Source organism: Dreissena polymorpha, chromosome 7 (genome assembly GCF_020536995.1).
Source record: "Dreissena polymorpha isolate Duluth1 chromosome 7, UMN_Dpol_1.0, whole genome shotgun sequence".
Classification (NCBI taxonomy): domain Eukaryota; kingdom Metazoa; phylum Mollusca; class Bivalvia; order Myida; family Dreissenidae; genus Dreissena; species Dreissena polymorpha.
The window spans coordinates 53,373,684-53,838,683 of record NC_068361.1 but is presented as its reverse complement, the minus strand read 5'-3'; the positions used below and the strand labels follow the sequence as shown (position 1 = coordinate 53,838,683).

General features: G+C 35.8%; 18 protein-coding genes and 5 long non-coding RNA genes across 68 annotated transcripts; 12 read left to right on the top strand and 11 right to left on the bottom strand.

The window, feature by feature from the left end:
* The first annotated feature begins 23,777 nt into the window (after window positions 1-23,777).
* Window positions 23,778-36,140, top strand: LOC127839029 (uncharacterized). Its single transcript, XM_052367165.1, has 6 exons — window positions 23,778-23,899; window positions 30,937-30,982; window positions 32,466-32,604; window positions 33,296-33,409; window positions 33,700-33,761; window positions 35,897-36,140. The coding sequence occupies exons 1-6, from the start codon at window positions 23,885-23,887 to the stop codon at window positions 36,028-36,030; spliced, it is 510 nt and encodes a 169-aa protein (XP_052223125.1). The 5' UTR covers window positions 23,778-23,884; the 3' UTR covers window positions 36,031-36,140.
* Window positions 36,141-57,528: 21,388 nt separating this feature from the next.
* Window positions 57,529-63,649, bottom strand: LOC127839190 (uncharacterized). 2 transcript variants are annotated; one of them, XM_052367458.1, is made up of 4 exons: window positions 63,370-63,649; window positions 59,911-60,083; window positions 59,078-59,261; window positions 57,529-58,097 (listed from the first exon to the last, which is right to left on the bottom strand). In XM_052367458.1, the coding sequence occupies exons 1-4, from the start codon at window positions 63,374-63,376 to the stop codon at window positions 57,988-57,990; spliced, it is 474 nt and encodes a 157-aa protein (XP_052223418.1). In that variant the 5' UTR covers window positions 63,377-63,649; the 3' UTR covers window positions 57,529-57,987. The 2 variants fall into 2 exon arrangements, with proteins under 2 accessions (XP_052223418.1, XP_052223417.1); XM_052367457.1 differs by lacking the exon at window positions 63,370-63,649 and adding an exon at window positions 63,104-63,252.
* Window positions 63,650-66,709: 3,060 nt separating this feature from the next.
* Window positions 66,710-85,494, top strand: LOC127839189 (uncharacterized). 7 transcript variants are annotated; one of them, XM_052367452.1, is made up of 9 exons: window positions 66,711-67,189; window positions 70,484-70,781; window positions 71,668-71,772; window positions 72,291-72,359; window positions 76,969-77,028; window positions 81,100-81,159; window positions 82,570-82,644; window positions 83,229-83,344; window positions 83,977-85,494. In XM_052367452.1, exons 2-9 carry the CDS (start codon window positions 70,490-70,492, stop codon window positions 83,995-83,997), a joined length of 798 nt encoding a protein of 265 aa, XP_052223412.1. In that variant the 5' UTR covers window positions 66,711-67,189; window positions 70,484-70,489; the 3' UTR covers window positions 83,998-85,494. The 7 variants fall into 7 exon arrangements, with proteins under 7 accessions (XP_052223413.1, XP_052223416.1, XP_052223412.1 ...); XM_052367450.1 differs by having other exon boundaries at window positions 66,712-67,189; window positions 76,969-77,034; XM_052367451.1 differs by lacking the exon at window positions 66,711-67,189 and adding an exon at window positions 68,391-68,694 and having other exon boundaries at window positions 76,969-77,034.
* A 3,733-nt stretch (window positions 85,495-89,227) lies between these two features.
* LOC127839181 (helicase SKI2W-like) lies at window positions 89,228-227,340 on the bottom strand. Of its 15 annotated transcripts, none has more exons than XM_052367421.1 (26): window positions 227,059-227,139; window positions 225,972-226,046; window positions 224,755-224,861; window positions 223,998-224,115; window positions 223,408-223,522; window positions 221,926-221,997; window positions 220,448-220,674; window positions 219,915-220,097; window positions 127,418-127,710; window positions 121,727-121,811; window positions 121,094-121,200; window positions 116,792-116,938; window positions 115,946-116,039; window positions 114,856-115,068; window positions 113,091-113,190; window positions 112,211-112,221; window positions 106,571-106,668; window positions 105,862-105,994; window positions 104,241-104,402; window positions 103,378-103,491; window positions 102,505-102,935; window positions 100,963-101,173; window positions 99,769-99,879; window positions 98,788-99,006; window positions 94,534-94,671; window positions 89,228-91,774 (listed from the first exon to the last, which is right to left on the bottom strand). In XM_052367421.1, the coding sequence occupies exons 2-26, from the start codon at window positions 226,026-226,028 to the stop codon at window positions 91,574-91,576; spliced, it is 3,747 nt and encodes a 1,248-aa protein (XP_052223381.1). In that variant the 5' UTR covers window positions 226,029-226,046; window positions 227,059-227,139; the 3' UTR covers window positions 89,228-91,573. The 15 variants fall into 15 exon arrangements, with proteins under 15 accessions (XP_052223381.1, XP_052223378.1, XP_052223382.1 ...); XM_052367418.1 differs by lacking the exon at window positions 112,211-112,221 and adding an exon at window positions 112,053-112,063; XM_052367422.1 differs by lacking the exon at window positions 112,211-112,221 and adding an exon at window positions 110,863-110,873.
* On the top strand, window positions 148,709-260,254 carry LOC127839182 (uncharacterized). Of its 12 annotated transcripts, none has more exons than XM_052367431.1 (15): window positions 148,709-148,805; window positions 149,765-149,870; window positions 150,271-150,462; window positions 151,368-151,499; window positions 154,217-155,192; window positions 156,423-156,477; window positions 158,379-158,790; window positions 161,964-162,071; window positions 163,288-163,443; window positions 164,413-164,821; window positions 166,318-166,415; window positions 169,340-169,489; window positions 171,348-171,483; window positions 172,444-172,577; window positions 173,262-174,165. In XM_052367431.1, the coding sequence occupies exons 2-15, from the start codon at window positions 149,811-149,813 to the stop codon at window positions 173,625-173,627; spliced, it is 3,384 nt and encodes a 1,127-aa protein (XP_052223391.1). In that variant the 5' UTR covers window positions 148,709-148,805; window positions 149,765-149,810; the 3' UTR covers window positions 173,628-174,165. The 12 variants fall into 12 exon arrangements, with proteins under 12 accessions (XP_052223391.1, XP_052223399.1, XP_052223390.1 ...); XM_052367430.1 differs by lacking the exon at window positions 148,709-148,805 and adding an exon at window positions 148,936-149,056; XM_052367437.1 differs by lacking the exons at window positions 148,709-148,805; window positions 149,765-149,870; window positions 150,271-150,462; ... (10 more) ...; window positions 172,444-172,577; window positions 173,262-174,165 and adding exons at window positions 148,945-149,056; window positions 227,950-228,055; window positions 229,326-229,517; ... (10 more) ...; window positions 258,682-258,815; window positions 259,765-260,254.
* LOC127839186 (WSC domain-containing protein 1-like) lies at window positions 174,116-177,931 on the bottom strand. Its single transcript, XM_052367448.1, has 5 exons — window positions 177,552-177,931; window positions 176,908-176,974; window positions 176,476-176,529; window positions 175,569-175,754; window positions 174,116-174,524 (listed from the first exon to the last, which is right to left on the bottom strand). Exons 1-5 carry the CDS (start codon window positions 177,915-177,917, stop codon window positions 174,373-174,375), a joined length of 825 nt encoding a protein of 274 aa, XP_052223408.1. The 5' UTR covers window positions 177,918-177,931; the 3' UTR covers window positions 174,116-174,372.
* On the top strand, window positions 183,097-205,161 carry LOC127839180 (uncharacterized). Of its 2 annotated transcripts, none has more exons than XM_052367412.1 (10): window positions 183,097-183,219; window positions 193,186-193,748; window positions 194,026-194,181; window positions 194,277-194,736; window positions 194,987-195,058; window positions 196,254-196,418; window positions 196,535-196,759; window positions 196,980-197,072; window positions 197,370-197,546; window positions 201,608-205,161. In XM_052367412.1, the coding sequence occupies exons 2-10, from the start codon at window positions 193,335-193,337 to the stop codon at window positions 204,235-204,237; spliced, it is 4,392 nt and encodes a 1,463-aa protein (XP_052223372.1). In that variant the 5' UTR covers window positions 183,097-183,219; window positions 193,186-193,334; the 3' UTR covers window positions 204,238-205,161. The 2 variants fall into 2 exon arrangements, with proteins under 2 accessions (XP_052223372.1, XP_052223373.1); XM_052367413.1 differs by lacking the exon at window positions 201,608-205,161 and adding an exon at window positions 197,925-201,403.
* Window positions 240,501-249,716, top strand: LOC127839188 (uncharacterized). Its single transcript, XM_052367449.1, has 2 exons — window positions 240,501-240,608; window positions 248,851-249,716. Exons 1-2 carry the CDS (start codon window positions 240,521-240,523, stop codon window positions 249,135-249,137), a joined length of 375 nt encoding a protein of 124 aa, XP_052223409.1. The 5' UTR covers window positions 240,501-240,520; the 3' UTR covers window positions 249,138-249,716.
* Window positions 260,255-260,678: 424 nt separating the features above from the next.
* LOC127839185 (WSCD family member CG9164-like) lies at window positions 260,679-266,388 on the bottom strand. Its single transcript, XM_052367447.1, has 6 exons — window positions 265,853-266,388; window positions 264,901-265,247; window positions 264,258-264,324; window positions 263,826-263,879; window positions 262,919-263,104; window positions 260,679-261,028 (listed from the first exon to the last, which is right to left on the bottom strand). The coding sequence occupies exons 1-6, from the start codon at window positions 265,977-265,979 to the stop codon at window positions 260,679-260,681; spliced, it is 1,131 nt and encodes a 376-aa protein (XP_052223407.1). The 5' UTR covers window positions 265,980-266,388.
* A 313-nt stretch (window positions 266,389-266,701) lies between these two features.
* On the top strand, window positions 266,702-299,429 carry LOC127839183 (cell division cycle 7-related protein kinase-like). 4 transcript variants are annotated; one of them, XM_052367441.1, is made up of 11 exons: window positions 266,702-266,779; window positions 279,156-279,233; window positions 286,204-286,290; window positions 286,715-286,850; window positions 288,235-288,328; window positions 293,774-293,916; window positions 294,913-295,024; window positions 295,589-295,875; window positions 297,323-297,405; window positions 298,098-298,247; window positions 298,722-299,429. In XM_052367441.1, the coding sequence occupies exons 2-11, from the start codon at window positions 279,176-279,178 to the stop codon at window positions 298,997-298,999; spliced, it is 1,428 nt and encodes a 475-aa protein (XP_052223401.1). In that variant the 5' UTR covers window positions 266,702-266,779; window positions 279,156-279,175; the 3' UTR covers window positions 299,000-299,429. The 4 variants fall into 4 exon arrangements, with proteins under 4 accessions (XP_052223401.1, XP_052223402.1, XP_052223405.1 ...); XM_052367442.1 differs by lacking the exon at window positions 266,702-266,779 and adding an exon at window positions 272,336-272,456; XM_052367445.1 differs by lacking the exon at window positions 266,702-266,779 and adding an exon at window positions 272,416-272,439.
* On the bottom strand, window positions 276,808-278,685 carry LOC127839184 (E3 ubiquitin-protein ligase TRIM33-like). The gene is made up of 2 exons (XM_052367446.1): window positions 278,075-278,685; window positions 276,808-277,683 (listed from the first exon to the last, which is right to left on the bottom strand). The coding sequence occupies exons 1-2, from the start codon at window positions 278,404-278,406 to the stop codon at window positions 276,876-276,878; spliced, it is 1,140 nt and encodes a 379-aa protein (XP_052223406.1). The 5' UTR covers window positions 278,407-278,685; the 3' UTR covers window positions 276,808-276,875.
* Window positions 299,430-305,856: 6,427 nt separating the features above from the next.
* Window positions 305,857-307,617, bottom strand: LOC127838055 (uncharacterized). The gene is made up of 2 exons (XR_008029624.1): window positions 307,354-307,617; window positions 305,857-306,632 (listed from the first exon to the last, which is right to left on the bottom strand). It is a non-coding gene; the product is annotated as an uncharacterized LOC127838055 (long non-coding RNA).
* A 42-nt stretch (window positions 307,618-307,659) lies between these two features.
* Window positions 307,660-326,959, top strand: LOC127838054 (uncharacterized). The gene is made up of 3 exons (XR_008029623.1): window positions 307,660-308,031; window positions 308,841-309,016; window positions 324,876-326,959. It is a non-coding gene; the product is annotated as an uncharacterized LOC127838054 (long non-coding RNA).
* A 5,624-nt stretch (window positions 326,960-332,583) lies between these two features.
* On the top strand, window positions 332,584-335,900 carry LOC127839231 (uncharacterized). 2 transcript variants are annotated; one of them, XM_052367514.1, is made up of 3 exons: window positions 332,584-332,606; window positions 333,685-333,768; window positions 334,434-335,900. In XM_052367514.1, the coding sequence occupies exons 2-3, from the start codon at window positions 333,685-333,687 to the stop codon at window positions 335,733-335,735; spliced, it is 1,386 nt and encodes a 461-aa protein (XP_052223474.1). In that variant the 5' UTR covers window positions 332,584-332,606; the 3' UTR covers window positions 335,736-335,900. The 2 variants fall into 2 exon arrangements, with proteins under 2 accessions (XP_052223474.1, XP_052223475.1); XM_052367515.1 differs by lacking the exon at window positions 332,584-332,606 and adding an exon at window positions 332,854-332,921.
* A 9,429-nt stretch (window positions 335,901-345,329) lies between these two features.
* On the bottom strand, window positions 345,330-353,447 carry LOC127838976 (uncharacterized). 5 transcript variants are annotated; one of them, XR_008030091.1, is made up of 3 exons: window positions 353,307-353,447; window positions 345,793-346,374; window positions 345,330-345,469 (listed from the first exon to the last, which is right to left on the bottom strand). XR_008030091.1 is itself a non-coding variant. In XM_052367114.1 (3 exons), the coding sequence occupies exons 1-3, from the start codon at window positions 353,412-353,414 to the stop codon at window positions 345,347-345,349; spliced, it is 813 nt and encodes a 270-aa protein (XP_052223074.1). In that variant the 5' UTR covers window positions 353,415-353,441; the 3' UTR covers window positions 345,330-345,346. The 5 variants fall into 5 exon arrangements, 3 of the variants coding, with proteins under 3 accessions (XP_052223074.1, XP_052223073.1, XP_052223076.1); XR_008030090.1 differs by lacking the exon at window positions 353,307-353,447 and adding an exon at window positions 347,143-347,283; XM_052367114.1 differs by lacking the exon at window positions 345,793-346,374 and adding an exon at window positions 351,959-352,540 and having other exon boundaries at window positions 353,307-353,441.
* Window positions 353,448-357,660: 4,213 nt separating this feature from the next.
* On the bottom strand, window positions 357,661-359,609 carry LOC127838977 (uncharacterized). Of its 3 annotated transcripts, none has more exons than XM_052367118.1 (3): window positions 359,467-359,609; window positions 358,124-358,693; window positions 357,661-357,800 (listed from the first exon to the last, which is right to left on the bottom strand). In XM_052367118.1, exons 1-3 carry the CDS (start codon window positions 359,578-359,580, stop codon window positions 357,678-357,680), a joined length of 807 nt encoding a protein of 268 aa, XP_052223078.1. In that variant the 5' UTR covers window positions 359,581-359,609; the 3' UTR covers window positions 357,661-357,677. The 3 variants fall into 3 exon arrangements, with proteins under 3 accessions (XP_052223078.1, XP_052223077.1, XP_052223079.1); XM_052367117.1 differs by having other exon boundaries at window positions 358,124-358,705; window positions 359,473-359,609; XM_052367119.1 differs by having other exon boundaries at window positions 359,473-359,609.
* A 4,216-nt stretch (window positions 359,610-363,825) lies between these two features.
* LOC127838975 (uncharacterized) lies at window positions 363,826-365,796 on the bottom strand. 2 transcript variants are annotated; one of them, XM_052367111.1, is made up of 3 exons: window positions 365,640-365,796; window positions 364,289-364,870; window positions 363,826-363,965 (listed from the first exon to the last, which is right to left on the bottom strand). In XM_052367111.1, the coding sequence occupies exons 1-3, from the start codon at window positions 365,745-365,747 to the stop codon at window positions 363,843-363,845; spliced, it is 813 nt and encodes a 270-aa protein (XP_052223071.1). In that variant the 5' UTR covers window positions 365,748-365,796; the 3' UTR covers window positions 363,826-363,842. The 2 variants fall into 2 exon arrangements, with proteins under 2 accessions (XP_052223071.1, XP_052223072.1); XM_052367112.1 differs by having other exon boundaries at window positions 364,289-364,858; window positions 365,640-365,782.
* Window positions 365,797-374,170: 8,374 nt separating this feature from the next.
* Window positions 374,171-421,038, top strand: LOC127838457 (ammonium transporter Rh type A-like). Of its 2 annotated transcripts, none has more exons than XM_052366246.1 (9): window positions 374,171-374,807; window positions 391,768-391,960; window positions 392,645-392,795; window positions 411,307-411,451; window positions 417,107-417,270; window positions 417,755-417,892; window positions 418,890-419,023; window positions 419,238-419,419; window positions 420,594-421,038. In XM_052366246.1, exons 1-9 carry the CDS (start codon window positions 374,660-374,662, stop codon window positions 420,773-420,775), a joined length of 1,437 nt encoding a protein of 478 aa, XP_052222206.1. In that variant the 5' UTR covers window positions 374,171-374,659; the 3' UTR covers window positions 420,776-421,038. The 2 variants fall into 2 exon arrangements, with proteins under 2 accessions (XP_052222206.1, XP_052222205.1); XM_052366245.1 differs by lacking the exon at window positions 374,171-374,807 and adding an exon at window positions 383,652-384,222.
* LOC127838459 (uncharacterized) lies at window positions 394,530-397,722 on the top strand. The gene is made up of 2 exons (XR_008029820.1): window positions 394,530-394,971; window positions 396,688-397,722. It is a non-coding gene; the product is annotated as an uncharacterized LOC127838459 (long non-coding RNA).
* On the bottom strand, window positions 398,909-404,934 carry LOC127838458 (uncharacterized). Its single transcript, XR_008029819.1, has 4 exons — window positions 404,547-404,934; window positions 403,858-403,969; window positions 401,121-401,201; window positions 398,909-399,559 (listed from the first exon to the last, which is right to left on the bottom strand). It is a non-coding gene; the product is annotated as an uncharacterized LOC127838458 (long non-coding RNA).
* A 1,323-nt stretch (window positions 421,039-422,361) lies between the features above and the next one.
* On the bottom strand, window positions 422,362-436,844 carry LOC127836942 (glutamine synthetase-like). The gene is made up of 7 exons (XM_052363596.1): window positions 436,661-436,844; window positions 436,115-436,276; window positions 435,426-435,572; window positions 435,178-435,305; window positions 433,503-433,702; window positions 424,799-424,993; window positions 422,362-424,405 (listed from the first exon to the last, which is right to left on the bottom strand). Exons 1-7 carry the CDS (start codon window positions 436,842-436,844, stop codon window positions 424,312-424,314), a joined length of 1,110 nt encoding a protein of 369 aa, XP_052219556.1. The 3' UTR covers window positions 422,362-424,311.
* Window positions 431,545-437,093, top strand: LOC127836945 (uncharacterized). Its single transcript, XR_008029011.1, has 3 exons — window positions 431,545-431,638; window positions 435,168-435,329; window positions 436,655-437,093. It is a non-coding gene; the product is annotated as an uncharacterized LOC127836945 (long non-coding RNA).
* Window positions 437,094-443,628: 6,535 nt separating this feature from the next.
* LOC127836940 (uncharacterized) lies at window positions 443,629-452,136 on the top strand. The gene is made up of 10 exons (XM_052363593.1): window positions 443,629-443,760; window positions 446,416-446,490; window positions 446,979-447,199; window positions 447,712-448,706; window positions 448,869-449,036; window positions 449,427-449,627; window positions 450,107-450,190; window positions 450,525-450,593; window positions 450,779-450,844; window positions 451,265-452,136. The coding sequence occupies exons 2-10, from the start codon at window positions 446,422-446,424 to the stop codon at window positions 451,465-451,467; spliced, it is 2,076 nt and encodes a 691-aa protein (XP_052219553.1). The 5' UTR covers window positions 443,629-443,760; window positions 446,416-446,421; the 3' UTR covers window positions 451,468-452,136.
* Window positions 452,137-465,000: the final 12,864 nt, after the last annotated feature.

Genomic DNA, 465,000 nt, shown 5'->3' with positions numbered 1-465,000 from the left:
ACCTAAATTCTCAAAGTTATGTTTGTTTGTCTGTACTATTTTTCACGAACGATTGAACGTGTAAAATGTGTGTTGACTCAATCATAAGAAAAAGCAATAGAAAATGCAAAGCACATGATACATGTTTTGTCATTTTTCGTTTTACTTTTATGTGCGTGCGTGCGTGCGTGTGTGTGTGTGTCTTGATTTTTCGGAAACATTCTTTAAACCCGTTGTGGATAATGAAAATTGTTGTTTTAATTGTGTTCTTCCATACACTAATGAACACTCTTTATAAGACTATGTAAAGAGTTTTATTTTAGCGGTACCCGCTAAATAGGTTTCGTGTTTAGCATAAAAGCTAATAAATATTTCAAATGTATATATAAGTATTAAGCACTTAATTATGTTTCCGAATATTTTTTCACACGGAAATTTGTTCCTACGCTAATTTTGACAAGGCGGACATTAGTTCATACGTTGTTTTAACTACCCGGACATTCATTCCCACGCTATTTAGACATCCCGGACAATCGTTCCAACATTATTTTGACAGACCGGATATATATACTCCTACAGAGTTTTAACGCCCAGAATTCTGCATTTTGGCAAATTACAGATCTCAGTGTAAGTCGATATATTCGATTATTTTTAACGTTATCATTCTCATGATCACGATAAAATCTTACAACAATATAAAATAAACACAATATAAAATATACACAAAATATAGGAACACTATTTTTAACTATTTCGATAACGACATATTAAAGTACCGGATTAAATGCCCAGTGCCTATTATTTTGTTAAAATATGATAATAATGACCGGGATAACGAAGTAACGAATGTCCAGGCTTTCGAAATTATGTAGGAACCAGTATGCGCATTGTCAAAATAACGAAGGCACGAATGTTCAGGTTGTCAAAAACATAGGGACGAATGTCCGCCTGTGTGAAAAATAGGCTAGGACGAATGTCCAGCATTCACTGTAGTATTATGATTAAAACTGGCTAATATCTATACAGTATTTAGTTTGAGTATTTGGCGTTACATTAGTCTTAGAAATGACTACGTAATACTTCTACCACGATAAGATATTGGGGTACCATAACATGGTTTTCAATGACCAGGCATCTACCACGGGTGGTTTATGACACCATGCTGTTATTTAGTATTTGTCGGCACAGTATCTGATCATAACGAGATAATTTGTTTATCCGGAACACAGGGGCTACTTAACCACAGATGTATCAATAAACAAGATAAATATTTTTTTTCAAAAAGCTCTAACAAAGCGTGTAAAATGTGTGAAAAAAAATGGAGAAAAACAAGTACTTTATTAAATTATTCAAGACAATTTGTTTAATGTATTGACACTTATAATGTGAATTACATATTTATAACTTATTCTGACAATGTCATATTGTGTAAGTCGTTAAATAGCCGAATGTTAAAAAAGTGAAAGGCTAAATCAGATGCGGCGTTGCGTGTATTTCAGAGTTTATTTACAGGTCCTACTGGCCTCTTCACGAGGTTATAGTAGCCCGACCTGCCCCTGTGACCTTTCAGGGGATGCGGCGTTGCATGGGAGTATTGGAAATTTATACACGTTCAGCCTCGTTCTGGAGTTATGCGAGTCACGTGACTTTGTGCTCTTATCAATTTTGGCCTATTGTGAAAAGGGTCTATTTATCGATTATCGGATTGTCGAACGTTTAGGTGTGAGGTGTTACCGGTTACCCCGGCCCACAGTCCACAATTACCGGTCCCCGGCCCACAGCCATTACGGGTTAAGTCAAAGTGGGTTGGGAACGCGATTGCTGCAAGATTTCGGGTTACTGAAACTTCATGAGGAAGCTGCGTCTGTGCGGTATTCAGAGACGCTGCTGCCGTGTGTGAGACGCTGCCGCCGTGTGTAAGACGCTGCCGCCGCGTGTGAGACGCTTCCGCCGTGTGTGCGACGCTTCCACCATGTGTGAGACGCTTCTGCCGTGTGTGAGACGCTTCCGCTGTGTGTGACACGCTGCCGCTGTGTGTGAGACGCTGCCGCCGTGTGTGAGACGCTTCCGCTGTGTGTGAGACGCTGCCGCCGTGTATGAAACGCTGCCGCCGTGCGTGAGACGCTGCCGCCGTGTGTGAGACGCTTCCACCGTGTGTGAGACGCTTCCGCCGTGTGTGAGACGCTGCCGCTGCGTGTGAGACGCTGCCACTGTGTGTGAGACGTTGCCGCCGTTTGTGAGACGCTGCCGCCGTGTGTTAGACGCTTCTGCCGTGTGTGCGACGCTGCTGCCGTGTGTGAGACGCTGCCACCGTGTGTGAGACGCTGGATTGATTGCTGTTTGAAATTCGAATGCCGGATTAAATATTTGAATATTTTTTCTGTCTTTGGAGAGATTTGTTGCTGTAGTAAATGATGCTCAGTACGCTTTACTGACCAGGGATCTGCATTATATCAGGAGAGGATCCTGAATTTCGAAGCTTCCGCACCTAGTGTTTCCTGGCTGAGTGGTTGGTAAGTTTCCTAGTTATACTTGCATAAATGCACATATGCTTCATTATATGGTTATTTATTTAACCTCCATCTTCATGTTGATGAACCAACGAGCAGTGTCAGTGGTCTTACTGTCATTTACCTGCCTGCTTGTTGACCAGTAGAATGGGGTCACCCGATACGACTCGTGTTAAACTGTTCAAGACGCCTTAGGTAAACGGAGTTACGCTGTATGGACAGGCAATGGTATTACCATCATACCATTTGGTATAGGGTTAGCCTCTAGATAACCTGGCTCAAAGATCTATAAATAAACCGGTTATTTAAAAACTACGGATTAGGCTACGGTATCCCGATCTTCTCAATTAATTGCTAAAATAATGAAAGAAAACGCCTTTTTAGGTCTTGAATTCAATTAAAAATTGAACTATTGATTATAAATATTTATTTTATTCAATGAATTTGGAACATTTCAATATTGTAATACATACTAAAGTGAATCGCGTGGTTAATTTGTCATACCTGTGAAATGTACAATAGATTCATAATTTTGAAAACACGAGAATTTTTTTATATTTAAATCATATACATGTACATGTAATACCAAAAATAATAACAAACAAGAAATCTGAATGGAACATGGTTTCATTCATTCATTAATTCATTCATTCATGCATTCGTTCGTTCGTTCGTTCGTTCGTTCGTTCGTTCGTTCATTCATCCATTTATTTATTTATTTATTTATTTATTTATTTATTTATTTATTTATTTATTTATTTATTTATTTATTTATTTATTCATTCATTTATTCATTTATTCATTTATTCATTCATTCATTCATCCTTCTATCCGTCCGTCCGTCCGTTCGTGTGTTTGCTCGTTTGTTAGTTCGTTTGTTTCTTGGTTCGTTTTTTGTTTGGTTCTTTGGTTGGTTCTTTTGTTCGTTCGATGTTTTTTTCTATCCATCCATCAAGCCATCCATCAAGCCATCCATCAATTTATTCATTTATTCATACATTCATAATCCATCTGTCCGCTTGTTCGTTCATTTGTGCGTGCTTGCGTTTGTTTACTGGTTCGTTCGTTTGTTCATTGGTTTGTTCGTTTGTTCATGGGTTTGTTAGTTAATTCGTTCGTTCGTCCAACCATCCATTCATCCATCCAAAACCATCCATCCATCAATCCACCAATCCATCCACCCATCCACCCACCCACCCACCCATCCATCCATCCATCCATCCATCCATCCATCCATCCATCCATCCATCCATCCATCCACCCACCCATCCATTCATCCATCCATCCATCCATCTATCCATCCATTCATCTATTCATCCATTCATTCATTCCTTATTTTATTCATTCATTCATTCATTTATTTATTTATTTTGTGTTGAAATTTAAACTTTTTTAAATTAATTAAATGTATTTATTAACATTTTTAATATATAACTGGAAAAAACAACTGCAACATAAACTATAATTATATAAAACGTTATAAATTAAAATACTAAAAATACCTAAAAATACATTCAAAACTTGTTATTATGTAAAAGTCTTCAGGGATATATCATCGGTGAAGTAATTGTGTGCGTTTCGTAGTAGCTATTATACACGTTTAAACTCTCAAAAACAAGAAAATATTTCAAGGCAAGTTATGAAATAACTTGATAATTTATGCACAAATTTGGTTTCTATGACAGCACATACTACATGTACATGTGAAATAAAAATTCGCAAGCGTACAATCTAATGGGGCAGAGACGCAATTATATTATATTCCTTTATAAAATACGATTTTAAGTCTGAAATTATCTGTTGACTTTTATGTTACATATTAACTGCCTCCATGTGATGCGAATTACTTGTTTGATTATTTACTTAATTGTATTTGTCGTCCTCAGTTTACTCGAGGTGTGTTTTCTCTTCCAGAAAATCACTTCTTCGGCTTTGGATTACCGGAATAAACCCCCTTCGGAAGAAACCCCCTTCCCTAAAAACGGCATAGCGGAAGAAACCCCCTTTCACATTTTGCATACGCGGAAGAAACCCCCTCGCTAGTTTTGCATAGGCGGAACAAACCCCCTTCGAGTTTTCAGACAGGCGGAATAAACCCCCTTCGTGTTTTCAGAGAGGCGCAATAAACCCCTTTATTAAGTGTTAAGTCTTTCCCGCAGAGGTAGTAAAATCCCGACTCGAACGATTCCCCAATACATCCGTTTCAACCCGACTCTATTACTGCATGCTTGCTTCTTTTCAAGTTTATATTCATTTCCCGATAATCCCGTTTATAACATTTTTAAAGCACCTTCTGGTAAATATTAACGATAAAAGCTCTCAATAATTTCTTTAACATAAACCTTGCCATGTTTTCTCTTGTATCAAATAAATTTCGGCATAAGTGACTATTTATAGACTATTTATAGACTTGATGAAATATTCTCGGTCAGCAGCTGGAGCGTGCTCGTCGCGACCGAGGCCAGAAGCCGCCTGCAGAAGATTGATTCTCGCGGTTTGATCTTTTGCGGATGGCTCAGCAAATCCAGCTGAGTCCGTCACCCTCGAGCCGGATGTCTTCTTCACTGCTGAGACTGCTGTCTTCTCCAGGATGCAGCGGATCTGACCAATCCGCTGTTTATCGTCGAGAGCTCGCCTGCCCGTACCGGTCCAGAGGTCCCGTCTGTAGAGGGACGGGTACGGCGGTACAGCAGGAAGGGGGTTTCTTCCGCCTATGCAAAACTAGCGAGGGGGTTTCTTCCGCCTTTGCAAAACTAGCGAGGGGGTTTCTTCCGCCTATGCAAACTATGAAAGGGGGTTTCTTCCGCCCTGCCGTTTTTAGCGAAGGGGGTTTCTTCCGGAGGGGGTTTCTTCCGTACACCTCGGCTTTGATGTCCTCTATACTCTTCAATTTAAAAGTCAACGGCGCTATTTTCAGACTCTTAATACGATTTTGATGCCCCCGGTAGGGTGGCATATAGCAGTTGAACTGACCGTCAGTATGTCAGTCCGTCCGTCCGTCCGGAAAAAACTTTAACATTTGCCATAACTTTTTAAATATTGAAGTTAGCAACTTGATATTTGGCATGCATGTGTATCTCATGCAACCGGAACATTTTGAGTTGTACAATTTCAAGGTGAACATCATCATTCAAGGTCTAGGATCGAAAAACAAATCCAAGGGAAGTAATAAGCTTTAAATGGACAAAATTATCTGACCTGCCAACGTATAAATTTTTGTTAAATAAATCAAAGCGGCGCAGTGGGCGGCATTGTGTTTCTGACAAACGGATCGTGGTAAAAGGTCAAGGTCAATGTCATCCTTCAAGGTCTAAGGTCAAAAATAGAAAAAAATTCACATTTTGAGTGGTGAATCTACAGTCACGGTAGTGGCTTTTAATTATCTGCTTCTAAAAATAGAGGGTTTTTTAGAGACAACTATGCTCAAGGGAAGTATTTTATATAATTCTAAATATCATATTATATATTTCCTTACCAAGAATTTAAGTTCTTTTCACAGTTACTGTGCGAATTTTCAATTTGATTATTTATAACTCAAATGATTGATTTGTCAAAGGTTTTTGTTAAATGATATAATTATCATTTCTTTCCTTTACTAATTTGTGAATAGTAGTGTTCATTACATACCTGTGGACTTATGTCCATAGATACACGATGAACTCTCGCTATGATCTCTTTGATAAACCACAGGCCTTGGTTGCCAGTGTTGTCTGACTTGGTCATTTTTTACTGTCTACAGACCCCCCCCCCCCCCCCCCCCCCCCCCGGTTGGATTGGACAAAATCTAAGGGAAGTAATAAGCTTTAAAGGGAGATGATTTCTATACCTGCCAAATGACAAATATAAATTTTATTTCAAAGCGGCGCAGTAGGGGGCATTGTGTTTCTGACGAACACATTTCTTGTTATTTCAAAATTAGATTCCATAGTATTTTGCCTAATCAATGATGTTACCACAATAAAACAGCGGAAGTCTACACTGTGTACTAGCAACCTGCTGTGGTGATCCCTATCTAATCCCTTTGAGCGTCAAGTTATCACATATCGATCAGACATCGGCCGGCTCCCTAATAACTTTGTGTGACTTAAATTGCAAATACCATAATAAGTGTATAAAAGTGCATGGGATATGTGATATGTACTTGTTATTAATTTATACATTGTATCACCATAACCTCAAAATGTCATACGTAAATATACAACACGCTGCATAAAATATTTGATGTGGTTGATAAGCGACTTTGACCTGAAAACAATCAGTAAATTGTATAGAAACGTTTCATTTCAACCTTTTTTCACATCGGGATATAGGCCGAGCATCTTTTAAACAAAATCTTGCTCCCATTATCGTAGTTTCATAAATATTAAATAAACACATGTTATAGAGTCTATTGCTTGGGTAAATTAACAACTATTAAAAAAAAACGTAATTTCATATGAAACCTTTATATATTTATTTTATTCAATGAAGTTGGAACATTTTAATAAAATAACATTGAATAAACACATGTCATACAGTCTATTGCTTGGGTAAATCTATAACTATTTTTAAAAATGTAATTACATATGAAATCTTTAAAACAAAGGCAGTCACACTTGAGTTAATTAATACACTTTTAATATACACGTACATTGAAACAGAGAAAGAGTCAAATAAATAACCTGTGGCATATGTTTTTGCAGGCTCGTATTATTTAGCAATATAAGTTAGAGTTAGTGCCATTATTAAAAGCGGCTTTATCACATTTAGGGTCCAATGAACATTAACTTGTAGCATGACACACCGACATCAATCACCCTGTTGGCATGAGATGTCATAAAGAAGCAAAAGCACCCTTCCCGCTGCTATGTGACGTTTATTTTGTTTTAACTTAGCATTAACATAATGACGTAACGTCAAAAAGTCCGACTACACTTTGTAACATCAAAACGACGTCAAAACGACGTAAAAAATTAACAACTCGTCGTCAATTCAAAACATGACGTTTGACAACGTCTCGATATATTATGTTATATTATCAAACTGCATTTACAACGAAAATGACAGTAACACAGTTAGTTTTTAACGAGCATCCTTTGACGGTTGCGCTTGAACAACCGGTTGGTCGGGAATTTGGACAGTCTCTGGAATCATGGTGACTCTGCGGCTTTCTCCTGTGAAATCTTCATTTTTACAGTAAGGGAAATTTGCTGTAATTGAGTGCATACTTACTATTTTTAATCAGCCGATATTAACAGTTATAATGCATAATAAATGTGTATATATACAATTTATATACGAGCCGCGTTCTGAGAAAACTGGACATAATTCATGCGCGTTAAGTGTCGTCCCAGATTAGCCTGTGCAGTCCGCACAGGCTAATCAGGGACGACATTCTCCGCCTTAATTGAATATTTGCTAAGAAGAGACTTCATTTAAACAAAAAATTTCATAAAAGCGGAAAGTGTCGTACCGGATAACCTGTGCGGACTGCACAGGCTAATCTGGGACGACACTTTACGCACATACGTTATGCCCAGTTTTCTCAGAACGCGACTCATATATAATGTAACTCAGTTGTATAACGGTTAGCTCAGTTGATTAGAGTACCTGACTTTCAAGCAGCAGTTCGCGGGTAGGCAACAAGTTTTTTCTCGGTTCCGTAAGAGTGATTAGCCATTGGTTAGTCAAAACGTCGAAGGTTGTTGTAATTATTTGATTATAATTATTATTATATGTTTAATAAGAAAGGTGAGAGGAATGTAATAGAGAGTGTAAAACTACTGTATAATTACGCTCTGTAAGCAGTTGGGGCATAGTGTGTATATTATATAAATGTAAATATAAGTCGTATATTATAGCTTCCCGGTTAGCTCAGTTGGTTCGAGTGTCAAACTTGCATGGAGGAGGTCGCGGGTTTAAGTCCCGTACTGGGTAACGCGTTTTCTCTTCTGTTACATACCTATACTACATTCATCACAGGAGAAGCATGTTATTGCTTTCACGTGAACGACACCGGGCTCGTCTCCGTGTACGCGTACGTGGTGGACGCTTCTGATTTCATCAACGGGATTGAATCTTATTCCGTGTCTCTGTTAATCGTTTCCAAATACTTGAAAACTCAGAGATTTTGCGTTAGCGAGCCGTGTTGCTATTTCGAGCTTATCTGTAAAATAAATTGAACGTAAAAGCTACGGGATAAAAACATTAAATGCGTTAATTTTGCTATGTTCTTAAAACATGAAATCATCCGAAAATGCGTCCACGCTCAATATTCTGTTTTATATCCCTTTAAACTAAACAATTTTATTGTATCATCAAGATTGTAACTTAATTATTTTATGTTACTGTACTGTACATTTGAGAAGTATTGTTCAATCAAATTGCGACAAAGCTGTACCGCCATCTGTTAAGACTTGATCTTCAACTCTGCGCTGAACAACGCATCTCACTTTCTCAGAATTTTATTATTTTATGTTACTGTACTGTACTGTACCTTTGAGAAGTATTGCTCAATTAAATTGCGACAAAGCTGTACCGCCTTCTGTTAAGACTTGATCTTCAACTCTGTACTGAACAACGATTCTCACTTTCTCATAACTTTATTATTTTATGTTACTGTACTGTTCTGTACGTTTGAGAAGTATTGTTCAATTAAATTGCGACAAAGCTGGACCGCCATCTGTTATGATTTGATCTTCAACTCTGCGCTGAACAACACATTTTATTTTATCAGAACTTAATTATTTTATTTTACTGCAAGGTACTCTATACACTGTACAATCGTGAAGTACTGTTCAATTAATTAATTTATATGCTATAAATTGTGATCGCTCATCATGACCCGTATCACGGTATCAGGGGGGCCTGCGTATACGGGAGCTTACCGCGTTTAAGTGAGAAAGTTGTTGCAAAACTTCAAAGATGGCGTCGTTTTAGTGTTTTTCGTGAAGAAGTAGCGGACATGGTTCATGGGCGAACCCACCTCTTCAATTGCTCTTACGACTATGTGCTCATACCTACTTTCGGGAATCATCATGGAATTTTTGCCGTTTTTAACATACAACATGCCTAAGCTTATTGGATTAGAGAAAAAACAATAATCAAAAAAGAAAAATTATATGTTCATGCAAATTGGCATGTGAAATCACGTCCGTACACATAGCATCATTAACTTAGGAAAGGAAACTACAATATATAAAGTTTGGTATGATATACATGTGAAATTAAAGAGCATGGTGTAATTAAAAAGCATGTCAAGTTTTGAATTTATATGCTGAAACGTAATGTTATAACCCACAAACGTTTTACTGTAACAAAACGTTTTTTGAGATTAGTGGTTCAGAAAATACACGTCGAATATCTTTTTTTAAAGATATTTCTTGTTATATTTGATCGAGAATGTAACCCGCCTCCCAGTTTCGCTGAATGGATCAAGTTCCCCAAGGGTAATACTTCCCCGTACCCCCAATTTTTTTTCGCACCCTACATTTTTCGTACGCAATTTTGTTCGTACCCATTTTTTTTCGTACCCTAATTTTTGCTCGTACCCACATTTTATTTCGTACCCATTTTTTTATCCTACCCAATTTTTTTTCTTAACCAAATCTTTTGTCGTACCCATTTTTTTGGGCATAATTTTTGTACCCACAATTTTCGTATCCATTTTTTTCCTACCCAAAATTTTCGCACCCACATACACAATTGTGGTGATGTAGAAAAACTTAAATAGATGCTTTTATATCAATCCTCTTCAAAAGCATCGTCACACCAGTATTGTCAGTACTTTGATTATTAAATATCTACCATATCCCCGAAACAGTAAATATGGCAAGTTATTTTTATTTAACTGAATTTAAGTGGCATCTCATGACAAAACACGAAATTGTATTATCAATCAGGTTATAATACAAATAATAATTTTAGGTTCCCAAAAACCTAGAGTTATTACGGTAAAAAGATAAAAATTGACACTTTCCCAGCAAACAATGATATCCTTAAATAAAGAGTTAAAGAGAGAAACGGAAAGGTAAAGGAGATACATAGAAAAGGAGAGGATGGAAGTTCTTGAGTGGATGGAGCAATCGGCAAAAGAGTTTGAAGGTCATGCACACCGGGTATCAGATAAGTACGTGTATCAACCCTGATAAAAATAGACTTTAGTGAAAACTATACCCGCACAAATCTAGAAACAACAGCTTGTTAATTGGAATATAAACGAAGAAGACCGGCTTGATAACTGTAGTTAAGTGTATGTTTTAGAGAAATTGAGCAAGATCTCAACTATGGTCATTAACAAAATAACAGAATCAACAATGGGCATTGAAATAATATAACAAAAATAGTAAAGCGCATTGTGCAAAATGTAAGTCATTCACACCTTTTGACGGATTCACCTTCATCTTATTATATTAACATAACGATATTACGTTAAGTTAGCAGATTTAACAGCGTTAGATTTGACCACATCATGGTACTACTTTGAATGTGGTCATGACAAAGGTGCTTTTAATCGCTAAAACCGAATATAAAAACCAACTAAATATAACAAGAAATATATTTTATAAAAGGGTGGTCGGCGTAAAAGCTGACTTTAAAATTTAGTTTGAAATGTACGTTTCTAAATTATTTAACAGAAAACAAAAGTTTACCTTTTGTGTTTTTTTCTCACTTGTTATTCGCATATTCACCGCATGGAATGTATGTTATCATTTTCAAACAGCAGATAAGTGTGAGTCGATACAAATTATCCCGTGATGTGCACGGGAGTGCCATCATATGTTCCTTCACATGTCTTATTATGAGTGTATTTCTTCACCATCGAAATATATCGTATGTTTATATTTGATTTACACGCAGTTTTCTTTCGACACATTTAGAGCACAGTTTCATAGCCGCGTCATGCGAAAATGGGTTTTATGCGTTTCGTATCTTAAGCCCAACCTGTGCATGTGCGCAGTCTGGTCAGAGGTGATGCTATCCGCTATAAAATCACTCAATGTGTTATGGTCTCATTATGTATCTCCTGACCAGACTGAGTAATGCTCCGGCTTAGTGGGCTATACATATGATGGGCGCATATGGAATAAGACCCATTTTCGCATGACGAGGGTCATTAAAAATCTCATTGCAAATTGTAAATGACATATTTTAGCACAATTCTTTAAGATACAAAATTGAATGCAAAGTACGAAACTTGTAAATAAGGGCAGCCTATCCAGGCGTTCAGGAACGATTTCCAGACGTGCTGACCGAGTACGGCAAACATTTGTGGTTGGATAATTAAACGATTTTGCTCTTATCGTGACACTATACTATTTCTGAAATGTTTGTTTTCTCATCTTGAAAGCAAAACTGTGTCTATCCGTTTTGGCCGTCTGTCCTGGCCACTATCTCATCCTACACTATTAGCACTAGAACATTGAAACTTACACACATGGTAGCTACGAGCATATGTGCGACACTGCACTATTTGGAATGTTGATCTGACCCCTAGCTAAACCCAACCCTAACCCTAACCCGACCCCTAACCCTAACCCTTACCCTAACCCTTTTTTTGGGGTTATCACCCCTGACCATGCCTCGCCCGTTGTAGTTTTCCGCCTCCCTTTCCGTTTTAGCGTAAAATCTGCAAGACCCGTAAAATATTTAAGTGCGCATGTGCAAAGCGATCACAACATCATGTATCTGAACATAGGAAATTTCAAAATTACATCAACAGCTTGGGCAACATTTGTACGTAATGCGTGGCGTCAGCATGACAATAAAATAGATACTAATTGCATTCATTTATTTCGAAGATAATTTTATGAGATAACGTCACATCTGCTAAACAGTTAATTACAAATTTAATTGACAATTAATTGCATTTACGCCATATGTGCTCAACAGTTAACTACATTAAAATTGACAATTAATTGCATTCATTATGTTCACAGATTTGTTACTGAGCAACTTCCACATCTGCTTAACAGATACACTTATTAATATCACAAAATCTACACAAATAGCATCGCTGATACTTAAAGTACGTTAACGTTATTATGAATGGTCGGATATATACAAATATGCGTGCTATCAAAGTTAAAAAAATATTAAGTACTTATGTATACATATAGGATCTTATACTATGGTCTCGTTGATAACACTGGTGGATAGTATGTATTGGATAGCACATGGCTATGGCAAAAGGCCATATGAAACTATTTAAGAAGCATTATAATGCATTGCGAACATATGAATGACAACTTGTATCATTATTTTAAAGTCGGTCATTTGATACATATACATTTTTGACGATGCTGCGAAGCAGCTCGTCAAAGTAATCATACCATGAAACAATTCTTCACAATGGCGACCTATGTAAAAGACCGAGCCAGTCCGATTGAGATAACTCGATTTTTCTAATCGGCATACCTCGCTGATTATCACTGATAAAGGTATAGGACGCTCAGCTATAAATAGGACAGCATATTCTGGGAAAAAAAGATTTAATAATAGTTTGAAAACGTTAATTTTAAATCAGTTATATTTAATCCATTATATGTTAATAGATCAATGAAATAACTATGCATTTTCTGTATTGTATTTTACATTTGTCGTGATTCAGTAAATAAATTGCGAATTAAAATGTGTATAATTAACTTTCAACGCGATCATGAGTTCAAAGAAAACGAATTATTTCAAACCTGCCACTTGTAAACGTTGTAGCGACTATGGTATATAAGAGCATAATAGCCGATAATTGCTATAAGCGCTACTTACTTACACGTTTTATTCCGTATATGTCATGCTAGTTTCTCACTTTTTTATGAAAATAAACCATTATCTGTGTTATGTTATTTCTTCCAACGATGTCTCTGCATACATTTTCAATTGTATTCAGCACTTACATACATGATGAAAAAAGATTTGGGTCGGAATGAATTCGTTATGCATTTGACATATTAACTTACGATTAGAAGGCAATGTTAGGAACAAACGAAATCATCTTTCTATGTGAACCAATACTTTATTCCCTCAATACAACAGTCTTAAATAATATGTATTCACATATGTATAAAAGAGAAAAAAATACATGTATATTTTGATCACTTCTACTGAAATCATATCGTGTATTGCATTCGCACAAATCTTTCTATTCACTGCAAATTCACTTTTTGCGATTATAATATAGTGACCAACTCAGAACTGGTTTAAAAGAAGGTCGTCCAATATTTGTCACATCAAAGTCACATACATGTATCAGTATCGTTATGGTAAAACGTGTCAAATGTCATTGTATTAAATAAACAATTAACATTTAAGTTTTTATTAAAAATAAACATCCACCGATATGCATCTATAAGCAGGTGTCAGGTCTTCCAAATTGCTTCATGTATTCCGAATCGCAACAATGGCAGTATTTGGTTACAGCAACTATACCAGTATCGAAACGGCTTTACTCTTTTCTGTTTTTCATTACACTGATATTGCAAGTACATGTGATTGTTTGGCGTGGTACTTCGACGTAATCTTTTTTGTTTGATAGGTGGGTTTTCATGTACCTTTTGCTTTCTAGAGCGGTACACACTTCGTTACGCCGTCTTTTTTAATCTTGGCATCCTCGACATATATAACTGGCGTGATGATATCTGTAAATAGTAAGCATTGTATTCCGTTTTGTAGGCATAGTATTCCGTTTGATGCATATTCAAACATAAGTATGTCCATTTGTGTTAAAATAAACAGGTAAGGATTACACTGTGTTAATAATACCGTCGAATGTCTTATATTTTACACACACTAAATGTTAGCGTTAAGTATGCGATAAAACATACAATAATAAAAATTAATAATATAACAATTAATAAAATAAGATAACTTGATTTCCTCAAGTGAAAATGATTTCCAAAACACTCGCACCAATGCGGAATTCATTCACGAAAGTTATTTCGCATAAAACCTTCTAACATAGGAAAGAGCTGTTAATCATTTGGAAGTCAGGTCCCAAAATGTGCTTTAAAGGAGGTTTAGTTCCAAAAAGGGGGGGTTAAACCGTTATAACTCGGCATTAAATGAATTAATAGACATAAAAACGCGTCGAGATAATAAAATAATCGTGATTTATGTTATATTTTACTGTAAACATGTACAAATACTGTTTATTGTGAGAGAAAATGATATTCGAACATCCAACTTCTCGAAGGTCAAGAAATTAAACAACAAATTTGTCGACGGTTTTGCTTCAATAACTTTTTTATTCCGACGTCTACGGTATTGAAACAAAAAAACCGAGGGGAGCACAAACACCGTAGAGCCGAAAGGGCTTATTCATTCAAAAGAAATATAAATATAAACTGGCTTACCGGGTGAAAATATCCGCTACTCCTTCACGAAAAACACTAAAACGACGCCATCTTTGAAGTTTTGCAACAACGTTCTCACTTAAACGCGGTCCACCCTGGGTATATGCGTAAAAAGACTACAACTGCAACGTCGAACGTCGGGATTTTGTACACAAACGTGACATTGTTGGTACAAAGTAAAACTTGAATAAACTCAGTCATTGATGACTCTATCTAGACGAAATTTCGCAGGAAGCTTTCATACAAAAAACGCATGTCTCAAGCTTTTTATTTTGCCAAAATTTTCAATATTGAGCGAACAATATTGTTTCAAAATTTTTGAACACTTAAATTTGATTTTTTTGTCATTTTTGTGACATTTTTGGTACAATTGTAAATGGCGATGAGATGGCCAGTTTTCACGCTATGAACATATATCCAATATGACTCAAATTTTAGAAAAAAACGCATTTCTAAAATGTTATTATTTTTTTCATTTATTATTCAATGATAACGCAATGGAAGTGTGAAAGTCGAATTAGTAAGAAAAAGTCGCAAACAAAGCGATCTCTACAAAACTTACCTCTCTCTTTTTTCGTCACGATTGTTGGTCTGTTTGACGGATTGGCGTGAAAATGACGTCATGAAATCATTGACGTCTGTCGCATCAGACAATATATTTTTCCGCCGAATCGAAAGTTTGCTTCGGCGGAAAAATAATAATTTCCGTATTACATCAACGTTTTATGTTACATCTCTACATCGTATTTTTTACCAATATTGTAATTAAAAACATAGGTTTTCCTTAAATGTCGGTATGTCTGTTTTTTGTATAATATATTGTGAAATGCGCATTTTTAAGCTGATTCGTTTGATATAATTATCACGAAGCTATGTTAAAAAAATGAAAATGTTATTAATAAAACATGTACATCACATGCGCAACTTTCTAGGGGGACGGACTTTTTGACGTTAAGTCAATATGCATCTAGTATAATATAAAGTTCAAATAATGAAACACAATTCAAAAAATAAATAAAAATAAAAATGATGATGAGGAAGATGAAGAAGATGATGAAGAAGAAGTTGTTTTTGATATTGATGATGATGATGATGATGATGATGATGATGATGATGATGATGATGATGATGATGATGATGATGATGATGATGATGATGATGACGAACGGACACACGCTCGAACGCACAAACAAACGAACGAAGGAACGAACGAACGAACGGACGGACGCAATAACGAACGAACAAACGAGCAAGCGAGTGAAAAAACGCAACACTAAGTGACTGACTGAAAGAGTGAACTAATGGAAGAAAGAAAGAAAGAAAGAAAGAAAGAAAGAAAGAAAGAAAGAAAGAAAGAAAGAAAGAAAGAAAGAAAGAAAGAAAGAAAAAAAGAAAGAAAAAAAGAAAGAAAGAAAGAACGAACGAACGAACGAACCAATTTACCAATGAACAAACGCACAGACGCACAAACTGACGAACGAACGAACAAACGGATGGATGGACGGACGGACGGAGGGACGGATGGAAGAATGGAGGAACAAATGAATAGATAGATAACAAATAAATAATTAAATAATAAATGATTGCATTAATGATTGAATAAACAAATGATTGAATTAATGAATGAATTAAACCCTTTTCTGTTTACAATTCTTGTTTATTATTTTTGGTATCGCATACTTAAATATAATTAAACTGCAAACAAATCCCCAGTGTTTTCGAAATTATAAATCTATTTTACCTTAAATTTATAGGTATGACACATAAACCACGCGGTAACCGGATTCACTTCAGTATGTATCACATTTAATCTTAAAATGTTCAGAATTTCTTGAATAAAATATATATTTATAACCAATACTTCAATTCTTTATTTGGTTCAATACCTATAAAGGTGTTTTTCTTTCATTATTTTTTAATAAATAATCGAGAAGATCGATTTCTATCTATAAATAAACTATTTATTTTTAGATCTTTGAATCAGTATCTAGAGGATAACCCCATACCAAATGGTATTATGGTGATAGGCCACAATTTTCTAAAAGATTTCCTACACAAATTCAATGTAAAAGCAATAACTTTAACAAAAAATAAAGTCAAACTTTTGCGCATAGAGACCCCCATAACCATATCTTTTCTCAAAGAGCATTCCAAGCCGCAATGTTTTAATCAATAAAAAAGATAGGTCACGCGACATGTAAGAAAGAACTCGACACGAATCAAAAGTCACTGTTTAACGGCCATCTATTTACCGGCTTCTCTCCAGTTCATGAGGGTTTTCCGCCATCCTGTACGAAATGTTCCGCCCGGAATTTAGACGAAAATTTATTGACCGTTCCGCCTGGAAAATTGTTGATTCCGTCCGGAATATAGTGGTTACAAGAAAGAATGTTTTCCAGGCGGAAACGAGGCGGAAACGGGGCGGAAATGGGGCGGAATTTGTTGTTAGGTAAAATTATCATAACAAAGTGATTTAATTATAAGGTCTTATAAAAATAAGCCTGAGCCAAAATATATATAAATTTCATCCAGAACAGTATATCTAAGTTAATTATTTTCCTCCAAATTTTGAGGAGTGAAAACTTGCAGCTGAATTTGTGGATTAGTCCTATTTTTTCAGTCATTCCAGCCTTAAATTTGTGTGATTTGAAGCTCATTTAGCCTTTTTTGACTGGGTTAACTATTGTATGAATTGAATATAAATGTTGTGTTCCTTGTGTATAGTAAATGTTTCCTACAATACCCATTTAGAAACTGAAATCAGAACTCTGTTTATTAATTATCTTAAAGTCCCATTTTGAAATTCTTTATCTAAGTCCAACATTGTGCCCAAGAGAAATGTATAAATATGAAATTCCATCCCAATTAATTTTCTTAGTCAGAAAATCCACCCGGAATTGCTAATGAGTTCCGCCTGGGAAAAAATCAAGAGACATGGTCTTTTGGGGCGGAAATCAATTTCCGCCTCTAGTCCGCCCGGAAACAATAGTTTCCGTCCCAATTGCGCCTCATTTCCGTCCCATTTCCACCCCAAAATTTCGTACGGGATCTGTCAAAGTCTTATGTAGTCTCCGACCTTCAGATAAAAGAGGGAATTTCTAGTAAACAACAATGTTTTCCCTGCCTCATGCACACAGAAATATTCTAAAATAAAGTCATGGCAAGTTCCCCATACAGAGAACCGTGTCTTCAAATAAATGATGTTCATGTTTTTAGAGGGCATAGCATTGCACTCCAAAATTATTTAGTATATTGTGACCTAATATCATTGCCTGTTCATACAGCGTAACTCCGTTAACATAAGGCCTCTTGAACAGTTTAACCCGAGTCGTATCGGGTGATGGGGTCGTTAAGCTCGGAAAAGCCATGTGGCCTTTTTGACGAATAGATTCTATAATACACATGTTCAAGTTTGAACTTAAGAAATTCTTTATTATTGGTGTATGTATTTATTGCCGGTTTATATATTATCAGTTTTAAATAATATAATCCTTTCGGCATCACATAAGATGTAATTGTTTCTAGTTTTGCTTTAAAAATGCTGTAGATGCAAACTTTTTGCGGATTTTATCTCATGTTCTTTTTGTTATATTTGATTATAATATATATTTTATTTTCACTGTACACAGTAACATCTCACCTGTAATCTTTTGATATGACATAAACAATATTTGACAGAAACGATTGCAATAGCTTAAATGTCTTTTCCGACACGATCATCATGATAGGCCTGCCCGAATTTGTACGTATTTTTACAAGATAACACTTTATCCTACGTCTAACAACAGGCATTCATGGGGTACTTTATCACATGCGGAAACTTTAATATAATTGTATTTTGTTTCCTAAAACCAATTCGTTCGAATGTTGATTTGATTTGAAACAAAATGCCCATTTGAAACGATTTCTACAATATTTCATTTAATATACATACTATCTAAGGACTTCTAATATAAGTCCATTTACAAGTCATTTAATTTTAGTCATGCAAGTAGGAAAAACTTTAACCCATTTATGCCTGGCCTCTAGAAAAAAAGGCCACGGCGAAGAGCTCTGACCCAGATGAGACGCTGCATGATGCGGCGTCTCATCAGGGTCTGTGCTGTTTACTTAAAGGAATTTCTATAAGAAACATTATAAATATAGAAATAAATATACTAGACATCCCTAATTTTGGAAATAAATAAATCCAATTTAGAAGGATGGGAGAGTCCACTAGGCATAAATTGGTTAATGTGATTTCACATAACAGGCAATGCGTATGTGATTTAGACCAAAACTGGTCGAGATAGTAATAAAGGAAATATTAACAAAACAAGTGCTCACTATGAATCATAATTTAAAACAGTCACAGTTCAATACAGAATCTTCAATGCATTCATCATAAAATAAATGGGAAAATGCTTCTATAAACGAACTGTAACACGTGTTACTTAGTCACCAAGTACGCACAACGATGTGTCGTATAAAACATTTCAACCATATCAATCGATTTAAAATGAATCCAACAGCTTGTCCAATCAACAACATCAAATTTCAATACTTAACTGAAACTCATTTTATAGCCAACGAATAACGGGACAATTAAAATGAGCCTCGGTCTGGGAAAACAGGGTTAAATGCAATTGTCCGCACAGGCTTATAAGGGACGACACTTTCCGCCTAAAGTGGATTTTTGCTAAGAAGATACTTTCTTTTTACGAAACAGACAAAACAAGCATCAAGTGTCGTCCGAAGTCTGGCATGCTAATATGGGACTTAACGAACATACATTAAGTCCGGTTATCCCAAAGCGACGCTCAAATGAACATTGTGTTTATTGTTTAACGCAAATCTGACGTCAGATGAACTGCTTTCTACACATACGTGAGTTGGTCGTTATTTAACAAAACGCTTCACTATGTGTCTTACCGTTACCATTTGTATATGACCCTATCAGACTGTAATACGCTGTTCATTAAAAACAACAATTGAATAAACTCGACTCGAATTGTCTGTAAGCCAGGTGTTTTTGAAAATGCATACCCAAATCAAGTGCTCCTGATTAAGGTTGGCAATTGCGCAAAAAAACATCGTTTGAAAATCTTAAATATGCATGGTTACAGAAAGATGCAAAGGACTAAAAAATGTTTCTCTGGTCTATTAGAACGTGCATTATCTTTTAATGTCATTATATGGTTATGTAAAAAAAACACAGTGTCGGCAATTGGATGATTGGACAATCTTGTAGTAATCCCTCAACTCATAATCACCACAGAGTTCTTTCACGTGCATTTCCTGTTCTGCCTGTTTAACTTAATTCACAAACATCAAGTTTGATCCGACAATGTTGTAAAGCCGCATTTACATTTGTTCGATGACATTTCAAACAACAGATGTTTACTCTTTCAGCGCTGGAACCGAATTTTGAAGGCATTTGCAAACAGTTTGGATCCAGATGAGACGCCACAGAACCATTTTGATAGTATTCTTTAAAAAAAATGGAAGAAAATGCTAAGTTTAGTAATTCAGCAGAAGACATTTTAGCAGACGACAAATTTCCCAGCATGCAAAGGGTTAACCTACGTTTATCCACATCGATATTCGCATGAGGCATTGATTCACAATACAGAAACCCCTTTTCAACATGCCGACGTTCCCGGTAAAATTGCACGTGGCGAGCCATTGTGTTATGTATCAACTGTACATATCCTGGATATGGATACCATATAAACAACATAACAGTACTACGCTAGAAATAATTAAAACAAAAACTCTTTGGATGATGATAATATTGACCGGGAAGTTGCACATTGAAATATTGTATGATTAATTGTAAAAGTGTACATAACTTAATATAAAAACAAAATCGCATTAACACAGTAACTACAAAACCATTGATATTCCTCGACATGAAATTCTTTTATATATCAAATTAATAGACACGTAAACATATGGATTTCTGATACCAAAGAAGCGCTCCATGTGGAAGTTGCGTGGCCAGTCTCCGATTTGTTTGTATCACGTGCGGATAAATTCGGAGTGTAATTACGGGAGAGAGAGAGGGGGGGGGGGGGGAGATAGAGAGAAAGGCTGGGGGCAGAGAAATAAACTTCGATTATACCGAATTATAGTGTTCAATTTTGTACTTTAAAACTGGATTTGAAATATTATTTCGTTATTTAAGGCAAACTAACCACTAAAGCATCTGTGACGTCTGATGCAATAACAACATATGTTACAACGATATATTTGTATGATGTATGATGGCAATTAAAATCAAATTATGAATATTCACATGTAAAAACCATCGCTCGATTTGAAACACAGCATATGTCGCAACATTTAAAAACAATACCATTAGATCTATTCGATAATGTTAATTGTCGGCAGAGCGACATCCTGGGCCTTTATTTTAATGATAAAACTTTTGAATGTACAATAAAGCTGCGCATTAGTTTTATAATGTTTTTCAGCGGACAGAAAGTTTTCAAAACACCGTGTGTTTTGTTTTGTTTTGCTAAATGATACCCGTTGGTATTTATATTTTGTTAAGTATTTATAAGTGTACACATATTATCCGGGTCAAGTGTGTGTGACAATTATGTTGACTTCTTAACAGTTTGCGAAGTGAGTTTTATATACAAAAAAATCCAAGTATAATGATATAATTTCACTTTTTTTACCGCGTTGTATTTTTAGAAATATTAATTATTTACCCCGAGTCAGAAGAACGTGCAATACAGTTGTACACACCGATAGAAATAAGTAAATATCAGCTCTATATATTTTTCTATTACTAAGCCGCCTTTTTTTTGTTAGAAAATGCAAAAAATTATCACATTTCAGTGTGTAAAGTACTTGTCAAACAACTACTGATGAGTATTCATACCCGTAGCCAGGGGGCGGGGGGGGGGGGTGCGTTGGGTGCGTTCGCACCCAATGTTTTTTGACGAGTAAAAAACAAAATTTAACAATAAGATGCACCCTACTTTATCCGACGCAAAAACGATTACATGTATTTATCTTTTCTCGGAATCCAGTGAGTCATCGTATTTAAGCGTTACAATAATGTTGAATTCAATATGCTACCGACAGGAAAGAGAGAACATTTTAGATCATTATTAACGGAATGTTATGCCAGCTTCCGAAAATCACGCAAAAATTAAAAGACACCCGTCGACTATTGCCGAAGACTAATGAGTCACTGGTTAATAATTTTGCATTATACCACGATTTATAACAATTAACGATTGTACACAGCATTTTCGACAGACTGCGTTGTCTTTTTGTTATATCCCCGTAACCATTTTCAGATCACCTTGAGGGTTTTAAGACAAAAAATATCGGCTATGCTCAAGACAGGATATTTATTTGTTGTTGTATGGCAAGAAAACAAATCATTTCTACAAAGCAATACAGTTTTTTTGTAGTTAACCAACACCTTATGGCATCTGCTCTGCTCCACATACAGAACTGCCCACAATTAGGAAATATGCCATACTCTGAAACAGTTGTTATAATGAATTTAACACGTTATAGCATATATGATCAGGTGGACGTTAATATAAAATGTTCATTAACTGTGACAGCTCTTGAACATACGGGCAAATTAGTCCATATTGTTTCTTCAACGTCCTGTTATACATTTATAAGGGCTTTAAGACGATAGGACCTGTAGTTTGTGGTTAAAGGGTCTTTATGAAGCCGTAATTGTTGTATTCTGAAATTCGTTTGGAAAATGATAACTAATTGGTTAACAATAATTTCAAAAAATACAAATAACCAGTTATAACATTTTTATTTCTGTTTAGTATTGATGCAGACTAGAGAAGACCCAGTTTTGTTAATCAGTGTTTGTTGTACAAAACACTATTAGCACGTTTAGAGCAATGCTAGGCCTCAGGTACTATCCATAGTAGCAGACAAACAGTCGTTTTGAAAAAAAGTTATTTTTTTTCCTTTTAATTTGCTTGATTTAGGAATGGTAAAGTACACCAATGTTATCAAGATTCCAATAAATAATGATATTGTATACCGTTTGTATTGTTGATTATATATTCTATCGAATTAAAATGTGTTGTTGCATATGTAAACAAAGTGTGTGTGCGCGCATACTAGCTTCGAGTATAAAATAATGTTCTTCCGTGACTGATAAAAAAGGTGGTTATTGAAAAACGGCAGTGGGGAATACATGTATGTTATATCATATTCATGCCGATCAGTCACTGAGTATAGTCAATGAATGTGAATTTTCATATAAAAATGCATTATAACTTCAGTCCCTGAATTCAAATAAAAAGCCACCAAAATGCAGGATTTTACTTTTCATTATCAAAATTTTCTATTTGTAGGAAAATTCGCACCCCCTTTTCAAAACTCTGGCTACGGGCCTGGTATTGACAGCAATCGTGCCACCTCCACGCGAGCCTCAACTGGTTTCGAGAATAGCTCTTTCATATCAACAAAACTTGAGCTCCTCTGTCAGCATGGCACATGTTATTTCTTCCTACGCACATAACATTATAATAAACAGAGAGAATGTAACACCTATTGATATACGTTAAAAATTGCAGTATTTTTGAATTCCATACATTGAGACAAGATGTCAAATTCTGTTCGGGTTCAATTGTGAAGATTCATGGATAAACGAAAAAAAAAAAAAAATCTAAGTAAAAAAGAGCTTAGATAGCCACGTTGAAAAACAGAACAAAAGTAAATATTTCTCTCATGTTGTTTCAATAAACAACATTTAAACAAGTCACCAAACTTCAATTTTCGGATACATTTGATGTTTAACAACTCTCAAAACCCTTTCTTCTCAATTCCCCAGCCCTAATAAGAAGCGTTGAAAAGATTGTCATAATGGACACAAATATACTATATCAAGAGAAAACGCTCTGTTTTGAAGCGAGTGCATATAATGCACAAAACACTGATTTGCTTTCTTGTCTGATAAGGTCAATATTTTATATATACTGCAGCGTTCTGGTTTTGCATATCAAGTGGATTTTATGTCAATTGGGACGAAAGTGGAACATAACTCATTCAAAGTGTACAAGCAATAATTTTGGAAAGATCTTCTTACAAATGGGCATCGCTATGGTGTGTATACTTATTTGTGTTACATGTATGTAGTTATATTATAGCTCAGCACAATTAGGTCGTGAACGTGTGGTCAAGAGCAGATGCCAGATAAAACAAAAGTCACAATATTGTGGTTTTGGTTATTGTTCAATATGCTGAATGTCTTTGTAGATAAACTAGTACATTAAAAGATGAATCGTGTTCTTGCAATATTTGTAACAAGAAAATACTACATAAACAGAAATATGATTTGAATAATTTTCGTAAACTTCTGGTTTTCATATTGTTTGCTTAACTTTTAGAGTTTAATGAATGCTTAATTGAAAGATCTGTTCTGTTCTGTTCTACTCTTATTATTAAATCAATGGTTATTATCTCAAATTGTACACTAAACACCTTTTTTAATTAATCATTTTTGTATGTTTTTTTGCTCAAAACTGAATCGACGAAGTAATATGATAATTTGCATATAGATTTGTAAGTAATGCTTTCGATACACGAAAACATATATAACGAAAACTTACCAGAATCACTGATCCATAACGGTTAGGTTATTTTCGCTTTTCCGGTTCGATGTTTTAAGCGAAAGCCTTGAACAACATGAATGGTGTCAATTATCATTTGGAACATCCGTTCTATATAAAACTGTAAAACATTGGTACTAAAAAGCTCACTTAGCAAAAATTGCTGCTCGCAATTAGAGTATGTTTCAGACCCGTAGCCAGGGTTTTGAAAAGGGGGTGCGAATTTTTGCCGGCGATGGGTGGTAGGGGGGAGGGGATGCGGGAGGGGATGTCCCCCTCCTGCAATCGGGGGTTTTGGAGGTCCTCCCCCTAGAAAAATTTGATAATGAAACGTAAACTCATGCATTCTGGTCACTTTTTGACTGTATTTAGAGACTGAAGTTATCGAGTATTTTGATATGAAATTTCACTGTCATTGACCATACTCAGTGACTGATTGACATGAATATGATATAACATACATGTATTCCCCACCACGTTTTTCAATAACCACCTTTTTGATCAGTCACGGATATACATCATTTTATACGGTGTTTAACCCGACACTAGTATGCGCGCACACACTTTGTTTACATTTGCAACAACAAATTTATAGAATGTTAAATGAACAATAAGAACGGTATAAAATATTATAATTTATTGGAATCTTGGAATCTAAGACAAAATTGGTGTGTTTTACCATTCCAACATTCTACCATTCATAAATCGAGCAAATTAAATGGAAATATTTGTCTTTTTTGTCAAAACAATTGTTTGTTTGCTACTATGGATAGTACCAGAGACATAGCATTACTCTAAACGTGCTTATATTGTATTGTACAAAAAAACACTGATTAAAAAAACTGGGTCTTCTCTAATCTGCATCAATACTAAAAAGAAATCAAAATGGTACAACTGTTGTTGTTTTTTTAAATAACTATTTTTAACAAATTAGTTATCTTTTTCTAAACGAATTTCAGAAACATATAAAACGTAAGGCTTCATTAAGACCCTATAACCACAATCTACTGGACCTATACCAGGACGTTGAAGAAAAAAGATGGACTTATTTGCCCATTATATGCTCAAGATCCGTCACAGTTGATGAACATTTAACGTTGACGTCCACCTGACCATATGTTATAACGTTTTAAATTCAATATAACAACTGTTTAAGAGTAGGACATTCCTAGTGTCAAGTTTGACATAATTAAAACATTGTGGAAAGTTATGTATGTTTAGCATAACAGATGCAATGAAGTGTTGGTAAACTACAAAAAACTACATTGCTTTGTAGAAAGGATTTGTTTTCTTGTCATTCAACAAAAAATTATCCTGTCTTGACCAGCTGATTTTTTTGTTGCTGGAAAACCCTTTATGGGATCGGAAAATGGTTGAACGGGGATATAACAAAAAGACAACGCAGTATGTCGGAAATGCTGTGCACAATGTGTAATTGTTATAAATCGTGGTATAATGCAAAGTTGTTAACCAGTGACTCATTAGTCTTCGGCAATAGTCGAAGGGTGTCCTTTGATTTCAGTCATTTTCGAAAGCTGACGTAACATTCCGTTAATATTCATCTTAAATGTATTTTCATTTGCATACGATTATTTATTCAAGTAAATCAAATTGTTTTTCAAGCCATTTAGTTAATTGTGGAAAAAGGTTATTGGACTGGGATTTCAACCCACAATAAGTAGGCTTCATCATGTTGTTATGATATCTATTAAAGTTATAGCTTTAACAGACATTAATAACGATGACAAAAGTTACAAAACAATCATTCAGTATAAAATATCCATAAATAAGTATCGATTTTATACGGATCAGAGTGCCAGGTTAATAACTTTTCATTATACAGAAAACAAATATCCATTTATAACAAAGATTCCAATTCCATTTTGCGGGGACTGGCTTCTTAGATCTTCTCAAAGTTTGCTGTCAAAACTTCTGTTGATTTCAACAATTATACGGTTAAAAATTGTAAATAAAAATCATGCGCTATCTTGGAAATGACTTAAGCGAGATATGAATTATATGGTCACCTGTCGGTTGCATTTGAATATATTATTTTAACGCTTAAATACGAAGACTCACTGGGTTCCAGGAAAAATAAATAACCATTTTTGGGTCAAATAAAGTTGGGTGCAACTTAAAGTACAATTTTTTTACTCGTCAAAAAAGATTGGGTGCGAACGCACCCAACGCACCCCCCCCCGCCCCCTGGCTACGGGTATGTGTTTAAGGTTTTTCTAAGAATAAATATGATGATATAGTTTTTATACTATAGTATTGGCCTATTGGGCATTCTGACCAAGTTTCTTTAGGATTGAGTCATAAATGTTAAGTGGTCACATTTTTCTTTTACAGATTAGTCCTTGTCAACTTTTTAACTCACTTAAACGAGTCTGGACTCTGTCTTTTATACTGTGAAACTTTAGTTTCTGACAAAGGTTCATCCAGATTTTGCGAAAAAGGTGTTATCTAGAGTGATAACGAGGTAAATGAGTGACGATAACAATGTATTTCAGATTTCCAAGACCTTTATATTTTACATTTATATTTTACACTGATATATGTGCGTCGTATATTCAAATCGATATATTTTTTTCTTGTAATTGGTCTGATGCTCTCCAGGTATTTCCTGAAAAAGGACTATTTTACACTGCAAACTTCATAGCGTGCACTTTTTTTTATTTTTAAAAAGGTCTTCAAAACTCGAAATGACCAGTCCGTGTCTTGTTTTTGAACGAATAATACTTACTTATTGTTTACTTATTGAAAGATTAAACATTGGGACTGTCAATATGTAGTTTTATAAATAGACGGATATTGTCTTTCAGAAAACACTTCTTTGTGATAGATAATTGGTAAAATATATAAGTTACATATACTCAGTGTATTTAAAGTGAAGTTTTATGTAGTGTGTGTTCTCTTACAAATTCAATAATAACGCTGCTATACCATCATGAACACAACTTAAAAACACCACTCGACCCTGTTCAGTAAGGTCATATCCTTAAATTCATAATCTGCCACGTATTTAGAAATTTAAAACAAGAGTTTGAGTCGTCATTAGGTGTCTGCTTTAAATGTTTGAACAGTTAAAGGACAATATGAGTGCCTAGTATATGTAAACTATATTAACTTTTAAATTGGGTGAATTAACAAACAGTATTGTTGCCATGTAAACCTTTTGAAAATTATTTTTTATAAAACTAATTTGCAAATGCAAAGATTTGTTTTGTCAACAACTCTTTAATTTATTTTGTATTGTTGGACTTAATCGATGATGCCTCTCAAATAGTCTTGCCTTCAGTTATAAATTGTTCAATACAATGGCGAACAATTTATAAAAGTAATAACAGTTTGCATCTCATGGTCACTTGATATGGTATAACAATCGTTTAATGTATTACATTTTTTTGATAATTCGTGTTTCAAAGCAAAGGCTTGTTTTTAGAATTTAGTTCTCCAGACTTGTATTATATTAGTAGATTTTGATTTCTAACAAGTGAAGAAGATTAAGAGTTGATTAAAACTGCTACATAATCTGTTAAATATGAAATACTTTCCCGAATCTCAAAACATGGAGACCAAAGATTCTGATTTTATCATTATTCATAAGTACTATCTTACATGACAAGAACGCACGATTGTTTAATTTATTTATTATGAAAAAAAAGAAATATGCTTCTAAAAAGAAAGTGTTCATACAAATGTCAAATATTATAAACAGCAATTGTCATCCACAAAATAATGTGTAGTATTTGTTATTGGTCGTTATGTTATGTTTAAACAAATTAGTAAAATAACGGTTTAAATAAAACCGAAGACAGAAAACAGCGCTAGATTGACATTTATTAAAAGGTTTTAAAAACTATCAGAGAGATACAACAATTTGATAGCTAAATATAATAACGGTTGACAACTATCAGAGAGGCAAAACACTTTGATAACTTACTTTCCATTGCTTGCTTTACACGAAAATACCATACGGCGTGATTTGTGTTTTCAAATTACAATACTTGGGGAGAATCGTGATTGTAATCGAACCATCTGGGATATTTTAATGAGAAATTGATGAGTATAATAACATAAAATTTATTACTACCAGTCTCTGCAGCTGTCAGAAAACGACCGGAAGCTTCAATATGTTCCATATTAATCATCAACCGTTTTCGGTAACATCACCAAGGATTTTGATTGGCTGAACAGCTATGGGCGTAACAAGTAATTACATTTGGCTACACAAGGTAACATGACCGATAATTTTGATTGGCTGTGAGAGTAACTAGATATTTAATCGGCTATAAAATAGTGAAACTTACGATTTGTTACAGTCGTCAAACACTTGTTTCCGACACTTGAAGAAGCACCTCCGCTTTTTCTTCAGCAATAAGAATGCTACGTGTAAGTGTTAAGCACTTTATTATCTTTTTGTTAGGTTCTTTTCTTATAGTTGTTTCCAATCATGTAAGCAAACAAAACTGTCACTAAAACGAAAGTTATCTTACAATGCGCATGTTATTTAATTTGTTGACAGCGATTCAATGATACTAAGTCTAAACATAACGTGGATCAGTTTCTGGCTCGTGATTCATAAATAATAAGACATGGACTGCTTTCTATGAAATTAGTAAGTAATAATAATTATCTTTTTATAATAATATAGTTTTATATTTTTATGTAAAAACGTGTTTTACATACTTACTTACGTTGGCATATAGGTGACATTCACTCGACGTATTTTTTTAACGTGCACTCATTTAAAGTCATTTTTGTCCTATCTCTTTCCCACGACATACTAACTTGAGGAACCAATTACTTACTCGTGGGATCGAGTTAGCTATGTCGTGGGAACGACTTACTTAGTCGAGGGAACGAGATAAAAGAAATTGGAGTGCAAAACTGAATAAAAGAGTTATGAAAAAGAGAGGTGCAGTGAATAAAGGAGAGGTGCATTGAACAAATGAGGAGATAATTTTAGCCATCTCGAGGGAACGACTTAGCTAACTCGTTCCCACGAGTAAGTCAGCCAATCAAATTGCTTTTTGAATAAATTTATAAATAAAACTCGTCTGTGTCGACTATGAAAATCATGCATAAAAATTAAATTTATATGATAATTTAATTAACTTGCAAGCTTTAATTTTCTACGGATCTTTTTATTACTAATGAAAGTTGAAGTTTTTATTGTTAGTTAACCCAGGTTTTTAATTACAGTCTTTTTATTACCTGTATAGAAATTTGCGTATTCTGTTTGCTTTGTGTTGGAAGCAATCGTTTAACAAGTGTAAAGTTGTTGTGGTTAGTGCTTACAATTTCATTATAAGCTGTATTGTTTATTTGTTTTTTTATTAATAATTCATTTTACATGGTGACTCATTAGTTTAAAGTTCTTTTATTCCACTACCGGTAAAAATAAATCCTACCTACTTTCTGTATAATCATGTTACTGCTATGGACGCATTTTAACCCAGCCCGCTTTGGGGAATAGCGTGCTTCTGTGTAACGTTCAATGAGCAGTTTGTGTTCAGTCCTCTTTTTGAAATTATTTGTGTATGGATTTCGCCATAAATGAAAACAAAATTGGGATCTGAGGTTTTTACATTGATTATGAACGAGGGATGAGTTAAACAGGCTTGCAGGGAAACTAGCATTTAACAACAACTTACACAATAATAATATATGCAAAAACGTATTACAACTAAATTTAAATTCATTAATTTAAAGAATTAATGTTACTTATTATTTTGGTGACTATTCGAATGTATTAAACATGTTTCGCTCTAATACGCATTCCATTATAATACATTGTGATAAAGTAAGTCATTATTAATGTTGACATGTTCATCCATATTGTAAATTGTTTGTTAACCATAATACTTGCAGCCTTTTTATCACACAATGCATGTTGTCGTATTCAAATGATCTGTGTATATCGGCAATTTTGTTTCTCAATATACAATATTGAAGTGATGTTTTTTACAGTTTACAAGTGTAGAGGGTTCACGTTGCACACATTTGAACCTTAATATTAATTTAAATTGAAGTGTTTATTGCGTATGTTAGTAGATATAATTACCGGAATGTGATTTTATTACAGTATTTTCATTCTCCCGATAGGTTACACTTTCTCGCTTTAGAAGCGTGTTTGTTGTTCATGGCATACAGAGATATTTCGTATCAGTAGAATATCATGGGACACAATCACTAGCACATCAGATCGACTCATATGCGCAATGTGTATTGCGTACGAGCAAGACATTTTAATGATTTTACTGCTTTTCGATCAGTTTAGAGTCACCTTCGTATTTGTCGTTTGTCTTTATTTATTGGTTGTGCAATATACGCGTTTTGTTATTATTATTCAAAAACATTTTAAAACTGTCTGCGCGGTCATTTATATGATTTGTGTTCTGAAATCAATTAGATCTAAAACGTTTTGGACTTCCGAATCAATTTTGTATTATTCAACACATATATTGAAGACTCGGTTGACAACAGTTACCCAAATGTGTACTTATTACACTTTTTGATTTACAGATTCAAACGGAAATGTGGCTGGCAGCGATTTTCGTCGTCGCAGCAGGTGAGCACTTTTTCATTTCTTTTCTGTCTGAGAGAGCAAGAGACTTTATATAAAGTTACTGAACATTATGTTCTAGCTTCAATCAATGCTGTCAAACAATCAACTACATTCGACATTAAAATGAGTTGTTTGCTTGGTTGTTTCACGCTATGTACGAATGAGGCAATTAACGTTCAGTGGTCATAAATTGTTCATGCATTTGTTTATCGAGGTGGGAAACAATTTTCTTAGCATGGCCACTAAACACAGGTAGGGCATTAATGATAGACCCACAAGGAGCCAGCAAATGTTAAAGAACTCGGTGCTTTGCAACTTTGTACTCTAACAAAGATTCAACTTTAAGTTCAATGGATCCCGCAAATTTGCACTATAACAAAGATTCCAATATAATTTAGAATGGTTACCGCATCTTTGCTCTCTAACAAAGATTCGACTTTAAATAAGAATGGATCCCGCCACTTTGCACTCTAACAAAGATTCCACTATAATTTAAAATGGTTCCCACACCTTTGCACTCTAACAAAGATTCGACTTTAATTTAGAATGGTTCCAGCCACAATTATCGAAATCTACCTGTTCGCATTTTATTCAGAGTTAGTCATAAAAATTACAGGACTATTTCAACTACTTGGTGTGCCAACGTTCACAATTAAAGATGCTGAATCTGTTTAATAAACGCCTTATTTTGCAAATAAACGCATATATGTCGACACACAATTATACAAAAACATTTCAATTGACAAAGGATTTGAATCCGTCTTACTATGACTGCTTTATTGCGTATCAAGTTCGTCTGTAAAACCTTCTGTTAGTTTACATTTCGCTGGTTATCCTATTGCCGTGGATGAATGCCGGCGTCCTCTAAGCTTTCCGTGACAGCGTGTCATGCCACTTAACCGTTTGTATATGCATACTTGGAGAATCGTGAGCTCGGTTATTTATTTTATTTTATTTTTAAACGTGTCAGTATTGTCATTAGAAATTGATTCATTCTTACCGGACTGTGTAACAATGCCAAATACTTTTTGAAACGAGCGATATCCATATATTTATAAAAAGATACAGATTCAGCTTCGTTAAAATTATATATATTAAAATGTTATCGAAGCCGTTGTTCGTTGTCTTTTATATACTCGACGCATTGAAATATGCTCGGGCCTTATATTATTCTATTACTAGTCAGTAATGCACTGTATTTATTAGATTTGTTTCTCAATGCAGACAAATGTGAAATAAAACTACATGTATTAAGTTCTGTAAGGATACGTTGTCATATCAGCGTGTTATGGTTATACATTTATAACATTATGATTCCGTACTGATTTTAAATAAGTAGCCTCTATTTGTTTGGAATAAAATATGAATATTTTAACAACACAAGCAAATGTCACTATTGTCTTAAAAAATATATTGTAATTGAAGTGTGTTCATTTGTTAGGTGCATTTTTTATTATAATATATGTTTTACGCCTTTTTAATTTAGTTTTGGACATTCAAGTGGACGGAGCCCCCCTTACAGTGTCCTATGTCTGCGTTGAAAGCGTCTATTTAGACGGAGTGACAGGTCTATACTCTGTGGCTTATATCTACACTAATGGAGGTGAAGGCCCCTTGGCTGTTAGGTAAAACTTATATGGCTAGTGTATTGTTTAGATACAACAATAACATGTACGGTCACGTTTTGCCAGTGGCGTAGCTACAGAGTTCACAGTTGTTAGCCCCGTCTCAAAGCCAAGATATACAATCAGCTGTTTATCATGGAAAATGCCTAACAAACCTCCTCTAAACCGAGCATATTTGTCTATAATAAAGGTAGATAATGAGCATTGTTATAAATGAACGGAATTTTGAAATCTTTAATGTGATTATGATGTCGAGTTATGACAACGTTGATAATGATTATGACGACGAGAATCGTGATGATGATCATTATGATGATATTGCTGCTGTTGCTGCTGCTACTGATGATGATGATGATGACACATTTTTTTCTCTAGTGTTATTTGTAAAGTGTTCAGCGTCGTGTAAACTTCTGAATATATATATATATATATGTAACAAAAGTCATTCAATATAAATATTATATAAATTATATATATATATATATATATATATATATATATATATATATATATATATATATATATATATATATATATATATATATATATATATATATATATATATATATATATACACACTCGCATATTTATTAATTTCGTTAAGTTAAGTGCATTATGCCTGTTAATACAATCACTAATTTATGCCGGTCTACCCTAAATGTCTGCAGTTTTTACATGTTCGATCTTTCAGTGTGGTCAGTCAGCAGCCTCCTGGTGGGCAGTTTACCATACAGGGTTTAACAATATATGGTAATGGGACTGCTCTCGCAGAAAACTGCGTGTCAAGTTACTACGTGACCTGGAAGTAAGTCTTAATAAGAAAACAACAGATTATATGAAGACATGCTTCCTACGGCCAGTAAAATTCATTATACGTATTGGTAAATCCATTTTAAATAAATTGAACTACAAACGTACAAGTTGTAAGCGTGGATGTCTGTTGTCATATTAAAAATATGATTTTAAACAATTTCTCACCACGTCATTCTAAAGCATTTCGCTTAAGCAGGTGCCACAGAAATTTACATATATTACTCGTTATAATTCAGATATAGGTGTCTTAACAACATTATAGGTTTTCTTTTATTGTTTCAGCGTAGCAGATAACACAACTGTATATACTGACACATTTAAAGTTCCAGTTCATGGTTTACCAAGTAAGTCTAAGACTTGATTACGTAAAGCAAGAAACTCGCTGCCATTTTTGGTAAAGCGTGTGTAACAGGAAGATCGATAGATCGTCAAGTTGCGAATAAGTGAGACCAAACGTTACAATTGGTGGTGTTATGTAGAACATGAGCTTTGGGGTATGATAAATAATTAGTGTACACAAAATGGCCTGTACAAAAACATCAGCTGGGAATTATATTGGTAGATGAGACATATCGAAAGTTCTTTCATGTTCGTCGTGTACGTTAGTGAAAAAAGACACTGCTATTGAGCAACACATTTTTAACAAACTTTTCATGTGTATGCATAATTGCAGAAACAAATAATACCTGATTAGTCGCGTTTTGGGGAAAACTGTGCTTAATGCATGTGCAAGTGTAATCACAGAGTAGCCTGTTTTTAGTCCGAACAGGCTAATTAGAGACGACACTTTCCGAATTTTAGTCCGAACAGGCTAATTAGAGACGACACTTTCCGCTTTTTAGTCCGAACAGGCTAATAAGAGACGACACTTTCCGCTTTTTAGTCCGAACAGGCTAATAAGAGACGACACTTTCCGCTTTTTAGTCCGAACAGGCTAATAAGAGACGACACTTTCCGCTTTTTAGTCCGAACAGGCTAATCAGAGACGACACTTTCCGCTTTTTAGTCCGAACAGGCTAATCAGAGACGACACTTTCCGCTTTTTAGTCCGAACAGGCTAATCAGAGACGACACTTTCCGCTTTTTAGTCCGAACAGGCTAATAAGAGACGACACTTTCCGCTTTTTAGTCCGAACAGGCTAATTAGATACGACACATTACGCTTTTTAGTCCGAACAGGCTAATAAGAGACGACACTTTACGCTTTTTAGTCCGAACAGGCTAATAAGAGACGACACTTTCCGCTTTTTAGTTCGAACAGGCTAATTAGAGACGACACTTTCCGCATTTATGGAATTTTTCGTTTAAAGAAGGTATGTTCTAAACGAAAAGCCAGTATAGGCGGGCTGTATTTTGACTATTGTCCGTTGTTGTGTGGACTGCACAGGCTGCTCTGGGCTGACATTGTTTGCACATGCATTAAGCCCAGTTTTCCCAGATTGAGTCTCATATCTGCATTACATTCGATTCGCCATGGAGTCAGTGGCATCCATCCATTCTGCGCACTGAAACATTAACAATAAACTTGGGCTGGTAAATAGCTAACGTAAGAGTTGGACTACTTTTACCTAAGTTATATACTGTTGAAAACTGTAGAGACATCATGTGAGTACATTTTAAGACAAACGGACACATTCTATGATCATGTTGTAAAACCACAAATATGCGTTTAGTTCTTTAGCTCGTGTTTTTTAAACAAGCGAAAGCTTTGCAAAAAGTTAAATGAAATGTGATGAACAACAACTGTTTCGGTCGTTACAGGTATATAGATCGTCCTGTTGATCATACGTCACTCATATGATTCAATTTGAATGATTTATGGGAAGATGATGAATATGCAAAGGCTTTGTATTTATTTATTAATTAAATGCTAGAGGGAGTAAAAATTGAAGAACATTCTTGTATAACAGGACATTAATTGTTCGGGGATTCTTTGGTAAAGTTGAATAGACGGATTCATACATATTTCGCTGCAAGTGTTTCGGTATAAAAACAGCATCAATAAATAATATTGTGTGAAGTTTTTCTGTCTTGTTTTTTAACGTTTCTCTGGAAAAACCAATACGATTATTAACCCATTTATGCCTAACGTCTAGAAAAAGGCATTGACAAACAGTGAAGACCCAGATAAGACGCCGCATGATGCGGCGTCTCATCAGGGTCTGCGCTGTTTGCTTAAAGGAACTTCTGTAAGAAATATTCTAAATATAAAAATAAATATACTAGATATGCCTAATTTTGGAAATAAATTGATCCAATTTAAAAGGATGGCAGAGTCCACTAGGCATAAATGGGTTAAATTCACGTTTAGCGAATTCGCGGACGCATTGACTCCTCTTGCGCGGATCACGTATCGCGGATCACGTATCGCGGATCACGTATCGCGGATCACGTAACGCGGATCACGCAGTCGTTCACTTTCACGTTAATGTTCGCGTTCATATGGAATACCCGCTTCATACATTTGAATTCATTCCAGGCGGTTGCCCTGAGACGACAACGGTGGCTCCAACAGCAACCCCATGCGAGTGTGGTTCTGATGAAAAATCGTCGGACGACCCGAAGAGCAAGAAGAAAGGAAAGGGCAAAAAGTCACGCCCTCGCAATTGGTAGCAAGGGAGAGTCGGTGGTCGCCCCTGAAATCGGAGGCTTTTCAGCTCTGACATTCATTTCGATGAAATGTACAAAGTATGAAATACATGTAATAAATTGCAACGTTAAAATGTTGCCTGTGTATTTAAAAAGCATTTATCCAACAACAAACAAATAAATATACAATTATAATTTCTTCCATACCTTCGTATGGACGGACGAGCGGACTGACCGACCGACAGACAGAAAGACATACATTTAGTTCGACAAACTAAGACACACATGTAAATTGTTAAGGGAAACGTTCCAAATTATGAGATGTAAGATGTTCACTCGTATTAAAAAGGAGTTAATTACTTCGTTTTTACGTGAAATACACAATGACAAATGGGATTTGAACTCGCGCGGATAATTGCACTGACTTGAAAGCTTTTAATTTAGCTTACAAACCCACTGCGTAACCGCAAAGCGAATCAGCTCGATTTTAAAGACATTCGAGCAATTATCTAAGGGAGAAAACTCTATTCTTAATTAAGTATAATATGCTTCAATAATGAGCGTCAGTGTACACTTGCAGTCGATATATTTGAACATAAGACACGTTATTGGTTTAACGCAGTCTGTAGTATCTATGGGACATATAGCTTATGTATACTGATTCGTATAAATACAATAGTCAGTTCATTGACATCGAAACATAGTAGACCTAACCGTTAATAAACACCAATTCCTGAACACAAAGAAAGAACTAGATGCTACAGTAGAAGTATTCGTGTGACCGCTAATAAGGACAGCATCAATTGAGGACGAGACCGTGTTTGTGCGATCACCTACATATACATGGTCCACTGTGCACTGCACGTACTAATGCACCCTAACGATGCACCAGGCCTCAATTCGGTAGCTCGCAGAGCAGTCTGTCGGGTCCACGAACTGTCCAGCTTGTTGGCAATACAATTTATGGTAACTGATTGTTACATTATCAATTTAGTATAATTACATCAGTAAAAAATGTATCACATGCAGTTCGTTTTATAGTAAAATTTATTCCTGTCAGAAACATATATACACTCAAAGAATCAATCAAGCGGAATCAAATCTATGTATAGGCAAGGGATAAATAATCTGACGTGTTGCTGATAGATTATCAACAGTTTGAAACGGAAATCTTTACCCCCAAACAAAACTGAATAAAAAGGATAATCTATTAATCATTGTGACACTCTGTTATGATCTTAAGTGCTTATAAACAAGTAAATATAAGAGTATATTCGTGTTGCGAAGCAACCAAACAATAATAATATGTACCATTTATAAAGTAAACACCGGTTATAGTGATTGTCTGAATTGCTTCAAGTCTTATGTCAACTTTCGAATAAGACGTTTGTTGCTAGTGTGTGATAGTAAGAGAGTATTTTCTTATAAATATTTTCAAACGAGATGAGCATTTACTGACCTATATCCCGCGCTACCCACTAGAAAATCCGCTCCCGCAATATTTGGCGTTGTATGAAGTCTGCAAGTCCTGGCGTTGTTTTGCTTCGCACGCGTACAGGGACAGGGTGCGTTTTAAAACAAAATTGCGTCCCCCATACACAGACGCCCCTTGTGAAGGAGCTGGATTGCCGCACTACCTTTACAGGAAATGGATTCCTATGTCACATGGATGCTGACACGCGTCCCACGAGCGCCATATCGACAACTGTCCGTCAACTGAAATTACCTTATTATGTAATCATAATCATATATTTGTTACCTGTTATATTCCGATATCCCATGCAATACATTATATTCGACGTTATTATATTCTCTAGTTGAGATCAGATATGCTGATTGGGAGTCAAACCCGACAAATTCAGAACGCTCCCCAAATGGGAATGAAATCCGACAATTTGAGAACACTGAACAATTTCTGGATAAACCCCTATACTGTGTGTATGCTACTCACGTGGAGATCAAACCTAGCATATTGGGAACGCCGCCAGAGTTTAAATAAAACCAGTTACTTTGAACAGGCACCCGAGAGGTTTATCAAACCTTACACCTTGAGTCAGGATCAAACTCTTCAGCTCAAGAACGCTACCCGAATGGGGATCTGCATATGTGCCTCGCTCTGTGCAAGGTTTTTTTTGCAAGTGTGTATTGTGTCGTCCCAGATAAGCCTGTGAAGTCCGCACAGGCCAATTAGGGAGACATTTTCCGCTTGTATGATATTTTAACTTTAAAGAAGGGCTCTTCTTAGCAAAAAAAATCCAGTTTAGGCGGAAAGTGTCGTCCCTGATAAGCCTGTGCGGACTGAACAGGCTTATTTGGGATAGCACTTTACACACATGCAATAAACCCCCTTTTCGCAGAGCGAGGCTCATATTTATAGCCCTCCCCGAGAGTTGGTCAAACCCATCACCTGGAGATAGGTCAGTGATTAAGATCAAAGCCCACACCTTGAGAACTCTCCACATGTAAGAATTTACTTTAACAACTTACGAACGCGCAATTGTTGATTAACACCTTATGAATGCTCCCTGATTAGGGATCAAACCCATCACCTTATTGAGAACGCTCCCGGTCTGAAAGCTCCCTGAGTATGGATCAAACCCATCACCTTATAAAGAACGCGGATTTATGGTGATCAAATACTTTAATTTTAAACCAATTATAAACCAAACTCGAACGATAACAATAAGATGCATTTTAATAGAAATCAGTTCTGTGAAAATTTACGTTTATTTTGCTGCAAACTGGTTGCTTGCTAGAAATTCATTTAAGTAAGGCAGATTGTAGTAGTTGTATATTTTATTAACGTGACGCATAGTACATATATTATCATTGGTATTTACAGCAATAATACGATCAATATTATAATAAGCAAAAATATTTACAAAAACATTGTACTACCCAGCCATATAAATTGCTTACGAGTCACTGAGTTTACATGTTATCGGTGTAGTCATAAAATTACATCAAAATAGTGCAAAATAGTGTAAAGATCACGAAAATAAAAAGAGTTAAATTGTTTAAAGTATAAACATGGATAGTATAGATGAATAACTTGTGTTAATAATTAAACAGTGGACTTACAATCAAAGTATTGCAAGTTCATGTAGAAATAACTAATATTATTTACATAGTAATATACTTTACATGTTGATTTATTTTAATTTAAGTCGGATACATATAATGCTTCCGATCGTTTCATAAAGCAATCTTGGATGAACAATGCAGATTTATGAATAAGTCTCTTATCAGTCAGCATACATGTTAGCCTCTCGTTATATGGAATGTTAGTTATGTTTGGTTTTATATTTGATGCACAGTTATAATATGATAGTCTTAAACAAAGGTAAAATGGACATTCAAATAAGAAGTTGTATTCTGTTTCGACCTTATTGGGTTTTTACACAGAAGGCACAGTCTTTCTTGGTTTTTAGGTTTCCAAACCGTCCGGTTTCAATCCGCATCGGCAAGGTACCTGTTCTTATATGAGCAATGTAAGATCTCAAGTGCTTTGGTAGTTGTATAGACACAGATTTTCACATCCAAGTTCGTGTTTAATTTGGCGGTAAGTTCTGAGCTTGGGTTGGGATAGGAGATCTTGTTGCCATTGGTCAGCATATATATATGTGTAAATGTCTCTTTAGCATGGCACAACAAATTGTCCAGCGACAGGTTGCTCATGGATTTGGAAGTATACAGGTCATGTAAATTTAAATTGTTCAAAAATATGTTTCACGTCCGAACACCATCCGTGGCTGTGTGCGTAATCCCATAAAAATACTTTCTTTGTAATTCTGTCATCTGGCATTTCGACGAGACGGTGCCATAGGCGGAAATGTTCAGGTGATGTCGCATTGTGGGCGATTTCCATCCAGTATTGTCATTTATCGCCAAGTTCGACGCATGTTTATGGACGCCTAGAAACGACAGGATGGCTCTGTTCTGTATCGTATCACATTTTGCGTATTTTTTATAACCCCAGACCCCAGAGATGTAGTCCATCACTGGGATTACACTGGTATCGTAGAGTTTTGTGAACACGTTAAATGTAAGTCCATTTAATGCTTAAGCCTTGTTTAACAAGCCACCAAGTGCGCGACCAGCAGATTCCACTAATATATTTGCTGTCTCCGTGAAGTCAAGCGTATCGGTCAATACACAACCCAAGTACTTATAGCTCGGTGTAACACTAATGATATCATCTCCTATTTTAAAGTGGCATTCAGTTTTATTTTGGCTTTATTTTCTTTTCTTTTTTCAGATGGTTATTTGTTACTTTTTAATTAATTAATTGGAAAATGTTAGGAGAATGGCACTTAAACGATTAGTAGCATTACGACCCACCAGTATTTTATTTCACCCCATAGAAAAGACTGCTCAATTACAAGAAATCAAGCAAGTTTACAAAAGTTTAATATTTTCCATGTGTCTGCAATCCGTATTAGCAATTATTGTTTGTTTAAAGAATGTCTCTTCTTAACGAAAATCCAGTTTAGTCGTTAAGTGTCGTCCCTGATTAGCCTGTGCGGACTGCACATGCTATTCCAGTTTGACACTTTGCGCACATTGATAAAACCCGTTTTCTCAGAGCGCGGCTCATTTTCTTTCAAGAACTACAACTAATGGATACAGGTATAACAGCTGGATTGCGTGACGTCATTGCAGATACGGGTGCAGACACATGTATAACAGCTTCTGGCTTGCGTGATTGCAGATATGGGTGCAGATACATGTATAACAGCTTCTGGATTGCGTCATTGCAAATATGGGTGCAGATACATGTACAAGAGCTTCCGAATTTCGTCATTGCAGATACGGGTGCAGATACATGTATAACAGCTTCTGGATTGCGTCATTGCAGATACGGGTGCAGAAACATGTATAACAGCTTCTGGATTGCGTCATTGCAGACATGGGTGCAGATGCATGTAAAACAGCTTCCGCATTGCGTGGCAGATACGGCTGCAGATACATGTGCAACAGCTTATGGATTGCGTCATTGCAGATATGGGTGCAGATACATGTAAAACAGCTTTCGCATTGCGTCATAGCAGATACGGTTGCAGATACACGTATAACAGCTTCTGGATTGCGTCATTGCAGATATGGGTGCAGATACATGTATAACAGCTTCCGCATTGCGTCATTGCAGATACGGGTGCAGATACATGTCTAACAGCGTCTCAAATGCGTCATTGCAGATACGGGTGCAGATACATGTACAACAGCTTCTTGATTGCGTCATTGCAGATACGGGTGCAGAAACATGTAAAACAGCTTCTGGATAGCGTCATTGCAGATACGGGTGCTGATACATGTATAACAGCTTCTAAAATGCGTCATTGCAGATACGGGTGCAGATACATGTATAACAGCTTCTTGATTGCGTCATTGCAGAAACTGGTGCACATACATACGAGTGCAGATACATGTATAACAGCTTCTGGATAGCGTCATTGCAGATACGGGTGCAGAAACATGTATAACAGCTTCTGGATTGCGTCATTGCAGATACGGTTGCAGATACATGTATAACAGCTTCTGGATAGCGTCATTGCGGATACGGGTGCAGATACATGTATAACAGCTTCTGGATTGTGTCATTGCAGATACGGGTGAAGATACATGTATAACAGCTTCTGGATAGCGTCATTGCAGATACGGGTGCAGATACATGTATAACAGCTTCTGGATTGCTTCATTGCAGATATGGGTGCAGATACATGTATAACAGCTTATGGATTGCGTCATTGCAGATTCGGGTGCAGATACATGTATAACAGCTTCTGGATAGCGTCACGGGTGCAGATACATGGACATCGAAAAGCAGTCTAAGAGAGAAGCGACACAACGTAATAATTTATTGTCATTCAATTTATTAAAATCAGTTACATCAAATAATAATGGATATTTATCCATACTATTACAAGATTCATGAACAATTTGAAATTAGAATTCTATAATACAATTAACAATACACCACAAAATACAGTAAATTTTTTAATAACTTTGTGTATTATTAACATTTAGAAATATTGCATTGAACACGTATTATCTCTTTGATAACACTATCTGTACATAATAACTAAAGCTCATCACTCCCTCTGTTACAATTAATGTGTTGCTCATATTTGAAACCTCATTTCGGTTAATTAAAATGTAATCAAATAAAATCATTTAGATTAATTACAATGTAATCAAATAAAATCAATAAAGTTAATTACACTTTAATCAAATATTTTGAAAAATAAAGTTTACACGTAACACAACAAATTACTATTTATATCAGATTTAATTTCCAAATAACACATAATATTGCATGCAATTTTACTAATAAATATATTTTTTCTTCATCAAAATGGATATATTTGTTAATAACTTCATACATGGAATTGTTCTTACTGTGCATTCTACAAATCATGTGCAATTAATAAAAATGAGCCATGCTCTGTGAAAAGTGGGTTTAATTCATGTGCGTAAAGTGTCGTCCCAGTCTAATCACGTACGACACTTTCCGCCCAAACTGGAGTTTTCTAAGAACTTCCTGTAAACGAAAAATACAATACAGGCGGAAAGTGTTGTCCCTGATTAGCCTGTGCAGATTGGACAGTGGTGTCCAGGCTATATTTCCCTGGACACAGAAATGAGTGCTTTTTGCCACATATAATGGGAACATTTAATACATAATGTATGTGCCAGTCCTTTGTAACTGTAACGCCATATAAAGCCCATTTCACTACCTGTGAAATCAATATTATTTGTGTGACACAAATTTTCGTGGATTTTCATGGCTGCGATCAACCACAAAATCAAATGTTCCACTAATGTTTTCGTCCTAATTCTTATATCAACATTAAAACAAAAAATCTAAGAATTTAAGACCCCCAAAACACGCCTGATGTTGCGAATTCACGAAATTTCATGTCAATAAAATCAAATTAATCCACAGTGCTTGTATGTGACATTGCCTTTTAAGGAAAGCACCATAGTTGGTGCGTTAAGAATGTCATCTTGAAATGACGGAAAATGAACTATGAAGAAAGTGAATTGAAGGTCATATGAACATATATACGGACAAGCAAAACCTTAAGCGTCCACTGTTACCTTGACCTGTAGGGAAATAACATGGTTGTTGTATTTAACAAATCATCAAGAAATGAATATCGTTAAAGGTGCCATTTATGTCTAAATCCCACAAAGTTATTTGCAAAAATAAGAAAATTCGCCTACAATCCAAGTGTTTATTGTGACCTTGACCTTTAAGTGCGCGACATGGTGTCTCATTCAACATCATATGTGCCAATTTCTTGTAAAATCTGGTGACTTCACAACAAAGTTATGCGCCAGACACAAACATGTACTTTCACTAAATAAATATTCAGAAAAATGGAAAAACTGCAAGTGCCCACTGTTACCTTGAACATGAAAACACTCAAAGAGACCACATAATGCATTACAAAGCTTCAAGCCAGACACAAAATGTCCCACAAAAACAATTCACACCCACTCAAACAGGGGTAACGCTATAAGCCCTTCGGCCGTTATCATCCCCATCCCCCATCCCCATCCACAACACTGAGCAAACTAATTTGTGTTTTTGTAATAACAAGAAGTTACAAGGTGATGAACAGGTAAACTTTTAAGAAACAGGAATAACATATTGGAAACAATAAAGCTTTTTTTTATGCCCCCTTCGAAGAAAAGGGGGCATACAGTGATCGGACTGTCCGTCTGTCTGTCCGTCCGTCCGTCCGTCCGCCCGCCCGCCGGCTCGCCGGCCCGCCTGCCCGCCGGCCCGCCTGCCCGCCGGCTCGCCTGCCCGCCTGCCCGCCTGCCTGCCTGCCTGCCTGCCTGCCTGCCTGCCTGTCTGTCTGTCTGTCTGTCTGTCTGTCTGTCTGTCTGTCTGTCTGTCTGTCTGTCTGGTCTGTCTGTCTGTCTGTCTGTCTGTCTGTCTGTCTGTCTGTCTGTCTGTCTGTCTGTCTGTCTGTCTGTCTGTCTGTCTGTCTGTCTGTCTGTCTGTCTGTCTTTCTGTCTGTCTGTCTGTCTGTCTGTCCGTCTGTCCGTCTTTCCATCACACGTTGCGTTTAGGTTTCGAAAAATGCTCATAACTTCTATGTCCCTTGAGATATAACCTTCATATTTGGTATGCATGTGTATATGGACAAGGCCTTTCCATACGCACACATTTTTAACCACTGTGACCTTGACCTTGAACTAAGGGTCCGCGTTTAGGTTTCGAAATCTGCGTTTAGGTTTTGAAAAATGCTCATAAGTTTTATGTCCTTTGAGATATAACCGTCATATTTGGTATGCATGTGTATATGGACAAGGCCTTTCCATACGCACACAATTTTTTACCCCTGTGACCTTGACCTTGAACTGAGGGTCCGCGTTTAGGTTTCGAAATCTGTGTTTTAGGTTTCGAAAAATGCTCATAACTTCTAGGCCCCTTGAGATATAACCTTCATATTTGGTATGCATGTGTATATGGACAAAGCCTTACGCTACGCACACATTTGTTTACCCCTGTGACCTTGACCTTGAACTTAGGGTCCGCGTTTAGGTTTCGAAATCTGCGTTTAGGTTTCGATAAATGCTATAACTTCTATCAAAGCGTTATATGGGGCATATGTCATCCTATGGTGACAGCTCTGGTTCTTTTAAAAATGATAAACAAACACAACAGAGTTTAGCCTATGACTTATATGTATTGATTACTTCTAAACAGCAAAAGGGAAAGGGGGGGGGTCATGATACTACAATTACCACAAAACATTTCATATAGATTCACAGCTTACTATCAATAAAATACAAATTTGTTTTACAAATAAATGTTAGGCAATACAATATCAAAATTTTAAGAAAACTTTAGCAAATTGCTGTTTTTATAGATCACAAAATGTCTACACAAACATTCAGACACCTTAAAACAACTAGAAACAAATTCTTTATAATTTTGTAGCTAGCAGTATGAAAAATTATGATTTGTAAGTAAATTGTTGATAAAAGAATATTCCACAAGTTAAACTTGAAAATTTATTTTATGATCAATTTTATTTTTAGCATCAGTTATTCATTGATCGAAATGTTTATTAAATAATTGATTTATAATGTTTAACATAGCAAGACCACATGCTAAAATACTCCCATATTAATGAGATAGTAAACTGTCTCATACTATGTTTAATGTAACATACGTTCCTAGTTATAGTGTATGCTTATAGTTTAAAATACATTCACAAATAACAAGTAAGGAAAACACATAAAATGGTCAACAAATGATAAGCCATGTACCTCATTGCATGTGTTCATCTATAGAGATCGAAAAACATGGTATGTCTTATTTGCTTTAAATTGAACCTCAATGATGTTGAACAAGAAATTAAAAGTAAAACATCAATATATGTAGATACCAACAGAGAACTGACATCTTAATATCATTTCGGGCGGATTGAAATACTACTATGATTTTGTTCACACAATAAAATAAAAGGTCATTGAAACAACAAACAGGTCTGACATACTGGCATCCATGCATTACACTATATGATAATGTAACAAAAATACCCTATACATATAACATAAATTTATATAAGCCGTGCTCTGTGAAAAAGGGTTTAATGCATAAGAGTAAATTGTCTTTCCAGATTAGCATGGGCAGTCCGCACGGGCTAATCAGGGACTAACATTTCCGTTAAAACTTGATTTTTGCTAAGAAGAAACTTTGTTGAAACTAAGAATATCATAAAAGCGGAAAGTGTCGTCCCTGATTAGCCTGTGCGGACTGCTAATATGGGACGACACTTTACGCACATGCATTAAACCCCTTTTTCATAGAGTACGGCCCATATATTTATAGTATGCAAAGGTTTTTTCGTTACATTCCCCTATGCTGCATAACACTATATTCTCAACTACCTTCACAACAACAATGCGTTGGAGAAAATGGTTACCTGTTAACATTACACAGTCAGAGCAGTTATGTTGCTAGCTACAGAATATTGTGCGTTATTTTTTCAAACTTTAAAGCATGACATAAACTTTAAACAAAAGTTAATAATAAGCAACAAAATGAAAAAGAATATGAGCCGTGCTCTGTGAAAAGGGTGTTTGATGCATGTGCGTAAAGTGTCGTCCCAGATTAGGCTGTGCAGTCCGCACAGGCTAATCAGAGATGACACTTTCCGCAAAAACTTGCTTTTTGCTAAGAAGAGACTTCTTGAGACGAAAAAAAATATCATTAAAGCGGTGAGTGTCGTCCCTGATTAGCCTGTGCAAACTGCACAGGCTATTCTGATACAACACTTTACACACATTCATTAAAACCCATTTTCACAGAGCACGGCTCATAAAGATAATTGCAGAGACACATGTGTAATAATTATGGCTAGCTTATTTTTTCACGTATGTTTTTCTGACTGAAAATATTTTTGAAATACTACAAGGCAAGTGAACGTTTTACGTCCAAAAAAAAGAAAACATAACTAACCTACCGGGGTAATAAATTCTTCTCATGACACTCAGAATTTAAATGTTTAAGCCTTACATTAAAATGTTGATTATCCATGCCCTATGCAAAACCAAATTCAATAAATAGGGGCTCTTAACTGGCAGCATTTCTTTACAAAATAAAAAAGACAAATAATTCGATATCGTCATTGACATCACAATCTTCTACATAAAAGCAACACTGATTATAGAACGACCTGAAAATAAGCTAGACAAGAGCACCGCATAACGGTTGCCAACGCTCGGCTGCGGGTGCAGTTTTGAATAAATGAAAGCTTATAGGCAAACTTTTCCTGTAAGTGAACAAAATATAAACATAAAATCATTAAATGCTGGTTCTAAAAGTTTCACAGGGACAATGTTTTCTAATTTTTAAAATACATGGTTGACCGAACATGTTTAACAGTTAGGTCCGTGTATTTCAGAAACATAAAATAAGTTCTTTGTAATGTATAAATTTAATTCAGAAAAATACAACATCGTACTAGCCATCGATATGCCCTTTTTAAAATAAGGCTGCGACAATGGATTATATGCATGGCCTTTGTCCGACTGTCTGACATTATCATTTTGATGATTGTTCCTCTACAATTGCTATTGCAACATGGCATATCCTTGCACTGCTTGCAACATGGTATACCTTTTCACAGCTTTCACTGTTTAAAACTTCAAACAAATATAAAAAACAGTAGGTAGACATGTGTCCCTCACTTCAATGATATGGTTACATGTAAATTTCGTGGTCAAAGGTCATATGCAACTAACTCGATATATATTCTTTGTATAATAATTGATTTGAATGTAAAATAAAGCTGTTTAAACCTGTATCTCTTGATAATGCATTATTTTTCTATCGAAATGTGATTTTTTTAAATATTATTCTTCGCTCGCTCGAACATTTTCCTGTTTTAAAAAAAAAAACATTCACTCGCCTCTTCAACTTTTTTTCAAAAAAATCCGAAGACCAACAAATCAATTTGGAGTGGCCTTATCAGAATAAAAAATAATTATGTGTGTATATAATTGTGACCAGCCAAGCAATTTTTCTTCCAAATGACACACTGGCAAAATTTAGATTATATTATTTTCATGACTGTAGTACAGTACTGGACAACTATAAATAAGTTAACTACTTTTTTACAATAGAAATCATGACATCAAATGGATTTACTCAACTTTAACAACATGGAAACATATAAAATAACACATTTTCAGATGTGTTCTCAACAATGACTGGGATGTAATTTGGACGAAAAATCGCTTGTATATATGTATATATATATATTATAACTGTAAAATAAATACTGATTTGTTTGCTTGAAATCGTAATAGTTAAAATCTTAAAGGCTTTAAAAGCGTTTGTAACACAAAATGTTTGAAATATTCAGACATTATTTTTAAACGTTGTCAAAAAAATAACTTTTTTTCCTTTTTTTTATTTAAATAATTTTCATTAACATCGTTGTTCATATTACCGGTTCTGTAATAAGAAAACTTTTTATGACATTCATCAAAAAGGCTCGATTCTATGAACTTGTTTCGTTAAGCTTCTATTTAAACTTGAACTCTTACTTATGGACTCATGATTTCAGGGTGATGAATGTCTCCCTCATGGCGAAGTTCAACCTAAGCAGACAGTCAAGGCCTTATGTTGCACCAAAAATTGGAATAAAGCAGACAGCAGTGTATTCTGTCTTAAAAGGTATTGGGCTTGTTCTGTACATAAATATGGTTTAGCTTTTCGGAAAAAAAGTGGAGCTATTGTCATGACCCTCTCGTTGGCATCGGCGTTGGTTAACCTTTTTGTCTAGATAATCCCAATTTTAAGTTTGTCATAATAATGACCCCTTTTTATTTATTATTTATTATCTTTTTGATCATGTCCATTTTAGATGCGTAAGTTACATTAACACTATTGGATATCACTACACAAATAACAAGGGGCGATAACTCTTAATTTAATTTTATGCGGGTTGTCCTTTTTGGATTTAAAATTTTGATTGTTGGTTAACCTTTTTCTATTACTCAGAAACTGTCAAAGGTATTTTGTTTAAATTTAGTATGCATGTTAACTGTCCAAAATGAACACATTTCACAAGGGCAGATAATGCTAAATTTAATATTTGTCAAATGTCACAGGAGAGACTCATTTTAGATGGGCAGGTAACCCAAATACACATGTACTTATAAATTCCACTACACTATCAAACACTGATCAAAGTGAAGCATTCTGTCAGCAGACAGTTTGTGTTACATATAATTGTATACTTGTTATATATCACATATGGAAAAGTATTTTTTGGGGCAAATTGTAATTAAGAAAAGTAGAAGTATTCTTACTACACCATATTCGTCCCATCTAGCGCTTAGAAAATTCGAAAAAGGGGGGGGCTTAAAAGGGTACTAAATTGAAGCATAAGACTAGTAAAAAATACATCCGTAGTGTCTACCTCCGACTCTAATGAGCATGGCGTTTATCATAAAGTTCATGAGGTTATCAACAGTGCGCGCGAGTTAGGAATGTTCACAGTTAAGCAAGGTTAACACTAAAAATGTCAGCATTTGAATATATGTCTGCTATTTGAGGATATCATGTGTATAGAAATATCTAGACTCCTAATTGCGGAGAGGAATTACAAACAAAGTGTGAAATAGATAATCCGTGTGACAAATACGCGAATTCTGTATTAAAAGGAGGATACATTGTGGGACACGTTCCAAAAGAAATAAGCAAAATTGTTGCATTTTTCTAAAGCACGGAGGTATTCTTAAGCTGTGAATATGAAATATGATTATACGTTGATCATCGGGGATTTTAATTATCCGGATATTTCGTGGGGAGATTGGACAATGACTCACAATGAAGAACATTCAGAATTCAGGGTTTAGAATGTGTAAAAGATAACTTTCTGTCACAAGTGGTAAATCAACCAACTCAATATAGACTGAATCAAAGAAGCAATATTTTAGATTTGATTATCATTGAAAAACATGAAATTATTGACAAAGAAGAATACTTAAATTGCCTTGGTGCTAGTGATCACATATCACTCTATATTGTGTTAAATTATAACCCCTTTATAACAGAAAGAAAGACATCTTAATATAACTTTCATAAGGGTGAATATGAAGAAATTAAAAAAGATTTGCTCAATACTTGAGAAGTTAAATGTGCAAGATAGCTGGGACTATTTTAATAGTACAATTCAAAATTCAGTTTCAAAGCATATTCCGTTAAAAAAGAAAGAGCGTGCAAAGGAAAAGTGCATCAATAAAGGAAACTTAATAGCTATAAACAGATTAAGCATAAGGCATGGAATACACATGTTCATACTAAAAACCAAAATGACTTTCAAAAATATTGTAAACTGAGGAACCAGTGTAATAAACTTACAAGAAGAAGCAAGAAACCGTTTGAAAAAACCAATAGCTGGAAATTTAAAAACTAATCCTAAAGATTTTTGGGGATATGTTCGCGCAAAAACTAAAGTTAAATCTGGACTTGCAGATTTGAAAGACTCTGAAGGGAACATTGTTTGTGACGATGAGCAAAAAGCTAACTTATTAAATGATTTCTTTGCCTCGGTCTTTGTAATTGAGCCATCAGGTTCTCTTCCAGTATTTGATAGTAGGTACAGTGGTATTCCTGTTACAAAAATGGTAGTTTCAGTTGATAAAGATTTTTAAAAGCTGAATAAGTTACAAACATCAACATCTATGGGGCCGGACATGTGTCACCCCAGGTTATGAAAAGAATGTGCAAATGAACTGAAAAATCCTTTGTGCTCTATTTTTAACAAATCTTTTGAGTGTGGTGATATACCTAACGACTGGAAACTTGCTCATATAACTTCACTATATACGAACAAAGGAGATAAAACAGAATGTACTTACTACAGACCAATTTCGTTAACGTCTATACCCTGTAAATTGTGTGAAAAATCAGTTCGGGATCAGTAATGAAACATATGGTGGATAATGACCTTTTTAGCCCTGTACAGTATGGGTTCCGAGGTAAACGCAGTTGTGTACTACAATTACTGGACGTAGTTAATGATTTATATAAATTTATTGATAGCGGCAAACAAATTGACATGATCTATTTGGATATTCAAAAAGCATTCGATAGTGTTCCACATAGGCGTTTGATCAAGAAGCTTGAATCTTACGGCATACAGGGAGAAGTGTTAAAATAGATTGAGAATTTTTTATCGGACAGGAAATAGCGTGTAGTTTTAAATGGCGAAACATCTGACTGGCAAAACGTTACTTCCGGCATTCCCCAGGGAACATTTGTTGGGACCAGTATTGTTTGTAATATATATGAATGATTTACCGGACCAAGTTAGCAACCTATTAAAAATGTTTTCCGAAGATACGAAGATTTACACTGCAGTTGATTCAGTAAATGACCAAATTTCTTTACAAGAAGATCTCTACACTCTATGTGAATGGAGTAATGAATGGTTAATGAAATTTAATACAACAACGTGTAAATGCATCCAGTATGGAAACATGAATCATCACTTCAACTACAAAATGAAGGACAACAATAACAATACATTTGAACTACCTTTTGATAGTCAAGAATGCGATTTGGGGATACTGTTTCAACAAAACCTGAAATTCGATACACACATCACAACCAAATCCAACAAAGCAAATCGCTTGCTCGTAATGATTAAACGTACATTTACATATATGGACAAAGATTTATTTCTTTGTATATACAAGTCGTTGATTCGCTCAATATTAGACTACGGTTCACCAATATGGAACCCAACATCAAAGAAAATGCGCTTAGTCTTAGAAAATGTTCAGAGACGTAGCACGAAAATAGTTCCAGGCTTACGACTCCTGTCATATGTAGAAAGGTTAAAATTGTTAAGCCAGTACCAACCCTATATAACAGACTAAAACGTTTTGACATTATTCAGCTCTTTAAAATCATACATGGATACGAAAAGGTGGACATTGACAAACTCTTAACTTTCAACGACAACATCACCAGGGGTCATATATATCAGATTGTTAAAGTTCGGTGCAATAAATCGCTCCGTTTAAACTCATTCCCACACCGGTGTATAAATGACTGGAACAAATTGCCAGAAGATATTGTTCTGAGTGACTCCATTAATATATTTAAAAGTAAACTGGATAAATTGAAGTATCCAGAAAGATTCTCTCTGGAAGAAGTTTATTAGTCCCAGAAGCGGTATCAGAAAACTGAGGTATACATGAGGGAGCATAACAATCTAGGTAACTAGCTTTCAACAGCTCTAAGATCTTCGTAAGTATCGTAAGTATAAGTGTATTGTTACGAATAAATATAGACACTGTGACAAAGCAGGTGGATTAGAGATTCCGTGTAAAATGATATTTTCCGGCCCGGCTGACCTCATAGATAGATTGAAAACATTGGTATAACTGCGAAGAAAGGTAGTACACTTTCTTTTTAGAACGGGTGCTTATTCATTTGCATTCTTTAAACATGTGGGGGCTGTTATATATGAGCATGGGCGCTAGATGGGACGAATACGGTATTTGGTTTACCAAAAGCAATTATCCAACAGAACAGTATCTGACCATGCAGGGCTTACCTAGCCTATATCAGATTTTATATGCACTACAACAGTTAGGTATCAAAGTGCTGTTGTCTCGATGTATAATGATGCACTTGTATTACAATGTATCAAGTTTGCAGCCAAAATTGTTCTGTATGATAGGCCTTTTTGTGATTGTTATTTTTTTATTTTGCACAGCTTGTGTTAGCCAAAGTATCAGCCATACAGAAAAAGACTTGGAGGATGTGGTTTCAAAGATTTTGAAGTACGCGCCTGACAGAAAAGGCGGAGTGGGCCGAAGGCTAGAAAAACCCTCACCTTAATGTGCAGTCAGACAGACTCTGGACCTTAACAGATATCATTATGGAATGTGTAGTCACACCTTTGGTTATTCCCATTTGATTGCTCAATTGCTCAATAGCTGGTCAAGGACCACCAATCTTGCCATTGCCCTTTTGTGTTTAACACTTGACCAGTATGTAGTTAATGTATGTACAAATATAAATACTAATAATAAATTTTTTAAATAAAACTCTAGACATTTCATTTTTTATTTTATTGGGGTATTCCATTTTCCCATGACATATCTCAGATTCTCCTTTAGAGCACTCTTTAAAACATTTACAATTTACTTTCCCTCTTGGTAATTGTACCTGTTTGCATTTTGATTAATTGAGTTCATATATGTAACTCAAAACGTGATAATTCTGTGTCATGACTTTGTTATTGATTATGTACTACAGTGCTGTATATTTAGATAGTCTTTTCAAAGACATAGGCAAGCTATTCTTCTTGCCCTGCATCACGTTTGGTAGGTTTTTGAGTTGGCTTCTAAGGGCTGACTTGAAGAATGCTAAACATACTTAAAAAAATTATTGTCTATTTAAATGAACCAAAATTTCGTTTCTATAGGTAGATTTGTGTCAAGAATATGTTATGTATGCTAAGGTAAATAAAATTGCATGTAAATATGCAGGTTAAAGTTTTTGGATTATACTATATCCCCGCAAACGAGGCTTGGCTTCATGAACACTTGCAATCTATATTTGTAAAACATGATATGTGATTTTTTGTTGCTTTTTGCGTCTGAAATATAGTACGTCTTTTTTACGTCGAAAAAGACGTCAAAAAAACTTTCAAAAACAACCAAAACCACATGTGATAAAGACGTCGCAAAAAGACGTCTTTTTCGCGTCACGAAAAGACGTCATAAAACCTTTCAAAAACAACCAAAAAAAGACTTAATAAAGATGTCGCAAAAAGATGTCTTTTTCACGTCACGATAAGACATAAAAAAACTTTCAAAAACAACCAAGAAACGACTGTATAAAGACGTCACAAAAATACGTCTTTTTTACGTTACGAAAAGACGTGAAGAAAACTTTCAAAAACAACACAAAAAAAGACTGTATAAAGACTTAGACGTCACAAAAAGACGTCTCTTTACGTCGAGAAAAGACGACAATTTTTTTTCGAAAACAAAAAAAATAAGACGTGATAAAGACGTCGCAGAACAACGTCTTAACAACCATAAAAAGACGTCATTTGTTTGCTGGGAAGGGTTAAAGATGTTATGAAACATCAGTTTATTAAAGTTAATTATAATAGTTTACAGTTTTATAGAATCAATACAAGTGTGCAGCTTCAACAGATGTAAAGCAGAAATGATTGTAAGGTTTGCATTTTTATAACTCAGTTCACCCTATTTCAAGAATGAAATCACCCTATTTTTCAAAATCAATGGGTGAACACCCTATTTCCCAAATAATTATCTGGGGCACTGTAAATACGTTACAAATCTCAACATAAATCTGTTTGCCATTCATAGCCCTGACTTTTTAAATCGCTACTTCTACAGATCTTGGTAAAATGGCTAAAAATTCATATTTAAACAATCTGTCTAATGGTTATATTACACTAATTCCATTTCCCATAGGGTCCCATTATAAAACTGCCAACTTTCAAAGCATTTTTCTTGTATCTCCTATATATCAAATTTTGCAAGACCGGTATCATTTTAAAGATAAATCTGTCCTCTTTCAATAAATGCAGTCAAAAATATATGGTCTCGCAACTTCTAAGAAAGTAAAATTAGCCCAAAGGCAAGCACCCTCGGAAAACAGAGTTTCGAAAGTGAAATTTCGACAAAAGCCCCGTACTTCAATAAACGCACCCCAACCCGTCATCGTTCAACGTAATCCCCAACGAAAAAAACGAAACGAAAAAGCGCCAAAATGTTGCAGACACACACAGAATGCAGGAAATAATCACAAAAAGCATGGGTGCGATCGCTAAATCGCTTTTAATACCGAAGAGAAAAGGAACTCTTTAGAAATAGGCTCTACTTTCGAATGGACTACGGAGGAAACAAAATGATTTAGTGTAATGTAACCTAATGTAACCATTATTATTAAAGGGGCCTTTTCACAGGTTTTGGCATGTTTTGAAGTTTGTAAATGTAAACATTGGATCTAAAAAGCTCCAGTAAAAAATCAAAAATAAAATTTAAAAAAGGAAAAAAAGTAGCGGCAGCAGGGCTCGAACCAGTGACCCCCAGAGTCCGCGAGTAAAAACCAATTAGACCGCTCGGCCATCCTGCCAAGTATGTATAAGTGACATATTTTATACCTTATATAAGCAATCTTCGTAGTTTCACAAAATTAAACGACAACAACAGAACTCTCTAAATTATTCAATCGTTTCGCGTTGCAACGCTTTATAATTTTCAGGTTTTTAAATCGTCAAAAGATGCATATAATGGATATATTAGACCATGGTAAATGTTCAGTATTACTGTTTCCTCACAAATATCATAACTAAAACGATAATTTGCGAATCTGAAACAACTTTTTTCAATTTTGTCAATTTACCAAAACGTGAAAAGATCCCTTTAAGTGGTTAGAAATCACCTCTTAATAACCCCTAGGCTTAGCTCATTCTTCCTGCATGCTGTACACACAATTAATACATCAATTTGCTTCATTCTAACGGTTTTACCTATTGTTTCCTCGATAGGCACAGCTGACTTCTCGGTTAGCCTCAACATTATCCAGTCGACCATGATATATGCCATTGGCAAATCCCATTGTAAATCGCCCTCTTGTGCGGGAGCAGTCGAGCGAATAAATCACGTCAAAATGACCATTCCAACATTAGAAACTGAATATATCAACAGCAAGCAGCAGTATTGCTTTAATCTCACTTATTAAACTTGAACCTTTAAATTAAGAAATTTTATATTTAGCAAATGATTCCCGAATCAGCGCTTGCTAAACTTTAACATTCTATATATAGATTGTGACGTCACTACGTTATAAGTAAGACCCAATCGGGAACCTCGGACATTCTATGCTATAAGGGCGATCGTCTGTGACGGTGTGGTGTAGCCCACTGTCCGAAGTGTTCAGACTGTAGTAAGACCGTATGTACACAATGAAACTTTAAAGTAAACGACGTGTGCACAAGATAACACCGCACAATTAAAGTGATATTATGGGCATTTTTCACTGTTGAATTGAGCTGAAAATAATTAACAGGTCAAAAGAAATAGCTAAAATGTGGTTACTTGCCAATTATCTGCAACTTATCTTGCTACCAGTTGTTCGTAAAAAATATAAATTATATTCGATATTTTACATGACTCACCCAGTCCTCTAAGCCGAAATGATCCGTAAAACAAAATAGTGGCTTTGTGTCGTATGAACGAATCTGCACTAAAACTTAATTTAGATTAACATCGTACATCGAATCATTTCTGTTGTCAGTAGTCAAAACGAAAGTACTGTTGATATTCAAATGCATTATTTTTTTCTATTCGGGACATTGTTTTAGTATGTTGATGCTGCATTGACAAATATAAGTGTATATGAAGTGAAAACATCAAAAATAAACAACGGTTGCGATATACACCTATAAACTGGAAGATGCCCATAATATCACTTTTCGGTTAAAGACCACTAATAATACTAGAATCATCGACATATCGGGCTACATAATTAATTATCTACCGTTACATCATTCGCAGGCAATAACTACTATGTATGAGTATTGGTGTTGCTTCACTCTACAAATTCAATGTCTTCATATATATTTATTCATTATACCGTTGATACCCCCACTCTCACTGTATATGTGTTGTTGTTGTAAAAATTATCGGAAGTCTCCATATTGTACTTAATATTGTACTTTGTTATATTGCCCATATTGTATATGTTATATACTTGGGTGAAAATAAAGTTCTGTTCTGTTCTGTTCATCATCGAGTTATCGAAAATCGCATGTTTGAGTTATTGCGGGTATTTTATATAGAAATTAAAGGAACATATTAGGGACTTCCTTTAATGCTCGAGTAATCGCCAGCTCGAGTTATTGCAATTCTACTGTAACAGTTTTATAGACATGTTGTTATACACATTTGCCCGAATTATTAGGCATTCCGGTAATAAGATCGTTTTTCTAACGGATATATAAAAGCACAACAACCGATAGTCAAAATTGTATTGTGTTATATTTTGAAAATGCAGTTTGATTTGCAAGATGAAATATTATTTAATGTTATTACTTTAAAAGTTTGGATATATCTTTGATATCATCACAGGTGTGTTTGAAATATTTGCAGCGATATTTTTTGTTTGCCGAATTATGTGTTTGCCGAATTATGTGTTTATATGTGCTTTTTGGAGTTGGTCAGAAATTGATGAGTGCGACCGCTGGTTTAGTTCATAGAAAAACTATTTGACGTAGTAAATATATTAATATGGATCTGGTCGATATGGATATTGTCGGATGTTGATCGATAACAGGTCAATATGATCGATTTTGTCGGCGTGTTAGTTTTCTTCAAGATCTTGACAGACAACCAACCGATTTTCGAGTGTCTCGATCTTCTCTTATTTAGTTTGGACGCTTTAACATAATTGGATTTATACACCGACATATGACGATCTTATACGATCTAGGTTGAGCTCCAGCATCAACCGAACTGTATTAGAGGAATGTTGGTCTATTGGTAACATGCAGGAGCCAGAACTCGGGGGTTTCACGTTCGACTCCCCGCTCAACAACCATTTACTAAACTTAGTGCAATTCATTAAACCGATGTGCATTGTACTATGTGCTTAAGACAGGGCCAAAATAGACCCAGGGTCGTCTCTGGAACGGGACATCTCCTGTATCGCGCACTATCCCCGTAAAACCCAACTTACAAATCATTTAGGGCGATAGGCCTATGGGATATTGCAAGTGCACTCAATAAAATCTTCTGCACAAACAGGATGAGGCATCGATGCTGTGCACGGGGTAGATTGGGCAGATCTGATCGGGCAGTGGGAAAAAAGTTTTATTTTTAGGCGCGTCCTATAAACTGATGTTGCAACTACTAGGTTGAAATATCAGGGTTCAGAATCAACGGGGTTTTCAGGGGTTTACACAAGGGCTGGACAAAATGTAATCACACCGTTAAGAACTTTATTTTTGCAGATATCTCAAGTTATTGAAATACATTTGCAAAAAATCTTAAGTGCATAAAATATAGTTTTTCCTTCAGTTTGTGCCAATGTCTTACGGTATAAAAATAAATGATTGAATACGTCTGAAATCGTTGACAAAATTTCACGTTCTGTAAAACATAACCATGAAGTAAAAATCGAATTTTAAAAAAGAACACAGGCTTATTTAACAAAGTTATTATGACGTTGTTCACATTGCCATAATCAGCATATAAACCTGTCTTTTATGCACTAGTTGAAATGCTTAAGAAATCCTGCACCCTGAATATATATAATAGAAATAAAATGAAATACTGTTTTCCCGTGCGTGTTTGTTATATTTATATGACTTCAATGCGTTCGACCCATACAAGGTCAAGTCTTCATATGAACAAAATGGCGCATAGGCACATTTTGCAAAATAACTAGTTCGCCAGCGCCAGCAGAAATAGGTCGAAGGCGAGTAGTCCAAAGGCAGTGCGAAACATATGCTGCTTGTTCCATCGCTTTATGTGGTTCAGCACCCAGGTCTCTCCTGAAATGTATTGTAAACTGTTGTAAAGTCGTATTGCAGTTTTTATTCGTGAGCGTAAGCTCACAAATAATTTAGAGGCAATTTTGCAAGTCAGTCTGCGTTTAGTACGCTAGGAACCGTAACCCGTGATTGCCAGTATGGATAACTGCAGAAGACGAATGCTAGGAGCGTCTGCTGTAACCACCGCATCTGCCTGTTTATAGTTCCCACTGGTACACTACATAGTGCGTATGTATTCAAAAGTATTTAACAGCTTGTAAGACAACGTTGGCCAGTCTAGTAATTATCATTGAAATCTATACATATTGGCTGCTTTCAGGGAAAACGGGGCTTAATGCATGTCAAATAAGATTAGCCTGTGCACACTTATTAGCTGTATCAATGATTTGAAAAAAAAACACATCTCGACCTTGCTTTTAGACACACTCTTTATAAATTTGAAGTGGTTGTGGTCATTTTAAACTTGCGATATAAAAAGCTATAACATAATTTTGAAAACTGAGTTGCGTCTAAAATTATACAACAGCGAAAAAATTCAGTGTATTCAGCGCTTTGATTATAACTGCTATTGAAAAATCAGAAAATATAATAAGCAACAAGTGAGTGAATACAAAAATAGATGATGCAATATCACATAATCATGAATATGGAAGAATTAAACAAATGTAGCAATCAATACAGAACAGAATTTGCCTGAGTCGAAACGTGTCTATAAGAAGCAACCCATTAATCATAAAATAATCAAGTAAACAAACATTTAAATAAACATTAAAATGATTGCAATTAAATGTCGAATTTATATTAAATCTATTAAAATCAACATGATATAGCATTATGATACTGGCTTCCTTACTTTTTATTCATTCTGGAGTTACAGATAATGGTTTCATAAATAACAAAGTGTAAATATTTGTCTCTAACGTATAAAAAAAGAATATTACCCAACCCTTAAAACATAAACACTTCTATCGTCAACGGACCTGCGGTTTCCAGCACGTCTTCTTTCAGATTCTTTTTAATGTCAGGACCCATCACAAATATCGTGAACGGAAACACCAGGACGAACACCCCGGCCCCCGCCAACCAAAGGGCCCTGTTTTCCGCTTCCGATTCCAGGTAATACACGGCGGCGCCGGATAGGGATCCCGCCATGCACATAGCCCCCTGTTGAATCAGATATATGTTAAGGTTCATACAAATGAGATGAGCCTCGTTCTGTGAAAACTGGGCTTAATGCATGTGCTTAAAGTGTTTCCCCAGACTAGCCTCTGAAACGTCTATGTATTTATCCTTCTTAAGTACTCTATAAGAATCTAGGGTTCGAAATGTTGTCTGGGGGCGACGCAACAATCTACATGTAGGTTCCGAGAGTAATTTAACTGTTTATCTGACGATCATGCATGATTTTAGGGCAAAAGTTACATCTCAATATTTATTAAGTACATTTATTATTTGGATTTTGTAAGTGCATTCTTCAAGTCGTTGAGGGATATATTTAAACATAGGAAATACAGAGTGGTATCGATGTTTAACTTGACTTGAAGCGCGCGATGTCACTGGTGATTGCTCGAATTCAACAAAAAACCTTCATAAAATATGTTATTCCACTGACTTTGTGTGTTTTAATAGTTATATTCCTTATAGTCATGTTCCTTAATACATTTTGGTATAAAAATGACAATACGAAATGTTTAAATGTGTGTCTATTGTTTTAGGGTAATGCCGTCGGAATGCCTTTCAATGCAAATTCTTATTAAAGCAACAAAAAACTTCAGCCCGGCTCCTGATTTTGGTTTTGCATCCAAATATGTACCTGGAACCACTTGGCGCGATTGTAGACCTCTATCCAGTGTCGTCTGCAGCTGGCCACGTCAAGGGTCATGCGCGCCGGCTGGTCGGCGGCGTTGATATAGAATGCTGCCCCGGCAAAGAGTCCGGCACAACCGGTGGCGGTAATCTTGAGTAGGCGCGTGGCGTCGAATGACACTGTAAAACATATGAGCCGCGTTCTGAGAAAATTGGGCTTCATGCATGTGCGTAAAGAGTCGTCCCATATTAGCCAGTGCAGTCCGCACAGGCTAATTAGGAACGACACTTTCCGCTTCTATGGTATTTTTAGTTTCAAGGAAGTTCCTCCTTACCGAAAATCAAGTCAAGGCGGAAAGTGTCGTCCCTGATTAGCCTGTGCGGACTGCACAGGCTAATATGGGATGACACTTTACGCACATGCATTATGCCCAGTTTTCTGAGAACGCGACTCATATAATGGATAAAGATATCTAGCATACACGCACACATATGGGTCCCAGGTGGGTTGTCTCTGGGCAAGCCTATATAGGTATGCCCATTCATATGCTAACTTGGAACCCTGATCTGACTTTCAGAGCTCTGGTGGGTAAAAATTAATAAGAATGTATATTTTATTTACATTTTCGGCGCTAATATATTGAACTTTTTATCATGTGTATCAATGTGTTGTGCGCAGTTGGAAAATATTATTCAAACACTTAATATAGTCGTTTCTTCATTGTTGAACCAGTACGTGTTGCCAAAATCAGTTCGTGCTGTCACTTTACATAAAACGGACGCCTGTGAAACATATTTCCACGTCCAAACATATATGCTTCTGAGTCGTAATCTGAATCTGACCGATACGTAGAAGTAACGAAGCAAAGCTTTTATTAAACGGGGATAGCGCATGTAGTTATTATGAGCTCGGCAAATATCCCACTTTCACCGATATTGCAGCTTTCAAACACTCTGTAGATGTCGAGTTCACAGTGTTGTCACTTAGATCCCAGTCAAGAATGGTTCGCGGAAATAAAATTAAATGTATCACTGTTGATGTGTATTGGTTGGTAGAACTTAAGAGTTACTTCCACTGATTTAAACACACTGTTTTGGTGGATTTAGCTCTCAGATTGCTTAGCCTTAGTAATTCGATACGGCATGAGACGTTGCAAATTGTGGTCGATATTGATAGCTCGTACGTACCCTTCCACTACCTTGTTCAAGAACGTCAGTTTTTTTGTGGCGTCGCCTGTCTTGTAGTGTGGGAAGATTGAGATCTTCAAACATGGCTGATACACCTCCATCTTGTCTTGATTTGTAATTCCTGGTGACGAAGCGTGCCGCAGATCGTTCGACTCGCTCTAGTTTGCCTATGTCGCCTTGCTGGTGTGGGTCCCACTCAACACTCCCGTACTCAAATTTTGATCTGATAAACGCTTGGTATGCGGTTTTCCGGCAGCTTTGAGGTCGTTTATGAAGTTGCGTCTCAAGACGCCGAGTGTTGCGTTTGTCCGTTTTGTTATGTTTGTTATGATGGTTTTCAGTCTTAGAAAAAGTAATGCATAAGGTTGGGTTCTCATTTTGAGGATTGCTTAGTCGATAATGTAGAAAAATATATATATTCTGATTTGGTACTAAATAGATAACATTTCTTGACGTTAAAACTCATGCCCCTATACAGTAAGCAGTCGTCTGCAAACAGGCGCATGGGAGACTTTACCCTTTCCGTCAGGTCATTGATATGGCAGAGAAACAAAAGGAGACCTTACACTGTTGCTTGCGGAACGCCGAGGTCTACAATAGCATGGTGGGACTTCTCTGCTTCAACCAACACACATATTTCTCGGTGGGTAAGGAAGTTTGACATCCATTTAAATATAAGACCGCGGATACCGTAGTTTTCAAGGCCTTTCTAAAATCCAGTATGATGGTGTTTATATGTTTGTTTTGGTCGTTGTATCCATCAAGTCATGGGCTGTGAAAACAAGTTGTGTTTCACAAGAGTATCCTGTGCGGAAGCCATGGTCATGGTTGGTAAGTACTTTGTGTTTGTCCAAGTGGATTAGGATATGACGATACATGATGTGCTCTATTTCTAATAGCTCGTATAGCACGCTGGTGAGTAACACTGGTCTGTAGTTCTCGGGGACGTGGCGATCTCCATTCTTAAAACTGGGAAAATGTTAGCGTCTCTCCAGTCCTTTGGAAGTTTGCCCGTGTCTACTGACCGCTGGAAGATGGCAGTAATGGCTGATGTTGCCTTCACAGCACAGACCTGCTGTAGTCTGTTTGAGAGTTCATCTGGACCCGCTGCTTTCCGGACGTTGATGATATTCAGCAGCTTGATTACACCATCTTCACTTATGTGTTGTGAAGGGATGCGGGCGTTTACCCGGTTAATGAGTTGCAGATTTATGTCGTTCTTGGTGAAAACATACTGGAATTGGTTAACCAGTATTTCTCCCTTGCTGTCTGTGATCAGGTGTACATGCTCTCGTAATGGAGCATTCCAATAGTATCTTTATTTCCTGAATTTGACGTAGTTCAAAAATGGTTTTGTGTTTTTTGTTTTGAAGGGCCTTCTCTCTAATTTTATTGATATGGGTCCATTCAGCTTTGCGCATCGCTCTCCTTGTTTCTTTCTTGCATCTTCGGTTATTATCCCAATTATTGGATATTGTTTTGCCTTTTTTGTGAAGATTCTCGCATTGCGTTTCGGATGACGTTTGAAGTTTCTCTTGATGTTTCTGATGATCCAGGGAGCGGAGTTATTTGAGGTTTTCATTTAAGATGGTATGTTGGACTAAATGGCTGAGTGGAGTTTGGAATTGAATGTATCCCAGAGATGGTGGGCGCTGTCGTTATTTTTGTACAGCTGTACTATATGTCTATATATGCCTGTGACAAAGTCATAGGTCTTCAATGTCATGCCAATATTATAAAGTGCATTTCAATGTACATTAATTCGTAAGCAGAGCTACAATTGTGCTTTATTACTATTGTCTTAAAACAATACCATCGTCCACTTGAAAACTCCGAATTACTACAGTTTTATTACTTACTAAAATGAAGAGATTTGTATGGGTTTACACAGTTTCAATGAATGATTTTTAACAAACCATGGGAAGTAACTTAAGCATGAAAACATTATAATTAGTAATTTTATTACTTCCCTTCAGTTAAAATACATTTTAAAAAAATGAAACAAAACTTACTCGTCATGTATTCTGCTGAAGACATTGTGTGGTTGCTAATTGATTTACTATAATTGTATGCCTAAATTACGCATTAGATGCAATGCTGAGCACATTCGTTGTCAGCACTGCAGACCCGCTATGCTACATGTGTATATCGATCTAGATCTAGATAAAGCAACTTTCATTTTCCACAGACGACGTCCGCGAAGGATGGTTAAATTTACCCTGGATTATGAACATGCTATCAAAATAATGATTATTAAAAAAAACTATTTCATACGTACGCTTCATTTTGTCGCAGCTTGTCTAACTTGAGAAAGTCCGAATACCGAAAGGTCGTAAATTGTTTATATCGTGCACATGTACAACAGATATACAACAAATAGCAATGCCTTTATAATAGATCTTCGCGAAATGTGTTCATTAACTTATATTAGTAATACTAAACTAAATATTGTGATATTAAATGTTACATTCTGTTGCAATACTACTCGATAATATTTCGTTTAGATACATTGCGTATGTTGTCATTCAAGGTTAAAAGCTCGGGTCAAAATTAAGAACGTTGTTTTCACGGGTTGTCTTTTATTAAATCACAAATTGTCTCTCTTTGACGTGTTTAACAATATGCATGGTTTTTACAAGGTTTTATATCAGAATACGTTAGGCTTGAAGCCCATGTAAACATACATATAACACACAAATGACATACAGGCAAATACATATATAATTTTTAGCAACATGGATTAAGAATTAACAATAAAAAGAATTTGCAACTGTAAAAACATGCATGTTGAAAATAAATAGCTGTTTTAACACGTAATCAATATATATATTTATTACACTGTTTAGCGTTACGTGTACTTATTTTAGGTAGGTATATAATATGCATATTGTAGAGTCGTATATTATTCAAATAAACTTGAATGTTCAAAGAATGTGTATACATATAGCTTTAATTGCTTTGACTACAAATAAACCGTAATGCATGGAGATAAACTATTGATAATACAATTCAGTTCAGCTTTAAAAATAAATGTTGCAAGATTTTCAATTGTTTTGCGTTGTCAGTTTGTAAGTGTTCGATACATTTTAACATATTTGTGTAATTCAAGTAATATCTATGTATATATTGTTTTCTAAGACTATTATTGTTTATTGATTGATCAAATTCATCACATCTTCGTCTTTTTATAGTTGTTTAAAGCCACATAAATACTTAAAATCAACGAATATTTTGTTCAATATTTCGTACAAAACAAAGTTAACCGATACAAAATATTATAGCGATAGGGAAAATTTCAACGCTAGACGTGGTATGGTAACATAGATTTAACGAGATAATAAATGCTTGTTTTTTTGTGTGTCGCATTATATTCCATTTGAATTTTCCGCGACGATATTCTAATATGTACGAGCAAATGCAAGATTGGCTTTGGGCAGCGTCGGAAGCACGACGTAGGTCTCAGGAGAAGCCCGAATCAAATCTCGCGTTCGCGCGTAAATCTTTCGATATATCGTCGCGCGAAATTCACTTGGAATTTATTGTCACACACAAAAAAAAAACGAGCATTTTGTATCTCTTTAAGTCTAAGTTACCAGACCACATCTAGCGTCGACATTCTGGCTATTGCTATAAGAAACACTGATTTTGTATGGATTCACTTTATTTGACGAACTATTTTACGACATATTCGTTGATTTTGAGTATTTATGTGGCTTTAATACAAACAACGGTATCGTACTGATGGCTGATCGCAAACATTTTTAACGCCAGATAAAATAAATATGACGATATGTAACCGTTGACTATTCATTTGCAATGTTGTCTCTTTCGAAATGAAACTTCCTGAATTTCAATAAAATTAATTGTGAGTCCTAAAAAGTATTGCCCAAGACATACCGGTAGTTTTTAAATAAAAAAAAATAGTGTGCACTTTAATGAATACAAATTTGTGGGGTATTCCTGATATAAAAAAATATGTTGAAAATACAATGGAATTAGAATTATTGAAATAGAGTGATGATAGATGTGTGTGCATGTCGATGAAAATTAAGTATACGGTAAACAGGATGCCACGATAAAGACTGAAGATAATCTTAAAGTCGAACAAGTCCTATCCGTAAATTGGGTAACCGTTATAGTAAACGTTACATCTGAACATTATCATAACTTCAATGTAGAAGCTAATTTTTCTTGTCAGTATTTATAACAACAGAAGTATTTAGCCTTTCTATATATTCGCGCGCGCATGATTCAGAATAAGCGAACACATAACACGCAGCACGAAAATCTATATGAACGAGAAGTACTGAACTTCGAACTCAGATTGAGGGAAGTATGGACACATGTTATTTTCATTTTTTAACTATGACCCATATGCTGACTTTGTGGTTAAATAAGACACTTGACTGAAGTGTGCTTAAACAAAGCAAAGTTGTTGTTATATGGCAATGTTTATTGTACCTATGAAATGGGTTCCAAGGGGGGGGGGCGGACGCGGCGTACGCCCCCCCCCCCCCTAAAATCGCCACCAAAGTAAAGTAGATTCATTTGATGTTTCACACTTAACTAGATCTAAATCATCTATTTAAACTCATTTGTCTTCATTTTTGTACACAACATTTCCCACCAATCACAGACAATCGCTAAATGTTTTAACTTTAGACTCTCTGACGCCAGGTTTTTCTAGTCGAACTTAACGATTCTGATGTTCATTATAAGAAGGTACTTTGATGAAAGTACATAAAGCGTGACATGCTCGAGAAGCGGTTGTCAAAGCCTTCGAAATCACTAAAATCGTGGAGTTTCCGGGCGGCTTCGCCCCCCTGGACCCCCAAGCAGGGCTTTGTCCTGCACCCACCACAGGCCCTAGCGGCCCCTGGACCCCCAGCAAATCCCCCCCCCTAACCAGAAATCCTGGAACCGCCCCTGCCGTAATGTATTTTTATTTGATACATACTTATAACCGGAAACATAAGTGTATAATTGTTTTTTTCAAAAAATCTTTTTGTTTGCAATTGGAAAAACATAAAAACATTCTTCACGGCTGAATCCTTATAGTAAGCCCTTCGTATTTAAGTTTTACATGAATAAACATGTAGTTTACATCATCTAAGGCTCTGATATGATATGACAAAATTCTTTCCTCTTCCTCTTCCTATTGACACGCCTACTCAACCTTGGGTATCGATCGTCGCCATTATATTTTTTTCACACACTCTTGGGTATATATATTGAACAAAAAACTCGTATCGATTACGGTAGCGGATCCGTGGTCTAGTGGTAACACACTGGCTTCACAATCCAGAGATCACTGGTTCGATCCCCCGCTGCACCTAACCTACTAACTCGTCTTTCGCATGAGACGTTAAACCGAGGTGCAATGTACTAGGTGCTTTTCACCGGGCACTAAAAGACCCAGGCTCACCTCTGGAACGGGGTGTCTCCTGTATCTTGCACTATCCCCCGTAACCAACTAACACGTCTTTCTGGGGGCGATGGCCATATGGGAGACAATCTCGGTGCACTCGATAAAAAAAAATAAAGAAACGTATCGATTAAACAAGCCTTTATAATATATTCATTCTTCCTAAGCATAAACGTCACGTTTAAAAACTTCCGCATTCGAGCGACTATGTAGGAATTGCCGGGTCGCATTAACATTCGTTATAGCTATACTACGATTATCTGAACACTAGTTTATCTGTGCTGGTGTATTTGTTGTATTATTTGCTCTGTTTTTGCTAAGAGTGAAACGTGAAAATCGTAGTTCGACGTAGTTACACTTGTGTAAGGTTCAAGGAGTTTAAATTCGTTTTTTTATAAAAAAGATAAAATCGATGGATTGCTGTGTGTTCTTGTCTATGTTTAACTTATACATTTAAGTATATCTGAGTTTGTTTTATAGGATTTAAAGCGATATATTCGTCAACAGTGCAAATGTGTTCTATAGTTGTAACTTGACACTGTTTTAATTCGGCTCGGCTTGTATTAGTTTAAAAATATAACCATCAATCGTATCAAAAAGATCAAACACATAATTGGATTATAACTGCATGCCTTCACATCAATATTGAATACTTGGTGTTCTTCAAATCGAGGTGAGTTTCACAAATCGGAACACACATATCTTTCTTTCGTATTAAGTTATACGTCTAAAGACGTTTAGTAGTTGTATTAATATTAAGGTAAATGATATAATTATTTTGAAATTATTATAGATCATTCTTTTTTCCCCATTTTCATTATCACCACATGTATCATCAACAACTTTTCCTCTACGTAGCGGCCGCCACCGTATCCGCCACCATATGTTACGTCAACCTCATTTACGTCATTGAGAATCACCCGTTGTTCATCAACACCATCCTCATCACTTATCATATGTGTCTTGGTCTGAGAAAATTGGGCTTAATGCATGTGCGTAAAGTGTCGTCCAAGGTTAGCCTGTGCAGTCCGCACAGGCTAATCAGGGACGAGACTTTCCGCCAAAATTGGATTTTTAGTTTTAAGTAATTCCTTCTTACCGAAATTCAAGTTTAGGCGGAAAGTGTTATCCCTGATTAGCCTGTGTGGACTGCATAGGCTAATCTGGGATGACACTTTACGCACATGCATTATACCCAGTTTTCTCAGAACGCGACTCATATATACCTTTCCCATCGTTTTTGTTATCATAATTGTCGTCATCGTTTTCGCAAACAGCCGTTTTTATTAATTACAAGATCTCAGTCCGTTTCCGGGACTACAACCATTACTTGGTGTCTTTGGATGAGATCGAAGGAACGCCCCCAGTGGAGATCGAACCCGTGACCTCCCGGTCGCACGGCGGACACCAAACTGGGCTTCATGCATGTATCGTTCCAGATTAGCCTTTGCAGTCCGAAAAGCTAATTGAGGATGACACTTTCCGCTTTTTTTGGATTTTTTGGTTTATAGGAAGTCTCTTCTTATCAAAAATCTAATTCAGGCAGAAAATGTCGTTCCTGATTAGCCTGTGCGGACTGCACTTGCTAATCTTGGATGACACTTTAAGCACACTCATTGATTAAGCCTTGTTTTCCCATTACAAGGCTTAAAATATTGACTGTACTTGTGGCACTTTGGCGCTTCTATACGGACTCCAGTTACACTGGGAAATATGTACCAATATTGTTAAGTGCATTCAGAAGATTTTACTATCGTGTTAAACAATCCGATTTATTTGTTTACTTCCTTCTCTTAAAAAACACATATATACCGTCTATACACCACGTTGGTATTCACGAGGTTTGAAATACATACATAAGCGCCATACGTGGCAATCGATATTTAATAGAATTGCTATTCGGTTTGAAAGACAAGTTTACAGTTTATCAGGTATATGTATGAAAGTAATATTGGAACGTTCTTTATCCTACTCTTGGTATCGTGGTATCGTCTTTCGACGTTAAATGCAGTCTAACATTCAACAATACAAAGCGGGGGAAATTTTTGTGATGTGAATTTTTGTTAACGGTGCGGCTACTCTAAATGGGAGGGATTGCATGCCTGCGCATGGTGCTATATTTCATGAAGTTGCAGTCGTGGGAATTTTATCGAGATTTAAAAAAAATGTTTTTATGTGGTGAGTAGATGGATTTTTGCCAATTTTGATGTGACACCTTCGATACATAAACCACCCGCAAGTTCTTGTTTTACCCCCTTCTAAAAATTATTTTCATAAACCCGACCAAGCAAAGTCCCTTTGAACATATACACGGAAGTTAATTTTGAAATGCCAACGGGGGAAGGGCAAGTTTAATTTTAAAACAAGGTCGAATAACTGAACGTAAATGACAAAGATATGTTCGTACGATATTTGCATTTCATTTGACAGCACTTCAAATCGTAAATGACCAAAAAAAACTCATAAGTTCGTACCTTGTGATTGAGTTCCGAATACTCCTATAAATATGAGGCGATATACATCGGTAGATTACGTATAATTATTTGGACTAGGTCTATTGGTGCAATTAAAACATCGGAGTGTTTTTAAACACGTATTAACATTTCGAAGAGCGTTTATTTCTCTCGGATCAACACTTCCGTGTTCATTTGGAGCCTGACTACGGGATGAAACTGATGTGTATTCTTTCTGGTGACTCAATTATTGCGTGTAATTATGCGCACATTCGTCTAAAATAAAACATTGCAAATGCGTTGCATATAGTACATTTTAACTCATTTATTCCTAGTGGACTCTCTCATCCTTCTAAATTTGATCAATTTATTTCCAAAATAAGGGATGTCTAGTATATTTATTTCTACATTTAGAATATTTCTTACAGAAATTCCTTTAAGCAAACAGCGCAGACCCTGATGAGACGCCGCATCATGCGGCGTCTCATCTGGGTCTACGCTGTTTGCCAATGCCTTTTTTCTAGACGTTAGGCATGCAAGGGTTAATCGTTCAACTGAGAGATAATCTTTCAGAAAGTATACTCGGTCCATTAATTACAAACAACCAAAACAACAACAATTTGAAGTAATGCTGGGTAATATTTGCGCATCGTAATGACATGGAGTTGTAGGCCTTATTCCATTGTTCTCGCGTGTCAGAAGATCTTAACATGGCAAAGCAAACTATTGTTATTTACCCCCATTCTTATAAAAATATCCTATCAATGTAAAAATAGGGAGATAAATCAACAAAAATAGTCTTTGGTGAAATTGCTTTAAAGTCTCATGAATAAATTCAAGCTTTTGAGACAAGACTTCATACAAAATTGACAACTTCTTGAAAACAAAATTCCCAAATGAAGATAATTTTCCCTCGAATCGACGGAAAATACCTGAGTTATCTAACGAGAAGGGTTGTTAAAGTTGAAATTCATTGGAAATATTATTTAATGTAACTTCTTGCAAGTTCTGAGCTACTTTTTTCTATTTCGTTGTTTCATATGCTATAAACATCGTTTGTTCTTCATATTCGAATATCGGCGAGTATCCTATTAGAACAGTTATTTAGCTGTCGGCTTTTCTCGGTTACTGTTCAATAGATGCACTCCAGCTTACTGTATTTGAAGGAACGTTTTTGAAAGTATAAAATGTAGCAATATTTCATTTTCGTCGGAGAAGTGACGTACCTATCCCAGCTGATGCGCATTCTGTTCTGTTTCGACGAATCAAAGTAATAAAACAAGGTCCCCAATAAAATAGTATCAAAGAACATTATTTTACTTCGCCCCTCCCCTCCACTACACCACGCCACTATGAACGACAGCACCGCCCCCCTCCCACTCTTGCGAATGCAAATTAAAGTACTATTAATATACACATCACTTGTATATGAAAGTTAGTAAATAGCACAACATGCGCCATTAAATTGCCAATGTCGGTTAAAAGTATCTACTTTATAAAACGTCTATCTTCAGAATGATATGAAAATGACCTCCATGATGTCACGACAACAAATCAGTGAACCCCCTCCTCCTTTGCCGAATCGAGGTACCGGCCACGCTCCCTCTCCTATACGAAATGGCATTGCAAGTAGTCCCTCAATTGCGAGGCCGACCGAACGAAGGCGGACTCATTCTGAAGCCCCACCACCGCCACCGGTCAATACTATGCACAAATCGTCAAGTACCGGTTCGCACAAAATGACTACCGCTGCAGATGCTCCGCCACCCTTACCTGTCCGTGGGGACAGGAAACCTATTGCAGACCTTGATCGTACGTACAGATGTTTCATTAATTTATTCGCCCTTGCGGTGGGCTTGTAAGCGTGTTGGTGTTGTCGCCGTTGGTGTTGTTTCAAAACTTACTTTGTTATTGCTCTAATTGTTTTCATGTTAGTTTTGTTTGCTTTTATTTATTGTGTCTGTGTGTTTTTAGTCGGAGAGTTTGTTTTTATTAATGCGTCTATTATTTACTTACTTTATATTTCGTAGACTGTGTGCTTTTTCGTTTGTTTCAAAAGCTTATCGACTTGCTATTTTAACATTGTTTCTTTGTAATTAATCAAGACATCTTATGGAATGTCAGCATATGTATGCAATAACGTAACCAATAACATAAAGGTCGCCGTGGTGTAATGGATATGGTGTCCGCCTAGCGACCGGGAGGTCACGGGTTCGATCCCCGCTGTGGGAGCGTTCTTTCGATCTCCCATATAGACACCAAGTACTGGAAACGGACTCGAGAGCATTTCAAACAAGTAGGAATTACTTTCTATGCAATCGAGCTAAAATAAATAGGTTTAAACTAATAACGTAACCTGCATACAACCACCTTCAATGAAAGAAACATGCAATATCACACGAAAACTTGGATATGTATCTTGATCTGTGAACATTTGACAAAATGCATGTGCCTAAAGTGTCGGCACAGATTAGCCTGTGCAGTGCGCACCGGCTAATCAGGGGCGACACTTTTCCGCTTTTATGACATTTTTCGGTTAAATGAAGTCTCTTCTTAGCAACAATCCAATTTAGGCGGAAAGCGAAGTCATTGAAGGCTAACCTGGGACGACACTTTACGCACATGCATTATGCTCAGTTTTCTCAGAACACGACTCATATTATAAGGCGTTGAAGCTATGTACGTTGCTGGTTTACAGCGTCTAGAGCGCATCCCCGGAAGTCGCTCGCGAAGGCCAATGACATCCACCGGGCAAAGACTATGCCCAGGATGCGGCACTCAGTTGACCACGGGGTGTCACCAGGTAAGGGCTATGTTTGACCATGTTTAAAAAAAATATGTAATGGACAGTGAGTGATGAAAAGGAAAGCAACTGTATACCCGGGATGTCTGCATATCAAGTGATAAATTTACTAAACTCTGGAAAGCTGTGACATATTGCGGAGTATAGTTCCAATTTCCAGCCATTTTTAGTTTTACGTTAAGTATATTCAAAGTAGGTGTTGTCTTGTGCTGTAGTCGATAAGCAGAATATCCGAAGTCGTTATAAATTACATATACCCTGTACCATAGATAATTTACTGTATGCTCCCAGTCGCGCTTTCCCCATTACTAATCACTCGCTTTTACTAATCACGCCGCTTCACTATATGTTCCAAATTATTGTTATAACTGTTCACGTAAACTGCTTTGTCAGATTTGCTTTCCGACACGAAAGAAAAGCCCCCCCCCCCTCCCCGGTGCCGGAATGGCTATGCTAGCTTGATTATGCGAACATTGTGGGTAAGGTTTTCGTATTAGATTATGTGTATACCATTTCAGGATTCCCACCGGCACTACCGTCTCGGGGTAGTCAAGGAAAGGTTGTTTCAATCAACACACCAAATAATGGTGAGGGTATAATTGTGTAAGAATGTTTGCATGTTGCTGGACCAAACCAGCACAAAGTACGTAAATGAGTTTGGAAATGGCAATAGAGGGAAGAGCTTTAAGACAGCTGTGTCGTGTTCGTTATAAAATTTGCCACGTTCTGGGGAAAATGGTGCTTAATGCATTTGCGTTTAGTGTCGTCCCAGATTAGCCTGTGCATTCCACACAAAGTAATCTGAGACGATGCTTTCCGCTTAAACTGGTTTGTCCATAAGAAGAGACTTTATAAAAACAACAGACAATATACAGGCGAAAAGTCTCGTCAGCGGACTGCACAGGGTAATCTAGATAGAAACTTTCCGCACATGCATTTATCCCCGTTTTCCCAGAGCGAGGCTCAAATGTGAATATAAATGCCTGGTTATTGTATACAATGCATGCAAATCAAACGGTGCTCAGATTTTCGACATTTCGACACGCTAACGAAGAATATATTTAAATCACAAAATAGCGTTTATTTAATGAGTACAAAAGCAGAAGCCGTATACTTATGTATAGGCGCATGCGCATGGGAAAGTCGTTATGAATATGATATTATACACGTTTCATAGTTGAGCATTTTAAACTTTTGGAGCGTAACTGCATCGACAATAAGGTTCAAAGTATTCGAAACCAAAGCCGACACTGCAGATGTGTAACCGGTGATGGAATGATGAGCACGTGGATGTATGTATATCCAATTTCCTGTAGTGGGTATACTTATATGTGGTAATTGTTTTCTTTGGGTGTTAGCTTAATCATACTTTCTTGCATACCTTTAAATATAGTTGATGTAGTGACTGTGTTTTAGTGTGTTATGTGTCGTCTCTCTGCTTGATTGTCATTATTGGCGATGCTACGTTTTAAAGGGACATTTTCACAGATTTTGGCTTGTATTGAAGTTTGTCATCAAATGCTTTATATTGATTAATATAAACACTGGATCTAAAAAGCTCCAGAACAAAAACAAGGATTGTTTTTCAAGGAAGAAAAAAGTAACCCTAAACTGGGCTCGAACCACTGACCCTTGGAGTAAAAGTCTATCGCTTAGACCATTCGGCCATCCATGCTCATATATGAGTGATGTTTCTAATACATATTCAATCATTTCGCGTTGCAGGTTTTTAAATCGTCTAACGATATTTTAGAGCATGTTCAGTATTACTGTTTCCTCACAAATATCATAACTACAACGACACTTTGCGAATCTGAAACAATTTCTTTTTAATTGTGTCAATTTACCAAAAGGTGAAAATGTGCCTTTAAATATAATAGATGTAGTGTGTGTTTTAGTGTTATATGATGCCACTTTGCTTGATTGTCTTGATCAACGATGCTGCGTTTTAATCTTAACAAATCTATTAATAATAAACTAGCAACATAACATGAGTAACGCGTTTGCACATGGCTTCATTTTCATTTATAAAAGCTGAAATATGATGCAAACGTACTAGTAATTTTATGTGTGCAATAATACGTTGTAACATTGTGGACGAACACCTTTACAAATTCAAGTGTGTTGCCGTCCATTAAAAAGATCGGCTATATACGAAAAGATGACGCAAATTCAATTAATTTGGTTAAGATTTTATTTTGTCTGAATTAGTCAACCAACAATTGCATGACTCTAGGGATGTTGTTAAATTTGAATTTTGTTTAGAATATCATTTAAAACGTGTTAAAGGGGCCTTTTCACAGATTTTGGCATTTTTTAACTTATTCATTAAATGCTTTATATCGATAAATGTAAACATTGGATCGTAAAAGCTCCAGTAAAAAATCAAGAATAAAATTAAAAAAAGGAAAGGAACATTGCCCGGAACAGGTTTCGAACCAGTGACCCCTGGAGTCCTGCCAGAGTCCTGAAGTAAAAACGCTCTAGCCTACTGAGCTATTCCGCCGAGTACTCGTGCTGACGTATTTTATACCTTATATAAGCAATCTTCGTAGTTTCACAAAATTTAACGACAAAAACAGAACTCTCCAAATTATTCAATCGTTTCGCGTTGCAACGCTTTATAATTTTTAGGTTTTAAAATCGTCAAAAGATGCATATAATGGCTATATTAGACCATGGTAAATGTTCAGTATTACTGTTTCCTCACAATTATCATAACTAAAACGAAAATTTTCGAATCTGAAACAACTTTTTTCAATTTTGTCAATTTACCAAAGCGTGAAAATATCCCTTTAAATACTGGTTTGAACTTATCACACATCTTTGCATATATAAACCCAAAACTGTTATAAAATGTTGAAACGCCAGGATGAAATTGGAAGGACAAATGGGTTACCTCTGTTACCTCTGTTAAAAAAAACCTGTAGTTTAATTTTGGATTTGGTTCTGTATGGGGTTTATCAGGATGTAAGTAAAGTTGATGTATTTTTACATCTGTTTGAAGATCGCCTTATTTGTTTTAACAAGCAAAACTTGTCAGGGAGCATATTTGACTCGTCAGATGTGAAACAGGTAGCATATATATGTAAGAGCTTCAACCAGAAAAATAACTTTCGCTTAAAATACCATTCTGAAAAAAAGCATTTAGCAAATTTCAGATATTCCAAACACAAGTGTCTTATTGAAACTGGACGACGCCTTGGTATAGAGCATGATCCTAGATAGTGTACCCATTGTCTAAATGTAGAGAACACTTGTGTCATTGAAAGCGTTTTCTATATATGTTGTCATTGTTCTGAATTTCACGAAGAGCGAAACATTCACCTGTTTTGGTTGTAATGAGGAAAGAGAGAAGAAATCGAGCTCATTAATCTAATGAAAACGAAAAATGATCTAACATTGAAGAAAACTGCAATATTTATATATCTTCATGCGAAATTATAAACATAAAACTAATCACAACTTATGCATGTTAAAGGTGGCATGTCTGTTTATTGTATTCTGGGCCGGTAGCCTATGGCAAGCGGTTCGACGCATAATCCCAAGAAACTAGGTTTTTCATGAGAACCTAGGTTCTCAGAATGACAACCTAGGTTATCATGAGAACCTAAGTTTTTAAATGAGAACCTAGGTTCTCATGAGAACCCAAGTTTTTAAATGAAAACCTAGGTTATCATGAGAACCTAGGTCCTCATTTGAAAACCTAGGTTAACATGAGAACCTAGGTTCTCATGAGAAACCTAGTTTCTTGCGGTTCGACGCATACTCCCAAGAAACTAGGTTTCTCATGAGAACGTAGGTTCTCAGAATGAGAACCTAGTTTCTCGCTTGAAGATTGCACATGGCTTCAAGAACCCAAGTTTTCAAATGAGAACCTAGGTTTTCATGAGAATCTAGGTTTTCATGAGAAACCTAGTTTCTTGGGATTATGCGTCGAACCGCTTGCCATAGTAGCCTTTGATTACGAAATACATTGTCTTGTTTTGTGCTATTACCAAAAGTAGTGCGGTTGAATTAATCTGCAAATGCAGAACTAGGTTGAACTTTTTACACCTGTTTGCTAAATTATCGATGAAAAGCGTTACAAGCACTCTTTAATCTTTGTGATATTTATTACAAATAAACGAACGTATACTTTTCACATTTTTCTTATGAGCTTATTTTGCATTTTTAATGTACATGTAGTGCATACATTATTTTTGAATTATGTTATTTTGGACAATTTTTATAATTTTGCGAAACTTTCATAGTAAATGTCTCAAAAGGTGACTGGCATGTTTTATACGTTATAAAAAGTTTCAGTACAAGAAAATTTGCATTGATAACATGCAATACTAAAACGACTAAAACATTTAAATAAACTTGTGTGGCCTTCCACTTTTTAAATGTAAGCAGGGCGCTTTACTTACCCACGATCTCAACAAATATAAACGCTAAATCTGAATAGAAACGCTTGAAATCTCTCTAACTCTAGTGTGTATTATATGTAAACGCACATGTATACACGCTTAGACTTTTTCATTCCAATAGATCATATTACTTCCCGTTTGAGTTTGAATTTATAAGTTTACACCAATCGTATAATTTGCGTGGTCGCTTGCTTTATGAACATGCACATTGCTATTATGTGGCACTCATGCATGAGGTTGCACGATGAACGTTTTCTATATATATATGAAAGGTAACTGATGATGACACATCGTTTGATTTTGATCAGGGCAAAAGTATTTTACTGTCCTCGTCTAGAGTATTTTAGCCTCGTTCTGGGAAAAGCGGTCTTTATGTATGTGCGAAAAGTGCAGTCCACACGGGCTAATCAGGGAATACGCTTTCTTCTTTTATGGTATTTTCCGTTTCAATGAAGTCTCATCTTAGCGTAAATTCCGTTAAGGACTGCACAGGCTAATCTGGGACGACCCTTCAAACACAAGTAGTAAGCCCCGTTTTCCCAGAGCGAGGCTCATTTATAATTGCGAGCGATGTGGCATTCGGGTCATGCGACACTGTGTCAAATCTTTGACTGTCGCACGGGTAATGCTAACATTCGCATGATTCAATTTTTTTTACAACAATTAAAGAAAAAAATGACATACATCGCAAGCCTATTGTCACACACTGCTGACGTTTCAGAAGAGTACAAGAAAAAAGGTATACAAACATTATGAATCTAGATATTGTTGTTTTATTTTTCAGAGACAGACGATTCACCTCCGCCACCTCCACCCGTGGCCCGAATGCCATCGAGACATCATCATGAGCGTAAGTAGCATTTAGTCCGTCAGACGTCAGTGGCTTGCTTCCGTTGTAATAAGAGGGTATTGGTACCTGCCAATACCAGGAAAAGGCGTTCAGCACGGCAGTCATGAGCGTTTTCCAATATTTCGTCTTTCATTTAGTAAAATACCCATGAACATATGTGGAATAGGGAATCAATTAGGCATGAGCAAGTTAGGCAAGTTACATGAACTCTTTATTAGACATTAGCGTACCCCTGACATTTATTCAGTTTTTAGCGAACAAGTAACACTTTGTCTATATCGGCCATGAACACACTAGAGGCATTTAGTGTGTTAGTCATGATCATACAAGTGACATTAGATCTATATCAGGCATCGCGTACACGTGACATTATACGATTCACTCATGAGCGTGAAATTAGTATTTGGTAATGAGCATTCGAGTAACCATACGTTATGAGACAATAAACATACAAGTGACATTTAGTTCGTCTGCCATGTGAGTATTATTACGTGCTTCAACAATGAACATTTAAGTACTTGTTTCAGCAATTAACGTACAAGTAATCTAAAATGTGTCGACCATTGGCGTACAAGTAATAGTCTATGTGTCACCCGTGAAGTAACAAGTAATATTAGTGTGCCAGCCATGAGCATACAAGTAATATTAAAGATCTATAAACACTACCCAATACGGTTATGCTATATAAAATTTTCCAACAAAAAAGTGTCGTACGAAGGTTAATTATAAGAGGAAGACCCTAAAACAAGAAAGATTGGTGTATAAACGTTAAAATACAAACATTCTGCAACTTTTTCAGCATCTAAAAATCGTTTCACGGTGTCATCTTGTTTCGTTGACGGATTCATACGGTTTGCGTTAATTTGTATAATTTGGAGCGCACTTGTCTGTGCTTTCAAGTAGGTCCGCGCGCTATAATAATACATAACGGGCAACTTAAAAATTATAATGATTATGGGAAAACCCCATTCTTTCATTGACGCAGTTCCATTCAGTTATGTTTTCCCCTACACATACTTTCGTTTGTGCACGCTCTGTTTTCTTTTTTACAATGCTGAATCGCTAAGAGCAGGACGTCCTCGCTTGAGCTCCGCTTATTATTAACACAATGAGTATTATTGAGAACTGCGTCATGCTTTTGAAGATGCCCTAAGCCAATGTCGGGTTCGCTCGTTGATGTTCGGATATCGTCGCGGGAAATTCAAATGGAATATATATTCCACAAAACAATGAACACAAGCATTGTGTATCTAGTTAAATCAATGTTACCAGACCACAAAAAGCGTTGAAATTTTGGCTATTGCTTTAAGGATCTCTGCCTTTTTTCATGGGTTAACTTTATTTAACGAAGTTATCGTTGATTTTGACTGTTTATGGATCTTTAAGTGTGTCAACCATGAGAATACAAGTAAGATTATTTGTGTCAACCACGAGCATACAATTTAAGATTATTTGTGTAAACCATGAGCTAACACGTAAATTATTCATGTCAACTATGAGCATACAAGTAACATTAAGTGTGTCAACCATGAACATACAAGTAAGATTATTTGTGTCAACCATGAGCATACACGTAAATTATTTATGTCAACTATGAGCATACAAGCAACATTAAGTGTGTCAACCACGAACATACACGTAAGATTATTTGTGTCAACCATGAACATACACGTACGATTATTTGTGTCAACCATGAGCATACAAGTAAAATTATTTGTGTCAACTATGAGCATACACGTGACATTAAGGGTGTTAACCATGAGCATTCAAGAAAGATTATTTGTGTTAACCATGATCATACATGTAAGATTATTTATGTCAACTATGAGCATACAAGTAACATTAAGTGTGTCAACTATGAGCATGCAAGTGACATTAAGTGTGTCAACCATGAACATAAAGGTAACATTATGTGTGTCAACTATGAGCATACAAGTGACATTAAGGGTGTTACCCATGAGCATACAAGTAATATTAAGTATATTAACCATGAGCATACACGTATCATTTTTTATGTGCCAATTATAAGCGTACATTAAATGTCAGTCGAAGGCAGTCCAGTATAAGTAAATGTTTTACCCGTGAGCGTTTAAGTCACATTTAATCTGCCAATCATGCGTGTACAAGTCACATTTAGTCAGGCACCCATGAGCATTCAGGTTACACTGAGTGTGTAGACCAGGAACGTACGATTTATATTTAGTGTGTCAGCCAAGAGCGCACAAGCAAAATTCATTGTGGCAGCCATAATTATACATGTACTATTAAGATTTTCACTCAATACTCGATACAAGGAACATGTGTGTCAGTCAGAAGCAAACAAGTAACATTTAGTATGGAAGCCAAGTAGCATTTTGTCTGTCATCCATGAGCCAACAAGTATAATTTTATGAGAACATTTATTAACATTTAATGTGTCAGCCATGGCTAAAATAGTAGCATGTAGAATGTCAGCCATGTGCAGACAAGTAGCACTTAGTATAGTAGCCTTCAGGAAAACAAGAAACACTTAGCATGTCAGCATATGGGAAACAAGTAGCATTTAGCATGCCAGCCATGTGAAAACAAGTAGAAATTAGTATGTCAGCCATGGGCAGACAAGAAGCAATTAGTATGTTATCGAATTGAAAACAAGTATCAATTAGTGTGTCAGCCATGGGAAAACAAGTAGAAATTAGTATGTCAGTTATTGGCAAAGAAGTCGCAATTAATATGGAAGCCATGGGAAGCAAGTAGCAATTAATACGTCAGCCATGTAGAAGCAAGTAGCATTTAGTATGTCAGTCAGGGGAAAACAAGTAGCAATGAGTAAGTAAATCATGGGAAAACAATTAGATGTAAATATTTCAGCCATGAGTAAACAAGTAGCAATAAGTATGTAAGCAATGGGAAAGCAAGTAGCAATTAGTGCTGCTAAGGGAACACAAGTAGCAATAAGTATGTCAGTCATGGGAAAACAAGTAGTAGTAAGTATGTCGGCCATGGCATGTGAACACAATCGCAATAAGTATGTCAGAAAAGGGAAAAAAGTAGATGCAAGTATGTCAGCCTTGAGAAAAAAAGAAGATGTAAGTATATCAGCCATGGGAAAACAAGAAGCAATTTATATGTCAGCCATGGGAAAACAAGTAGCAATTCATATGTCAGCAATGGGAAAACACGTAGCAATTAATGTGTAAGCCATGGTTAAACAAGCAGCAATTAGTACTTCTATGGGAAAAAGTAGATGTAAGTAAGTCAGCCATGGAAAAACAAGTAGCAATAAGAAAGTCAGCGATGGGAAAACCAGTTGCAATTAATATGTCAGCCAATGGAAAACAAGTAGCATTAGTATGTCAGCCAAGGGAAAACAATTAGCAACTAGTATGTCAGCCAAGGGAAAACTATTAGCAATTAGTATGTCAGTCAATGGAAAACAATTAGCAATTAGTATGTCAACCAAGGGAAAACTATAAGCAATTAGTATGTCAGCCAAGGGAAAACAATTAGCAATTAGTATGTCAGCCATGGGGAGACAAGCACTTAGTATATCAGCAATTAGCGTTTAAGTAAAAGTTAGAGTGCAACATTTAATTAAAAACCATGAGTGTAAAATGCGTCTAGTTATTACCAATAATATGGTTTGTCATAAATGACGTACAAAACATAGAACCAAACTGAACTCATAATTGTTATTAGCCATTTGCTGATACAGTGAGTTTCCAATACGCTTTCTGTGCAATTCATACTTATTATTAAGAGTATGAAAATGAATTTCTGGTAGTTACATTTTACGAGTATGGTTGATAGAAAAAATAACCAACATCTCTCGAACGCATGCTTGTCAGAATAACATTTTATGCGATATTCAAAGGGCTTCTATGTTTGCTATTCTTTAAATGGATTGTAACTTAAATCAACCATACGGAAATTATCTTTTTTAATTTATGACTATTTTTTACATTAGAAAGCTTAAATTATAAATCAGAACAATGAGTGATACAAAGGTTCATCACACTGATATATTTTTCGATTGTATACATTAGCACGAAATCAATACCGGTATATGTTACCCGATATTTTCAGCGGCGGACCCGTTACCGCCCCCACCACCCTTGTCAAAGATTCCTACCAACCACCATGAGCGTATGTAGCGTTTCATACTTATAACGTACCCTCAGTGTCATGGCAACGTACATTCAACAAATATAATATATATTTGTTGAATGTACGTTGCCATGACACTTATGGTACGTTATACTTTATTATAGTGTGTATTTTGCTTTTTCTTTAGTTATAAGCATATACATGGAAATGGTCGTGTTTTTATAAGGTATTCGGCTCGAACTGTTAGCTATGATAGTACGAGCTACATATGTCTTTGTTAAAACAAGCACAAAAACACGCGGACAATAAAAGTATTGTGTGTATATGTATCAAACACTTATGCGAAGCGCATTCAATCAATGTTTGTACATTACCAATAGTTTACACTAAATACAATCTAGCCCTGGTTCATTTTTTCCTTTCCATGACAGTTGTGAAATGTTAAATATTAAAAATAAAGAGTCTTTGTCGAAGGGTTAACGCTCATCAAGCCTTGCGTGTATCTCGCACCATAATCTGTATGACCCACGCTCTGGAAAATACGGGCTTCACGCATGCGCGTGATATGTCGTCCCAGATTAGCATTTATCCAGCCCGATAACCAGTAGCCTAAATATTAGGCTAGATGACCACGTGACCTCGAATATCCGTCAGTTGCTCTCCGCGCATGAGTATGCCTTTACTATTTTCTATTAATAAAATATACTTTGTTGTATTAAAAAATACCAAATACATGTTAAGTACTGTTTGTTTAATCATTTTTATTTAAACAGCATAATTTCGTCTGTGTGTATAAAATTAATAACGATTAACTCGAGTTCTGTGTTGTTTAATAAGATATGGAAGCTAGCCTAAGCGCTTTGCATGACATGACGTCACTCTGTTTTTGTTCGCGCATGTTTTTTCCCATATTAAAAATTTAAACACAAAATACTCGAAAACTAGATATTTTAGAAACATTTCAACGAATGTTGTAAATGTGACAGGATAAATAGAATAATAGGCTGGTGACGTGGGTGGAGAATGGTTATCTGGCTCGTCGGAGGATCTTATCGGGTTCGATTCCTCCGACTTGCCAGATAACCATTCTCCATCCATGTCACCAACCTATTATTATCTATGTGCAGTCCGCACAGGCTAATTAGAAACGAAACATTCCGCTTTTCTTTTTTATTTTTCGTTTAAAGGAAATCTCTTCCTTGCGAAAAAAACCCAGTTAAGTTGGCAAGTTAAGTCCCTGATTAGCCTTTGCGGACTGCACACAGTAATCTGGGAGTAACTTAACGCACATGCATTGAACCCGATGTTCCGAGAGCGGGGCTAAATTATCCAACGAGACCCATACATACTTTGCTCCACTCTGGATCATCAGACAATTTATTCCATAAATCTATCTTACGGAGGATTCCGGAGATAGTCGATGTATCACGATTGACTTTATTCGAACAGATAGCTCGCCTGCGTCGTATCAGACTCCACCGCGACCCCCGAAAGTCGCCGCTCAGGCCTCAGTAGACAGTCACGGTTAGTTGCTGTAGGGCTGAGGCCCTGTTTTATGTATGATCTTACGACACATTTAAATAGTGATCGAATGTTTAGGTCACTGTTCAATAAAAAAAGTTTTTAAAATGTCCACAAATTAAGGGCATGTGAAAGATTGTGAATAAATGAAAATAATAACGGACATTAACTAATCGTTGAAGTTAGTTCTTTGCAATTATACTTTGAAAAATAAGTAACTTAAATTTGTCGTACGAAATTCAAGCAAATGTTAGTAAGTGGCGCTTATGGTAATCCAGTTCACAAGATTTCCAGCGGCGTAGCCATTTCGTATGTAAACTTTTTTAAAGGATACTTATTTAAAAATCGCACAGTCAACTCAATAGTATGTTCTCACTATGTGTGCAAAAACGTTTTTTCTATATAATGTTGTTTTTATAAGTTGCATTGTGTGTATACGGCACTGTTTTAAACGAGTTACGTCATCAAAAAGGCCCTCAAAGAAAGAATGTCATACACAATTTTCAAATTCATATAACGGTACTTTGAAAACGAAAAAAAAATGTTTTATACATTCTTAAAATGCACTTATATTATTTATTATGTAGATCTAGAGAACCGCTTCACGTTCCACAGTCCTCAGGACTTCCCAACCCCCGAGCCAATGGACAACAAGGTCAAGAAATACCCGTCCTCAACAAAACAAAACAATAAGGTTTCCAAGGTAATAACCAAATTGCGTCATTGAAAATGTCGTCGTCATTGAATCCCCATTCAACACTTTGTTTATATATATGTTTGTGTGTGCATTGTTGTTACTGATTTTGTTTTGTTTTTGTGTTTTACACACCTTTGTAAGCATTTTATCTTATAAACATTTTCGGCAAAAATGAAGAAAACTACACTTTCATCAACGTTCAATTAAAGACTCGATTTAAACATTTGAAAGAGTATCCTACTAAATTAATGTGTTGGTGTCATTTGTCGTTGGAGACATGTTCAATATAAAATTCGATGGTGAATGAAAGAAAATAAACAGGCGTGCAATTTATGCTAATAGAGTTCACAAGTATCATAGGAATTATTGGAAAGAAACGAGTAGAAGTATCACTACCAACAAGTTTGTGGAAATATATGATTGGATAGTTTATTTTCTGAAGTATGCACTTTAAAATATTTATCTTTGACCTCGTAGGTTCACATTAATCTTGAATGTAGTCGCGTAGTTCTTGAGCGCGACAATGGTTACTTTGTCCATATACCTAAATAAATGGTAGTGTCGGTTAAAAGTGCATTTATGTTGAAGACGTTTTTTAGATTTTAATGGTTTGTATCTTACAGTACATGTAATTTCAGTCTCGACCAGGTCAACTGTGAAGCTGTGACGAATATCTGCGTTTTTCATCCATAAAATGTTGACGAAAACATGGATTAACCATTTGAATACTAGATGTACCGAATATCTCGCCAGTTCCGATTGATATTCATGTGATTAAAACAATGTGTCGGCGTGCTGGACGTGGTATCGTAGAGCAGGACGAAATGTGTAGTGTGGTATCACACTGTATAAGAATAACATGGAATCAGTTTAAACAGAGACATGCAATACTCGACTGCAACTTGTATCGATGGATCGAATGCATTGAACGACCGATTTTCAAAGTGCTGACATCTCGTGGTGTAGTGAAATTCTCTTATTGTGATAGAAATTACGGACGCGGAAACATAAAACTAAATGTGTGTGAAGAATTTGACGTATTAAGCGCTCTTGAGCAATCTCTTCAAATACAATTAAGCCTTGTTCAGAGAAAACTGGGGCATAATGCATGTGCGTAAAGTGTCGTCCTAGATTAGCCTGTGCAGTCCGCACAGGCTAAACAGGGACGACACTTTCCGCTTTTATGGTATTTTTTGTTTCAAGGAAGTCCCTCCTTACCAAAAATCAAGTTTAGGCGGAAAGTGTCCTTGATAAGCCTGTGCGGACTGCACAGGCTAATCTGGGACGACACTTTACGCACATGCATTAAGCCCAGTTTTCTCAGAAAGCGATACAATTGGTGAACTGAAGAGACTGAAAACACGCTGCCAAAAAAGACAAGCTGATGGCAACGCATTCCAAACTTTACTTTATAAACACGTCAAGATTTTTTAACATGCCTACGTAACTGTAGTGAAAGTAACATGTTTTCTTTTCAAAGACAGAAGACTCTGACCTAAACGAAAAATGTGTAAGTTCTACAGATGGACGTTTTTCTGCATTACAATTATATTATGTATGGTAGATAACTTGTCATTTAGACCACAGTTATACTTCATACTAGAACACTTACACTTTTATTGATGTATATGTAATGGGAAGATAAGATCACTGTTTCAACTGTTAACCATTTATGCCTAGCGTCTAGAAATAAGGCCTTGGCAAACAGCGTAGACCCAGATGATGCGGCGACTCTTCAGGGTCTGCGCTGTTTGCTTAAAGGAATTTCTGTAAGAAATATTCTAAATATAAAAATAAATATACAAGACATCCCTAATTATTCGAATTAAATTGATCCAATTTAGAAGGATGGGAGAGACCACTAGGCATAAATGGGTTAACGCTGGCATGGAGGATAAAGACACGGAAGGGAACAAACGATTAGTGTGGAAATGGTCTGTTTTAATAAAGGGTACTCTAGATGGTGCCTTACTGACGTTAGTGTATGTGTGTTTTATTAAATGTTACTGTAGATGGTGCCTTACTCACATTCGTGTATGTAGCAGCTAAGTGTCAAACATGGGCAACGAAATGCCATCACGTGAGATGTTTTGTTGATCAAAATTGATATTTTGTGTCTGTTTAAGTGACTTTCAAATAATGAAGCTATTTTGTTATAGACGTTTTGATAAAGAGGTGTTTTGTCAAAACAATGTTAGCAACAGTTAGCTGTCGAATCTGCGTCAAATCATAACCTTTTGAGAACTTTACATACTCCAGCAACAAAAACAGCAGTTACAAAACTTTAATATTCCTACGCCTAGTCACACATTTAGGTAAGATTTCACGTAAGAGATTTGTGGACTGTAGCATAATAGAGAGGAAGGAAATAAAATGACATATTGGAAGAACAATTGAGCAAACATTATAAAGGGGATGTGTGAAATCGAATGATACGGAACGCCGTTATGCCATGTTATTTGCTAATGGGCAACCACAGGTACTTGAAATAAATATTTTGGTTCTTATAATGAGATATAATTCTTTTGTTGCATATATAAGGACCAACATTTTTTTCAAGTACCTGTGTGTGCAACGGTTTATTTATTGAGCGATTAGTAGAATACCGTAAGTATCTATTTATGACCGTGTCAGTGTATTTCGCAATTTATGAATGCGTCTGCGTACTTCACAAAGAAATTGTTAAGAAATGGGGTATTTAAAAACTGAAATGCTCATGTTTTTCGGCTTTTTTCATTATAACAGGATTATATCTACATTTTCAACGTTGTACGTTGCTGCATATGTTAACGCTCAAATTGTTGTAAAATTATGTTATAATATGCAATGACATTCTTTATTTTCTGCAGTGATTTGTGTACAATGAATGCAAATTTTTAGTATACATGTAGCTTAATAACTGTGTGCATGTGATATCAAAAAATTGATTGCAATGCAATAGTAAGCACGGTATAGTTTGGAAAAAAAATGTGAGCATAATTTGTCCCGAGTTATGCGCAACTAGTATTGTGCAATATGTGGCAAGCGTAGCTCCAGACCAGCCTGCGTAGCTCCAGACCAGCCTGCGTAGCTCCAGACCAGCCTGCGCAGTCGCGGAATCCCGTCAGGAGCCATCTTGTCCGCTAATGAGATCATGAAACCTTCCGTGACTTTATAGCGGAGAGCGTAGCTCCTGACCAGAATGCACCATTGCGCAGCCAGGGCTGGAGCTATGCTGGTCGCATCTGGCATTATTCCCTTTTTCGCATGGCGTGGTTCATTTATACTTTCAGTTTGCATGCTACATTTTACTTTCGACTCTTCATCTAAACATGTATATCCTTATATACACATTAATGAAGTTCCTTTTATTTATGTTTTCTGCAATCGCTACGTTTCATTATTTTTTAAGTACGTCGCAATAGATTTAAATTACAGCACCGCGATCAGTTTATCACATTTATAAATCTGTTTTAACCCATTTATACCTAGCGTCTAGACAAAAGGCCTTGGCAAACAGCGTAGACCCAGATGAGATGCGGCGTCTCATCAGGGTCTGCGCTGTTTGCTTAAAGGAATTTCTGTGAGAAATATTCTAAATATAGAAATAAATATACTAGACATCTCTAATTTTGGAAATAAATTGATCCAATTTAGAAGGATGGGAGAGTCCACTAGGCATAAATGGGTTAAATACTGTTACTATAAATGCATACTTAGTACATCCAGAAATTATATTGTGCTAACCTCACAGACAACCTTATTGCACCAAAACAAACAACGGGAAGACCTTTATATATGCGTTGATATATTCGGCGATGCAACGTCCCGGATTTAACTAATGACCGCAAAAAGAATACAGCACAAAACGGTTTAAAGTATAGTTCGCATAGTTAGTTCGTATTTATTACACTTAAAATACCGCGGTCGGTTATTATTATCGTATTAATTACACTTAAAATACCGCGGTCGGTTATTATTGTCGTATTAATAACACTTAAAATACCGCGGTTGGGAATTTTTGTCGTATTAATTACACTTAAAATACTGCGGTCGGTTATTATTGTGAGTAAAATGGCATGATGTTAATATGAAACAAAATATACATAATTTAAATTTCTATTTAAATAAAACACTTCAAAACTATACAAACGAGTCATGTCTTCCTTGAGTCAAGTGTCTTTTAAGTGATTTTGCCGTATTTATTTCCTGGTATAAAAAAAATCTCTGTACAAATCGGTTGAATTGATGCAAGCAATATTTGTACATGTACAAGATCGTGTACACGTTTACGACTATAATATGAGTCGCGTTATGAAAAAACTGGACATAATGCATGTGCGTAAAGTGTCGTCCCATATTAGCCTGTGCAGACCGCACAGGCTAATCAGGGACGACACTTTTCGCCTAAATTGGATTTTTGTTAATTAGAGACTTCATTTAAACGAAAAATGTCATAAAAGCGGAAAGTGTCGTCCCTGATAAGCCTGTGCGGACTGCACAGGCTAATCTAGGATGACACTTTACGCACATGCATTAAGTCCAGTTTTCACAGAACGCGACTCATATAATTAATGTCGCATTCCAACTCGATTAATTGGATGATATTATACGACTTATGTGTTGTACCTAGCTAAATAACTATATAATATCGCCAAATTATTTCAGTCTCAATAAGATCTGAACAAACACCGCTAAAGTCGAGGACATGGTGTCCGCCTAGGAATCGGGAGGTCCTGGGTTCAATTCCCATTAACCCATTGATGCCTAGCGTCTAGAAAAAAGGCCTTGGCAAACAGCGTAGACCCAGATGAGACGCCGCATGACGCTGTTTGCTTAAAGGAATTTCTGTTAGAAATATTCTAAATATATAAATAAATACACTAGACATCCCTTATTTTGGAAATAAATTGATCCAATTTAGAAGGATGGGAGAATCCACTAGGCATAAATGGGTTAATAGGGTGTTCTGGCAATCTTATGACATCAAGCAGGAAGCGGACTCGACTGTTTCAGTATGTCGAAAGCTTTCAATGCAAAATAAATACATGTATGTTAACACTAAACACCGTTAAAACATGTTTAGTTATCTACTGATGGAAATGAGACCACTTATTTATTCGAATGTTTATTACGTTATCCATGCCGTGTTCAAACGGAAAGTGTGTTCCATAAATTTGCGGAATTCGAAAACGCAGTAATGTCCTTTCAAGCCTCCGGCTGCATTAAGTGTAGACCCTGAGCGTATCCCAGCACTCCTACCTTAATTATTTACCGGTACTCATTATAGACACGCGAAGATCGTACATCATAGGTGCAATTTCGAGCCATTTGTATGCACTGAAACCTATCGCTGATGTGGTCTTCATGTGGTGGTAACCGGAGTACCCGGAAGAAACATGAGATGTGTTTGTCCCCTATTGCGACGCTTTGAAGCCATATATTTGACCTTTGGCCTTGAAGGATGACCTTGACCTTTCACCAATCAAAATGTGCAGCTCTGTAAGATACACATGCATGCCAAATATCAAGTCGCTATCTTCAATAATGCAAAAGTTATAGCAAAACTTTAACCAACGTTAAAATTTTGGGACACACACAATGAATAAATGACAGACAGACAGGCCAAAAACAATATGCCCCCGATCTTTTGATCTGGGGGCATAAAAAATCCACATGGCCACCAAACGTCCAAGTAGCCACTATCTTCTTTGTTAAAAACAATGTTCAAGACCCAATCATAAATATACCTGTATCGAAAAACCATCAACATAATAATCAATAGGAACATTTAACAGTCTTCGGTATTCGTCTATGAGTGCCTCGAATACCTTTAATTGTTCGAGGTGGCTGAAAACAAGATTTCTTCTTCGCAAGTCAACCTCAATATGTAAACAAACAAAATGAAACCAGTGTTATACTTCCCTTTTATTGAACACATTAATTTATTAAATTCGTTCAACAAATAAGACCTTTATGGACCAAAGCAAGCAAAAAACAGAAATTCCACAGTGTAGAATACTTCCCTTTGATTGAACACATTAACCCATTTATGCCTAATGGACTCTCCCATCCTTCTTAATTTGATGAATTTATTGCCAAAATTAGGGATTTCTAGTATATTTATTTCTATATTTAGAATATTTCTTACAGAAATTCCTTAAAGCAAATAGCGCAGACCCTGATGAGACGCCTCATCATGCGGCGTCTTATCAGGGTCTACGCTGTTTGCCAAGGCCTTTTTTCTAGATGCTAGGCATAAATGGGTTAAGTCATTAAAATCATGCAACAAATAACACCTTTATGGACCAAAGCTAGCAAAAAACAGAAAGTCCACAGTGTAGAGCAAAGCAAAATATCCATTACTAAACATACACCATTTCAACCTTTGTAAATACATACAGGTAAATTCATCATAATTTTTTTTTAAGTCCATAGGACAACACAAATTTAATAAATGACATGTTTAACAGTAATTGATTGCTATATTTATATGGGGCTTATTATGTCGTGAAACAAGGTAGACTTACATAAAAATATTGCATTATTGTGTTTAGTCTGTCCGCTTATTTAAGAGTATTCATCACATCAAAACGATGTGTCGCGTGCAAAAGCATGGCTATAGCTAATCTCTTCTAATTGTAGTCATATAGAACAAAAATGTGCATAGTCACATGGACGATATAAATGAATTTCATTCAATATAGTAAGTTTATCTTACTTAGGCTCGATTGGTCATTGTCAGCTCGGGTACTACTTAAATGTACCAGTGGTACTCTTAAGTACACTGAAATGTACCCCCGATACAGAAAATATACTGAAACGTAGTCCTCAAATCTTTTACTAAGCTTAGCAAGGTTATCCATAGAATGTAGTTAAAATGTGTAAAGTATGAAATAGAATTAACATGCTCTTATTATCAAAATGTGTTTTTAAAAAGGACAAAATCGAATCTTAAGCTTTACCAGGATGTACACCTTATTGGCAAGTAATAAACAACACGAAAGCACAAATAAATCAATTGCATTTCATCAGTCTATAATTGGGCTACTGAAAACTTATGGGACCCTTCACCCTTCTAAGAATCAAATGTTGCATACTGTTTTGGCCATCAATGGAATTATATAAACTGATATATAATAGAGATTCACAATCTATTGTGTGTAAAGTGAAGCTGAAAACAAGATGTCCCTTTTAATCTGAAGAACTCCTCCATCATCTGGCACAGCGTGGGATCCCCATGATAATCATGATGCGATTTGTCTAACATACATGAGTCTTTCTCTGGGAACACAGCATTTAGTGCACGTGTGTCAAGTGTCGTCCCAGATTAGCCGGTGCAGTCCTCACAGGCTAGTGTCGTCCCAGATTAGCTGGTGCAGTCCTCACAGGCTAGTGTCGTCCCAGATTAGCCGGTGCAGTCCTCACAGGCTAGTGTCGTCCCAGATTAGCCGGTGCAGTCCTCACAGGCTAGTGTCGTCCCAGATTAGCCGGTGCAGTCCTCACAGGCTAGTGTCGTCCCAGATTAGCTGGTGCAGTCCTCACAGGCTAGTGTCGTCCCAGATTAGCCGGTGCAGTCCTCACAGGCTAGTGTCGTCCCAGATTAGCCGGTGCAGTCCTCACCAATTAAGATTCGCAAAGAAGAGACTTGCTTTAAACAAAACAATCCATACAAGCGGAATGTGTCGTCCTTAATTAGCCAGTGTGGGCTCACAGACTAATCAGGGACAACCATTTAGGCATTTTCATTGATCCCTGATCTCCTAGAGTGCACTCCGCAGCTTATTAAAGCTTAATTGGTCATTGTCAGCTCAGGTACTACTTACATGTACCCCAGGTACTCTTAAGTATACGTACATGTACCTCGGGTACAGTAAATATACTAAATCGGTCGTTGTCGGCTATTTAAAAAAATAAATTATGTTCAAATTTATGTCAATACCCTCTTTATATCGAAACTCATGTTCAAAAGCATGTTGAAGCAGTTTTTAAAAAAGAGAAGTATGTTTAAGATAAACAATATCGTTTTACGGTAATCAGTAGCACGTTTTGTGACATCGGATTTTGGGCTCGAATACACCTCGGGTACAGTCTAATATCGACTGGATACGTTCAAGTATATTTACCGTACCCGGGGTACATGTAAGCATACTCAAGAGTACCCAGGGTACATGTAAGTAGTACCCGAGCCGACAATGACCAATTGAGCCTCATTAATATATAGCTAACAGAGGGGGGTATTCTGATATATTCAATCTATTGCGTGTACAGTGACGCAGCAAAAACGATGTCCCTTTTAATCATCCTCGAGGCCTCCTCCATTTTCTGGTACAGGACAGGATCCCCAATGATCCTTGAGGCGTTGCGTACGTCACGGAGAGTCTCGTGGAGCCGCTGAATGCACCGCACGATGATCCCCTCCTGGACATCCGTCAAGTTAGTGATCTCAGAAAATGGCTGAAATAAAACAGATAAAACAGCTGAAGTACCTATCCCTCGCCAGATACCTTTCAATGTGGAAGTTATAATCTTTTCAATCAATATCAGATGTTATCCAAACAATGACTAATTAACGAAAGTCCTCTGCACTAAATCAATAATGTATAATTTTTCACACACATTTTCGAAAAAGATTCTTTTTATTAAATAGAATATTCAGATCAGAATTTTGGATTCAAATATTTGGTTAATTTTCGAATTTAAGAGGTCATAATATTTTTATTTTATTACATTATCTTAACTTAAAAAAAATGATAGGAAATGTAAAACATCATGGTCATAAGGGTAAAGGTCAAAAGATGAAAGTTGGCATTTGAGTTTTCACATGCTTCTTGTCTGTTTTAACCTTGTGGCAACTTATATGAACAAAAGTTTCATGACCATTGGGCAAAAAATATTGTCTACATTATGTTTAAAAAGAAAATGTTGTTTATTGTTGAAAAGGGTGACAAAGCCACATAAACAAGAAAACAAAGACATCTCACAAAATACAAAAAAGAGAATCACAAGATCCCATCAAGGCCTTTGATGAGCAAACACACGGGACAAAATTAATTTATCCATTTGACATGCAACAACTATCCCTTCAGCTTGAAGGAAAGATTTTAAATGGTTTTTCTAAGTAATGCTAAGTCATGTAGCTTTTATTCATCTCCACAATTATATTACAAATGATATTGTTAGCTTAAATTTTAATATATAGTCGTTACTAGAGTTCCTTTAACAATTCGTTCAAATTACTTGATATACTAAAGGTATTGCTATAAAAGAAATACAAGTGGTTGATAAAATCCATGTATAAAATTGTAAATACACATACGCATATTTTACATGCACAAACACATACTCAAAATACTGGTTATAATGGAAACACTTCAGAAAAATAAAAACCTTTCGTCAACCATGGACAATTCAAATAACCATGGTTTTAACAAGGGCTGTTTGTAAAACATGCATGGCCCCCATATGGGCTCTCCGTTGTAGTGACAGCCATTGTGTATGTTTTTGTCACTGTGACCTTGACCTTTGACCTAGTGACCTGAAAATCAATAGGGGTCATCTGCCAGTCATGATCAATGTACCTATGAAGTTTCATGATCCTAGTCATAAGCGTTCTTGAGTTATCATCCGGAAATCATTTCACTATTTCAGGTCACCGTGACCTTGACCTTTGACCTTGTGACCTGAAAATCAATAGGGGTCATCTGCGAGTCATGATCAATGTACCTATGAAGTTTCATGATCCTAGGAATAAGCGTTCTTTAGTTATCATCCAGAAACCATTTTACTATTACAGGTCACCGTGAACTTGACCTTTGACCTAGTGACCTCAAAATCGATAGGGGTAATCTGTGAGTCATGATCAATGTACCTTTGAAGTTTCATGATCCTAGGCATAAGCGTTCTTGAGTTATCATCCGGAAACCGTTTTACAATTTCAGGTCACCATGACCTTGACCTTTGACCTAGTGACCTCAAAATCAATAGGGGTCATCTGCAAGTCATGATCAATGTACCTATGAATTTTCATGATCGTAGCCATTAGCTTTCTTGAGTTATCATCCGGAAACCATTTTACTATTTCAGGTCACTGTGACCTTGACCTTTGATATAGTGACCTGAAAATCAATAGGGGTCAACTGCGAGTCATGATCAATCTACCTATCAAGTTTCATGATCCTAGGCATAAGCGTTCTTGAGTTATCATCCGGAAATCATTTCACTATTTTGGGTCACCGTGACCTTGACCTTTGACCTAGTGACCTGAAAATCAATAGGGGTCATCTGCGAGTCATGATCAATGTACCTATGAAGTTTAATGATCCTAGCCATAAGCGTTCTTGAGTTATCATCCAGAAACCATTTTACTATTTCGGGTCACCTAGACCTTGACCTTTGATCTAGTGACCTGACAATCAATAGGGGTCATCTGCCAGCCATTATCAATCTACCTATGAAGTGTCATGATCCTAGGCATAAGCATTCTTTAGTTATCACCTGGAAACCATTTTACTATTTTGGGTCACTGTGACCTTGACCTTTGACCTAGTGACCTGAAAAGTGATAGGGGTCATCTGCGAGTCATGATCAATCTACCTATCAAGTTTCATGATCCTAGGCCTAAGCGTTCTTGAGTTTTCATCCGGAAACCATTTTACTATTTCGGGTCACCGTGACCTTGACCTTTGACCCAGTGACCTCAAAATCAATAGGGGTCATCTGCGAGTCATGATCAATGTATCTATGAAGTTTCATGATCCTAGGCCCAAGCGTTCTTGAGTTATCATCCTGACACCTGGTGGACGGACCGACCGACAGACCGACCGACATTTGCAAAGCAATATACCCCCTCTTCTTCGAAGGGGGGCATAATAAATATTAAGTAAACAACACAATTTACAATCAGATTATTCTATTGGTCTACAAATAGTTTTACACTTGCCCAGTTACGTAATCCATTTTCTTGACATTTTGTGTTAGTAAGAATTTCACAGGATAAACAAAGATTATACTTAAGCCCTCTTATAAAAGATAATAAACCATTTCTCTTCCATACAAATAGATACTTTTAATTTCTAGGATAAGAATATTAATATCAAATAGGTTAATGCTTGTACACCAAATAACTTTGTTTGATAGGAAATCTCAGTATATTCACCAGTGAAGGTGAAATAAATCTGAGATAAGACCCTAAATAGACTGACGCCATTACCCACCAGTTCTCGAGCCCACTCAAAGACGACCTCCATAAGACCAAACTTGAACGTCTCCTGGTACTCGGACTCGACCTGCATGCCCTCCTTCCTCTGCAGGTCACTGATCTGCTTCGCCTTTTCCAGTATGCGGTTCATGCCCTGCAGTGGAGATAGGGAGAAACAATATAAAGAAGTGAAACTCCAGCTGCTGGAGCGGTATGGCATTCTTATTATAAACAATTAGTTGGTCCTTTTATTTAAGGCAAGTGACCTATGCCAAAACAGTACAAAACAGCACAATACGAAACAACATACACACATAAAAGAACAAAGCTGGGGTCACCGCCTTGGAACGGTCAATGCAAAGCATTAGGGGTGTAAGTGTAAATAAAATTTAACCTCATAGCATTGCAACTTAAATTAAACAATAATAAAAGCGAATTAAAACGCATTCAATTTAATTACCATTTAATTACTTAATGGTAGGAAGGAGACCAGAGCAACAGAGTTACAACTTTTTGAGGAACAATGAAATGAAATTACGAACAAGTGTCAACTATATCCCTTCTTTTAAGAAAAAGATTCAAGAATATAGCATCATATAGTTAATATTTCAGATCATCATCATGCAAATACAGGAAGAAGCAGCAATAATGGGTGTAAAAGATCCATATTACATAGCTAGGTTGCTTATGTGACTGCTAAAAGTAAAATTATGTAAGCCTTGTTCTGGGTAAACAGGGCTTAATGCATGTGCATAAAGTGTTGTCCCAGATCAGCCTGTCCGCTTTTATGGAATTGTTTGTTTACATGAAGTCTCTCACGTTTCGATGGAAAGTGTTGTCACTGATAGCATAAGCTGACGGCACATGCTAATCTGTGGTGACACTAAATGCATTTGCATTAAGCCTTTTTTGCGCAAACCACTGCTCATTATAATATGTGTGCTCTAATAGTAAGCGACCATGCAGCATACTGGCATGAACGACATAGAAAAATAATGTTTTTATACCTATAACTTTATTTTGAGCCTATGAAACAAGCATAACGTGACATTTGTCTTCTCAACTGGGTGAGACATATTGTTTATAAATATCATTTGTATGATGACTTTACAATCTGCGTAAGCTACATTATGCCTATATTTTGTGTATAGACCATGCATTATTACCTTTACCTTTGAGCTTTGGCTACAAAATGCCCATATTTTTAGCAATGACCTTCAATAATGACCTTGACCTTTCAAATATGGCTACATTATGACCACATTTTGTGAATCGACCTTGAATAATTACCTTTACCTTTGAGCTTTGGCTTCAAAATGCCCATATTTTGAGCAATGACCTTCTATTATGACCTTCACCTTTGAGATATGGCTTAATAATGCCCATATTATGAGCATTGACCTTCAATTATGACCTTGATCTTTGAGATATGGCAACATAATGCCCATATTTTGAGCATTGACCTTGCAATATAACCTTGACCTTTAAGATATGGCAACATAATGCCCATATTTTGAGCATTGACCTTGTAATATAACCTTGACCTTTGAGATATGGCTACATAATGCCCATATTTTGAGCATTGTCCTTCAATTAAGACCTTGACCTTTGAGATATGGCTAGATCATGCCCATATTTTGAGCATTGTCCTTCAATTATGACCTTGACCTTTGAGATATGGCTAAATAATGCCCATATTTTGAGTATTGTCCTTCAATTAAGACCTTGACCTTTGAGATATGGCTAGATCATGCCCATATTTTGAGCATTGTCCTTCAATTAAGACCTTGACCTTTGAGATATGGCTAGATCATGCCCATATTTTGAGCATTGTCCTTCAATTAAGACCTTGACCTTTGAGATATGGCTAGATCATGCCCATATTTTGAGCATTGTCCTTCAATTAAGACCTTGACCTTTGAGATATGGCTACATAATGCCCATATTTTGGGCATTGTCCTTCAATTAAGACCTTAACCTTTGAGATATGGCTACCTCATGCCCATATTTTGAGCATTGTCCTTCAATTAAGACCTTGACCTTTGAGATATGGCTAGATCATGCCCATATTTTGAGCATCGATCTTTTATTATGACCTTGCCCTCTGAGAAAATGTCTTGCAAACATTTGTTATGAATTTTTTTTTAATTGTGTGATGAATGATGCAGATAACGTTTGCACAAACTGTGTCATTCTAAAACTGTATGCATAGCCTTGATATTTGAGATAGAGATACTTATACATGCTCCTCATTATGTATACTTTTTGGCAAGTTATGGTCACAATTCATGATGTATGATGCAGAAAGGAAAGTCTGAGATAGATAAACAGCACCCACAGGCACATACATATACTTAACAATTGAACACTATATTAAGCTTATTTCACAGTGTTTTGCATTTATATATGCAGTCAATTGCATATTTGAAGATTTTATATTGTTTTGCATTAATATATGCAGTCATTTGCATATTTGAAGATTTTATAGTAATAGTTTTATAGTTATTTGACCATTTGAATATTTGTTTAATAATATATGTCATTTGTATATTTGTTTATTGTTGTAGGGTTTCATGATCTTGTACAGCTACACTTGATGTCTGTTTTCTTGTCAATCTCTGGCAATATGATATTTAGGGGTAACACAATCTTAGTTGTAAATGCAATATTATACAACATATTTACATCACTTATTGTTAAAATAATCACCAAATATTTAGACTTGCATGTAGAATGAACAATTGTAATACATACAAAATACTGAACTTATATCACGTATACAAGTAAAGTAGAAGTAAAATAAATGTCTTACCTGTAAGTCAGAGCAACATTAACTGTAGAACTTTATTGACACAAACACACAGCAAGATGGCAATAGAGCAGAGGTATTGAATCCATTCTGCGTTTGGCTTATATAGGAGTTGGTTGCCATCTGCTGTTGTTATGGTCACATTTGGTTTAGATTTGCTCTGACCCACAATTAGGTAATGACAACAAAGTATGTTGTAACATCAAAAGGGAGCTTTGATTAAGATGCCAATAACAGGCTGTCATTTAAGATCTCAACATGAATAATTTGTTTGTGACTTAATTTTGCATATTTGAAGATTTTATATTGTTTTGCATTAATATATGCAGTCATTTGCATATTTGAAGATTTTATAGTAATAGTTTTATAGTTATTTGACCATTTGAATATTTGTTTAATAATATATGTCATTTGTATATTTGTTTATTGTTGTAGGGTTTCATGATCTTGTACAGCTACACTTGATGTCTGTTTTCTTGTCAATCTCTGGCAATATGATATTTAGGGGTAACACAATCTTAGTTGTAAATGCAATATTATACAACATATTTACATCACTTATTGTTAAGAGAATCATCAAATACCTTTCCAATATTTCCAATATAAGCAACAATGCTTGTTAAAGATTATTGCATCAACATTACATCTTTCTACAGTTTTGCTGTAACACCTTTTCAATATTCAAATATTGTCAACAATGCATGTAAAAGATTATAACATAACATAAATTAAGTCACAAACAAATTATTCATGTTGAGATCTTAAATGACAGCCTGTTATTGGCATCTTAATCAAAGCTCCCTTTTGATGTTACAACATACTTTGTTGTCATTACCTAATTGTGGGTCAGAGCAAATCTAAACCAAATGTGACCATAACAACAGCAGATGGCAACCAACTCCTATATAAGCCAAACGCAGAATGGATTCAATACCTCTGCTCTATTGCCATCTTGCTGTGTGTTTGTGTCAATAAAGTTCTACAGTTAATGTTGCTCTGACTTACAGGTAAGACATTTATTTTACTTCTACTTTACTTGTATACGTGATATAAGTTCAGTATTTTGTATGTATTACAATTGTTCATTCTACATGCAAGTCTAAATATTTGGTGATTATTTTATATATTAAAATTCTTCAGTTACCTCTTGCTAAAAGCGAGTTATTCCCTAATGTTTGATGTTTTAGATATTGAATACTTTCAGTTGTAAAATTTGTATTGTTAACAATTAATAGCATTTGTTCAGGACCTCTGCTCTATTGCCATCTTGCTGTGTGTTTGTGTCAATAAAGTTCTACAGTTAATGTTGCTCTGACTTACAGTCTTTCATTATCCTGCGCACTTGGGGAAACAACGTGAAAGTAACAAATCGGTCACTCATAAGAAAGAGCACACGCTAACCGAACGTGTGACAGTTACATCAAACTCATACAACTAATTTACACCAGTAAACCCATTCACCTTTTCTAAAGTATCAATCAACTTCGGTTCGCTGGCGTTCTTCTGTTCAAAGACCATGGAGGACAGAAGTGCAGCGATCTCTGTGGGGTGAAGGTCAGTGAGCGCGTTTTCAAACACGAGCTCTGTGATCATGAGCTCATGGGTGGAGATCTCGCACGCCACTCTGCCTTTTAGCTGCACGGCATTGTGCTGGTCAATGTAGTTGAGGGCTTTTAAAACCTGTGATTTAATAACAAGTTAAAAAGTATGATGGCTTTTGTTGAATAGTTGTGTATGGATTTTTTGCCGTTTTCAACTGCATTTCAATCATTGTGGCTGTCAGTTAAGCTACCATGCACTCATTCTGTGGCGAGCTGGTTCCCCAGTACTAAGTGCACATATTTGTGCCATTAACTGACAACTGCCCTACTCGACTAAGAGGTACTGTGAGAATGGCACAAGAAATCTCAACATAAACATGTCAGTATATATGTTATTTCATTTATTAATCAACTAATGCCACTTGTCTGTTTGTCAATCGATAATTAATCAACTAGCGCCAACAATTTGCTTACTCAATCACTGATAAATCAACTCTTGTCAGTAACCTCTTTGTCTTAATTAACTTTTAATTAACTAGAACCAATAAATTGTGTGTCGACAACTGATTAATCAACTAACATCATTAATCTTATTGTCAACCAATGATTAATCAACTAGCGCAAATAATCTTCTCATCATTCAAGATTAATCAACCAGCGCCAATAATCTGCTCGTCAACCAATGATTAATCAATAAGCACCATTTATCTGCTTGTCAACCAATCACTAATTTACTAACTATCTGTTTGTCAACCAATTATTAATAACATAGTGCCAATAATCTAGTTGTCAACCAATGATTCATAAAATAGCGCAAATAATCTACTTGTCGACTAATGATTAATCAACTAGAACTAATAATCTACTTGTCAACCAATAATTAATCAAGAAGCGTCTCTACCTCAATTCTCTGCTGATACTCTGGCAGTAGCATCAAGCTTGCATCAGACAAGAGGAATTGCAGCCTTCGATAATCTTCCTTGAGCTTCATGTTACTGCTGATGGCATCAAACTGAAAGACAGGACATAGGAAATAAGGTCTTGGTGTATAACTGTGGTATTTTGTTAAGACTTTTATTAAGCATACACAACATTTTCATTCTAAAACCTTAATATGTAGAAATCTATAATACATGTTGTCTAACCAGGGTTTACTATGCATATTTTATGTTGTTGTTTCTAGTTGTTTAAAAGCAAACAGCTGCTAAAAGCTTGAAATAATAATCTTGACAAGAAATCTTTTTTTTATATATATAATCTATGAATCTCTAGAAGCTCTTCAAAAACTGAAATTACGCTCTTAATTATGATCTCATTATCTGGATATATAACCATTTAAATAGCCCAACATACTGAGAAAAGTATAACAATCAAAATGATTGCATTACAAAATGGCAAAGATTTTATGGCATATTGCATTTTCATTTAACAAGACAGCTTTTGTTTCATGATATGACAAATATTCATTTTATTGTAAGAACACAACACTGACTGCCAGTGGTGTCAAAATGAATTGCCCTAATTGTTTTGCTCAAGAGGCACTAACAGCCAAGAGAATTGTTCACACACAAACAAATTGTATAATTGCTTTAGGGAAGAACTGTAAAATACAAATGTCAACATTATATTTTGCCAAGCCTGGATTGACTATAACATGACTGTGGGAGCCGATAAGTGATGCTTTTTCGAATAACGATTTAAAACATATTTTCTTAAGAATAACAACTAGTGCATAAAAGACAGATTTTTATGATGCTTATGGCAGTGTGAAATACATCAGAATTACTTCATTTAATAAGAATGTGTTCTTGTCAAAAAATTCTATGTGTACTGCATTCACTTATACGGTTATGTTTCACGCAACGTAAAATTTTGTCACCGATTTCAGACGTTTTCAAGGATTTATTCTTATACCTTATGATATTGGCACATGACTCAAGAAAAACTGTCTTTTATGCACAAAAGATTTTTGCAAATGAATTTCAACAACTTGAGATATTTGCAAAACTAAAGGTCTTAACAGTGTGTTAACATTATGTCCAGCACGTGGGTAAGCCCCTGAAAACCCGTTTGATTCTGCACCCTGATAACTCACATGTTCACTGAAGCGTGGACAATTTACGCAGTTGTATTTTTCAAACTTGACCTTCATCAGCTCAAGGGCACGGAACTTCTCCACAAGGTCAATTTCCCGAATGTGAAGGTCCTTAACAGGGTCAAGGCCTGGAAGGCCTTCGAGGTTAGCCTCTGTGATGCGTAGCAGTTCCTGTGTAGTCATAGTAACGGACTGAGCGGGCGGGTCATCTCTGAAATTTTAATGTTCTGTATCCATAAAAAAATATATGATGTTCAAATATGCAAAATAACATGTCTGACTTAGATGTTCAAAATATAATGATAATCATTAATCCAAATCATAACAAGTATCAATAGTTTGCTACGCTTTGATAATTTAGCAAAAACACTTTCTAAATATGTTTACTACAATAAATACAATACAAAACCTGTGTAGTGTAGTTGAAGACAGTTAGCTTTTTCTTCTGGAGATCCTGAGTTCGACCCCAAAAGCAGGCAGATTTTTCTTTTCATTTTTTTTTTAATTTTAATTTCAAACGTAACAGTTTTCTTAGAAATGTAATTCAATGATATTTTACAAAAATATTAAATCTCTGAACACGTCCCTCTAAAATTATTTAGATTGTATATGCTGATCTGGTTCAGCAAAAACGGGAATAAGACAATTCACCCCCAAGACAATTCACCCCCAGGAGACAACTCACCCCCTAGACAATTCACCCCTGCTCCCTGGACAATTCACCCCCAGATATTTTCTCATTATGTTTAGATTACTATTATTCCATAACATGTTTGTTATTATCATTGTTGATTTTTAATTTCTTTCACTTAGAATTAAGACAAAATAGAGAGATCATTGTATGCAGCTTTATTTTCTCAAAAGATGTCTTTGAAGTCATTTAATTCATTTAAATATTAATGACCATAATGAGGTTCATAAATTGTGTTTTATAATCTTATAATTGATGATTGTTAGGTTTTGAAGTTCTTGTCAATTTTTTTGATTGAAGCTGGTGTGTTTTTGAAGTCTTTAATCACTTCAGGTAAGTTGTGATAATCTTTATATAACTAAATGTGATTAAAAGAGCAAGTTTGTCTTTCATCTTTGTAGAAGTGTAAATTAGTTTTCACAGATTTTATTGAGTAATACTGTTGAAAATGTATATAAACTCAACTTTTTATCTATAATTTATTAAGTTTATAACTAAAAGTGTGCTATTGATAATATTCAGGTAAATTGTGCTAATTGATATTACAGTTTCCAATAAGGTTGATATAATATTAGTGTGTAATGAAGATTCTACCTGTAAAGCCTCCTACAGCTTGATTTTTTTGTAAGCACAGCAGGTTTAAAGAATTTAGTTAAATAGGTTGAAATTTGATGCCCCAGTTATGTACACACTGATGCACAAAGAAATGCACTAATAATGTGCACACTGATGGATGGACGGACGGAATATAGACATATCACTGCTGCCAACCATCTAGCAACTTCGATTATTTTCTTAGTTCATGCCGAACATTAAAACCCTAAAATACATTAACCCTACTCATTACATACCTAAATCTGGGTTGTTCTCGTTTCTTTATATCGTTAAAAATCTTATCAGCATCCACTTTAATCGTCTTCGTGGTTATCACAATTATATTTTCCGATCTGCACTGCACCACTTCATGCCAGCAGGCCCCTTCAGGCTGGAAAAGCTGAATCTTCTCCACGGGCATCACCAATTCTGCAGACCCTGATTGGTCACTATTTTTAGAACTGTCACTATTAATAGCACTTCCTTCTGCTGAGCTATTTTTAGACATGGAATCATGGCTTTTTTTATCACAGATAACTAAAACAGTGAACAGTTTTTCATTGATTGAGCCAGTGGTGGAGGTTTTAAGTACAACCCCAAGTACATGTTTTCTGGGTTGTGTGGTTACTATGACAACGCGACCTGGTGTCAGAGCCTTCACAGCTGCTGGATGAGTGAGAATAATGCCCTGGAACCAGAACAAACATAATATGATTGTGTAACTCCTTTATATTAGCATGAAAACTTTATAACATACACATGTTAACCAAAGTGGTAATGATAAAATTGAGTTTCCACTATGTGACAGAAAAATCTCAGGTTAGATAACTGCTCAAGCCCTTCTTTAATGTTTTTTTCAAAGATTAAGAGGTGTTTCCAAAAGCCTAAAACTTTGGACATAAACAATATTTAATTAATGGGTAATGACACATCATTTATGTTTAATAATTTGACACTCCGCCTTTTCGTCCATTTGAAGGAAACGTTATATTGCTTTATTCGATACAAACAATAATTTGTAATACTGCAGTTTTCTGTTCAAAGATAATCTTTAAATGCCTCTACATTTTCAACAATGAGACATTGAGGCCTCATCCATAAAAGGCAAACAAAATAAATGTATAACCCACCTGAAGACTCCTGTGTAGCTCATGGTAGTCCCTGCATGCCTCCCAATATGGCTCCAGGTCAGTGGAGCACATGAAACACTCAATGTCTTCAATCTGGAGCACCTTCTTGTGAAGCTGCAAGCACGTCTAACAGACTAAACATAGACTAACACACTATGTCCTAAATCTGGAGCACCTTCTTATGAAGCTGCAAGCACAACGTGTAACAGACTTAACAAAGACTTACACACAATGTTTTCAATGTGGAGCGCCTTCTTGTGAAGCTGCAAGCACAACGTGTAACAAACTAAACAAAGACTTACACACAATGTTTTCAATGTGGAGCACCTTCTTGTGAAGCTGCAAGCACAACATGTAACAGACTAAACAAAGACTTACACAAAATTAATGTCTTCAATCTGAAGCACCTCCTCGCAAAGCCGTAAGAAACAGTCTTAACCATGACACTTATTGATTGCATACTACATTCTATATTTATTAGGCATCTTTAATATTTTTAATAATCCTATCTTTAAAAGAATGTTTTCTATCAGACCAACAGTAAGCACAATCTGCAGATTTGATGGAAACTTTTACTTAAACATGGTATGAAGCAGAACACAACCACACAAAGTTTTAAGGCAATCTGTCCTTTATTCATCGTCCTTATACGTAAAACAAGGGGGAAAAATCCCTACTTAGCTTTGTTCCTTAATATAAAATAAGGCCAAAAACTAAAAAGACCAAGGGAAGTAATTCACTAGACCACAACCAACATATTCCAGGTCCTCCTTGCTAAGAGTGACATCCTGCCAATGGAAGTAATTCATAAAAAAGGGAAGAATTTCACAGAAAGGGAAGTAATTCACAAGATGACTACCCACATGTTCGAGGTCCTCCTTCCTACGAGCAACATCCTTCTGGCTGTGGAACTCAGAGAAGCTGCGTTTCATCATGTCCTCCACACGAAGTTGCTCCACACGGAGAAGGTTCAGAATCATGGAGTAGGTCAGACGGAAACGAGACTCCAGCTTGGTAGGCTTGCCCTGGTGGGTGGGGAAAGGTAAAATCAATTTATTTAGTAATCTACTTTTTGTGGGTAAGTTCAGGGTGTTTTTTTTAGAAAAAGGGGAAGACGCTGGACGCTGGGTAAAAGGGGAAAATAGAGCGCGAAAGAGACATATTTGGGGAAAAATTTCAATGTCTATAATTAATCTACAGAGGCATGTCTCTGTCACTATTATTGTGAGTTTCAAGTCTCCTAGAGGGATTATCCCCTAATACAGCACCAGTTGTGACATAGGAAATGTTTTGGTAACTACTGGATCCAAATAGATCACAATATTTACACATAAATCCATGTTTAGTTTGACTGTGATATAGCCATGGGTATCGGGATTCGTATACTTGAGAATTGAAACAAGTTTAATTACGACTATCACGTTTTGGTTGCGTTTCGTCTGGCTTGGAAAATAAAGTTGCAGGGGTAGATCTAATAATGGGGAATGTTTTCAACTGTTTTTCTGTACTGGGGCCGGGGGACGATGTCAATTTTGATATTTCAGTTTCATTATTTATTGGTAGACAATCTACTTTCACAATGTTCGATGTCCATTACCTCCGAAATTCGAATCCTGCTGGGTTTCAACTGTTTTTGATGAATCATTCTTAAACAATGCTTCGATGGGTTTAATATTTGCCGAGTCCTAACGTTATATTTTTTTCGTGTATGAACACCAAGTGTGAGACATTTTTTCTGTTTTCACGTTTACATCTTGGCTCCTTTATAACCCGGAATAAAATTTGACTGGTTTCCGGTAATTAATTGACGAAATACCCTACTCGAGCAAGACCGGAATCCAGTGAAACAGGTGATTATTGCTGTCAGTTGCCCGGATTAAATTTCCATTACGTATTTATTGAATTGCTATATTTAGAATCACTGGGGTCCCCAGTTTTGTGTGTTCATCGGAAGAGAGAGAGTGAGATCGTGGTACAAATTGGATAAGTCTCGACTGACCCAAAGGAAAAAAATATCTTTAGGGGAAAATATTATACTTTTGGGAAAAATGATATTCTTAGAGGGGATATTGTATTTCTAGGGGTAAAAATTCTGGTAGGGGAAGACGCCGCATATCGGCGTCACTTTCTTAGTAAAAAAACCCCCTGAAGTTGGTCGCTAGTGATTGTTGATTTAATTTATATTCATTGGTGTTTGATTCAATTTTTTTAATTATACATATTTAAAATAAATTGAAGAGAACAAAACATGGCAAAGCAAGATTTACCCATGTTTGTTCATTCTGCTTTGCAAACATCTTCAAACAGGATATATTGCAGCCATATTACATATTATACCTTTCTTAACACAAAAATTGTCTAAAATGACACAAATGACACTGCTTAACAAAAAATTGTCTAACATGACAAGACCCAGTGACTCCATCTGTTATCATTTTTCTTGCCGACTGTATGCATACATCCCCTGCAGTCATTAGGACCTACCAGCATCATCTTGTGCAGATCCGACTGTTCCGGCACGTCGCCCTTACACAGAATGATCACAGTTCCCGTGGGGTCCAAGCCTCGTCTGCCCGCCCGTCCTGCCATCTGTGTATACTCTCCAGACCTCAGGTCCCTGGGGTAAATAAACATGACACAAGATTAGTGCTGGAGGCAACTGAATATACATTTCAGTTCTGCCTTAGCTGCATTTTTACAATGAAGAGACTTCCTTCAATAAACCCCCCCCCCATAAAAGCAGAATGCATCATCCCTGATTAGCCTGTGCGGACTGCACAGATTAATCTGGGACAATATTTTATGTTTATGCATTTCGGCCCTTTTCCCACAGTGAGGCTCATATTTAAAACATTCCAGCATCAATCATTTTCAGGACAGGCATGTTATCCAGTAACACACTATGCATTGAACAACTTCTATCTGGTAGATAAGACATGCTGGAATCACTTGAACATACCTTCCTGGAACAACAAGTCTATAGTAGAGCAAAAACAGGATTGAACATGCAAATTCTTTGAATTGATATCCCCTGCCAATTTCAAAATTTGCTGACAGACGGACGGACTGACTGACTGACCGACTGACAGACAATGCCAGTTCTATATCCCTCAAATTCTATATAAAAACTGTATGGAAATTGCCAACATTTAAATACACTGATTAATATCCAAATTATGCTCCGTACACTGACCTAAAATGTGCCCCATCATGCTTCCTGATCGTGTCAAACACCACAGTGCGAGCAGGCATGTTGACTCCCATTGCAAATGTCTCCGTGGCAAACAACACCTTCAATACAAGAACACCAATGTCAAAACTGACATAACAACAAGGTTCAAATAACAATGTGTGAAGCCATTCCGTTGCCAAGATGTTCACAAATTTGACATTGGGGTTGGTAAGTGCTACAACCTCATTTGAACCAGCAGGAAAATTTAGTACAACATGAGCAGTTAAAAAATTGTAGTTGAATAATTATTAAGTTACATCACCTTTTTATTTTATAGTAAACAAGAGATGTGTTTGTCAGAAACACAATGTCCCATATTGCGCCGCTTTGAAATAAAAATTCAATCTATCATTTGGCCGGTTTAGAAATTACCTGGTATCTCCTTTTTAAAGCTTATTACTTCCCTTGGATTGTATTTTTTTTACTTTTGACCTTTAAATGATGACCTTGACCTTTCACCACTCAAAATGTGCAGCTTCATGAGATACACATGCATGCCAAATATCAAGTTGCTATCTTCAATATTGCAAAAGTTATGGCCATTGTTAAAGTTTTTGGACGGACACATAGACAGACAGACAAGCAGACTGACAGTTGAACAGCTATATGCCACCCTACCGGGGGCATAAAAATATGTTGTTGTATTTTAATTTATTCAGCAATGTGACAATATAGAAATAAGTAAAATACTCATACTTTTCAGGGCTCAACATTAACCTAAAAACCAACTTAGAAGTACTTGCCAAATCTACTTGCCCTGAATGTAAAGTCACTTGCCCAAACATGAAATATCACATTAACTGTAAACCTCATATTTTTTAATAAAGATCAAAATAATACACCACAAAACCTTTTTTTATTTCTGCACAATTAACAAAAATGATTACAGCAATTATAGTCTAATTATACCCCCATTACCATTGGTAATGGGGGCTATATAGGAGTCAGTTTGTCGGTCTGTCTGTTTGTCTGTCGGTCTGTCCCGAAATTTCATCCGATCTTTACCAAACTTGGTCACAAGTTGTATCTAGATGATGTATAGGTAAAGTTTGAATATTGGTCATGCCGGGTCAAAAACTAGGTCACGGGGTCACTTAGTGTGTTTTTAACCGAAAGTTTGTCCAGACCATAACTATGTCATTTATCATTAGATTTTAAACTAATTTGGTACATTTGTTCACCATCATTGGACAGTGTGTTGTGTGAAAAAGTATGTCAATATACCCAGGGTCAAGGTCACACATGGATTTCAAAGATCAAATGCTTGTCCGGGCCATAACTTTATCATTTAGTGTGAGATTTTAAAAAAGTATGTCGATATCTCCAAGGTCAAGGTCACACTTTGAGTTCAAAGATCATTATGACCATAAATAAGCTTGTCTGGGACATAACTATGTTGTTCATTGTGAAATTTTAAAATCATTTTGCACATTTGTTCACCATCATTGGATGGTGTGTCAGGCAAAAGAATTACGTTGATATCTCCACGGTGAAGGTCGCACTTAAAGTTCAAAGGTCAAAAATGGCCATAAATGAGCTTGTCCGGGCCATAACTATGTTGTTCATTGTGAGATTTTAAAATCATTTGGCACATTTGTTCACCATCATTAACCGGTGTGTTGCGCAAAAAAATTACGTTGATATCTCCAAGGTCAAGGTCACACACTGAGTTCAAAGGTTAAAAATGGCCATAAATGAGCTTGTCCGGGCCATAACTATGTCATTGATTGTAAGATTCTAAAATCATTTAACACATTTGTTCACCATCATTGGACGCTGTGTTGCGTGAAAGAATTACTTTGATATCTCCAAGGTCAAAGTCACACTGTGAGTTTTAAGGTAAAAAATGGCCATAAATGATCTTGTCCGGGCCATAACTAAGTCATTCATTGTAAGATTTTAGAATTACTTGGTACATTTGTTCACAATCATTGGACAATGTGTCATGCGAAAGAATTACGTGGATATGTCCATGGTCAAGGTCACACTTGGAGGTCGAAAGTGAAAAATGGCCATAAATGAGCTTGTCCGGGCCATAACTATGTCATTGATTGTGAGATTTTAAAATTACTCTGTACATTAATTTTGTTCACAGTCATTGGATGGCGTGTCATGCGAAAGAATTCAAGAGTTCAAAATGGCCATGATCGATCCACACCGTGGGAGCTTTCTTTAGATCTTTTTAAATCTTTAGATTTAGTACTGGTTCTAGGCCCAGGAAACGGACTCGAGAGCATTTATATAAGCCTTAGGCTTTCAATGCAATCGAGCTAAAATAAAAATTAATAGGTTTAAAATGGCCATTAATAATAATGGCATTTTAATTCTTAAAAATTGCCATAAATAAGATTTGTTTGTTTTGTGAAGAGAGCATGCAAAATAGTCTGTGTCAATGCGGCACGTGGGGGTATAGGTCACGTCTTTGACAAAGCTCTAGTTAAAGTCTAAATTTAATGCTCTTTGTTCTTTTTTGCACTTTTTGCACGGACAACTAGATTAAAGAATAACTTGCCCGGACCCAACTTTTACTTGCCAGGGGCAATAGGACAACTGTTAATGTTGAGCCCTGCTTTACAACGGTGCAATGAAATGCCATCATGCATATAACAGCTGCTGTCCAGTGACTATTCCTGTAATCCAGCTTTGACCATAAGTGGATGCAGCGATCATTTATTTGGCAACTTATTAATTTTGTACAATACTTGTTAAATTTGCAAACAAGAATCCAAAATTAGCATAAATATTACATTTTTAATACAAAGTTGTAAGCATATTTATTCATGTAGCACATGTACAGCATAGTCAAAAGTGGTATAAAATATCTACCTTAACAAGGCCTTTCTGGAACAGAAGCTCGACCACTTCCTTGAGAATAGGCAATATTCCACTATGATGCATGCCTTACCTTAACAAGACCTTTCTGGAACAGAAGCTTGACCACTTCCTTGAGAATAGGCAATATTCCACTATGATGCATGCCTTACCTTAACAAGGCCTTTCTGGAACAAAAGCTCGACAACTTCCTTGAGAATAGGCATATTTCCATTATGACACATGCCTAACCTTAACAAGACATTTCTGAAACAGAAGCTAGCCCACTTCCTTGAGAATAGGCAATATTCCACTATGATGCATGCCTAACCTTAACAAGACCTTTCTGGAACAGAAGCTTGACCACTTCCTTGAGAATAGGCAATATTCCACTATGATGCATGCCTTACCTTAACAAGACCTTTCTGGAACAGAAGCTTGACCACTTCCTTGAGAATAGGCAATATTCCACTATGATGCATGCCTTACCTTAACAAGACCTTTCTGGAACAGAAGCTCAACCACTTCCTTGAGAATAGGCAATATTCCACTATGATGCATGCCTTACCTTAACAAGACCTTTCTGGAATAGAAGCTTGACCACTTCCTTGAGAATAGGCAATATTCCACTATGATGCATGCCTTACCTTAACAAGACCTTTCTGGAATAGAAGCTCAACCACTTCCTTGAGAATAGGCAATATTCCACTATGATGTATTCCTAACCTTAACAAGACCTTTCTGGAACAGAAGCTCAACCACTTCCTTGAGAATAGGCAATATTCCACTATGATGCATGCCTTACCTTAACAAGACCTTTCTGGAACAGAACTTAAGCTTGACCACTTCCTTGAGAATAGGCAATATTCCACTATGATGCATGCCTTACCTTAACAAGACCTTTCTGGAATAGAAGCTCAACCACTTCCTTGAGAATAGGCAATATTCCACTATGATGTATTCCTAACCTTAACAAGACCTTTCTGGAACAGAAGCTTGACCACTTCCTTGAGAATAGGCAATATTCCACTATGATGCATGCCTTACCTTAACAAGGCCTTTCTGGAACAAGAGCTCGACAACTTCCTTGAGAATAGGCAATATTCCACTATGATGCATGCCTTACCTTAACAAGACCTTTCTGGAATAGAAGCTCAACCACTTCCTTGAGAATAGGCAATATTCCACTATGATGTATTCCTAACCTTAACAAGACCTTTCTGGAACAGAAGCTTAACCACTTCCTTGAGAATAGGCAATATTCCACTATGATGCATGCCTTACCTTAACAAGGCCTTTCTGGAACAAAAGCTCGACAACTTCCTTGAGAATAGGCAATATTCCACTATGATGCATGCCTTACCTTAACAAGGCCTTTCTGGAACAAAAGCTCGACAACTTCCTTGAGAATAGGCAATATTCCACTATGATGCATGCCTTACCTTAACAAGGCCTTTCTGGAACAAAAGCTCGACAACTTCCTTGAGAATAGGCAATATTCCACTATGATGTATTCCTAACCTTAACAAGACCTTTCTGGAACAGAAGCTTAACCACTTCCTTGAGAATAGGCAATATTCCACTATGATGCATGCTTTACCTTAACAAGGCCTTTCTGGAACAAGAGCTCGACAACTTCCTTGAGAATAGGCAATATTCCACTATGATGCATGCCTTACCTTAACAAGACCTTTCTGGAATAGAAGCTCAACCACTTCCTTGAGAATAGGCAATATTCCACTATGATGCATGCCTTACCTTAACAAGACCTTTCTGGAACAGAAGCTTGACCACTTCCTTGAGAATAGGCAATATTCCACTATGATGCATGCCTTACCTTAACAAGACCTTTCTGGAACAGAAGCTCAACCACTTCCTTGAGAATAGGCAATATTCCACTATGATGCATGCCTTACCTTAACAAGACCTTTCTGGAATAGAAGCTTGACCACTTCCTTGAGAATAGGCAATATTCCACTATGATGCATGCCTTACCTTAACAAGACCTTTCTGGAATAGAAGCTCAACCACTTCCTTGAGAATAGGCAATATTCCACTATGATGTATTCCTAACCTTAACAAGACCTTTCTGGAACAGAAGCTCAACCACTTCCTTGAGAATAGGCAATATTCCACTATGATGCATGCCTTACCTTAACAAGACCTTTCTGGAACAGAACTTAAGCCTGACCACTTCCTTGAGAATAGGCAATATTCCACTATGATGCATGCCTTACCTTAACAAGACCTTTCTGGAATAGAAGCTCAACCACTTCCTTGAGAATAGGCAATATTCCACTATGATGTATTCCTAACCTTAACAAGACCTTTCTGGAACAGAAGCTTGACCACTTCCTTGAGAATAGGCAATATTCCACTATGATGCATGCCTTACCTTAACAAGGCCTTTCTGGAACAAGAGCTCGACAACTTCCTTGAGAATAGGCAATATTCCACTATGATGCATGCCTTACCTTAACAAGACCTTTCTGGAATAGAAGCTCAACCACTTCCTTGAGATTAGGCAATATTCCACTATGATGTATTCCTAACCTTAACAAGACCTTTCTGGAACAGAAGCTTAACCACTTCCTTGAGAATAGGCAATATTCCACTATGATGCATGCCTTACCTTAACAAGGCCTTTCTGGAACAAAAGCTCGACAACTTCCTTGAGAATAGGCAATATTCCACTATGATGCATGCCTTACCTTAACAAGGCCTTTCTGAAACAAAAGCTCGACAGCTTCCTTGAGAATAGGCAATATTCCACTATGATGCATGCCTTACCTTAACAAGGCCTTTCTGGAACAAAAGCTCGACAACTTCCTTGAGAATAGGCAATATTCCACTATGATGTATTCCTAACCTTAACAAGACCTTTCTGGAACAGAAGCTTAACCACTTCCTTGAGAATAGGCAATATTCCACTATGATGCATGCCTTACCTTAACAAGGCCTTTCTGGAACAAGAGCTCGACAACTTCCTTGAGAATAGGCAATATTCCACTATGATGCATGCCTTACCTTAACAAGACCTTTCTGGAATAGAAGCTCAACCACTTCCTTGAGAATAGGCAATATTCCACTATGATGCATGCCTTACCTTAACAAGACCTTTCTGGAACAGAAGCTTGACCACTTCCTTGAGAATAGGCAATATTCCACTATGATGCATGCCTTACCTTAACAAGACCTTTCTGGAATAGAAACTCGACCACTTCCTTGAGAATAGGCAATATTCCACTATGATGCATGCCTTACCTTAACAAGACCTTTCTGGAATAGAAACTCGACCACTTCCTTGAGAATAGGCAATATTCCACTATGATGCATTCCTAACCTTAACAAGACCTTTCTGGAACAGAAGCTCAACCACTTCCTTGAGAATAGGCAATATTCCACTATGATGCATTCCTTGCCTTAACAAGACCTTTCTGGAACAGAAGCTTGACCACTTCCTTGAGAATAGGCAATATTCCACTATGATGCATTCCTTGCCTTAACAAGACCTTTCTGGAACAGAAGCTTGACCACTTCCTTGAGAATAGGCAATATTCCACTATGATGCATGCTTTACCTTAACAAGACCTTTCTGGAACAGAAGCTCGACCACTTCCTTGAGAATAGGCAATATTCCACTATGATGCATGCCTTACCTTAACAAGACCTTTCTGGAACAGAAGCTCGACAACTTCCTTGAGAATAGGCAATATCCCACTATGATGCATGCCTATTCCTCGCTTCAGTGTACCCTCAATCTGCAGCACCTAAAATAACAGGTTTGGAAATTATATTTATGATATTGGTGAGGAAACAGCAATACTGAACATTACCATCCTTTAAAATATCTATTATATGCATCTTTTTACAATAAAAAAACTTGAAAATTATTAAGCGTTGCATCGCGAAACGATTGAATAATTTGGAATGATCTGTTGTTGTCATTACATTTTGTGTCACAACGAGGAATGCTTATAAAAGTATAAAAAATTGATCACTCATTGTATGAGCACGGATGGCCGAGTGGTCTAAGTGTTAGAGTTTTACTAAAGGGGTCAGTGGTTCAAGCCCATATGAGGGTAACTTTTTGGCCATTGAAGCCATGGTTGCCTGATCTCTTTCTTTATATACCTCTCAGAAATACTTAAGCCCAAACACACATTTTAGAAGCTATCTTCAAGTGGGCCAACGCCAATCCTCTTTAAAAGAGTAATGGTGCTCAGAAATCAGTACCTTTGAAACAGTTAACAAAGAACTGGTTTAAACCTGCCTCCTCTTTGAAAGAAGCAGTTTGATAGAATAAGCTTAATGAAGTGGCCATAACTCCACAAATGATATTTTTGCTGAGAAATGACACAAAAACATTTAAATACGATTTGATAGTCAGTGGCTTAACAATGTTAATCTCAGATTATTAGTTTAATTAAATCCAGACTCCACAGATACTTGGCAATATGGCTTATTATCAAAGTTAGTTTTGTTAATATTTCTCATATTTTATGACATTTGTCACAGATCAGATAAAAAAATTATCAAATAAAAATAATGGGACAAGAAACCTGGCCATGCCACGAAAGAAGCTTTATAACGTTTTACTTAACCCCTTACCCCTTAGATACTCATTTTTACGTATTTGTAGTCCCGTAGATAGTTGAATTTAATGAAAGACCTTTCTTACTAGATTCAAGTTTTAAAGGCATCATTTATAACCCTTAGATACTGATGAGCAGCAAACAGCATCAAACCTGACTCTCAGGCTGTTCTGGTTTTATTCTGTTTGCACATAGCCATTTCCACTTTGCCTCTGAATGGGAAAGAGTTAAATCCTTGTGCAATCCCAAGCTAGGTATAGCCACCTTCACACAACATTTGAAACTCAAGATATTTAGTGGTAATGTTTTTTATATTTTTTAGTAATAGTGATCTTTAATTGATTTGATTGGTCCAATCCAATAAGTCTACATGAAAACTATCTCTGCACACAATTTCGGCACAATCCCCCAATCAAAACTCTAGCTTCTGAGTGGAAAGCCTTTTTCTATTTTAAGTAACAGATACCTTAACATTCCCAATATAGATCATTCACAAAGTACAATCCCCATATAGATCCACATGCTATTTCCAAAGTTTCATCAAAAGTTGTCCCTGCAAGCTAATGTTAATAACCAGAAATTACCTGTACCTGACATAAGCTTAATTTTTCAGAATATCTTTCAACCCTTAACTAGTTAGACATTTATTTCGACACATTTGTTGTCCCTCAGAAAGTTAAATTTAATTAAAGACCTTTCTTACTAGATATAAGTTTTAAAGGCTTCATTTCCAACCCTAAGATACTGATAAGCAGCAAACAGCATAAAACCTGTTCTGGTTTCTGCAGTTTGCACATAGCCATTTTCACTTTGCTTCTGAGTGGTCACCATAACTCTTACCTGTGGAAGCTTCTGATCTGCGCCTTTAAGTCTGCGTATGGAGTTGTGGAAGAAGAGGTGAATTTCACTTTTCTCCTTGGCCGTGGTCAGGTCTACGCTCTGCAGGTTCTGGCAATTCTCCTCAATTCTCTTCTTTGAGAAAGTGAACGCCACCACGGGCAGCTTGTCCTGCTTTCTTAACATGTCGATGACTGACAGCCATACATTCTTATCCTGGAGATTACACAAAAACAAGAGATTGCCAAGCGATATGGTTCCCTACTGGTGGAACTCCACCATTGTCAGTATTTTTTTATATATATATATTTGTTGCCATAGCAACCAGAATTGTTGACGTAGGAACAAAATGAAATGACATTCATAATCTCCATATTGCCATCTATCCATGTTGCAAGTTTCATGAAAAAATATGAAGAACTTTTAAAGTAATGGCAGGATCCAGAAAAGTGTGACAGACTGACTGACAGACAGACAGACGGAGTGCAAACCATAAGTTCCCTCCAATTTCAACGGTAGGGGACAATAAATAATAATTTTACTCATACGTTTTTCTTAGAATGGCGATAAGCCTCAAGCATACATCGTGTGATTGGAATTGTTAATATTAAAATACACCACAAATATGCAAAATCATTGTTTTTAATTCATGTCAATGACTGACTGATATAAGTTCTTGAATATAAATTGTGTTTATTTAAAAACATCATTTCGCTTATATGGACTAAACCTTCTTACAAATAGACGAAAAATGTCCACGAAATATGCAAACACCGCCAAACAGAATTTTCAAGATTTATCTAATTAATTTGCTTTTAATTAAAAAAAATGCAATTACAAGCTCAATCTGCAGTAGGCTTCCCACACACAAGTGTGTAAAGTCCAATTGTTCTATCACACTTAATATGCAGTGGAAACATTTTTTTATTTTAGAAACAATGCCCTTGACCACACTAGTGCCAAATACAATCTCAGGTAGATATCGATGCAAGCTTGCATATCATCAGATATTGACCATAGACCATCTCTTTCATGCGGATGACCGCCTGCCTTCTAAAATCGTAAATTTTGACTTATCGGTAGAAGTTCTTACCTGGTTGGGATGACCTCCCCTAACTCCTTTGGTCCCAGTACTCTGTGAACTTTTGGTAGCCCTTTCTTTCTTGGCCTCAAGTGCTTTATTATAACTGAAAGAAATGTCTAAAGATTGGTCATTATGCAAGATAAATGTTAACAAAGCACTCCATGAGACAGCTATATCACCTGCAAGGATTTGACCCTCTTAAAGTGTTGACCTCGATTTTGAGCATAACTGCTTAATGCCTGCTGCATGTCGTCTTAAAGCCTATTTAATGAAAATCCTTCAATGGGTATAGGAGATATGCACCAGACACCAACATAATATTTGACCTTGGATGTACAACCTTAAACTTGAGCCCCAATAACTGACGCATGCCTTCTGCGAATTAGTCTTCATAACCACAAACATTGTAGAAAAGAATTTAAAAACACAACTTCACTAGCCGTTAAGTTCACCCTTAACCTTGAGAAGAGGTGACTGACTCATGCAATCTGCACACTGTGTCAATGATCAAAACATTGTAGCCAAGTTTCAGGTCAATCCTTCCATGGACCAGACAGAATAAAAAGAGGCACAAACTTTTGAACTTCAGAGTTAACCATGACCTTGAGGCAGCATGCCTGACTCATGAATTTTCAAATTCATGCTCAATGACCAACACATTTTAGTAAAGTTTCATAAAAATCCTTAAAGAGTATGTGTGTTATGGAGGGCACACAAAAATGGAGGCTCAAACCTTTGACTGTAAAAGTACTACCTTGACCCGGAATGACGGCCACACAAAATGAAACGACTATGTAAGATAACTAATTTTGACGAGATTATTTGGCTACTGGTTTAATATCCAGGAGCACCTACCCGACTGTATTAAAGCTTCCTTTGGCATCCAGTATCTTGAAGAGTTCATTGCTGGTCTTGTTGCTATTGCCGGTGTACAAGTAATGCTCAAGGGGAACTGGTCTTTTAGTTGTGCTGATCACGTAGATTTTCTTCTTCTTTGTGCGACTAAAGAATATAATAAGATAAAATAGCGAGTTTTTTTATTCTTTACTCAATCCACACATCATTTGAAAATACTGTAAAATCAGTTTATTTTTCAGACATGTGGATTTTTGATTTTGAAAAAAACAAGAGCTGTCACCATAGGATGACATATGCCCCCGATAAAAGCTTTGATAGAAGTTATGAGCATTTTTCGAAACCTAAACGCATTTTTCGAAACCTAAACGCGAACCCTAAGTTCAAGGTCAAGGTCAAAGGGGTCAAAATTTGTGTGCGTATGGAAAGGCCTTGTCCGTATACACATGCATACTATCTATGAATGTTTCATCTAAAGCGACATAGAAGTAATGAGCATTTTTCGAAACCTTAACGCAAAATGTGACGGATAGACAGACGGACAGTGCGATCACTATATGCCCTCCTTCGGGGGCTTAAAAAGAGAAATTTGCAGCAGTCGTTTCCCCATGTGTTTGTTTTTTATTTGTGGATTGGTCAACCCTTGACATCAATGAAAATGTATGTCACACAAATAATAAGGATGTTACAGTACATATAGGATATAGAGGCGTCGGAGCTGGGGCTGCAGGGGTGGCAGCCGTCGCCCCAATATTATCGGCAATAATGAAATTTCGGCAAAGACCTTTTTTCCTTTTTCTCATTTTAATACCAGTATATTTGAAAATATCTTTACCACGAAGCAAGATAATCACACTTTCGCGGTTATGACACGTTTATTGTTGATTGTCATCACCCGCCCGCGTAGTCCATATAAAGGGACTGCCAGAGCCTTTGATAATTTTTGCTATGGCGGCTCTGTCAGTCCATATGCACCCCTTCATAAACATGGGTGCAGTTCAGCGCAGCGAATCCGTGCCCTTCACTAAACAGACGTCGTTCGAGACAAATTGAGGAAAATAATGAATAAACTTCATAAACATGTTAAATTTACCTGAATGGCAACCTACGGATGTTATCCTTTGCATGCACCCTATAAAAACAGGACGATGTTTCAACACACTTTTCTCGCTGACATGTTTATGTTTAAATTTGAAACAGTGTATTCTGTATCGAATACCACATCGTTATCGACTTTATAGGCTGGAGCACATAACCCGACGTGCAAAATATTGGTGTACTGCGACCTTACCAATATTGGGTCAATTTTCCAATATGGCGGATACAGCGTACAAAACAAAAAAAACAAGGTCAATAAAATCAATTATTTCTTGCTTTAATGGTACCCTTTGGATGAGTTTGTGATTTAGATAGGTAAACTTTAATAAGTTCTTGCAGTTTCAGTGTTTCTTAACCCTTGCATTTTTGATAACATTTTGCACCCATGGACAAGAGAGAGCCCATTGCAACTCGAAGCAGCCCATTGGGCTATAAAGCTTAAAGTTGAATTATTGCAACTACCGCACGCGGTGGTGTACATATCAATTATGTTGTTAATTGATCGGTCTCTTTTATAAAGATAATCCCTCTATTCTTGAGTTATGAAACCTGGGAATCTTTAATTGTCGGTATGATCTAACCCTTTGCTTCTTTTTATTAATGTAAAGGAAAGTATGACATGAAACAAATGGGTAGATATCAGATAAACCTTGATTATCACAAAATAAAAGATACCTCAAGAAACCTGAGTTAATTGTAAAAACTCAAAGTCAATAGATAATTCTAAAAACTTATTAAATTTGTTTATCAATTTTTTGTGTCATTTTAACATGTCTTCTCCAAACCAACTAACGAATTTCGAATTTCCGAAGCAGAATTACGGGAATTTTTTTTTGAAGAACGTTCTTTCAACACACATAATCCCTATTATTGTGTCGCCTGCTACAAAGTACAAACTGCGACATATAGAGATCACTTTTCGATTGTCTGTCTTTCACAACTTTTTTCATTTAGAATATGCCTGCAATAGACGTGTATACGGTCAGGTATAAGGCATAAAAACGCACCAGAATGCGCCATTTGATGCTAATTTTGAAAAATTTCCGGGGAAGGGTGATACCCCCTCCCATACCCAGCCCCTCCGCCGCCCCAATGTCAATTTTCTTCCCACGCCCCTGGGATATACTGTTTATTATGGTAAATTATCACATTTTATAACAAAGAAAGAAACAAATATTCTCAGAAGTGGCATAGAGTACTTCAGCACTTTTGCTGCAACAATATTTTGTTTACCTACACATAGTGGAATCAGCATTGCAAAAGACATTTGAACAGATGAGTTATGCCAAATGCTCAAAGGGACAGACTTATCATTTAAGAAATTTACTGTTCACCATCAATGTACATAATTAAAGAAGATGTTGTGGGATAATTTTTTATATAAATTCTTAAAGGTTTGGGTCTATGTCTGATATTGATGGTACATCTTATGCCTACTTTTACTGGATTACAAGTCATCTGTAAAAATTTGGCGAAGTATGCAACCATGGTTATAAGTCATCGATTTAAACTTGGCACAGTATGCAACCATGGTTACCATTCATCTGTTTAAATTTGGCGCAGTATGCAACCATGGTTACAAGTGGTCGGTTTAAACTAGGCACAGTATGCAATCATGGCACATTGGCTAACTTTTCTATGCTCGTGCTAAGATGAGCAAGCATATGATCAATTTCTTGCTCACAAAAGTTATAGTGGTCTGACCAGTATTGGAACAAGGAATCAGAGGTCTTCAACATTCTTATGCCAGCATCGTACCACTAGACCACTGTACCCACTGTGTTGTGCTGGTGGAACAAGGCCAGAACAATAATGTTTGAAATAAGGTCTCCAGCACTCAATTTCTCAAACCTTCATATTATATTCAGATCTACAAGAGCCTACCCAATCCATGATGCAAACTCCATTGTGTTGGGTACTGTGATCAGATCAACCAGTGCCTACCCTATCCATGATGCAAACTCCATTGTGTTGGGTACAGTGATCAGATTAACCAGTGCCTACCCTATCCATGATGCAAACTCCATTGTGTTGGGTACAGTGATCAGATCAACCAGTGCCTACCCTATCCATGATGCAAACTCCATTGTGTTGGGAACAGTGATCAGATCAACCAGTGCCTACCCAATCCATGATGCAAACTCAATTGTGTTGGGTACAGTGATCAGATCAACCAGTGCCTACCCTATCCAGGATGCAAACTCCATTGTGTTGGGAACAGTGATCAGATCAACCAGTGCCTACCCAATCCATGATGCAAACTCCATTGTGTTGGGAACAGTGATCAGATCACTCAGTGCCTACCCTATCCATGATGCAAACTCCATTGTGTTGGGTACAGTGATCAGATCAACCAGTGCCTACCCTATCCATGATGCAAACTCCATTGTGTTGGGTACAGTGATCAGATCAACCAGTGCCTACCCAATCCATGATGCAAACTCCATTGTGTTGGGAACAGTGATCAGATCAACCAGTGCCTACCCTATCCATGATGCAAACTCCATTGTGTTGGGTACAGCGATCAGATCAACCAGTGCCTACCTTATCCATGATGCAAACTCCATTGTGTTGGGAACAGTGATCAGATCAACCAGTGCCTACCCCATCCATGATGCAAACTCCATTGTGTTGGGTACAGTGATCAGATCAACCAGTGCCTACCCTATCCATGATGCAAACTCCATTGTGTTGGGAACAGTGATCAGATCAACCAGTGCCTACCCAATCCATGATGCAAACTCCATTGTGTTGGGTACAGTGATCAGATCAACCAGTGCCTACCCTATCAAGGATGCAAACTCCATTGTGTTGGGAACAGTGATCAGATCAACCAGTGCCTACCCTATCCATGATGCAAACTCAATTGTGTGGGGAACAGTGATCAGATCAACCAGTGCCTACCCAATCCATGATGCAAACTCCATTGTGTTGGGAACAGTGATCAGACCAACCAGTGCCTACCCAATCCATGATGCAAACACCATTGTGTTGGGAACAGTGATCAGATCAACCAGTGCCTACCCTATCCATGATGCAAACTCCATTGTGTTGGGTACAGTGATCAGATCAACCAGTGCCTACCCTATCCATGATGCAAACTCCATTGTGTTGGGAACAGTGATCAGATCAACCAGGGCCTACCCTATCCATGATGCAAACTCCATTGTGTTGGGTACAGTGATCAGATCAACAAGTGCCTACCCTATCCATGATGCAAACTCCATTGTGTTGGGTACAGTGGCACTGAGCAGGATTATGTTGACATGCTGGGGTAGCATGATCAGCACTTCCTCCCATACCACACCTCGCTGGAACAGAAATTTGGTATATGAATTTCTATAGAACTAAATCATAAATTATATCATTTTCTGTAAAAAAACAACATATTTAAAAATCTCTAAAAAAAATATATATCACATTCTGTTAAACATCTCCTTAATCACTTTCTTTAGAACAAATGCTGAAGCAGATTGGGTAGAACAAATCATAAATAACATTGTGTAGAATAAATCATCACATCACGTTCTGCAGAACAAATCATCCATCACATTCTGTTGAACCAAATCATTATGGTAATGAAATGTGTTTTTTTGTTTGATTTATTGGCAAAAACTGCTTTCATAGAAATCAATAATTCAATGTCTTGAAATTCAGCTCTGTTTTTTTTAGAAATACAAGTCGTAGAATAACAAAGGCAATTTGCACTCAGCAAAACCCAAACTTAAAAAATGTCAAATTGAACATTCCATAAAATACATGTAGGTGCTTATGATTAAAAAGAAAAGATTTAAGTTTCAACTATGTCATAAAGGTTCTGTTATACATATTGCTTACCTCAGCATCATTGATATAGTGCACCTCGTCAAAAATGACCCACTCCAGATCACGGATCACATCAGATCCATTGTACAGCATAGATCTGCAAGCATGTAGCAATAAATATCAGCAATGACGTTTGCTTTATTTGCATATATCTACAGCACACTATAGATCAGCCATAATCACACATTTTTTAATTGAGATTTTGTATGAAATTTTACCAGTTGAACAACAATAGACCAGCAGTAAAGTCTTCATGTTATAAACAGGAAAAGATGTGTATACCATAATTACTCTAAGTTTTCCGACACTATAAATTTTAAGACACCCCAATTTTTAGCCAAAAATAATAATTTTGTGTGGCTACATTTTCGGATATACAGGTTTGCGTCCATAATCAATGACTCTAAATTTTCAAACAGTTCATTTACAATGCTGTTTTACAGGAATTCTGCTGATACTCCAATCATGCAGTTTTACACCCGGATTAAGGTCATAAAACCTGGCAGTCTAATGTCTCAATGCAATGGACCATTACATTTGCGCTGTAGGGTAAATAACTATGTTTATGGGTTATTGACAATAGTTTCACCCAACAGCTTAAAGCGAAAGCTATAAAAAAAGTATATTATACTAAAGGAGGTGGTATTTTACAAGCATATATTTGTTGAAACAATAAGTTTCAGAGTTCCTCTTAATTTTCAAACACCTGAATATTTGTCTCTAAATTTTCAGACACTTGTATTTTTAAAATATTTTTTGTATCTAAAGCCACGAAAAAAATACCTATATTTAAGTGTCCAAAAACTTAAGAGTTATTACACAAGACTCGCACTTATAGAAAATAGTATTTTGTTGCAAAAACTTTGTGTTTCCTGGATAAAATGTAATGTGCACATTTTAAACTAAGAATTTAGTTTAAAATTGTAATGGACATATTATCACGTTCATGGGCAGTTCAATTTCAACAAGGGCTGTTTGTAAAACATGCATGCCCCCCATATGGGCTGTCAGTTGTAGTAGCAGCCATTGTGTGAATACGTTTTTTGTCACTGTGACCTTGATCTTTGACCTAGTGACCTGAAAATCAATAGGGGTCATCTGCAAGTCATGATAAATGTACCTATGAAGTTTCATGATCCTAGGCCTAAGAATTCTTGAGTAATCACCCGGAAACCATTTTACTATTTCGTGTCACTGTGACCTTGACCTTTGACCTAGTGACCTGAAAATCAATAGGGGTCATCTGCCAGTCATGATCAATGTACCTATGAAGTTTCATGATCCTAGGCAGGGTTTTGATTTGGCCCGATTTTATAGCCGAAATTTGGCTATATTCCCAATCACAAAAAGTATACTTTTTTCTTAACCAAATTTTCAATTTTCTAAGTATAAAAAGGGCACATTATTCTGTCAAAATGCACGCCAGAGTAATCTATTTTTGCCTGCCCAGTCCCCTCATGATAGTAAGAAAGTGTACCAAGTTTGAATGCAATAGCTTTGTTACTTTATGAGAAAAGTGGACCTAAATGCAAAACTTAACCGGATGCCGACGCCGACACTAAGGTGATGACAATAGCTCATAACTTTTTTTCGGCGTAGCTGTATGAAGCCAGCTTTTCACCTTACCTGACCTTTTTAAGTGTCCAATAAAATTCAAATGAAATTTCCCGCGGCTTGGTACGAATGAATACACTTCATTTATTCCATTGGCTGATTTGAGTATACCACCAGAACATTGGAAACATATCCGCGTCTTTGTAACACTATTTTACTGCATGAAACAATTTTATCTCTAATGAAAAGGCTTAATACATAGAACAGTATTACACTCAATTCTTTACATCAATACAGTTTGTGCGTGCACCTTTTATTTTCAGAGAATTACCAGCGCAAAAGCGTTTATACTTAAAGGCTATGTTCTCATATTTAGTACTTGCTTCCATATTCCTGTCAACATAATAACATGTAAAAGTATAAAGAGCAGTGGAAGCAAGGCCCCACTTTAATGCATTGCATTTCAACCGGCGAGGTATCGAGTCAATTCGTGGCCAGTGTGTGAATGTCAGAGTTTATATACAGGTCATCACTGGAGTTCGCGGCCAGTAAAATAATCGTTAAAGAAGTAATCAGTGAACTAGGTGACCTGGAATTTCCATTAGACCAGATATATTTTAAATGAAGATATTCAGCAATATAATTATGGTATGTCAATAATAGATTCTTAATGTGTTTTCAACAATACAATGATAAGAATTATTTTTGATTAATTTAACAATAATTATTCCACCATATTGACTAATGTATTAATCATGATTCTCGAAACTGCTAATTATCATATCAAATAGCAATGCCTGACAAACCACTTAAACAGGTTTGTTCGATGAACGTGCCTATAAATACGGATACTTCGCATGTGGCCGGTTGACTCATATGTTTTAATGTCACTTCCATTTTTCTTTTGGTTTTCTGTTTTGTATCTATAGGTTTATGACCAGCAATATGTAATAATGTAAAATAAGCAGCGAAAACTGCGCGTAACATCCCGTTCTGCGTGTGATGCAGCTAAGAACTGCACAGAAAAAGACATTTGCTATCCTTGATCTCATTCAATGAACTATCAACGCTGTATATCTTTTTTTAAAGATATTTTTTGTTTCAAATGACCTTGACCTTTGACCTAGTGACCTGAAAATCAATAGGGGTCATCTGTGAGTCATGATCAATGTACCTATGAAGTTTCATGATCCTTAAGCATACATGTAAGCGTTTTTGAGTTATCATCCAGAAACCATTTTACTATTTCGGTTCACTGTGACTTTGACCTTTGACCTAGTGACTTGAAAATGAATAGGGGTCATCTGCGAGTCATGATCAATGTACCTATGAAGTTTCATGATCCTAGGCATAAGTGTTCTTGAGTTATCATCCGGAAACCATTTTACTATTTCGGGTCACCGCGACCTTGACCTTTGACCTGAAAATCAATAGGGATCATCTGCGAGTCATGATCAATGTACCTATGAAGTTTCATTATCCTAGGCCTAAGCGTTCTTGAGTTATCATCCGGAAACCATTTTACTATTTCAGGTCACCGTGACCTTGACCTTTGACCTAGTGACCTGAAAATCAATAGGGGTCATCTGCGAGTCATGATCAATGTACGTATGAAGTTTCATGATCCTAGGTCTAAGCGTTCTTGAGTTATTATCCTGAAACCATTTTACTATTTCAGGTCACCGTGACCTTAACCTTTGACCTAGTGACCTGAAAATCAATAGGGGTCATCTTTGAGTCATGATCAATGTACCTATGAAGTTTCATGATCCTAGGCCTAAGTGTTCTTGAGTTATCATCCAGAAACCATCTGGTGGACGGACATACATACGGACGGACGGACCGACATGAGCAAAACAATATAACCCCTCTTCTTCAAAGGGGGGCATAAATATATACAATTAAAAAAAAAATTAATTAGTTATTCAAAATTAGACAAAGATATCAAAGTAATACACATTTTAGTCACAATTGCGACTCCTAAAGCACTCACAAGAGTTCAAGTTAAACCAATTATTGCAGATTTAATTGGTGACCTAGTTTTCAACTCCTCCTGACAAAGATTCAAACATGCCCCCTATATTGTTGTGATAAATATTGTTATCATGTTAAAATAAATATTGAGATTTAAATGATTTTCATGGGTGGTAATGTTTTCTAAAATGTTTGACCAGGTGACCTTGTTTTTAACCCTTTACCACTTAGATACCTATTTTGACGCATGTGTGGTCCCTTAGAAAGTTAGATTTAAATAAAGACCTTTCTTACTAGATTCAAGTTTTAAAGGCTTCAATTCTAACCCTTAGATACTTATAAGCAGCAAACAGCATAAAAACTGAAAAAACTGTGAGTTACTCACAGGCTGTTCTGGTTTTATAGTGGTTACAAAAGTCGTTTTCACTTTGCTTCTTTTTGGAGAAAGGGTTATACACATGACCCATTCATGAACTTGGCCAATGCTTTGTCAAGATAAATGTCCTGTTCAAGTTTCATCATGAACTTGGCCAATGCTTTGTCAAGATAAATGTCCTGTTCAAGTTTCATCATGAACTTGGCCAATGCTTTGTCAAGATAAATGTTCTGTTCAAGTTTCATCATGAACTTGGCCAATGCTTTGTCAAGATAAATGTCCTGTTCAAGTTTCATCATGAACTTGGCCAATGCTTTGTCAAGATAAATGTCCTGTTCAAGTTTCATCATGAACTTGGCCAATGCTTTGTCAAGATAAATGTCCTGTTCAAGTTTCATCATGAACTTGGCCAATGCTTTGTCAAGATAAATGTCCTGCTCAAGTTTCATCATGAACTTGGCCAATGCTTTGTCAAGATAAATGTTCTGTTCAAGTTTCATCATGAACTTGGCCAATGCTTTGTCAAGATAAATGTCCTGTTCAAGTTTCATCATGAACTTGGCCAATGCTTTGTCAAGATAAATGTTCTGTTCAAGTTTCATCATGAACTTGGCCAATGCTTTGTCAAGATAAATGTTCTGTTCAAGTTTCATCATGATTGAGGCAAAAATGGTGCTTTCAGAGTGGTAAAAAGGTCATTCTAAAAAAAGACCTGGTAAGCTAGTTACTACGGTACACACATGGCCTAAATTCAAAACTGGACTAGATATTTCCAAGATAAAAATAATAATCAAGTTTCATAAAGATTGAGCAAAAGGCTGGCCTCTAGAGTGGTAACATGCTTAGAGTTTAGGACACAAACGGCGCAAGGTACATCAATGGAAGACAGACTAATGTGATTACAAGAGCTTAAGCAAATTATGCTCAGGTGAGTTTACCTACATGTTATTACAAGGGATAAAATTATCACAAAACAAGGTTTTCAATTTGAAAAAAAAAGTCTGATAAAGGAAGATTGTTACCCCCCTTGTGTCAAATTCAATCTATTTTTACTCGTGGCGACCTTGATTTCAATTTGAAAAAAAAGTCTGATAAAGGGAGATAACTCAAAATGTGCATTGTTACTGATTGTTCATAGTTACCCCCTTGTTTAAAATTCAATCTATTTTTAGTCGTGGCGACCTTGACCTTGGAGATATCGTCGTAATTCTTTCTCAAGACACACCATCCATTGATGGTGAACAAATGTGCCAAATGAATATAGGATCTCACAATGAACAACATAGTTATGGCCCGGACAAGATCATTTATGGCCATTTTTGACCTTTGAACACAAAGTGTGACCTTGACCTTGGAGATATCGACGTCATTCTTTCGCGTGACACACCGTCCAATGATGGTGAACAAATGTGCCAAATGATTTTAAAATATAACAATAAATTACATAGTTATGGTCCGGACAAGCTTGTTCCGCCTGCCCCCCAGCATTCGCCAATCTAAGAACCAGTTTTTTCCTTCGGAAAACCTGGTTAAAATGCATACATTTAAATGTTTTAAATATTTATTTACCATAATTTCATCTAAAGCCATCTAAATACTTAGGTACTTTCAAGTTTGTGTTCTTGGTAAAACCAGTACTTTCAGATCTTAAGAATACACACAGAATGGGCATTGAACCAAGGATCTCCATAGGACAAGATGGAAACAACAGTTTGAGTTTCTTTTAAGAGGGATTTCAATATGTTCTTGATGCATTGGTCAAACTGCTCATTGCAATGACTGAACTCATCAAAATTTACCTCAAAATTTCTGTGGTCATTATAAGACAGGAGGCCGTCTGGTTAATCTGAACATCACCAGTGATTAATCCTACATCTTCAAATGTGATCTTGAAATCTCTGTATTTCTGATTGGACAATGCCTTGATCGGCGATGTGTAGACAGTCCGGGTCATGTGCTTCAGAGACAAGGCAATGGCATATTCCGCCACCACGGTTTTCCCAGCCGATGTGTGTGCCGCAACAAAAACGCTCTCGTGATTTTCAAGACGGAGAATAGCTTGCTTCTGAAAGACGTCGGGTTCAAATGGCCACTGGAAATATACATAGGTTTTAAACTTAAGATTGATCATACTCCTCAACTTTAGAAATATAAGGTATAAGTATTACTTGTAGTTATGAAAATAAAACAATTTAATGCTAAAATCTCCCATGTAAAAGGTCAGAAATTATTGCCCTGGTGGAGCCTATAATCTGACATTAAAGGGACCTTTTTACAGATGTTGGCATGTATGGAAGTCTGTCATTGAATGCTTTATATTGATAAATGTTAAGATTGGAACGAAATAGCTCCAGCAGAAAACAATAATAAAATTTAAAAAAAGAAAACAAAAGTAATCCTCAACTGGCTCGAACCACTAACACTTGGAGTAAAAGACTAGCACTTAAACCACTTGTCCATCCGTGCTTATACAGTGAGCGGTGAATTTTATACTTTATTTAATCAATCCTCGTAGTGTCACAATATATAACTATAACAGCATAGCTCTCCAAACTATTCAATAATTTCCTGTTTGTAACGTGTGATAATTTTCAGGTTTTTAAATTGTCAAAAGATGCATGTAATTGATATTTCAGAGCATGGAAAATGTTTAGTACTACTGTTTCCTCTCAAAAATCATAACTACAACGGAATTTTGCAAATCTGAAACAATTTTTTTTCAATTTTGTTAATTTACTAAAACGTGAAAAGATCCCTTTAAATACTGGTAAATTTATGTGTAAAATTATCATAAAGATGAGAAATTGTGTGCAGTCCTAAATTTTGACCCTTACACACATTACAAAATTATTTACATGCTTTCTTTCATACTCATTCCTTGACTTAATGATTATTCTGAAGCATACTTTGAACAATAGGTTCAATTTAAAATTTCCTTTAGCTGCTTAAATCTTAATTAAATGCACTGTTTCATAAACAAGAGGGCCTGAAAGGCCCAGAGTCGCTCACCTGAGATAACAAGATATTATTGGGACAAATCTTCTGACCAAGTTTCATGAAGATTGGAAAATAAATGTGGCCTCTAGAGTGTTAACAAGGTTATACTATAGCCATATAAGGAAAATGCCCCGCCCCCTGGCGGCCATTTTTTTTCAACCAACTGGCATCATTTTCAAACTCGTCCAAGATATTATTGGGATGAATCTTCTGACCAAGTTTCATGAAGATTGGACAATAATTGAAGCCTCTAGAGTGTTTACAAGATTTTACTATAGCCATATATAGCCATATAAGGAAAAATGCCCCGCCCCTTGGCCGCCATGTTTTCTAGCAAAGGTTACCATTTTTTAAATCATTCAAGATATCATTGAGACACATCTTCTAAGCAAAATTTCATGAAGATTGGAAAGTAAATGTGGCCTCTAGAGTGTTAACAAGGTTTTACTTAAGCCATATCAGGAAAAATGCCCCGCCACCTGGCAGCCATGTTTTTCAACCAACTGGCATCATTTTCGAACTTGTCCAAGATATTATTGGGATGAATCTTCTGACCAAGTTTCATGAAGATTGGACAATAAATGTGGCCTCTAGAGTGTTAACAAGATTTTACTATAGCCATATATAGGCATATAAGAAAAAATGCCCTGCCCCTTGGCAGCCATGTTTTTCAAGCAAAGGTTACCATTTTTGAACTCATCCAAGATATCATTGGGACAAATCTTCTGAGCAAATTTACTGAAGATTGGAAAATAAATGTAGCCTCTAGAGTGTTAACAAGGTTTTACTATAGCCATATAAGGAAAAATGCCCCGCCCCCTGGCAGCCATGTTTTTCAACAAACCAGCATCATTTTCGAACTCGTCCAAGATATTATTGGGATGAATCTTCTGACCAAGTTTCATGAAGATCGGACAATAAATGTGGCCTCTAGAGAGTTAACAAGATTTTACTATAGCCATATATAGCCATATAAGGAAAAATGCCCCGCCCCTTGGCAGCCATGTTTTTCAAGCAAATGTTTCCATTTTCGAACTCATACAAGATATTATTGAGACCAATCTACTGACCAAATTTCATGAAGATTGGACAATAAATGTGGCCTCTAGAGTGTTAACAAGGTTTTACTATAGCCATATCAGGAAAAATGCCCCGCCCCCTGGCAGCCATGTTTTTCAACCAACTGGCATCATTTTCAAACTCGTCCAAGATATTATTGGGATGAATCTTCTGACCAAGTTTCATGAAGATCGGACAATAAATGTGGCCTCTAGAGAGTTAACAAGATTTTACTACAGCCATATAAAGCCATATAAGGAAAAATGCCCCGCCCATTGGCAGCCATGTTTTTCAAGCAAATGTTACCATTTTCGAACGCATCGAAGATATCATTGAGACAAATCTTCTGACCAAGTTTCATGAAGATTGGAAAATAAATGTGGCCTCTATAGTGTTAACAGGGTTTTACTAAAGCCATATAAGGAAAAATGCCCCGCCCCCTGGCGGCCATGTTTTTCAACCAACTGGCATCATTTTCAAACTCGTCCAAGATATTATTGGGATGAATCTTCTGACCAAGTTTCATGAAGATTGGACAATAAATGTAGCCTCTAAAGTGTTAACAAGATTTTACTATAGCCATATATAGCCATAGAAGGAAAAATGCCCGGCCCCATGGCAGCCATGTTTTCTAGCAAAGGTTACCATTTTTTAAATCATTCAAGATATCATTGAGACAAATCTTCTAAGCAAAATTTCATGAAGATTGGAAAATAAATGTGGCCTCTAGAGTGTTAACAAGGTTTTACTAAAGCCATATATGGAAAAATGCCCCGCCCCCTGGCAGTCATGTTTTTCAACCAACTGGCATCATTTTCTAACTTTTCCAAGATATTATTGGGATGAATCTTCTGACCAAGTTTCATGAAAATTGGACAATAAATGTGGCCTCTAGAGTGTTAACAAGATTTTACTATAGCCATACATAGGCATATAAGAAAAAATGCCCTGCCCCTTGGCAGCCATGTTTTTCAAGCAAAGGTTACCATTTTTGAACTCATCCAAGATATCATTGGAACAAATCTTCTGAGCAAATTTACTGTAGATCGGAAAATAAATGTAGCCTCTAGAGTGTTAACAAGGTTTTACTATAGCCATATAAGGAAAAATGCCCCGCCCCCTGGCAGCCATGTTTTTCAACAAACGGGCATCATTTTCGCACTCATCCAAGATATTATTGGGATGAATCTTCTGACCAAGTTTCATGAAGATCGGACAATAAATGTGGCCTTTAGAGAGTTAACAAGATTTTACTATAGCCATATATAGCCATATAAGGAAAAATGCCCCGCCCCTTGGCAGCCATGTTTTTCAAGCAAACGTTTCAATTTTTTAACTCATCCAAGATATCATTGAGACCAATCTACTGACCAAATTTCATGAAGACTGGACAATAAATGTGGCCTCTAGAGTGTTAACAAGGTTCTACTATAGCCATATAAGGAAAAATGCCCCGCCACCTGGCAGCCATGTTTTTCAACCAACTGGCATCATTTTCAAACTCCTCCAAGATATCATTGGGATGAATCTTCTGACCAAGTTTCATGAAGATCGGACAATAAATGTGGCCTCTAGAGAGTTAACAAGATTTTACTATAGCCATATATAGCCATATTAGGAAAAATGCCCCGCCCCTTGGCAGCCATGTTTTTCAAGCAAACGTTACCATTTTTGAACTCATCGAAGATATCATTGAGACAAATCTTCTGACCAAGTTTCATGAAGATTGGAAAATAAATGTGGCCTCTATAGTGTTAACAAGGTTTTACTACAGCCATATAAGGAAAAATGCCCCGCCCCCTGGCGGCCATGTTTTTCAACCAACTGGCATCATTTTCAAACTCGTCCAAGATATTATTGGGATGAATCTTCTGACCAAGTTTCATGAAGATTGGAAATAAATGTAGCCTCTAAAGTGTTAACAAGATTTTACTATAGCCATATATAGCCATAGAAGGAAAAATGCCCGGCCCCATGGCAGCCATGTTTTCTAGCAAAGGTTACCATTTTTTAAATCATTCAAGATATCATTGAGACAAATCTTCTAAGCAAAATTTCATGAAGATTGGAAAATAAATGTGGCCTCTAGAGTGTTAACAAGGTTTTACTAAAGCCATATAAGGAAAAATGCCCCGCCCCCTGGCAGCCATGTTTTTCAACCAACTGGCATCATTTTCGAACTTGTCCAAGATATTATTGGGATGAATCTTCTGACCAAGTTTCATGAAGATTGGACAATAAATGTGGCCTCTAGAGTGTTAACAAGATTTTACTATAGCCATATATAGGCATATAAGAAAAAATGCCCTGCCCCTTGGCAGCCATGTTTTTCAAGCAAAGGTTACCATTTTTGAACTCATCCAAGATATCATTGGAACAAATCTTCTGAGCAAATTTACTGAAGATCGGAAAATAAATGTAGCCTCTAGAGTGTTAACAAGGTTTTACTAAAGCCATATAAGGAAAAATGCCCCGCCCCCTGGCAGCCATGTTTTTCAACAAACCGGCATCATTTTCGCACTCGTCCAAGATATTATTGGGATGAATCTTCTGAACAAGTTTCATGAAGATCGGACAATAAATGTGGCCTCTAGAGAGTTAACAAGATTTTACTATAGCCATATATAGCCATATAAGGAAAAATGCCCCGCCCCTTGGCAGCTATGTTTTTCAAGCAAACGTTTCAATTTTTGAACTCATCCAAGATATCATTGAGACCAATCTACTGACCAAATTTCATGAAGACTGGACAATAAATGTGGCCTCTAGAGTGTTAACAAGGTTTTACTATAGACATATAAGGAAAAATGCCCCGCCACCTGGCAGCCATGTTTTTCAACCAACTGGCATCATTTTCAAACTCGTCCAAGATATCATTGGGATGAATCTTCTGACCAAGTTTCATGAAGATCGGACAATAAATGTGGCCTCTAGAGAGTTAACAAGATTTTACTATAGCCATATATAGCCATATTAGGAAAAATGCCCGGCCCCATGGCAGCCATGTTTTCTAGCAAAGGTTACCATTTTTTAAATCATTCAAGATATCATTGAGACAAATCTTCTGACCAAGTTTCATGAAGATTGGAAAATAAATGTGGCCTCTATAGTGTTAACAAGGTTTTACTACAGTCATATAAGGAAAAATGCCCCGCCCCCTGGCGGCCATGTTTTTCAACCAACTGGCATCATCGTCCAAGATATTATTGGGATGAATCTTCTGACCAAGTTTCATGAAGATTGGACAATAAATGTAGCCTCTAAAGTGTTAACTAGATTTTACTATAGCCATATATAGCCATAGAAGGAAAAATGCCCGGCCCCATGGCAGCCATGTTTTCTAGCAAAGGTTACCATTTTTTAAATCATTCAAGATATCATTGAGACAAATCTTCTAAGCAAAATTTCATGAAGATTGGAAAATAAATGTGGCCTCTAGAGTGTTAACAAGGTTTTACTAAAGCCATATATGGAAAAATGCCCCGCCCCCTGGCAGTCATGTTTTTCAACCAACTGGCATCATTTTCTAACTTTTCCAAGATATTATTGGGATGAATCTTCTGACCAAGTTTCATGAAAATTGGACAATAAATGTGGCCTCTAGAGTGTTAACAAGATTTTACTATAGCCATACATAGGCATATAAGAAAAAATGCCCTGCCCCTTGGCAGCCATGTTTTTCAAGCAAAGGTTACCATTTTTGAACTCATCCAAGATATCATTGGAACAAATCTTCTGAGCAAATTTACTGTAGATCGGAAAATAAATGTAGCCTCTAGAGTGTTAACAAGGTTTTACTATAGCCATATAAGGAAAAATGCCCCGCCCCCTGGCAGCCATGTTTTTCAACAAACGGGCATCATTTTCGCACTCATCCAAGATATTATTGGGATGAATCTTCTGACCAAGTTTCATGAAGATCGGACAATAAATGTGGCCTTTAGAGAGTTAACAAGATTTTACTATAGCCATATATAGCCATATAAGGAAAAATGCCCCGCCCCTTGGCAGCCATGTTTTTCAAGCAAACGTTTCAATTTTTTAACTCATCCAAGATATCATTGAGACCAATCTACTGACCAAATTTCATGAAGACTGGACAATAAATGTGGCCTCTAGAGTGTTAACAAGGTTCTACTATAGCCATATAAGGAAAAATGCCCCGCCACCTGGCAGCCATGTTTTTCAACCAACTGGCATCATTTTCAAACTCCTCCAAGATATCATTGGGATGAATCTTCTGACCAAGTTTCATGAAGATCGGACAATAAATGTGGCCTCTAGAGAGTTAACAAGATTTTACTATAGCCATATATAGCCATATTAGGAAAAATGCCCCGCCCCTTGGCAGCCATGTTTTTCAAGCAAACGTTACCATTTTTGAACTCATCGAAGATATCATTGAGACAAATCTTCTGACCAAGTTTCATGAAGATTGGAAAATAAATGTGGCCTCTATAGTGTTAACAAGGTTTTACTACAGCCATATAAGGAAAAATGCCCCGCCCCCTGGCGGCCATGTTTTTCAACCAACTGGCATCATTTTCAAACTCGTCCAAGATATTATTGGGATGAATCTTCTGACCAAGTTTCATGAAGATTGGAAATAAATGTAGCCTCTAAAGTGTTAACAAGATTTTACTATAGCCATATATAGCCATAGAAGGAAAAATGCCCGGCCCCATGGCAGCCATGTTTTCTAGCAAAGGTTACCATTTTTTAAATCATTCAAGATATCATTGAGACAAATCTTCTAAGCAAAATTTCATGAAGATTGGAAAATAAATGTGGCCTCTAGAGTGTTAACAAGGTTTTACTAAAGCCATATAAGGAAAAATGCCCCGCCCCCTGGCAGCCATGTTTTTCAACCAACTGGCATCATTTTCGAACTTGTCCAAGATATTATTGGGATGAATCTTCTGACCAAGTTTCATGAAGATTGGACAATAAATGTGGCCTCTAGAGTGTTAACAAGATTTTACTATAGCCATATATAGGCATATAAGAAAAAATGCCCTGCCCCTTGGCAGCCATGTTTTTCAAGCAAAGGTTACCATTTTTGAACTCATCCAAGATATCATTGGAACAAATCTTCTGAGCAAATTTACTGAAGATCGGAAAATAAATGTAGCCTCTAGAGTGTTAACAAGGTTTTACTAAAGCCATATAAGGAAAAATGCCCCGCCCCCTGGCAGCCATGTTTTTCAACAAACCGGCATCATTTTCGCACTCGTCCAAGATATTATTGGGATGAATCTTCTGAACAAGTTTCATGAAGATCGGACAATAAATGTGGCCTCTAGAGAGTTAACAAGATTTTACTATAGCCATATATAGCCATATAAGGAAAAATGCCCCGCCCCTTGGCAGCTATGTTTTTCAAGCAAACGTTTCAATTTTTGAACTCATCCAAGATATCATTGAGACCAATCTACTGACCAAATTTCATGAAGACTGGACAATAAATGTGGCCTCTAGAGTGTTAACAAGGTTTTACTATAGACATATAAGGAAAAATGCCCCGCCACCTGGCAGCCATGTTTTTCAACCAACTGGCATCATTTTCAAACTCGTCCAAGATATCATTGGGATGAATCTTCTGACCAAGTTTCATGAAGATCGGACAATAAATGTGGCCTCTAGAGAGTTAACAAGATTTTACTATAGCCATATATAGCCATATTAGGAAAAATGCCCGGCCCCATGGCAGCCATGTTTTCTAGCAAAGGTTACCATTTTTTAAATCATTCAAGATATCATTGAGACAAATCTTCTGACCAAGTTTCATGAAGATTGGAAAATAAATGTGGCCTCTATAGTGTTAACAAGGTTTTACTACAGTCATATAAGGAAAAATGCCCCGCCCCCTGGCGGCCATGTTTTTCAACCAACTGGCATCATCGTCCAAGATATTATTGGGATGAATCTTCTGACCAAGTTTCATGAAGATTGGACAATAAATGTAGCCTCTAAAGTGTTAACTAGATTTTACTATAGCCATATATAGCCATAGAAGGAAAAATGCCCGGCCCCATGGCAGCCATGTTTTCTAGCAAAGGTTACCATTTTTTAAATCATTCAAGATATCATTGAGACAAATCTTCTAAGCAAAATTTCATGAAGATTGGAAAATAAATGTGGCCTCTAGAGTGTTAACAAGGTTTTACTAAAGCCATATAAGGAAAAATGCCCCGCCCCCTGGCAGCCATGTTTTTCAACCAACTGGCATCATTTTCGAACTTGTCCAAGATATTATTGGGATGAATCTTCTGACCAAGTTTCATGAAAATTGGACAATAAATGTGGCCTCTAGAGTGTTAACAAGATTTTACTATAGCCATATATAGGCATATAAGAAAAAATGCCATGCCCCTTGGCAGCCATGTTTTTCAAGCAAAGGTTACCATTTTTGAACTCATCCAAGATATCATTGGGACAAATCTTCTGAGCAAATTTACTGAAGATCTGAAAATAAATGTAGCCTCTAGAGTGTTAACAAGGTTTTACTATAGCCATATAAGGAAAAATGCCCCGCCCCCTGGCGGCCATGTTTTTCAACAAACCTTCATCATTTTCGAACTCGTCCAAGATATTATTGGGATGAATGTTCTGACCCAGTTTCATGAAGATCTGACAATAAATGTGGCCTCTAGAGAGTTAACAAGATTTTACAATAGCCATATATAGCCATATTAGGAAAAATGCCCCGCCCCTTGGCAGCCATGTTTTTCAAGCAAACGTTACCATTTTCGACCTCATCAAAGATATCATTGAGACAAAGCTTCTGACCAAGTCTCATGAAGATTGGAAAATAAATGTGGCCTCTATAGTGTTAACAAGGTTTTACTTCAGCCATATAAGGAAAAATGCCCTGCCACCTGGCAGCCATGTTTTTCAACCAACTGGCATCATTTTCAAACTCGTCCAAGATATCATTGGGATGAATCTTCTGACCAAGTTTCATGAAGATCGGACAATAAATGTGGCCTCTAGAGAGTTAACAAGATTTTACTATAGCCATTTATAGCCATATTAGGAAAAATGCCCGCCCCTTGGCAGCCATGTTTTTTAAGCAAACGTTACCATTTTCGAACTCATCAAAGCTATCATTGAGACAAATCTTCTGACCAAGTTTCATGAAGATTGGAAAATAAATGTGGCCTCTATAGTGTTAACAAGGTTTTACTACAGCTATATAAGGAAAAATGCCCCGCCCCCTGGCGGCCATGTTTTTCAACCAACTGGCATCATTTTCAAACTCGTCCAAGATATTATTGGGATGAATCTTCAGACCAAGTTTCATGAAGATTGGACAATAAATGTAGCCTCTAAAGTGTTAACAAGATAATTCTATAGCCATATATAGCCATAGAAGGAAAAATGCCATGCCCCTCGGCAGCCATGTTTTTCAAGCAAAGGTTACCATTTTTGAACTCATCCAAGATATCAATGGGACAAATCTTCTGAGCAAATTTACTGAAGATCTGAAAATAAATGTAGCCTCTAGAGTGTTAACAAGGTTTTACTATAGCCATATAAGGAAATATGCCCCGCCCCCTGGCGGCCATGTTTTTCAACAAACCTTCATCATTTTCGAACTCGTCCAAGATATTATTGGGATGAATGTTCTGACCAAGTTTCATGAAGATCTGACAATAAATGTGGCCTCTAGAGAGTTAACAAGATTTTACTATAGCCATATATAGCCATATTAGGAAATATGCCCCGCCCCTTGGCAGCCATGTGTTTCAAGCAAACGTTACCATTTTCGAACTCATCGAAGATATCATTGAGACAAATCTTCTGACCAAGTTTCATGAAGATTGGAAAATAAATGTGGCCTCTATAGTGTTAACAAGGTTTTACTACAGCCATATAAGGAAAAATGCCCCGCCCCCTGGCGGCCATGTTTTTCAACCAACTGGAATCATTATCGAACTCATCCAAGATATTATTGGGATGAATCTTCTGACCAAGTTTCATGAAGATTGGACAATAAATGTAGCCTCTAAAGTGTTTACAAGATTTTACTATAGCCATATATAGCCATAGAAGGAAAAATGCCCGGCCCCATGGCAGACATGTTTTCTAGCAAAGGTTACCATTTTTTAAATCATGCAAGATATCATTGAAACAAATCTTCTAAGCACAATTTCATGAAGGTTGGAAAATAAATGTGGCCTCTAGAGTGTTAACAAGGTTATACTATAGCCATATAAGGAAAAATGCCCCGCCCCCTGGCGGCCATTTTTTTTCAACCAACTGGCATCATTTTCGAACTCTTCCAAGATATTATTGGGATGAATCTTCTGACCAAGTTTCATGAAGATTGGACAATAAATGTGGCCTCTAGAGTGTTTACAAGATTTTACTATAGCCATATATAGCCATAGAAGGAAAAATGCTGGCCCCATGGCAGCCATATTTTCTAGCAAAGGTTACCATTTTTTAAATCATTCAAGATATCATTGAGACAAATCTTCTAAGCAAAATTTCATGAAGATTGGAAAATGAATGTGGCCTCTAGAGTGTTAACAAGGTTTACTAAAGCCATATTAGGAAAAATGCCCCGCCCCCTGGCAGCCATGTTTTTCAACCAACTGGCATCATTTTCGAACTTGTCCAAGATATTATTGGGATGAATCTTCTTACCAAGTTTCATGAAGATTGGACAATAAATAAGGCCTCTAGAGTGTTAACAAGATTTTACTATAGCCATATATAGGCATATAAGAAAAAATGCCTTGCCCCTTGGCAGCCATGTTTTTCAAGCAAAGGTTACCATTTTTGAACTCATCCAAGATATCATTGAGACCAATCTACTGACCAAATTTCATGAAGATTGGACAATAAATGTGGCCTCTAGAGTGTTAATAAGGTTTTACTATAGCCATATAAGGAAAAATGCCCCGCCCCCTGGCAGCCATGTTTTTCAACCAACTGGCATCATTTTCAAACTCGTCCAAGATATTTTTGGGATGAATCTTCTGACCAAGTTTCATGAAGATCGGACAATAAATGTGGCCTCTAGAGAGTTAACAAGATTTTACTATAGCCATATATAGCCATATTAGGAAAAATGCCCCGCCCCTTGGCAGCCATGTTTTTCAAGCAAACGTTACCATTTTCGAACTCATCGAAGATATCATTGAGACAAATCTTCTGACCAAGTTTCATGAAGATTGGAAAATAAATGTGGCCTCTATAGTGTTAACAAGGTTTTACTACAGCCATATAAGGAAAAATGCCCCGCCCCCTGGCGGCCATGTTTTTCAACCAACTGGCATCATTTTCAAACTCGTCCAAGATATTATTGGGATGAATCTTCTGACCCAGTTTCATGAAGATTGGACAATAAATGTAGCCTCTAAAGTGTTAACAAGATTTTACTATAGCCATATATAGCCATAGAAGGAAAAATGCCCCGCCCCTTGGCAGCCATGTTTTCTAGCAAAGGTTACCATTTTTTAAATCATTCAAGATATCATTGAGACAAATCTTCTAAGCAAAATTTCATGAAGATTGGAAAATAAATGTAGCCTCTAGAGTGTTAACAAGGTTTTACTATAGCCATATAAGGAAAAATGCCCCGCCCCCTGGCGGCCATGTTTTTCAACAAACCTTCATCATTTTCGAACTCGTCCAAGATATTATTGGGATGAATGTTCTGACCAAGTTTCATGAAGATCTGACAATAAATGTGGCCTCTAGAGAGTTAACAAGATTTTACTATAGCCATGTAAGAAAAAATGCCCCGCCCCTTGGCAGCCATGTTTTGCAAGCAAACGTAACCATTTTCGAACTCATCGAAGATACCATTGAGACCAATCTTCTGACCAAATTTCATGAAGATTGGACAATAAATGTGGCCTCTAGAGAGTTAACAAGGCAAATGTTGACGCCGCACAACGCACGACGGACGACGGACAAAAAGCGATCACAAAAGCTCACCATGAGCACATTGTGCTCAGCTGAGGTAAAAAATAATTATACTCCTTTAAAACATAAAAAATATGTATAAATACTAGTAGTCCATTTATTTAAGAAACAAGAAACTGGTAAATGAAGAAAATATGCTACAAGCAAAATCTCCAAACCTTGTGGGCCATATCGGGCACTCTCTTGTAGAAATCATCGACAGGGGCATCAACGTCCACCATGACAGCCCACTCCTCCTTGTCTTCTGCCTTCACAGCAATGTCTTTGGTGTCTTGAGGTGTCTTGCTCGAGTCTACTTCAACCAGTTTCTCTAAACTCTGGCTTCTTTGTAGATTTGGTATCTGAATGCATTATAACAATACCCGTCACTTGCATAAGCAAAATTTCTTCTGTTAAAAAAGATAACACTTAAACTAAGACATGTGCATCATACTAAAAAATGTTCACAGCATGTGATCATAATAATATAATCAAATAATATATTAATAATAAACTATTATATTTTGCAAATAAGCCACAGGTTTACAAACAAAAGGAATTCATTTTTCGGTTTATCTTATACAAAAAAATATTAATCAAAATCAAAGTCTCCCAGGCGTCAATAAAATGAGTGCACACAAAAATTCTCTACTTATTTTATGCAAGAACTTAAGCTTTAAAAACTTTGCAAATTTTTGCATAACAAAAACTGTTTCAATACCTGTGCAGCATTGTTAACATCGAAACCCTCATCTTTATTCATAGCAGCGTTGTTCACATCAACCCCTTCCTCCTCCTCTAGATATAAGTCATCAAGGTCATCATTCAAGGTCATGATGTCGGTAAAGGCCATGACCTCTGGCTTGCTGCCACTGGATTGGTCAGCTTTCAAAGTCGCTGACTTAAAGGTCATGCCTTCTGTAAGTCCTGGGGCAACTGTCAGTAGATCTGAATTAACAGAATAAAAACACATAAACATTCATTTTATTTAAATTCAGGTGTTACGAAGATGAAAATACCATTTAATATTAATAATTATGGTTATAAAAGCAACATTTTATTTAATACCTAATACTGAGTTAGTTTAAATTTCATTTACATAAACAAATCCTTACACAGGGGTTTCAATGGGTTAAAAAAAGTAGTTGCAACTTTTTACTTGAAATAACTTGGAGCCAATGTTTGTCCACAAAAATAATACCAATAATTTATGTTTACACAGTTTAAGTCTAAAAAAACACAATTTCAGCATTAAGTAGCATAAATTCCATTCTTGTGTTTTAAACATAACATTATTATTGTAAATGATAGGAAATAATTATTTCACAACACTTTATTAAAACTAATTAATTCATGTCAAAATTGTTGGCAGCTTTCTTGGGTCGCCAAATTATACAATATAAAAATTTCAAAATATTACTTAACTTGCAGACTGTTTCCCGGTAATCCCCCTTCCAAACAATGTTAACTTTTTGTTGAAATAACAACTTTCTTCCCATATTCATGTTAAAATTTGCCATGATTGAGGGCAGACAGTGTTGTTTTAAGGTTTAGAAATCAAATCAAGATGCAGATAGGGTTTTCAATGCTGTAATTCGGCCTTGTTTTGGAATAAAGGGAACCCAAATGAAACTCAGTATTGTGCCAAAACAAACACATATCATTCATGTAGTAAGATACTATGTGTTTGTTTTGGCCCAATACTGATTTTCATTTGTGAAATATTAATATTTTCACAAGTAGTATCACATGTGAACAGTTTGTATTATAAGTGAATTTTTTTTAAACCATATATTAAAAAAAAATCATTATCTTATCGAAGTAACCTATAAATTGCTTAATAGACACAAACACCAAATTTCATGAACTCATTTTTATTTCACTAAAACTCAGTCTTGGTTTGGAATCATATCAATAAATTCTTACTGTTTTCAAAGTCTATTTGTCCACTGGCAGTTGTTTTCAGAAGATCATCCACACTAGGTTCATCCTGGCCACCTACATTTAAAAAATCAAACAAATTGGCAATCTGTTACCTTGCCACTTTAGTATGAAACACTACATGTAGAAATGTGAATATGGAAAAACTGAGTTTATACCTTCAGATTTGGGAGCTTAAACAACAATAAACACCAATCATTTTGAAGTTTAAACAACAATAAAACATCAATCATTTTTATGTTAAAATCTTTAAAAGACAATTATAGATGAAAAGACTATTGATATGACTAGTTACCAGTCACTTTAATATATAGTTAATCATCAGCCAATCACAAGTCAAATTCCCCTGACACTGTCAAACATTTTCTGAATATATGTATAAAAATAATTAATCCCAAACATAAGATGATGTATTTATTTTTTAATACTTTGTTTTTGATGGGCAATCTAAGGGCTTTACTAATTCAAATAGTGTCTGAAACCATGAAATGGAAGATCAATTACAGTAACTGTAAGCCATTGATTGTCTACAGTGACATATTACAATACCTGGCCAGAGAGGGTAGTTAAGGGTGTTTCCCTAAAAACTGTCAGATGTGCCATCGTCTACTGTAAATTATAACAATACCTGGCCAGAGAGGGTAGTTAAGGGTGTTTCCCTAAAAACTGCCAAATATGCCAGAAAAGGAATATAAGGGTGCTTCAATCAACACTGTCAGATGTGGCATTGTCTACAGTGACATATTACAATACCTGGCAAGAGATGGAAGTTAAGGGTGTTTCCCTAAAAACTGTCAGATGTGCCATCGTCTACTGTGACTTATAACAATACCCGGCTAAAAAAGGAAGTTCAGGATGTTTCCCTTAAAACTGTCAGATGTGCCAAAAAGGGAATATAAGGGTGTTTCAATCAACACTGTCAGACATGGCATTGTCTACAGTGACATATTACAACACCTGGCCCATAAGTGAAGATAAGGGTGTTTCCGTTAACACTGTCAGACATGGCATTTTCTACAGTGACATATTACAATACCTGGCTAGTAAGTGAAGATAAGGGTGTTTCCCTTCGCACTGTCAGACGTGGCATTGTCTACAGTGACATATTACAATACCTGGCAAGAAAAGGAAGTGCAGGGTATTTCCCTTAAAACTGTCAGACATGTCATTGTCTACAGTAACATAAAACAATATCTGGACAGAAAGGGAAGTTAAGGGTGTTTCCCTTCACACTGTCAGACATGGGATTGTTTTTAGTGACAAATTTCAATACATTGCCAGAAAAGAACTTAACAGTGTTTTCCTTCACACTGTCAGACATGGCATTGTCTACAGTGACATATTACAACACCTGGCCAGTAGGTGAAGATAAGGGTGTTTCCCTACACACTGTCAGACGTGGCATTGTCTACAGTGACATATTACAACACCTGGCCAGTAGGTGAAGATAAGGGTGTTTCCCTTCGCACTGTCAGACGTGGCATTGTCTACAGTGACATATTACAACACCTGGCCAGTAGGTGAAGATAAGGGTGTTTCCCTTCGCACTGTCAGACGTGGCATTGTCTACAGTGACATATTACAACACCTGGCTAGAAAAGGAAGTTCAGGGTGCTTCCCTTAAAACTGTCAGACATGTCATTGTCTACAGTAACATAAAACAATACCTGGATAGAAAGGGAAATTAAGGGTATTTCCCTTCACACTGTCAGATATGGCACTGTCTACAGTGACATATTACAATAACTGGCCAGAAAGGTAAGTTAAAGGTGTTTCCCTTCACACTGTCAGATGGGCATTGTTTACAGGGACATATTACAATACCTGGCCAGAAAGGTAGTTAACAGTGTTTTCCTTTACACTGTCAAACGTGGCATTGTCTACAGTGACATATTACAATAACTGGCCAGAAAGAAAAGTTAAATGTGTTTCCCTTCACTTTGTCAGATGTGGCATTGTCTTTAGTTACATATTACAATACCTGGTCAGAAAGAAAAGTTAAAGGTGTTTCCTTTCACACTGTCAGATGTGATTTTGTCTAAAGTTACATATTACAATAACTGGCCAAAAAGGAAAATTAAGTGTTTCCCTTATCACTGTCAGAAGTGGCATTGTCTACTGTGACATAGAACAATACCTGGCCAGAAAGGGAAGTTAAGGGTGTTTCCCTTCACACTGTCAGACGTGGCATCCGGGGCTCTCTTCAGAGATAACGAGTTTCTGGCTGTTTTTCCTGTTTCTGACAGGTAGGCCTGAAATGAGTGCGAGAAAAAAAGGGGAATACCCGGTCATGCTTAAAACATCCTTTGGTTTAAACATAGTTATTTAAGCTCAAATGTATTGGAAGTGTAAGTCTTGAGTCTGTTTCCTGGGTAGAACCAGTACTTGATGTCTTTCTGTTAGATCTAAAAAATGCTCCCATAGTGGGGATATAACCCATGACTCAAGTCACTAGGAGTATACCATATCAACTAGCCTCGATGCCCTCCATAATTTTTGACAATCAGCAATGTAAAAATTTTAAGACCTGAGTGTCTTTCATTTAAATCTTTAAAGTGGTAATGATAGAAACAAAAAAAATCATAAAAGATAAAAGTACTCTCTGCACCTTTTTCAAATGCATTAAGTCACATTTACATGTAAGTCACATAGGCTAGGTATTTTGCAATTTTTTTATACATACCTCTTTAAAGCCCACAAGGTGACCTGTAGTGGGGTTACGTTCCACCTGGATTGTGGTCTGTACAGGACAAAGGTCAGTGTGCAGTAAGTTTAATGGTTCAGGCACACGAGGGACAAATCTGTGAAGAGTAACGATTCATGTTTTAAATAAATGACACATGGAAATCCAATGTGTTGGTGCTTTCTAAATTTATTTTATTTTTATTAGGCATAAATGTGATTGGGTGCTAAGGCCTGTGTACAGCAAGTGTGGCAAGAAAATAAAAGCTTATATAAAAGCATCATTGCTTGGTTTAGCCGTATAAAAACGTACCAGCAATCAGGTACCATATAACATGAAAAGTAAACAGTTGGATAGTCAGCAAAATGTCTATCTGCCCAAAATTGTGGGCGCTGAAAATCTACAAAACATCTCATTCCTTTTTCAGGGCAAACCCCTGATAACTAAAGGATGTTTTATGGATATTAATTAGGGTCTCAGGTATCACTTAATTTTGCATTTTCATGGTTTCTATTACTGTTGTGGGAAAAGTTTTGAACAAGCTTTAAAAATGCTACAAATCATAATATTTGACCGCTGATTGGAAAGTTTCGCATTCTGGTTGTCTAATGTTGACTGGACAGATATATTAAACGATAATGGGTGTCCAATAACACAGGTGGTTAGCGTGTGGCTATGATATTAATTAGTGAAAACATCATTTTGAATGATAAATAATCATATTATAACGAAAAATTAACTTTTCTGAAAAAAAATATTTCACTATCAAATATATATATAACAAGGTATGCAACTCAAAATCACCCCAAAACGGGGTGCATCGCTTTGAACAGCCATATCTTCATCAATTGTGCAGCGATTTTCACGATCTCGGTCTTATTCAACGCAGAAATGAATTTCCTTTCTGGAAATGTATATGTCTTGCAATATTTTTACAAATGCTGGGTCAAATTTTAAGAAATAACACGATACACAACACGCATGACCCAGTTGACAGTGATCATGTATTCTTTATGAATGAAATCTCCAGTTGTAAAGACACACCTCCGCATTGGACCAATGAAATCACTCGTATGTTTAAAATGTCAGTTAGTTGAAATGTATGTAAACAAAGGTTTCAAACGGCGCTGGACAGTTAGTCTTGATGCAGAATGTAACGACAAGAACGGTAATAATGTTTTTTCATACGTTTTATTGAATTATGGTATCGAGCTACATGAACTTTGTAGGGAAGTTGCCCTTTACTCCGTGAAGATTTCAGTCTTAAAGACAGCATGATCACTGTCAACTGGGTCATGCGTGTTGTGTATTGTGTTATTTCTTAAAGGTTGACCCAGCATTTGTAAAAATATTGCAAGACATATACATTTCCAGAAAGGAAATTCATTTCTGCGTTGAATAAGACCGAGATCGTGAAAATCGCTGCACAATTGATGAAGATATGGCTGTTCAAAGCGATGCACCCCGTTTTGGGGTGATTTTGAGTTGCATACCTTGTTATATATATATTTGATAGTGAAATAATTTTTTTCAGAAAAGTTAATTTTTCGTTATAATATGATTATTTATCATTCAAAATGATGTTTTCACTAATTAATATCATAGCCACACGCTAACCACCTGTGTCCAATAACAGAGAAAATCTTGCAACTTGTATGAAAACAGTTTTGTTCAGAGGGCTCTTTTTGCTGATATTATGGTCGTTATTTTGCCATATTCCAGTGACAAAAAGTATCTTTTTCCAACCAGTGGCAAAATGTATCTTTTTCCCAAATCAGCCCCAAATTTCGCAGTTGAGATGATTGGAAATTGTGTTGGTAAGTATAGAAATAAATGCAAAGAGCTTGAAGTTGTAATATCTATTTAACTGGTATCTTTAGGTTTAGAATTTGACGTTTTATTAAAGTTATTTTTATAATATGCAGAAGATATCAACCAGGTTATAGTACTGTATTCCAATTTAAAGTAAATTCACAATAAAACTCCCAAGTTAAGAGGATAAAAGTAATACATGTACATGTATTCACAAAATAATGAGAAAAAGCCCGTGTACTCCAAAACAATGTCAATATGATATAAGAACTATTTCACAAACAATAGAAAACTTCAGCAAAAGAATATAAAAGTATATATACCTTTGAGCTCTATCAATATCATGAATAGGAATCGCTTCTAGATCAGTGAGGAATCTTTCCAGCTCTGACTCCAGACGTGGAACAATGTCTGGTGGATCTAGGAGCATCTAAAACGTATTGGATTTTTGTGTTTTGTCGTTTCTCAAACTCCAATGCACTTCAACTTATGTCTGTTAAGTCATAGCTTACAATATTTACCTGATATTGTGAACTTTTTTCGCATGATTAAATTAGATGCTTAAATTGTGTCATATAATCATTTGACTTTCACAAGAGTACCTAATTATTTAAAAAATATTTTTAGTATTTGAGCATTTACATACCTTGAAAGCATTCATTTTTTGTCAGCACTAAATTTTGTCATTTTTCAAAAATTGACAATTTTGTCAGCACTTAAATTCACTGTTTTCTGATTTTGAAAAAAAAAACAATTGTGAATATGTCGGTCATGTTCCGATTTGTTTATAACACTTGTAGATGTTTTCCATACAATTTTACTGCAGAAGCTCCTTACAGGAAATGTAGATTACTGTAATTACTTTAAGTTTTTGGACACCCTCTTTTTGAGCAAAAATAATTATTTTTTGTGACTCTTAATAATTCGACATTTTAGATAACGTTTTTTTTTCCATAATAAATATGTCTCTTAATTTTCTGACAGTACCACGTATTTTTTGGTATATTTTACCACGCTATTCTACAGACTTAGGCCCTGTTTGCTCATCTTGTGACACAGATTTTTACAACCGGATTAAGGTCATATAACCTTGCAGATGCATGTCTGAGGGCAAATGGACCATTACATTTGCATAATTGGGTAAATAATCATGTATACCGGTAGAAAATAATTGATTCACTCAACAGCATTTGAAACAGTGTTGTATTATTAAGGAAGCAGAATCATTACTGTTTTCACTTTTTTGTTCTTTATCATTTCAGGCAAGAGTTGGGCAAAGCTGTGAAGTTGTATTTATTTGTTTAAGCAAAAAAAGAAGAGTTAATCACAAGAAAATCATTGTACATTGATTTATTGCATTTATTTAAAAAAATTATAGTTTTCGGACACCTTAATTTGTGTCTCTAAATTTTCAGACACCTGTAATTTTCTAATATTTTTCTTTTCTAAATTTTACTTAGAGTAATTACAGTACATTGGATATAAAAGTCTTTCCCACCTACGGTAATTCAGTCTTGATTTAATTTAAAAATTTGACATAATCATAAGTTATGCACTTTAATTGGTCAATCAGTCTACAAAAAAATATACCAAAATTATTGTTTGGTGAATAATAATGGTTTCAAAGTTTATGTGCATTATAAAACACAAAAGTACACACTGTCGTCAACTGCTTTCCTGTTCTTTTATTCTCAGCACCATCTTTGACACCCATCATATTAGGTCTTCAGAATCACTGCAAATATATAAAGGAAACTGGTGCAATAATGCTTCCTAAAATGATATGCAACTAATAAAATAAAACAGAACTAGAAATTGCCCGGATGTGAAAAATCATCTGACGAGAACCAGCTGATAATATGCACATCTCCTCTTGGTAGTGAAGCTTCCCATATATGTACAGTTAATGGAAAATTTCAAAGGGCCATAACTCTGTGAAAAATCATCCGACCAGAACAGGCTGTTAATATTCACATCTCCTCTTGGTAGTGAAGCTTCCCATAAAGTTTAATTGAATTCCAGTCATTTATTGCTATGAAATAGCCCTGACAAAATTTGTGCACGGACGGACAGACACACACACGAACAGACGAAGCGGCGACTATATGCTCCCCCCAAAAATTTTTGGGAGAGCATAAAAATGAGTGAAAATCTCTGACCCGGCCCGACCCCAACCCCCATAACTTTTGACAAAGGGGTTAGATCAAAATTCTAAATAGTGCAGGGTCGCACATATGCTCATAGCTACCATGTGTGTTATTCAAGGTTCTAGTGCTTATAGGAGATAGTGGCCAGGACGGACGGACAGACAGACAAAGGGTGGAGATTACCACAATATCCCCACAATTTTAAAAAAAGCATGGGGATAATTATGTATGGCCAGGTACTTTTTAGTATATTTTCAAATTGAGTATACTTCAATGTACCCAGGTTCTTTTAAGTAGTACATGAGCCCAAAATTACCTGTTGAGCCTTCCATGATTGGTTACTGTCAGCTCAGGTATAACTTAAAAGTATCCTGGTTGATCAAATGTATACTGCAAAGTACCAGGGGTAAGGAAAATATGCTAAAAAGTACACCAGAATATGACCAGTTGCGTTTAGCGTATTTTCCATACCTTGGGTACATTGTAGCATACTTTAAGTGGTACCCGAGTCGACAACGACCATTTGAGTTTAACTTTCGGTTTGCAAGAATAACTCTTTTTGGCCAAAGATCTATCATAAATAAACAACATGTATTTGCTCGATCGACCCGTTGGCTATTGAGTTCAATGGTAATTAACAAAAATAAACCAGCTAAAACAGGCGTATTGACTGAAAATAAGCGCTATTAAATAGGAAACGAGCTTACAAGAGCTTACGCTGCAACTCTTTTTTTGACCGGAAGTGTGTAAAAGGCATACGATTTCGCGACACAACACAACAACAATAAACATGTGAAACGGCTTCAAATGTATCGTGTCAAAGGGTTTAATTAACAACTTCATTGTCTGTAATATATTAACGGAATATCGACATTAATTATGTGAATACTTATTTTATTACCTTAGTTTTCGATGACAATACATTTTCATTTGTTATTTTAAAGAGTACGATATTAGATCCGTTTTTCGGTTGCTGGTGTATTCGGACGTACCATAACATAATATATTCGTATATTAAGGTCGCGGTGGTGTAGTGGATGAGGTGTCCGCCTAGCGATCGGGAGTTCGTGGGTTCGCTCCCTACTCGGGGATCAATCTCATTGTCTCCTCCACAGACACCAAGTACTGGTTCTTCCCAGGAAACGGACTTGACAATGTCCACATCTGCCTATAATAGGCCTTCCTGTAATTGTCAGCAATTGACTGTAGGAAGTACGAAGTAGAAGTAGAAGAAGTACCCACTTATTTGCATATTCCTGTAACTTAAAATTGAATTAATGGTGTTTTTTTTTAATAAACTAAAATGTGTTGCTACATAGTACTTAGTAGAAAAAGTACTATCAAGGAGGCAAGAGCAAAGATTCTGTGAAAGACCAAAGCCTGAGAAAAAAGTGCATTTGTTTAAACAGTTGTGTCCACTGGAATACTTTATTATACAAATTGGAAAATAATTATGTAATAAGCAAGTAGATGGGCCATTTATAAATGTTTTGGCAAGAGTTCTACATAACAAAACAAATACTGCATTTGACCAGCCCTTCTGAGGTTTTCTGCAATCTTAATGTTAAGTACATTTATTTTTGTTTCAGAAAATAAAGACCAAAAAATAAAGAAAAGAAAAGTATTTACACAGCGATGGAGATTTGTCCTGAATTTGTTGTATTACAATCTGCCTTCAAACTTGTAGACAGCCAGGTAGCTTAATGTGTGTTTTGATTGTGAATTTAGGACCTACATTTTTCCTCTATAAAGCATTATATTATCCCATAGTTACCTTTTTCCCATAGTTACCTTTTTCTCAATAGAAATAAATGAACCATTATTTAGACTCCAGTGACTAAATATTAATGATTTTTATAATGTGTTCCTTCTTCTTTTCATCAAATTACTGTAATTACTCTAAGTTTGTGTACACCCCATTTTTGGCCTTTTTGAAGAATTCTGTCCTGTTTTGCTTATCTGGTGTCACTTTGATCACCTGTATTTTGTTTATATTTTGCATTTCTAAATTTTCTGACATGGAAAAAATTATTTATTTTTAAGTGTCCGAAAAAGTGTAAATATGAAAAAACGCAGAGATATGTTTTCTATCTAGGCTGGTGAATATCTACACACACTGAAGAAGACAGCTTGCAGACCATATACTACCATAATTGTAACTGCGATCAATGAAATATGCCATGGTCTACAAAGCGACAATGATAAAGAAAGCTCATTGCAATGGGAACAGAAGCTGCATGCTACAATGCTGTATTGCTTGGTTCAGAAAAAATATATTGATATACAGGTATGCATTTTTACAGTAGGTTTGTGCAATCGGAAAGGAAGGGAATCAATAATTGAGTGTTTGGAAACACATTTTAAATGCCACTGTGTCTTGATTAAAGAATATATAAATAGTGATTGTTCTGTCTTTCTATCCTTCTCTCTTCTTTCTGTCCTTGACAAGTAGAAATGTGTGGACATAAAACACCATTTTCTTCTGAGGTGACACTTGTTTGATGCTTATACATTTGTGGATTGCAACCATTCCATTCCCACTAAAATTACACAATCTCTGTTTTTTACCTCGTTTTTCTCAAATGGGGGATTTTGTTTTTACCATTTTGTAAGCATGAACATCGTTTGCTACAACACATGGGTTTTTACACAAATTATGTTTTGACCATTCCTAATCTACATTGCTTTGACATTTTTATTGATTTCTTTTATATCGGTATTAATTTTTAAAAAGCTATTTCTTAATAAATCAGCTTTCCTGTTTTGTCTAGCTATATCATTTCTTATTACAAAACGTTTACATTTACTTGTTGTTTTTTGTAACCTTTCCTAATCCACCTGTGACTATCATTTACAAATTTGTTTAACTTTGCCTAATAAAATAAGCATATGAATTATTCCACCTTGCTTACAAGCACCAAGTTATAGCAACCGATCATCTGTGACACATTTCTAGTTTAAGTTCATCTCTTCACCTTTTCTTTTATTAATGGACACAGTGAATTTGGAATGCAATAATTTTGAGTGATTTCGTTTAACACTTTAAACATCCACACATATTAAGCCAGCTACTTAACGGCAAGGAGTAGACATATCAGAATTTGTAATGTTTTTATTCCTTATGTTTTTGATGATAGTTCATTTACTTACTGGCAATATTAATGTTTGCCAGCAATTTTGTCTCCTTTCAAGACTCCTATTCGCCCAGGGTCCATTCCATGCCTGAATGCTATGGACATGATAGTAGGACTGCTTCCAACATACAGCACCAGCTTGTACTTTGAGATTGTCAAGCAAAAACAGTGGGCATGTTACTTCTTTCAGGTACATTGTGTTAGTTATTATCCCCTGCCAAAGGCGGAGGCATGTAGAATTGGCATTCTCCATCCGTCAGTCAGTCACAAACTGTTCATGGCTATATGTCAGAAACTATAAAAGATATCATCATGAAACTTTATGGGTGCATTGATATCAACGAGAATAAGTTCCAACTTCCATGCACAAGAACCATAAACCTGCACTTTCTTAAATAAGAATTATTTCCCTTACTTGATTTTATATGATTAACTTTTCAAAGCTCAGAAGAATCCATTTAAGATTTCAATATGAAACTTCATGGGTGTATTGATATCATTTGTATGATGTAATTTGTTAGGGCTATATCTAATATATGCGTCAAGATTTCAATGCATAAAAACAATGAGCCTACTGGTATCACTGAATTACTTGTTTTCAATTGTGTCGTATATCAAAGGATTTGCACCCATTCATAAACAAAATTTATTTGCTTGTTTAGGATAAGGATTATAAAGGTTATAAATTCATATAAAAACTGAGCTTTTTATTATATTCTGATATAAACAATGTCACATATGGATTGATAGCTTTTGTAACCATGATGTCAGCTGTCCCTCTGACATAAATTATAAGCTAGCCTGAGCAAAACATGCGGTGTACGTAAGTTATTTTAAAATCTGCTCCAACCAGACCTATAGGAGTCACTTGTTTTTCTTATATTTATGCCCCCCTTCGAAGAAGAGGGGGTATATTGCTTTGCTCATGTCGGTCGGTCGGTCTGTCGGTCGGTCGGTCCGTCCACCAGGTGGTTGTCAGACGATAACTCAAGAACGCTTGGGCCTAGGATCATGAAACTTCATAGGTACATTGATCATGACTCGCAGATGACCCCTATTGATTTTGAGGTCACTAGGTCAAAGGTCAAGGTCACGGTGACCAGAAATAGTAAAATGGTTTTTGAATGATAACTCAAGAACGCATACGCCTAGGATCATGAAACTTCATGGGTAGATTGATCATGACTTGCAGATGACCCCTATTGATTTTGAGGTCACTAGGTCAAAGGTCAAGGTCACGGTGACCCGAAATAGTAAAATGGTTTCCGGATGATAACTCAAGAACGCATATGCCTAGGATCATGAAACTTCATGGGTAGATTGATCATAACTCGCAGATGACCCCTATTGATTTTCAGGTCACTAGGTCAAATTTCAAGGTCACAGTGACTCGAAATAGTAAAATGATTTCCGGATGATTACTCAAGAATGCTTACGCCTAGGATCATGAAACTTTATAGGTACATTGATCATGACTGGCAAATGACCCCTATTGATTTTCAGGTCTCTAGGTCAAAGGTAATGGTCACAGTGACTTGAAACAGTAAAATGGTTTCCAGATGATAACTTAAGAATGCTTACGCCTAAGATCATGAAACTTCATAGGTACATTGATCATGACAGGCAGATGACCCTTATTGATTTTCAGGTCACTAGGTCAAAGGTCAAGGTCACAGTCACTCGAAATAGTAAAATGGTTTCCGGATGATAACTCAAGAATGCTTACGGCTAGGATCATGAAACTTCATAGGTACATTGATCATGACTGGCAGATGACCCCTATCAATTTTCAGGTCACTAGGTCAAAGGTCAAGGTCACAATGACTCGAAATAGTTAAATGGTATCAGGATGATAAATCAAGAATGCTTACACCTAGGATAATGATACTTCATAGGTACTAGGTCAAAGGTCAAGGTCACGGTGACCCGAAATAGTAAAATGGTTTTCGGATGATAACTCAAGAACGCATACGCCTAGGATCATGAAACTTCATAGGTAGATTGATCATGACTTGCAGATTACCCCTATTGATTTTGAGGTCACAAGGTCAAGGTCACGGTGACCCGAAATAGTAAAATGATTTTCGGATGATAACTCAAGAACGCTTTTGCCTAGGATCATGACACTTCATAGGTACATTGATCGTGACCCGCAGATGACCCCTATTGATTTTCAGGTCACTAGGTCAAAGGTCAAGGTCACAGTGACAAAATTCGTCGCCACTACAACGGACAGCCCATATGGGGGGCATGCATGTTTTACAAACAGCCCTTGTTATATATAGTGAAAATTAACACAATATTCTGCTCTGAAACCACAAGACCCAGGCGTTTGGTATTTGTTATGTCACATTGTATTGTTGTCTTTTACCAGGTTTGATCAAATCATGCCCATGGGGTCAAAACTGGCCATGTCTCAGTGGGCACATGTTTTAAATAGACTAGAGAAACTCTTTTACGATCTTCTCTGATTCTAAGAAGCTGTAATCTTTCATATTTGGTATGTAGCATCATCTTACATTGTAATATGGCCCTGAATAGCAATAGTACAGCATGGCATACATAATGCTTCCAAATTTTATTTGATGTGATACCACGAAAAAATGCTATACCACAATTAATTTGTATCTCCCTTGTCTATTATTTGCATCATGTTTTTTTTACTGTATTTAATTATTTTGACAATATGCATGCACATTTATGTCAAAGTGGCTGAGTGGATATACAGTCCACCAAGCGATCATAAGGTCCCAGGTTTGATACCAACTAAACGTTTGTTCTTAAGATTTTGACCTAAGGCAACAAGCCGAAGGTAACAGACTCAACATTTTCTTAGAAAGCATTGAAGCTTTTAATGTGGTCTACCAAAAGTTATGTTTAATCTTAATTGTGTTGCTACAATTTTAGGCTCTGCCTCTTCTTGATCATACCACAGCGGCTGGTCTGCTTACTGACCTACTGAACCACTTGCTACAGGAACCTGTGACCTTGGCAGACAGAGAGGTCATCTCCATAGCAACCAATACTTTCCTGAAACACTGCTTGTATGTTCCACCGGAAACCAGCCAGATTCTAAGGGAATGCTTATGTTTGCTTAGAGTTCCAAGGAAACATATTTGCACACTGTACCAAGAGGCAACAACTGATTTGGTTACTATGGGAACAGAAGTGGCTCCCATTGATAACAATAACAGTGACATCTTTCAACAAAATGCCTTCTATTCAGATGGCATAACTTTTTGGGGTGGTTTTGTGGAAAGTAATTTCGATTTTCTAAAAATGGTAATTGAAGATTTGAATAATCGTACATCCCACTTTGATACTCCCATATCCAATGATTTTTGTTTGCTGGGACAAATTGGACTGCTAGCTTACCTGTATTTGGTTGGAAATGAAAGAGCACTAGATTGTTGGTTGATTAACAACATGTTTGGGGGTAAAGTGTTGAGTTACGAAAATTGTGGGATAGATTTAATCAGACCGTTGTACGGCTATATGGTAAACAAACGATTAGCAAAGCAGATAGCAAATCAAATTGACTTAAACACATTAAAGTCTGTACTTGAGAGGTTTGACTTTGCTGCTGTAGCAAAAACTCCAGTAGTAAAACTAGTACTTGAGACTGGAGCCAGTGAAAATGGAGAATGTCCTTTCCGGTGCTTAATGTTGGAAAGCAAGGTTTTCTTACAAATGGTTGAAGGTGTAAGAGCATACCAAACCAAGGATTTGGTTGTTGACAATCAGGATGGTGAGGATTTGTTTATTTGTGGTGGTGATAGGGTGTGTGACCTGCAGGATGTTGTTTACGGCGAGACATGGACGGATGATGTCACTGCGGATGCCCTCTTGTGGAGGATACAGGAAAGCCTTCCACAAATGGAGGGTATGTATTGCCAATGATATAAATTGTAATAACCTTGTACATTTTTTCCTGGTGCATTTTGGTTGTCAGGTTTCCAATGGTGGTTAGTAGATTGTGGTATGGCGGGAAGAAGGTTGGATGGGTGTCTTTAAATAGATGTTTTGGATCAATAAGTTTTCATCAAACTTTTACAAATCTAGATAAAAAAAATGATATATCAAGCTTGCATGGAGATGAAGCTCAGGATGGTATTTGGGGGCATTTCCGGTGCAAGTCAAGAGCACAGAACATTACTAACAAAAAGAAACAAAAAACTTCTGCTCAATTGAGTTGGGATAGAGATATTGCATTGATATTGTGCGAGTTGGTTGCTCTCATGGAGACTTAGCCTGGGATTACAATTTGGGCCAGTCTGGGTTAACCATTTTGCTGTCAGAAGCAACGTGAAAATGGCTTTTGCAACTAGCATAAAACCATAACAGCCTGCGAGTAACTCGCTGTCTGTTCAGGTTTTATGCTGTTTGCTGCTCATCAATCAGTATCTAAGGGTTGAAAATGAAGCCTTTAAAACTTGAATCAAGTAAGAAAGGCCTTGAATTAAATTGAACTTTCGAAGGGACTACAAATGCCTCAAAATACGTATCTAAGTGGTAAAGAGTTAAGGTCTAGATCACTGTTGCTAAATCTAGAAAATAGCATTCAGAGGTTTCCGGTCAATAAATTGAGCCTTGTTTTGAGAGAACTGGGCTTAATGCATGTGCATGGACGACACTTTCCGCCTAAACTTGATTTTCGGTAAAGAGGGACTTCCTTGAAACTAAAAATACCATAAAAGCGGAAAGTGTCATCCCTGATTAGCCTGTGCGGACTGCATAGGCTAATCTGGGATGACACTTTACGCACATGCATTAAGCCCAGTTTTCTCAGAATGCAGCTAAATTGTGTTTGCATTGACCAATCTTGATAAAAATAGCTTCCTATGGGACCTGTTGGGTCAAGCTCAAGATAACAGTTACTAAAGACAGGCTGTCATGTGAGCCCTTCTATTTCTTTATACCTTTAATCAATTTTTTGCATAATATGTTTTTTGCCCAAACAGCCCTTCACTCCCAGAATGTATTGTTCTCGTTTCACACTTCAATGCGTGTCAGCGTTTGTTTAAAAGGAAGCCTGTTACAATGTCATCTTTTAACTTATGATTTTACAGTAGTTCTTGAAAAATGTGTAAATGTATTTTGTTGCTTTTTATAGGCTGTATGGAAAACTTGCTACAACCAAAATGCTGGAAGTTTTGGCAATATGACAGGTAATAATATAATGTTTATAAAATGCACGGAAATAAAGCGACCTGTTGCCATCCAATGTTTATCTTGACAGTTATTAGCGTTTGAACTGGATATCTGTATTAAGATAATTGACAAAAATATTATAAGAAAGAAAATGTCACTCTACTTGGATTTGAGTTCCAGACCTCTGTATCAAAAGCCAAACTACTTAACGAGTCAGCATGCCATCTTTGATATAATTTTAAATGTAAAATCCAATAATTTTGTTCTTGTAAGCAATCAAAGTATTGTCAGTGAGTTTAACAAAAACAATACTAGCATACAGCATTATTCTGGTTTGAATATAATCATACGTTTTTAACGACCCTACTTAACTATGAACAATATCAACCACTGTATTCAATTTGATCAAATGAAAGTGTACAAAATGTATTGTTTCTACAATAAAGACATGTATTGACTAGTTTTTATCATAAGAATGCAGTTTATGCTATTTAATTTTGACTATTATGTTTGAATAGGCTCAGGAAACAGACTTGAGAGCGTTTCAAATATCCCTTAGGCTTTCCATGCAATCAAGCTAAAATAAATAAGTTGAAAAAATAGGTTCAGAATTGTGTCCAATATGACGAACCAACAAATGGTGATTTTTTTTTTAAATTGTGAAATTGAGTGGCAAAAAATATCTTAAAGTGGTAAAATTTAATAGGACAACTTTTATAAACAAGTAGAAACCTAATTATAAACTCTTTTTTGCTTCTTTATTTCACCTGAATATTACTCACAAGCAAAAATTGTTTAAGAGTATTTTATGTTAAAAACATTTGTTTTTTGTTATAAAATTCAAAGCATAATGTGATTTACTCACAGTTTTAATATACTTGTAAGGATTGTTATAATTTAGTCTCGTCAAATGTTCTAGTTTTTACTATACCCTACAGAGATGAGTATACATGTTTGACAAAAAAAGTGGGTGGATGTCACTCTGTCAGTTTGTTGATCAGTCTTCTAAGTAATCGTCATATCTAAACAAGAGCTGTCACCATAGGATGACTTATGCCCCCTATAAACGCTTGATAGAAATTATGAGCTTTTTCGAAACCTAAACATAGATTTCGAAACCTAAACCCGGACCCTAAGTTCAAGGTCAAGGTCACAGGGGTCAAAATTTGCGTGCGTATGGAAAGGCCTTGTCCATATACACATGCATACCAAATATTAAGGTTATATCTCAAGGGACATAGAAGTTATGAGCATTTTTCAAAACCTGAACGCAGATTTCGAAACCTTAACACGGACCTAAGTTCAAGGTCAAGGTCACAGGGGTAAAAATGCGTGTGCATGTGGAAAGGCCTTGTCCATATAGACATGCATACCAAATATGAAGGTTATATCTCAAGGGACATAGAAGTAATGAGCATTTTTCGAAACCAAAACGCAGATTTGAAACCTAAACGCGACCCTAAGTTCAAGATCAATGTCACAGGGGTAAAAAAAATTGTGCGTATGGAAAGGCCTTGTCCATATGCACAAACTTGCATACCAAATATGAAGGTTATATCTCAAGGGACATAGAAGTTATGAGCATTTTTCGAAACCTAAACACAGATTTCGAAACCTAAACGTGGACCCTAAGAGAATGGTCAAGGTCACAGGGGTAAAAAAATGTGTGCGTATGGAAAGGCTTGTCCATATACACATGCATACCAAATATGAAGGTTATATCTCAAGGGACATGGAAGTTTGGAGCATTTTTCGAAACCTAAATGCAAAGTGTGACGGAAAGACGGACAGACAGATGGACAGACAGACGGACAGACAGACAGTCCGATCACTATATGCCCCCTTTTCTTTGAAAGGGGGCATAAAAATCAATACAAATACTTATTGCGCTAATTGTATTTCACTTTCTCTTTTGCAGATTGTGGGATGTCTTGAGACAAGAAATCCAAATTCTGGCAAAATCAAAGAGGCTTATGCAGATGTTAGAAATTGTGTTGCACTATAAACAAATGGGAAATAGTAATCAATGGGAAAGTGCTCAGCAATTGGAGACAGGAGCAGGGAAGAGCAATAAAATGGAAGCTGATACGAAATTGGCAAAAGTAACAGGGGAGGTTATTCTAGGAAGTCAAAATGTCAAACAAAGGGAGGTAATTTATCCGCTGACACAGTTGTTCACCTTGGCATTCCAAGAGCTTTCATTGACAGATCAGGACTGTATAGTGAGACAGATCCATAGTTCGAGGGACATCAGAGGACTGTTTCCAGAAATAGATCGGAGGGAACTGACACACTTGTTCAACAAAATAACCTCAGATATGGATGCACAAGTAAGAATCACTGGGTAGTGGGTATTGAGTAAATGTTTCAAGGTAGAAATGGCATATAAATCATTCAAATACTGAACATGTATATGATTTGACAGTATTTAAAAATTGTTAATACAGACCTGTTGGGCAAATGTTCACAGACATCTTAGACTCATTACTGGAAAATTGACATAGGCAGTAGTACAAAAACCCTATAGCTATAATAAGTAATAAGTAGTACTAATTCCCTAAGCAACTCATTTAAATAAAACCAGATACAGTGCAAGCTGCTGCTAAAGATAAAATTAAAATTAGCTGTGTTTTTAACACACAAATGAAAAGAAAATGTTTATCTTGACTAGAGTCTAAGATTTATTTGCTCTGTAATCACTTGCCATAAATTCACATTCTGACTGCATTATTCTAAGGCTCATATAAGCTACCACTATGCACACTTTTTGTGAATATACGCTTAAGTAACTTTGAGAATTAAAAAGAATCCACGTTGGCAATAAACATATTTGTTATATACTAGTAACCCGTAACAAAGTAGAGGGGCACGCTGGATTTACCACGTTTATACTAGTACCCCGTAACAAAGTAGAGGGGAACGCTGGATTTACCACTTTGGCTCTGTCTTTTGACTGAAGTCCAGTAGTCTACAGTGCACAATTTTGGCTCACAAAGTATTTCTGCACTTTTTTACATTATACACAACATACTGAAACTGACATGAAATTTTCTTTTTCATATTCAATTTTTATTATCTGATGTTGAATGATTACTCAAGTAATGAACCATAATAAACTTATATTTTTAGCTCACCTGATTGCTCAGATGAGCTTTTGTGACCGGTCTTAGTCCGTCGTACATCCGTAAACATTTGCTCGTAATAACTCCAGAGGCCACATTTCTTGTCCAATCTTCATGAAACTTGGTCAGAAGCTTTGTCCCAATAGAATCTCGGCCGAGTTCGAAACTGGGTTGTGCCGGGTAAAAACTAGGTCACAAGGCCAAAAAAAAGAAAAACCTTGTAAACACTGTAGAAGTCACATTTCAAGCCCAATCTTCATGTAACTTTGTCAAAATGTTTGTCTTAATGATATCTTGGTTGAGTTCAAAAGTGGTTTCGATCCGTTGAAAAACATGGCCACCAGTGGGCAGGGCAGTTTTCCTTATTTGGCTTTTGAGAAACCTTGTAAACACTCTAGAAGTCACAATTTTTGCCCAATCATCACGAAAGTTGATCAAAACATTGGATCAATTGATGTCTTGGACGAGTTTGAAAATGGATGAGATTGGTGAAAAAACATGGCCGCCAGTGGGCGGGGCATTTTTCTCTATATGTATATAGTGGCAGTTTTCCCTATTTGGCTATAGAGAAACCTTGTAAACACTCTAGAAGTCACGATTTTTGTCCAATCATCATGAAAGTTGGTCAAAACATTGGTTTTATTGATATCTCGGACGAGTTTGAAAATGGTCGGGATTGGTGAAAAAACATGGCCGCCAGTGCGCGGGGCATTTTTCTTTTTATGTATTTAGTGAAAATATGTGAAAACAGTAGAAGTCACATTTTTGGCCCAATTTTCATGAAATTTTTTCAGAACATTTGTTTCCTTGATACGAGAGTTGAGTTCAAAAATGGTTCCGGTCAGTTGAATAACATGGCTGCTGGGAGGGGGGCAGTTTTCTCATTATGCCCCCCCCCTTTCGAAGAAGAGGGGGTATATTGTTTCGGTCATGTCGGTCGGTCAGTCCACCAGATGGTTTCCGGATGATAACTGAAGAGCGCTTATGCCAAGGATCATGAAACTTCATAGGTACATTGATCATGACTCGCAAATGACCCCTATTGATTTTCAGGTCACTAGGTCAAAGGTCACAATGACCCGAAATAGTAAAATGGTTTCCGGATGATTACTCAAGAACACTTATGCTTAGGATCATGCTACTTCATAGATACATTGATCATGACTCGCAGAAGACCCCTATTGATTTTCAGGTCACTAGGTCAAGGTCACGGTGACCCAAAGCAATAAAATGGTTTCAGGATGATAACTCAAGAACACTTATGCCTAGGATCATGAAACTTCATAGAAACATTGATCATGACTAGCAGATAACCCCTATTGATTTTCAGGTCACTAGGTCAAAGGTCAAGGTCAAGATGACCCGAAATAGTAAAATGGTTTCTGGATGATAGCTCAAGAACGCTTAGGCCTAGGATCATGAAACTTCATAGGTACATTGATCATAACTCGTAGATGACCCCTATAGATTTTCAGGTCACTAGGTCAAAGGTTAAGGTCACAATTACCCGAAATAGTAAAATTGTTTCCGGATGATAACTCAAGAACACTTAGGCCTAGGATCATGAAACTTCATAGGTACATTGATCATGACTAGTAGATGACCCCTATTGATTTTCAGGTCACTAGGTCAAAGGTCAAGGTCACAGTGACCCGAAATTGTAAAATGGTTTACAGATGATAACTCAAGAACGCTTATGCCTAGGATCATGAAACTTCAAAGGTACATTGATCATGACTCGAAGATGACCCCTATTGATTTTCAGGTCACTTGGTCAAAGGTCAAGGTCACGGTGACCTGAAATAGTAAAATGGTTTCTGGATGATAACTCAAGAGCGCTTATGCCTAGGATCATGAAACTTTATAGGTACAATGATCATGACTCGCAGATGACGCCTACAGATTTTCAGGTCACTAGGTCAAAGGTCAAGGTCACAGTGCCACAAAACGTATTCACACAATGGCTGTCAAGGTCACGGTGACTCAACTTAGAAAAATGGTTTCCGGATGATAACTCAAGAATGCTTACGCCTAGGATCATAAAACTTCATAGGTACATTGATCATAACTCGCAGATGAAATAATGATGAAACTTGAACAGGATGTTTGTCTGGACAATATCTAGGTCAAGTTTGACATTTGGTAAAGATTGAATGAACCGACTCCTCTCAGGTGAGCGAACTAGGACCATCTTGACCCTCTTGTTTATGATTGTTACAACTTGCAGTATATTGTGACCTTGGACATATGCTGCTCTAGTTTGGTTAAACTTAATTGATGATACCAGATCCAGTGACTACCATCAACCTATATTTTTCTATAGCCTTATAAGACTGGTAATTTGGTAGATAGAATAAAAACGTGTTCCTTACTGTTGCCAGGTCATAAAGTCTGTGCTGTTGATGTGCCTGAAGGACCCACTAGTTGTCATGGAGACCATTGTCAGCAGTTGTGTGCAAAATGAGCGGCAGGCAAGAAGCACTGCAGCGGTATGTAACTACTTTTTGGTTAATTCCCTTCCCATCCATGGTGCAGTATGTTACTAACATTTTGTTGGTTCCATTCCCATCCATGGTGCGGTATGTAACTACTATTGTGTTGGTTCCCTTCCCATCCATGGGGCTGTATGTAACTCCCATTTTGTTGGTTCCCTGTCCAGCACTGCAGGGGTATGTAACTACTATTGTGTTGGTTCCCTTCCCATCCATGGTGCTGTATGTAACTCCCATTGGGTTGGTTCCCTATCCAGCACTGCAGCGGTATGTAACTCCCATTTTGTTGGTTCCCTTTCCAGCACTAAAGTGGCGTGTAACATCCATTTTGTTGATTCCCTGTCCAGCACTGCATTGGTATGTAACTACTATTTGGTTGGTTCCCTTCCAATCCATGGTGTGGTATGAAACTCCCATTTTGTTGGTTCCCTTTCCAGCACTGCAGCCCTATGTAACTCCAATTTTGTTGGTTCCCTGTCCAGCACTGCAGCAGTATGTAACTCCCATTTTGTTGATTCCCTATCTAGCACTGCATCGGTATTTAACTCCAATTTTGTTGGTGACCTGTCCAACCACATAACTTGTATGGATATTGGTCATGAAATTATTTCTTTGGCCAATGCCCACCCTACCTCTAAAATTTGTCTATTATAAATATTTAAACTTTGTATCATTAAATCAGCTTCCCAAGGAAAAGAGTGATAAGGTAAATATATAACAATGATATTACTAAAATACTGATGAAAACAGCTACAAATCAATATTGAAGATGGCAGTTCATATTGGTTTGCAAACCCTTGTCTAAGTTGCTGATTTTGTTATTTGATCAAGAGCGCTCGAGCTTGATTCCCAATTTGTTTGGCTTGGTCACCTATCTTGTTTTAATTTATATATGTTCATCTTTAAGTTAAAATATCTTAACATTACTACTACAGTAATGCACTTCAAAGTTATGCATTTATGGACAGTATACAAGGTTACACAAAGAAAACATACATTTTTCTATCAAAGCCTAAACATAGTCTAATGTGCTGTCTTGGAGAAGCTGTTGTTAAATAGTATTTTCCTGTTTTCCAAAACATTGAATCCTATTTGTATGATTTTTTTTCTTTCTTAAGATAGACTAAAGCCTTGCGGAAGACATTATTGTGTTACAAACTTCACTTTTGTCTGTGTGTAAATGTAAAATGGTAGAACTTTACATTGTTTCCAGGTTCTTGGATACTTAAAGCAGACGTGCTCACTAACCAGTCCAGACTGGCCTGAAAGGCAGCTCCTCACACATGTCCTGTCCTCATGGCTGACATCAGAGCAACTGTCAGACAAGCAGACCAAGTGTTTCCTCATATTTCTTAGAGAAATGCTTCAGGTATGCATAGGTTATTTTTGTATTTTGTATTGATAAAAAATGTATGCATTTGTTCGTTTATAAAAAATGTAAATTAATTAGTGCATAACACAGGGAATTCAAGTAGCTTTATTTTATCTTTAATAAAATAATTCACTTACATTAAAACGCAAAAAAACACTTCGATTTAGTCCACCTACCAGTGAAACCAGAGGAGGTGTAAGGTTCACCTTTGGTCTGTCTGTCCACATGTTTTTCTGTCTGTTTCTCAGAATTGTAATCCTGCAATAAATCACTTATGCTAAGTTTATTTGTGTAGATAGACAAATACTAATGGGGAATGTGTAGTTTGTTTCATTTTGTTCGGTCAGACAAAAATTGTGGTTGCTATGATCTTAGAAATAAGTGAACACTGAAAAAAGTGATGGATCCTGCAATGAATAAACAAGTACTTGAGATTAGTTGATACAACTTGGCATGTCATTTGATGAATATGACATTCAGGACTCTCACATCACCTTAACCCTTTCAGTGCGGGAACCGAATTTTAAAGGCCTTTGCAAACAGTTTGGATCCAGATGAGACGCCACAGAAGGTGGCGTCTCATCAGTATCCAAACTGTTTGCTATTCTGATAGTATTCTTTGAAAAAAATCGAAGAAAATGCTAATTTTAGAAATTCAGCAGACAACATTTTAGCAGAAGACAAATTTCCCAGCATGCAAAGGGCTAAGTTTATTCACATGGGCTGATAAATAAATACTGACATGGCTTTGATCAGGGGCATCTATGTTTATTTAAGACAACATCTTGTTCATTTCTATAACTTTAATTGGGATAATTGCTACCTAGCACAACATGCATCTCCGGGGAATATTTGTCACTACCGTAACCATTCTCTGGTGTAGGTTAATATTGTCTTTGCTGAAAATAGTTTGAAACAAAGCTGTCCCTTCTGATTTTTAAAACTCTTTTTATTCTTTTGTTTTAGGTGGAGAATGTAATTGATGTAGAAGGCTTTCTTCAGTTTGTTATTTTGCCTCATCTCAGTACAGACCATCTTCAAACCACTGCACCCACTAAGGTTGCCATGACATTAAAAATGTCCTTGACATTATTTCTTGCCATTCTACAGTCCAAATGTATGGCAGGTTTTGATTGGTTGAACTCTATTGCTGAACCAATCGTTTTGCTCGTTACATTGGCTGGCTTGCTGAATGAGTGCTTAGTCCTATGGACCCACAATCCATCTCTGGAAAGTGACCACACTGACCTTGACACAGAAAATGTTAAAACAGAAATGACTCTTTCAAAATTGGCAGTAAAGGAATTGACCATAGCGTGTTTGAAGCAACTGCAAACTTCTTGGAAAGGGATGGACGATGATATTTTCATGAATGGTAACGTCAATGAATTAAAACAAACTAGCCATATTTACTGGTAATGTTGTTGTTAGCTCACCTCATTGCTCAGGTGAGCTTTTGTGACGGGTCTTTGTCCGTCATCCATCCATCCATCCGTACGTCCACATTTGTTCGTAAACACGCTAGAGGCCACATTTATTGTCCGATCTTCATGAAACTTAGTCAGAAGATTTGTCTCAATAATATCTCGATCGAGTTCGAAACTGGGTCATGCTGGGTTAAAAACTAGGTCACTAGGTTAAAAAAAAAGAAAAACCTTGTAAACACTGTAGAAGTCACATTTCATGCCCAGATCGGTGAATAAACATGGCCGCCAGTGGGGGGGGGGGGGGGCATTTTTCTCTTATAAATGAAAACATGTGAGCAATCTAGAAGTCACATTTTTGGCCCAATTTTCATGAAATTTGGTCAAAATGTTTGCCTTAATGTTATGTTGGCTGAGTTCAAAAGTGGTTCCGGTCCGTTGAAAAACATGGCCACCAGTAGGCGGTGCAATTTTCCTTATTTGGCTATAGAGAAACCTTTAAAACACTCTAGAAGTAAGATTTTTTGCCCAATCATCATGAAAAATGGTCAAAACATTGGTTTTATTGATATCTCAGACGAGATTGAAAATGGTCCAGATCGGTGAAAAAACATGGCCGCCAGTGGGCGGGGCATTTTTCTCTATATGTATATAGTGAAAACATGTGAACACTCTAGAAGTCACATTTTTGGCCCAATTTTCATGAAATTCGGTCAGAACATTTGTTTCCTTGATACAAAAGTTGAGTTTGAAAATGGTCCCGATCAGTCAAAAAACATGGCCGCAAGGGGGGTGGGGCAGTGTTCCTTATGTTGCTAGAGAGAAACCTTGTGATCGAACACTGTAGAAGTCACATTTTTTGCCTAATCATCTTGAAACTTAGTCAATATATTGGTTTTATTGATTTCTCAGACAATTTGAAAAATGGCTCAGATCGGTAAAACACTTTAGCTCACCTGATTGCTCAGGTGAGGTTTTAGGATTGGTCCTTGTCCGCCGTCCGTCCGTCCACATTTGGCTTGTAAACACTCTAGCATTCACATTTCTCAAGCATTCTTTATCAAAGTTGCTGAAAGATCTCAGTCAAGTTGGATAATTAGCAAAATCACATAATAAATGCCATAATTATTGCCCTTAGATTGTCCAAATTTTCACTATATTATACAAAATCCTTGTAAACACTCTAGAGGTTACAATTTTGTTTCAGATTTTATGAATCTTGGTCATATTTATTTTTGTAAGCAAAGTTTGATGTTTGGTTAGAGGGGTACTTCCTAGCACATATATAAAATTATAATTGTGGCAGTAACACCAAAGCTCTTTGAAATCTATTTGATGCGAAGCTGATAGCATTTAATTGGAAAAAAACAACTTGCAAAAACACAAAACTTGTACACATTCTTGGTTAACACTGTTCCTATTTTACCAACATTTCTCTGACTGACAGATGCATGTGGAAGCTGGCTTATTGATGCCCTGCACAATCACCATTGGACGGTGCAGGTCCTGCTAGCTGAGGTGTTGGAAACTGTTGGCTTAAGTAAGGTAATATACCAAGAAATCTGCTTGCAAAGTTGACATGATTCAATTATAGGTATCAGGGTATCCCATTTCTTAATACAATATCTTAATACTGATTGTATCTCAATATTATTGAAGAATATCACGCTTGGAAAACCAAGAAAAAACCTTTGTTTACTGTTGCCCCTCTTAGACTGTGTATTTTGGGACAATATGTTATGAATAGTATTCAGTGATTCAAGGATGTCTGCTACAGGCATAAAAACAAGGTGGAAGTGAGTTTCTGAATAAGCTGTACAAATATTTGAGATGGCAAAGACAACTGCTGTCTTCTTGTCAGTCAACATTATATTCATTACATATACTCCTTTTTATGCTCCCCGAAAAAATATCGGCGGAGCAGTATAGTTGCCAGTTTGTCCTTCCTTACTTACTTCCTTACTTCCGTCACACTTTTGCTACCGTTTCTCATAGCGCCTTCAATACTTAACCAATCGCTTTCATATTTGGCATGTAGGTACCTTGCATGGACATCTACCTTTTGAAGAGGTTTGAGGTCACTGGGGTCAAGATCACCGATGCTAATAATAGACTCCCTTCCGTCACACTTTTGCTACCGTTTCTCATAGGGTCTTCAATACTTAACCAATCGCTTTTATATTTGGCATGTAGGTACCTTGCATGGACCTCTACGTTTTGATGAGGTTTGAGGTCACTGGGGTCAAGGTCAAGATCACCGTTGCTAATAATAGACTTCCTTCCGTCACATTTTTGCTTCCGTTTCTCATAGCGCCTTTAATACTTAACCAATCGCTTTCATATTTGGCATGAAGTTACCTTGCATGGACCTCTACCTTTTGAATAGGTTTGAGGTCACTGGGGTCAAGGTCACCGATGCTAATACCGTAATTACTCTATGTTTTCGGACACTCTAAGTTTTCGGACAACCCTTTTTTTAGCAAAAATAATTATTTTCCGTGACTCTTAATTTTCGGACACACGAGTTTTCGTCCATAATTAATGTCTCTAAGTTTTCGGACAGTAAATTTTTCAGCGCTATTTTACTTAATTTCGGTCCTGTTTTCGATATCTAATGACACTTCGATCATGGGGTTTTACAACCAGATTAACATCATCAAACATGGCAGGTGCATGCCTGAGGGCAACGGACCATTACATTTGCGTTATTGGGTAAATAACCTTGTACGGTAAACCGGTATTAAACAATGGTTTCGCCCGATAGCATAAGCGTTATGACAATTACCAGGGGTAGTGTCAATTAACAGTTCAATTATCTACCGCAATGTTACTACCCCTTCTCAGTAAAATAACTTTGACAAATACTAAACGCTTCAATGTGTGATGCACCCTTTTGCATGTTTTACGAACAATGGAAGGTATTAGACAACAACTATCGGAAATGAACAAACGAATAATTTATAGTTTGCTTTTTTTATTGCGTTAATTACAGGTTCATACTAGCGAGTATCGGTACATCACATGCTCATTTCTGAACTCGTTGGTCAAAGTACAACCTTGTAGTAACTTTCTGTTAAATAAATTAAGCATTTAAAATTATTTAAAAAACAGTGCAAACATATATAACTGTAATTTTTACTATACGGCATGGTATTTTACAAGCGCGTTCTATTACCGGTAGTCGTTGATACGATTGACGCTATTTTCGGACACTTCAATGTTCGACTCTAAGTTTTCGGACACCTGTATTTTGTGAATATTTTTCGTACCTAAGTTTTCGGACAAGAAAAAAAATAATTATTTTTAAGTGTCCGAAAACATAGAGTTATTACGGTAATAGACTTCCTTCCGTCACACTTTTGCTACCGTTTCTCATATTGCCTTCAATACTTTACCAATTGCTTTCATACTTGGCATGTAGGTACCTTGCATGGACCTCTACCTTTTGATGAGGTTTGAGCTAACAGGGGTCAAGGTCAAGGTCACTGATGCTAATGATAGACTTCCTTCCGTCACACTTTTGCTACCGTTTCTCATAGCGCCATCAATACTTTACCAATCGCTTTCATATTTGGCATGTAGGTACCTTGCATGGACCTCTACCTTTTGATGAGGTTTGAGGTCACAGGGGTCAAGGTCACGGAGGCTAATAATAGACTTCCTTCCGTCACACTTTTGCTACCGTTTCTCATAGCGCCTTCAATACTTTACCAATCGCTGTCATATATGGCATGTAGGTACCTTGCATGGACCTCTACCTTTTGATGAGGTTTGAGGTCACTGGGTCAAGGTTACCGTGGCTAATAATAGATTTTTTAGGTGTTTATTAACACATACATTGACAAAGCGCATCATCGGGGAGCATCCATCAGTTTCACTGATATTCTTGTTTGCACATATTGTAGTATACTGCAAAATGGAGTTTTTAAAATAAATTAAGATGCCCGAAAAACTGGATCACTTGGCTTGATCAACAATATTGTTATGTAAGGGACATTGGCATATTATGTCGCATTTCTCTGTTAATTTTAATTAAACAACAAATGGGGGAAACATGCTACTTTGATTGACTGACTGTGAAATATTGCTGTTTTTGCATTTCAAAACTAGTATATTATGATGATCACTGACCTAAATGTACACAAAGAGAAAGAAATGTAAATACAGCAAGACATGAATAAATTAAAGAAGCATGTCCTAAGAAGAGCATAATAAATTACAGTTCTTCATTTCAGTTGCTTAATAGTATTCAAGAATCATTATAAAATTTGCAACATCGTTCTTAATGGGCCGGTAAAAAACGCTTCATTATTCTGATGGATGTTAAGCTATCTACTTCACTGTCTTTGGTCCATGTGCTTTAATTTCTATGCATACATGTCGATCATCAAATCATTTTTTATTGTAAAGAAATATTAATAAAAATATTTTTTTGAATTTATGTTTTTTAAGATTAACCATATTTTCAGTTTGCTGAGCAATGGAAGATGACACTGGTTAATTCCCAATTGTCCCTGTTGGACTGCTGCCAAGTGGCTGCCATGAGCAACACATTCTCTGATGCCTTGCCAGTTCCTAGACAGATGGACTATGAGACCTGGCTGAAAACATTAGTACTGGTAGGACAGAGTGGTTTTTCATCATTTTGTGGTGCCAAAATTCAGCCTTATTTCTCAAGTGAAAGTGTTGTTTTTATGCCCCCGGGATCGAATGATCGGGGGAATATTGTTTTAGCCTGTCTGTCTGTCTGTCATTGTATGTGTCACAAAACTTTAACCTTGGTCATGACTTTTGCAATATTGATTATAGCAACTTGATATTTGGCATTCATGTGTATCTCATGGAGCTGCACATTTTGAGTGGTGAAAGGTCAAGGTCATCCTTCAAGGTCAAAGGTAAAATTTTTAAATATTTAATATAGTAAAGTTTTGCAATCACTTTTGAAATATTAAACATAGCAACTTGATATTTGGCATGCATGCGTATCTCATGGAGCTGCAAATTTTAGTGGTGAAAGTTCAAGGTTAAGGTCATCCTTCAAGGTCAAAGGTCAAAACAAAATTCAAAGCAGCGCATAAGGGAGCATTGTGTTTCTGACAAACACATCTCTTGTTTTTAACCAGGTTTTCTGAATGAAAAAACTGGTTATTAGATTGGTGAATGTCGGCAGGCTGGTTTGCTGGTAGGGGCAGGGGCAGGCGGAACAAGCTTGTCCGGGCCATAACTATGTCGTTCATTGTGAGATTTTAAAATCATTTGACACATTTGTTCACCATCATTGGAAGGTGTGTTGTGCGAAAGACTTACGTCGATATCTCCAAGGTCAAGGTCACACTTGAGTTCAAAGGTCAAAAATGGCCATAAATGAGCTTGTCCGGTCCATATCTATTTTGTTCATGGCGAGATTTTAAAATCATTTGGCACATTTGTTCACCATCATTGGAGGGTATGTTGGGCAAAAGAATTACGTTGATATCTCCAAGGTCAAAGTCACACTTTGAGTTGAAAACCTGGCTTTGTGACAATTTTGTCCCTTGTCTTACTGTGTTAAACCAACAGTTCCCATCAAAATCTTCATGTAGAAAATAATTTTTAAATCTTCCAAACGTGTAAGAGACTTTGTTTGTACTACCCGTATATAACTTCCAAGAAACCCAATCAGATTAATTAATGACAAGTAATGTATATTTAAATGACATAGTATATGTTTAATAAAAAGACCTATTGTATGATAATGATTTTACTAAATCCTAAATTGTTTAAAATTAACGTCTAAATCTATTTCACAGCTTTATTTGCGCTATGATTTATGCAGTTTTGTGTTTTAATAACAGACATTTGAATGCATTATTGAAGAAATTAAATTGACTATAGAAATACCATGTTGGTTGACTTGTTACTTGTAAAACAGACTGATTTTAGTTAACTAATGCAAACTTTAGTCGTTCTAAAGTGTTTCAAGGTTTTTTAGCCGACTTCTTTTGTATTTATCAGATCACGGTAACAAATGATCGGACTTTGATGTTATTTTATTGGTACAGGGTGGACAAAAGCTTAATGTCATATCGCTCCTCTCTAGTTTGTTTTCAGGGAATTATTGGCCCTTGAATAATAATTTATTTCCACACAATTAACGCATTGATTGACAAAGTGCATCATCATGTAGTATTCATTAGTTTCACTGATATTCTTGTTTTCATGTCCAATTATTCACGTAGCCCTTTTCCTCTCAGATACCCAATGTGACCCGTTGACATCTCTTAGGAAATCAATTTGAATTAAAGAACTTTCTTAATAGATTAAAGTAAAGGCTTCATTTCCAACACTTAGATACTGATGAGCATCAAACTTCATAAAATCTGAACAGTCTGTGAGTTACTCACAGGCTGTTTTTATGCTGGTTGCAAAAGCCATTTTCACTTTGCTTCTGATGGGGAAAGGGTGAAGTAATGTTTGTGACAAGGCTCTCATTTCCAGTTGCTGCCACACCTGATGCCAAGCGAGGTTCAGAATGTCTTCATGTACCTTAGTAAGCTGATGAATGATTCCGCCGAACTCTGCTGGAGTTACCGGACCTTGTCAACCAATGTCCTCCCTTCTCTGGACTTCCGAGGTAACTGTCACTAAATGAAGAGACCAATCTTATAAAATTACATCAAATGTCTTCTATGGTTTGTTCAACTATATTAAATTTAAGGATCTATTGCATTGACATATAGGTGCCCTTTATTTACAAACCTCTTAAAATTCTTAACATTGCCGATGTCTCTAGCTATTTGCCTTGTTTGTATTTACCCATTAAAATTATCTAAATACATGTTTTGCTAAAATGGTAATTGATTTTTCATTTTGTAAGCAGAAAACACTTGTATTTGCATACAAATTTTATTCAAATTTTTTATGCTCTCCCAAATTTGCATATTATCAGCCGGTTCTGGTCGAATGATTTTTCACAGAGTTATGGCCCTTTGAAATTTTCCATTAACTGTACATATAGTGCAATTCTTGTCCCCCCCCCCCCCCAACTACTGCATGTTTCCTTTTATCTGAATATATAGTGCAATATTGTGACCCAAAAAACCTTTGGGAGCAGCACCCGTCTCTGATGGTTTCTTGTTACTTCTGTCTTAACTATCATTTATGGGTTATCATCATTAGAGATTGATAAAATAACATTACAAGTTCAAAACAATTGAATACATTATACCGGTATTGTTATAGTATTTGACAAAAAATGGATTGCATATATACAATAAAATGGTTGACCAAATTTAACAAACCCACATGGCTGAGTGGCTAAGGTGTATCTTTTTAATCCAAAGTTTACGTTCAAGCCAAGGTGGATTAAAAAAAAAATCATTCATAAATTGCTTTTCTTATATTATACTGGAGCTATTAAGTTAGTACTGATTTTTACATTTATTGATTTAAAGCATTTAATGAAGGAACTTCAAATAGTGCTTAAATCTGTCCCTTAAAGATTTACCTTTAGAGTTTTGTTAAAAGAAATTAAGATCTTGCTACTTCCTTTCTTGATTATATTATCCCTTTAAACATGCCACATGGGTTTCAGACGTAAGGTCAACCCTTCTGATGTCACAGCTGCTCAAGGACGTTTATGTCACCATGACGCTGACCTTGACAATTTCAAAGGTCAAACTAGCTCTGCTTCAGCATTCATTGCGAAGTTATGTGGCATTCATTCAGGTAATATATTGGTAATAAGGAAATTAATATCTATTTTGAACTTTTTAATCTTTGAAAAAACAATGAATATGAAATCTGGGGCATATAATATAAAAACACAAAAGATAATGCCCCAGAGTATTAAACTTTGCACATTCAAGTAGTAACGTCCTTGTTGTACAAATAAACAAGAAAAAAATGAAGAAAAATCATTATTGTTCCTTGATATAATAAGATAATAAGCTATTTACAATTTAAATGTTTTATTACTTTTTTAAAGTCTTTTCTAAGGAACTACACCATCTGTTATTTTACCTAGTAATTTCATAAATAAATCAGTGTGATATCTGTCTCCCTACCTCAAAGATCAATGTCAAACTTATTAAGTCAAATGTACAATTGGGCCATTAAAACAGATTATACAGACTAAACATCATCATCTATCAGGCAATTTTTTAAAACATGTACACAAAGTAATGGACCATAATTGTTGTTCACCATGTTGAGTAGGTGTGTCACTCCTTGGTAAGAGGTCAAGGTCACACTAAAGGCCAAAGGTCAAACATGTGCATGGTGCAGTTTCTTAGTGTTAATGAGTTGGACCTGTTGCCAACGGGCATCTAGTCTTGATTTAGTTATTGGTTTTCTTGTAATATACTTTAGCCATCTAACCTTCATATGGACGTTTTCTGTCCTACTTTTCAGACTTGCTGTGATTCCTTAACAGAACCATGCGCTACACATTTGTTCTGCTTGAGTGAACTTTTCCACCACGCTTGTGAGTTGACCGTGACCCTTGACCCAGAGGTCAGAGATGCTGTGCTGGTGTTGATGATGCACATAGTTACTAGGTTCAAGGACGTTTCTATGGGCATTTCTAATGACGTTCAAATGACAACAAACAAGAAATTGAAGATGGCAAGTAACTGTGACAAAATGTTGAATTCCAACAGATATGCATGTAGATATGGGAGACATTTGGAGCAAGGAATGTTACGTGTACTTGACGATTTGCCTGATGAATATGAAGAGAAACGTATGATGAAAAAGCAACTGCTTGTAGATGGATAAATGCTTCAAACACAAGTGTGTACTATGTAGTTGTGATAATGTCTTTAATTGATCATTAGTCCAGAACTTTGTTGAAAAACGCTTTCCAGCCAATTCGTTTTGATCTTATTAAACTTAAAAACTGTATGTATTGTCAAAATGAGCCATTTTATCCCCTGCAAACGGCAGAGGGTTAAAGAATTGGTGTTATCCATCCGTCTGTTAGTCTGTCACAAAAGATACCTCAACGAATATGCTTGTTAACATATTCACACTGATACTGTACTGTAATCCAATGAGAACACTTCCTGTCGTCTAGGACGAAGTGCTTTTATATGGTGTGTGTGCGAATTTGTTGTTGATTTTTTTTTCGTATCTTCAATATTTACGCATCATGTTGGCTAGAGCTTCCAACATTCTTAATAATGTTTATAATTTTCACAAACACACAGTTATAGTATCATATATGATAAATAAATACTTAAATTGCATGTAGACTATTTTTCCTAATTCTTGTATTTTATTATAGATTTGTAAATTGAATAAAAATATAATGGTCGGTGGAAAGTCATTTTAAATCATCCAACGTAATATTGAATGCTGTCCATATAACTTTCCTAACCAACTGGAGTTCCTTTTCTATCACTTCCTCAGAAGGAATCGTGAACACATTTTCCCGCGTCATCCAACTTGGCTTATCTCTATGGTAACCACCCTCGCTTTCGCGGTGCAAACACCGAAGTCGGCCGAACGTTAGTGGAATGTCTCAAAATAGCGCCAATCGGATGATTTCGTTAAAGAAATCGGTTTGTAGTCGTTTATATGATAGAAGGAAAACTGGCCCGTGGAAATCAAGCACCCAGCTTTCAATAAATCTTCTCCAACCCAAGACTACACTTAGAATAAATTGTATCCAATCTGAAATAAATTATCAAATGTACACTAGTTAAATGCATGCATGTTGAATTAATCTAGTATTGCATAGACACTAAACGAGCATTTTTCCGTTCATAATCATCAATAATAATAAGCTATATTTTATTCTATTTAAAATCCTGTCAAAAGTATGATTTAGTACAAGTGAAATCTTAGGGCAAATTTTAGACAGTCCAACTGGCCTTGTGGATTTTAGAATTATTGTCAAATTTTTTCGTCAAGCCCTTGAATATTTAAAAACGATCACCAAAGTACAATGCATGCGTCTTTTCCAGTTTACAGGTGGGCGCTTTAGACCATCGTCGTCTTCTTGTCTTTTCATAGCCAGACTGTCTGAACTAATACCTTGCATAACACTCGGTGAACCGCGACTGTCCCGCATTTTTGATTTGACTTTTGTTTTTCACTAACTGTGACGTCTTGTTATGATAGGTAAATACCAATGTGGCACAATAAAAATATGCTAATGGCGAAAACATGCCTGACTAGACGTTGCATTCAATCCGCATTCTTTATAATAAATTGCTGAATATTGATATAGATATTTTTCGTGATTTAGGTTATAACTTAAAATACTGCACGACATAAATTCTCTTTTACGAATTTTAGCAATAGAATTATAACAATCGGCTCTGTATTAAATGGGAAACATCAAACATCATATATTGGTCAGTGGTTGTCTTGGCAACTTCAAATCACTGCTGTTTAGTTATGATGGTGTTAACGATTTAATGTCGGTCGAAAATTTGTAAGTGCAATACAAGTATTCACAAGGCTTGCCGCAATTCTTAATTTTGAAAAAAAAATTGTTCTCGTTTACGCTAGCAGCATGTTAAATAAGCAGTGAAAGCGTGCGCGGTAAGTTTAGTCTGAATATATACGGTAAACTTTTCACCACAATTGCCCACAAGCGTTCTTTCAGTAAGTCTTACATTTAATACATTTTACTTTAAACAATCTAAGGGCCATTTGCACGTGACCTCGTGCTTATTTATATCCATTATTGCTATAAAATGAAATGCAAACCTCTTTTCACAAAATCTACTCTGTCCATATACCCCGTGTGGGACTTGGAACGTTCGAAATTGTACCAGGCCAGTATGGTATCGTAGGGGTTTCGAACCAGCAATACCGCGCGGTTGAACATATGATTATGGCGCATAGCGAGCTCGTGCGTTTTGATGACAATCACGCGCTCCGTCTGGCCTTCGCCTGGAAAAGTCAGTTCACGCTCATTATCAAAAAGACGTTATTGATAACGTAGTGGTACCTGTACAAAAGTAACTTGGTATCTATTTGGACAAATTAATGACAGCGAATTTTTTTACACTTTACCACATCGAGAAATTAAAAAAAAAATTAGAAGAAAATCGATGAACATTTCAAGGTGATCGCACAACCTAATCACGTGTATGTCAAGATTTTTCGCCGTTATATACCCTTCATTGCTTGTATTTTTATAAATTCCGCTCACTTTCCAACCAAATCAGCAAGAAAGATACTGGCGATGACTTCATACTAATATTCGCTCTGTATCTCTACTTAACTCGCTGCAACATTTCTTAGCGGGATGACCTAATTAGAGCTCCACTTAGACAATTTGCGGGGCGTAAAGTCGAGATATAAAGCGAATTTTAATGCGAAATAAACGCTAATTACCTTTTAACTGATATGGCTAGAAAGTGAGCGTCGTTGAAAAAACACAAAAATAATCAAGGGTACAAAACGGCGAAAACCAACTGTCTAGGCATGGACGTCGCCAGCTTTACTATCACGTTATTACCCCCTCTGCATTAGCTACAAAAGGGCAGACAAGTTTCAATCCCGCAATACCATTTATCGTTAAAGTGCAGCGATCCTACGCGCTTCGAATATCGTATTTTTTTCGTTGCCTTCACGCAAGAAAATCATTTGACCACAGACTAAAATTTACCTTCAAAGGCGGTCAACAGCTGACGATCATTATACAGACTGCCTGTTAAAACACCTGTAAAACAAGAGTGGGTGTGAATTTAAACGAATTTGAGTAATCTGGATGCGAAGTTCTCTAGATGATGCAAGGGATTCTAATGAATGATACGGTTTAAACGTTTTCTTTATCCTGTGAAAACTTACATAAACGCTTATTTAACATAGGAATATTGGGCGGCGCATGCTAAATCTGTGCGCTTCTTTTGATATAATACTAGTATTGCAGGAATTAACGCTGTAATAACTCGAGCACAGTGGCATTGGTGTTGTGCGAGGACGCAAAACAATTACCTATCAGGGCAAATACAATGTTCATATGCATCTTAAAACAATTCTGTATATTTCTTGAAAATGTGATTTCCATGGATTTTGATTGAAACGCGAAGTAGCTTACCCGACATGGTTTCTATCAGGTGTCGCACCCACGTGTTTCCAGAACCCATGTAGCTTGCCAAAGCAGTCTGAAAATACCCAACGATCATATTGGTTCGCACTAAATGTAATCCTTTCAATTGTGTTGCACACTCTGCAAAAACTCGAAAGAGCCTGTCAGACCAAATGTCATGTTAAATCGCAATCTTATCAGACATTTGGTCATTGTATCAGACACTTCATTTTTTAAATTTCATGTCAGACATTGTGCCGGGCAATGAAGAAAATGTTTTTCAAAGATTGTGTGTTTGATTTAGTTTTCTGTCTGACAGGTTTCGTATAGCCTGGTGTTGCATTTGTATTGAAAACTTATATATTAAATGATGACTTAGCGAATGTTGGTTGTAAAATACAATCATGCATGAATTGAAAAATGCAAAAAAATGTTGCATCTTTCCTTTAGAAAATTGGGTTTAGAAAAACAAACAACCAACAAGCCATTCTATTCGAATAGTGTCAGATGATATAGTGCTGTTATGCAAGGTGAATATGTTGTTGGTGTACATGCATGCGTTACGATCGCAAATACCATGGTAATACACCGCTTTTTCATCCCCATAAAAAGGACATACAGTGACGAAGTGTACTGATAACATATGATCTTACATGCCACTTATTTCGGTCCCAGAAATGCGGCTCGGGTATTGGACACTGAAGATCATTGAAAACGCTGTGATTCATCGTCATTAGCGTCGTTATATCCAGATGCTCCGCCGTGATATTCAGGCACTTCCGGAAATAGCGCGGTATGGAGATCTCGCTCGTATGGTTTTCTATGGTAAAGTTTCTGAAGAAAAAGTACTGCTCTTTGGGCGTGTGTCTGTTGGTCTGTCGCAAGAAGAAGTCCGGCGTGATGATGGACTCCAGCGCGTTGGTCCAGCTCACCGCGCCACATGGTTCAGGGATTGAGTTGTCCGCGGTTGTGGGATTGTACAGCGACTTGGGGTAAAATTCTGAGCGAGTGAAGGACATGTTAATGTTATGTAAGCATTGTAACCTTAAGTGCTACTCAGTGAAAAATCACGGCTGTTAGCGGTGTACCCTTAAGTACTATTTGAATATTATACACATTATATGTTTATGTAGTTGTTTTATGTGTTAAATGATCGCTTCGATCTCGACGCCGCTCGGTTAAAACAGGGTCTACATACTGAAAATGTTTATGGTCGTTTATGGTCGTTATTGAAATTACCAAATTAAGCGACACATGTGCGATCGCTTAAAAATATATACATTCAGTATAAGAATAACTTAGACATTATATGTATATATATATATTTTATTTCGATTGTTCCGCCGTTTTTCAACAGTATTTCAATCATAAGAAAGCGGTCAGTTAAACTACCAACACTTAAATTATTCTGGGTTAGCATAGTTAATAGTTTTACATGTGAATCTTTAATAGTTTAAGAGCACTTAAACATACAAAGTGCAAAGCATATACTGCAGAAAACGAAAGGGAATATAAGTCATCATCGCTTCGCCACAACATGTGACGTCACACTCAGTCACATGATGTAAATATATTAGCTTTCAGTCAACATTATTCACAGGTCCACACACGTCTGCGTGGTAGGAGGACCGTACGCCTCTCTCTCTATTGATACATATCCTGCACGGAACAGGCTGTCTTAAAGATGCGTTCTCTTCGATATAGAATTTGTTAATTAGACATGTACGTTCGATTATCTTATAATAAGGCAAGTTTTATTGAAATATGCCTGCTTGCGTTCACTTGACATCAGTAACTAAAAAGCTTCTGACATGCATAACATTCTTATAATCATACTTGTTTTATATAAAAAAGCAACCAGAATATTTAAAATTATTATCATCTCGGTTTTATGCACGTTAAATTTTCCAGATAGCTGCATACGTGATTGATCAATTAATGAGGTACAATACAATCATACAGGGGAATGTACCAAGCAGGTATTATTTTTAATTCTAACACGGCACGTGCCAAATTTCATATAAACAAAGAAAAACTTCCGGCCGTGGGTTATTCGACAACAAACTATGGGCGTATTTATGATAAATACATAAAATAGTATACAAGGAAATAAGATACATTGTATACGTCTTTAGTAAAAACCGTGTTAGAATCGAAATAATTCTTGTACGTTATAGTTTGTTGTCGAATAACCCATGGCCGGAAGTTTAGATGCGTGGTTTCAAATCACTCATGCTTCGCACTCGTGATTTAATCTTTACGCATCTAAACTTTCGGCCGTGGGTTATTCGACAACAAACTATAACGTACACGAATTATTTCTTAATTAAATCACTATATTTTTTAACTAACAGTCTGCAATCACATTAAGTAATACGTTAAACTTTAATTGCAAAATGTATATTACCAATAAGAGTATTACAAGGTATACATGCATGACATTATAGACAGTCTTACCGTTTCTTTGTTTTCGGATTCGAAAACATATAAGCGTATCTCATAACTGCGTTGTCTGTCACACACCGACCCAGAGAAATGTATTGATCCGTTCAGCTATGGAACGCCAATGCTGCCTTCTGATGGCACTGGTCTTTATGTTCTGTGCATTTACTAAGTTGTTTTGTGTAAACTACATTTTGTCCTGTAGAAACATCATTTCGTTCTGTGCATTTGTCATTATGTTGTGTGCATTTGTCATTATATTGTGTGCATTTGTCAGTATGTTGTGTGCAATTGTCATTATGTTGTGTACATTTGTCATTATGTTGTGTGCATTTGTCATTATGTTGTGTGCAATTGTCATTATGTTGTGTGCAATTGTCATTATGTTGTGTGAATTTGTCATTGTGTTGTGTGCATTTGTCATTATGTTGCGTACATTTGTCATTATGATGTGTGCATTGGCATTATGTTGTGTGCATTTGTCATTACATTATGTTGTGTGCATTTGTCATTACATTATGTTGTGTGCATTTGTCATTATGTTGTGTGCACTTGTCATTATATTGTGTGCAATTGTCATTATGTTGTGTGCATTTGTCATTATGTTGGATGCATTTGTCATTATGTTGTGTGCCTTTGTCATTATGTTGTGTGCATTTGTCATTATGTTGTGTGCATTTGTCATTATGTTGGGTGCATTTGTCATTATGTTGTGTGCATTTGTCATTATGTTGTGTGCATTTATCATTATATTGTGTGTATTAGTCATTATGTTGTGTGCATTTGTCATTATGTTAGGTGCATTTGTCATTATGTTGGGTGCATTTGCCATTATGTTGTGTGCATTTGTCATTATGTTGTGTGCATTTGTCATTTTGTTGTGTGCATTTACTAATTCGTTCTGTACTAACGACATTAGGTTTTGTGCATACATCATTTCATTATGTGCCAACGTCGTTATCATGTTCGGATACGTTACACTGGGCAATAAAAGAGAGAGCACCGGTGTGCACTAAAAAAGGTTACATTCCACTAGAAAACGGCCGAAAAAAAAGTTGCAAAAACAGTCGAGTTTGACTTTTGACAAGTTTTTTCTTCGTTCGTACATGACATATCTTTTTTATTGCACAAATCGACTCCGCTTAGAATGGCCTTTAAGAAAAGGTATGGTTATGGGCGTCTCTTTGTGCAAAATGTTGCATTTATTTTCGCTCAAAGATGTCGCTTTTACATTGAATTATATAGGGAAACTATTTAGTATATTGTACCGAACCACGTTGGAAGGCGATCTCGCAGCTGTTGGCCTTAGCGCCATTTACCGAGATTGATAGGCGAAAAAATGATTTCAAGATAATGAAAGAAATGTCTGATTGTGAATTTAGTAGAATTGGAGTGGAGACCATTGGGGATCGCTTAAGGTTGCGACAAATAGCAGCTGGTGGTAGTGATACAGTTCATACAAGCCACAGTAGCACGCCAGCACCATCAGCAACAGGAAATTGTAATCAAGATAAATTTTACGAAGAAATTTAAATTTGATGTTAAAAAGTTTTTTGTTCAATAATTATAATATATGAAAGTTACATCCCTGGTTTTTGTCTAATACTGCCATAATTTGTTACATCCTTTTGTTCTAGTCATTCTCAGGGGCGTAAAAATGTGGTTTGTACACCTAAATACAGCAATGTATACATTTCTACGTAATGTGGCGAAATGTGGCGTAATGCTGTATGAAGAATGTGGGGAAGTTAGTGTAATGTATATATCTGTCAGTTTCTGGCCAAGAAATGAAACTAGAGTGATTTCCAACAAATTAATTCATAATAAACGTGCTCATTTCGGTCTCAGATTTTACAATTCATTCTAATGTTAAAGACCTTAGACCTTCTAGATCTACGTAATGCACAAGAAAAAATAACGGATGTCAATAATTAATTGTTATAAGTTAAGGTTTTATTCTTCAAACTTTTAATAGTCCAAATAGATTAATACCTAAATGTTTGTCAATTCATTTTGAGTTAGTTTTTTTCTTTCAAATTTAGATAAGTCCGGGGTTAATTATAGTTAAAGCTACAGCTCCCGCTACAGCTATCTAAATATATTCATAGAAATATAAAATATATATCACTTATCAGTATAGATCTAGTAGTGCCTTATTAGTTTTGCACATTTTTCTCATCGTAATATATTTTACTATTTCTACTTTTTCTTGATGAATTGCTTTCACTTTAATTACCTCGATAATATAGAGGCAAAGATTTTACTTTTTTTATTTCAATGTGTGATAATGAAATTCATTAGTAGGGGTTATCATATCAATTAAGATAATTGTTTTTATAATATTTGTATATTTTACAACGTTTTCTATGCATTTATATTCTGATGAAAATATATTATTCACGGTAGTTTTTTTTTTATAAATTCTATTTACCCGCATGAAAAGTAGCCAACTTGGCTATAGACAAGGCTTGATAGGGTACATGATATATGTATTGCGATATAAATGTATATACAAGATAGAAAAAAAACTTCTTAACATCAAATTTAAATTTTCTTCGTAAAATTTATCTTGATTACCAAGAAAGAACTTGTCAAAAGTCAAAATCGACTGTTTGTGCAACTTTTTTTCGGCCGTTTTCTAGTGGAATGTAACCTTTTTCAGTGCACACCGGTGTTCTCTCTTTTATTGCCCAGTGTAACGCATCCGAACATGATAACGACGTTGGCACATAATGAAATGATGTATGCACAAAACATAATGTCGTTAATACAGAACGAAATAGTAAATGCACACAACATACTGGCAAATGCACACAACACAATGACACATGCACACAACATAATGACAAATGCACCCAACATAATGACAAATGCACACAACATAATGACAAATGCACACACAATAATGACAAATGCACACAACATAAAGATAAATGCACACAACATAATGACAAATGCACACAACATAATGACAAATGCACACAACATAATGACAAATGCACCCAACATAATGACAAATGCACACAACATAATGACAAATGCACCCAACATAATGACAAATGCACACAACATAATGACAAATGCACCCAACATAATGACAAATGCACACAACATAATGACAAACGCACACAACATAATGACAATTGCACACACCATAATGACAAATGCACACAACATAATCTAATGACAAATTCACACAACATAATGACAAATGCACACAACATAATGACAAATGAACCCAACATAATGACAAATGCACACAACATAATGACAAATGCACACAACATAATGACAATTGCACACACCATAATGACAAATGCACACAACATAATGTAATGACAAATGCACACAACATAATGACAAATGCACACAACATAATGACAAATGCACGCAACATAATGACAAATGCACACAACATAATGACAAATGCACAGAACGAAATGATGTATGCACCTAACAAAATGTCGTTAGTACAAAACGGGTTGGTAAATGCACACAACATGATGACGAATGCACAGAACGAAATGATGTTTGAACCTTACAAAATGTCGTTAGTACAAAACGATATTGCAAATGCACATAGCATAATAAAAAATGTACAGAACAAAATGATGTTTCTACAGGACAAAATGTAGTTTACACAAAACAACTTAGTAAATTCACCTAACATAAAGACCAGTGCCATCAGAAGGCAGCATTGGCGTTCCATATTCAGTCCTAGTTGCAAATAAGATTATGCAAGCTAAATGTCAGCGTGAATTGTCCGCGTAATAACAGGTAGTTGAAGCCCGGATGTAATCTATACTATTATGTAGTTTTACACCCGGCCAAAATCTTCATATCGGCCGAGAGGGCGGAGGAAGTGTTTTCATTATGCAGGTATGCCGTTTTCTTACGTATTGCCGTGTTTAAATTTGTAAAACTCACTACATGAACAGAACTTTTGGCGATTAAACTATTTAACGGTATTTAGAAAATAAATAACGGTTTGCATTTAACTTATATTTATAAAATCGAAGCAATATTACAAGTTTTTTATGAATTATAGTGACATATTCGTATATAAATCGTGATTAGAAACAATTTTAACTAAAACGAATGTTGCGTTTGGACTTTCTCTATAAAGATGAGCTTAATGAATTCAGATAAATGTCTTTATTTGTTATTGTTCTGTTCAATGAGTTGTAGTTCTAGATCCGTACAAATATAAAACTAAGAGATCTTAAGCTATTGTCTTGTAATAGCAATACTTTACTTCATTTTTCGTAAAAAGCAAAGATTTAAAAATATTTCAGAAATTCTAATGATGCTTATTTGTTAAATGTAAATGAATTAGTTATACGATTTGTACAAATGACGAAAATCTATATAAAGCAAATTAAGGAAACCATGTTCGTTTTCCTATTTCTTAATACGATTTATAAAAATGACGATCATCTATATAAAGCGAATTTAGGAAACCATGTAAATTTTTCTATTTCTAAATCTGGACAAAGCTTGGTTTTTCCATAACCGTTGCATCCAAAATAGGAACACGTATTGGTATTAAGTTACACAAACAAAGAACTACCAGATGAACGCGAATAAACTTAAAATTTCTAAACAGTCCAGCCTACTTTAAACATAAGTATACAGGCTGCGATTTTCTGTTCACTTTTGGGAAAAGTACCGGTATTGGCATACTTTGAAAGAACACACGGAAACCCCTATAGTTGACTACCTTCGTTTCTTGAAATCTTCTATTTTAAAAATGTCCAGTAGTTCCAAGTGATTGTAACTTAATGACGCAGAACCATTTTAATAGGCCGTCACATGGCCCTTTGCATATTGTTCCGTGTAAGTGCTTATTTCGGCTGACACACTTCATCGAAAAAATGCTGTTGTTCAGTAAACTGAGATCCTTATTGGGCCTTGTAACACACTGTCCATTAAGCTTGTTTAGCATGTTTTGAGATTGTTGATTGAAATGGAGTTAATCTTTTATTTATTTTTTGTTATTGGCATGTTAATATGTGTGATGAATCTCAGCACGGAAAATATTTTAAGTTCACGATTTCTCTATTTAAACTGAACACGGATGCTAAACAAATGGCAACACAACGTATCAATGTGTTACAGTGCTACCGAGAATTCAACTTAAGCCTTCTTAAAGAATATTGCAATAATGCAATTTGTATATATTACCATGGGGACAGAATTCAGATCTCAAATACATGAAATCTTGTTTCAACACAAATATAGTTCAGTTGATTTTGTATTAAAATAAACCATATTCTGACAGTATCAAGGCACAAATATATGTTAGAGTTTGTGAAATACTTATTGAAGATCAAATAATCACGTTACAACCGGGAAATAGTGTCTTTTTGCTTACCGTAACTCACTTTGAAGCTCTTTTTGGGTCAGATATTACGATCGACATGTATTTACAGTTGATCGCCGTAATTTCAAATATTGGTAAACAGAATTCCTCGTTATTTTGAAGTATTTTCGATCCGAATCATTTTAAAACAAGTCTAATTAATTGCCCAATATGGAAGTATTGATTGTAGAATGCAATCGAGCATAATTAAAAGTGCAATAATCTTGTGAATAAGCAATTGTTGAATGCCTTTTTTTCTGGCTGTGATTGTTAAATTGTCGTTAATAAATAACCGTTATCAGTCAAATTTGTGTACGTCTAGACATGTGATGGTGTGGCTTAGTCGGCTGTAAGCGCATTGGTCCAATTCTTCATATAACTCCGATGCAATTAAGCATGTAGTAGACCCCACGTTTCCATGTGGCCTGATAGACAGTAAGGTAATACAACTTCATTTCAACTAGGTATCAGTTCATTTAGTATCTTCTTCCACATTTCTGTCTTTTCTAAATCTGTTCTGGGATTAAACACAAAACTATAATCAAACATCATCAATTGTAATGAAAGTGAACGAATTTAAATAATAAAACTCCAAGTATGTTACTAACAGTTTTTTAACAATATACACAAACCTGTATACGGCTGAAGTTTAAGTTATGACTGAAGTTTAATTACTGACTGTTATTCCGTCAGTGCAATTGTGATGAATGATAATGACACAAGATCCTTGATATAACAACAATTTACTTTTTATTTAAATGAGTGCATCCATTTTATGTATAAAAATAAATTACTTAGTTACAAAATACTCTGTATTGAATGTTATGTGTGTAATTAATGTAGCCAGTATTAAAAATGTAATACAGTAGTTTCAAACACCAAACTGTGCACTCTATATACAGATTATTATAGACAATTTCATCGCCTATCACATGAATTAAATTTATTGAAATATTTTTTGGTTATGCAAGAATATGGCACAAGGCGTACAGTGTAGAATCACATAAAATGCGGGTTAGACTTTAAGAGGCGAACTAGAAAGAATGTGAAATAGTGGAAATAGAGTGTTTGAGATGCTTTTGATCCTGATGTTAAGCGTGTGACAGGAGTGGGATATCTATCGCCACGAATACATTAATCATTTAATACCATGTCTTCGAACAATATTTTTCATATAAATATGATTAAACTTCAGTCAAATGGCGGAACAAATCTTTCAGACCCACAAACTTATTAATGATACATGTACGAGTATGTTGCGTTCAAAGAATTGCTTTCGTACAGAACGCCCTTTGTATCTATAAGCCATTTCATTGGCAATAATCATGTACCTTTACTTTTTTAATTCCATTATCATCATATATTGATCATCAACTTAACATATTACAGTTCAGGGTTTTTATCTCACCATTTGGATCATCTTACCTTAACCCTTAAAACAGGGAATGTTAGCGTCAATTTACTATATAATCGGTAACAATAACATTTTTAACAAGTTTTATACGAAAACACGTAGAAGCCCTTGTACAAGGTGTATTTGTATTTATTGATTTGCTGCTCGTAAAAAATTCTGAACTCAGAGGCATTTTATACACAATTCAGCGTAAATGATGTAACTTTATTTCAAATTACGAGGGCGAAAAGGACCAACAAGTCTAGGAACATGTCATATATATATTCAAGGTCGACATACTATAATTCGTTTTTTTTTACTTAATGTTTTGCAAATTATATGTTCGAAAGATAGTTTTTATCCACTTAAACACAGTTTTTGAAAATGTATATAACATCTAACTACTTTTAAAGGTGGGCAAATAAATCCTATTAGGAAAATTGAGCACCGGGATATACTTTGGCATGAACAAGTTATGATTGTGCGAAAACAGTGACTAAAATGGGATTTCAATTAAATAAGATTTTTCAAAATATACTCCTTTTTCAAAACAGATATTTATTTCTTTTTCAATTGATGAATAACACATGCTTTCGATTTAAATATAAAATATAAAGCTAAGGTGTTTCCATTTTTTATTGTATAGGTATTTTTCGACGGAATAAAATCCATGTGTTTTCATATTTTAAACTCGTTTTACATACATTTTTGGTTTAAAATGGGTTTCCACAGCACCGACAAACACGCCCATGGCACATTTCGTTATACAAAATTGCAGCAAATTTAGTGATTGTCTTGATTGGCTAAATTATTATTATATATAGCAGCATAATATTGCAGACCAGATCCCTACTGATACTGCTAGCGGCAGTTTACATAGATATACACGCTAATTTAAAAACGTGAATAACTTTTGTATGTTTTATTTAACTAATGCACAATTAAATGGTACGATAACTTTTCAGATAAGTTTGTGGCAGTAGTTCACAGACATTTTATTAAACGTTTATTATTTGAAAGAACACAATACCGCTCCAGCAGCTTGAGTTTCACTTCAATCTTTATATTGTAGACATTTTTGTGAACTTTATTACCTAGTATCACGATTGTAGTAAACCGTTGAGGATGAGTTTATTTTTATTTCATATTATACACACTTTTTAATCTTAGTAAGACGATTACATCATCACACAAGATTCCTTTGATACGGCCATCTTTAAAACGAAGTTAGAAGTCTTGCTTGCAATCGTTTTAGACAGTAATGTGATAGATGACTACGAGTTTTTTTTGAAGATTTTTCGAGCTTGTTCATTGAGTAAGAATTTAAAGACGTTTAAAGAATATTCCGTAATAAATTATGTTCATAAAATCGTTTTCATCCTAATGGTGTTTATATTGAAACGTGTATATAGTAACAAATCATCACTTGACCGTAGAATCCCTCTGAACATTAAATATAGTATATGAACTGTCGGAATGCCAGTCTAGTAAATCATTATTTGGGATTCCGCAATAGCATTATTTTTAAAGCACCGGATCGTATGTTATCATATATGAATGTATTGCGTTTTACAAAGGTACATTATATTCGTACGGAATATGAAGATCATTTTCCTATCCTCTTACCGTTTACATATGTCACAAAAAGACAGAGTCGGATTGTTAATGTTCCAAAAAGAGAGAATATAGTTTTCTTACCATCCGTGCTATATTCCCTTTAAATGAGTGGGACAGTGATTGTATTATTTCGGATAGTAATTCCCCTGACCAGACACTTGCTCGTCTTTTATCTCCTTCGAGATAAAATAAACACTTTTATGTCAAAGGTTATCAATTGTCGTTTCAGCTATGAAACTGTTACATGTTTATGGGCATTTAATAATAGCTTTAGTTTTGTATTGTATAATAGTGTATGTTTGCTGACCGTCACTCACTTTGAAGCTCTTTTTAATCTGGTATTGCAATTGACATGTATTTACAGTTTATCGCTGTTATTTCACATGTTGGTTAATCGAATTCCTCGTTATTTTTAAATATTTTCGGTGGATTGTTTCCTCATTTTGATACAAGTTGTAATGTTTACTTCAAAATTGCCTCTTTGGATTATCGCTATTTTGAACTCATTTATCCGAGTAATTTTAAAACAAGTTATTAATTGCCCAATATGTAAGTATTGATTGTAGACTGGAATCGAGCATAATTAAAAGTGCAATAACATTTTGAATAAGCGATTGTTGAATGCCTATTTCTGGCTTTGATTGTTCAATTGTCGTAAATAAATAACCGTTATCAGTCAAATTCAGTTGGCTTGTGTACCGTCTAGACATGATGGTCTGCCTTAGTCGGCTGTAAGCACATTGGTCCAATTTTTCATATAAAACCAATGTTATTCAGAATGTAGACCCCACGTTTCCATGTGTTCTGATAGACGGTAAGGTAATAAAATTTCTTTCAACTAGGTATCAGCCCACTTAGTATCTTCTTCCTTATGTCTGTCTTTTCTAAAACTGTTCCGGAATTACACAAATAACTCTAATCAAACATCATCAATTGTAATAATAGAGATCGCCTATCAAATGAATTATACTTAATGAAATATTGTTTAGTTATTGCAAGTATATGGCACAAGCGAAATTCTTTGGGTACCGTACAATGAAGAATAATATAAAATGTTGGTCAGATTTGATGCTTTTAATTCTTAAGTTAAGCGTGTGACAGGAGTGGGATATCTATCGCCACGAATACATTAATCATTTAATACCATGTCTTCGAACAATATTTTTCATATAAATATGATTAAACTTCAGTCAAATGGCGGAACAAATCTTTCAGACCCACAAACTTATTAATGATACATGTACGAGTATAATGCGTTCAAAGAATTGCTTTCGCACAGAACGCCCTTAGTTTCTATACGCCATTTTATTGGCATAAATAATGTACCTTTATTTTTTTAATGCCATTATCGTCTCATATTGATTATCGATTTAACCTCTAAGATACTATGGTTTTATGCACATAAGCGTACTACAGTTCAGGGTTTTTATCTCACCATTGGGATAATGTAACCTTTACACATGAAACAGTGAATGTTAGAATCAATTTACTATATTATGGTTTATTAATGGCCGTCATACTATAATTCAGTTTATGATAAATGGATATTTATAACTAATTGTTTTGCATATGTGTTCATTTATACACAGTCTTTGAAACCGTATATAACATTAAAATACTTTTAAAGGTGGGCAAAACTATTCCTATTAGGTAAATTGAACACCGGGATATACTTTGGCATGAACAAGTTATGATTGTGCGAAAACAGTGACAAAAATGGGATTTCAATTAAATAAGATTTCTCAAAATATACTCCTTTAATTAAAAACAGATATTTAGGTATTTTCACTATTGTATAGGTCTTTTTTGATGGAATAAATCACACATAGTCGGTTGAATGTTTAACTCGTTTTGCATACATTTTTGGTTTAAAATGGCTTTCCACAGCACCAACAAACACGCCCATGGCACATTTCGTTATACAAAATTGCAGCAAATTTAGTGATTGTCTTGATTGGCTAAATTATTATTATATATAGCAGCATAATATTGCAGACCAGATCCCTACTGATACTGCTAGCGGCAGTTTACATAGATATACACGCTAATTTAAAAACGTGAATAACTTTTGTATGTTTTATTTAACTAATGCACAATTAAATGGTACGATCACTTTTCAGATAAGTTTATTAGCGTATTTCACAGACATTTAATTAACCTTTATATTAATTGAAAGAATGCAATACCGCTTTAGCAGCTTGAGTTTCACTTCTTTATATTGAAGACATTGTTGTGAACTTTATTACCTATTATCACAATTTGTAGTAAACCGTTAAGGATGCGTTTATATTTATGTCATATTATACAAACAGCGTGTAATCGTTGTAGACAGTAACGTGTTCGATTTTTTACTACGAGAATAAGAAGTTTCAAATATTATAATTATACAGTTAAGCTTCATATTAAGAAAAATGGATGCAACAGTATTCGAGGACACTGCGGTCTTGTTTTATTTTTAAAGATTTGCCGAGCTTGTTGCTTGAGTAAGAATGTTAAAGACGTTTAAAGAATATTTCGTAATAAATTAAGTTCATACAATCGTTTTGTTCCTACTGGTTTTTAAATTGAAGCGTGTATATAGTAACACATCATCACTTGACCGTAGAATCCCTCTGAACATTAAATATAGTATATGAACTGTCGGAATACCAGTCTAGTAAGTCATCATTTGGGATTCCGCAATAACACTATTTTAATGCACCGGATCATATGTTATAATATGTCAAGGTATTGGGTTTCACTATGGTTTATATATATTCGCACGCAATATGAAGATCATTTACCTATCCTCTAACCGATCACCTACGTCACAAAAAGACAAAGTCGGATTGTTAATTCTCCAAACAGAGAGAGTATAGTTTTCGAGCCATACGTGTTCTGTTCCCTTTAGATGAGTGGTTCAATTATTGCATTATTTCTAGTAATTATCCCTGACCAGACACTTGCTCGTATTCGATATCCTTAGAGATGAAATTAACTTTTAAATGTCAAACGTCATGAAATGTCGTTTCCGCTTTGAAACTGTTACATGTATATGGGCATTTAATAATAACTTTGGATTTGTATTCGTCATTTGCCTTGTTCTTCTCCCTTGCTCCTCGGCGAAATGAAAAAATCCATGTTAAATGGAATGAATATTCAGTTATGCTATACTGTTCAATTTTATTATACTATCATATTTATTTAACTTTATGGCCTGATGACTCATTGCATATTTGATCCGAGACTTAGAGTTATTTTATCTCGTCTCACGAAGTAACTAATCGGTTGATTTGCATTCATTTACTTAAAAGGTTTAGAAACGGGAATACCTTATCAAATGGGATAATCACGTGACGATTTGCATGCGACAACCGTGACGAAACAGGTATTTTTCGCCGCCCATTTTCCCGCCATATCTGTTAGAAAGAGATTATCGTTTACTTCGTATTTCTATTAGCTTTGTATCTCGATTTCAATCGCTACGACTTTTCTTGGCAGGAGCTGTAAATGTGTGATCCCGCTAAAAGAATTTGTAGCGAGAAAAGTCGATATTGAGCGAACATAAATACAAAATAAACGATGAGTCTTATCACTTTCTTGGGTATATGACTTGAAAGGTAGCGGAATTAAAAATATGAAAGTAATAAAGGGTATACAACGGCGTAAAATACCTATCTCGGCAAGGACGTCGCCTTCTTGAATAACTTCACATCATCACGTGATTATCGCTTATGATTATTGGCAGGCTATGATTTGATCAGATATGCTATGAAAAATTTAAATATGCACGAACATATGATTAAATGATGTGTCAAATAGGGAGGTTAAGAAATACTAAAAAAAACTCTTTAAAAGATTATCATACTTTCTTTTGACATTTCCGAGGAGGAAGCCCAAGTTGTATTTAATTGTCTGAGTGTTATGCAATTGTTTCTTGTAAAAACTCTTTTGAGCGAAGCTCACAAATAATGCAGATGCATTTTTTTTTCAAATCAGTATGCCTTAGCTACGGTAGGGCCCGTAACCCATGACTGCCTGTGTGGATTATTCCAGTCAAATTTAGCAGACGACAATTGCTTAATTCTGTTTATACTTAACTGGTACACTACAGCAGTTGCCAGCCTGCAATTATGTAAACAATAGGTTTAAGAGCTTGTGGGACATATTGGCCAGTCTAGTGTTTATAACAGCTTGTGCGATGACATTGGTAAGTATATCATTGAAATCTGTACATATTGGCTGCTTTCAGGGAAAACGGGGCTTTATGCTGCATTAAAAGTCTGTCATGTAGGCAAAATTGTTTCTCAATAATTTAAAGAAAATAGATAAAGTATTAGATACACAAATCACAACATGTACATGATTATAGGATTGTTATTCTTTAGCAAGGCAACCACAATTCTGAAGATGGTTGCCAGTGCAGCGAACAATTGTAAAAAAAGACATATTGTTGTTATTTTGTCTAAGTCTATAACATAAATATGAGGATGAACAGTCACACACATCTCGACCTGTGCTTTAAGACACACTCTTTAAAATTTGAATGGGTTGTGTTCATTTCAAACTTGCGATATAAAAAGCTATAACATAAGTTTGAAAACTGAGTTGCTTCTAAGATTATGCAATAGCGAACAACTTCAGTGCCTTCAGCGCTTTGATTTTATTGATGCAGCTGAAGTATCACTACGTGTATATGTGTGTTTCTTAACAAAACTAATGTATTGTCTGTAGTTATATAATTATTAATACTTAAGGTAGTTTATATAAAACAACTTTAAGTCGTTACGGTTACACTATTTTTGAGATGAGTATGTCGATGATAGCAATGTAAAGTTTCACTTTACATATTGACACAAGCCTATGTTACGATTGCATTTATGAATACCGATTTTCGATACATGTTATGCAAAAACCGGTAGAGGTATTTTTTTCAAATTATCATAAAGAAAATATAATCAATATTGAAAAAAACTTTTGCCACAATATAAAAGCAAGTTATTATTATTTATATTATTATTATCATTTATTAAGACTATTATTATCATTATTAGAAAATAAATTTGATAACTAAAACATAAGATGACACATACCTCATAATACGCCGTTTGAATGTTAAAATTAATTGTAGGGTCCACACCAACGTTACATTTATTTCGTTACTTAATTAAATGTTTTGAGTAAATTGAAATAATGTTATAATGCGATTATTTAATACAACGCTTCACATGTCACATAAAAAACCTATGAAACTTAAGACGCATTTAATTTTTCTTGTGAGACTGTATTGAAATTAAAAGTACGTTATAATGAATATGTCAACATAAAATTCAATTAATTTAGACTGTCATATAATTCAAATATTATTTTGTATCCTGAGCAGTCAACTTCTGTATGAGGCCAGTGTAATTATAATGTATTAAGGTTTTTATTCGCTTGATTGTATCTACCACACTTTGGTATATATGTACAGAGAGGAGTGATTCTTTTTCAGTACAAAATGCGGCGGGAAACATGGAGTAGAATGGTAACTAATAGAATCAACGTTGCAGCTACCTAGTCTTGCATATTATCTGCCAATAATCAGACCAATCGTCTATACTGATACAAATTGAAGTGAAGTCCTTTGTTTACACATACTTGATGGATGCACTTGTTACCGATTCGAGAGCCCGCAATTTTGTAAAATATTGTATAGCCGTACGAAGTTGCACAGAGGGTTTAATCCTGTTCATACTCAAGCAGTGCGAAGAACAATTTACAAGAAATGTACAATACATTAAAAGCGTAAATGGAAAGGAACACGCAGAACAATGCAATGCGTTACATGAACGCATTCAATCCAAGCATGTACACAAGCAGCCAACTTGGAATAATGCTGATTGGAGTGTACCTTTCAACCGTTCATGGCAGCATATGAAGTGTTACATTACAGACAGCGGCTACCTAGAAACAACATCACCTCAAGAGGCAGGACTAAAGGCGCTTGTTCAAATCTGCTACAATCACTTAGATTTGCAGAATAGTTTTGGCCAGCAAGTTACAAATCTATTTAAGGTAGGTATACATAATGTATATAGTATAATATTGTTGATTGCTCTACAGCATTGTTTAATGCAACATATGTGTGTCGTGAACAAATAATACAGAGCACTTTCCATTTATGGTATTTTGGCAGGTAGTCATTTGTTGACGACTTGAATGGACTTCCAAACAAGCTGGATATTTGGGGATGCAAATTTATTTCCATGCGTTTGTGTGTTTACATGTAGTATTTTGTTATCAGTCTAGATTAATTGATCTTATTTATGTAAGGCAATTATTTTATTTATAGATCGAGCAGACTCACGACACTATTTTTAAGTCAGAATCATGGCTGATTACAGACGCCGCGTTGGGGACATACGTACTGGATATACAACATGTTCTTACACACGTTCATCAAAATTTAAATTCGGACGTTAACGCGCAGTTAAATATCATGCAAAAGGTATGTCCTTTTGTCCTAGCATTAGTGATACAATATTAGAGGGCCAAATATGTTTAAATAATTGTTATATATATATTTTTTTCCCCAAATTACAGCTTATTTCCGACGAAATACCAGTAACGGTTATCGATGAAATATATGCAAGACAACATGCAGTTTCAACACTGAACAGATTTCTAATATCATTAGATGGTACGATATCGAATCCACAAATTAGCGATGAAATTCGAACTAAAAAAGCAGAGCTGTTGGTCGTGAAGGACATTCATGCTCGCAAACGTGATGAGCTTATTCGTGATGCAGATGCTAAACTTGATCTATTAAAGCAAATCGTGCAGACAAAAGAGAACGAACTTTTAAAAATTAAGGCAGTAATTGCAAATCAAATTCCGCATAATCCGATTGGAAATTGTGTTAGGGCAAACGTTGATCTGCAAGCAAATACTTCTCATCAGACATACGCAACGTTTTTGCAAGAAAAAATATACGACAATTCAATAGAAACAGTCTGCAAACAAGAGCAAACAGAAAACTCAATAAAGATTGTTGGTGAAGGTAAGCATACTCATTTAAAAATGTTTTAATCTCTTTAAATTTCAAGAAAATATCTCTGATAAGTTCGAAGGCACCATTAATAAAAAATGCGTTTTTCTTTTGTGATTGTTTTTACTTAGTATAGGTCCAAAATGATGTTTATAAGTGTCTCGTTAAATATGCGACGTATCTGTTCTCAAAATGATGTTTTTCTTAAATTTTAACACTCTTTTGTAAATGGTTTCACTTAAGTTTGATTTTTTCCTTGCAGGCGTACTAGCTCTTTCGTATAATCTATCGAAGGTTGCAGAGGCATTAGGTGTACAAGGACTACATTTAGGAGGTTTAAATAGCTTTTGTACTTCTAATTAAAATATGTATCACAGACTAGGCCTTCAACCATTGATAACTGTAGCATATCTTAGCAACGGTGAATTAGCAGAGTAATAAACAAATCTTACTCATTTTTTGACGTAATGAACAGTTTACAAGGCATAATATCTAAGATAAACATTGTGAATATCAGCAAACCACAAAACCATATATTGTATTCAACAAAACAGTTGTATGCAACATTCTCTTTGTACAATGCTTCGGACATATTTTAGTAACATCTTGTATCTGAAATCTACATTTTACGATTACATGAAAATGCTATTTTCATGTAACTTTTCGAATATATGTGTGTATAACATATTCGTTTGATTTAATTATAATATTAATCGGTTTAAAACTTAATATTTGTTCTTCTGAGATACCCAACATTTACCCGATGATTTGGTTTTGTTGTTGATTTTCGTCTTGTTCAGAAACTGTACACATATGATCTTCGCACAAGTTGATGAAACTGTTATAGATTTAGCAAGGATGCATAAACGTAATCAAAGTCGTTAAAAGCGTAATACAAAACTGTTCTGATTGAATGTTTCAGGACTTAAATGTTTTAATGTCTGTGTTTAGTTCCTTACAGTCGTATATAGGGTAACAATCAATGATTTAAATAATGATTTACGATCAAACGAAATTTGATGATATATTTAGTAGTACAATCCCCTTTTCGACTATAGAAATGCACGCGCGTTACATATGTGCACAATGAAGCAAAACGATTTAGTTGACATTCGTTTGGTAAAATAGCATTGCTTTGGTTTACGTAAATATGATGTCAGGTTACGTTGGAACTTCGTTGAGTTATGTTGACATTATTTTGTGTAAAAAAGGACATTATGTTTAAACTTATTAAATGTTTTGTTCATTGTCCGTTTCAAGGCGGTGACCCAAGCTGTATGAATATTGCAAGCCTTACTGTCGTTTTGTATATACAGTATTTTCATATATACGTGTAAATGAAAACATGTTTTTAAGACAAGCGGATGTTACCCAAAATTAAACTCCCGGTTTCTTTTAAGTTTCCTTTGTTTTGTGAATGTAGGTTCTTATTATTCCAGATTCGTATTTAAGCTTAACATAGTTGAGCGATTGCCGTAATATTTGGAATGATCTAAACTTGTTAAAACTTCGCTTTTGTATTGTTTCAGAATTAAGAATGACGGCGAACGTTCTTGGCACCGACAACAATGATGTACTGAATCGAGATATTGTAAATGCTGGAAGTGAACGCCAAAATGGTGTACACTTGGCTGATAGACACGGTAGTCAACTTCAACGATCTCTACAACCTGTATGTGAACACTTAGATAACGGTATGTTTACCACATTTTACTAGAGTTGAGCTACATCTGAGTACACACAATGTTATTTGAATGCATTACTAATGAATGTTGTTTTGTAACTATATATACATTTCTTTATATGACAGATGGATCGAGCATCACTCGCATCAATTACGAATGTGTTGCTTTTTACATTCGCTGTTCAACATTGCACGAGCTGAATACACTTTGCGAGGACTTTCTCACTGACAAAATACAACATTTGTTCCAACCGTTGCAAGACTACTTGCGAACTCTGCCAGGGTGTTCAAATGCATACATCGTGGTTAACATAACTGAGAGAGACTTTTTGAAATGTATTGACCCAATCCGTAAGTAAAAAAAATGTTTGTATTGTGTTACGTATGTGGATATATTTTAACATCAAACGGCCTTTGTAAGGTAACACTCACACACGCATTTAAGTAACCAAAAAAACACTTGTATTACAATAATTTCATGACTTTAAAAATAAATGTTTGCTTGGTGGCTTATATGTTTCTTGCAAACGTAACATGAAATAAAATCATTTGACACACATCTTCATTTCAGTCAGAAATGTAAATCACACATTGGATTTGAAGAGTCCAGTACACAGCCATATAAGTTCAAAGAGAGTGACACCTGTAGCATCCTCGTCAAAGCGTATGTTTTAAAACGTATTGAGATATACAATAAACACATGTTCATTAAAATTAATTATACGCCAAAAAACTATTATTTCTATTATGAAAAAGTATTTCAAAATGGGTTGCATAAACCTTAACAAATGCAATTGTTTTTACATATCAGTGAATGGATACAACATAACGTGTCTACCTCAAACGAATCTCGAAGATTGTGTTTGTCCGATGGATGAACATAATTCTATGAAAAACAAAGCAAAAAGTTCCATAACAGCAGACAGGCTAAACAATGAAATACAAAATATTACGTTTACAGATGCTACAGAAATATGTACAGAGAAAAGTGAAACACTTGCAAAAGAAATACAGAACAATGGTGCCAACAGTTTAGATACACATCACAACAAGCGCACGCTAAATCTCTACTATTATCATTGTCTTCAGGCGATATGCCCATGGGCACTTGGTGACACGTACGAACGAGCCTCCGAAGGTAAGTGCGGATTCGAAAATAATGTTATTGATTGTTACCAATTGCTGATTGGTATACACGAGGGTTCTCGCCCGGTAACAGAAATTCGGAATGTCAGCTTTAAACAGTTTATTTATTAAAAAAAGATATGATAACTAAGCAGATTTGGTATATACTTGAATGGAATATATAGAATGGGAAACCAGCGATCTTGTATCTTTGAAAGACATACATCAAACGAAATTGTTCTATAACTCCATACACGTGATTGGATGTCGAAGGATGACTGTGTGTTATATGGACGCTCAGTCAGCCTTCGACAAAGTCGGTATCAACGGACTGATTTACAAACTCTACCATCTTGGATTCCATGATAAGTTGCTCCGAGTTATCTTTTAGTTTCTACAAAAGTACACCAGTTGCGTACTCTCGCGCGGATTTGTTTCGGAACCTTTCTCGATCGGACAGAGCGACCGGCAAGGCAGCATGTGAACCATATATGACCTACTGAACGAACTCACGACATCCCCATACGGCTTTCAAATCGGCGATCTGTCTTTTTGTTCCCCAACCAAGCTGACGATGTTGTACTCATGTTGTTATCGCGCCTCGGCTTCATCGGATTGTTAGAGTAATGCAACTCACATGCAAACCAGTGTCGCTTCGTATACAATGCTTTCAAATTTATGATATGACCATGTGCCGAAAACGGACCAAAGCAGAAACACCGCTCCAGATTACATACGACTCAAATAACATAAAACTGAAAAGTACAAATATTTTAGTATTATTAACTCGATCAGTGGAAAATACGACATCGATAAGGCGAAACAGACATTTAGAGGCACATTAATATGTCCGGAAGGTCAGGAACAAACCCGAACACAGCGATTAAGATGTAGAACACCGCAATCGTTCCCAAAGCGCTGTTTGGCTTCGAGCTGTAGAACAGCATTTCCAATGCCGACATGGAACAACTCGAGGTAGCCCACCACTCCTGTTTGAAACGTGCCTAAGGTCTCCGCATTCTAACGCGTTCGGATATGGTGCTCGGCTTTGCGGGAATGGCATTCATCTAAACGCACATCGATCTTCAACAGTTTGGGCTCCTTAGCGCACTACACCGTGCCCAAACAGACCACCATTGTCATGAACTATTCATTTTAAGATTATGTTAGTTTAATTTTGTAAAAAAACAACAACAACGAAACATTGGCTTCATTCCAAAGTTGTGAAAACTCTGAAGAAATATCGGCTTGAAGACTATCTTACGAGCTTTTAACCAACAGTGTATTCCCGTCAAAAGAGAAAGGTACATCTGTATGTTTTAAGTCAGTGCACCAACACAAAAGCAGACGAATGAGGATAGAACATAACAGCAATTTTTCGGATATAAAGAAGTTCACCTGGAGCCGGACATTATATGGATAGTTGCAAAAATCAGCCCAGAAAGCCTTTCGCATATGAAGTTCATGTCTCGTTTGTGCTGCAAAAACCACCTGAACAAGCCTAATTATGTTCAAAGTGCACACATCAACACATGCGCAGCGAAGTGTTACATTCACGTTTTGAGAGTCACCTTACCGATTCTCCGACACTTAAGCGAACGTTTCTAGGAACAGTACGAACCCTTAACATGACTCTTCCGTATTTTGCTTTAGTTTTACGCGCAGGGCGTTGATTAGTGTATCACGATGACGCGTTAAAAAAAAATTAACAATAAAGTACACTATTTATGCATGTATATATCGCTCCATTGATGCAAACAGGATTCATGTGCTTTTTATATTTCAATGTAACATGGTTCCCTCTTTGTACCATGGTGTGATATATAACAATTTAACATAATCTTTACTGATTTACTTCGATAATTATTTGCATTTGTGATATGTTTGTGTCGTTGTTGTATCATGTACATCTTCAGAAAATGAAAGCAATACCGACCAATCTAATAACTAACGCTTTCCTCTGATTTATTTGGTAAACAAACACTTTCAATGAATACTTTATTTAGACACACGCTTCCAAACAAATTATCATATATGATCGAAATTTGAGATTAATTTAAATTATTCACATTTTCAATGATATGTGACCATCATCATAGTTTTAACTTTTTGTATTGTACAATCCCAAATCAGACACAAGCTCTGTATAACTTTATTCAAAATATGTATTTCTTATTGAACAATATCAAAGTGTTTTTTTAAAGAAAAGCGAAATGTTCAGTATCGAAACTTAAATCATCACGTTTTTCGTACGGACTGGTGTTCTCTTCATTTTTGAAATAGCACAATACCGTTGGCCTGATAACACTCGAGAGCGTTTTTGTCTTTAAGCATTTCACAAATTAAATAGCACGATAATTAATTATTAAAGTGAAATTTCTTTATCTTAACTACGAAAAACAAAGTATACTTTGTAACGGTATTTTAATAGAACCATACACAGTCGCAGGTAAATGTTTTTCAAACTTACAAAGCTGTGTTTCTAAGTCAAGAAATGAAGCATCGGTAATTAAAAACAAAATCATTCAGGTGTAAATAATTGGTTCTCTGTTTAAATAAAGGGCTAAATTACAATACAATCTTTATATATTCGTCTTTGAAAAAACTCGTGCAAATTATACAAACATTTTTTTCTAGTAAAAAAGCATTCAATATCGTTTATAACAATTTACATATTTATCAGCTGTAAATGGTGATCAGTAACGCACTTTAAACAATAATGTTTCCATTTAATTTAACAAAAGATTATAAATAATAAAGTTAAGGTTTTACAGCAATTAGAACATGTTTCAATACTAGATTTTCACAATGATTTGATAAGTGCAGAAAGGTGCTTAGAACTAAAAGCCAATATAAACTGCACTCGCAAACATATGGTAAATAGTGAAGTAATTTAAATTGTTATTAAAATTTACGGGTGCGATGACAATAATTAAAAAAATCATATAAACCTACACCGACTTGTTGTGTTGTTCGATTTCAAGTTTAATGATAATTTCTAAGATAATATCATTGAGCAAAATAGCTAACGTTTATCGTTTTATATATGATAAGACTGAAAATAAAAAAGTATCCACAAAAGTTATCATTGTTTTTATAGATATAAAAAAACACTTTTCGAAATTACTCCAATGATACCCTTTGACTCAGTGTGTCATTCACCGTTTTTTTAAGCGTAAACGGACGCGTCACCCATATAAAGGTTAATAAGAAAAATGTCCTACTGTGTCTGCAATTTTAAAGCTTTAAAGCATTGAGGGCGGAAACAGTTTAAAAGATAACATTATACAATATAATTTTTCTAAACAAATTATTACGTCACATGCATCGCTTTTGTAAACATGCATCAACATATAGTTACTAATTGTTTGAAAAGAAAATATATCACAGTGTTTACTGGAACTATTTTTAGATATCTTTGGTTTCCCCATTGTGACCCCAAATTAAAGGCAATTTTACCAAGTGCGACTACTCTTCATTGATGTTTATACAAACGTACGGATTAACTTCCTTTGAAAAAACACGTGATAACATATTCCGGGGCGCCAAACGGGAAATTATATTGTCCGGAATGGTTACAATACAAACATAATCATATGTTAGCATAACATAAAAAGAAAAGCTGTTGGATTTGGTGGAATATATATTTTAATTCACTCGTGATAATAAAAAAATAGTTTTTCTCGTGGCTACGCCACTCTTGAAAAAAATCGTTTTCTATAATCACACGTGAAATAAAATCGATATTCCACTAAAGCCAACAAATATCCTCTATATATCGTCTGATTTAAGTCTGCAATCGATTACTTTTTTTACTGTTGTGTTGTTGCAGTAATGCGTGTATAACTAGTAAGGATCGAATCTACAGTCTCTATTGTCTCTTTATATTTATATACAATATTCCAAAATAATATTTGTCTAGAAATATGTGTTTGTATAATATATATGTGTATGTAGGTGGTTTGTCACATAAATACATCAAAACATATATATATATATATATATATATATTATTTATATTTATTTATACACGGGATTAGAATTATTGCAACTTGGGTATGGTTTGTATTTCAGAGCTTGTCCGGCGTTTGGAAATTTTTTACTCGAGAAATAGGTTTGGGAATGAAATGGATCATGGAAATACCGAAGCCGTTCATGACCTGTATACAGCACCCTTAATATACAAAATTACCTGCGATCAAAATGAGTTCAACGCGAACAAATTGGTAAATACGTACAAAACACTTTTCAAATCAGGAGAAAGGTCGTATCGACGAATATTCTTACAAGGAGAAGCAGGCATGGGGAAAACAACATTTCTTGCAAAATTAGCACTGGATTGGTGCAGTGAATATACAGATTGTACAAACAATCAAAAAAAGCAAAACCATCAAACGTGTTTTACTGACGTTGAAACATTGAAGGAATTTTATTTTGTTTTCTTTATCGCACTGAAAGAGTCGAGAAAGGAAAGAGCATTAGCCAATATGATACAAGAACAAATTATCGACCTTATATACGATTCCGAAGAAGATCGCCTGAATGCTTACGATCTTCTGCTTAAAATCATGAGAAAGGAGAAATGTTTGGTGGTTCAAGACGGTCTCGATGAGTGGTGTGATCCTTACGGCATATTAGTTCTTCCCAAGATGATAACACCATGTCACAGTGAATGCACAATTCTAACTACCACCCGGCCATGGAAAATGTCAGACACGCGTATATCAAATTCACAAATCGACTGCCTTCTAGAGCATGCTGGAATACGAGAACCATTTCATCTTATTCAAAAGGTATTGGTATGTTTTGGTTCAACGGGGCTTAACGCACAGCTGGAAGAATTCAAAAGGTACGTAAATGCGAATAATTTGCATCATTTATGTTCAAAACCAGGGCTTCTACAATATGTTGCTAAGCTGTGGATGGATGGCATACATTTACAGGGATCTATGTGCCATATTTACAGTACACTGCTCGACAAACTGTTAAAGAAGGCAAGCAATACATCTGGATATTTTGATCAGCCGCCCGTTGTGTGTTTTGAAGGAACACAATACTTGAAACCCAATCTGGAACTTGTGATTTCACTTTCGAAATTAGCATTTGCTCAATTGTTTTCATGTGAAAAAGAAAGCTCGCTAGTATTCAACGATTGGCAGTTAGGACAATACATATCTCAAGATAAAAAGGTAATTGCTCTCAAAGCTGGTCTTTTAATGCAAAGAAAGCTGCAAACCACATTATCATTTGTTCATAAAACTGTGCAAGAATTTCTTGCAGCTTTCTATATTGCCAGCAATACACAGGTAATTGAAGACGTTATAGCAACATATTTGAAAGATTATCCCGAAGATTGTGTAGAGATTTCACAGGTGTTCATATTTTTATGTGGACTAAATGTTGATAGCGCCAATACGTTATTAAATTCAATAGAACATTATATAAATCCATTTGACAATGGTTCAATTCATCATGTTGACTTGTCTCGCTTAATAAGCGCCGGTTTTGAAGAGGCTGTAGCTAATAGACAAACTGATATTTGCCTCGAGATAAGTGACATCGATTTCGATTTCTTGTACGATTCTAATCAAGACGCGAAAAAGAACATTTTACTGATGAATAAGGCCAATATAAGATCATTAAAATTGCATAACGTCGCTGCATTATCGCTGAGCTATCCATATGGACTTTCTGCAAAGGTATTACAGCAAATTTTAATCGACTCAAAGCGTTGCCTAATTCAGTTATGCATGACTGATATAGAAGGTGACTTTGGCATACTGGATCTTTCACCTTGTCAGAATCTTCGATCAATAATAATCACAGCGCGGCATGCAACAAATGAAAGGGCAATAGTAACTCTGAAATCAAAAGCACTACTTAACCTGACGCGTCTAGAACATCTCATACTTAAATGCAATTGTGATGGATTAGATTTAAGATCTTGTCACAATCTTGAAACTGTTTACATTACAGGGACAGTGACCTTGCATCCAAACACTTTAAATAGGCTTCCAAAGTTAAGAATACTTTTGTTAGACTGTCCGTATTCTGATCTAGAATTGACATCGAGTCACATAATTGAAACATTAGACGTGGGTGAGTCTGTTACACTTGTGGGTAATGAGTTATGCAAGCTTAACCAATTGAAACATATTAAGCTAATGTGTAAATGTGATGAACTTGATTTGTCATGCTATGAAAATTTAGAAACAGTCGAACTCACAGAGCTTGTTACAGTGATGCCAGTAAGACATGCGCTGGCTAAACTGAAAAACTTATCCTTGCTTTGTAAGTATAATGGCCTGGACCTGTCGTTGTTCCCAAACCTAGAAACAATAGTGCTAGGCAAACATATAAGTCTATTACCAAATAAACTTCGCTTACTAACGAAGTTAAAATGCTTGACATTAGCTGGAATGTTACATGTCCAGAATTTAATTCCACTAACCGAAGATACTGAATTGTATAAAGCCATGTCTTTGCCATCAACAATAGAGGATGTTACACTTATAAATGTAACTGTTTCTGCTTCGTGGCATCGGTGTCTGATATCAAAACTCAAGTCAATAGAACGCTCAGCAAGAAGCGTGATTACTGATTTGTACGAAATACCCGGAAGTGAACATGAAGATGTGTGTATTTCATGTGTAATACCACTTTCACTGAACAAAAGCTCAAAACGTCCACCTAATATGTTGTAAAATATGCAAATGATTACTACATATATACAATTTTGTATATATTGCATATAATGACATGTCTTTTTTTCTTGAAATTATCTTCGTCTTTATATTACATATTGCAATTCGTGAATTGTTTGTGTTATTAAGTTTACAAAACTAGTAATGACATAGGTTGTGACTTTTAGGATGCGTAAGAACTAAACATCGATGATATACCGATAAGAATTGAATATAACATGATTTGATATATATTAGTTCATTTTAAATTTCATAAAAATGCAGTATGAATATTTTTTGTAAAGAACTGTGTTAAAATACACACATTAAAAAATATATAACAACGTTTATTCATTGTCCATACAACGGTTAAAAACCATCATATTACTATAATTCGTCTATTTATTTTTATATTGGATTTGTATGATGCAATGATAATTCTATCTTGTATTATTTGTCATTAAATGTTTGTTGTAATTTTCTTGAAAATTTATTATGGCATGGAATTTATATTTATATTATCCCCTTTTATAATTGCTCTGTTTTTAATACATTAAAGATGTTCTGATGTTTACATGGAATGCTATGAAATTGACATTAGTTAAACATGTGTTATTCATAAACAATAATATATCGTCGCCTTGAAATAGTCATTAGGAGGCGTCGAAGGTTCGTGTTTCACACGGGTCGTGTATTGATATCGCCTACTAAGCACCTAGAAAACAACAAGGGATATCGATTTCAGTAAAACCGCCATAATATGGATAGGAGCCAGAAGTATATATGTTAATCAGTATTGGTGCATTCGAAGTGAAACTGACTTTTTTTTAAATAAATACTAATAATAAACAAAAAGTAAAAAAATACACTTTGTTAATACATTTCCTATAATGAAATTGTTTTCTTCATTATGCATACTCATGAATAAACACCTTCTGAATTTTGTGTTGTTTTATATTCAATTCACGCCAATAGGACTCATTGAAAAAGGTTTAAAAATAATTGTATGCTCTCATCGGACATTCAAACATAATATAATCTCCGCATCATAACAAAATCCATATGATATGTTTTCAAAGAATTTACACTTGTATCCAGTTCAGAGAAAAAATATGTGTGCCCTGGAATGTTTTTTTTTCTTACGAGTAAAGTTTTTCACACAATTTGTGCTTGCATTGGAATGAAGTCTCCTAATGAATAAAGTGCTTGCTGAAAGCTCATTTGCAATCTATAAAACGTTATTTGATACCATTCGATTTGAAATCTGGTGTTGAGATAAAGCAAACAATACCGCTAAAACACAATTTATATAAATCTGTCATGGAAGCAAACGAAGTCATGTACAAAACAAATTGGAAAGCATGTATTCTTTTTTGAAATGGATATAAGACAAATTTAATTATTTACCTATGCTTTTGGGTGACGGATGACAATGCCTTGTCGCTTTTATCTATCAATATGCGTATGTATGATGTAGGCTGTCCTAGATATAGGTGAAGTTCTTTTTTATTATACAACAAAAGATGGCAAGTATCTGATACTATCACTGAGATATGGAGAATAGAAGTTAAATTGTACTTGAATAAACCCGTCGCGTACACGACGAGGCTAGCCGAGCATTGAAAGCCTTTCTAAGATGAGTCGGATAAAATTATACAAATACACTTAACTAATGAACCAATATTATATTTATCCTACATTATTGTTTATGTATTGGTTTGCTGATACACTCTAAATATACATATTTTACTATTTATAAAGATAAACAAAACATATTAAATGAAGCGAATCTAACATGTATTAATATTATTTGTTGTGATCTTGCCCGGTAATGCTAATTAAAATGTCCATACAAAACAGAGAAACATTTCAAAATATCGCTTTATGTATCACATCATTTCAATACTTTTTAAAATGCTCAAGTAGAAGTCTTTTGTACATACTCATAATTAAATTCAGGTTTCACTTAAACGAGAAACTAAACACTTATATTGACTGCAATTTTCAACGTTCATCTAAATGTTCGTCTATATACAAAGTCGAACCTCTTCTTCTTTTGTCTCTACTCACCACCATTTTGGTATAAAAACAATGACCATCTTGATTTAAACCATACTACACCCCACTACACCCCACTACACCACACCACACTGCACCACACTACACCACACTACACTACTAAACCACACTAGACTATACTACACTATACAACACATCACAACATAACACTTAAACGCACTACACCACACTTCATCGCACTACAGTGCTCTATACTACACCACACTGCACTGCACTACACCGCACAACACAACACTGTACCACACACCACTACACCACACTGCACCGCACTTAACTGCACTACAACGCACAACACCAACCAACACCACACTAAACCACACTACACATCACTACACCGCACTACATCGCACTAGACCGCGCTTCACCGCACTACACTAAACAACACTACACCAATCACCACTACATCACACTAGACTACACCACAGTACACCAAACCACACTATTATACACCAGACTACACTAAAGCACACCACACCACACAACAAATTACTACACCGCACTTCACCACACTACACAGCACTACACCGCACTGCACTACGCTACACCACACTACACTATTATACACCACAATTCACTACATTACACCACACTGCACCACACTACACTATTATACATCACACGTCACTACACTACGCAACACTACTCCATACTTCACTACACCACACTACGTAACACAATATTACGACACACCACACAACGCCAGTCAACACCCCACTTCACTACACCACACTTCACTTAACCATACCATACTACATCACACTGCACAACTATAACACACTAGACACTAGACCACACTACACTAAACAACACAACATAACACTACACCGCACTACACGACACTTCACCGCACTTCACCACACTACAACGCTCTACATCGCACTACAGTGACCTACACTACACCACACTGCACCACAACATACTACTACATAACACTACACCACACCACACTACATCACACTATACCACAGTACACTACACCACAATACACTACCACACACTACACTACACCACACCACATTACACCACACGAAACAACAACACACCACACTATACCGAACTACACCAGACAGCATCAGACAACATCAGACAACACCGCACTACATAGCACTAAACCACACTACACTACACCACAGTACACCACACTTCTTCCAGCGAGTCTTGTGGAGGAAAATGCATTTATCTACATGCATCGATTGAGTAAATGTTAAATCAGAATTGTCATGCATGATGTGTTAAACTTTTTACAAAGACTGCGTGTGATTTTAAAGTGGCGTAATACTCATATTCATTTGCGGATATACTGTGCACTGCGGTAAGTACTCAAAGCACTTGTTGTACTATATAAAAGAAGAAGGAATTTACAATAAAAACTGCATGATGGATGCTGGTTGGCTAAACCGACCGCAATTGAGCAGTTCCTATTCCAATTAATATTGTTTTGTCAGAACGGTCCTATGTTTAACAGTGGTGTTCATACGTATTTTCATAATGTGACTATTTCGGTTTAAATGTAGACTCTGCTATTCAGATAATTGATGAAACGCTGAAGAAAATATGAGTGGTATTTGTTTAAATATAATACATTTGATTACATCTGAAGAAGATTTATGTTCAGTGCAACCAAAACACAGTTTGTTTAAATGTATTCTAGTGAATTTATTTGCCAAAAAGGATTCATATTTATTCCATTTTTATTGAACATTGATGCATTTTTAAAACAAATGGTCAACAGTAAATATGTAGGACTTGCATAAATCACACTATGAGTTGTTTCGTAGAAAGTATTTGTTGAAATATATGTCATGATCATTTTGTATTGAAAGCTACGCATCCATGTGTCAATAATTAATATAATGTGTTCACTATCTGTTGTTCACATCGGTTTCGGGTTTTATTCCATTTGCTTATTTGTTTAATACTTCTCTTGGAGTTGAATGTTGTATAATGCAGTTTTTGTCTTTTATGCACTGAATAAAGTCCGTTCAAAAATTTATTATTTTGAGACAAATTGTTGATTTAACTCATTTTTTTCAAAATCCTCAAAACACACAATAATCCTGGTTTGTTTATTTAATAAATGCGTTTCATGACGTCAAATATAGATCATTTTCTCCTATAAATTTATATTCTGTGTTCTGTGAAAAGGGAGTTTAATGCATATGCGTAAAGTGTCGTCCCAGATTAGCATGTGTCGCCTGTGTTGACGACACTTCTTGCACATGCATTTTACTCCCTTTCCACAGAGCACCGCCCATATGTTTTATGAAACCTGTTGCATGAATTGAAATAATTTCTGATAAAACTTGTTTTATTCTGTTTTGCCTCGATGTTGTAATTTTTAAATAATCGTGATTAATATTTGTTTATACTATTATTAAGATGACATTTTATACGATTCTGACATAATTAAACGATATCCACAACGCCTAACACGCGTTAAGAAGTAAACTAAAGTGAAACTGCAAACCTTTTGCGCTTCATCGATTGGTTTTCAAATAAGCTTATACGAGATAAATTATAATCATTCATACAAAATGTTTGATGCTTTCATTTTAACTTATGTGAATCCAGTAACGTGTGAAAACAATGTTTTATTTTGGAAAATAATAGTTACGTCTGCTAAATACTTTATATCGCGCGAAACAGGATGGAGAAATACCACAAACATAGTTTTAATCAATGCGCTAAAGGCATTGAAGGTTTTCGCTATTGCATAATCTTAAACGCAACTTATTTTTCAAAATTATCTTATAGCTTTTTAAATCGTAAGTTTGAAATGAACACAACCCATTTACATTTATAAAGGGTGTGTCTTAACGCACCGGTCGAGAAGTGTGTGCACTGTTTATCATCATATTAATGTTATAGAGATAAATTAAACAAAATAACAACAACATATCTCTTTTTTAGACGTTCTGAAAGCATTAAAATTTTTTATGTAAATGGTATAATGAGAACCTGTAAATATATATAATAAAATTTGCAATCACCATTATATTAAATGAATTTTGTGGGAATATCGAGAATATGCTGGCTGAAACGACATAAGACCAAATTTCGCTTGACGCGTGTCATTTGAATGTTTCAAAAGAAAACTGCGTGTTACATATTAACTATGGTTGAGAATTAAACTCATAATTATCCATGTTAGAACAAATATGATAATGAACTCCCGTAGTAAAATTTGTTATCTACTGATACTAATGTGTGGTTTAAGTTTAATAACACATATTTCATGCGGTGAATATGTGACTAAAAAGTGAAAAACACACACACATGTTTAATATTTGTTTTTCAATTTAATTATTTAGACACATACATTGCAAACTTTATTTCAAAGTCAGCATGTTCGCCGAATAACTTTTAAAAAGATATCTCTTATTATATTTAGTTTGTTTTTTTAAATTCGTTTTTAGCGATAATAAAGCATTTTTGTTGTGGTCTGTATTATACCTGTAGTTATTGGTGAACTTTATGCGACTATGACGTCGTATTTTTATTATGCAAAAACATACACTTCCGTGAGCTGTATTATTCGCAATAACTTCTACGAACCCTTTGTAAACTTCTATAAATAACCAAACAATGAAACTTTACACATTCAGAAGCCGGGGCTTTAAGAATGGAATTATGTGAAGATTTGACCTCTAATTGAAGTAAACATAGAAAACGTAGCACCTAGTTGACCCTTTCTTTGTTCGAATGCAGGTTGCGTGTAAGGTGTGCTGTTAACTATCGTATCTCACTACGTGAGTTTACGAGAGGCGTCGGAGCTGGGGCGACAGGGGCTGCGGCCGCTGCCCAAATATTTTCGGCAAAAATAAAATTTCGGCAAAGACCTTTTTTCATTTTTTTCACATTTCAATACCCGTATATTTGAAAATATCTTTACCACGAAGCAAGGTAATCACGCTTTTGCGGTTATGATACGTGTATTGTTGATTTTCATCACCCGCCAGCGGTAATGTACGTGTCAATTATGTTGTTAATTGATCGGTCTCTTTTATAACGAGAATCCCTTTATTCTTGAGTAATTAAACCTGGGAATCTTTAATTGTCGGTATGATCTAACCCTTTGCTTCTTTTTATTAATATAAAGGAAAGTATGGCATGAAACAAATTGGCCGATATCCGATAGTCCTTGATTATCACAAAATTAAAGATACCTCAAGAAACCTGAATTAAATGTAATAACTCAAAGTCAATCGATAATTCTAAAAACTTATTTAATTTTTTTTTATCACTTTTTGTGTCATTTCAATATGTCTACTCCAAACCAACTAACGAATTTCAAATTTCCAAAGCGGAATTACGGGGAAAAAATCCTGAAGAACATTCTTTCAACCAACATAATCCCTATTGTTGTGTCGCCTGCTACAAAGTACAAACTGTGACATATAGAGATCACTTTTCCATTGTCTGTTTTTCACAACTTTTTTCATTCAGAATATGCCTGCAATAGACGTGTATAAGGTTAGGTATAAGGCATAAAAACGCACCAGAATGCGCCATTTGATGCTAAATTTTGAAAAATTTCCGGGGAAGGGTGATACTCCCTCCCATACCCAGCCCCTCCGCCGCCCCAATGTCAATTTTCTTCCGACGCCCATGGGATATTCTGTATATTATGGTAAATTATCACATTTTATAACAAAGAAAGAAACAAATATTCTCACAAGTGGCATAGAATAATTCAGCACTTTTGCTGCAACAATCTTTTGTTTACCTACACATAGTGGAATCAGCATTGCAAAAGACATTTGAACAGATGAGTAACGCCAAATGCTCAAAGGGACAGACTTATCATTTAAGAAATTTAATGTTCACCATCAATGTACATAATTAAAGTAGATGTTCAAAAACTATGCCTACACATTCCATGATGCACTCTCACTGGTGATGGATGTAGTGAGATAATTTTTTATATAAATTCTTAAAGGCTTGGATCTATGTCTGATATTGATGGTACATCTTATGCCTACTTTTACTGGGTTACAAGTCATCTGTAAAAATTTGGCGAAGTATGCAACCATGGTTATAAGGCGAAGTATGCAACCATGGTTATAAGTCATCGGTTTAAACTTGGCACAGTATGCAACCATGGTTACCATTCATCTGTTTAAATTTAGCGCAGTATGCAACCATGGTTACAAGTGATCGGTTTAAACAAGGCACAGTATGCAATCATGGCACATTGGCTAACTTTTCTATGCTCTTGCTGAGATGAGCAAGCATATCATCAATTTCTTGCTCACAAACATTTTACATGTACTGGTCTGACCAGTATTGGAACAAAAGATCACAGGTTTTCAACATTCTTATGCCAGCATCGTACCAGTAGGCCACTGTACCCACTGTGTTGTGCTGGTGGAACAAGGCCAGAACAAGGCCTACCCTATCCATGATGCAAACTCCATTGTGTTGGGTACAGTGATCAGATCAACAAGTGCCTACCCTATCCATGATGCAAACTCCATTGTGTTGGGTACAGTGATCAGATCAACCAGTGCCTACCCTATCCATGATGCAAATTCCATTGTGTTGGGAACAGTGATCAGATCAACCAGTGCCTACCCTATCCATGATGCAAACTCCATTGTGTTGGGAACAGTGATCAGATCAACCAGTGCCTACCCTATCCATGATGCAAACTCCATTGTGTTGGGTACAGTGATCAGATCAACAAGTGCCTACCCTATCCATGATGCAAACTCCATTGTGTTGGGTACAGTGGCACTGAGCAGGATTATGTTGACATGCTGGGGTAGCATGATCAGCACTTCCTCCCATACCACACCTCGCTGGAACAGAAATTTGGTATATGAATTTCTGGAGAACTAAATCATAAATTATATCATTTTCTGTACAAAAAACAATGTATTTAAAAATCTCTAAAACAAACCATATTTCACATTCTGTAAAACATCTCCTTAATCATTTTCTTTAGAACAAATGCTGAAGCAGATTGGGTAGAACAAAGCATAAATAACATTGTGTAGAATAAATCATCACATCACGTTCTGCAGAACAAATCATCCATCACATTCTGTTGAACCAAATCATTATGGTAATGAAATGTGTTTTTTTGTTTGATTTTTGACAAAAACTGCATTCATAAAAATCAATAATTCAATGTCTTGAAATTCAGCTGTTTTTTTTTAGTAATACAAGTCGTAGAATAACAAAGGCAATTTGCACTCAGCAAAACTCAAACTTAAAAAATGTCAAATTGAACATTCCATAAAATACATGTAGGTGCTTATGATTGAAAAGAAGGTATTTAAGTTTCAACTATGTCATAAAGGTTCTGTTATACATATTGCTTACCTCAGCATCATTGATATAGTGCACCTCATCAAAAATGACCCACTCCAGATCACGGATCACATCAGATCCATTGTACAGCATAGATCTGCAAGCATGAAGCAATAAATAACAGCAATGACGTTTGCTTTATTTGCATATATCTTCAGCAAGCTATAGATCAGTCATATTCACACATTTTTAAATTAAGATTTTGTATGAAATTTGACCAGTTGAACAACAATAGACCAGCAATAAAGTCTTCATGTTATAAACAGGAAACGATGTGTATACCATAATTACTCTAAGTTTTCCGACACTATAAATTTTAAGACACCCCCATTTTTAGCCAAAAATAATAATTTTGTGTGGCTACATTTTCGGATTTACAGGTTTGCGTCCATAATCAATGACTCTAAATTTTCTAACAGTTTATTTACAATGCTGTTTTACAGGAATTCTGCTGATACTCCAATCATGCAGTTTTACACCCGGATTAAGGTCATAAAACCTGGCAGTCTAATGTCTCAATGCAGTGGACCATTACATTTGCGCTGTAGGGTAAATAACTATGTTTATGGGTTATTGACAATAGTTTCACCCAACAGCTTAAAGTGAAAGCTATAAAAAAAAGTATATTATACTAAAGGAGGTGGTATTTTACAAGCATATATTTGTTGAAACAATAAGTTTCAGAGTTCCTCTTAATTTTCAAACACCTGAATATTTGTCTCTAAATTTTCAGAAACTTGTATTTTAAAATATTTTTTGTATCTAAAGCCACAAAAAAATACCTATATTTAAGTGTCCAAAAACTTAAGAGTTATTACACAAGACTCGCACTTATAGAAAATAGTATTTTGTTGCAAAAACTTTGTGTTTCCTGGATAAAATGTAATGAGCACATTTTAAACTAAGAATTTAGTTTAAAATTGTAATGGACATATTATCACGTTCATGGGCAGTTCAATTTCAACAAGGGCTGTTTGTAAAACATGCATGCCCCCCATATGGGCTGTCAGTTGTAGTAGCAGCCATTGTGTGAATACGTTTTTTGTCACTGTGACCTTGATCTTTGACCTAGTGACCTGAAAATCAATAGGGGTCATCTGCAAGTCATGATAAATGTACCTATGAAGTTACATGATCCTAGGCCTAAGAATTCTTGAGTTATCACCCGGAAACCATTTTACTATTTCGTGTCACTGTGACCTTGACCTTTGACCTAGTGACCTGAAAATCAATAGGGGTCATCTGCCAGTCATGATCAATGTACCTATGAAGTTTCATGATCCTAGGCAGGGTTTTGATTTGGCCCGATTTTATAGCCGAAATTTGGCTATATTCCCAATCACAAAAAGTATACTTTTTTCTTAACCAAATTTTCAATTTTCTAAGTATAAAAAGGGCACATAATTCTGTCAAAATGCACGCCAGAGTAATCTAACTTTGCCTGCCCAGTCCCCTCATGATAGTAAGTAAGTGTACCAAGTTTGAATGCAATAGCTTTGTTACTTTATGAGAAAAGTGGACCTAAATGCAAAACTTAACCGGATGCCGACGCCGACACTAAGGTGATGACAATAGCTCATAACTTTTTTTCTGCGTAGCTGTATGAAGCCAGCTTTTCACCTTACCTGACCTTTTTAAGTGTCCAATAAAATTCAAATGAAATTTCCCGCGGCTTGGTACGAATGAATACACTTCATTTATTCCATTGGCTGATTTGAGTATACCACCAGAACATTGGAAACATATCCGCGTCTTTGTAACACTATTTTACTGCATGAAACAATTTTATCTCTAATGAAAAGGCTTAATACATAGAACAGTTTTACACTCAATTCTTGACATCAATACAGTTTGTGCGTGCACCTTTTATTTTCAGAGAATTACCAGCGCAAAAGCGTTTATACTTAAAGGCTATGTTCTCATATTTAGTACTTGCTTCCATATTCCTGTCAACATAATAACATGTAAAAGTATAAAGAGCAGTGGAAGCAAGGCCCCACTTTAATGCATTGCATTTCAACCGGCGAGGTATCGAGTCAATTCGTGGCCAGTGTGTGAATGTCAGAGTTTATATACAGGTCATCACTGGAGTTCGCGGCCAGTAAAATAATCGTTAAAGACTTAAGATGTGAACTAGGTGACCTGGAATTTCCTTTAGACCAGATATATGTTAAATGAAGATATTCAGCAATATAATTATGGTATGTCAATAATAGATTCTTAATGTGTTTTCAACAATACAATGATAAGAATTATTTTTGATTAATTTAACAATAATTATTCCACCATATTGACTAATGTATTAAGCATGATTCTCGATACTGCTAATTATCATATCAAATAGCAATGCCTGACAAACCACTTAAACAGGTTTGTTCGAAGAACGCGCCTATAAATACGGATACTTCGCATGTGGCCGGTTGACTCATATGTATTAATGTCACTTCCATTTTTCTTTTGGTTTTCTGTTTTGTATCTATAGGTTTATGACCAGCAATATGTAATAATGTAAAATAAGCAGCGAAACTGCGCGTAACATCCCGTTCTGCGTGTGATGCAGCTAAGAACTGCACAGAAAAAGACATTCGCTATCCTTGATCTCATTCAATGAACTATCAACGCTGTATATCTTTTTTTAAAGATATTTTTTGTTTCAAATGACCTTGACCTTTGACCTAGTGACCTGAAAATCAATAGGGGTCATCTGTGAGTCATGATCAATGTACCTATGAAGTTTCATGATCCTTAAGCATAAGCGTTTTTGAGTTATCATCCAGAAACCATTTTACTATTTCGGTTCACTGTGACTTTGACCTTTGATCTAGTGACCTGAAAATGAATAGGGGTCATCTGCGAGTCATGATCAATGTACCTATGAAGTTTCATGATCCTAGGCATAAGTGTTCTTGAGTTATCATCCGGAAACCATTTTACTATTTCGGGTCACCGTGACCTTGACCTTTGACCTGAAAATCAATAGGGATCATCTGCGAGTCATGATCAATGTACCTATGAAGTTTCCTTATCCTAGGCTTTAGCGTTCTTGAGTTATCATCCGGAAACCATTTTACTATTTCAGGTCACCGTGACCTTGACCTTTGACCTAGTGACCTGAAAATCAATAGGGGTCATCTGCGAGTCATGATCAATGTACGTATGAAGTTTCATGATCCTAGGTCTAAGCATTCTTGAGTTATCATCCTGAAACCATTTGACTATTTCAAGTCACTGTGACCTTGACCTTTGACCTAGTGACCTGAATATCAATAGGGGTCATCTGCCAGTCATGATCAATGTACCTATGAAGTTTCATGATCCTAGATCTAAGCGTTCTTGAGTTATTATCCTGAAACCATTTTACTATTTCAGGTCACCGTGACCTTAACCTTTGACCTAGTGACCTGAAAATCAATAGGGGTCATCTTTGAGTCATGATCAATGTACCTATGAAGTTTCATGATCCTAGGCCTAAGCGTTCTTGAGTTATCATCCAGAAACCATCTGGTGGACGGACATACATACGGACGGACGGACCGACATGAGCAAAACAATATAACCCCTCTTCTTCAAAGGGGGGCATAAATATATACAATTAAAAAAAATATTAATTAGTTATTCAAAATTAGACAAAGATATCAAAGTAATACACATTTTAGTCACAATTGCGACTCCTAAAGCACTCACAAGAGTTCAAGTTAAACCAATTATTGCAGATTTAATTAGTGACCTAGTTTTCAACTCCTCCTGACACAGATTCAAACATGCCCCCTATATTGTTGTGATAAATATTGTTATCATGTTAAAATAAATATTGAGATTTAAATGATTTTCATGGGTGGTAATGTTTTCTAAAATGTTTGACCAGGTGACCTTGTTTTTAACCCTTTACCACTTAGATACCTATTTTGACGCATGTGTGGTCCCTTAGAAAGTTAGATTTAAATAAAGACCTTTCTTACTAGATTCAAGTTTTAAAGGCTTCAATTCTAACCCTTAGATACTTATAAGCAGCAAACAGCATAAAAACTGAACAAACTGTGAGTTACTCACAGGCTGTTCTGGTTTTATAGTGGTTACAAAAGTCGTTTTCACTTTGCTTCTTTTTGGAGAAAGGGTTATACACATGACCCATTCATGACCTTGGCCAATGCTTTGTCAAGATAAATGTCCTGTTCAAGTTTCATCATGAACTTGGCCAATACTTTGTCAAGATAAATGTTCTGTTCAAGTTTCATCATGAACTTGGCCAATGCTTTGTCAAGATAAATGTTCTGTTCAAGTTTCATCATGAACTTGGCCAATACTTTGTCAAGATAAATATTCTGTTCAAGTTTCATCATGAACTTGGCCAATGATTTGTCAAGATAAATGTTCTGTTCAAGTTTCATCATGAACTTGGCCAATACTTTGTCAAGATAAATGTTCTGTTCAAGTTTCATCATGAACTTGGCCAATGCTTTGTCAAGATAAATGTTCTGTTCAAGTTTCATCATGAACTTGGCCAATGCTTTGTCAAGATAAATGTTCTGTTCAAGTTTCATCATGATTGAGGCAAAAATGGTGCTTTCAGAGTGGTAAAAAGGTCATTCTAAAAATAGACCTAGTTACTACGGTACACACATGGCCTAAATTCGAAACTGGACTAGATATTTCCAAGATAAAAATAATGATCAAGTTTCATAAAGATTGAGCAAAAGGCTGGCCTCTAGAGTGGTAACATGCTTAGAGTTTAGGACACAAACGGCGCAAGGCACATCAATGGAAGACAGACTAAGTGTGATTACAAGAGCTTACCTTAAGCAAATTATGCTCAGGTGAGTTTACCTACATGTTATTACAAGGGATAAAATTATCACAAAACCAGGTTTTCAGTTTGAAAAAAAAGTCTGATAAAGGGAGACAATTCAAAAAGTGCATTGTTACCCCCCTTGTGTCAAATTCAATCTATTTTTACTCGTGGCGACCTTGATTTCAATTTGAAAAAAAGTCTGATAAAGGGAGATAACTCAAAATGTGCATTGTTACTGATTGTTCATAGTTACCCCCTTGTTTAAAATTCAATCTATTTTTAGTCGTGGCGACCTTGACCTTGGAGATATCGTCGTAATTCTTTCGCACGACACACCCTCCATTGATGGTGAACAAATGTGCCAAATGATTTTAGGATCTCACAATGAACAACATAGTTATGGCCCGATAAGCTCATTTATAGCCATTTTTGACCTTTGAACTCAAAGTGTGACCTTGACCTTGGAGATATCAACGTAATTCTTTCGCGTGACACACCGTCCAATGATGGTGAACAAATGTGCCAAATGATTTTAAAATATAACAATAAATTACATAGTTATGGTCCGGACAAGCTTGTTCCGCCTGCCCCCCAGCATTCGCCAATCTAAGAACCAGTTTTTTCCTTCGGAAAACCTGGTTAAAATGCATACATTTAAATGTTTTAAATATTTATTTACCATAATTTCATCTAAAGCCATCTAAATACTTAGGTACTTTCAAGTTTGTGTTCTTGGTAAAACCAGTACTTTCAGATCTTAAGAATACACACAGAATGGGCATTGAACCAAGGATCTCCATAGGACAAGATGGAAACAACAGTTTGAGTTTCTTTTAAGAGGAATTTCAACATGTTCTTGATGTTAATTAATAACAGATGCATTGGTCAACCTGCTCATTGCAATGACTGAACTCATCAAAATTTACCTCAAAATTTCTGTGGTCATTATAAGACAGGAGGCCGTCTGGTTAATCTGAACATCACCAGTGATTAATCCTACATCTTCAAATGTGATCTTGAAATCTCTGTATTTCTGATTGGACAATGCCTTGATTGGCGATGTGTAGACAGTCCGGGTCATGTGCTTCAGAGACAAGGCAATGGCATATTCCGCCACCACGGTTTTCCCAGCCGATGTGTGTGCCGCAACAAAAACGCTTTCGTGATTTTCAAGACGGAGAATAGCTTGCTTCTGAAAGACGTCGGGTTCAAATGGCCACTGGAAATATACATAGGTTTTAACCTTAAGATTGATCATACTCCTCAAGTGGAAACTAAAGAAATATAAGGTATATGTATTACGTGTAGTAATGAAAAAAACAATTTCATGTTTAATTCTCCCGTATAAAAGGTCCGAAATTATTGCCTATGGTGGAGCTTGTACTCTGACATTAAACGGACGTTTTCACAGACTTTGGCATGTATTGAAGTTTGTCATTAAATGCTTTAAATTAATAAATGTAAACATTGGCAATAAATAGCTCCAGTAGAAAACAAAAATAAAATTTAAAGAAAAAAAGTAATCCTCAACTTGGCTTGAACCACTGACACTTGGAGGAAATACTAGCACTTAAACCACAAGTCCAGCCCTGCTGATACAGTGTGTGGTATATTTTATACTTTAATTAAGCAATCCTTGTAGTGTCACAAAATATAACGATAACAACATAACTCTCCAAATTATTCTATCGTTTTGCGATTGTAACGCTATATAATTTTCAGGTTTTTAGATTGTCAAAAGATGCATGAAATTGATATTTTAGAGCATGGTAAATGTTTAGTATAACTATTTTTTCTCAAATATCATAACTACAAAGCAATTTTGCAAATCTGAAACATTTTTTTTCAACTTTGTCAATTTACCAAAACGTGAAAAGGTCCCTTTAATTACTGGTAAATTGTTGAGTAAAATAAGCATAAAGATGAGAAATTGCGTGCAGTCCTACATGTGTCTCTTACACACATCACAAAATTATTTACATGATTTCTTTCATACTCATTCCTTGACTTAAATGGTAATACTGAAGCATACTTCAAACAATAGGTTCAGTTTAATATTGCTTTTAACTGCTTGAATCTTAATTTAATGCACTGTTTCATTTAAAACAAGAGATGTGTTTTTCAGAAACACAATGCCCCCTTCTGCGCCGCTTTGAAGCCATATATTTGACCTTTGACCTTGAAGGATGACTTTGACCTTGACCTTTCACCACTTAAAATGTGCAGCTCCATGAGATACACATGCATGCTAAATATCAAGTTGCTATCTGAAGCGACATAGAAATTATGAGCATTTTTTCGAAACCTAAACACGAAACCTAAACGCAAAGTGTGACGGAAGGACAGACGGACAGACAGATGGACCGTCCGATCACTATATGCCCTCCTTTGGGGGCATAAAAATAATTATACTCATTTAAGACATAAAAAATATGTATAAATACTAGCAGTCCATTTATTAAGAATCAAGAAACTCATTAATGAAGAAAATGTGCTACAAGCAAAATCTCCAAACCTTGTGGGCCATATCGGGCACTCTCTTGTAGAAATCATCGACAGGGGCGTCAACGTCCACCATGACAGCCCATTCCTCCTTGTCTTCTGCCTTTACAGCAGTGTCTTTGGTGTCTTGAGGTGTCTTGCTCAGGTCTACTTCAACCAGTTTCTCTAAACTCTGGCTTCTTTGTAGATTTGGTATCTGAATGAATTATAACAAGACCTGTTACTTGCATAAGCAAAAGTTCTTCTGTAAAAAAAGATAACTCTTAAAGTACAGCATGTTTGTCATACTCAAAAAAGATCACAGCATGTGATCATAATAATATAATTAAATAATAATTTTATAATATACTATTATATTTTGCAAATGGGCCACATGTTTACAAACAAAATGTATTGCATTTTAGGCTGTATCTTATACACCAACTTAATCAAAATCAAAGTCTCCCAGGCAACAATAAAATGATTGTACACAAAAATTCTCAACTCATTTAATGCAGAAACTTAGCGTCCAAAACAAATGTTTGCATAACAAAAAAGTTAAAATACCTGTGCAGCATTGTTTACATCGAAACCCACATCTTCGTTCCTAGTAGCATTGTTCACGTCAACCCCTTCAGCATCCTCTAGATATAGGTCATCAAGGTCATCATTCAAGGTCATAATGTCGGTAAAGGTCATGACCTCTGGCTTGCTGCCACTGGATTGGTCAGTTTTCAAGGTCGCTGACTTAAAGGTCATGCCTTCTGTAAGTCCTGGAGCAACTGTCAGTAGATCTGAATTAAAAGAATATAGACACATAACAAGAGCACCGCATAGCGGTTGCCAATGCTCGGCTGTGGGTACAGTTTTAAATAAATGAAAGCTTGTCAGAAGTGACCTTTGACCTATTGACCCAAAAATGGGAGTGGCGTGTACAACTCATGAAGGTGCATCTGCATACGAAGTTTAAAAGTTGTATGTGGAAGCACTTTGATTTTAGAGCCTATGTTAAGATTTTAGCACGTTGCGGACGGCGGACAACGAGCTGGCTATGACAATACCTCTGTTTTTTTCCGAAAACAGCTGAGCTTAAAATTTATTTTGTTTAAATGCAGGAGTTATGAACATGAAATATTTACCGGTAATGTTGACAATTATGGTCATAAGAAAAACATTTTATTTAACACCTAATGCTGCGTTAGTATAAATTTCATTTACATAGAAAAATCCTCACACAGAGGTTTCAATGGGACACACAAAGTTTCACCACTAAACTTTGTTGCTTGAAATAACTTGGAGCCAATGTTTTCCACAATAATAATAAAAATAATAACAATAATTTATATTGACACAATTTGAGTCTTAACAAACACAATATCAGCATGAAGCAGCATAAACTCCATTCTGGTGCTTAAAATTTAACATAACTATTGGTAATTAAAGGAGATTATTATTTTACAACACTTTATTTTAACTAATTAATTCATGTCAATATTGATGACAGCTTTCTTGGGTCGCAAAATTATATATCAAAATAACACTTAACTTGCAGAATGCTTAATCCTCCTTCCGCACATGATCACTATTTTGTTGAAATAACAACTGTCTACCCATATTCATGTTGAAATGTGTCATGATTGAGGACAGACAGTGTTTTAAGGTTCAGAAATCACATCACGATGCAGATAAGGTTTTCCATGCTGTAATTCAGCCTTGTTTTGGAATAAAGGGAACCCGAATGAAACTCAGTATTGTGCCAAAACAAACACATATCCTTTATATAGTAAGATACTATGTGTTTGTTTTGGTGCAATAGCCAGTTCTGCTTTTCATTTTTGAAATATTAATATTTTCACAAGTATAATCACAAGTTAACAATTTGCATTACAAGTGAAAAATAAGTTTTAACCATATGAAAAAAAATTTGTTATCTCATCAAAATAACCTAAAATTGCTTTAATAGACACTAACACCATTTTTCATAAACTCATTTTTATTTCACTAAAACTCAGTCTTGGTTTGGAATCATATAAATACATTCTTACTGTTTTCAAAGTCTATTTGTTCACTGGAAGTTGTTTTTAGAAGATCATCCACACTAGGTTCATCCTGACCACCTTCAGTCAAATAAAAATCAAACAAATAGACAACCTGTTACCTTGCTACTCTAGTGGGTACACAAGAAATGTGAATATAGAAATATGAGTTTATACCTTCAGATTTTGAAGTTTAAACAACAATAAAACATCAATCATTTTTATGTTAAAATCTTTAAAAGACAATTATAGAGGAAAAGACTATTGATATGACTAGTTACCAGTCACTTTAATATATAGTTAATCATCAGCCAATCAAAATTTTAATTCCCCTGTGACTGTCAAATAGTTTATTTTACTGTATATATGCACACAAAAATTAAAAACTTTAAAGGGACTGTTAACCACTACGACGAAGAAAAGAAAAGTTGTAAAATACCGTATTTTTTACAATTATTAGTTTATATTGATTAAAATACCACGACTGGTATATTACATTACTTGAAAAAAGTTGTTAAGTTTTCATATTTTCAGTATATTCGGTAATAAATTTTACTGGGTATGTCTACCAGTTAACAACCAGTTAACTATCATTAACGCCAGTAGATTGATCATCATCGTCACGTGGTAAACCCAAGAATGCAAATTGTGCATGCATAGTGAATTGTATATACATGATATATCTAATATATAAAATGATCAATCTACTTGCGTTATTTATAGTGTGTACATCGTTATGTCACCTATTTTCGGGATGTACTTTTGATTTCACATCGCAAAATTTTATTACCGAATATACTGAAAATATGAACTTTTTTCAAGTAATGTAATATACAAGACGTGATATTTTAATCAATATAAACTAATAATTGTAAAAAAATACGGTATATTAGAACTTTTCTTTTTTGTCATTCGTGGTTGACAGTCCCTTTCAATGATATATTTATTTTTCAATACTAAGTATGCACAATAAGTTTTGTTTAAAAGATTCACAATACAAATTGTGGCACTTATTGTTTTTATTGGGCAATCTAAGGGTTTTACTTATTCAAATAAAGTGTCTGAAACCATGAAATGGATGATCAATTACAGTAAGCCATTGATAGTCTACAGTGACATATTAAAACACCTGGCCAGAGAGGGTAGTTAAGGGTGTTTCCCTAAAAACTGTCAGATGTGCCATCGTCTACTGTAAATTATAACAATACCTGGCCAGAAAGGGAAGTTCAGAGTGTTTCTTTAAAAACTGTCAGCTGTGCCAGAAAGGGAATATAAGGGTGTTTCAATCAACACTGTCAGACATGGCATTGTCTACAGTGACGTATTACAATACCTGGTCAGAAAGGGAATTTAAGGGTGTTTCCATTCACAATGTCAGAAGTGGCATTTTCTAAAGTAACATATTACAATACATGGCCAGAAAGGAAAAATAAGAGCGTTTCCCTTAACACTGTCAGAAGTGGCGTTGTATAAAGTAACATATAACAATACCTGGCCAGAAAGGGAAGTTAAGGGTGTTTCCCTTCACACTGTCATACGTGGCATCCGGGGCTCTCTTCAGAGATAACGAGTTTCTGGCTGTTTTTCCTGTCTCTGACAGGTAGGCCTGAAATGAGTGCGAGAAAAAAAAGGGGAATACCTGGTCATGCTTAAAACATCCTTTGGCTTAAACTTAGTTATTTAAGCTCAATCGCATCAGAAGTGTAAGTCTCGAGTCCATTTCCTGGGTAGAACCAGTATTTGATGTCTTTCTGTTAAATCTAAAAAGACGCTCACAAAGTTGGAATTGAACCCGTGACCGTCCAGTCAGTAGGAGTATACCATATTAACTAGCCTCGATGCTCTCTTTAATTGTTGACAATCAGGCAATGTAAAAATTAAAGACCTGAGTATCTATCATTTAAATCTTCAAAGTGGTAATGATAGAAAAAAAAAAAAAGTTAAAAGTAAAGTCTGCACCTTTTCAAATGCATTAAGTCACATTTAAGTCACATAGGCTAGGTTTTTTTGCAATGTTTTTATACATACCTCTTAAAAGCCCACAAGATGACCTGTAGTGGGTTACGTTCCATAATACATACCTCTTTAAAGCCCACAAGGTGACCTGTAGTGGGGTTACGTTCCACCTGGATTGTGGTCTGTACAGGACAAAGGTCAGTGTGCAGTAAGTTTAATGGTTCAGGCACACGAGGGACAAATCTGTGAAGAGTAACGATTCATGTTTTAAATAAATGACACATGGAAATCCAATGTGTTGGTGCTTTCGACATTTATTTTATTTTTATAAGGCCTAAATGTGATTGGGTGCTAAGGCGTGGGTACAGCAAGTGTGGCAAGAAAATAAAAGCTTATATAAAAGCATTATTGCTTGGTTTAGCCGTATAAAAACGTACCAGCAATCAGGTACCATATAACATGAAAAGTAAACAGTTGGATAGTCAGCAATATGTCTATCTGCCAAAAATTGTGGGCGCTGAAAATCTACAAAACATCTCATTGAGATGATTGGAAATTGTGTTGGTAAGTATAGAAATAAATGTAAAGAGCTTGAAGTTGTAATATCTATTTAACTGGTATCTTTAGGTTTAGAATTTGACGTTTTATTAAAGTTATTTTTATAATATGCAGAAGATATCAACCAGGTTATAGTACTGTATTCCAATTTAAAGTAAATTCACAATAAAACTCCCAAGTTAAGAGGATAAAAGTAATACATGTACATGTATTCACAAAATAATGAGAAAAAGCCCTTGTACTCCAAAACAATGTCAACATGATATAAGAACTATTTCACAAACAGTAGAAAACTTCAGCAAAAGAATATAAAAGTGTATATACCTTTGAGCTCTATCAATATCATGAATAGGAATCGCTTCTAGATCAGTGAGGAATCTTTCCAGCTCTGACTCCAGACGTGGAACAATGTCTGGTGGATCTAGGGGCATCTAAAACGTAATGGATTTTTGTGTTTTGTCGTTTCTCAAACTCCAATGCACTTCAACTTATGTCTGTTAAGTCATAGCTTACAATATTTACCTGATATTGTGAACTTTTTTTGCATGATTAAATTAGATGCTTAAATTGTGTAATATAATCATTTGACTTTCACAAGAGTACATAATTATTAAAAAAATATTTTCAGTATTTGAGCATTTACATACCTTGAAAGCATTCATTTTTTGTCAGCACTAAATTTTGTCATTTTTCAAAAATTGACAATTTTGTTTATAACACTTGTAGATGTTTTCCATACAATTTTACTGCAGAAGCTCCTTACAGAAAATGTAGATTAGTGATTACTGTAATTACTCTAAGTTTTTGGACACCCTCTTTTTGAGCAAAAAAAAAAAATTGTGTGACTCTTAATAATTCGACATACAGGTTTTTTTTCCATAATAAATATGTCTCTTAATTTTCTGACAGTATATTTTACCACGCTATTCTACAGACTTAGGCCCTGTTTGCTCATCTTGTGACACAGATTTTTACAACCGGATTAAGGTCATATAACCTTGCAGATGCATGTCTGAGGGCAAATGGACCATTACATTTGCATAATTGGGTAAATAATCATGTATACCGGTAGAAAATAATTGATTCACTCAACAGCATTTGAAACAGTGTTGTCCTTTACTGTTTTCACTTTTTTGTTCTATATCATTTCAGGCAAGAGTTAGCAAAGCTGTGAAGTTGCATTTATTTGTTTAAGCAGAAAAAGAACAGTTAATCACAAGAAAATCATTGTACATTGATTTATTTCAATATAATTATAGTTTTCGGACACCTTAATTTGTGTCTCTAAATTTTCAGACACCTGTAATTTTCTAATATTTTTCTTTTCTAAATTTTACTTTGAGTAATTACAGTACATTGGATATAAATGTCTTTCCCACCTACGGTAATTCAGTCTTGATTTAATTAAAAAATTTGACATAATCATAAGTTATGCACTTAAATTGGTCAATCAGTCTACAAAAAAATATACCAAGATTATTGTTTGGTGAATAATAATGGTTTCAAAGTTTATGTGCATTATAAAACACATAAGTACACACTGTCGTCAACTGCTTTCCTGTTCTTTTATTCTCAGCACCATCTTTGACACCCATCATATTGGGTCTTCAGAATCACTGCAAATATATAAAGGAAACTGGTGCAATAATGCTTCCTAAAATGATATGCAACTAATAAAATAAAACAGAACTAGAAATTGTCCGGCTGTGAAAAATCATCCGATGAGAACCAGCTGATAATATGCACATCTCCTCTTGGTAGTGAAGCTTCCCATATATGTACAGTTAATGGAAAATTTCAAAGGGCCATAAGTCTGTGAAAAATCATCCAACAAAAACCGGCTGATAATATGCACATGTCCTCTTGGTAGTGAAGCTTCCCATAAAGTTTCTTTGAATTCCGGTCATTAGTTGCTGAGAAATAGCCCCGATAAGAATTGCACTATATGTACAGTTAATGAAAAATTTCAAAGGGTCATAACTCTGTGAAAAATCATCCAACCAGAACAGGCTGTTAATATTCACATCTCCTCTTGGTAGTGAAGCTTCCCATAAAGTTTAATTGAATTCCAGTCATTAATTGCTAAGAAATAGCCCTGACAAAAATTGTGCACGGACGGACGGACATACACACGGACAGACAAAGCGGCGACTATATGCTCCCCCAAAAATTTTTTGGGAGAGCATAAAAATGAGTGAAAATCTCTGACCCGGCCCGACCCCAACCCCCATAACTTTTGACAAAGGGGTTAGATCAAAATTCTAAAACGTGCAGGGTCGCACATATGCTCATAGCTACCATGTGTGTTATTCAAGGTTCTAGTGCTTATAGGAGATAGTGGCCAGGACGGACGGACAGACAGACAAAGGGTGGAGATAATTATGTATGGCCAGGTACATTTTAGTATATTTTCAAATTGAGTATACTACAATGTACCCAGGTTCTTTTAAGTAGTACCTAAGCCCAAAATTACTTGTTGAGCCTTCCATGACTGGTTACTGTCAGCTCAGGTACCACTTAAAAGTATCCTGGTTGATCAAATGTATACTGCAAAGTACCAGGAGTAAGGAAAATATGCTAAAAAGTACACCAGAATATGACCGGTTGCGTTTAGCGTACTTTCCATACCTTGGGTACATTGTAGCATACTTCAAGTGGTACCCGAGTCGACAACGACCATTTGAGTTTAACTTTCGGTTTGCAAGAATAACTCTTTTGGACCAAAGATCTATCATAAATAAACAACATGTATTTGCTCGATCGACCCGTTGGCTATTGAGTTTAGTGGTAATTAACAAAAATAAACCAGCTAAAACAGGCGTATTGACATAAAATAAGCGCTATTAAATAGGAAACGAGCTTACAGGAGCTTACGCTGCAACTCTTTTTTTGACCGGAAGTGTGTAAAAGGCATACGATTTCGCGACACAACACAACAAACATGTGAAACGGCTTCAAACGTATCGTGTCAAAGGGTTTAATTAACAACGTCATTGTCTGTAATATATTAACGGAATATCGACATTAATAATGTAAATACTTATTTTATTACCTTAGTTTTCGATGACAATACATTTTGATTTGTTATTTTAAAGAGTACGATATTAGATCCGTTTTTCGGTTGATGGTGTATTCGGACGTACCATAACATAATATATTCGTACCCACTTATATGCATATTCCTGTAACTTAAAATTGAATTAATGGGTTTGTGTTAAATAAACTAAAATGTGTTGCTACATAGTACTTAGTAGAAAAAAGTACTATCAAGGAGGCAAGAGCAAATATTCTGTGAAAGACCAAAGCCTGAAAAAAAAATGCATTTGTTTAAACAGTTGTGTCCACTGGAATACTTTATTATACAAATTGGAAAATAATTATGTAATAAGCAAGTAGATGGGCCATTTATGAATGTTTTGGAAAGATTTCTACACAACAAAACAAATACTGCATTTGACCAGCCCTTCTGAGGTTTTCTGCAATCTTAATGTTTAGTACATTTATTTTTGTTTCAGTCAGAAAATAAAGACCAAAAAATAAAGAAAAGAAAAGTATTTACACAGCGATGGAGATTTGTCCTGAATTTGTTGTATTACAATCTGCCTTCAAACTTGTAGACAGCCAGGTAACTTAATGTGTGTTTTGATTGTGAATTTAGGACCTACATTTTTCCTCTATAAAGCATTATATTATCCAATAGTTACCTTTTTCCCATAGTTACCTTTTCCTCAATAGAAATAAATGAACCATTATCAAAGCTCCAGATAAGGTTTTGTGAAATTCTTAATGTTACTTCCAGATCTTCAAAAATAATTCTTAACTCTGAAATTTTATTCTTAACGTTACTACTAAGTTTTGGAAAATAATTCTTAACTTTTCTAAATGACCTAAAAATAAATAATTATGGTTATTTTCATGCAAAAAATCAAAATAAACATACTAGCAACTTTATTTATACGAGTTCAACAGTGTCTAGTCAGTATTATACAATTTTATTTTTCAAATACCTTCATATGCCCAAACTGTGCTTAGATTGCATGCCTTCGATGAATTTTTACATATTTCACAATTAAAACGGGTTCCCTATCAATCTTTTCAACGATTAGCCACGGGAATTGTCCCTTCCTCTCGTTCAATGTTTTTTTGTTTAAGTTTGGACCCGTCGTGTCGTGTTTTTTTAGCTTTTTCCGACTGTGTCGGCAACTGAACATACAACATCGTTTAAGATCTTTTCTATAATGTCTTTCTTAACATTCAACTTTGGCTCACTTTGCGTACAATATGTTAAAGCGTGTGTTTGCACGCTTTGCAGTTTTTTTAGGACGCTCTCTGGGCGCCGCCATTGTTTTTGACAGAGAGACTGTACACGCCGCTTTTATTGGAAAAAATGAGCTTTGTTAAACAAACCCGATAACCATTCTATATAAGCACCGAAAAGATCTTTAATACGCGAAATTCTCTCAAACAAATCGATACGAACTGATGTAAAAATAATATTCGTAACTTGATTTTGTAATTCTTAATGGTACGACAAGATTTTAAAATAAATACGTAACGGACATGAAAATTATTCATAATTACGAAAATACGACCCTCATCTGGAGCTCTGATTATTTAGACTCCAGTGACTAAATATTAATGATTTTTATAACGAGTTCCTTTTTCTTTTCATCAAATTTCTGAAATTACTCTTAGTTTGTGTACACCCCCTTTTTGGCTTTTTTAACCAGATTTCTGTCCTGTTTTTGCTTATCTGGTGTCACTATGATCACCTGTATTTTGTTTATATTTTGCATTTCTAAATTTTCTTACATGAAAAAAAATATGTATTTTTAAGTGTCCGAAAAAGTGTCCGAGTAAATATGAAAAACTGCAGAGATATGTTTTCTATCTAGGCTGGTCAATATCTACACACACTGAAGAAGACAGCTTGCAGACCATTTACTACCATAATTGTAACTGCGATCAATGAAATATGCCATGGTCTACAAAGTGACAATGATGAAGAAAGTTCATTGCAATGGGAACAGAAGCTGCATGCTACAATGCTGTATTGCTTGGTTCAGAAAAAATATATTGATATACAGGTATGCATTTTTACAGTAGGTTTGTGCAATCTGAAAGGAAGGGAATCAATAATTAAGTGTTTGGAAACACATTTTAAATGCCACTGTGTCTTGATTAAACAATATATATATAGTGATTGTTCTGTCCTTCTATCTTTTTCGCTTTCTGTCCTTGACAAGTAGAAATGTGTGGACATAAAACACCATTTTCTACTAAGCTTACAATTGTTTGATGCTTACACATTTGTGGATTGCAACAATTCCATACCCACTAAAATTACACAATCTCTGTTTTTTACCTTGTTTTTCTAAAATGGGGGATTTTGTTTTTAAATTGATTTTACCATTTTGTAAGCATGAACATCGTTTGCTACAACACATGGGTTTTTACACAAATTATGTTTTGACCATTCCTAATCTACATTGCTTTGACATTTTTATTGATTTCTTTTATATCGGTATTAATTTCTTAAAAGCTATTTCTTAATAAATCAGCTTTCCTGTTTTGTCTAGCAATATCATTTCTTATTACAAAAAGCTGACATTTACTTGTTGTTTGTTATAACCTTTCCTAATCCACCTGTGACTATCATTTACAACTTTGTTTAACTTTGCCTAATAAAATAAGCATTTGAATTATTCCACCTTGCTTACAAGCACCAAGTTATAGCAACCGACCATCTGTGACACATTTCTAGTTTAAGTTCATCTCTTCACCTTTTCTTTTATTAATGGACACAGTGAATTTGGAATGCAATAATTTTGAGTGATTTCATTCAACACTTTAAACATCCACACATATTAAGCCAGCTACTTAACGGCAAAGAGTAGACATATCAGAATTTGTAATGTTTTTATTCCTTATGTTTTTGATGATAGTTCATTTACTTACTGGCAATATTAATGTTTGCCAGCAATTTTGTTTCCTTTCAAGACTCCTATTCGCCCAGGGTCCATTCCATGCCTGAATGCTATGGACATGATAGTAGGACTGCTTCCAGCATACAGCACCAGCTTGTACTTTGAGATTGTCAAGCAAAAACAGTGGGCATGTTACTTCTTTCAGGTACATTGTGTTAGTTATTATCCCCTGCCAAAGGTGGAGGCATGTAGAATTGGCATTGTCCATCCGTCAGTCAGTCACAAACTGTTCATGGCTATATGTCAGAAACTGTAAAAGATATCATCATGAAACTTTATGTGTGTATTGATATCAACCAGAATAAGTTACAACTTCCATGCACAAGAACCATAAACCTGCACTTTCTTAAATAAGAATTATTTCCCTTACTTGATTTTATATGATTAACTTTTTAAAGCTCAGAAGAATCTATTTAAGATTTCAATATGAAACTTCATGGGTGTATTGATATCATTTGTATGATGTAATTTGTTAGGGCTATATCTAATATATGCTTCAAGATTTCAATGCATAAAAACAATGAGCCTACTGGTAACACTGAATTACTTGTTTTCAATATTGTCGCTATACCACAATTAATTTGTATCTCCCTTGTCTATTATTTGCATCATGTTTTTTTTACTGTATTTAATTATTTTGACAATATGCATGCACATTTATGTCAAAGTGGCTGAGTGGATATACAGTCCACCAAGCGATCATAAGGTCCCAGGCTTGATACCAACTAAATGTTCGTTCTTAAGATTTTGACCTAAGACAACAAGCCGAAGAAAACAGACTCAGCATTTTCTTAAAAAGCATTGAAGCTTTTAATGTGGTCTACCGAAAGTTATGTTTAATCTTAATTGTGTTGCTACAATTTTAGGTTTTGCCTCTTCTTGATCATACCACAGCGGCTGGTCTGCTTACTGACCTACTGACCCACTTGCTACAGGAACCTGTGACCTTGGCAGACAGAGAGGTCATCTCCATAGCAACCAATACTTTCCTGAAAAACTGCTTGTATGTTTTACCGGAAACCAGCCAGATTCTAAGGGAATGCTTATGTTTGCTTAGAGTACCAAGGAAACATATTTGCACACTGTACCAAGAGGCAACAACTGATTTGGTTACTATGGAAACAGAACTGGCTCCCATTGGTAACAATAACAGTGACATCTTTCAACAAAATGCCTTCACTTCAGATGGCATAACTTTCTGGGGTGGTTTTGTGGAAAGTAATTTCGATTTTCTAAAAATGGTAATTGAATATTTGAAAAATCGTACATCCCACTTTGATACTCCCATATCCAATGATTTTTGTTTGCTGGGACAAATTGGACTGCTAGCTTACCTGCATTTGGTTGGAAATGAAAGAGCACCAGATTGTTGGTTGATTAACAACATGTTTGGGGGTAAAGCGTTGAGTTACGAAAATTGTGGGATAGATTTAATCAGACCGCTGTACGGCTATATGGTAAACAAACGATTAGCAAAAGAGATAGCAAATCAAATTGACCTAAACACATTAAAGACTGTACTTGAGAGGATTGACTTTGCTGCTGTAGCAAAAACTCCAGTAGTTAAACTAGTACTTGAGACTGGAACCAGTGAAAATGGAGAATGTCCTTTCCAGTGCTTAATGTTGAAAAGCGAGGTTTTCTTACAAATGGTTGAAGGTGTAAGAGCATACCAAACCAAGGATTTGGTGGTTGAAGATCAGGATGGTGAGGATTTGTTTATTTGTGGTGGTGATAGGGTGTGTGACCTGCATGATGTTGTTTACGGCGAGACATGGACGGATGATGTCACTGCGGATGCCCTCTTGTGGAGGATACAGGAAAGCCTTCCACAAATGGAGGGTATGTGTTACCAATGATATAAATTGTAATAACCTTGTACATTTTATCCTGGTGAATTTTGGTTTTCAGGTTTCCAATGGTGGTTAGTAGATTGTGGTATTGCGGGAAGAAGGTTGGATGGGTGTCTTTAAATAGATGTTTTGGATCAATAACTTTTCATCAAATTTTTACAAATCCAGATAAAAAATTTGATATATCAAGCTTGCATGGAAATGAAGCTCAGGATTGTATTTAGGGGCATTTCCGGTGCAAGTCAAGAGCACAGAACATTACTAACAAAAAGAAACAAAAAACTTCTCAATTGAGTTGAGATAGAGATATTGCATTGATATTGTGTGAGTTGGTTGCTCTCATGGAGACTTAGCCTGGGATTACAATTTGGGCCAGTCTGGGTTAACAATTTCGCTGTCAGAAGCAAAGTGAAAATGGCTTTTGCAACCAGCATAAAACCAGAACAGCCTGCGAGTAACTCACTGTCTGTTCAGGTTTTATGCTGTTTGCTGCTCATCAATCAGTATCTAAGGGTTGAAAATGAAGCCTTTAAAACTTAAATCAAGTAAGAAAGGTCTTTAATTAAATTGAACTTTCGAAGGGACTACAAATGCCTCAAAATACGTATCTAAGTGGTAAAGAGTTAAGGTCTAGATCACTGTTGCTAAAACTAGAAAATAGCATTCAGAGGTTTCCGGTCAATAAATTTAGCCTTGTTCTGAGAGAACTGGGCTTAATGCATGTGCATGGACGACACTTTCCGCCTAAACTTGATTTTTGGTAAGGAGGGACTTCCTTGAAACTAAAAATACCATAAAAGCGGAAAGTGTCATCCCTGATTAGCCTGTGCGGACTGCACAGGCTAATCTGGGATGACACTTTACGCACATGCATTAAGCCCAGTTTTCTCAGAATGCAGCTAAATTGTGTTTGCATTGACCAATCTTGATAAAAATAGCTTCCTATGGGACCTGTTGGGTCAAGCTCAAGATAACAGTTACTAAAGACAGGCTGTCATGTGAGCCCTTCTATTTCTTTATACCTTTAATCAATTTTTTGCATAATATGTTTTTTGCCCAAACAGCCCTTCACTCCCAGAATGTATTGTTCTCGTTTCACACTTCAATGCGTGTCAGCGTTTGTTTAAAAGGAAGCCTGTTACAATGTCATCTTTTAACTTGTGATTTTACAGTAGTTCTTGAAAAATGTGTAAATGTATTTTGTTGCTTTTTATAGGCTGTATGGAAAACTTGCTACAACCAAAATGCTGGAAGTTTTGGCAATATGACAGGTAATAATATAATGTTTATAAAATGCACGGAAATAAAGCGACCTGTTGCCATCCAATGTTTATCTTGACAGTTATTAGCGTTTGAACTGGATATCTGTATTAAGATAATTGACAAAAATATTATAAGTAAGAAAATGTCACTCTACTTGGATTTGAGTTCCAGACCTCTGTATCAAAAGCCAAACTACTTAACGAGTCAGCATGCCATCTTTGATATAATTTTAAATGTAAAATCCAATAATTTTGTTCTTGTAAGCAATCAAAGTATTGTCAGTGAGTTTAACAAAAACAATACTAGCATACAGCATTATTCTGGTTTGAATATAATCATACGTTTTTAACGACCCTACTTAACTATGAACAATATCAACCACTGTATTCAATTTGATCAAATGAAAGTGTACAAAATGTATTGTTTCTACAATAAAGACATGTATTGACTAGTTTTTATCATAAGAATGCAGTTTATGCTATTTAATTTTGACTATTATGTTTGAATAGGCTCAGGAAACAGACTTGAGAGCGTTTCAAATATCCCTTAGGCTTTCCATGCAATCAAGCTAAAATAAATAAGTTGAAAAAATAGGTTCAGAATTGTGTCCAATATGACGAACCAACAAATGGTGATTTTTTTTTAATTGTTGTGAAATTGAGTGGCAAAAAATATCTTAAAGTGGTAAAATTTAATAGGACAACTTTTATATACAAGTAGAAACCTAATTATAAACTCTTTTTTGTTTCTTTATTTCACCTGAATATTACTCACAAGCAAAAATTGTTTAAGAGTATTTTATGTTAAAAACATTTGTTTTTTGTTATAAAATTCAAAGCATAATGTGATTTACTCACTGTTTTAATATACTTGTAAGGATTGTTATAATTTAGTCTCGTCAAATGTTCTAGTTTTTACTATACCCTACAGAGATGAGTATACATGTTTGACAAAAAAAGTGGGTGGATGTCACTCTGTCAGTTTGTTGATCAGTCTTCTAAGTAATCGTCATATCTAAACAAGAGCTGTCACCATAGGATGACTTATGCCCCCTATAAACGCTTGATAGAAATTATGAGCTTTTTCGAAACCTAAACATAGATTTCGAAACCTAAACCCGGACCCTAAACTCAAGGTCAAGGTCACAGGGGTCAAAATTTGCGTGCGTATGGAAAGGCCTTGTCCATATACACATGCATACCAAATATGAAGGTTATATCTCAAGGGACATAGAAGTTATGAGCATTTTTCAAAACCTGAACGCAGATTTCGAAACCTTAACACGGACCTAAGTTCAAGGTCAATGTCACAGGGGTAAAAATGCGTGTGCATGTGGAAAGGCCTTGTCCATATAGACATGCATACCAAATATGAAGGTTATATCTCAAGGGACATAGAAGTAATGAGCATTTTTTGAAACCAAAACGCAGATTTGAAACCTAAACGCGACCCTAAGTTCAAGATCAATGTCACAGGGGTAAAAAAAATTGTGCGTATGGAAAGGCCTTGTCCATATGCACAAACTTGCATACCAAATATGAAGGTTATATCTCAAGGGACATAGAAGTTATGAGCATTTTTCGAAACCTAAACACAGATTTCGAAACCTAAACGCGGACCCTAAGAGAATGGTCAAGGTCACAGGGGTAAAAAAATGTGTGCGTATGGAAAGGCCTTGTCCATATACACATGCATACCAAATATGAAGGTTATATCTCAAGGGACATGGAAGTTTGGAGCATTTTTCGAAACCTAAATGCAAAGTGTGACGGAAAGACGGACAGACGGATGGACAGACAGACGGACAGACAGACAGTCCGATCACTATATGCCCCCTTTTCTTTGAAAGGGGGCATAAAAATCAATACAAATACTTATTGCGCTACTTGTATTTCACTTTCTCTTTTGCAGATTGTGGGATGTCTTGAGACAAGAAATCCAAATTCTGGCAAAATCAAAGAGGCTTATGCAGATGTTAGAAATTGTGTTGCACTATAAACAAATGGGAAATAGTAATCAATGTGAAAGTGCTCAGCAATTGGAGACAGGAGCAGGGAAGAGCAATAAAATGGAAGCTGATACGAAATTGGCAAAAGTAACAGGGGAGGTTATTCTAGGAAGTCAAAATGTCAAACAAAGGGAGGTAATTTATCCGCTGACACAGTTGTTCACCTTGGCATTCCAAGAGCTTTCATTGACAGATCAGGACTGTATAGTGAGACAGATCCATAGTTCGAGGGACATCAGAGGACTGTTTCCAGAAATAGATCGGAGGGAACTGACACACTTGTTCAACAAAATAACCTCAGATATGGATGCACAAGTAAGAATCACTGGGTAGTCAGGGTATTGAGTAAATTTTTCAAGGTAGAAATGGCATATAAATCATTCAAATACTGAACATGTTTATGATTTGACAGTATTTAAAAATTGTTAATACAGACCTGTTGGGCAAATGTTCACAGACATCTTAGACTCATTACTGGAAAATTGACATAGGCAGTAGTACAAAAACCCTATAGCTATAATAAGTAATAAGTAGTACTAATTCCCTAAGCAACTCATTTAAATAAAACCAGATACAGTGCAAGCTTCTGCTAAAGATAAAATTAAAATTAGCTGTGTTTTTAACACACAAATGAAAAGAAAATGTTTATCTTGACTAGAGTCTAAGATTTATTTGCTCTGTAATCACTTGCCATAAATTCACATTCTGACTGCATTATTCTAAGGCTCATATAAGCTACCACTATGCACACTTTTTGTGAATATATGCTTAAGTAACTTTGAGAATTAAAAAGAATCCACGTTGGCAATAAACATATTTGTTATATACTAGTAACCCGTAACAAAGTAGAGGGGCACGCTGGATTTACCACGTTTATACTAGTACCCCGTAACAAAGTAGAGGGGAACGCTGGATTAACCACTTTGGCTCTGTCTTTTGACTAAAGTCCAGTAGTCTACAGTGCACAATTTTGGCTCACAAAGTATTCCTGCACTTTTTTACATTATACACAACATACTGAAACTGACATGAAATTTTCTTTTTCATGTACAATTTTTATTATCTGATGTTGAATGATTACTCAAGTAATGAACCATAATAAACTTATATTTTTAGCTCACCTGATTGCTCAGATGAGCTTTTGTGACCGGTCTTAGTCCGTCGTACATCCGTAAACATTTGCTCGTAATAACTCTAGAGGCCACATTTCTTGTCCAATCTTCATGAAACTTGGTCAGAAGCTTTGTCCCAATAGAATCTCGGCCGAGTTCGAAACTGGGTTGTGCCGGGTAAAAACTAGGTCACAAGGCCAAAAAAAAGAAAAACCTTGTAAACACTGTAGAAGTCACATTTCAAGCCCAATCTTCATGTAACTTTGTCAAAATGTTTGTCTTAATGATATCTTGGTTGAGTTCAAAAGTGGTTTCGATCCGTTGAAAAACATGGCCACCAGTGGGCAGGGCAGTTTTCCTTATTTGGCTTTTGAGAAACCTTGTAAACACTCTAGAAGTCACAATTTTTGCCCAATCATCACGAAAGTTGATCAAAACATTGGATCAATTGATGTCTTGGACAAGTTTGAAAATGGATGAGATTGGTGAAAAAACATGGCGGCCAGTGGGCGGGGCATTTTTCTTTATATGTATATAGTGGCAGTTTTCCCTATTTGGCTATAGAGAAACCTTGTAAACACTCTAGAAGTCACGATTTTTGTCCAATCATCATGAAAGTTGGTCAAAACATTGGTTTTACTGATATCTCGGATGAGTTTGAAAATGGTCGGGATTGGTGAAGAAACATGGCCGCCAGTGCGCGGGGCATTTTTCTTTTTATGTTTTTAGTGAAAATATGTGAACACAGTAGAAGTCACATTTTTGGCCCAATTTTCATGAAATTTTCTCAGAACATTTGTTTCCTTGATACGAGAGTTGAGTTCAAAAATGGTTCCGGTCAGTTGAATAACATGGCTGCTGGGAGGGGGGCAGTTTTCTCATTATGCCCCCCCCCCCTTTCGAAGAAGAGGGGGTATATTGTTTCGGTCATGTCGGTCGGTCAGTACACCAGATGGTTTCCGGATGATAACTGAAGAGCGCTTATGCCAAGGATCATGAAACTTCATAGGTACATTGATCATGACTCGCAAATGACCCCTATTGATTTTCAGGTCACTAGGTCAAAGGTCACAATGACCCGAAATAGTAAAATGGTTTCCGGATGATTACTCAAGAACACTTATGCTTAGGATCATGAAACTTCATAGATACATTGATCATGACTCGCAGAAGACCCCTATTGATTTTCAGGTCACTAGGTCAAGGTCATGGTGACCCAAAGCAATAAAATGGTTTCAGGATGATAACTCAAGAACACTTATGCCTAGGATCATGAAACTTCATAGAAACATTGATCATGACTAGCAGATAACCCCTATTGATTTTCAGGTCACTAGGTCAAAGGTCAAGGTCAAGATGACCCGAAATAGAAAAATGGTTTCCGGATGATAGGTCAAGAACGCTTAGGCCTAGGATCATGAAACTTCATAGGTACATTGATCATAACTCGTAGATGACCCCTATAGATTTTCAGGTCACTAGGTCAAAGGTTAAGGTCACAATTACCTGAAATAGTAAAATTGTTTCCGGATGATAACTCAAGATCACTTAGGCCTAGCTCATGAAACTTCATAGGTACATTGATCATGACTCGTAGATGACCCCTATTGATTTTCAGGTCACTAGGTCAAAGGTCAAGGTCACAGTGACCCGAAATTGTAAAATGGTTTACAGATGATAACTCAAGAACGCTTATGCCTTGGATCATGAAACTTCAAAGGTACATTGATCATGACTCGAAGATGACCCCTATCGATTTTCAGGTCACTTGGTCAAAGGTCAAGGTCACGGTGACCTGAAATAGTAAAATGGTTTCTGGATGATAACTCAAGAGCGCTTATGCCTAGGATCATGAAACTTTATAGGTACAATGATCATGACTCGCAGATGACGCCTACAGATTTTCAGGTCACTAGGTCAAAGGTCAAGGTCACAGTGCCACAAAACGTATTCACACAATGGCTGTCAAGGTCACGGTGACTCAACTTAGAAAAATGGTTTCCGGATGATAACTCAAGAATGCTTACGCCTAGGATTATAAAACTTCATAGGTACATTGATCATAATTCGCAGATGAAATAATGATGAAACTTGAACAGGATGTTTGTCTGGACAATATCTAGGTCAAGTTTGACATTTGGTAAAGATTGAATGAACCGACTCCTCTCAGGTGAGCGAACTAGGACCATCTTGACCCTCTTGTTTATGATTGTTACAACTTGCAGTATATTGTGACCTTGGACATATGCTGCTCTAGTTTGGTTAAACTTTATTGATGATACCAGATCCAGTGACTACCATCAACCTATATTTTTTCTATAGCCTTATAAGACTGGTAATTTGGTAGATTGAATAAAAACGTGTTCCTTACTGTTGCCAGGTCATAAAGTCTGTGCTGTTGATGTGCCTGAAGAACCCACTAGTTGTCATGGAGACCATTGTCAGCAGTTGTGTGCAAAATGAGCGGCAGGCAAGAAGCACTGCAGCGGTATGTAACTACTTTTTGGTTAATTCCCTTCCCATCCATGGTGCAGTATGTTACTAACATTTTGTTGGTTCCATTCCCATCCATGGTGCGGTATGTAACTACTATTGTGTTGGTTCCCTTCCCATCCATGGGGCTGTATGTAACTCCCATTTTGTTGGTTCCCTGTCCAGCACTGCAGGGGTATGTAACTACTATTGTGTTGGTTCCCTTCCCATCCATGGTGCTGTATGTAACTCCCATTGGGTTGGTTCCCTATCCAGCACTGCAGCGGTATGTAACTCCCATTTTGTTGGTTCCCTTTCCAGCACTTCAGTGGCGTGTAACATCCATTTTGTTGATTCCCTGTCCAGCACTGCATTGGTATGTAACTACTATTTGGTTGGTTCCCTTCCAATCCATGGTGTGGTATGAAACTCCCATTTTGTTGGTTCCCTTTCCAGCACTGCAGCCCTATGTAACTCCAATTTTGTTGGTTCCCTGTCCAGCACTGCAGCAGTATGTAACTCCCATTTTGTTGATTTCCTATCTAGCACTGCATCGGTATGTAACTCCAATTTTGTTGGTGACCTGTCCAACCACATAACATGTATAGATATTGGTCATGAAATTATTTCTTTGGCCAATGCCCACCCTACCTCTAAAATTTGTCTATTATAAATATTTAAACTTTGTATCATTAAATCAGCTTCCCAAGGAAAAGAGTGATAAGGTAAATATATAACAATGATATTACTAAAATACTGATGAAAACAGCTACAAATCAATATTGAAGATGGCAGTTCATATTGGTTTGCAAACCCTTGTCTAAGTTGCTGATTTTGTTATGTGATCAAGAGCGCTCGAGCTTGATTCCCAATTTGTTTTGCATGGTCACCTATCTTGTTTTAATTTATATATGTTCATCTTTAAGTCAAAATATCTTAACATTACTACTACAGTAATGCACTTCAAAGTTATGCATTTATGGACAGTATACAAGGTTACACAAAGAAAACATACATTTTTCTATCAAAGCCTAAACATAGTCTAATGTGCTGTCTTGGAGAAGCTGTTGTTAAATAGTATTTTCCTGTTTTCCAAAACATTGCATCCTACAGGCCTGATAATTTTCCGGCCTGGGACGGATTTCCGGTGTTTAAATTTGCTCAGAACCGATTTTGAGATTCACGCAAATCCGTTGAGAAAATTTTGGAGGAGGGGGGGGGGGGAGGAGGGGGGGGGGAGGAGGGGGGGGGCGAGCTACCTTTTTACGACAAGGGTTCTCGGAGATACCTTGGAGAATCTGGACCGGTAGCCTGTAAATATACCGCACCGATCAATGGCCGATAAACGCTTATGACGTCATGTTAGTTTTTCAGGCTTTCAAGTAACTCGGATACATGAAGAAAATTTTACGGAAAATTTTGAATTTTGGCGAACTAAAACGAGCAGCAGCAAATTGTATCTTCAATCGCATTATTTCTTCAGGTAAGTTTGTTTAAATTAATATTATCTATGTAGCAGGAAGAGTTTTGTTTCTGTCTTAGACAGAAACAAGCATCCATGACGAATATGCCTACATTATTAAGAAATGACATGTCACGATCATTTAAAGTTTCATGATTGACTCGTGAAAGTTTGAATTGATAATGCTATTTTATTTTTGAGAGCGTGTAATATTTGAAGAAATATAATATCAAGGCATGAATGTCATGGCTGCAGTCCCATCCTCTTCCCTTTCTCTGCCTTTTCCCTGCTTTGCTGGCCATGCACTTTGATGCTGATTGGGACTGGTCCTATTAAAACCATTTGTCCAGAAATTATGAGCCCAACAGCATCAAGTGTCACCGATAAAAACACAGATTAGAAGGGGAAGTCATGCCCAATTTTTCAATTTAATGGAAACTTTTTTTTAATTTGTAATTGATCCGTGATTTTTTTTGCATCTGCTTAGCATATAGTTGCCACTGTCTGTGTATGCTCTGTAATATATGTTTACACCTCTTATTTACTTACAAGAATTTTTTTTTTTTTTTTTATTCAATATCATACATACAATGTAAACATGTATATGATCATACAACATAGTGATTGTACAAAGCAATAAAGTTCAGACATGTTATACAAGATATGCTAATATAATATATATTTTTTTAGAGAGAAAAGAAAAGAACAACAGAGGAATAGTTATGAAAAATGATAAGTTGTGTAAAGGCGGAAGAAAGCATACTGGGCTTGTGTGTTTTGTTGTATATTCACAATGGTCTTGTCAGATTGAAAAAAAAAAGTAATAATAAAAAAAATAAAAATAAAAAAAATAAAAAAAATAAACAAAACTATTTTAGAGAGATAAGCTAGCATTAGAGTGAAATGTATATAAGTGGATAAAACATTATGAGAATTTAATCCGATTCCATTTTTGTTCAAAGATTTGTAATGTGTCATTTCTGAGGGCTATTTCTTTCTCAATCTGGATTTTTAGTTTAAGACTATGGACAAAACAATTAAAATTTGGTACTTGTTTTTTGTACTTCATGTTTAAGATAAAATATTTCATCAATATAACCATAAAATTCACAATATTATTACAGTCTATTGATTTCAATGAGTTAATTCCGAAACTTACATTTAAGAAAGATAGTTTAACGTTTAGTTGATGTTGTTCAAGAAAAGATATTAATTGATTCCAAATAGGCTGGATGTGTTTGCACTCCCAGAAAAGATGTTCTATAGTTTCAATGTTTTCACTGCAGAAGTCACACAGATTTGAGTTAGATAATTTGCATTTAAAGAGATATTTATTTGTAGCTATAATTCCATGGATGTATTTATATTGAAAATTTCTCAGTGTGCTTTCAATAGTTGCTTTATATGGCATGGTAAATATGTGTTTCCAATTAAGTTCATTTTCTCCAAAAAGGACTTGCCATTTATTTTGGATTTTGGAGTTTTCTGTAGGGTTTTTAATTTGTAGTGTGTAAAATATTTTATTTGTTTTGTTTTTTCTTCCAAGTATGTTTTCTACAAATGTTGTTTGAGTACATGGTGTATTATTTGTATTGATTTCAGATTTAATATGTATGGGTATGCTTTTGATTAGTGTGTAGTATTTCAGAAAATTATTTGAAGGTATTCCGTATATGTAGCATATATTATCAAAAGAGTAGAAATCCTTAATTCTGTAGTCATATAATTGGTCGACATATTTTATGCTTCGTTCAAACCAATCTTTATAGAAAAACGTCTTATTGTTTGAAGTTATGTCTTTATTGTTCCATAAAATAGTTTTACTGCTGTTTTGGGTTTCTAGATTATGAGTGACATCACTCCATGCTGATAGAACATCAGACAGAAATATGTTTTCGTTTGCAATTTCATGTAGGATAGTATTGTTGATGTTACATTCAAAGAGTAAAGAGTCACCATATTTTTTTAGGATTTTCTGGTAGAATAGTTTCCATGTACTCGTATTGGTATTATCTAGGTATCTTTTAACCCAGCTGCATTTGATTGCATTCAAGAATGAGTCAATGTTCGTTAATTGGATACCTCCATTTTCTACAGATTGAATTAACTGAGTTCGTTTTATTTTGTCAGGCTTACCGTCCCATATGAAATTAAATATTGCTGATTTTATATCGTTTATAACATCATTTGGTGGATTTGGGAGGACTGTTAATACATAAATTAGTTTAGGAAGTGCAAACGTTTTCAATACTGTGTTTTTTCCGATTAGTGTAAGTTTACGGTGATGCCATGATTTTAAGCAGTTTTTAAAATTCTGTAATTTAGGTAGTATGTTTTTAAGAACTGTATCCTTTTCATTATTTGTGAAAGTAATTCCTAACGTTGTGGCTTCATCGGATGTCCAATGAAATTTCATTTCTTTTTTATATTGAACATTACTTTGTTTTAATTTACCTACTCGTAGCACAGTACATTTACTTTTGTTTAGTTTAAGACCCGATGTCATTCCGTAAAGGGTTAGCGATTCTATTAGGTTATGGAAAGAATCGTAATTGTCGTTTAAAAAATAAGTTGCATCGTCAGCAAATAGGGACTGTTTGATTTTTTCGTCAGGTTCTAGTGATATGCCTTTTATGTGTTTATTTGATTGGATGTGATGTGATAGGTACTCGATGCAAATAATAAATAGCGATGATGAGAGTGGACATCCTTGTCGAACCCCTCGTTCGATGTTGAAACTTTTTGAAAAGAAGCCATTGTTTATGATTAAACTGTTAATATCAGTATAGAATAGTTTGACCCATTGAATGAGACTTTCACCAAAGTTCATATTTTCTAAGCAAGAGAACATAAATGAATGATCAAGCGAATCGAATGCCTTTTCGAAGTCTGCAAAGAATATTAGACCAGGATCATTTGAATTGTTGAAATAGTTGATGCATTCTTGGATAAGACGAACGTTTTCACCAATGTAACGTCCTTTTATGAAACCAGATTGAGATTTTGAAATGATTGATGGTAATATTTTTTTTATTCTGTTTGCTATACTTTTAGTTGCAATTTTATAATCATTGTTTAGTAAACTAATTGGGCGCCAGTTCGATAAGGATTCTAAGTTTTTTCCAGGTTTTGGAATGAGTGATATTATACCTTGTTTTTGAAGCGTAGTTAGGTTTTCATTATTATATGAATAGTTTAGTGATTTAATTAAATGTGTTTTGATATCATTCCAAAATATTTTATAAAACTCAATGGTGATGCCATCAGATCCTGGACTTTTGTTATTTTGCATTTCTTTTAGTGCTAATCCACATTCATATTCATTTAGTAATCCGTCACACAATAGTTTTTCTTCTTGATTTAAAGCGTGATGTGTATTTTTAAAAAGAGTGTTATTTTCAACATTTTTTCGTTTATAGAGGGTTTCGAAAAATAAACGTTGTTCTTCTAGTATTTGAGTTCTGTTTGTTATATCTTTGCCATTGACTACTAATTTGTGTACAGTTTTTTGTTCGCTTCTACGTTTTTCAATGTTTGCGAAGTATTTTGTATTTTTTTCATTGTGTTCAACATGCTGTGCACGCGCTCTTAGTATTATTCCATTGAGATGTGTATGATAAATTTCATCTAATATTTGTTTTTTTAACGTTATTTCATTTTCAATGTCGGTGGTATCATTTGTGTTCGTTTGATGCAATTGTTTTTCAAGGGTTTCAATGGTTTTGATGGTTTCAGTTTCAAGTTTGTGTGTTTCTTTTTGTTTAAATGATGTGTATCTAATTGTTGTGTTGCGTATATTTCCTTTAATTACTTCCCATAAGGTATTTGGGTTTGCATCTTTATTATTTTGAACTGTATTTAATATTTCCTGTTTTATTTGTGTTTGATATTGTGTATCTAATAAGATGTTGTTGTTAATTTTAAAGTATCCTGGGCCTCTTTCAGGTTGTATATTATGTAGTTTAAGTTCAACTAGAGAGTGGTCAGTCATAAATCCTGGTTTTATGTTACATGTGTCAATAATGTTGCAAAGAGACTCAGATATTAAAAAATAGTCTAATCTACAAAATATTGTTGGTTTTGTGTTTGAGTGCCAGGTGAATTTTCTTTCGTTTGGTTATATTGTACGCCAGATGTCTATCATATTGTAGTTTTCAATTATGTTATTTAAAATGTTTCTATTTTTAGGATGAGTATAAAGGTTGCCTTTCTTTTTATCTAATAATGGGTTAAGAACAGTATTGAAATCACCACCGACTATGATGTTTTTATCTTGATTATTATTTATAAAGGATTGTAGTGTTTCGTAAAAAGTGGAATCATCTATGTTAGGGCCGTAAACGTTGATTAATGTTAATTGTGTTTCGTGTATTTTGATATCTATACTCGCTTGTCTGCCAATTATTATTTCGTTAAAATTATCGACTGTGATCCCAATATTATTTTTTATCAAAAAGGCCACGCCTTGTTTATTAGAATGTTGACCACTAAGATAGATGTCTCCGTCCCATTCATCTTTTAAGGTTTGTCTTAAAGTATGTGTCAAGTGACTTTCTTGTAATAGGATTATACTATATTTTTTTTCGTCTAACCATTTGAAGATTTTTATGCGTTTGTCTTTATTATTTAGCCCTTTTACATTTAAAGTACATATCTTAATCATTTAAAGAAGTGGAGGGTGATGTAAATGATAATTTGTGTATGCTTGTCCAGTTGGTCACTATTTTAAAAAATGCCCAGTTGGTTTCTAGTATAAGACATAAGACATCATTACATACAAACGAAAAAAGAAAACAAAAAATATGGATACAAACAGCTGAATAGTCCATAAAAAAAAAGAAGCAAACAGAAATAATCACAAAAATGAGAAGAAAACAACAATAAACGATTTGTCTCCAATAGAGACCTACATAAGCGCACTTCCGTACACTGGAAATGCACAAATTATTTGAAATAGTGATCTGAGTATAAAATTATATATATAACACCGTAGATTTATGGTAACTTATAATTATAATAATATACCAATACAAAAACTACTAAATTGTGTGTGGATGGTGGTTCGGTGCGTGTGTGTGTGTGTGTTTGTGTGTGTGTGTGCGCGCGTGTTGCCGCGTGTGTTATGCGCCTGTGTTGTGTATGTTCGTTGAAAGGAGTGTGCGCGCCGGTTCAGTTATGTGTGTGAATGCGCGCGTGTGTGTGTTTGCGCGTGTGTGTGCGTGTTTGTGTATGGTTTGTATGTGCGCGGCTGCGTGTGTGCGTGCACGTATTCGTGTGTGCGTGCTCGTGTGTGTGTGTGTGTGCGGGCACGAGCGCGCGCGTATATGTATGTGTGCGTGTGCTGGTTGTGTAAAACGCGTGTGTGCGGGTGCGCGTGTGTATGTGTGTGTTTGTCTGCGGTTGAGTGCGCGCGTATGTTCATGTGTGTTTGTGAGCGTGTATGTGAGTGTATGTGTGTATACATGCATGTGTTCTGTCTTATTGTTTTGCACTGTGTGTACCTGTATCTCGTAAAAAAAACGTTGTAATAATTGATAACCTTAGGTTACAATAATGACTATAACATGACTATTACAATGACAAAATATGCATTCTTATACAAACATTTTGTGCTATTATTTGTCAAGAGGTTCACGACAGTTAAAAAGAACCTATGCACCTACTGTATTTGAAAATCATCTATTGATTATATATGTATATCTTCATTTATTGTTAAACACAATTAATGCAATCAGTACACGTTTTAATAAACTGTTGTCAACAAAACGTTTAACAAATATCAACATTACACGATATGTGATAAGATCAAAGACATATACACGAAAACATTCGTATGTCCGTCGCATTGTCGATCTGAAATATACGAAAAACGAAACCTACTTAGATCGACTGACGGACATTCCCACGTTTTTGTTTGATAAGCAAACGTTTTATAAGCATTTTGTACTTATAAAATGTAACTCCAGTATTTTCATTTTTACTGTATCTGGCCTACAGTTAATCTAGTTCCGAAAACAAAATGAACTAGAGATACCACCAGATGTGTTTTTACTCATATAACAAAATTATGAGCGTCTTACTCTCAATAAATATTTTAATTTTTATTAACAAAAATGATTACAAAAATGTGTTGCCCTGTTTGGAAAGAGGTTAATTGACAACATAAAGATGTGGAGTTGTAGAGCAAATACAATATACTGAAAATTACACAAATTATATAAAACACATATTTTCTGTATTTTATATAACACATATATTCTACGCACCGCATGCTATGTACATAAATATAGGAATAGATACATATCCTCCTGACACAGCTCACGAGCGACATAAAAAAGCGCTTTTCCATACACTGGAAATACACAAAATAAAAAGTTTATATATAGCTCCGTAGATTGTATGTAACTTATAATAGTAGTAATGTAACAGTAAGAACTACAGAATTGTGTGGGGTGGTTCGGCGCGCGCATGTTGCGCGAGTATGTAGTGTGCGTGTGTTGTGCATGTACGTGTAAGGGTGTGTGTGCGCGGGTTCGTGCATGTGTGTGTATGCGCATGTGTGTGAATGTATGTGCGTGTGTGTGCGCGTGTGTGTATGTGTGCGTGTGTACGTGCGTGCGTGTGCGCGAGCGTGCATGCGTGTGTGTGCGTGTTCGTATGCGTGTGTGTGCGTGCGCGTGTGTTTGTGTGTCTGCAGTTGAGTGCGATTTTCTGTAACACCTATTCTAAGCAACGCCCGCTACATATATAAATATAGATATAGGTTAATATCTTTAAATATGCCACAGTTCATGCAAACATAAATACAAGTAAACAATGCAGACAATAATTATGTATATGATAAGAGAAAGTTAATTTTTTATAGATATAGATGAATACCATTATATCTTTTCAATGAGCTCGGTCAATGAACTCGGTCAGTGAATTCGGTCTATGGACAACAATGAACATAAACAACACAACACTGAGCTGGGACAAATGACAACACTGTCGCACAGTATTCTAAAGAAAACTATTTAAGCCACACATTTGTTCAGGACACTATAATTTCTCGATTGAACATTCAATAAATTTACACAAAAACTGGTATGGAAATCTCTATACAAACACATTTTCCTAGAAACTGATATTTTAGTCAATAAGAATACAGTGAATGAAGAATGTCATTCAATATTTAAACAGAACAGGCATTTAAAAACAACAACAAAAAACGGTTATGAATCAATGAAAAATGATATTTAAGTCAATAAGAATACAGTGAATGAAGAATGTCATTCAATATTTAAACAAAATACGCATTTAAAAACAACAATAAAAAACCGATTATGAATCAATGAAAACCTTGCAGTAACGGACCAAATGTTGGATACCGTTTGAATGATGCAAAAAGCACATTTTTTTTTAAACCAGAAAAAGGCAAAATGTCAGAATTTCTTAACACTAAATGGAAATTACTTCCTGGTCGCAAAGTTATATTGCAAATCCGAATTAGGATACAGATGTAGATATACTGGCCATAGAGGTATATTAAACAATGTAAAATATACTTCAACAAGTACATTTTATTTGAAATATTCTGTATATACATCGATTTTAGCGATCTAGAGGGAACTTGTTTTGTTTGGTTTGTTTACCTGACGAGTACTATGCCGTCCCGAACGAACGACAACTCTTGGTCAGTGTGAAAAGGTTACAACATACCAATATATACAAAAAAAACTTTCACATTGAAAAATGATGCTATATTGTGTATTACACACAGAATTATGAATAACTGTTGATACTTGATTATGCATGAAGTTTTTGTATATTCTCGTGGTGGTTCCGTATGTTGTTATGCGTGTTTTACATAATGCGTGTCCTAATTGACGCTTTTGCGCGCATGTGCGCAAAGGCGGCTGTTAAGTGTGCGCGTGTGAGAGTGAGTTTGCGTGTAAGTGTGAGTGTGCGACTGCGTGCGCGTACGTACGTAAGTGCGTGTGTTTGTGTACGTGCGTGCGTGTCTGGGAGTTCATGCGTGCGGTTGTCCGTGAGTCTGTGTGTATGTGTTTACAAGAATTTTAGTGGATATTTTATTCTTCTATAAATGTCTAGAAACAAATTTGTATTTATTTGAAACTTTATTTTAAAGAAATTAGTGGATATTTTATTTCTTAAAAAAATATCTGACTTTTAAGCAGACAATTCTAAACTTTTTAAATTACCACATCTGATGTTATAATATCATTCATAATAGTTTTATGTATATTTGCCTTATTAAAAGCATCGGGCCAATCAGCAGTGAAGTATTTTGCCAGAGCAGATGTACTGTATAGTCCAGTCCAGGCTAAAATGGTGCAGAACATTACAAACGCCAGTGGAGAATACCGTCACATTATTCAGAGGAAGAAACAGGAGAAAGACCAGGTCAGCAAAGAACTGACCATTAACACACAAAATCCACCCTCCAAAAGAACAGCCATGGATATGATCAGCCACCTAGCTAAAAGACAGAGGCAAGACCATGTTGAAAAACTTGACAGTGTACAGACTGGTGGGAACAAGGAATGAACATCAGAAAAAGCCATTTGATATAAACAAATAGAAAAATTAAGTAATCTAACTCATTTTTCAAAGGCATCATATGATTTCAAGATTCAATTAGTTTACCATTGGTTTGAGATTGATGCCATCAATGTATAAAGTGTACATCACCTTAGTTAGTTAGTTACAAGTTTATCAAGTGTTTGAACAATTGTTAAATATTGAAATAATTAGATGTTCCTTTATTCTTTATCTAGTCATTTATTGATAACGCAAGTGTTGGAAGTGTTCAGCCTCTGGACTAGTCATTCATTTAATTAGATCAATGTGCTATCGATGTTGTTATCTTGTGTACATAACCTAAGGACAAAATGTATGTTACAAGTTTATCAATTGTTTTAACTGTTGTTGTTTTGTATTGAAATACTCAAATGTTCCTTGTCTTCTTGTTAACAACTGAAAGTCATTTCTTGATATCACAAGCGTTCATCTCTTTTGACTAGTGTTGCTTTGAATTACAACTATGTGCAATCAATGAATGCAGTGTACATAACCCTTGTACATTTCAAAAAAAGTCAATGGGTTTAACTATTTCGTTTTGTTTTGAAAGAGCATTCATAGTCATATATTGAAATAATGAGCCTTCAGCTCTTTTAACTAGTCATGCATTGAATTGCACTCATTATGTAGCTCTGCTTCAACTCTTAACTAGGTAGTCAAATTATAAGTAAACATTGTGCAGCTATATTTCAACAAATGAAACTGTTTTAACTAGACATATATTGAATTATATGTGTCATTGTGTATCTAAACTTGTTATGCTGTTGGTTTGAAATATACTTGAATAACTTGACAATGTGTTACTTGTATGACTTAATTATGATAGTTTAGTTTTTTTGGGTGCAAGGAACATGAATGTTTATAAAATTTAGATTAAGTACATTGTCTTAAAACAAATCATTTTTTGATCAGAAGTAAATGATTTCTGTTTATTTTAATGAGAGAATGATACTGAATTTATTTTTATCAGAAACAGAGCCCCCAACACCCAAAAGCAGTTATGTGCCAGAGATGTAAGATATGTGTCAGACAGCATTGATTTTCAGTATAAAATAGATTAATCATTCAGAGTCTAAAGGCTTTCTGAGAGCCTGACAAATAGGTTTTAGAATGCTAAAAAATCATTTTCGTCCGGGGGGCTTCGCCCCCCTTGCCCCCCTACCAGGGCGTTGCCCCTGGACCCCCTTGGGGACCTATGCGGCCCCCAAACCCCCAGCCAAAGTTTTTCAGGCCTGGCCTTCAGCCCTTAATATCAGGCCTGATCCTATTTTTATGATTTTTTTTCTTTCTTAAGATAGACTAAAGCCTTGCGGAAGACATTATTGTGTTACAAACTTCACTTTTGTCTGTGTGTAAATGTAAAATGGTAGAACTTTACATTGTTTCCAGGTTCTTGGATACTTAAAGCAGACGTGCTCACTAACCAGTCCAGACTGGCCTGAAAGGCAGCTCCTCACACATGTCCTGTCCTCATGGCTGACATCAGAGCAACTGTCAGACAAGCAGACCAAGTGTTTCCTCATATTTCTTAGAGAAATGCTTCAGGTATGCATAGGTTATTTTTGTATTTTGTATTGATAAAAAATGTATGCATTTGTTCGTTTATAAAAAATGTAAATTAATTAGTGCATAACACAGGGAATTCAAGTAGCTTTATTTTATCTTTAATAAAATAATTCACTTACATTAAAACGCAAAAAAACACTTCGATTTAGTCCCCCTACCAGTGAAACCAGAGGAGGTGTAAGGTTCACCCTTGGTCTGTCTGTCCACATGTTTTTCTGTCTGTTTCTCAGAATTGTAATCCTGCAATAAATCACTTATGCTAAGTTTATTTGTGTAGATAGACAAATACTAATGGGGAATGTGTAGTTTGTTTCATTTTGTTCGGTCAGACAAAAATTGTGGTTGCTATGATCTTAGAAATAAGTGAACACTGAAAAAAGTGATGGATCCTGCAATGAATAAACAAGTACTTGAGATTAGTTGATACAACTTGGCATGTCATTTGAGGAATATGACATTCAGGACTCTCACATCACCTTAACCCTTTCAGTGCGGGAACCGAATTTTAAAGGCCTTTGCAAACAGTTTGGATCCAGATGAGACGCCACAGAACGTGGCGTCTCATCAGTATCCAAACTGTTTGCTATTCTGATAGTATTCTTTCAAAAAAATCGAAGAAAATGCTAATTTTAGAAATTCAGCAGACAACATTTTAGCAGAAGACAAATTTCCCAGCATGCAAAGGGCTAAGTTTATTCACATGGGCTGATAAATAAATACTGACATGGCTTTGATCAGGGGCATCTATGTTTATTTAAGACAACATCTTGTTCATTTCTATAACTTTAATTGGGATAATTGCTACCTAGCACAACATGCATCTCCGGGGAATATTTGTCACTACCGTAACCATTCTCTGGTGTAGGTTAATATTGTCTTTGCTGAAAATAGTTTGAAACAAAGCTGTCCCTTCTGATTTTTAAAACTCTTTTTATTCTTTTGTTTTAGGTGGAGAATGTAATTGATGTAGAAGGCTTCCTTCAGTTTGTTATTTTGCCTCGTCTCAGTACAGACCATCTTCAAACCACTGCACCCACAAAGGTTGCCATGACATTAAAAATGTCCTTGACATTATTTCTTGCCATTCTGCAGTCCAAATGTATGGCAGGTTTTGATTGGTTGAACTCTGTTGCTGAACCAATTGTTTTGCTCGTTACATTGGCTGGCTTGCTGAATGAGTGCTTAGTCCTATGGACCCACAATCCATCTCTGGAAAGTGACCACACTGACCTTGACACAGAAAATGTTGAAACAGAAATGACTCTTTCAAAATTGGCAGTAAAGGAATTGACCATAGCGTGTTTGAAGCAACTGCAAACTTCTTGGAAAGGGATGGACGATGATATTTTCATGAATGGTAACGTCAATGAATTAAAACAAACTAGCCATATTTACTGGTAATGTTGTTGTTAGCTCACCTCATTGCTCAGGTGAGCTTTTGTGACGGGTCTTTGTCCGTCGTCCATCCATCCATCCGTACGTCCACATTTGTTCGTAAACACTCTAGAGGCCACATTTATTGTCCGATCTTCATGAAACTTAGTCAGAAGATTTGTCTCAATAATATCTCGATCGAGTTCGAAACTGGGTCATGCTGGGTTAAAAACTAGGTCACTAGGTTAAAAAAAAAGAAAAACCTTGTAAACACTGTAGAAGTCACATTTCATGCCCAGATCGGTGAATAAACATGGCCGCCAGTGGGGGGGGCATTTTTCTCTTATAAGTGAAAACATGTGAAGTCACATTTTTGGCCCAATTTTCATGAAATTTGGTCAAAATGTTTGCCTTAATGTTATGTTGGCTGAGTTCAAAAGTGGTTCCGGTGCGTTGAAAAACATGGCCACCAGTAGGCGGTGCAGTTTTCCTTATTTGGCTATAGAGAAACCTTTAAAACACTCTAGAAGTAAAAAATTTTGCCCAATCATCATGAAAAAATGGTCAAAACATTGGTTTTATTGATATCTCAGACGAGATTGAAAATGGTCCAGATCGGTGAAAAAACATGGCCGCCAGTGGGCGGGGCATTTTTCTCTATATGTATATAGTGAAAACATGTGAACACTCTAGAAGTCACATTTTTGGCCCAATTTTCATGAAATTCGGTCAGAACATTTGTTTCCTTGATACAAAAGTTGAGTTTGAAAATGGTCCCGATCAGTCAAAAAACATGGCCGCAAGGGGGGTGGGGCAGTGTTCCTTATGTTGCTAGAGAGAAACCTTGTGATCGAACACTGTAGAAGTCACATTTTTTGCCTAATCATCTTGAAACTTAGTCAATATATTGGTTTTATTGATTTCTCAGACAATTTGAAAAATGGCTCAGATCGGTAAAACACTTTAGCTCACCTGAATGCTCAGGTGAGGTTTTAGGATTGGTCCTTGTCCGCTGTCCGTCCGTCCACATTTGGCTTGTAAACACTCTAGCATTCACATTTCTCAAGCATTCTTTATCAAAGTTGCTGAAAGATCTCAGTCAAGTTGGATAATTAGCAAAATCACATAATAAATGCCATAATTATTGACCTTAGATTGTCCAAATTTTCACTATATTATACAAAATCCTTGTAAACACTCTAGAGGTTACAATTTTGTTTCAGATTTTATGAATCTTGGTCATATTTATTTTTGTAAGCAAAGTTTGATGTTTGGTTAGGGGGGTACTTTCTAGCACATATATAAAATTATAATTGTGGCAGTATCACCAAAGCTCTTTGAAATCTATTTGATGCGAAACTGATAGCATTTAATTGGAAAAAAACAACTTGCAAAAACACAAAACTTGTACACATTCTTGGTTAACACTGTTCCTATTTTACCAACATTTCTCTGACTGACAGATGCATGTGGAAGCTGGCTAATTGATGCCCTGCACAATCACCATTGGACGGTGCAGGTCCTGCTAGCTGAGGTGTTGGAAACTGTTGGCTTAAGTAAGGTAATATACCAGGAAATCTCCTTGCAAAGTTGACATTATTCAATTATAGGTATCAAGGTATCCCATTTCTTAATACAATATCTAAATACTGATTGTATCTCGATATTATTGAACAATATCATGCTTAGATAACCAAGAAAAAACCTTTGTTTACTGTTGCCCCTCTTAGACTGTGTATTTTGGGACAATATGTTATGAATAGTATTCAGTGATTCAAGGATGTCTGCTACAGGCATAAAAACAAGGTGGAAGTGAGTTTCTGAATAAGCTGTACAAATAATTGAGATGACAAAGACAACTGCTATCTTCTTGTCAGTCAACATTATGTACATTACATATACTTCTTTTTATGCTCCCCGAAAAAATTTCGGCGGAGCATATAGTTGCCAGTTTGTCCTTCCTTCCTTACTTACTTACTTCCTTACTTCCGTCACACTTTTGCTACCGTTTCTCATAGCGCCTTCAATACTTAACCAATCGCTTTCATATTTGGCATGAAGTTACCTTGCATGGACCTCTACCTTTTGATGAGGTTTGAGGTCACTGGGGTCAAGATCACCGATGCTAATAATAGACTCCCTTCCGTCACACTTTTGCTACCGTTTCTCATAGGGTCTTCAATACTTAACCAATCGCTTTTATATTTGGCATGTAGGTACCTTGCATGGACCTCTACGTTTTGATGAGGTTTGAGGTCACTGGGGTCAAGGTCAAGGTCACCATTGCTAATAATAGACTTCCTTCCGTCACATTTTTGCTTCCGTTTCTCATAGCGCCTTTAATACTTAACCAATCGCTTTCATATTTGGCATGAAGTTACCTTGCATGGACCTCTACCTTTTGAATAGGTTTGAGGTCACTGGGGTCAAGGTCACCGATGCTAATAATAGACTTCCTTCCGTCACACTTTTGCTACCGTTTCTCATATTGCCTTCAATACTTTACCAATTGCTTTCATACTTGAGATGTAGGTACCTTGCATGGACCTCTACCTTTTGATGAGGTTTGAGCTAACAGGGGTCAAGGTCAAGGTCACTGATGCTAATGATAGACTTCCTTCCGTCACACTTTTGCTACCGTTTCTCATAGCGCCATCAATACTTTACCAATCGCTTTCATATTTGGCATGTAGGTACCTTGCATGGACCTCTACCTTTTGATGAGGTTTGAGGTCACAGGGGTCAAGGTCACGGAGGCTAATAATAGACTTCCTTCCGTCACACTTTTGCTACCGTTTCTCATAGCGCCTTCAATACTTTACCAATCGCTGTCATATTTGGCATGTAGGTACCTTGCATGGACCTCTACCTTTTGATGAGGTTTGAGGTCACTGGGTCAAGGTTACCATGGCTAATAATAGATTTTTTAGGTGTTTATTAACACATACATTGACAAAGCGCATCATCGGGGAGCATCCATCAGTTTCACTGATATTCTTGTGTGCACATATTGTAGTATACTACAAAATGGAGTTTTTAAAATAAATTAAGATGCCCGAAAAACTGGATCACTTGGCTTGATCAACAATATTGTTATGTTGGGGACATTGGCATATTATGTCGCATTTCTCTGTTAATTTTTCATTAAACAACAAATGGGGGAAACATGCTACTTTGATTGACTGACTGTGAAATATTGCTGTTTTTGCATTTCAAAACTAGTATATTATGATGATCACTGACCTAAATGTACACAAAGAGAAAGAAATGTAAATACAGCAAGACATGAATAAATTAAAGAAGCACGTCCTAAGAAGAGCATATTAAATTACAGTTCTTCATTTCAGTTGCACAATAGTATTCAAGAATTATTATAAAATTTGCAACATCGTTCTTAATGGGCCGGTAAAAAACGCTTCATTATTTTGATGTTTAGCTATCTACTTCACTGTCTTTGGTCCATGTGCTTTAATTTCTATGCATGCATGTCGATCAAATCATTATTTATTTTAAAGAAATATTAATAAAAATAATTTTTTGAATTTATGGTTTTTAAGATTAACCATATTTTCAGTTTGCTGAGCAATGGAAGATGACACTGGTTAATTCCCAATTGTCCCTGTTGGACTGCTGCCAAATGGCTGCCATGAGCAACACATTCTCTGATGCCTTGCCAGTTCCAAGACAGATGGACTATGAGACCTGGCTGGAAACATTAGTACTGGTAGGACAGAGTGGTTTTTCATCATTTTGTGGTTCCAAAATTCAGCCTTATTTCTCAAGTGAAAGTGTTGTTTTTATGCCCCCGGATCGAATGATCGGGGGTATATTGTTTTTGGCCTGTCTGTCTGTCTGTAATTGTATGTGTCACAAAAACTTTAACCTTGGTCATAACTTTTGCAATATTGACGATAGCAACTTGATATTTGGCATTCATGTGTATCTCATGGAGCTGCACATTTTGAGTGGTGAAAGGTCAAGGTCATCCTTCAAGGTCAAAGGTAAAAATTTTAAATATTTAATATGGTAAAGTTTTGCAATAACTTTTGAAATATTGAACATAGCAACTTGATATTTGGCATGCATGTGTATCTCATGGAGCTGCACATTTTTAGTGGTGAAAGTTCAAGGTTAAGGTCATCCTTCAAGGTCAAAGATCAAAACAAAATTCAAAGCGGCACATAAGGGACATTGTGTTTCTGACAAACACATCTCTTGTTTTGAACCAGGTTTTCTGAATGAAAAAAAATGGTTATTAGTGAATGTCGGCGGGCTGATTTGCTGGTGGGCGGGCAGGGGCAGGTGAAACTAGCTTGTTCGGGCCATAACTATGTCGTTCATTGTGAGATTTTAAAATCATTTGGCCCATTTGTTCACCATCATTGGAAAGTGTGTTGTGCGAAAGAATTACGTCGATATCTCCAAGGTCAAGGTCACACTTGAGTTCAAAGGTCAAAAATGGCCAAAATGAGCTTGTCCGCTCCATAACTATTTTGTTCATGGCGAGATTTTAAAATCATTTGGCACATTTGTTCACCATCATTGGACGGTATGTTGGGCAAAAGAATTACGTTGATATCTCCAAGGTCAAGGTCACACTTTGAGTTGAAGACCTGGCTTTGTGACAATTTTGTCCCTTGTCTTACTGTGTTAAACCAACAATACCCATCAAAATCTTCATGTAGAAAATAATTTTTAAATCTTCCAAACGGTGTTAGAGACTTTGTTTGTACTACCTGTATATTACTTCCAAGAAACCCAATCAGATTAATTAATGACAAGTTATGTATATTTAAATGACATAGTATATGTTTAATTAAAAGACCTATTGTATGATAATGATTTTACTAAATCCTAAAAAAAATTAAATTAACGTCTAAAAATCTGTATCACAGCTTTATATGCACTATGATTTATGCAGTTTTGTGTTTTAATAACAGACATTTGAATGCATGAACAAATGATCGGACTTTGATGTTATTTTATTGGTACAGGGTGGACAAAAGCTTAATGTCATATTGCTCCTCTCTAGTTTGTTTTCAGGGAATTATTGGCCTTTGAATAATAATTTATTTCAACACAATTAACGCATAGATTGACAAAATGCATTATCATGTAGCATCCATTAGTTTCACTGATATTCTTGTTTTCATGTCCAATTATTCACGTGTTCCTGTTTATTTGCTTTTGAACACAACTGAAAAAAGGGTTCGGATATATTAGCCCTTTTCCTCTCAGATACCCAATGTGACCCGTTGAAATCTCTTAGGAAATCAATTTAAATTAAAGAACTTTCTTAATAGATTAAAGTAAAGGCTTCATTTCCAACACTAAGATACTGATGAGCATCAAACTTCATAAAATCTGAACAGCCTGTGAGTTACTCACAGGCTGTTCTTATGCTGTTTGCAAAAGCCATTTTCACTTTGCTTCTGATGGGGAAAGGGTGATGTAATGTTTGTGACAAAGCTCTCATTTCCAGTTGCTGCCACACCTGATGCCAAGCGAGGTTCAGAATGTCTTCCTGTACCTTAGTAAGCTGATGAATGATTCCGCCGAACTCTGCTGGAGTTACCGAACCTTGTCTACCAATGTCCTCCCTTCTCTGGACTTCCAAGGTTACTTCCGCTAAATGAAGAGACCAATCTTATCAAATTAAATCAAATGTCTTCTCTTGTTCAACTATATGAAATTTAAGGATCTATTGCATTGACATATAGGTGCCCTTTATTTACAAACCTCTTAATTCTTAACATTGCAGATGTCTCTAGCTACTAGTATTTCCCTTGTTTGTATTTACCCATTACAATTATCTAAATACATGTTTTGCTAAAATGGTAATTGATTTTTCATTTTGTAAGCAGAAAACACTTGTATTTGCATACAAATTTTATTCAAATTTTGTATGCTCCCCCAAATTTGCATATTATCAGCCGGTTCTGGTCGAATGATTTTGCACAGAGTTATGGCCCTTTGGAATTTTCCATTAACTGTACATATAGTGCAATTCTTGTCCCCCCAACTACTGCACGTTTCCTTTTATCTGAATATATAGTGCAATATTGTGACCAAAAAAACCTTTGGGAGCAGCACCCGTCTCCGATGGTTTCTTTTTACTTTTGTCTTAACTGTCATTTATGGGTAATCATCATTAGAGATTGATAAAATAAACAAACGTTACAAGTTCAAAACAATTGAATACATTATACCGGTATTGTTATAGTATTTGACAAAAATGGATTGCATATATACAATAAAATGGTTGACCCAAATTTAACAAACCCACATGACTGAGTGGCTAAGGTGATATCTTTTTAATCCAAAGTTTACGTTCAAGCAAAGGTGGGGTAAAAAAAAAAACATTCATAAATTGTATTCTTGTATTATACTGGAGCTATTAAGTACTGATTTTAACATTTATTGATTTAAAGCATTTAATGAAGGAACTCCAAATAGTGCTTAAATCTGTCCCTTTAAGATTTACCTTTGGAGTTTTGTTAAAAGAAATTACGATGTTTCGACTTCCTTTCTTGATTATATTATCCCTTTAAACATGCCACATGGGTTTCAGATGTAAGGTCAACACTTCTGATGTCACAATTGCTCAAGGACGTTTATGTCACCATGACCCTGACCTTGACAATTTCAAAGGTCAAACTAGCTCTGCTTCAGCATTCATTGCGAAGTTATGTGGCATTCATTCAGGTAATATATTGGTAATAAGGAAATTAATATCTATTTTGAACTGTTTAATCTTTGAAAAAACAATGAATATGAAATCTGGGGCATATAATATAAAAACACAAAAGATAATGCCCCAGAGGATTAACTTTTGCACATTCAAGTAGTAACGTCCTTGTTGTACAAATAAACAAGAAAAAAAATGAAGAAAAATCATTATTGTTCCTTGATATAATAAGATTATAAGCTATTTACAATTTAAATGTTTTATTACTATTTTCATTTTTTTTCTAAGGAACTACGCAATCTGTTATTTTACCTAGTAATTTCATAAACAAATCAGTGTGATATATGTCTCCCTACCTCAAAGATCAATGTCAAACTTATTAGGTCAAATGTACAATTGGGCCATTAAAACAGCTTATACAGACTGTGTCTTGTTCTGAGAAAACTGGGCTTAATTCATGTGCGTAAAGTGTTGTCCTAGATTACCCTGTGCAGTACGCACAGGCTAATCAGGGACGACACTTTCCGCCGAAACTTGATTTTCGGTAAGGAGGGTCTTCTTTGAAACTAAAAATACCATTAAAGCGGAAAGTGTCGTCCCTGATTAGCCTGTGCATACTGCACAGGTAATCTGGGACGACACTTTACGCACACGAATTAAGCCCAGTTTTCTCAAAACAAGACACATATTAAACATCATCATTTATCAGGCAATTTTTAAAACATGTACACAAAGTAATGGACTACAATAATTGTTCGCCATGTTGAGTAGGTGTGTCACTCCTTGGTAAGAGGTCAAGGTCACACTAAAGGCCAAAGGTCAAACATGTGCATGGTGCAGTTTCTTAGTGTTAATGAGTTGGACCTGTTGCCAACAGGCATCTAGTCTTGATTTAGTTATTAGTTTTCTTGTAATATACTTTAGCCATCTAACCTTCATATGGACGTGTTCTGTCCCACATTTCAGACTTGCTGTGATTCCTTAACAGAACCATGCGCTACACATTTGTTCTGCTTGAGTGAACTTTTCCACCACGCTTGTGAGTTGACCGTGACCCTTGACCCAGAGGTCAGAGATGCTGTGCTGGTGTTGATGATGCACATAGTTACTAGGTTCAAGGACGTTTCTATGGGCATTTCTAATGACGTTCACATGACAACAAACAAGAAATTGAAGATGGCAAGTAACTGTGACAAAATGTTGAATTCGAACAGATATGCATGTAGATATGGGAGACATTTGGAGCAAGGAATGTTACGTGTACTTGACGATTTGCCTGATGAATATGAAGAGAAACGTATGATGAAAAAGCAACTGCTTGTAGATGGATAAATGCTTCAAACACAAGTGTGTACTATGTAGTTGTGATTATGTCTTTAATTGATCATTAGTCCAGAACTTTGTTGAAAAACGCTTTCCAGCCAATTTGTTTTGATCTTATTAAACTTAAAAACTGTATGTATTGTCAAAATGAGCCATTTTATCCCCTGCAAACGGCAGAGGGTTAAAGAATTGGTGTTATCCATCCGTCTGTCAGTCTGTCACAAAAGATACCTCAACGAATATGCTTGTTAACATATTCACACTGATACTGTACTGTAATCCAATGAGAACACTTTCTGTCGTCTAGGACGAAGTGCTTTTATATGGTGTGTGTGCGAATTTTTTGTTGATTTTTTTCTTCTTATCTTCTTTGTTTACGCATCATGTTGGCTAGAGCTTCCAACATTCTTAATAATGTTAATAATTTTCACAAACACACAGTTATAGTATCATATATGATAAATAAATACTTAAATTGCATGTAGACACTTTTTCCTACTACTTGTATTTTATTATAGATTTGTAAATTAAATAAAAATACAATGGTCGGTGGAAAGTCATTCTAAATCATCCAACGTTGTATTGAATGCTGTCCATATAACTTTCCTAACCAACTGGAGTTCCTTTTCTATCACTTCCTCAGATGGAATCGTGAACACATTTTCCCGCGTCATCCAACTTGGCTTATCTCTATGGTAACCACCCTCGCTTTCGCGATGCAAACACCGAAGTCGGCCGAATGTTAGTGGAATGTCTAAAAAGAGCGCCACTCGGATGATTTCGTTGAAGAAATCGGTTTGTAGTCGTTTATACGATAGAAGGAAAACTGGCCCGTGGAAATCAAGCACCCAGCTTTCAATAAATCTTCTCCAACCCAAGACTGCACTTGGAATAAATTGTATCCAATCTGAAATAAATTATCAAATGTCCACTAGTTAAATGCATGCATATATAATTAATCTAGTATTTCATAGACACTAAACGAGCATTTTTTTCCGTTCATAATCATCAATAATAATAATAAGCTATATTTTATTTTATTTAAAATCCTGCCCAAATATGGTTTTGTACAAGTGAAATCTTAGGGCAAATTTTAGACAGTCCAACTGGCCTTGTGGATGTTAAAATTATTGTCAAATGTTTTCGTCAAGTCCTTGAATATTTAAAAACGATCACCAAAGTACAATGCATTCGTCTTTTCCAGTTTACATATGAGCGCTTTAGACCATCGTCGTCTTCTTGTCTTTTCATAGGCAGACTGTCTGAACTAATACCTTGCATAACACTCGGATAAACCGCGACTGCCCCGCATTTTTTATTAGATTGCTTTGCTCATGTCTGTCGGTCGGTCGGTCTGTCGGTCCGTCCACCAGGTGGTTGTCAGACGATATCTCAAGAACGCTTGGGCCTAGGATCATGAAACTTCATAGGTACATTGATCATGACTCGCAGATGACCCCTATTGATTTTGAGGTCACTAGGTCAAAGGTCACGGTGACCAGAAATAGTAAAATGGTTTTTGAATGATAACTCAAGAATGCATACGCCTAGGATCATGAAACTTCATGGGTAGATTGATCATGACTTGCAGATGACCCCTATTGATTTTGAGGTCACTAGGTCAAAGGTCACGGTGACCCGAAATAGTAAAATGGTTTCCGGATGATAACTCAAGAACGCATACGCCTAGGAGCATGAAACTTCATGGGTAGATTGATCATGACTCGCAGATGACCCCTATTGATTTTGAGGTCACTAGGTCAAAGGTCAAGGTCACGGTGACCCGAAATAGTAAAATGGTTTTCGGATGATAACTCAAGAACGCATACGCCTAGGATCATGAAACTTCATAGGTAGATTGATCACGACTTGCAGATGACCCCTATGGATTTTGAGGTCACAAGGTCAAGGTCACGGTGACCCGAAATAGTAAAATGATTTTCGGATGATAACTCAAGAATGCTTTTGTCTAGGATCATGACACTTCATAGGTACATTGATCGTGACTCGCAGATAACCCCTATTGATTTTCAGGTCACTAGGTCAAAAGTCAAGGTCACAGTGACTAAAATCGTATTCACACAATGGCTGCCACTACAACGGACAGCCCATATGGGGGGCATGCATGTTTTACAAACAGCCCTTGTTTGACTTTTGTTTTTCACTAATTTTGATGTCTTGTTATGATAGGTAAATACCAATGTGGCACAATAAAAATATGCTAATGGCAAAAACATGCCTGACTTGACGTTGTGTTCAATCCGCATTCTTTATAATAAATCTGTCTGTCTGTCTATAATAAATTGCTGAATATTGATATAGATATTGTTTGAGATTTAGGTAATAACTTAAAATACTGCACGACATAAATTCTCTTACGAATTTTAGCAATATAATTATAACAATCGGCTCTGTATTAAATGGGAAACATCAAACATCATATATTGTGGTTGTCTTGGCAACTTCAAATCACTGCTGTTTAGTTATGGTGGTGTTAAAAATTTAATGTCGGTCGAAAATTTGTAAGTGCAATACAAGTATTCACAAGGCTTACCGCAATTCTTAATTTTGAAAAATCTGTTCTCGTTTACGCTAGCAGCATGTTAAATAAGCAGTGAAAGCGTGCGCGGTTAGTTTAGTCTGAATATATACGGTAAACTTTTCGCCACAATTGCCCACAAGCGTTCTTTCAGTAAGTCTTAGATTTAATGCATTTTACTTTAAACAATCTAAGGGCCATTTGCACGTGGCCTCGTGCTTACTAATATCCATTATTGTTATAAAATGAAATGCAAACCTCTTTTCACAAAATCTACTCTGTCCATATACCCCTTGTGGGACTTGGAACGTTCGAAATTGTACCAGGCCAGTATGGTATCGTAGGGGTTTCGAACCAGCAATACCGCGCGGTTGAACATATGATTATGGCGCATAGCGAGCTCGTGCGTTTTGATGACAATCACGCGCTCCGTCTGGCCTTCGCCTGGAAAAGTCAGTTCACGCTCATTATCAAAAAGACGTTATTGATAACGTAGTGGTACCTGTAAAAAAGTAACTTGGTATCTATTTGGACAATTTAATGACAGCGAATTTTTTTACACTTTACCAAATCGAGAAATTAAAAAAAAAATCAGAAGAAAATCGATGAACATTTCAAGGTGATCGCACAACCTAATCACGTGTATGTCAAGATTTTTCGCCGTTATATACCTTTCATTGCTTGTATTTTTATAAATTCCGCTCACTTTCCAACCAAATCAGCAAGAAAGTTACTGGCGATGACTTCATACTAATATTCGCTCTGTATCTCGACTTAACTCGCTGCAACATTTCTTAGCGGGATGACCTAATTAGAGCTCCACTTAGACAATTTGCGGGGCGTAAAGTCGAGATATAAAGCGAATTTTAATGCGAAATAAACGCTAATTACCTTTTAACTGATATGGCTAGAAAGTGAGCGTCGTTGAAAAAACACAAAAATAATCAAGGGTACAAAACGGCGAAAACTAACTGTCTAGGCATGGACGTCGCCATCTTTACTATCACGTTATTACCCCCTCTGCATTAGCTACAAAAGGGCAGACAAGTTTCAATCCCGCAATACCATTTATCGTTAAAGTGCAGCGATCCTACGCGCTTCGAATATCGTATTTTTTCCGTTGCCTTCCCGCCAGAAAATCATTTGACCACAGACTAAAATTTACCTTCAAAGGCGGTCAACAGCTGACGATCATTATACAGACTGCCTGTTAAAACACCTGTAAAACAAGAGTGGGTGTGAATTTAAACGAATTTGAGTAATCTGGATGCGAAGTTCTCTAGATGATGCAAGGGATTCTTATGAATGATACGGTTTAAACGTTTTCTATATCCTGTGAAAACTTACATAAACGCTTTTTTAACATAGGAATATTGGGCGGCGCATGTTAAATCTGTGCGCTTCTTTTGATATAATACTAGTATTGCAGGAATTAACGCTGTACTAACTCGAGCACAGTGGTATTGGTGTTGTGCGAGGACGCAAAACAATTACCTATCAGGGCAAATACGATGTTCATATGTATCTTAAAACAATTCTGTATATTTCTTGAAAATGTGATTTTCATGGATTTTGATTGAAACGCGAAGTAGCTTACCCGACATGGTTTCTATCAGGTGTCGCACCCACGTGTTTCCAGACCCCATGTAGCTTGCCAAAGCAGTCTGAAAATACCAAACGATCATATTGGTTCGCACTGAATGTAATCCTTTCAATTGTGTTGCACACTCTGCAAATACTCGAAAAAGCCTGTCAGACCAAATGTCATGTTAAATCGCAATCTTATCAGACATTTGGTCATTCTATCAGACACTGCATTTTTTAAATTTCATGTCAGACATTGTGCCGGGCAACGAAGAAAATGTTTTTCAAAGATTGCATGTTTGTTTTAGTTTTCTATCTGACAGGTTTCGTGTAGCCTGGTGTTGCATTTGTATTGAAAACTTATGTATTAAAAGATGACTTAGCGAATGTTGGTTGTAAAATACAATCATGCATGAATTGAAAAATGTAAAAAGTGTTGCATCTATCCTTTAGAAATTTAGGTTTAGAAAAATAAACAACCAACAAGCCATTCTATTCGAATAGTGTCAGATGATATAGTGTTGTTATGCAAGGTGAATAGGTTGTGGGTGTACATGCATGCGTTACGATCGCAAATACCATGGTAATACACCGCTTTTTCATCCCCATAAAAAGGACATACAGTGACGAAGTGTACTGATAACATATGATCTTACATGCCACTTATTTCGGTCCCAGAAATGCGGCTCGGGTATTGGACACTGAAGATCGTTGAAAACGCTGTGATTCATCGTCATGAGCGTCGTTATTTCCAGATGCCCCGCCGTGATATTCACGCACTTCCGGAAATAGCGCGGTATGGAGATCTCGCTCGTATGGTTTTCTATGGTAAAGTTTCTGAAGAAAAAGAACTGCTCTTTGGGCGTGTGTCTGTTGGTCTGTCGCAAGAAGAAGTCCGGCGTGATGATGGACTCCATCGCGTTGGTCCAGCTCACCGCGCCACATGGTTCAGGGATTGAGATGTCCGCGGTTGTGGGATTGTACAGCGACTTGGGGTAAAATTCTGAGCGAGTGAAGGACATGTTAATTTTATGTAAGCATTGTAACCTTAAGTGCTACTCAGTGAAAAATAACGGCTGTTAGCGGTGTACCCTTAAGTACTATTTGAATATTATACACATTATATGTTTATGTAGTTGTTTTATGTGTTAAATGATCGCTTCGATCTCGACGCCGCTCGGTTAAAACAGGGTCTACATTCTGAAAATGTTTATGGTCGTTTATGGTCGTTATTGAAATTACCAAATTAAGCGACACATGTGCGATCGCTTAAAAATATCAACATTCAGTATAAGAATAACTTGGACATTATTATATATATTTTTTATTTAGATTGTTCCGCCGTTTTTCAACAGTATGTCAATCATAAGAAAGCGGTCAGTTAAACTACCAACACTTAACTTATTCTGGGTTAGCATATTTAATAGTTTTACATGCGAATACATATCATATGCCAATAACTGACAACGACTCTACTTGAATCAGAAGTAATAGAAGAACGGCTGTATAAATAATTTCACGATCAATAAGCATACAAGTTATATGACCGTGTCGGGATTCGAACCTGCGATCCTCGGATAACATTTAAATAAGTTAAGAAACACTTACCTTTTTCATTCAACTCAATGTCTGCCGGTGTATGCAATAGACCACCATTAAAGTTAATAGCGTACGTTATCAGCAAAGATATCAGGGAGACAACTACCAAGTAGAAATATGTCTTTCTATTAACCATTTCCTTTCTACTCTCTGAGATCAAATTTTCGAGTTTGCAGCTGATAAAAAGTTCTCCACATATATAAATTCCAGAATATTAACAATCCAATTTACCGACTTAAAGTCTGAGGTTCGGAATAAAATATTCACAATTGAGTTAAAAGTGTAATCCAAGCTATATACGTTATCGCCATACGTGTCATTTTGCTTTAAAAAAATGGATTGGAAAAAACAACTAAAATTGAACATTTAAACACGATCCTTATTGTGCATATTTAAAATTAATTAATTTACTAATTTGTTGACATAGACTGAACGGGTTCTATTCTTGCCCAATGATGCATGTGATTGATTCAATACAAGTTTGTTCTTAAGTTAAATAATAACAGTCTTACCCACTCAAAAAAGAGTATTTCTGTTTATGTTAACATTTATAATAAACAAAATTTGTATAGTATTTCCCTAAAAAAGTCGACATTTGAAAAGTACTTCTCAAATAATATTCCTAGATTATATATAATGTAATCTTTAACAATCTTTGAATGTAACTATTTTCTCTTCAATTGCCTTGCATTTTAAACAGATTATTTCTTTTAATAAAAGCATTTTTCGACGTTTCTGAAATTTTTAGATAAACAAGAAGGCATTGTTATTAAAAATCCAGTTGCTTAAAATGACCTGATACTAGTTTGTCTCGAGTACAATGACAGGCTCCGCAAATTAGTTACTGCAATGTAACCAGCAATACATGCGTCCAATTGACAGTGATCGTTGTAAACAAATAATTGGCGGGAAAGTCATAATCATATCATAAGACCGGTGAGTAGCCCATACTTTGATTATTTATATAACTAAGTCACATACCTTGTTATACATAAGTTAAAAAAAGACCCTTGAAATTTTGATTTCGACACACCAGCCAATTCCCGAAGCTCACTACTCCATCAATGTTCAAACGACTTGCAAAATCTTTGTATCAAACAACGCAGAAGTCTCAGACGACTTCATATACTAAAGTCTAAATGAATAAATTGATGCCTGTTCGCATAAGTCTACCGGAAAGCGGTCATCTGTCAGTATCTGTATGTTACTCGAAACTAGCTCACTTGTGAGCAAAACTTATCGAGGGTGTGGTGTGTGCCCTTTGATGTTAAACTGTGAATAGCACGATTCAATTAGAACACTTTTGAATTGATCACTTTTTGTACAAGTCACTACACTCTCTGGTAACGAGTTCCAGTCCTGAATAGTACCTGGAATAAAAGAGATTTTATAAATGTCAGTGTTACTTGTTGCAAGTTTGATGGTTTCAGAGTAAGAATTACATTGTGAGCGTATGTTGACTTCTAGAAGATTGGGCTAGATTGAAATTTACCGGTACGCAGTTGTTTACCACTATCGACAAAGCGGGGGTTTGGGGGCGGTAGCCCCCGATACTAAAGAAATATATAGGATAAAAGGATTATAAGGTGTTGCATTAGTTGTTATGTGTTAGGTGTTAAGGGTTAGGGTACGCTGTTTGATGTCAAGTGTTGCGTACCGGTAAAGTTCAATCGCCCCGAAGATTGTCATCAAACAGCAAACTTAAAATAGTTTCATAGAATTGATCTGGCTACCTGTAACCACGAAAACACATTGCAGGCTTGCATATTAATTCGGTTTGACTGTCATCAGGGGTTTTTATCTGATTTTGGGGAAAGGGCCTGGCCTTTTTTGAGAGGAAAAAAATCGCGCGAAACGTCGAATTTTGGGGAAAAAAATTGTGCGAAAAGCTGGATTTTGGGGAAAATAAGCAAAGTCTAAAATAATCAAGTTAACATATTTTACTGTTTTTAAAACAAATTCAAGGCAAAAGATAATTTAATTATACAAGATTTTTCTAGTTTCTACAGTGGATCAGGTTAACTTATATATTTAAAGGTAAAAAAAAAAAAAAATTTTTTTTTTTTTTTTTTTTATTTAAGGGGAAAATGAAATCTAGGGGAAAATTTACCAGCTGAGGGAAAACAAAATCCGAGGGGAAAGGGATGATTTTCGGCGGGTCCCAAAGAAGGAAAAAAAACCCTGGTCATTCATACTGTCAGCATAAAGCAGGGATTTCAATAGACGCAGAATCCTGCGTTTTGACGCGAGCAATTTGAAAATGACTCGTTTTTGACCCGACCATTTTTTCTGCCGTGCGTCATTTTGACGCACCGAAAATTTGATCCGCGTGTCAGTCAGTTTACATCTAACCTTATTTCCATGATGTAAATCCCTTTATGCTTCTGATTGACATTCATGCCCCAGTATTGGAAACTCGGTCAATACATAGAGGGGATACCACAGGCGTCGTTTATCTTAACTAAACTCTTCCAAAAAACATGTCATCGTTTAAAGAGTGCGTATGCGCATTAATTGGGAAATTAGAAGCACATGCATATGCCGTTAAAACAGTTCCTTTGAATTATGGTGCATAATCCATAATACAATCCAAACACAACACCTTTGACTAATTGCTTTGTAATCAAAACGAGCAACTATTAATTGACATACACTCAGTTTCTTTTTGACCCGTATTATGAATTGTCAACAATTAAATTCAAACTGCGAGTTCAACAATTGTTTATATCGGAAAGACCAATTAACGCGACAACGAACACGGCGCCGTACTTAGTTACACTTTTTGCGAAATAAGTTTACACAATACAGCACGTGGTCATGAAAGTTTAAAGCAGCCCTTTGAAGTGGCGCCGATTAGCGGGTAGCGTCTAGCGAATTGAGAACTTTAAATGTATTTCATGTGACGTCATTGACTAAGTTAATTGCTTAAATCGTAACCGTTACACAATCGTTTGTGAACTGTGTTAACTCGGCTCGGATTAATAGTTTGTGAAAGTTGTAATTCGGTATTTAAAAAGTAATTTAAAGATGGTGCCGAGCATCATCATCACACCCAGGGCTTTTTTTCCTGACTTTGTGAAGTGGCCCTGGCCCCCTCACTTTGTGAAAAAATGAGTCGCGAACTTTTCAAAATTGTGAAAAATTGAGTCACAAACTTCTTACAATTGTGAATAACCGAGTCGTGAAATTGTTAAAATTGTGAAAAACGGCCTATTTTGAAAAAATTCACGGTCCTGTTAGGTTTGTGAATTGTCCCTATCAAAATTGTGAAATGTCCTTCCAGGGCCACTTGCAAAGAAGGAAAAGAAGCCCTGACACCTTTATGGTGAGCAATTGATTACTTATGGCGAGAAAGTTGTGAAAACGATACCTGTATTACAATTTTATGCGGCAACACTTCAATTTCAGTGCATGTATATTTCATCATGTCCATTTATAAAACTGAAGCATATCGTTTTTCTACAGCCACATTATTTTCTGGTACAAATTTCGATCAACAGCGTACACCAATCACTATACATGAATGCCTTGTAAAACCCATGTTTTAATAAGAGCGCAAAATTGTTGCTGTCGACTGTCACGCATGGAAAGCGTGCGTGTTGCAAAAGTCTTGTACCTAAATTGCAACTCGGTACATGTATTTTTTAGAATGAAAAACTCACAGTGGAATAAATAAACTCAATGAGAAAGTCCCTTTGAAACTTAAAAAAAATACGCCAATTTACGACTAATTCAACAACAACTACATTTTTGTTGGCCAATACATTTACCTAAGAAGTGACACTTGTGAATAACTGCAAGTAATTTATAGTGAACAAAAGTAGTAATGGTGCTAGTTAAATGAATTATAAATAAGTTGATACCAGTAATAAGGGGAATTAAGGGGTTATCAATAGTATTATTTATAAAAAGAGTATGATATTACTTGTGTTCCTTTATATGAATCATTTTGTATGCAAATTATGTCATTAAAAAAAAATGAATAATACAGACAAAAACACAGTTCTTGTACACCTATTTGTGCGCTTCAAAATTGACCCCAACATTTTTCAATTTGACTCCTCAAAATTTCAGACCAGGGGTCATTGACTGCTTGTTTTTAAAATCTATTGAAATCACTGATAAAGGTGTGATGATGATGATGAGAGCAGAGAGCCCTTACACAAGATACATGTACGCAAAACAGGTGGTCAGGGGTTTACAGCTTACAAGTTTAATAGTTTGTCAGGAAAATAGAGCATTTTTCTACTTCAGCTATGTTCAGCCAGGTTTTTTTTTGGCCCGACTTTATAGCCGAAATTCGGCTATGTTCCCAATCCCAAAAAGTATTCTTTTTTCCCAAAATGTGGCAAAAAATTCCCAATTGCCAAAAAAAACAAAAAAAAAAACAACTTTTTTTTTTTTTTAGAAAGAAGTCTTAAGTGTATTTTATCTCAATTTAAATTCAATTACATCTAACAAAGTATTATATGATTTTTTTCTTTTAATTTGAATGATTTTAAAGAGTTAAATAAAATTAGTATTTCAGTGGACTTTTCGTGTGGAAAAAAGGCTAATGAATTTATTTTCCCAATTTCATGAAAATGCCGATAAAATTCCCAATTCCAAAGCCATGGGTTATCTTCCCAAAAAGTGGGAAAAAAAACCTGGTTCAGCTATGTCCTTATCATTCAACACTGCTTTGTCTTTAACTCAGCCTTTTCAGGCCATAGACTGCGATGAATACCTTGATGGATTTGAATGTTTTGTCCTTTTTCATGGCTTTGCATTCAACAACCTTGTGGCTGTTTATATAATTTGGAGATTCATTAGCTTCTTAGAATCTGAAAGTCATTCAAAAACAGGGAATGCCAGATGGTCGTACAGGTCGGGTTTGTGCTGGGCCATGGTTTTCATATCCGAAGGATATTGTTTACTGTCAGGTGCAGATGCTGCATATAATTCTGATAGTGCAATGGCATCACTCAGACTAACAATGGCATCACTCAGACTAACAATGGCATCACTCAGACTAACAATGGCATCACTCAGACTAACAATGGCATCACTCAGACTAACAATGGCATCACTCAGACTAACAATGGCATCACTCAGACTAACAATGGCATCACTCAGACTAACAATGGCATCACTCAGACTAACAATGGCATCACTCAGACTAACAATGGCATCACTCAGACTAACAATGGCATCACTCAGACTAACAATGGCATCATTTGCTGTTTGTAGACGGTATACATGTTTGTACTTCAGGCTTTCTGATCAATTCCTTCAAATTTGCTGTCTCTTTTGCTGCAGTGTATGTTTTGCATTACAGTTTGTAGACATCATAGATGGTGATGTATTTGGTATGTAGCCTGGTATATGTTTGGAAACCCTAGTTGCCTTTTTTGAACAGACCGAAACATACCACATCCATGGATGGTTGGAGGGAGGACAGATACTATTTTTTAGTTTTTCTAGGCCCACTCTTAATCATTTAAGTCCTGGGTCTGCTGGTTTGTAGCACAGTAGTTGACAGTTCATGCCAGAAACTGACAATTCCCATTCTTGAATCAGAGGTAGGAGGACAATGGCGACTGTTGTTTTCACCATTTTAGGAATGGGGCCGCCGTCCCTTTGAATCTGGAAAATTCTCAGCCTTTCAAGTAAAATTGGGAAATTAAGTGTTGTTGCTGTCTTGCTAAAAAATCGTCAAATTGAGAATAGGAGTGTTTTCAGTATTATTTTTACTGAGGTTGCAGGTTTTTTTTGGCCCGATTTTATAGCCAAAATTCGGCTATGTTCCCAATCACAAAAAGTATACTTTTTTCCTAAAATGTGGCAAAAAATTCCCAATTGCCAAAAAAATCAATAAAATCTAACTAAGTATTATATGTTTTTTTTCTTTTTAATTTGAATGATTATAAAGAGTTAAATCAAATTTAGTATTTCCCTAATCAGTGGACTTTTCTTGTGGAAAAAAAGGCTAATGAATTTTTTTTCCCAATTTCATGAAAATGCAGATATAATTCCCAATTCCAAAGCCATGGGCTATCTTCCCAAAAAGTGGAAAAAAAACCTGGGTTGAACTTATATGCTTGGATGGGAGATGAACAGAATGTTGAAATCTAAAAAAAAGAAAAAAAAAGTGAAACCTTATTTTAATGCATTGTTTATGCAAGAAAGATGCAAAAAGTAGTGGAAAAAGCAGGTTTTGGGGGATTTAAGCTCATTAGTAGCAGTGATGCTGGGGTTCCACTGGCCGAAAAAAAAGTTTTCGCCACTTTTTCGCGGCGCGAAACTGTCAGTTATTCCGACCTTATTAATTATGAAAATCGTCTAAGAAACCTTACAACATCAATGTCATTGACTATATTATTACTTTTAAAAGTATGTAAATACATAAATAATAATAAGTAACTTCATAAGTCTTAATAAGCTTTATTTATACATAAAAACATTGGTTTGCACATGATAAACAATCACATATAACCATCTTCTTTGCCAGGAACAGCACATTGGCGAGCGCTGCCTTCACTGCTGCCTCATTCTTTGAGATTGATGATTTGCTGTCAGCCGCCATATCCTTCCGAAGCTGCATCGCCTCAGCAGCAGTCTGTTGTTCTGAAAAGTATGAATAAATTATACCATGAGACTTTGTTTTTATTATTTCCATACTGTATACCGGTAATCAAATTTCAATACAAACAATACAGCTGGGAAGCAATGTGAATATGCACTTTAAAATAAACAATTTGCTACCACACACAAACATACCCTTTGTTTTTACATGCTTAGTTAATAGTGCTGCAACAATACACCGGTATATCGGTATATATCGCAATACGCAATCAGCATATTGTATTGCGATACGATTTTCATCATACCGGTACGAAAATTTTACAAAAATTCATTCACATTTCGTCCAGAAAAGCCATCCGAAATAATGATAACAAGGTAAACAAAACAAAGCAGTGTAAATATTTTATTTCGTAAAAATAGCATTCTGAAAGTTTATTATACGGAGTAGCGTTGTTACATCGGAGCATTCGTTCGATGCTTTTGAACAGATTATCGTTGAATTAATTGCGCACAGTTGTAAATGTTTCGTTCGATTCTGAATTGAGCATTATTAAATTTGTAATCCGAATTTCGGAAATACGCTTCCAAATTTTAATGCTAATGCGACAATAAAAAATTCTAGCGTCAAATAAAAAGTGCTTTATCCTTTGTCTCAATAAAAAGCGCGCGAAAATTATGCAGACCTGTAGAACGTCGCATGGAAAGTATGGGTGTATTTTGTGTTGTATAAAAACGGGAACATCACGTCAGGTGAATTAGGCGTGTTCAGTGGAAAAAAAACCCGGTTGGACGTTATTTCATCACATCTTTAAATAGTAACGAATGCCAAAATGTATTTGATACTTAAGAAAATTTGTGAATGTTTGTGTTTCTTGTTATTCTTGAGCACATTTATAGTAAATATATACCAGAATTTGCTTTAAAACTGGAATATACGGGATTATTGGGTAATTGGCAAATTATAATTTTGGTACAAGTTAGCAATATATTGCGATATATTGCAATACGGGTTTTTGAACTGACAATATATTGCAATACGGTTTTTGGCGTATTGTTGCAGCACTATTAGTTAAGGACTCCTTTTTCATAACGTTACCACCAGATGTAAATGCATTTTTTAACTGGCTTTTAACACAGAAGTCACAAAACATTAACTTTGTTTTCGCATCATATGAAATGAAAGGGAATTCTGACTTCCAGCTATCATTGAATTTTCTCTTTGCTACAGAATTATCATGTTTTTGCAATTTTGAAGGATTTTCATTGCTTTCATTTGTTTCAATTTCTAAAGCACGCTTTCGAGGATTAAAGAAGTCATGAAAAGCCATGATTGCTTGTGAATATGTAATCATATATGTGTCTTTATATACGAAAGCCATCAACATAAACTGTGAAAAATATGAACAATCTTTAACTAATGTGTAAATAACAATACACTTAACATGGTATTGATTAAAGAGTAGCCGCCTTATATATCGTTATAATCATTGATCTTTGTGCAAGTTTGTCCTAAGTGTTACATAATTGAGTGTTCTTTATCATAAAAGAACCGTTAATCCGATAATAACCCCCATAAAACTTGACAATAGCAGTAAAAACACCGACTGTAACACTATTCATGCTTCCGTGATTTCAGTGCATTCTACACTGTAGGTCGCTTACATCGACGTAAATCAATATTTACAACTGACAAACGCTGGCCGCTTATGCTAGGTCGCGTGCTTTTCGACTCGCAGTACATTTTCGGATAGGATTTTACTGATTTTTTTTAATTCGCCACTTTAAAAAAATTGGAGCCACTTAATTTTTTTTTTTTTAAATGCGATCGACAGCGGAACCCCTGGTGATGGGTGGACATCAACAAATATAAACAAACACACTTAAGTGTTATTGATGTATTTATGTTATTTTTATTAATATGTTAAATTTTTAATGTATTCCATTTCAGTTCCATGCTGTTTCAGAAAACTGTACAGCGTGATGAACATACAGTATTTTTAGGAGTACAAGACACAACTTTTTATAAACATTTATATCACTGATTTTTTTTCCGCAGTGGAAGAGCTATTGCAATTCCGAAACAACGATATTTTTGCCATTATTTAGTCCCACAATGATCTGGTGCATGTTCGTGTTGTAGCAGACTGATACTGGGTTTGTCTGTCTATCTTTCTGTGAAACCAGTTGTTCTGATAACAGTGTTGCCAGCCTCTTTCTTCCCTCACCATCAACCTGTATTACTGCATGGGAGCTGCTTCCACAGACAAGAACTTGTCCTGAAGGTGGCACGTGTAAACCCCATGGGTATTGTAGTTCAGGGTCCATGAAGGTGGATATCAGGGTGCCATCTGTAGCCAGAGTGACGAGTTTGTGCTTTCTATGGTTAATGACATAGATCCTGTTCCCAGCAGGGTTCACTGCACATTTTCTCCCTGCAAAACATAGAACATGCTATATACATGTAGATAGAGACTATAAGTATTACATGGTTGGTGTTCCAAACAGTTGTATCACAAATTGATTGTGTGAAATTGTTTTTCACAAGCCCACATGGCAAGGGGATTTCAATTTCACACAAATAACCAGTGCAGTGTTTTTTTTCACTTATAGGGGAATGGTGGCGGGGCCCGTCCAAAGGGGAAAAAATGCGTCGTTTTTTAGCAAAAGGGGAAAATTAAAAATTCACTCTTATATGTTATGATATTTATTATATGAATACATGTACACATGTTTGTATGAATATAATATTCACAGCAGAATGTCTCTGTCCTTTTTCTGAAATATATATCAATGATTTTTTCAACATTAGTTTCAGACAGTTCAGCCTTCATGCACAGTCTCAGTTTTCTTAGCCATTTTGAGTCTAATTGAGTTTTTTTAATCGATTAAATGGCAAATTTGAGCATTTTTTTTTTCAATAAAATGGACCAAATTGGAATGATTTTATCAACAAATATTGACACAATAAAGATACATCAGGCCTTTTCCTGGCCATTTTGGGAGAAAAATGCAATTAATGTGAAAAGTCCACTGATTTGGGAAAATCTAATCTAATTTTATATAACACTTTATAATAATTAAAAATCATATAAATTATAGTTATATACTATGTAAGTTATTTATGAAATAAATTTGAGATATATTTATCATGATTATGAAACAGTTCTTTCTAAAAAAGATTATTTTATTATTTTTTTTAACATCTGGAGGGGATTTTTTTTACAAAATGGGGGAAAAATATATACTCTTTTTTGAGGGGAATGGGGCCGAATATCGGCCCCGAAATTGCCATAAAAAAAAACACTGCAGTGGGATACAAACCATCGGAACACCAAAACCATGAAATATTCCATTTAATATAAACCTTACAATGAAAAACAACATGACAATTCACCATACACAACAAATGATGTATAACTTCTCAATATTATGTGCATTCCATCATGATGTCATTATGATTTGTACATTTGTGTATGACCTCATTTTCGAAGTCCATTTTTTCCAGCCATTTGATATGGAAACGGATTTCAAATGGTGAGATGGAATTCTGATCATTATTATTCTTCTGTATGATACACTTAATTTCGGATCGAAATGATATACAAAATAAAACTGACAGAGATCATTTTTATTTTTATTCGATTATAAAAAAATACTTATACCTGTATTTGAGCCACATCTATCCTCGTACAGCTTTTTCACAAGTGATCCAGCCAGAGTGTAGTGGTAAAGAGCAGTGCAAGAGGTGACATACAACGCTCCCTGATTGAAGGCAATACCTACAGAAGGATGCAGTAACTGGAACTTCCTCCCATTCACCAGCTTCCCATTCAGATTCACCACAGAGATAAACTGCACATCTCTACTAACAGTCACAGCCACCTCACTGGATGTGATTTGGCAAATGTCCAGTGGAGAACCAGACACACAACAGTGACTGGAAATCTTGTAATGCTGGTCAAACAGCCTAATTATCTCAGGGGTTTTTATCTGATTTTGGGGAATGGGCCTGGCCTTTTTTGAGGGGAAAAAAAATCGCGTGTAATGGCGGATTTTGGGGGAAAATCACGCGAAACGCCGGATTTGGGGGGAAATAAGGAAAGTCTTAAATAATCTATTCAACACATTTTGCTGTTTTTAACACAAATTCAAGGCAACAGATAATCTAATTATGCAATATGCTATATTTTCTACACTGCATCAGGTTAATTTATGTATTAACCCTTTGCATGCTGGGAAATTTGTCGTCTGCTAAAATGTCGTCTGTTGAATTTCTAAAATTAGCATTTTCTTCGATTTTTTTTCAAAGAATACTATCAGAGTAGCAAACAGTTTGGATCCAGATGAGACGCCACGTTCTGTGGCGTCTCATCTGGATCCAAACTGTTTGCAAAGGCCTTTAAAATTCAGCTCCAGCGCTTTAAGGGTTAAAAGTTAAAAAAAAAAAAATATTTTTTTTTTTTTTTTTTTAGGGGAAAAAAATGAAGTCTTGGGGAAAATTCAACTGCTGAGGGGAACAAAAAATGCGCGGGGAAAGGGCCGATTTTCGGCGGGTCCCAAAGAAGGAAAAAAAGCCCTGTATCTTATTATCATAATCTGTCACAATGATCTCTCCACTAGGCAGACAGCATATGCCACTGATGTTGCAAGTCTTCTTTGTGTCATTCCATGTTCTCACAGTATAATACTCCAATTTCCTCTTCACAGTAAACTCTTGGTCTGGATTTTGGATCTTAAGATTTATAATTCTACCTAGACTAGTTTGTTGAGATAGGTTATTCTGGATGTCACCATTTGCCATGAATATTATTGGACTGTTCAACTTCACAGGGTTCTTCTTCATCTTCTTCAGATACGACTCATACTCTTGTATTTTGTCCAGACATTTTCTGCTGGCTATGAACTCAACTTCTTTCTCGCTCTTATCACAGAGGACATGTACAGCGTCACTGAGTGCTTGAAACTCATCCTCAAGCCTGCTGTAGTTGTCAACATCTTCCTTGAGAGAGGTTTGCAATGTGACCCTAATTTCATCCAGTTCTTTCAAGGTTTTATTTTCTAGTTCATCCAAATCAGCATTTAACTTATTACGCAAGTCTTTGATTTCTTTCAGTTTTTCGCTCCATGATGCCTCCACAGACTGAATGCTGGCATCCTGTCTACATTTAAACTTATTTAGTTCATCAAGAATAGTGTGAAGATTGATTGACAACTGTTGCATGTCCACTGACATATTTTGGACTGACTCAGAAATCAGCGCCACATTGGTGCACAGTCTGAAAAAGCCCATGAATCATTATTACTGCCATACAAAGTAAACATGTATTAATGTTCACTCAAGTTTAACATTAAAATGTATCAAATTTATAATATTCAAAACCGGGCATGTCTTGACAAACATTTTGAGTCTAAAATTAAATCTTGCCCTAAAAGGAAAAAAAGTTATGTGATATATAAAGTAAAAAGTTTTAAGTGATACACAGAGTAAAAAGTTTTATAAACAGTGATGCCTAACAAATGATAGACTTATGTGGGATTGCGATACGTAAAGATGATAAATGTTGATATGGTTGTCATTAGGAAAGGATTTTTAATGGGCCAACTTTGCTTGTATTGTCTGAGATTGATGTTTTTTTCCCATCTACTGCATAACTGTATGCAACTTACCTGTGATGCAGTAAAACACAATCAGTGCAACACAGCTGACTGTGGTCATGACAGAATGTTTTCAGTTTCTTGTCCTTGTGGACATCACATTTCAGTAGCAAATCCTCCACTGTCTTTGTAAAGGGCCATTTCTCTCTTTCTTCTCTGCCATATTTGCAATGGTTTGCATATAATTGATCATGGAAATAAATGCATTGTCTGCAGAAATACTTCATACATGTTGCACAAAAATAATCAGAACTTTCCCAAATATTTTTACTTTCGCAAGCACTGCAGACATAGTCCTCCACTAAATCTAAACTGTTATAATCTAGACCAACAGAAGTTGCCATTTTGCAATAGTTTATGTGAACTGTTCTTATATTGAAATGCTATCAGCCTATGTTTCACTAAAATGTCCCTCTCCTGTGACTTGAATGAATATTTATGAAATGCACACAGTTTTTAATTTGTTAATAAACTTAACTTCAATCCCCACTGAATTATATAAGATTTTTGAGTCCACAACCCGATTTCAGTGCACACTGAAATACAAATTCCATAGTTAAGTTACAAAAAGACCTCATGTACAAAAATTGGCTTAACATTTCACTGATAACACAAGGACAACCATTTTCTGAAAATGCAAAATGTAGGGTGAAACATGACATTTAGTCAACAAGCATGATTCTACAATTGGTATTTATAAATCGTCTGATAATCAGAATCTGATTTATTTTAAAGTTTATTGGTTTGTTCATGTTTGTACAGTTATCACTTGCATTTTTACCAACTGTTCTGTTCATAATTGATCGGACAAACTTGCAAACATAAACTTCTGAATGGGAGTCTAATCTTAGGCCTTTCTATATCACATACAATACGAATCTCAAACAAAAAAGTTAACAGATTGTGTAGTCAATATGAATTAAGAAATAGTTATGACTTTAAAAGAGCCACATCTCCATTTAGTGCGTTTTTGTTAATTGATCGCCGTTGAATGATTGAAAAACCTTTGAAAACGTTCAAAAAATTCAATTAAACAAACAAAAATCCATAGTTGTTTATGCTTTATGATGTAATAGTACATATTTCTTTTAAGGTTAAAATCAACAGGAAAGAATGGCAGAAGAGATGTCAACACCATCTAGTAGCCGGAAGAAAGCAAAAAGACTGCCATGTAAGAATGTATTGTGCTGCCTCAGTGCTAATAAATTGAAGCTCAGTTTAATTTTTTGTGCTTGATCTATATTTCTTTGTAAGCAAGGTTTTTATCCCATGCTGTAAGATATTGTTTATGTGATGTCGGTTCTGTAGTCTGGAACACTTTTGTGTCCTGAGCCATATCTTGGAACTGCTTCGGTCGATTGTATTGAAACTTGGTATGAGTGTATATATGGATAATAGGATGATGGAAGTTAAATGGTGTTGCAATCAATTGCAAACAACAGAGTAATGGCCCTTTTTGACTTGACAATAAGCACACATCTACTTTGGGCAGTGTCATTGAAACTTAAAATTAGCCCTTTTTTACTTGAAAATTCCGTTTTTATTTTTTATAAAATAATTTGTTATATTTACCACTAGCTTGTGTAATTAAGTTTTAAATTGAGGCTGATTATAAATGTTTGTGAAATAAGTCCCAGTTTTTAGCTCACCTGAGCATGTTTGCTCATGGTGAGCTTTTTTGATCGCCTTTTGTCCGTCGTCTGTTGTGTGCCGTCAACATTTGCCTTGTTAACTCTCTAGAGGCCACATGTATTGTCCAATCTTCATGAAACTTGCTCAGAAGATTTGTCCCAATGATATCTTGGATGAGTTCAAAAATGGTAATCTTTGCTTGAAAATCATGGCTGCCAAGGGGCAGGGCATTTTTCCGTATACATGTATGGCTATAGTAAAATCTTGTTAACACTCTAGAGGCCACATTTATTGTCCGATCTTCATGAAATTAGGTCAGAAGATACATCCCAATGATATCTTGGAAGAGTTCGCAAATATATGATGCTGGTTGCTTGAAAAACATGGCCGCCAGGGGGCGGGGCATTTTTCCTTATATGGCTATAGTAAAATCTTGTTAACACTCTAGAGGCTTCATTTATTGTCCAATCTTCATGAACCAAGTCAGATAATTCATCCTAATTATATCTTGGACGAGTTCAAAAATGATGCCCTTTGGTTGAAAAACATGGCCGCCAGGGGGCGGGGCATTTTTCCTTATATGGCTATAGTCAGGGGGTTTTTTTAGAAAAAGGGGAAGACGCTGGACGCTGGGTAAAAGGGGAAAATCGAGCGAGAAAGAGACATATTTGGGGAAAAAATAAAAACTGTTCATTTCAATGTCTATAACTCACCTACAGACTTCAGGTTTTTTTTTAGAAAAAGAGGCATGTCTCTGACCTTTTTGTTCTTAAACACATGAACAAGTATGATATTAAAGTCAAAGTCCTAAATAAAGTTGCAGGGGTAGATCTAATAATGGGAAGTTTTCAACTGGGGCCGGGGAACGATGTCAATATTGTGATTTTAATTGTATGATGAATGGGTTGACGATCTTGATCTGCTACAGTATTGGAAGGGAAAGGTGCGGCAGCTGCCGATTGTCTACTTTTACTTTCACAATAATCCGACAGTATTAATCGATGTTGATTACATGTACCTCCGAATCCTGCTGGGTTTCAATGGTTTTTGATGATTCATTCTTAAAAAATGCGTCAACGCAATTAATATTTTTCAAGTCCGAACGTTTTATTTTGTTCGTGTATGAACGCCAATTATGAGACTTTTTTCTGTTTTAACGTTTATATCTTGGCTTTCACATAACCCGGATGAAAATTCGACTGGTTTCCGGTAATTAATTGACGAAACACCCTTCTCGCACAAGACCAGAATCCAGTAAAATAGTCACATGATTAATAGGATTAGTTGCCCGGTTTCCATGACGTAATTTAAGAGCTATATATAGAATCACTGGGATTCCCAGATTTGAGTGTTCGTCGGGAGAGAGAGAGCACGAGATCGTTGTACATGGTACAAATTGAATAAGTGTCGACTTCCCAAAACAAAAAAACCCCATTTCTTTGAGGGTAAAATATTATATTTTGGTGAAAAATTATATTTTTGGAGGGGAAATGGTATTTTTAGGGGAAAAATTCTGGTAGGGGAAGACGCCGAATATCGGCGTCACTTTCTTAGTAAAAAAAAACCCTGATAGTAAAACCTTGTTAACACTCTAGAGGCCACATTTATTTTCCGATCTTCATGAAACTTGCTCAGAAGATTTGTCCCAATGATAATTAATCTAAAATTAATCTCATACAACTGTAGGGGCCTAAATAACACTAAAAAACGTAGAGATGTCTTTGATTTTTTAAAAACAAAACAAGCACACATTTATTGTCTCCAAGACTGTCATTTTACTCCTGATATGAAAAATAGAATATATTCAGAATGGGATGGAGACTGTTTTTTTAGTTTTGGGCAATCAAATTCAAGAGGAATTTGCGTTTTGTTTAAAAAAAACTTACCAATCACAGTGAATAAAATTGAAAATGACTCTCTTGGAAACTACTTACTTTTAGATTTGACATATATGACAAACAGTTTTACCTTATGTACATTATACGGGCCCAATAAAGATACGCCCACTTTTTTTACAGACCTCTTTAAAAAAATAACAGATTTTAATACTGATAAATATATAATATGTGGAGACTTTAATTGTGTATTAGATGTAAACTTGGATTATCAAAATTATGCATCCATTAACAATAATAAAAATGCAAGAAATACACTGCAATCTATTATAAGAGATAACAATATAATTGATACTTTCAGATATCTAAATGGCACTATCCAACAATATACATGGAGACGGTTAACACCATTACAACAGGCTAGACTTGATTTTTTCCTTACTTCAAATAATCTGTCATCCAAAATTAGAAAATCTACTATTGATTCATGTTATAAGTCAGATCATTCCATCATTGACCTAGAAATAATTTTTGAGGATGTAGCACATGGAAAAGGGCTATGGAAATTCAACAATTCACTCTTAAAGGACATTGACTATTTAAACTGCATTAATACTTTGATAGAAAATATTAAACTACAGTACTGTATACCTATCTACAACATAGAAAACATAGAAAATATTCACAATAGCACCATACAGTTTGTCATCAATGACCAATTATTTCTTGAAACATTACTTATGGAAATAAGAGGAAAAACTATTTCTTTTTCATCATATAAAGCTAAACAGAACAAAAACCATGAATCAAATCTAATTAAGAAAATTGATATACTTCAAAAATCATTAACTGAAACTAATTCTGACCAACTCCGTGAGCTACAAAATGAATTAGAAAATGTGAGGGAAAGTAAACTTAAAGGATCTCTTATTCGTTCTAGAGCTAAATGGATGGAAGATGGAGAAAAACCCACAAAATACTTTTGCTCGCTCGAATCTAATCATTATACAAATAAGTCTATACCTTTTATTGAATTAGAAAACGGGGCTAAGTTAACAGAGCAAAACGATATTTTAAAAGAAGCTGTTTCATTTTATAAAACATTATACAATAAAAATGACAACGAAATAAAATACGATATTAATGCTGATCTATGTAATATTAATATACCTAAATTAAATAAAGTGCAATCTGACTCATTAGAAGGACTGCTGAATATTGAAGAAGTATCAATAACACTTAAAAATATGAAACATGATAAAAGTCCAGGTTCTGATGGATTCACTGCGGAATTCTTTAAGGTTTTTTGGAGTAAGTTAGGCCACTTCATAGTGAGAAGTCTAAATTATGCTTTTATTACAAATTCCTTGTCCATAACACAAAAACATGGAATTATTACTTGTGTTCCAAAAGAAAACAAACCGAGATGTTACCTGAAAAACTTACGACCATTGACATTATTAAATGTAGTTTACAAACTAGCATCGGGTTCCATTTCAAATAGATTAAAGACAGTACTTGATATTTTAATTTCCAAAGATCAGACAGGTTTCATTAAAGGTCGATTTATTGGTGAAAACACCAGATTACTTTACGATATATTGAAATATGCTGAAGATAATAATTTACCTGGGTTACTTATGACAATCGACTTTGAAAAAGCGTTCGATACTTTGTCCTTCCAGTTTATAGAAACAACTATTAGATTTTTTAATTTCGGACCAATGTTTCAAAAATGGATATTTATGTTCTTGTATAATACCATGGCCTCCATACAAATAAATGGATTCTTGTCAGATACTTTTTGTATAGAAAGGGGATGTCGTCAAGGAGACCCAATCAGCGCTTACATTTTTATTATTTGTGCAGAAATTCTTGCTATTAAAATAAGGGAAAGCAAAGAAATTAAAGGTATAACTATAAATGACCTACAATATAAAATATCACAATTTGCGGATGATACATCTTTATTTCTGGACGGATCAGAATCATCTCTTAATTCTACATTAGATATGCTTCATGAATTTTCATTATACTCTGGACTTAACATAAACTATGAAAAAACTAATTTAATTTGGATAGGCTCTATGAAATATAGTACTAGATCAATAAAAACTAAATACAAACTGACATGGGGAGCTACTACCTTTAAGGTTCTTGGAATAATGTTTGATATTAATTTAGACAAAATGGTAATGACAAATTTTGAAAACAAAATCGAAAGTATTAAAAGATCAATAAGTCATTGGAATCGCAGAAATATTACTCCTCTAGGAAAGATAACCATTGTTAAATCATTATTTCTACCTTTACTTATTCATCTATTTGTATCACTACCAACTCCAAGCGTAGACACTATGAAAACAATAAATCAATACTTTTATGACTTCATTTGGGCAGGACCGAGCAAAATTAAAAAAACAGTAATTGTTAAAGATTATAATGAAGGTGGATTAAATATGATAGATATATGTTCTTTTGAAAATTACATGAAAATAACATGGCTTAAAAGAATAGTGTCAGGAGAAGGAAATTGTTATGCACTGGCTAAATCGTTAATAGATTTTAAAATATTATTCAATACTGGTAAAATGTATGCCGAAAAAATATGTTTACACTTGAGAAATAAATTTTGGCTTGATGTTTTGAAAAACTATATATTGTATATTGAAAAGCTGCCAATATTAAATTGTGATGATATTTTAGATATGCCTCTTTTTTATAATCATAATTTTAAAATTAGCAATAGCTTTATCTATATTAAATGTCTATATGAAAGAGGCATTCGGTTTGTGAGAGACATAATGATAGAAAGAAACTGCTTCATTTCCAAAGAATCTTTGGATACACAACTTGGAACAAATGTAAACTTCCTATTGTACCAAGGATTAATAAACGTAATAAAGAAATACATTGACAAATTTGAAGACCTGCCAAATTTTGACAAAAACACTAAAGGACCCATATTACCAACTTACATAAAAAAAATATTAACCAGTCCGAAAGAAGAGAAACATATTTATAAAACATTAATTCAAAACAATGACATTCCAGCTTGTAACACTAAATGGAACTCAGAATTTTTAAATATTGATTGGAAAAAAGTGCATGGACTTGTTTTCAATCTAACTAAGGAAACATATATCAGATGGCTCCAGTACAGAATAGTCCACAGAATATTGGGAACAAAATCCCTAATGTTCAAAATGAAAATTGCTACAAATAATCTATGTACATTCTGTAATTTGGAAGTTGAAAATATAATTCACTTGTTCTGGAACTGTCCATATACCCAAGAAATTATTAAATTTGTTGTCGATATTGTTCGTAGAAGTAGACCAAGCATACATATTCCCATTACATGTCAGGATCTAGTACTTGGAATTATTAATCCAAAAATGAATGATTTAAATATAGTTTGCCTAGAGCTTAAACGGTATATCTTTCATTGTCAAAGAAAAAACAGAATCCCCTCAAAGTACGGACTTGTAAACAGAATGAAACAAACTTTTGAAATTTACAAAAGCACAATTAAATCAAATGAAGAATTAAAAATATGGTCCCTTGTGAAAATATTTACTGACATCACATATAATGACATAACTAACCATAACACATAATTCAACTAATACATATGAATTTGTTTTGTTGTTCTTGTAAACTCTGCATTATCAGCTTGCGTATATAATGCAATTCAGCACCCATACTAATTTTTTTTTTTTTTTTTTTTCTAATGTGCAATTTTTTATGTTAAATGATATGTACATACTTATATTCAACACTAATTTAGTTTGTATTGAACAAACTAGTGTATGTTGTTGTTGTTACATACTTGTACTATAACTCAATTATAATTGTATATGAATGTATGTTTGAATTTAATTACCAAATTGCTATACATGAACTACTTTGTTATATGAAATTCATAATGTATGTAATATTCTACGGAGTGAATAAAATTTTGCAGGTAAAAAAAAAAAAAAAAAAAAAAAAAAAAAAAAAAAAAATTTGTCCCAATGATATCTTGGATAGGTTCAAAAATGGTAACCTTTGCTTGAAAAACATGGCTGTCAAGGGGCGGGGCATTTTTCCTTATATGGCTTTACATGTATATGGCTATAGTAAAATCTTGTTAACTCTCTAGAGGCCACATTTATTGTCCGATCTCCATGAAATTTGGTCAGAAGATGCATCCCAATGATATCTTGGACGAGTTTGAAAATGATGCCAGTTGGATGAAAAACATGGCCGCCAGGGGTGGGGCATTTTTCCTTATATGGCTTTAAGTAAAACTTTGTTAACACTCTAGAGGCCACATTTATTTTTCGATCTTCATGAAACTTGGTAAAAAGATTCGTCCCAATGATATCTTGGATGAGTTTGAAAATGGTAACCTTTGCTTGGAATACATGGGTGCTAAGGGGCGGGGCATTTTTCCTTATATGGCTATAGTAAAACCTTGTTAACACTCTAGAAGCCACATTTATTTTCCGAAATTCATGGAACTTGGTCAGAAGATTTGTCCCAATATCTTTTTATCTCAGGTGAGCGACTTTGGGCCTATAAGGCCCTCTTGTTATACTGCTAAAACAGCTAATCATTATTCTAAATTACTGTGAATTTATAACCCTTGTACATGTATGTATTTTACTATGTCTGCATTTCTTTTTGTAGTTGAAATCCAAGAAGAAATCAATTGCCTGTACGAGTTTGTCCCGGAGGTTAAAGAACACTTTGAAGTTATCGACAAAATTGGAGAAGGTAGAACATTTTTCAAGAAATTCTTGAAGTGCTTTAATAATGAAAATCTAGGATTGCTAAAGGTACAGGTTGCTGCTAAAAAGAGACAGGGAGGATAACTGGTCTAGTCTTGTGACATTTCTAATGAAGTGAAAAATCTAAGAAATTTCTTAGTTTAGCACTTGTTATTAACGTGTTGACTTGCTAATCATTTGCTAAGAAATGTTTGCAAACATTAAAAAATCTATTAAATTATAACATTTTAAGAAATGTTTTCATTTGTGTTTATCAAATCAGATTGGCACATTAGAAGGGTGGGATTGTAGCAAAAAAGCACAGTGAAGCACTCTTAAATACTCTACTATTTTGCTCTTAAAATAAATGTGTATGATTATAATTCAAGTATATGCATAGCATACTATACAAGCCCTCCATGTGGTTTCAGGTACCTTCAGTTCTGTGTTTCTGGCCCGCCTAAAGCACTACCCTGACATCCCCCAGATGTTTGCCTTGAAGCACATCATCCCCACCAGCCATCCCAGCCGTATAGAGGGGGAGCTCAAGTGTCTGCTGGAGATCGGGTAACAGCAAGGGTTTTGAAGCTCCAGTTAAGGGGCCCTTTCCTTTAAATGAGCCTCGTTCTGATAAAATTGGGCTTAACGCATGTGTGTAAGGGACAGTCAACACAGGCTTATCAGGGATGAATCTTTTTGCCCACACAAGGTTTTGTTTAGAAGGACGATGAAAAAGAAAAATGCAATAATAGCTAAAAGTTTCTTCCTTGATAAGCCAGTGCAAACTGCACAGGCTAATCTGGGATGACACTTAACGCACATGCTGTAAGCCCAGTTTTCCTCGAACGCATCTCAAATATTGGGAAAGTAGGGCTTACATTTTGCGTTCTATTATTTATTGAAGGATGACATTTCCAGCTGTCAGCTTGCTTAACCAGACTTTAAAAGGGGCCTTTTCACAGATTTTGGCATTTTTTAACTTATTCATTAAATGCTTTATATTGATAAATGTAAACATTGGATCGTAAAAGCTCCAGTAAAAAATCAAAAATAAAATTTAAAAAAAGGAAAAGAACATTGCCCGGAGCAGGATTCGAACCAGTGACCCCTGGAGTCCTGCCAGAGTCCTGAAGTAAAAACGCTTTTACCTACTGAGCTATTCCGCCGAGAACACATACTGAACGTATTTTATACCTTATATAAGCAATCTTCGTAGTTTCACAAAATTTAACGACAAAAACAGAACTCTCCAAATTATTCAATCGTTTCGCGTTGCAACACTTTATAATTTTTATGTTTTAAAATCGTCAAAAGATGCATATAATGGCTATATTAGAGCATGGTAAATGTTCAGTATTACTGTTTCCTCACAAATATCATAACCAAAACGAAAATTTGCGAATCTGAAACAACTTTTTTCAATTTTGTCAATTTACCAAAGCGTGAAAAGATCCTTTTAAGGGGTCCAATTCTAAGATTGTATGTATCTGCCCATGACCTTGTTGGATATTTGCAATTGATATGCCCCTTTTAGGGAAGACATGTGTTTATTGCACAACAACAACAAACAATTGTGTTGATCAATATCAATTTACATATCCCGCACCATTTGATTTTATTATGTACCAAAATATGTTATACACAATTTCTACATTTTATTATAGAATTATTGTTTGAGACATGTTTTGTTTGCACTTAGTATTTTACTTTGGCCCAATTGGTCATTGTCAGTTCAGGTTTTACTTAAAAGTACTCTTTAAGTATTTTTCAAAGTACCCAGGGTACGGAAAATATACTTAAAAGAACCCCAGCTTATGGCTGGGTGCCTTTTAGTATATATATTTCATAATGGGGGTACAATTTAAAATACTTATGAGTACCCGGGTACTTTAAAGAAGTACCTGAGCCTAAAGAAACACATTGAGCATGTCTTTGTCCTGTTTACCTTCAGTGGATGTGACAATGTCATCGGAGTGGAGCTGTGTCTACGAAACAGAGACCATGTCGTCATAGTGATGCAGTACTTCCCTCACGAAAAGTTCCATGTAAGAAATATACCAGCTGCACTTTGGGAAAATGAAGCTTAATGCATGTCCATATAGTGTCTTCCCATTACAGTCAGGGATGACACTATCAGTGTCTAAATAATTTTTCTGATTGCTCAGGTGAGCTTTTGTGACCGGTCTTTGTCCGTCGCATGTTCGTCCGTCCGTCCGTAAACATTTGCTCGTAAACACTCTATAGAGGCCACATTTCTTGTCCCATCTTCATGAAACTTGGTCTGAAGCTTTGTCCCAATGAAATCTCGGCCAAGTTCGAAACTGGGTTGTGCCGGGTCAAAAACTAGGTCACTAGGTCAAAAAAAAGAAAAACCTTGTAAACACTGTAGAAGTCACATTTCATGCCCAATCTTCATGTTACTTTGTCAAAATGTTTGTCTTAATGATATCTTGGTTGAGTTCAAAAGTGGTTCCGATCCGTTGAAAAACATGGCCGCCAGTGGGTGGGGCAGTTTTCATTATTTGGCTATAGAGAAACCTTGTAAACACTCTAGAAGTCACAATTTTTGCCCAATCATCATGAAAGTTTGTCAAAACATTGGTTCAATTGATGTCTCGGACAAGTTCGAAAATGGTTGAGATCAGTGAAAAAACATGGCCGCCAGTGGGTGGGGCATTTTTCACTATATGTATATAGTGGCAGTTTTCCCTATTTGGCTATAGAGAAACCTTGTAAACACTCTAGAAGTCACAATTTTTGCCCAATTATCATGAAAGTTGGTCAAAACATTGGTTTTATTGATATCTCGGACGAGTTTGAAAATGGTCAGGATCTATGAAAAAGCATGGCCGCCAGTGGGCGGGGCTTTTTTCTCTATATGTATATAGTGAAAACATGTGAACACAGTAGAAGTCACATTTTTGGCCCAATTTTCATGAAATTTGCTCAGAACATTTGTTTCCTTGAGTTCAAAAATGGTTCCGGTCAGTTGAATAACATGGCTGCTGGGAGGGGGGCAGTTTTCTCATTATGCCCCCCCCCCCCCCCTTTTGAAGAAGAGGGGGTATATTGTTTTGCTCATGTCGGTCCGTCCGTCCACCATATGGTTTCCGGATGATTACTCAAGAGCGCTAATGCCAAGGATCATGAAACTTCATAGGTACATTGATCATGACTCGTAGATGACCCCTATTGATTTTCAGGTCACTAGGTCAAAGGTCAAGGTCACGATGACCCGAAATAGTAAAATGGTTTCAGGATGATAACTCAAGAACGCTTATGCCTAGGATCATGAAACTTCATAGATACATTGATCATGACTCGCAGATGACCCCTATTGATTTTCAGGTCACTAGGTCAAAGGTCAAGGTCACAGTGACCCGAAATAGTAAAATGGTTTCCGGATGATAACTCAAGAACGCTTAGGCCTAGGATCATGAAACTTCATAGGTACATTGATCATGACTTGCAGATGACCCCTATTGATTTTCAGGTCACTAGGTCAAAGGTCAAGGTCACAGTGACCTAAAGCAGTAAAATGGTTTCGGGATGATAACTCAAGAACGCTTATGCCTAGGATCATGAAACTTCATAGATACATTGATCATGACTCGCAGATAACCCCTATTGATTTTCAGGTCACTAGGTCAAAGGTCAAGGTCACGATGACCCGAAATAGTAAAATGGTTTCCGGATGATAACTCAAGAACGCTTAGGCCTAGGATCATGAAACTTCATAGGTACATTGATCATGACTCGCAGATGACCCCTATTGATTTTTAGGTCACTAGGTCCAAGGTCATGGTGACCCGAAATAGTAAAATGGTTTCCAGATTATAACTCAAGAACGCTTATGCCTAGAATCATGAAACTTCATAGGTACATTGATCATGACTCGAAGATGACCCCTATTGATTTTCAGGTCACTAGGTCAAAGGTCAAGGTCACGGTGACCTGAAATAGTAAAATGGTTTCTGGATGATAACTCAAGAACGCTTATGCCTAGGTTCATGAAACTTCATAGGTATATTGATCATGACTTGCAGATGACCCCTATTGATTATCAGGTCACTAGGTCAAAGGTCAAGGTCACAGTGCCAAATAACGTATTCACACAATGGCTGTCAAGGTCACGGTGACTCAACTTAGAAAAATGGTTTCCGGATGATAACTCAAGAATGCTAACGCTTAGGATCATGAAACTTCATAGGTACATTGATCATGACTCGCAGATGAAAAAATGATCAAACTTGACCAGGATGTTTGTCTGGACAATATCTAGGTCAAGTTTGACATTTGGTTAAGATTGAATGAACCGACTCCTCTCAGGTGAGCGAACTAGGGCCATCTTGGCCCTCTTGTTTAAACAAAAATTCAGTCCGAAATTAAAGTGTTGTTACTGATAAGCCTGTGTGGACTGCACAGGCTGTATTTGGGCAATACACAAATGCATTAAGCCTGTTGCAGGCTTATGAAATTCCTCATGTTTTCTATTAATGAATAACATTTCAACTTTCTAAAATGATAAATAAAGACTGACTTACTAAAATGAGAAATTTAAAAAAAACTGCCTGGATTGAACTGTATGTAAAATGCAAAATATTACATTGTTTAACCCTTCACCACTTAGAAATGTATTTTTACGCATTTGTAGTCCCTATGAAAGTTAAATTTAATTAAATACCTTTTTTATTTGATTCAAGTTTTTAAGGCTTCATCTCCAACCATTACCGTATTTTTTCAATTGTAAGACGGGTTTTTTCCCCGATTTTTTTGGGTTGGGGGTCGTCTTATAAGAGCATCCTATGAAAAAACTTAGATTTTTTGGTCGTCTTATAAGAGCATCCTATGAAAAACTTAGATTTTTTTTACTAATATTTGTGACGTGATAACCATATTTCTGATGACAAATAGAAACTACTTTCGTTTAGATACATGATTTGCCGCTTATATCCTTATGTTATTATATATTATAAATGATATGTCTGTTTGGAATACTCGCGAGTTTATTATCGAATAAAAATTAAAAGTTCAATTTTTTTTTTCCATTATATTAATAAGTATGCATTGATTAAAACAATGACATTCAAAACAATGTATTACCGGTAATTATGGACCAAATCGGAAGAGTTGCAATCGCACATGTTAATCCCTTTGTCTAAACACCGCAGACAGCAGTCTAGATGTGTTATGCGTGTTTTCATAATGCCCAACACTTACTCCAGTTCTGTCCAGATGTTCTCTTGATTCAGTGCACAGTACAATTACTGTTTTAATAATTTCTCAACTAATAGACCGTAACGATAAGGATACAGTATCCAATTTTATAATGATATGCACAACGGTTCTCAGGGGTGTGATTTTTCCGCGGATTTCCGTGGATTGGGTTGTCCCGGATGTCACTTCTTAGATTTGCGTAAATTCGTTTTAAAAATGTGGGGGAGAGGGGCTACCACCGATTCCGCGGACGTATTTCATAAGCGGCACGAAATATCCGCAGCCCGCGAAATCTCTCCGCATTTTATACTGGTAGATTCTGCCTAAGCATTTTTAAAATGAGCCATATAATTGGCTGTCGTTTCCCAATCTTCCAATTAAAATCGTGTTCTTAAAATGCGCTCTGTGATTTGTTTGCAAATGGCGCCGTTGTGAAGAGAAAATTAAGATTATTGAAATAACAAATAGCAATCGAATAAACGACTGACATCACCTAGTCTGATAGGAATAATGAAATGTGTTTGTCAAAAAAAGACTACGTTATAGATACAAGCAACACATTTTGTTAAGAAATGTGCCCACTGAATTTGTGTCACGGAAACCGGTGTTTGCAAATTGGAGTGAAGTCTACTCGCGAAGTAAAACAATTTAGAGAGTATCGTTCGAACATAGAAATAGACAAACATGATTTGATTTTTATATGTCAGTGGGTCTGTGTATAATCAGAATCATATGCATATTCTGCTTTATTATGTTTGTCACGCTGTTCAGTTAACAGAAATAGCTTTGAGCTGAGTGAAGATGTGAAATGCAAGATATTGAAAGGTAAACAAATTAAATATATTAATTTAACTCAGTTAATACATCATTAACACCAGAAGAACACTCAAGTGTGTTTGTTTATATTTAGTCTATTAACTGTCATTCAATACATTGAAAAACTGCTGCTATTGATCACAATAAATACTTAACTGTTTACTTTGCATCCTCAGTATGTTAAATGTGAAGTTTAACAGGTTTTTATAAAGAAATATTGTTATGAAGTTCAATAAGTTGTTTATTTAAATGTCTGTTTTTATGTTTGTCATTGCGTTATGCGCGCCATTCGCGTAGTCAAAATCAGTCAACAGAATTTTCCTCCCCTCTGACTTTGCCTCAATCACACCCCTGGGTTCTGCTGCAAACTACTTCTGCCCAATCAAAATTAATTACTGGATGGCTTGATATCTCTTTACCAATCGTTATTGTTCAACTTCACACTGTATATTTTTTTATTGGATGAACACTTGGTTTCGTAGACTTAATCACAGCTGTCCCACAATTAACAGTACAATTACTGTTTCAATAATTACTTAAAGACAGTAACGATACAGATACAGCGTGTTTGATTTGAAATTAATTGAGAAGAAATATCAAATTGTTCGCGATATAATTTTGTTAAAAATACGCTACACAGTTTGTATAAAAAATCAATACACGCACGCTTTCCACACGTATATGTACCTTGACCTTGAACATTGCCACATAATTTTCGCGCTCTTTTGTCGGGAAATATACATGATGAATATATTGGAAGCATTTGTAAACATCGTGTAAACATTAAAAAATCGGAAGTGTGTTTCGGATTTCAAATTATTATTCTCATTTGGGAATTTTACGGAACATTTATGCTTGTGGTATATTTGTTATGAATTCAATATTAATTTGTTACAACGCTTTACGTGCTGAAAAAAATGTTTTGATAATATTATGCATTAAAAGCACATTTCCAGTAGGATAACACCCGCTGACTACTATCAGTCTCTTATGTAACTTGCCGTGATTTTATCTGTACACTGTATAGTCCGATAAATGTGGCAGGTAAAACAAAGCCATAAACTGCAATAAACCCCTGAAATTATCGATTGATAGTGACATGTTGCCACCTAGAGGTGGGCGGTAAAACACGCATTGTGTAAACCATTACGGGTATTTTTACTATTGAAATTTTACCGATTTTCGTCCTTAAAAATTGCCCTGTCTTATTAGAGAGGCCACGCAAAATACAGCCGATCTGGGACCTAAAGTTGGGGTCTCGTCTTATAGTCAATCTGTCTTACAATCAAAGAAATACGGTAGATACTGATGAGCAGCAAACTGCATCAATCCTGAACAGACTGCAAGTTTCTTGCAGTCTCTTCTGGTTTTATGCTGTTTGCATATAGCCATTTTCGATTTGCTTCTGAGTGGGAAAAGGTTAAACTTTAAGTCGTCGTGTTTTAACTTTTGTCCAGGACTACCTGTTACACATGTCTCTGACCGATGTGTACAACTACATGAAGCACCTGCTGGTCGCCCTGCGGCGCGTGCACATGTTTGATATCATCCACCGGGACGTGAAACCCAGCAACTTCCTCTATGATAGGAACACTAAAAGGTTAGGTCTCCAAGAGAAATTGGTAGCCCATGCCCATGGCTTATATTGCTAGTGGGTTCAAATGGGCAAACATGGATCACAATATGCGCCTCTCTCTGGAAAAACTCGGTTTAATTCGTAAGCCTGAAGTGTTTTCCCAGATAATCCTGTGAAGTCAGCGCAGGCTTATCAGGGACAACAATTTTCCCCTAAACGAATTTCTTTTAGAAGCGACTTCCTGTAAAGTAATAATTGCATAGCGCAATGTTTTGTCACAGGCTGCACAGGTTAATTAAGGACATCATGCGTTAAACCCTATTTTCCCAGAGGGGCTCATATTCAAGTATCTTAATCTATTTGTTAAAAAACTCAATGAAAGAAGAGATGTGATAAAGTAAGGTACATTTGGCTAAGATGACCTTAGCCCCGTAGGTCCCCTGTATCTCAGTTGTGTGATGTTATACATAGCAAGTCATGTTCAATAACAATATAAAGCTTAGATTATTAACTAAATTGGCTGTTTTTGAAAAATCTATGATAAAGGCCTTATGTATAATACTTGTAATTTCCGTTTCCATGGTTATGTTACTTAAGTTTGGATGTTTTGTTGGACAACAAGTTCATGCAGAATTTTTGGATTTTGATAAAATTGGATGGAATGGTATTTATATTGAAGCATAACATCTATGACACAGTTTTTAATTTTTATTTTTTTTTGTGGATCCTGTGATAACTTTTTAAGGTCTTCATATTTTTTAATGAAACTTGAAACATGGTCTGATGGCAATATGAAGATAATGTATATGTTTGTCATTTCATTTTGTTCTTATGTCAAGAATTATGGTTGCTATGGCAACAAATAGACTAGAAATATTGCTGAAAATGGAGTTTCACCGGTAGGGGACCATATTGCCTGACAATAGTCTTGTAAGATATGCCCTGGAGGATTTCTGTACTATTTACATTTTTCAGATAAGCGCTGGTGGATTCAGATCTACAATATTTACATGTTTTCAGATATGCCCTGGTGGATTTTGGTCTTGCCCACAAGGCACCAGTGTGCAAGGCCTCCTCGTCACCCAATGCAGCCGGTCCTGTGGACACAAGTGGAATACTTCAGGAAACTCAGGTTGTTTGTAGATGTTGAGTCTTTCTTACATTTCTTTCTTACATTTCAGTGAGGCAAATCTACTGCAAATGAGTGTCATTCTGGGAAAACTGGGCTTAATCCATGTGCATAAAGTGTCATCCCTGATTAGCCAGTGCAGTCAGCACCTGCTGATCACGGACTTTTTTCGTTTAAATGAAGTCTCTAAAAAATCCAGTTAAGCCATAAAGTGTGGTCCCTGATAAGCCTGTGTTGACTTCACAGGCTTATATAGGACAACACTTGATGCACATGCATTAAGCCCTGTTTTCCCAGATTGAGGCTCAAATATGGTGTGAAATCGCAATCATTCGAATTGTATTCATACGAAATGATGGTGTACTAAGAACAAGTTTAACGGTCCATTTGTTTTCCCTGTATTCCATGTTAACAGATTATAATACAATTATTCATTTTTCAGCATTACAATTTGAAAAAAAAATATGAATAAATAAAAACTCACTGTATAAGCATTGGCCAATAAAATGTTTCAACTTTCAGTGCAATAAGTGTACATATTTACTAAGGTAACTTTTCACTATTCAGAACTTGAGCGTAGGCTCGTCCATTTCAACGCCAGTTACCCAGATGTCTCAAAGCAAACACTCAGCAAGTTCATCGTCTAGATCTCAACAGTATACCCCACCCACTCCTAACTTGAGTAACTCTGTGTTCGCCAAACGGGTGAAGTCCCCACGTCGTCTGCTACTTGCCAAGCGGGCGCTGTTGGTGAAGGAGGGCAAGGATGATATACTGTCTCAGAGAAAGGGGGCCCAGCCTGTGCAGTGCAATTGCTTCGGGAAGCCACAGATCTGCTCCGTGTGTTCAGCAAGGTAAGGTGCAGGCTGTCTGCAATGCACATCCGGCATCCGGTTAGGTACTTATTTCACTGAGTCCTTTAGGTCCTTATTTCACTGTATGCAATTTGCGCCTTATTTTCACCGAGTCTGGTTAGGTCTTTATGTCATTAAGCAGAGTCCAGTAAGGCCCTTATTTAAATGAGTCGGGGTTGGTCCTTATTTCTCTAAGTCAATTTAAAAGAACCTGGGCCCATATCAAAGATTTTAGGACTAATTTAAGTTTCAACTAAATTTTAGCTCACAGAATAAACAATTATGATCAATATTTTCTTCAAATAAAGCAATGAAAAGCTGTCTGAAATAAAGTAATGAGGTGGTTCAGGTTGTTTCTTCGTGCTTATTCTTCTTAAAAATTTGTATTTTAACTTGTTTATTTTTTTGTACCATGAATAAGATGGGCTGGAGTGGTGTAGTTTTTCCTCATTTCAGTGCCTCATTTGCGTAGTGATAGATCATAATTGTATTGGATCTATCTCAAAGTGAAGTATTTGGTTGACCAAGTAAAGGGGAAAGGGTATTTCCCGCCCCTAAGGTGTTTTCAGAATGTCTCAGAGCAGGAGACCAAATCATGAAAACTGTGAACATTTACATCCGTGTTCATGAATTTTACACGACATGGACATTACTGGGTATACTCTATCAGTCTCTATGTCATTTTAGGTGTGATTTAATAAAGGATGAATTTAGGATGAATTCAGCAATCAGCTCTTCTGTAAATTGTTCAAAAACGAAGAACTTCTTCAAGTACATGTACATTGTTGTTTTGTTCAAATGTTAGATAAGCTATTGTACTGAAGAATGATGTTGTATTAACCCTTTCACCCATAGCAAGCAAAGTGAAAATGTCTTTTGCAACCAGCATAAAACCAGAACATCCTTCGAGTAACTCGAAATCTGATCAGCTTAAATGCCCTTTGCTGCTCATCAGTATCTAAGGGTTGGAAATGAAGCCTTACAAACTTGAATCTAGTAAGAAAGGCCTTAAATTAAATACAACTTTCTAAGGGACTACAAATGCATGAAAAATAAGAATCTAAATGGTAAAGTGTTAAACTAATCTATCTAATAAACTGGTGTTTTTGATGAATGTCACCTAAGAAAAGGCAAAGACAATTCTTTGCAATATAATAATGCTTGCAAGCGAATATAGCAATCACTTGCTGACAATGAAAATTGCCAGATAAATGAGCCTCCTTTTGGGAAAATGGTCCGCACAGTCTAATCAGGGAAGAAACCTTCTGCTTTTATGGTATTTTTCATTAAAAAAAGTCCCTTCTTAGCAAAAATCCAGTTAAGGCGGAAATTGTCGTCCCTGATGAGGCTGTGTGGACTGCAAAGGCTAATCTGGGATGACACTTTCAGCACATGCATTTAGCCAAGTTTTCCCAAACCAAGGTTCATACAATAGTCTGTACTTCAGGAGCAACCAGAATGCCCCCCGTGCTGGCACCCCTGGATTCCGGTCCCCAGAAGTGTTGATGAAGTGTCCAGACCAGTCAACTGGTAAGTCCAGTGAACAAGTTCTACATCTCTCAAAAGTGTGCTGTTTGTACAGCTTGCTTGTGCAGCATTTTGTTTTTTTCAATATAGAGCTATTGTTTTCGGCACCATTCTCAATGTCAAAAGAAATGTTTTGTTCCCAAATAACTGCCTTAAATTCTCAATATGAGATTTCTCAAACAAAAGTTTTTGTGTGTGTAAATAAAATGCAACATTTAATTAAATTTGCCTATGCAGCTCTATAGGTCAAACCTTATTAAATGTAATATTGAAAACAAAGTATTAGCTAAGTATGAAAGCTTTATATATCTTCTCAATATGAGGGAATGTGCATTAATGCGAGCGTCTGAACCCACACTGTAGCTTCATCATCCATCACTCAATAAAAAAACCATATTATAATCATTCACAGTGATTAGGGATGGCATGTTCTATCAAACACCCGTCCTTGTAGCTCAAAGGTCAAGGTCACATAGAGGTCATACATCTTATGTAGGTATTACTCAGCTTGAAAGGACTGTATCTACATTATTCAACATGCAATTTTTTCAATTACCACAAATGTTTGCCATGTGGAGACGGCAAGGTCAATGTCACGCTAGGATGTTGAAGGTCATGTTCAAATTCAAATTTAGTATTTTATAATGCATCATGATAAAAATTATCTTATTTAAATTCCATGGTTGTTTTTTCAGCGGTGGATATCTGGTCAGCAGGAGTTATCTTCCTCTCCTTGTTATCGGGACGGTACCCATTCTTCAGAGCTAACGACGACATGACCGCCTTGGCTCAGATCATATCTACCTTCGGTACTGATTCAGTGAAAGAAGCTGCGAAAGCATGTGGTATGCATAGAGTTTTCTTCATATTGCAATATCAAAGTGTTGTGCGAAAATAACTGTCAAACTACTGAATATTTTAATTAACAGTATATCTCACTTATGTTTGTTCTATAAAGAAAGGCGGGATGTATGGTTTTGCAAATGTTGATATGTAGGTTTGTGAGTCTTTTATTTCAAATTTCCTTTAAAATATAACTGCTTGATAAATATTTTCTGTTGAATATACGTTATTTAAAAAAATATAGCAACTTGCAAAAAACACTGGTAGTATTTTGAAGTACATGTTTATTCCATTTCTGAAATTCTGGGCTCTAATATCAGGTCCTTCATGGAAGATGTAATTTTGATAGGTTAATGTCCATCGGTGGTTGTGATTGTCTGTTTGTCCATCTATATATAATCATTTTTGGTGTAATGCCTGTCACAAATTCAATATAATTTGTATTGTTATAAATTCCAAATCTTTGTGTATTTCAGGCAAAAGTCTGATCTGCAGTCAAACACAAAGTCCTGTGGATTTTCGGACGCTGTGCATGAAACTTAGGGCTGCCCCTATGAGCAAACACCAGACAAAGAAAGGTGTCACGATGGACCCCCTATCAGAGCAGTCCTGGAGATCAGTGCCTGACTCAGCCTTTGACCTACTTTCCAGACTTTTAGATCTCAACCCTTACACACGAATTACGGCTGAGGAGGCACTTACGCATAAGTTTTTCAGCGAAATGGAAGAGAGATTGGGAAGTGTATTATGTTGATGAACCAATGTGTTGTTAACCTATAAGCAATGTTCATATGTGGGTCAGTATTGAAATAAAATGCAAGTACTCTGAGACACTTTAAAAAAATAGGGAAAAAAGCGTGAACTAATGAATGAATTTAAATGTTTGTAACAATTATATTGCAATTGATACATGCACACCTTAATGTTTTTAATGACCATCGTATTAACATGGTTTGTTGTTTAAAACATCTGCATGTGTGTACTTAATGCAGGTAAAAAAAACAGTATCTATTGTTGCGTCCAATTTATATTTAAGTGCCCATTTCTTCATTGTGCAAAGTTTTGCCTTTGTAAATTGTTCTATGTACAGTGGAATCTGATTTGTAAATGTTTTATTATGTTGTCAATGCGAGAAAATGAAAATACATAAAATAACAGAACTATTCAAAATACTGTTTTTAGACTGGTTCATAGTGTATCTTTGTGTAGTGGAACATAGTGTATCATGAAGGTGTTTTACTTTAGAGATCCAATTTGCCAGATTAGTGTCAAAATAAGCAATAGGCTGAAAAAGGGATGTACATAAGAAGGGGCACACCAGCACATAGCCCCTTAAAATTGTGGTGGGTCCCCTATATTTTCTTAGAAAGCTCATATGCCCTATGTTAATTAGTTCGCCAGACAACTAGCCTCAAATCCAACTCGCCCCAAGACCACTCGCCCGAGAATATGATCAACTTGCTCAAAACATTTTTAGGACAACTCCCGCCAATTGAAATACAACTCGCCCCAAATGAAATGACAATCAGCCCTGAATTATCTTTTCATATATAGAGGACTCTTGTGTGAAAAAATGTATTGTTTAACAATTTTAATTTAAATACACTAACACGAATAATATGGGAGAAAAAAAACACTAGAAATGTGTTATACTCGTAATTTATAAAAAACGCATATTCAAGATACAAACTTTTTTTAGTGAAAACATAAAGCATCAATGATTGCATTTTAAAAGAAATAAATAAAAACTTGTATGAAAAGAATGGTTGCAGTGATATTTAGAAAAATCATTTGAATGATTTCGTACACAATCGTTATAAACAGTAAGCATTGCATAGACAATACAATTGAAGACCCTGAACTGTTCACACAATAAGGGTATCATCCTAGCGATTCTTCTTGATAGCATCGAATTGCTATCCAGGAAATTCCGCTCAAAACTACATTACAAAAATTGCTACAGGCTTGCATGAGACCGCCCGTTATGCTTTAAGGCCATGATGACCACAGAAGTGACATACCCTTCTGCATACATGTATATATAAATATACATCGAAACTGTAAATATCTTTTTAACTGTGTAACAGTCAACCTCGTATTGTAATTTCATTTCTTTTTACTTAGATTTTATTTTTTAGCTTGTCTATTTTTTTTTTAAATTATGAGCTATTGTCATCACCTTGGCGTCGGCGTCCGGTTAAGTTTTGTGTTTAGGTCCACTTTTCTCATAAAGTATCAAAGCTATTGCATTCAAACTTGGTACACTTACTTAGTATCATGAGGAGACTGGGCAGGCAAAGTTAGATAACTCTGGCGTGCATTTTGACAGAATTATGTGCCCTTTTTATACTTAAAAAATTGAAAATTTGGTTAAGTTTTGTGTTTAGGTCCATTTTATTCCTTAAGTATCAAAGATATTGCTTTCATTCTTGCAACACTTACTAAATATCATGAGGGGACTGTGCATGCAAAGTTATGTAACTCAGACTGGAATTTTTACAGAATTATGTACTAGTACCCTTTTTATACTTAAATTTTTTTTTAATTTGGTTAAGTTTTGTGTTTAGGTCCACTTTATTCCTAAAGTATCAAAGCTATTACTTTCATACTTGCAACACTTACTAACTATCATAAGGGGACTGTGCAGGCAAAGTTATGTAACTCTGACTGGCATTTTGACAGAATTATGGGCCCTTTATACTTTGAAAATTGAAAATTTGGTTAAGTTTTGTGTTTTGGTCCACCTAACTCCTAAAGTATCATAGATATTGCTTTCATACTTGGAACACTCGCAAACTATAATAAGGGGACAGTACAGGATAAGTTGCATAACTCTGGTTGTCATTTTGACGGAATTATGGCCCTTTTTTGACTTAGTAACTTTGAATATATGTTTAAATTTTGTGTTTAGATCCACTTTACTTCTAAAGTATCAAGGCTATTGCTTTCAAACTTCATATACTTTCATGCTATCATGAGGGTACTGTACCTGGCAAGTTGAATTTTACCTTGACCTTTGAATGACCTTGACTCTCAAGGTCAAATTATTAAATTTTGTTAAAATTGCCATTACTCCTTTATTTATGATCAGATTTGATTGATACTTAGACAAAACAACTCTTACCTGACATACCACAATAGACTCCACCCAAACCATCCCCCACGCCCCACCCCAGAATTCCCCCCCCCCCAAAATATAGATTTTTTTTATGCCCCCAGATCGAAAGATCGGGGGTATATTGTTTTTGGCCTGTCTTGTCATTGTATGTGCGTGTGCGTGTGTGTGTGTGTGTGTGTGTCCCAAAACTTTAACCTTCTTCATAGCTTTTGCAATATTGAACGTAGTAACTTGATATTTGGCGTGCATGTGTATCTCATGGAGCTGCACATTTTGAGTGGTGAAAGGTCAAGGTCAAAAAAACAAACACAAAAACTTTAACCAAAACTTTAACCTTCTTCATAACTTTTTCAATATTGAACACAGCAAATTGATATTTGGCATGCATGTGTATCTCATGGAGCTGCACATTTTGAGTGGTGAAAGGTCAAGGTCATCCTTCAAGGTCAAAGGTAAAAAAAAATCAAAGCGGCGCATTAGGGGGCATTGTGTTTCTGACACACACATCTCTTGTTTTTAAATATCATCTAATAAATGACCACACCATCACACTATACCCCCGATCCCCCCCCCCAATTTTTTTTTGAAACATGGTTAAAAAACACAAATATTTATTTTTATTATTTTATTTTTAAATGACCGTCCAACCATCACACCCAAGAATCGCCCCCCTCCAAAAATATAATTATTTTTGTTGCATTTTTTTTCTTATTTTTGGAAGATAAAGTAATAAATGACCACACCCCCACACTATACATCCCTCTCCAACCCACCCCTCCCTCCTTTGTGATTGAAGTATTGAGATAGGTACCTTCACCTTTAAAAACAATAATAAATGAGCGGTCTGCACCCGCAAGGTGGTGCTCTTGTTTAAACCTATTATAACCACCAGTTTTGAACATTTGCGTGTGCCAGTCATTCATCTACCAAGTCGACTTATCGTCTCGGGTACTTCGCAAAGTATTCAGAGGAACATAGAAACACAACAACAACAGCAAGGCTAAATGTTCACAATCAGTGTTTTTTGCAGTGCTGCAACTAGCCATTCTTAAGATGAAAGCGATACCAATTTCATAGTAAATTTTGAATGCCAATTTGCAATACTGTGTTAATAACATGTATCCTTTTACCCAACTAAAGGCGGAACGTCATTGCATTGAAAGAGAAATGTTGGCCAATTAAAGCACACAATTTGTATGAGCGACAGCAATCGTAGGCAGGCAATACCTGCAGTAAAATCATGCAGATGACTCGCGATGTGCATGTATATGTCATTGCCACATAAATCTTGGCAAGTTCTAAGAAAACTTATGACGTCAACCAGCTGTTACCAGCAACGAAATAGTAAATTTCATGCATAATACTGTCAACACTATATTCGACTCGTAAATCGTTTTAGCAAATTATCATTGAATTCATTATGCAAGTGTTTATGTTTTTCTGAAATTTCAAACGAGCATAATTACAGTTGTATTTCAAACCCATTTCTTAATGTTAACGTTCAGGCGTTTGTTATCCGAAAACCAACTTCCCAATGATAATGATAACGTTACGTTAGCAAATTCAAGATTCAAATCAGGAGTGCTTATTTATTTCGCTTTGATCTTTTGTCTCAATAAAAAGGGTGGGAAAAAGTATGCAGCATGTGCAAACTCGCGTCATTGGCATGGAAAGCGTGGATGCATTGACTGTTGCATAAACACACACTCATCATGTAACGTGGTTTATGCATGTTCAGTGGAAATATTTCATCAAATCTCTATATAGTCACTTATGCTGAAATTCAATTGATACTTTAGCAAAATGGTAACATTTATGTTTATGAAATTCTTGGGCACTTTTGTCGTCAATGTCTACAAGAAATAGCGTTTAAAAATGGAATATACATGATGATCGGGTAATTAATAGAAACTTGACACGTAGTACGTACCTATGCAGTTATAGAGTCGGTTGATACGGATGTATTGGGGAATCATTGAAGTCGTGATTATACTCTCTTTGCAGTTAAGGTTTATAACAATTAGCATCAATTTATAATATTTTATGCACACATAAAAGATTTTATGTCATTGTACGATTTCTTAATTGTTGAACATTATATTGATTCAAGCCTTATATTTAATTACTTGTGTATAACCTCAGTGTGGGGTCACATGGGCTCTTTTGACCAATCAAATTCAGTGTTGGCCATTGTGGCCCTTTGGATCCTTCTAGACTAACGTGGCAATCCAATATGGTCGAAATTAACAACCCACCTCCACTCCTTCTCCGCCATAAGGTTTTGACGCCCGTACTATGTATGTTTTTACTTGTGTGTAAAACACATTTGTTTCTTATTTGACTGTTATACGCATAAAATATTTTTCTTTTATACTTATTTTGGGCGTGTTTTTCCCGCCGTCATCACATTCAACTTCACAAATTCATGTTTTTGTATGTGTATATGCGTGTGGCGTGTTTTTACCACCCATTATGCCTTTCTGGAAAGAATCTGTTCCATTTTTATCTTTTTTATGGCATTTTATAATTAATGCCCGTTTTCAATCAACAATATTGTGTTTGTTCTTTCCTTCAAGTCATACGAGTCCGTCCGGTCTATGACCTTTTCATTACCACGAGGACAATACATAAAAAATGTATCTATCAATGATTTCATAGCTGACTTTCTTGTAGAGTCATAGCGCACCAAATGGCGTCATTCGACTTTAAAAATGTAACAAAAAAAATAAGTATGGAGGGGACAGCCCTTCCTAACCCACCTTATTTGCCCTGGGGCATCTGAAATACGTCATAAGCACTGCATAAAAATATATCACTTCATTATCAATATGTTTATAACAGGCATAGATTTAACTACGGCTGGATTTTCAGTTTAACTCTTGAGAGATCACTTATCTTAAATTAAGTGCAATTCAGGGATCGTACGTTTGCAAGTTTATCGTATTAGTTCAGACCAGAAGAGTTGGTAAAAATGCATGTGAGAACTGTTCAAACATGAACTAATCAATAAACTCTAAGATAAATCAGACGACTTGTAACTACCATAAGAAGCTCGCTTGTTAACTGATAATTATGTCGCCCTACTTTCAGAAAATGGTTTCTCCAAGTGTTATCAGCAAAATGTTAAGTCAACTTTTATATACTGGGGTACGTGGTCTTTTTGTAACTTGACAGTGGTTTTGGTACTTCAGAGTGTATTGAAATAGGGATGTGGGCTTGAACATCTCATATATTTCAGCTATAGGTGTCAATTTAGAACAGAGGTTAATATAATATTAGTAACTAAAAACTGTGTGTGTCGTCATAAATATAGATTCTATTCACAAGGAAGGGATCATAATAATAGTAAATATATTTTCAATCAAAGAACAGGTCACACTATCTATTGCAAAATGGCAACCTCTTTAGAATCAAATTTTAACAGTTCAGATTTAGTGAAGGACTTTGTTTGTGGAGCTTGCGAAAGTAAAAATATTGAAGAAATGGCTGATTATTATTGTCCAACATGTATAACGTTTTTTTGCGAAAAATGCATTTATCAACATGATCAGTTATATGCACACCATTCCAAATATGGAAGAGGTGAAACAAATAAATGGCCTCTTACAAAGACACTTGAAAATTTACTACTGAAATGTGATATCCACAAGGAGAAGAAACTGGCATCTTTCTGTCAGGACCACAGTCAGCTGTGTTGCACTGATTGTGTTTTACTGGATCACAGGTAAGTTACATTCAGTCATGCAATAAATGGGAAAACCCATCAATCTTAGACAGTACAAACAAAGAAGACCCATTCGAAATCATTTTAAAATCACAACCATATCAACATGTGAATGAATCTACCATTTCTGCATAAAATCGATCAGCCTTGTAATCCCCCGCCATAGGCGGAGGGATATTGTTTTGGCGTTGTCCGTCCGTCCGTCTTTCCGTCTGTCCGTTCGGAGCCATATCTTGGAAGTGCTTCGGCGTATTTCATTGAAACTTGGTATGATTATATATATATATATGGATAACAGGATGATGCACGCCTAATGGCATTGTACACCATCCGTTAATAACGGAGTTATGGCCCTTTTTATCTTGAAAAAAATGCTTTTTTGTGTGTCCGGATTTGGAAGTGCTTTGGCAGATTTCATTGAAACTTGGTATGAGTATATATATTTATAAGAAGATGATGCGCGCCAAATGGCATTGTACACCATCAGTTAATAACGGAGTTATGGCCCTTTGTATCTTGAAAAAAAAAGCTTTTTTTAGTGTCAAATATAACACTTTTGTATCCAGAAGCATATTTGCGGGGGATATCAATTTAACGAATGTGCTTGTTTGTATTTGTAATAGATGGAATTTCCAAAAACAATCTCACTTTGTAATAATTATTTTTTGTAAGTTAATGAGATTATAGAAAATTTTATTCTTTTACTGAATTTAAGGTGAATATTTAAAACTTTAAAATAGTTGTTCGCAACAAATGATAAGAAAACCAATGAGTGTTTGGCAAACGTTGCTGAATATTACTAAACGATTACAAACACATGCCTTACATAAACAATATTATACATTCTCTAGCTTGCACTGTGTATTACATAATATTTTTGAATCGCATATTAAACGTTCCGATATATGATGTCACCTTAACCGTTTACTATTTATATGGTTAGAAGTGTTTACTTCAATACAATTTGTTGTAAACGATCGGTGGATGTAATACTGTAAGTGGCGTTTCCTCGAGGAACTCGTGGTTACACTACAGAAGAATTAATACTGTGATATAAACTATACTGTTCACAAAAAGATATTATTCTTGGACGAAGTTTCACTTTATTTTGTTGTTGTGTTGGGCGATGGTAAGTTTATCCAATGTTCGTAGTCTTCGAACTTGACCGACTGGATTTTGTTCATGTGGCTCTTGAACATGATTCTACCGTTGATAAACCATGCATCGCTTACTTCATCGGCAATTGTCTTCTTCACACACATAAGAACATGCAGATTCAACCTGGTCATGTCTTCATTTATGAAAATGTTTGTTCCGCGGATCTTCTTCCTGTTTGCTAAAATAAGTCCTTTGGTCTGTCGGCTTACTAGTCTTACTATAATTTCTCTGTTTGTATTGTTCTTGTTTGGTAATCTATGTGCAATGTCTATGTCTGCCATGGTGATATTGCAGATGTCGTTATCTTTCAGCATTCGTATTACCTTGTCAGCAGATTCTCTGGCTGATTCTCGCGGGTTTGTATCGTGTAACCCTTTTCTGGTATTTCTTGAAATGTAATGTTATGTATGTATTAACATCACTATACTATTTGGAGTGGTCTAATAGTTAGAAAAAAGGTAAAATAAAGGTTTACTTTCGGACTTTACTTCCAGGGGTCAGATTGTTCAGTGGATATGCAGCTTGACTTATGGATACATTTTTAGATGCATGTAAATATGTAAAAAAAATGAGTGCAGCATATTTTATTAGTAGCTACACAAATCTGATTGTTAAACATCTTTGCTTATTAAACTGGCAGCATTATCCGCATATTTATTTCAACGTGTAATATTTTTGTAACGAGCAATATAATCGGCTGTTGTTTCCCAATCTTCCAATCATAATTGGGCTTTCCAATTATAAGTAAGTGTTGTCCAGTTTCGTTTCATTGACAGATTGAGAAGTATTTTTTCACAGAGATCGAGAAAGAACACGATTGAACATTACGGACCACAAATTGTTAAATTTTGATTTTTAACAAATACCTAAAATAACGGGGAAAAAAATACAGAATTCTTGCCGTTTATTTATATCCTCCCCAATTACCTTGAGTCGAGCATGACCCAAAGTCGATCACTATATTTACATTAATAACGCGGCTCTCGTAATGACGTCACACGCATGCGCTCCGAGTATTTTGTTTTACTAATATTACTATGCTTGAAAATAATTACAGACACGAATAATATAAGGAAAAAAACAGAGTAATTGTATTGTAAAATCTTACTTCAACTATAATAATCCAAATTTATGCCTATTTCTTGCATTTTTACGGTACTCTTCATTAAACTGGCACATAAATTGCAGACCACTGCCCTGGTTTAAACACAACAAATTCATGTATTTAATTTATTTGAATGAAAATTCTTTAATTTGTTCACGATTCCCAGAAAATGTTGCATGGAACAATCTGTGAACGCACATCGCGAAAATAGGTTACATGACGATATACACACGTTCAGTGGGTAAGCCCTGTCCCGATTGGATGATAATTTTATCAAATCTTTTAATAGAAACATAAATTTGCCAACATTTTATTTGAAGAAATTGCGAACGTTATTTTCTTTTTCAACTCTTGAGCTCTTTTTCGTGTCAATGTTGCTCAAAAGCAGATCGACCGATAAAACAGAAATTTGTTAAATGGGAAATAGAAGATATGAAAAAAAATCTTTCAGTTTCTCTAAATTTGTTCAGTAAATCGAATTTTCGAGGTTTTGTTGACCTCCTGCCGATTGCAATCGAGTACTCTCGCTTTTCAGATGTGACCTCTCGACTCAAGGTCAACAACGCGCGTAGTGTATGTCATTTTCGGGTGTGTATGGAACTATCGGCTTTGCGTTGTTAAACACGCTGTAAATAAACAATTTTGACCTTGTTTGAACGGGAATTAAATAAATCTTAAAAGGTACAACGTTTTTTGCGGCATTGTTTGAATTAATTCAGAAATTATTTTAGTTGTTTCCTTAACCGCTCGACTCAAGGTAATTGAGGGATACAAAAATGTAGAATTTACCTTTTCTTTCTCTAGGTCGCAAAGTTTTCAACGAATTTTTACCAAACTTTCAAGAAATGTGTGTTGACATAAAATGAGTTTGTTACCCAGGCAATTCATACAATTCACTTCAGAGCCCTATCCCTGTTTTAAGACAAACGGGGCCAAATTTTCCAGAAGAATACAGCATCCCATGGAGTTTTTTTTTTTAAACGGACGACTATTTCTGTTCTTTTTAACTTATCAGATTTTACAAAACATTATAAACATTTTTTTTATTAAAATATCTTTTGTCTCCTAATAAATTCTTTAAAATTAGTTAATCATGTACAAAACACTTTTAATATGTTAAATTTTAAATAATAAGTAGATTTTTAGCTCGGCTGTTTTCGGAGGAAACCCGAGGTAATGTCATAGCCAGCTCGTCCGCCGTCCGCCGTGCTAAAACCTTAACATTGGCTCTAAAATAAAGTAAAATAAAATTCACCTACAACTTTGAAACTTCATATGTAGATGCACCTTGGTGAGTTCTACACGCCACACCATTTTTGGGTCACTAGCTCAAAGGGCAAGGTCACTGTGACCTCTAAAACAAAATAAAAAAATCTGACAAGCTTTCATTTAATCAAAAATGCACCCGCAGCCGAGTGTTTGCACCCGTTATGCGGTGCTCTTGTCTATATAATTTGCCTTTTAAAAGTAATTTATTCCTTCATTTACAGACCTGGTAAGCTCTGTTGGTAGTGCGCTGGACTAGATATCCGAGGATAGCGTTTGAGATCGCCTGCCTGGCCTTCATGCAGCTATTCCCTCCCTACCCTTGATACAAGTGCAGTTTAAGTGAATGACATAAATATGTGCACTTAGTACTGGTTCACTAGCTTCACTCAAGCTAAATGTGAGTTGGGTAACTGACCACGATGATATGTATGGGATACCAAAGGGGTCGAAACTTTAACTTCTGCTCGAGCAGAAAAAAATGCTGCTCGAGCAGCAATTAAATGCTGCTCGACCAGCAAAATACTGCTCGACCAGCAAATTTACTGCTCGACCAGCATTTTTTCTGCTCGAGCAGAAAAATCCTGCTCGACCAGCATTTATTTTTAGATTATGGCATTAGCCAATCAGAACTCTTGTTATATTTGTCATTTGGTGCAAAACTGGTTTGTTTGGAAAAAATGGCTGCCGCCGTGATGGTGCCTTTTTCACATCTTCTGCAAGTTTATGTGACGATCTGTTTAAAGTTTAACATTGACACGCGGTAAGTGCTTTATATTTTGGCTGCAAACTAGTCGATCAAAAAATTGTTGCCATTCGCTTAATGAGAAAATCGATCATAAATGTCTAACGGCTGTTAAAACTTTTGCGAAAATCACGACGATGACTGATAAGAATTGGTCAATGGGTGGGTTCTCTGTTTCTATCGATTTACTTTCTTAATGATGTTTAATTATTGCTTCCGACACAGGTGCCGATTGCCTGTGATTGTGCCTTTCTGGTTAACATTGTTTACGTTTCTCGTTCTCCCCATATATGTATATCTGCTGTCCTAACTTTTACAATTATCCAAAATATCATGTCTGTTAACCAGTTCTCAGTGCCCCAGATAAGCTGCGTATCTGCGTCTTTCACCCTATTAAAATATTTAAAAATGCAAAGAAAAACAATATCATGAGTATTGAAAAGGCAACCAATTTGACTTTTACGCAAATTCATCAAATTAACGATACAAAACTTCGATTAAAAATGCTATGCTCATTTTAGGTATTTTCTCTTTGGAATTATTATCATAACGCGGTGACGCTTACACTCAGTAAGCTTAGCAAACGGTCATAGTTATTCAAACGCTATGCGTTTTCAATCTGACCTAATTCGTCGCTCATTGTGCATGTATTTGTAAAGCGTCTGTAGTTTCAGTTTCTATTACGATGCGAAATAAAAATAGCTAAGAGAGGTCGAAAGACGTCCGAGATTGTTGCGCCAAAATATCAGCCGATCGCAAACTTTTTCGAATCAAGAAAGCAAGAGCCAATAAGTGCCGAATCATTCGTGTTATCGATTTTGTTAGAAACTGTGCATACAGCATTTGAGTTGACATCCAAAAAACATGATGGAAAGTCTGTGACTTAACAAATCTGTCAAAAGTATAAAAAGGCATGTCATTGGTTAGAAATTCTCGACATTTTTTAAAGTTTATATCATGGACAGTTTCAAGGATAAAAGATGTTACAAAACATCAGTTTATTAAAATGTATGATGATAGTTTACAGTTCTATTGAATCAATACAAGAGTGCAGCGTCAACGGAAGTAAATCAGCAATTATTTAAAGGTATGCATTTTTATTACTCATTTCACTCTATATGAAGAATGGAATCACCCTATTTTTTAAAATCAATGGTTGAAAACCCAATTTTCCCAAATAATTATCTGGGGCACTGAGTTCTCGAGGACTTTTCTCAATTTCAATGTAAATTATTTTTCACCGAGGCCTATTAGCTTGTTCAAAGCTAACAACAGGTAAAATGTGAGTTGTGTCTGAATTACAAGTTGTTTAATTTTTCATATTGAAATGTTTACAATTTACTATTTATTAAATAACTTGGCAGTGCATAATTAAGTTCTGGGATGTTATTTTCAGCTCTGAACTGCGAAAAAAATGCATAATAATTACATTGGTGGCACTATACTGTAATGAGTTACCTTTCATCTGTCCTTCCATTATAATGTCCCTAAAGCAGACTTCCCAAACTCTGCAGAAAGAGATTAGGCATTGTATTACACACTCATTTTAACCATGGCATGCTATTGTACAACATGTCTTGACGGAAATAATTTCGCTAAAAAATATTTGCAGGAAATAATTTTTCCATGGCGAATCGTTTGTATCTTTTTATCTTTATTCTGAAATGCCCCTCTTAAGAATAATGTCATGTATAGCTGGTTTAGAATTAAGGATGATGATATGTCCTAACAGGATTTTGTCATGTCATTTACTGTACTTTTTAACCTACATGTTTTTGAATATTCAGTCCCCATGTAACTACGCCCATATGTTGTGGACATTTTCATACAAGAATACAAACAGGAATATGTATTGGAGTTTGCTGTTTAAATTTACAGTCAATCGGAGGGTAACAGGTTTGTTTTTAACCAGAAGTGAGGAACTAAACGCAATTTGCAGGGAAAAAAATATCTCTTTATACCACTTAAGTATATTTGCATCACAGGAGCTCTGGTGTCGTGAGGTTGAGGAAACTAGTGTTGAATCTAAAACATTTAGCATCATGGACTCAAAAGTGAGAAGCCAAGTCAGACACCGCAAAATGTAAAATAATCTGTCAGATGTTTGGTCTGACAGGCTACGAAATTCTGTCAGACTGAAGGATAATTTCTGGATTCCACTTATTAGCATACCTGATAATAGCATATTTCTGTAATTAGCATATAGCAGTGCTCCAGATAACATGTGTAAAGGCGTAAAAACAAATAAAATTTCTTAAATAACGATTTAGATTTAAAATCTTTGCATAAAGTTACGCATTGAAAAAATAAAACACGAATTCGACATTTTCGAACGTGCGTAAAACTTCCAGTAGCAAATTATATATGGTAAACATTTCATCCCGGTTCTGACAAGTCAAGGCGCTCAATTAAAACTACAGCTTTAAGTCAACGTCTCTTTGCTGTTAGGAAGGGCCACACTTAAGAACGGTCAAAAGGCCAAACAGTCTCGATTCTGTTCTCCTGGTATTACAGGCGAGTCATTACTGTTTATTGTACCTTTTTAATTACACTTATCGTAATTTTTATTCACAAGTAATAAACAATATACCTATTCAAAATGTCATTAAAATTAAATGTTAAATATATATTTTTGATATGACTTTAACGGCGCCCAAAATGCCATTATGAGCTAAGCCGAATTGACAGTTACTGTTTTAAATAAAAATCAAAATGGCCAACCAAAGCGGTGTATCGAAGCGTGGAAGGCAAAAAAAGCAAGATGAGCAAGATAGATGTGGGGTCTTTTGAGCCAGAAAATCTGTCCGATTATGGGAAAGCAAGAAACAGAAAAGAAAGCCAGGCTTTTCCAAGACTATAAACCAAAATGTTGGATTGTTGATGTGTCAAAAACAATGCATAAAAATTATTTGGTAATATAGTGTTAAGAATTAATTTTATAAATAGGGGGTAAAATAAGAATTAATTTTTGAAATAGGGAGTAAATAAGAATTTGACCAAATTTTTATCTGGAGCTCTGATATAGAATGTCGAAGCACAGATTAATTCTTAAATTTTAATGTATTTTTCTTCTATTAATAGCATAATTTTTAACCCCAATATTCAGAATTCACTTAAAGTCTTTATAGCATAGAACATTCTCAGAATGCCAAGAAAATATGCTTTAAATCTGCAAAAATATGCTCAAATGCAAATACCTTAGAATACAATTCCATTTGATAAATAGTTATCTTAAACATCAATCATATACAATGTTGAATTTAAATTTCACTTTGACGATCAATTATTAACAGATTTGACTTATTGTATGCCCCCAGTTGCTATATTTATGCTAAAATGTGTGTTCCTGTTAATAGCATATTCCTGTTATTAGCATAATTTTTGCTGACATGGTATGCTAAGAACAGGAATCCACTGTAGCAACATATTAATCAAGAATTATGGTTTGAATCCTCGAACTATTATTTTTTATGGTGAAAGAAAATCTCCATGGCGCGTTTTCAAAAATTCCTAATCAAGCTTGGTAAAAGAACACACAGAATAGCAAATTTATTACAGCGCTAACTTCCGGGTAAAAATGATTGATTTTTTTTATATTCCTTAAAGACAAGTGCCGCATCATATCCTATGGGTGATTTAAAAAATAATGAAGCCTAAATAAAACATGCATTTATTTTCTTACCATTACAGGGGTTTTTATCTGATTTTGGGGAAAGGGCCTGGCCTTTTTTTTAGGGGAAAAAAATCGCGCGAAACGCCAGATTTTTTGGGGAAAAATCACACGAAACGCCGGATTTTGGGCAAAATAAGGAAAGTCTTAAATAATCAATAAAGCATATTTTACTTTTTTTAAAACAAATTCAAGGAAACAGAAAATTTAATTATGCAATATTTTTCTTTTTTCTACACTGGATCAGATTAACTTATATATTGAAAGGTTAAAAAAAAAAAAAATTTTTTTTGGAGGGGAAAATGAAATCTAGGGGAAAATTTACCAGCTGAGGGGAACAAAAAATCGGAGGGGAAAGGGCCGATGATCGGCGGGTCACAAAGAAGGGGAAAAAAAACCTGCATTAAGCATGTTTTGAGTTCTTTTTCTATCTTACAGAAGTGTTTCCATGTGATTAACTTAAATGTGAAAATTCTTCTCAATAACTTGCTTCATTTACAAAATATATTGAAAAATATCCTTAAAAGTGTACTGGTTTTGCGTGACATTTTATGTAAAAGGCAATTTTCAATTCTATACTTCAATAAAACTTTCAGAAATATTAGGTATTGCCATCATTAAATGAATATAAAAATGCATATGCTTTAAGAAAAATAAAACAATGCTTCTAACTTAGGTTGATATCTCTTGTAGCAAGTGTTCAAAGCAATGATGTTTTTGTCAATTTTGTGCCACAATTTTCAACTCTCTTCACGTATATTAAGAGGTGGCATCATAAAGTGCTTCAATATTTATAGGCAAAAAGTGTCCCAAGTGTACATTTTGCAAGAAAGTTATTTTAAATTTTTCATAAGATAGAATTTTCAATGTTTTACATCATTTTCTTCAAACCATTAATGTTTATCACTAGATGTACTGAAAATTTGATGCCAAAACCTTGTGAACTTTTTTTGCAAGACAAATATCGCATTGTCCCAAGTGTACGAAATTTTTATCACGTTTGATAAACAGGTGATAGCTTTTAAAAAATAAACAAAGGCACCAATTTTCTGGAAAGAAGTACACAGAAGGGTGTAATCTCCAACAGAAAAAGGTGGTTTCTTCACTCTGGGGGTGAACTACTCTTATTATATGGGTATGTCTCCATATTTTGTCTTCAGAAGAAAAATATAAGCATATAAATGATAATGTGTGGGAACTTGGGAAGTATATTTGACTTTACCATAACATTATTACAAAAATGCATTTCCTCTTCTCAAATTAATGTCAATTTTAATCAAAATGTTTCTCCAATAATCTTCAATGTTAGCCTGAAGTTGGTTAACAAATGTTGTAAATGTACACTTGGGACACAAAATAAATGTTTTTCTTATAAACCTCCAGAAAGTGAAAACAAACTTACATTATAGCAGAATTAATGATTAAATTTCGATTTAATAAAGCATTCAAAAGCAACTGAAAAAAAAAGCCAAAATAAAAGTTGAACATGGTCAAATGTCAAATATGATTGATGACAAAGTCTTTCAGACACTTATAATTAAACCACGCAGACTGTCACCCTTGTGGTACAATTCCTACACATCTAAACTAAAAACCATGTTAAAACCTTCGATAAACAAAGGTACAGCACTTATTATTATTTCATTCATTTTTAATGACACATTACCTAAATATATAGAGGATATATTGTATTACAGAGGAAGGTCAAGTAAGAGGACATCGTGTTTAATGTATAAAGTTTAAAAAGAACAAGGTCTAATTTATAAAGAACAAGGTCCAATATATAGAGAATATAATGTTTAATATATAGAGAGCAAGGTCTAAATATAGAACAGTGAATTATATGTGTGTTGTTATGAGAAAACTGGGCTTAATTCATCTGCGGAAAGTCTAGTCCCTGATTAGCCTGTGCAGATTGCACAGGCTAATCAGGGACGAGACTTTCCGCGTTTACAGTATTTTTAGTTTGAAGGAAGTCCCTTCTTACCGAAAATCAAGTTTAAGCGGAAAGTGTCGTCCCTGATAAGCCGGTGCGGACTGCACAGGCTAATCTGGGACGACACTTTACGCACATGAATTTAGCCCAGTTTTATCAGAACAAGACACATATTATAGAAAACGAGGTCAAATATTATAAAAAAATATAAACATGTATCATAAAAAAGAAACTTCACATATATTTGAAAGCCATCCTATATTTTGATAAATCTGAGTTTTTACTTTAAGATACACTGCTTTGAGGCCAGGAAAAAAACTTTTAAGAGTATAGTTTTGAAAAATATGTGTTAAAAAACATGAAAATTTCAATTTTTTCCATATTTTTTTTTAAAACACTTCTGATTTTGTATTTAAATTTTTCTTAAGAACATACTGCATGTTGACAAAACACACAAAATATTGATAACATGTTTTAATGGGTTTTTATTAAGTGCAAAAGACATGTACATTAATAAAAAAAAATTCAAAACATTTGGTTAACATCTTTATTTGTGAAAAAGTGATCACATCTGACAGAGCGGCCCTACTCATTTATAAAACTTGAACCCTTTCCCTATGCAATACAAACAAAACTGTTGCCATAACTTAACATCTAAAATTTGAGAAAAGTTTTCATTTAGGCTTTATCATCCCCACGCTTTTCGGAGAAAAAGTGGGGATATTGTGGTTATCTCTGTTGTCCGTCCGTCCTGGCCACTTTCTCCTCCTACACTTTAAGCACTAGAACCTTGAAACTTACACACATGGTAGCTATGAGCATCTGTGCGACCCTGCACTATTTGGAATTTTGATCTGACCCCAAGGTCAAAAGTTATGTGGGTTGAGGTGGAGCCGGGTCAGAGATTTTTACTCATTTTTATGCCCCCGGATCGAAAGAAAGGGGGTATATTGTTTTTGGCCTGTCTGTCATTGTGTGTGTGTGTGTGTGTGTGTGTCCCAAAACTTTAACCTTGGTCATAACTTTTGCAATATTCAAGATAGCAACTTGATATTTGGCATGCATGTGTATCTCATGGAGCTGCACATTTTGAGTGCACCATACTACACTGAATGTCTTCAAATTGATACTGAACCTCTCTTATGGCAATACGGATAATCTCAACTATGCATGGCCCCATTACCAACCCTGGGGTGCCCCGCCCACATTGGCCACGCACACATAGACCACGCCCACCCAAAATTGCCTTTTACTATAATTTCTTCATTTCTACACCGATTCACTTCAAATTGATACTGAACCTCTCTTATGACATTATGGTTAATCTCAACTATGCATGGCCCCATTACCAACCCTGGGGCGCCCCGCCCACATAGGCCACGCCCACCCAAAATTGCCTTTTACTATAATTTCTTCATTTCTACAACGATTCACATCTAATTGATACCGAACTTCTCTTCAATGCGTTCAATTTCAACTATGCATAGCCCCATTACCAACCCTGGGGCACCCCTGGGTCAAACATGCGGCGTGGGGATACACGTCGGCCTCTGACGCGCCATTTCTAGTTTAATATTTTTGAAATCACCCATTTTTGTGTAAAGTTTGGAGAAAAATCAAGAAAAACATATTTTAACAATGAAATACATTTAAGTTGTATGATGATATTTTCATGTATTTCGACGTTTCCAATGTTCAGATAAATACCCTATTTGTACCCATTGAAAACCTTTAAAACTTTAATTTTGAATTGTTATTTTGTGTTGGGCTTGAAGAAAAAAGATTGATCTGTATGCAAATGTTTACATTATATCTCACAATCATAACAATTTCCAATTTATCGACAGTGGTGACCGGGTTTTATCATTATTATATGATTATTAGTGCTTGTGATCATATTTCAGATGCCCAGGGGCCTTTATGGTTGGGTAAGGGAGGGGTGCTCCCTCCCTTCCTGAATTGATTTTTAGCTCCACTGGCCAAAGGCCAGTGGAGTTTATGTCATGGTCCTGTGTCCGTCATGCGTGCGCCCGTCCGTGCCTGCGTGCGTCCGTCAGTTTATTAACTTTTCCTTTAAACATCTTCTTCTCCTAAACTACTGGTCCAATTCTGATGAAATTTCTCAGTAATGTTCCTTGGGTGAACCTCTTTTAAATTTGTTCAAATTATGCGCCTGGGGTCAAATTTGACCCTGCTCTGGGGTTACAAAATTGAACATATGCTTATATAAGGCCTATTTTGTGAAATCTTTCAAAATCTTCGCATCCATAACCATTTGGCATAGGGCTATCAAATTTGGTATGTAGAGACATCTAATAGTCCTCTACCAAATTTGTTTAAATTATGCCCCTGGGTTCAAATTTGAAACTGCCCCGGGGGTCACAAAATTTAACATATGCTAATATAGGGTCTATTTTGTGAAAACTTTACAACTCTTTTTGTCCATAACCATTGGGCCTAGGGCTACCAAATTTGGAAGATAGTGACATCTTATAGTCCTCTACCAAGTTTGCTCAAATAATGTCCCTGGGGTCAAGTTTGACCCTGCCCCGAGGGTCACAAAATTGAACATATGCTTGTATGAGGCCTATTTTGTGAAAACTTAAAAAATCTACTTGTCCATAACTGTATGGCATAGTGCTACCAAATTTGGTATGTATTGACATGTATTAATTCTCTTCTTAGTTTGTTCAAACTATGCCCCTGGGGTCAAATTTGAAACTGCCCCGGGGGTCACAAAATTGAACATATGCTTATAAATGGCTAATTTAGGGTAAACTTTAAAAATCATTCTTGTCCATAACCATTGGGCCTAGGGCTACCAAATTTGGTATGAAGTGACATCTTATAGTCCTCTACCAAGTTTGTTCAAATTATGCCTCTGGGGTCAACTTTGACCCTGCCCCGGGGGGAGGGGGGTCACAAAATTGAATAAACGCTTATAAAGCGCCTATTTTGTGAAAATTTTAAAAATCTTCTAGTTGAAAACCATTCGGACTATGGCTACCAAATTTGGTTTGCAGTAACATCTTATTGTCCTCTACCAAGTTTGTTCAAATTATGCCCTTTGGGTCAAATTTGACCCTGACCCGCGGGTCACAAAATTGAACATTATATACACTTCTTTCTTGCTTATTTTGTGAAAACTTTTAAAATATTCTTGTCCTTAACTCTCGGATCTAGGGCTACCACATTTTGTATGTAGTGAGATATAGTAGTTCTCTATGTGTCCAATAATTATGTTGATGAAGGTGGCAGTGGTAATGACTTGATATGTCTGTGAGATATGAATGCCAAAGTCTTCGATTTACATAACATGAATTTTTATGTAAAAGTGGTGGTTCTTCATAAATTCTACATGTTCTTTGTAAATGATGACCTCTACAAAGTTGTTCCAGGAGTACCATATTGCCTGACAATCTTTTGTTTTATTGTTAACTTAAACTGTACTTGATTCTAGCATGCCACTATACTTCTTTGAAGTAATTTGAGCAAAGTTCTCACTGTTTAGTAATGTATACATTGTTTAAGGTACATTTTAATTTCACATTTTGTAGGTGGACTTCAATATGTATGATCTACTTATGCTGCCACAATGTAAAGGCAACAATCACTGGGTTTTGCTGGTTGCAAGTGTTATGTCCAGGACTGTAACCATTTACGACTCATTGGGTGGTAACAACAAGGCCTTGTTCGATTTGTTCTGGTAAGGTTCAAAGCTGAAATTCATTTTTTGTCTTACCTGCTTGATATAGCAGTCACAGTAGCAGTTGGTGTATGTGCATTTTATGTGTGTCTCTGAGCTTATCCAAACTGTGATTCGATAATTGAATATGCAATTTTTAATATACACTTCAACACCGTTATTTCGAAGTCGTCGGGACCGTTAAAAAAACTTCGGATTAACGATAATTCGAAATAAACATTTGACAGAAGACTTTTCTGATTCTGTAAAAATAAAACGTTGTGGAATTCGCATGGTTTTGTTACACGCTTACTTAAAAGCGTAAACTAGTCAGATAGCAAATAGATTTCCACTTGTAACAAACGGAGGAATAAAACGATTCTTTTTCTTGTTTTTATATTTGTCTTATTACAGAACATATAAAATATAAAGAATAGCACAAATTATCAGACATACATACATATGAATACATTTTCGGAAATTAAACATTTTTTTTTAACTAATACGCGATGTATCTCTGAACAACGGCGTTCGCGCAGACGACAAAGGTGTAATGATCGGCTTTTTACGCGCCACGACAAAGGTGTGAATTTACGCACCTTATTTTGCAGTTTTGACTTCGGATTAAAGATTGATAATTAGGTGCGAATTATAGTGTTGGGACCGACTGAATCACTTCGAATTAACGATTTCTTCGGTTTAACGAAGTTCGGATTAACAATGAAATTTTACATTAAACAAAGGAGAACCAAAATCGGGACCTGAAAATTACTTCGAAATAACGGTGACTTCGGATTATCGGTGTTCGAAATAACGGTGTTGAAGTGTAGCTTACCACATATGTTCTCCATGTAGAGAAGCTGCAGAGCATGCGTTAACAAGAGATCAAAGGTCACATTTAGGGAGCTTTTTTGGCCAGTTCCAGTTATCATTCATCAGGCAATATAGCAAACAAGATATTCAAAAAACTTTGTAAATCTTATTTGTTTTCTATATTTGGATTTTTATCTTAAATATTAACTTGTAATGAGCACCAACACTTAAAAATGATATAAATATATATAAATTTAAGCTTGCTTTCTTAGTTCATTCTTATTTATTATTGTGTCCTATCTCTCACACTTATGTGTTTCAAATAATGTGTTAATAGATTCACATATATATATATGTTTGAAAACTGATTACCAAAACAATTTGGTATAGATAAAGTACCGCTTAAGTATATAGGCACATGATTTTTGTTGATTTTTACCAACAAAATATTTGTTGCAGCCAGTTCATGTGTCAACGAGGGCAAATTGTGAAAGATGGCTTGGAAAAAATCAGTTCAGAGTTAAAAGCGCCACCTTGCAACAAACAGCGCCACGGAAACAGCTGTGGAGTGTTTGCATTGATGGTAATAAATAAGCTTTATATTTCTATAGGTGTCACTTTGTCGTACTGTCGGTCGGTCTGTCTCGAAATTTCATCCGATCTTCACCAAACTTGGTCACAAGTTGTATCTTGATGATGTTTAGGCCAAGTTTGAATATGGGTCATGCTGGGTCAAAAACTAGGTCACGGGGTCACTTAGTGTGTTTTAAACCGAAAGTTTGTCCGGACCATAACTATGTCATTTATCGTTAGATTTTAAAATAACTTGGTACATTTGTTCACCATCATGGAACGGTGTGTTGCGTGAAAAAAGTACGTCGATATCCCCAAGATCAAGGTCACACTTGGAGTTCAAGGGTCAAATGCTTGTCCGGGCCATAACTTTATCATTTATTGTGAGATTTTAAAATCATTTAGCAAATTTGTTCACCATCATGGGGCGGTGTGTCGCGCGAAAGAATAACTTCAATATCTCGAAGGTCAAGGTCACACTTTGAGTTCAAAGATTAAAAATGGCCATAAATGAGCTTGTCTGGGCAATAACTATGTCATTCATAGTGAGATTTTAAAATCATTTGGCACATTTGTTCACCATCATTGGACGGTGTGTCGCGCGAAAGAATTACGTCGATAACTCCAAGTTCAAGGTCACACTTTGAGTTCAGAGGTAGAAAAAGGCCATGTTGATAACTCCAAGGTCTTGGTCACACTTGGAGTTCAAAAGTAAAAAAAAATGGCCATACATTTGGACTGCATGTCATGCTAAAGAATTCAAGAGTTCAAAGGTCAAAATGGCCATAAATGATAATGGCATTATCATTCTTAAAAATAGCCATAAATTTGATTCTCTTGTTTTGTGAAGACAGCATGCAAAATAGTCTGTGTCAATTCGGCCGTGGGGGTATTTGTCACGTCTGTGACAAAGCTCTAGTTTGCTTAGTAAAGATCTGCATTAACTTTTATTCAACAAAATAATGGGAGAATGTAGAATATAATCATCGTACCTTTCTGTTGGTGCATTGGTTTTTAGAGCCTTGCATTTTCTTTTAATTTATAAAGGACATGATATTTCATATGTAATATCATAACCTGAGGATCAAACTGTGTTATAGAGTCTTTTGTCAAATAACCCTGAAAAAAGGTTAAACAAGAAGATTACTCATATTTTAATTTATTAATGTGTCATATAATGAAAAAAAGCATTCTCTTTGCTCCAATATATTGTTTTGTATGAAAAGTTGTTTTTCAGTGTCTTAATGTGATTGTATATTTATGATGCATAAAACATGAATACTTTTCACTGTCAAACTATCGTTCTTGCAATTTTATTTTCAGAAATAGTATTTTTTGTGAACACTTAATCTAGTGAATATATATGCTTTTCTTATTGCAAACAACTGTTGTTGTTTTTATGCCCCCCTTCGAAGAAGAGGGGGTATATTGCTTTGCTCATGTCGGTCGGTCTGTCGGTCCGTCCACCAGGTGGTTGTCAGACGATAACTCAAGAACGCTTGGGCCTAGGATCATGAAACTTCATAGGTAGATTGATCATGACTCGCAGATGACCCTTATTGATTTTGAGGTCACTTGGTCAAAGGTGAAGGTCACAGCGACCAGAAATAGTAAAATGGTTTTTGAATGATAACTCAAGAACGCATACGCCTAGGATCATGAAACTTCATGGGTAGATTGATCATGACTTGCAGATGACCCTAATTGATTTTTAGGTCACTAGGTCAAAGGTCCAGGTCACGGTGACCCGAAATAGTAAAATGGTTTCCGGATGATAACTCAAGAACGCATACGCCTAGGATCATGAAACTTCATGGGTAGATTGATCATGACTCGCAGATGACCCCTATTGATTTTGAGGTCACTAGGTCAAAGGTCAAGGTCACAGTGATTCAAAATAGTAAAATGGTTTTCGGATGATAACTCAAGAACGCATACACCTAGGATCATGAAACTTCATAGGTAGATTGATCATGACTTGCAGATGACCCCTATTGATTTTGAGGTCACAAGGTCAAAGGTCAAGGTCACAGTGACCCGAAATAGTAAAATGATTTTCAGATGATAACTCAAGAATGCTTTTGCCTAGGATCATGACACTTCATAGGTACATTGATCGTGACCCGCAGATGACCCCTATTGATTTTCAGGTCACTATTTTAACACAAGTATGAATGACTTTTACTTTATTTCCAGACTGCCAAATGTTTGGTCATTAAAAAGCATCCCACAATGTTGCGACAGGCCTATGATTCAGTTTATCGAGACTAGTCGTGAGAAGCAGACTTCTGATTCCTGGAGTGCGGCAAACATATCTGTGCGACTCGATCACTCCACTGTAAAGACCCGCACGGCATTAAAATGGATATTATCAATATGTGTTGTTGCTCGAAAATATGTTTGTGTAGCAGGAAGTGCTTTGGGCTCGATTAATCTGAGAACTCAACAAAATATTAATAAAATCCTTCTGTGCCTTTTAGTTCTGAAAACAGAAGTAGCCAGTTGGTATTACACATCTCCTAAACAAGTACAGCATGATAAAACTTATAAACCTAGATATTTATTTATGTAGTGGTGTATTTTTCAATGAGTGCCTTATGATTCCAAAAACATATTGACTTAAAATAAATAATCCCGATGGCGTAAATGACTTATCATTTCATGTTCATGAACCGGCTTTAAAATACTTTGTAGACTTATCTGCTAGGCGGTGAGGACTTTTAGACCACCTGATAAACTTCAACTTTATTTGCCCTAGTTCAGTAACCGACTAAACATATGCTAACATTATACTGATGACTGATGAGTCTGTTGTGTCTTATATTCTCATTGCTACTTAAAATATTTAGTCTATTTCAACGTTTAGACTAATAATAAGCAAATTCGTTAAATTGATATCCCCGCCAAATAAATTTTGATTATTGATGGGTGCAGAACTAACAGAAAAGTTTATTTGAAGGGTTGTACCCTTATCTCACTTATTTTATAGTAACAACATAAAAAAACAATTGGCAATAACTCTTATTTAAGAAAGTGTAGGGTTATAGATTTTGTGCATGACACCTCTCCTCATTGATATCTTAACGTCCATTAAATTTCATCTTTAAATCGTGTATAGTATCTGTGATATAGTCCTGTAAAGTAACATCAGACATGTACATATGTACTAGGGTTATGTTTCTTGTGCATGGCACTTATTCTCATTGACAATTATACACCCATGAAATTTCATGTTGAAATCTTGTATTTATAGTTTCTGAGATAAAGCCCTGAAAAGTTACATCATACAAAAACAACAAAGGGCAATAACTCTTATTTAAGAAAGTGAAGGGTTGTGGTTCTTATGCATGGTTCTATAAATGAGATATAGCCCTGAAAAGTTACATCATAAAATAACAATAACAAGAAAGGGCAATAACCGTTATGTAAGAAAGTATACGGTTATGGTTCTCGTGCATTGATAATTATACACCCATGAAGTTTCATGTTAAAATCTTGTATAGTATCTGAGATATAGCCCTAGTTACATCATAGAAAAACAACATAGCGCAATAACTCTTATTTCAGAAAGCGACGGGTTATGGTTCTTGTACATGGCACCTCTCCTCAGCTATATTTATACACCCATAAAGTTTCATGTTGAATACTTATATTGAGTTTCTGAGATAGAGCACTGACAAGTTTGTGAGTGACTGCACTGACAGACAGACCAACGGTACGTTTAAGTATATTTAGCGTACCCGGGGTACATTAAAGTATACTTAAGAGTACACGGGGTACTTTAAAGCATTACCCGAGCTGAAGCGACAATTGCCAATCAAGCTTATTGACATATTAAATAAATGATGATAGTGGTAACTATGATTGTATGAAATATAATAAAATAGTTTTCCTGAATTGAGTGTACATGTGAATTAGCTAAAATAATGATAAAAACACCGATTGGGATTATATATTTCTGGAACTGAATTTGGTTCATAATAAGTTTTTAACTTTTTTAAGCTAAAATAATATATATATATTATATAATCTGAAAATATTTTCTTCAATCAATGTGATATCTTTGTATTAAATAAGTGCAACACTCATGACTGTAAATTAGGCATTACTATATTTCTTTACAACGTAATGCATGTACATCATCGATATATATAACATTTAAAACGAAAATCGTTTTAAAATTCAAATGTTTGCATTGTGTTAGAACTACTGTTTCGATATCTTTGTTGTGAATAATGTGTTAAGGTTCAACGTCCGAAAAAAGATGTCCGAAAATAACTGCAAGCTGTAAAAACGCGAAATTAAGTTGAATTGAAACAACAATGCGTTAAATATTATTTTTCATCAATCTGACATTTTTCACGGCGACTGATCGGAGCAATATCACGGAGGTACTGTGAAATCGTCAGATCTCACGATCTGACAATATTGACGCTACACCGGTCTATTTCGTTTCCGTAGAGATAGGTAATGTCGTCCGTTTGTAAGCTCAAATTTGATTGGCCGACGGGTTCAATGGTTTATTCTAAAAATAAATGCTGCTCGAGCAGCATATTGCTGCTCGAGCAGGAATTTTGCTGCTCGAGCAGCATTTAAATGCTGCTCGACCAGTAAATTGCTGCTCGAGCAGCAATATGCTGCTCGAGCAGCATTTAAATGCTGCTCGAGCTGCATTTTTTTCTGCTCGAGCAGAAGTTAAAGTTTCGACCCCTTTGGTGCGCCATAGATATGGATGCAATTCTGTTAAAAACGGCCAAAAAAATCAAATACCTCAAATTAACAAAATCAATATCCATGTATGCTATGTGAAGTAACAGTACATATTTTTTTGTTTTAGGTAAAAAGCGCTTCGGCAGAATGGCAGAAGAGGTGTCAACACCTTCCAGTAGCCGGAAGAAAGTAAAAAGACTACCATCTAAGTAAAATAGTGTGCTGCCTCAGCACTTAAAAATGGAAGATCAATAAGCATTGCTTGGCCTATATTTATATAAGCATGATTTTTAACACTACGGGCTGAGGGAGCCTTGGCAAGCTTTGTTGCTTATTGGGGATTTTTTCCTGGAGTTTGGATGGCTTTCTTTTTTAAAAAGCCACTTCCTGGCTTATATGAATGTAAAACGTGTTTAAGAATTTCAAACAAAATCATGCACCATTTCCTGGAAGTATAAAATGAAATTTGAAATGTATGTCGCTTCCTGGAAGAATAAAATGAAATTTCAAATGTATGTCGTTTTGAAGATTTGGGGTAATTGGCTTTCACTCAGGACAGGGCTCTTCACGACCGATAGACAGCTGGATTTTAATTTGGATTTAATGCATATCAGATAAAAAAAATCTGAAAATCAGGTTAAAGTGAAAGTCAATTTACTAAAAATAAATCAAGTTGGTTATTTTTAATCATCAGATAACGTATACGTGTATTGTGCATCGGCTGTGTCTTATAGGATTTTAACTAGCATTTTAGTAAAGAGTATTTAGATAAATATTGTTCTTTGTTCTTTTTAAACTCATCTTGTCTCTGAGATCAACTACATGCTTTAATGATGACTTACAGAATCATTGTTTTCAAATATTACACTAGCTTATAAATCTTAACCCTAAGTATCAAAATTACACATGTTATTGGATACTTAGGGCTTGATTTTGCAACAAAGATGCAGTCGGTTTTCTTCTTTAGCCAAGTGTCCATAACAATAAATTTTCTAAATCTGCTGCTTAATACTGAGATAATTTATTTGCTTGGGGAATTGTTTTTCAGTGACTGGCGTTTTGTAATTTATAAAACCTTTACAAGGCATTGTTATTAAAACCATCATAAAAATTAACCGTTAGGTTCAAGCAAGCCCAAGTTCTTATACTACAACTTGGGGAATACAAGGATATTATACGCCTGCCATCCAAATAAACTTGAGCCATGTTAGAATTAACTAGCACAGTTCCTACTGACTGGTACTTATTGTGACCACTGTAAGGTTAACTGGTTCAATTCACCTCTTGGTTTTGCAGTAAAATTTCATGTTGATGCACTAAAGCATTATTATGCTCAGAATGCAACCTTCAGGTGGGGGCAAAATGTAATGTTTGAACCTTATTACTTTAATTATCCCAAAATGTGAGAGGCCAGAATTTCAAAATAAGTCCCGTTTGATGCTGCTAAGGCAGCTATGTATTGTTCTATGTAAATTATTTATATAAAAAAAAAAAACCTTTGTATGTATTTTTATATGTCTGATATTGTTTTTGTAGTTGAAATCCAAGAATAATTCGATTGCCTGTACGAGTTTGTCCAAGAGGTTAAAGAACACTTTGCAGTTATTGACAAAATTAGAAAAAGTAAAACATATCATTCTAGAAATTTGGAATGTTCATTATTGTTGGAATACTAGTTGATGTGCTTACCTTTTCTTAAGCTGTCAAATTATTTGAATGTATTAAAAGTTAGTTTTTTGTTTAAAAAAAGTTTTCATTACAAAATGTTTTGTCAATTTACAATGTTTGTGTGCTCCCTGTATTGTGGCATATAGCAGTACATCCGTCCGACATTCCGTTTCCACACTTTTTTCCTCAACTCTGTTAAATATTTACCTGATTTTTGGTTTGTGAGTCTACCTGCCTTAGTTACAGATGTACGAGTTGTGTTATAGTACATGGTAAACTAATGCAAGCCATTATAACATCATACTACACTATTTAAAAAAATCATGTCTTATTCCCTTTTTCAAAAAGGCAAAATGCCTTTCTTCCACTCCTTTGTCATATATAGAGGACTCTTTGTGGAAAAAATATAACAAATTGACTTTAAAGGGGATGCCGAATACTAAGTATAGTATACATATGTCTTTGTGATGGATTAATATTTTATTTACGTTTTAAATTAAAACTGGAATATATTTCTTTAAAATAAACAAAACTGAATTGATACAAAAATTTGTTCTTGTTTTTATTCTAAATCGCATGTGTAAGGATGCAATATTGATATAGATATTTACTACAAATGTATAGCGCGTAGTCAATTGATTTATCTAAGGGAGACAACCGCGCTTACAGCAAGTAGTCTCCAACCTTTAAACAATAGTTCTTGCTTTTGATGATTGATAATTTATGATAATATTGAAATGTACATGACATTGACAGGCCATTTTTTTACAAACTAGGTTTGGTAGCAACATGCATGACATAACGCATGCATTTACGGAATCCTAGATGGAACCGAAAAACCCCAAAACGGGACGAGCTGACGTGGCAATTCAATTATTAAAAAGTAAGAATGCTGAGCGGCCATAATTTTATGAATAAGCTGTCAAGTTTTGACGACCTGTGCATGCGCACATACGTATCACGCGCTCTTTGAATAATTACATGAGTCATGTCGATTGATGTCATCGACATGAAGTGGTTTGCATTGTTGTATTAAGTGATTAACTTCTTTATGATTGGACCGAATATTGTTTCACTTATGAACATATATTATTTTCCGTATTAAACCGAAACACATCTGCCATGAAATCTATTTTGATGGCGTTTCGTTCACTAGAGCTCAAAGTATTCTTCGAAATAATCGGACTTGTTTTAAGTAGAAGTATTATGTTTGTAATTTGCATGTGCTCATTCTCTAAGATCAAACTTGATGTCTATCAATTGTTCACTTGCAAAACACTTAAAGGGGCCTTTTCACGTTTTGGTAAATTTACACAATTAAAAATAAAATGTTTCAGATTGGCAAATTTTCTTTGTAGTTATGATATTTGTGAGGGAACAGCAAAGCTGAACATTTATCATGCTCTTAAATATCCACTATAGGCATCTCTGACGATTTAAAAACCTAAAACTTATAAAGCGTTTCAACGCGAAACAATTGAATAATATGGAGATTTCCGTTGTTGTCGTTATATTGTGCGATAATACGAGGATTGCCTATATAAAGTATAAAATACATGTCTCATTGTCTGAGCACGAATGGCCGAGCGTCTTAGCGATAGACTTTTACTCCAGGGGTCATTGGTTCGAGCCCAACTGTGGGTTACTTTTTTCTTATTCTTTTTTTACTGGAGCTTTTTAGATCCAATGTTTACATTTATCAATATAAAGAATTTTACGAAAAACTTCAATACATGCCATAATCTGTTAAAAGGCCGCTTTAAGTGATTGACGTCTATATGATTGGACCGAATATTGTTTCACTCATGAACATATATTATTTTCCGTATTTAACTGAAACTCATCTTCAACGAAATCTCTTTTGATGGCGTTTCGTTTTCGAGCGCTATAAGTGTTATTCGAAATAATCGTCATTGTTTTAAGTAGAAGTAGATCTATTATATTTTTAATTTGCACGTACTCAGCCTCCACGATCCCAAGTGTTGTCTATCAATTGTTTACGTGCAAACCACTTAATAATATCCTCTAACAACTCAATGCCAAGCTTCGAATATTTTCTTAAAATATGATTCAGCACTAAAATTTCTTGTGTGGATTTTTCAAATCATTTCATAACAATTCAACATGTTCAACTGTGCCGCCCAAAAGAAAACAAAATGTATTGGTATACATGTCGATACGCGTACATGGATCCTGGCGTTTCCACAAAAGCTTAAAATCATTCACCGAAAGACCAAATTTCCATTTTACAAAAATCGCAAACATGAAACTTAGTTGGCCAAGAGCGGTAAATATCTATTATTGCAGATTTATTTGAAAATGATTTGAATATTAAACCGTATATTGATGTCTGAGGTCTGTGACACAGTGGTTTTGCTTATAGAAACAGGCGGGGCTACTTATCAATCACTGAATACTAGTTCCTCTTACACTCTTTTGTTGCTCAATCAATAATAACATAAGAACAAAAGTTTTAATATTCTGAGCACGTTTCAGTAAGTAAAGCACATGACATCTGGATTGATTAAATGGTTTCAATATAGTCACTTAAGGGAAACTGCCTCACTCATACCAAATCCCACGTGTCGGAGAAATAATTATGACTAATATACAGATTATGGTTGATGAAAATCGAATATAAATGTTTCATCTAGAGTGTTCAAAAGCTTTGTTAAAACTTGACCTAGTAACCTAGTTTTTACCCTACGTGACCTTGTTTTAGACTCGACCGGGATATACATAGTACAAATGTTTTTATTAAGCTTGTTTAAAGGGTATGGCCTCTATTATTTTCGCAAGCTTTTTCCTTTTTTTCCTTCATTGGACCTTTTGACCCTTTTTTATCACATGTGACCCAGTTTCAAACTCGTTCGGTATATCAATTGAACAAATGTTTGACAAAGTTTTTTAAAAGAGTTGGCGATAAATATGGCATGTGTTCACAAGCTTTTATATTCAACCCAGTAAAATTGTTATAAATACCACGCCAACCAGTTTTGAATTCAACCGATATAGATCTCTTTTATAGAGACTAACGTTGTGACCAAGTGTCATGAAGATGGATGACGGCAACAGTCTTTGGTGATCTTTTTTGCATTTGCAATAAAGTCACTGCTCACTTTATTCACCGTTTTGTGAGGCGGACGATCTTTGGCACATTCAATATATGTATGTATTGCAAAAGACAATAGGGCTATTATATGTGTTCTTGGAAGTGCAAACCGGTTACAATTACCTGTTCCTTTGTGTTACAATATCATATCCAGACAGCATTCATGTAAAAGTTCAATTATTATTGATAACCACAAATACTTTTTACTCTTTTTACAAATCTTTATATTTGTTCAAATATTTTTTCTTAATTATTGTGAAATTAAAATAATATCATATTTCATTATATGCCACAACTTGCTTTCGATCTTATATAATAATTTTGAATAATTGTTATCTTAAAAATGTAAAATAAAGCTTTTAAAGCGTTTTCATGGGCTACTTGTTTGTTTGACTGATCAAACGCGTAGCATTATTTCGCAGACAGGAGTTTGAAACGTCAATTGACGTCAAGAAATGTTAAAAACATTCTTTTGTAATCATGACGTTTGCATAAATATTAATTTTCTTCTAATTATGTCCCCCATTCTATACTGGGGGACATATTGTTTTTTGCCCTGTCTGTTTGTTGGTTTGTTGGTTTGTTTGCGTCAAACTTTAACATTGGCCATAACTTTTGCAATATTGAAGATAGCAACTTGATATTTGGCATGCATGTCTATCTCATTGAGCTGCACATTTTGAGTGGTTCAAGGTCAAGGTCATCCTTCAAAGTCAAAGGTAAAATATATGGGGGACATAGTGTTTCAAAAACACATCTTGTTTTAAAAGGTAATTGCATGTGATAAAAATGACATGACACTCGTTGCGATTTCATACCATCCTGTATTAAACACGTCTATGAAGTTTGTGAATAAGCTCGCCAAAGACTTATTGGCTATCAAAATTCCTGATCTCGTTTAATAAAATATGGTATGAAATGACAACTTCTCTCAGATCATATATAGATATACTAGTTACTAGTAACGGGTGGGCATATGCTTGAAACAACGCATGCGTTCACGGAATCCTAAATGGAACCGGCAAACACATGGGATGCTGAATGTCGAGCGGATATCACTGTATTCGATTTAAAATCTTTCGCAAGGTAGGCAAGATCGTCGAACGATCTCGCCTAAACACGATTTGTGCAGAAGCTATAAACGAATATCTCAGAATTCCGTCAGTTATGGGTTCAAACATTTAAAAAAATAAATATGGTTAGGTTACACAGTCATTTTACAAAATTACAGGTATGTCCATGATCAAAATATCTTAATTAACCTATATAAACTTCTTTTCAGTACATGGACATTAACGGCTAATTTCAGTTTTATTAATTCATAGATTAGCCAAATGCAAATGTTGGTTTTAGTAAATTGTATGAGTAATTTGTTGTAAATGAGCCTTTATTATATCTGTAATCTAATTGCACATTTGCTGAGTAGCAACATCAAGCAGTCGACGGCACAATTATGTTTTCAAAGCGATGTAATGAATGCACAAGATAATATCCACTACATCTCGCGCGATTTCTGCCTTAAACACAGTCCCACCGTGGACTCTTTTTCGTCGGCGTGGACAATCACCGTGATCTGAGCGTGGTTCCATCGTGCTAGATCGCGGTGACAGTGGGTGAGCACCGCGGATGTTATCGGGAACGTAGTGTAATAGATTGAATGTATTTCGAAGTGCTTAAGGTCCATCCGAGCGTAAGCCTGCATTATGACAGGACCCGGAGTGCGTCCAAGCACTCCTACCTTATAATAACTCTCTAGACTCATGCCAGTCGGGACTAATTTTGATTTACAGCTGCAATTTCCCCCTATTGTACCGGCAAACATGTCTAGACACCAATATAGGGTACATTGTGCCTTGCCTCGTGCTCCAAAAAAAACAACAGAGGCATGAATAGACAATATGGATCAACAGGCTGCCTGCTGCGAATCTGTAAGCCGCTGTTGTGCTCTACGATGTCCGTGATTGTGCAATTTTACGATGTTAATGATAATGATCAGATAAGAGACACCATCGGGGTCATCCCCCCTTTACTTCAATGAAATTGTGCCTTTATTCATTGGTCTTGAGTACAATTCAACCATATACACGTATGTCTTTTCTATTTGAATTTGTAATGTAAGACATATATAATTAACACTGTTAGGGGTGGTCTGGAATAAGCTGTGGAGGAGGGGTAGGGGACGTGAACAATGCCCCAGCTTCCTCGGTAACCTGAACCTAAAATGGCCCAGTCAAAAAGCACCGATTCACGAATTACAACAAAAGTATATATTCCAGGGTCTGATTCCGGTCTGATTCCTCCTCCTTATAACTTAATTCGGTTTTAGTAACAAACTACACTATTTTGTATAGTTTATTTGCTACATATCCATTAGGCTCACAGGTCCACGAGAACAACACATTTACCAAGTGAAATAGAGTGTCAGGATTGATTATAGGCTGTTATAGATAATACAGAAAATTTATAACTTTTGACTAATAAAGAGAACATAATTGCATTCAATATAAACACGTGACCACTACACGATGTAAACACGTGACCACTACACAATGAAGGAAAACACGTGACCTCTACACAATGTCAGCTTGTGACCATTACACAAAGAATGTCAACACGTGACCTCTACACAATTTAAACACGTGTCCACGAAACAACAGAAACTTAACCAGGAAAGAATTCTTGTTTCTTTCCGGTAGTCTTTTGTTTGCCTCTTTATCACTTAGATATGAATTTAATACTTTACCACTTAGATACGTATGTAACCTTTTACCACTTAGAAACGTATTTTGACGCATTTGCATGCCCTCAGGAAGTTTATTTTTTTTAAAGACCTTCTTACTAAATTCAAGTTTTAAAGGCTTCATTTCCAATCCTTAGATACTGATGAGTAACGAACAGCATAAAACCTGAACAGACTCCGAGTTACACGCAGGCTGTTCTTGTTTTATGCTGTTTGCACATAGACATTTACACTTTGCATCTGGGTGGGAAAGGTTTAAGACAAACATTATCTCCATTTATGCCGAGATAACTGAGATAAGTATCATCGACATTACATACACCGGATGTTTCGTAAAAGTGCGTTTTTAATTCCAAGTTTTAGCTTAACTTTATAACTTATAGCTTTTAAATCGTTAAAGCTACACTTTACATTTACCTCGCTTAGTGATTTATTTGTTCATAATCTCTTTATCATTATAACCGTTTATATCATGTCTATTTAAAGAATCACTAATTCTTTATGGATACTCGGAACTTTTCGAGTGTTTATCATGACATCAAAAGTGCTTGGATTTTTCTGGTCAACATAACCCTCATATTTTGTTTCCTTGTGACATATGCTTAAGGATAATGCGAACTGTTCTCATATTATAATCGTTGTTGCAGAAGACAGTAAGTTAAAATTGCAAATGTACTTTAAGCATTAATATTTTATAATTTCGGTTGAATAAGTATTGTAATCAAAGTGCAAAACATATGAATATTTTTTACAACAACACTCATTCAAACTGTATATTAAGTTTGCTTGTGATTTGTAAATAGTTTTATTTATTCGAGACGGATATGTTAGTTTTCATGTGTATAAGTCATGGTGTTCCTAATGTTTAATCGAACGGATGATTGTTGTATATCAATATCCGTATGCACATTTTCAACAGTATCATGGGGAATACACGCCTGGTTTTGCATTGTTTTATTATGCTATAATTAGTTTTATAAAAAAAAATAGTAGTACTGCTAGAAGTTTACCGCCAGGTCCATAGACACGACAATGACTTTGTTGTCTTGATTGATGAAACGCCGCTCTACTTCAGTATTTCATAGGCACACATACTCAATATAAACCTGGAGGAAAGTAGTCTCTTAGGCTTCTGTATATTCGTGTACATTGTTCATTCTAAAGTTTTCATGATATGCCATTCGACTTAGTAATTTTTAGATCGAGTTTAACGTTTTAAGACGTTTAATACGAGGTTATCAAAATTTAAACGCTAATTAGACGTTGTATACGAGTTTATCAAAATTTAAACGCTAATAAAACACATAAATGCAGTCTAAGCCAACTTAGAACATATTATTACCTTCCATTATGCCCTCGTTTATGTTACTGCGTCTTCTTCAATTTTAACTTATATTAACGTCCAGCATATTACAGATGGCAGAAGGAGGCTTCGGTTGTACAGATACAGAGACTGGAAGCGTTCCCAGACACAGAGGCCTGTACGGTCGTCACCCTCAGGTAAGTCTTTCGTTATACATACAATGGCGTTTCTTTGTTTTTATTGTCTCCTACCGGTGAAACCGGAGGGGAGTTATGGTTTGCGCTCTGTCCGTCAGTCCGTCTGTCAGTCAGTCAGTCAGTCAGTCGGTCTGTCTGTCATACTTTTCTGGATCCTGCGATAACTTTAAATGTTTTTCATATTTTTCATGAAACTTGAATCATGGATAGATGGCAATATGGAGATTATGAACGTCATTTCATTTTGTTCCTTCGTCAAGAATTCTGGTTGCTATGGCAACAAATATTTTAAAAAAATCTGACGATGATGGAGTTTCACCGGTAGGGGACAATATTGCTTGGCAATCCCTTGTTAACAATACTTTTGTAACTTCATGTTAAAAATGATGAACTTAAATTTTTTGACCCAATTATCTACAGATAATTAAAAAGTGATTTACTTACGTATTTATTTTCATATTTCTTTATTTTTGGTATTATTTAATAATTATATATGCTGTTGAATTGTATATAAGTAGACATTACAATCGATTTACAAATAAACACAACTTTATTTTACCTGAAGAAATATTTCAACTTACTTCACAAATGGGTTGTTGTTCGTGTGCGTATAATTTAAATTTAAAAACAAAATCCGCATTCGTTAACCGATGTTTTGTTTCCAGAATTATGTCGAACGTGTGTCCGTTGAGGTCAATACTATAATGACCCGGCTGGGGTACGGTGAGGAGATGAGACGCTGGCGGGTTGAGAAGTACAGGGAGACTGACAGGCTGATTAATTCACTACAAATTGGTGAAACTATGATCACAGCTGGCAGCAAGGCAGAAGGGCTGACCTGCTATAATGAAAGCGATCATGACTTGCTATCGGTGGCCAACAATGTCCTCTGTGTGGAAGCTGGTATCAATCTTCACACCATACCAGGCTACATAGAAGTGTACAGGATGGATACACGTGTATATCCAGGACACTGCAAACTTTTACTAGAGAGAAAAGCGTCAAGATTTGACAAACCAATATACAATGCTCTGTGTGATGATGGATATGGGAACGGTCTATTGAGTAGCAGTTTATATTTAGATGAATTATCGTCGTTAGTTGCATGTATTGATCTAACCGCAGTGGAGCAACGCGCGGGGCCGTCATTACCGGCTACCTTTGCAGGTACTTTGTGCATGGACCGAGTATCCGCACTACGTTGTCGCTGCCCCAGCATCCTGCAGAGATGGGCTGCCAGACCCCGTCATTGGCCGTCACCAGTCATAGTTCAGACAGTTGTATCATTAGGAGCGATTGTTACACCGGTGGGATTTAAGGGAAGTGAAAACAAGCACATGGAATGGAGGATAAACTTCAACACCGGTGAAACAGAACTTGTTAACAACCTTAATGAAACTCAAGCGAAAGTTTATGTTATTCTTAAAATGACTCTAAAAGATATACTGAAACCAAAGAATAAAGAAATTACATCATATACATTAAAAAACATAGTATTGTGGCAAGCTGAACATAACCCCCAGACACAATTTAATGCATGCAGTTTGCTTCACTGGCTGCATGACGGTCTGAGAGAACTTAGAACTGCAATTGCAAAAAAACATATGCCGTATTACATGATTCCTGAACGAAATTTAATGGAAGCATGTGGTATAAGTGATAAGCTGCAGAATAAATGGGTAGCAGATATCACGGACATGCTAGAAGAAGGTCCCGGGGTAATTCTTAGATTGAAGAAGATACGAAAGGCGATTGTCGCGTCTCCAGAGCCGATGTTGTGGTACAGCAAGAAAAGAATGGAGCTGGAGATGCTGTTTCTGGAGATGAGAATTACATGGAATTCATGGACAGATGTTAACGCGTATTTAAATATAATAAATAAGATAATCGAGGTGCAACAACGAATGCTCCTGGAGGGCAGTTCTGTAAATGATCTGATTTATATTTGTAAAGCAATGTTAATGTAATAATGAAGGAAAATACTGAAATTACACGTGTATCATGGCTGTATTATTAACCACATATTAACTTGAATAAATGCAGTCAGTCATAAAGGGCACATCGACGGCTTATACGTGTAATATTTTCAAATTTATGTGCAGTATTTTTTAAATGAATAAATATTAAATTATTTCATAGTACTCGTATTTATGCATGCTAATTAAAAAAAGAGTTGTTTAATATTACATGTGGTATCGGAGATAATTGAAGCGTTTGCTAGAAATAAAGTAGTACAGAATATGTCTGACCCTGGTGTGTTTATGTACATCAAATATTGGACTTGTTCGCTTAATAACGCTTACCATTTTTTATTATTGGTAATTGTTCGTGCCACATAAATTATTGTTTGCATTTACATATGCATTTTGTTTGTACAAGCCATGTTTACCTGCATGTCGTTTCGTACACAAGTAGCAAAACAAGATCCGTTTGATATATTATCACACATGTACAATCATAAAGACAAGTAACACTTCAATGTCTACCAGGGCATATTTTCAGAAAAGTCTTGTTATACACATTTTATGTTGGCGTGTGACCTTACATAAAACCCTAAAAGTTCCTTCTTTAACACTGACGCGGTGTAGAATGAGCGATAGGTTACTTCGCCTATTTCCGAATGTGGTTGTAAATCACGTTGTTAACGCAGGTTTCTTATTTTCAATCTGAATAAATATTAATTATAAGCAAGCAATGGCCTTTCCTATCTTATGATATTCTGCACAGGCTTATCTGGGACGACACTTTACCCACATGCATTTAACCCCCTTTTCACAGAGCAAGGCCCACATATAAAATATACATTCGCACGAGCATAGTGACGGAACAGCCCGATTAAGAATGGCGGGATTCAGGATTATTGAGGTTGTTGCAAATAAGTCGATACATCACTCTGAGAAATTATAATTGTAAATGTTTCTTTTAAATACTCTGGTTGATGGTGCGTTTAAATAAAAAATTCATTAGTGAAGTATATAGATCACCAGGTAGACGTAGTAACACACCACGTGCCACCGTAGGGTACAAGCAGGTGCGCACACGTGTCAGCTGCACGAGCATGTCCGAGATAGTAACGGAAAGTAACAAACGCGAGAAATGTTATATATATTTTAGTATTGATTGATGTCATTTACGATTTAATTCTTCGTATACATACAGTTGATTTCACTAAATTATTGCACTCATAATAAAAACAAGAAATATCTTTAAAAAGATATACGGCGTTGATGTTGTAATGTTTGCGACCAGTGAAAGGAGATGGAATGAAACGACCATGTATTTTAATGAAGGTAGTGAGTGATAAGAAGATAATATATTTTAATGTATTTACAAATAAAAATGAAGAAGAAGAGGTGAAATTGTATGTTTTATTGTCAATAAGTATAATGTAATGACTAGGTTTTCATAATTGAAAGAGTAATACATTAGTTTCAATAGGAAAAGAAAACATATTCGCCACTGAAATACTATGAACATAATGTTGGAATGAAATAAAAGATTATATGTTATAATGTGTACATTTGTTAGTAGAATGTTAACATAAAAGACTCAATATTGCAAGCATCATAATGATATGAATTTTTAGCAGATAAACATAACTTTGTATAAAAAATGAACAAAACAAAGTACAAAGAAACATATTTACACTAATAAACGCAAATATGGATTATAATAAATCAAATACAGATATATTTCCAACACTTATATATTTCCTTAGTATCGCGGGCTACCGCCCCAAACCCTCGCTTTGACGATAGTACTGCGTACCGGTAAACTGCAATCTAGCCTGTTTTTGTAGTGTTTAGTGTGGCCGCTACGGCATGTAAACAGTAGATTCTTTTAATTGTAGAGACATGTGATTAATGCTATACTGCTTCGTAAACTAAGGAAAAACGTTTCGATGTAATATTAAGAGGATGTATTGTATCATGACAGTTTTTAATTTATAGTAATTTACATGTAATTAACAATATATTCATATTGCAGTTCAAATGATATGCATCCAATGTTTTAGTCTGGGAACCAGACTACCAATGTTTACGGTGATTTTTGTATTATTTGCCAATGCACAATTCGGGTTTATTCATTTCGGACCTATCACGAATGAAGGTCATCTAAGGTCAAAAGACTGAGTTAAAGAAGACATCACAGTAAGAGTTGGCGTTCTTTATCAACAACGTATGAAGGTCAATCTCTATTTTTGTAATTACTGAGCGGTGTGTACGATTTATTGCCGTTGTTAATTTGTCTCGGACACCAAATGTCTTAGAACGAATGACACGAACTTCTTATTTATACCAGTTGTGTTGATGCAAGAAACCAGTCCAATCATACATTTGTATTGATGTATTGAGGCAAAAAATCAGTTCAATCATACATTTGTATTGATGTGTTGAGGCAAGAAATCAGTTCAACCATACATTTGTATTGATGTGTTGAGGCAAGAAATCAGTTCAATCATACATTGGTATTGATGTGTTGAGGCAAGAAACCAGTCCAATCATACATTTGTATTGATGTATTGAGGCAAGAAATCAGTTCAATCATACATTTGTATTGATGTATTGAGGCAAAAAATCAGTTCAATCATACATTTGTATTGATGTATTGAGGCAAGAAATCAGTTCAATCATACATTTGTATTGATGTGTTGAGGCAAGAAATCAGTTCAATCATACATTTGTATTGATGTGTTGAGGCAAGAAATCAGTTCAATCATACATTGGTATTGATGTGTTGAGGCAAGAAACCAGTCCAATCATACATTTGTATTGATGTATTGAGGCAAAAAATCAGTTCAATCATACATTTGTATTGATGTGTTGAGGCAAGAAATCAGTTCAATCATACATTTGTATTGATGTGTTGATGCAAGAAATCAGTTCAATCATACATTTGTATTGATGTATCGAGGCAAGAAATCAGTTCAATCATACATTTGTATTGATGTATTGAGGCAAGAAATCAGTTCAATCATACATCTGTATTGATGTATTGAGGCAAGAAATCAGTTAAATCATACATTTGTATTGATGTATTGAGGCAAGAAATCAGTTCAATCATACATTTGTATTGATGTGTTGAGGCAAGAAATCAGTTCAATCATACATTTGTATTGATGTGTTGAGGCAAGAAATCAGTCAATCATACATTTGTATTGATGTATTGAGGCAAGAAATCAGTTCAATCATACATTTGTGTTGAGCCAAGAAATCAGTTCAATCAAAAAATGTTCAGCCAAAATATCAGTTCAATAAATACATTTTCCTTGGCTATCCGACGACAACCAACTAGTACATTAATTAACCATATATCTCAAAAGGATCTTCTTTCTTTAAACTGCTAACTGCATGTATATAAGCCAATACGGTGTCGCACATGCCTGGCCTAGGTGATCCAAAACAGTATCATGAATGGACGATAAGGACCAACACGCACTGTGCTTTCTTCGAACCGGTAAGCCGCAATATTCCCGGTGTCTGTCCGAGTGTACTCTTACGGGGTTAACGAAGATCAGACAAGGGAGAATATCGGGGTCATTTGCGCCTCCGTCGAACTCCAATTAAACGTTTGGGGTCAGCTGTCGTGACCCATGTCCTCCCTGCCCCGGTAATCACACACTAAAATGACCCGGACTAATAGTACCGAAATTTAAATTCCGACAAAGGTATACATTCTCGGGTCAAAATCCTAGTATTTAATCACGTATATCCCCATTCTCCAAGAGAATATAGATGCATGACTTAAAGGGATCTTTTCACGCTTTGGTAAATTGACAAAATTGAAAAAAGTTGTTTCAGATTCGTAAGTTTTCGTTTTAGTTAAGATATTTGTGAGGAAACAGTAATACTGAACATTAACCATGCTCTAATATAGCCATTATATGCATCATTTGACGATTTTAAAACCTAAAAATTATAAAGCGTTGCAACGCGAAACGATTGAATAATTTGGAGAGTTCTGTTTTTGTCGTTAAATTTTGTGAAAATACGAAGATTGCTTATATAAGGTATAAAATACGTCAATAATGTGTACTCGGCGGAATAGCTCAGTAGGCTAAAGCGTTTTTACTTCAGGACTCTGGCAGGACTTCAGGGGTCACTGGTTCGAAACCTGCTCCGGGCAATGTTCTTTTCCTTTTTAAATTTTTTTCTTGATTTTTTACTGGAGCTTTTATGATCCAATGTTTACATTTATCAATATAAAGCATTTAATGAATAAGTTAAAAAAAAATGCCAAAATCTGTGAAAAGGCCCCTTTAATTTGAATTACGCAACACAATACACTGGATTGTATAGTTTATTTGCACAACATCAATAAGGGTCACATATCCATGAGAACAAAACATTTACGAAGTGTTATAGTGTGGCAAGATTTATTATTTGCTGTTACACATACTAAAGAATATTTTTAATTTTTGACTTCTTAAGAAAACATGTGTACACAATTTAAACACATGAACAGTGATTAATGTAATCAAGTGTCCACTACACAATGTGAACCCGTGCTCTGTAAGCAATATGTCAACACGTGACAACTAGACAATGAATGTAAACACGTTAAAACTACACAATGTAAACACGTAACCACTACATAATTTAAAAACGTTACAACTACACAATTTAGACACGTGTCCACCAAACAACAGAAACATAACCAGTAGAGAATTTTTGTTTATATCCGGTAGTCTTTTATTTCAGACAAACATTATCTCCGTTTGTGCTGAGATGAAAACGGCCGTTTATCACCTCTATTTTGAAATGCATTTATAAATGAGCCAATGCAACTTCCGAGGTGGCGCTCAGGCCCGGATGTTTTGGAATGTCATGGATAATTTTACAGGACGATTAGGTTGTATATGTTTTTGCAGCATACATCGCATTATTTTTAAAATCAGGCAATGTAGTGCGATTCAACGAAGATTAAATCATCCAAATATATACAGAAACATACATCCTCAACCCATGAGAACCTTTATAAGTTGTGGCATGGTGGAGTTTTAAAAAGCATTTCGATGAGTTTTTCCTGTGTCGAACAAATTCCACCCGAGTAAATCACTAACGACATCAGACGATTGCGCACAGCATATATAAGATGCTGCATGCACAAAAATATTGTCTTCTTGTCGACGTAATATATAAGTTTGCTTTTTTCCAAAAGATATGGAGCCAATGCTAAGGAGATGGCGCTAATGATAGGAGGTGGCGCCAATGCAGGATGTATCAATTTACAGTCGTATCGCCATGACATCATCACATGACGTACATTTGATAGATAATGCTATTTGTTATATTTACTTTATTTTCAACGTACATACGAAGGCCAAAATCTTTATAGAACATAAACACATTCTACAATAAATATGGTATTTTTTAAATATATAAGTAATCAACTCAATTAAGAAGTCACTAACATGAATAAAACATATTGTACGATGCATACCAAAGATTTGTAATACCCAATAAAACCCATAACTAAATTCTCAACAATATCAAAATAGTTCATCGACAGCAATTTGTGTACACTATGATAATGCACGAAATAAATATAAGATAATACTTCTTTTTGAAACGTTGATTTGTGGCTGTTAATCCAAATGCTTAATTTACTAAAAGGCCATGGTGATCGCATCTTAATTAGGCTCATGTATTTTGTTTTTCCCACTATCAACTCCTACAAATTAAGATAGCTCGGTATTTTTCCGTTAACTTTTTTGTAGCATACATGTTAAATGTTCCTATCTTACAAAGACGAACGTTTAAATCCATCAAGACAATATTAGAAAACTGTTTCTAATTAAAAACTCACGCGACTCAAATGTGCTGAAGTAGTCAACTTACAAAAAAATGAAACCATAGACGTAAAATATGTCACTTAAAAATAGCTATAAATATTAATTGGCCACGCCATATTTTCTAAGCAGATTAATTGGCTCCATCTCTTTTTGAAAAATACAAATTTATATATTAGATCGACTAAAGCCGATGTTTTTGTGCATTTACGTGTACATGTTCAAACGTTAACTATACAAAACAACAACAATTTCTTTCCAATGCCAGACAAGTGCTTAAGAAATAATTCTTTTATATCAAAATCGATGTTTACGAAGTGAGAGCGTCTGGTAGAATGACTATACGCAACCTACAAATATATCTAAATTTCCTCGTGCAAGAACTGACCAATAGAAATCGCTTATATTTCTACTGTAAACTTGTTATAAGACAAACATTTCACGGCTTACTTCGAAACACGTGAAATTTGTATTTCATGTTTTTGCAACGCACACGTGAAACACAACATCGAACAACCAACTCATACGATAAAATCCACAGGGACAACGCTTTCGCGCAGCATTCCCAACTTAACAGTTCTTCAAAACAGAAGGCACAAGGTAAGTTCATAGCATTCGACTACGTTTGGTTGTGTCATTTCTCAACGTAAAGTTTACTATTCAAAGCAGAGACACGGAAGAGAAGAAGTGGTTAAAAAAATACACCGAGCATCGTCAGTAAATGAGACACACGAAATCGGCGTTGTCGCGAGCAACTCTTGATACCCGAGTGCTGCAATAGGTCAATGACCGCATGTTAAAACATGGGTGGCACAATGGAAAGCAGACGGGACACGGTGCAAACGTTTCACCCGTTACCGGCAATGACACTTTTTCGTCGCACCCTTCCCCTTGCATGGTTCCCGGATTACCAAGCCTGGACACAAACCTTATGCACCAGGCGCGGGGGATTAATAAACAGTAGCGTTCAGCATACTTCTAAATGTGCTTTTGAGTCTTTGACATGACAGGGTGGTTTATGGTATTCTTGCATTGTGTGATTTTAAATAGCCTGTGATATATTTAAGCGAACATAAGTGTTTGTCTAAGCTGAACTTAAGAATTATTATAATTCTGGAACCTGGTAGTAGTTAATATATGCTTTTAAATGCAATTCTGTCGCCCTGATTAGCGTTCTGGAAAAGGCCATGAGGCATTGTTATAAGATATAGAACCTTTCAAATGAATCGGGCTTGGGAAAAACGGGCCTTCATGCACGTAACAAATTTAAGCGGCACTCCGGCAAAACGGGGTTCAATGCATGTAACGCACCAGAGCAGCGCTACGGGAAAACGGGGCTTAATGCACGTGTCACTTTTGAGCGGCGCCATGGAAAAATCGGGCTTTATGCACGTGTCATAATTGAGCAGCGCTCTGGGAAAACGGGTCTTAATGCATATGCGTAAAGTTTTGTCCCAGATTAGCCTGTGCAATTTGAGCAGGCTGATCAAGGACAATACTTTTTGCTTGTATTGTACTTTTCGTTTCAATGTATTATCTTTTTATCAGAAATACAGTGAAGGCGGAAAGTGTCGTTTCTGATTAGCCTGGATGGACTGCACAGGCTTATCTGGGACACCGCTTTTCAGCCTTCTTCCGAGAGTCCCAATTTCCTGTTTTCCGACTTTCCAATTCACAAGAAATGTTCGTCTGAGTAGATGCGCGTGCGTTACTTGCGGCAATATTTCGAATCCGTTTGGTTCAATCAGAACGGACGGTTCTGTAAAATTGCATATAAATTTTGATTGTGTGTGCGAAAACCCAAATGTGCTTCTGTTTTTGGATGTAATGCTGTTCAATTGACGTATTTCGTACCAACATTATGATTTTTGTACCCTGTGCTTTTTTATTGAACATAATGTTTGTCGCAGTACTCATAGGGCTGTACCGATGTTTACAAAATGCTATTCACTCACTAGTGTATGTTCGCCTAGAAGTAATAATACGATGTGTGATGCATAACGCATCGATTTCATTCATCGGAACCAAGCGATATTTACACGTATGCGCTTGTACACACATAAACTATGGTATATCTATTGAGCCCCGTTTTGCGGAAACGAGGCTTGAAGGATGTGCGTATAGTCCGCACAGGCTAATCTAGGACGATACTTTTCTCTTAAACTAGATTTTTGCAAATAAGATACTTCACTTAAGCGACACAAAAGTGTATTGAGCCCGTTTTCTCGCCAAACGCGTGTCTAATATTTCTAGTTATCACAAAATACTCATGTTTGTGTCTTTGCCTTTGCTTTTAACGATTGCTCAATATGTGAATATTGGAATATGTATTTTAAATGTTGTATATATGAACATTTCTATATGTCTTACATATAAATGGTCATGTAAATATGGTTTAATATGTTATTTAGTATACATTGGTTTTTATACTAAATATCGCTGTAATAATATCGCCTGTCGACTCTCGCCTTTTTTTTCAACGGTTTTACAGTAATGTTTAAGCATTTATTATCAACATGGCTGCCCTTTTAAAAAATATCCCCCTTTTGTCTTCCCTGATTTTTTGAAAACGCGACAGTCGACATGCGATATTATTACAGCGATATTTGAACAGTACAAATATCGCGTGTCGCTTCGTGTATCGCGCAAAATATCGAGTATTGCTTTGTGTGTCGTGTGTCGCGGTCTGAAATTAGACCGCGCTACACGTGATTCGGATAATATGGGCGATATTTGAATACTAAAATATTGTTTATCGCTTCGTGTGTAGCGCAAAATATCGTGTGTCGCTTCGTGTTTCGTGTGTCGCCTTTTGAACGCGAGACACGATATTTTGCGCGATACTCAAAGCGACACACGATATTCTGCGCGATAAACGAAGCGACACGCGATATTTTGCGCGATACGCGAAGCAACATGCGATATTAACCACGATATATCGCCTTTTGGGCTACCTACACAAGGGCGATGTTTCGTGGTACATTGTCGCGCGTCGCTTGTGTATCGCGCAAAATATCGTGTGTCGCTTCGTGTGTCGCTTCGTGTGTCGCGCAAAATATCGTGCGTCGCTTCATGTATCGTGTGTCGCACTTGATGAAAGAAGGGCGAGATTATAGATGGCACTATCCGGATTCCGTAAGTACACACCAATTTATTTCCTACCACATGCACAAAGAAATATTCAAACATAAAGTCACGGTAAGTGTCCCTTAAGAGGATTGAGTCTTCAAATAAATCATGTTGATTTTATAGAGCGTATACAATTGCACACACCTGAAATATTTAGTAAGTGTAACCTTGACTGAAGTGAGGGAGAAGCTACAAATAACACGTTTGCTGTATCATTGATTAGAACTTCCATTTTGTAATATTCCTTTTGAGCAACCGTTAAGGGCACAAATATTTCCGGCACAATATTTGTTGTTGCAGCCACAATGTGTCATGTGCTGGGCACGGGACCCATTGTGTCATGTGTTTGACACAGGACATACTGTCTCATCTAGACTTGTGTAAATAGCTTAGATTTATCACACCGATATGTTGCATCATCGCGTTAACACCATCTACACAATTTAAATTACGTTGAGTAAGTTCTATGAAAAATATAGACTTTATTCATATAAAAATACCGTCTTCATTGAGTATAAACAGTTTCCAGAGAAGCGTTTACCGGTATAGGCATAGTTTAGTTGTATTCGTTAATAGTATTACATGATTTTAAATAAATCTACGTATTCTATTGTGAACTATATCTACAACAAGTCTTGCACGTGATGTGTTTTTCTTTTAATGAAATCCAAAAAAACAATCAACATAAAATGAAAAGTCACAACTTCCGTCTGCGTCGGTGGCTGGAGATGGGAAGTCTGCAGATTCGTCATAAACGTGTTCACAGTGATGCTCTTCGACCTTCAATGGGAATATTGTATTACTTAATTTATATCATGCAAATTACTTTAAGTTTGAGTTATTGACGTTGTTACTTTATGGATATAAGACTAATGGGCATAGATGCCTATTTTGGCGAACAGACAACGCTTAAACACGTTTGTTGTCATTGCTTAACACTTTATTGAGTGTACTGATTACAATGAATATTATTCGTTGATAGCAGTAATAAGCACGCTAAGAAAAGAGTGCGTGTAAAAATACATAAAACAGCGTTTACAAAAATATGAAAAGAAGTACGTGTGTTTGAGAATATGTTAACACATATGTTAGAATATACTTACGTAACATTCTTTGACGTTTGGTTCTTCCTGTGCCTGGTTCATGGAGTATGTACTAAGTGATGGAGTGAGATAAGATTGTAGATTGAACAGTTGGTAGTTGTGATTGTTGTCCTCGTTGATCATGTTGTAAGCATCGGGATGGTTGCAGTGGTTGTCGTGTTGGTTGTGTTGGTTAGATGCGGATTTCTGGCTGTTTTGATGGCGGGAGATCTCATGTGGTGCGAAGTTTGGGCTGCTGAGTGAATGTTGTAAGTTGTAAACTGCTGTGTTTTGTTTGCATATGCTGTCCTGAAGTGCTGTTATTTCTGCGTTTAGTGTTTGTTGTTGGTGTTCTAATTGTTGGTAAAGTTGGTGCTGGTCGGTAATGGTATCTTAAATGGAATCAATTTCTTGCTGCATCTCTGCCATATTGTATCGTACGTTTTTGAATTCCTCGAGAAGTTGTTGGTGAGCGTTGTGGTATATGTGAATGTAGTGTTGCAGGTTGTTGTTGTTATTATTCATTAAAAAATCGTGGAACTCCATGATATTACCAGGCACAGGAATATTCTGGAATGCTCCAGCTGTATCCTGCTCCAGCATCTGAAAGAAGATATGAATGGAGGCGATTGTGGTAAACCTTGTAAACATTGAATAAAACGAACTATTTAGCATCGTAGTAGAAGTATGATGGATGCATAAGAATAACACGGAGTAAAAGAAGAATTCAGATGGGAAGAAAAATAGAACGACGATTAAGACAACAGAGAAACGACAGGGCATAACGAATGAAAGGGGGATTAATTTAAAGAAGAAGAAAAAGAAAAAGACGAAGCAAAAGAAAGAAGGTTAGAAAGAAGAAGAAGAAAGAATAGGATAATAATGATAAGAAGACGAAGAAGAAAGAAGAATGATACAAAAACAAAGAAGGATAATAGTAAGAAGAAGAAGAAAGAAGAAGAAAAACAAGAAAAAGAAAAAGAAGAAAAAAGAAGAAGAAGAAAAGAAGCAGAAGAAATGTGCAATCAAAGTAAGAATTGTTTAAAAAAAGTAGGAAACATTATAGAAAAATCACTATTTGAAAGAATAACAAGCAAAACATTTGCAATGAATACTTTAAAATATTGAATGTTTATATTGAAGTTCTTACCTGTACAACAAAAAGCCACTGCTAAAATCATTTAGCTAACATACAAAATGTCATTGTGACGCATAAGTAATGGCAATAAATTATCATCATTTAATTACTTTGTGCACAGCAGTGCTATTGCTTTGTCCCGATTATCAATTATTTATTATTTACGCTGAACCAAATGTTTTGCGTACAAATTGTATTTACGACGTGGTGTTACAGTCAAATACGACCTTTACCTGGTAGGCTGGCGTGATGTCCACTTCTCCGTCATGATTCCAGCCGATTCTTTGTATAAAGAACATGTAATTACTAAATCTATTTTCGAGCACGTAAATGCCTTCCATCTTGCTATTTGTTGAAACGTTATGACAACGGAGTCATCAGCGCGGGCGTCATTACGTCATTACGCCAAAATATTATGACGTCATTATGTTGTAATAATTTGACGTTGAAATCACGCATTTGATAGTCATTACATTTTTTTGCTCTGTCAACATTTTTTAAAATTTTACCGATGGTCCAGTTTGCGCTATTTACAAGACCATTTGTTTTATTAAATGAAGCCAAGCAGGTCGAGCAAAAAAAGAAGATCTATTACTGAAAACAGGCCTTCGAGTAAATCGAGCTTTTGTTTCAAGAGAATTCCATCTCAATTATGTTTTCATCTTAAAACGTTTGTAGTTCAACTTTACTATGGTTATCAATCTTTCTTATTTAAATACAAATATCATTTGAGGATAAATTACGTTAGCGTTGTTTGTACGCACACATTAGACGAGTTTTTCCAAAGTTGTAAATATCCGGATAACGTGCGCGTGTATTCAATCATATGATTGGTTATTCCTTTGTACAATTGTGCCGTTCAAAAAAAGTGGTATGTGCTTAAGGTTACGATATACTAAATAATCGTTTCATGTAGGGCTGTACTCTCTAAAAAAAATATCATAGTTGACTCGAAGACATGTTTTACACTTTAAACTATTGTTCTGGTTTTATCTTTTGGAGATAGTGGTAGGGCACGAATTGGTGTTTACTACTAAAGCCCTGAAATATGATAAACTTAGAGACTATAGTAAAACAGTGCACTGAAAAAGGTTACATTCTACCAGAAAACGGCCGGAAATAAGTTGCAAAAACAGTCAATTTTGCCTTTTGTCAAGTTCTTTCTTGGTTCGTACATTACATATATTTTTTATTGCACAAATGGATTTTAAGCGAACATTAGTATTTGTCTTTTGATGTTTAATATGAGTTGCGCTCTGAGAAAACGGAGTTTAATGCACGGAACAGTTTGAATCTCTGATTTGTCTGCTTCAATTAGCTTAAGGTGAATGTAAGAATTATTATAATTCTGGAGCCTGGTAGTAGGCGATATATGCTTTCAAACGGAATTCTGTCGCACTGATTAGCGTTCTGGAAAAGGCCACGAGGCAGATTGTAAGATATAGAACCTTTCAAATGAATCTGGCTTGGGAAAAACGGGACTTCATGCACGTGACAAATTTTAGCGGCACTGTGGGAAAACGGGGTTTAATGCATATAACGCACTGGAGCAGCGCTGTGGGAAAGCGGGGCTTCATGCACGTGACACATTTTAGCGGTACTGTTGGAAAACGTGGTTTAATGCATATGGCGCACTGGAGCAGCGCTGTTGGAAAATGGGTCTGAATGCATGTGCGCAAAGAGTTTTCACAGGTTAGCCTGTGCAGCCCGAGCAGGCTAATCAGGAACGACACTTTTCGCTTGTATGGAACTTTTCGTTTCAACGTAGTATCATCTTACCGAAAATCCAGTTTAGGCGGAAAGTGTCGTCTCTGAATAGCCTGTGTGGACTGCACAGGCTTATCTGGAACATCACTTGACGCCAATTCATTAAGCCCCTTTTTCCAAGCGCGCCGCTTAAAACGCTCAGGAGAACTACGGACAACAAACTAGATTTCCTCTATCATATCACGTGAATGGTCTCATCTTGGACTCGGCTCACGACGGACAGTCTACTTCCGAGTGTCTTGGTTTTCCTGTTTTTCGACTTTCCAAATCACTGCAACCGAGGTCATGTGGTCAAGAAATATGCGTTTTAGTAGACGCGCGTGCGTTACTTGTGACAATATTACGAATCTGGTTGGTTCATTATACCCCCATTACTGGTAATGGGGGCTATATATGAGTCACTTTGTCGGTCTGTCGGTCGGTCTGTCGGTCTGTCCCGAAATTTCATCCGATCTTCACCAAACTTGGTCACAAGTTGTATCTAGATGATGTCTTGGTCAAGTTTGAATATGGGTCATGCCAGGTCAAAATGTAGGTCACGGGGTCACTTAGTGTGTTTTAAACAAAAAGTTTGTCCGGACCATAACTATGTCATTTCTCGTTAGATTTTAAAATGACTTGGTACATTTGTTCACCATCATGGGACGGTGTGTCGTGTGAAAAAAGTACGTTGATATCTCCAATGTCACGGTCACACTTGGAGTGAAAAGGTCAAATGCTTGTTCGGGCCATAACTTTGTAATTTATGGTGAGATTTTAAAATCATTTGTTAAATTTGTTCACCATCATTGGACGGTGTGTCCCGCGAAAGAATTACGTCAATATCTCCAAGGTCAATGACACACTTTTAGTTCAAATATCATAAATGAGCTTGTCCGGGCCATAACTATATCATTCATTGATTTTAAAATCATTTGGCACATTTGTTCACCATCATTAGACGGTGTGTTGTGCGAAAGAATTACGTCGATATCTTCAAGGTCAAGGTAACACTTAAAGTTCAAAGGTAAAAAATGGCCATAAATGAGCTTGTCCGGGCCATAACTATGCTGTTCATTGTGAGAATTAAAAATCATTTGGCACATTTGTTCACCATCATTGGACAGTGTGTCGCGCGAAAGAATTGCGTCGATATCTCCATGGTCAAGATCACACTTTTAGTTCAAATGTCAAAAATGGCCATAAATGAACTTGTCCGGGCCATACCTATTTTTTTCATTGTGAGATTTGAAAATCATTTGGCACATATGTTCACCATCATTGGACGGTGTTTCGCACGAAAGAATTACGTCTATATCTCCAAGGTCAAGGTCACACTTTGAGTTCAAAGGTCAAAAATGGCAATAAATGATAATGGCGTAATAATTCTTAAAAATTGCCATAAATTAGATTCTCTTGTTTTGTGAAGACAGCATGCAAAACAGTATGTGTCAATGCGGCATGTGGGGGTATACGTCACGTCTGTGACAAAGCTCTAGTTCAGAACTTCTTATCTAATGACGTCGAGTTCAGGGCGGACCTTTCCAATTGCATATGTGTTTGGATTGTGTGTGCGGGAACCCAAATGTCCTTCCGTTTTTGGATATAATGTTGTTCAATTGACGTATTTCGTACCAACATTATCATGTTTGTAGCCTGTGATTTTTTATTGAACGTAATGTTTGTCGCAGTACTCATAGGGCTGTATCGATGTTTACGAATTGCTATTCACTCACTTGTGTATGTACGACTAGTATTAATAATAAGACGTGTGTGATGCATAACGTATCGATTTCATTGATCGGTACCAGCCGATATTTACACGTATGCGCTTGTACACAGATAAACAATGGTATATCTAATGAGCCCCATTTTGACACGATATTTTGCGCGATACTCAAAGCAACACACGATATTCTGCGCGATAAACGAAGCGACACGCGATATTTTGCGCGATACGCGAAGCGACATGCGATATTTACCACGATATATCGCCGTTTGGGCTACCTACAAAAGGGCGATATTTTGTGGTAAATTGTCGCGCGTCGCTTGTGTATCGCGCAAAATATCGTGCGTCGCTTCGTGTGTCACGCAAAATATCGTGCGTCGCTTTGAGTATCGCGCAAAATATCGTGTCTCGCGTTCAAAAGACGAAACACGAAGCGGCACACGATATTTTGCGCTACACACGAAGCGATAAACGATAGTTTATTATCCAAATTTCCGTAAGTACACACCAATTTATTTCCTACCACATGCACAAAGAAATATTCAAACATAAAGTCACGGTAAGTGTCCCTTAAGAGGATTGAGTCTTCAAATAAATCATGTTGATTTTATAGAGCGTATACAATTGCACACACCTGAAATATTTAGTAAGTGTAACCTTGACTGAAGTGAGGGAGAAGCTACAAATAACACGTTTGCTGTATCATTGATTAGAACTTGCATTTTGTAATATTCCTTTTGAGCAACCGTTAAGGGCACAAATATTTCCGGCACAGTATTTGTCATGTGCTGGGCACGGGACCCATTGTGTCATGTGTTTGACACAGGACATACTGTCTCATCTAGACTTGTGTAAATAGCTTAGATTTATCACACCGATATGTTGCATCATCGCGTTAACACCATCTACACAATTTAAATTACGTTGAGTAAGTTCTATGAAAAATATAGACTTTATTCATATAAAAATACCGTCTTCATTGAGTATAAACAGTTTCCAGAGAAGCGTTTACCGGTATAGGCATAGTTTAGTTGTATTCGTTAATAGTATTACATGATTTTAAATAAATCTACGTATTCTATTGTGAACTATATCTACAACAAGTCTTGCACGTGATGTGTTTTTCTTTTAATGAAATCCAAAAAAACAATCAACATAAAATGAAAAGTCACAACTTCCGTCTGCGTCGGTGGCTGGAGATGGGAAGTCTGCAGATTCGTCATAAACGTGTTCACAGTGATGCTCTTCGACCTTCAATGGGAATATTGTATAACTTAATTTATATCATGCAAATTGCTTTAAGTTTGAGTTATTGACGTTTTTACTTTATGGATATAAGACTAATGGGCATAGATGCCTATTTTGGCGAACAGACAACGCTGAAACACGTTTGTTGTCATTGCTTAACACTTAATTGAGTGTACTGATTACAATGAATATTATTCGTTGATAGCAGTAATAAGCACGCTAAGAAAAGAGTGCGTGTAAAAATACATAAAACAGCGTTTACAAAAATATGAAAAGAAGTACGTGTGTTTGAGAATATGTTAACACATATGTTAGAATATACTTACGTAACATTCTTTGACGTTTGGTTCTTCCTGTGCCTGGTTCATGGAGTATGTACTAAGTGATGGAGTGAGATAAGATTGTAGATTGAACAGTTGGTAGTTGTGATTGTTGTCCTCGTTGATCATGTTGTAAGCATCGGGATGGTTGCAATGGTTGTCGTGTTGGTTGTGTTGGTTAGATGCGGGTTTCTGGCTGTTTTGATGGCGGGAGATCTCATGTGGTGCGAAGTTTGGGCTGCTGAGTGAATGTTGTAAGTTGTAAACTGCTGTGTTTTGTTTGCATATGCTGTCCTGAAGTGCTGTTATTTCTGCGTTTAGTGTTTGTTGTTGGTGTTCTAATTGTTGGTAAAGTTGGTGCTGGTCGGTAATGGTATCTTTAATGGAATCAATTTCTTGCTGCATCTCTGCCATATTGTATCGTACGTTTTTGAATTCCTCGAGAAGTTGTTGGTGAGCGTTGTGGTATATGTGAATGTAGTGTTGCAGATTGTTGTTGTTATTATTCATTAAAAAATCGTGGAACTCCATGATATTACCAGGCACAGGAATATTCTGGAATGCTCCAGCTGTATCCTGATCCAGCATCTGAAAGAAGATATGAATGGAGGCGATTGTGGTAAACCTTGTAAACATTGAATAAAACGAACTATTTAGCATTGTAGTAGAAGTATGATGGGTGCATAAGAATAACACGGAGTAAAAGAAGAATTCAGATGGGAAGAAAAATAGAACGACGATTAAGACAACAGAGAAACGACAGGGCATAACGAATGAAAGGGGGATTAATTTAAAGAAGAAGAAAAAGAAAAAGACGAAGCAAAAGAAAGAAGGTTAGAAAGAAGAAGAAGAAAGAATAGGATAATAATGATAAGAAGACGAAGAAGAAAGAAGAATGATACAAAAACAAAGAAGGATAATAGTAAGAAGAAGAAGAAAGAAGAAGAAAAACAAGAAAAATAAAAAGAAGAAAAAAGAAGAAGAAGAAAAGAAGCAGAAGAAATGTGCAATCAAAGTAAGAATTGTTTAAAAAAAGTAGGAAACATAGAAAAATCACTATTTGAAAGAATAACAAGCAAAACATTTGCAATGAATACTTTAAAATATTGAATGTTTATATTGAATTTCTTACCTGTACAACAAAAAGCCACTGCTAAAATCATTTAGCTAACATACAAAATGTCATTGTGACGCATAAGTAATGGCAATAAAATTATCATCATTTAATTACTTTGTGCACAGCAGTGCTATTGCTTTGTCCCGATTATCAATTATTTATTATTTACGCTGAACCAAATGTTTTGCGTACAAATTGTATTTACGACGTGGTGTTACAGTCAAATACGACCTTTACCTGGTAGGCTGGCGTGATGTCCACTTCTCCGTCATGATTCCAGCCGATTCTTTGTATAAAGAACATGTAATTACTAAATCTATTTTCGAGCACGTAAATGCCTTCCATCTTGCTATTTGTTGAAACGTTATGACAACGGAGTCATCAGCGCGGGCGTCATTACGTCATTACGCCAAAATATTATGACGTCATTATGTTGTAATAATTTGACGTTGAAATCACGCATTTGATAGTCATTACATTTTTTTGCTCTGTCAACATTTTTTAAAATTTTACCGATGGTCCAGTTTGCGCTATTTACAAGACCATTTGTTTTATTAAATGAAGCCAAGCAGGTCGAGCAAAAAAAGAAGATCTATTACTGAAAACAGGCCTTCGAGTAAATCGAGCTTTTGTTTCAAGAGAATTCCATCTCAATTATGTTTTCATCTTAAAACGTTTGTAGTTCAACTTTACTATGGTTATCAATCTTTCTTATTTAAATACAAATATCATTTGAGGATAAATTACGTTAGCGTTGTTTGTACGCACACATTAGACGAGTTTTTCCAAAGTTGTAAATATCCGGATAACGTGCGCGTGTATTCAATCATATGATTGGTTATTCCTTTGTACAATTGTGCCGTTCAAAAAAAGTGGTATGTGCTTAAGGTTACGATATACTAAATAATCGTTTCATGTAGGGCTGTACTCTCTAAAAAAAATATCATAGTTGACTCGAAGACATGTTTTACACTTTAAACTATTGTTCTGGTTTTATCTTTTGGAGATAGTGGTAGGGCACGAATTGGTGTTTACTACTAAAGCCCTGAAATATGATAAACTTAGAGACTATAGTAAAACAGTGCACTGAAAAAGGTTACATTCTACCAGAAAACGGCCGGAAATAAGTTGCAAAAACAGTCAATTTTGCCTTTTGTCAAGTTCTTTCTTGGTTCGTACATTACATATATTTTTTATTGCACAAATGGATTTTAAGCGAACATTAGTATTTGTCTTTTGATGTTTAATATGAGTTGCGCTCTGAGAAAACGGAGTTTAATGCACGGAACAGTTTGAATCTCTGATTTGTCTGCTTCAATTAGCTTAAGGTGAATGTAAGAATTATTATAATTCTGGAGCCTGGTAGTAGGCGATATATGCTTTCAAACGGAATTCTGTCGCACTGATTAGCGTTCTGGAAAAGGCCATGAGGCAGATTGTAAGATATAGAACCTTTCAAATGAATCTGGCTTGGGAAAAACGGGACTTCATGCACGTGACAAATTTTAGCGGCACTGTGGGAAAACGGGGTTTAATGCATATAACGCACTGGAGCAGCGCTGTGGGAAAGCGGGGCTTCATGCACGTGACACATTTTAGCGGTACTGTTGGAAAACGTGGTTTAATGCATATGGCGCACTGGAGCAGCGCTGTTGGAAAATGGGTCTGAATGCATGTGCGCAAAGAGTTTTCACAGATTAGCCTGTGCAGCCCGAGCAGGCTAATCAGGAACGACACTTTTCGCTTGTATGGAACTTTTCGTTTCAACGTAGTATCATCTTACCGAAAATCCAGTTTAGGCGGAAAGTGTCGTCTCTGAATAGCCTGTGTGGACTGCACAGGCTTATCTGGAACATCACTTGACGCCAATTCATTAAGCCCCTTTTTCCAAGCGCGCCGCTTAAAACGCTCAGGAGAACTACGGACAACAAACTAGATTTCCTCTATCATATCACGTGAATGGTCTCATCTTGGACTCGGCTCACGACGGACAGTCTACTTCCGAGTGTCTTGGTTTTCCTGTTTTTCGACTTTCCAAATCACTGCAACCGAGGTCATGTGGTCAAGAAATATGCGTTTTAGTAGACGCGCGTGCGTTACTTGTGACAATATTACGAATCTGGTTGGTTCATTATACCCCCATTACTGGTAATGGGGGCTATATATGAGTCACTTTGTCGGTCTGTCGGTCGGTCTGTCGGTCTGTCCCGAAATTTCATCCGATCTTCACCAAACTTGGTCACAAGTTGTATCTAGATGATGTCTTGGTCAAGTTTGAATATGGGTCATGCCAGGTCAAAATGTAGGTCACGGGGTCACTTAGTGTGTTTTAAACAAAAAGTTTGTCCGGACCATAACTATGTCATTTCTCGTTAGATTTTAAAATGACTTGGTACATTTGTTCACCATCATGGGACGGTGTGTCGTGTGAAAAAAGTACGTTGATATCTCCAATGTCACGGTCACACTTGGAGTTAAAAGGTCAAATGCTTGTTCGGGCCATAACTTTGTAATTTATGGTGAGATTTTAAAATCATTTGTTAAATTTGTTCACCATCATTGGACGGTGTGTCCCGCGAAAGAATTACGTCAATATCTCCAAGGTCAATGACACACTTTTAGTTCAAATATCATAAATGAGCTTGTCCGGGCCATAACTATATCATTCATTGATTTTAAAATCATTTGGCACATTTGTTCACCATCATTAGACGGTGTGTTGTGCGAAAGAATTACGTCGATATCTTCAAGGTCAAGGTAACACTTAAAGTTCAAAGGTAAAAAATGGCCATAAATGAGCTTGTCCGGGCCATAACTATGCTGTTCATTGTGAGAATTAAAAATCATTTGGCACATTTGTTCACCATCATTGGACAGTGTGTCGCGCGAAAGAATTGCGTCGATATCTCCATGGTCAAGATCACACTTTTAGTTCAAATGTCAAAAATGGCCATAAATGAACTTGTCCGGGCCATACCTATTTTTTTCATTGTGAGATTTGAAAATCATTTGGCACATATGTTCACCATCATTGGACGGTGTTTACGCACGAAAGAATTACGTCTATATCTCCAAGGTCAAGGTCACACTTTGAGTTCAAAGGTCAAAAATGGCAATAAATGATAATGGCGTAATAATTCTTAAAAATTGCCATAAATTAGATTCTCTTGTTTTGTGAAGACAGCATGCAAAACAGTATGTGTCAATGCGGCATGTGGGGGTATACGTCACGTCTGTGACAAAGCTCTAGTTCAGAACTTCTTATCTAATGACGTCGAGGTCAGGGCGGACCTTTACAATTGCATATGTGTTTGGATTGTGTGTGCGGGAACCCAAATGTCCTTCCGTTTTTGGATATAATGTTGTTCAATTGACGTATTTCGTACCAACATTATCATGTTTGTAGCCTGTGATTTTTTATTGAACGTAATGTTTGTCGCAGTACTCATAGGGCTGTATCGATGTTTACGAATTGCTATTCACTCACTTGTGTATGTACGACTAGTATTAATAATAAGACGTGTGTGATGCATAACGTATCGATTTCATTGATCGGTACCAGCCGATATTTACACGTATGCGCTTGTACACAGATAAACAATGGTATATCTAATGAGCCCCATTTTGACACGATATTTTGCGCGATACTCAAAGCAACACACGATATTCTGCGCGATAAACGAAGCGACACGCGATATTTTGCGCGATACGCGAAGCGACATGCGATATTTACCACGATATATCGCCGTTTGGGCTACCTACAAAAGGGCGATATTTTGTGGTAAATTGTCGCGCGTCGCTTGTGTATCGCGCAAAATATCGTGCGTCGCTTCGTGTGTCACGCAAAATATCGTGCGTCGCTTTGAGTATCGCGCAAAATATCGTGTCTCGCGTTCAAAAGACGAAACACGAAGCGGCACACGATATTTTGCGCTACACACGAAGCGATAAACGATAGTTTATTATCCAAATATCCGTAAGTACACACCAATTTATTTCCTACCACATGCACAAAGAAATATTCAAACATAAAGTCACGGTAAGTGTCCCTTAAGAGGATTGAGTCTTCAAATAAATCATGTTGATTTTATAGAGCGTATACAATTGCACACACCTGAAATATTTAGTAAGTGTAACCTTGACTGAAGTGAGGGAGAAGCTACAAATAACACGTTTGCTGTATCATTGATTAGAACTTGCATTTTGTAATATTCCTTTTGAGCAACCGTTAAGGGCACAAATATTTCCGGCACAGTATTTGTCATGTGCTGGGCACGGGACCCATTGTGTCATGTGTTTGACACAGGACATACTGTCTCATCTAGACTTGTGTAAATAGCTTAGATTTATCACACCGATATGTTGCATCATCGCGTTAACACCATCTACACAATTTAAATTACGTTGAGTAAGTTCTATGAAAAATATAGACTTTATTCATATAAAAATACCGTCTTCATTGAGTATAAACAGTTTCCAGAGAAGCGTTTACCGGTATAGGCATAGTTTAGTTGTATTCGTTAATAGTATTACATGATTTTAAATAAATCTACGTATTCTATTGTGAACTATATCTACAACAAGTCTTGCACGTGATGTGTTTTTCTTTTAATGAAATCCAAAAAAACAATCAACATAAAATGAAAAGTCACAACTTCCGTCTGCGTCGGTGGCTGGAGATGGGAAGTCTGCAGATTCGTCATAAACGTGTTCACAGTGATGCTCTTCGACCTTCAATGGGAATATTGTATAACTTAATTTATATCATGCAAATTGCTTTAAGTTTGAGTTATTGACGTTGTTACTTTATGGATATAAGACTAATGGGCATAGATGCCTATTTTGGCGAACAGACAACGCTTAAACACGTTTGTTGTCATTGCTTAACACTTAATTGAGTGTACTGATTACAATGAATATTATTCGTTGATAGCAGTAATAAGCACGCTAAGAAAAGAGTGCGTGTAAAAATACATAAAACAGCGTTTACAAAAATATGAAAAGAAGTACGTGTGTTTGAGAATATGTTAACACATATGTTAGAATATACTTACGTAACATTCTTTGACGTTTGGTTCTTCCTGTGCCTGGTTCATGGAGTATGTACTAAGTGATGGAGTGAGATAAGATTGTAGATTGAACAGTTGGTAGTTGTGATTGTTGTCCTCGTTGATCATGTTGTAAGCATCGGGATGGTTGCAATGGTTGTCGTGTTGGTTGTGTTGGTTAGATGCGGGTTTCTGGCTGTTTTGATGGCGGGAGATCTCATGTGGTGCGAAGTTTGGGCTGCTGAGTGAATGTTGTAAGTTGTAAACTGCTGTGTTTTGTTTGCATATGCTGTCCTGAAGTGCTGTTATTTCTGCGTTTAGTGTTTGTTGTTGGTGTTCTAATTGTTGGTAAAGTTGGTGCTGGTCGGTAATGGTATCTTTAATGGAATCAATTTCTTGCTGCATCTCTGCCATATTGTATCGTACGTTTTTGAATTCCTCGAGAAGTTGTTGGTGAGCGTTGTGGTATATGTGAATGTAGTGTTGCAGGTTGTTGTTGTTATTATTCATTAAAAAATCGTGGAACTCCATGATATTACCAGGCACAGGAATATTCTGGAATGCTCCAGCTGTATCCTGCTCCAGCATCTGAAAGAAGATATGAATGGAGGCGATTGTGGTAAACCTTGTAAACATTGAATAAAACGAACTATTTAGCATCGTAGTAGAAGTATGATGGGTGCATAAGAATAACACGGAGTAAAAGAAGAATTCAGATGGGAAGAAAAATAGAACGACGATTAAGACAACAGAGAAACGACAGGGCATAACGAATGAAAGGGGGATTAATTTAAAGAAGAAGAAAAAGAAAAAGACGAAGCAAAAGAAAGAAGGTTAGAAAGAAGAAGAAGAAAGAATAGGATAATAATGATAAGAAGACGAAGAAGAAAGAAGAATGATACAAAAACAAAGAAGGATAATAGTAAGAAGAAGAAGAAAGAAGAAGAAAAACAAGAAAAAGAAAAAGAAGAAAAAAGAAGAAGAAGAAAAGAAGCAGAAGAAATGTGCAATCAAAGTAAGAATTGTTTAAAAAAAGTAGGAAACATTAGAAAAATCACTATTTGAAAGAATAACAAGCAAAACATTTGCAATGAATACTTTAAAATATTGAATGTTTATATTGAAGTTCTTACCTGTACAACAAAAAGCCACTGCTAAAATCATTTAGCTAACATACAAAATGTCATTGTGACGCATAAGTAATGGCAATAAAATTATCATCATTTAATTACTTTGTGCACAGCAGTGCTATTGCTTTGTCCCGATTATCAATTATTTATTATTTACGCTGAACCAAATGTTTTGCGTACAAATTGTATTTACGACGTGGTGTTACAGTCAAATACGACCTTTACCTGGTAGGCTGGCGTGATGTCCACTTCTCCGTCATGATTCCAGCCGATTCTTTGTATAAAGAACATGTAATTACTAAATCTATTTTCGAGCACGTAAATGCCTTCCATCTTGCTATTTGTTGAAACGTTATGACAACGGAGTCATCAGCGCGGGCGTCATTACGTCATTACGCCAAAATATTATGACGTCATTATGTTGTAATAATTTGACGTTGAAATCACGCATTTGATAGTCATTACATTTTTTTGCTCTGTCAACATTTTTTAAAATTTTACCGATGGTCCAGTTTGCGCTATTTACAAGACCATTTGTTTTATTAAATGAAGCCAAGCAGGTCGAGCAAAAAAAGAAGATCTATTACTGAAAACAGGCCTTCGAGTAAATCGAGCTTTTGTTTCAAGAGAATTCCATCTCAATTATGTTTTCATCTTAAAACGTTTGTAGTTCAACTTTACTATGGTTATCAATCTTTCTTATTTAAATACAAATATCATTTGAGGATAAATTACGTTAGCGTTGTTTGTACGCACACATTAGACGAGTTTTTCCAAAGTTGTAAATATCCGGATAACGTGCGCGTGTATTCAATCATATGATTGGTTATTCCTTTGTACAATTGTGCCGTTCAAAAAAAGTGGTATGTGCTTAAGGTTACGATATACTAAATAATCGTTTCATGTAGGGCTGTACTCTCTAAAAAAAATATCATAGTTGACTCGAAGACATGTTTTACACTTTAAACTATTGTTCTGGTTTTATCTTTTGGAGATAGTGGTAGGGCACGAATTGGTGTTTACTACTAAAGCCCTGAAATATGATAAACTTAGAGACTATAGTAAAACAGTGCACTGAAAAAGGTTACATTCTACCAGAAAACGGCCGGAAATAAGTTGCAAAAACAGTCAATTTTGCCTTTTGTCAAGTTCTTTCTTGGTTCGTACATTACATATATTTTTTATTGCACAAATGGATTTTAAGCGAACATTAGTATTTGTCTTTTGATGTTTAATATGAGTTGCGCTCTGAGAAAACGGAGTTTAATGCACGGAACAGTTTGAATCTCTGATTTGTCTGCTTCAATTAGCTTAAGGTGAATGTAAGAATTATTATAATTCTGGAGCCTGGTAGTAGGCGATATATGCTTTCAAACGGAATTCTGTCGCACTGATTAGCGTTCTGGAAAAGGCCATGAGGCAGATTGTAAGATATAGAACCTTTCAAATGAATCTGGCTTGGGAAAAACGGGACTTCATGCACGTGACAAATTTTAGCGGCACTGTGGGAAAACGGGGTTTAATGCATATAACGCACTGGAGCAGCGCTGTGGGAAAGCGGGGCTTCATGCACGTGACACATTTTAGCGGTACTGTTGGAAAACGTGGTTTAATGCATATGGCGCACTGGAGCAGCGCTGTTGGAAAATGGGTCTGAATGCATGTGCGCAAAGAGTTTTCACAGATTAGCCTGTGCAGCCCGAGCAGGCTAATCAGGAACGACACTTTTCGCTTGTATGGAACTTTTCGTTTCAACGTAGTATCATCTTACCGAAAATCCAGTTTAGGCGGAAAGTGTCGTCTCTGAATAGCCTGTGTGGACTGCACAGGCTTATCTGGAACATCACTTGACGCCAATTCATTAAGCCCCTTTTTCCAAGAGCGCCGCTTAAAACGCTCAGGAGAACTACGGACAACAAACTAGATTTCCTCTATCATATCACGTGAATGGTCTCATCTTGGACTCGGCTCACGACGGACAGTCTACTTCCGAGTGTCTTGGTTTTCCTGTTTTTCGACTTTCCAAATCACTGCAACCGAGGTCATGTGGTCAAGAAATATGCGTTTTAGTAGACGCGCGTGCGTTACTTGTGACAATATTACGAATCTGGTTGGTTCATTATACCCCCATTACTGGTAATGGGGGCTATATATGAGTCACTTTGTCGGTCTGTCGGTCGGTCTGTCGGTCTGTCCCGAAATTTCATCCGATCTTCACCAAACTTGGTCACAAGTTGTATCTAGATGATGTCTTGGTCAAGTTTGAATATGGGTCATGCCAGGTCAAAATGTAGGTCACGGGGTCACTTAGTGTGTTTTAAACAAAAAGTTTGTCCGGACCATAACTATGTCATTTCTCGTTAGATTTTAAAATGACTTGGTACATTTGTTCACCATCATGGGACGGTGTGTCGTGTGAAAAAAGTACGTTGATATCTCCAATGTCACGGTCACACTTGGAGTTAAAAGGTCAAATGCTTGTTCGGGCCATAACTTTGTAATTTATGGTGAGATTTTAAAATCATTTGTTAAATTTGTTCACCATCATTGGACGGTGTGTCCCGCGAAAGAATTACGTCAATATCTCCAAGGTCAATGACACACTTTTAGTTCAAATATCATAAATGAGCTTGTCCGGGCCATAACTATATCATTCATTGATTTTAAAATCATTTGGCACATTTGTTCACCATCATTAGACGGTGTGTTGTGCGAAAGAATTACGTCGATATCTTCAAGGTCAAGGTAACACTTAAAGTTCAAAGGTAAAAAATGGCCATAAATGAGCTTGTCCGGGCCATAACTATGCTGTTCATTGTGAGAATTAAAAATCATTTGGCACATTTGTTCACCATCATTGGACAGTGTGTCGCGCGAAAGAATTGCGTCGATATCTCCATGGTCAAGATCACACTTTTAGTTCAAATGTCAAAAATGGCCATAAATGAACTTGTCCGGGCCATACCTATTTTTTTCATTGTGAGATTTGAAAATCATTTGGCACATATGTTCACCATCATTGGACGGTGTTACGCACGAAAGAATTACGTCTATATCTCCAAGGTCAAGGTCACACTTTGAGTTCAAAGGTCAAAAATGGCAATAAATGATAATGGCGTAATAATTCTTAAAAATTGCCATAAATTAGATTCTCTTGTTTTGTGAAGACAGCATGCAAAACAGTATGTGTCAATGCGGCATGTGGGGGTATACGTCACGTCTGTGACAAAGCTCTAGTTCAGAACTTCTTATCTAATGACGTCGAGGTCAGGGCGGACCTTTACAATTGCATATGTGTTTGGATTGTGTGTGCGGGAACCCAAATGTCCTTCCGTTTTTGGATATAATGTTGTTCAATTGACGTATTTCGTACCAACATTATCATGTTTTTAGCCTGTGATTTTTTATTGAACGTAATGTTTGTCGCAGTACTCATAGGGCTGTATCGATGTTTACGAATTGCTATTCACTCACTTGTGTATGTACGACTAGTATTAATAATAAGACGTGTGTGATGCATAACGTATCGATTTCATTGATCGGTACCAGCCGATATTTACACGTATGCGCTTGTACACAGATAAACAATGGTATATCTAATGAGCCCCATTTTGACACGATATTTTGCGCGATACTCAAAGCAACACACGATATTCTGCGCGATAAACGAAGCGACACGCGATATTTTGCGCGATACGCGAAGCGACATGCGATATTTACCACGATATATCGCCGTTTGGGCTACCTACAAAAGGGCGATATTTTGTGGTAAATTGTCGCGCGTCGCTTGTGTATCGCGCAAAATATCGTGCGTCGCTTCGTGTGTCACGCAAAATATCGTGCGTCGCTTTGAGTATCGCGCAAAATATCGTGTCTCGCGTTCAAAAGACGAAACACGAAGCGACACACGATATTTTGCGCTACACACGAAGCGATAAACGATAGTTTATTATCCAAATATCCGTAAGTACACACCAATTTATTTCCTACCACATGCACAAAGAAATATTCAAACATAAAGTCACGGTAAGTGTCCCTTAAGAGGATTGAGTCTTCAAATAAATCATGTTGATTTTATAGAGCGTATACAATTGCACACACCTGAAATATTTAGTAAGTGTAACCTTGACTGAAGTGAGGGAGAAGCTACAAATAACACGTTTGCTGTATCATTGATTAGAACTTGCATTTTGTAATATTCCTTTTGAGCAACCGTTAAGGGCACAAATATTTCCGGCACAATATTTGTCATGTGCTGGGCACGGGACCCATTGTGTCATGTGTTTGACACAGGACATACTGTCTCATCTAGACTTGTGTAAATAGCTTAGATTTATCACACCGATATGTTGCATCATCGCGTTAACACCATCTACACAATTTAAATTACGTTGAGTAAGTTCTATGAAAAATATAGACTTTATTCATATAAAAATACCGTCTTCATTGAGTATAAACAGTTTCCAGAGAAGCGTTTACCGGTATAGGCATAGTTTAGTTGTATTCGTTAATAGTATTACATGATTTTAAATAAATCTACGTATTCTATTGTGAACTATATCTACAACAAGTCTTGCACGTGATGTGTTTTTCTTTTAATGAAATCCAAAAAAACAATCAACATAAAATGAAAAGTCACAACTTCCGTCTGCGTCGGTGGCTGGAGATGGGAAGTCTGCAGATTCGTCATAAACGTGTTCACAGTGATGCTCTTCGACCTTCAATGGGAATATTGTATAACTTAATTTATATCATGCAAATTACTTTAAGTTTGAGTTATTGACGTTGTTACTTTATGGATATAAGACTAATGGGCATAGATGCCTATTTTGGCGAACAGACAACGCTTAAACACGTTTGTTGTCATTGCTTAACACTTAATTGAGTGTACTGATTACAATGAATATTATTCGTTGATAGCAGTAATAAGCACGCTAAGAAAAGAGTGCGTGTAAAAATACATAAAACAGCGTTTACAAAAATATGAAAAGAAGTACGTGTGTTTGAGAATATGTTAACACATATGTTAGAATATACTTACGTAACATTCTTTGACGTTTGGTTCTTCCTGTGCCTGGTTCATGGAGTATGTACTAAGTGATGGAGTGAGATAAGATTGTAGATTGAACAGTTGGTAGTTGTGATTGTTGTCCTCGTTGATCATGTTGTAAGCATCGGGATGGTTGCAATGGTTGTCGTGTTGGTTGTGTTGGTTAGATGCGGGTTTCTGGCTGTTTTGATGGCGGGAGATCTCATGTGGTGCGAAGTTTGGGCTGCTGAGTGAATGTTGTAAGTTGTAAACTGCTGTGTTTTGTTTGCATATGCTGTCCTGAAGTGCTGTTATTTCTGCGTTTAGTGTTTGTTGTTGGTGTTCTAATTGTTGGTAAAGTTGGTGCTGGTCGGTAATGGTATCTTTAATGGAATCAATTTCTTGCTGCATCTCTGCCATATTGTATCGTACGTTTTTGAATTCCTCGAGAAGTTGTTGGTGAGCGTTGTGGTATATGTGAATGTAGTGTTGCAGGTTGTTGTTGTTATTATTCATTAAAAAATCGTGGAACTCCATGATATTACCAGGCACAGGAATATTCTGGAATGCTCCAGCTGTATCCTGCTCCAGCATCTGAAAGAAGATATGAATGGAGGCGATTGTGGTAAACCTTGTAAACATTGAATAAAACGAACTATTTAGCATCGTAGTAGAAGTATGATGGATGCATAAGAATAACACGGAGTAAAAGAAGAATTCAGATGGGAAGAAAAATAGAACGGCGATTAAGACAACAGAGAAACGACAGGGCATAACGAATGAAAGGGGGATTAATCTAAAGAAGAAGAAAAAGAAAAAAACGAAGCAAAAGAAAGAAGGTTAGAAAGAAGAAGAAGAAAGAATAGGATAATAATGATAAGAAGACGAAGAAGAAAGAAGAATGATACAAAAACAAAGAAGGATAATAGTAAGAAGAAGAAGAAAGAAGAAGAAAAACAAGAAAAAGAAAAAGAAGAAAAAAGAAGAAGAAGAAAAGAAGCAGAAGAAATGTGCAATCAAAGTAAGAATTGTTTAAAAAAAGTAGGAAACATTATAGAAAAATCACTATTTGAAAGAATAACAAGCAAAACATTTGCAATGAATACTTTAAAATATTGAATGTTTATATTGAAGTTCTTACCTGTATAACAAAAAGCCACTGCTAAAATCATTTAGCTAACATACAAAATGTCATTGTGACGCATAAGTAATGGCAATAAAATTATCATCATTTAATTACTTTGTGCACAGCAGTGCTATTGCTTTGTCCCGATTATCAATTATTTATTATTTACGCTGAACCAAATGTTTTGCGTACGAATTGTATTTACGACGTGGTGTTACAGTCAAATACGACCTTTACCTGGTAGGCTGGCGTGATGTCCACTTCTCCGTCATGATTCCAGCCGATTCTTTGTATAAAGAACATGTAATTACTAAATCTATTTTCGAGCGCGTAAATGCCTTCCATCTTGCTATATGTTGAAACGTTATGACAACGGAGTCATCAGCGCGGGCGTCATTACGTCATTACGCCAAAATATTATGACGTCATTATGTTGTAATAATTTGACGTTGAAATCACGCATTTGATAGTCATTACATTTTTTTGCTCTGTCAACATTTTTTAAAATTTTACCGATGGTCCAGTTTGCGCTATTTACAAGACCATTTGTTTTATTAAATGAAGCCAAGCAGGTCGAGCAAAAAAAGAAGATCTATTACTGAAAACAGGCCTTCGAGTAAATCGAGCTTTTGTTTCAAGAGAATTCCATCTCAATTATGTTTTCATCTTAAAACGTTTGTAGTTCAACTTTACTATGGTTATCAATCTTTCTTATTCAAATACAAATATCATTTGAGGATAAATTACGTAAGCGTTGTTTGTACGCACACATTAGACGAGTTTTTCCAAAGTTGTAAATATCCGGATAACGTGCGCGTGTATTCAATCATATGATTGGTTATTCCTTTGTACAATTGTGCCGTTCAAAAAAAGTGGTATGTGCTTAAGGTTACGATATACTAAATAATCGTTTCATGTAGGGACAGACCCACAGAGAGGGTCACTCTCTAAAAAAAATATCATAGTTGACTCGAAGACATGTTTTACACTTTAAACTATTGTTCTGGTTTTATCTTTTGGAGATAGTGGTAGGGCGCGAATTGGTGTTTACTACTAAAGCCCTGAAATATGATAAACTTAGAGACTATAGTAAAACAGTGCACTGAAAAAGGTTACATTCTACCAGAAAACGGCCGGAAATAAGTTGCAAAAACAGTCAATTTTGCCTTTTGTCAAGTTCTTTCTTGGTTCGTACATTACATATATTTTTTATTGCACAAATGGATTTTAAGCGAACATTAGTATTTGTCTTTTGATGTTTAATATGAGTTGCGCTCTGAGAAAACGGAGTTTAATGCACGGAACAGTTTGAATCTCTGATTTGTCTGCTTCAATTAGCCTAAGGTGAATGTAAGAATTATTATAATTCTGGAGCCTGGTAGTAGGCGATATATGCTTTCAAACGGAATTCTGTCGCACTGATTAGCGTTCTGGAAAAGGCCATGAGGCAGATTGTAAGATATAGAACCTTTCAAATGAATCTGGCTTGGGAAAAACGGGACTTCATGCACGTGACAAATTTTAGCGGCACTGTGGGAAAACGGGGTTTAATGCATATAACGCACTGGAGCAGCGCTGTGGGAAAGCGGGGCTTCATGCACGTGACAAATTTTAGCGGTACTGTTGGAAAACGTGGTTTAATGCATATGGCGCACTGGAGCAGCGCTGTTGGAAAATGGGTCTGAATGCATGTGCGCAAAGAGTTTTCAGATTAGCCTGTGCAGCCCGAGCAGGCTAATCAGGGACGATATTTTTCGCCTGTATGGAACTTTTCGTTTCAACGTAGTATCTTCTTAGCGAAAATCCAGTTTAGGCGGAAAGTGTCGTCTCTGATTAGCCTGTGTGGACCGCACAGGCTTATCTGGAACATCACTTGACGCCAATTAATTAAGCCCCTTTTTCCAGAGCGCCGCTTAAAACGCTCAGGAGAACTACAGACAACAAACTAGACTTCCTCTATCATATCACGTGAATGGTCTCATCTTGGACTCGGCTCACGACGGACAGTCTACTTCCGAGTGTCTTGGTTTTCCTGTTTTTCGACTTTCCAAATCACTGCAACCGAGGTCATGTGGTCAAGAAATGTGCGTCTGAGTAGACGCGCGTGCGTTAATTGCAACAATATAACGAGTCCGTTTCGGTCATTCAGAACTTCTATCTAATGACATCCAAGTAAGGGCGGATCTTTAAAATTGCATATTTGTTTGGATTGTGTGTGCGGGAACCCAAATGTGCTTCCGTTTTTGGATGTAATGTTGTTCAATTGACGCATTTTGTACCAACATTATCATGTTTGTAGCCTGTGATTTTTCTGAACATAATGTTTGTCGCAGTACTCATAGGGCTGTACCGATGTTTACGAAATGCTATTCACTCACTTGTGTATGTACGACTAGTTTTAATAATAAGACGTGTGTGATGCATAACGTATCGATTTCATTGATCGGTACCAAGCGATATTTACACGTATGCGCTTGTACACACATAAACTATGGTATATCTAATGAGCCCCGTTTTGCGGAAACGAGGCTTAAAACATGTGCATTTAGTCCAAACAGGTTAATCTAGGGCGATACATTCGCTTAAACTTGAATTTGAAAATAAGATAAATTACTTAAACGACACTAAAATCAATAAAGCCCTTTTTTCGCCAAACGCGGATAGTATTCAAGTTATCGCAAAATACTAATGTTTGTTCCTTTGCCTTTGCTTTTAAGGATTGCTCAATGTGTGAATATTGGAGTATGTATTTCAAATGTTGTATATATGGACATTTATATATGTCTTACATATAAATGGTCATGTAAATATGTTTAAATATGTATTACTAGTACAACAAAACGAATAATACAGGAGAAATACAAAAGATACAAACTTTGTATCAATAAAATATAAAGCATCAATGATTGCATTTTAAAGGAAATAAATAAAAACATTTATGAAGAGAATAGTTTTAATGCTATATAGGAAAATCATTTTAATGATTTCAAACACAATCTTCATTGCATAGACAATAGAATTGAAGGCCCTGAATTATTATCAGACATACTCCTGTACTGTACACGCCCAAATAAATGCTTCCAGGGGATCGTCCCAGCGATACTACTTGTAGGATCGATTTGCTATCCAGGGAATTCCTGTCCAAACTACCTTTACAAAAGATGCTACATGCTTGCAGGAGACCGTCCGTTATGCTTTAAGGCCATGACATCATAAGTGACGTACCCTCCTTCATATATATAAAAAAATATCAAAACCGTAAATATCTTTTAAAGTAATTTCATTCGTTTTTACTTCGACTTATCGTTTCTGGTACTTCGCAAAGTCATCGGGGGAACCTAGAATCACAACAACAACAACAACAAGGCTAAATGTTCTCAATCATTTTAAACATTTATAATGATATAGCATTATACAAAGTTCAATGTTATAATGAGCAAACATTGGAAAGACGATGCTAAATACCAACAATCATTTCATACATGTATTATGATACAGCATTACAAACGTAAATGCTATAATAGCAGGCATTCGAAAATCGATGCTAAATAGTTTCAATCATTTCAAACATTTAAAACAATTATAAAGAAAAACAGACACACTGAGCAATGGTTTCTAACACGTAATTCGATTTTAAACACAAAAGGTAATAAAGGGCAAGCATTCCAAAGACAACGTTAAACATTATCAATCATTTCAAACATTTCTAACAGAACAGAACAAATATTGTATTCATTCTATTTATTAATTTTATTCTAATAATTAGAAACAATTACAAGCCATGATTTCTAACACTTCATGCAATATATCAATTTTCCCACATTCAAATACTGACAACTCACGCTGCATTTGGTTCGTAAATTCCACTGCACTTCCCCGGCAGTTCATTTACAGATAATTCTTCACTCTCGTACTCTACCCAAAGTCTTAAGATTATCAGTTCGTATACAATATCAAACATATTATCATGGCCGTCATGGTAGTATTTCTGAAAATTATTTATTACTAACATATTGTTTATTTCATAACTAATCGGAACTTATTGTTAGATTGCAAAAAAAATGACTTCATTAATTGAGTCGCGTTCTGAAAAAAAACTGGGCATTATGCATGTGCGTAAAGTGTCGTCCCAGATTAGCCTGAGCAGTCCGCACAGGCTAATCAAGGGACGACACTTTCCGCCTAAATTGGATTTTTGCTTCATTTAGACGAAAAATGTCATAGGAGCGGAAAGTATCGTCCCTGATTAGCCTGTGCGGACTGCAAAGGCTAATCTGGGACGACACTTTACGCACATGCATTATGCCCAGTTTTCTCAGAACGCGACTCCATTGTCGGCTGAAGCAATTGTCTATCATAGCAACATCAAATCCAGTAGCTCACTTAATGGCAACATATCAGAACCATTCATATCAGAAATTGGCGTAAGACAAGGTGAACATCTACAGTGAAACTGACTTCAAAAAATAGTTTTCAACATACTTGTATTTGATAATATGAAGGGAAAACAATTTTAATAGTGCAACGATAAAATATATAAAAATACATTGGGGCGAGTTGTCCAGTAGATTTGGGGCGAGTTTATTGTTTTTTAGGGGCGAGTTTTACTGGGGCGAGTTGTCTGGCGCCCGTTAATTATTGCACAAACAACAACCTATCCAAACTGTCTGTTTCCATTTTTACTTAACAAAGTTAACATACTAATGGAGCTATATTACTAATGGGAATTTCTATCTCATGCCCAAACTATTCTAGTCGTTTTTGGTTATAAAATTGAAGCTTAATGCTTGAAAAATGTTTATGATTCGACTGCCAGTTTTTAATATGATTTACTGAGCAAAAGATCGAGAACGCGAGGTCATGATATTTACTTTGTAATCTCGCATATCGGTTGCATATGTTCAGACGGATGGATCCAGACCTGCCACTCTGGATCAGCAGACGATATATTGCTTAATCTTACGGAGGATTCCGGAGATAGTCGATGTATCACGATTGCCAGACCTGCCTGTCCTTGAGACGGCACAAAGTCAGTCGGGGGAGCATTAAACGTTATTTACGTGGTCGTAGTAATCAAAACGGTCATTCATTTGCTCATTCATGCAGACCCTCTGTCATTCATTTATTCATTTATTGAAAAATACCGTCACGCCGACCAACCTTAAAACAAAAGTGGCATGAGGAATTTTTTGTATTCGTGTGACTCACTAGCGCGTGTACGGGCGTCCGTTTTATGAAATCGTTATATACCGCGAATACATCGGTCAAATGTTTCAAGATTTTAAAGATAAATGTTCGTTAGCATAGAAAAGACGTGCTACGCATATTAAATAGCGTATAGTCTATTTCTTTTCTTTTATTAACAAAGCAAATAATCATATTGGTTCTACGGGTATTTCAAAATCGGACATCGCGGACCTTACGTGCAATATTCAGTTTAAAAAATATATTTATGTTAGCATCTTACTCAAATATTCCCACATAGGGATTGTGGTATTTATAATTTATCCATAATACTTATTCAATAATTTAGTTTACGTATTAAGTGCGTCGTAAATCCATATATAATTGTAAAGTTCCGTACAGTCATAATATAGCATCTCTGCACTTATGCAACCGGAAGACGAGATTGCGATATTACTATCGCGATCTCGCGTTCGCGACCCATGCTCTCTCTCAATCGCCACGCAGAGTTGTCTGTCCTTTCTATAACTAACAATCTCTGCCATCACAAGAAAATCCCACCAGATTTGGTAGGATTTTTTTTGTTTAAGTATTATATGATGAAAAGTAGTATGATTTTCTATTATATTTTGAAAATAGTTTATACGTTAAGGTCATAATAAAAAATAAAAAACCTTAATAAAAAAGAGTAAAAGTAACAACGGTAAAAATTGTACAACGTGGCTAGGCTATCATCACATGGTTGGTTATGAAGGTAGGGATTGGATCCAAATATGCTGGTTCCAGTCAAATCTATATTAATATCGTGATCTCGCATCGTTGTTTCGCTATTTCGCACCGTATTCTCGCTATGTAAAACAATGATAGGCCCTAATGCCACCCCGTTGTTTACCTCTTATTTTAAGTTAAGATTACATAATTGCGTATTGTTTGTTAAACAGTTAACACCGATAATACAAACTGGCAGCATTTGATAAGCTGAATTCGTTTGGCGAAATATTTCAACAAATACGTACACAATACTTTCATTTTATTTGTTCACTTAGTGTTCGCCTCGAATTATTTCCAAAATAGATTACACATGTTTTAATTGCGCACGCTCGCGCCGATGTTTTTGGGCCAAAATCCAGCGAACAAATGATCACTTTGTAGTGGCCTTATCCGAACATTTAATGAAGAGGTTCAATGGTTCTTATAATATTTGTATAGCCGTTTTCTGCATGGACATTTTAACAATAGCATCCTGTTGTAAAGTTGCCTATACAAACAAGATATTCACACATGCATTTTTAGTTTACAAGTATTTTGCCAGCGAAGCTTTTTTAACGAGTTCACCACACCACAAGTGATTATACACAACTGTCAAATAAATATATCACATCATCATAATTTAAAACACGTTTTTTAAACGCTAGTGGTCTTTATGCGACTTACACATGGTTAAAGGAACTTGTTCACAGTTTAGCGAAGTAACAATTAAACAGAATCCTAACGAGTTTTAAAACGTGCTTTATATTTGGACAAGCAAAAAAAACTCATGACAAAGTAAAATGCTAAATATATCGGTTCCTTAATGTATAATCAATCGATGTTAGAACAATAATAAGCGTTTAAACGCTTTTAATCGATAAATAAGCGAAATAAAGTATTGTTAAAACACAGTCTTTTAACTTTCCATAAAAAATGCAGACAGCCATGGCGTATTTAATTACGGTAGAGCTTTATTTTTAGTTTCGGGAGATCCAGGTTTCAGCCACAGGAAAGACATATTTGAACAGTTTCTTTTTTCTTGTAAATATGATAGTTTAAAACTTGTTTCAAATACAAAAGTTTTGATAGTGAATTAATTTTATGATATTTGTCAAAAATAAAAAAATATGTGAACAAGTCCACTTAAGATACGAAATGCATTGAATTTTACTTTAAACGACGCTTGGAACGCAGTTCATTCCATAGGCATCACCAACTGTCGCATATAGAAATTTAATAAAACGGTTCACCAAATCAATACGCGTAACAATATTGTTGTTTCCTATTAACCCGGTCCTATTGTTTTCGCTGACATTACATTTTTCTTTGGTGGTCCAGTTTGAGTATTCAGTTTGTTTTTCCTAACATGTCTTAATAAGTCACAAGTATATATATGTGCGATTTTTGTAGTTTGATATATATATATATATATATATATATATATATATATATATATATATATATATATATATATATATATATATATATATTATCGATCGTTTACGTAGATGTCCGTTGAAACGATTTTTGCAAACAATTTTTTAAAATGTTTTAATACATTTTTTATACTGCTGCTTACCATTTAGTTGCATGGGTTTGTCTTGAAAAACCATGCTCGCAAATCGTTACATGTCCCATGGGTGAGCATGTTCTCATAAAAACCAATTAATTTATGTGACAAAGCAGTCAAGTCTTTCTTTATATTTTCCAAAATAGTGTTGGTAAAAAGAAATAAAACTGGAGCATGTTGAAAAAGAATATTGATAATATATAAGGCATTAAAAGTACATCTGTATGCATATGTGCCCACATACACTTACTATAAGTCTCTACAAAGCAAAGAAATCGCAACAAAATGGCTGGCAATTAGGGTTTTTGTCACTAAAAAGAATTATAAAGTCGCTGCTCACATAAGGTGGCCCGGTCTTCTCCACAATAAATAGTTTTCTGGAGAAACACTGCTAAGAGGTTATGGCAGACATGTGCAAGTTTGTATAAATCTTTTAATTATTGTAAGGGCTTGCAAATTAAAGCAGTTTTTCTCCCCTAAATGCCTGAACATGGCCAATTTTGCCCGATCTTCTACTTCAATGAGCCACATTTCGCTCATTTTTTAAGAACATTTGTCAGGATTTTTTCTTCATGTAGGCCAATACCTTTGTTATCAATGTTAATTCACAGTTGTTTCAAATTGGACTTTGAAACATTTTAATTTTTCCAATTTATTTACCCTATGTAAGTTTATTCGAAAATACACCGCGCTGCTCGATTGGTCTTACGCTGCTCACAAGGTATCGGGGTGGTTCTGTAGCTATAAATATTTCTCAAAACGAATCATGTATCCAAATTAGCATTAATTTAAACCATTCCAATTTCAATACGTTCTGCGTCTTTTCAAGCAATATTCAGTTTTGAGAAATAGTTATTGGTAATTTTATTGTTGTACATGTTTGACACCTCTTTTACGTTATTCTAATTATGTTGATGTTGTTTTATACCAAGAGTAATTATTTTTTCTTGAATGTACAAGCTATACAAAATAATAATTACATTAACATTATTAATAAAAAAGCGAGATTTTATGGAGAACAAGCATTTTACTTTGCTTTTACTTTGGTCTAATTATATTGATGTTTTATTATTATACCAATAGCAATTATTTTTTATTGAATGTACAAGCGATAATAATAATTACATTTAAAAACATTAATAAACAAGCGAGATTTTTGTGGAGAACAAGCACTAAAGTTTGCTTACATAATGGAATGTACGTTCGAACGAATACAACTGTAGCCGTAACTTCGACCTTTCACGCATATTGTTACAAGCAGACTGGAATTGTAAACTAGCAGGTTTTTGTTGCAAGTAGCACATGACTAAATCTCGCTTACATTCAGCGTTGAACCTTAGCATTTAGAAGCATGGTTTCATTTTTACATCGTCCTGCGCTTACAAGCATGAATGTAAACATTCGCATTTGAAGGCTACTATAAACGGAAACGAATAAGCGATATAAAATTCGCTCAGTGACTCGGGTCTGTACAGTTGCTGGAGGGTAGAGTTGCAGCTAGTCGAGTGTAAACGGGATTTTTGAATGTTATATGTTCTTATAGATGTTAATAATAGCTTTATGGATTTACTAAAGAGGAGTTAAAAACAAAAGTGCCGTAAACTATCATACATTGTGATCGCTAAATTAGCATTTACAAATTGGTCGGGCAGACGCATTACGATAGATCTACCGCCTTCCGCTCAGGTGTTTGCTTTATATACCAACTGAGCACCCGACGCCGACAACTTTCAAGGATTCCAGAGAAATCATCATGGATTGGCGCCGACTGAAGTTCCCGATTTTCGCCATCGGCGCCCAGGTGGCGTTCCTGATTCTGTTCGGGGTGCTCGGGGAGTATGGAGACGACTCCAAGCCCATCCACCCGGGCACCAGTGAGGGCTCGCTGAAACTCTACCCATGTAAGTACCGCTGAGGTCGTATTTCGTGGTTATAATTAGCAAAGTTGCTAAGAGTATTTCTTGTATTTAATCCAAGTCACTTTGTAAGTTGCCCCTTGTTTTACGGGGTCGATTCTATTAGTGGAATATTAATTTTCGTTGATTTTGTGTGTTGACTGATCCTCGGAAAATGACGCAAATTGCTCTTTTTTTTCCGAACAGCACGAATACACGTATGCACAATTTTTTTATGAAAACCGCGAAAGTGCATGTCGAAGAATATAAATGAGCCTTGTTCTGAGAAAACTGGGCTGTATGCATGTGCGTAAAGTGTCATTCCAGATTAGCCTGTGCAGTCCGCACAGGCTAATCAGGGATGACACTTTCCGCTTCATGATATTTTTACTTTCAAGAAAGTCCCTGTTTACCAAACATCAAGTTTAGGCGGAAAGTGTCGTCCCTGATAAGCCTGTGCAGACTGCACAGGCTAATCTGGGATGACGATTTACGCATATGCATTAAGCCCAGTTTTCTCAGAACAAGGCTCAAATGATTTGGATTTTATAGATGTTTCTGATCGATGCATACTATGTAGTAAACATTGACGGGTATACATAAAAAGAAGTAAATATGCTTAGATTCAATGACTTAAAGCTATTTGTTTTTGTACCTTCGTGCAAACTAAATGTTTAGTATTCGTAACGGCCTCGTGAATGCCAGACCTTTCTTGTTTGGTATTTAGCCAGGTTTCCTGTTATTTTGTATGTGTCGCTTTATTGACGTAATTGTTTGTTTCAACGGGTTTTTAAATGCATATAAAGGTTATATATCTTGGTTAGAATATTTAACACGTATATGGCCTTTTTGCTTAATAATAGTTGTAATTGTAGACGAGGTAATGTAAAACATTAAACTAACGGTCTTAGAGGCATAAATGATGCATAATATAAACACATAAAAAGCATAAATGATGCATAATGTTAACATACATTACATACAAAACTGAGAGAAACTTTGGTATCTAGTATACGGCTTGTGAAAGGATAGAGCAGATGTACGATCAAACGTTTTTTTTAAGCCACGCTTTTGCTGCTGCTGTTTAAAAGGGGCTATTTTTGTTTGTAACTTTTTAATTATGGCATTAACGACTGAATTTCGACTTCCTGGTAATATATTAGGGCGACATTTTGGCTCGATTGGTCATTTCATTGTCGTCCGGTACTTCTTACCCCGGTATAGAAAACAAAACGTATCCGGCCAATTTAGACTGTACCCGAGTTTTATTCCCGCCCAAAATCCGATGTCGTAAAACGCGCTTCGGAATACGAAACAACGTCCTCTTTGAACAAAACCTACCTCTAAATGCTTTTTTGAGTATGAGTTTTGATAATATAGAGGCTATTAAAACAATATTGACATATATATCAACATACTTAATTTGAAAAAATAGCCGACAACGACACATTTTTCGTTAGAATTCCCGGGTACGTTTAAAAGGGGCTATTACGTTTAGTATTATTTCCGTACCCGGGGTAAGGTTAAGTATACTGAATAGTACCCCGGGTACATTTCAGGAGTACACGAGCCGACCATGACCAATCGAGCCACATTTTGATAAACGTGTAATCACTGTAAAAGCACACTTGACACATTTGAAAGTTGACTTAGTATTGATGTGCATGCATTATGCCACGTTTTGATGCACGTCTGTTTAACACTGATGATTGAATATGTAATTTTCAACAAATGCATAGCTAGTACATGAATGAAAATAGAAGATAGTTAAAGTTATTGCAATTTCTTAGCTATCTTTATTCATTCTTTTGACAAATAAATCACAGAAATATTATTTTTGCAGTAAAACAAAAACAATTCTTAGTGTTAGTACTGTTACGCACAACACGCGACACTTTGGTCTCTGTCAAGAACCACAAAACATATTTGCCGCTGAACCCTTACGCATTAGTCTTTATAATGAATTGTATATAATAATGATTGACACTGTAATAATACCAGTATACGTAATGCTGGTAGACAATATCGTCAATGGAGTCGCGTTCTGACAAAACTGGGTATAATGCATGTGCTTAAAGTGTCGTCCCAGATTAGCCTGTGCAGTCCGCACAGGCTAATCAGGGTCGACCCTTTCCGCCTAAATAGGATTTTGGCCAAGAAGAGACTTCATTTTAACGAAAAATGTCATAAAAGCGGAAAGTGTCGTCACTGATTAGCCGGACTGCACAGGCTAATCTGGGACGACACTTTACGCACATGCATTATGCTCAGTTTTCTCAGATCACGTCTCAATGGTGTGTTTTGAATATTTTTTCTGCTGAAGGGCTTTTATCACGGCTGTATTTTTCCGCCTTTGGATAAATATGTATTAGGAATTTAATGTAGTTGATTATTTATTTAAATGTAGTTGATTAGCGGGTATTTATTTTTTATTTCGTAAAAATAAGAAGATCTCAAAAAGCATAATATATAGAATGTACGCAATATCAATGAAGATGATGCAAATATTATATTACATGAACATTGATGTTGTCCGTAACTAAAAAAAAATAAAAAACTATTACGACACATGTATGGTTGCAAATAACGTATGCTACGTTTGTTTTTATAATAACTGTTGGACTAGGCCTAGTATTGCATCGGAACTTGTATTCATGTAAATAGGCCGACTTCAGACGGGTTGCCATAATTTGATCATGTCGCTTTGAACAGGTGATGCATACCAGTGGTTTTTATCTGAATTTGGGGAAAGGGCCAGGCCTTTTTTGAGGGGAAAAAATTCGCGCGAAACGCCGGATTTTGGGGAAAAAATCGCGCGAAACGCCGGAGTTTGGGGAAAATAAAGAAAGTCTCAAATAATCAGTTTAACATATTTTACTGTTTTTAAAAACAAATTCAAGGCACCAAATAATTTAATTATGCATTATTTTCTACACTTGATCAGGTCAACTTATATAATTATTTAAAGGTTTAAAAAAATATTATTATTTTTGAGGGGAGGGTGGTATATTATCTAGGGGAAAATTTACCAGCTGAGGGGAAAATAATCCAAGGGGAAAAGGCCGATTTTCGGCGGGTCACAAAGAAGCAAAAAAAACCTGCATACTGTATAAGTCTTAAGCAAATCAAAAATAAAAACAAGAAACTTAAAAGGCGGATTTTTCATAAAACTGCAATTATGGAAACAATCATATAGCAACAAAAACCGACATGGCTGTAGAGTTGATTTCACTTTATTCCAAGTACAACTTGCAACGTAAAGTTGCTGAGTTCTTCAGTCACAAAGTCCGTTTCGACACACGAGCTAAACACTACTGTAACTGCGTTATCAATTCTGCACCAAAACAATATTTTGGCTCCACTCTCCACTAAATTTGGTCACGCATCTCTTGTTACTTAAGTATTATGATTGTAGCACGACATCGCTATGTACACAATTTAAACTCGACAAATAGGTCACTGTATTGAAAAGCTATACAATTACGGTCATCAGACATAAAACTTTTCCACCTACAATTGTTCGCTTAAAAAATTCTTAAATCGCAAGATAATGAATCAGATCTGCACGTGTTTGTTTAAATATTTAAAAATCTCTCCTATGATAAAACGATCGTTACGTGCATCAATCGCAAAATAAAAAAATGCAAGTTATTTAAAGCATTCACTTTCCAGCTTGCATATAACAGGAACGTGATTTTGCTAAATTTCATCATACAAACTCACATTTTACATTTTAATGATGTGAAATTGTACACATCGCTGTCGCAATTTGATCAGTTGAGAGCCTTGAATTAAAATTCTACCCGTGAATCGAATAATTGCAGGTGTATGATGTAAATCACTACACTGAACATTTGTATGCCCCCGGATCGAATAATCGGGGGTATATTGTTTTTGGCCTGTCGGCCATTGTATGTGTCTGTCATTCTGTCCTTATGTCCGGAAACTTTAACCTTGGTCATAACTTTTGCAATATTGAAGATAGCTACTTGATATTTGGCATGCATGTGTATCTCATGGAGCTGCACATTTTGAGTGGTGAAAGATCAAGGTCATCCTTTAAGGTCAAGGGTCAAATATATTGCTTCAAAGCGGCGCAGTAGGGGCATTGTGCCTGACAAACACATCTCTTGTTTTATATGCAAACCCTTTATTATCAAGTGGTATAGCTAACTTCATACACAGTTTTAATAAATCATTATGTATTTGAAAACTTTGTTGGAATAGAAAAAGATTTTTACTTTGCTAAAAGAAGCATCATACAGAGTTTGTTACTTTGCAATTGTTTATTGTTTTAAATCGCTTGTGATGTGAGGCAATCAGTTCTAAAAACCATACAATCTTTTTCCGTCAATTATAACGTTCGACCGCCAATTGAAGTTTGTACATTTATTCGCCTATTTTCACAAAGTCCGTTCGTCGATCACCCCATTTCCGTACGTCGGTTTGTCCATATCTTTCTTATGTCAGTCCGTGCGTACATTCACTAGCATCCCTATGATAGTTGTCGTTGAAATGACATTTACGTTGCCACAGAACTCCGTGCATACGTGTAATAATGTGCCAATGTGACTCCCATCCGTGTACAGACTTACCAATGTCAGTCAGTACGTCCACCTTCCATTAAAATTTAGTCCCACCGATCTCGTGTCCAATGCAGGAATTCTGGCTCACAGTCATTATCCGAATATTACTGTTCTGAGGTTCTTTCAACCACAAACACTATTTGCCTCTTTTTAGTAACTATAAGCCTGTCTGTGTGTATATCCGTCAATTTTATCTCGAATGATACTGGGATTACGATTTATTGTATATGTAATAAATTGCTTTGATGTGAACGCGTTACATCCGATGACTCAAAATAAAATAACTTTATTTTTGCATCAATAATTACTTTAATTGGATCGTTTATTGGTGTCATGTTGTCCCAAAAATCTGTCTTATCAGGCTTAAATATTCGAGTTTTCACAAGTGCCGGTCTATTGAACACCATTATCTTTTTGCCACGGCATCTGCTAGTATATAAAGCAGAGCTGAATTTACCGCTTGCAATGTTTTGACTTGTCGATTAATTTATAATCATCGCCCATGAGTTAACAAGTTTTGGGAGACAATCTTATCTTACTAACACTTAAAAAAAAACTAATTTAAACAAGTCACGTGTTGACGGGTTTCACTAGCATTCTAAGAGGGTATCAGTAAACACGATTATCTCGACTCCAACTTGTTTTTCGTTAGAATTCAACGTTAACCTTCAACTGATAAAGCGTGTCTGCTAACACATAATGAATCCTGTAGTTACATACAGACAACTCCCGTGTATTCAAAGTGTGTCTGCGGTACAGGAATGTGGCACACATACTCTCACACACCTATTTCCGAATGCACCTGTATTAGAAAAAAATGTCAGACTGTTAACAAAATACTCCTATAAATCCTCATTGTAAAAGTACAAATGTACAAAAATAAAATTAAAAGCATGTTCATTATCATTTGTTGTTAAAAGAATAAATTTGTTAGCATGCGGTTAAATTAATTCATACATTTTTGTGTGAACGAACCGAGAGCATTTGAATAAAAAATCGGTCTGTCTGTCTTTCGTGTGGCGTTAAATTAAACAATCTTTATTTTATATAAGAAGCCTCGTTCTGGGAAAAGTGGGCTAAATGCATGTGCGTAAAGTGCCGACCCCGATTAGACTGTGCAGGCCACATAGGATAAATTTCGGACGACTTTTTCCGCCTTAACTTGATTTTTGTTTACATGACTTAAATACTTAACTACTAGAAATTGCATGTACAATTTTAGCGGAAAAGATGAACAATGGCGTTATTATGTTTTCAGAAACATAGCCAAAGACATTAGGGTAAGTATCCCGACCAAACTCTTTTTTCTCTTAAATCTTTTTGTTCGTCAACTTATTTTGAACGATTCCCTACTTTGTCAAGAATTCGCAACTGCATGCAGAAATCTATTTTTAACATTTTTCATATTTAGTTTTTGTTAATTCAACGTTAATTTAATTACTATGATCGAAAGAAGCAATTAGCGCAAACTCATAGTAAATAATCGATTTTTCTACAAACCATCGAACACTCAACCTGATGTACCCGAAAACAAGTTTAGGATTGTCAACAAAAAATTTGGTTCAATTTGATTAATGGAAACAAACAGCGTGTTCGCGTATTCCTTTATTAAATGCGTAAACGACTACGTTTCTCTTTAATATGACTTGTCAATTTTCGTAGTACATCTCGTGCTCTTTGATCCCGATTAAGAAGTAATAAAACTTTCAAAGGTATTTGTTGACCACTTTAGTTTTATATCGGAAACAACACATTATTATATCGTCTTTAACTTGAACATGGATGCATATTGTTCATAGTCTTGAACAATCAAACAATAATAAGAAGAATAATGTACACGAACCATAACTATTGATTACATATTAAAAGTTTTAATGTTCTTCGGTTCTTTGGTTGAGCAAAAAGTAATAAATACATTCGAATTGAAGAGTTTTAAATAAAAGTAAATGGTTTATTGATAAAAGAGTGCATAGCACGAAGATTACAACTCTTTGTTCCAACACACGTCCTTCTGATAGCTTTCATCTCGTTATACCATGTAAACTATGTGTTGTTGTTGTGTGTGTTTTTTTCTGAAAATATATTTCTTTGTAAAAATAGTAAAATATGGAAAGCATACTTAAAAACGCACTCTAACAAAACTAAAATGATATCAGTTCGCGAAACGTATATTGCCAACATCATTATAAAATTTCCTCATAAATCAGCTCATAAGAAATAAAACTGTCGACCGACTCAGTATTTGCGTGTCAAGTAACCTTTATAATGAACATGTAGTATCGTTTTCGTTTCAGATTTGATTATTAATGTTCTTATTTATTTAACATGAAAGGAAGTAATCGTATACAAATATTGTACTGAAGTTAGGATATATGCAGAGTCGGGTTTTAAGTTGTACAGTCAAAAGTCATTTTATGGATCGCCCATATAACTATGTAGTAAATGTTATATTTTAACGATGTTATAGTATGAGTGTCATTTAAACACAAACTTACAGACGAAATGTATAATTATTTAACTAACGATAAAAGTCTTTACCCCAAATAGCTTCAGTTCAGAAAAAAAACTGATAAATGGTTAATGATCGTACGAATGGTCGTATTTGACTCAATGAAATGCATCGTTTAGGTTGTTTGTATCTTTAACTTAAATATGAAATGGTAATAAATACCACTTATTAGAAGTGATTTTCTTACATTTAGTCTCAGTCCTAAGATAACAGATCTGTGAATTAGTAATTGCCATGCGCTTGCCATGTGGACAGCATGCCTAGTTGACAACCGCACAACCGTAAACTGTACAGCCCCCGCCAATAATATCAAGACTAGGGTTCTGCACAACAAGCACCACTTATACGTTCAAAGCGCTATCAACTTAAAAAAAAACAACAACAAACATCACAGTGCTACAACATCAACAACTACCAACAACCCTACCACAACCGCCCCCTCCATACCAAACCGGTCCCAGTACAACAACACCAACCCCCTCCTACTATGTTATAAAACAGCAAAAAGGACAAAATAAAAACTGACGAAATTGTAAAGGAAAACCAATGTTAATGCAGTCTACGACTGAAACGGATAGATGTTTTAAGACCGCGAAAATCTCATATATACAGTGTAAGAATGACCTTCGTATATCTGTGGAGTTTCAAAAAAAAAATTTGGTAACATAGCGCACCATCAAAGTTTCAAGTTTTTATGGGGAAATAGGTCGACATCGTAAACTCACTGAGCAGTGAATCTACATTTATATACATGGATACTTTACACTAAAAACCCGTATTTAACTTTATATGTACCCGGTATATTAACTATTGCGGTAGTTTATGTCTCAATCTGGACGGACCATAAGACGTAGGCTTTACATATTATTTTGACAAAACCATATCAGCCGTAAAATCCGACAGTCAAAATACATGTACATGTTATAACTAACAAGTAGTGTTAAGCTAAACATGTCCATGTATTTAATTTTTGTTCACCACAGCGAGCATGTGTACATCGGAACATTGTTCATTTGAGTCGCGTTCTGAGAAAACTGGGCATAATGCATGTGCGTTAAGTGTCGTCCCAGATTAGCCTGTGCAGTCCGCACATGCTAATCAGGGACGACACTTTCCGCTTTTATTATATTTTTCGTTTAAATAAAGTCTCTTTTTAGCAAAAATCCAATTTAGGCGGAAAGTGTCGTCCCTGATTAGCCTGTGCGGACTGCACAGGCTAATCTGGGACAACACTTTACGCACATGCATTATGCCCAGTTTTATCAGAACACGATTAATTTGATTCAGAATTCATTGAGCCACGTTATGAGAAAACCGGGCTTAATGCATGTGAGTGAAGTGTCGTCCTATATAAGCCTGTGTAGTCCACGCAGACTAATCAGGGACGATTTTTTCCGCTTCCAAGTTATTTTTCTTGTGAAGGAAGTCTTTTCGCAGCGAATATCCAGATAATGCGGATAGTGTCGTTGATTTTGTAAATTTACAAGCTCTAAAATTAATTTATACATGTGCTTACATTTATAAACAAGCGAGATTTATGTTGAGAACAAGCATTTGTGTTCGCTTAAAAAATGGAACGTACGTTCGAAAGAATTCAACTGTAGCTATAAATTCGACCGAACACAAATAATAATACAAGCGGACTGGCCTAGTAAACTAGTAGTATTTGCGAGCAATATAGGACGAAAGCCACGCTTAAATCAGCTTCGAACCACAGCATTTTGGGACAAAGTTTCACTTTTACAAGACCCTGCGCTTAAGGAGTGGATCTAAATATTCGCATTTGAAGGCTAACATTAAACGAGAACGAATAAGCGATATAAATGTTCGCTCGGTGAGCCAGGTCTGCACTGTTTTGGCGGATAGAGGGTAGAGCTGCAGCTAGTCGATGAAAACGGGATTTTTTAAGGCAATCAATATTTGTTCTTATACATTTAAGTGTTAGCTTTATGGATGTAGTGAAGTGGAATTAAAACAAAAGCGCGCTAAACAAGCATATATTGTGATTTAAGTTATTTAAGCATTTACAAATTGACCGCGCCGACGCACTACAATATATCTACCACTGAAACACGACGCGTCCGTCCAAGTGTTGACTTCAAATCGATAGCAGTTTAACCGGTTACGACGACTGAGCTCCCGACGCCGTCAACTTTCAAGGATTCCAGAGAAATCATCATGGATTGGCGCCGACTTAAGTTCCCGATTTTCGCCATCGGCGCCCAGGTGGCGTTCCTGATTCTTTTCGGGGTGCTCGGGGAGTATGGTGACGACTCCAAGCCCATCCACCCGGGCACCAGTGAGGGCTCGCTGAAACTCTACCCATGTAAGTACCGCTGGGGTCGTATTTTGTGGTCCTGATTAGCAAAAATAACAGTGGATTCTGCAAGTGAAAGATCAACTCAGACTCCACCGACTACGTCTAATTACTTGGAGTTTGAGACTGTCACTGTTCCATGCATAATATGTATACAGAGTAGAGAATTATACATTGCACCTTATCAGTTTGCGTAGATTTTAGAGACCATTGGCTTTTTTCGTGTACCTTCCACGAACTTAATATAACGCATATAAAGGCTTTTGAATACCGGTTATTCTTGTTTGGTATTTATTTGATATCCTGTTGTTTTTGGTGTGTCTCTTTATTGACGCATTTGTTTGTTTCAAGAGCTCCCTACAATCTATCTTTGTATAAACATTGACACGTATATGACCTTTTTCAGAAATGTATATGTGGTTATGCATAGTATACAAATAAATGCCATACTTGGTGCATAGTGAATGATGAATAATATACTAGTATACGACTTGAAAAAAGTTCACAAAACTGAAAGGAAACTGCAGTACCGAATATAGAAGTGGTGAAAGGATAAAACAGAGCAAATCTATTTATGGAAGAGCTTTATTGAAGTGAAGTCTATTGCTGCTGTTGATGTTAACGTGGATTTCTGTTTGATCTATAATATTATAATTATGAATTTAACGACTGCATGTTTACTTCCTGGTAATGTGCATAGGGCCACATTTTGACAAACGATTATTCAATGGCATTGCATATTGGAACATTTGAAAGTTGACTTACTATAGATATACTCGCAGTTAAAGTTATTTTTAGCTATATGTGATCCTTATAATGCTTTTCTTTGGAAAAATATAATCCCACAACATCGCTTTAATCTTTACATCTGTTACACACAAAAATGTGTCAGCTGTGTCTTTGTCAAGGCCAATAGATCCAAAGCACGTCTGTGTGTTTGATTAATAAATCACGGTTAATGTGTTTTTTTTAGTACCAGTGTTGCAACAATCTTACTAAGAAGAACACAACATGAAGATTTTTGTGAAATTAAAAGTATGCAAAAAATTATGAAGAAACAAAAACCCAAGCAGATATATAGAGCTGTTTTCACTCAAATCCAACTACAAAATTGATGAATTCTTGAATCACCAACTTTACTTCGATATATGATTTCAACATTGCTGTAATTTCGCTAACAGCTGGCATTTCTGCACCAAATACAATTGTTATGGACTCAACTCTCCATAACTTTTTGTTACGCATCACTTTTCACTGAAGTATTATGACCGTTAAACGACCTCTCCTCGTTACAGTGTACACAATTTAAACAGGACAAACAGACTGCTTAATTGCAAGACCACACGCAAACGGTCAGCAGACATACAACTACTTCAACTACAGTTGTTTGCTAAAAATGTGCATACATATCGCACGAAAACAGATCTACATGTGTGTGTTAACATATTTAATTAATCTTCCATATCATAAAAACTAACGATACATGCACCAATCGCAAACTAAAAAATGCAAATTTTCAAACTCTTCAAATATTTAAATTCCGAATTACCATATAAAAGGTACGTGATTTTGCTCAATATCATAATACAAACTCACAATTTACATTGGTGTGCTGAGAAATTGTACGCGTCGCATGCGAAACCTGATAACCCGGTAGTTAAGGGGCATTGAATTAAAACTTTACCCGTGAATTCAATACTTGCAGATGTAAGATATAAACCATTACAATGAACACTTTTGTATATACCACCCTTGTATGATTAAGCATTTCGCGTTGAATATAGAATGCTTGTATTGATAGCTACATCATACATAGTCGTTTGTATGAACTATCATAGAATTAAAAAAAGTTGTCGGAATATTTTTGTTTTGTTAAAATTAGAGTCATACATGATTGATAACGTTCATTTCCCATCACTAAAAACGTTTTACCGCATATAATCCCGATGTAAGTGTGTGCCTTTGTCTGCCTATTTTCCCAATGGCTGTTCGTATTTAAGTCCGTCTATAATCCGAATGCGTGTTTGTTCTTAAGTCAGTGTACGAGACACAACAATGTCTTATCGTCCGTTGATCCGTCAATCACCTCATGTCTCGGTTTGTCCATATCAACTGTACGTCAATCCGCGCGTCAATTCACAGCAGCCCTATGATATTTGTCGTCGAAATGCCATTAACATTATTCAGCTCATACGTCTATTAATATCATAATGTGAGTCCGTACGTCTATTAATATCCCAATGTGAGTCCGTGCGTCTATAAATATCCCCATGTGAGTCCGTACGTCTATTAATATACCAATGTGAGTCCGTGCGTCTATTAATATCCCATGTGAGTCCGTACGTCTATTATATCCCAAATGTAGTCCGTACGTTTTAATATCCAAAATGTGAGTCCGTACGTCTATTAATATCCCAATGTGAGTCCGTACGTCTTTTAATATCCAAATGTGAGTCCGTACGTCTATTAACATCCCAATGTGAGTCCGTACGTCTTTTAATATCCAAATGTGAGTCCGTACGTCTATTAACATCCCAGTGTGAGTTCGTACGTCTATAAATATCCCAATGTGAGTCCGTACGTCTATTAATATCATAATGTGAGTCCGTACGTCTATAAATATCCCAATGTGAGTCCGTACGTCTATAAATATCCCAATGTGAGTCCGTACGTCGATGAATATCCCAATGTGAGTCCGTACGTCTTTTAATATCACAATGTGAGTCCTTACGTTAGTTAATACCCCAATGTGATTCCGTACATCTTTTAATATCCCAATGTGAGCCCGTACGTCTTTAAATATCTTATTTATATTTTAGTCGCGCCGTTCTCGTTTCTATCATTTTAATGCAGGCATTTGAACTCATAATAATTGTCAGAATATTATGTGCATTTAGTTTTAATCGACCACCAACACTCCTTGTCTGAAAGCTTTTTTGTGTTATTTATATGCAAATTTATCTCTTGAAAACACAATATACTTGTATTACAATTTAGTGTGTATGTAAGAAATTACTTTGATGTCAACAGATACATAGAATAACTTAACATAAAATAGCTTATATTTTCTTTATTAATTCATAAATAAACACACTGACCGAATTGAATAGCATCATTTATAAGTGTCATATGGCCCCAGAAATGGGTCTATCAGGCTTATGTATTGGAGTTTTCTACTGTACCGGTCTATGCGGGCTATACATTCTTATCCGCTATGGTCGTTGTATTCTATTTATCAGTCAAAAATACACCTATAATTATCAAAGATTTATCCCCGCTGTATCGGATTGTATAGACCAAATTTGCATTTAACTCTTCCAGTGCTGGAACCGAATTTTGAAGGCCTTTGCAAACAGTTTGGATCCTGATGAGACGCCACAGAACGTGGCGTCTCATCAGGATCCAAACTGTTTGCTCTTCTGATATTATTCTTTGAAAAAAAATCGAAGAAAATGCTTATTTTCGAAATTCAGCAGACAACATTTTAGCAGACGAAAAGTTTCCAATCATGCAAAGGGTTAACGCTTACCATGTTTTGATTTGTCGTTTAATTTATAATCATCGCGCAGGAGTAAACAAGTTTTTTGGGACAGTCTTATCTTACACTTTTGAAAAAGTACGCTAATATGATCAGGCAACGTGTTGACGGGTTTCAATAGCATTCTAAAAGGTGTATCAGTAAACATGATTATCTCGCGTCCAACTTATTTTTTTCGTTAGAATTCTACGTTAATCTCTAACTGATAAAGCGTGCCTGCTCTCGCATAATTAATCCTGTAGTTAAATAAAGTCACCTGTCAAGTATTTGGTAAACGACTGCGGTACAGGAAATTAACATGAAAACTCCTGTTACACCCCCTTTTCGAATGACCCGGCATGAGAAAACAATTCTACACACTAGATACCAAAATAATATAAAGTAAGTGTATTCACAAAATACTCCTTAATATCAACAGTATAGTAGTACAAATATTCATACATGAAACGCATGTTCAGCATCATGTTCAGTTAAAATAATGAAAAGTAAGCTAGTTGCAATAATCCAACTTCTAGCCATTCGGGTCGCTGGTAGTTACAACTGATAACATATTTTTTCATGTAAAGTCGTCGCCTGGAAACCAGGCGGCACTTTAATCGTCAATATCAGCAACATTTACTATTTTCTGGAATATATGAACACAAACAGATCATAAATATATAACTAATGCGCAAATTTAAAACAACTTATATGATATGCTCGCATAATAAAGATATTAATCCTAAGTTTCAAACACGTCAACGGTTCATGAAAATGTTAAAGTTTGGCGTTTGGTTTGATCACGTTTTTTTCTTAGTAAGTTTTTGTTTTGAGTATTTTTCCACTAATGACATGCAAGTTGATGGTAACAGGTAATGTGTTATTTACGATGTATTAGGTCGATTGAACTCGATTAGATAGACATATACATGTGAGATATTATTTTTTGCATGAAAAAAGACTTATCAGTAAAACGTTGAACTGTATGTATGTACATGTACTCATAAAAGCTAAAAGCATTGAGAAAAAAAACTACAAAGTTAGCATACGGTTACTTATTAAATCATACTTGACTTTTGGCACACCGGAACGAGGGCAAGGGGCATACAATTAAACAATAGGAAGAGTGCAATCATTTAATGACTTACTGACAATTATAAAATGCTCACAAAATCTATGCTGAAAGGATAAACAATGGCGTAATGCCAAAGACACTGCCCTTTGGGTTTTTTAATTAGGTCGCAATAACAACTAAACTCTTTTTTAGCAACTTTTAAAAAGATTCCCACATTGAGAACTAAATGCAATGCCATGCAGAAATCTATAGTTTAACATAATTTTATGTTTATTTTTTGTCAATTCAAACTTAATTTAGCTGATATGATCGATCAATAAAAACATTTATTGCACATTTAAAAGATGATTTAATGACTATGATCGATTCCATCACAAATGATCGAAAACTCAACCTAATATTCCGAAAAAAAAAATAGGATCAGCATAAAAAATATGATCGATCGGATTAATTGAAACATACAACGTTTTCGTTTATGCCCTTAAGAAAAACTTAACCGACTCAATTTTCTTTAATATGACTTGTCAATTTCCGCAGTACATTTCATTTCGTGCTCTTTGATCACGATTAAGAAGTCATTAAACTTGCAAAGGTATTTGTCGACCACTTTACTTTCATATCAGGCACAACAACGAATCATATCATCTTTAACTTGAACATTGGCGTACAGTTTTCAGCACCTTGAACACGTTACAATAAGAAGAATTAACGACACGAACCGTAATTGTTCATTCAATGTTTAAAGATGTATTGCCATCGGTTCTTGGGCTGAGCAAAAGTACTTTAATACATTCGAATTGAAGAGATTTAAAACAAAACCACATGTATTATAAAGGAGTACAGAGCATTAGGGTCATTACTTTTTCTTCCAGGACACATCGTTGATTGCATTCTCATCTCATGAAGCCATAGACTCAGATTTTTGCTGGTAATACCGTGTATTTAATAAAAGTAAATTATGGATAGCATACTTAAAAAATACAAAATAATCTGATATCAGTTCGCGTAACCCATCTTGCTTACATCATTATAAATATTCGTAATGAATCAGCTCGATGAATAAAACTGTCGGCTGGAACAGTATTTACGTGTCAAATGTCAGTGATTCATTACTAATGTCGTTTAACATGTGTATATGAAGTCGTACACGTATACAAATATTGTAATGACGAAATTTCGATATATCCAGTGTCGGTTTTAAAGTTGTACTTTCATTTCATGATCGCCTATACAACTTCTCGCTAGTTTTTTTTTCCGAAACGGTTAGTATTTTGAACGATAAAATTGACACATTATAAGGAAATATATTTTTTTAATATTCAATCTTGCAAATAATTATTGTATTAAAAAAACGATGAAAGTCTATGCCTCATTAGCTCTTGTTCATACCAACTGGTGTATGCTTAAACCTCGTTTATTTTTATCACTGAAATGCATCGTTTTGGTGGTTTGTACTGTACCATAACATTTAAATGTGATATGGTGATATATCATAGTACACTCACTGAGAAGTGAAGCTATATTCATGGATACGTTACACTACAAACCCGTATTTAATTTTATTTGTACCCGGTATATGAGATATTTCAGTAGTGTATGTCTCTATCAATACATTAGATGCAGGATGTATATATTATTTTGAAAAAAAAACACACAACAACAACAACATAGCCGAACAATCCGATAGTGAAAATACATTACCGAGTTATAAGAAGTGTTAAACTCAAAGTTTTCATGTTTTTCATATTTTCAACACAGTGAACCATTGGTTATCGGGATTCAGAATTCATTGAGTCGCGTTCTGAGAAAGTCTGGCAATAAACGTGTGATTGAAGTTTCGTCCCAGATAAGCCTGTGCATTCCAGACAGACTTATCCGGAACGACATTTTCCGCTGTAATGGTATTTTGTTGTCGAAGGAAGTCTTATTTTAGCGAGTTTCATTAATTTGATTTGCTTCACTTAAACTTTCTTTCAAAATTTCTCCAAGAATGAAGATATATCTAAAATGGGTCCACCAAATCAAGTTTAGTCGGAAAGTGTCATCCCTGATTAGCCTGTTCTGACTGCACAAGCTAATCTGCGAAGACACTTTGCTCACATGCACTTTACCCAGTTTTCCAAGATCGAGTCTCATACGTCTTCTGGAATTGGTTATGAGAGAGAATCCTGAATCCCTCTATAGAATATTCTCTAAACTGTAAGTTGCTATAGGTAAATGGCTGAGGTTCGTTTTTCACATGACACGTTCATTGTGTATTTGCAGTTTTTAATGGTGTTATTATTTTGAAATGTAATAGACAAGTGCTTGACATTTGTCCGCGAGGTATACACGGCATTTACTTCTCTTCATGAATATAATATTATGGGATATATTTGATACATAGAAGGCACTAACATTTAACGATTTCTATTATGTGCACAATACATAAAAAAATGTTCTCTCAGATAGTCGCGATGATATTTACATTTTGTTGCAAACACGCCATTCCCATAATATATATTGTATATACTAATCAATTTCCATAACATACTCTAATTTCCACGACACACGCCGCAGATTTCAGTGACGAGCTCGCAGCATTACCTTACATTTTCAACTTGCACAACTTGCATGCAGACATAACATTTTCACCTAATACTTGCAGATTTCCAAAACGTACACACGCCATTTCCATCACATACTTAAAGATTGCTGTGATGCAAACATGCCATGTTCACCACACACTACCACGTTTCACACATGCCATTCGCTCATATACGTGCAGATATGCCCAAACTTCATTTCCACCATATACTTGCATACTTCCACGGTATACCATCATATGCCTGCAGATTCCATGACGCGTGTTAGTCATTGCCATTATAAACTTGCCGATTTCCACGACGCATCCACAATATTTCCGCCATATGCCCGCGGATTTCGACGATCCACCCACGATATTTGCACCATATATTTTCAGATTTCCAGGATGTACACGTGATGATATTCGTCGGTTTCGGTTTCCTGATGACGTTCCTCAAGCGTTACGGTTTCTCGGCGGTCTCCGTAAATCTGCTCGTGGCGGCCTTCGTTCTGCAGTGGGCCTTCATCGTGCGGGGCATCATACACATGGTGGCCATGGGGCACGTCAAGTTTGCCATATACCTCGGCGAGTTAGTCTCTTTCAACATCATCATTAAAATAACAATATCATTACTACTACTACTACTACTACTACTACTACTACTACTACTACTACTACTACTACTACTACTACTACTACCACTACTACTACTACTTCTACTACTACTACTACTACTACTACTACTACTACTACTACTACTACTACTACTACTACTACTACTTCTACTTCTACTACTACTATTACTACTACTTCTACTACTGCTACTTCTACTACTACTACTACTACTACTACTACTACTACTACTACTACTACTACTACTACTACTACTACTAGTACTACTACTACTACTACTACTACTACTACTACTACTACTACTACTACTACTACTACAACAACTACTACTACTACTACTACTACTACTTCTACTACTACTACTACTACTAGTCATCATCATCATCAGCAGCAGCATCAGAATCATCATCATCATTATCACTGTCGTCGTCGTCGTAAAAAAACATTTTTCTCTTTTTATTATCCCTTCGACTCAATCTCGCCATTGTCATCACAAGCATCTAAATCAGTATACAAATCTTTGAATGCCGTTGGCATGATTTTATCGCATTATCCCTCAGGAAATATAAACAACACAGAAAATTCTCATTACATGTACATTTAAAGAGTACACCTCTTTGATTATTATTTTTTCTCCCAGGATGTTGTCAGCAGACTTTGCCGCCGCCACTGTGCTGATCTCGTTCGGGGCCGTGCTGGGCAAGGCCAGTCCCCTGCAGCTCCTTATCATGGCACTCGTGGAGGTGGTGTTCGCGCAGATCAACGAGTTTATCGGGCTCTACATGTTCAGTGTAAGTGGGAGACTTTTGTTTGGGAGTAGTTGCGTGGCTGCAAGTGATACACGCTGCTGTTTGATGGTCTTTGTATTTTTCAAAGCACGATTTGCGCACAACGCATTGTGTGAATTATACTTATCGAAGATATTACCAATAGCACGATAAAAATACAATAAAAATACTACTGCAATCCACACAGGCTAATCATGGACAACACTTTCCGCCTTAACTGAATTCTTTAGGAAGAGACTTCCTTCAAACGAAAAATTCTATAAACGCGGAAAGTGTCGTCCCTTTGCGGACTGCACAAGATTATCTGGGATGGCACTTAACACACATGCATCAAGCCAAGTTTTCATAAAACGAGTCTTATATCATGTGATGTCACTTACATCCTTCGGAGGAACACATAAATAAATAGATTTGCCTACGGTGACACTTCTTGTTTCTTAAGGTCGACCGGCTTGGAACACACCGGCGAATGGGTGGGGCTCCAATAAAGGCGCCCGAATCCACTAACAACACAAGTCTAATCCTTTCTGATTAGTTGCTTTATCATATTTAATAAAAACCTGTGCAACCTTCATATAATTGGACGTTTAATCTATGGTTTGATGTCAAATCTGAAATATAAAAATACATAATAATACCGTAAATTAAAACCATAAACAATAAAACGAAAATCGTTGTTTCGCAGTTTTATATTTCTGACACAAATTGTCTGCTTCGAAAAGTGGCATGATATATATTGCTTTACACATGTTCGTCGATTGTTCGGTCGGTCGCTATAACACCTTTTTTACGCACAGTATGTCGATAATGCATTTCATAGCTTCTTGGGAGGAAAACACGTGTTTAATTGCTATTTAGGTCAATATTATGTTGATTTCTTACTTCGAAAAAGAAACATCTGACTATTGATAACCGTTCTTTCTTGCCGATGCAGATTGATTTTACCATTTTATTTTATTTAAAACTAAATCGATAATTATGCGTGAATAGACATATACATTGCTATCAAAGTAAGCTACCCCATATCAATGTCACAATAACACACCAAGTGGCGGAAAACACAATGACTTGCATAATCCATTCGAGAACCTCGCGTCTTTTCTATTAAGCAGGAGAAGTGATTATCATAAAATGAATTCTTCACTTAGATATTAATCTTGTTAACAATGCATTTCTTAACGAATAGACCATCAGCAATAAATTCCCACTGTTTCATTCAAAATATATCACACCAAAGCGATATCATTATATTTCATGGTTGACCTATTTCCCGTATATCGTTGACCTATTTCCCGTATAGTATCGCTGGTATGGACATATATCAAGAAAATTTAGGGTTTGCCTAATACATCATTCACTGACATTTGCATAAACACGTTACATGTTACCTGTTACTACATTTTACCCACTAAATTTTTGATATTATCTTACTTTAAAGTTCACTTGAGGAGAGTAGTCATGATTCGAAAAATACAACTTGTTACACAATGTAACATTTCAACAATCGAAATTCATCTTAAAAAATGTCCCCTTTAACATTACTTCATATGTATTGTATGGAAAGCCAAAGGGGACCCCCGCTAAAATACATATACTTATATAGTAAATATCGGGATTTTCATTTTTCGCGGAACTTTCACTTTCCGCGAAAAACCAAGGCCTGCATAGCCATAAAATACTACATACAAATCGAAATCTAAAAAGCGCGGAACTTTAATATATTTTCCGTCGGAACAATTATCTTTCAACCCCGTAGAGAAAGCGGGCTCAAATAATCGCGCGGAACCTTAATATTATCTACTCTGTACAAATAGTAGTGTATAAAATCGCGCGGACCTAATCCACAAAGCGCGGAACACAAATATCTTCCGCGAAAATTAAGCGTTGAATTACTGTACAAATCTCGGGTTGCTATGTAAATTGCGGGTTGCTAATGAAAAATCGCGCGGAAGATTCATTACTCCGCGCGATTTTCAATAGCATTGAATTACTGCACGAAATTCGGGTTGCTATGTGGTTACGCGATAAAATTTGATTGGTTCCGACACCTAGAAAGAACCAATCAAAACTCGCGTCTTATCCAGCATTCATGCAGTCATCATGATGACGGTTGTTTCACATTAACACAAAACCTTTTAAGGGCGAAAGAGTGATCAATTTTGATGACATTAGCAATGAGGTTAGTATTTAACATACATGTATTATGCATTTTAATGCAAAAACAGCCCAAGAGTATCGAGTGTTGTTTTCACGGTTTGTCTATATGCAAACGTCTCTGATAAATCATAAACACCCGCATAAACACGTCATAATCATATGTCGTCAAATAATGAAATATAGTGTTTGTGTGTAAGAAACATCTTCCCTTAAGCTCAGTTAGTAGAGAGCCAAGTTATTGTTATGGTAGTCGTATGCTCTAGTCCAGCACCGTATACATCTTCAATTATAAAGAAAAAGAACAAGGCTTTACAGGCAATTCATCCCAAAGGCAACTCGTACCTTGGTCAACTCGTACCCATTTTTAGTTCGGCGTTTTCGGAGAAAACCCGAGGTATTGTCATAGCCAGCTCGTCGTTCGCCGTAGGCGTCGTGCTAAAACCTTAGCATTTGCTCTAAAATCAAAGTGCTCCACCTACAACTTTGAAATTTCATATGAAGATGCACCTTGATGAGTTCTACACGCCACACCCATTTTTGGGTCACTAGGTCAAAGTCACTGTGACCTCTAATATAAAACTTTAACATAGGCTCTAAAATCAAAGTGCTTCCACCTACAACTTTGAAACATCATATGTAGATGCACCTTGATGAGTTCTACACGCCACACCCATTTTTGGGTCACTAGGTCAAAGGTCAAGGTCACTGTGACCTCTACTATACAACTTTAACATTGGCTCTAAAATCAAAGTGCTTCCACCTACAACTTTGAAACTTCATATGTAGATGCATGTTGATTTGTTCTACACTCCACACCCATTTTGGGGTCACTAGGTCAAGGTCATTGTGACCTCTAAAAAAAAAAATCTGACAAGCACCTGTAGCCGAGCATGGCAGCCGTTATGCGGTGCTCTTGTTGTCAACTCGTACCTCATTCAAACTATTCAACTTGTTTCATTTGTCTTATTTTGTCACAATTGTCAAATTCTTGAAAGACATCAACCACAAGTGTCAATTTTCATCAACACTTTCGCTGCTTATACATATCTGCAGCAGACAACTTGCGTGAGCAATGCTTAGATAATTTAAGTGGAAACATCAAGAGGAAAATAAAAATTGTCTCTATGAGTTTGACTTATAAGCTTACCATCCTACACCTATTTCTGTATATCGGGTATGGGTTTCGTTCGGGTAGGTACAAGTTGACTAAAAAACAGGTACGAGTTGACCACAATGGGTAGGTGTTTACCACGGAACAATTTGACCAGCATGCAGAACAAGATTATTGATTATTATATTTAACTGTCACACAAATCTGAAAGATAACACAATGTATTACAAACACAATGACTGTCAAGACATTCTAAACTCTTACAGTTAACATATAACAGGTGTACACATCTGATATACTGACCAAATTAAATAACTCAAGATTCACACCAGATACGACACAGTTTCAAAACTCAACATTTTGTCTGCATGGCACGCCAATTTAGTCCAAAAAATTTGATTTAACCAGTGAATTCTGAGCTATATTTCTTAAAGCAGAATGCACATTATGTCTAAAAAGTGTTTTTCGGCTAATTTCTGTTATGAACTATCTTCACACAAAGCATCTGGTAAACCTTAAGATATCAATAGCAGAATGCAAATAATGAGTATAATGTTCTGTATTGTAGAAGAAATACATGTAGTAAAATAATATGATAGTATGAAACATGGTGTTTGTATTTTATAGCTGTAGCACTGTTCCCAACTTGAACATCATCTTCTGTGTACATATCTGAGGCAGAGCCAGCTTGCCCATCTGACCTCTGTTGTGGACAACCGAGTAAGAGCCAGCTTGCATGTCATCTGTTGTGGACATCCGTGTTAGAGCCAGCTTGCACGTCCTCTATTGTGGACATCAGTGTTAGTGCTAGCTTGCATGTCATCTGTTGTGAACATCCGTGTAAGAGCCAGCTTGCACGTCATCTCTTTTGGACATCAGTGTTAGAGCCAGCTTACACATCCTCTGTTGTGGACATCCGTGTAAGTGCTAGCTTGCACGTAATCTGTTGTGGACATCTGTGTTAGAGCCAGCTTGCACGTCATATGTTTAGGACATCAGTCAGAGATAGCTTGCATGTTATATACTTGTGGACATTAGTCAGAGCCAGCAAGGACAATCTCTGTTGTGGATATCTGTCTTAGAGCTTGCACGTCATCGGTTGTTCACATCCTTGTAATAACCAGCTTGCACATCAACTGATGTGGAAATCTGAGTCAGAGCCAGCTTGCACATCATCCGTTGTGGACATCTCTTTATGATTCTACTCTTTGCTTAGATTGACACTGTGACTTTAGTGTAATATGTTACAACCTTAAGCTATTCCTATTGTTGAATAAAAATATTGTGTCATTAAAATATATTTTGTTGGATAATTTGTATGTTGAGTTGTATTGTTTGGTCATTGCAAAGTATCAAGTTATTTTAAGACAAGAAAAAGCTCATCTTTCATCATGTATTTATATTAAAATTCTTGAATGTTAGTGAAGGTACAGTTCATATAATTAAAAGCAATTTTAATATGATTGCTTGTGTTTTATTGCACAGTGAATACCATCTTGTCTTTATGCTGACATATAGAACGGAAAAATAGTAAACTGTCGTTTTTATATGCAATGGGATTGTATATGAAGACTTGCATGTTCAGATGAAAAAATTGCCATAATTTTTCTCTTTATATTTTATTCCTGCTAAATGGTTGATGCAATAAAGTTAAGTCTTTAATGACTTGTGTTTCTTGTAATATTATTTGTAAGCAAATTTGGCTGTAGTATTAGATGCATGCTGTACAAGATACTGTAGATCAACATTATATTGTATGAGTATGAATAGATAATTCAAGGTGCACAGCCATTAATTTTGCCCTCCACCATCTCCGATTTTGGTTAGACAGTTGCAAGTTACTTGCATTAGTATGAAGTCTTAAAATAACTTAAGTATAATTGCTGTTGTGTTATTATTAACCTTTTCCTGCTCTGAGGAAATTTTAAATTTTCTACATGCAAACATCATAAAACCAGAACAGCCTGCAAGTAACTCACAATCTGTTCAGGTTTTATGCTGTTTGCTGCTCATCAGTATCCATGGGTTGGAAACAAAGCCTTTAAAACTTTAATATAGTAAGAAAGGTCTTAAATTAAATTTATTCTCGAATGTGTCTTAGTGCGTTTTTGAGTGGTACAGGGTTAAATGTCTCATTTTGTTTTTGATTATCTTTGGTTTATTGAACATATATGAGCCTTGCTCTGTGAAATAGGGGTTTTATGCATGTGCGTTTAGTATCCTCCCTGATTAGCCTGTGCGGTCTGCCCAGGCTAATCTGGAGTGCACATGCATTAAACCCCTTTTTCACAGAGCGAGGCTCATATCTATTAGACAGTGCATTCAAATAATACAATTTAAATCTGAATATTTTATTTAGTTGCAATACTCAAAGACCTATCAATATTGATAGGTCTTTGCAATACTTTAAAGCTTACTATGTTTGCAGTTTTAGTGAAAACACAAACTTTTAATCAAAGAAGCATATAATGTGTATTACTCATTTAATCAACTTCCACTTTATTCCATACACGTGTTCGACTCTGTGACATTATGTTCTGTCAAAGCTTTTTATTGCAAATTTATTAAACATAAATTGGTAACCTTGGGTATCCAAAAGGAATCCAAATTTTACTAGCCATAGACTTTCCAAAATGCAATTGTTTCTGAGAAGTATTTTTCTCTAGAAGGTGGCAAAACTCCTAAGCAATTCCTTTTTGGGCTAATGGTAGGGCTTATTCGTGTAACACCCATTGACAAATTATTAAATATACATTGAAAGGTCATTGTTCACAAAACAGATCATGATATAACATGATGCAGCATTTTGTACTATATCAAATTAAATGTTGCTGAAAACAGTAGAATATTCAAATTATGGACATTTTATTCTGTTAATAATGCTATCTTTCTAACATTACAAATCAATAAAGCATGCTTAACAATAGCAGAACTCTTTTGACTTTTAATTATCTTTTCCAGTCTTTAAATCTTTACAAAATTCATTGTCCCACTAACACCATCTTAAAAACAGGTTATGGCTTCCAATTGTTAATCAACTATAAAGCATGAACAAAGGCACAAATATCGCAGTATCTTTTGCAAATGATACAAATGTCCATGGCCTCGATACTGAACAAAAAGCAAGATTTCTTGTCAGGCGGTAAGCTGAATCCTCGAGAACATTCGAAAAATGTCCATTTAATGCGCCACTGGGCCGTTCCTATTTAAATGGGCATCATGCACAGAACTTGGCCATCCAGGTCATATGTCCAAACATTTCAAGTAACTGTCACAGACTGCTTGAAGAACTAAACTGCTGATAAACAAGGACCTATGCTCAGATGTTGAAGCAGGACATGCACTGTGGGTTCCATCAACAGTCCAATCATTCTACATCATTCAGGAAATTCATAGGCAATGATCTTCAGCTCATGACGAGATTCTGGAAATCTGAAGTACTGCTCCATCATTGCTGACAAGACTCTACATGTTGAAATGACTGTGTAATGTTGAGTCCCTGAAATACAAAAGTAAAATTTATGCTAGAGTTTAGCCATATTAATTATGCTTGATTGCATTGAAAGCTTTATGCTTATTAAGACATTCTAGAGTCCGTTTTCTGGGAGTAATCAGTACTTTGTATATATGAAGATAAAGAGACCGCTAATAAACAGGGTTGAACCCAAAATGTTCCCGTCACTAGGTGAACACCATATCCACTACGCCAGCCTGACAAAGTAAATGAAGTGAAGCTTCTAAGTTATGTCTCATTTGATTGTTAACAAGAGCACCGCCCTGCGGGTTCAGACCTCTCATCTATTTTTTTAAAGTTGAAGGGACCTATCTCAATACTTCAATCACAAAGGAGGGAGAGGTGGGGTGGAGAAGGGTGTATAGTGTGGTGGTGTGGTCATTTATTACACTATCTTCCAAAAATGAAAAGATGATAAAAATAAATATTTGTGTTTTTTAGCCATGTTTAAAAAAAAATGGGCAGGGGGTATAGTGTGAGGGTGTGGTCATTTATTAGATGATCTTTCAAAATGAAAAAAAAAGTACTTTTTTCTTTTTTTGGGGGGGGGGGGGCGTGGGGGATGGTTTGGGTGGAGTCTATTGTGGTATGTCAGATAAGAGTTGCTTTGTAACGCTTGTAAAGAAGTTATGGAAATTTTAGCAAAATTTAATAATTTCACCTTGAGAGTCATGGTCATTCAAAGGTCAAGGTAAAATTCAACTTGCCAGCTACAGTAACTTATGATAGCATGACAGTATTTGAAGTTTGAAAGCAATAGCCTTGATACTTGAGAAGTAAAGTAGATCAAAACACAAAATTTAACCATATATTCAAAGTTACTAAGTAAGAAAAGGACCATAATTCTGTCAAAATGACAACCAGAGTTATTCAACTTGTCCTGTACTGTCCCCTTATGATAATTTGCGAGTGTTCCAAGTATGAAAGCAATATCTATGATACTTTAGGAGTAAAGTGGACCAAAACACAAAACTTAAGCAAATTTTCCATTTTCTAAGAATAAAAAGGGCACATAATACTTTCAAAATGCCAGTCAGAGTTACATAACTTTGTCTGCACAGTCCCTTTATGATAGTAAGTGTTGCAAGTATGAAAGCAATAGCTTTGATACTGTAGGAATAAAGTGGACCTTAACACAAAACTTAACCAAATTTTCAATTTCTAAGTATAAAAAGGGCACATAATTCTGTCAAAATGCACGCCAGAGTTATCTAACTTTGCCTGCCAAGTCCCCTCATGGTAGTAAGTAAATAAGTTTTATACTTGATACTTTATGAGAAAAGTGGACCTAAACACAAAACTTAACCGGACGCCGACACCGACGCAGACGCCGACGCCAAGATGATGACAATATCTCTTTTTTTTTCAAAAAAAAAAGATGAGCTTATAAATAAAATGTTACATATTGCAAACTTGATTACACGATTTTTCATAAATACTCTTTCAGCTTTTTATTTATATATGAAGGCTAGGGTCACTTTCTGCGAGCCTTACAAAAAAACTAACCATATTTGCAATTGTCAAGACTCCTTCACATACAATTTACCTTTGCTTATTCCTATATCCTTTTGCCAACCAACATTGTGCGGTCACGTACCATACATGGTTCCACAGTTGTACAGAATTCCTACAAAATAAATGAAGTATACATTTACAATTCAAATTTCTTTTCAAAGAATGTGTAGGTAACTAAATTCCCAATACATTACTTTAATGTCATAAAATAAATTTCAAACAAGGGCTGTTTGTAAAACATGCATGCCCCCCATATGGATTGTCAATTGTTGTGGCAGCCATTGTGTGAATACGTTTTTTGGCACTGTGACCTTGACCTTTGACCTAGTGACCTGAAAGTCAATAGGGGTCATCTGCGAGTCATTATCTATGTACCTATGAAGTTTCATGATCCTAGGCATAAGTTCTTGAGTTATCATCCGGAAACCATTTTACTTTTTTGGGTCACCGTGACCTTGACCTTCGACTTAGTGACCTCAAAATCAATAGGGGTCATCTGCGAGTCATGATCAATGTACCTATGAAGTTTCATGATCCTAGGCATAAGCGTTCTTGAGTTATCATCGGGAAACCATTTTACTATTTAGGGTCACCGTGACCTTGACCTAGTGACCTGAAAATCAATAGGGGTCATCTTCGAGTCATGATCAATGTACCTATGAAGTTTCATGATCCTAGGCAAAATCGTTCTTGGGTTATCATCCGGAAACCATCTGGTGGACAGACATATGGACATTCGGACCGACATGTGCAAAACAATAAACCTGCTCTTCTTCGGAGGGGGGCATAAATATTTAACAGATATTTAACAAAAATTAACTTGATTCATCAAATTAATCAGTATCGAATAATAGACCAGTTTCACAATATGAACACCGATACTATTTTTATATATCAATCATATCACCTGACGCGTTGAATTGCAGAACAAGGCTGAACGTGGAACTGCATTTTCTTTTGCTATGCAAAATGCGTTGAATATCAAGATTTTAATGCGCACTGACACTGGTTACAAATAAGTCAAACATATGAATACAGACAACCATCACATGTCATGCTGTGTTAAGTAAAAAAATTGATAAGTAATTCAAATATAAAAATTATAACACCTAAATAATGATTCAAGGACATAAGTTATGTACTATTAGTGTATATTAATGAATTATATTTAATCTTTATAAATAACAATAGATGTGTTCATCAGAAACACAATGCCCACTACTGCGCCGCTTTTAATTATACATATATTTTTTTAACCTTTTACCTTGAAGGACGACCTTGACCTTGAACTTCCACCACTCAAAATGTGCAGCTTCATGAGATACACATGCATGCCAAATATCAAGTTGCTATCTTCCATGCTGCAAAAGTAATGGCCAACGTTAATTTTTTTCCGGACAGACGGACAGACTGACATACTGACTGACTGACGGACAGTTCAACTGCTATATGCCACCCTTCCAGGGGCATACAATTTCCAGTTACCCATAAGCATCAGAGTAAATGTGGTCTGAAGACTAAACATCGATTATTGCACAAATCGAAGTCATAAATTAGCAGTATACAATACTAAGTATTGTAAGACTACAATTTTCAAAGGTAGGATGTGTACAATTTCATGAATTATAGAACGTGTAAGAGTTGAATCAAGCATCAGACAAAGTCCTATCAAATAGAAGAAAATGACACAAATGTTTAGCATTAAATTTTTGAAATATTAAAAATATATAGGTATAAAGCACTTTATAATTATGATAAAACTGGCTAATATGTATACAGTATTTAGTTTCTGACAATCTTTTTGGACAGATGACTTTCAATGTTGACAATATCTTTTATGTTCAGTAAAAGCAACAAGTGAGTATTTTGCGTTAAATTATTCCAAGAAACGGCTACGCAATGCTACAACCATGAGACGCCATGGTCACATGGAGGTGTCATTAATTGTGTTAAATGACCAGATATCTACAACATGTGGTTTATGACATCACGTTGTTATTTAGTATTTGTCTGCACAGTATCTGATCATAAAGAGGTTATGGGTTTGTGCTGAATACAGGGGAATTTAAACGCAAGATCTATCAATAAATAAAATAATTGATTAATCGCCCAAATAATGCGCAAACAAAGAGTGTCAGATAATCCAATAAGTTTTAGACTGTCAATTTACACACACTAAGAATTGAAAGCCATACTTGGAGTGTCAGAGTTTGTGCAAAAAAAAAGAATACAAACAAGAATACAAACAAGTACTTTAATCAAGAAAATGTATTTCATATATTGGCACTTAAAATGGAAAGTATATATAAGTAATTAATGGCTATTTCTGACGAAGTCAACTTGTGTTGGCAATATCATTAAGTAGATCTAGCTGAATGTTCAAAAGCAGAGTGATATTGCGATGCACTATTAGAAATCTCTACACGTTCAGCCTCATTCTGGAATTCTGCAATCATTTGACTACCTGCTATATTGGCTTATTGTGAAAAGGGTCTATTCACTCATAAATACTTTAAAGAAGTAAGATTTTCCATCACTCTACAACTGTTGGGCTTTCTTAAAGGAAGTTTGGGAGTAAAATAAATCTACTCCAAGTTTTTATCACAAAAAACTTCCAACAAGTGGAGAATTAGCCGCATTTAGTGGATGATTTAGAAACATGATTAATTTAAATTAGATCTACATGTAATAGCTATTGAAAAGTTAAGTTATCCAGTTATTCTTGCTGCAATGTGGATAAGAATAATACAAACCAATAGCTGACAAACCTGATATCAGTGATATGTTGACCTTTGAAGTCGAAATTGAGACCTGAAATCTGTCTGTATAGAGAGGCACAATTTGTTTGGCATATCTTCAACCATTACTGGCAACACACACCTACAAAATTTATATATAAATTATATTAAAACATAAATTTATTAATAATTTTATTTATTAATTTATGACGAAATGTTTTAATCTAGGTCAGCTATAACGAAACTAAAAAAGGATTAAAAACAATACCTTATTTTAATTAATAGGTTGAAAACAAAAATAAATGTTTTAATATATTGACGTTCAACTGAACGAATACAAGACACAAGTACATTACATTACAATAAGTTATTATTTCAGTCGCATTCGGAGAAAACTGGGCTTAGTGCATGTGCGTAAAGTGTCATCCCAGATTAGCGTAAGCCTGTGCAGTCCGCACAGGCTAATCAGGGACGACACTTTCCGCATAAACTTCATTTTCGGTAAGGAGGGACTTCCTTGAAATTGAAAATACCATAAAAGCGGAAAGTGTAATCCCTGATTAGCATGTGCGGACTGCACAGGCTAATCTGCGACGACACTTTACGCACATGCATTAAGCCCAGTTTTCTCAGAACGCGGCTCATTTAATTAACAATTGTCAACATTATGCATATAATCGGATAGTTTTACACAATATTAAAAAAGTACAAATACAAACCTGGTAATACATGTAAATGATCGTATGCAATACAGTTATTGATCCCAATCTGATCTATTTCCGAATTATCTGCGAATCCATCGAGTAGAAACAATAACCATGCAATTCGCTCCGCCATCTTGAAACGTTATACTTACTGAACGCACTGATTGTGTTGCATTTGTTACAAAGTATCTGATTGGTTATTTCTAAGTATCGGATCCAATCAAATTTTTCGGGTAACTAGGGATTCTAACACCTAACAACCCGAGATTTGTACAGTAATTCAATGCTTAATTTTCGCGGACGATATTTGTGTTCCGCGCTTTTTGGATCTGGTATTTACTGGATTTTCTCTCTTTAATAGACTTCTTAAAATAGCATTCTACAATCTCCGCGCGATTTTAAACACTACTATTTGTACAGCGTAGATAAATAACGTTCCGCGCGATTAATTGAGCCCGCTTTTTCTACAGGGTTGAAAAATAATTGCTCCGACGGAAAATATATGAAAGTTCCGCGCTTTTTAGATTTCGATTTGTATGTAGTGTTTTATGGCCATGCTGGCATTGGTTTTTCGCGGAAAGTGAAAGTTCCGCGAAAAATGACAATCCCGATATTTGCTATATAAGTTTATGTTTTTTAGCGGGGGTCCCCTTTGGCTTTCCATAGTATTGCTACAACATATGCGGCACTGAGCATATTTATACGAAAGCTGTTTTACTTTCTTTTTGCCGCGATAAGCTATTGTACCGTTTAACACAGATTGTTGACTACGTGCGGTGTGGAACGACCGATTTTATGTAAATTCTTATAACGTCCGTATTGCCAACACAATTAATTAACCTGATTTTGTTATAAAACTATAAAGAGAACACCATTATCTTGCAGATTATTCAATTTACGTTCTGTAAACGAGAGACTGTTGCACCGGTAACTTAAATGACGATCATGTACGAAGAACATAAATTAAAAATGTTTACTGAAACGCGATTAATTGTTCCGCAATGCTTTTGCGGGTATGCAACATTATCATTTCTAAAGCAAAGTATAAATTCGCGCTTGCAGTTGCTAAAGCGAAAATTTTCTGAGTTTTGTTATAATTTAATACACCAATTTAATTAACGATAATATTACACCTGGTATTTACCTGCAATCTCATCGTTGTTGCTTTTTTCAGAAAAAAAACACATTTTTCGTAATACATGCCTGCAAAATTGCTCACCAATTAAGTTTACAAACATTGCCTAAACCCACGTTCACAACAATAAATTTAGGACTTCAAGGTTTCTTTTGTGTATCTGGGATGTGACGATCGTCAAAAGCAAAATGGGCCTCACGCTGTTGGCGCTGACCGCCCATAACGCATAACCTCAATTTGAATAGATCAGAAACCATTTTAGATTTTGAGATAACAAGATACTGTGACATATTTGGGGTGTCATTTCTTTAGAAATTCTACAATCGCTCGCTCAGTGGGTGATTTATTATTGATTGCAAGTCGGATTGTTTGCCTTTTCGATGTAAAATTGTTGTTTTTGTATTCTGATGTTAAGTTATCTTTTTATTACCAAATAACAACACAATCATCATGGCCGAATTAATCTTAACTTAATAAAAAATCTCCAAGGTCGTCGCAATTATCGGCTTTTTCTTTATTTACCATAAAGTCTCACGAGTGCATAAGGGATTGTGTTTATTGTTTAAATGTATGTCTGCATATAGACTGAGTAGAACAACAACTAAGCTGTCGCCATTGATCCCAGTACAACTATGACCATCTGTGCGTAATTTGGCATATAATGTCTTCAGCATCTTAAACAAACCATTAAGGCACGCTGGGAAAGCATTAAACATTTTATATTTCCGTACAAATTTGATAAAGTTTCTATGATCTTAAGCAATAGGTACAGGACAGTAGGCATGACGACGTGTTTACCTCGTATAGAGCTCCACTATGTCCTGAACAAACTGCAATTCTATGCAAAATTTGCAATCTACAAAAGAAATTAAAAGAGATCATACCTCTGACTTTTTTGATATACGACCGGACAATGTATAAAAATACACACATTTACCAAGTGTCATAACATGAATAATATTAAAGTAAGAGTAATCCAATGTTCACTGCACATCTACGCTATCTACTATGAAGTTTCAAGTTAATACTTTTTAGCTATCATGCATCAGACAAACATAATAAAGCCCGACCGGACAGATGCCCAGTAAATTCCCTCTTAGATAACTAAATGACTAGTAAAGATCGTGAAAAGTGTTTTATGCGATATAACATATTTTGCATGAAGATTTTTTTTTAAAATTAATTGTTATACTTTTTAATGAGAGCACAATTTGCTAAACCGGTCATTATTTAATACATCCTTGTAGAGTATATGATCCCCTTCACGACATAAGTGGGAATCTATATCTCATTCTTCACAGGCGCAATTTTGAGCCCCCTATTGTGTCTAGGATCTCAGATTAAATCGAGTAATTGTGTCTTTTGCATACACCTTGTTGTAATTGAACACACGCTTTCTTAAAATTTTAATACGGATAACTGCAAAATAATTAAGCAATTTAAATAAATTGCGAATTGTATAAATCGATATATATGGTAGAGTTCAGATCGAGCATTACTTTGTTATCCCACGCAGGTCATCAGTTTCCAAGTTCTATAATTCAACTATGAAATAGTTGAAGTATAATGAGCTATTTCAACACTATATCAATTTCCTTGTCAGTAACATGAGGTTAAGAATTGACAGATTTGCTTCATTTTGTAGACATATCTTTAATAACTGTTTCAATAATCATGTGAGTCATGTCCTTAGTTTCGAAAAGTTACGAGTCAAAACTAAAAAACAAACTCCTGTATATGTATTTACATTGACTGCGGCCATGTAGAACTGAAGACTAAAAATCATATACTAGTAATCTAAAAGGCCAAGAGTAAAACATTCAACATGAGGGTCAACGGTAATCCATGCACAATATTTGTTCGCGTAGATTCTTAAGTATTAGAACAACGTGAAATTCATGACGTAGTAGTTTTTATGATCTCATTTCTTTTCACTTAATATCAAAGATCATAAAAGGTACACGATCTTGCTCAAGAGAGTCAGGGGGAAAGCCGAACCATTCCGGAGACGTTACGTAAAAATTAAAAACAAATATATGGATATTTTAGACTAAGGAGTATATAAGTTCAAACGCATATAACTAAGATTTAAGTCCATAAGTCAAATAACCTGCCATCGAACATTCGCACAAGCATATTGAATTTAAAAAGATATTCAAAATGTGTGCGTTGACCAATCTAAAGGGCTAGCAAACCCGTTATGTTTAAAACACATTAATAATATATTATTGTCGCATACGTCGAATGTCGATACTCTGTTTTTAAGATAGTTCTGATCTAAAGATAATTCTAGTTCCGTCTGAGTAAATGCGATAGCATTGAAATGAAGATTTGCAGATTCTTCATTATTCTTTATCGAGTGCACCGGGATTGTCTCCCATATGGCCATCGCCCCCAGAAAGACGTGTTATGCTAGGTTTACATCTGGCCACGATTACCACGATGTCCCCGATTCCAGAGCATCGTGGCGAACGTAACAGAGCGTGGAGTCGAATCGGGGTGATCGTGGGGGAGCGTAACGGAACGTGGTTGAATCGGGGACATCGTGGGCATCGGGACAGATTTTAAACCAAACTTAAATTTCACCACGATTGCCCCGATTCATTTTCTAATCGTGACAGAGCGTGGCCTTCGTAACAAAACGGCTTTGTCGTAACAGAACGTAAAGGGAACGTGGAGGAGCGTGGAAGCCAATCGTGTTGATCGCAACAAAGCGTAACAGAACGTGATGCAAATCGTGGACTCGATCGTAGCAACAAATGTGCTGATTTCGTAAGGAAGCGTAACAGAACGTGGAGTATACCATTTAATCGTAGAGCTCCCCGATTTTTTAGCCTCTGGCTAATCGGGGAGATCGTGGCCAGATGTAAACTTAGCATAAGTTGGTTACGTGGGATAGTGCAAGATACAGGAGACACCCCGTTCCAGAGGTGACCCTGGGTCTTTTAGTGCCCGGTGTATAGCACCTAGTACACTGCACCTCGGTTTAACGTCTCATGCGAAAGACGAACGATTTGCAGACAGGCTGCCCAGACTTATATACCGTGCGAGATAGAATGTATAAAGCCTTGAAAGAGAGGCCACGATAGGACGTCAGGAGAAACGCGGCGTCTGTTGGTTACAATATACAAAATAATCGTGGCATGTAAGGCTGTACTCTCTAAAAAAAGTTGACTCGAAGGCATGTTTTACACTTTAAACTATTGTTCTGGCTTTATCTTTTGGAGATAGTAGTGGGGCATGCATAGGTGTTCACAACTAAATCCCTGAAGTAGGATAAACTTAGAGACTATAGTAATACATTGCACTGAAAAAGGTTACATTCCACTAGAACACGGTCGGAAAAAGAGGAAAACAATCGATTTTGATTTGTGTCAAGTTCTCTCTTGGTTTGTGCATGACATATCTTTTTTATTGCATAAATCGATTCCGCTTAAAATGGCCTTTAAGAAAAGGTATGTTTATGGGGGTCTCTATGTGCAAAATGTTGCATTTATATTCGCTTAAACCTATTTGTATGATTATTCGCTGGATATTACGCCGCTGTCAACAGAATTTCAGTCAAATCACGGGTCTGTCTACAAAATCACATATCCTGACTTATCTGGTTTATCAGTACTAAATGCACATACCTGTGCCAGTAACGAACAACGGTCCTACTTGACCCAAGGTGGGAGGGGTTGGGAGTGGGCGGGGGCGTAGAAAGGATTATATTTTCGAAACTCTGAGAAGTTATGTGGTCAGGCCGGGGATTGGCATTGAGCTAGCCGGCTAATGTAAAACTCAATACGTCGACAGTTTTCGAGTGTTTAATGTGTTTAGTGTTTTTTATGTGAAACTGTTTTAAAACTCTTGGTATTTTTATTTGAGATAAAAAAGTTCCACGCTGATCACTCAGTATAGATCGTTGCGGAACGCAATGCTTCATCCATATACTAGTACTTTTCAAATTAGCCCATGCAGTACATTAATTTTTGTTCACGCTTAAATACACAATATTGATGGTTAATGAAATAATTTGTTTATTTAAATAAGTCAAATTTTGTAGATTGCACGTTTTTTATTTTGCTAAGTATTTTTCTGGAATTTTCCACAAGTACGAAATTTCCATTTATTCCTTTGGGCCTACTTTCGGAATTAATTGGATAACTGCAAAGGTCGAGGAAGATCCACACTTCGGCTAGACAGCTATGCCGAAAAAAAATACGTCTGGGAGCGCTTTTTATCAAAGAAAAATATTTTATTACAAGTTTGATCGCGGAAAAACTTTAATGTTTTGCTACCAAAATCCGCCATAAAGTGCAGGCTGATCTGCACATGAGGACAGTATCTCATCTTAGACCGAATAAACCATTGCGAAATTTAATTGCTATAAAATGGCCGCACCGACTCATAAATTTCATATTTGTTTTTTATGTGTAATCGGATCTGATACAACACATATCGCTTTGCGTATGGCGTGATACTGACATCAGATACGGGATTAGAGTTCATGGGTACATTAATAGCATGTATACCTACGAAAAAGCAACTTAATTTTAAAGTTGCTTTCAAAAGACATATCCTTGTTAAATCACTGACAATTGCCGTTTTTCAGCATCCGAACGCATTTATTACTTAGTATCTTATTAATAACACAAACTTAGATTCGCTAATATTATCCATAATACGAGATTTGTTTGTTCCATAGATATGAATGTGATCACATTTAATTTTAAAATTATCAAAATTGTTTTGAATATTGAAACTTGAATTTTGCTAATTTGATGAAACAACTATTTATATAATTATATTTAATGGCGTTGTACAAAACATATATATGTCCATAAAATTGATAAAAAATAAAAGTGATTGATACTATTATGAAGCATTAAATTAAAGGATTAATAATCTAAAATTCTGTGATATAAATAAAAATGCTGTAAGAAACTGAAGCAATACAACATTGACGGCTACAATATTAAAACACAGTAAAGTAAAATATAATGTAATTTATTGATATAACTAGGGTTAAGACAATGATTCTAAGGATATTATGAGCAAATTTTTGGGAACATAAAGACACTGTTTTTCATTAAATGAAAGGATACGTGAAAGGATATTTCTGCACTCTTGGCTATTGAATGGGAAAAGACACGTTTTCTTCTGTCTACACATAAGTAGAACTCGCAATCATTCTAATCAAAAATAGGGAGGGAAGACCCCTCCCGCACCCTCCCCGGTTAAGCCCCATCTCAGTCAAAAATTCCTGCGTACGACCCTGCAATGAGTTTTTGTTTTCCTCATTTAATATCACAGTAAATCATTGTCAACAATGCAAAAGATTTCATAACACATTCAGCTATATGAGGCTTCTGTATGCCTATTGAGCCTTGTTCAGAGAAAACTGGGCTAAATGCATGTGCGTAAAGTGTCATCCCAGATTAGCCTGTGCAGTTTGCACAGGCTTATCAGGGACGACACTTTCCGCCTTTACTTGATTTTCGGTAAGGAGGGACTTCATTGAAACTAAAAATACCATAAAATCGGAAAGTGTCTTCCCTGATTAGCCTGTGCGGACTGCACAGGCTAATCTGGAACGACACTTTACGCGCAAGCATTATGCCCAGTTTTCTCAGAACGCGACTCTATTTATAACAGGCCCAAGATGTCGGCGAGTCCATGTACATCCACGCCTTTGGCGCCTATTTTGGCCTCGCGGTTGCCCGGATGTTGTATAACGAGAAACACGAGGAAGCGAAGTCAGAGGGGAGCGTCTATCAGTCGGATATCTTCTCCATGATTGGTAATATGGCCTAGCATGCCCATAATCACAGACCGTAAACACAAATTATCATATACATGTACGTATATAACTGTATACACTTTTATACTACTGTACTTTGAACAGTATTACACGTTATTTATTGGCTCAGCCGGTTGACATGTTGACTGTGTATTTTTCCATATTAGCAGAGTAGCTTTTCAAAGTAAGTAACGTAAAATGTCGTCACGGATGTAGAGAAGACAATGTTTAATAATACAGAATACAGAGCTTTTCTTGAATTATTACGTTGATGATGTGATATTAAAGGTTCTCGGTAAATAAATTCGTTCCTTCGCTCCTTACTGATCCCGCATGTCGGATGTATTCTATATGATATGCACAGTTAAATGCATTTGCTTTGAAAAGTTGCATCATATTTTTCAAGCGCCAAACGTATAACATGCCATTTCGGGAGAACGAATTTAAACACGTGTTTGCAAATTGACAAATATCGATTTACTTATTAATCAAAGCGCTGAAGGCACTGAAGTTGTTCGCTGTTGTATAATCTTAGACGCAACTCAGTTTTCAAAATTATGTTGTAGCTTTTGTATCGCAAGTTGAAATGAACACATCCCATGCAAAATTATAAAGAGTGTGTCTTAAAGCACAGGTTAAGCAGTTTTTGTTTTTTTTCAAATCATTAATAAAAAAGATAATTAAAGCTTCATTTTGGGAAAACAAGGCTTAATGCATATGCATTAATTGTCATCACAGTACCAAAGGCTGTCTTTAAACAAAAAACACCATAAATCAGAAAGTGTCGTCCTTGATTAGCTTGTGCGCATTGCACAGGCTAATCAATGTGCACAGGCTAATCTAATTTGACATGCATAAAGCCCCGTTTCCCCTGAAAGCAGCCAATATGTACAGATTTCAATGATAAACACTAGACTGACCAATGTCGTCTTTCAAGCTGTTGAACACTTTGGATTAAATACACACACTGCAGTAGTAGAGCAGACGCTCCTAGCATTCGTCTGCATAACTTTACTGCAGGTAATGCAGACAGGCAGTGGTTATCGTTCCTAGCGTAGCTTACAGAAGACTGACTAGTAGTTATCGTTCCTAGCGTAGCTAAAGCAGACTGACTTGCAAAACAGCCTCTCTACATTAGTTGTGATCTAACGCTCACAACTAAAAACACTATTTGCTTTTGCCATGTTAGTTAAGCGCAATGGCTAACTCAATTTTGTTTCTGAACACATGAAGCACGTTTACATCACTATTATTGTGCATAGCGAGATATTTTTGTTAACTTAATGGACATCTTTAGTCACGAAGACAAAATATACGTATGCGAATAATAAGAATAAGCTTATAGGATCGTTGGCTAGGATTGCTCGATTCTTGCCTTTTCTTTGCGAGTATTATAATATTTATACTAAGTTTCATATTTTATTGTTAGTTATACACAATTTATCCATTATGTTTTAATACTCGTTTTGCGAGAGTTATCTGCAATTGTTGATATAAAGATATACAATACGTTTCAAATTAATATAAATTCGGCGGTTTGTCTGTGCTACGGTGCTTGAGCCTTGTATCGATGGCTCTGTTCTTAACGTGGGTAGAATGTGAGAATTGATATTGCAATGTTTCTGTCTTATATAACATATAATAAGGTCGAATGCATGCTGTGGGTGCAGCGAACAAATGTATTTAAAGGAACCTGTTCACGCTTTGACAAATTAACAAAACTGAGAAATAATTGTTTCCAATTTGCATATTTTCCGTGTAATTATGTTTTTTGCAATGAAATAGCATTACTAAACATTTACCATACTCAAAATTATCCATTATATGCATCTTGATACGATATAAAAATCTGATAGGTACACACGCAAAACGATGGGATAATTTGGATAGCCCTGTTGTTATCGTTGTATTTGTAACATTACGGGGATTTATTACATAAGGAATACAATACATTATATCAGCATGGATGGCCGAGTGGTTTCAGCGCTAAACGTACTCCAAGGGTCAGTGGTTCGAGCCCTGTTGTGGATTTCTATGTTTTGTGTCTTTACTTTTATTCTTGTTTTATACTGGCGCTCTGTCTTTCCATTGTTTAAATTTATCAATTTAAAACATTTATTGGCAAACTTCGAAACATGCCAACATCTGTGAAGAAGTCCCTTTAACAATAATTAAATGCGCCTCATTTGTATTTAATTTTTTGTTACTTTCTGCTTTAGGGTGACCTTGTAAAAACTATTTGTTGCGCTTGATTTACCTGTTGAATTAACAGATTTTTGAAGCACATATTTACAAAATAACGCGTAAAATAATGCATTTTGTAAACACTAAATCCATTTTGCATATACAATTTTTGCATATAAAATATTATTTTTAAGTCAGAATTCTTCTGTTGATCTTAAAGAAAATGGCAGGTGAACTTTTTGTAACTTTGTTCAGTGTAGTTTTTCATTATAAGGAAAGACCTACGTATATTCTCCATGATATATATTTTTTTGGATACATCCTTCACATGTAGTTACAAAATGTAGTTACGGAAACTTTCATCGGAGACCGCAATATTTTCTTCTTAATAGGTATTTTTAGAATATCTTCCCTGATATGAAATGTAATGTATGCATTTTTAGAACATGCCTTACACCCGTGTTTCAATCTAATTTATACCAATGAACATGTTGGTCGCATTCGCAGTGAACAAACTTATACAACTGCCACATACACATATACGGTTTCCTTATACCCACATTGTAACCGTATACCCTTTCAGAAATTAGCAGCTGGTGATGTTTGTAAAGCATACCCGCGTAAGTGATTATTACGCTAATTTAATGCATCTGAAATACATTTTATGGTCGTATTGGTTACACAAAAAAGTCGGCCCTTTGAAATTTGTAAAGATTTACGGCACAAAAGTATGGGAGCAGATATTTTCTAGGATTACCAATTATGGACAAATACAACTGAGTGCATGTATAAACTGTATAGGCAGGGGCGTAGCTAGCATTTTATGAGCTGTAGGCTCGGATATGATACATACAAACGGGGGTGCGGGGTCCTCCCCCTGAACTTTTTTTTAAATCCAACACGCATGTGGTGAGATTTAAAGCATATCTAGACAAATAACAAGATAAAAAAATATAAGACTTTGGCCTGTTTTTCTTTGTTATTTGACTGTTTTATCTCAATGTCAACATTTTAATGCGTTTTTCGAAGTTGAAGCATTTTTTAATTTTTTCATGTTTCAAAAAAATATAGGCACGGGCCCGCTGTGCCTAATAGTAGCTAGGCCACTGATATGCAAGACTCGAATTTCTGGCGATTTTATAACAGACACGTTTTAGGAATTTTGTTAACACCTATGCCCTCAATCGTGATACATCGGCTATCTCCGGACTCCTCCGTAAGATTGATTTATGGAATAAATCGTCTGCTGATCCAGAGTGCTATGCCCTTCGTCTTTAAATGAGTTTGTGCATGCGAGGACAACTCATATTATACATTGTACGTCAAAGATCGCACGACACACTGGAGGCACTATTAAATGTTTCGTTTACAGTAAAATACATATATGACCGATATGTTTCTAAAATAATGAACCTGGTCATTCGGAAGTTACACGCAAACAAATAAAATAACTGAAATGCACTAATCATATATGTTTGTTCCTAGAAATTTTTCCTATTAAAAAATTATATGCTAAATAAAATTAATTGTACGGTGTTCAGTGACACAGGCTACGTATCACAATGAATGCTTATCCCCAGTGAATGTTCATGTATCCGGAACAAGGTCACTAGGCCTCTTGGGATACGTTTACATATTTGCGCTACTACCCAAGGTGCATTATATTCTTATTAAATAGACATCAAGGCATGATACCATGTGTTTTTAATGGCCTTTAATGAAGTAGGTTTCAGGTAAGGTATGTATGCCAAACGATGTTGAAAAGTGGGTCACTGGGGCACAAGGACATATGAAAACATAGCCGTTTACCAATATTTTAAAGTTATATTATGCGCATTTTTCAATGTTGAATTGAGCTGAAAAGAATTCACAGGTCAAGAGTTAGTTAAAATGTGGTAACTGACCAATTATCTGCAATTCATCTCGCTAACAGTTGTTTATAAAAAATATATATTATTTTCGATATTTTACATGACTGACCCAGTCCTTTTAGCCGAGCGGAACTTTCTTTTTATTAGGATCGGAGTTAGTGTTTGTGTGTCGTATGAATAGATATCGTTGCAGGAAATGTAAATGATCCGTAGAGCAAAATTTGTCTTTGTGTCAAATGAACGAATCTGCACTAAAACTTAAAGATTCCAATCGTACATGCATGATCAGTTGTCAAACGAAAGTACGGTTGATATTCAAATGCATTATTTTTCTCTTTCCAGGATATTGTTTTAGTATGTTGATGCTGCATTAACAAATATAAGTGTATATAAAGTGAAAACACTCAAAATAAACAATGGTTGCGATAGACAACTATGAACGTACAAACAAAAAATCTCTGTTGAAAGTGCGGTGACCCCCTTTTTTTATTTGTGTTTTATGATAAAAATACGTAGATGAACATATATGAGCAGTTTCGCAGAATTCTAGTAGACAAAAAAAATCCGTTTTTGTGGTTACAATAGTAAAAAAATGACGCTTTTTTGGGTGACATACAAATTAAAAAAAACATTTCTTAAAATTTAACTTTTTTACGCCATTTTATTGGTAGAGTGTGGTTTAATTAAATGGTAAATGATGTTTCTAAGCTTATATAATATCTACATGTTGCCAATTTCATAAGTAATTAATTATTTTTACGCAATTAGAGAATTTTAAGTTTAATTGAAAAGTATATGTTATATAATGGTGAATAAAATGAAAAGAAGGCCGGTGACCCTATGTTTTTATTTCATTTTTCATATAGTTTTTGTATATATATCTTAAATATAAAATTTGAAAAAAATCTAATAGATGGAAACAAATCAGCAAAACTGCAGCAACACCCCTTAATTCTGTTTTACATTTACCACCACACCCATCCTGCATGCTGTTCAGTGTTCCTATGACTTAAAGATTAACAGTTTGCTCTTCTGTACATCGATACTGTGTTTGCATATGCCATACATTTGACACGCTGTTTCTTTTTAATAACTTTACATGCTGTTTCAGATTTGTCATTTATTGAAAACGTTGAACCCTTTAATAAATTTACATGCAGTTTTCAGCTTTGTAATTCATTGAACACACTTTAAATTTTGACAATGCGACTTGCTGTTTTCAGCTTTCTCCAACATTCAACACACTGTTTTCTTAAACTGTGGTACATTCTGTGTTCAGATATGTCATCCATTGCATACGCTGTTCACTGTAATGGTATTACATGCTGTTATCAGCTTTGTCATCCAATTAATCCGCTGTACCCTTAAATGGTGTTACATGATGTTTTCGGCTGTTCTGGTTTATGGTGTTACATGCTGTTATAAGCTTTGTCATCCAATTAATCCACTGTTCCCTTTAATGGTGTTTCGTGATGTTTTCGGCTGTTCACGTTAGTGGTGTGACATGCTGTGTTCGGCTGTTCACGTTAATGGTGTTACATGCTGTTTTTGGCTGTTCACGTTAATGGCGTTACATGCTGTTTTCGGCTATTCTCTCCAGGTACAATCTTCCTATGGCTGTTCTGGCCCAGCTTTAACGGCGGCGCTGCTGCAGGTGACGAGCAGCAGAGAGCGCTCATCAACACGTACCTGTCGCTGGCCGCCTGCACAATCATCACGTTCGCCATGTCGCAACTCGTCGACAAACGCGGGAAGTTCAACATGGTAAGTCACATAATAAGGAATAATCCATTTCGGAAAAAATACATTTTTTTAGTAACAAAATATTGTTTTCATCATATAAAATTGCGATAGTAAACAAGAGCGGGAAGTTTAGTTTAATTTATTTAGTCTCGAAACAACGTTGACTATGTTCACAGTTTATGGGTTATTGGAAACTATTTCATACAAATAACTTGTTTCATTGTTAAATGTTTCAAAACATTATTATTTTTTGCTTGTTCTAGGTTTGGATTCATTTAGAAATTAATACAGGCAAATACCAAATAAAACAAATAATCACAGGCCCTTGTGCCTTTACAAAATCCTGGAGAAAGACCTGCTATATATAAATGTGTATGTATATTTGATTGACACAAAAACGACAACAACATTATTTCACTAATTAAATCATCCTAATCGTGAATTGCGTCATCTTACACTAAACACATATTGCTCTGTATATGTACCCGTTGAACGCGCTATTCAGGTGCATGTGCAGAACGCGACGCTCGCGGGAGGTGTCGCCCTGGGAACCAGCGCCAACATGCCGCTGCAGCCTTGGGGAGCCATGCTGGTGGGCTGTATCGCCGGCGTCATCTCCGTCCTCGGATACCAATACCTTACGGTAAGTGTTGGAAAAAAGGGGCACTGTGGTATTTGGTGCATTTTTTTCTTTAAATTAAAAGCCCGTCTGAGCCGTGATGTTGTTTAATGTTTAAGAGTGAAATCAGTAAATGTTAAGTCACTTTTTCTAAACAAATAAATGGCCTGTTCAGTTAAGACCAAGGCCACTAAATTTAAAAATAGAACATCTCTTTCTTCTACATTGCTTGATTTTTTATGCGGGTATTGTTATTAAATTTTTGTGTTGGCACATTGTAGCTTACATGCAAACCTTAGGAGTGTAGTTGAGGCTGAATGGCTCAAGGTCAATGTTATTCTTACCTAAAATAAAAATTGTTTACCGCAGTTTGGATTGTGGCATTGTGCTGAAATTGTGTGTGAAGACAGCGTTTTGGAAGACCTATCATGGAATGGCACAATTATTTAACTAAAATTTAGAACTAAAACGTTGAGCGCCTAGTTTCGTTGTCCTGCTTTGTTTCTTGTTTTTATTCTACATTATGATTTTATCATCGATTTCAGTATGAATACGAATGCATAGATTTTCATATTCAGTGAATTATTATACATACATAATATATGTTCCTGACTAAAAGTCTCCATGATAGGCTAATGTTGAAGAGCTATTAAAAAACGTTTCAAATGGGTACGACGAGTGTTTTCTTAATAAACAGCATATTGAAGATTAATTAAACAATACATGTCAGTCATATTTGCCCTAATTACATCTTTAACGGCCATTTATAATTCAGCCTCGTTCCATGAAAACTGGTCTTGATGCATGTGCGTAAAGTGTCGTCTTAGATTAACCTGTGCAGTCTGCGCAGGCTAATCAGGGACGACACTTCCCCTTTGATTGCATTGTGTTTAAAGAAAGTTTCTTCTTAGCGATTATTCTGTTTAGACGGAAAGTATCGTCATTTATCTGGGACGCCACTTCACGCACATGAATTTAGCCCGGAATTCCATCAACAATAAGGCAAACAGTTTCGTTGCAGCCCCTGTTGAAAGCCAAGCTGAAGATCCATGACACGTGTGGCGTTAACAACCTCCACGGGATGCCCGGAATCCTCGCCGGCGTCGTTGGGGCCGTCGCCGCCGCCATGGCTAAACCGGAAACGTGGGGCGAGAGGTGCGTTGCTTTTATTTTGAGATCAGGTACAATCAAAACTTGATTATTTTAAATCTGACCAGAGTGTCCCGTACTGAAAAACCCCAATAAACATCGTGCCCGGCAAATAATGACCAACGAATTAAACCAGAAGTAAAATCGTAACAAGTATTTTCAAGAAAAAATGGTAAAACAATAAATTAATCACCTTATTTCCCCCCTCACCCATTTTCAGTCTGTACGAGGTGTTCCCACTGATGGTTCCTATGGCAAACACGACTGAGTTCGAGACCGCCGTGGACTTGTACGACGTGACCCGACCGGGGTCGGGACGAAGCGCCATCATCCAAGGGGGCTACCAGATGCTCGCTCTCGTGCTCACCCTAGTGATTGCCGTCGTGGGTGGTGCGATAACTGGTATGTATGGTTTCCATAGCAACTTCTGCCATTTCATGGTGATTTTACCTAGCAGCCGTTTTGAACAAACATCTTACTTATTTTATATGATCACTGTGTTCATTATTAGGGAGATTAGTTCCCTTAAAACCAGTTTTGAATTTGCTAATAGTTTTATTTCCCATTAGGTGAAGATTTGTTGATTTTTTTAAAGACATTCATGAAATTTAAAAAAACTTCAAGAGGAGATGACCTAATGAACCTGCATATCAAAATGTCATATTATCGGCAGCAGTTTATATAGCATAAATATGCTAATCTAAAATAGACAAGTCCGTCTGAAATACACTGTTTAAGGCAAATGCAACAACCACAACTTTTCTTTCAATGATGCTGTCAATATTTACTGTTTTGATTCGTATATGTTTGTTGATTAAATTGAAAGTCGATTATTTTCAAATACAGTTATGTATATTTCAGAAATTTCTTAAAAATAATAAATAAATAGATAGATTTGATGTTGATAATTCAGTTTGACATGGAAAAACAAACGATGGTGCGGGAAAGTGATAGTACGAATATAGCGATGCAAACTACTGATGCATGAGCGTGAATTATCTTCCCATGCTAAGACTCTTAGAGTCCACACAGGCTAATCAGGGGCGTCACTTTCCAATCTTATGAAGATTTCTTTTAAACAAGCCTTTTTCTTAACGCAAATCTAGTCTAGGCGGAAAGAGAAGTCCCTTAATATTCTTTGCGGACTTCACTGCCTACTTTGCGGACTTCACTGCCTACTCTGAGATGGTACTTGAAGCACATGCATTAAGCCCAGCTTTCGCGCAGACCGACTTATATAAGAGCCACTTAAACTCAAACCGATATTTCTCGAATTCAGTCATTGGCTGATAAGAAAAAACTGTTATATGGCATATTCCAGTCACTTGAATTCCGATTCTTGGACAAGCAATCTTGGCCAGCAAAAAATGGAGCGACCTTTGCTTGTTGACTGGTTTATTGTAAATTGGCCGACTACAAAACTGAATGTATAATTAAATTCTTACATGAAACGCGGCCGGTTTTCTGTAGACGCTGTAGAACATCCTACAACACTTATGGTCGGAGTCTGGTGTTTTGAAAATAGTCTGCATATATCCGGGAAATTGTACCAAAACCCGTTGTTGTTTGTATCCAGGTCTTCTTCTGCGACTCAACTGCTGCGACAACGTGCAAGGGGGCCGGATGTTCGACGACCGAGAATTTTTCATCGTGGAGGGACAGGGTTACCCGGATGTGGAGGGCCATGACCATGACGTCACGCTGCGGGAACGCCACGGCGACAACGACACCACGAAGACTCCGATGCTGGAGGGTTAGGTGCACCGGAGGTTGCGAGCCGGATGGAACCATACCATCTTCACTTACAGCGAATTATAGATATTGTATACAAAGTGTCTACTATAAACTGAAAGATAAACATCAACACACTGCCTGACAAAAACAATATAATTATAAACGGATAAAGTCTTTGTAATAGATCTTTATGGTTTTTTTTCTTTTCGAGTCAGTAATAAACTATTGAAAAATGCATCTGACCACCGTGTATCAAACATATTTTTTTTTTTAATTTGCAAATAAGTTTTAACTTAGATTATAATAACATTAGTTTGATATTTATGTTATAATTATATATATATATATATATATATATATATATATATATATATATATATATATATATATATATATATATATATATAATGAAGTATATTCATTTACCCGAAAAACTACACTATCCGTCTATCTGCAACATCGTTTTCATCACATATTATTTTAGAGAACACACGATCATTTTTTCTTAATAATACTGAACCTGAAATCCAGTGAGAAATGTAAACCATTTCATCAATATCATTTACCATAACGTTATAATAAGTTGTAAAAGCTTGTCTTGTATTTCTTTCATTATATTTTCCTCATCATATTTTACTTCCTGTTGTGAAAACCACTGATGTAAGTCTGCACAATGTTCTCGCAGCGTTACCGTGACATGCTCGAACTATTCAGTATATTTTATTTGAGCCTCGCTCTGGGAAAATAGGGCTTAATGCATGTGCGTAAAGTGTCGTCCCAGATTATACTGTGCAGTCCCCATTAGCTAATCAGGGACGACATTTACCGCTTTAATGATATTTTTCGTTCATAGAAATAATTTTCTTAGCAAAAATCTAGTTAAGACAGAAAGTGTCGTCCCTGATTAGCCTGTGCGGAATGCACAGGTGAATCTGGAACGACATTTTACGCACCTGCATTAAGCCCCGTTATCCCAGAGCGAGAATGATTTGCATGTATGCCTGTATATACCGTTTTGTCGATATTATTGTCAATATAGTCCTAATCAATGTGGTTATACTTTTATAAGCACGTTTAACTATTCGTATTGTCATATATCATGTATAGACCAATATTTAATGCGATGTATTATGTATCGTACATTTTATCTACGAAAACGTTCATTCTACTTCGTTTATAACTATGTATGGAAATAAAATAAGTAAATATGGGTGCGGTTTGAATTTGTTTTTCTGGTATCACGATAAACACACCGGCGCTTATAAAGAAATGTGAAATACGTCAACAATCCTTTTTGTTTTACATTTGGCCATTTTGAAGAACGCTTTTTTTAATCGATGCATACAGTTAACAAGTTAAAAATTATGCGTGAGATGTTATTTCAAAGTCATTGCATGTCTCGAGATGTGGTAGAGTGGACAAGACCTATTTCGAAAAACTAATCTACAAATGTAACATTATTATTGAACGTGGCCGTATTTTTCTCATGTGCGACACACCGTCACTTATAAGTACAATTTTAAATAAAGTTATTCAAAAATCATTCAATACAAAGGAATAGCCCTAAGTTGATTGCATTTCGAACCGTGACCTCAAAAGTGGACCTAAAATATTCAATGTAGCTTTATTGTCAACCGTCTCAATAAGGTACATATTCTACCCAAGTTCGTTCTGGTAGCGGGGCTACAGAAACTGTTGAGTTCAGTTGTTTTAAATTTAGACTTGCTAAAACTGACTAAAACGATATCAGCAAATTTTAAACCCCAAATGCTTGTTATATAACAGATATTTATTTACGTCGAGAACAATTTCAACCCATTTATGTCTAGCGTCTAGAAAAAAAGGCATTGGCAAACAGCGTAGACCCAGATGAGACGCCGCATGATGCGCCATCTCATCAGGGTCTGCGCTGTTTCCTCAGAGGAATTTCTGTATGAAATATTCTTAATATAGAAATAAATATACTAGACATCCCTAATTTTGGACATAAATTGATCCAATTAAGAAGAATGGGAGAGCCCACTAGGCATACATGGGTTAATCGATGCGTACAGTTAACAAGTTAACAATTATGCGTGCGATGCTATTTCAAAGTCATTGCATGTCTCGGGATGTGATAGGGTGGACAAGACCTGTTCCGGCAAAATAATCTACAACAAGGGACAAAATTGTCACAAAACCAGGTTTTCATTGTGAAAAAAAAATCTGATAAAGGGAGACAACTCAAACTGAACTTTTTAAATGAACAAACAAAATTAACCCCCTTTGTAAGTTTGTTTTAAAATAAATCTATTTTTAGTCGTGGCGACCTTGACATTGGAGATATTGACGTGATTCTTTCGTGCGACACACCGTCCCATGATGGTGAACAAATGTGCCAAATGATTTTAAAATCTCATAATGAATGACATAGTTATAGCCCAGACAAGCTCATTTATGGCTATTTTTTACCTTTGAACTCAAAGTGTGACCTTGACCTTGGATATATTGACGTAATTTTTTCGCGCGACACACCGTCTAATGATGGTTAACAAATGTGCCAAATGATTTTAAAATCTCACAATGAACGACAAAGTTATGGCCCGGACAAGCTTGTTCCGCCCGCCCGCCAGCCCGCCAGCCCGCCCGCATTCGCCAATCTAATAACCAGTTTTTTCCTTCGGAAAACCTGGTTAAATATAACATTATTATTGAACGTGGCCGTATTTTTGTCATGTACGACACATCGTCACGTATAAGTACAATTTTGAATAATTTAAAAGTTATTTCAAAATCATTCAATACAATGGACTAGCCCTAGGTTGATTGCATTTCGAACCGTGACCTCAAAAGTTGACCTTAAATACTCAATGTAGCTATTGCCATTGTCACCCGTCTTAATACGGCGCATATTCTACCAAAGTTGTATTCTACTAGTAGCGGGACTACATAAACTGTTGGGTTCATTTTTTAAATTTTAGACTTGAAAAAACGGACTAAAACGATATCAGCAAGATTAAAAACCCAAATGCTTGTTATATAACAGATATTTATTTACGCCGAGAACAATTTTCAACATAAACAAGAAGTCGCTGTGTGGAAAACAAACATTAGAGTATTATTCGCTCGTTCAACATATTGATCTAGAAGATTAACCCATTAATGCCTAGTGGACTCTCCCATCCTTCTAAATTGTATCAATTTATTTCCAAAATTAGGGATGTCTAGTATATTTATTTCTATATTAAGAACATTTCTGACAGGAATCCCTTTAAGCAAACAGCGCAGACCCTGATGAGACGCCGCCGTCTCATCAGGGTCTACCATGTTTGCCAAGGTTTTTTTCTAGACGCTAGGCATAAACGGGTTAAGAAGGTGAATGGTCTTCTTTGATAGCATTAAAAGTCAAGTGATGTTTAAGTAGAAAAGTAACCTGCCACACATTGGCTCGCAAAATTGCGGCCGACCGATTATCCAACAATATCGTCTGCATGTTGACTTATCTAACAATAACGTCTGAACTAGCAAGTAGCCAAAATATCGTCTTCAAAGTCACTTATCCAATGGTGAAGTCTGCAGGGTCACTTATCCAACAATGTTGTTTGAACGAGTACTTCCGTCACCGTGTAGGGGTCGCAGTTTGACGACGGTCGGCGGTCCTCCAAGTATCCGTACCTACACATTATAACTTGTTATATGTCTCGTGTTCAAAATATTTAAACGTTGCATATGTAGCACAAGAAATAAATATTTGATGCTGTTACATATATAGCAAAAGGAATAGAATATTTGAAGCCTTTTAATTTTCATATCATCGTTTGATTTGTTTTATATACTTTATTGATGGTGGATATATGTAAAATACATACAAAGCAGACTTTTATCTTTTTTTACATTTATTATCGTCTGTCTATATGTATTGGAAGTGTCGGGCATTTGCAAAAGTTATATTTTAAACATATTAATTGAATAAAATAATGCGCGGAGAAAAAAACAAATCATTTAAAACATGTTTAATGCAGAATTAAAAAAAAATCAGTTTTTTTTTAAAGAAAAATGTATCCATACCCGTCTTCCGCGACCTGACGCGGTATGCGGATGCTTGCGCCGCGGTTGGCGACGCCCGCCGAGAAGTCGTGGATGCTCGAGGTCTCGTGCAGGCCCGTCAGACGGCGCTCGTTGTCCTTGCCTTCCTTGGGGTCGTAGGCCCGGATGTGACGCACATGGTTCTTGGAGAGACGCTCTATGGCCGCCTCAATTTGCCTGTCATGAACAAAATTCAAAACAACTACGGTACACTGTACATAGTCTTAACATTATCACTGTTAGAGAAGGGCGCCAAAAATAAAAACTAATGTACGGTTATAATTTATTAGCGATCGCAATCATCGGATATATTATGTACTTTGAGCTAACGTTGGGTGATATACTTGCTTTACCAATACATCTTCTGAAGCTACTTCTATCTTAGCGATCACTTTAACCGGAACTTCATGACCATAATCTAAATAAGTTGAAAATGATGTCCGCGTTAGAGACGATGGAAACCGTTCTTCAGGGTGCAGGATCACGTGACTTTGTGGGTTTCATAAATGAACTTAAATGGTTAATAACACATCAAACACGGTGATGTTTTTTTTCCAAATAACTTTTGAAAACAAGTTTTCTTAAGAATTTCAACTAGTCCATAAAAGAAAGTTTTTTTTGTGCTGCTAATGGCAACGTGAAATACATCAGAATTACTTTATTTAATAAGCTTGTGTTCTTGGCCAAAAAAATAGATTTTATACAGTATGCATGCATCTACACGGTTATGCTGCACGCAACGTGAAATTTTGGCACCGATTTAAGACGTATTAAAGGATTTATTATAAAATCTTAAGATATCGGCACAAACTGCAAGCAAAATAGTCTTTCGTGCATTCAATATTTTTGCAAAAGCATTTCAATAACTTGAGATATTTGCAAAAAAAACGTTCTGATAGGTGTGTTGACATTCTGTCCAGCCCGTGTTTAAACCCCTGAAAACTTCGGAATACCGTTAGGGCCTTCGTGGTTACATATGAAAATTCAGAGTGCGATGGTGCGAAAGTACGATGGCGACAATGCGATAGTACGATGGCGACAATGCGAAAGAACGATGGCGACAATACGAGAGTACGATGGCTACAATGCGATAGTACGATGGCGACAATGCGACAGCGCGATAGTACGATGGCGAGAATGCGATAGTCATCGTACTGTCGTCATCGTATTATCACATTGTCGCCATCTTACCATCGCACTGTCGCCATTGTATTGTCGCATTATCAGATTGTCGTCATCATTCTGTCGCATTGTCGCATTTTCGCCATTGTACTATCGCACTGTCGCCATCATACTGTCGAACTGTCGTCATCATATTATCGCACTATCGCCATTGTTCTATCGCATAGTCGACTAACGCACAAACTATTTTTATTGCAGAAACAAAATCGATGACTTTATAAAGATGTTCTTTGAAAGAGGTTACAGTTATAATGAAATCAAATTCTTAGTATCCCCACGCTTTTTGAAAAGCGTGGGGATATTGTGGTTATCTCCGCCGTCCGTCTGTCTGTCCGCCCGTCCGTCCTGGCCACTATCTCTTCCTACACTTTAAGCACTAGAATCTTGGAACTTACACACATGGTAGCTATGAGCATATGTGCAACCCTTCACTTATTGGAATTTTGATCTGACCTCGGGGTCAAAAGTTATGGGGGTTGGGATGGGGCCAGGTCAGGGATTTTCACTAATTTTTTAAAATGTTATTTTAATTTAACTTCTTCATTTCAACACCCATTTACTTCAAATTGATACTAAACATCTCTTATGACAATCCGGTCAATCTCAACTATGCATGGCCCGATTACCATCCCTGGGGCGCCCCGCCCACATAGACCACGACCACCCAAAATTGCCTTTAACTATTACTTCTTAATTTCTACACCGATTTACTTCAAATTGATAGTGAACATCTCGTATTACAAAACGGTCAATCACAACTATGTATGGCCCCATTACCAGCCCTGGGTCGCCCCCGTCCACATTGACCACGCCCACCCAAAATTGCCTTTTACTATAACTTCTTCATTTCTACACCGATTTACTTCAAATTAATACTGAACATCTCTTATGACAATACGGTCAATCTCATTTATGCATGGCCCCATTACCAACCCTGGGGTGCCCTCGCCCATATAGACGATGCCCACCCAAAATTGCCGTTTACTATAAATTCTTCATTTCTACACCGACTTACTTCAGATTGATACTGAACATATGACAATACGGTCAATCTCAACTATGCATGGCCCCATTATCAACCCTGGGGCGTCCCCTGGGTAAAACATGCAGCGCATTTCTAGTTAAGTTATATAATGGGTATTGATATTAGGTATGCCGAACTGTAAAGTATTTTTAAAAGTGGTTCCATCTAAGAAACAAGAGCAGGGTGAAGGTGAAGGGACTCTCATTTTCAATCACAAAGGAGGGAGGGGTGGAGTGAAGAGGGGTGTATAGTGTGGGGGCGTGGACATTTATTATCTTCCAAAAATGCGGAAAAAATGCAAAAAAAAAAATCGGGGGGGGGGGGGATTCTTGGGTGCGATGGTTGGACGGTATTTCAAACATAAAATAATAAAACTAAATATTTGTGATTTTTAACCGTTTAAAAAAAATTGGGTGGGGGTTGGGGTGGGGGGGGGATAGTGTGAGGGTGTGGTGGTCATTTGTGAGATGATCTTAAAAAAAAATAGGGGGGGGGGAATTCGGGGGGTGGGGAGGGGGGATTTGGGGGGGGGGGGTGAAGGCACGGGGGATGGTTTGGGTGGAGGCTATTGTGGTATGTCAGGTAAGAGTAGTTTTGTCAAAGTATCAATCAAATCTAATCATAAATAAAGAAGTTATGGCATTTTAAGCAAAATTTAATAATTTGACCTTGGGAGTCAAAGTCATTCAAAGGTCAAGGTAAAATTCAACTTGCCAGGTAGGGAGGGGTGGGGGTGGGGGGTATTCTTGGGTGCGATGGTTGGACGGTATTTCAAACATAAAATAATAAAAATAAATATTTGTGTTTTTTAACCGTTTCACAAAAAAAATTGGGGGGTGGGTGGGGTGGGGGGGGGGGTATTGTTTAGTGTGATGGTGTGGTGGTCATTTGTGAGATGATCTTAAACAAAAAAAAAATTTAGGGGGAATTCGGCGGTGGGGGGGAGGGGGGGGGGGGTGGGGGTATTCTTGGGTGCAATGGTTGGACGGTATTTCAAACACAAAATAATAAAAATAAATATTTGTGTTTTTTAACCGCCGTTTAAAAAAAAAAATGGGGGGGGGAGGGTTGGGTGGGGGGTATAGTATAGTGTGAGGGTGTGGTTGTCATTTGTGATATGATCTTTAAAAAAAATTAGGGGGGGATTCGGGGGGGGGGAATTCGGGGGGGGGGTATAGTATAGTGTGAGGGTGTGGTGGTCATTAATGAGATGATCTTAAAAAAAAATTAGTAGGGGGGATTCGGGGGGGGGGTGGGGTGGGGGGTATAGTATAGTGTGAGGGTGTGGTGGTCATTTGTGAGATGATCTTAAAAAAAATGCGGGGGGGGGATTCGGGGGGGATTTGGGGGGGGAGAGGGGAGGGCACGGGGGATGGTTTGGGTGGAGTCTATTGTGGTATGTCAGGTAAGAGTAGTTTTGTCAAAGTATCAATCAAATCTAATCATAAATAAAGAAGTTATGGCATTTTTAGCAAAATTTAATAATTTTACCTTGAGAGTCAAGGTCATTCAAAGGTCATGGTAAAATTCAACTTGCCAGGTACAGTAATCTCATGATAGCATGAAAGTATTTGAAGTTTGAAAGCAATAGCCTTGATACTTTAGAAGTAAAGTGGATCGATACACAAAATTTAACCATATATTCAAAGTTACTAAGTAAAAAAAGGGCCATAATTCCGTAAAAATGACAACCAGAATTATGCATATTGTCCTTTTTCTGTACCCTTATGATAGTTTGCGAGTGTTCCAAGTATGAAAGCAATATCTATGATAGTTTAGGGGTAAAGTGGACCAAAACACAAAACTTAACAAATTTTTCAATTTTCTAAGTATAAAGGGCCCATAATTCCGTCCAAATGCCAGTCAGAGTTACATAACTTTGCATGCACAGTCCCTTTATGACAGTTAATAAGTGTTGCAAGTATGAAAGCAATAGCTTTGATACTGTAGGAATAAAGTGGACCTAAACACAAAACTTTACCAAATTTTCAATTTTCTAAGTATAAAAAGGGCACATAATTCTGTCAAAATGCCAGTCAGAGTTACATTACTTTGCCTGCACAGTCCCCTTATGATAGTTAGTAAGTGTTGCAAGTATGAAAGCAATAGCTTTGACACTTAAGGAATCAAATGGACCTAAACACAAAACTTAACCAAAATTTTCAATTTTCTAAGTATAAAAAGGGCACATAATTCTGTCAAAATGCACGCCAGAATTATCTCACTTTGCCTGCCCCCTTATGATAGTAAGTAAGTGTACCAAGTTTGAATGCAATAGCATTGATACTTTCTGCGACCAGTGGACCTAAACGCAAAACTTATCCGGACGCCGACGCCGACACCGACGCCAAGGTGATGACAACAGCTCATAATTTTTTTTCAAAAAATAAATGAGCTAAAAATACGATGTGCGCATGTGTACCGGAAGGCGATAGACGACAATGCGACGGTACGATGACGACAATGAGACAGTGCAAAAATACGATGACGACAGTACAATAACACGATGGTACGATGGTGACAATGCGATGATACGATGGCGACAGTACGATATAATTGTCGTCATCGTACTATCGCGTTGTCGTGCTGTCGTCATCGTATTATCGCATTGTCGCCATCGTACTATTACACTGTCACCATCGTATTGTCGCAGTGTCGCATTGTCGTCATTGTACTGTCGCATTGTCGTATTGTCGCCATCGTACTATCGCATTATCGCCATTGTACAATCGCACTGTCGCCATCGTACTATCGCATTGTCGCAATCGTACTATCGCACTATCGCATTGTCGCCCTCTGGATTTTAATGTGTAACCACGATGGCCCTATCGGTATTCCGTATGTCCTAATTGTTGTATATTGTCCAAGCTGCTTGATGGTAAATTACTTCAAGTAGTTGTTCTCGTGTTTGCCGACGGGCAGACAGATGGAAAATCATTAGCTCAAACAGTATACCAAGTCTATCATACCTCAACCATGTGCTTGCTCTGTGGTTTATTATGTGTGACTTGTTTTAAATGACAGTATTCCGTCCTTTGATCCATGGAGTTAACCCATTTATGCCTAGCGTCTAGAAAAAAGGCCTTGTCAAACAGCAAAGACCCAGATGAGACGCCGCATAATGCGGCGTCTCATCAAGGTTTGCGCTGTTTTCTTAAAGGAATTTATGTAAGAACTATTCTAAATATATAAATAAATATACTAGAAATCCCTAATTTTTGAAATAAATTGATCCAATTTAGAAGGATGCCACTAGGCATAAATGGGTCAAATAAAAGTTCGTGCATTCTTACCACTACTCGATACATGGCGAGTTTTCTTTGTTCTGCAGTTGTCAATAGCCAGAACAGAAACTGCATGCAAGCGTATTATTATAATACAAGTAACGTGCAGGTATATCAACATTCAGTTTAACTGTATACGCAGGCTCCTTTTTTCAACGTAAGCTTCCACATGTGACAGTTTTACATCTCGAGACACACACGTTCATACACATACCAAGCCTGTAAAACTACACGTGAGACAAAAGAACTGAGCATTTTGATTCGATATCGAAAAGAGTGGTCTATATTTTTAATTGACTTTTTATATTATAGAGAGAACAAGAGCACCGCATAACGGGTGACACGCTCGGCTGCAAAAGCTTGTCAGAATATTTTTTAATGTAACAGTGACCTTGACCTTTGACCTAGTGACCCAAAATGGGTGTAGCGTGTAGAAGTCATCAAGGTGCATGTACATATGAAGTTTCAAAGTTGTAGGTGTACGCACTATGATGTTAGAGGCAAAGTTAAATAATAGGTGAGTGTTGATTATAAATCAGGTTTATCATGCGAGGCTTATAAAACAAAAAGCACGAGCCTTGGCGAGGCCTTGTGCACTTAGTACTGGTAAAACCAGATAGCTCAGAACAATTTGAGTTGCTAATCTGACCGCCGTGATATTTCTTAAAAACTGTCAAAAACCCCAACAACAAAATAATCATTTTTTTCAAGTACATACTTTATCGGTATATTTTAGATTTGCTGAATAAAAGGCCTTCAAATGCTTCCGCGGAATTATATGTTTAATCATGTCGCCCACGGATACAGGGAAGTGTTTTTTTTAGTATATACATAGTACTCGTTCGTTTATCGGGTTTACCGATTCGGGTTTACCGATTCCGTATAAACATCGGATCTCAAAATAGTTGCATCCCAGAATTAATTTATATAATCAGGTAATTAAAATTGTTTGTAATCAGGTTCTAATAAAATATGTTTATGAATCAGATTATTTTTTATTTTGTTAATGCATTATTTAGTTGTGGTGTTTTTTTCTTTCTTTTCCGAATTAAGTTACTGTTCTGTAAGAAATAATTTGACTATAATAAGATGCTGTTTTTGTGTGTTATGGATTCATTAGAAGAAAACAACAAAAAGCAAACCTTTATATGCTAAAAGGGACACTACTCAACGTTTGTCCAATACTAGTACATGTTTATATATAGCTAAATTGACAAACCTATAGCGTAACTGTATCTCACGTCATGTAGCCAAACATTGTATGCGTTATCTAGACAAAATTATTACAACTAGTTGTTCGAAGTACAGTCGATTGATGTATAGCGGATTTTAGTGAGTAACGGATAAGTTAAAAAGATTTTTGCAAAATACTTTTATTTATGTTAAGATTGATAGTTTACTATGAATTCAATACAAAAAGCGTATCATTGTTAGGTCGATTCATGTTTTTGTTGACGTGTGTCAGCAAACTGTTTCTTTTTTCGAAAGCAAAACAAGGTCACGTTATGTACGCACCGTTGTTGTGACGACAGTTAAAGTGCAGACGTATGGTTTCTTGAATTTTGCAGATTTTGTTTGGTAATCATAATGTTCATTGATGTAATATTTTAGTATTTTGTGTACTTTCCAAAGTAAGAATGCTCAGAAACCAAATTGATGCTTAGAGTCTACCATATAAAATAAGCATGGCGACAATGCGATAGTACGATGGCGACAATGCGATAATACGATGACGACAGTGCGACAATACGATTGCGACAGTGCGATAGTTCGATGGCAACAATGCGACGATACGATAGTGCGATAATCTGATGACGACAGTGCGACAATACGATGGCGACAGTGCGATAGTACGATGGCGACAATGCGATAATGCGATAGTGCGATAGTTAGATGGCAACAATGCTATAATACGATGACGACAGTGCGACGATACGATGGCGACAGAATGATAGTACGATGGCGACAATGCTATAATACGATGACGACAGTACGATAACGCGATAGTACTATGGCGACAATGCGATGATACGAAGGCGACAGTACGATATGACTATCGCATCGTCGCCATCGTACTATCACGTTGTCACATTGTCGCCATCGTACTATCGCATTGTCGCCATCGTACTATCGCGTTGTCGCATTGCCGCCATCGTACTATCGCACTGTCGCCATCGTTCTATCGCACTATCGCATTGTGGCCCCTTGATTTTAATGTGTAACCACGATGGCCTAACGGTATTCCGTAGAAAACCCCGTTGATCCTGCACCCTTTCTTACGTTAACTATTGGAGATAATTACAATGAATACAACTAATTAAATATAATTATTTTTAGCGACCACCGACACTCGAGGAATAAAAACCCATTTAACACAAAAAATCAACGAATATTTCGTACAATATTTATAAAAAAATTAAGTCAATAAATATAGTCAAAATTTCAACGCTAGATGTGGTCTGGATACAAAGATTTAACGCGATAAAAAATGCTCGTTTTTGAGTCACAATATATTAGAATTTCCGGCTACTATATCCGAACATTTTGCGTAAGATTGGCTTCGGGCAGCATCGGAAGCACGCCGTTGTTCTCATGAATACGTCGTTCTTTGGACGCAGCCCGAAGCCAATCTCGCGTTCGCTCTTAAATGTTCGGATATCGTGGCGGGAAATTAACATGCAATATATTGTCGCACAAAAAATAAAAACGAGCATTTTGTATCTCGTTCAATTTATAATACCATACAACATCTAGCGTTTAAATTTTGGCTACTGCTGTGAGGAACACAGCTTTTTTATGGGTTAACAATATTTTACGAAAAATTTAACGAAATATTCGTTGATTTTGAGTATTTATATTACTTTAAGGTTGTAAAAGAGAACAGGTGGTTGCGTTTTCGTAAGGGGTATGGTGTCCGCCAAGCGATCAACGGGTACCAGGTTTCGATCCCACGCTGTAAGAGCATTATCGAAATCTACTTCAATAACACAGAGTACTAGTTCTACCCATTAAACTGACCCGAGAGAAAATCTCAATAAGCCTAAGGATATTGATCAATCAAGCAAAAATAATAAGTTTAAGATTAACGCTTATAGAACAATGAAGATGTCTTTTTGATGCTGTCCGTGTTTGATACAATGGAACGTTGTGAGTAATGTAAATATTGCCGTGTAAGAAACAATGAAACCGTTCTGACTTGATTCCGCCGGGCCGTCGCATAGCCACCGTGCTGTAGTTGCAGTGGGCCCCAGCCCCGTTCCAGTCGCCCTCCATGGGCTTGGGGTCAAGGGTGGCGTTTACCCCGAAATCCTCGGCCACCCGGTGAAGCAGGTACCTGGCAATCCACAGGTGATCACCCATGTCGATTCCCTCGCAGGGTCCTATTTGAAACTCCCACTGGGAAGGAGAAACATCAAATGGGTGTATCGTTCTGGGAAAATTTGGCTAAATGCATGTGCGTAAAGTGTCATCCCAGAGTAGCCTGTGCAGTTCGCATAGGCTTATCAGGGACGACTCATTCAGAATACATTGGATTTTCGTTTAGAAGAGAATTCATTTAAACGAAATATTCATAAAAGCGAACGGTTTCGTTCCTTATTAGCCTGTGCAGACTGCACAGGCTAATATGGGATGACATTTAACTCACAAACACGAAGTCCTTTATTTCTCAGGACATGACTTAAATAATACTATGTACTTTTGTCAATAAAGCTTTCTAAGGAAACCTTCATATAATTTATTCTGTGATAAAGTAGTAATAAGAAAATCTGTAAAGGAAAAAGTACCCCAACATTGACATCTTAATTTTTTTATCACATAACAGGGTAATATTTGGCATTCGCAGTGTTGGTATCGGGATTTTACCGTCCGTTTGTGGCCAGTATTGTTTAAGACACTGTTAAATCCTTTCGTTTAAACCCCGCTTGGGTATTGTACACCCATATACTGACACAATATGTGGTCACATTGTGGAGAACATAAGCAACTCACATTTATCCTATTACCAGATGAAAATCGATAGTATAACAATGATCGTATAAACTTTAGCTTTATACTATCGTTATTTTTAGATAAGATTTGGGTTTTCCCCAAAAATGGAATGTTTTTGTCAACTACGGAAAGATAAAATCTTGAAAAAATGCGACATTTTATAATTATTAATGGAAAACGGGAGGAAATAATACGATATATGGTATATTATGCGCGTTTTGGATAAAGATCACGTTTATCATGCTCGGCTCGATCGAGCCATGGTAGTGCTCGGCAAGCCTCCCGCTAAAATGCTTATAAGCATCGCTTGATAAACTTGATCTTTATCCAAAACTCACATTATATTATTTATAAACACAGGTCCACGAAACAGCCATTATCAAATAGTCAATATCAAAGAAACACGGGGCATTATTGTATTGCGATTCAATGCGGTTCAATGTTTGAAGCCGCAAACACATTTAGCATTTAGTCATAGACTGTAAGAATACAAGGAATATATACTCCTGTCTTGCTGACTGTGAGGTGAGCAAGATGTTCAGGATACTCGATAATAAATCCCTTTTCATAGAACCAACATTCATCATTTCTCTACGCATTTTACGATGCATGACGGTACGGGATTCATAATAACGGTCTTTCTTGGCTTAAGTCCGACTCGCACTGTTGAAGGTGAAAGACTGTAGCTTTTATAAAGTCCGTCAACGATAAAGTCCGTCCAACCATAAAGTCCGTCCAGCCAATAAGTCCGTCCAACCATAAAGTCCGTCCAATCATAAAGTCCGTCCAACCATAAAGTCCGTCAAACAAAGAAGAACTCATAGTTTGAATAGCGCAATGTAGTTTTAACCGAATTTATTCTTATAAACAGCTGTACTTACCTGCCCGGGCATGACCTCAGCGTTACATCCGGCGATCTTTACCCCAGCGTACAGACACGCCCGGTAGTGGGCCTCCACGATGTCACGACCGTACACGCGGTTAGCACCCACACCGCAGTAGTACGGACCTGCAGGGGACAATGGGACATGAGGTTAGCTCAAGATGAGTGGTGTATTTGTAAAATAATAGAATGGAACTGTGACTTTCGATGCAGCCGAGCTTAAATAAATAGGTTTTAACAACTGACCCTGAGGACCCGGATATCCGTTCTTGGGCCAGCCGAAAGGGTATCCATCGTAATCCAGCAGGGTGTACTCCTGCTCGATGCCGAACCACGGATGCGACTCCTTGGCCTCTGCCATGGCCTTGACACACGTGTGACGCTTGTTTGTATCTAGAATGGGGAGTCATGAATTTTCGCTTATATGAATCTATTTACGACTTTTGTCGCGGGACGTGGCCGATGCAACAGCAAAATTATTGTTTGTTCCTTCAATATTAATATATGTTTCGTATGAATCGTCTTACTCGGGGAAAACCGTATGTGAACCAAACATTTAGAGCAGAATAAAAGAAACAATGATTTTCTTACATTTAAAATTAAGAATTCTGTAAAATCATTAGTCGGCATGAAATTGTGTGTCTTTTAAATGACTTTTCCGCGGACACGTAAATTTTGGATTTCTTATTCCGGAAAATAGAGCATAATTTACATCGGTCTTTATCCGATGTGTTTGTGTTAAATACGTGGTTCGGTCAACAACCTAAATCAATGAAAATTAATGTCAAGAGATTACAATTATTTTACAGTGCATGATTGAATCACATCATAGTGCAATTCTTGGAGCTTTCATTCATACCTAATTATACTAAATGATAATTTATTGAAAGCATCGAATACTGTCGTCATGAAAGTTAGATTGAGAAAGCAATGACCTGCCGGAGTTTTGTTATACTTGTAGACTTCACACAGGGCTAGCTTATTCTTGCCCCTTCGAAAAGGGTCCCGGAAAAGTGCCACCGGATGTAAGTACATGTCCGAGTTCGATCCTTCCGCCTGATAGGTGCTGGATCCGTCGTAGTTCCAGATAGGACAGTCTGCAAATGTATGTTTTGTGAAAGCTACGTCACGAGCTTTATCTTAATTATCAATGCCTTAAACTGAGGAAATTATTTCATACAAAATGTTCTAAATTCTAATGGCCAAGGCATTTCAGTCAAATACTGTACAGTAAGAATAGCTTAGTATGATGATACAGTATCATTTTTGCGCAGAAAAAGCATTGGTTTGACTCGAAAAACTTGTCTATATATCGGTGTGCTTGTTTGTCGGTCAGTCGGACACACGAAACGCAACAGCACTCATATCTATTTTTTTTTAACTTTCCCAAAGAGTTCTGTAGATATTATCACTTGGTAAAATGAAACAAATACGTTTGAGTGGTGGGGTGGAGTGCATGTGTGTGTTTGTTTCAGCCTAACCTTCCGGTTTCTGCGGTTCCTCCGACAGCGTTTTACACTTGCTTCGTATGCCCTCGCCGGTTCCGTCGATCCACACATACTCGCACATGATGCCGTCGTCCGGCTGATCCAGTCTCATGTAGCTGCCCATCACCGTCTTGTCCGTGGCGGCCGAAAAGCCCCGCATCGATGCGGCTGATGACATGGTGTAGTGTAACCTATGCTAATGGACTTTTACAGGAAGTTAGTTAATGTAACGTATTTTGCTTGCAACGCTCTTTGCATTTTATCATCTGCTACACTACATAAAAAATGTTTATTTAAGGTCTCAATGGTGTAATGATGCTAGATAAATCGAGATTTAATATATATCACAATGTTAGAGCAATTCATATTAAATATTTTGTGACGACAATGTGTACAATAAGGGTCGATAATAAATCATTTAAACGGGTTATGTAGTTTTTTACACTTAAAACTTAATGAAAATTGCAATAAAAATGACAGTTTCAAAATGCAGAAATAACATGACAAACTATTCAGTTTAGTATAAGACAATTTCGCTATAAAAACACAACAACACACACAGATATCATACGATCAATGAGGTACAGTGAGAGGTAATGTGAAACTGTTTTTTGTCAAAGTGCGTTATATATAATACATATTAAATGCAAACAACTTCTAGCATGTACCTTTCTAATGAGGAATCCGAAATGTGTGCTACAACACGCGTGTATAAGTGAACGTATCAGTTTTCCATCGACGTGTAGCAATTACTCGTAGAATTGGCAATATATGTCAAGATCCAAATGTTTCGTGTACACGAATTCCTCGTGACTTTTGAAAACTCAAAAAAGACTCGTACCCGGATAGTTGAGAAGTTGTGAGGGTCAGTGTCATTTTGGCGTCAAATTCAATTCTTGTTTTTTTTTAAATGTAGTTTTTCCTGTTACAATGATTGTATTCACAAAAACATATTTCATAAACATGTCCATGCAAAGACTGATGTTGACTTATTCAATTTATTTTAAACATATAATTACTATCATTCGCTAAACTGAATAACTCACTCCAAGTGGCATGTCCTTTTCGTCCACATTTTGTTTTGCTTTACAATCATACACATTTGTATTTTGACATACATTGTATCGTTGATAGGGTGTTAAACACGTCCTTCAAAACAAAGGGAATAGAGATAATATTTAAATGAATAAAAAACTGCAAGCGTATGCAATTACAGTAATTGGCTAATTTATTTATACTCAGGTGTAACCGAACTGTAACTTCTCCTGATTATACATATGTAGAGAATATTATGAAAGCAAATAAAACACAATATCCAAATTTTCAATATAAAGTGTAAACTATCAGGTATTTTAATACTTTTGTTACAAAGTAATGAAAATATATCACATTTTGTGTCTAAATTTGTCTTTGTCGGCCAAGGTACTATAAACAATTACCCCGGATACTGTAAGGTCTATTATCAAGTTCCTGCGTTACGGAATATGTACTTAAAAGTACCACGGAGTAAGTTGGCCGCGTATTTTTAGTACCGCTGATACATTTGTGTTTACTTTAGAGTTTCTTAGTTGACAAGTATAAATCGATCCATATTATGGCAGGCTTTCTCACAATTATCATTTATGATTTAAACTTAGCGTAATTTAAACATTACTTTTATAAAGCTGTCACTCGGAGTATAATGACGTCATTTCGTTTACACTAGTGCTGCTGATCTGGTTTTCTTTTATACCGTTTCAAATTATTAATTAAAACAATTTGAAAGCGACGAGATAACTAAAATAATTTGATTAGCTCGGCACAAAAACGTGTTCCAGTCCATAAACTTTCGCGGATCAAGCTTTCTGAGCCTCGTCAAATAAAATGTAATACATGTATTAAACACTAATCTAGTTTTCAGGATTTATATTAAGTTTGGAGAATCAGGTTCGTGAGAAATAATTTTGTCCTTTGTAAGATCTTCCGAAAGGCACCAGTCTACTTACATTGTACCCGAGAATGTGTTAATGAAATGAGACGCGATGTAATTTTTTAACCGATATTCAGTTATTTCTAGTGTATGTTTTATCATAATTGTGTTCTACTGTGGTATTTCTTCTTCTTCCTCTTCTTCTTCTTCCTCCTCTTCTTCTTTTTTTTTCTTCTTCTTCTTCTTCTTCTTCTTCTTCTTCTTCTTCTTCTTCTTCTTCTTCTTCTTCTTCTTCTTCTTCTTCTTCTTCTTCTTCTTCTTCTTCTTTACATTCATTGCAGGGCCTCTCTGGAGCATCGTCGCAATTTGACTATGCAATGAGTCTTGGGCCTGGATAGAAACAGTACTTGGCGTCTTTAGGGGAGATTTAAAGTACACCCCGACGGTGGGGAACGAACCCGTGACCTCTCGAACACTAGGCAAACACCATATCCGCTACACCACGGCGACCATTAACCATGCTTATCCGAAAGGACTGTGGCTATATAGTTTAAGAGGCCCTGGGTTAACGGAGTTACGTTGTACGAACAGAACAGTGGTATTGCCATTATACTATTTTGTATGGATTAGCATCTGGAATATATAACATGGATTTCAACAACATCCGCGTAGATATTTGGCTAGAACAAGCCTAGCTATAACAGATCCCCTGCCGTTAAAACCAACGATGTGTTGAAAGCCGATCCGCGTGGTACTATAATTTTCCCGTTGTTATTTTAACTTTTTTTTATTTAGACATTTTATTTATTTTTCATTATTAACCTGAACTTATACACTACTTTCAAAATATAAAAGAAACCGATACTACTTTCATAATATAATACTTATGAACAATCCTTCCAGATCTGGAAGGATTTTAGTGTGATTACAGAGATTGTAGTTAAGAGCATGGAACGACAACTCTGCGTTGTGAATGGGCTTCGAGCAACAGGAAGTGACCGAGCGAATCCAAATTCATAATGATGATTCTCGACCAAGCGCAGACCAAGTGTAACAGACCAGGTACTAGCGATTGCGCCTTTAAGCCACCCACACCAACTTCTTTAACGAATCCATGCAGATATATTGCATGAGTTATTAATTTCAACATGTTAATGTTACAATGACGAGCGTCAATATGTTCAGACAAACCACCTTGCATATACAAACCAATGGAGTTGTTATCTTAATCTGTGTAGCCAAACAATATGTGTCTGAGCAATGCAAATATGATTTAAGTCTAATTGCCCCAGACATGGGCTACTCATGCAAATAAGGAAAAGCTGCTTAAAGCGTGGGAGGCAGTTATAACGTGTTGGAAGAAATGAGCCAAGCAACAACATGCTGTGTATCATGTCATGCAACAGTGGATAACAATATACACTGCGACCCTTGCGGTCCCAATGCCTACTATTGTGATTTGTATTGCAATCAAATATGCATGTCTATGCTGTTTCATCTTCCAAAGAAATATTATGGAGGTTAATATTATTTACATACTCGTTTATGATACAAATGATATTGATAATAACTTATAATTGTAATTTTGTACTGCATGTCTTTAGTTTCTTTTGGATAGTTATACTTTTTTAAACAAGTGATTGTTTTTTTGGCCTTAACAAATAATGTGTGTGACGTTTGAGGTTAATTTTAGCTAAGCTGTTACCTGAAGAGTCAGAAAATTGCTTTTTTATGTTAACTACAGATAACTGTTTTATAGTTTCTGTGTTAATGTACTAGATTTTACTGTTTCATCTTGCCCAAACTCTTCTTCCTTCATTTCTTGGATATTGACCTAGTTGTTGCTTATGAACATTTTACATCTCACTGTTAAAAAGAACATCACATTGGCGATGAATTAATATTAAGTCTTGGCTATGTTTAGTTGTATTTTTACAATTAACTAGTATGAAGAAAGAACTGTTTTACAGGGAAAGCTCTATGTTCCTTTTGTGATACAGCGGACTTTACGCCGGACAAACCACGAATGAAGAAGCATGTATGAAAGCATAATCCGAGAGACATGAGGTTTTTCGACTTTAAAATTGTACAGAACCTCATCTGATTTTACTAGACCTTGTTTATTTTTAAACCAAAAAAGAGTGACACCTATTTTTAAGTCATGTTTAGTAGCTTATACAATCCCAATAGTTAACCAGTCTTAATGATAACATAATTAAGGGTTCTATTATAACATTTGGTAAGTATATAAATGTGAATAAAGTATTTGTTTACAAGAGAACTGTGAAAGTGTTTTCCCGACATTCACAATAGAACGACAAAAGTCATATGCCTTTGAAATCGTAATTTTCGCTAAAAATGTTACATGGGCAAATACTGCATCGTTTCCAGCTATTATTGTACGTGAATTGAAATGCTTGAAACCACTTCATGTCATATTATCATTTTTACCTATAATAAACCCTCATTCTATCATACTTCACAGTTTGATAGAAAGTGACCATAACTGGTAAGCTTTTTATCATATTTTTTAAATAAATAGAATAGAAACTACTATCTTTTTGTCAGGTACGCAGTTTTGTTTAAAAATATTTCCAAAACAAATATCTTTTCACTTTGATTTTTTGCAAACATAAGAACTGGCTGTTTCTGAAATTATACTGAACGTCAGCCCTTTTATTGGAAGTGTACGAAGTCATACATCTTAGCATGAGTTGTTATAAAATACTTAATTACACATACATACAACTTTGCATGTGCTATTGATTGATTGTGTAAACATAAAGTTTTATTTACCAATCTTAATATTTGTTGAGTGTTGTAATCAACAAGCTCAAACCACCATGCAATCATAGTAAACATGTGAAATAGCTGCTAGTATGTCTATATACATTAATTTCATGTTCATTTCTACTAGCTTCATTTACATGTGAAAAGATGCATGCTTTCTTGCTACTGTTTAATGTTAAAGTTTGCGTAAAATGTGCAGCGATTTCAGTGTTTAAATATTTCAGGGTTAGCAACATAAATGAAGCGCGTCCTGTTGTCTTTGTGAAGAGCCGGTGTAAACGTGTTTAAGGTATAATTTGTGGCAACACATACAAACCCAACCCTAAAAGTGGCTTCGATCTGAGCTTCATTGAGCTTTCGACTGTCCATCTACTGGATTACCACATGCCTGCCAATGAGTAAGTTCCAAATGCATCATTCACGGTCACAGTCTATTGAGAACTCCAATACACCTCTGCATATTGTGGAAATGACACATTCATGTACCTGTAAATGAAAGTGTATTATATAAACTTAAAACAGTCACACTACGCAGCAAATTATATTAAAACAGTAAAATAGATTGTACTACATAAACGCCATGCAAAAGTTCATTCAAATGAAATGCCATCATTATAAGTCAATAAATTAAAATAATTGACCTTACAATATTCATATGATAATAAAACAAGAATGAGGTATTTCTGGAAAAGAAAAACATGTAAATAAGCAATATTAGGTTTTATAACAAACTAAAACAGTATTGTCAAATGTGAAACAGTTTTTATCTTGACAATTTAATGTCAAGGCCGGTTTCGTTGGCGGCCTTGTTTTGGTACTCAGCTTTCTCCTTCCCCTTCGAATTCATTCCGTCATTAATTTCCCACACATAGTTTAAGTTGTATCCAGCTATTGTTGAAATATATGAAATCCATGTTTTAAAAACACAAACTATATCGTCTGCGCCTTGAAATGATGCAGACATGTAGTGAAGATGATTATGATGATGATGACGAGGAGGAGGAGGAGGAGGAGGAGGAGGAGGAATTAAATTATGGGGATGATGACTACAAACAAACGACTCGTTAGGCATGATTTGAGATGCAGATAAACACATTTAATTGGAATGTGTCTCAATATTAAATTCACACGACACCGTCATAATAGTAAGTAGTTGTTGTTTGACTATAATACTGTTAACATTTTGAATACTAAAATTGGTGGTTATTCATATGTATATACAGATATGCAATCATGCTAAAATATTGTATGTATTGTTTGAGTTTTGTTAGTTATTACGACATTTTAACTACGAATAAAAGGTTCTCGTTTGATAGTTTACAATTAAATATTTTTATTTTGAAGGTATTTATCGTAACAAAATTATCAAGTTAAAACCAAGTTATTAAAAAACCGTGTTCAATTAGTGTGTAGTTATTCACAAGTGACAATCCATTGTGATACAATAATACTGTGCCAAATGTCCAGAGTTGATGTCAAGTGTAAAGATATTTCTTGAGCTTCAATGAATTCATTATTTATTGAATAAACAGTTGGGAATCAATGTGTTGATTCTTTAGTCTTTAAGTCAATTTATCAAAATGATTGATTCCACAAATTCTCATCTGAGTAATGGCTGCTTAGTTAATGTCGTGAATAATTTAAACAGCAATTGATTTGACATACAGCCGTCAAACTATAAGTATTTCAACCTATTTAGATTGAAATCTTTTTTATTAAGTACACACATTACATGCAGTGGCAATATGTTTTTGCGGACTTATTAAAAAGACACATTAGTTGATGTGATTAACAGTGCAAACCTGAATCAAACATCAGCTTAGTATTGGTCTTCTTCATTGAAAACTTAAATATATATAATATTTTCCACAAACACTGTCTGTCGATATCAATCAAACTATTTATGCAACATTAGCAAAATTAGCAGAATGTCCAGAATACACTTCACTTACGGTGTCCACGATTTAAGCAGTAACCGGTTGCCGTTTGCAGATACGCTTCTTTATATATTATTTGAAGTATATTTGCTTTAGAAAAAGCTTTGTTTTTTAGTTTATGAACGTGTTTTTGTCAAATTACCTTACAACAAATAAATCATCGCGTCCTACATTATTTTGGTATATGTCAGACCTATCTAAATGCAAGCCTGGTGCTAGACTAGATGTTCCCAAAACCAGGTACTTAACTTGGCGGATATTGAGCACAAATATGATTTGTCGTCAATCAATGAGTTGTTTCGCTTTGACAAGCTTTGTCAAGTTGAATCGAAAGTTGCTTTTTGTGTTTGTAATATACGTGTTCTTTCGTGTCAATGCGGCGTACGTGTTATTTTTGTGAGAACTGAATAGACATCGAAATCTTATTACTGACAATCGGGCGACATTACCTACAATAGGTAAGAATAATTTTACACACTTATATCGTTATGCTTGAGTAAAAACTTTAAAGACGTGCGTTAGACACACATTACACATGACATGAATTCGTCAATGTTCACTAATTGGACGGATTTAGTTCATTCTACGCCAGAAATTTTGATACAATGTATAATAATATTTTAATATTGCATTTTGTAATAAGCATTTTTTTCTTAAACTTAGTGAATCGTATACAGACGTCGATAAAATAAATCAGAATATTACAATAGAAATACAAGTATTATTCACGAAATAGCAAACTGTTCGCATGCTTTCATATATTATATGCGTATTTATATTACTACATATTACGTATAACCTAATAGCATTTTGCAAAAGCCATTTCAAATTCCATAGGAAATATGATAATAATCAAAGACGGTATTAATGACATGCGCAAAAAACATAGTACAGATTTAGAGACCCTTTGTTGAACATTTCTGTTATAAAATATGCATCACAAACGATTCTACTGACTGTCTCTATAAACACTGTTTAAATTTAAATTTTACAGTCTTAATCATAACCAGTAAAGTATCGGTGTTCACTCGTTTATGTAGTCTAAATGCATTATCGAGAATCAATACTGCGCTCTTCAAGGCTACATGCTTATTCAGTTAATGATCTTTTGATTGTAACATTGACTGTTTCTGACATACTAATTGTCAAATTTCAGAATATTACCTTACAATGCGAGTTTTGAAGCCTGAAATCAAGTCTGGTCATAACATGGCAAATGAAAAATACTTTTTTTCTCTAGCCAGTACAATAGGTTATAATTAAAATTAGGCTGGAAAGTTGATTAATGTGCTGATTTTTTTTTTCTTATTTACCGAATATTTAGATCAACAAAAAGCTTGTTATCATCTTATTTGATAGTACTTCGCGTTGAAAGTTTACTGTTCAAACAGCTTAAGTATATTTATTGCATTAGATACACTTGAGTGTTCTTTTTCGGTTTATGATGACATTTATTGACATTCGAAATAAAGTAAAGCCTAACTAACACTAACAAACTTTCGCTATGTTTAAACATCATGTTCAAATGAATAAGATAACTTGTCGACTTTTTTCTGCGTTTCAACTATGCAAACTTTATCCATAAGTTGTCAATGTGTCGCCATTTAGAGGGTTAGCGTAAATCATCTCTCTCCAAGCATTGTCACCATACGATTTAAAACTGTAATCTTGTGAAAACCCGGTTATTTATCAAGATAAATCTCACTGTTCGAGTTAAGACGATTCTGCTGCAATATCAACAACACGACAAACGAAGCAGTCATAAAACGTCTGAAAGAAAGTTGTATTCATGCAAATGTTGATTGCTCGTTCGCATATTCATAAACACAGTAATTTACATTATTAGGAGATTTGCGTTCATTTTGAGGGGCGCCGACAGACGTAGTTAAAACTTGTTCCAACAGTAATCCAAATTACATCAACCATATGAGTCGCGTTCTGAGAAAACTGGGCTTAATGCATGTGCGTAACGTCTCGTCCCAGATTAGCCTGTGCAATCCGCACAGGCTAATCAGGGACGACACTTTCCGCATTTATGGTCTTTTTTGTTTCAAGAAAGTCCCTCCTTACCAAAAATCAAGTTTAGGCGGAAAGTGTCGTCCCAGATAAGCCTGTGCGGACTGCACAGGCTAATCTTGGAGGACACTTTACGCACATGCATTATGCCACGTTTTCTCAGAACGCGACTCATATAGACGATTATCTTGCTATCGGTTTTCGTTGCGTCTGCGTGGCGTTCTCAATACGTCCCTAGCGTGTTCACTGCGATTACGCGAAATAATAGGTCAAAAACTATGTCATGAGGTCAAATCTTAGAGAAAAACGCTGGTTTCCATTCCATGAGAAACATTTATGATTCAATCTTGATGAAACTTGGTCAGAATAATTTTCTTGACAATATATAAGCCAAGTTCAAATCGTGGTCAAGTTCTAAGAAAACAAGGCCAACAGGTCCAATCTTAGAAAAACCTTGTTAGCTCACTAAAAACCACATAAAGAATGCAACATGGATAAAACTTGGTCTATTTTTAAATTTAATCTAAGTCAGGTGTTTTCCAAAATAGGTCATCACATAAAATCTGAGTCAAGCTTTGTTGCAACTCAAGACGCAACATTTTATGACTCATTCTTTGTGAGATTTTTGGTAAGATTTTCTATCTTGACAATTTCAAGGTTGCGTTTGAATTTGGGTCATGTGTGAAAGAAATAATGTCAGCCGCCGTCACAAACTCTTTAAAGTTGAATTAGGTGGTATGATTTAGGGTATCAATCTTCCGTGACAAAAATATAATTGCAATATATATGTGCTTCACCTCTGCAAATTACCGGTCAGTAACACATCAACTCTCTTGTTTATTATTTAGCATTATCCAAATATAAGATATTCTAAAGTTTAATTATACTGATTGACTAATTATCCCTTTTTGTGAAGTACAATTTCTAGTATTTTTTAAAGCACATGCAATAATAAACAGTTTAAACAATATTAATGGCAATCAAAACACACAACAAGACGGACACAAAGCAAGAAAAAAATGCAGAAAATTATAATACCAATTGTTTTCAACGAAGCTTACCATTCAATGAAGTTTTGTCCATTTTGACCATTTCAGAAAAAGATGCCTGCAATTCATACTTACGATGCGACGAAAGTTACTTTCCACGTGTTCGATACACACGTCAGAAAGGTAATGAAACAAACAAAAATGAATACCGGAATATTGTCGATAAACATACAGTAACTGCAATCTGAGCTATAGCACATCGTATTATACATTTACATCACATAACAGGTTCCGCAACTGTATTAATCTTAATAAAAACTAAAGATTATCTTATTTCGTATTATAATACATGTGTTGACGATTCGTTTTCTCTTACGTTTCGTTTATTTCATGACATACTTGAAGTTTGCAATTATTATTTTCAACCTACATAATTCAAAAGTAACTTAACATGATAAAAAGGTCGTTGTAAAGACAGATCACATGCCTGTTTATTATAAAAAATAAACATTTGATAAATATATAAAAGAGGCGAATATCGTCGATAAATGTTAATCAATTCATTTAGAAATTATGATGCATGTGAACGTATTTTAATAATCTGCTTATGAATGAAACCAACAGAAATCATTAATTTCCTCATTAATGATACCAAACATGTTCTTGTTCAGATAACAATCGCAGATATGCAGACTGTTGAAGATCTTGTCCAATATTTCGAGAAACGTATCGAAGACGGGGAGGTGTACAGGGATCTGTACATGGCCAGGTCGATACTTGTTTGGATGTCACATATGGTGAACTGGAAGTTGAAACAAAACTTGCCAAAAAGCATACAGGGACTTGTAGATGAAAACAGTTATCCTCCTTTAACATTCAGCATGTTGTGCGAGTGAGTTTATGTCATCCATACCACTATATATTTTTGATGAATCGATACATATTGTCTTAAATAAGGTTTACTTATAAAGCACACTTTAAGGAGTTATTTTATGTCGGTTAAAACGTTGTATTTATTTTGTAATATTCAGCTCTTGTCTAATCTTAGTTATTTATTAAATAATATTTTTGTCGAATAACCCACGGTCAAGAGTACAGATGAGTTGGAATTAAATCTCGACGTGTATGTATACGCCTGACCTCTAGCTTTTCAGAAAACGAAACAAAAAAATAATATTTCGATTCTTAAGCTTTTTTTAAATAACATGTTCACTTATTCGCGTATCTTAGCATTGCAATTGCTTACATAATAGTTTATAGAACAATATTATCACTGTTGTATAGTCTCATTTAATATCATAAAATGCGATTATATATTAAACTTCCTTTTCCAGTTTACGTTTTAAAAACGAACCTTTAAGTTTAATGACGCCTTATAAAGATGATCCATTTAATATTTTGTAGAGCGGCCCATATAGCAAATAAAACTATAGTGGGCAAAGCTAAGGATGTTACATTTGAACCAGGATATCCGTACAAAGATATTCCACAGGGAATGTGGAACAGCTTCTTATGCAATAATACCTGGCATTTGGTTTTCACTGAACTTGCCATTGCAAGGGCAAGCGGATACAGGCGAGGTGGGGAGATTGTCATTGAAAGTGACGGAAATAGAAAATTTGAGCCACAACAGAGCAATAAAGGGCAAGACGTAGCAATATTTTCAGAATTCTGGTTCTGTATTAGTCCTAAAATAATGTCTAGACAAGCTTTTCCAGAGGACCCCACTTTTCAGTATATGCCGATGGGGCAATATTTGAGCCAATCAGATTTTGCTTCATGCGCGTTGCTGCTCCCAGAATTTTACAGATCGGACATGACGCTTCTGTCGGAAAATGCATGCGTTTTGCAATCCAAACGGGGACGATGCGTTATCAATATCGGCTGTCCCTCTGGTTCACTCAAAGGCGTCGAATTCACATATAAACTTTGTCTGATTGTTCAAAAAGGAAAAGACGACGCATGTGCAGAACATATCCAAGCATTTCCCAGAATGGTGGTCTTTGCACCTGGAATGGACGGCGTAACCTTTACTATCAGTCTTCCAGTCACTGGAGAGTACACATTCAGCACGGCTATTAAAACTAAAACAAATGACCACAATCGTAATCCAGAATGCTTCAAGTTCAAAATCATTTGCAATGAAATTGACAAATACTGCAGAAACATTCCTCAATCGGTGACAGAGATGGGTGTTGGTTTCACGCCCGTTGCAAAGGACTTCGGTTTAAAGCATCCGTCGAATATTGCAACAACGTTGGTTGTCAAATGCGATCCCGATCAGCTCTTGGCGTCAGACATAGAAGTTGAACCGGAATCCGTGATATTCAGAGTTGCAGAAGATAGAATCAACGAAGTGGAATTCACATCCGAATTTCTCGATGACATAGACAACATTGGTAAATTTCTTTCATCAATTACGCAACACGTTTGTTTGATGTAGAAATAAAATTTGACATATATTCATAAATAAAATCTAAATCGTTATCAATATGAAGTTCAATGATTCAAAGTTTTGACGTTGACTTTTCTTTGCATTCTTAAACCTTATGACCTTTCAGGCTTCTCTGAGGTAAATCTGGACAAGGAAAAGGGAGAGCTAGAGGTCAAAGCAGGGCTCAAGAAACCTGGAGAGAGTGTCCTTGTTGTCAAGGGCAGAGAAATAGCACGCGGTCAGGATTTCCAGCCAATCCTAAACTATATTGTCAGCTCTCACGAAAAAGTTGATGGTATTATTCAATATTTTAATGAATAAGTGTTTTTGTAAATCTTGTGATATGCTTATAGTGCTGTGATAGATTGTCGAGATATCTCTTTATCAGCGATGTGTTTACTCTATGCAAGCGGAAACCCTTTGTTCCTATTTAAAATAGTTTTTGAGAAAATTATATAACGATGTTTCTGTCTATAAGTGTACAATGGTTCTCAAGACGAGTAAAAATCGATCGATATAAAGAGGCTGCTTAAATGAGTGAACAATTACGCATGCATATGTAGTTCATGTAAAATAAACATATCATCAGTTTTTTGTGTGCAAATAGTAATAGATTATTGTTTGTTTGGATCTAAATGACGGTTTAGGTTTCAACAATATTGATCAGAGCATTAATTCAATTCAGATAATTATGAAAGACGGCTGCGACATATAAAGCGAGTCAACGCTAGCAACAAAAAGAAGGACGCGAAAGAAGATTACAAAGCACAGCTGAAAGATCATGTCATTGCCATTCGCAAAGAAATCGAAAACCTAAACAAAGCTGTAATAAAAACACACGAGTTGCAACTCAAAGTCAACATTGAAGTCAATAAGGAAGTCAAAAGTAAATGCCAAAAGGAATATTGTGTGTGTTTTTTATTTTATAGGAAAATACATTTTGCCGAAAAAAGAACGTTGATTCTTTATGCTTTTATGTCTTGAACATAAAACGAGTAATTGAGTTCAGGGACAACAGCATTTTCATTATGATAACAACGTTAAAATGAAGATATTTCGTTCGTTTGTATTGTTAATGTTTGTTTCTTAAACATATACTACTATAGGCTTGGAATCGGTAAACATAAGATATCATATTTAAAAGAAAAGTTATAAAATGTAGCAGTTTATTAAAATCGCGTCCCAAATCGCTGCGCTTCTTTTAGAAATATCATGTTATGAGGTCAGATTGAGAAATGTGTAATTACATTAAATAACTCGTAAATGTAAATCTAAATTGAACAAATACAATAAAAACGATTTCATTGTGTTAACATTTTTCTGCATGTTTTACATTCAAAATGTTTTTCTTATGGTCAAAACCAGCTACTTCAGAGCTGTACGAAAATTATCCAGCAAACTCAGAACGTGGATTTGGGCTGACCTTCGATGACTCGGCACATTTTCAGCGTAAGCACAGTTTGCCACAATGTATTATTGGCCGTGGATATCATGACACATATATTTGTTACAAGATTCGAAATCAAGACTGATATTGATAATATCCACTCAGCATACAGAGATTAATAGCCATCAAGGTTACTCTTAGATGTTGTGGAATTTAATGATACTGCTAACTGTGCAAAGTTTCCGCATGTTCACTTAATAAGGCACAATTTGTAAAGTCCGTTTGAAACGTCTTTCTTTTGCGGAGAAAGTAATATTTTAAATGTAATTAGGTGTCCAAAGGCTTCACATATTTTCATAGTCGGTTTTCATCTTAGTTGGTTTTGATCAGTTTCAGAGTTCACATCCTTGCCAAAATCATGGCAGACCGATTACAGTGTCTCCGAGGGAAGTAAATCAGCAGAAGGTATACACTTGTTTTTTTTAAAGATAAGCATATATGAACAGCTGTCAAGGCGATGATAGCATGCACATGTAGTTTGACATATGTTGAACAGTTCTATATTGCATGCAATAGTATTGGAATGTTTTAAATGGGCCGAAATAAAAACGAGTTTCTGTTATATGTATTCTTATTTTTGTCTTTTCCAGTCTTAACATCCATGGCATTTTCATGTGAAGATTTCAGTGATACAGAAGTAAAAAAGTCGCAAGGAGGTATATACTATTTATGCTAATAGAGTATGTTTGATTGCTGAGTTGATTAATTATATGTGTGTAGCTTATATTTTACCTCACCGAAATTAAAAGTTTAGTTTCATTAATAGTTCGTTGTATATATTTTGAAAAGTAGTTATGTATCTAAGTAGAAAATAAATACATACAACTTAACATTCATTTATGAGTTGTTTGATTTTAATGATGAATCATACTATAATGATGAATTTCCTTTTCATTGTCATTAGAGCAATGTTAAGTAATAGAATGAAATATTACAATTACTGTAGACAAATTTCTTGAACTTGTAAGCACAAGAATGTCAATTAATATTTCACTGTGAATGATAAGAATCAATTGTGTCTACATTTGACGAACACTGTGTAGCATACATTAGAACTGGAGTTATTTATATTTCAGGAGCTAATCTCCATGAGCATGCCTCAACAAAGTTCAAGGCGGATAAGAAGTACATTCATCTGAAGAACAGACACATGCGCCTGAAGAACACTTTGATTCTAGAGCAAACCAGAGTGGCCCGTTTAGAGCAAGTGAAACTGAAGGAAGAAATTGCAGTTCTGAAACTGAAGAGAGGTCATCTTGAAAAGTCTTCGTTCTTATAAACCAAGAGGCTTTCAAACACACTTTCAAAAATATTTTTATTGAAATGTATTTCATACTGCAAAAGCAGGAAAGAACTCTCTGACAGTGCATGTATGTTCAAAACATTTGGAATGATTTAGAAAATACTAATTACCAAATCGGTTAATATGACGTGCACTTACTATAAACTAACCTTTGGGTTGCTCGAAACAGCGACGCAATATCCATTGATGCTACGAAGTATGGGTATATAATATCACTTATCAAATAAATCGGTCGGTTTGTATTTTCATCCATTTTTTCTTGCACTTTTCAAACATCCATTTAAATATATCCGTTCAATATACACAAGCACATCATACATTAAATCACATTAAAATGCCACTACAATAACATGTGATGACAATTAATTGATATATGCATGTATTTTCAGTGCCAAAGATGCAGTTTATCAAACTGCCAGTCTGACAGAGATTGGCTTTTTAATCTACATGTGTGAATGTCCTTTAATTTCATACAATTCACACAGTTTTATAATATTAACAACAACAATTAAGGCCACATGAAGATGATGCAAACTCTATAATTAAGATGGTTTAATTCGACATACGACTTCTATATTGAAAGCAATCAATACTGTCTTAATCACCTATCCTGTATATTTTAAATTTATTGGAGGTTCCCCTATTTTAGTGCACTAAATAAATATATGTTAAACATATACCGAATTGGTTTGACTAAAGAAAAAGCTTACGATTACCTTGGCGCAAATAGCTTTGCCCGATTTTTTTTACTGAGTTTTTTTTTGTTTTAGATGAGAAGGGTTTTCCAAACTCGTAGTTAACCTTTAACCTTTAAAAGTGTATAAATGTATATAATTAAAATAATTTTAAAAATAATATCAGTGATGCATAAATAATAAATAAAAGAATTCTATATTGTTTTTTATTTATACAAAACTATAATTTATTTATAAACCGGCTAGTATCTTTTCGGTGTATAATTTCTGATAATCTATTTTCAACAAATTATTTTTATTTTTGACGATATGGTACATATCTAATTCGAGCAACAATTAAGTATTTTAGCTTTTAATTACTCAACCAAATGACTGCTCAATACTACTACTAACAGAGAACATGTTGGTATCATAAATTGTGTTTAATGACAAGACTTTCGACTGCCACATGTTGTTTATGACACTTTGTTGTTAGTAAATCTGAACAATATCTGATCAAAACAGGGACCTATTCAGACAGTATAAGTCCCTGATCTAAACGCGATAATCGCTTATTGCTGAACAAAGCGGCAATTAAAACCCGGCATGCAAATGCCCCACGAGTTTACGATTGATGAAAATAATCAGAGAAAAAAAAACGAATTACGAAAATTTAAATGTTACAGCGTTAGTTTTCATATACAAATACCATTTCAGTAAGTTATTATATGTTGTGTGTATAGAATCGATCTTTTATTTCATCCTGATTTGTTTGTGTACATTGACTTTAATTTATTCTTAAAGTTGTTCGTGTTTAAGGCTTTTTCTTGTAGAAACAGGGTCACCTTAGATCTGTGGATGTGTGGCCGCGAAGATGTGTGGATTTGTTTTTGGTAACTACATAATACCGAGAGCGAATATCATTCTCAGTCAACCTGTCAGGAAATTATTCCCGAAAGTCTGGTTGCCGAAATTTGCCAGTTTGCTATAAATAACAGAGTTTGACATCATCTTTTTTATCGAAAAGTGTTGTCGATGTTCCATTTAGTCATTATAGTAATTTGTTATTTTTGACTATTCTAGCATACTGTTGACGTTTTAAATAATACAATTGGTGGTTATTTATATGTACATATAATATAAGTATAAATCAAAGTACTGGCAGTACTGGTGTGACGATGCTTTTGAAGAGGATGGATATAAAACATCAATTTAAGTTTATCGATATCACCACAATTGTGTATGTTGATACGGACATTTGGGTACGATAAAAAATTTGGGTACGAAAATTTTGGGTACGAAAAAAGATTTGGTAAGAAAAAAATTTGCGTATGAAACATTTTTGGTACGAAAAAATGTTTAGGGGTACGGGGAAGTAGTACCCGTGGGTAACTTGACCCATTGAGCGAAACTGGGAGGCGGGTCACATTCTTGTTCATTTAGTATGGCAATACCTTCATGATGATTCTCGAAAGTAGGTATGAGCACATAGCCGGACCATGTGAGCCCAATCGTATGAGCACTTGACTATCCGAGTTCGCCCACGAACATATGGATAAGTTAACTAATAGCGAAATGACCTTTTACATGTATATGCTGAAATCTAACAATCGAACGAAATATCAAACATGGTATGTACACTTAGGTGGTTGTGTAATTTCTGTTAGAATATCGTATTCAATATGTAAAGTTTAAATGATTGTGCCCGCACTTGAGTTTGTTGCCTTGTTTGAGTCTATACGCGCTTAGGCTGCACCCAGTGTGTGTATTTGTGTATTTCCAAGGTAATGAGTTATCTCCGCGCTGAGGCTGCATAATGTTGGGACCCGGAGTGTGTCCAGCACTCCTACCTAATAAGATTAGATTGACGACAGTTGGGACGAATTTTAAATGATAGCTGCAATTTCCAGCTATTTGTTTTGTACTGAAATACGTTTTATTTTTTATATGGTCAAATGCTGCGGGGGGATGAGATTATCCGGAAAAAACACCTGTCCGGAATGGTGACCACAAAACAGACAAAATATAACATTGCGCCGGGAGCGGGAATCGAACCGGTGTCGTAAAGGTGAAAAAGCGAACGTCCTTACCCCTGCGCTAGCGGGACGGACAATTACGTTTAGAAATGTAGTTTTATCTATATATATCATAGCAGTGCAGCGTTTACAATTTGCAGGTTCGAAATTGTTCGCATTCTTTAGTTTTGTGATCACGTAAAAAGTTAATTTTACATGTTTTTATTCGCAATTTATTTACTAAATCGAGAACAAATATTAAACAAAATAGAGAAAATATATAGTTGTTTCATTGGTCCATAAAAATAAAATGGATGTAAAATTACTAATTTGAAATTAACATTCTGATACACTTATTGAATCTGTTTCCCCAGGATATGCTGTTCTATTAATATTTACCTTTATCAACACGAACGACAACTCTGCTAGGAGAATGTTATCAATGAAAATCAACGAGCAATCTCCTACGCAGTGGCGAATGCCAAGGGAAGTAACTGAAAAATCGAGTTATCTCAATCGGACTGGCTCGGTCTTTTACATAGGTCGCCATTGTAAGGATTTTTTTTTACTAGTTATCAAACCTGCAAGAGCATCGTCAAAAATAAAAGGCAATACTATTACGAATGTAACACTGATGGTTTGATACTAAACAGTTGCTGATTCGTAGTTTGACGGTCGATATAAATGCATCATTTCTAGGTAAACCCTCGTTTAAAAAGAACCGTATTAAACTAGTATTTAGTAATTCAACAGTAAAAGTTCAATACTTAAAATTTCGCTCGTGAGTTAAATGTAGGCATTTTCACGCTTGTTTAGATAGCACGCATGCGTCGCAATATGACATAGTCGTTCTTGATATCAACCAAGACACTGCTGTATTTGTGTTATTTGTTATGAATTTTATATTCAAATAGATGTACAGAGATATTCCAGGCTGTGGTGGTTTGAATGATCCTCTTTTGTTCTGACGTTGTGGATTCGAATGCATTTGCCATGGTGCAAACTGGTTGCTAGGAGTGACGGTGCTTGCATCGTCATCATTTACATTAATACGGCTAGATTTGCTGTATTTTGTAAAGACACTTTTATTATCAGTCTTTTATTATATCAGCTCTGATAGCGATTTATTTCAGAAATATTTAGAGACATTTCATTCGAATCAACGCACATACTGTTTGAATTATACTGATATGAACATATAACAGGTAGCATCTTTCAGAGTAAACCTTTTCTTCTGTACGAGAACTTTTCTTAGTTCTGTGTTTTACTTAACAATACTTATATTTAACAAAATAATCCCAATTAATAAATAATAAATTAATAAATTAATAAATAACAAATATCCTTACACAAATAATTGCGAAATAATTACTACTCATATGTGATTGTGTTCCCGAAATATAATACAGTACGTCATAGATTTCGACCACTTGACTTCTCGGAACCCTAATCGGTCGGTCAATGCTTATATAATGGAACACTACATTTATAAATTGTTTTTCTTTTAATACGATGTTTTTATACGACATAATTGAATACATACAAGTGAGTTCGATTATATACAAACAACCGAAACAACCTGTAATGTTAAATCGGTACTGTCATACTGCCTTTGTCGCAGTAATCCATTGTTTTAATGTTAGTTAATTTAAGACTTCAGTGTTACATGCTAACGTTTTGTAAAACATTCTAATAAAAGGTTTCAACAATCCATCTATTTATTTTTCATGCACGATTAATTTGAAATTCAAAATAAATACAATATCAGTTTTAATACAAAAGCTTTATTTTCCATGAGGTATTTCTCCCGGAAGCAGACTATAGTCGTACGGGTTTATGAACATTTGGCTCATGTTATGTTTGCTTATGGTGGAAATGTCGGATTCTGAAAAGAAAAATATACAAACACAACAATATAAGGAATATTTATGAGAGCAGAACATAATTCAGATATCTTAAATTAAATATATTAGTGAATTTCGATTATGATATCATATTTTGCCATTGCCAAGCGGTGGAATAACAGTTAAACAGTTCATTGTTTATACAATAGACAATTGTCCATGAGTATACATCACATAAATGTGCATAACAAACGAGTGGTTATAATCAACGAGTGGAAATAATAACATGTATGGGATATTGAAATATGTTTTGTTTACCAGTGGAAGCATTGAAGGCGTAAGGTTTTGAAAACATTTGGCTCTTTTTGTTTTTGCGTATGTTAATCATGCATTGCACTTAAATAAACAACATTTTTATGAGAACTGTCGGCTACTTCAACAATAATATACTTTAGCTTTGTCTTGTGAAAAGTACTTGAATGTAGCTCTAACTGACATTGGATAGCAAATATCCACTGTTTCACTGTATTTGGAACAGTGACGTCATATTTGTCTTTCACAGACTATCATTGTCGATAGAGAACGACGCTTATTGCACGTGCATTAATCCCGGTTTTACTCATGATAAAAGTACGCATTAAAATGTTTTGCTATACTAATTAAACCATTATAATATTATATATGTATATTTGTTGATGAACCTTCGATTTCGATTATGTCTATGCTTGCTTTTTAGACAGTGTAACTGCACGTGAAATGTACGGCTATCCAACAAGGTATACTAATTATGATTTGTCGTAAGAACAAAGGCTGACCCTGAATGGCACTTTATACCTGGGAATTGAAACCCGGTTATTTCGACGAAATTCTGTCTTTAAATTTGATTATGACGCCATTTTTTTTTACAAATTGGAAAGCATGTATGCGAAATGTTTGGTATTTATAAGCGTACTTCTATTTGCTATTATATCATCATTTACGGGTATTGTCCTTTTTTTTTCGTTTGTCGAATCGCATATTATTATAGTATAGAATACTTACCGGTTCCTAATCAAATGTATCTATATTTTAATATAATATTGCATAAGTTAACTAAGATGTTCAAATTGGTAATACGATTACTTTATTTTTGCTGTTTTATTGAATGAAGTTAATACGATTTGTTTTTAGAACATAATACGACATAACTTAACTACATCCTATAGATCTATTGCCAACAAACAAACTGTGCTTAGATGAATGTATACAATACCAAATAGGTATATAAATATATATTACCATTCCATTTATTGTATTTACTGTTGATCATTATTAATTGCACTTTCGTCTTCTTGCATGTGCATTTCTCAATGCATTTCTTGGCACAGCAAAACATCACTAAGACAAAGACGGATCCGATGACCATTATAGCTGTTATTGCCCCGTCAGTAAGGTACGTGGGACTGAAACACAATAAATCACTAGGAATCAAATGCGCTAACATGTTTAAGACATGCAGTTGTGAGGTTTTTATATTATATAAATGAACTCATACATTCGTTCTTAAACATTTAGAACATGTTTAAAACATATGCGAATTACGCATCCATTTTTATCCTGTCACATGCCTTTGAATCATCCTGATAACCAGATAACCTAACAACCCAAAAGTTATTAGGCTAATTGACCACGTGACCTCGAATATCCGTCAGTCGTTCTCCGGTGACGGACTACTTTTTTCTATTAATAAAATACCAAATAGATGTAAAGTACGTTTTGTTTAAACATGTATACATTGTTTTATGTTGGATGGATTTGATTTTTGTTGACCGAGAGTTTGTAAATAAACATTCAAAAAAGCAAAACATCGTGTTAAATATTACTATGTGTAACCTACTGTTAATCAAGCGGTTAAACACTATGATCGCTGTAATCACTGTAAACATCGTCTGCTGTACATATACATAGCCAGTTGACATTGGATTTACTGTATTTAATTTAATTAATCCCTTAAAATGGATGACAATTTAGGCATTTTTGAAATTGATTGGCAAGAACTAAGTATATTTTTCGCTGCGCATGCCTTTTCATGTGGTTATAAAAATATAGCGTGACGTAAGGAAATCTACACAAGATCAAACATGTATGGAACACCACTTGGGCTTTATGTAGGAATGTTGCAAATGTGACATGATAAATAAAATAATAGGTTGGTGACGTAGATGGAGAATTATTATCTTGCTCGTCGGAGGATCTTATTTTCCTCCGCCTTGCCAGATAACCATTGTCCATCAACGTCACCTATTATTGTCTGTATAATTTCCAATTAAGTTATTGATAATTTGTGATAATATTGACATGTCATGCTTGTTGAATGGAAGTTAAATACATAACAAATATTGCAGATTCGTGTTTCTGTTAAGGCTCATATGACAAAATCTGGAATTATATCAACACTATCTGAACATAGTTATAAACAATTAAAAACTTGTATTCGGCTGTTATAGTTATTTACCACGTTGTATAATTGTACCGTGAATAGATATCGATTCAAATAATTGTTTTTTGAAAGATGATGAATATCAATTAACATTTATTAATAATCATATTGCAAATGAATACCAAAGCAACATGTACAATTACTACGGACGAACATATATGCTTACAGTAAAAAATCTACAAAAAATAAAAATAATCTCACCAATGCTTACAATGCGTTTGGGGAAACACAGTACGTAACCAGCAGATTATATTCAACCAGAAATAATGTACTAATATTGCTTTCAAATGATGTTGACATTAACGTGCTCTCACCAAGTCTACAAGCAAATAAAAACACATTCTAGCAACGCGTAAGTTTCCAATTGGGCAACAAGTAAACCTACCAGCAAAATATCTTCAAGCAGCATATGGTGCCGTTGCGACAGCATAGTCCGTCTCCATTGTTGCAGCACGTGGCACCAGCTGCGCAGTATAACTTCTCGTCTGGTTTGCTGACGTCATTGCATACGTCTGCAGCCTCTGCGTTAAAACGTCAGAACTAGAAACAACGCTGAAAAGTAGTTCCTAAACGGTATTGGAATTGTAAGAATTGGGTATTGAAAAAAATTGTTATAACTGTATTGCTATCCGGGAAACCGCATTTTGTTTACCCATGACACTTAAGTGCAGTACATTCAAGGGTCTAAAATATTTATATTCCAAAGAAAACCTGTTTTACTTAAAACACGGTGTCCATCTTTTATGTGCGATTTTAATATTTTCAAAATAAGTATTAACCTTAATACATAATGCGTCATGAAACAGTATTTTCGACTATATGAGTATTGGAGTTTTAGATTGCAGTGAAAGTAATGTGTTTACAAAAAAAAAACACATCAACAGAAAATATGTTGTGCCTCACAAAGCGATGTTTGTGGGAGGGCGGTGGGTCAATCCACCAGGCAGTTGGTTTTAAATGTCACAGTTCAATTCATGTTCTGAGATGATATTTGATGTAAGATTAAAAACATTAAAAGCCGTGTGCATATTAATGCATTTAATACTTACGCATGTATTTACACTAATTTGAAATGTCAAATGGTTCTTTACCTAAGATTTAAGATAAACTATTTGTTTGGTCTAAAGGCGCACAATTCTTCATGATCCATTGAATTCAAACTGTTATGTCATTCAAAAATACTTTTGATTGTATCAATTTGAGGAATGTTTTGGGAAATCCGCATGCAGTGACGGTTCTATTTATAAGACAAATGCTGTAGTGAACATACATGAAGGGTTCCGTTTAAACTACCCGTTATTTACATTACAAGACTTAAGGCAATGCAATAAAATCACGATATCTCGATTGTTTTCTTATTGTGATCAAATGAAGTTGTGCACAAAAATGTATGTCTTCAAAAACATGGTGTAATATAAAATATTTCAATCGTAAAAACTACAATGCATCCATGATCCTGTTTATTTCTGTATGATCATTTGGTCTAAACTCTATATGCCATTACAAACCCATGCCAAATCAAAAGTTAGATTACCTAAGGTTGCAATAATAAATAACTGTCCTGATAAAAACAGCAATATCCACTTTTGAAACATTTTCGATCACTAACAATAGTGTATCTCAGTCTATACAACTAACTGCGGACGGTTTTATTTGCGATCATAACCGTGTTAAGCTCTGGTGAAATGCGCTGTTACACACATTATTTAAAGACAATAGAAAATTAAATGCGGCTTTATTACGTCTTTAGCCATACGACATTACTTTCTATCTTAAATCAGTTTGACAAAACCATTTCTTTCCGTTTTGTACTGTTCATAAATGTGTATTCAGTTTGTTCACCTTTGATTTATTGCAATTGAAAATCTATTCAATACGTTCATCAATTGAACCTTAATGTAAAAATAAATATTCGTACGGATATTTTTTTCAAACCAGGATTTGACAAAAATAATGTATTTCGACAATGTTTTTACGTTACAGTGTCAACACTATAATTTATGTTTATCAAGTAACATTTAAAGACCAATATCATCAAAAGAAACAAACATTGGCAAATTATTAAATTCTTATTTTCACATCATGTATCATGCAAATCATCGCAAATTGTGACATACATACTATGTCTGCATGTATATTCAATTGCGATATTGCGTTGAAATCTGTCATAATGTCTAAGAAAGCATGCTGTAAAACAGTTTATAATAAAATATATCGGCTGACTAATATTTAATTACGTACCATGTACAAGTCGGCGTCAAAAGCTACATTCGATTATGTTACCTTTTGAAATTTGCATCGACCTCGTAAATATCATTCACCAAGACACATGTAGATATATGTGAACAATTCTATAGTGGCATAATAAGCATCCATGATTTTAATTCGTTTGCTATAAAAGCTACAGGCCACGATGTAAAACAATGCATTTTACTGTTGACAATTTATGCTAGATTTAAACTAACTAACGTTCAAATGTTCTAAAATTATACTAGAAGCATGCTCGAAATAAATATCATATTAAATACATCGGTGTCGAACATCAAATGTCAAAGCCGATCACTCTTATATTAGAAATGTCAACGTGTGTAGAAGTCTAATAAACATTCGAACTTAAATGTTAAGTTTCACGTTGATAATAATTAAAGAGGTCACAAATAATATGCTATTCGTTTGTTTATGTTCATATCCTAATGTAATTACAATAAGCACAATTTCTCTACATTCACTGTAGTCTGCTTCACACTTTATTATGTAAATAACTGACAATGTGAAATGAAGACACCTGAGTATGATAAACCCTAAATACAAGTGATATATTGATATAAATGATAAACAAAATTTTATTATCCAATAAACGGACATAGATTACAGCTCATGCCCGTCAAATGTTGAATATCCAAATAGGTTTGATAATGTATGTCCAAATATTTGAAGTTTATGTCAATCGATTGGAGAATATATTATTATTTGCCGCAGGAATATAAACTTTTTTTTTTAATTGACTGGTCAACATGTATTTGCACATGTAACTGTATTGTAATTATTAACAGCTAATGGTCCATGATGTTATTGAATCCGAGAAACACATCCAGGTAAAACGTAGTAGTCATCCACTCCAGGGTATTTCTGTATTTTTGAATGTGCAGTAGTAAATACGGGTGGCACTGAAAAAGAAATAAAACGAAAATCACATCAACTATGGTTGTGCTATTATTATGCAAGTCTATGTAAGCGATGGATCATGACGTCTTACTTTAATTAGACATTATAAATTTCAATTTTAATGTCAAGCCAAGCAACATTTCGGCCATGTAAGCATTCGCCTGGTTGTTCAATACTCATGTCTGTGTGTGTGTGTCTTTGGCTTGCAGTAAAAATAGCAGTGTCAGGTATCAATGCTCCTGTTTGTCAATTTAATATCACCATTGAAGATGAATTGTTTATCATGTAACATAAACATTATAGACAAAAAGCTATTCTGTAATATATTAACATTAACTTAACTGTACTTAACAAATACTTGATTCAAGATGTTTTCCTTTGTATTGTACTTTCAAAAGGTAATGACCTTTTAGTAGTAGTAACACAAATGAAAAGTGCTGTTAAATTTAAGTGTTTTTTTTTAATTTCTCAATCTGATAGAACAACATTTCATCTATACGATCACGTACTTCTACTTTATTTTTCTCTGAGCAATTATTCTGCTAAATATCCATGGCTTGGAATTCAAGCTGAACTAGTTTTAGTTCAATAACTTACCATATTCACTTGGTTAATAATAATATGTGGAAACTGTAAGTCATTCAAACCTGCATCTTTGCGAAGCATATTCCCATGCCCGTCAAGAACAATCGTCTGCAGCCTGGTCTCCCAGCAGCAGTAGTGATACACGCACTTCTTTGCCACGCAGATGAGGCACAGCAGAAACAGGCAGGCAAACACTATGCCACCGGCTATCGTCCAGTGATAAGTGTAGTTACTGAACAGAAAACATTCGACTCGAGTGAACAATAAGACAAAACGTGTTTAGGCACCTCAAAAATTCCAAATGAGGTTTAAAGCATTCTTAAACTATTTTGGAGTTTGAACCTAAACCACACATCGAGAAGAGTGGGAAGAGGGAAAATTATATGTCTGATTTTTTTTTGTTGATCTATGTAAGTCGCCCAGAGCCCAGAGCCAATTTTATAAATACAGATAATTTAAGCAAATCCAAATCATAACTTTAATTCGGATAAAGATACGGTAACCGAAGTCCAATAACTTGGCTAAATCTTATCCAAAACTTTACCAAAAGTTGCAACTGTTCGGATATCTATTTTTATACAATCGCCAACCAAAAATGATATCCTCAAATTGAAGATAACCAAAAAGTTATCCGCTGGATAAGAGCTACATAGTTTTATGCAATTGGCTACAGGTGGCCATTCTATTGCAATACATGTCAACTTGCAAAAATGACACCAAGCTATTGGACATTCATACTGTAAAATGTTACTACAAGTGATGATATGATGATATTAAAACGTATTTACCGGCATGACACATTCACGCCTTATTCATTCTTATGCAATTGTTAGATAGTAAGATATTGCAGTAATTTACAGACAGATAGGTCATGTTTGCAGTTGTTCTATATACTAAACAAAATCCCCTATTATGTGTGGCACATTATTCGCACTATGTTTATATTAATTGGAAGACCAGAGTTGGTAAACTAGTGTATACATATCCTAGTATGCTGGTACTGATTCTTATACATTAAAAGGTCAATCGAATTGTTCTCAAGAGGTGTGAGCAGAAATATTACACTATGTGAGACTCGCAGAAAGAGCAGAAGTATGACACTATATGAGACTAACCAACAGAATATCCCCTCGCAGCAAGAACAGAGGTATTCTGCAAGAGCAGAAGTATTACACTATATGAGATTTACCAACAGAATAACCCCTCGCAGCAAGAGCCCGAGCAGCACGTGCCTGCCGAGCACACTGTCACCGTGCTTGGGTCGCTTTCCGCGTAACACAACTCACCCGTGCTGGCTGAAAAAAGATGTAGTAATTTGGTAATATCTGACATAATCATACAGCAATTCTAAATCGAAACTTTACATTTAAAGAAAACTAGTTGTGTTCCTGTCGTTGTCATTAATTGATTGTACCGAGATGCAATCAATTTAATAAATTGTTGGATTTGAGTGTTGACACTCGTCTTTGATTATGTTCTTTATCATGTTCACGACAGAAATTCCACTTGCACCGATTTCACGAATTTCACCGAAGTCGATAAAATTAGGATTATTTTAAGATTGCTTTTTGCTTGTAATATAGTGTATACACATTTCACTCTTTAAATAATGCAAGCTTTAAGTGTAACCATTTTGTGAAATACAAACATACGATTTTATACCCTACCATCAAATATAAATAAGTAATACGCGACTAAAGCAAATTATTTTTTAAACCTACGTAAGAGTTTTTTTATAAATCGTGGCCGTTATATATTCGTGATATTACATAAATGTGCATTATTTAAACTAGAAGCGACATAGTATTAATTACATGTTTTGCATTATATGCGATAACCGATGCAATTACTTTCAAATATAGTTTCATGAAATGCGCCTTTTGTTGAAAAAATGTAATGGCTGTTTATGACAGGTTATACGAACCTGGGGCATGCTATAAAAACAATATTTCTAATACCATACACATGTACGATAGTCCGCTCATGGCTTTTCGTTAAACAAAAAACATTTAAACGAAGTGTAAATAATGAAAGAACAATCGTATGGTATCATGTTTAAACGTGTGCCTCGATCTGTAAACACCCCTTATGAAATGACGCGTTTATATTTCTCACTTTCAGATTGACATTTGAGGGTTAAAGTGTGTTTTACTTATCATAAACCCGAATGGAATATATGGCAGAGCCATAGAAGGTTTCGGCAAGAACGATACAGTCCCGCGAAAGTTTGATCGAGTCATCGGGCTTCTTTTTCTATTCACTTAAGCTTCTATTCTTTTTCTATTCACTGTCTATCAGATCAACTCGATCACGTCCGACCAAGCGGTCCGGTACTGGTCTGATTCGGTCGGCATGAGTGGTCGGGGCGGTCGGGTAGGTCGGCATTGGTCGGGCTTCCTACCCGATATTTTTTGACATGTCAAAAATATCGAGTAGCGGTCGAGTAGGAAATGAATCGAGAAGCGCTCGAGAAGTTGTCGTGTATTAGTCGAGTAGAAGATCGAGTTGATCGTGAAGCAATCGTGTGGCGATCGGATTGACATCTTTCACACGACCTGTACCCGATCGGCTCGACCTTTACCCGAGTTATTTTAGATCGCAACACGATCCACTCAACCTCTATTCGATGTGATGTACAGATTTACTAGACTGCTACCCGACGGCTACTCGACCGTACACGATCACTTCCCGATTGCTTCTCGACCATACACGAGCTCATGTCACTAAAACAAAACTCACGTGCAAAA

Bases quoted from the DNA above. Each gene is read 5' to 3' on its own strand.
- LOC127839029 (XM_052367165.1), top strand. The intron at 30,983-32,465 runs GTGAGCACTTTT...TTTTTAATTTAG, and splicing joins GATTTTCGTCGTCGCAGCAG to TTTTGGACATTCAAGTGGAC. The intron at 33,762-35,896 runs GTAAGTCTAAGA...AATTCATTCCAG, and splicing joins TCCAGTTCATGGTTTACCAA to GCGGTTGCCCTGAGACGACA.
- LOC127839190 (XM_052367457.1), bottom strand. From the start codon at position 63,128: ATGTCTTCAGCAGAATACATGACGA. The intron at 59,262-59,910 runs GTACATATTTGG...CTGATTCAACAG, and splicing joins ATCGCGCCAAGTGGTTCCAG to GGGGCTATGTGCATGGCGGG. The intron at 58,098-59,077 runs GTCCGTTGACGA...AATACATTTCAG, and splicing joins AGACGTGCTGGAAACCGCAG to GAGAGACCTGGGTGCTGAAC.
- LOC127839189 (XM_052367450.1), top strand. From the start codon at position 70,490: ATGAAAATGACCTCCATGATGTCACGACAACAAATCAGTGAACCCCCT. The intron at 70,782-71,667 runs GTACGTACAGAT...GCTGGTTTACAG, and splicing joins ACCTATTGCAGACCTTGATC to CGTCTAGAGCGCATCCCCGG. The intron at 71,773-72,290 runs GTAAGGGCTATG...ATACCATTTCAG, and splicing joins TGACCACGGGGTGTCACCAG to GATTCCCACCGGCACTACCG.
- LOC127839182 (XM_052367429.1), top strand. From the start codon at position 149,661: ATGTTTTGGCAAGAGTTCTACATAACAAAACAAATACTGCATTTGACC. The intron at 163,444-164,412 runs GTATGCATAGGT...CTTTTGTTTTAG, and splicing joins TTCTTAGAGAAATGCTTCAG to GTGGAGAATGTAATTGATGT. The intron at 169,490-171,347 runs GTAGGACAGAGT...TCTCATTTCCAG, and splicing joins GGCTGAAAACATTAGTACTG to TTGCTGCCACACCTGATGCC.
- LOC127839186 (XM_052367448.1), bottom strand. From the start codon at position 177,917: ATGTCCTTCACTCGCTCAGAATTTTACCCCAAGTCGCTGTACAATCCC. The intron at 176,530-176,907 runs GTAAGCTACTTC...CTTGTTTTACAG, and splicing joins CCTGATAGAAACCATGTCGG to GTGTTTTAACAGGCAGTCTG. The intron at 175,755-176,475 runs GTAAATTTTAGT...TGACTTTTCCAG, and splicing joins GCTGTTGACCGCCTTTGAAG to GCGAAGGCCAGACGGAGCGC.
- LOC127839180 (XM_052367412.1), top strand. From the start codon at position 193,335: ATGGATGCACTTGTTACCGATTCGAGAGCCCGCAATTTTGTAAAATAT. The intron at 194,182-194,276 runs GTATGTCCTTTT...CCCAAATTACAG, and splicing joins AGTTAAATATCATGCAAAAG to CTTATTTCCGACGAAATACC. The intron at 197,547-201,607 runs GTAAGTGCGGAT...TTTGTATTTCAG, and splicing joins GTACGAACGAGCCTCCGAAG to AGCTTGTCCGGCGTTTGGAA.
- LOC127839181 (XM_052367415.1), bottom strand. From the start codon at position 226,028: ATGATGGGTGTCAAAGATGGTGCTGAGAATAAAAGAACAGGAAAGCAG. The intron at 127,711-219,914 runs GTTTGGAGATTT...GTATATTTCCAG, and splicing joins TGCCCGATATGGCCCACAAG to TGGCCATTTGAACCCGACGT. The intron at 101,174-102,504 runs GTATGTAATGAG...TTAAAATTTCAG, and splicing joins CGAGAACAACCCAGATTTAG to AGATGACCCGCCCGCTCAGT.
- LOC127839188 (XM_052367449.1), top strand. From the start codon at position 240,521: ATGAAGAAAATTTTACGGAAAATTTTGAATTTTGGCGAACTAAAACGA. The intron at 240,609-248,850 runs GTAAGTTTGTTT...CCTTATTAAAAG, and splicing joins CAATCGCATTATTTCTTCAG to CATCGGGCCAATCAGCAGTG.
- LOC127839185 (XM_052367447.1), bottom strand. From the start codon at position 265,979: ATGGTTAATAGAAAGACATATTTCTACTTGGTAGTTGTCTCCCTGATA. The intron at 264,325-264,900 runs GTAAGATCATAT...TGGTATTTTCAG, and splicing joins GGGACCGAAATAAGTGGCAT to ACTGCTTTGGCAAGCTACAT. The intron at 263,880-264,257 runs GTAAGCTACTTC...CTTGTTTTACAG, and splicing joins CCTGATAGAAACCATGTCGG to GTGTTTTAACAGGCAGTCTG.
- LOC127839184 (XM_052367446.1), bottom strand. From the start codon at position 278,406: ATGGCAACTTCTGTTGGTCTAGATTATAACAGTTTAGATTTAGTGGAG. The intron at 277,684-278,074 runs GTAAGTTGCATA...GGGCTTTTTCAG, and splicing joins TGTGTTTTACTGCATCACAG to ACTGTGCACCAATGTGGCGC.
- LOC127839183 (XM_052367441.1), top strand. From the start codon at position 279,176: ATGGCAGAAGAGATGTCAACACCATCTAGTAGCCGGAAGAAAGCAAAA. The intron at 279,234-286,203 runs GTAAGAATGTAT...TTCTTTTTGTAG, and splicing joins GAAAGCAAAAAGACTGCCAT to TTGAAATCCAAGAAGAAATC. The intron at 295,025-295,588 runs GTTGTTTGTAGA...TTCACTATTCAG, and splicing joins GAATACTTCAGGAAACTCAG to AACTTGAGCGTAGGCTCGTC.
- LOC127839231 (XM_052367514.1), top strand. From the start codon at position 333,685: ATGGCAGAAGGAGGCTTCGGTTGTACAGATACAGAGACTGGAAGCGTT. The intron at 333,769-334,433 runs GTAAGTCTTTCG...TTTTGTTTCCAG, and splicing joins TGTACGGTCGTCACCCTCAG to AATTATGTCGAACGTGTGTC.
- LOC127838976 (XM_052367114.1), bottom strand. From the start codon at position 353,414: ATGGAAGGCATTTACGTGCTCGAAAATAGATTTAGTAATTACATGTTC. The intron at 352,541-353,306 runs GTAAAGGTCGTA...ATCTTCTTTCAG, and splicing joins ACATCACGCCAGCCTACCAG to ATGCTGGATCAGGATACAGC. The intron at 345,470-351,958 runs GTAAGTATATTC...TTCCCATTGAAG, and splicing joins CAAACGTCAAAGAATGTTAC to GTCGAAGAGCATCACTGTGA.
- LOC127838977 (XM_052367117.1), bottom strand. From the start codon at position 359,580: ATGGAAGGCATTTACGTGCTCGAAAATAGATTTAGTAATTACATGTTC. The intron at 358,706-359,472 runs GTAAAGGTCGTA...ATCTTCTTTCAG, and splicing joins ACATCACGCCAGCCTACCAG to ATGCTGGAGCAGGATACAGC. The intron at 357,801-358,123 runs GTAAGTATATTC...TTCCCATTGAAG, and splicing joins CAAACGTCAAAGAATGTTAC to GTCGAAGAGCATCACTGTGA.
- LOC127838975 (XM_052367111.1), bottom strand. From the start codon at position 365,747: ATGGAAGGCATTTACGCGCTCGAAAATAGATTTAGTAATTACATGTTC. The intron at 364,871-365,639 runs GTAAAGGTCGTA...ATCTTCTTTCAG, and splicing joins ACATCACGCCAGCCTACCAG to ATGCTGGAGCAGGATACAGC. The intron at 363,966-364,288 runs GTAAGTATATTC...TTCCCATTGAAG, and splicing joins CAAACGTCAAAGAATGTTAC to GTCGAAGAGCATCACTGTGA.
- LOC127838457 (XM_052366246.1), top strand. From the start codon at position 374,660: ATGGATTGGCGCCGACTGAAGTTCCCGATTTTCGCCATCGGCGCCCAG. The intron at 417,271-417,754 runs GTAAGTCACATA...CGCGCTATTCAG, and splicing joins AACGCGGGAAGTTCAACATG to GTGCATGTGCAGAACGCGAC. The intron at 419,420-420,593 runs GTATGTATGGTT...GTTTGTATCCAG, and splicing joins CGTGGGTGGTGCGATAACTG to GTCTTCTTCTGCGACTCAAC.
- LOC127836942 (XM_052363596.1), bottom strand. From the start codon at position 436,844: ATGTCATCAGCCGCATCGATGCGGGGCTTTTCGGCCGCCACGGACAAG. The intron at 435,306-435,425 runs GTCAGTTGTTAA...TGTCCCCTGCAG, and splicing joins CGGATATCCGGGTCCTCAGG to GTCCGTACTACTGCGGTGTG. The intron at 433,703-435,177 runs GTAAGTACAGCT...TCTCCTTCCCAG, and splicing joins CTGAGGTCATGCCCGGGCAG to TGGGAGTTTCAAATAGGACC.
- LOC127836940 (XM_052363593.1), top strand. From the start codon at position 446,422: ATGCCTGCAATTCATACTTACGATGCGACGAAAGTTACTTTCCACGTG. The intron at 446,491-446,978 runs GTAATGAAACAA...GTTCTTGTTCAG, and splicing joins TCGATACACACGTCAGAAAG to ATAACAATCGCAGATATGCA. The intron at 450,191-450,524 runs GTAAGCACAGTT...GATCAGTTTCAG, and splicing joins TGACTCGGCACATTTTCAGC to AGTTCACATCCTTGCCAAAA.